Source organism: Bombina bombina, chromosome 3 (assembly GCF_027579735.1).
Source record: "Bombina bombina isolate aBomBom1 chromosome 3, aBomBom1.pri, whole genome shotgun sequence".
Lineage (NCBI taxonomy): Eukaryota > Metazoa > Chordata > Amphibia > Anura > Bombinatoridae > Bombina > Bombina bombina.
In genome coordinates this window covers 134,012,815-134,589,530 of record NC_069501.1, presented here as the reverse complement: position 1 = coordinate 134,589,530, position 576,716 = coordinate 134,012,815, and the positions used below count along the sequence as shown (strand labels likewise).

Below are 576,716 nucleotides of genomic sequence, written 5' to 3'. Positions count from 1 at the left end.
CTCCATAGAATTCAATGGAGCAAAAAAAGTGAGAAGAACCTAATACCCTATGTTGCGCAAACACGATGGCATATTCTCATGTGTGCTGACTCGACACAAAAATATGAATATTGTACATTTAAATGTTCTTTACATAGAAAAATATGTTCTATGTATTCATGAGTAAAATACTTCTACATATATATGATGGTATTTTAGTACAATATATATATATATATATATATATATATATATATATATATATATATATATATATATATGATTTTATATATAGGTATAGATATATTCAGATATAGATAGGAATATCTATTTATAAATACATAGAACATATTCTTCCACATGCAGAACATTAGAATGTGAAATATTTACAGTAAATACACAATAAATATGATTTAACATATTTCCATCTACTTTACTGCAAAAGGCTCCAATGCACTTCTATATATGTCTACATATGTGTACATATGTATGTATGTGTTTATATGCATATATGTTCATAAATAAATACATATATACAGTTATAAATACATAAATACATATGTACACATATATAGACATACTTTGTATATACAGTATCTATATATATATATATGTGTGTATATGTATATATATATATATATATATAATATACAGTATATATATATCTACACTTACATATATATATTTAGACATGTAGATGTATGTATTTCTATGTTAAAGCCCTTTGCAGCCTTTTTTTCTAGCACCTGAGACCTCATATCTTTGAGCCTTTATATTTTGTGTGCGATATTTATTTAAGTGTACTTTTCAATGTGTTTTTGATGTGTTTTGGGACACTTTTTTGTTTCTCAAAACAGTTAACTAGAGCTCTGAGGATGAGTTATTCATTCTAGCATAAATCTTTCAACTTGTAATACAAGCGGTAAACCCGAATGCAAACACCCGCTTCCGTGTAATTGTCAGAGCTTCACTCGTAATCTGGCCCAAAATGTAGTCTGATCTTCGTCTAAAACACAATTAAAGACATTGACTGATCATTTACAGTACAGCCCCAAAAAAGTAAATAAACCCTCGAATTTAGTAACTTGTAGAGCCTCCTTTTGCACAAACAACCTCAACTAAATATTGTAGCTGCTTATGAGACTTGTACAATGTTGAGGATGAATTTTGGAGTAGTCCTCTCTACAATTCCAGTTCATCACTAATTCTGGGCTGCACTGCCCTCTTCAGGTCATGCCCCACTATGCTTCACAGTTGGGATAAGGTTTTGGTGTTCGTGTGCAGTGCCCTTTTTCATCCACACATAGCGTTGCGCATTTTTTCAAAAAAGTTCAGCTTTTGTCTCATCTGTCCACAGCACATTTTCCCAGAAGCCTTATAGAACATCCAGGAGGTCTTGGGCAAATTTGAGATGTGTCTACATTTTCATTGTGTATGTCCATAAACACCCTTTTTGTGCAGTGTATTTCTGATAACAAATACATGAACAAAGACTTTTGCAGTTTGTAGAGTTTTCTGGGGGTCTTTTGCTGTTACCCTTGGGTTCTTTCTCACCTCTTTCAAAATTGATTGCAGATCTCTTGGAGGGATCTTTTCAGGTAGCCCAATCCTAGGGAGGGTAGCAACAGTCCTGAAATTTCTCTATATGTAGACAATTTGTCTTTCCATGGAATGATGAACGAGAAGGATGTAGAGGATGGTCCCTTTTCTGTTAAGTAGCCATAGCATACCTTTAGTGTGAGTATAGATAGTTCCTGGCTTTAACTTTTTTCATAGACCGATGAACACCCAGGTCTTTAGCAATGGTTTTTGTAACCTTTTCCAGCATCATGCATCTCTATAATGTGTGTCTTCTATGGTTCTCTGAAAGTTGTTGGGGTAAAGGCATGGTTCACACTAACCAATCTTTCTTGAGAAGAACAGATTTGTATCACTCGAGTTCCTCCACACCAAGCTTGTCAAACAATAGACCTCACTTTGTGCACAGGGGTAAAGTCATGCCAGAACAGAAAACGGCAACATGAAATAACTCTTCAATGGAACTAAGGGGCCTATTCCAAATTCTGAAAAACAGTCCCAAACCATTATCCATCTTTCACCAAACCTTACAGAAGGCACTTGCATTCCAGTAGGTAGTGTTCTTCTGGCATCCACCATACCCAGATTCTTCCATTAAAACGGCAAATAGTGAAGTACAATTCACCACTCCAGAGAACACTTTTTACTGCTCCAGTGTCCAGTGGTGGTGTGCTTTACACCATTGTTTCTCAACCACGGTCCTAAAGTATCCCCCACCAGCCCAGGTTTTTATTATAGCTGAACCAGTGCACAGGTGAAATAATCAGCTCATGGGTGAGAGCAGGTTAGTAACCATGGTAACTGATCAGCTGATTACTTCACCTTTGCACTGGTTCAGCTATAATAAAAACATGGCCTGTTGGGGGTACTTGAGGACTGTGGTTGAGAAACACTGCTTTACACCACTCCAGCTGAGCCTTTGCATTGCTTATGTTAATTTGAGGCTTGTGTATAGTTGCTAAGCCATAAAAACCCATTTCATGACGCTCCTGAGACACCGCTCTTGTGCTAATGTTACTTCCAGAGGCAGTTTGGAACACTGTAGTGATATGATGCAGCAGATGATAGGCTATTTGTATCTGCTAGTCACATCAGTACCCAGTGGCTGTGCTCTGTGAGTTTGAGTTGTCTACCACTTGGGTGTGATCAAAATTCCTGAATTCAAATAGTAAGGTGTGTGTGCGTAAAATATCTATAAGTAGCATATTTAGAGGTGACCATGTATAATGGCTTTTGTTTAGATCCCCATCTGTTGTTATAAACAAGCTAAGTACTCCTTCAAAACATGTTTTATGAGCTGTTATGATATTATTGATCTTTGAATTATACTGTTTTTTAACATTTCCATAATAAAACATTTTAGTTTTACTATATTTTGTTCATTGTGAAGTTGTAGTTATTCAGTGAGGTGCAAATGCACTGGAAAACCACACGTTAACTGTTTTTAAAAACCCAGAAAAACCACAAGAAGCACTCTGCATGGCAATACATTGTGAATGGAATGGTAGCCAATAAGAAAATGAGCCACTTGTTAGATATACAGTGGTTTGTTTATTGGATGTGCAAGGAATCCCACTCACTGTTCTAGTTATAAGACGGATATGTTAATATAGAACAACTGGGTATGGAGCTGCCATTATATATCTGGCATTTTGCAAAAATGATAAAGAAAAGAAAAAGAATTGAATGTATATGTTGTAATATTTTGACTGGCTAAATCTTGATTCACCTAATAATATTGTATACCTCTAATGAGAGATTAATAGCACAGCAATTATCTGACAATTATTTATGACTGAGCAATAGGAACAGTGGGTGGATTAGTGGATATAAATAGTACATTTTTGAATAAAAACAGTTAAAATGCACTGAATTTTCAGGCGAAAATGCAGATTCTTATAATAAGCATAGCACTACATTAGCAATGACATAGCCATTCACATCATTACATTAACATAACTCATGTTTATTCATTAGCTCAAGTTTAAGAACTTGGAAATTACAGAAGATAGACATTTTTGCTGAAGCCAAATTATTACTTGAATTTGTGTGGAAAGGGCACTTACAGTAAACCAAATCCCCTCTATTGAGAGCATGCAGTATATTATGTGAAACTCATAAACCGTCTGCTGATTTCTTTTACCATTAATTGAAATTTACAGACATATTTACATAATACATTTGTTTTTTTTTTGCTGACATGTGTTTATCTTTCTTTTTCCTCTAATCATGGTGCTTTCAAATGTGATATATTAACCTGTGGAGGAACCTGTGGAGGATTGCAAAAATGCCAGTGTTATTGAGTGCTGATACTGACTGTATGAAATGTATAAGACAGACATGAATGTGTTGATCCTACAAGTAATTTGTTTTTAACTTTTGAGCACAAAAATAGCATTTCAGTTGTAGATTTCATTGTGCGAATGAGGAAGGCCATTCTAAGGTATTACTTTCCCTGGAAAATAATTCCTTCCTGCATAGACCTCTGATGGTATTGCTTCCCCCAAGGTAGGTATAGGACCCAAAGGCTAAACTGTTGTGTAAAATCCCCTGGTTTGCCAATTAGCAACAGACATATAGCACGGTCTTAGAATTGGAAAACACAAAATTTAAATTAAACTACAGAAAAAATAATGACTTTATGTATATATATATATACTGTATGTAGTGTGTATGATATATATATCTATAGTGTGTATGTATATGTATATAATATCACTATGGTTTACTAGTGATGGGTTAAAAGCTACTAGCCCAGAGGGAAAAAACTACTAGTCAACTCAATGTTAAAGATAAGAAAAAGTCTGCTGTAATTTCTAAGTTGTCCAGGACTAGTGGACATTGGAAATTTCCAGCCCTGTGTGTGTGAGTATATGTATATATATATATATATATATATATATATATATATATATATACTCTATATATTTCTTTTTTAAATATACTCAACTTTGTGCACAATATCTCTCAGGGCCAATTTATTACTGGCTAAGAAGGACTATTGGTGGCATTCCTAATCACAATGGTGGTATTTGTTAGCATAGGCACTCTGATTTAAAATTATTTGGGGGGAAAAAATGCCTTTTTCTATTTTTTAACATTGACAAATAAAAAAAAAATCTTTTAAAAGTTTTTTTTTTTTTAAATAGACAAACTTTAATTAATGGTCACAACGTTATAAGTAAAAATTAGACATAAAAGACAAATCACTCTCAAGAAGCTGCAAGTGCTTTACTGCCTGTAAAAAGAGTTATCGTATAGGAGGTACAGTAGTATTTTAAGAACACCAGCTGTGATAACGATGTCCTTATCTGTCCTCATCTTCTACAAAGCAGAGGTGAAAAATATCATCTTAAAATAGGAAACATACATTTCACACTGTGATTCTTATATTCAGGTAATGATCACATTTTTTTGCTTTTACTCTTTTTTTTTATCCCTCTTAAGTTAGACAAAAGTTAAGTCTTTACGTATGACTTTTATCCCTAGAATGGTTATTTCACTCCAGAGAACACTGCAAAGGGTTAGAGAAGAAGCATATATAATATATGATAAACAACATCTCATTACACATTAGTGTGATTTTAAAACTAATATGTTCACATTCGGCTAGATTACGAGTTTTGCGGTAAGAGCTGCTCGGTACTAACTTGCAAGTTATTGTCACCGCTCACTTCCCTACAGTGCTGGTATTACAGGTTTATAAAAACCTGGCGTTAACAGGCAAGACGTGAGCGTAGAGCAAAATTGAGCTCCATACCGCACTCCAATACCAGCGCTGCGGTGAGCTGATTTTACGTGCTCGTGCACAATTTCCCCATAGACATCAATGGGGAGACCCGGCTGAAAAAAAAACCTGCAAAAAAGCAGCATAAAGCTCCGTAACGCAGCCCTATTGATTCCTTAGGGGAATCAAAATGTATGTTTACACCTAACACCCTAACATGAACCCTGAGTCCAAACACCCCTAATCTTACACTTATTAACCCTTAATCTGCTGCCTCCAACATCGCTGACACCTACATTATACTTATTAACCCCTAATCTGCCGCTCCGGACATTGCCACCACTATAATAAACATATTAACCCCTAAACCGCCGCACTCCCGCATCACAAACACTAGTTAAATATTATTAACCCCTAATCTGCCACCCCTAACATCGTCGCCACCTACCTACATTTATTAACCCTTAATACAAACAAAATCAGCCAATAGAATGCGAGCTCAATGCTATTGGCTGATTGCATCAGCCAATACGATTTTTTCACCTTTAATTCCGATTGGCTGATAGAATTCTATCAGCCAATCGGAATTCAAGGGACGCCATCTTGGATGACGTCACTTAAAGGAACCTTCATTCTTCAGTCTCAGTCGTCAGAAGAGGATGCTCCGCACCGGATGTCTTGAAGATGGACCCGCTCCGCGCCGGATGGATGAAGATAGAAGATGCCGTCTGTATGAAGACTTCTGACCATCTGGAGGACCACTTCTGCCGACTTGGATGAAGACTTCTCCCGGCTTCATTGAGGACTTCTTACCGCTTGGATGAAGACTTCTCCCGGCTTCGTTGAGGATGGATGTCCGGTCTTCAAAACAGTAAGTGGATCTTCAGGGATTGGTGTTAGGTTTTTTCAAGAGTTTATTGGGTGGGTTTTACTTTTAGGTTAGGGTTTGGGCAATTGAAAAAGAGCTAAATGCCCTTTTAAGGGCAATGCCCATCCAAATGCCCTTTTCAGGGCAATGGGGAGCTTAGGTTTTTTTAGTTATTTGGGGGGTTGGTTGTGTGGGTGGTGGGTTTTACTGTTGGGGGGGTATTTTTTTACAGGGAAAAGAGCTGATTTCTTTGGGGCAATGCCCAGCAAAGGCCATTTTAAGGGCTATTGGTACTTTAGTTAAGGCTAGGGTTTTTTTTTATTTTGGGTGGGCTTTTTTTATTTTGATAGGGCTATTAGATTACGTGTAATTAGTTTAAATATCTGATAATTTCTTTTTTAATTTTGTGTAATTTAGTGTTTTTTTTTGTAATTTAAGTAATTGTATTTAATTTAGGTAATGTATTTAATTGCAGTGTAAGGTTAGGTTTTATTGTAAAACAGGTTAGGGTTTTTTTTAAAGGTAAATTTGTATTTATTTTAGCTAGGTAGTTATTAAATAGTTAATAACTATTTAGTAACTATTTTACCTAGTTAAAATAAATACAAACTTGCCTGTGAAATAAAAATAAAACCTAAGCTAGATACAATGTAACTATTAGTTATATTGTAGCTAGCTTAGGGTTTATTTTATAGGTAAGTATTTCGTTTTAAATAGGAATTATTTAGGTAATGATAGTAATTTTTATTTAGTTTTATTTTAATTATATTTAAGTTAGGGGGTGTTAGGGTTAGACTTAGGGTTAGGTTTAGGGGTTAATAACTTTAGTATAGTGGCGGCGACGTTGGGGGCGGCATATTAGGGGTTAATAATATTTAACTAGTGTTTGCGATGCGGGAGTGCGGCGGTTTAGGGGTTAATATATTTATTCTAGTTTTGGCGATGTCCGGAACGGCAGATTAGGGGTTAATAATTTTATTTTAGTGTTTGCGATGCAGTAGGGACTCGGTTTAGGTGTTAATAGGTAGTTTATGGGTGTTAGTGTACTTTTTAGCACTTTAGTTATGAATTTTATGTTACAGCTTTGTAGCGTAAAACCCATAACTACTGACTTTCAGTTTACGGTATGGATCTTGGCGGTATAGGGTGTACCGCTCACTTTTTGGCCTCCAAGGCAGACTCGTAATACCGGCGCTGTGGAAGTCCCATTGAAAAAAGACTTTACGCAAATTGCGTAAGTTAATTTGCGTTAAGGCCAAAAAAGTGTGCGGTGCCCCTAAACTTGCAAGACTCGTAATACCAGCGGTAGTGAAAAAGAGCCTTAATGCTGCTTTTTCACTCATACCGCAAAACTCGTAATCTAGCCAATTATTTTTAATGATATCCTATATTTATGTTAAGTGAGCATTATCCTATTGTGGGCTGGATTACAAGTGGAGAGGAATTAAGATTTTTGTGCTAGTCGGATAGCGCTGGTATTACAAATTGAAAGTAAACTGTTTTTGCTCTAGCGGTAACTACCCGACTAGTGCAAAAATCCCCCTTAGAAATCAATGGAGAAAAAAAAGTTGGAAAAAAACACTCCACTCTCACACAAACACAATCACATATTCTCATTAGCACTAACCCAACATGAAAATATTTTTTTTTAAAACATATATATATATATATATATATATATATACTGTATATATATATATATATATATATATATATATAAAATGATATATAGATAGCTATATATAGGTATATATATATATATATATATATATATATAATATATATATATGAATATCTATTTAAAAATACGAAGAACATAATCCCCTATGTGCAGAACATTGGAATGTGAAATATTTACAGTAAATACATAGTTAAAACCTTTATGAAATATGAATATTGCATAAATACATTTTTTACATGTTTTTGTCTATTGTACTGCAAAAGACTCTTGCACTTATATATGTGTCTATGGGGTATATGTAACAATGTGCGAGTGGACATAATACGAAGTAGCGTTTCATGTCCACCGCACATTGATAAATACCCACAGCATACGCTGTCGGCATTTATCATTGCACCAGTAGTTCTTGTGAACTGCTGGTGCAATGCTGTCCCCAGCAGCTTCACAGCCAATTGGCCGCTAGCAGGGGGTGTCAATCAACCCGATCGTATTCGATCGGGTTGATTTCTGTCTGCCCCCCCCAGAACAGGTGGACAAGTTATGGAGCAGCGGTCTTTATTACAAGGGGCATCAAGCTCCATACAAAGCTTGATAAATATGCCCCTATGTGTGTGTACATATTTATTTATGTGTTTATATGTGTATATGTGTCAGTAAATACATATATACACATATAAATACATTAATATATATGTACACATATATAGACTGGCTGATTTTTTTTAACACCTGAGATCTCATATCTTTCAGCCCTTATAACTTTTTTGTGTAATATATGTTTTTTATTAGACAGCGTTAATACGATTGTAACTGTACTTTGTAATGTATTTTTGAAGTGTTTTGTGCAACTATTTATTTTTAGCAAACAGTTAACCACAGCTCTGAGATTGCGGTATTAATTCTAGTGTAAAATAAATGCTGTACAAATGATCGCGAAAACCCTGTCGCAATCATTTGCGCACCACTTGTAATGTAGCCCTGTGTGTGTTGGGTGAACATTATTTAGATTGGGCTTTGTTTAGCATGATTAATTTCCTCCCACTTATTAAAGGGAAAGTAAAGGCAAAATTAAACTTAAATTGATTTGGATAGATCATGACATTTTAAACAACTTTACAATTTCTTTCTTTAATTAATTTTGCTTACTTCTCTTGGTTTCCTTTGTTTAAGAGTCGTTGAGTTCAGGAGCATGCACGTGTCTCTAGCCATCTGGCAGCAGTGTTTGAAACATTGTTTATAGAAATGTAATACTTACTGTAGATGCAAACACTGCTGCCATAGACACATGCATGCTCCTGACCTCCTATCAGCCTACCTAGCATTACTCTTTAACAAATTATATCAAGAGAACAAAGCAAATTTGATAATAGAAGTAAACTGGAAAATTGTTTCCAAACTGAAGAGTGAAAAAAAGCTAAGCTTGGAAGTGAAGGAAAGAGGAAACCAAACCTGGTGCAAATGCATCATATTAGAAACAGAGATATATCATATTTAGAACATTAAGGGACATGAAACCCTAACATTTTCTTTCAATATTTGAATAGAACCAACAATTTTAAACAGTTTTCCAATTTACTTCTATTAATACATTTGCTTCATTCTCTTGTTATCCATAGCTGAAGGAAAAGAACATCTAGTTAGCCAATCACTAGAGACAAATGTGTGCAGGCACCAATCAGCAGCTAGCTCCCACTAGTGTAGGATATGTGCGTATTATTTTTCAACAAGGGATACAAAGAGAACAAAGCACATTTGAAAATAAATTTAAAAGTGTCTTAAAATTACACGCTCTATCAAAATCATGCAAATTTAATTTGGCTTTCCTATCCCTTTAAAATCAAATTAAACTTTTCATGGTTAACAAGCAGCTTTTCAGTTTTAGGAGACTCTTCAGTATAATTTGATTATTACATTTTAGCTCCCTTTGTATTCTTTGTTGAAAAACAAAAGACAAGCATGGTTTTACTTCAGGGAGATCATGTCAGACTAATCTAATTGACTTCTTTGATTATGTAACAAAAGTATTAGACAAGGGTGGAGCAGTTGACATATCTAGATTTCAGCAAAGCATTTGACACCGTCCCACACAATAAACTAATTCACAAACTGTATCTCCTTGGTCTAGATTCAAAAAATGTGAACTGGGTGGAATGCTGGCTTAAGGACAGAAAACAAAGTGTCTTAGTAAATGGAGTTCATTCAGCAGAGGGGTCTGTTACTAGTGGTGTTCCTCAGGGGTCAGTTCTGGGGCCTATTTTGTTTAACATATTTATCTGCGATATCAGCAAAGGGCTACAGGGGAAAGTATGTCTCTTTGCAGATGATACAAAAATTTGTAACAGAGTGGATGTTCCAGGGGGGGGTAGACAAAATGAGAAGTGATATACAACAATTGGAGGATTGGACAAATGACTGGGATCTAAAGTTTAACACAGCAAAGTGTAAAATAATGCATTTAGGGAAGAAAAATCCAAATGTTAATTACAGACTCAATGACACTTACAGATGAGGAACAGGACTTGGGAATTATTATTTCAGATGATTTAAAACTTAGTAAACAATGAGGTAATGCAGCAGAAATAGTAAGGTTCTTATGCCACTTTATAGATCATTAGTTAGGCCTCATCTTGAGTATTGTGTGCAGTTCTGGAGGCCATATCTTCAGAAGGATATTAACAAACTTGAATCTGTGCAAAGGAGGGCTACCAAAATGGTACATGGTCTAAAAAATAAAACTTACCAGGATAGGCTCAATGACCTAAATATGTATAGCTTAGAGGAGAGAAGGGAAAGAGGTGATATGATAGCAACTTTCAAGTACATTAAAGGGTTTAGTAAAACTGAGGCTGTGGGTATTTTACATAAAATGGAAAATTCAAGAACAAGGGGTCATGAGCTCAAGCTAAAGGGTAGTAGATTCAGGAGTAATTTGAGGAAGCACTTCTTTACAGAAAGAGTGATTGATTATGGAATAAACTTCCTCAAGAGGTAGTAGCAACAAACACTGTGGGGGGCTTTAAAAATGCATGGGACAAGCATAAGGCTATCCTACGAACTAGATAAGTTTATACTGTTAGGTAAGGTCGGGCAGACTTGCTGGGCCTATGGCTCTTATCTGCCGTCAATATCTATGTTTCTATGTAACATACCTAGATAGCCTCTGTAGCAGCAATGAACTACTGGAATGCTAGCTGGTGATTGGTAGCTACACAAATATGCCTCTTATCATTGTTTAACCAGATGTGTTTAGCTAACTCCCAGTAGTGCATTGCTTCTCTGAAGCTGACATTAAAGGGACATTGTACACTAGATTTTTCTTTGCATAAATGTTTAGTAGATGATCCATTTATATAGCCCATCTGGTAGTGTTTTTATAAAAATGTATAGTTTTGCTTATTTTTATTTATTTATAAATATTTCAGCTCCAGCCCTAGTGGGTATCCACAAACAGGAACTCATGGTATATATCAAAAAGCCTTTATTTCAGCAAAGAATCACCATGCCTTATGCCATAACATTTAGTCAGAGGCGTAACTAGAACCCACAGGGCCCAGGTGCAAGAATGTAAGAAGGGCCCCGCACCCCCCCAAAAAAAGAAGTGAATTTGATACATATCTTTTTTTTTTTTTTACATTTAACACAGAAAAAAATGTGAATCAGATTGCATGTCTGCAAAAGGAGGTACCCTGTGCCCACAGTCTGTGAGATGGTCTGACCCCCTATTACTGTGTATAGTGACACTGTTTAACCCACCAGTACTGTATATAGTGAGTCAGTGACACAGTCTGTAATCTGCCGGTGAGATGGCTGGCCTGACCCTACCCGCCCCAGTACTTTATAAAGTGACCACAGTAGTCTGTGACATAGCCCCCCCGTACTGTATATAGCGTTACTGTATAGACTGACACTGTTTACCCCCCCCCCATGCTGTAGTAACAAGGTCTGTAATTTGCTGGTTCCACAAACATACACACACACACACATACATGCATAAATACACACACAGTCACATACATATATACACATACACATAAACACCAATGGGTAAAACAGAAACACTAACCCCTGTAGTCAGAGACACTAGTGAAGCATCATTTCACACTCAAATGATATCAGTGCAGGCAGTGGCAGGTCAACGTTTTTTATTGTAAAAAAAACTTTTTTTTTAAGCTGGGCCCCCACCCTTGAGGGCCCAGTCGCAATTGCGACCTCTGCACCCCCTGCAGTTTCGCCCCTGCATTTTGTTTCCAACCTGAACCTTGTTCACATGGAGGCAAACTTAACCTAACATAGTGTGCTAAACACCCCCCTTATATACTCATACATTACCTATTAATTACCTTTACAATTTCCAGCAGCTGTCAATGGATTCACTCGTGCATGTATCAACATCTCTTGCCATCTGATAACGTCATAAGTACGCGTGCATCACCATGACAACAACCGCATAACAATATTCGGTCACAATCTCAAAACCGGAGATATAAGTGCTTGTGCCATAACCATAAGTATACAAAAACCCCAGGCATCATGTTAGGCTGTAATCATGGACACTGCACAATGCTCCATATCTAATGCTAGCAAAAACGATTGCATGTTTCTGTCATCGTTTGTATTCGCTTTGCCATGGTAACCATATAAACTATTCAGAGGATATTGTGTCAATTCAAGAACCACTGACTGCTGGAGTTGTAATAACAACATTGTGCAATTAAAAACATACAATAGAGCAAAAAGAGATGTATATTGTTATCACAAAAGCGATATATAATAAAATTAAGGTTATGGGGTCGATTTATCATTGGTCTGTCAGACATGTTCCGCTCAGCGGATCATGTCCCACAAACATCGCTGAATGTGAACTGCTTGTGCAATACCGCCATCTGCAGATTCAACCCAATCGTATTCAATCAGGTTGATTGCTGTTTGCTGCTCAGAGCAGGCGGACCAGTTAAGGAGCAGCGATCTTAAGACCGCTGCTTCTTAATTGCTGTTTCCGGCGAGCCTGAGGGCTTGCGCGAAAACAGGGGCATCAGGGGCTGTTTGGCCCTTGATAATTTGGCCCCTTTGTACGTATTGGCCTTATTAATACCGGCAATCAAATTATACATCTAAATACATAACATATTCCAGATAGAAAAACATTGTACACATCTCGAAAGCTCAATACAAATTAAAAACCTTTTCACTCGTGCAACAAGGAGTATTTTAGAAACTTTCCCTTCAAGAGAGGAATTGCCCACATTTATTTATGCCAACAGCTATAGTCTATCATGATATTCAGTCCTCTTGGACTAACTGTATCCAAACTATAGATCAATTTAGTCTCAAGTCTCAGTAGTGCCAAAGCATGATTACCACCCTGTCTCATCGGTGGTACATGATCTATTAGCATTGTTCACAGAGAAGGTACCGTATGCCCTGTCTGCTGGAAATGCCTGGCCACAGGTTGCTCTGACTCTCCCTTTTTATATGCTTGATGTATTGCAGACTTATGGTTACCCAGTTTCTCACGAAACTGAGTTATGGTTTTACCAATATAGTAAAGGGAACACGGGCAAAGATGGCATAAATTACATGCAGCTAGATTACGAGTTTTGAGCGCTATAGATAAATTAGCGAACGCCACAAAAGTTACGTTATTTAATTTCCTATAGCGCTGCTATTAAAAGTTTGCAAACATACGCCTTTTGTGTGCGATATGGTTGCATTGAGCTCCATACCGCACACAATCAGAGCGCTGCTGAGACGTGCTCGTGCACGATTTCCCCATAGACATCAATGGGGAGAGCCGGCAAAATAAAAAACCAAACACCTGCGATCGCAGAAACAAAAGTTCCGTAACGCAGCCCCATTGATGTCTATGGGAAAGTAACATCAATGGGGCTGCCTACAGTTATTAACCCCTAATCCCGATATCTCCGCTACCTAAATAAAATTATTAACCCCTAATCTGCCGCTCCCGATATCGTCACCACTATACTACATTTATTAACCCCTAAACTGCCAGTCCCTCACATCGCAACAAGCTAAATTAAACTATATTAACCCCTAAACCTAACTCTAAGCCTAACGTAACCCTAACTCTAACACCCCCTAACTTTTACATAATAAAAATATAGCTAAATTAAATTTACAATTATTAACTAAATAAACCTATTAACCCCTAAACCGCCAGCACCCCACATCGCAACAAGCTAAATTAAACTATATTAACCCCTAAACCTAACCCTAACGTAACCCTAACACTAACGTAGCCCTAACCCTAAACCTAACCCACCTAACTTTAACATAATTAAATTATATCTAAATTTAATTTACAATTATTAACTAAATAATACCTATTTCAAACTAAATACTTACCTGTGAAATAAAACCTAAGCTAGCTACAATATAACTAATAGTATTTTAACTTGGTAGACTAGTTAGTAAATAGTTATTAACTATTTAATAACTACCTAGTTAAAATAAATACAAACTTACCTGTGAAATAAAACCTTACCTGCCTTACACTAAAACCTAACATTACAAAAATAAAAAACCTACCATTACAAAAAAAAGAAATTATCAAAAAAATAAAGATTAATCCTATTCTAATACCCTTAAAAAAACACCCCAAAATAAAAAACCCTACTCTAGAATAAACTACCAAGGGCCTTTTGGGGGGCCTTAAAATGGCCATTTGTAGGGCATTGCCGTGAGATAACCAGCTCTTTTACTTTAAAAAGAATACAAACACTGCCTAACACTATACAAACCCCCACCCCCCAAACTACCAAGGGCCCTTAAAAGGGCCTTTTGTAGGGCATTGTCCTGAGATAAACTGCTCTTTAACTTAAAAAAAACACCCCCTAAAAATATACATTACACAAAATAACAAACAAATTATCAAAAATAAAAAAGAATTACACCTAATCTAACAGCCCTATCAAAATAAAAAAGCCCACCCAAAATAAAAACAACCTAGCCTACAATAAACCACCAATGGTCCTTAAAAGGGCCTTTTGTGGGGCATTGCCCCAAAGAAATCAGCTCTTTTCCCTGTAAAAAAAAATACAAACACCCCCCATAGTAAAACCCACCACTCAACCAACCCCCCCAAATAAAAACCCTAACTCTAAAATAACCTAAGCTCCCCATTGCCATGAAAAGGGCATTTATATGGGCAGTGCCCTTAAAAGGGCATTTAGCTCTTTTACTGACCAGACCCTAAACTAAAAAAAACACACCCAAAAAACCCTTAAAAAAACCTAACACTGGGGGCGGAGCCAGGATCCGGCCATGACAAGTCGCAAAAGTTGAAGCTCCTGGCTCCCTTATACTAATAAATTGAATATCTATCTGAAACTTGACCATCTAACTCTACAAACATAAGATCCAACCACTATACTACTAGCTGATCACAAAGATGTCACTCATATATCAGCGGAACCTCCGGTAACTGATTTCCTCAACATTGAACACAGTCGGAGGTCTCTGCTCATGATCTGGACCCCTTTCTAAGGATTACCCGAACTATCCAACTCTTGATCCTCCAAGGTGTATAACTACCCCGCTGCTTTATGGGACTAGCTCTCTGAGCTGAAACTAAAAAGGATAGCCATGGAGATAATAAATGCACTCGCAGCTTTGGAGACTCGCATGGATACATACTTTAGTATACTTCTCCAGAGTATACCCCTAAATCAGGAGGATGCTGCAGTTGCCCCGGAGTGCGTTTGCAGTGCTTCGCCAGGCTCTGTTACCTGCCTACAAGAGATCCCCCCATGTCAACCTCCACATGGCAGCTCATCTGCAGTGGCAGAGATACATACCAACACGGACTCCTGTGGTGACGCACTTTCCAGCACGGATCCTATCTTTGACATCGACCCGGGCCTTGTTCAGAAGCGGCCGGTCGGGGCGAGGCTTGAGGATGACATGCTCATCACGCTGCTTTCATCCAGCAGCACGTTCGCCATTATTCTGTATGGTACTGTCGCCTTGTACCAGCCGCGAGTATCCTTGATAGAGTCATCTACCATCCAGATACACATGGAGGACCTCATGGGAGGAATGGGTCATAAGATCACTAGCAATGCTTTCTACTATATAGTGATCGGCACAGGGTTCCTACTCTTCACTTCTTGCAGGTCCCCAAGCAGGTTCCTTACTGACCTTCTCACTGGCAGGTACATGACAAGAAATGGTATCGGCTAGAAGAGACATTTCATTGTTGCGATGTGGGTGCCGTGCTGGGAATCTGACTTTTACATTTTTGGCATAGTAAATGACGGTCTAAGGACCTGAAACAAAAAGTCTACACTTCCTCAAAAGTTTGGTACTTTTAATAAGATGTTATATTATAAACATACCTCTACATGACTCAGGTTTGACATTAAAGGCTGGATAAGGTTGTTTTTATTAGAAGATGCAATCCATGTTATAGGTACTCAGCCTGACACCATGAGAGTAGTTTGCCTCAGAGAGGGAGCAGAGTAAAGACAATTTTGATCTAATTCAATGAACACTGGTCTATATATTCACAGATCAGAATATTAGTTCTTGTATGGGACTATGGTTGAAATCCGCCATCGCTGGCTGTTCATCTTAAGTTTGCATGTGTAACAGTATTGATCTCCTTTATCATAAGACTTAGAGACATATGCAGTTGTCTCACTGTATTGTTTTATTGTTTAATTGTTGACTATAAGCATGTAAGATGGTATTTACAAGTTCACTGAGGTTCTCCACACTAGTCCCCCGCAGGTATTTCATAGTGGGGTGTTTTGCCTTTTTTTTTTTTTTTTTTTATGTAACTGACATGGCGACCACTCCCCGTTAATATACGTTATAGCAGCTTGGACATGGGCTTATAATCATTAAGTTAATTTAAATGCAACACCCTATTTTATTATCTGTTTTGTACTCTAGCATGAGAACCCAGAGATAGGAGACTTATACCTATGTAGACATTTATACAGATGTGATTTTATACCAACCACCCCACTCGCATTCACTTAGTAAAAGGGTTGGAAATCGATTTGAGTACTGTTTTGTATTTCTCTTCTCTGTTCCCCTATATATCCACTAGATACTTAGTGCAAAGTTATATTTTTAAATATCGTACCTACAGTATTTTGTTTGATGTATGACATTATTTGCTTTATTTGCAGCAAGGCGCAGATAGAGTTTTGATAGCAGTATAGGCAATTTTACTATCTACTGTGGTTTTCTCATGTCTCCTTGGTTTCAAATGTGTCTGAAATGTTTAACATACCTGCTAAGCTAGTTAGGCTGCCTAGACATGTGCTTTTTGTAATATCGCCAACCCATACACTTATGTTGCATTATTATTTCTAGGCTAAGTATTAGTATCCTATGGCCTTATGTGAAGAAAACAGAGAAGGAAAAGGAAGGGGAAAAAGAAACAAAAAAGAGACAGGGTAAAACAAGGAAAAAAGAAAAGGAACAAAGGGATTACTTAGTCCTAGCTAAACTAACTCATTTTGACGCCTACCTAACTAAAATTTTATTTGTCAGCATATAGTGTATAGCCCATTAATTTTAGTTTTAGTTTAACTAACTCTCTCTTAGGCTGGTTGGGCTGTCCTAGGTTATTTGTTCCACTTCAGGGGATGGTTATGGGTTTGTAGTTTCCAACCCAGTACCACCCCATTATTTGAGCTCATTATTTATTTCTGGGTAGGCTCCTCTCCTCCCTTTCCCGCCGGTACTGGTTGCCTGCGGGTCATACCCCTATTCCCTTCTCCCTTGTCGCCGGTGGATGGCATCTCCCCAGGAGAGGAGCTCCTCTAGAAGCCCCTTATATCTCATCTTATACCATGTATTGCATCATTTCTCTTATATCTCATATTGCTTACATCCTGATACTCCGCTGTGAGTATAATTCCTCCAGAATGTAATCTGATCCATATTATACATTAAAGCTCAGGGACCTTTGGCAGGTTTTTACTTAAGTATACGTATAGAGTTCAGCTATAACGATGACAGCCTGTGAAACCTGTAAACTCCAATATAACCTATGGCTCCGTCCCCCACCCTCACCTTTAGCTAATGTCCACCCCTATTTTAGGTGGACAAATAAGCGGTATTAATCCGCCATAGATATTGCTTTGTTATAAGTTGCTCTTAGCTCTTTGTCTATAAAGATAATGAGGCACTTTGCCCTCCATTTACGTGCATCTAGCAGGAGCAACTTGTTATGACTCCCTATAATTTGTCAATCTTCAAATAATAAATACACCTATTTTATAATTAATATATCACTTTATAGGAAGTATAATTTTCTCGGGTTGTTTAAATTCTATCATTTTCTTATGTGTTGATATAGGAAACAAAAGGAAAAAAGAGGTAATGCTTGATTATATATATTTGATTTTGTACTTGCATACAATGTTCTTTATATTTTTTATGTTTTCTTGGTAAGATACATATATAATGCTTGATTTAAGATTTCTTTATTCTATTATATGTAAAGGTTTCAATATCCAACGGATAAACAATGTCATGTATGAAAAAATTACCAGAGTGATGCAAAATGTACATTATGTTCATGGTCTTTCTTTTTCTTGTATTGCCTCAATAAAAATCTTTGATTATAAAAAAAAAAAAACCTAACACTAACCCCAAGATGATCCACTTACAGCTGTTGAAGTCCCGCTTGAAGGATCTCTCTAACCGGCAAAGTCCTCATCCATGCGGCAGGAAGTCTTCATCCAGGTGGCCTCTTCTATCTTCATCCAACCGGCGAAGTCCTCATCCATGCGGAAAGAAGTCTTCACCCAGGCGGCCTCTTTAATCTTTATCTAGCCAGCGTGGAGGGGGTCCATCCTTCCTATTGGGTGAAAAATTTGAATCAGCCAATAGGAATTAGGGCTGCTAAAATCCTATTGGCTATTCAAATCAGCCAATAGGATTTAAGCAGCTATCATTCTATTGGCTAATTCAAATGGAAAGCATATATCATTTCATTCCTAATAGAAGTACAAAGACAGATAGTTTCAGCCTTCAAGGTGGCGCAGTGGATCAGGCAACAAAGGGAAACTGGTAATATACCTAGATGCTAGTTCCCCTGATATTCGTAAACCATGGGAAGAGATGGAATCCCCCATATATTACAATTTCCCCCTTTATTTTTCTTCCTCTCCCCCAGCCCTCTCTCTTATGCATTAAATTATTTGGGGTTAGTATCCCCTTAAGACCTAAGTCTAAGATTGTGGTGGAATTGGCAATTCCCAGAAGTAAAAGGAATCTGTCATAAGAAGCAAAGGGAACCAGAGAAATAGCGTCCATAAGGAGGTCAATCAATAATAGTTTTAATAATGTCAAAAGGGCGAAGGTTGGTTATTATTCAAGTTAATAGATACAGTATGGTATTTTTTTTTTGTAAAAGATATTAGGTACCCCTGAACATAAGGGAAACGGCAGACCTTAGTTTTTGTTTTTTCTTTTCTTGCTTGGTTTTATCTTTTTGTTTATAAATAAACGTTGTTAGGATGGTATATTTCATAATAATGTAACAATTAGACTGAATGGTGATGTCTGATTCATGGATGTGATGTTATGTTCAACTTTTTCTGTTAATAAAAGTAAAAAAAAATGATACATACGGGCCAGTGGATTAACAGATCCGCTGCCCGTGTGTAGAGAAGGCGGGTGGACAGCTTCACGAGTTGAGAAACTGTCCAACCGCCTGTTAGTACATGGAGCCCAGAGTCTCTAATTCAGAGCTCTGTCCAGCTGTCCCTCTGAGACAGCCATATATACTGATTCACAGGATTGCCCCACCCACAGATCACACAGACATGCGCACAAACCACCCAGACACATTCTACGACTGCCCAGTCATGCCCACGATTCTGCCCACTATCTTCCTGTAACCCCTACCCCACCCCCTTTGACACAGAATGGGGAACAGGCTCCTTCTACCTCCTGAATCCTGGATATCCAGCCACCAATGTTGGGAGGTATGATATACATTCCAATAAAATGCTCAAAAAAAGCTCCCAACAATGTTTTATGATTTCTTTCCATGACAACAAACTTTTGATCATCATGCCCTATGGGAGAAGAATATGACATACTTATGGATGTTTATATTTTATATTTTACATTGTAACATTTACCTCTGAGATATTTTCAGTAAATACAAATTGCTTCACTTTTTTTGCAGATCTTGACTTTAAGGGGAGTTGGAAGAGATACATTTAAACATGTTTGTAATTCAATATTCCTTGATTGACATTAAAGGGACATTGTACACTAGATTTTTCATTGCATAAATGTTTTGTAGATTATACATTTATATTGCCTATTTTGGGAGTGTTTTTGTAACAATGTACAGTTTTGCTTATTTTTTTTAAAAACATTATGCTGATTTTTATACTTTTAACCAAGCCCCAAAGTATCAGTTGTAGACTACAGTCTACAGATTCCTGCTTGCTCCTGTCTGTGTGATGGGTATTCTCATAGGCATGGGAGTGGGGAGTGGGAAGGGTCTTTTCTTCCTGGTTTTTCAGGCCTTTTCAGTGAGTGTTCCAGCCTGACCTCATCAACATTGTTAAACTTGGAGCTTCTAATTAAGTTTTTAAAAGGTTTTATGCTGGATTTTTAGCTTAGTATCTGTGCATATTCTTCTTTATAGTATTGTCTATTACATGCAGTTATATGAAAATTGGTGTATACTGTCCCTTTAAGATAATGTTAACCTCTTTACTACCGGGACTTTCATAGGAAGTCTTGCCCAAAATACCGGAGAATTTTCAGCATTTTTGCATTCACTACATTTAAACAGAAAAAAACTTTGTTTTTTATTTACCTGTCAAAACGATATATATATATATATATATATATATATATATATATATATATATATATATTAAGAAAACAACCCAAGGTATTGATCTAGGCCCATTTTGGTATATTTCATGCCACCATTTCACCGCCAAATGAGATCAAATAAAAAAAATGTAACTTTTTTTTTTACAAAGTTTGGGTTTCTCACTAAAATTATTTACATACTGCTTATGCAATCAAGGCCCAAATGGTTGTAAAAGCATCTCTGGGATCCCCTTTGTTCAGAAATAGCAGACACATATGGCTTTGCCTTTATTTTTTGGTAATTAGAAGGCCACTAATCGCAGCTGCACGGCACACTTCTATTATCCCCGGCAGTGAAGGAAGCCTGTAAGGTAAATTTTAGCTTTAGTGTAGAGATTACCCTTCCATCTGCCACTTACCACCCCCTGATCCCTCCCTGATCACTCTCAAACAGCACTCTTCATCAGATCAGAGTGAGGATTTAAATCAGCTAAACATTCCATTTTTGGCCCACTAATGAGCACAGATTTACATACATACACTATGAGGCCCGTGACATTCATCATCAGGGAGATAGACATCCTCCTGGATAACTGCCAGGCTTCTCTAGTACATGCGCTAAAAATGGCATTCCAGCCTGAAGGGACACATACAGAGCCTGACTCCTGTAACACTACCTCCATGACAGCGTCCACCGGAGACAATGTTCAGGGGACCCAGCATTTACCACCTACCTTGCGTGAAGAACAAAGGAGTCTAGTGATAGAACCTGTGGAGGTACCTAATTCGCTCAGCGAGATGGCTACTGGGAGTGCAGAGAGAGATACAAGGTGCTGCGCGGACCCTCTGGCAAACTGTGGAGCAGTTTGTGCCGAGGATGTGCCGTTCAAGTGACAAGCCTAATTGTGGTGAACTTAGCAGCCAAAATGCACCAATGGATAGAGGAAGAGGAATCCTATTGGGGACATTTTCTGGTGATCTCCAGTATAGTTGCAGAGGAGACTCATATACCCTGGCCATCTGGGGTAGGGTGAATATTACAATTGTGTGCCAAACTAGCTATCCTGGGACCTTTATTTCACAGAAACTCTGACTATAAGTTACCAAAAAGCTAACAGTTTATACATTACACTGCAGACCTAGGATTATATGAAGGTGACTGATCTTATAACCCTGTCTTTTGGTGCATATGGTTATTTCATGTTATATTCAGCAGTGTTGTTTCTTACAATATTAGGAGGTGACCTTAGGTCCCTATATTGTTTCATATTTCTCTCCTACCTCTCATACAGTTATTCTACTTGGGGTGAATTGGGGCTACTACCTTCTAGATAGATAGACTTTCATGTTTAAGAGGCTATGTACAGCATTGCTCCCCTTTATGGTTAATGCACAATTTTTCTACAAAGGCTCTGGGGGGAGGGGCAGTGCTCAAAAGTTACTGATCTCTAGATTTTCGTTCACATGCATGTGCAGAATGTATGCTGCAAATATTTGATGATGGCTGATAATACCCATGTCTAGCTCACGGTTTTCTCAGAAAAGGGTGGTTCGCAAATGAGGGTATGCAGATCTGTTCAATAATTACATGAGGAAATCAAATATTTGTGGGAAAGACCATAGACCAGGGTTAGCTTCTATTTATTATTAATTCTTATATTGTTTGTTAGTGTTTGTTTCATTTGATGATTTAATATAAGAGCTATATCCAGAGGACACATGCCCTTTATACACTGCATATATAGGTATATTTTGTGTATGGGACAAACACACTTATTCATCCCTATTCAGGAGACAATCATATACACCTCATTGCCTTAGTTCCCCGGCTAAGACATTTACACATGCTACACATCTCAAAATATTAAGGCTCCCTGCATATACACCATAAAAGAGACCTCAACTGAACCCCCCACTATCAGGAGTACATAAAGGTCCACGCACCTGACATGTTTATCTATGATTAATTTACTGATTTGTCAGTGCACTGCATGGTTGGGGATGTGCTGCCTACGGCCGGGACGGTATATCTTCATCAGTGGGGATTTTTTCATTGACTCTACCAATACCTCGAGACCTATTTCCCTTCAATAGTTACTTATAACTCCTTGTATATGGTGGGATTGTAACGTGCATTGTGTTTCCATATATACCATTAGTAAATATATAGGACAAGCTACCACATATTCACCTTGGGTTAATATACATATCTCACAGCTTATCATAGTGTGAAACTACCTCTTAGACATGCCACTCTCCATACCAAGATTTGGTAATAGTATTTTAGCCCTGTTACCCTTCAACTACTTTTGATTTAGTTTACCAGCCTACTCTATGTGCATGTTTATTTCCTGCATTGCATATACAGGGAGTGCAGAATTATTAGGCAAGTTGTATTTTTGAGGATTAATTTTATTATTGAACAACAACCATGTTCTCAATGAACCCAAAAAACTCATTAATATCAAAGCTGAATAGTTTTGGAAGTAGTTTTTAGTTTGTTTTTAGTTATAGCTATTTTAGGGGGATATCTGTGTGTGCAGGTGACTATTACTGTGCATAATTATTAGGCAACTTAACAAAAAACAAATATATACCCATTTCAATTATTTATTTTTACCAGTGAAACCAATATAACAGCTCAACATTCACAAATATACATTTCTGACATTCAAAAACAAAACAAAAACAAATCAGTGACCAATATAGCCACCTTTCTTTGCAAGGACACTCAAAAGACTGCCATCCATGGATTCTGTCAGTGTTTTGATCTGTTCACCATCAACATTGCGTGCAGCAGCAACCACAGTCTCCCAGACACTGTTCAGAGAGGTGTACTGTTTTCCCTCCTTGTAAATCTCACATTTGATGATGGACCACAGGTTCTCAATGGGGTTCAGATCAGGTGAACAAGGAGGCCATGTCATTAGATTTTCTTCTTTTATACCCTTTCTTGCCAGCCACGCTGTGGAGTACTTGGACGCGTGTGATGGAGCATTGTCCTGCATGAAAATCATGTTTTTCTTGAAGGATGCAGACTTCTTCCTGTACCACTGCTTGAAGAAGGTGTCTTCCAGAAACTGGCAGTAGGACTGGGAGTTGAGCTTGACTCCATCCTCAACCCGAAAAGGCCCCACAAGCTCATCTTTGATGATACCAGCCCAAAACAGTACTCTACCTCCACCTCCCTGGCGTCTGAGTCGGACTGGAGCTCTCTGCCCTTTACCAATCCAGCCACGGGCCCATCCATCTGGCCCATCAAGACTCACTCTCATTTCATCAGTCCATAAAACCTTAGAAAAATCAGTCTTGAGATATTTCTTGGCCCAGTCTTGATGTTTCAGCTTGTGTGTCTTGTTCAGTGGTTGTCGTCTTTCAGCCTTTCTTACCTTGGCCATGTCTCTGAGTATTGCACACCTTGTGCTTTTGGGCACTCCAGTGATGTTGCGGCTCTGAAATATGGCCAAACTGGTGGCAAGTGGCATCTTGGCAGCTGCACGCTTGACTTTTCTCAGTTCATGGGCAGTTATTTTGTGCCTTGGTTTTCCACACGCTTCTTGCGACCCTGTTGACTATTTTGAATGAAACGCTTGATTGTTCGATGATCACGCTTCAGAAGCTTTGCAATTTTAAGAGTGCTGCATCCCTCTGCAAGATATCTCACTATTTTTTACTTTTTTGAGCCTGTCAAGTCCTTCTTTTGACCCATTTTGCCAAAGGAAAGGAAGTTTCCTAATAATTATGTACACCTGATATAGGGTGTTGATGTCATTAGACCACACCCCTTCTCATTACAGAGATGCACATCACCTAATATGATTAATTGGTAGTAGGCTTTCTAGCCTATACAGCTTGGAGTAAGACAACATGCATAAAGAGGATGATGTGGTCAAAATACTCATTTGCCTAATAATTCTGCACTCCCTGTACAGTGTTGTCAGCCACTTGAATCTACAGGCTTCATAGTCATGAGCTAGAAATTTCTAATATTGGTCCAGGGTGGTCTCCGCTAACTTCTTTAGGCCAAAACATCCCCCCCACCCCATTGAGCTTACATTGTAAGCATAGGGAAATATATCCTATAGAAACTTTACCTTATATTGTTGAAAACATTGATATACATGTACTGATGTTCATAACTGTAATTATATGTGACACCTTGTCTCCTTGTTTGTTTATTAGCCTGCAGTTCCATCCTTAGTTTTGTCACATTCACGTTTCATATTACTGAGGGTCCAAAAGTGACCCTATATGTTTGGTATTGGTTACATATCCCCTATATTTTCCCCATAATACTATATAATAATACTTGAGGTCCAAGAGAGACCGTTACCTTTTACATGGGGTGTAACTTTTCTAGTCTGCATTAGGGGGAAAAAAGATAAAATGTATACTTTCTTAAAAGTCTGACTAAAATTGAAGTTACCGGAGAAGTATTAGATTTTGGTTACACTCTGTGCAATCTCCTCCGTTCACTATTTATTTATGTATACTGGCTTTTGTATTATTAACCTTGACCTATATATATGTATGTAATTCACAACTTTTATACGTTTGTTAAATACTGACATCCAGTTTATTATGTGGCGGAGAATATTTATACTGCCAAATTTCCATTGTTTGTACTCTTATGCATAAACCTTAATAAAAAATACATTAAAAAAAAAAACTAAAAAAAAATAAAATCATTTTGGCAGGGAGTCTTCGACATGATAGACTCTAAATTACAAATCACACTGGATGGGGGGCCCGGCCTCCTGCTTTTTCACGGTCTCCCTAAACTTACAGATAAACCCAAAAAACACCTTCTATACATAGTGCTAAATCTCTTATTCCCAAAAACTGGAAATCCATTAACGTCCCTACACTCACTGACTGGAAAAACCAAATTGATAGACTCCTACAATTGGAAAGATTTAGTGATATGAGAGACGGCAAAATAGAACTCCACGAGTATATGTTGGAAATCTGGAATCCCCCAGATACATAGAATTCTAAAATCCAATATATCTCTTGGCCTTTTATATGGACCACCCAAACTTCTGCTTCCTTCTCCCCCTTCCTTTTTTTTTTCCTTCCCTATCCTCCCTCTGGCTAGTTGTATCCTTCCTTTTCACTTCTCTCTTTCCTCCTTCTTCTTACTATTGTCATAATCAACTGCCATGCATCGATGGTTTGATGCATGCCAGGATGTCAGTATACTGTTTTGTGTGCGTTAATACACATATATAATATCGTGTTTAATATTTAATATGGTCTGTGTTTAGGGGTGTGTGTGGCGTGTACTATTATCAAACCTTTACAGCTCACAATGCTACCCCAATTCTGATATTCTCCCAATATCAGGGTTATGCAAGGTAATATCACACATAATATTTAATATGGTACTACTTGTGTACGTGGGTTCTCGGGATAAACTACAAACTGTAAAACTGGAGAAATTCATGGAAAAGACAATAACGAGAGCTGGAACATCATACAAATGTATTGCTTTGTAACATGAGACATACAAATAACAGAAACATTGTACATACAAGCAGATCATCAACAGGCTCCTGGAACGTTCGTCTCCATCTCCTATTAGTGGTTAATGTACCTGAGACCCATAAAACAGTACCATTTACCTCTTGTTTATGTACTTCTTTTTTCATGAAATCTAAATAAAGCTTTTGAAAAAAAAAAAAATTACACTCACCCATTCAGGCACTTCTTCAGCACACGCTGACACAACGTTCCTTTAGTAAATCCCTTTGTCTTCCTGCTGCACTAGGTGTTAACCACTTCCTTTGTGCACTGAACCATGAACCGACAGAGGGCTTATACGCGGTGTTGGCTTGCTACTAAAGGATTCTTCTCTTTGCCAACAGGGAGCTGAAACCTTATGTAAAATTATAGAGCTCCATAGGGGTACGTGACACCAAGATTGTAGTTAGACCTTTAAGTCACGTACCCCTGTGGAGCTCCATCATTAGAGGAGCTGGTGTCAGGAAGTTGACTTATAAACTGTGCTGCACAGTGTATTTAGTGCACTGTCCTGGAGACACAAGGTCGCAGTTTAGAAGCTCTGGTTGTGCCTAATTGCCTAACCTAGCCAAGGCAAGGGTTGTGAAATATAAAATACCTCCAGCACGTTACCCACGCTTCTTCTCAGGACGCCTCTGTGCTCCAGCTTGAAGGTGCTTTAACCCAGTAATGACTACATGTTATCAGACACTGATAGTGATTAGATGTTTCAGCATACACTAACTATCTTACTCGCCCCTGTTTAAATTTCACTCGCCAATGGCGAGTAGGTGAGTAAAAGCTTGAGCCCTGGTGTAGTGATCCCACCATCTCCCCCTCCCATGTTTGCCATTTAGTACCCCACCCCACACCCCCAAACCACTTTTCTACAGTGTAGTTGCCCCATTCCTCCCTGTTCCCATTAAAAAATATCTGTAGCATAGGGCCTTACCACACCCTTCCCTTCTGTCCCCCCTCCACTGCTGAGCCAGAGCCCGCCACCCGCTTCCTGCCCACACCTCCCGCTGGTGTTCTGTTGAAAACTCCAAGTCGTTGAAATCTCCATTTAGGTCACTTCCGGTGACTCTCCTATTTTCATTATTTGTTTTTGCCTCTGTCTGGGGGTTAGGGGAGCGCCCCACCGATCCTCTGGCATCCACCCCAACTTTTAAGTTCTAAAGCAGAATGGAAGGCCTGAAGCAAGACATGGGGGTCGATCCGATATAAATCGTCGCCCGCAAAAGCCGGCGACGCCAATATTTGCGCGGGTTTGGTATCACATATACGGCGTAACCTAGAAGTTACGCCCGTATATTTCTGCCGTCGCCCGCAGTTTTTTGGGCCATAGGCAGGTATACCAAACCCGCGCAGTTTGGTATCCAATATGCAGCGTAAGGACTTACGTGGCGAAAATGGAGAAAACTTACTCCATTTTCACCTCGCCACAAAAAGCAGCCGTAAGAAGCCTTACGCTGACTATTGGAGCCCCGTAACTCCCTAAACTAACTAGAAAATAAACCTAACACCTAACGCATGCGCAATGTCTATCTCCCTGTCAACCGCGATCTGCTAAAATAAACCTAACACCTAACGCATGCGCAATGTCTATCTCCCTGTCAACCGCGATCCCCCCCCCCCCCCCCGAAATCCCTAATAAAGTTATTACCCCCTAAACCGCCGCTCCCGGACCCCGCCGCCATCTACATAAACTAACCCCCTACTGTGAGCCTCTAAAACCGCCGCCATCTACCTTATCTATCCCCTAATCTGACCCCTTACACCGCCGCCACCTATATAAAAATTATTAACCCCTAATGTAAGCCCCTTACACCGCCGCCAGCTATATTAATATTATTAACCCCTAATGTAAGCCACTTACACCGCCGCCATCTCTATTAAAATGATTAACCCCTAATTTAATCTACCTACCCCGCCGCCAGCTATATTATCTATATTAACCCTAAGTATATTATAGTTAATATAGGTATTACATTATATATATTAACTATATTAACCCTAATTATATTAGGGTTAATATAGTTAATATAGTTACTATAGTATTTATATTAACTCTATCTAACCCTAACTAAATTTATATTAAATTAATCTAATTCATTTATAAACTAAAATATTCCTATTTAAATCTAAATACTTACCTATAAAATAAACCCTAAGATAGCTACAATATAATTAATAATTACATTGTAGCTATGTTAGGGTTAATATTTATTTTACAGGTAAATTGTTAATTATTTTAACTAGGTATAATAGATATTAAATAGTTATTAACTATTTAATATCTACCTAGTTAAAATAATTACCCAATTACCTGTAAAATAAATCCTAACCTAAGTTACAAATACACCTACACTATCAATAAATTTAATAAACTACAAACATCTATCTAAAAATACAATTAAATTAACTAAACTAAATTACAAAAAAAAAAAAACACTAAATTACAAAAAATAAAAAAAAGATTACAAGATATTTAAGCTAATTACACCTATTCTAAGCCACCTAATAAAATAATAAACCCCCAAAATAAAAAAAATTCCCTGCCCTATTCTAAATTCAACAAATTTCAAAGCTCTTTACCTTACCAGCCCTTAAAAGGGCCTTTTGTGGGGCATGCCCCAAAGAATTCAGCTCTTTTGCATACAACAAATACAATACCCCCCCCCCATTACAACCCACCACCCACATACCCCTATTCTAAACCCACCCAAACCCCCCTTAAAAAACCCTAACACTACCCCCCTGAAGATCTCCCTACCTTGTCTTCACCACACCGGGCCGAACTCCTGATCCGATCCGGGCGATGTCTTCCTCCAAGCGGCAAAGAAGAATTCTTCCTCCGGCGATGTCATCCTCCAAGCGGCAAAGAAGAATTCTTCCTCCGGCGATGTCATCCTCCAAGCGGCAAAGAAGAATTCTTCCTCCGGCGACGTCTTCCTCCAAGCGGCAGCAAAGTCTTCATTCTTCCGGCGGCATCTTCAATCTTCTTTCTTCGCTCCGCCGCCGCGGAGCATCCATCCCGGCCGACTGCTGAACTTGGAATGAGGTACCTTTAAATGACGTCATCCAAGATGGCGTCCGCCGAATTCCGATTGGCTGATAGGATTCTATCAGCCAATCGGAATTAAGTTAAAAAAATCTGATTGGCTGATTGAATCAGCCAATCAGATTCAAGTTCAATCCGATTGGCTGATCCAATCAGCCAATCAGATTGAGTTCCGATCAGCCAATAGAATGCGAGCTCAATCTGATTGGCTGATTGGATCAGCCAATCGGATTGAACTTGAATCTGATTGGCTGATTCAATCAGCCAATCAGATTTTTTTAACTTAATTCCGATTGGCTGATAGAATCCTATCAGCCAATCGGAATTCGGCGGACGCCATCTTGGATGACGTCATTTAAAGGTACCTCATTCCAAGTTCAGCAGTCGGCCGGGATGGATGCTCCGCGGCGGCGGAGCGAAGAAAGAAGATTGAAGATGCCGCCGGAAGAATGAAGACTTTGCTGCCGCTTGGAGGAAGACGTCGCCGGAGGAAGAATTCTTCTTTGCCGCTTGGAGGATGACATCGCCGGAGGAACAATTCTTCTTTGCCGCTTGGAGGATGACATCGCCGGAGGAAGAATTCTTCTTTGCCGCTTGGAGGAAGACATCGCCCGGATCGGATCAGGAGTTCGGCCCGGTGTGGTGAAGACAAGGTAGGGAGATCTTCAGGGGGGTAGTGTTAGGGTTTTTTAAGGGGGGTTTGGGTGGGTTTAGAATAGGGGTATGTGGGTGGTGGGTTGTAATGGGGGGGGTATTGTATTTGTTGTATGCAAAAGAGCTGAATTCTTTGGGGCATGCCCCACAAAAGGCCCTTTTAAGGGCTGGTAAGGTAAAGAGCTTTGAAATTTGTTGAATTTAGAATAGGGCAGGGAATTTTTTTTATTTTGGGGGTTTATTATTTTATTAGGGGGCTTAGAATAGGTGTAATTAGCTTAAATATCTTGTAATCTTTTTTTTATTTTTTGTAATTTAGTGTTTGTTTTTTTTTGTAATTTAGTTTAGTTAATTTAATTGTATTTTTAGATAGATGTTTGTAGTTTATTAAATTTATTGATAGTGTAGGTGTATTTGTAACTTAGGTTAGGATTTATTTTACAGGTAATTGGGTAATTATTTTAACTAGGTAGATATTAAATAGTTAATAACTATTTAATATCTATTATACCTAGTTAAAATAATTAACAATTTACCTGTAAAATAAATATTAACCCTAACATAGCTACAATGTAATTATTAATTATATTGTAGCTATCTTAGGGTTTATTTTATAGGTAAGTATTTAGATTTAAATAGGAATATTTTAGTTTATAAATGAATTAGATTAATTTAATATAAATTTAGTTAGGGTTAGATAGAGTTAATATAGTTAATATAAATACTATAGTAACTATATTAACTATATTAACCCTAATATAATTAGGGTTAATATAGTTAATATATATAATGTAATACCTATATTAACTATAATATACTTAGGGTTAATATAGATAATATAGCTGGCGGTGGGGTAGGTAGATTAAATTAGGGGTTAATCATTTTAATAGAGATGGCGGCGGTGTAAGGGGCTTACATTAGGGGTTAATAATTTTTATATAGATGGCGGCGGTGTTAGGGGCTCACTTTAGGGGGTTATAGATATAATATAGCTGGCGGCGGGGTACGGGAGCGGCGGTTTAGGGGTTAATAACTTTATTAGGTTGCGGCGGGGTAAAGGAGCGGCGGTTTAGGGGTTAATAGCTTTTTTATTGTTAGGCTAGTGAGGGGGGATAGCGGATAGAGGGTTAGACAGTGCGGGCTATGTTAGGGAGGCGTGTTAGACAGTGCGGGCTATGTTAGGGAGGCGTGTTAGACAGTGCGGGTGTTTTAAACTTTAGTCAGGTTTTATAGGCGCCGGCAGTTTCTAACGTGCCGCAAGTCACTGGCGACGCCAGAAATTTGTACTTACGCAGATTTCTGGACATCACTGGTTTGTGAGACTTACGGCACGTTAGCATCTGACGGCGACCTATATGGGATGGCTCGAGTTGCGAGCTGAAACTGCGGGCGACGCCGGTTCCCTCGCTTGCGCCGCAAACTGCGATCGATATCGGATCGCGCCCATGGAGTTCTTTCTATTATTTTTACTACTAACATAGTAACATAGTAGATAAGGTTGAAAAAAAGACTGAAGTCCATCGAGTTCAACCTATACAAATCTAAAATACTTACAAAAAGCTCCAGTTAAGCTTAAATAACCCCATTAAAATGTGACCCATTTAATACTAGCAATCATATCCATGAATTTTGTTTGTATACAGAAACTTATCCAGACTATTTTTAAATGTATCTATGGTATTGGCATTCACTACCTCCTTTGGTAATGAGTTCCACAATTTTATTGCTCTCACAGTGAAAAAACGTTTCTGTTGCAGGAGATTAAATCTCCTTTCCTCCAACCTTAAATTATGACCTCTTGTCAGAAACAATTTTCTTGGAATAAACAGAGCTTCTGCCATCTCTGTATATGGGCCTTGAATATATTTATATAAAGTAATCATGTCACCTCTCAAGCGCCTTTTTTCTAAAGAAAACAGACCCAGTTTGGCTAGCCTCTCCTCATAGGTTAATTTCTCCAATCCCCTTAAGAACACGGCTACAACAAATTGAGACCCTTTTTTCTTTAACAAAAGTTTTTATTTTGGAGCATTACCTCAGATATACACAATATACAGTATAACAAACAAGCAGAAAAGCACAAAACTCAATCATAAAATGTTGTAAAAAAATTGTCCAAGAAATTAACAAATAAGTGACTTTTCTATTTACATCACATATTCTTTCTACCTTAAATATTGTGAGTGACAATAATAATAATATATTACCAAATGTTAACCTAAGATTTTTTAAATGTTCAGGAATCCCCTAAAATATACAAACTAATTGAGATTGGAAGCAAACACCAAATAAAAATAAATGGCCACTCTAGGACCACTTCACTAGTGTTACAGAATAAAGGGGTAGATTGGAGGATTTAACTAAAGGGTACATTTTGGACCTATTCTAAAAATAGAATCTTGGACCTAGTAAAATATAATAACAAACACTCAGCTAGATTACGAGTTTTGCGTTATGAGAGAAAAAGCAGCGTTATGGCTCATAACGCTGCTTTTTCCCTAACGCCGGTATTACAAGTCTTGTCGGTATAGGTGTACAGCACACCTTTTTGGCCATCACGCAACGTCCGTACCGCACTTTTTTAATAGTCCTTTTTAAATGGGACTTCCATAGCGCCGATATTACGAGTTTTCCTGGGAGGCTAAAAAGTGAGCGGTACACCCTATAACAACAAGATCTGTACCGCCATCTAAAGTCAGTAGTTATGAGTTTTACGTTACAAAGCTGTACCATAAAACTCATAACTAAAGTGTTAAAAAGTACACTAACACCCATAAACTACCTATTAATCCCTAAACCGAGGCCCTCCCGCATCACAAACACTATAATAAATGTATTAACCCCTAATCTACCGCTCCGAACCACGCCGCTACTATAATAAGCCTATTAACCCCTAAATCACCGCCCTCTCGCATCACAAACACTATTTAAATATTATTAACCCTTAATCTGCCGTCCACCCACACCGCCGCTTTAATAAACCTATTAACCACTAAACCGCAAGCCCCCCACAACAAAATATACAAAAATAAATTATTAACCCTTTAACCTCTGACCTCCCACATCACTAACTCTACATAAATATATTAACCCCTAATCCTTACCCTAACGTAACCCTAAGTCTAACCCTAACCCTAACGTAACCTTAAGCCTAACACCCCCCTAACTTAAATAATTAAAATAAATCTAAATAAACCTTACAATTATTAACTAAATAATTTCTATTTAAAACTAAATACTTACCTGTAAAAAAAAAAAACTAAGCTAGCTACAAAATAACTAATAGTTATATTGTAGCTATCTTAGGTTTTATTTTTATTTCACAGGTAAATTTGTATTTATTTTAACTAGGTAGACTAGTTAGTAAGTAGTTATTAACTATTTACTAACTACCTAGTTAAAATAAATACAACGTTACCTGTAAAATAAAACCTAACCTGCCTTACACTAAAACCTAACATTACAATAAAATGAAATAAATTAAATTAATAAAATACAATTTACTAACTTACAAACGCCTAGATTTAGAGTTTTGCGTTAGAAGGGGTGTGTTAGCTATGCGTGGTTTTTTCCCCCCGCACCTTTTAAACAATGCTGGTATTTAGAGTTCTCAGAAGGGCTGCGTTAGGCTCCAAAAAGGGAGCGTACAGGCATATTTACTGCCACTGCAACTCTCAATACAAGCGTTGCTTACGGACGCGGCCAGCTTAAAAAACGTGCTCGTGCACGATTCCCCCATAGGAAACAATGGGGCAGTTTGAGCTTGAAAAAACCTAACACCTGCAAAAAAGCAGCGTTCAGCTCCTAACGCAGCCCCATTGTTTCCTATGGGGAAACACTTCCTAAGTCTGCACCTAACACCCTAACATGTACCCCGAGTCTAAACACCCCTAACCTTACACTTATTAACCCCTAATCTGCCGCCCCCGTTATTGCTGACCCCTTTATATTATTTTTAACCCCTAATCTGCCACTCCGTACACCACCGCAACCTACATTATCCCTATGTACCCCTAATCTGCTGCCCCTAACACCGCCGACCCCTATATTATATTTATTAACCCCTAATCTGCCACCCCCAACGTCGTCGCCGCCACCTACCTACAATTATTAACCCCTAATCTGCCGACCGGACCTCACCGCTACTCTAATAAATGTATTAACCCCTAAAGCTAAGTCTAACCGTAACACTAACACCCCCCTAAGTTAAATATAATTTAAATCTAACGAAATAAAATAAATCTTATTAAATAAATGAATCCTATTTAAAGCTAAATACTTACCTGTAAAATAAACCATAATATAGCTACAATATAAATAATAAATACATTGTAGCTATTTTAGGATTAATATTTATTTTACAGGCAACTTTGTATTTATTTTAACCAGGTACAATAGCTATTAAATAGTTAATAACTATTTAATAGTTACCTAGTTAAAATAATTACAAAATTACCTGTAAAATAAATCCTAACCAAAGTTACAATTAAACCTAACACTACACTATAATTAAATTAATTAAATAAACTACCTACAATTATCTACAATTAAATCAACTAAACTAAATTAAAAAAACAAACAAACACTAAATTACAAAAACAAACAAACACTAAATTACAAAAAATAAAAAAAGATTACATGAATTTTAAACTAATTACACCTACTCTAAAAAAATAACAAAGCCCCCCAAAATAAAAAAATGCCGTACCCTATTCTAAAATAAATATTTAACAGCTCTTTTACCTTACCAGCCCTTAAAAGGGCCTTTTGCGGGGCATGCCCCAAAGAAAACAGCTCTTTTGCATTTAAATAAACATACAATACCCCCCCAACATTACAACCCACCACCCACATACCCCTAATCTAACCCAAACCCCCCTTAAAAAACCTAACACTAAGCCCCTGAAGATCTTCCTACCTTGTCTTCACCACGCCGGGTATCACCGATCCATCCAGAAGAGGGTCCAAAGTCTTCATCCTATCCGGCAAGAAGAGGTCCAGAAGAGGGTCCGAAGTCTTCATTCTATCTGGCAAGAAGAGGGCATCCGGACCGGTAGACATCTTCATCCAGGCGGCATCTTCTATCTTCTTCCATCCGGCACGGTGCAGGACCATCTTGAAGCAGCCGACGCGGATCCATCCTCTTCTTCCGGTGACTCCCGATGAATAAAGGTTCCTTTAAGTGACGTCATCCAAGATGGCGTCCCTCGAATTCTAATTGGCTGATAGGATTCTATCAGCCAATCGGAATTAAGGTAGGAAAAATCTGATTGGCTGATCCAATCAGCCAGTCAGATTGAGCTCTCATTCTATTGGCTGATCGGGACAGCCAATAGAATGCGAGCTCAATCTGATTGGCTGATTAGATCAGCCAATCGGATTGAACTTCAATCTGATTGGCTGATTGGGGGTAGAACAGTGTAGTTAGTGTGGGTGCTTAGTGACAGCTTGTCAATAAAGCTGTAAAAAAGCCGAAGAGCAGCGAGATCGGATGAGTGATAACTATCACAGTCCGCTGCTCATCGCCCCGTACTTGGTGCATGGCTTTTTGACAGCTTTTTTGATAACTTTGGCGAGATTTTTCAGGTCCGCGGCGGCGATGGTAGGCGAGCTTAGGCGGGCGTATTGGACCGGCGAAGGCAGGTAAGTAGACAAGTTGATAACTAGAACAACCAATAGAATGCGAGCTCAATCTGATTGGCTGATTGGATCAGCCAATCCGATTGAACTTGAATCTGATTGGCTGATTCAATCAGCCAATCAGATTTTTCCTACCTTAATTCCGATTGGCTGATAGAATCCTATCAGCCAATCGGAATTAGAGGGAAGCCATCTTGGATGACGTCACTTAAAGGAACCTTCATTCGTCGAGAGTCGCCGGAAGAAGAGGATGGATCCGCGTCGGCTGCTTTAAGATGGTCCCGCTCCGCGCCGGATGGAAGAAGATAGAAGATGCCGCCTGGATGAAGATGTCTACCTGTCCGGATGCCCTCTTCTTGCCGGATAGGATGAAGACTTCGGACCCTCTTCTGGATCTCTTCTTGCCGGATAGGATGAATTGATGTAAGGGGATCTGCGGTATGGAAAAGTCGCGGCTGGAAAGTGAGCGTTAGACCCTTACTTACAAGACTCTATATACCAGCGGTAGGCCAAAACCAGCGTTAGGACCCCCTAACGCTGGTTTTGATGGCTAACGTAGAACTCTAAATCTGGACGAAAAAAAATAAACACTAAATTACAAAAAATAAAAAACGAAATTATCAAAAATAAAAACGAATTACTCCTAATCTAATAGCCCTATCAAAATAAAAAAAAACCCCAAAATAAAAAAAAACCCTAGCCTTCACTAAACTGCCAATGGCTCTTAAAAGGGCCTTTTGCAGGGCATTGCCCCAAAGATACCAACTCTTTTGCATTGCAATAAAAAATGCAAACAACTCCCCAACAGTAAAACCCACCACCCACCCACACACCCCAAATAAAAATCTAAATAAACCTAAGCTAAACATTGCCCTGAAGAGGGCATTTGAATGGGCATTTCCCTTAAAAGGGCATTAAGCTCTTTTACGAATTGCCCAAAACCCTAACCTAAGCCCCCCCCCCACAAAACCCTTAAAAAAACCTAACACTAACCCCCAACGATCCACTTATAGTTATCGAAGTCCAGACATCCATCCTCATCTAGCCGGCGAAGTCCTCATCCAAGCAGAAAGAAGTCTTCATCCAGACAGCATCTTCTATCTTCATCCATCCGGCGCGGAGCGGGTCAATCTTCAAGACATCCGACACGGAGCATCCTCTTCTTATGTTTACCACCGTAAACTGAAGGTTCCCTTTAAGTGACATCATCCAAGATGGCATCCCTTACATTCCTATTGGCTGAAAGATTTCTATCAGCCAATAGGAATTAAAGGCGAAAAAATCCTATTGGCTGTTGCAATCAGCCAATAGGATTGAGCTCTCATTCTATTGGCTGGTCCAATCAGCCAATTGAATGAGAGCTCAATCCTATTGGCTGATTGGATTAGCCAATAGGATGAAAGCTCAATCCTATTGGCTGATTGCAACAGCCAATAGGATTTTTTCCCCTTTAATTCCTATTGGCTGATATAAATCTTTCAGTCAATAGGAATGTAAGGGATGCTATCTTGGATGACGTCACTTAAAGGGAACCTTCAGTTTACGGCGGCGAATGTAAGAAGAAAATGCTATGCGCCGGATGTCTTGAAGATGGACCAGCTCCGCGTCGGATGGATGAAGATAGAAGATGCAGTCTGGATGAAGACTTCTTTCTGCTTGGATGAGGACTTCGCCGGCTGGATGAGGATGGATGTCTGGACTTCGATAACTGTAAGTGGATCATCGGGGGTTAGTGTTTTTTTAAAGGTTTTTTGGGTGGGGTTTTTTTTTAGGTTAGGGTTTTGGGCATTTCATAAAAGAGCTAAATGCCCTTTTACGGCAATGCCCATCCAAATGCCCTTTTCAGGGCAATGTTTAGCTTAGGTTTATTTAAATAGGTTTTTATTTGGGGTGTTTGGGTGGGTGGTGGGTTTTACTGTTGGGGGGTTGTTTGTATTTTTTATTGCAATGTAAAAGAGCTGGTATCTTTGGGGCAATGCCCCGCAAAAGGCCCTTTTAAGGGCCATTGACAGTTTAGTGTGGGCTAGGGTTTTTTTTATTTTGGGGGGCTTTTTTATTTTGATAGGGCTATTAGATTAGGAGTAATTCATTTGTAGTTTTGATTATTTCGTTTTTTTATTTTATATAATTTAGTGTTTATTTTTTTTGTAAGTAAGTAAATTGTATTTTATTAATTTAATTTATTTCATTTTATTGTAATGTTAGGTTATAGTGTAAGGCAAATTAGGTTTTATTTTACAGGTAACTTTGTATTTATTTTAACTAGGTAGCTAGAACATAGTTAATAACTATTTAATAACTAGTCTACCTAGTTAAAATAAATACAAACTTACCTGTGAAATAAAATTAAAACCTTACGGCTAGATTACGAGTCTTGCGTTAGCCTTAAAAAGCAGCGTTGAGGGGTCCCAACGCTGCTTTTTAACGCCCGCTGGTATTACGAGTCAGGCAGGAAAGGGTCTACCGCTCACTTTTTTCCCACGATTTTAGCATACCGCAAATCCCCTTACGTCAATTGCATATCCTATCTTTTTAATGGGATTCGCCTAACGCTGGTATTACGATCGCCTGTAAAAGTGAGTGGTAGACCCTCTCCTGTCAAGACTCCTACCACATTTAAAAGTCAGTAGTTAAGAGTTTTATGGGCTAACGCCGGAAGATGAAGCTCTTAACTAAAGTGATAAGAAGTACACTAACACCCATAAACTACCTATTAACCCCTAAAACGAGCCCCCCCCACATCGGAAACACTTAACTAAAATGTTTAACCCCTAATCTGCCGACCGGACATTGCCGCCACTTTAATAAATGTATTAACCCCTAAACCGCTGCACTCCCGCCTCGCAAACACTAGTTAAATTTTATTAACCCCTAATCTGCCGCCCACAATGTCGCCGCTACTATATTAAATGTATTAACCCCTAAACCTAAGTCTAACCCTAAGTCTAACCCCCCTAACTTAAGTATAATTTAAATACATCTAAATAAATTGACTACAATTAAATAAATGAATCCTATTTAAAACTAAATACTTACCGATAAAATAAACCCTAAGCTAGCTACATTATAACTAATAGTTACATTGTAGCTAGCTTAGGATTTTTTTTTATTTTACAGCTAAGTTTATATTTATTTTAACTAGGTAGAATAGTTACTAAATAGTTATTAACTATTTAATAACTTCCTAGTTAAAATAAATACAAATTGACCTGTAAAATAAATCCTAACCAAAATTACAATTAAACCTAACACTACACTATCATTAAATTAATTAAATAAAGTACCTACAAATAACTACAATTAAATTAAATTAAATAAACTAAAGTACAAAAAATAAAAAAAGCTAAGTTACAAAAAATAAAAAAAATAAGTTACAAACATTTTAAAAATATTACAATTTTAAGCTACTTACACCTAATCTAAGCCCCCTAATAAAATAACAAAGCCCCCCCGGGGGCGGAGCTAGCCACTGACCTGACTAGACGTGTGCACACTGAGCTCCATAAACTAAATACTTGAAAAAGTCATATAAAGTGTGGAGTTTGACTTTTACTACGTGAAATAAATGTGATAACAAAAATCATAAAAGGAAAACCAAATAAAGTTCTGAATCAAGGATATGTCTGTGTCCTCTGGATGAGTTTTTCAGCTTGTTAGCATTCCTCAGTGAGATCCCATAAAAAAGGAAACAGAAAATTGCAACATAGTGTGAATCTGTAATGGCACTTTGGGGAAGTAGTTGTTTTGTAACAAATGACTACTCACATTTGTTGGAGCTTTCCACTAAGCTCAAGGATATGCGCACTCCCACTTCATACTGATGGGAAAACAGTACACTAGGCAAAACTTGGATACAAATTTATTTTAAAATATATAAAAGCGTCACATAAGCCTTGATAACACCACAATGTAAGGGTACAAAAGCAGATATGCTGTAACAAATGCTTCAAATCGCCAAACTTGCAAAGAGGTAAATGGATCAGCAGGAGTGTGACCGCTGAAACCAAAACCTTTTTAGTAGCAAGACAATAGCGCTAAGCCCCCAGGTGTCCTGGCTAGTGTAGAGACGCAATAAAACTCAATATAGAACCGTTCAATTCCGACGTACGTTTCGCTGGTATGCTTTGTCAAGGAATGTTAGTGCGCATGTCCAAGAGTCCTTTTAAACAATCCATTGATGAGTTTCTGCCAGGTTTGTGGTTACATCCTCCATTTTGGAAGTTGGCATTTAGGTAATTTGTCATTAAACAACTAGTATGTTTTTCAACTTCTTTCAGTTTTATACATTTTGTTGATATATGCATAGATGTTAAGATGGATAACCAGAATTGGGAAATTATGCATTATAATGTTATAGCATTATACATATATGCAAAACTTCAAAAAGCATAATCACATTGTGCCTGCAATTAGTGTCTATACTGATGATATATGTAGATATTTGTTTTTTTAACCCCTTAATGTGAAGGTATTAGCAACTAATACCTTCACATTAAGGGGTTAAAAATCTACCCTTGCTTCACCTTACTAGCTGAGGCCTGAGTGGTTGTGATATATTTATGCCTGTAAGGTCTGAGAACTGGCTCCGCAGCCACGTCCTGAAATAAAGTGCCTACAATGTACCCTTTGATATCTCACACAACCTTTTTGCTTCTCTGTGTGGTGGAATCTTATACGGCCCCTGCTTTTTGGACATTTTCATATTAGTCTTTTTTTATTCATACCAGCTGCTGCGACAGCTTCATTGTCCTCAGGCTCATAACCTGAGGTGGAGTGTGTTTTTTACATTACTGCCTTAACTATACGCCTCTTTTCCCACAGGCTTCTCAGTATATTATAATACAAAGGGTTAGTACAACTTTTCATGTATGTGACACACCAACAGATAGGTTAAAAAGTACTGCTCTCTTATTAAAGGTTTTTGAGTCTCAGACTAGCCCACATATTTACCCAAAGCTATTATATCTACCTGCACATCTCCCCCCAGATCCCATAAAAATTATTAGGGGATAAGTAATCTCACTACATTATATCAAACAGAGACAGATGCGCCACATGGCCCAATATTGTAGTTTCCAAATTTATGTAGATTTTACTATATAGTTGAACTCACATGTATTGGAGCACCTCAATTGGTGCAAATGACACAGTCTGGGATCTATAACAGTCACCCAGCAGACCGGCCTCTCGAGTTGTTCAGGGTCTGTGTAAAATAGAAAACACAAAAAAGCCTATATGGCCTAGTATTGTATGACTAGAGTGATTTCACACCAGATAGTAGTATAAGATTTTGAACTCAAATGTGAGTTCAAAATCTTATACTACTATCTGGTGTGAAATCACTCTAGTCATACAATACTAGGCCATATAGGCTTTTTTGTGTTTTCTATTTTACACAGACCCTGAACAACTCGAGAGGCCGGTCTGCTGGGTGACTGTTATAGATCCCAGACTGTGTCATTTGCACCAATTGAGGTGCTCCAATACATGTGAGTTCAACTATATAGTAAAATCTACATAAATTTGGAAACTACAATATTGGGCCATGTGGCGCATCTGTCTCTGTTTGATATTTTAGATTGCTTAATTGGATCCTGGTCTGGACCACTACAGATTGCTGCCTTGGTATTCTACTATCAAGACCTTTATAAAGGACAATATAGTGATCATTGTCACCCATTAACCACTATCTTTGAGTGAGATATAACTATCCTATTAACATTGTGATTATCAAATTGTTTAGGCTAACATCTATTTACTCTGTTCACAACGTATATACTAGTTTTGAGTGAGATACAACTGTCCTATTAACATTGTGATTATCAAATTGTATAGGTTAACATCTATTTACTCTGTCCACAACATATATACTAGTTACTACTGAATCAGTGTATCATCATTTATACTGAAAAGTGCATTTCTATTGGTAACATATAAGCTACCTCATATACTACATATTACCATTTATAGATACTCTCAAGGGCGCCCCCTTTTCTTTTGTTGTATTAAATCTCACTACATTAGCATCCAGACTTTCCCTTCAAAAGTACTTGCACAGCTGAGGTCTTGTAGTGACACAGCACAACAGTAAACAGTGAAACTAACACTTACTTCCCACGGTCCATACATATAGTTATATATATTGACACGCTCCCTTAGCCTCGCACACACTAACACGCTATAGTATGCACAATCTCCACACATAACCTGGTCACCCCACATCGCACTTTCATCATTGAAACACATCCTCTGAAATATTGTATCCCAAAGAACACCATCTTCACCTATACCCCTGACCTAACAGTCTAACGAGTTAATAGGAAGGTATTTTATTAACCTCCATTCAGTATTCTGTTGACCTGCACTGATTGTTTACGTTCCCTGGCACCTCTCCCTTTCCGGTCCAGTTAGTCTGGGCTGGTCACTTCCCCTCTCCTTTTTCCCTTCTACACAGTCGTATCCCATTGTCCCCCGAGGTGCCAGAGACTTATTTACTTGAACTTGTATGTTGGGCCCCTGAGGTTCAATCTCTATCTATTATGTGATGTTGTAACAAAATGTCATAAATATAGAGGGTGCTGTTGATCCCTGCTCCGCAGTCTAGTAATACATATCAGAACTAGTAAACTTTGCTGTACGGTACTTTATTCTCTTCAGATTATCCCAGGAGCACTTTGCAATTGAAGGTTGGTACTAATCTTTAATTTACAGATATACCTAACAGTCTTATCACAATGCCGCATGGGTCCAGACGACAGGGGAAAACCCCCACCAGCACTCAGAAGACTGTTTATGACCACTTTTCTCAATCGGGCAAAGAACCTAACCTTGTCACTAACGAGGAGTTAAGCGATCCTGAGTCGCTGGATGCTGAATCGCATTCCAGTGTGCGCTCAGAAGTGCCATCGCATCACTACATTACTAAGGCTACCCTACAACACATGCTGGCCAGCCAGACACGCTCCATCACTCAGGAAATTCAGCCTTCCTCTGCGGAATTGAAAAAGGAAATTTCAGAGATTGGTGAGAGGGTTGAAGCACTTGAGCGGAAACAGGATGATCTAGCGGTAGATCAGACAAACCTTCTCACCTATTCTGAAACCCTAGCAGACCAGATGATTCAACTTGAATTTAAAATGGCAGACATCGAAGACAGATCTCGCAGGAATAATATCCGGTTTCGGGGCATCCCAGAAACTGTAGAGAACACTCATCTTCAATCTTTTCTAAAGGAGCTGTTTGCAGTACTCGTGGGTACCCCAGAAGGGCTCACTGATACAATGGAAAGAGCCCACAGAGCTTTAAGATCGCGTTCTACTCCTGCCGACAAGCCAAGAGATGTAATCGTCTGCTTCCACAGTTACATATATAAAGACAAACTTATGCAAGTAGCCATCAAAAGGCCGCCTTTGCCAGAAAAATTTAGAGACATTCAGCTTCTACCTAACCTTTCGACTCATACACTGCAGTACCGCAAAACCTTCCAACAAATTACTTTAACTCTTAGGAAAGCTAATATTAAGTACAGGTGGGGTCATCCTACAAACCTAGTGGTCACCAGGAATAACCAGAGCCACACAATCACCTCCATACCTCAAGGTATGGCCCTCCTAGCCACATGGGGCCTACACCCGGAACAACCTCCACCATTACAGCCTACCTACCCAAAGCTGAGAGCTTCGGCTCCTGAATGGTCTGTTAAAGAACAAAGAGCTAAGAAACCTAAAACTAATCCACCGTAAAAACGTGTCTGGTGGCTTCTATTGGAACCTACCTGGACTCCACTAAACCTGGAAGTTTGACCTGTCTCCAACAGATAATGACTGAGGTTAAGTTAAAGTTTAAAAGTTTACTAATGACTAGTACAATTAAGTTATATGTTTGCTCACTATTTCAATGTTGGTTTATCAATTTAAGAATTGCACACCTGTAATTATAATTTAGATTATAGTGATTACTGCGGAGCAGGGCTCACCCTACTGACCCCTGCTTTTGTTTGCTTCTCTCCCCCCCCCACAGGCAGCCCACGCTAGGGCTCCATCACAGCGAACTATTTTTGCTAATCCTATTTTCCTTTACCTGTTGCCTATTCCCCTCCCCCCACCCACCCCATCTAAACTAACTCTTATTAAAAGACCTGATCTACTCCCTATATATCTCTATGCCCCCCTTAAAATACTAACCCATAATGTAAGAGGTCTAAACTCTCCACACAAACGTAGCCTTCTAGCTAGATCGCTCAAATTCCATAACCCCGATGTAGCCTTTCTTCAGGAGACACATTGGTCGCTAGATAACCCTCCTTGCATGATATCTAAAGACTATACTGTTCTTGAATACACCTCCTTCTCAAAGAAAGCCAGAGGCACAGCAATCTTAATTCACAAAAGAATAGCCTATGAACCAATCCAAGTTCTAAAAGACCCGCAATCTAGATTTCTCATCCTAACATGTAAGCTAGACCATACTGATCACACTTTAGTCTCTATCTATCTCCATAACTCACACCAACCCATATACCTCAAACGGATCCTACACACAGTCGACCGGATAAAAATAGGCAGAGTCTTGCTAGTGGGGGACTTTAACATGACTTGGGACCCGGTGTTAGACAGGAAAAGAATCACCCGCACAAAACATGCTACCCCTTCTGCTTAACTCTCCCAAAAGTTCAGACAGCTTATTACCCATTTCTGCTACTATGATATTTGGCGATCACTCCACACTAGAGACAGAGACTACACTCACTTCTCATTCCCCCATAAAACGTACTCCAGACTCGACTATGTCTTCTGCTCGGCAGAAACCCTTGACCAAGTCAAACACTCTAACATCTCCCTGTGCCCATGGTCTGACCATGACCTAGACTCAGTAACTCTCCGCTCAACGGAACGACACAATGTGAGGCCTTCATGGCGCCTCCCACATGATATATTGCAGGATGCTGCATTCAAAGAAACTGTTAGAAAAGACATTACATTTTATTGCCAAACTAATGATAATAAGCAGGTTAGGGATGACACACTCTGTGGTGCAGCAAAGGACATCATTAGAGGTCTCATACTCAAGAGACAAGCATACCTTAAAAAACTATCTGGCTTACCCCTCTCTAAATCTCATATCGAACTACGCCGACTAGAACTCCTCAACAGACACACACCCTCAGACAGCGCCATAGCTCAAATTATAAAGATCAAAAATCATATCAACCAGCTAGAACTAAAACGCACCCAAGCTAATCTATTCAAATTGAAACAGATTACTTACCACAAGAGTAACAAAGCAGATACACTACTAGCTAATAAACTCAAAAACAGAGCGAGTACCTCAAGAATCCACCAGATCCAATCTGGAAACCAGACCTACCGTAAACCCTCAGACATTGGCGCATGCTTTGAGAAATTCAATTCAAATCTATACAATTTAGAAAAAAAAAGCAAGCCACAAACTAACTCCTGCTGACAATATTTGCTCTTTCCTTCGCAGCTTAAATCTCCCCTCATTGTCGCCTGATGATCAAGAAACGCTTTCATCCCCCTTCACCCCTAGGGAAATCAAACATGTAATAACACATTTAAAACCGTTTAAAGCCCCAGGCCCAGATGGCTACTCAGCAGCCTTCTACAAAACTTACACAAATGAGCTAACCCCACTACTTCTAAGATTCTTTAATCACGCTAGAGAACAGGGAAGTTTCAGTAAGGAATTCTTGGAAGCCACGGTGATAACTATTCCTAAGCCACAAAAAGACCCATCTTCCCTGATTAATTTAGATGTTAAATTTTATGCTAAATTATTTGCTTCACGCATCTCTAAATTACTCCCGCAACTTATAAATTTAGACCAAGTAGGATTCATTCCCCATCGCGAAGGACCTGACAACACTAGGCATCTTTTAAACATCTGCACTGAATCCACCAGACTTAATAGGCCATTCTCTGTAATCTCTTTAGATGCAGAGAAGGCTTTTGACCGCGTTCGGTGGTCCTACTTATGGGAAGTCCTCAAAATCTTTGGTTTCCCAGATCAAATTATCAAAGCGATACAGGCCCTTTACTCTACTCCCTCAGCAGTAGTTAGAGGGCTAGGCTTCGTCTCACCCCCTTTTCAATCTCCAATGGCACCAGACAAGGGTGCCCACTCTCACCTCTTCTTTTTGCCCTGGCAATCGAGCCATTAGCAGAGCAAATCAGACAAGATAAAAAAATTGATGGCGTTCGTCTACATGGCACTATTCATAAAATAGCGCTCTTCGCTGACGACATCACGATATTCTCTTCAGACCCTCTATCTTCACTCCCGAGACTGATGGAAATCTTAGATTCCTTTGGATACATGTCCCTTTACAAATTAAACTTAGATAAGACAGAAATTTTCACATGGGGTTTCCCCCAAGTCACAGCTGACACCCTAAAGACCCAATATAGAGTACACTGCGTCAACAACTTTATCTCCCACTTAGGAGTCAAGATTTCGAACAATATCCCTCAGATGATCAAAGACAACTATTTGCCCCTGTTAGCCGAACTGCGCACTCTGAAAGACAAATGGGATTACACTTACATATCATGGATAGGCAGACTAACGGCCCTTAAGATGTCCTTCCTACCCAAAATTACTTATCTATTTAGATGCCTTCCTTTCCGTATCCCAGGGCACCTCCTCCACCAATTTCAGAGTGAATTTACAAAATATATATGGCAGCATAAACCCCCTAGAGTAGCGCATAAAATTCTCCAAAGCCCCCTTAGTAGAGGGGGCATAGCCTCCCCTTCGATAACAAGGTATTATGAAGGAGCCATGCTCACTCACATCTCGCAATGGGGTGTGAAGGACTCCCCTAGTAAATGGAAAACCATAGAACAAGTCTCTCTTCCAAACCACATATTCTTACCGGACTTGATTTGGATTCCTGCCCATTTACGACGGACTACAGACATTAGTAACACCATAATACGAGAATGCCTCGCTATCTGGGATAAGCTGAGACACTATCCACATATCGCCCCACACCCTTCACTTATCACTCCGATGACGGGTCTCCTACTAGGCCTACCTGACTCTAACCCTCATAGCTGAACGCGAATCGGAATACAGACAGTAGCTGACATTTGGGTCACTTCACCAACCCCATGCTTCATGACACTCTCAGAAATACAGGCTGGCTTCAACCTACCCAGGCATATGACATTCGAATACACAAGATTAAAGAGCTTCCTTCTCAGCTGGGGTTTCCAACCTGAATCGCACCGACCCCGAACACTCTGGGAAATGACTTGGCAACAAGGTAACAAACTGCATAGGCCCCTATCAATACACTACACTTTAATAGGAAACTCAGACTCCGAGAACAAGCTCTCTCACTTACTCAAATGGGAGTCGGTTCTGAATTTGACCGTACCCCCACAGAAACTTATTATAAACTCTTAACGCATTGGTATCTCACTCCTGCAAAGTTAAACAAAATGTTTGACTCTGCATCTCCCCTATGCTGGCGTAATTGCGGTAAAAAAGGAGATTCCTTACACATATGGTGGGAATGCCCTAAGCTGAGACCCTTATGGGGCACCTGTTTCCGTACACTAGCGAGACTAGGTATAACACTTCCTGCAACCCCTCCCAATGCCCTTCTACACATAGGCACTGCTAAATTACCTAAGCATCAAGCATACCTAGCAATCTACTTACTAACAGCTACTAAAGTGACTATAGCCAAGGCATGGAAAACCGAGACGCCTCCAAAATGGCCATGCATCTTAAATTATATGGCATATATCTACAACATGGAGAAACCCATCTTCTACTCCCTAAATAATTCGGACCTGTTTGAACTAGTGTGGGCAGACTGGCAAACTCGCCATACCATAGCTTGGTCCCCAAACATTGGAACAAACACGCACTAAATGACCTTTGCTATATACCCTCAGTATAAGATCTATATCTCTACCTTTAACACCACTACCACCTTTCCTCTCCTTCCCAACCCCCTCCCCACCCCAACTAACCTACCCCCTCTGAATACTTCCCAACCTGAAATGTTGATATTGTTTCATTTTTCTGTTCATATATCCTGTAGGAGCCTGCGTGCTCCAAAAACATTCACTATGTTATCTCTGTAATTGAGAATTATATTTATCAATAAAAATTTTGAAATCTTAAAAAAATAAAAAAATAAAAAAATAAGAAAGCCCCCCAAAATAAAAAAATGCCCTACCCTATTCTAAATTAAAAAGTTACCAGCTCTTTTACCTTACCAGCCCTTAAAAGGGCCTTTTGCGGGGCAGGCCCCAAAGAATTCTGCTCTTTTGCCTGTAAAATAAAAATACAACCCCCCCAACATTAAAACCCACCACCCACATACCCCTAATCTAACCCAAACCCCCCTTAAATAAACCTAACACTACCCCCCTGAAGATCATCCTACCTTGAGTCGTCTTCAGCCAGCCGACCACCGATGGAACTGAAGAGGAGATCCGGAACGGCAGAAGTCATCATCCAAGGGGCGCTGAAGAAGTCTTCCATCCGATGAAGTCATAATCCACGCGGCGCTGAAGAGGTCTTCCATCCGATAGAAGTCTTCATCCAGGTGGCGTCTTCAATCTTCATCCATCCGGAGCGGAGCCATCTTCAGACGAGCCGACGCGGAGCCATCCTCTTCTTCCCGACGACTAATGACGAATGGATATTCCTTTAAGGGACATCATCCAAGATGGCGTCCCTTCAATTCCGATTGGCTGATAGGATTCTATCAGCCAATCGGAATTAAGATAGGAAAAATCTGATTGGCTGATTGAATCAGCCAATCAGATTGAAGTTCAATCCGATTGGCTGATCCAATCAGCCAATCAGATTGAGCTCGCATTCTATTGGCTGAACGGAACAGCCAATAGGATGCAAGCTCAATCTGATTGGCTGATTGTTCATAAGCGTGTCTCACACCTTTTTACAGTTTTTTCAAAGGCTTATTGTGAAAAAGCATTTTACTGTAACACCTTTGATGTATGTGTACATTCAACTTATATCTAACGTATCAAAATAAAGCTCTTTTGAAAATTAAAAAAACAAAACAAAAAAAAACAAACCTGTAATACCAGCATTGTCTTAAGGGAGCAGTGAAAAAAAAAAGCTTGTTAGCAACGCACCCCTGTTACCGCAAAACTCGTAATCTCGCCGTATGATAGCTACAATATAACTATTATTATAAATGATTTCGTTAATAATTGTAAGGTTTATTTAGATTTATTTTAATTATATTTAAGATAGAGGGTTTTAGGGTTAGGGTTAGACTTAGGGGCCTATTTATCAAAGGTCTTGCGGACCTGATCCGACACTGCGGATCAGGTCCGCAAGACCTTGCTGAATGCGGAGAGCAATACGCTCTCTGCATTTAACATTGCACCAGAAGCTCACAAGAGCTGCTGGTGCAACACCGCGCCCTGCTGACTCGCGGCCAATCGGCTGCCAGCAGGGAGGTGTCAATCAACCCGATCATACTCAATTGAGTTGAATTCCGGCAATTCCTGTCCGCCCCATCAGAGCAGGCAGACAGGGTTATGGAGCAGCGGTCTTGATAAATGGGCCCCTTAGGGTTACGTTAGGGTTAGGGTTATGCTTAGGGTTACTTAGGGGTTAATAACTTTAGTATAGTGGTGGCGACATAGGGGCAGCAGATTAGGGGTGTTTAGACGTGGGGTTTATGTTAGGGTGTTTTAATGTTACTTTTTCTTTTCCCCATAGACATCAATGGGGCTGCGTTACGGAGCTTTTCATTCCGCAATCGCAGGTGTTAGGCTTTTATTTTGCCGGCTCTCCCCATTAATGTCTATGGGGAAATCATGCACGAGCACATCAAAGCAGTGCTTGATGTCAGTGCGGTATGGAGCTCAATGCCACCATATCGCCCACACAAGCCTGCTTTTTGTAAACCTGTAATAGCAGCGCTATAGGGAGGTGAAATAACGCCACTTTTGTGGCGGTCGTTAATTTCCCTATAGTGCTGAAAAACATAATTTATGTAAGAACTTACCTGATAAATTCATTTCTTTCATATTGGCAAGAGTCCATGAGCTAGTGACGTATGGGATATACATTCCTACCAGGAGGGGCAAAGTTTCCCAAACCTCAAAATGCCTACAAATACACCCCCCACCACACCTACAATTCAGTTTAACGAATAGCCAAGAAGTGGGGTGATAAGAAAGGAGCGAAAGCATCAACAAGGAATTGGAATAATTGTGCTTTATACAAAAAAATCATAACCACCACAAAAAAGGGTGGGCCTCATGGACTCTTGCCAATATGAAAGAAATGAATTTATCAGGTAAGTTCTTACATAAATTATGTTTTCTTTCATGTAATTGGCAAGAGTCCATGAGCTGGTGACGTATGGGATAGCAAATTCCCAAGATGTGGAACTCCACGCAAAAGTCACTATAGAGGGAGGGATAAAAATAAAGACAGTCAATTCAGCTGAAAAAAGAATCCACAACCCAAATCAAAAAGTTTTAATCTTATAATGAAAAAACCCCTGAAATTATAAGCAGAAGAATCAAACTGAAACAGCTGCCTGAAGAACTTTTCTACCAAAAACTGCTTCTGAAGAAGAGAAAACATCAAAATGGTAGAATTTAGTAAAAGTATGCAAAGAAGACCAAGTGGCTGCTTTGCAAATCAACAGAAGCTTCATTCTTAAAAGCCCAGGAAGTAGAAACTGATCTAGTAGAATGAGCCGTAATCCTCTGAGGCAGGGATTTACCCGAATCCACATAAGCAGGATGAATCAAAAGTTTTAACCAAGAAGCCAAAGAAAATAGCAGAAGCTTTCTGACCTTTCTTAGGACCAGAAAATATACTAGAAGTCTTTTAGTAGCTTAGTAGCTTCAACATAATATTTCAAAGCTCCTACCACATCCAAAGAATGCAAAGATCTTTCCAAAGAATTCTTAGGATTAGGACACAACGAAGGGACAACAATTTCTCTACTAATATTGTTGGAATTCACAATCTTAGGTAAAAATTGAAATGAAGTCCGCAAAACTGCCTTATCCTGATGAAAAATCAGAAAATGAGACTCACAAGAAAGAGCAGATAATTCAGAAACTCTTCTAGCAGAAGAGATAGCCAAAAGAAACAATACTTTCCAAGAAAGTAATTTAATGTCCAGAGAATTCATAGGCTCAAACGGAGGAGCCTGTAAAGCTCTCAAAACCAAATTAAGACTCCAAGGAGGAGAGATTGACTTAATGACAGGCTTGATACGAACCAAAGCCTGAACAAAACAACGAATGTCAGAAAGATTAGCAATTTTTCTGTGAAACAGAACAGAAAGAGCAGAGATTTGTCCTTTCAAAGAACTTGCAGACAAACCCTTGTCCAAACCATCCTGAAGAAACTGTAAAATTCTAGGAATTCTAAAAGAATGCCAAGAGAACTTATGAGAGGAACACCATGAAATGTAAGTCTTCCAAACTAAGTAATAAATCTTTCTAGACACATATTTACATGCCTGGAACATAGTATTGATCACTGAGTCAGAGAAACCTCTATGACTAAGCACTAAGCGTTCAATCTCCATACCTTCAAATTTAATGATTTGAGATCCTGATGGAAAAACGGACCTTGAGATAGAAGGTCTGACCTTAACGGAAGTGGCCAAGGTTGGCAACTGGACAACCGAAAAAGATCCGCTTACCAAAACCTGTGTGGCCATGCTGGAGCCACCAGCAGTACAAATGAATGCTCCATCATGATTTTGGAAATCACTCATGGAAGAAGAACTAGAGGCGGAAAGATATAAGCAGGTGTATAATTCCAAGGAAGTGACAACGCATCCACTGCTTCTGCCTGAAGATCCCTGGATCTGGACAGATACCTGGGAAGTTTCCTGTTTAGATGAGAAGCCATCAGATCTATTTCTGGAAGCCCCCATATCTGAACAATCTGAAGAAACACATCTGGGTGAAGAGACCATTCTCCCGGATGTAAAGTCTGGTGACTGAGATAATCCGCTTCCCAATTGTCTATACCTGGGATATGAACCGCAGAGATTAGACAGGAGCTGGATTCCGCCCATGCAAGTATCCGAGATACTTCTTTCATAGCCTGAGGACTGTAAGTCCCACCTTGATGATTGGCATATGCCACGGTTGTGACATTGTCTGTCTGAAAACAAATAAACGATTCTCTCTTCAGGAGAGGCCAGAACTGATGAGCTCTGAAAATCGCTTTCCAAAATATTGATTGGTTATCTTGCCTCTTGAGATTTACAAACCCCCTGCGCTGTCAGACAGCTCCAAAACCTGAAAGACTCACATCTGTTGAAATCACAGTCCAGGTTGGGCGAAGAAAAGAGGCCCCTTGAACTAAACAGTGGTGATTTAACCACCAAGTCTAAAAAAGTCGAGTATTGGGATTTAAGGATATCAATTGTGATATATTTGTATAATCCCTGCACAAAGGTTCAGCATACAAAGCTGAAGAGGTCTCATGAGAAAACGAGCAAAGGGGATCGCGTCCGATGCTGCAGTCATGAGACCAAAAACTGCCATGCACATAGCTACTGAAGGGAATGACTGAGACTGAAGGTTCCGGCAAGCTGAAACCAATTTCAGAAGTCTTTTGTCTGTTAAAGACAAAGTCATGGATACTGAATCTATTTGGAATCCTAAAAAGGTTACCCTTGTCTGAGGAATCAAATAACTTTTTGGTAAATTGATCCTCCAACCATGTTTTTGAAGAAACAACACGAGTTGATTCGTGTGAGATTCTGCAGAATTTAAAGACTGAGCAAGTACCAAGATATCGTCCAAATAAGGAAACACCGCAATAGCCCGCTCTCTGATTACAGAGAGAAGGGCACCGAGAAACTTTGAGAAGATCCTTGGAGCTGTTGCTAGGCCAAAAGGAAGAGCAACAAATCGGTAATGCTTGTCTAGAAAAGAGAATCTCAGGAACTGATAGTGATCTGGATGAATTGGAATATGAAGATATGCATCCTGTAAGTCTATGGTGGACATATAATGCCCTTGCTGAACAAAAGGCAGAATAGTCACCATTTTGAATGTTGGTATTCTTACATAACGATTCAAAATTTTCAGATCCAGAACTGGTCTGAAAGAATTCTCTTTATTTGGTACAATGAACAGATTTGAATAAAACCCCAGACCCCGTTCCAGATATGGAACTGGCACAATTACCCCAGATTACTCCAGGTCTGAAACACATTTCAGGAAAGCCTGAGCCTTACTGGGTTTTCTGGAATGCGTGAGAGAAATAACCTTCTCACAGGCGGTCTTACCTTGAAACCTATTCTGTACCCTTGTGAAACAATGTTCTGAATCCAATGATTTTGAATTGAACTGATCCAAACCTCTTTGAAAAATTGTAATCTGCCCCCTACCAGCTGTGCTGGAATGAGGGTCGCACCTTCATGCGGACTTGGAGGCTGGTTTTGATTTTCTAAAAGGCTTGGATTTATTCCAGATTGGAGATTCTGGCGAAAGGAACGAAAACGGTTAGCAGCCCTAAATTTACCCTTAGAATTTTTATCCTGAGGCAAAAAAGCTCATTTTCCCCCAGTAACAGTTGAAATTATAGAATCCAACTGAGAACCAAATAATTTATTACCTTGGAAAGAAAGAGATAGCAATGTTGACTTAGAAGTCATATCTGCAATCCAAGATTTAAGCCATAAAGCTCTTCTAGCTAAAATAGCTAAAGACATATATCTGACATCAATTCTAATGATATAAAAAAATGGCATCACAAATGAAATTATTAGCATGTTGAAGAAGTTTAACAATGATATACACATTATGATCTGGTACTTGTTGTGCTAAAGCCTACAAAAAGTAGAAGCTGCAGCAACATCAGCCAAAGAAATAGCAGGCCTAAGAAGATTACCTGAATATAAATAAGCCTTCCTTAGAAAAGATTCAAGCTTCCTATCTAAAGGATCTTTAAAAGAAGTACTATCTGCCGTAGGAATAGTAGTATGTTTAGCAAGAGTAGAGATAGCCCCATCAACTTTGGGGATTTTTTCCCAAAACTCCAATCTATCAGCCGGCAAAGGGTACAGTTTCTTAAACCTTAAAGAAGGAGTAAATGAAGAACCCAAACTATTCCATTCCCTAGAAATTACATCTGAAATAGCACCAGGAACTGGAAAAACCTCTGGAATAACTACATGAGGTTTAAACACCAAATTTAAATGTTTACTGGCTTTAATATCAAGAGGACTAGACTCCTCCATATCTAATGCAATCGACACCTCTTTAAGTAAAGAACGAATAAACTCCATCTTAAATAAATATGAAGATTTGTCAATGTCAATATCTGAGGCAGAATCTTCTGAACCAGATAGATCCTCATCATAGATAAATCAGAATGTTGGCGGTCATTTAAAAATTCATATGATTTATGAGAAGTTTTAAAAGACCTTTTACGTTTATTAGAAGGTGGTATAACAGACAGGGCCTTCTGAATAGAATTAGAAACAAATTCTCTTACATTAACAGGAATATCCTGAACATTAGATGTTGAAGGAACAACAACAGGTAATGGATTATTACTAATTAAAATATTGTCTGCTTTTGAAAGTTTATCATGACAACTAACACAAACTACAGCCGGAGGAACAGTTACCACAAGTTTACAACAAATGCACTTAGCTTTGGTAGAACCGACATCAGGCAGCAGCTTTCCAGAAGTAGATTCTGATACAGGGTCAGATTGCAACATCTTGCAATATGTAATAGAAAAAACAACATATAAAGCAAAATTATCAAATTCCTTAAATGACAGTTTCAGGAATGGGAAAAAATGCAAACAGAATAAGCCTCTGGTAACCAGAAGCAAAAAGAAACAAAGACTTAAATAATGTCAAATAAACTGGCGCCAAGTATGACGCCCACAATTGACAAATTTTTTGGCGCCAAAAACATCTGCAACAAACACGAGCGTCATAGATGACGCAACTACGTGAAAACTCTCTGCGTCAACTACAACGCCGGAAATTACGTCATCGACGTCAAACAAACATAATTCTCACGCCAAAAAGTTTCGCACCAAAAATGACGCGATAGATTCTAGCATTTTTTGCACCCGCAAGCTTAACAGCCCGCAATTTAGAAAAAAAAAAATCAAATGAAAAATTTTCAGGTAAGAATATTTTTTATTTATATGCATTTCCCAAAAATAAAACTGACAGTCTGACTGTAAGAAGGAAATATACTGATTAACCTGAATCATGGCAAATATAAGTATAAAACATATATTTAGAACTTTACATATAAAGTGCCAAACCATAGCTGAGAGTGTCATAAATAAAATAAGACTTACTTACCAAAAGACACTCATCTACATATAGTAGATAGCCAAACCAGTACTGAAATGAGAATCAGCAGAGGTAATGGTATATAAGAGTATATCGTCGATCTGAAAAGGGAGGTAGGAGAAGAATCTCTACGATAACAGAGAACCTATGAAATAGATCCCCGATAGGATGACCATAGCATTCAATAGGCAATACTCCCTTCACATCCCTCTGTCATTCACTGCACTATGAGAGGAAAGCCGGGCTTCAGCATGCTGCGACGCGCATATCAACGTAGAAATCTAGCACAAACTTACTTCACCACCTCCATAGGAGGCAAAGTTTGTAAAACTGAATTGTGGGTGTGGTGGGGGTGTATTTATAGGCATTTTGAGGTTTGGGAAACTTTGCCCCTCCTGGTAGGAATGTATATCCCATACGTCACTAGCTCATGGACTCTTGCCAATTACATGAAAGAAACTCATAATCTGGCTGACTATAAATTAAGGGCCATGTAGGTTAGTAAATGTATTCAGGAAGGATGCAGAAACATATGAACATATTTTTAACTTAAGAGTTATCCCAAATGGAAGACCCCATATCTAGATAATACTACATTGTTTTCAACAACTAAACATGTTAAACAAGAAGAAGCAGCCATATGGCTAAGATATAAAACAGAGATCTTCTAAATGGTTTAAATATATACACCGATTATAGTAAGTACAGTTGGCCAGCAACCTACCCTTTGCAAGCATAGTAAACTTCCCTAATTAAAATATAAAAATGCCATGCTACCACGACTGCTGACAGCATGGTAAAGTAGGACAAAGCATCAGTAATATAGGAAATATAATAAATCTGTCTCTGCTTTTGTGAGCCAATATACTGTACATATAGCTGTAGGATTCTAGTAAATCAATAACTGCTACAAAACTTTTAAATAGACTATAAAGGTAAGTATGAGGCATAGGCAACCACAAACAGTATTAAAGCAACGTTTAGGTACAAGCAGGGCTGATAAAAAAACACAAACAACTATTAGCCCCTCTCTGGTAGTAATAAACTTCCAAATGGAAGATCATTTATAAATATATTAACCCTAAGGGGGGTAGTTAGCAAGCCGTCAACCTCAAATACGCTGGAATTCCGCAGCGTATTTGTGGCGAGGCTGATTCGCCGTAGTTATCAAAGGCTAGAGACCGGCAAAAGTAGAATTTTGTGACGTAAACTTCGATCCGCCGGACTCAGTCCAACACAGATCGATTCTTACGTCACTCCAGATGTTCCGCACACAAGTGCGGCACAATCTGACTACTTTTGCTAGTTATCAAAAAACTAGCAGGTACGCTCGGCACTTTTACGGCCCAGCGTACCTGGTTTTCAATCCGCCACCCTGGAAGCGGCGGATCCCATAGGAATCAATGGGAGTCTGACCATAGCGAAAGTACAAGTTCGCTGCTGCCAGACATCCCATTGATTTCTATGGGAGATGTCTGCACCTAACACCCTAACATGTACCCCGAGTCTAAACACCACTAATCTGTCCCCCCTACACCGCTGCAACTAAATAAAGTTATTAACCCCTAAACCGCCGCTCCCGGAGCCCACCGCAAGCTACTCTATACATATTAACCCCTAAACCGCCGCTCCCGGAGCCCACCGCAACTATAATAAATGTATTAACCCCTAAACCGCCGTTCCCGGAGCCCACCGCAACTATAATATATGTATTAACTCCTAAACCTCCGCTCCCTGACCCTGCCGTAACCTATATTAAATTTATTAACCCCTAATCTGCCCCCCCTACACCGTCGCCACCTATAATAAATTTATTAACCCCTATCCTGCCCCCCACTACACCGCCGCCACTGTAATAAAATTATTAACCCCTAAACCTAAGTCTAACACTAACCCTAACACCCCCTAACTTAAATATTAATTCAATAAATCTAAATAATATTTCTATTATGAACTAAGTTAATCCTATTTAAAACTAAATACTTACCTTTAAAATAAACCCTAATATAGCTACAATATAAATAATAATTATATTGTAGCTATTTTAGGATTTATATTTATTTTACAGGTAACATTCAATTTATTTTAACTAGGTACAATAGCTATTAAATAGTTATTAACTATTTAATAGCTTACCTAGCTAAAATAAAGAGAAATGTACCTGTAAAATAAAAACTAACCTAAGTTTGGGGTTTTAGAATACGCATAATTATTTTTTTTCTATTTTTGGTAATTTCTTGGTTATCTAGCCCAACATGTTTAGGTATGCATAATGAAACAATTTTGCAATATACGTTCATTATTTATTTTGCCCTCTTTTCAGGAAAATTAGCTTCTAAAATTAAGCAACTTCTAATTCTCAGAACATGAAATGTACCCTGCTTACTTATCAAGGCTAACTCTTATACATATCTGCCTCTAATTGGATTTAACCAATTAAAAATACAAAACAATGCATTTTACTGACTTTATGAAAGTAGCTAGTCTTGTTCTCTGTGGACTAAAGTTCAGATTGGCTACCCCAAATATGGCAAATGGTGGGTGGACCTTAGCTATTGAAAACTAACACCTAGATTACGAGTTGTGCGTAATAAATAAATTTATTAACCCCTATCCTGCCCCCCACTACACCGCCGCCACTGTAATAAAATTATTAACCCCTAAACCTAAGTCTAACACTAACCCTAACACCCCCTAACTTAAATATTAATTCAATAAATCAAAATAATATTTCTATTATGAACGAAGTTAATCCTATTTAAAACTAAATACTTACCTTTAAAATAAACCCTAATATAGCTACAATATAAATAATAATTATATTGTAGCTATTTTAGGATTTATATTTATTTTACAGGTAACTTTCAATTTATTTTAACTAGGTACAATAGCTATTAAATAGTTATTAACTATTTAATAGCTTACCTAGCTAAAATAAAGAGAAATGTACCTGTAAAATAAAAACTAACCTAAGTTACAATTACACCTAACACAACACTATACTTTAATAAATTATTCCTATTTAAAACTAAATACCTGTAAAATAAACCCTAAGATAGCTACAATGTAATTAATAATTACATTATAGCTATTTTAGGATTTATATTTATTTTACAGGTAACTTTGTATTTATTTTAGCTAGTTAGAATAGTTATTAAATAGTTATTAACTATTTAATAACTACCTAGCTAAAAGAAATACAAAATTACCTGTAAAATAAATCCTAACCTAAGTTACAATTAAACCTAACACTACACTATCATTAAATTAATTAAATAAATTACCTACAAATAACTACAATTAAATACAATTACATAAACTAACTAAAGTACAAAAAATAAAAAAGCTAAGTTACCAAAAATAAAAAAATAGGTTACAAACATTTTAAAAATATTACAACAATTTTAAGCTTCTTACACCTAATCTAAGCCCCCTAATAAAATAACAAAGCACCCCAAAATAAAAAAATGCCCTACCCTATTCTAAATTAAAAAAGTTCAAAGCTCTTTTACCTTACCAGCCCTTAAAAGGGCCTTTTGTGGGGCATGCCCAAAAGAGTTCAGCTCTTTTGCCTGTAAAAGAAAAATACAACCCCCCCCCCAACATTAAAACCCACCACCCACATACCCCTAATCTAACCCAAACCCCCCTTAAAAAAACCTAACACTAATCCCCTGAAGATCATCCTACCTTTAGTCGTCTTCACTCAGCCGAGCCACCGATGGAACTGAAGAGGAGACCCGGACCGGCAGAAGTGATCCTCCAAGCAGCGCTGAAGAAATCTTCCATCCGGGCGATGTCATCTTCCAAGCGGCGCTGAAGAAGCCTTCTATCCGGGGGATGTCATCTTCCAAGCCGGGTCTTGAATCTTCATCTCGCCGACGCGGAACATCCTTCTTTACCGACGGACTACCGATGAATGAAGGCTCCTTTAAGGGACGTCATCCAAGATGGCGTCCCTTCAATTCCCATTGGCTGATAGGATTCTATCAGCCAATCGGAATTAAGGTAGGAAAAATCTGATTGGCTGATTGAATCAGCCAATCAGATTCAAGTTCAATCCGATTGGCTGATGCAATCAGCCAATCAGATTGAGCTCGCATTCTATTGGCTGATCGAAATTTCCCTATTCTAAATTAAAAAAAGTTCAAAGCTCTTTTACCTTACCAGCCCTTAAAAGGGCCTTTTGTAATTTTATTACAGTGGCGGCGGTGTAGTGGGGGGCAGGATAGGGGTTAATAAATTTATTATAGGTGGCAACGGTGTAGGGGGGGCAGGATAGGGGTTAATAAATTTATTATAGGTGGCGACGGTGTAGGGGGGGCAGGATAGGGGTTAATAGGTATAATGTAGGTGGCAGCTGTGTCCGGGAGCGGCGGTTTAGGGGTTAATACATTTATCAGAGTTGCGGCAGGGTCTAGGAGCGGCGGTTTAGGGGTTAATACATTTATCAGAGTTGCGGCAGGGTCTAGGAGCGGCGGTTTAGGGGTTAGTAACTTTATTTAGTTGCGGGGGGTGCCGGTATAGGGGGTAGAACAGTGCAGTTTAGTGTGAGTGCTTAGTGACAGGCTAGCAATAAAGCTGGGAAAAAGCCGAAGAGCAGCGAGATCGGATGAGTGATAACTCTCACAGTCCGCTGCTCATCGCCCCGTGGCTTTTTGACAGCTTTATTTGATAACTTAGGCGAATTTTTTCAGGTCCGCGGCGGCGATGTGAGGCGAGCTTAGGCGGGCGTATTGGGCCGGCGAAGGCAGGAAAGTTGACACGTTGATAACTACCCCCCCTAAACCTCTATAGATGTATCATATAATGATACATTAATTAAACTTAAAACTAGTAGATGACTACATTTCCACGAACAATTACGTACATGAAATCAGACTATTAGCATACAATAACAAATAAAGTCCCCCATGCCTTAGGGCTTATTTATTCTAAATTAAGTGAATTGTAAGTAATTGTATAACCCTTGGCTTCAAAAGATTTAATCTCAACAGCTGCATCATATCTTTCACAATGCAGGGCTCTGTGTGCCACACAAAACTCTCCCCACTCCAGACCTCCAGAGAAAATATTGTCAGTCACATATATAACCGCGAGACACAGACATTACTTACATGAAAATAGGTATTCAACGTAACACCAGTTCTAGAATCATAAACAATCGCATGATGACCGCATGAAGAGGACCTCCGTGTTCAAGCTCTGAATATGAAGACCACTGCTTCCGCCTCCGCCACCAACACCGATGAAGATAAGAAGATGGACCACCACCGGAATGAAGAATAACCACCCCCGGGATGAAGATGTAGTGCCACCTCCATCATCTTTGGTGAGTACCATCTTGGGCTTTAGTGTAAGAGTTTTTTGTTTTTTTTCTGTGTTTTATTTTTTTAAGATTAGTTTTTTTTTCTGTGGGCAGCAAAAGAGCTAAATGTCATTTTTAAGGGTAATGCTCAGACAAATTCCCTTTTCAGGGTACTTTTTCAAGTAGTTTTTTTCAATAGTTTTTTTTGTTTTGGTGGGGGGAGGGTTAATGTTATAGAGTTGTTTGGGGTTTTAGAATACGCATAATTATTTTTTTTCTATTTTTGGTAATTTCTTGGTTATCTAGCCCAACATGTTTAGGTATGCATAATGAAACAATTTTGCAATATACGTTCATTATTTATTTTGCCCTCTTTTCAGGAAAATTAGCTTCTAAAATTAAGCAACTTCTAATTCTCAGAACATGAAATGTACCCTGCTTACTTATCAAGGCTAACTCTTATACATATCTGCCTCTAATTGGATTTAACCAATTAAAAATACAAAACAATGCATTTTACTGACTTTATGAAAGTAGCTAGTCTTGTTCTCTGTGGACTAAAGTTCAGATTGGCTACCACAAATATGGCAAATGGTGGGTGGACCTTAGCTATTGAAAACTAACACCTAGATTACGAGTTGTGCGTTCGTGTTTTAACAATGAAAAAAATGGCCATTTCAACGTTAAAATCGCACCGCAGCCATTACAAGTCTTGTCGATATAGCTGTACCGCAAGCCTTTTAGCCTGTAACGCAACGTAAGTCCCGCACTCATAAAAATTACGTTTTTTCATAGCGCATTCCCATAGCGCTGCCATTACGAGTTTTGCGTTCTGGCTAAAAAGCTTGCGTTACAGCCTAAAACGACAAGATCTGTTTTGCAATCTGAGACCAGTAGTTTTGAGTTTTACGCAACAAAACTGTTGCATAAAACTCATAACTAAAGTGTTAAAAAGCACACTAACACCCATAAACTACCTATTAACCCCTAAACCGAGTCCTTCCCGCATCGCAAACACTATATTAAACGTATTAATCCCTAATCTGCCACTCCTGACATCACAACCATTAATAACATTTATTAACCCCTATTTCGCCGCTCCCCGACATTGTCGCCACTATAATAAACGTATTAACCCCTAAACCACCGTCCTCCCGCATTGCAAACACTATTTAAATATTAATCTGCCATCCGCCCACATCGCCCCCAATATACTAAAGTTATTAAGCCCTACACCAACGCCACTATAATAAACCTATTACCCCTAAACTGGAAGCCCCCCACATCGCAATAAACTAATTTAAACTAGTAACCCTAAACCTAACGCCCCCTTAACTTTATATTAAAATTACAATTTCCCTATCTTAAATTAAAACTTACCTGTCAAATTAAAAAAACTAACGGCTAGATTACGAGTTGTGCGTTAGGGTAAAAAGCAGCGTTAAGAGGTCCTAACGCTGTCTTTATATGCCCGCTGCTATTATGAGTCTTGAAGGCTTAGGGTCACCACACACTTCTTTGGCCTTACCACAAAACAACATACGTAAACTTCGTAAAGTCTTTTTTCTATGGGACTTCCATAGCGCTGATATTACGAGTCTGTCCTGGCATAAAACTCATAACTAAAGTGCTAAAAAGTACACTAACACCCATAAACTACCTATTAACCCCTAAACCGAGGCCCTCCCGAATCGCAAATACTAAAATAAAAAATGTAACCCCTAATCTGCTGCTCTGGACAAAGCCGCCACCTACATTATATGTATGAACCCCTAATCTGCTGACCCCAACATCGCCGACACCTACATTATATTTATTAACCCCTAAGCTGCCGCCCCCAATGTCGCCGCCACCTACCTACACTTATTAACCCCTAATCTGCCGCCCCAATGTCGCTGCCACTATAATAAACGTATTAACCCCTAAACCGCCGCACTCCCGCCTCTCAAACATTAGTTAAATATTATTAACCCCTAATCTGCCGGCCCTAACATCGCCGCCACCTACCTACATTTATTAACTCCTAATCTGCTGCCCCCAATGTCGCCGCCACTATATTAAAATTATTAACCTCTAAACCTAAGTTTAACCTTAAATCTAACACCCCCTAACTTAAATATAATTTAAATAAATCTAAATAAATATTACTATCATTAACTAAATTATTCCTATTTAAAACTAAATACTTACCTATAAAATAAACCCTAAGCTAGCTACAATATAACTAATAGTTACATTGTAGCTAGCTTAGGGTTTATTTTTATTTTACAGGCAAGTTTGTATTTATTTTATCTAGGAAGAATAAGTTATTAAATAGTTATTAACTATTTAATAACTACCTAGCTAAAATAAATACAAAAGTACCTGTAAAATAAATCCTAACCTAAGTTACAATTACACCTAACACTACACTATAATTAAACTAATTACCTAAACTACCTACAATTATTTACAATTAATTTAAATAAACTAAATTACGAAAAAAACAAACACTAAATTACAGAAAATAAAAAAAGAATTACAATTTTTTTAAAGCTAATTACACCTACTCTAATCCCCCTAATAAAATAAAAAAGCCCCCCAAAATAATAAAATTCCCTACCCTACACTAAATTACAAATAGAACTTAAAAGACCATTTTGCAGGGCATTGCCCCAAAGTAATCAGCTCTTTTACCTGTAAAAAAAAATACAATACCCCCCAACATTAAAACCCACCACCCTGTTATGAAATACTTGTGAACTGGATCTGCAGCTGCGAAACTGATTGTGTGTCTCACTGAGCCCAAAATTACCTTACAAGAAAGATAATCAGTTAAGCTTCCAGTGAATTATTGGCCTTGTAATTATGAGGTATGCAGGTAGAGACCTGTTTGTCTCATAGAAATCACAGTTGAACCCTGCTCTTTTCTGACAGCTTTATCTAGCAATTACTGTAACCTGTCTGGAGAGACTGTACGGATAGGTGTTACCCCTGACTCGCAGTGGCGAGGTTTTGACCCAGTAACTGAAGACTGTTATTAACACACTAAAGATAATAAATATGATGAGCGGAAATAGATAGTTCACAGGTAAATCTATTAACACTTGTTCTTCTTACCACACAACGATGATCTGACAACCAGGCTGTGTGTGCAGCGTCTTGTACAGCTGAGATGGTGTGCGTTCTGAAGCAGTGACTGGCGAGCAGGCAGCGTGTGTGGCTAGTGAACAGCTAAGCATTGGATTGAAGGCTGATGCATCTCGTGAGTGACGTCATTTGGCTTCAGAGTGAGAGAAGGAAAGGCTTAACAGCACACTATTCCTCAGCAGAGAGGTAGAAGGTAATTTAGCCAGTTGGGAAACAGTTAGGTTGGTTTGAGAGAACACAGCAAGTCAGTTGGTGAAAACAGAGAATAATCCAGATGACAGATTTCGGTAAGAAGTAAATAGATGTTGGTAGTACAGTATATCACAATTTGTAATTCCAAAATACACAGAGGAAAGCTTGCAAGAAGCAACTGTATAGCTCAGGTATAACTCAATAACTAAGCACCTGTCTGAAGTTACAGCACAGGTGATATAGAGTAGGTAGGTTGGGCATCGGTAGTAAAGGTGGTATTGAGGAGTTAGAGGTACTGAATTTAGTTAAGGTGGAATCTCCTGACACACCCACACACCCAACCCTACTCTAAAACCCACCCAATCCCCCCTTAATTAAACCTAACACTACCCCCTTGAAGATCACCTTACCTTGAGACGTCTTCACCCAGCCGGGCACAAGTGGACCTCCAGAGGGGCAGAAGTCTTCATTCGATCCGGCCAGAAAAGGACATCCAGACCGGCAGAAGTCTTCATCCAGGCGGCATCTTCTATCTTCTTCCATCCGGAGCGGAGCGGGTCCATCTTGAAGACATCCGACGCGGAGCATCCTCTTCCTTCTTGATCCGATGACTGAATGAAGGTTCCTTTAAGTGACATCATCCAAGATGGCGTCCCTTCAATTCCGATTGGCTGATAGAATCCTATCAGCCAATTGGAATTAAAGTAGGAAAAATCCTATTGGCTGATGCAATCAGCCAATAGGATTGAAGTTCAATTCTATTGGCTGATCCAATCAGCCAATATGATTGAGCTCACATTCTATTGGCTGTTCCAATCAGCCAATAGAATGCAAGCTCAATTCTATTGGCTGATTGCATCAGCCAATAGGATTTTTCCTACCGGCGATGTTGGGGGCAGCAGATTAGGGGTTCATAAGTATAATGTAAGTGCCGGCGGTGTCCGGAGCGGCAGATTAGGGGTTAATAATTATAATGTAGGAGTCGACGATGTCGGGGGCAGCAGATTGGGAGTTAATAAGTGTAAGATTAGGGGTGTTGAGACTCAGGGTTCATGTTAGGGTGTTAGGTATAGACATACATTTTATTTCCCCATAGGAATCAATGGGGCTGCGTTAGTGAGTTTACGCTGCTTTTTTGCAGGTGTTAGACTTTTTTTCAGCCGGCTCTCCCCGTTGATTCCTATGGGGAAATCGTGCACAAGCACGTTACACCAGCTCACCGCTGACTTAAGCAGCGCTGGTATTGGAGTGCGGTATGGAGCAAAATTTTGCTCAACGCTCACTTCTTTTTGGGTTTGTAAAAACTCGTAATACCAGTGCTGTAGGTATGTGAGCAGTGAGAGAAACTGCTCGTTAGCACCGCATAGCCTCTAACGCAAAACTCGTAATCTAGCCGTAAGTTTAAACTAACAAACTAATATAACTATTTAACTAATATTTAACTAACTACCAATTAAATTGAACTAAAATACAACTATCTAATTACAAAAAATAAAAATAACTAAATTACAAAAAACCCCACTAAATTACGAAAAATAACAAACGATATTATCAAAAATAAAAAAGAATTACACCTAATCTAATAGCCCTATAAAAAATAAAAAAGCCCACCCAAAAAAGCCCACCCAAGGGAGACCATCTTGAATCGCGTACCTTGCATTAAAGATTCAGTATACAGTGGCGACCATATGAAGAGGATGCTCCGCACCGGATGTCTTCAGGATGGACCCGCTCCGCGCCGCAGGGATGAAGATAGAAGATGCCACCTGGATAAAGATAGAAGAGGCCACCTGGATGAAGACTTCTCGCCTCCTGGATGAGAAATTTGCCGCCTGGATGAAGATTGTTAAAGCAGGGTTAGTGATAGTTTTTTTTAAAGGCTTTTTTGGGTGGAAATTTTTTTTAGTTTAGCGTTTGTGCTTTCGGAAAAGAGCTAAATGCCCTTTTCAGGGCAAAGCAAAAGAGCTAAATGCCCTTTTAAGGGCAATACCCATACAAATGCCCTTTTCAGGGCAATTGGTAGATTAGGTATTTTAAATATATTTTTTTTATTTTGTGGGTTTGGGGGGGGTGGGGGTTTGTAATGTTAGTGGGACTTTGTATTTATTTTCAGGTAAAAGAGCTGTTTAACTTAGGGCTATTGGTAGTTTATTCTAGATTAGTTTTTTTATATTGGGGTGTTTTTTTTTTTAAATAGGTATTAGAATAGGAATAATTTTTATTATTTTTGATCATTTGTTTCTTATTTTGTGTAATGTATTTTTTTCATTCTGGGGTGGGTTTTTATTTTTAGATTAGGGCTTGGGCATTTCACAAAAGAGCTGAATGCCCTTTTAAAGGCAAGAATAAGAGCTAAATGCCCTTTTAAGGGCAATGCCCATACAAATGCCCTTTTCAGGGCAATGGGTAGATTAGGTTCTACTTTATTTTTATTTTGTGGGTTTGGTGGGTGGGGGTTTGTATACTGTTAGGGGGTGTTTGTTTTGTTTTGTAGCAAAAAAGCTGTTAACTTTAGGGCTAATGCCCTACAAAAGGCCATTTTCAGGGCTCGCAAAAGGCCCTATTAAGGGCCCTTGTTAGTTTATTCTATATTAGCCTTTTTTTTTTTTTTTTTTTAAAGGGTATTAGAATAGGAATATCTTTTATTATTTTGTATAATTTTGTTTGTTGTTTTTTGTAATTGTAGTTTTTTTATTTTTTGTAACTTTAGTGTTTTTTATTTTTTGTAATGGTAGTTTTTAGTGTAAGGCAGCTTAGGTTTTATTTCACAGCTAAGTTTGTATTATTTTTAACTAGGTAGTTAGTAAATAGTTAATAACTATTTACTAACTAGTCTACCTAGTTAAAATAAATAAAAACTTACCTGTGAAATAAAAATAAAACCTAAGCTAGTTACAATATAACTATTAGTTATATTGTAGCTACCTTAGGTTTTAATTCACAGGTAAGTTTGTATTTAGTTTTAAATTGGTATTATTTAGTTAATAATTGTAAGTTTAATTTAGCTCTATTTTAATTATGTTAAAGTTAGGGTATGTTAGGGTTAGGGTTACGTTAGGGTTACGGTTAGGTTTAGGGTTAGGCTTAGAGTTACGTTAGGGTTAAGTTTAGGGGTTACTATATTTAATTTAGGTTGTTGCGATGTGGGGGGCTGGTGGTTTAGGGGTTAATAGATTTAATTTAATGGTAGTGATGTGGGAGGCCAGAGGTTTAGGGGTTAATAACTTTATTTAGTTGCGGCAATGTTGGGGAGTGGCGGAATAGGGGTTAATAGATTTATTATAGTGTGGGCGATGTTGGGGTGCAGGGGAATAGGGGTTAATAAATTTAGTATTGTGGTGGCGATATTGGGAGCGGCAGATTAGGGGTTAATAGCTTTATTTAGATGGCGGCAATATCGGGAGCGACAGATTAGGGGTTAATAACTGTATGTAGGTAGAGGTGATGTTGGTGGGAGCTGATTAGGGGTGTTTAGACGTGGGGTTTATGTTAGGGTGTTAGGTTTAAAAGTTATTTCATTTTTTCCCCATAGACATCAATGAGGCTGCGTTACAGAGCTTTTCTTTCTGCGATCGCAGGTGTAAGACGTTTTTCTGACCCGCTCTCCCCATTGATGTCTTTCGGGAAAGCGTGAATGAGCACGTGAAAACAGAGCTTGTTTTTTTGTGCGGTATGAAGCTTAAAAGCACCATATCGCGCGCACAAGGCGGCTGTTGGAAAATTTGTAATGGCTGCGCTATGGGGGGGGGGGTTAAATAATTGCGTTTGTTTATTTCCCTATAGCGCGCATAACTCGTAATCTAGCTGTAATTGCAGTAAAAAGGATGTTAATTTGTTTTAACAAAGTTTAGACTTGGCTGATATCAAGTTTTTAGCAACCCATCAGAAGGTTGCTTTATGGGATGTATACATCACTTATTTTGTGTTTCATACCATCATTTATGTTAAAGATAGTGAACAGTATAATAATTAATTAGGCCATCCCTTAATTTAACTTTTGCAACAATAAGTTATTTTTTTTTTATCTCAATTTACCATTGAATGATGCATTTTTGAGGTGGAAAGTTCGGAGGTGGTTTGGTTCCATGACCATAGCACTATGTTGTCCCCTGGGAGTTGTGGGCTCCTTTTAGATTTCCTATTTGAACCTATGGAGAGAAGATGCTAATTCCCTGCAGCCTTGAGCAAGATGTAGAATTGCTTGATGCAATATGGGTCATTGTGTTAATTATAGCTTAGGGCCATGTACAGATCAATACAAACAGAAAGCCTATAAATGCTAGAGCTTTGTTTCAACACCCATTGCATAGTTTAGAATACATTTACATCTATGGGAAAAGGTGAAATGCAGAACAACACAGAATGCAATTATATATAAAAAAATATTTATATCAGTTCCTTTAGTAATACAATTTCTAAAATCTAAAATGTTCTTTTGTATTATCTACATTATAAAGGTATAGATCACAAGTGGAGCCCTAATTTTTCTGTGCACTCAAAAGCGGGCAAATTCACCCGTTTATGGGCACGAGATAAATAACCAGCCATTACAAGTGGCTGGTTATTGCTACTGCAAGCTCGCGATAGCAATTAGCACTCCAAAGTTAACCAGAGATCAGATCTCTGGTTGATTTTCTAAATGTCCCCCAACTGCCCCCAAATTTCAGTTTGTTATGAAAAAAATAGTAGTATCTTTATTTTTATTGGGTTTGGGGGGTGGGGGTTTGCAATGTTAGTGGGACTTTGTATTTGTTTTTCAGGTAAAAGAGCTGTTTAACTTTTAAGGGCTATTGGTAGTTTATTCTAGATTAGTTTTTATTTTATATTGGGGTGTTTTTTTTTAAATGGGTATTAGAATAGGAATATTTTTTATTATTTTTGATCATTTGTTTCTTATTTTGTGTAATGTATTTTTTTCATTCTGGGGTGGGTTTTTATTTTTTATTCTATATTAGCCTTTTTTTTTTTTAAAGGGTATTAGAATAGGAATATTTTTTAATATTTTGTAAAATTTTGTTTGTTGTTTTTTTGTAATTGTAGTTTTTTAATTTTTTGTAATTTTAGTGTTTTTTATTTTTGTAATGGTAGTTTTTAGTGTAAGGCAGCTTAGGTTTTATTTCACAGGTAAGTTTGTATTATTTTTAACTAGGTAGTTAGTAAATAGTTAATAACTATTTACTAACTAGTCTACCTAGTTAAAATAAATACAAAATTACCTGTGAAATAAAAATAAAGCCTAAGCTAGTTACAATATAACTATTAGTTATATTGTAGCTAGTTTAGGTTTTAATTCACAGGTAAGTTTGTATTTAGTTTTAAATAGGAATTATTTAGTTAATAATTGTAAGTTTAATTTAGCTCTATTTTAATTATGTTAAAGTTAGGGTATGTTAGGGTTAGGGTTACTTTAGGGTTACGGATAGGTTTAGGGTTAGGTTTAGGGTTACGTTAGGGTTAAGTTTAGGGGTTACTATAGTTTAATTTAGGTTGTTGCGATGTGGGGGGCTGGCGGTTTAGGGGTTAATAGATTTATTTAATGGTAGTGATGTGGGAGGCCAGAGGTTTAGGGGTTAATAACTTTATTTAGTCGCGGCAATGTTGGCGAGTGGCGGAATAGGGGTTAATAGATTTATTATAGTGTGGGCGATGTTGGGGTGCAGGGGAATAGGGGTTAATAAATTTAGTATTGTGGCGGCGATATTGGGAGCGGCAGATTAGGGGTTAATAGCTTTATTTAGATGGTGGCAATATCGGGAGCGGCAGATTAGGGGTTATTAACTGTATGTAGGTAGAGGTGATGTCGGTGGGAGCTGATTAGGGGTGTTTAGACGTGGGGTTTATGTTAGGGTGTTAGGTTTAAAAGTTATTTATTTTTTCCCCATAGACATCAATGAGGCTGCGTTAAAGAGCTTTTCTTTCTGCGATCGCAGGTGTAAGACGTTTTTCTGACCCGCTCTCCCCATTGATGTCTTTGGGGAAAGCGTGAACGAGCACGTGAAAACAGCGCTTGTTTTTTGTGTGGTATGAAGCTTAAAAGCTCCTGATATTACTAAGTGGAGCGCAAATATCGCCCTTGTGAAACTTGACACAAAATGGGCATCTTAATTTCTGAAACTGTAATTGGAAATGTTATTACTTTCTGCATATTTGTTCTGAAGAGGATATTTAAGAATGTAATATTTATTTATTTATTAAAAAAATTATGTTGCTGACCTGAATAAAGCTACGTAAATGTATGCTTGTGCGACATGTCTGATATCAAATAGAGCTGTGAACTCTCTTCTTATCAACCAGTGAGTCATCTGTTCCTAAGGTCAGACAAGCACCTTGCTGCTAGTTTCTATATTAAAGTAAATAGTTTAAGCTTAAAAAAACATACATATTTACCATGTTTTAATTGTATGCAAGATATACACTTTTTTTTGTTAAATATCCCTTTAAGGATTTTTTTTCTGAACAACTTGTTTATTTACCTCTCATAAGTAATGCTTTTGAGTTGGTTTCTTAATATAAAATAATATATAATGTTTTTCAGTTTAATGTCCCTTTAAACATTTTATTTCTAAAGAACTTGCAAATCTACATCTTATAAGTAATGCTTTTGAGGTTTTTTTCTTTAAGGGACATAAAACAGGTTGAGATCTGTGCCTATCCTAAAAGGGCTAATTAATTAAAAATAGTTTTGCATAAATAAATTGTTTAAAAATTACTGTCAAGTATTTTAAAATAATTTTCAAAAATAAGCAAAATGAATGACATAGCTAAGCTGCCTGGAGCAGCCAACTCCACCCCTCTTATCAGTGTTTAGACACAGACATTGTATTTCAACTGAGTTCATGCATGCTCCAGCAGATAATTCCTATGCACTTTCGCATTCTACCAAAATAACAATACATATAGATAGAAGGAATTGTGTGGGGGAGTTAGAGCTTTACAATTCAGAAACTAAAATGAAAGGTTTGATGGCGAGGTACTGCAGTATAAATTTGCAGGTAACATAATTAAAGTACGTATTATTATATTTTGTCTCTATCCCAACTTGTTTTATGTCCCTTTAATATGAAATAAGCTGATAGAAAAAAATGTGTACAAAAGGAGAAGATTATATATGTTAAACTGCTTTGATAATGTTGCATGGTAATATGTAGCTTTGACGTATGTATTAGTCTCTGAAGTCAGGCATATTAACCAGCAGGCATTGACGTATTCGTACTTGCTCTAAAAATAATGGTTAACATATATAAATAATCTCCAAAGACAGGTTCCGGAATTTTTACCAGTATGTAGAGCATCTGCTTTCCTGTTGAAAATTATGGAACAAAATATCTCGGGATCTACTTAAAGCGTTTAAACTCAGAGCCCATTGTAAACAGAAATCAAGGACCTGGAATTGCCATAGGCAATTTCTTGAATACATTGCTTGATGTGAAGAACGCATACATTTAGCTTTTATTCTATACATTAGAAAATAACAAACGTAACAAAAACAGGTCACACGTTAATTTAATCAGCCAGCACCTGAAATGCAAAATAGCAGCACAGGCAGAAAGCAGATGTATGACTCATTTGCCTTTAATTTATTTTCTCAAAATGGAAACACACTGCTATCTCTGAACTTCATAATAAAAAAAAAAAAAAACTAATGTGATGTAAAAAGAATAAAATTCTATTTTTGCTATAACAAATGAACATTTTCTATTTGTTATAGCAAAAAAAAAAAAAATTTATGTAATTTAACTCTGGATATAGGGGCATATTTATCAAACTCCATATGGAGCTTGATTCCCCCGTGTTTCCGGCGAGCCTAAATACCGCTGCTCCATAACTTGTCTGCCTGCTCTGAGGCTGCGGACAGAAATCAACTGTCCACTCGCACTATGATAATTAGGCCCCATAGTGTTTTTTCTGCTGTTTCCAGAGACGCTGGAGTGCATCTTACAACATTCTACATTGTGATTGCTTGAAACGTGTATGAGCTTATTTATATCTGTCATCTAATTAGTCAAATCAAATTAGATAAGCAATATTCAAGATGTGTGCCCTTTGAAAGCAAAACACTACAACATTTTTGCTAAAGACATGGCAGTTTTATTTTAAAATATGTATTATGTAGGCAGGTAGTTGCAACAGGACAGTCTCTGCATTTATAAATCAGATGACAGCGGTGATGCAGGTGGCCGGTGGGGGAGATGGTATTTTATTGTTAAAAGTCAGGCATTGCATGAAATTCAACCATATCAATAATAAGACAATGGGATTACCCTTGAGATGGCACCTCTAGATTTATGTAATTACATTCTTCCAGACGGAATTTAAATCTCTCTCCAAGTGTTGAGAACAATTTAGATGTTGGATGACATAATAATATCTATCTCCAGTTATAAGGCTAAAAGACCACTATGCACGGGAAGAACACAATAAAACCCCAGAATATATAATCCTTTTTTAAATTGAAAAAGTATTATGAAAGGGTCAATAAACTCTAAAAAAATGTATAATACTAAAAAAGTTAAAGGGACATAATACTCATATGCTAAATCACTTCAAACTGATGCAGTATAACTGTAAAAAGCTGACAGGAAAATATCACCTGCCCATCTGCGCAGGATATTTTACCTCACAATTTCCTCAGCTTACAAGAGTAAATTCTGTGTAAAAAGTTATACATCAGCTGCTTTCCAGCTGCAGGTAAAAAAATAAATAAATGAAGAAATGGACATCAGCCCATCAGCATCAACAGTGCTGAGGTCATGAACTCTTTTACTGTGATCTTATGAGATTTCACTTAACTCTCATGAGATTTCATAGTAAATTTCCTTAAACTGAATAGGGAAATGAGTGTGCATTAGGCTCACTCCCTTGCCTGTCCCGGGACAGGCATACTGATTTGATGCTTAAAGTCCTTTACAATGGGGTGTGAATACTTAGGACATTGTGAGGTAAAATATATTTCTTTTTCACATAGAAATGTTCAGGTGATATTTTCTAGTTAGCTTTTTACAGCTATGCTGCATCACTTTCAAGTTTTTCAACATTTGAGTATCATGGCCCTTTAAGTAAAAGCAGTTTTTTTTATTATTATTATCAAGCAAACAGAAAGTGCATGCCTGCTCAGGACTAGACTGGGAAATCAGACCGGCCATAGAAATTGGAGACTGGGACCAGTCCCCCCGGCCCCACCTCCACCCCCCTACTTGCCAAGGGACACTTTTCTGCTCCCACAGGCCCCCACACCTACGTCAGGAGCGGAGCAACCTTTAGGAAATGCACTACATATGTGCAAAAGGCTCGCTCCTTGACCTCCCTGACCAGGGGTGTGGCCCTACAGTGACGGTGGCCCGCCGTGAAGAGTCCCATTATCCTAGCAGGCCAATATGGCACTGTGGCTGCTCCTTACAGACTGAAAGCTCATTGGATGATAACTTGCACTAATTTATAGCTGGATAGTCACATGCCTATCGCACATTTCATTTTTTTTTATCTTAGAACATAAAATGTTTAAATTTGTTTTAAAAAAAAAAACCGGCTAAAACTGTAACTTTTAAAATATGCATGTAGATGCAATAAAGGAAAAAACAAACTAACAAACCTGTGTCTTTTTAATGGATTATGACCACCTCCTGACTATATCATCACTTTTGATGTTGAAAAAGTATTATTAAACGATTACACACTCCTTTTGTATGAATTCATTTATTCACTCCCTCCATTTTTAATTTTTTGTTTTTATGTGTTTATTTTTATATTGGATAGAATAGCAAGTTACAGCAAAACAAACAAATAAAGTAGTAAGTAAAAAAACAATTAACTTCCCTTCAGGATGTGAACGCAACCTGCTTCGGCTTCTCTTCTGCCGTATAATAGTAATGCAAGAAAATTAGCGGTGCTGTTCTCCTCTGGAGCTTGTTACAGAATCTGGATAAAAGTGTTTCTTTAAGTGGTTCCTTGACTTTGATAACCTCAGAAGGAAAACACCAACATAGTGCAGTGTTGTCACTAAAAGGAATGTACATGCACTAAAAGGAATGTACTCACAGGAATACGTAGAAATAATATGGCTTATTCAGAAATCACCGGAGTCTTGTTCCATTCACAACAAAATCCAGTTTAATAAAACGTTCAATATAAAAGCTCTTGTTTCAAATAAAAACTTTTATATTATCTTATTAAACTCTGGTAAAATGCTGTTTTTTTGTGAGTAATAACTTAGCTAATACTGCAGATATAAAATTGAATATATATCTACTAGTCCTAAAGACCATGTACACAGGCCATGTTTTGCAGTATAGCGGTCCCTCCCCTTGCTCTCTCTCTATCCCCCCTCTCTTTTGCTCTCTCTTTCTCCCCTCTCTTTTGCTCTCTCTCTCTCTCCTCTCTCTTACTCTCTCTATCCCCCTCTTTTACTCTCTCTCTCTCTCCCTCCTCTCTTTTGCTCTCTCTCTCCCCCTCTCTTTTGCTCTCTCTCTCCCCCCTCTCTTTTGCTCTCTCTCTCCCCACTCTCTTTTGCTCTCTCTTCCCCCTCTCTTTTGTTCTCTCTCTCCCCCCTCTCTTTTGCGCTCTCTTTCCCCCCTCTTTTGCTCTCTCTCTCCCACTCTTTTGCTGTCTCTCTCCCTCTCTTTTGCTCTCTCTCTTCCCCCCTCTCGTTTGCTCTCTCTCTTCTCTCGTTTGCTCTCTCTCTCCTCTCTTTTGCTGTCTCTCTCCCTCTCTTTTGCTGTCTCTCTCCTCTCTTTTGCTCTCTCTCCCCCTCTCTTTTGCACTCTCTCCCCCTCTCTTTTGCGTACTCTCCCCTCTCTTTTGCGCACTCTCCCCCTCTCTTTTGCGCACTCTCCCCCTCTCTTTTGCGCACTCTCCCCCCTCTCTTTTGCGCTCTCTCCCCCCTCTCTTTTGCACACTCTCCCCCTCTCTTTTGCGCTCTCTCTCCCCCCTCTCTTTTGTGCTCTCTCTCCCCCCTCTCTTTTGCGCTCTCTCTCCCCCCTTTCTTTTGCCCTCTCTCTCCCCCCTCTCTTTTGTGCTCTCTCTCCCCCCTCTCTTTTGCCCCCTCTCTTTTGCGCTCTCACCCCCTCTCTTTTGTGCTCTCTCTCCCCCTCTCTCTTTTGCTGGCTCTCTCCCCCTCTCTCTTTTGCTGGCTCTCTCCCCCCTCTCTCTTTTGCTGGCACTCTCCCCCTCTCTCTATCCCCGCTCTTCTGCTCTCTCTATCCCCCCTCTTTACAGCTCTCTGTCTCTCAGCAGGCGGCCCTGGCATCTGGCCCTGCCCCGTCCGCGTGACACCCGACCCCGCCCACGTCACGCCCAGCCACGCCCACTTCACCACACCACGCCAGGTCATTTTGAAGGCCAGGTGTGTTTGTCCTTGCACGCAGTCTCTACTGCGCATGACAGCTTTGGACAAACACGCTTGGCCTTTTATTATATAGGATAGTACAGTAGTGAAAAGGTTTTCAGATGTTGCGCTGTGTTCTGGCAATTCTAATTGATCCCATTGTATTAATTCATTTCATGGAGTGGACTAGTTTCCATAATTGAGCCATATCAATTGAAGTCACCACTATCTAGGCAATAGTGTCCCAATTTCTACACACATTCCAGCTGCTATAAAGATAGCAAATACAAAATGAAGATGTTATGATAAGGGATCGCTGTTCAGAAAGCTTAAAACTGACAAATTATGTTGTATATTAATGATAATACCTGCTGTATCCTTATTTCTGTAAAATTTACTTTACTATTTACCATTTACTTTTTTCTTTTTCATACAGAAGAAAACTGAAGCAGCTGAAAGCTCAGTGATTTTTTTTTTCCAAGGGCTTGAGGACCAGATACAGTTCATTAATTTCCACAACGGGTATAGAGGGAAAAAAACAGATGTATCACCTGAGATTTGCCTGCAGTTCATTTTTTTGAGTCTAGTCATGCAACTCGGTTTTAATATGCTACAAACAGACTGTACTTCGTGTGGGGAATGGAATATGGTAACATTATACAGATGATGTTAAAAAAGTCCATAAATTCAACCATTTTAGATCCCCTATTTCCATCTCTTCACATTGAAATATTGGCTTCCTTCTCATTGAAACAATACTAGATTAATAACAAAGATAAAAACTATATATATATATATATATATATATATATATCTTTAGTGTTTAACCTTTTGTTAAAAAATACACAAAAATACTCTCTTCTCATGGATGTCAAACAATTGCAAACACAACACAGGTTTTCCAAAAAAAATCTTTGTTATATATATGTGTGTGGCACAATTATTGGCACCCCTATGAATTCATATGAGAAAAATATATTTGAAGAATATTCCCATTGATATTTTACTTTTTTTTTTGTACATCTGGGTGACTAGAAACAGGAAATTGCTCAACCATGACTTCCTGTTTCACAGGGGTATAAATATGAGGTAACACATAGGCCAAAATCCCTTAATCATTCATCATAATGAGTAAGACCAAGGAATATAGCTGGGATGTTGGTTGTTGAGCTTCACAAAATGGGAAGTGGCTATAAGAAAATAGCAAAAGCATTGAAAATGCCCATTTCCATCATCATAGCAATAATTAAGATGTTCCAGATAACAGTAAATGATATGAATCAACCTGGAAGAAGACTTGTGTCTATATTGTCTCAACACACTGTGAAGAGGATGGTTTGAGTGGCCAAAGTATCTCCAAGGATCACAGCTGGAGAATTGTAGGTTAGCTGCATCTTGGGGTCAGAAAGTCTCCAAAATGACAATCCGACGTCACTTACATCACCACAAGTTTTTGGAAGGGTTTCAGTTGCCAGACACTACTAGAGCTTCAAATGGGATCAGGTTCTGTGGTCAGATGAAACCATGATGCAGGATACATGCAGGCATAGGACACTGTGTACAGTGTTATAAAGAGCGCCTAAGTTAAAGGCTAAGGTGACATACAAATATGTGTACAGTGTACAATCATTTATTAAAATAATAGAGCATATAATTCTAAAACCACATTAATCCTAAAAACCTAATAATACTATAAACATGGATCAATGCATAAACAGTAATAGAGTTAGGAAAGATGCATATAGCTATAGTCAGGCAAGGCAGAGGTTTTATTTACCTAATCCAATGTACCTGTGGACTACAGTATGTAGGACAAACATCAAGACCACTGAAAGACAGTATTAGGGAACACCTACTGCTGATTAAAAATAAGAACACAGAGACACCCTTATATAGACACTTTACACAGAAACATCAAGGTAATAACAAAAGTCTAACGGCTAGATCACGAGTTTTGTCGGTAAGGCTGTGCGGTGCTAACGTTCCTTTTTTCCTTACCACTCCCTTAAGCCAACGCTGGTATTACGAGATTTCTGCAAGCCGGCGTTAGCCTCAGAAAAGTGAGCGTTGTGCAAAATTTAGCTCCACATCTCATCTCGATACCAGCGTTGCTTAAGTCAGCGGTGAGCTGGCTAAACGTGCTTGTGCACAATTTCCCCATAGGAAACAATGGGGCTGAGCTGGGTGAAAAAAAAGTCTAACACCTGCAAAAAAGCAGCGTTCTGCTCCTAACCCGGCCCCATTGTTTCCTATGGGGAAATTAATTTTATGTCTGCACCTAACACCCTAACATGAACCCCCGAGTCTAAACACCCCTAACCTTACACTTATTAACCCCTAATCTGCCGCCCCGACATTGCCGCCACCTACATTATAATATTAACCCCTAATCTGCTGCTCCGGACACCGCCGTCACCTACATTATACTAATGAACCCCTAATCTGCTGCCCCTAACATCGGCAAACAATACATTATATTTATTAACCCCTAATCTGCCCCCCCAATGTCGCAGCAACCTAACTACACTTATTAACTCCTAATCTGCCGACCGGACATCACCGCCACTTTAATAAATGTATTAACCCCTAAACTGCCGCACTTCCACCTCGCAAACACTAGTTACATTTTATTAACCCCTAATCTGCCGTCCCTAACATTGCAGACACCTATCTACATTTATTAACCCCTAATCTGCCGACCCCAACGTCGCCACAACTATAATAAATTTATTAACCCCTAAACCTAAGTCTAACCCTAAGTCTAACCCCCCTAACTTAAATATAATTTAAATTAAACGAAAGAAATGTAATACAATTAAATAAATTATTCCTATTTAAAACTAAATACTTACCGATAAAATAAACCCTAATATAGCTACAATATAACTGCTAGTTACATTGTAGCTATTTTAGGATTTATATTTATTTTACAGTCAACTTTGTATGTAGGTGTCTGCGATGTTAGGGGCAACAGATTAGGGGTTCATAAGTATAATGTAGGTCCTGGTTTCTCAACAGCCGGGCCGTGGCCCAGTACCGGGCCGTGATAGCCCTGCTGGTGGGCCCTGACCTGTCATGCCCCCACTGCACACTCTTACCCCACTGCACACCAAGGGCAGACTGAGACCAATCAAGGCCCCAGGAAAACTGTCTCACACTGACCCAAATGTATTCAAATTCATGCAAATGAACATGGTAGCCTCCCTGCCCTAATCCCAACAGGCCCATCAACCTCCAGAGCCAGGACCCCCAACATTAAGGGCCAAAGAAAGGGCCCCCAAACTCCCGGGCCCTGGACATGTCCAGCTAAAATTTACCGGGCCTTGAGGTCACTTTGGTTGAGAACCACTGATGTAGGTGGCAGCGATGTCCGGTCGGCAGATTAGGGATTAAAAATATTTATTATAGTGTTTGCGATGTGGGGGGGGCTCGGTTTTTGGGGGTTAATAGGTAGTTTATGGGTGTTAGTGTACTTTGTAGCACTGTAGTTAAGAGCTTTATGTTCCGGCGGTAGCCCATAAAACTCTTAACTACTGACTTTTAAATGCGGTAGGAGTCTTGGCAGGAGAGGGTCTACCGCTCACTTCTTCCAAGACTCGTAATACCGGTGCTAGGCAAATCCCATTAAAAAGATAGGATACGCAATTGACGTAAGGGGATTTGCGGTAGCCAAAAGTCGGGGAAGAAAAGTGAGCGCTAGACCCTTTCCTGTCTGACTCGTAATATCAGCGGGCGTTAAAAAGCAGCGTTGGGACCTCTCAACGCTGCTTTTTAAGGCTAATGCCAAACTCGTAATCTAGGAGTAAGTTTCTTGGGTATCCAAAAAATTATGAAAAACTGAAGAGGAGGAGACTATGAAAAAAGACTACTTGTCACAGAATCCAAATGGATTTTTTATTTTAGACTGCTTATATCCTAAAGGTCTGAACAATAAAGAAGATCTCTCACATCTCTTTAATATATGAGTGGAAAGTTAAACACATAAGGAGTAACTATGTTTAGATAATACAACAGATTACATGTATTTTCATACTAGTTTAAAGTACAGTAACATGAAAGATTTCTCCTTATTCCACCAAATAATATGTATGATAGAGATCGAGTGCCTTCAGGTTTTTTGTCATCTTTTACTATTTTTTATCATGTTTTTCAATTTTTATCCCCTTAATTATTCCCATCATTTGGGTACATAATCATACAGCTAATACACACTAATTATACATACGCATTGCTATAAATGGGAACCCCTCCAAGTCCCCTCCAATAATTGTCAATATTTGACAGTACTGTAAGACTAAACAACCAATATACCATTACTACTATATACATCCATACGATCTATATATAACTCTGGTACAACAATACTTTTGTCAATATTTTTATTTATATATTTTCTCTAATGTGATCCTTCAAGTTTTGGATCTAGCACTCCTAGATCTTAGTAGAGATTTACTTTATATTCTGCAATAACCGCTTGTCTTTTTCTAGCATATTTTCTTCTGGCATGTATATATTATTTATTATTCTATATGTCCACAGAATATAATTGATATAAATTAACATTTTTAAATAAGGTGTCTAATTTTTATATGTCATATTTTATATGTAATCTACTATATGGAGTTTTTATACTTTATATTTTATATCTTAGATGTAATTTGCAGTTTTTTTATTTATTCATTTATGTGTCACCAATAATTATCCTGTTTTTTTCTAGACTTGTGCAGCTTCGAAAAATGTGGTTCAGTTCGGATCGATTCGGATCGATTCGAATTTCGGTTTGGATCGATTCAAATTCGGAAAAAATCGAATGAATTCATTTCGGATTCGAAAAAAAATTGGTTTGATTCGGTTCGATTCGGTTTGAATCGATTCGTAAATTCGGAATTTCGGTAAATGTTAGGTGGGATGTGCTGTGTATTACACTAGTATTATGTACTGTATATTAGGTTTAACCCATAGCAGAGTGATAAACCTAATATACTGTACAAAACTAGTGTAATACACGGCCATCCGAATCTACCGAATAAATTGATTCAAATTAGATTCGGCACTACCGCAATTCGGAAATTCAAATCGATTCGAATCTCTGAATTCAACAAATTCGTCCGAATTTTGATTCGGACCGAATCGAATCGCACATGTCTATTTTTTTCTATATACTCAACTAATTTTAAGGAATTTACTTTGTTTTAAACTTTGGAACCATCTATTCATTTTACTGTAGTTCAATTACTCTTCTACAATAATGATAATCTTCTTGTTTATCGCATATTGTTTATCGCCTATTATGTTATATATTTTTGTTTTAAAAATATCCTTGTTTTTAACTGACTGTTATAATGAATGTTATACAGAATCCAGAACCAAGTATAAGGCACATAGTTGTTAACACAAAACAAAACTGGAAATGACGTAATTGGGAGTACACAATTTTAGGATGATATAAATTAAAAGAGCATTTCACATAATATGTATTGCAAATAGTGAAATAATTCTACACAATGTGCACAATGAGATGTGTAATCTGAATATTCAAAGAATATAAGTCATTTTAAGATTACCGGCGATACTAACACCATATTTTGAAATCGGGAACGTCATTTCCAGTTGACAATGTCATTTCCGGTCGATACAGAACAACTAATATAAGGTTGCAAAAATGTTAACACACATCAAGGGGGCATAACTAAGCAATTTTGGCGCTCAAACATTTTGATTCCATCCAATAGGGATACAGGATATCCCCTATAAAAGGCTCCCACAAACTACCATTTTTAGTCTTGATAAAGACCTATATTGAGGCCGAAATGCGTTGACACTTATGGTAAGCCTGCATCTAATTTGGTTTTAAATGTTATCTAGCTATATTGCACTATACTACTTTTTCACAGGAACTACTGGCACAGGAGCCACACCCACAGAAGGATCCTTTTTGGGTTTATTTGGATATATCACATTCGGAACGACTCCCACATTAGATTGTATTAGCAAGTCCTGACTTTATTCACTTTCACATTCAGTAATATTTATTTGATTTGATTTCTAATATTTTTTCCTTTTTTTTCCTTTTTATTTTTTTTATCCTTTCATTTTTCTTTTCACTTTTAAATTTTTTAACTTTTACATTTTTTTGCAGATTCTTCATTTTTTTTTGCTATTTATTGTTACCCTTTTCAGACTACATAAGGACCACACATCGCCATCTTTATTGGCAGATCACCTAGACACTGGACCCTGGACATATGCAACACTAAAAAATTAGTTTAGTTTCATTTAATTTTTATTAGTTAAATAAATAAATTAGTTTCGGGAAATTAATTAAGTTAAAAACATAATTTCATTTCGGCAAATTAGTTATGTTAAGTTAAATCGTATTTTGGATCCATTCGTTATTTCGAATCCGTTCATTATTTTGGATCCTTTCTTTATTCATATTCATTATTCTATTCTAAAGTTTACAATAGAATAATGAATATATGAATAAAGAATGGATCCGAAAATAACGAACGGATTCGAAAAACGATTTAACTTAACAGATAACTAATTTGCTGAAACATAATTATCTAAACCTCCGTTCCCCAACACTAACTAAACTTATTAACCTCTAAATGGCTGTTCCCCGATATAGCCGAAACTAAATAAAGCTATTAACCCCGAAACTGCTGCCCCCCACATCGCCAACACTAACTAAACCTATTAACCCCTAAACCGCCCCCCCCCCAACTTAGCCAACACTAACTAAACTTATTAACCTCTAAACCGCCGTTCCCCAACATCATTGACACTGAATAAAACTATTAACCCCTAAACCGCTGCCCTCCACATCGCCAACACTAACTAAACCTATTAACCTCTAAACTGCCATTCCCTGACATTGCCAACACTAACTAAACCTATTAACCCCTAAACCACCATCCCCGACACTAACTAAACCTATTTACCTCAAAACCGCCGTTTCCCCCACATAGCCAAAATAAAATAAACCTATTAACCCCTAAACTGCCACCCCCCCACATCGCAAACACTAAATAAAATAATTAACCTCTAAAACGACATCCCCCCACATCGAAACTAGCTAAATGAATCTATTTACCCCTAAACCTAACACCCCCTAACTTTAATATAATAAAATACACCTAAAGTAAAGTTACCATTATTAACTAACCTATTTAAAAATAAATACAAACCTGTGAAATAAAAATAAAACCTAAGCTAGTTACAATATTACTATTTACTAACTACCTAGTTAAAATAAATACAAACTTACCTGTGAAATAAAAATAAAATCTAAGCTTAAACTATAAAAAACAAACATTACTTGTTTAAAAAAAATCTAATAATAAAAAAAATAAAAAAATAACACTAAAAATAATAAACACTAAAATTACAAAAAATAAAAAAACTAACATTACAAAAAATAACAAACAAAATTATCCAAAATAATAAGTTTTTCCTATTCTATTACCCCCTTTAAAAAAACATCACAAAATAAAAAAAACCCTAATTAATAATAAACTACCAATAGCCCATAAAAGGGCCTTTTGTAGGGCATTAGAACCCCCAACCCCCAAATTAAAAAAACCCCTAATCTACACATTGCCCAGAAAAGGGCATTTGTATGGGCATTGCCCTTAAAAGGGCATTCATCTATTTTACAGTCCATTAAAAATAAAACAAACCTTAATCTAAAAAAAACCCACCCCCAAAATAAAAAAACTACCATTACAAAAAAATAACAAACAAAATTATCCAAAACAATAAAAATGATTCCTATTCTAATACCCCCATTTACAACCCTTCCAAACCACCAAGTTTAAAAAAGGTTAACAAAAAAAAAGTAATCTACCCATTGCCCCTAACATTACAAGCCTACACCTCCCAAATTAAAAAAAAACTAACGCCTAGATTTAGAGTTTTGCGTTAGGGTTAAAAACCAGCGTTAAGGGCTCCTAATGCTGCTTTTTCCCGGCCGCTGGTATTTAGAGTTTCCTTAACCCCTTAATGACCACAGCACTTTTCCATTTTCTGTCCGTTTGGGACCAAGGCTATTTTTACATTTCTGCGGTGTTTGTGTTTAGCTGTAATTTTCCTCTTACTCATTTACTGTACCCACACATATTATATACCGTTTTTCTCGCCATTAAATGGACTTTCTAAAGATACCATTATTTTCATCATATCTTATCATTTACTATAAAAAAAAATATAAAATATGAGGAAAAAATAAAAAAAAACACATTTTTTCTAACTTTGACCCCCAAAATCTGTTACATATCTACAACCACCAAAAAACACCCATGCTAAATAGTTTCAAAATTTTATCCTGAGTTTAGAAATACCAAATGTTTACATGTTCTTTGCTTTTTTTGTAACTTATAGGGCCATAAATACAAGTAGCACTTTGCTATTTCCAAACCATTTTTTTTCAAAATGAGTGCTAGTTACATTAGAACACTAATATCTTTAAGGAATCTCTGAATATCCATTGACATGTATATATTTTTTTTTAGTAGACAACCCAAAGTATTGATCTAGGCCCATTTTGGTATATTTCATGCCACCATTTTACCGCCAAATGCGATCAAATACAAAAAATCGTTCACTTTTTTACAAATTTTTTACAAACTTTTGGTTTCTCACTGAAATTATTTGCAAACCGCTTGTGCAATTATGGCATAAATGGTTGTAAATTCTTCTCTGGGATCCCCTTTGTTCAGAAATAGCAGACATATATGGCTTTAGCATTGCTTTTTGGTAATTAGAAGGCCGCTAAATGCCACTGCGCACCACACGTGTATTATGCCCTGCAATGAAGGGGTTAATTAGGGAGCATGTAGGGAGCATTTTGGGGTAATTTTAGCTTTAGTGTAGTGTAGTAGACAACCCCAACTATTGATCTAGGCCCATTTTGGTATATTTCATGCCACCATTTCACCGCCAAATGCAATCAAGTAAAAAAAAAACGTTAACTTTTTCACAATTTTAGGTTTCTCACTGAAATCATTTACAAACAGCTTATGCAATTATGGCACAAATGGTTGTAAATGTTTCTCTGGGATCCCCTTTGTTCAGAAATAGCAGACATATATGGCTTTGGCGATGCTTTTTGGTAATTAGAAGGCCGCTAAATGCTGCTGCGCATCACGCGTGTATTATGTCTAGCAGTGAAGGGGTTAATTATGTAGCTTGTAGGGAACTTGCAGGGTTAATTTTAGCTTTAGTGTAGAGCTCAGCCTCCCACCTGAAACATCAGACCCCTGATGCCTCCCAAATAGCTCTCTTCCCTCCCCCACCCCACAATTGTCCCCGCCATCTTAAGTACTGGCAGAAACTGCCAGTACTAAAATAAAAGGTATATTTGGGCTTTTTTGAGTTTTTTTTAGCATATTTACATATGCTACTGTGTAGGATCCCCCCTTAGCCCCCAACCTCACAGATCCCCTACCAAACAGCTCTCTAACCCTCCCCCTCTGCCTTAATGGGCGCCATCTTGGGTACTGGCAGCTGTCTGCCAGTACCCAGTTTAGAAAAAAAATGTGCTTTTTTTTAAGAAAAAAATCCCTTTTTCTGTAGTGTAGCTCCCCCCACACCCAAGAACAACCCCCCACCCCTCCAAGATCCCTTTGACTGAAGTTTATTTTTTTTTAATTTTTCCCTTTTCCCCCACAGTTACAATCTCATTTTCTGTAGTATAGCGGTTCCCACCTGCTCCCGCCCCGTGCACGCGCACGCCCGCCACCCTCTGTGCACGCGCGCGCGCCCGTGCGCGCCCCCGTCAGCTCCGGCCCCGATCCCGCCCCCCTCCACCTTACACGGCCCATCGATGGCCGCCCACCCGCCTCCCAAGTCAGCTCCCACCCACCAACGATACCGGCCATCGATGTCCGGTGCAGAGAGGGCCACAGAGTGGCTCTCTCTGCATCGGATGGCCATGCAGGGTTATTGCAGGATGCCTACATATCGAGGCATCACTGCAATAACCGGAAAGCAGCTGGAAGCAAGCAGGATCGCTTCCAGCTGCTTTCCACACCGAGGACGTGCAGGGTACGTCCTCAGGCGTTAACTGCCTTTTTTTTGAGGACGTACCCTGCACGTCCTTGGTCGTTAAGGGGTTAATGCCGCTACAAAATAGTTTAACGCTGAAATCATTACCGACAGCTCAGGCCAAGTAGTTAACATCTAACGACAAAATAAACATCCACGAATCGAAAAAAAAAAATTACACAAAATACAATTACACTCATACAAACACTACACTATATTTATTTTTCATTTTTCATATTTTCATGGCAAAATAGAAAGGATCAAACTTACAAGATCTCGGGTGTTTGAAAAAAAAGCAACAGAAAACCATTTACCATTGACTTACATTGACAGACGGGAACAGACACTCATATAGCTACATCTAAATAATAATATTATCACATACATACACTAATCGATACATACAAACAATATACACCACATTAAATACACAAATAACATTTGCTTAGACAAGAAAACTCTAAATACCAGCGTTACAATTCTTAAATTAACTCAAGTTTTCCTGCATTAGTCCAGCTATGACAAATACATCAAGAATAGTGATGTCGCGAATAGTTCGCCGGCGAATAGTTTGCGGCGAACATATCGTGTTCGTGTTCGCCGCGGCGGGCGAACATATGTGATGTTCGGTCCACCCCCTATTCGTCATCATTGAGTAAAATTTGACCATGTACCTCACTGTCAGCAGACACATTCCAGCCAATCAGCAGCAGACCCTCCCTCCCAGACCCTCCCACCTCCTGGACAGCATCCATTTTAGATTCATTCGGAAGCTGCATTCTTAGTGAGAGGAGGGACAGTGTAGCTGCTGCTGAATTAATAGGGAAATCGATAGCTAGGCTAGTGTATTCAGTGTCCACTACAGTCCTGAAGGACTCATCTGATCTCTGCTGTAAGGACAGCACCCCAAAAAGCCCTTTTTTAGGGCTAGAACATCAGTCTGTTTTTTTTTCTTTTTTTCCTGTGTAATCTAATTGCAGTTTCCTGCCTGCAGGCATGTGTGTCAGGCTCACAGCGTATACTGTGCCCACTTGCCCAGTGCCACCACTCATATCTGGTGTAACAGTAGTGTACATTTAAAAAAAACAACACTTTTTTGACTGTGAAATAATTGCAGTCAGTTTCCTTCACACGTGTGCGTTTCAGGGCCTGCCAGGGCACAGTGTCACACCAGTGCAACTCATATCTGGTGTAACAGTAGTGTACATTTAAAAAAAACAACACTTTTTTGACTGTGAAATAATAGCAGTCAGTTTCCTTCACACGTGTACGTTTCAGGGCCTGCCTGGGCACAGTGTCACACCAGTGCAACTCATATCTGGTGTAACAGTAGTGTACATTTAAAAAAAAAAACACTTTTTTGACTGTGAAATAATAGCAGTCAGTTTCCTTCACACGTGTGCGTTTCCGGGCCTGCCAGGGCACAGTGTCACACCAGTGCAACTCATATCTGGTGTAACAGTAGTGTACATTAAAAAAAAAAACTAGAAATTTGACTGTGAAATAATAGCAGTCAGTTTCCTTCACACGTGTGCGTTTCAGGGCCTGCCAGGGCACAGTGTCACACCAGTGCAACTCATATCTGGTGTAACAGTAGTGTACATTAAAAAAAAACTAGAAATTTGACTGTGAAATAATAGCAGTCAGTTTCCTTCATGCGTGTGCATTTCAGGGCCTGCCAGGGCACAGTGTCACACCAGTGCAACTCATATCTGGTGTAACAGTAGTGTACATTAAAAAAAAACCTAGAAATTTGACTGTGAAATAATAGCAGTCAGTTTCCTTCACACGTGTGCGTTTCAGGGCCTGCCAGGGCACAGTGTCACACCAGTGCAACTCATATCTGGTGTAACAGTAGTGTACATTTAAAAAAAAAAACACTTTTTTGACTGTGAAATAATAGCAGTCAGTTTCCTTCACACGTGTGCGTTTCAGGGACTGCCAGGTCACAGTGTCACACTAGTGCAACTCATATCTGGTGTAACAGTAGTGTACATTAAAAAAAAAAAAGAGAAATTTGACTGTGAAATAATAGCAGTCAGTTTCCTTCACACGTGTGCGTTTCAGGGCCTGCCAGGGCACAGTGTCACACCAGTGCAACTCATATCTGGTGTAACAGTAGGGTACATTAAAAAAAAAAACTAGAAATTTGACTGTGAAATAATAGCAGTCAGTTTCCTTCACGCGTCTGCGTTTCAAGGCCTGCCAGGGCACAGTGTCACACCAGTGCAACTCATATCTGGTGTAACAGTAGTGTACATTAAAAAAAACAACACTTTTTTGACTGTGAAATAATAGCAGTCAGTTTCCTTCACACTTGTGCATTTCAGGGACTGCCAGGGCACAGTGTCACACCATTGCAACTCATATCTGGTGTAACAGTAGTGTACATTAAAAAAAAAAAAATAGAAATTTGACTGTGAAATAATAGCAGTCAGTTTCCTTCACACGTGTGCGTTTCCGGGCCTGCCAGGGCACAGTGTCACACCAGTGCAACTCATATCTGGTGTAACAGTAGTGTACATTAAAAAAACTAACTAGAAATTTGACTGTGAAATAATAGCAGTCAGTTTCCTTCACACGTGTGCGTTTCAGGGCCTGCCAGGGCACAGTGTCACACCAGTTCAACTCATATCTGGTGTAACAGTAGTGTACATTTAAAAAAAACAACACTTTTTTGACTGTGAAATAATAGCAGTCAGTTTCCTTCACACGTGTGCATTTCAGGGACTGCCAGGGCACAGTGTCACACCATTGCAACTCATATCTGGTGTAACAGTAGTGTACATTAAAAAAAAAAAGCTAGAAATTTGACTGTGAAATAATAGCAGTCAGTTTCCTTCACACGTGTGCGTTTCAGGGCCTGCCAGGGCACAGTGTCACACCAGTGCAACTCATATCTGGTGTAACAGTAGTGTACATTAAAAAAAAAAAAATAGAAATTTGACTGTGAAATAATAGCAGTCAGTTTCCTTCACACGTGTGCGTTTCAGGGCCTGCCAGGGCACAGTGTCACACCATTGCAACTCATATCTGGTGTAACAGTAGTGTACATTTAAAAAAAAAAATACAATTTTGACTGTAATAGATTGAATAGCAGTTAGTTGTCTACAAGCGTGTGTGTCAGGCCTACAGCGTCTACTCTGCCAACTTCTGCCAGTGCACAGTGCCACTCATATCTGTTGTCACAGTAGCTTGCACGCATAGTACCACTAATCGAAAAAAAAATGACAGGCAGAGGCAGGCCACCCCGCAGGGGCCGTCGTGGTCATGGTGCTGTGATTCCCTTTGGCCCTAGAATAATGCCCAGTGTTCAGAGGCCACATACCCTGAACTCAAAAGGTTCTGAGGACATAGTTGACTGGCTAACACAGGACACCCAATCTTCTACAGCTTCCGCTCGGAACCTTGACGCACCATCCTCCTCCAGCTTAGCTTCGGGCACCTCTCAAGTTACCACTCGCCTGCCTGCCGCCACCACCAACACTAGCACCACAGCCGCTTCACTTGATCTGTCACACATCAGTTGGAAGAAATGAGTGATGCACAACCATTATTGCCAGAGGATGTAGATAACAGGGATATATCTCAGTCAGGCAGCATTACACACATGGACGTACGGTGTGATGATGATGATGATGATGTACCCACTGCTGCTTCCTTTGCTGAGTTGTCAGATACAAGTGAAGCAGTTGATGATGACGATGCGTCCGTGGATGTCACGTGGGTGCCCGCTAGACGAGAAGAAGAACAGGGGGAAAGTTCAGATGGGGAGACAGAGAGTAGGAGGAGACGAGTTGGAAGCAGGGGGAGGTCATCGCAAGGAGCTAGTGGCACAGTCAGACAGCATGCATCGGCACCCGGGGTCAGCCAGACAGCACGGCAATCAACGCATGCTGTTGCCACCACCAGAATGCCGTCATTGCAGAGCTCAGCAGTGTGGCATTTTTTTAGTGTGTCTGCCTCTGAGAACAGCGATGCCATTTGCAACCTGTGCCAAAAGAAACTGAGTTGTGGGAAGTCCAACACCCACCTAGGTACAACTGCTTTGCGAAGGCACATGATCGCACATCACAAACGCCTATGGGATCAACACATGAGTACAAGCAGCACACAAACTCAAAGCCGCCATCCTCCTCCTGGTCCAGCATCTTCAGCCACGTCAACCATTGCTGTCCTCCTTGCCCCCTCTCAACCATCCGCCACTCGGTCTCTCGCCTTGAGCAGTTCCTGCTCATCTCCCCACAGTCAGGTGTCTGTCAAGGACATGTTTGAGCGTAAGAAGCTAATGTCACAAAGTCACCCCCTTGCCCAGCATTTGACAGCTGAATTGTCTGAACTCTTAGCCCGCCAGCTTTTACCATACAATCTAGTGGAGTCTGAGGCGTTCCAAAAATTTGTAGCTATTGGGACACCGCAGTGGAAGGTACCCGGCCAAAATTTCTTTGCACAAAAGGCAATCCCCAACCTGTACTCGATTGTGCAAAAGGAAGTAATGGCATGTCTGGCACACAGTGTTGGGGCAAGGGTCCATCTGACCACTAATACCTGGTCTGCAAAGCATGGTCAGGGCAGGTATATCACCTACACTGTGCATTGGGTAAACCTGCGGACGGCTGCCAAGCATGGAATGCGTGGCTCTGCAGAGGAGTTGGTGACACCGCCACGACTTGTAGGCAGGCCTGCTGCCACCTCCTCTACTCCTCCTACTCCATCCTCTTCCATAACCTCCTCAGCTGAGTCCTCTTCTGCTGCTGCGTCTTGCTCCACATCAACGGCACCCCCTCAGCTCCCCAGGTACTATTCCACATCCCGGATACGGCAGTGTCACGCCGTCTTGGGGTTGACTTGCTTGAAAGCAGAGAGTCACAGTGGACCAGCACTCCTGTCCGCCCTGAACGCACAGGTGGATCAGTGGCTGACTCCGCACCAACTGGAGATCGGCAAAGTGGTTTGTGACAACGGAAGAAATTTGTTGGCGGCATTGAATTTGGGCAAGTTGACACATGTGCCGTGCATGGCACATGTGTGTAATCTGATCGTACAACGCTTTGTGCATAAGTACCCAGGCTTACAGGATGTCCTGAAGCAGGCCAGGAAGGTGTGTGACCATTTCAGGTGTTCCTACACGGCATTGTGTACATGGCGCACTTTTCAGATATCCAGCGGTGAAACAACATGCCAGTGAGGCGCTTGATTTGCGACAGCCCGACACATTGGAATTCAACACTCCTAATGTTCAACCACCTGATCCAACAAGAAAAAGCTGTTAACGACTATTTGTATGAGCGGGGTGCTAGGACAGCCTCTGCGGAGCAGGGAATTTTTTTGCCACGTTACTGGACGCTCATGAGCAATGCCTGTAGGCTCATGCATCCTTTTGAGGAGGTGACAAACCTAGTCAGTTGCACCGAAGGCACCATCAGCGACATCATACCATTTGTTTTCTTCCTGGAGCGTGCCCTGCGAAGAGTGCTGGATCAGGCCGTAGATGAGCGTGAAGCGGAAGAGAAAGAGTTGTGGTCACCATCACCACCAGAAACAGCCTTATCAGCATCGCTTGCTGGACCTGCGGCAACGCTGGAAGAGGATTGTGAGGAAGAGGAGTCAGAGGAGGAATGTGGCTTTGAGGAGGAGGAGGAAGACCAACCACAACAGGCATCCCAGGGTGCTCGTTGTCACCTATCTGGTACCCGTGGTGTTGTACGTGGCTGGGGGGAAGAACATACCTTCAGTGAGATCACTGAGGATGAGGAAAGGGACATGAGTAGCTCGGCATCCAACCTTGTGCAAATGGGGTCTTTCATGCTGTCGTGCCTGTTGAGGGACCCTCGTATAAAAAGGCTGAAGGAGAACGACCTGTACTGGGTGTCCACGCTACTAGACCCCCGGTATAAGCAGAAAGTGCCTGAAATGTTACCGAATTACCACAAGTTGGAAAGGATGCAGCAGTTCCAAAATAAATTAAAAAGTATGCTTTACACAGCGTATAAGGGTGATGTCACAGCACAACGGGAATCTAACAGGGGAAGAGGTGAAAGTAATCCTCCCCCTCCCACGACCACGCTGGCAAGGACAGGACACTTTACAGACATGTTGTTGATGGAGGACATGCAGAGCTTTTTAAGTCCTAAGCATCGCCACAGCCCTTCGGGATCCACCCTCAGAGAATGACTCGACCGACAGGTAGCAGACTACCTCACCTTAACTGCAGATATCGACACTCTGAGGAGCGATGAACCCCTTGACTACTGGGTGTGCAGGCTTGACCTGTGGCCTGAGCTATCCCAATTTGCGATAGAACTTCTGGCCTGCCCCGCTTCAAATGTCCTGTCAGAAAGGACCTTCAGTGCAGCAGGAGGTATTGTCACTGAGAAAAGAAGTCGCCTAGGTCAAAAAAGTCTAGATTACCTTACCTTTATTAAGATGAATGAGGGATGGATCCTGAAGGGACTGACAATGGGCGATACATTCAACTAAAAAAGGCCTGATGAGATGAGCTGCCTTGGGCTAAAAATGGTCCACACGCTGCTGTATTTTATCTCTGAATGCCGGATGACTTGCGTGACTTATCCGCCACCAACTAGGGTTCAAGCCGCAATGTTTTAGGGCACTTTCTGCCTGGGAAACAAACATCATTTTTTCTGGCCGCTGCTACAGCAGTGGCTGCAACAATACCTAATTTTTCAGGCATGTGTACATGCCTAATTTTTCTGGCCTCTGGTGCTGCACTGTGGCTTCAAAAACCAAACAAAAAAAAAAGGCACATAACAGGGATTAAACTGATAGGAATAGTACTACTTAACACACCTTATAATAACACAGAGAGAGGCAACGCAGAGAGAGGAGTCTGAAGAAGAGGAGTCAGAGGAGGAAGGTGGCTTTGAAGAGGTGGAAGACCAAACACAGCAGGCGTCCCAGGGGGCTTGTTGTCACCTTTCGGGGACCCTTGGTGTTGTAAGTGGCTGGGTGGAGGAAGAGACCTTCAATGACATCAGTGAGGACAAGGAACAGGACATGGCCAGCTTGGTATCCAACCTTGTGCAAATGGGGAGTTTGTGGTTGTGCAAATGGACTGTTTGCGGTTGTTTGCGGTGCGTTAAACGGGGAGTTTGGTCTGTCACTGTGAAGCGGGCGTAACCCTTTCACTACCTGATCGATACAACATCATACCTGATGTTTTAAAGCACGTTATTCCAAACAATTTAGGAATGTTAGGTGATTTATGCCCTTTATGGATTAAAACCAGACTCTGCATCAACTATGTAATTTTCCATGGGAGTTTTGCCATGGATCCCCTTCCGGCATGCCACAGTCCAGGTGTTAGTCCCCTTGAAACAACTTTTCCATCACTATTGTGGCCAGAAAGAGTCCCTGTGGGTTTTAAAATTTGCCTGCCTATTGAAGTCTATGGCGGTTCGCCCGGTTCGCCCGTTCGCGAACATTTGCAGAGGTTCGCGTTCGCCGTTCGCGAACTTAAAATTTTATGTTCGCGACATCACTAATCAAGAAATGGCTATTTCCCTATGGACTTATGGCTTTTACTTTTGTGAAATTCACAACAACCTCAAATAGTTTGAGACATTCACATGACATCAACTACAAATTACCATCACTAATAACAAACTTTTTGAATAATTACACACATTTAAACGGACAGAAAAATAATTGCAACATTTCAAGATTCACAAACAGTAGACTATTGGAAACACCTCTCATTTACCTCAATTATAGCATTTCATTTATTCAACTCATATGCTTGCATCAACACATATCTACATCGGATTAACATATGATCATTAATGGATGCACATACATTACTTTTAGCATTCACTCATACATGTGCATTCATATGATGGGGGAAAAACACATTACATTCTCTCTATGAATCACGAATCATAAAATAGAGATTTTACTGTCCCTTTAACATCACGATTCACTCACAATATACCATTAGGAATTACGTACAATAAGAACATCATTAGAACAGATTACAGCTGTCACTTTTTGGGAATGAACAACAATGCTAGACTGCTTTATAGAAGTCAGCATATGTGGGACACAATCACAATATATACGTATATGTACATAACACACATCACGCAACCACAAAGCACACATTTATATTTTAATCAGCACACAATAACAATGTCGTAAAATACAACAACACAATGAGGATTTCATAACTACACAGGCAGGTTGATAATATGATGACGTCATTAGAAGATTCAACCATACACATTACAGCTTTAGGACTGTACCGCCCCTTTCAGAACTTTAGCACTCAATACTACAATACAACATATATGTAAACGACAGTTTGGAACATCATTATTATGGCGATTTTAAAGGGATGCGTAATAAATATTGTCAGCTCTCAAATCACTTATATATACAATATTATAGATGTCAGCCGGAAGATCTTCAGTATTATTGTGATTTTAATGGGACGCATACAATATTGACATCTCGCTAATCACTTATATATACAATACTACAGATGACAGCCGGAAGTTCTGAATTATTAGTGCGATTTTAATGAGACGCGTACAATATTGACATCTCGCCAATCACTTATATACACAATACTACAGATGACAGCCGGAAGTTCTTCAGTATTATTGCGATTTTAATGAGACGCGTACAATATTGACATCTCGCTAATCACTTATATATACAATACTACAGATGACAGCCGGAAGTTCTTCAGTATTATTGCGATTTTAATGAGACGCGTACAATATTGACATCTCGCTAATCACTTATATATACAATACTACAGATGACAGACGGAAGTTCAGAATTATTAGTGTGATTTTAAAGGGACGCGTACAATATTGACATCTCGAAAATCGCTTAGATGTACAATACTACAGATGACAGCCGGAAGATAGTCATTATTATTGCGATTTTAAAGGGACGCGTACAATATTGACATCTCGCCAATCACTTATATATACACAATACTACAGATGTCAGCTGTCACTTTATCGGTTACAAACAATATTGCAGCAACATTGATCGATCACATTCTATGCCATTATACACAAGTATGCAGTTTCATTCATGTTAGCCTGGACGTGTGCTTTTTACTATAACATCGCGTTTATTAAGTATTTATTACGCATATGAACAAACATTATGAAGATGCACTGTATATGTTACATGTTACACTTTCACATTCCGATTCATTGGGGGAAAACAACATTTCAGCAAACACCTAAAAAAAACCCGCCCACTTTGAAAGCATTCGCGCCGCTCACATACAAACAAGTGAATACAATCAGCAATCATTACGAACTCACTACCATTGGACTAATTGCACTATAAATCCCCCAAACAACATGGCCAAAGCCTCCCTTGTGATCGACATTGTATCAATTCGCTTCTGTGTTTTTGCATACCTTGTTACTCCTTGTGTTGTGTTTGCTCTGCTGTTTGGCTTTGTGCTGCTAAGCTTGGCAAATATGGATAACGATCTGATAGACGCTGCTGCTGGTGCTGCTGCACAAGTAGAGATTCAGAGAATCAGACGTGCTCGGCGGCTCCAAGTGAGACAAAGGGCTCGTTTGGTTAGAGGTCCTCGTGTATACAGGGTTAGATCCACCTTGGAAAACATGAGTGACTTCAAGGTTTTTGACAAGTATAGGCTCAATCGTGAACAGCTCATTGGCCTTACAATGTTCTTAGACCTCATCTGGAGCCACGTATACGAATAAGGACTGCTGTCCCTGGCATCACTAAGATGCTAATTTGTTTATACGTCCTGGCCTCTGGGAGTTTTCAATCTGGAGAGATGTACATGCATGGCCTGTCTCAAGGTACATTCTCGGTGGTGTTTGATCACTTTCTGGACGCCATGGTATGTGTAAGTAAGCGTTACATAGGATTCCCTCAGAATGATGGTGATTGGAGGCGCCTGAAGAGGGAATTCTTTGCTATCGCTGAATTGCCCAATGTCTTGGGAGCAATAGATTGCACCCACATTGTGCTGCGTGCTCCAGCCGATGACTTGCCCTTCCGAAATCGCAAACATTTCCATAGCCTCAACGTGCAGTATGTTTGTGACGCACGGATGCGGATTATGCACGTGTGTGCGAATTTCGACGGGGTTTGTCATGATGTCCGCATCCTTAGACAGTCATCCCTGTGGCAGCCGTTTGAGGAAAGAGAGTTTCCCCCTGGGTATCTTGTTGGTGAGTACTTGTGCACAACATGGTTAATTAGTTGCACAATATCCACTGTAGTCTTAAACTGTTGTTAGTGTAATGTGCAGCTATAGGATGCAATTTAACCATTTAATTGAATTTTCCAAAATGTCTAGTTTTAGCTCCAAACAGATATGGAGCATGTCTTAGCTTAACTGGGCAGCTCTAGGATGCAATTTAACCATTTCTTTCTCTTTTAGCAAATGTCTGGTTTATGCGAAATATGCATATGTAGCATGTCTTAGCTTAAATGGTCAGATAGAGAATGCAATTTAACCATGTAATTGTCTCTTTCCGCAAATGTCTAGTTTTAGCTCCAAACAGATATGGAGCATGTCTTAGCTTGAATGGACAGATAAAGAATGCAATGTAACCATTTAATTGTCTCTTTCCACAAATGTCTAGTTTTACTTTTAAACAGATATGGAGCATGTCTTAGCTTGAATGGGCAGATAGAGAATGCGCTTTAACCATGTAATTGTCTCTTTCTGAAAATGTCTAGTTTTAGCTCAAAACAGATATGGAGGATGTCTTAGCTTGAATGGACAGATAGAGAATGCAATGTAACCATTTAATTGTCTCTTTCCACAAATGTCTAGTTTAACTTTTAAACAGATATGGAGCATGTCTTAGCTTGAATGGACAGATAGAGAATGCAATTTAACCATTTTGTTTTTAGTTTAGCAAAGGTCTGGTTTATGCGAAATACGCATATGTAGCATGTTTTACCTTAAATGGGCAGATAGAGAATGCGATTTTAACATATTATTTTTGGTTATGAAAATGTTTAGTTTAGGGGATTTTCATGTACACAACTGAAAAGTATTTTAATATAATAATTCTAAATAAAATATTAATATTTGTCATTTTGTTATGTTCATAATTTATAGGTGATTCTGGTTACATGAGCCGGCCTTGGCTCATTACGCCGTTGCATAACCCCATTGATGAGGCCCAGGAGCACTACAATAGGGCGCACAAGTGGACTAGGGCTGTAGTCGAGAGGATGTTTGGGCTCCTCAAAATGAGACTCCGATGCCTTGACAGGTCAGGAGGAGCCCTCCAATACAGCCCTAGGAAGGTGGCTAAGATCGTTAAAGCCTGCAGCGTCCTGCATAATATTGCACAGTGGGCTGGGATGCTGCAGGCCGTCCAGGCGCCCCGACGCCTCGTCCAAGATGAGGAGGACGACCCTGTTCTAGAGGGGCCATTCCCGGGACGAGGGGCTTAATGTCAGAGCAGACATCATCAACTGCCACTTCAGACGGTAAATAATAGAAGTTAGATAGGAGTATTGCCAATATATGAATTATAGGGAAATGACAAGTAGAGAATTGTGCAAATATGTTAGGATTGTTCATCAAATGATTATAAAGTTTTTGAATTTATTACTATATGTGATGCTCTGGTCATTGGGTCCTGTAATGACTTTGCCACCTGGTTTTTAAAGACAACATCAGCTGGTAAGTATAAATAATGTATGGACTGTGGCTGGCAGGAATTTGGCACAAACAGACATCATATGGCATACATTATTCAAACTAGTATTCAGTTTACACATAACTTGAATTTGGGATACTCAGAAAGGGATCCTCTAGCAAGACTGTGGTTCAAAGTCAGATTCAAAGTCACACATTAGAGGTTAGGTCTGCTCAATATGACTCATCTTCACACTTGATTGATAGAACATAACACAAGATGCTACACATGCTTAGTAAGCTAGTGACAGAAATTGTTTCTGAAATGGGGGGTGGGAGAGGTGTGAAGAAATAATTAACACACTTGTATTAATTGTTTGTTTTTAACTTTCTCTGCCATTAGGGAGATGACTTCATCTAAAGACTGAAAGTGAAAATTTCAAGACTGAAAGTGAAGAATTCAAGACTGAAAGTGAAGAATCCCAGACTGAAAGTGAAGAATCCAAGATTGAAAGTGAAGATTCCAAGATTGAAAGTGAAGAATACCAATGTGATGATGTTTGGCATTGTCTTTCAAATGTGCTGATCTTGAAAACAATACAAAGACACATGGTAAGTGGAAACAATTTGATGGACTAAGGCTGTGGATGCATCCTAGTGGAGACACTTAGATGTTTTTTTTTTATTTTAGATGGTATTTCACAATCCTCTCATTTGAAAATGATGAATAAGACACCTAATGAAGATAAACTGTTATTTTCAAGATAATTGACTTTCAAAGACCATGCATAATCCAGGTTGGTTTGCACAATGCCTGCTAGTTAAGAATCACAGGAGGAAGAATGTTTTCAATTAGGAATAGTTACATGTCCTCGATTACAATATTTTAAGTTTACATACATTACCCCTACTTTGTGCTACAGAGGAATCACATTCTGACCAATCAGACAAAGGAATACATTTTAGAGTTGATATAGAGGTATATTATTAGAAGGGACATCAAATATTACATTTATGTTCAGCATACTATATAAATTTATTTTGAAGATGGTATATGCATTTTTTAATATTATATTTTAAAATGCTGATATTTAAATGTAATATTGATGAGACAATATAATGTAATTTTAAATAATGGATATTTTTTTTTGGTTCCAAAAAAAAAATATCTATTGTTTAACAAATAGAAATGTTGGAGCATAGACACAAGATGAAATGTAATTTTTTGGAGTGAATTTTTAAAGACGTGTTAATGAAATAACTAATGTTTATATTTTTTTCTTTTTTTCAGAGTTTCATCTGTGATGAATTACCCTATTTTATTTTTTAATTTATTTTATTGTCAATAATTTTTTTTTTAGAAGCTATCTTTTATTTTTGTTTATTTTTTTAGTTTATTTTATAAAAAAAATATTATAAGAAAGCTATCCATCTAATCTGACAATAAAAAGAAAAAAAGAAATACTACCATGACTGTTAGTCTATTTGACAAGCACATGCCTGATCTAAAAACTTTCATGTATTGAATTAATAATATAAAAACGGCTTATTCAGATAATGTTAAAGTCAAGTATCTTTTTAAAATAATTTTGGATTTAAATCCATTGATTTTATTGTGTAATTTATAGATGTGAAAATGTAAAAAAAATTCTGACGAGGATATGTAGTCTAAAGTAGACAGAACAACTTCGTTCTTTCATTTTTAAGAAAGGAAAGTGGTTAACTTAATTCAAAGTGACCATATTTTTTAAAAATTTTTTTATTTTTTTATTGGATAATCTCATGTATCTTCCTTAGGTATCCCAATTTAATTTTGGGTTTATTTTTTAATGTTTAAAATTGTTATGAAATGTAAAATATTATTTCATATTTAGACCAAGCTAGTTATTGTATGCCATATCGATGACTTTTCTGTTCTAGGGGAGTAATTTTGAAAGCTCATTTAACTATAGCTAGCTCGTAATATATATATTTTAAAAGAATTCATGTTACCTGTTGTATAGATATCACATATCTATATGTATTTTCATTCCCCTTTAGTTTATTTATACAATGTTAAAGGGACACTGAACCCATTTTATTTTCTTTCGTGATTTCCATAGAGCAGGAAATTTTAATCAACTTTGGAATTGACTCATATTATCAATATTTCTTCTTTCTCTTGCTATCTTTCTGAGAAAGATAAGGCATTTAATATTTTGGTCTTTCATAAATCTTGAAATAATTTTTTGATTGGTAGATGAATTTAGCAAACAATCAGCAAGGACAACCTAGGTTGCTCACCACAAATGGGCCGGAATCTAAAATTACAATCTTGCATTTCTAAAATATCTATAAAGATAATTTACCAAATTTCATAATCTTAGAAAATTCAAGAGTTGATTAAAATGTCATGCTCTATCTGATTCCAAAATTATCAAATTTGGTCTCAGTGTCCCTTTAAATCAACATATTCCGAATGTTTTTGGACTTAAAGGGACATTTTTAAAAATATCATTTAGTGAATTATAGACATAACAAATGTTATTGAAACAACATTTAAATGAATTATTAGTATTTAATTTGATTAATTCTTTAAATATCCTTTGTTTTAGAAATATCAATGCACATGGCTTAGATAATGATATAAGGCATCTATGTGCAAACAACAATCATCATAAAAAGTGCCCATATAGCTATGTTTTTAAGCCAAGATTTGAAAAATGAAAAAGATAATGGTAGACAAAAATAAATTATAATGTGGTTTGAATATTCTATTATCCCTCGAAATTATGACAAACATATAGCTTAATGTCCCTTTAAGGTGAAGCTGGCTAAATACACCCATTAGAACATATTTCATTCACAGTGGGTCAAACAATCCAGAAGTTTGAGAAAGGGAGGTGCCTCGGATTATGATCATCAAAGTATTATTTTTAAATATCTACTTAAAAGGACATGAAACACTAATTTCTTATTTTGTGATTTAAAGAGTATGCCTTTTATTTTAAATCTCCAATTACTTCAATTATGTCATTATCTTAATTCTCTTGACATACTTTTCGTGAAAAGCATAGCTAGATAGGCTCAATAGTTGCTGATTGGTTGCTGCACATATATGCCTTGTGTGACTGGCTCCCCATGTGGATTGCTATTTATTCAATAAAGGATATCTAAAGAATGATGCGAAATAGATAATAGAAGTAAATTTTTATCTTGTTTAAAATTGTCTTCTCTACTTTAATCATTAAAGAAAATATTTGTGTTTAATATCCCTTTAATTGTTGCTCGCCAACAATACATATTTTCAAGGTTTACAGAGAATTGTTTTGATCAAGATTGCATATCAGCTCATGAAAGGGACGGAAAATTAAAAAGCTTTTAGTTCTGGAATATGTTAAAAAATTTAATTTAAAACATTAACATTTAATTCTGGAGGTTTCCGGAAGGGGTGGAGCTAGGATACAACCGCTCCAGGTCGGCGTTCAGGTGAACGCATGAGGGAAAAAAAACTAACCCTTAGCTCATAGCCGCATAGCCCGCAGAAGTGTGCTGCTTGTCCGGGTTCTAAATATAGTGGCGATACAGGGTGCTTTTATTCGCACCGGAGCTAGAGAAACCTACACGGCCGTTTATGGCCAGCGGCTATACCGCATCGTAACAATTGGCCTAGGATTGGAAGAAAGATGGCCAGAGAGAGCGGGCAATAACCAGTGAGAACGAACATTGCTTGCCTAAAATCTTCGTTTACAAGACTACCCAGTAACAGTTGTTCCCCTGGTGGAAAACCTGCCGCAAAAACTATAGAGGACGTATTCACTGAATACACATCCCCCAGGTGGGGCGAGTCGTGGACGGAGCACCAGGTGACCTGAGACGGATAAAGTGCCAGATCCATCACCCGGCTACAGGTGCAAGACGGGGCCTATTGATAACAGTGAGGCTGGTCCGTGGAAGCAAAGAGCTGTTTGACGCTTAGAGGCTGTGAGCACATCAATACTGAGTCGTTTGCATGGAAGGAAGGAGCCGCTGACGCCCGGAGGGATCCGAGCCTCACGATCTAACCTGACAGAAAGTACTCAGTTTCAGAAACAACAGTGCTATAGCTGGAAGTGGGAGCATCCAGGCACAGGTGATAATTGAGTCGTCCCATGCCAAAATTGATCCCATAGTGTCATGCCGAGGTACGCCGGGGCAAAAGGTAACCTGTAACCTGTTGGAGAAATAAGGGAGAACGACTGCCCGCTGAAGATAATCTGCCGAGCTTTGTTGGAGCGCAAGTATTAAACACTGTACTTATTCTTTTCCCTTTCCATAAACGGGATATTTTACTATTGCCTTTTATGACTGCCCGGGGATATAAACGCTAAAAAAGAAAAAAATGTGGTACAGTGACTTTGACACGGGTATTATATATGTCTAAAGAGGAGGACTTAATTCCGCTAAATGAAGCAATATACAGGCAAGGCGCCTGGTAGCAGTGATGTATACCATTTGAACATTTAAAGTGGATAAATTTGTCCGAGTAGATATTTGAATTTTGCTAGAAATTGGTTTTGGCCTTTTTTTCCTGGCTCTGCATAATAAGAGCTAAAACTGTGTTAGCAAATAACTCTAGGCTTGTATTATAAGAATTGAATTTTTTGGCAACAAATAAGTATAGCCTTTGTATTGTAAGAAATATAAGAGTTGAATTTTTGTCAATAAGTAACACTAGCCTTTGCTTAATAAGAATTGAATCTGTACTGATAAATAATACTAGTCACGGTTTAACTAGAGTGGAACCTGAGTTAACAAACAACAGTTGCTGTGACACCTTAAGAGTTGAATATCTGTAAGAAAAATAACATTAGCTCTTGCATAATAAGTCTTGACGCTGTATTGATAAAAAATATTAGCTTTTGTTTAATAAGAGCGGAATAGGTGTGAATAAATAATACTAGCCCTTGTATAATAAGAATTGAATCTGGGTTAATAAATTAGCCTTTGCATCATAAGAGTGGAAGTTGTATCAACAAATAACATTAGCCATTGTATAATAAGACCTGAATCTGCTCTGATAAATAATATTAACTTTAGTTGAATCCGTGTGAAAGAAAATAACACAAGTTAGTCTTGGTAATAGCTTTAAATTTTATTCTAAAGAAGAGGGAAGAATAGCAATTTTGAACTTGGGAAATTCTGAGTCTCAGGCTTAGTCCCTGATATTTAAAGGTTGTAAGCATTGATTTTCTTCTTGTGTAAGGAAATTCATTTGGTCTGCATTTATTACATACACCCACACGCTTTGTTTTTTTTTTTCTCCCCTTCTCCACACTCACTTCACTGGTCCCCTTTTTTTTTTTTTTTTTTTTTTTTTTCTCTTTACTTTTTAACCATCCAGGAAGACTCACTCAATACACACTTAGGCACATATATTCAAGGCCATCCACCACTGCCCAGTAATCTAATAATCACCTCACTATCACTCAATCATTTGTTATCACCTTACACCTTTCAATGGAAAGGTTTATTGCACAAGGCAGACAAAGTTCTCCAATAATGCCTACCAAAACAAGAGAAAAGAAAGGTACTAAAATGCCAGAGGCTAGCCTTGAGACTACTAATGAACCTTTAAATGATCCACAAATATTGATTGCCCAAATAAATTTGCTCTTTACACCTCAATTCGAGGCAATTAAACAAGACCTTTCTAATATCTCGACAAATTTAGATATGCTTACTATTGAAGTAAAGCAATTCTCTGCAAGGCTTACAGAAGCGGAGAATAGAATTTCAGATGTGGAAGACTTGGTAAATAATCACGAAAGTATTTTAGTTAAACAAGAAACTCAGATAAGAAATTTACAAGCCCGTCTGGAGGATAATTACAAGCCCGTCTGGAGGATATTGAGGATCGCTCCAGGCGGAATAATTTAAGAATAGTAGGTCTCCCGGAGACAGCAGAGTTCGAAAATATGCTGAATTTTGCATCTAATACTTTACCCCAGCTACTGGGATTTCCCCCCTCTAAACTACCTTTACAGATAGAAAGAGCACATAGGGTAGGTCCAAGGAAATATAACGAAGACGGTTCTCCAAGAATTAGAGTCTGCATATTCAAGGTTTTGAGGTTTCAAGACAAAGTCGAGCTGCTTAAGTTATATAGGAAAACGGATACATTTAATATTGCTGATAAAAGAGTCTTTATATTTCAAGATTTTTCGAATGAGACTTCCTCAAAGTGGAGAAATATGGCCCCCTACTGTTCTCAATTGATAGAGAGAGGTGTAAAAGCACATATGGTTTATCCAGCCAGAATTATTGTAGAAAAGGATGGTACAAAGAAAAACCTAAACTCTATAACGGAAGCTAAAGAGTTTATAGCTAATCTTGATTCCCTACAGAACTAGAGAGAGATCTCAATTGTAATAAAACTAGGCTACTATGAGTTGTAAGGTGATATGGATTTTATTGTATGTCTTTTTTTTTTTTTTTTCTCTCTCTCTTTGCTTTTTTTCTTCCCTTCCCCCCCCCCCCTTCTACTAGGTAAATTAGGATTTTAATTGGAGGTTATGACAGAGTTTTGTAAAAACTTTAAGATACTGTCCTGGAACGTGGGGGGTATTTCTTCCCCGGCCAAACGTAAATTGATTATAAAAACGCTAGGTAAATCATCACCAAGTATTGTCTTTCTCCAAGAAACCCACTTAAAAGACAAGGAAATAGTCAAGTTGAAATCAAAATGGGTGGGGGAAGTTATAGGAGCGCCCTGTCTAGGCAGAAAAAGTGGAGTGGCGATTTTATTCAATAAAGACCTGATATATAGTGTCTCATGCATTGAGATAGATGTGGAGGCTAGATATATTATTGTACAAGTCCAAATGAAAAATACAAAATTAATCTTATGTAATATATATGGCCCTAATGGATTCTCTCCCTCTTTCTGGGATAAGATGAAGGCCAAATTATTCCCATACATTAAATATAACCTCATTGTAGCTTGAGACTTTAATATGTGTTTATATCCGGACCTAGAAAGAATGAATGTAGATCATCAAGCCCGATATAATAGACAGGCTAAATATTTTAAAAAGCTGTGTACCTACCTGAAATTAACTGATATTTGGAGGGCGAAGAATCCAGATAAAATTAAATTTACGTGTGAATCCAAGTCCTTTAAAACGTTTTCACGAATAGATTATATTCTAATTTCGGAATCCCTCTCTATTATTAAAGCTCAGGCGTCTATAAATGATATAATGATCTCCGACCATGCTATTATATCGCTGTATTTTGACACATTGGTGAAAGCTAAAGACAAAGTAAATACCTTCTATTTCCCTAGATATCTATATAATAATCTTAGGTTTAATAATTGGTTAAGACAGAAGTGGAAAGACTATTGTACATTAAATATAGCGCAATATAATTCGATTGAAAATTTTTGGGAAGCCTCTAAGGCGGTTTTGAGAGGAGAGATTGGCGCTTATGTATACGCTAGAAAGAAAAAAGCAAGCTTGATTGAAAAGCAAATGATGAATAGTGTTAGGAATGCATACAGGAGATTTTTTAATAATCATAGTGAGGAAAACTGGGGAAAATATATCAAGGCTAGACAGGAAAGGGACATATTACTAAAACAAAGAGCGCAGGAGGAAGACATTAGACTTAATATGCATTTCAGGGCTTTTCATGGATGCTCAGCTAAATACTTATCCATGATAGTTCGGAATAGGAAAAAAAAAAATTATATATTGGCAGTTAAGGAGAGAGAGACGAGATGTACGGATAACACAGAGATTATGAGGGTTTTTCATGACTATTATCAGAATTTATATTGCGAGAAGAAAAGTGATGCAGTAAATCTTGAAGAGTTTTGGGCTAAAATTCAAACCCCGAAAATAAATCAGGAAAATTTAAATCTATTAAATGCCCCTATATCATTGGAAGAAGTGACGGAGGCAATAAGAAACGCGAAACTAAATAAAGCAGCAGGGCCAGATGGCTTCCCAGCAGAGTATTTGAAAATCTTAATGGAGGACATTGTCCCTACTTTACAAAAACTTTACAATAATTATTTTATTTCAAATAAGCCCATCTCAAATTATTTTTCTGCTGCAAATATATCTTTAATATATAAAAAAGGGAAAGATCCGGAAGATCCCGCCTCATATAGGCCCATATCAGTATTAAATTCCGATTACAAAATACTAACCTCTATAATCGCTAGTAGACTGGCTCATTGTCTCACCGATCTTATTCATCCAGATCAAACTGGCTTCATGATAAATAGGAATTCTTCGAAAAATATTCGAAAGCTTGTTACATATGTGGATTATATATGGTCTATAAAAGGTACAGCGAATTCCCAACTAATGCAGGATCTAGCAATTCTTACACTGGATGCCGAAAAGGCATTTGATTCGATCAATTGGGAATATTTATTTAGCTCAGTTTCAAAATTCGGACTCCAAAATCAATTTCTGGGTTTTATTCGTAATCTGTATAAGAACCCTATTTCCTATCTCCTGGTGAACGGCTCCCTTTCATCTAAAATTATAATGGGTAGAGGCACGAGACAGGGTTGCCCCCTATCGCCACTCTTGTTTAATTTAGCTGTGGAGCCTCTTGCAATATGGCTTAGGGATATAATAGTAGGAGTAAAGCTAGGCACGAGTAAATTAAAAATATTACTGTACGCTGATGATTTATTGATTTTTCTGCAGAACACTACACAGTCAATTCCATTAATAGTAGACACTTTACAGTTTTTCGCATCATTTTCCGGATATAATATTAACTGTAATAAGAGTGAAATTATGTGGTTAAATAAAACTAATATTAGTCTGCAACAAATCCCGTTTAGAACCACTGAAACCCTTAATTACTTAGGCATTAAACTTAGTGCCAATCCTAATAAGTGGTACATAGAGAACTTTTGTCCTTTGACCCAAAAAATTATTGCGGATTTAAAGTTATGGGTATCTTTGCCCCTGTCAATTTTAGCCCGAGTAAATCTAATTAAGACTATTGTCTTCCCTAGACTAGTATATTCACTCCAAAATTTACCGCTTTTGATTAAGACTTATGATCGACAGAGAATTAACGCTGCTTTTTCTAATTTTATTTGGAAAGATAAGAAACCAAGAATAGCGTTAAAAAAGATGATGCAACCATATAAAATGGCAGGTTTTGCCTTACCAGACATTCACCTTTATAATATTGCTTTTTTAGCTAAAATAGCAATTGAGTGGTTGACAGATATAAATAAGGTCTCATCAAATGATATCGAGAGTTTTTTTGTATATCCTTTTTCTTTGAAAGCGATTTTACATTGTCCCTTGAAAGTACTTCCGAGGAATATAGATTGTTTAATCTCCATTAAGAATATCATCATAGCTTGGTATAAAGTGTGTGGCATATTAGATATGGATCCATATTATTCTGATTTTCTTCCTATAAGGGGCAATCCTAGTTTTACACCTGGAATCAATCAAGCTATATTTAGAAAATGGGCAGACAAAGGAGTGAAGTATATTAATCAGGTATTAACGAATGACTGGTGTGTTGTCTCCTTTGAAACCCTAGTATCACAATTTGAATTACCTTGAACTAGTTTTTTTGGTTATTTGCAAGTCAGACATTTTATAGAAGATATGAGAAGGGATAGGGATCAATTTAAGGAATGGACTGAAATTAAAGGTTATATACATCAATATGTGGTGGGCTCTACATCTATCTCTTTGTTATATGATATCTTACTTGCTAAACAAAGCCTTATTTCCTTGAATAAAATACATGATAACTGGAAATATAATTTTCCTAATCTAGAGCTAACAAAAATAAATACAAGTCTTCTGACTACAAGGAAGTTAACTATACCTATGAGCTGGAAAGAATCCCATTATAAACTTATTAATAATTTTTATTTAACCCCAGCCCGATTGACGAAAATGTATCCAGCACAAAGTTTTAGCTGCCCGCGTTGTAACTTTGCGAAAGCGGACATATGTCATATGTTTTATCTCTGTCCTAAAATGAAGCAAGGGTGGGAGAAGCTAGTTTACTGGATCAATAAACTTTATAATTCAAATATATCTATAGACATGGAAGCAGTTATGTTTTTAAAAAGGTATAATCCGGATCTAGGAATACAAGTTAAAATTTTAAATATACTTATACTACTGGTAAGACATTTGATCGTAAAAAACTGGAAATCTATAGCTGCACCCTCATTGGCTAGGATAATAAAGGAAATTCAAAACCATATTGTATTTGAATCATTTCATATGAAGAATGTTAAGGAGCATAAAGTAAAAAGATTTATATTAGGATGGTTACCTATAATTAAAACATATACATTACAGATCCAGAAACAAATTTTGTACCCCTTTTTAAGTTCTGAGACGTTCGCAGAACTAGCTACGCTAGACATATTTCCAGCGAATTGGTATTCTTCAAGTAGAGAAATTTAGCTCTCCAAGTCATGAAGTACTAGTAAGATAGGGTTAAGAGGATAGAGTAGGACGAGGGGATGAAGGGGGGGGTTTTGCCCCCCTTTTTCCCTTTTTTTTTTTTTTTTTTTTTTTTTTTTCCTCTCCCACTTCTCCTCACTTTCTCTTCTTTTTCTTTTCTCTTATTTATGTTTATTTTGTTGTATATAATTGGAAAATGTGAGGAACACATTTGGGTTAACAGAAAAAACAATACAGGAAAAATGTAAGACAAATTTGAAAACAAAATGATGTTTAATTTTCTTTGGATGTTTATATATGTTTTGTCCTATTGGAAAATAATAGGCAATGTACGCCTTAAAATGAACAAGTTGCTGAATTTTGATTGTATTATTATAAATGTGTTTCACTTAATAAAGAAATATTAAAAAAAAAAAAACATTTAATTCTATCATCTATTTTAAAATATTTTTTTATGGTTATTTGCTTTCAAAACATATCTAGATATGCTCAGTAGATGAAGATTGGTGGATGCACAGAGATGCCTTGTGTGATTTGCTCAAACATGTGCATTGCAATTTCTTCTGTTAAGGATATATAAATAAAAAGATAAATGGAGTTACATTTAAAAGTCTAAAAATGTATTCTTTATCAGGATCATTTTTTTAAAATATTTTTGTGTAATGTCTCATTACAAATAAAGACGCCATTGCACAATAACATGTGTGAGCAGTTCAGACAAATCTAAGCTTGAGGTTTATTTACTAATAAGAAACAAACGTGTATTTTAACATTTATAAACAGATTATCCAAGTTACGGACATTAGAACCAGAAATTACGCATTTCAGAAATGTTGCGTGGGAAACGTATCTGGCAACACGAGATTCGCATCTTTAAATATTCTAGTCTAATGTCACGCAATAGCACACAATCAATGTGCATTATAAATACATTTAATAGAGCAATGTCAATACTTCCCAATAAGTCACAAAATTGATTTAATGAACAATAAATACATACAATGTAAAATTGGTATTACAACAACGTATTTGTATTAAAGAAACAGAACAATATTAAACATAGAAATGTCTACAACATTTAATAATGTGACAGTATTTTATTTTTAAAAATTTAAACATTAAGATTCAATGGATCACGTATATTAAATCTGCGTCACACATTCGCATAACAGCCCCATGAGTTACAAATAAGTCTACATGAAAAAATGTAGTAACAGCACCCCCAGGAGGTATGTGTATGGAAGTTACTAAGATATGAAACATTAAGGAATGGCCAATCAGAGTTCATCACATAAACACAACTTGAGTCAGGATGGTCTTACAGACATTATAACAATATTTCAAAGTTTTATCCAATCAGATGTACAGATACCATGTCCCATGGTGCATCTCATGTTTACTTCACCATAAAGTCCATTACACGTTGCCATCTTTGTCAGTTCTCTAATGCCTGCAGGCATACAATATATATATATTATTATTATTATATTATTATCCGACAACCCAGCAGGCATGACACCTCCCAGGTTCACCAAGCAGGAGAGTGCTGCACTGGTCCATGCCGTCCAGGACTTTTATCCGCAGCTGTTTGGGAACAAGAGGAGGCAGACAGATGCGCATGTTAAGAAGGCCCTCTGGGCGTCTATCACCAATGCGGTTCAATTGGTGTTGGGCGTCCAGAGGAGCCAGGATTAGATCATGCGGAGATTCGGAGATATGAGGTTGCGATTGCAAAAAAAAGTCGACCTCATAAGGGAGTGGGTACAAGCCCGTAAAAGAGGTGGGGAAAAAAATAAGCCCCCGCGGAAACTCTACCTACTCCCTTATGAGGTGACTTTATGCAAGCTCCTCAGTCTCCGGGTCCCCAGCAGATTTCGATCCTCTCCATCCTCGGCCTCCTCTTCTCCCCTCCCAGCTGCTGGATCTGAAAGTCCTGACCCGGGGGCCAGTGCAGCTGCTTCTCCGTCCGGTGGCCTGGGAGGAGCGGAGAGAGAATCTGAACCAGGTAACTATCCAACTTCATATAATTTATTAATATTTGATTAGCCGTTTAAGAAATGTGTATATAGTCAGATATTCAACCTATATAGATCTCACAATATACACTACATATGATGTTTAGATATCTGAATTTAGATTAGTCACACATGAAATAGGAATGATGTTTCTTGCGCTCTACAGAATATGCGTCACAGAGGGAAAAGGGAATTGCGCATCCGTGAAATCACTATCATCCGCCATTTCATACATTAACTATCGAATCCTAAGACAGTTAGAAATATTCTTTGTTATTGTTCAATATTAACAAATATACGATTTGCATCTCGTAATACACCCAATTGCAAATATATTTGAAGTCTTTATGAAATGATACTCATCACACTACTCTATCAAAATTAATTTAGATTCACGGATGCGTATTTCCGCTTTGAATAATTGCGCAATGATCATGAAAAATAGAATTGCGCACACACGTGAACATGTGTTTGCTGTAACTGGCATCGCTTTACACATGTTGGTCGAATCACGGATGCGTAATTCCGCTTGGAATCATTGCGCAATGATCACGAAATATAGAATTGTGCACACACGTGAACATGTGTTTGCTGTAACTGGCATCGCTTTACACATGTTGGTCAAATCACGGATGCGTAATTCCACTTGGAATCATTGCGCAATGATCACGAAAAATAGAATTGCGCACACACGTGAACATGTGTTTGCTGTAACTGGCATCGCTTTACACATGTTGGTCAAATGTGTAACAACGTGAAAAAGGGAGTAGAAACCTAAAATACAGGTTACTAAAAGTCTAGGCAAAAGAGAGCACAACTGTATGCAATAAAGAGGAGACATGAGGCGAGTTCTTGAAATACAAATAGTTTAATAAAACTACGCTATTTGAATTCATACATCCAAACATACAAGTCACATACATACAAGGGATATCAAGGATGCAATAAAAATGACAGATGGGCCGTGAAGGAGACTGGTGCACCAGTATGCAAAAATAGGCAAATGTTCATCACATTAATGCATGTATAGATTGCATATATTTGTAATCCAAACGTGTAGTGCGTGTCCCCAGAGATACACGGACCCGGTGAATACAGTCTTAACCCCTTCGTGTCTAAATGCAAGTAATAGCGTGAGGTCGTCAGGAGTCGAGGGGAGCTTAACCTCGCCGCGTCTTTTTCACAGGCATATATATAGTGCAGATAGATAACAGTTCATTTAAATACCTGTCTTTTTCACGCGGTTGCTCTACCCTTAACCGTAGCTCCTGAGACGCTGAATCTTCTGGATTAGATAAGGGGTAGACCACAGTCAGGCAAAAGGTCCTCTGAACGAGTGCTGCAAACCGACGAGTCTTAGAGCTCGTTTCACTCCTTTCAATACAGCAGCATGGAGCTTCTTCCGGGTGCTGACGTCACGTCAGTAGCTGTGCTGATTTATAGGAATTTGGCCGCAAAGGGAATTGTTGCCATTAGCAGAGAGATCTGTCACTCAAGACGGCTTTGATACTTATCGCAACACTTTACTTTCTTGTAGATCAGAACAGCAAGGGGTTATTTACAGCGATACATTTATGATTAAACACTCATACACTCATACTTCCATTCGATACATTAGAAAAGTTTGTTATTCATCTAATCTATTATATTACTGATATATGTATGTATGTTTGGGTTGCATGATAGAGGTTGTATTTTTTAGTATTACAATTACGCCATTATATTCAATTAATAATTTTGATACTACCATAGACCATATAATTACACACAGAGATATGTGCATATATACGCTGAGGATTAACCTAAAAATGAAGCAAACTCTAATTTTTCATTGAGGCCATGAGGTGCTAAGGTGTTGAGTTTGTATATCCATTTTGTTTCTTTGCGTAGTAGGATATTATCAATATCCCCGCCACGCATGCTAAGTTTTACAGATTCAATTCCAATGAAATACAAATCATCAGTTTTTGATTCATGAAATTGTGCATAATGTCTTGCCACAGGGCTGTCAATATTGCAGTCTTTAATATCGTCCCTGTGTTCAGAAATTCGAGAACGAAGTTCTCTAAAAGTTTTACCAACGTAAAAACTTTTACAGGAGCAATAAAGTAAATATATAACTCCTTTTGTGGAGCAATTAATAAAAGAATTGATTTTATATATATGCCCTGTATTTGTATCAAAAGTTTTACTTCTCTGCATATATTGACAGCAAACACAGTGGCCACATGGGGTGCTGCCTACAATTTTCTGTGCATTTTGTTCCAACCAGTTATAGGTTGGGACTTTGTTAAATTCACTTTTAACCAAAATGTCTTTTAAATTACTGCATCGCCTTGCAGTCATCTGAGGATAATCTCCTACATATTGGTGAAGTGTTGTATCATTAGTTAGTAAATGCCAATTTCTATTCAGGGAGTCTTTTACTTTGCTCCAATGGGCATTATATTTGGTTATGAACCTGATCTTGTTTTCTTCATTTGTGTCATCCCTGTTTTTACTTTTGTATAACAGGTCTTTTCTTTGGTGTTGGGAGGCTCTATAAAGAGCTCTCTTGACACATCTTTTGGAATAGCCTCTATCATGGAATCGGGTCGCCATCTCTTTTGCTTGTGTTTTAAAGGTTTTATCATCAGAACATATTCTGCGAAGCCGCAGAAATTGTCCATAAGGGATGCCTTTTTTCAAATTTGTGGGGTGGTGGCTCGATCCCAGGAGGAGGCTATTTGTTGCCATCGGTTTCCGAAAGACTTCTGTCTCGATTTTCCCTTCTTTTTTACTAATTTTCAAATCCAAAAAATTAATTGAATTTAAGTCATGATTACAGGTGAGAAGAATGTTACGGTCATTACAGTTCAAAAGAGAAATGAATTTCATCAATTCATCCTCAGTGCCATCCCTTAATAGCAAAATATCATCAACATATCTGATCCAGAGGGCCACATGTGCATCAACTACATCCGAGTGTTCACCAAATACAATTTGGTTCTCCCAGCCACCAAGATGTAAACAGGCGTAAGTTGGTGCACACGTTCCCCCCATGGCAGTACCTTGTCTCTGTTTGTAGCATTTTGCATCAAAGATGAAGATATTGTTGTCCAACACAAATTTCAATAAATCAATTACAAATTTGGTATGTTTTTTATAACCTAGACCCCTTGTGTTAAGAAATTCTTCACATGTTTTAAGGCCAACATCATGCGGGATAGAAGAGTATAGGGATTCAACGTCCAGGGACACTAAAATAGTGTCTTCCTGAACATTGATCCCATCAAGTTTTTTTATTACGTCTGTTGAGTCTTGTACAAAAGTACGAAGATCATTAACAAATGGCTGCAAAAATCGATCCACATATTTGCTGATTCCTTCCGTAGGGCCTCCTATCCCTGATATTATGGGACTTCCCGGAGGGTTGGTAAGGGATTTATGAAGCTTGGGGGTCCAGTAAAATACTGGTATCTTAGGTTTGTGGTTGTATAAAAAACTAAACTCATGGCTTGTAATTAAATTATTTCTTCGAGCATCATTTAACATGAAGAGTAATTCGTTATGAGATTTATGAAATTCATCAATTGAGGATTTTGAATATTGTTTAGGATCTGATAACTGTCTGATGGCCTCTTTGATATAGAGGTCCTGATTAAGGATGACAATATTGCCGCCCTTGTCGGCCGGCTTTATGATAAGTTCAGGATGTCTAGTGAGCTCATTAAGGGCTTTACGTTCAGGTTTTGTAAGATTATCATTAACAATACCTGTAGTTTCGATTTTCATTAGATCGACAGTAACATTTTGTGCAAAAACAGAAATATTGGGGATGGAAGAAAAAGAGGGCATGTAGGTGGATTTTTTCTTAAAGTCAGTCTTAGGGTATATATCAATGGTTTCATTGCTTTGTTCAGAAAACAGAGTTTCTAGATTATGGAGTGCCTCTGTTTCTTGTCTACAAGACAGATCTATCTGGGTCTTAGGTGTCATAATCTTTTTTAATGCAAGCTTCCTTGCAAAAAGATGTAAATCTTTAGTGACCTCGAATAGGTCTAAACTGTTTGTAGGACAGAAACTGAGGCCCTTTTCTATTTGTTGCCATCGGTTTCCGAAAGACTTCTGTCTCGATTTTCCCTTCTTTTTTACTAATTTTCAAATCCAAAAAATTAATTGAATTTAAGTCATGATTACAGGTGAGAAGAATGTTACGGTCATTACAGTTCAAAAGAGAAATGAATTTCATCAATTCATCCTCAGTGCCATCCCTTAATAGCAAAATATCATCAACATATCTGATCCAGAGGGCCACATGTGCATCAACTACATCCGAGTGTTCACCAAATACAATTTGGTTCTCCCAGCCACCAAGATGTAAACAGGCGTAAGTTGGTGCACACGTTCCCCCCATGGCAGTACCTTGTCTCTGTTTGTAGCATTTTGCATCAAAGATGAAGATATTGTTGTCCAACACAAATTTCAATAAATCAATTACAAATTTGGTATGTTTTTTATAACCTAGACCCCTTGTGTTAAGAAATTCTTCACATGTTTTAAGGCCAACATCATGCGGGATAGAAGAGTATAGGGATTCAACGTCCAGGGACACTAAAATAGTGTCTTCCTGAACATTGATCCCATCAAGTTTTTTTATTACGTCTGTTGAGTCTTGTACAAAAGTACGAAGATCATTAACAAATGGCTGCAAAAATCGATCCACATATTTGCTGATTCCTTCCGTAGGGCCTCCTATCCCTGATATTATGGGACTTCCCGGAGGGTTGGTAAGGGATTTATGAAGCTTGGGGGTCCAGTAAAATACTGGTATCTTAGGTTTGTGGTTGTATAAAAAACTAAACTCATGGCTTGTAATTAAATTATTTCTTCGAGCATCATTTAACATGAAGAGTAATTCGTTATGAGATTTATGAAATTCATCAATTGAGGATTTTGAATATTGTTTAGGATCTGATAACTGTCTGATGGCCTCTTTGATATAGAGGTCCTGATTAAGGATGACAATATTGCCGCCCTTGTCGGCCGGCTTTATGATAAGTTCAGGATGTCTAGTGAGCTCATTAAGGGCCTTACGTTCAGGTTTAGTAAGATTATCATTAACAATACCTGTAGTTTCGATTTTCATTAGATCGACAGTAACATTTTGTGCAAAAACAGAAATATTGGGGATGGAAGAAAAAGAGGGCATGTAGGTGGATTTTTTCTTAAAGTCAGTCTTAGGGTATATATCAATGGTTTCATTGCTTTGTTCAGAAAACAGAGTTTCTAGATTATGGAGTGCCTCTGTTTCTTGTCTACAAGACGGATCTATCTGGGTCTTAGGTGTCATAATCTTTTTTAATGCAAGCTTCCTTGCAAAAAGATGTAAATCTTTAGTGACCTCGAATAGGTCTAAACTGTTTGTAGGACAGAAACTGAGGCCCTTTTCTAGTACTTTAATGTGTCCAGAGTTCAACGTGAAGGAGGAAAGATTGACTATACCCATTTTTTGCGGGTGAGGATAGGGGCCTAGTAGAGATTTACTTTCTACTAGTTGTACCTCAGACGGTTTCTTGTCATCATATATTGACTTTGATGTTGTCTGTTCTCTCTCCCTCTCATTCCTCTCCTTTCCTGAGGCCTCCCCGTGCCTCTTCTTCCCTCCTCGTCTGGTCCTACCCCTAAAGGGTGCATCTGTGAGGTATTTTCATTACTGTTTTTATTTTCCCCATCAGAATCCATATCGGAGTTATCAGTACCTGAATCATAGTAATTTCGAGAATTAATATGATTTCTATAGATATAAATTTTATTTTTTCTATAGTCTTCCTGGTCTCTTATTAATTTCCTTCTTTTGCGTGATTTTATTTCGCTTTGAAGTTTCTCAATAAGTTTTTGTGTTTCTTTATTTAATTTGTCAAATGATGAATCATTTTCAAATTTATGTAGACATTCATAGATATCATCTACGTCTGTCTTACATTTCTCAAGTTTTTTAGCATCTTCTTCTATTATTAGTGCAATGAGATCCAATGAACATTTGGTTAATATTTCATTCCACTTAGTTATGAAGTCGTTATCTGCATCTAAACCTCTCAGATTGATACCTGGATCTAAGCGTATCCTAAGGCCTCTTGGAATTATTTCCATTTTTAAATAATTACTAAGGCTTTGATGTTCCCATTTAATTTTAATCTGTTTGGTTAATCTTTTCTTATAAAGTTTAAATGCAGAAATAACATCATGAATTGCATCATCCTCTGCTTCTATCTGCACATCTCCTGCTAGTGTAAATGCTTCATTAATATCAGTGGACCAACGTTCCTCTGACAATTTAAATGCCATGTCTAAGTGTAGTATCAAAAATAACAAAATGTGAAAAGCTGCAAGAATCGCAGATTAAATTATTGAAATGCGGAATTATTTAAAGAGATTTTTAAATTTTATTATAAGTTAAATAACTTTATAGTTTCAACAAGGTGCATACTCAGAAACTCCAGGGTAAGGGGGTTACTCTTAAATGGAGCTAGAAAATTTGTAAAACACAACATAAGTAGGGTAAGTAGCACTCTTAATTAATCAATCAAAATATACAGGTGCATCCTAGAATGGTAAATGTGTAACAACGTGAAAAAGGGAGTAGAAACCTAAAATACAGGTTACTAAAAGTCTAGGCAAAAGAGAGCACAACTGTATGCAATAAAGAGGAGACAAGAGGCGAGTTCTTGAAATACAAATAGTTTAATAAAACTACGCTATTTGAATTCATACATCCAAACATACAAGTCACATACATACAAGGGATATCAAGGATGCAATAAAAATGACAGATGGGCCGTGAAGGAGACTGGTGCACCAGTATGCAAAACTATAAAGTTATTTAACTTATAATAAAATTTAAAAATCTCTTTAAATAATTCTGCATTTCAATAATTTAATCTGCGATTCTTGCAGCTTTTCACATTTTGTTATTTTTGATACTACACTTAGACATGGCATTTAAATTGTCAGAGGAACGTTGGTCCACTGATATTAATGAAGCATTTACACTAGCAGGAGATGTGCAGATAGAAGCAGAGGATGATGCAATTCATGATGTTATTTCTGCATTTAAACTTTATAAGAAAAGATTAACCAAACAGATTAAAATTAAATGGGAACATCAAAGCCTTAGTAATTATTTAAAAATGGAAATAATTCCAAGAAGCCTTAGGATACGCTTAGATCCAGGTATCAATCTGAGAGGTTTAGATGCAGATAACGACTTCATAACTAAGTGGAATGAAATATTAACCAAATGTTCATTGGATCTCATTGCACTAATAATAGAAGAAGATGCTAAAAAACTTGAGAAATGTAAGACAGGCGTAGATGATATCTATGAATGTCTACATAAATTTGAAAATGATTCATCATTTGACAAATTAAATAAAGAAACACAAAAACTTATTGAGAAACTACAAAGCGAAATAAAATCACGCAAAAGAAGGAAATTAATAAGAGACCAGGAAGATTATAGAAAAAATAAAATTTATATCTATGGAAATCATATTAATTCTCGAAATTACTATGATTCAGGTACTGATAACTCCGATATGGATTCTGATGGGGAAAATAAAAACAGTAATGAAAATACCTCACAGATGCACCCTTTAGGGGTAGGACCAGACGAGGAGGGAAGAAGAGGCACGGGGAGGCCTCAGGAAAGGAGAGGAATGAGAGGGAGAGAGAACAGACGACATCAAAGTCAATATATGATGACAAGAAACCGTCTGAGGTACAACTAGTAGAAAGTAAATCTCTACTAGGCCCCTATCCTCACCCGCAAAATATGGGTATAGTCAATCTTTCCTCCTTCCCGTTGAACTCTGAACACATTAAAGTACTAGAAAAGGGCCTCAGTTTCTGTCCTACAAACAGTTTAGACCTATTCGAGGTCACTAAAGATTTACATCTTTTTGCAAGGAAGCTTGCATTAAAAAAGATTATGACACCTAAGACCCAGATAGATCTGTCTTGTAGACAAGAAACAGAGGCACTCCATAATCTAGAAACTCTGTTTTCTGAACAAAGCAATGAAACCATTGATATATACCCTAAGACTGACTTTAAGAAAAAATCCACCTACATGCCCTCTTTTTCTTCCATCCCCAATATTTCCGTTTTTGTACAAAATGTTACTGTCGATCTAATGAAAATCGAAACTACCGGTATTGTTAATGATAATCTTACTAAACCTGAACGTAAAGCCCTTAATGAGCTCACTAGACATCCTGAACTTATCATAAAGCCGGCCGACAAGGGCGGCAATATTGTCATCCTTAATCAGGACCTCTATATCAAAGAGGCCATCAGACAGTTATCAGATCCTAAACAATATTCAAAATCCTCAATTGATGAATTTCATAAATCTCATAACGAATTACTCTTCATGTTAAATGATGCTCGAAGAAATAATTTAATTACAAGCCATGAGTTTAGTTTCTTATACAACCACAAACCTAAGATACCAGTATTTTACTGGACCCCCAAGCTTCATAAATCCCTTACCAACCCTCCGGGACGTCCCATAATATCAGGGATAGGAGGCCCTACGGAAGGAATCAGCAAATATGTGGATCGATTTTTGCAGCCATTTGTTAATGATCTTCGTACTTTTGTACAAGACTCAACAGACGTAATAAAAAAACTTGATGGGATCAATGTTCAGGAAGACACTATTTTAGTGTCCCTGGACGTTGAATCCCTATACTCTTCTATCCCGCATGATGTTGGCCTTAAAACATGTGAAGAATTTCTTAACACAAGGGGTCTAGGTTATAAAAAACATACCAAATTTGTAATTGATTTATTGAAATTTTTGTTGGACAACAATATCTTCATCTTTGATGCAAAATGCTACAAACAGAGACAAGGTACTGCCATGGGGGCCACGTGTGCACCAACTTACGGCTGTTTACATCTTGGTGGCTGGGAGAACCAAATTGTATTTGGTGAACACTCGGATGTAATTGATGCACACGTGGCCCTCTGGATCAGATATGTTGATGATATTTTGCTATTATGGGATGGCACTGAGGATGAATTGATGAAATTCATTTCTCTTTTGAACTGTAATGACCGTAACATTCTTCTCACCTGTAATCATGACTTAAATTCAATTAATTTTTTGGATTTGAAAATTAGTAAAAAAGAAGGGAAAATCGAGACAGAAGTCTTTCGGAAACCGACGGCAACAAATAGCCTCCTCCTGGGATCGAGCCACCACCCCACAAATTTGAAAAAAGGCATCCCTTACGGACAATTTCTGCGGCTTCGCAGAATATGTTCTGATGACAAAACCTTTAAAACACAAGCAAAAGAGATGGCGACCCGATTCCATGATAGAGGCTATTCCAAAAGGTGTGTCAAGAGAGCTCTTTATAGAGCCTCCCAACACCAAAGAAAAGACCTGTTATAAAAAAGTAAGAACAGGGATGACACAAATGAAGAAAACAAGATCAGGTTCATAACCAAATATAATGCCCATTGGAGCAAAGTAAAAGACACCCTGAATAGAAATTGGCATTTACTAACTAATGATACAACACTTCACTAATATGTAGGAGATTATCCTCAGATGACTGCAAGGCGATGCAGTAATATAAAAGACATTTTGGTTAAAAGTGAATTTAACAAAGTCCCAACCTATAACTGGTTGGAACAAAATGCACAGAAAATTGTAGGCAGCACCCCATGTGGCCACTGTGTTTGCTGTCAATATATGCAGAGCAGTAAAACTTTTGATACAAATACAGGGCATATATATAAAATCAATTCTTTTATTAATTGCTCCACAAAAGGAGTTATATATTTACTTTATTGCTCCTGTAAAAGTTTTTACGTTGGTAAAACTTTTAGAGAACTTCATTCTCGAATTTCTGAACACAGGGACGATATTAAAGACTGCAATATTGACAGCCCTGTGGCAAGACATTATGCACAATTTCATGAATCAAAAACTGATGATTTGTATTTCATTGGAATTGAATCTGTAAAACTTAGCATGCGTGGCGGGGATATTGATAATATCCTACTACGCAAAGAAACAAAATGGATATACAAACTCAACACCTTAGCACCTCATGGCCTCAATGAAAAATTAGAGTTTGCTTCATTTTTAGGTTAATCCTCAGCGGATATATGCACATATCTCTGTGTGTAATTATATGGTCTATGGTAGTATCAAAATTATTAATTGAATATAATGGCGTAAATGTAATACTAAAAAATACAACCTCTATCATGCAACCCAAACATACATACATATATCAGTAATATAATAGATTAGATGAATAACAAACTTTTCTAATGTATCGAATGGAAGAATGAGTGTATGAGTGTTTAATCATAAATGTATCGCTGTAAATAACCCCTTACTGTTCTGATCTACAAGAAAGTAAAGTGTTGCGATAAGTATCAAAGCCGTCTTGAGTGACAGATCTCTCTGCTAATGGCAACAATTCCCTTTGCGGCCAAATTCCTATAAATCAGCACAGCTACTGACGTGACGTCAGCACCCGGAAGAAGCTCCATGCTGCTGTATTGAAAGGAGTGAAACGAGCTCTAAGACTCGTCGGTTTGCAGCACTCATTCAGAGGACCTTTTGCCTGACTGTGGTCTACCCCTTATCTAATCCAGAAGATTTAGCGTCTCAGGAGCTACGGTTAAGGGTAGAGCAACCGCATGAAAAAGACAGGTATTTAAATGAACTGTTATCTATCTGCACTATATATATGCCTGTGAAAAAGACGCGGCGAGGTTAAGCTCCCCTCGACTCCTGACGACCTCACGCTATTACTTGCATTTAGACACGAAGGGGTTAAGACTGTATTCACCGGGTCCGTGTATCTCTGGGGACACGCACTACTTGTTTGGATTACAAATATATGCAATCTATACATGCATTAATGTGATGAACATTTGCCTATTTTTGCATACTGGTGCACCAGTCTCCTTCACGGCCCATTTGTCATTTTTATTGCATCCTTGATATCCCTTGTATGTATGTGACTTGTATGTTTGGATGTATGAATTCAAATAGCGTAGTTTTATTAAACTATTTGTATTTCAAGAACTCGCCTCTTGTCTCCTCTTTATTGCATACAGTTGTGCTCTCTTTTGCCTAGACTTTTAGTAACCTGTATTTTAGGTTTCTACTCCCTTTTTCACGTTGTTACACATTTACCTTTCTAGGATGCACCTGTATATTTTGATTGATTAATTAAGAGTGCTACTTACCCTACTTATGTTGTGTTGGTCAAATGTATATTTTAATTATTATATATGTGAAGAATACAGTATCCTTATTTTCAATCTTCTACATTTAAAAAAATATACTAGCAAAATCAAAATAAACAATGAACTATGTCAATCAATTGATGAGAATGAAAGAACACAACAAATGAATTAAAGCTACAGTCAACAACATAACAGATTGAAAATAAGAGTACAGGATATATTTTTGATGACATTAATTGAGGAAACAATGAACTCATGTGAATAAAAATCGATTATTAGTTTGTCACTGTTTTTTAAAAAAAGAAAAGGTTTTCAACATGATTTGTATTAATGATATCCAATCCTCATTTAATATTTTACAGATCTGGATGTTGGTGCTGGAACCTCAAGCCAGGGCTTGTCAAAGTATGGTATGTCACATTTTAATTGACATTTGTCTTAGAAACATGGACAGAACATTACATAATACATCCACATTGATCGATATTTATATGGATCCTCAAATTCTATTTTTTTTAATATTTTAAATTAAGAATCAAAAAACAAATTTTGTATTACATTGTAATACAAATCTAAAATTTGGACTATTCTTGATATCCCTTCTATTCTTGATATCTTCATTTTACTGTAAGATTATTTTAATGGCCAATTTATATTCTTCCCCTGTGTATTGCTTGATATTATTGGGATACATTTTGACCACATTCACACATTTTTGCATATGTTTAGATTTTTAAAATATACATTTCATATTTTTATTGTTTCGAGTCATTTAAGGGACATGACAACTAAATTTTACATTTAATGATTTAGACATGTGATTTTCAAGATTTTTATAAACATTTGATTAGCTAAATTGCTTCAGTCTATTGTTATCGTTATTCTAAAATCATATCTAGGTCGGTTTAGGTTAAGCAATGCATTACTGGTATTAACCGGCTGTTTTTTTATGATGAAGTTGGCCTATTTTCAGATGTTCAAATCATGTGTTCAGATAACAGTAGTACACAGTCGCTCCTTTCCAAAAAGATTATAACACAATGAAGCAAACAAGTCCAAAATAAGTCTATTATCAATTGTTAACAAATCACATGCTTGATTTTAATGCAAAAATAATCCAATTACACATTTGGAGCTTCATGTCCCTTTAAGAGAGGATAATTAAATAATCTTGAGGATATCCTTAAATAACATATTAGATTGTAATTGCATGCTCCATCCCATTCATTACATCAACATATGGACTCGAGAATTCATTAACAGCCACATTGTCAAATCAATATCTTTTTATATTAAAGGGACACTGAGCAAAAATTATTACTGTTGTCATTCAGATAGAGCATGCAATATTAATCAACTTTATAATTGACTCCTAGAATCATATTTTCAATATTCTCTTGATAAATGTATTTGAAAAGCAAGAATGTAAGTTTATCTGCAGGTCCATTTTTGTTGACCAACCTGGGTTGTTCTTGCTGATTGGTGGATACCTTCAACGACCAATATTTATTGTTAACAATAATTGCTTAGCTGCCTTTAAGATTAAAATGTTGCCAAATAAATATTATAATAGGAGTCAATGTAAAATTATTTTTAACAATTTGAAAAGTGAAATCACTGATTGTAAAAATTGATGTCAGTGTCCCTTTAATAAACAATAGATTAATTCATCCTTACATTCTTTGGATGAAACAATATTGATATATAATTCACATATTCACTGTTGGACTTACTTTATAGATATAAGCATACTCTAAAAGCACCATGATTACATATTTTGAAAAATAAATTCTGTTTGGTATTATTGTGATCAATATGTGTTGTGTCCTAAACAAGATTACTGTACATTGCACAAATGGATCAATGTGCCACATGTCTTTGTTTATATTTGTCAACAGTTGTTATTCCAAATGTTGTTTGTGTGTATTCTTTGAAGAACATTGATCAATGGGTATATTTAGATATGCAATAGAATCATATGAGATGAATATGTCTAATATAGTCAGAAATTAAAAATATGTTAAATACATCTTTTTATTCATAATCCCCTTGATTCAATCATGCATTTATTTTTCAGATTACTGCTCTATTCTTTACATTTCTAAGTTGATTATTCTTATAAATCGATACAGATGTGATTTAGTGATGTCCAAACTGTGTTCACTAATATATATCTATATCATTCATAGAGATAGTTGTTCTGACGAACCCAGAGGGATCTAGCACCGACACTGGACTGCCTTTGCAGTCTTCTGGTAAGTCCATTGACTCATTTATATGTCATTGAAGGTGTATTGGTAATCAGTATTATGATCATAATTCTGATGAAGCATTACATTTGAATCAAACATATAATTTACTCCTCTGATTATATATGAATTTTATTTTAATATTGAAAGATTAAGATCTCAAAGCTTCTTAGTCTACACCTTTGTTCTTCAGAAGATGGATAGCATACGTTTGTTTTTATTTTCAATTTTGACAACAATCATCAAGTGATACACACATGAGAACTCTTAAATGTTCCATGTACTCTGCTTTTGTGAATTCAAAAATAATACAGACAATAAATTGAAAATATGAATCATTGAGAAGAACAAATCTAATGTCATTTGTATGCTCCATCAAAATGATGTAAATCATAACTTTGGCTGTGTATATCTTTAATGCAACATTGATGTGTGTCTTTGAGCAACAGTAACATATGTTATAATTTCTGATCTTAACGTGTACACAACATGTTATGTTTTACAGAGATTGATGTAACATGTGGGACGGAGGAGGAAGAGGCTCCCTTGGAGTCTGATGGTATGTGAAATATATCTAACATGTATCCAACATGTTTTTTTATTTTAAAACATTTTATTGAAGAAAATCAAAGTCTACAGCTTTTGCACTTTAAAAAGTAATATTCTTTTTCTTTTAGAATACACTACTGCCCCCTTTCTATATCATGCAGCATGAACATATGCTTTGATTATTCTTTCATTTTTTTCTGATTTGTAATTCATGCCATCATGATGTCACATGCATATTCCAGGCCAAACCACAATAATCATTTTTGAATTGTACAGACAGTCATTGCTATTCATCTGAGTGCCTATATGCACCTATATGCATACCATATCCTTATGTCATCATTGTTTAGAAATTCAAACACACTTCTAAGTATATTGAAAACATAATCAAGTTGAAATGCCTTGATTTGATTTCATGATGTATGAGATGTTAATATATTTTTATTATATATTTCAGATGGACCCTCCACTTCTGGGCATCATTTTCCCACCCCTGCCCAGTCCCCTGCCCCTTCCCAGGCCCCTGCCCAGGCCCCTGCCTCTTCCCAGGCCCCTTCCCAGGCCCCTGCCCCTTCCCAGGAACCTGCCCCTTCCCAGGCCCCTCCACAGGCCCAAGACCCTCCCGGCTCTTCCCATTTTGCCTGTCCTGTCCCTCCCAAAAAATGCCCCTTACCCCCCCTTCCCCGCTCTCCCCGTCTTTTGGCCCGTACAGCTACCCCACCTGCCCAGCCCCCAACTCACCACTCCCCAGCTGTACGGGCTACCCCAGAGCGGCAGCCCATCCCTCCCCAGCCCAATCCCATCCCTTCCCCCTGTCTCAACCTTCATTGTCCTGGGTGTCGGACTATCCTTCCCAGGCACAGCTGTAAGTATCATTCAAAATCAACATTATAAGATATTTAAAGGTACATTGAAGGCAAATTGTTTCTATTGTGATTCAAATAGAGCATGCAATGTTAAGCAAATTTATAATTTACTCCTCTTATCAATTCTTCTTTGTTCTCTTGCTATCTTTATTTAAAAAAAGAAATGCATATAATTTTGAAAAATATTCAGAACTCTGGACATAATTTTTTATTGTTGGATGAATTTATCCATCAATCAGCAGGGACAACCAAGGTTGATCACCAAAAATGGCCTGGCATATAAACTTACATTCTTGCATTTTTAAATAAAGATAGCAAGAGAATGATAACATTTTAAGAATAGTAGTAAATTAAAAAGTTGATTTAAATGTCATGCTCTATCTGAATCACAAAAGAAAATATTTTGGTTCAGTGTCCCTTTAATTTGATATCACTACATATACCAATCACCACTACTTGGATCCAACCATTTCTTTAAAATGTTTCATACATTATCTCTTGTATAACCCAGTGGGAATGTAATTTTTTCTGGTTGCTATGTTTACACAGCTTGGCCTCAAGGCCAAAATGTTTAAGGATAGGTGTGGATACCACAGTATAACTAAACTATTTAAATTGCCAATGTAAGTACAATGGAAATCCTTTTACAAGATTTTATACACTCAAGCTGTAAAAGTGGATCATTGAAAACCAATTAAAGGGGAGAACATGTTTGAGTAAACTGTCCCTTTAATGGTTTATGTCTGAATAACATATTTAATGTGTAAATAATCAATTTCGACAAATTAATTTAAAGAATGATTTGTCTTTATGATGACAATGTATCTTTGCTCAATTTTTATTATGTTGTGTAATTATCATTAATATTTTTTATTTTCTTTATTTTAGGCTGTGACTCAACATGGCTCATGCTAGAAGGTCTAGCACACATAGAGCAGGCCGTGTTGAGGAACGCAATGGTCCTGAGAGGGATGAACAACACCATGCATGCCCAGCTACAGGTTCAGCGTTTGACTCTACAACGTATGATGCGTGTAGAGTCAACGCTTGAATCTGGAGCTGGACAGGCACAGGACGATGAAGGGGATGCCCAATAAGTGGAGGATCTGGAGATGCTCCAAGGGCGCAGATAAGAATCTTCCGTCCACATGTTGCTGTTTTTTTTTTACTGTTGCCATTTGGCCTTTTTTGTTTATTGTTGTGCCTGTTGCACTCTTTTACCTTGTCAAATGGCTCCAATGGGGGCTATGCTGGCCTTTGTTGGCCCTTGTCAACTCCCTCCAAGGACTGTGATGCACTCTTTTACCTTGTCAAATGGCTCCAATGGGGCTATGCTGGCCTTTGCTGGCCCTTGTCAACTCCCTCCAAGGACTGTGATGCACTCTTTTACCTTGTCAAATGGCTCCAATGGGGCTATGCTGGCCTTTGTTGGCCCTTGTCAACTCCCTCCAAGGACTGTGATGCACTCTTTTACCTTGTCAAATGGCTCCAATGGGGCTGTGTTGGCCCTTGTCAACTCCCTCCAAGGACTGTGATGCACTCTTTTACCTTGTCAAATGGCTCCAATGGGGCTATGCTGGCCTTTGTTGGCCCTTGACAACTCCCTCCAAGGACTGTGATGCACTATTTTACCTTGTCAAATGGCTCCAATGGGGCTGTGTTTGCCCTTGTCAACTCCCTCCAAAGACTGTGATGCACTCTTTTACCTTGTCAAATGGCTGCAATGGGGCTATGCTGGCCTTTTTTGGCCTTTGTCAACTCCCTCCAAGGACTGTGATGCACTCTTTTACCTTGTCAAATGGCTCCAATGGGGCTATGCTGGCCTTTGTTGGCCCTTGTCAACTCCCTCCAAGGACTGTGATGCACTCTTTTACCTTGTCAAATGGCTCCAATGGGGCTATGCTGGCCTTTGTTGGCCCTTGTCAACTCCCTCCAAGGACTGTGATGCACTCTTTTACCTTGTCAAATGGCTCCAATGGGGCTATGTTGACCTTTGTTGGCCCTTGTCAACTCCCTCCAAGGATTGTGATGCACTCTTTTACCTTGTCAAATGGCTCCAATGGGGCTATACTGACCTTTGTTGACCCTTGCCAACTCCCTCCAAGGACTGTGATGCACTCTTTTACCTTGTCAAATGGCTCCAATGGGGCTGTGTTGGCCCTTGTCAACTCCCTCCAAGGACTGTGATGCACTCTTTAACCTTGTGAAATGGCTCCAATGGGGCTGTGTTGGCCCTTGTCAACTCCCTCCAAGGACTGTGATGCACTCTTTTACCTTGTCAAATGGCTCCAATGGGGCTATGCTGGCGTTTGTTGGCCCTTGTCAACTCCCTCCAAGGACTGTGATGCACTACTTTACCTTGTCAAATGGCTCCAATGGGGCTGTGTTGGCCCTTGTCAACTCCCTCCAAGGACTGTGATGCACTCCTTTACCTTGTCAAATGGCTCCAATGGGGCTATGCTGGCCTTTTTTGGCCTTTGTCAACTCCCTCCAAGGACTGTGATGCACTCTTTTACCTTGTCAAATGGCTCCAATGGGGCTATGCTGGCCTTTGTTGGCCCTTGTCAACTCCCTCCAATGACTGTGATGCACTCTTTTACCTTGTCAAATGGCTCCAATGGGGCTATGCTGGCCTTTGTTGGCCCTTGTCAAGTCCCTCCAATGACTGTGATGCACTCTTTTACCTTGTCAAATGGCTCCAATGGGGCTATGCTGGCCTTTGTTGGCCCTTAACTCCCTCCAAGGACTGTGATGCACTCTTTTACCTTGTCAAATGACTCCAATGGGGCTATGCTGGCCTTTGTTGGCCCTTGTCAACTCCCTCCAAGGACTGTGATGCACTCTTTTACCTTGTCAAATGGCTGCAATGGGGCTATGCTGGCCTTTGTTGGCCCTTGTCAACTCCCTCCAAGGACTGTGATGCACTCTTTTACCTTGTCAAATGGCTCCAATGGGGCTGTGTTGGCCTTTGTTGGCCCTTGTCAACTCCCTCCAAGGACTGTGATGCACTCTTTTACCTTGTCAAATGGCTCCAATGGGGCTATGCTGGCCTTTGTTGGCCCTTGTCAACTCCCTCCAAGGACTGTGATGCACTCTTTTACCTTGTCAAATGGCTCCAATGGGGCTGTGTTGGCCCTTGTCAACTCCCTCCAAGGACTGTGATGCACTCTTTTACCTTGTCAAATGGCTCCAATGGGGCTGTGTTGGCCCTTGTCAACTCCCTCCAAGGACTGTGATGCACTCTTTACCTTGTCAAATGGCTCCAATGGGGCTATGCTGGCCTTTTTTGTCCTTTGTCAACTCCCTCCAATGACTGTGATGCACTCTTTTACCTTGTCAAATGGCTCCAATGGGGCTATGCTGGCCTTTGTTGGCCCTTGTCAACTCCCTCCAATGACTGTGATGCACTCTTTTACCTTGTCAAATGGCTCCAATGGGGCTATGCTGGCCTTTGTTGGCCCTTGTCAACTCCCTCCAAGGACTGTGATGCACTCTTTTACCTTGTCAAATGGCTCCAATGGGGCTATGTTGACCTTTGTTGGCCCTTGTCAACTCCCTCCAAGGATTGTGATGCACTCTTTTACCTTGTCAAATGGCTCCAATGGGGCTATACTGGCCTTTGTTGACCCTTGCCAACTCCCTCCAAGGACTGTGATGCACTCTTTTACCTTGTCAAATGGCTCCAATGGGGCTGTGTTGGCCCGTTGTCAACTCCCTCCAAGGACTGTGATGCACTCTTTTACCTTGTGAAATGGCTCCAATGGGGCTATGCTGGCGTTTGTTGGCCCTTGTGAACTCCCTCCAAGGACTGTGATGCACTCTTTTACCTTGTCAAATGGCTCCAATGGGGCTATGCTGGCGTTTGTTGGCCCTTGTCAACTCCCTCCAAGGACTGTGATGCACTATTTTACCTTGTCAAATGGCTCCAATGGGGCTGTGTTGGCCCTTGTCAACTCCCTCCAAGGACTGTGATGCACTCTTTTACCTTGTCAAATGGCTCCAATGGGGCTATGCTGGCCTTTTTTGGCCTTTGTCAACTCCCTCCAAGGACTGTGATGCACTCTTTTACCTTGTCAAATGGCTCCAATGGGGCTATGCTGGCCTTTGTTGGCCCTTGTCAACTCCCTCCAATGACTGTGATGCACTCTTTTACCTTGTCAAATGGCTCCAATGGGGCTATGCTGGCCTTTGTTGGCCCTTAACTCCCTCCAAGGACTGTGATGCACTCTTTTACCTTGTCAAATGACTCCAATGGGGCTATGCTGGCCTTTGTTGGCCCTTGTCAACTCCCTCCAAGGACTGTGATGCACTCTTTTACCTTGTCAAATGACTCCAATGGGGTTATGCTGGCCTTTGTTGGCCCTTGTCAACTCCCTCCAAGGACTGTGATGCACTCTTTTACCTTGTCAAATGGCTGCAATGGGGCTATGCTGGCCTTTGTTGGCCCTTGTCAACTCCCTCCAAGGACTGTGATGCACTCTTTTACCTTGTCAAATGGCTCCAATGGGGCTGTGTTGGCCTTTGTTGGCCCTTGTCAACTCCCTCCAAGGACTGTGATGCACTCTTTTACCTTGTCAAATGGCTCCAATGGGGCTATGCTGGCCTTTGTTGGCCCTTGTCAACTCCCTCCAAGGACTGTGATGCACTCTTTTACCTTGTCAAATGGCTCCAATGGGGCTGTGTTGGCCCTTGTCAACTCCCTCCAAGGACTGTGATGCACTCTTTTACCTTGTCAAATGGCTCCAATGGGGCTGTGTTGGCCCTTGTCAACTCCCTCCAAGGACTGTGATGCACTCTTTACCTTGTCAAATGGCTCCAATGGGGCTATGCTGGACTTTTTTGGCCTTTGTCAACTCCCTCCAATGACTGTGATGCACTCTTTTACCTTGTCAAATGGCTCCAATGGGGCAATGCTGGCCTTTGTTGGCCCTTGTCAACTCCCTCCAAGGACTGTGATGAACTCTTTTACCTTGTCAAATGGCTCCAATGGGGCTATGCTGGCCTTTGGTGGCCCTTGTCAACTCCCTCCAAGGACTGTGATGCACTCTTTTACCTTGTCAAATGACTCCAATGGGGCTATGCTGGCCTTTGTTGGCCCTTGTCAACTCCCTCCAAGGACTGTGATGCACTCTTTTACCTTGTCAAATGGCTCCAATGGGGCTATGCTGGCCTTTGTTGGCCCTTGCCAACTCCCTCCAAGGACTGTGATGCACTCTTTTACCTTGTCAAATGGCTCCAATGGGGCTGTGTTGGCCTTTGTTGGCCCTTGTCAACTCCCTCCAAGGACTGTGATGCACTCTTTTACCTTGTCAAATGGCTCCAATGGGGCTATGCTGGCCTTTGTTGGCCCTTGTCAACTCCCTCCAAGGACTGTGATGCACTCTTTTACCTTGTCAAATGGCTCCAATGGGGCTGTGTTGGCCCTTGTCAACTCCCTCCAAGGACTGTGATGCACTCTTTTACATTGTCAAATGGCTCCAATGGGGCTGTGTTGGCCCTTGTCAACTCCCTCCAAGGACTGTGATGCACTCTTTACCTTGTCAAATGGCTCCAATGGGGCTATGCTGGCCTTTTTTTGGCCTTTGTCAACTCCCTCCAAGGACTGTGATGCACTCTTTTACCTTGTCAAATGGCTCCAATGGGGCTATGCTGGCCTTTGTTGGCCCTTGTCAACTCCCTCCAATGACTGTGATGCACTCTTTTACCTTGTCAAATGGCTCCAATGGGGCTATGCTGGCCTTTGTTGGCCCTTAACTCCCTCCAAGGACTGTGATGCACTCTTTTACCTTGTCAAATGACTCCAATGGGGCTATGCTGGCCTTTGTTGGCCCTTGTCAACTCCCTCCAAGGACTGTGATGCACTCTTTTACCTTGTCAAATGACTCCAATGGGGTTATGCTGGCCTTTGTTGGCCCTTGTCAACTCCCTCCAAGGACTGTGATGCACTCTTTTACCTTGTCAAATGGCTGCAATGGGGCTATGCTGGCCTTTGTTGGCCCTTGTCAACTCCCTCCAAGGACTGTGATGCACTCTTTTACCTTGTCAAATGGCTCCAATGGGGCTGTGTTGGCCTTTGTTGGCCCTTGTCAACTCCCTCCAAGGACTGTGATGCACTCTTTTACCTTGTCAAATGGCTCCAATGGGGCTATGCTGGCCTTTGTTGGCCCTTGTCAACTCCCTCCAACGACTGTGATGCACTCTTTTACCTTGTCAAATGGCTCCAATGGGGCTGTGTTGGCCCTTGTCAACTCCCTCCAAGGACTGTGATGCACTCTTTTACCTTGTCAAATGGCTCCAATGGGGCTGTGTTGGCCCTTGTCAACTCCCTCCAAGGACTGTGATGCACTCTTTACCTTGTCAAATGGCTCCAATGGGGCTATGCTGGCCTTTTTTGGCCTTTGTCAACTCCCTCCAATGACTGTGATGCACTCTTTTACCTTGTCAAATGGCTCCAATGGGGCAATGCTGGCCTTTGTTGGCCCTTGTCAACTCCCTCCAAGGACTGTGATGAACTCTTTTACCTTGTCAAATGGCTCCAATGGGGCTATGCTGGCCTTTGGTGGCCCTTGTCAACTCCCTCCAAGGACTGTGATGCACTCTTTTACCTTGTCAAATGACTCCAATGGGGCTATGCTGGCCTTTGTTGGCCCTTGTCAACTCCCTCCAAGGACTGTGATGCACTCTTTTACCTTGTCAAATGGCTCCAATGGGGCTATGCTGGCCTTTGTTGGCCCTTGCCAACTCCCTCCAAGGACTGTGATGCACTCTTTTACCTTGTCAAATGGCTCCAATGGGGCTATGCTGGCCTTTGTTGGCCCTTGTCAACTCCCTCCAAGGACTGTGATGCACTCTTTTACCTTGTCAAATGGCTCCAATGGGGCTGTGTTGGCCCTTGTCAACTCCCTCCAAGGACTGTGATTCACTCTTTTACCTTGTCAAATGGCTCCAATGGGGCTGTGTTGGCCCTTGTCAACTCCCTCCAAGGACTGTGATGCACTCTTTACCTTGTCAAATGGCTGCAATGGGGCTATGCTGGCCTTTGTTGGCCCTTGTCAACTCCCTCCAAGGACTGTGAAGCACTCTTTTACCTTGTTAAATGGCTCCAATGTTTCCGATGTTTCAACATGTTTTTGGTCAACATTACCTTATTTATTTGTTTTATGACATAATAATACAATACATGTCATTCCATTATTCTTTGTCCTCTTTATTCATGTCATTGCTTGAAATCTCTAGTTTATGTGGTTAATCCTTAAAGGGACCTGAAACCAAATAATGGTCTTTCCTGATTCATAAATATTATACAATTGTAAAATACTTTAATATTTACATCTCCAATTTTACAGTGAATCATTTTCTTGATATACTTTTCATCAAGGTTTATCTTTTCAAGATTATGCTTAGCAAAGGAATAAATTTAAATATATATATATATATATATATATATAGGTTTTTTTTTATTATTTTTTAATGTTTTTTAACATCCATGTGTTCATTTGTAAACTATTCGGGAATTGATGCACCTTTAACAAATGATCCCCGGATTGATACAATGAGATAATTTCTTATATTTATAAATTTTAGGTAAATAGTATCCTCTCTGTGAATCCTGAAAATGAATATATTTTATTTAATGTCCCTTTAAGTGATGCTGAGCACAATTGTTAAAGGGACACTGTACCCAAAAACTTTATTCCGTGATTCATATTGAGCATGAAATTGCAATCAAATGTAAAATTTACTCCTATGATCAATTTTTCTTCATTCTCTTGGTATATTTATTTGCAATGCAAAAATGTACGTTTATATGCCGTCCCATTTTTCTTGACCAACCTGGGTTGTCCTTGCTGATTGGTGGATAAATTAATCCACCAATAAAAAAGTGATGTCCAGAGTGCTGAAACCAAAATAACGGTTAGAAGCCTTCATTTTTGAAAAAAGATAGCAAGAGAACGAAGAAAAATTGATAATAGGAGCAAATTAGAAAGTGGATTAAAATTGCATGCTCTTTCCGAATTACAAATGAACAAATTCGGGTTCAGTGTCCCTTTAAGTAATGTATATGCATTTTGAATGTGTTTATTTCATTTTTACATGGACATGGACATCGAATATTTGTTAAAAAGGAATATTTGAATGTTGACAGCACATGGATTACAATTTCACTTATATCCGATTGTAGTAGTGTAACCAAATCTATCACTGCGTGTAATGCGCATATTTGAGATGATGAATATGTTTCTCTTATTAATGTTTATATTTAATTATGCAACGAGATATGGTCATAGATAGGCTGACCATATCTAAACTTGAATAAGTGACACGTTTGATCAATACATGTCATTATTGTTATTTTCTTTTTAAATATAAACATATCTGAAAACATCAATGACATATGTATTTCTCATGTGTACCTTTGAAACGTTAAAGATGGACACCATAACTATAGGTAACATATAATATATAACACATCTCTATTTTCCGAATGCATCTCCTAGCATTATAAAGCAGTTAAAGTGACATGAAACACAACAATACAAAGATTTACATTTATTGCGAAAATGTATTTCAAATGGCAATGTCGTACATAATCGTGTAACCTAAAATGTTGTTTTCATGTCTATTTAAACCATGCTGCTTGCCGAAAAGTTGAGTTAATAATCCTCTGCTTCTACTGAAATATGTCTTTATTTCCAATAAAGGATTCTATTTAATATATCACAGTATTACGTTATCTCGCGTGACATTCATAGCTAGCAATATAGCACATACTAGTTTCTAAAATATAAATACGTTTCTTATTGATATGCCAAGCTGTCAAATGAGTCCTTGTATTGGCTGATGTTTTTCCTCGATCAAGGATGCGCCATGTTGCTTAAGACGTCACCTGCCAGGCTGTCCAATGAGTCTTTGTATTGGCTGACGTTTTTACGCAATCAAGGATGTGCCTTTGATTGTATTACGTTTTTACGCGATCAAGTATGCGCCTTTGATTGGATGGCGTTTTTACGTGATCAAGGATGCACCTTTGATTGGATGGCATTTTTACGCGATCAAGTATTCGCCTTTGATTGGATGGCGTTTTTACGTGATCAAGGATGAGCCATGTTAATTAAGACGTCATATGCCAAAGTTGAAAAAAGTCTGATTGTATTACGTAGTCCCGCAATATTCGATTTTGCCCATAAACCACGTTTGTGAATGAGAAGCCAAGGGCGAGTATGGATTGTGTGAATCATGTAACATTGTTGACCCATAGCTGATAAAGAACACAACATTCTCTTTTGATGGCTGTCTCGTTGAATAAACGAATGAAAGCAAAATGTTTTCCTGCATAAGATATTTTGAGGCAAGTGTGAATCCATGGATATAGTCCATCTTGTTTAATATGTTTATCAACAATATGTTCCTTGATATGAATAATGACTGTGTTGTGTATAATTTTAAACATCGAATTCTGAAATATGCCCTATTGTATTTGAATCAAGTTATCAATATGCATTGACCTTTATCATATGCTAAATTTTTCTGACTTCTCCCCAAGCCTTGAAGTTTGATGTGAGTACCATCAGCTACCTTCTCCATCTTGCTCCTGTTTGTGTAAAGGGTATTTTCACATGCAAATGAAGGGGTATTGTGTTATTTCCCACTTGGAATGGGCTTTCCAGCTATCTTTTCAACATAGCTTAACAGATTTTCTAAGTAAGTGTTTAAATCGTTTTATCATTGATTTTGATATCAGTATGTGGTCATCTGGTTGTTTATAGTAGTATCTATTACATGCAGTTGTCTGAAAATGATTGTATACTGTCCCTTTAATGTAAATGTTGAGTATTTTGTCATGTATGAGTTCCACATTGGTTAATTTCCAAATATATTATTGTGAGCATATATTTCGAAAGTAAATCCTAAAAGGACCTGAAACCATATTCCTTCTAAATTAAATGTCTTACTTAAATAAATTCAAACACAATAATGTCTCTTTAAGAAAATAGACTTTATTTAACACGTCATTGGAAATCCTAATGCAATATTTTCATTTTTTAACAAGTACATGTAGATATACCAACAATCAAAGAATTAGCATATGTTAGCATATGTAATTTTTTTAAAGGGACAGTCTTGAAAACCACTAATGAATTTTTTTTATTTTTTTTTTAAATTATCTAAAACGTTTCTCACCTATTTCTCATAACTCTCTTGTTATTCTTAGTCAACAGCTAAACCTAGGAGGTTCATTATCTAATTTCTTAGAGCTTGAAGAGTGCATGTAATCTGAATGATTTTTGACCACTAGAGGGCATTTCTTTCATAATTTCATATAGAAAACATTGAGCTCATACAGCATAGTGACCTTGGATTGATCAGTGATTGTCTAAAATGTTGGTCTGTCAAAATAACATAAATAAGTGGTCATTTTTCAGAGGCATAGATACAAGGGTAATCAAATAAATCCCATGTGTATTTCACAAATTTTGTTTTCAAAAACTTGATAATGCGTAATACAGTGTTTTCTTGTTAAACAACAATAATGTTCTGACTGTCCCTTTAAGCTGTGTTATTGGCATTCAAACAGTAATATGCCATCATGTATAATTGTAATGGTCATTTTGTTTGAGATTAGGGAAACAGTTTGGACATCACATCCCAGAAACCAATCAATGAAATGAACAAGGATAGGTATGTGATGATGTGGTGTCCACACACTTGTAACCCACGCTCTGCAAAAAATCTGCCTCCATGGACCTGGTCCCATAGAAGAAGATTATATGCAGAGTGTGGTCCACAAGTGTGAGAAGACATCATCACATACCTATCCATTACACATTAAATAACCAAAAAAATATAATATACGTGAAAATACTTACTTCCTCTTCCTTCCCCTCTTCCCACGAGACTGAGACTCTGGGGGGGGGGGGCAACTGCCCCCTCCGACAAGATGTTTGTGGAAGAGGAGAAGGAGGAGTACTGGGATGACCAGGCTGAGGAGGAGATTTAGGAGTACCAGGAGCAGATGGCCCAGGTTCAGATGGCCCAGTAGCAGATGGGCCAAGTTCAGATGGCCCAGGTTCAGATGGCCCAGCAGCAGATGGCCCAGTATGCGCCTCCCAGAGGAACTGAAATAGATCTGTGACAATCTGCACAAGCTGGTTTTGGCTTCTATAATTTGTCTTTGTCCTTCTATAATTTCTCTTTGTCCTTCTCAAAGGGCACGAATATCTGCTGACATCTCTACTCGAGTTAGAATATTTTCCCTCCGGGAGGCACGCATTTGTTCTTGGAAATCCAGCAATACCTGCACCCCGGCTATCTCCTCCTCCTCAGGTGCTGCTGGTGCATGGCGGGCTGCTGGTGCACGGCGGGCTGCAGGTGCATGGCGGGCTGCTGGTGCAAGAGGCTCTTCTGGTGCACAAGGCTCTTCTGGTGCACGAGGCTCTTGTGCTGCATCACACTCTTCTGCTGCATCAGGCTCTTCTGGTGCAGGGATTTTTTCAGCAGTGGGGGCGGCTTCTTCTTCTTCGTATAGAGGGATGTCTTCGATGTGTCCCCGAGGTGGCAATTGATCCCCACCACTCTCATACCTGGGTGAATGAGGAGCCTGTGGTTGCTGTGCTGGCTTCTCCCCAGACTCTGTATATTGCAAAAAGAAAGAAATGTATATATTAGCATATTTCCAAATAAAGATGTAAATGCTTTTGCTTACAATAGAATTACAAATGCAGCCTCATTAATCCACTTTGAAATCTAACAATCAATACGATTTCTGCATTTTCAAAACCGTGTTTGTGAAATCTATCTGGTCAAGCTGAATGTTTTTACATAATGTGTACAAAAGCGTAATAGCATTAATGATATTCATAAAGGAACATTGAACCCACATGTTTTCTTTCAATGTTCATATCGAGAATACTATTTTAAAGAACATTCAAATATACTTTATTGAATTTTCTTCATGCTTTAGATATCCTTTGTTGTTGAAATACCAATGGCCATGGGTAAGCCAATCACACGAGACATCTATGTGCAGCAAAAATCATCAGCTTCTAAGCCTATCTAGATATACTTTTCAGCAAAGGATATCTATAGAAGGAAGCAAATTATATAATAGAAGTAAATTATCAAGTTTTTAAAAATTGAATGCTATTTCTAAATCGTGAAAGACACATTTTGTGTTTCATGTCCCTTTAAATCCATTCTTTATTTTCGATTTTGAGAAATTCTTAAATGAGCTTACCGTCAGATGAGAGTGGCAGGTACCCGGTATCGACTCCTCCGATACCGACTATGGCCACCTCGGAGATACTGGGACGCAACATCTCCTCCCATCGGTTATACTCCACGTTCAGTGGAGGGCTGCCACCGGTTGCTGATGCATGTTGGTACTCCTGAGACATTTTTCATTTCAGCTCCATTTTGCAGTCCCGGTAGCGATGTTTAATGGATTCGACATCCCTGTTGTGGCACCCTACTGCATTAACTGCATCCCTTATCTCCAGCCAGAGCTTCCTCTTGTCCTTCGGGGTGGCCTTCTGAGCTTGCAGCCTCCTAGCCCTCGGCACATATGCCTCTACGAGGGCCTTCTTCTCCTCCATAGTAAACCTCGCCTCCCTAATCAGCTTGGCCTTCCCCTGTGATGGTGTCCTCCGTTTCCCGGACTGTGAAGCCCTACTCTGTCTGCCACTGGGCCCAGCCACTTGTTCATCTTGAACTAAGTGGCTGGGTCCACCCACCGCTTCCTCCCTCCCCTTCCTGCCCCCCTTCCTGCTCCCCTTCCTGTCCTGTTCCTCTCCCTCTCTCCCTCCCCCTCCCTCTCCCCTTACTAATCTCCTGCCTGCCCTCCTCTTCCATTTCTTCCCTACACTAATCCCCAACTCCTACAACAAAAAGTGAATGTGCCCAAATTAAAGGGGGTCAAAATAATAAAAATAAGTAAAAAAAAAGTGCTCAAAGTGTGAAAGGGATATAAATAAAAGAGGTTACGGAGTATTTAACAAACTAAAACGTTAAAGTAGACTAAAATAAGGATATGTAAACTAAATGTAACGATGGGATGGGTATGGGATTCGAGGGAATGGGGTATGGGATTCGAGGGAATGGGGTATGGGATTCGAGGGAATGGGATTACAGGGAACGGGGTATGGAGTGTAGTATGAGAGGGTATTGGGTATGGAGTGTATGTAGTGTTATTGATAAGTGTATGTATGTATTGAATGTGTTTGCGTGTAAATGTGTTACGTATACAGAAAAAGCACTCGCACACTCAGCCAAACAAACTCTCGCTCACTACCACTCTCTTCCTATCTCACACTACAACTAAGTAACTCACAACACCACTAACTAACTCACAACACCACTAACTCACAACACCACTAACTCACACTACCACTAACTCACACTACCACTAACTAACACTACCACTAACTCACACAACCACTAACTCACACTACCACTAACTCACACTACCACTAACTCACACACGATAACAATAACTGACTCTCTCACACTAACACTAACTCTCCCAATAACAGTAACTCGCACTAACTCTCACAATAACTCCGTAAATCTCCAAAACCCCACCAGCAACACAGTCAAAGAAGCCATGCTTGTGTGGTGCTTATATACCTTGTGTAAATGTTTAATGATGTACCTGTTTGCCTTGTAAATTGTGTTCAGGTGTGCTTTGTTAGTAATTAGTATGTGTGCAATGTGTATTTGTTGTGTGAATTTGCACATGCTCATATTGAGTTAGTATTTGTTGAATGTGGAGAATGCGATGATGTCATAGTGATCGTTTTGCATGACATTGTCCAATAGTATTATGTGTAAATGTAAATGTTTATTTGTGATGGTGTCATATTTGTGAAGTGTTGTAAATGTTTGTTTGTACTAATATTCCGTAATGTTGAATGCAAGTGTTTTGATTGTGTATGAGTGTGCAATTTTTCTTTTGTGTTGTTTTGTTCCGTGTTTCCGGATCGTAAGGTATATCTGTTTTCTTTGTTTAGTGTAATGTTTTATTTTCTCCGCTTGTGAATGTGTAGTGCGTGTGTGCTACATTTTGTGATTGTTGTTATGACATTTTCCTTTTGTTTTTATTGTGCATTATGTGTTATAGGTCATATGACCGAGCAGTGCGTATTTCTCGCAAGATCGAGTGTTAGGTGAAAAAAGCGTACTTTTCTGATTACTCATAGATCTCTATAGGAGACTGTCTAACGCGGGCTTGATTACGCGTCTAAAATATACGCGCATTGAGCGCATAGTTTGTACATAAAAGAAGCATTCTTATAACACTCAATTTGCAACATCAAAGTACTAAATAATAAGGATAAAAAGAAGGGTTCATTTTACAACGTAACTTTTAATGTAGGCAAATAAACACATTATTAACATTTAATTGAAGCAAATATGATAAAAATCTAGATGGAACATAATCTTTTATGAAGGTGATAATACATTTAACATAAGCTCAATTATTAGTAGTTCAGCATTACATCTAATATAAAGAGACCGTATCCATGACAACACAAAGCAAATTCAAGGTGTCATATAAATAAGTAGTAAAAAAAATATATATATAATTTAATATTGCAAATAAATCCATTTATTTTCTGTCAATCAACAGTAAAACAATTACTCGTATAAGGACCAGCACGATTTCCCCTTTAGAATATTATCCGTTATTTGTAAAATGTAAAATTCCCAGTGACAGTCAAAATTGGCGCCTACAAACACTTGGAAAAATGTCACCAGTAGTTTTCTCAAGGAAATTATTCTGTAGTGGTAAAAGTCTTGAAAAATCTCTTTTTTATTTATATTCAGCAAGAAGTAGCCCGTTATTACTTTTCCTTGCGCGATGTGGTCTTTTCACAATCAATTTCCATCGCACAGCTATTACAAGTCTTGAAAAAAGGCTATGGCACGCGCCCATTCACCTTTTACGCAACAATCCTTTCCACGCTCGAAGAGCTGTAGTTAACAGCTTGGCGCAACAAAAAAGTTTCACAAAACACTTCAAAAATACATTACATTAGTACAGTTACACTCATATTAACACTATTTAAAACAAATATTGCACACAAAAGTTATAAGGACTCAAAGATACAAGATCTCGGGTGTTAGAAAAAAAAGCTGACGCAGGGATTTTACATTGACATACATACATATACATAGAGAAACATGAATTTATATGTATAGAGATATGTTTAACTATGGAGATTATGAAAACATTTTACATAACAATCTTATGCACAATAAACAATATCTCAGATGGATTTTCAAAGAGATATATTCACAAATAGATCTCGAGATATCTATCTATCTATCTATCTATATATATATATATATATATATATATATATATATATATATATATATATATATATATATATATGCATATATATATATTCATATACATATCTTGCTATAAATAGATATATCAGTCCAAAAATCATCATATACTGTATATACAAAAAATATTTATTTTTTAATATTTATTTAAAATTAAATAGAACATATTCCGTTGCTAAAAAATTTAGCATTTTCATGTACTTTTTTCTATTTGTCTTCTCTATTTACTTCTATGGGGAACACATGAACGCACACATGATCCCGCAGTTTGCATTACGCAGCTTAACACAAAATAAGTAATTTCTCAACTTGTGATAGCTGTGCAACCCTAAATGCGAAAAAAACAGAAGATGCTCAGAGTTTTCGCAACTGATTTGCCGTTTGATTGAACTGAATGCTAGTGTGTAGTTTGCAATTTTGCATTGACTAGTTCTTTATATATATTTTTTTAATAATTGATGCACTGTTGACATATAGACTATTGAGTTGCTTGTATGGGTAAATCAGCAATTAGTGGTTCTCTGATGCATTGATGCATCTTGTATTTGTAAAGTATCATCTACTATTGGATAGATATAAAATATAAACATTGTTAGAGACGGTCTCCCTGTATTATTTGTAAGATTAAATGGTTAAATTACTAGTGTACTGTGTTGTTTTTTTCTCCTTAAATATGTTCCCTAAGAACCATTTTACCTTTGGGAGTTTATTAAATTGTTTACAGATAGTTCCTTTACCTTAATTTTGTCTTTTGAAATGTCTGGTTTTGTCTGTTGTTTACCCACCTATAATGAAAATTTTAATACTTTGGTAATGGTTAGAGAAAAGCTACAACAAAGTTTAGAAAATATCATGCACTCAGTGGGGAGGTTGGACAGAGAGGTACTAAAATGCTAACTTTCCACTGTTCTCTTTAAGGACCTGATGATCTAAAGCTCTCTGCTCAGATGAGATGATCTAAAATTATCCACCAGTATTGCAAGATCCCTCACAAGATTCTAGAAATGCAAATTTTGCTTCACTCCTCTGAGGAGCGTTCCCAGCATTTATGGATATAAAGAAAAGACAAGCCCAGTCAGGGCTGGCCCAAGTCATTGTGGGGCCCAAGGCAGGATGAAAAAATGGGGCCCTCTGTATCCCTGCTCCATCCTCACCCTCAACTCTACCCTATCCCCACCCCAACCCCGCCCCACCCCCAACCCTGCCCCCACAGTTTTTAAAATGAGAAAATTGGAGAAAAACAATTTAAAGGTACAGCATAGACCAATTTTCATATAACTGCATGTAATAGACAGTACTAAAAAGAAGAATATGCACAGATACTGATCTAAAAATCCAGTATAAAAACTTACTGAGAAGCTGCCAGTTTAGCACTGTTGATGAGGTTAGGCTGGGATCCCCACTGAAATGGGCTGGTAAGCCAGGAACAGGTAGTCGGTAGACCCCCTCTCCTGCATATGAAAAGACCCATTACACAATCAGGAGTCTTTAGACATAATTATACATCTAAAACATTGGGGCTTGGTTAGAAGTCTGAAAACCAGCACATTATTTAAAAATAAGCAAAACTATATATTTTTAAAAAAACACCCCCAGGTGGGCTATATAAATATATAATCTACAAAACATTTATGAAAAGAAAAAACTACAATGTCCCTTTAAGGTAATGCACAACATTTTATTTAAAAAAAATATACAAATCCACAAATGTGGGGCACTACAGCATTGTATATATTGCAATATACCATTAGAACACCAATATTTATGAATATAATGAAGAATTATGCAGATAATTAGGGACAATTGATTTGAACTGAGCCTTATTTTTACGTATTTTTTATGATGATAACAAGAACATTGATAACAAAGAGATTGAGAAACTGGCACTAGATATAGTTAGTTAGGAATAATAGAATATTACTTCCGGTGCTAACCCTAATATCAAACATACAATTACAAATTGGTAAGGGAACCAAAAAAGAAAAGGGTTTTATTAGCACTCATTCCTAATTAGTAGTTTTTTTTAAAAAATTATTAATTTTTATTTGGTTCTAGTTAAAACAAGGAACCACCTTGGAAAAGTACCCAAACATAAAACTGAACACCTAGCCCCCCTGTTTCCTGGCCGATAGCAGCTCCCTCGGCATCAGGTGTCAGGGACTAGGGACAGCGTTAAAAACAACAGTTAGTGCACCTAAAGTGTGCTTACTGAGAGCACAAACGCGTTTCGGCTGTGTTATTCAGCCTTTTTCAATGTGATATGTCAAGCCGAGGCCCCGGTGCCACCCTCTTAAGTAGTGCTTGTTGTTGGCTTTCCAACCAATCCCATTCCTTTCTCGTGAGACGCCCTATTAACAGCCAATGAGAGTCTGTATGCGGTAGGCGTGAGAACCGGCTATGAACTGATTGGATTGACCGTATAAATTTCAACACCAATGATTCATTAATTTCAGAGAGCGCATAACTTTATATTCTTAAAACCTATCGTGTATAATCCAATATTTTCAAAGAGACAAACATATCAAGAGACACTATATTTGATCGTTAGTATAATTTATGTGTGTGTAATGTCCCTTTAAGACATTCCACTCAATTCCTCCTGCCTATAAAACCACTCCCCTTTCTTCACATCATTGCTTGATTATTTTGTGCTTAGCCTGTTGTGTTCAACTTGTCCACAGCAGCCACTTTCAAGTCTGACCTCTAATGCAAGTGCTTATTTTATTTAAGCAATCTCTATAGTTATTTACTGCTGTGTTACCTTGCTACTTTTTCAACTGTGAAGGATTCTTACTTTGGAACCTGCTTCCCTGCTTCAAGCAGCTCAGCATACTGGATCTTTTTCCTTTTGGATTCCTACACTGCATCAAGTCCCGGCCGCAAGGATCACTTCCTCATTTTTGCTCACCTGCTGCACACTGTCTGCAAAGCTCTCATCTGTTCCTCCCAGCAATCTCTCCTACCAAGTTGTAAGTAGATTGTTATCTAAAACATTGTTCACTGCTCTGAAAACTGGATCCAGTCCTTTCTTCATCTGCAACTAAGGTACAAACATTCATTAACTATTTATGCCATATCCTCCACCTTTTACAGGCATAACAAGCTGTTATAACCTCTGTTTGCTTAAGCTGCATATTAATCCACTGACTCAGTAATCACTTATGAACTCTCTTTATTGACCAAGTGAAATTCATTACCTGTGACTGTTAACCTATCAACTCCTGTTACTAGTTGCATGAGATTTCTAAAGGCACAAATTGTGATACTAACTATATCTTGTCTGCTATCCATTATGTCTTATTAACTTGCTGGCACAGTTTTTACCAGTTGTTACAGAATAACATTCTGTTTTTTTGTCCAGCTACATTTACAACCTTACATAATAATCAAGCCTATAAAGTTAAAGTTATATAGCATAATGGATCCACAGGCAGTTAAAGCAGAGTTTGACACTCTCAATCAGAAAGTTGATTTTCTAGCAAGAGGGCTCACAGAACTTCAGGCAGAGAATGCTGCACTGAAAAATGTACTTAAAGATATTGTTGCCCCAAAATCTCCAGACCCTCCAGAACCTTTAATTAACCCACCTGCTGTTTTTTCTGGTAAAAGATCTGACTTCAGAGGTTTTAAAAACGCCTGTTACCTACTGTTTTCAATGAAGCCAAGAACTTACTGCACAGAGACAATAAAGGTTTGCACTGCCATATCCTATCTTGCAGGTGAACCCAGGGCGTGGGCTAACCGCTTTTTTGAGACACAAGTCAGTTGTTAGACTCACTAGATCAATTTTTTGCTGCAATGGCATCCCTTTATGAAGACAGCAATAGTCAAATAAACGCAGAAACAAAACTAAGAGCATTAAAACAAGGAAAACGTGCTGTGGAGGACTTTATAACAGAGTTCCAAATGTGGGCCACAGACACATTATGGAATGATATCACCTTGAGAAACCAGTTCAGACTGGGACTTAATGCCACACTAAAGGATGAAATATCCAGATTTGATATGCCAGAAACTCTGACTGGACTTATTAAATTAGCAACTACACTGGACCGCAGACTTAGGGAACGCCGTTCAGAAAGACTGACTACAGAGACCACTTTAAAGAGACCCTCACCTATTTACACAGAAAGAGAATCCCATTTCCCCACACCAATGGAGATTGGTGTAATTAAAGCCCCACTAACCTCAGAGGAGAAAAATAGAAGACGCATCTCCAGTTTGTGCCTCTATTGTGCCAGTAGAGACCCCCCAGTAGCAACATGTCCCATACTACAGAGATCAAGGAAGGGTAAGCCATTACATTTATGCAATACCTCCCTATATAACCACAACAATGCACTCACACTGATTTTATCTTTACAGTGGGATCAACTTCAAATCAAGACTGAGGCCATTGTTGATTCAGGGGCGTATGGGTGTTTTATGGATGCCACTTTTGTTAGTGCTAATAAAATACCGTGTGTTACAAAGCAAAAACCTCTGTTTATTAAAGTAATAGATGGTTCATTGATTCATAGTGGTCCTATAAAACAACACACCATACCTTTATTAATAACTACTACTGATGGTCACACAGAATATCAAAGCTTTGATATAATACCCTCAGCACTACATACCATCATCTTAGGTTTTCCCTGGTTAGTCAAACACAATCCCACTATAGACTGGAAACACTCAAAGATAACATTCCCCTCCTTATTTTGTAAAACCACTTGTTTTCAACAACAAACTATAGGAATGTTAGATGTTAGCATACCAACAGAGTATCAGGATTTAAGTGATGAGTTTGATTTAAAGGAAGCAGAGACTCTTCCTCCCCATAGGGATTTTGATTGTCCCATAGATTTGGTACCCGGAGCAGTAGTTCCATATGGGAAAATATATCCCCTCTCTCAAGATGAGTTACAGTATCTCAGAGAATATCTAGACGAGAATCTTAGGAAAGGTTTCATAGTACCATCTGTATCACCCGCAGCTGCCGGAATATTTTTTGTAAAAAATAAAGATCAATCATTAAGGGCCATTATAGATTACAGAGCTCTGAATGCAGTAACTGTAAAAAACCGTTATCCACTTCCACTCATCCCTGAACTTTTAGAACGTCTCAATGGTGCAACTATTTTCACCAAATTAGATCTGAAGGGGGCATATAATTTGATAAGAATTAAAGATGGGGATGAGTGGAAAACTGCATTCAGGACAAGATATGGCCTATTTGAGTATAAGGTCATGCCTTTCGGCCTTTGTAATGCCCCTGCCACTTTCCAACATTTTATAAATGAGATATTTAAAGACCTCATTGACGTGTGTGTTATAATCTACCTGGATGATATTTTAATTTATTCTCGGACTACATCTGATCACATTAAACATGTTAGGTGGGGTTTGACAAGATTGCGTGAAAACAGGTTATTTGCTAAACTTGAAAAATGCCTTTTTCATGTCCATGAGATAAAGTTTCTTGGATACATAGTAACACCAGATCAAATCCGAATGTATCCAGATAAGTTATCTGCAATAAAGGATTGGCCAAGACCCACTAATGTGAAATCCTTACAGAGATTTCTGGGTTTTACAAATTTCTATCGCAAATTTATTCATAATTTTTCAACAATTGTTAAACCCCTAACCAGTTTAACCAGCAAAAATACTAAGTTTACCTGGTCTCCTCGCGCAGAGGAAACTTTCCTTTTATTAAAAGATAGATTCATCTCTGCTCCTATATTGAATATACCTGACCATACTTGTCAGTTTATAGTTGAAGCAGATGCCTCAGACACTGGAATTGGGGCAGTTCTTTCTCAAAAGTCTAAATTAGACAATATACAACATCCCATAGCCTATTACTCCAGAACCTTACAACCAGCTGAAGCTAATTACTCCATAGGGGACAAGGAATTGTTAGCAGTTAAATCAGCACTAGAAGTATGGAGGCATATATTAGAGGGCACAAAGACTCCTTTTATAATATATACAGACCATAAAAACCTACAATATTTACGCCAAAGTAAAACTCTCTCCTCCCGTCAAGTGCGATGGAGTTTATTTTTGGACAGGTTTAACTTCCTGATTACTTATAGACCTGGACATTTAAACACAAAAGCAGACGCATTGTCCCGCATCCATGAACAAAGCTTAAGGCCAGATCAAAATATGTATTTAATACCCCCACATAAGATAATAGGTCAGTTAACAACATTTGAGAATGACATTATCAGAGCACTCCAAACAGATGACCTACCTAATGATAGCCATCTAATAAAAGAAAATACTGGACTTTACATTTATCATAAAAAGTTATACATTCCAAAACAATTACGGAATTTTATCTTAAACTACTACCATGACAACCTATTATCAGGCCATCCAGGTATACATAAAACCAAAGAACTACTTTGCAGGGATTTCTGGTGGCCCAAAATATCAGATTCTGTACAGGATTATGTCAATTCCTGTGATGTTTGTGCCAGAAATAAAGTTGAAAGAAAGAAACCCATTGGATATCTTAATCCCTTACCTATACCAGAAATTCCATGGTCACTGATTTCTATGGATTTCATAGTGGAACTACCTCTATCTCAAAACCATAATACCATTATGGTCGTGGTCGATCATTTGACCAAGTTGGCCCATTTTGTTCCCTTAAAATCACTTCCCACCGCAACAGAGACCGCACAAGCTTTCATTAACAACATTGTGCGCTTACATGGCATACCACAGTCCATCATTACTGATCGCGGTACTCAGTTCACCTCTCATTTTTGGAAAACTCTTTGTACCAGTTTACGTATTCAACCAAGACTAACCTCATCTTACCATCCGCAGGCAAATGGTCTCACAGAAAGAGTGAATGGCTTACTTGAGCAATATTTACGTTGTTATATCACTCACCTACAGGACGATTGGATCTCTCTCCTTCCCTTGGCAGAGTATTCCTACAACAACTCAATTTCATCCTCCACTAGGGTAACACCTTTTTATGCTACTTATGGCTACCATCCTCAATCCATTCTACTATCACCAGATAGAAGGGCATCCCCTTCAGCTTCAACATACTTAACCAATTTACAAAACACTTTGACTTTACTAAAAGAACATTTAAACACTGCTAAAGCTGGGCAAAAACTTTATTATGATTTGAGACACAGGCCGTGTCCTGATTACAAACTGGGAGATCGAGTCTGGCTTTCCACCAAATACCTGAAACCGGCAGTGCCCTCCAAGAAGCTGGGCAGTCAATACATTGGTCCATTCCCCATTGTTCGAATTCTAAGTCCAACGTCTGTTACCTTGGACTTACCGAGACATTTCAGAATTCACCCCACATTTCATGTTTCGCTTCTGAAGCCCTATATCTCGAGCGCATCACGTTCGCGTCCCCAGGCACCTCCACCGCCCATTCAGTTGGTTGGTCGGGAAGAGTTTGAGCTTGAAACCATCTTGGACTCCAGAATCTCTCGTGGACGTTTGGAGTACCTCCTCCGTTGGAAGGGTTACGGTCCTGAGGAAGATTCTTGGGTACCTCGCTCCCGTGTTAATGCTCCTCAGCTGCTTAGGGCTTTCCATCTCCGTTATCCTGATAAACCTTCTACTGCATCCTCGGAGAGGATGCCCTGTGTGGGGGGATATGTAATGTCCCTTTAAGACATTCCACTCAATTCCTCCTGCCTATAAAACCACTCCCCTTTCTTCACATCATTGCTTGATTATTTTGTGCTTAGCCTGTTGTGTTCAACTTGTCCACAGCAGCCACTTTCAAGTCTGACCTCTAATGCAAGTGCTTATTTTATTTAAGCAATCTCTATAGTTATTTACTGCTGTGTTACCTTGCTACTTTTTCAACTGTGAAGGATTCTTACTTTGGAACCTGCTTCCCTGCTTCAAGCAGCTCAGCATACTGGATCTTTTTCCTTTTGGATTCCTACACTGCATCAAGTCCCGGCCGCAAGGATCACTTCCTCATTTTTGCTCACCTGCTGCACACTGTCTGCAAAGCTCTCATCTGTTCCTCCCAGCAATCTCTCCTACCAAGTTGTAAGTAGATTGTTATCTAAAACATTGTTCACTGCTCTGAAAACTGGATCCAGTCCTTTCTTCATCTGCAACTAAGGTACAAACATTCATTAACTATTTATGCCATATCCTCCACCTTTTATAGGCATAACAAGCTGTTATAACCTCTGTTTGCTTAAGCTGCATATTAATCCACTGACTCAGTAATCACTTATGAACTCTCTTTATTGACCAAGTGAAATTCATTACCTGTGACTGTTAACCTATCAACTCCTGTTACTAGTTGCATGAGATTTCTAAAGGCACAGATTGTGATATTAACTATATCTTGTCTGCTATCCATTATGTCTTATTAACTTGCTGGCACAGTTTTTACCAGTTGTTACAGAATAACATTCTGGTTTTTTGTCCAGCTACATTTACAACCTTACAGTGTGATCGAGTCGCCTGACTTTTCGGCAATTTTATTATATCTCCGTGCTAAGTGTAAAGATTTGACATCCGTGTTATCCATTGCACTGTATAATACATTCACACTCGTGATCATATATCTCCTGCATACCACAATTTGAAAGTTAATATATGTCTGATCATTCGTGAAATTGTGTCCATTATCAAAGCACATAGCCTTGCAGCATGCAACACGTCCATCTAAAAGATATTACTACAAAAGTCATTAACCCATTAGGGGCGACTCGATCACACATAAATTATACTAACGATCAAATATAGTGTCTCTTGATATGTTTGTCTCTTTGAAAATATTGGATTATACACGATAGGTTTTAAGAATATAAAGTTATGTGCTCTCTGAAATTAATGAATCATTGGTGTTGAAATTTATACGGTCAATCCAATCAGTTCATAGCCGGTTCTCACGCCTACCGCATACAGACTCTCATTGGCTGTTAATAGGGCGTCTCACGAGAAAGAAATGGGATTGGTTGGAAAGCCAACAACAAGCACTACTTAAGAGGGTGGCACCGGGGCCTCGGCTTGACATATCACATTGAAAAAGGCTGAATAACACAGCCGAAACGCGTTTGTGCTCTCAGTAAGCACACTTTAGGTGCACTAACTGTTGTTTTTAACGCTGTCCCTAGTCCCTGATGCCGAGGGAGCTTCTATCGGCCAGGAAACAGGGGGGCTAGGTGTTCAGTTTTATGTTTGGGTACTTTTCCAAGGTGGTTCCTTGTTTTAACTAGAACCAAATAAAAATTAATAATTTTTTTAAAAAACTACTAATTAGGAATGAGTGCTAATAAAACCCTTTTCTTTTTTGGTTCCCTTACCAATTTGTAATTGATAACAAGAACATTACAATGGCGTAAACCTCAAGTTGCAAACCAAATAGACAGTCATACATATTATGAGAATTTTATCAAAAAGATGTAAATTACAAGTATATTAAATACATCAGGGCCGGCCTTTTGGCAAGGCGGCCGCCTAGGGCTCCACAGTCGGGGGGGCGTGGCACCAGTTAAGCCAAAAACAAAAAAAATCCAAATTTTTTTTTTTTTTATTTACATTTTTTTTTGGTGCCATTTTTTAAAATTTTTTGGCACAAATGTGTGTTAGCCCAGGAGTGAGGAGGAGGGCAGGCACAGTGTCAGGTGCGGTGCTGAGAGAGGGGAGTAGGAGGAGCACCGAAGGCAGCCTGTCAGCACAGTGGGGCCAATTTGCAGGCAGTGCAGCGATGATGACTTGATGAGTGAGTCTGGTCACTGACTGTCAGACAGTGGTGGACCTTCTGGGACTGTGTGTAGTGTGTGTGGGAGTTGGACTGGGACCAGCAGGGGAAGGAGGATGCAGCCGCGTTGCAGAGCAGCAGAGGAGGGAGATGATCATCTATGAGGGGCAATGTGGCATATTATTATATGATAAAATCTAAATTAATGACATGATGAGGGGCATATTATTGTTAGTAGATCGATGAGGGGCATATTAATATTATTATTATTATTATACAGATATGAGGAGCATGATATTATTGTTATATGAGGAGCTGCAGGGCAATGGCATATTATTATTATATGACATGAGGGGCATATTATTTAATGTTAGAAGTAGATCGATGAGGGGTATATTATTATTATACATATGGTGAAGCTGTATTGTATGCTGGAGGATTGATGGTGAACTCACTATGTATTGTTCTCTGCTGAGCCTTATGGGGGGCAATAAGGGGGGCACGGTGAAGGGCAATGGGCATATTATTGTTAGATAAGGAGAATATTGTTGTTAGGTGAGGAGCATATTATTGTTAGGTAAGGGGCATATTATTGTTAGGTGAGGGGCATATTATTGTTAGGTGAGGGGCATAGTATTGTTAGGTGAGGGGCATATTATTGTTAGGTGAGGGGCATATTATTGTTAGGTGAGGGGCATAGTATTGTTAGGTGAGGGGCATAGTATTGTTAGGTGAGGGGCATATTATTGTTAGGTGAGGGGCATATTATTGTTGTTAGGTGAGGGGCATATTATTGTTAGATGAGGGGCATACTATTTAAAGGGCATATTATTGTTAGGTGAGAGGCATATTATTGTTAGGTGAGGGGCATATTATTATTAGGTGAGGGGCATATTATTGTTAGGTGAGGGGCATATTATTGTTAGATGAGGGGCATATTATTTGAGGGGCATATTGTTGTTAGGTGAGGGGCATATTATTGTTAGGTGAGGGGCATATTGTTAGGTGAGGGGCATATTATTGTTAGGTGAGGGGCATATTATTGTTAGATGAGGGGCATATTATTGTTAGATGAGGGGCATATTATTGTTAGGTGAAGGGCATATTATTGTTAGGTGAGGGGCATATTATTGAGGGGCATATTATTGTTAGGTGAGGGGCATATTATTGTTAGGTGAGGGGCATAGTATTGTTAGGTGAGGGGCATATTATTGTTAGGTGAAGGGCATATTATTGTTGTTAGGTGAGGGGCATATTATTGTTAGATGAGGGGCATATTATTTGAGGGGCATATTATTGTTAGGTGAGGGGCATATTATTTGAGGGGCATATTATTGTTAGATGAGGGGCATATTATTTGAGGGGCATATTGTTGTTAGGTGAGGGGCATATTGTTGTTAGGTGAGGGGCATATTATTTGAGGGGCATATTATTGTTAGGTGAGGGGCATATTATTGTTAGATGAGGGGCATATTATTTGAGGGGAATATTGTTGTTAGGTGAGGGGCATATTATTGTCAGGTGAGGGGCATAGTATTGTTAGGTGAGGGGCATATTATTGTTAGGTGAGGGGCATATTATTGTTGTTAGCTGAGGGGCATATTATTGTTAGATGAGGTGCATATTATTTAAAGGGCATATTATTGTTAGGTGAGGGGCATATTATTATTAGGTGAAGGGCATATTATTGTTAGGTGAGGGGCATATTATTGTTAGATGAGGGGCATATTATTTGAGGGGCATATTGTTGTTAGGTGAGGGGCATATTGTTGTTAGGTGAGGGGCATATTATTTGAGGGGCATATTATTGTTAGGTAAGGGGCATATTATTGTTAGGTGAGGGGCATATTATTGTTAGGTGAAGGGCATATTATTGTTGTTAGGTGAGGGGCATATTATTGTTAGATGAGGGGCATATTATTGTTAGGTGAGGGGCATATTATTTGAGGGGCATATTATTGTTAGGTGAGGGGCATATTATTGTTAGATGAGGGGCATATTATTTGAGGGGCATATTGTTGTTAGGTGAGGGGCATATTATTTGAGGGGCATATTATTGTTAGCTGAGGGGCATATTATTGTTACAAGATGAGGAAGAAGGAAGGCTGAGTCTAAGTGTCAGGAAAAAGGTTTATTGCAGAATAGGCTTTCTGGATGCAAGGTAAGCTCCAATCTTACGCGTTTTGCGCATGAGCACATGCGCTTCATCAGAGATATCGGTCTCTGCTGCTCAGGATCCATATAAAGGGGTGAGTGGCCTATCAGGACAGGTATAGTCCTTTACTCATCAGGTGGGCAAATTACCTGCAGGTGTCTGATTTGATGGTCACCCATTACTTTGTTTACATCGATCCTGTGCAGCAGTAGACTGAGAAGAACAGATAAATAGTGGTTAAATGGTTTTAAATATAGAACTTGATTATACATAATGTTTCAAACATATATATATATATATATATATATATATATATATATATATATATATATATATATATATTTCAGTAGGTGTAGTACTGAATATGGTCACAAAGGTAAATGCTTGCTCTAAATGCTTATTGTGTGCTTTACTTTAAATTTGGTTTATATATTTACACATTTAGAAATAAGCACATCTTCAAATCAGACAGTTGGGCAATGTTTTAAAACCTTGTAGTTCAACAAAGCCCCTTTATAGGGGGATTCTAACTTATAAAGTTTATACCTGGCCAATCTGAAACAAAAATTGACAATAGCCTTTAATGTGACTTACAGTACTACTCCAGACATCATCATGCATTAAAATGATTAATAACATTCTGTGATCTAATAACTTTGTAACAAGCTTTACTAAGCTGCATTTGTAAGTTGCTTCTGTAAAGCCACTAGGAAAGTATATGTTTACTTTTCTGTATACCTGAGATCCCCTAATAATGTTTGACTCATAGTTGTGTGTCACTAATGATGTTAAGTAAATGTAGACAGTAGATGTAAAATTTCTCTAAAGTGAGTATTAACAATAATAAAGGAGAAAAATTCTGTTATATGGTACTATAGGGGAATGCTGGTGTGTGTTAGCTGCCTTGCCTGTTGTGAATAACAACACGGGATAAGGGATTAAGACTATTAGATAAGCATGATAAAAAATTTTTTATTTTTTATTATTTCTATAGATAAGCTAAAGGAAAAATAATCTATCTATTATTGGGAGAGGGATAAATCTAACTAGGCCTTTACTAAGACTATTGTTAGATTCTTTTATGCATATATCTCTTAATTATTTCTTCTAGTCTCTTTCTTTTCTCTAAGATTTTCTATCTTTGGTCAGGGGATTTTAGATCTAGAAACAGCTTGGATGAATGTGGGAAGAGTGTCCTATTCACTAAATATATAGATTAACATCATATCTTTTGTTCATACCTTGTGGTACCCTAGTTTGCAACATGAAGATCCAGTGTACTTCTCTTTTGGATAGTGTTTTATTCCTATCTCCTCCCAGAGGATTGTTTATTATATGTTCAATTGCTTTGAATGTAAAATGGGTCAGTTTTTGTGGATGTGTATGAAAGTGTTTGGCTACTGGTGTTCTGGGGAATTCTTCCTCTATGGATAGGAGATGTTCTCTTATACGATCTTTTAAGGAGCGTGTAGTGATGCCAACATATTGTTGTTGGCAGTATGAACATGTGATCAAATAAATTATGTATGTTGATGTACAGTCCATCCTAGTAGTAATGGGATATGATTTGTTGGTTTGTGAGGAAGTGAATGTTAGGCACTTATCAGTATGTTTACAGCTTTTACATGGTACACGGCCACATCTGTAATTTCCTTTTGTAGGGGTGAGCCAGTTAGTAATTGGTGGAATTTTACTGTGAAACTTATGCGTGATCTTGTCTCGTATTGTTGGTGCTTTTTTGGCTACAAATCTAATACGTTTCTGTAGTTTATCCCTTAAAATGGTATCACTGTTAAGAACAGGTAGATACTTCTTAATAATTCTAGTGATGGTGTAAAATTGATTACTATAATTTGTGACAAAACATATGTCTTCTTTTGTATCATTTCTGTTGGATGTGATTTTGACTACTTTGCTGGTTAACAATAGTGTCCTATCCATTCTCATTACTTGAGATTTGGTTTTGAGAAGCAAGCTTTTTTTGTAGCCTCTAGCTACTAATCTGTGTGTGAGTTCATCTGCTTGTTTGATGTATGACTGGAGAGAACTGCAATTTCTCCGCAGTCTGAGGTATTGGCCCTTAGGGATGCCTCTTTGTGTATGTGGGGCATGGCAAGAATCTGCTCTTAGTATCGTATTTCTTGCTAGAGGTTTTCTAAATGTACTAGTTGTGATTTCTCCTGCATTGTTGTGTTCTAGTGTGAGGTCCAGGAAATTAATGATGTGGTCATCATTTTGATGTGTAAATGTCAAATTGAGTGTATTATTATTGAAATGATTTATGATCTCTTGGATGGTAAGTTCTGTGTTCTTCTTGTAAATTAGAATTAGGTCATCTATAAATCTGCCGTATACAACTACTTTGTCCTCGAGGGCCAGTCCACCCCCAAAAAGATAAAGATGTTCGAAATACCCCATATACAAGTTTGCATATGAGGGGGCAAACTTGGCCCCCATGGCGGTGCCACATTTCTGGAGGTAGTAATGGCCCTCGAAGACAAAGTAGTTGTGTGTGAGAAGGAATTTTGTGAGTTCCTCAAGGAATGTAATGAATTCCTCTGAGTAACTAGTGTGTCTTCTTAGCATGTATGTCAGAGCTGTGAGGCCTTCCTCATGGGGGATGCTCGAGTAAAGTGCTGAAACGTCTATGGATAACCAAGTATAATTTTCTTGCCATGTTATTGCTTGAATTTGTTGTATTAGATGTGTGCTGTCACGTATGTACTCTGGCAGGGATTTGACTATGGGTTGTAATATGTTGTCTAGCCAATTCCCTACTCTTTCGCACAGTGAGCCTCTGCTGGCTACTATGGGTCTGCCAGGTGTGTCAGTAAGATTCGTATGTATTTTAGGGACTGTGCGAAATGTAGGGATGGTAGGGTACTCTACTAGGCAATAAGCAGCTGTTTCTTGAGTTGTGTCCCTCTTCTACTGCAAAATCTAATAAATTGTGAAGTTCTTGTTTGAATTTGTGTGTTGGATTGTAGGTCAATTTTGAGTATGTCTCATTGTCATTTAGTTGTCTGTATACCTCTCTTTTGTAGTCTTCGGTGTTGAGGATTACAATTGCCCCTCCTTTGTCTGCTGGGGTAACCACTATATCTTTGTTGGTGCTAAGTGATTTGAGTGCCAATTGTTCACTGATAGATAGATTGTGTTTACATGTGGGGTTAGTGATGGAGTTGGAAACATTCTCTAAGGAGGAATGTAAGCTAGTGAGTTCCAGCTCTACAAGATTTTGGAACATCTCTATTGCTTCGCTTCTGCTGTGAACTGGGTAGAAGTAAGATTTAGTGTGTGGTAAAGTTTTGAATATAGGAACTGTGTCATGAGTGATGGCTTCTCTAAGTGTGATGGCTTGAAGTGAAGTGAGTGTGTTCAAGTCACAGAGATCTCTAAATTGTAAGCCTATGGAATCAGCATTTTCTTGTGTTGTGTTTTCTTGCTGTGGACTGTTCTCTTGTTCATTATCAGTGTATGTGATTTGTGAAAAATGCTTATATAGTGTAATTTTTCTAACCAAGGCATTAATATCCAAAATGGTGGAAAACAAATCAAAGTTAGTGGAGGGAGCAAAGGATAACCCTTTGTTTAGTAGACTAATTTGTGAACTGTTGAGGGTGATGTTAGATAGATTAATTACTGAACCTACTTCTTTTGTGTGGTCTTTTTTATTCTGCTTGGGTAACGTAGTGGTAAATCCTTTTTTGGTGTACTACTAATAATCGGTGTTTGTACTAGTGTTGATAGTTTGATTCTGCCATCAGAGGTGCTATGGCTTGTTGTTTCTTCATTCAAAGTGTGTGCTTGTGTTTCTTCCACTATCTGTGAGCCCTCTGTATTATCTGTGTCAATACTTGAGAATGTAACTCGCTTGGCATTCGGTGTGTGATTGAAGTGACCCTTTCTTTTGTTTTTGTTCTTATTTTTGTGATTGTGTTGTTGGGGATGATCTTTGTGTCTATATGGCTTGTCTTTCTGCCAGGAATATACGATATCTAATTCGTAATCCTTTACATCTCTCTGGTATTTACTAACTTTTCTTTCTGATAGTGTAGAATCTAGCTGTTGCATGGTTGAATCCAATTGGGTTTTGTAATCTATATATTTCTTAGTCTGTTCAAATGGCTTAAGAGACTCTAAGGTCTCTTCTATCTGTGTTAATAGGGAATCCCTCTCTTCTTTCTTGTGTTTGAGCAGCTGCTTCATCAAAATGATGGAGCAGTTGGTCAAATTATTATTCCATTCATCCATGAAGCTTTGATAGTGTCGAGCAAAGGATGGGTATTTCTTCATCCTAAGCCCCCTTGGGACTTTTCTTTCGTTGATATAGAGTTCTAGGAACTCTATATCCCACCAAAGATTGCTTTCTTTGTATTTAATATTATTGTTAGATGAGGGGCATATTATTTGAGGGGAATATTGTTGTTAGGTGAGGGGCATATTATTGTTAGGTGAGGGGCATAGTATTGTTAGGTGAGGGGCATATTATTGTTAGGTGAGGGGCATATTATTGTTGTGAGGTGAGGGGCATATTATTGTTAGATGAGGGGCATATTATTTAAAGGGCATATTATTGTTAGGTGAGGGGCATATTATTGTTAGGTGAGGGGCATATTATTATTAGGTGAGGGGCATATTATTGTTAGGTGAGGGGCATATTATTGTTAGATGAGGGGCATATTATTTGAGGGGCATATTGTTGTTAGGTGAGGGGCATATTATTGTTAGGTGAGGGGCATATTATTGTTAGGTGAGGGGCATATTATTGTTAGGTGAGGGGCATATTATTGTTAGATGAGGGGCATATTATTGTTAGGTAAGGGGCATATTATTGTTAGGTGAGGGGCATAATATTGTTAGGTGAGGGGCATATTATTGTTCGATAAGGGGCATATTATTGTTAGGTGAGGGGCATAGTATTGTTAGGTGAGGGGCATATTATTGTTAGGTGAGGGGCATATTATTGTTAGATGAGGGGCATATTATTTGAGGGGCATATTATTGTTAGGTGAGGGGCATATTATTTGAGGGGCATATTATTGTTAGATGAGGGGCATATTATTGTTAGATGAGGGGCATATTATTTGAGGGGCATATTGTTGTTAGGTGAGGGGCATATTGTTGTTAGGTGAGGGGCATATTATTTGAGGGGCATATTATTGTTAGGTGAGGGACATATTATTGTTAGATGAGGGGCATATTATTTGAGGGGAATATTGTTGTTAGGTGAGGGGCATATTATTGTTAGGTCAGGGGCATATTGTTGTTAGGTGAGGGGCATATTGTTGTTAGGTGAGGGGCATATTATTGTTAGGTGAGGGGCATATTGTTGTTAGGTGAGGGGCATATTATTGTTAGGTGAGGGGCATAATATTGTTGTTAGGTGCGGGGCATATTATTGTTAGATGAGGTGCATATTGTTCTTAGGTGAAGGGCATATTGTTGTTAGGTGAGGGGCATATTGTTAGGTGAGGGGCATATTATTGTTAGGTGAGGGGCATATTGTTGTTAAATGAGGGGCATATTATTTGAGGGGCATATTGTTGTTAGGTGGGGGACATATTGTTGTTAGGTGAGGGGCATATTATTGTTAGGTGAGGGGCATATTATTGTTGTTAGGTGAGGGGCATATTATTGTTAGATGAGGGGCATATTATTTATAGGGCATATTATTGTTAGGTGAGGGGCATATTATTGTTAGGTGAGGGGCATATTATTATTAGGTGAGGGGCATATTATTGTTAGGTGAGGGGCATATTATTGTTAGATGAGGGGCATATTATTTGAGGGGCATATTGTTGTTAGGTGAGGGGCATATTATTGTTAGGTGAGGGGCATATTGTTGTTAGGTGAGGGGCATATTATTTGAGGGGCATATTATTGTTAGGTAAGGGGCATATTATTGTTAGGTGAGGGGCATATTATTGTTAGGTGAGGGGCATATTATTGTTAGGTGAGGGGCATATTATTGTTAGGTAAGGGGCATATTATTGTTAGGTGAGGGGCATATTATTGTTAGGTGAGGGGCATATTATTTGAGGGGCATATTATTGTTAGGTGAGGGGCATATTATTGTTCGATAAGGGGCATATTATTGTTAGGTGAGGGGCATAGTATTGTTAGGTGAGGGGCATATTATTGTTAGGTGAGGGGCATATTATTGTTAGATGAGGGGCATATTATTTGAGGGGCATATTATTGTTAGGTGAGGGGCATATTATTTGAGGGGCATATTATTGTTAGATGAGGGGCATATTATTTGAGGGGCATATTGTTGTTAGGTGAGGGGCATATTGTTGTTAGGTGAGGGGCATATTATTTGAGGGGCATATTATTGTTAGGTGAGGGGCATATTATTGTTAGATGAGGGGCATATTATTTGAGGGGAATATTGTTGTTAGGTGAGGGGCATATTATTGTTAGGTGAGGGGCATATTGTTGTTAGGTGAGGGGCATATTGTTGTTAGGTGAGGGGCATATTGTTGTTAGGTGAGGGGCATATTATTGTTAGGTGAGGGGCATAATATTGTTGTTAGGTGAGGGGCATATTATTGTTAGATGAGGGGCATATTGTTCTTAGGTGAAGGGCATATTGTTGTTAGGTGAGGGGCATTATTGTTAGATGAAGGGCATATTGTTGTTAGGTGAGGGGCATATTGTTAGGTGAGGGGCATATTATTGTTAGGTGAGGGGCATATTGTTGTTAAATGAGGGGCATATTATTTGAGGGGCATATTGTTGTTAGGTGGGGGACATATTGTTGTTAGGTGAGGGGCATATTATTGTTAGATGAGGGGCATATTATTGTTAGGTGAGGGACATATTATTGTTAGGTGAGGGACATATTATTGTTAGGCGAGGGGCATATTGTTGTTAGATGAGGGGCATATTATTTGAGGGGCATATTGTTGTTAGGTGAGGGGCATATTGTTGTTAGGTGAGGGGCATATTATTGTTAGATGAGGGGCATATTATTGTTAGGTGAGGGGCATATTATTATTATTATATGAGGGGCCTGCATATTATTGTTATATGAGGGGCATATTATTGTTATGAGGGGCACATTATTTTTAGGCTAATCATTTCTTTGAATACACCATTCTATCTAGCACACTGGTTTTCAAACCTGTTCTTAGGCCTCCCAAACAGGGCAGATTTTCAGGATTACTTTGGATGAGAGCAGGTAAAATAACCATGTTCACTAATCAGCTGCTTATTTCACCTGTGCTCCAGTTAAGATATCCTCACAATGTGGCTTGTTAGGGAGCCCTCAGGACAGGTTTGTAAATCAGTGATATAACATGTATGTGGTTTTAACTTTAATGATTTAGACAAAGTGTACAATTAAAAAACACAACTTACTGCAAGCACTGCTGCAATATAGTGCGCAAGGCACCGAGATCCATCCTGCTTTAGAGCCCCAAAAAGTTTGATAGTAATTCTATTAGGCTCAGAGCACCAATGATAAAAGTAAAACACTTGATTTAGAGGCTAAAATCTTAGAATATCAGGGTTGTATAGACTTTCTGACCTATGGAACGGTCCACATTTTCTAAGGTACTAGGTCATTTCTGAGGGGCTCTGTAGTTGCACTTCCAGAAGTCAATTTCTTTTCCCTCTTCCTGTTAGATATGGTGTAGTGTGAAGAGGGGCAGGTATTACATGAAGCCATAAACTGTCACAGGAGGCATAAACTGCACTCTGTTACATTCAGAGTACTTCAAAAGCAAAAGGCAATTTATAGAAAACACTCTATACGACGAGTAGAGTAGTAGTCAGGGGCTGACCAGGAGGTCAGATAATAGGAACTGCTGTTCTCTCATTCAATCTGATGCTCACACCACATGTATTTAGCACTGCTATGTTACTATCTGCTGCACAAGGTACAATACTCTATTCAATCTGATGCTCACCACTTGTATTTAGCACTGCTATGTCACTGTCTGCTGCCGAAGGTACTATACTCTCTCCAGTGTGATGCTCATGTATTTAGCACCGCTATGTCACTGTCTGCTGCAGAAGGTACAATACTCTCTCCAGTCTGATGCTCACCACTTGTATTTAGCACTGCTATGTCACTGTCTGCTGCCGAAGGTACTATACTCTCTCCAGTGTGATGCTCATGTATTTAGCACTGCTATGTCACTGTCTGCTGCAGAAGGTACAATACTCTCTCCAGTGTGATGCTCACCACTTGTATTTAGCACTGCTATGTCACTGTCTGCTACAGAAGGTACAATACTCTCTCCAGTGTGATGCTCACCACTTTTATTTAGCACTGCTATGTCATTACTGCACATTTTACAGTACTCTCTCCAATAATGCTCACCACATTTATTTAGCACTGCTGTGCCACTGGAGCTCACTGAGAAACAAGCAGAGTAGAAAAGGAGGGGAGTGAATGAAAGCAAATCCTGCATACCGCTGCACTAGATGTGTTTTCAGCTTCTCCCATGTACTAGTCAGTGGAGAACTACTATTCCTGCAGTATAGACGGTAAGCTAGGGTTAACTGTACATGGGAGAAGCTGAAAATACATCTAGTGCCGCAGTATGCAGGATTAGCTTTCATTCCCTCCCCTCCTTTTCTACTCTTGCTTGTTTCTCAGTGAGCTCCAGTGACACAGCAGTGATAAATACAAGTGGTGAGCATCACACTGGAGAGAGTAGTGTACCCTGTGCGGCAAACAGTGACATAGTAGTGCTAAATACATGTGGTGAGCAGCACACTGGGGAGTGTATTGTACATTGTGCAGCAGATAGTGACACAGCAGTGCTAAATTCATGTGGTGAGCAGCACACTGGGGAGTGTATTGTACATTGTGCAGCAGATAGTGACACAGCAGTGCTAAATACAAGTGGTGAGCATCACACTGGAAAGAGTATTGTACATTGTGCAGCAGATAGTGACATAGCAGTGCTAAATACATGTGGTGAGCAGCAGATTGAATGAGAGAACAGCACTTCCTATTTAAACTGAGAAAACAAAGCATTTAGATGAATTTTAAAACGTCAGAGTGATTTACATAATTTATTAAACTCTGCGTACAGCTTTGTTTATTTGTTATAACATATATTGTCAGTATATTTATGAAAATCTTAGTAGTGCTATCCAAATAATATATATAAGTTTATGGCAGGGTTATAAACACAATACAAAGAAATAGAAACCCTTATCAACCATGCACCTACTAGACCATAAAATTAATATAAATATCTGAATTCTTTTATTTAGTTAATATCCATAAACATATTGAACTATATTTGCAGTAAAAGGAAACTAAATAAAAGTTTATATGCGTTAAAACCAACTCTTAAGATATGCTATCCTTCTTACAAAACCCAGAAAAATATACCTTCACAATTCAGCCTTATTTATTTAACACAATGGGACTAAAAACCTTTAACATCCAAGCAATACAATTCTAAACAGTGTTTATAAAACAATAGGATAAAATATATATTCTGCTATTTAACTGCAATTTATCCTAATACAAAATTAACCGACAATATCAGAACTTGTATAGATGAGTTACTTAGCCAATTCAGACACAGATTTGAACAATACCTAGGCTTATAACTACCAATTTAAAATACAATATACTTCACCAATTTTGAACCAATTCGTAGCGGTCTTTAGGTCATCTCATTTGAAAGAAGGTTTTTGCACAAATCAAGGATAAGTTTTAAGCTCCTTGCTGAAGTGAACTTTTTTTTTTTTTTCAGGTATATCGCAGCCAAAATCAGATCACTAATTTTCAACAAGTTACAGACAACTCTCCCTTGTGCATTCAACACTCCCATTATATAATCATTGATGACATCATGTGGGTGGCACTACGGGAGCTGACCTTCCCATTGGTTATCTGGGAAGTCTAAATCGGATTGGCCCTTGGAAATTTCATTTTTAACAGCCAGAAAGAACCTTCTGGCTGTAGTTCTCGCAACATAACACCAGGTGGCAGCATACAGTACAACATAGCAATACAATACAGCATTTCTGACATTTTTAAGCAAGTTAATTTTTTTTTTTATAAAATGGTTATTTAATCAGATCACACTCTCTGCATTAATCATATATAACCCCAATTACAGATGGTTAATATTAGGTTATTTTTTCTGATTATTCTGATACCAAATATGTTATATTATTAACATTTTATTATATTAAGGTAATTTAACACTGCTAATTATTAGCTTAAAATGCATTATAATTTTATCAGTATTCTGGCATTTCTTTGCAAATAACAGCTTATTTTTATATCTCCAGATTGGTAGTATTTAAAACTCCTGATATTTGCATCCACCCAGATATAGTATGTGACATTTCTGTGTATTTCTTCCTGAATACATAAATCCTGTTTATGTCGACCTGAAATAAAAATAAATGTTAATAATCACTTCTCTTCAGGTCCATAAACATCTATTCATGTTCTTAAACACACAGAGGCTAAGATATTCATGCCTTCAAAATATATATATATATATATATATATATATATATATATATATATCATTCAATCTTTTACTTTCCATATATATATATATTTAGATGTTAATGTTTGATATCACATAAATATACATCTCATATCCATTAAAATATATATAGTTGTTTTGAAATCATAATGTAAGTCATGGGCCTTCACTGTATTATCCTAACATTCTAACTTTTCAGTAACTTCAGTTGCCAGACTTTTTGTCTCATACTCACCACATGGGGTCAATCCATGAGGAGTTGTAAGAGTCTTTAAAACAGCATATTTCCTGTTTAGCCAGCAGTGCAGATGTGTATTTGATTTTATTTGTGTCACCTTCCCCCAAGAGGGGTTTTTGCAGTAAGTCTTCAAATAGAGATTCAGTGAGATAGAACTGTTGTATCACACGTGTCAAATTCCAAAGGGGTCCTTGAACACATTCTTTTCTCACCTCACCAAATGTTCTGAGGTTATAAAAATCTGCATATATAGTCAAATGAATAGGGTCACTGAGCTATTTCCTTTAGAAAAGAAATGTTTGTGTGTTTTACACTACAGGGGCCGTGCTTCAAAAAGGCTCTACTGATCGTCAATCCTGATAGACGTGTATTAGAAGCTGTGTTCAACAAACTCATGTTTAATTAATCCTGAGTTCTCATCTAACATATACAGTGTATAAAATATACATATATATATATATATATATATATATATATGTACACATATGTAATATTCATCATAATATTCATATACTCTGACATAAATCCCCCTTCCAACTTCAAATAGATGTAGGACACATGTATTTGAATTGGCTTAAAGTCAGTGGTATTTGATGAGGATCAACCGTATACCTCATAGACAGTCTGTTATGAAGAAAGTTTGTTATTTTGAGCTTTCATGTTTATCAGTTAGGCATCTTTAAATTACAGTATGTCTTTAGTGCATTTGGGGATATGACACTTCATTCTCCCTCTATGACTTGTAGTTGGGACCTGGGATGACATGCCCGCAGTTGATTTATATGTACCCATTTATCTATGAAACCTTCATTTTTGGGGATCCGTATTTTATAGGCCACTGGAGATATTTTGTCAGTAATGACAAAAGGACCTTTCCATGAGGGAAGAAATTTCTTCTCCCTAACCTGATCTCTTCCAAAGTTATAAAGATAAACTTTATCATTTATTTCATATTCCTTTTTGGATGTTTTGAGATCATAATAGGTTTTAGTGGCAGTTGCGGCTCTTTCTAAATTCCTTTGAGCAAATGCAAAGGCATATTGCAGGTGCTTTCTTAAGTTTTCCACATATTGATGTGTATTGGCAGCGTTTATCAAATTTTGGTCTGATGTACGGTACAGCAGATGCTGAGGTAGAACCATTCTTCTACCAGTCATCAGCTCAAAAGGTGACATCTTGGTAGCACTACTTGGAGTTGCTCTTAATGCCATTAAGACTAGAGGTAGTTTTATATCCCAGTCTTTACCTGTTTCACTCACAAACTTTTTGAGGATTTTAACAACGGATTGGTTGTAACGCTCTACACCACCACTTGAGGCAGCTCTATAAGCAATATGGAGCTTTCTTTTAACCCCTAGTATTTTCCACATTTTTGTCATCACTTCGCTAGTGAAGTGGGTCCCCCGATCTGATTCGATTCTTTGGGGCAAACCAAATCTGGAAAATACATGGTTGATGAGCAATGCTGCACATGTTTCAGCACTATTGTTAGGTGCACTAATGCACTCTACCCATTTAGTGAACAGGCATGTCACTGTTAACATGTACTTGTTACCTCTTGATGACCTTGTTACCGGACCAATAAAATCAATTTGTATATCTGACCATGGCATTACCATCCCCCTTTTCTGCAATGGCGCTCTATGCGTTGGTGCAGTGGGTTGGAACTGTGGACAGATTAAACACCCTTGACAGTAGGTTTGAACATCTTTCAACATGTGTGGCCAAAAAGCATAATCACGTAATATTTCATACGTGAGTTTGGCACCACGATGACCAGATGTGGGAGCATCATGGGCATGTTGAAGCATTAGACCTCTGAACTTGGTGGGTACTACCCACTGCTGAATGCCAGTTTTGGAGGTTCTAATTAACAAACCATCCTGTAATTTGAATTGTGATTTAGATTTTATTAAGATTCTCAGATCTTCTTTGCCAATACAATCATCTTTTGAGATGGGGTTGCTTTCAGGATCTTCTATGTGTTTATAGAAGATGCCTACAATGGGGTCTTCTTTTTGACTAGTGATCAGGTCCTCACTAGGAGAATCCTGACTCCATTGTACCAAGTTAGGCTCACTCTGTTGTTTTGCCTGGTTTCTGGTAATGGCTTCTACCTGAATTGCACCCATTAAGTGTTCAATATTAAGGAGTTCTCCAGTTATGGCTCCTTGTTTGGCTAATGAGTCCGCAAGGTCATTGCCTTCCTTATCAGGACCTAAAACTCTGGAATGACCCTTGGTCTTTTTCCAGTGTATGGTTAAATCATTGGATACTACCAGATTATCAATCTCGCAGAACAATTTGCCATGCTTGACTGGTTTGTTATTGCTTTTCTGCATGCCATTTCTTTTCCAAGTTGGCAGGTATTCAACAAAACTGTCACGCACATAATTTGAGTCAGTTATGATCACAAATTCATGAATACCATGTTCAATAGCCATTTCAATGGTTTTGAAAACAGCAGTTAGTTCTGCAACTTGACTGGATCTTGGTCCAATGTTGAAACCTACAGATATATTTGAGAATCCATTTGCCCCAGTTATACCAATGCCAGCGACTAGTCTGCGCTCATTATCAATAGTGGCATGGTAAGAACAACCATCAACATATACCCAAGGTAATGTTTGACAATGGTCTTCATTGTACATTTTATATGGGGAAAGCAATTGTTCTTCCAGAAAATCATCTTCTGATAATTTTTCCCCAGGATCTCTAGCAGTACAGTCGTGGAGCTCAGCAAGCCCTTGTGCAACTGGATTCTTTTTATTCTGCTTGTAGCGAATTTCTAAGGGCCAGCCTTGTAAGGAAAGAGTCCACGCTGTTATGCGGCTATTAGACAAATTCCCATCTCTTATTCTCTCACTTTGCAAATATAGCAAAGGCTGGTGGGCCGTTTCTACAATAATTTTCTCGCCCTGTATATAGCTGCGGAAATTTTGTAGAGCCCATACAGTAGATAAGAGGGCTTTTTCGCAATCGTTAAACTTTATTTCTACTGGGGATAGATTTTTGCTCGCATAAGCAATGGCTTTGTTCAAATTATCATGCTTTTGGTATAACACAGCACTCATGCTTATATCTGTGTAACCTGTCTCTAAGAAGAAAGGTTTGCCACCTTCAGGGTATGCTAAGCAAGGTGCTTGAGTGAGTTTTCTCTTCAGCTCTCTGATGGCTGTCTCTTGAGACTCACTCCAGTGCCATTTCACATCTTTCTTCAGAAGAAGTAGTAGTGGTTTAGTTAATTCCGCATAATTATCAATGAATTTGCGAGAATAATTCGTCATACCCAGGAATGATCTCAATTCCTTTAAGTTAGTCGGGTTTTTAGAATTCACTATAGCTTCCACCTTTTTCTTCTGGGGATTTAATCCGTCAGAGGTAACTTCATGTCCCAAGAAGTTTACACGAGTGCGGCACCATTGAGCTTTTTGCAGGGATAATTTGACACCTGCCCTTTTAAGTTGGCTGAGGACATGTTTAAGTTCTGTGATGTGTTTTTCAAAGTCGGTGCTTTTGATTAAAACATCATCAACATAAGATAAGGTCCCCCTTTCCAGTGCGTCAGGCATAGCCTTATGCATGAATACAGAAAATTCATGTCCAGAATTTATGTATCCAAATGGAAGTCTCTGGAATGCATATTGGACCTTTTGGAAAGAGAATGCCAGCTTATACTGGTCCTCCTCATGTACCTTTATGGTCCAATATCCCTGTGCACAATCAATGGCAGTGAATATTTTGGATCCCTGCATTTGTGCTAGGCACTGGTCAATGTATGGTACAGGCCAGCCAGACATGTATACTCGTTTGTTTAGCTGTCTTAAGTCAGCACACAAACGCCATTGTCCATTGGGCTTAAGGACACCTAGAATAGGATTATTGTAAGAGCTGTGCACCTGTCTGATAATACCTCTTTCTTCCAAATTCCTTATGATCTCTGCAAGAGAATCATATGAGGCTAAGGGAAGTCTGTATTGTTTGACAAATACAGGTGGCGCATTAGGATCTGTTTGTATTCTTGCAATGTGCAAGTCTGTGGTACCACAGTCATAAGAGTCCTTAGCGAAAATATCCTTGTATTCCATTAGGAGTTCTCGCAGCTGTTGGCGTTCATCATCGCTGGAACAGCCATTAGCTAAGGATATTTGCTCTTCGACTATTTGCTGAAATCCTGGAAAGATTTCAGGCTGTCCTATTTCATAGGCTTCTTCCAGTCTAGAGGTGAGATCCCCTTGATTATAATTTACATTGCTCCCATGACTCTGGGTATTGGGGTAATCTTGCTGTTTGATTGGCTGATCAAACACTAGAGAGGCTTCTTCAATTTTACAGATGCCTTCCTCTGAGCTGAAGGGATAAATAGACTGAATTTTAAATAGACCCTCTGGCATAGATGCAAAGGATTGTTCTATTAATTGTTCTTCAGTTAAATATCCTTCAGGTATTAGCCCAATTACATTATTCTGGAATCCAAAAGTGTAATAACTTGATTCCAGTGCATATCCTATGGTAGTTCCCTTGGATAAGGTTATATCCTGTGGGGTCATGTTATGTACAATAATATGTATTGGAATAGTTCCAATATTCACCATAGGAGTGTAGGTCACTGTGACACCCAGATTTTGTATTCTATGGGAGAGGCAAACCAGTGTTTCAGAAGTTTTTAATTTCTGACCTCTCTTTACCTGTAAGGGTAACAGAAATTTATCAGCCCCAGCAGGAATTATAACATCGCTAGATACCTGCATATTCACAGCATATGGCAATTGCTGGTTTGATTTCAGGGCTGCATTTTCATCCTGAAATACTTCAGGGTCCCCCTTTAACCTGCTCCAGAGGCAAGAATTAATCAGATCTATTTGTATGGCATATCTATGTAAGATATCATTGCCAATGTATATTTGATTATGGGGAGTATTTAAAACTAAAAACAGGTGCTTCACTGACTTATTACCAAGAGAGATAGATAATAAGCACTTAGCTGTGATGTTATAGCTTTCAGACCTGTCATCCAGGCCGTTGACACAGTGGTCTTGGGGAGAAAGATATTTAATCACTTTAGGTTCAGCTATTTGCTCTAATAAACCTTCGCTTATATAGCTAGCTTCCTGTTTTAAGTTTATTTTAGCATACTTGGTTTTACCAAGGTCATGTACTTGTATAAGGATAAATAGATCCTCTTTAACTCTCTCAATCCCTGTGAGGTATTGAGCATGGTCTCCCCCTTTAGGGATTTTAGGATCCCCCTTGTGGAGTGATATGGTTAATATATCGCCATCTAGGGAGATATTTGCTATCTTTCCAGGCGATATTTTAAAAGTATTACCATCAGAGCCACTAAAAGGAGTCTGATCATCTATTTGTAGAATAGTGATTTCAGGTGTAGAGTTATTCCTGAAATGAATCTCCACAGCATCTGGTTTCTCTTCCACCACGTGACAGCTGTGTCGGGTGCGAGATGTACCAGATTTTTCATAATTGATAGGCCGTTTAACTTGCGACCAAATTACATTATTTATGCAATCAATTATGGTGCTTAATCGCTTCAGGAGATCACTACCAATAATTAAACGATCAGTTGGCAGATCCACTATAATGACAGGGTGTCTTATGACCCTGTTCCCCAATTTAAATTTTAACCAGGCAATACCGTAGACTTTTAGGGAATCACCCCCAACACCTATCAGAGAACCGTCAAATTCTTTTATTTTAGGTTTGTGGGGTGTTAGCTCATTTAGCTGTGTGTAGTATCTGTGGGATAAGATAGTTGCCTGTGACCCAGTGTCAATTAATCCCCTGATAGGGTTGGAGACTGAATCTTGCAGCTCAACTAGTACATAATATCTTCCTGCAGTTTCTATCATTTCACACATAAAATTTGCATTCTCATACATTTGTGGGCTTCGCCACGTATTACCTGAGTTTGCCATGCTTTCCGATGCAGAAGAAGCTTCATACCTACCTGTTTCCTCTATGACAGGGTCGGCTGGATTCTTTTGTACTGCATCTGTGGAAACAAGGTTAAGAGAGAGCTGCAAAGGAAGAGATTTGTTAACTTTTTCCGGCTGATGTCGCTCATTGTCACAGCTAATTTGTCCGTTTCCGGTCTGTGGGGAGATAACATGATTAGTATCATTGATATTTATTACTACATTTTGTATATCTCTCCCCACCCCTTCAGGTGATACTGCAGTATTTATGACTGTGCCTGTGGTCCACTGCTGACCACTGGCTGTACCCCTAAAAAAGTATTGTTCGGTTGCTGAGCCGTAGATTTTTGACTCATATTAGCGATTTGTTCGCTCAACCGATTTAATTGGGTAAACAGCATATCTACCTGATTGTACAAGTTACCTCTACCCCTGGGCCTATCTCTTGGTGCCCCATTGTACTGATTCCTGGACCATTGGGTTCCCTCAGAATCAGGGCCACTATTTCTATTCTGGCGTGGTTGCCCCTGGGGTTCAGCTTGTTCAGCATTAGTACTTTGGGGAGCATTATATACCTGGGGTGTCTGGTTACCCTGAGAATATCTTCGCCGTCTATCGTATCTACCCTTGCGCGGATACCAATTATTTGGTGAGTATTCTCTTTGTGAGTAATTATTCACCTGATTATGTCCCCCACTTTGGTTATAGTCTCCCTGCGCCTCAACCTGTGTAGGGGGAGGGGCAGAATTAAACCTCTGTGGAGATGGCCTGTTTTGACTGGCCACCTCTGCATAAGTCCTCTTGTTGGACTCCAAATTGAGGGGGCTAGGTGACACCCTAGTTTCTGCCACAATTTTGGGTTTTGACTCCTTTTTAACCCCCTGCTCACTGGACTGCTGAATAGAGTATAACTTCGTACTCTCTTTGATCAGCCATTCCAATGAGCAGTCCTCATCAAAATCTCTAGCTAAGTTGATTTTGATGGGTGTAGGCAATGCTTCAAAAAATAAATTTACAAATTCTGAGCCATCAAATCTGGGATTATCTTCAGCCATACTGTACGCATTTTTCAATACAGAAAGGAATTCGACTGGACTCTGATTCGCACGACACTTTAAACCATATACCGCTATTTTCGCAGCAGTTTTAGTGCGATATTGCCCGAATTCTTTTCTGCATTGTTGTTTTACCCCATTCCAGGAATGAATATTCATATCCTTTAGTGAAGCAAAGAATTTGTGATGCTTACTGTCAAATACCCAAGGCAGAAATTCAATTTTCAATTTCTCACTTGTAACATTCATTATAGATAACGCATTTTCAAAAGCCTGTAAATGATCAATTACAGATGTTGTTCCCTTATTGGAGAATATAGGTACTGCGCGTTGTACAAAGGTGATTATTTTATGTGAATCATAGACTTTATCAGACTTATTTTGGGATTCTCTGTTAGAGTTTCCCTCCCCTGCATCAGCTGCGCTACAGCTGTCCTCTGGATTTACATCCTGAGGGGATTGTCTATTTGGGAAATCTACTTCTGACCCGTTAGGGGTCATTTGTCTATGTTGTTCTATATATTTTCGTACCTCGTCCCTGACGCGTTCGCTAAAGGAGTTAGCATTATCTGTATTATTCTCATTGCTAATATAGGGGTTTTCATTATGGCGATATGACCTTTTTAAATCGCTTAATTCTCTCTGGCTTTGCGCAAGCTGTTTATTTAAATCTTGTATCTGCGCGATTAAGTCCATATTGTGCTTATCTAAGGTGGCTAGGTTTTGGGCAAATTCATCCATTTTATTTTTGGCTATTTTTAAACCCTCTTCGCGTCTGCGCGAGGAACGAATACTATTTTCTAGCTCCTGTATTTGCAATCGTTTGTCTGTGACACAAAACGACATTTCGTCAATTATGCATATTAAAAGGGGCCAGGATTTTAGTATTAGTTCGTCTCGCTTTTTGGGAGCTTCGCATTGATTAATCATTAATAATTCCTGGAAGAATTCATTCTCTTCATTCCACATATTATTATTAACGGTAATATTTTTAGCCCTAGTTTCAAGCATATCCATAAAATCATTTAATTCACCCGCAATATTAAACTTCCCTTTAAGGTAACTTAAGATATCTTTCTTAAGGACCTGACCTTTAGTAATAGGTATGGTTATGGGACCAATTTCATTGCTATGTATAGAATTAAATGAGTCACTTCTGGCTACAGACATTATTATATTGGTTTAGTACTTAGTTAAACTAAAATGCTAATACAATTTTTGCCAATAAAAAGAGAGAAGGAAAATTTTTATATTTAAAAAAAAAATATTATTAATTTTGAAATATGAAAAATTAATATTCCAAAATATGAGAAATTTATATTTTTGATTAACTTTGAAAATATGAAAAATCAATATTTTTGATTAATTTTGAAATATGAAAAATTAATATTTGTATTAATTTTTCAAAATTAATCTTTAATAATATTTCAAGATATTAATGTCAATCTCGAAATATGAAAATTAATATTTCAACTTTTCAAAAAAAATTATATCTTCAAAATATTAATATCGAAATATGAATTTTTTTTTTTTTCTCTTTTATAATAATTTCTATTTACTTACAAATATATTATATCAATTATGATGGAATATTAATAAATCTCAGAAAAAGTGCCTCCAATTATTATGTCAGTATATTTATGAAAATCTTAGTAGTGCTATCCAAATAATATATATAAGTTTATGGCAGGGTTATAAACACAATACAAAGAAATAGAAACCCTTATCAACCATGCACCTACTAGACCATAAAATTAATATAAATATCTGAATTCTTTTATTTAGTTAATATCCATAAACATATTGAACTATATTTGCAGTAAAAGGAAACTAAATAAAAGTTTATATGCGTTAAAACCAACTCTTAAGATATGCTATCCTTCTTACAAAACCCAGAAAAATATACCTTCACAATTCAGCCTTATTTATTTAACACAATGGGACTAAAAACCTTTAACATCCAAGCAATACAATTCTAAACAGTGTTTATAAAACAATAGGATAAAATATATATTCTGCTATTTAACTGCAATTTATCCTAATACAAAATTAACCGACAATATCAGAACTTGTATAGATGAGTTACTTAGCCAATTCAGACACAGATTTGAACAATACCTAGGCTTATAACTACCAATTTAAAATACAATATACTTCACCAATTTTGAACCAATTCGTAGCGGTCTTTAGGTCATCTCATTTGAAAGAAGGTTTTTGCACAAATCAAGGATAAGTTTTAAGCTCCTTGCTGAAGTGAACTTTTTTTTTTTTTTCAGGTATATCGCAGCCAAAATCAGATCACTAATTTTCAACAAGTTACAGACAACTCTCCCTTGTGCATTCAACACTCCCATTATATAATCATTGATGACATCATGTGGGTGGCACTACGGGAGCTGACCTTCCCATTGGTTATCTGGGAAGTCTAAATCGGATTGGCCCTTGGAAATTTCATTTTTAACAGCCAGAAAGAACCTTCTGGCTGTAGTTCTCACAACATAACACCAGGTGGCAGCATACAGTACAACATAGCAATACAATACAGCATTTCTGACATTTTTAAGCAAGTTAATTTTTTTTTTATAAAATGGTTATTTAATCAGATCACACTCTCTGCATTAATCATATATAACCCCAATTACAGATGGTTAATATTAGGTTATTTTTTCTGATTATTCTGATACCAAATATGTTATATTATTAACATTTTATTATATTAAGGTAATTTAACACTGCTAATTATTAGCTTAAAATGCATTATAATTTTATCAGTATTCTGGCATTTCTTTGCAAATAACAGCTTATTTTTATATCTCCAGATTGGTAGTATTTAAAACTCCTGATATTTGCATCCACCCAGATATAGTATGTGACATTTCTGTGTATTTCTTCCTGAATACATAAATCCTGTTTATGTCGATCTGAAATAAAAATAAATGTTAATAATCACTTCTCTTCAGGTCCATAAACATCTATTCATGTTCTTAAACACACAGAGGCTAAGATATTCATGCCTTCAAAATATATATATATATATATATATATATATATATATATCATTCAATCTTTTACTTTCCATATATATATATATTTAGATGTTAATGTTTGATATCACATAAATATACATCTCATATCCATTAAAATATATATAGTTGTTTTGAAATCATAATGTAAGTCATGGGCCTTCACTGTATTATCCTAACATTCTAACTTTTCAGTAACTTCAGTTGCCAGACTTTTTGTCTCATACTCACCACATGGGGTCAATCCATGAGGAGTTGTAAGAGTCTTTAAAACAGCATATTTCCTGTTTAGCCAGCAGTGCAGATGTGTATTTGATTTTATTTGTGTCACCTTCCCCCAAGAGGGGTTTTTGCAGTAAGTCTTCAAATAGAGATTCAGTGAGATAGAACTGTTGTATCACACGTGTCAAATTCCAAAGGGGTCCTTGAACACATTCTTTTCTCACCTCACCAAATGTTCTGAGGTTATAAAAATCTGCATATATAGTCAAATGAATAGGGTCACTGAGCTATTTCCTTTAGAAAAGAAATGTTTGTGTGTTTTACACTACAGGGGCCGTGCTTCAAAAAGGCTCTACTGATCGTCAATCCTGATAGACGTGTATTAGAAGCTGTGTTCAACAAACTCATGTTTAATTAATCCTGAGTTCTCATCTAACATATACAGTGTATAAAATATACATATATATATATATATATATGTACACATATGTAATATTCATCATAATATTCATATACTCTGACAATATATATATATATATATATATATATATATAATCTGTGTATATATACATACAATACAAGTATGCACTCTGTGATGTCATCTTGGCAATATCATCTTCAAGTAAATTTGTATAAGGTAATTTGGGGAGACAAGCTAAGAGGAGCACAAAGAATACGGTTATAGTATATGTGTTTCAAGAGTTTCTAATGCTAATGAATCTGTTTTTTTTCTGTATTTCTTGTGATACATTTGTGGTATGGACCATTAATTTGTGGTATGGCAAGTGCTTTGATTTCTGTGACATCCAAAAATAATACATCCCACTGTTGTGATAAATTAAATTTACCTTGACTAAAATGTGTCCACCACTAAAATGCATTGTGTGTATGTGAGACAGAATGAAAGTGTGTGTGTGTGTAGGCTGTTTGTGTGTGTGGGCGTGTGTGGGGGCTGTTTGTGTGTGTGTGGCCTGTCTGTCTGTGTGTGTGCTGTCTGTGGGGGCTGTGTGTGTGTGTGGGCTGTGTGTGTGTGTGTGTGTGTGGGCTGTGTGTGTGTGTGTGGGCTGTGTGTGTGTGTGTGGGCTGTGTGTGTGTGTGTAGGCTGTGTGTGTGTGTGTGGGCTGTGTGTGTGTGTGGGCTGTGTGTGTGTGTGTGGGGGGGCTGTGTGTGGGCTGTCTGTGTGTGGGGGTGTGTGTGTGGGCTGTCTGTGTGTGTGTGTGTGGGCTGTCTGTATATGTGTCTGAGTGTGTGTATTATATCTGTGCACTGTGTATGTGTGGTACAGTGCATTGCCCCATTTCTTTTAAGTATTTTTTTGTTCTGGGAAGAGGCCCACGCTGTCATTCTGCCTAGGGACCTGCACTTGCTAGGGCAGCACTGACATCTCTGTAATGTTCTTGTTATCATAAGAAAACACATAAAAATAAAGCCCAATCAACTCAACTGTTCCGAAATGTCAGCATAAATCTTCATTATATACATAAACCGATGTTCCAATAGTATAAATGATATATTGCAATATATACAATGTTATAGTGCTCCACTTTAGTGGATTTATATGTTTTTATTTAAAATGTTGTGCATTACCTTTAATGATTTTTCTCCCATTTTTTTTTAAATTTGTAAAAATGGTGGGGGCGGAGTTGGGGGCGGAGTTGGGGTGGAGTTGGGGGTGGAGATTGGGCAGAGTTGGGGGCGGGGATAAAGGGGCCCCATTTTGTCATCCTGCCTTGGGCCCCGCAATGGCTAGGGCCGGCCCTGAAATACATTTCTAAGCCTTTTAATACTTGGGTTACATGAAAAACTTCAGTTTGATATTACATTTTCATAGAACCTTAATGAGCATATAAGACTAATCTTGGACAATAAAAAAGATAAATAAAGGTAATGTTTTGAAGACTATGAAGCCTATTTATCAAATATCTGTCGGACCTGATCCGACAGTGCAGATCAAGTCCGACAGATATCTCTGAATGCGGAAAGCAATACGCTCTCCGTATTCAGCATTGCCCCAGCAGCTCTTGTGAGCTGCTGGTGCAATGCCGCCCCCTGCAGATTCGCGGCCAATTGGCCACCAGCAGGGGGTTGTCAATCAACCCGATCATACTCGATCGGGTTGAATTGTGGTGATTCCATTCCGCCAGCTCAGAGCAGGCAGACAGGGTTATGGAGCAGCGGTCTTTAGACCGCTGCTTCATAACTGCTGTTTCTGGCAAGTCTGAAGAATCGTCAGAAACTCGGGCCCTCAAGCTCCATTCAGACCTTGATAAATGGGCCTCTATCTGTCCAATTTAAAGACTACCTGGCAGTCAAAATGTAGCAGCACGTGGCCATATATCTAGTAGCCAGGTATTTTTTGCTTATTTTAAAGTTGTATTATATATAAGAAACCAAAATGCATTATCTATACAGGAACAAGACATTGGGCAAAAAACGATAAATGTTCGACTAATTATTTATTTGGAATTTTCCTGCTAACATGCAATTTTTTAAGATACAGATAGAGGAAGACGTGAATTTACCTCAAATTATGCATCATCCTTTGAATCATCATACTTGTGCAAGTAAACTGTGTAAAACTATTTTTTTTTCACAGCTTGATAAAAAAAAATACATTTTGTATTCCCTCACACACAGCCCCCTCCTCACCCTCTCAGCCCCCCTCTCCCTCACTCACAGACTCCTCCTCACCCTCTCAGCCCCCCTCTCCCTCACACACATGCTCCTCCTCAACCTCTCAGACCCCTTCTCCCTCACACACATCCCCCTCCTAGCTCTCTCAGCCTCTCCCCTCACACACAGTCCCCTCTCCCTCACACGCAGCCCACCTCTCCCTCACACAGAGCCCCTTGCTCACTCTCTCAGCCCTCCTCTCCCTAACACACAGCCCCCTCCTCACTCTCTCCGCCCCCTCTCCCTCACACACAGCCACCTCCTCACTCTGTCAGACCCCCTCTCACTCACACACAGCCACCTCCTCACTCTGTCAGACCCCCTTTCACTCACACACAGCCCCCTTCCCACTTTCTCAGCCCCCCTCTCCCTCACACACAGCCCTCTCCTTACTCTTTGCCTCCCTGTCCCTCACACAGTCCCTTCTTAACTCTCTCAGCCTCCTCTCCCTCACACACAGTACTCTCCTCACTCTCTCAGCCCCCTTCTCCCTCACACGCAAACACCTCCTTACTTTCTCAGCCCCCTCTATTTCAGACACAGCCCACTCTTCACTCTCAGCCCCCTCTCCTTCACACACAGCCCTCTCCTGAATCTGTCAGCCCCCTCTCTCTCACACACTGCCCCTTCCCATGCATTTCAGACTGAGGGGTCAACTGATAGTTGGCAGCAGGTCATTATCTCAGAGACATTATTCATCTCATGGTGAATGGCTCTCCCTTTTCCAATGGCAGGACTGACACACTTGTGGACAACTGGTGTAAAAGAGTTTCTCAATAGGCGACAGCAGTTTTATTTAGATATTGCATCACAACTCACAAGATAGTTCAGTGCTGCCTCTGTCATCTTTCTGTGAAGAGCAAAAATGGGTAAACCTCAGCCTCCCTTGCCAACCCCAGGTTTCAAAAAGAAGTGGGAGTAAGTGCTAGGATACTAGTGAAGGGTACTGGCGATAGGTCAGGGGCTGCTGGGCATGCCACACGCATATACCCTATCGTCTGCCTGGTCATGGTAAACATACGTATGTGTCTGACTGTGGAGTTCTCTGAGGAGCCGCTGTACCACCGGGCAACACAGTAACATCTAATCCGACCAATGCACAACGATATCAGCTGCCCTGTCACACTCTCTCAGAATGTGCTCACAGGTCATGTGGTTTCTAAGAGTACTGCCTGTCCTGGTGCTGCCCCCTGTAAAGTTCTGCCAAAAAAATGCCACCATAAAAAAATAATGCACCAGCGTGGGTCCCCCCTAACCAATGGGCCCCAGGCAGCCACATCACTCATCTTACCCTAAGGCCGGCCCTGAACCCAATGCAATATAGCACTGCTTGAGAGTTCTGTTACATTTATACCTTGTTCTCTGTATTTTATATTATTTAGACTGCAAAATTTTGTTCTTTAAGTTTTATTATAATTAAAATTTGCACTTTCTATTTTGTATTTTAGTGCTTTTAGGTTTTGGATATAGAAGTGTATTTAGGACTGTAACTTTACAAATTCTGATTATGCTTTGAAAGTTTCAGCATAAGTTTGAGATCAAACTTGGTATATTTCAGTGTTTATGGTCAGGTATAGCAGGGGAGTATTTAGTTATAGCAGTCGAGAAGACTGTTGTCAGGTATAGCAGGTCAGTATTCAGGTATAGCAGGCAAGTATCCAGTGGTCAGGTATAGCAAAGTAGCATTCAGGTATAGCAGGCAAGAAGCCAGTGGTTAGGTATAGAATGTTAGTATTCAGGAATAGCAGGCAATAAGCCAGTGGTCAGGTATAGAATGTCAATATTCAGCTATAGCAGGCAAGACGTCAGTGGTCAGGTATAGAATGTCAGCATTCAGGTATAGCAGGCAAGAAGCCAGTGGTCAGGTATAGAATATCAGTATTCAGGTATAGCAGACAAGAAGCCAGTGGTAAGGTATAGAATGTCAGTATTTAGCTATAGCAGACAAGAAGCCAGTGGTAAGGTATAGAATGTCAGTATTCAGGTATAGCAGGCAAGAATTCAGTGGTAATTATATGAGAGGCAAGAAGCCAAGAAGCCAGTGGTCAGGTATATAATGTCAGTATTCAACTACAGCAGGCAAGTAGTCAGCAGTCAGGTATAGCAGGTCAGTATTCAGGTATAACAGACGAGAAGCCAGTGGTCAGGTATAGAATGTTAATATTCAGGTATTGCAAGACAAGAAGCCAGTGGTTAGGTATACCTGGCATGAAAATGGGGTCAGGTATAGAATGCTAGTTCTCAAGTATTATAGAAGTCAGTGATCAGGTATAGAATGTCAGTATTCACGTATAGCAGGCAAGAAGCCAATGGTCAGGTATAGCAGGTGAGAAGCTTGTGGTCAGGTATAGCAGGTCAGTATTCAGGTATAGCAGGCAAGAATTCAGTGTTATGGTATGACAGGCAAGAAGCCAGTGGTCAGGTATATAATGTCAGTATTCAGCTATAGCAGGCAAGTAGTCAGTGGTCAGGTATAGCAGGTCAGTTTTCAGGTAGGGCAGGTTAGAAGCCAGTGGTCAGGTATAGCAGGTCAGTATTAAGGTATAGTAGGCAAGAAGTCAGTGGTCAGGTATAGCAGGTCAGTATTAAGGTATAGTAAGCAAGAATCCAGTGGTAAGGTATAGCAGGTCAGTATTAAAGTATTGTAGGCACGAAGCCAGTGGTCAAGTATAGCAGGTGAGTATTCAGGTATAGTAGGTGAGAACCCAATGGTCAGGCATAGCAAGTCAGTATTCAGGTATAGCAGGTGAGAAGCTAATGGTCAGGCATAGGAGGTCAGTATTCAGATATAGCAGGTTAGAAGCTAATGATCAGACATAGCAGGTCAGTATTCAGGTATAGTAGGTGAGAAGCTTATGGTCAGGCATAGCAGGTCAGTATTCAGGTATGGCAGGTTAGAAGCCAGTGGTCAGGTATAGCAGGTCAGTATTAAGGTATAGTAGGCAAGTAGTCAGCAGTATCAAATAACAACAAACACTTAACTGCGGTGGCCCTTGAAATTAGTGCCAAAAGACCAAACAAGTGAACTAAAACATTTAACTCTTCCTCAAATAGGGCCAATAGGATGAGAGGTTCAAAACTCTTTACTCAATATTACTGTAAAGTTTCTCCTGTTTACTGTCTAAATGGCTATGGTGTTCTTCTTTATTATCTTTTATGCTCCAGCAGCCCGTCTCCAAATTCAGATATGGCAGCAAGACTTTACAGGTCTCAGAAGACAGCAGAGTTTAAAAATGTTCAAGCTAACAAGCAGAGAAACCTCATGTAGATATTAGCTTGGAGCAGGGTCGGCTCCAAAGGGGGGCATTGATAGGCAATGCCCACCCAAATGGAATGCTGTGCCCCCTAAAAAAATATTTTTGTTATTGTATAAATAAGTGTGTCATAATTCTGGAAAGGTGGTAACCCTACTTATGATACCAGTCACACCAAGTGGGTATTCACACAGCATATTGTGCGTGTATCACTTTCTAAGTGAAATAATGCTGACCTTTTTACAAGCAACACACAGAAACTGTTCCCTGCACAATGTGTGCAAACCAGACTCTTGCAGGGAGACTGTATAGAATAAATCTATTACACACAATGCGTCTTCACCTAGGGTAGCTATGACACCAGTCCCCGACCTGTAAACGTTCTCAAAAAACTTTGTAAACCAGTCACTCAGTGGGAACAGTTCACAAATGATTCCAGCAACCACTCAGCAAATTATGTACATATCAATCATGGTGTGGGTGTTCCCATTATAGTGTGTATATAGCAGTCACACGCAGTAGGTGTTCCTATTATAGTGTGTATATAGCAGTCACATGCAGTAGGTGTTCCCAGCATAGCGTGTTTATCTATACAAGTCACACACAGTGGGTGGTTCCTTATACTATGCCAACCTCTTGTCCAGCCCATATGCATGTCATGCTCAAGTTACAGTCCAATGCCTGCAGTAGGGGAAGGAGCCCTTCTCATTCGACAGCAGCAGCACACTAACTAAGGGAATGCTTCCACTTTACTTAAACATGGCGGCCCTCAGAGGCGCACACCAGTTTCTGTATCACAGTAAGCCCCAAGCTTTTCTATTTACCATATTATACAGTGTTAACCAAGGTTTGACCCTGCTCTGTGCCCGCATTATATACCAACCGGGCAGGCGGGCAGCATTCGCTCTGAGCCTGTGACTGGCATAGCGGGTCACTCACCACCTTGTACAAGCAAAGCGTGTGGTTTCCTGATGCTAATATAGCTTCACGTCACGCATATTTTATGTCGTTTACTAACATTACCAGCTGATTACATTAACCGGTAGTTTACTCTCTATATGCATTTGCTTGATATATCCACTATAGTCTGGATTAAAAGTGCTTCTGTCAGATGCTTCTGTTGCGAGTGTATTTGAGTAGAAACGCCAATGTCACTCTAAGTGGTAATTGCACTGTCAGTGTAGCATTATTTTATTTCTCTTGTAAGGGATGTCCCCTCACTCTGCTCTTATTTTACATGCTTTGTAAAAAATGCGTGCCCCCTCGTGAAAAAAAACGACCCCCATTTAATTTATTTTAGAGCCAAGTCTGGCTTGGAGACTGTGTGTGTGGTTTCCATCCAACAAAATTCACCTTCTAATACATTCTCCTGTAATTTGCTAGATTACATCTGTTGAATTTATCATCAATGCAGATCTCTGTAGTGTTTAAATTTATTCACCAAGTCAACTATTCGAATTTACCTGGCATCAGGTGGTGGTTGATAGTTTCTTATCTAGAACATTGTTTGTTCTAATAGAGGCAAGTTTGTTATCCTGTGCCTTGTCTTCAGGAATAAAGTAAAATAATTATTCCTGCAAAAAACTGTCATGAATGATTGAGAACTTGGATATCCAAATGTAAATACAGATTGCTATCTGCTGTTCATAGGGCTCTTATATATAGGGGATCTCTAGGAAAACACAAAAAAAAGGGCATCCAAGCAAGAATGGAAAACATTGCAACCATGGGCGCGATCCGATATACGGCATCGTTTTCGGCACAAGCGAGGGAACCCGTGCTGCCCGTAGATTCACCTTGCACATCGGGGTATCCAATATACCCCGCCAGCAGTTCCTAAAGTGCCGTAAGTCGGACAAACTAGCGATGTCCAGAAATAAGCATAAGTACAAATTTCTGGAGTCGCCAGTGACTTACGGCACTTTAGAAACTGCCTGCGCCTAAAAAAACCTACTAAATATGAAATCTCCCGTAACTGTCTAACACGCCTCCCAAACATCATCCCGACACGTATACCCCTATATCCGCAATCCCCCCTCTCACTCCTAATAATAAATATATTAACCCTAAACCGCCGCTCTCTGACCCCGCCGCCAGCTACATTAAATGTATTACCACTTAATCTGATCCCCCTACACTGCCGCCACCAATATTAAATGTATTACCCCCTAATCTGATCCCCCTACACCGCAGCCACCTATATTAAATGTATTAACCCCTAATCTGATCCCCTACCCCGCCGCCACCAATATTAAATGTATTAACCCCTAATCTGATCCCCCTACACTGCCGCCACCTATATTAAATGTATTAACCCCTAATCTGATTCCCCTACACCGCCCCCACCTATATTAAATGTATTACCCCCTAATCTGATTCCCCTACACCGCCGCCACCTATAGTAAATGTATTAACCCCTAATCTGATCCCCCTACACCGCTGCCACCTATATTAAATGTATTACCCCCTAATCTGATCCCCCTACACCGCAGCCACCTATATTAAATGTATTAACCCCTAATCTGATCCCCTACCCCGCCGCCACCAATATTAAATGTATTAACCCCTAATCTGATCCCCCTACACTGCCGCCACCTATATTAAATGTATTAACCCCTAATCTGATTCCCCTACACCGCCCCCACCTATATTAAATGTATTACCCCCTAATCTGATCCCCCTACACCGCCGCCACCTATATTAAATGTATTAACCCCTAAACCTAAGTCTAACCCTAACACCCCCTAACTTAATTATTATTTAAATAAATCTAAAAAATATTAATATTATTAACTAAATTATTCCTATTTAAAACTTACCTATAAAATAAACCCTAAGATAGCTACAATATAATTAATAATTACATTGTAGCTATTTTAGGGTTTATATTTATTTTACAGGTAACTTTGTATTTATTTTAACTAGGTACAATAGCTATTAAATAGTTAATAACTATTTAATAGCTACCTAGTTAAAATAATTACAAAATTACCTGTAAAATAAATCCTAACCTAAGTTACAAATACACCTAACACTACACTATCAATAAATTAATTAAATAAACTACAATTATCTAAACTAAAATACAATTAAATAAACTAAACTATATTACAAAAAAACAACACTAAATTACAAAAAACAAAAAAATATTACAAGAATTTTAAGCTAATTACACCTAATCTAAGCCCCCTAATAAAATAAAAAAGCCCCCCAAAATAATAAAATTTCCCTGCCCTAAACTAAATTACAAAAGTAATCAGCTCTATTACCAGCCCTTAAAGGGACAGTAAAGTCAAAACTAAACTTTCATGATTCAGATAGGGCATGCAATTTTAAACAACTTTCCAATTTACTTTTATCTTCAAATTTGCTTTGTTCCCTTGGTGGTATGTTTGAAAAGCTAAACCTAGCTAGGCTCAAACTGATTTCTAAACCATAGAAAACTGCCTCTTAGTTCAGAGCATTTTGAAAGTTTTTCACAGTTAGACAGTGTTAGTTCATGTGTGTCATATAGATAACATTTTGCTCACTCCCGTGAAGTTATTTAGGAGTCTTAACTGATTGACTACACTGCATGTCTGTCAAAAACACTTAGATAAAGAGGCTGTCTGCAGAGACTTAGATACAAGGTAATCACAGAGGTAAAAAGTATATTAATATAATTGTGTTGGGATTATCTATCTTTTTAAATAAGAATTTTTTGGTATAGACTGTCCCTTTAAAAGGGCCTTTTGCGGGGCATTGCCCCAAAGTAATCAGCTCTTTTACCTGTAAAAAAAAGAACAACCCCCCCATGTTACAACCCACCACCCACATACCCCTACTTTAAAACCCACTCTATCCCCCCTTAAAAAAACCTAAGTCTAACCCCCAAGTGGTCCTTACTTGTCCTGAAGACCGGCGGAGAAGGTCCTGTTCCAGGCGGTGAAGTCTTCTTCCAAGCGGCGACCTCTTCTTCTTCCAGGAACCAGCCAGCGCGGAGCGGAGGAGTTGAAGACCGATGACCGCGGAGCTGAAGATCGTCGACTCTGGAACTGAAGACCGGCCACGCTGGAACTGAAGATCGGCGACACTGGAACTGAAGACCGCGGAGCCATGGAGCGTGGAGGATCCTCTTCATACGATCTCCGCCATACACTGAATAGGAATTCAAGGTACGCAATTTAAAATGGGGTCCCTTGAATTCCTATTGGCTGATTTGAGCCTTCAAATTCAAATCAGCCAATCGGATGGAGCTACTGTAATTCTATTGGCTGATTTGAATAGCCAATAGAATAAGAGCTACTGTAATTCTATTGGCTATTCAAATCAGCCATGAACTATAATTAAATGAATTCCCTAAATTAAATACAATTAAATACAATTATAGAAAATTATCTGAAGTACAAAAAAACAAACACTAAATTACAGAAAATAATAAACAAATTACAAGATTTTTAAGCTAATTACACCTAATCTAATCCCCCTAACAAAATAAAAAAGCCCCCCCAAAATAAAAAAGCCCTACCCTACACTAAATTACAAATATCCCTTAAAAGGGCCTTTTTGCGGGGCATTGCTCCAAAGTAATCAGCTCTCTTACCTGTAAAAAAATTACAAATCCCCCCCAACATTAAAACCCACCACCCACACAACCAACCCTACTCTAAAACCCACCCAATATCCCCTTAAAAAAACCTAACACTAACCCCTTGAAGATCACCTTACCAGGAGAAGTCTTCACCCAACCAGGCCGAAGTCCTCAACGAAGCCAGGAGAAGTTTTCATCCAAGCCGGGCGAAGTGGTCCTCCAGACGGGCAGAAGTCTTCATCCAGACGGCATCTTCTATCTTCATCCGCGGAGCGGGTCCATCTTCAAGACATCCGACGCGGAGCATCCTCTTCAATCGACGGCTAACACAGAATGAAGGTACCTTTAAGTGACGTCATCCAAGATGGCATCCCTTCAATTCCACTTGGCTGATAGAATTCTATCAGCCAATTGGAATTAAGGTAGAAAAAATCCTATTGTCTGATTGGATCAGCCAATAGGAATGAACTTCAATCCTATTTGCTGATTGCATCAGCCAATAGGATTTTTTCTATCTTAATTCCGATTGGCTGATAGAATTCTATCAGCAAATCGGAATTGAAGGGACGCCATCTTGGATGACGTCACTTAAAGGTACCTTCATTCTGTGATAGCCATTGTTTGAAGAGGATGCTCCGCGTTGGATGTCTTGAAGATGGACAAGCTCCACGCCAGATGGATGAAGATAGAAGATGCCGTCTGGATGAAGACGTCTGCCCGTCTGGAGGACCACTTCGCCCAGCTTGTATGAAGACTTCTCCTGGCTTCATTGAGGACTTCGGCCCGGTTGGGTGAAGACTTCTCCCGGTAAGGTGATCTTCAAGGGGTTAGTGTTAGGTTTTTTTAAGGGGTATTGGTTGGGTTTTAGAGTAGGGTTGGTTGTGTGGGTGGTGGGTTTTAATGTTGGGGGGGATATGTAATTTTTTTTTACAGTTAAGAGAGCTGATAACTTTGGGGCAATGCCCCGCAAAAGGACCTTTTAAGGGCTATTTGCAATTTAGTGTAGGGTAGGGCTTTTTTTATTTTGGGGGGGCTTTTTTATTTTGTTAGGGGGATTAGATTAGGTGTAATTAGGTTAAAAATCTTGTAATTTGTTTATTATTTTCTGTAATTTAGTGTTGTTTTTTTTGGAATTTAGATAATTTTATTTAATTGTATTTAATTGTATTTAATTTAGGGAATTAATTTAATTATAGTGTAGTGTTAGGTGTAATTGTAACTTTGGTTAGGTTTTATTGTACAGGTAAATTTGTATTTATTAGGTAGTTAGTAAATAGTTATTAACTATTTAGTAACTATTCTACCTAGTTAAAATAAATGCAAACTTAAATAAACCCTAAGATAGATACAATGTAACTATTAGTTATATTGTAGCTAGCTTAGGGTTTATTTTAAAGGTAAGTATTTAGTTTTTAAATAGGAATAATTTAGTTAATTATAGTAATTTTATTTAGATTTCTTTTAATTATATTTAAGTTAGGGGGTGTTAGGTTTAGGGTTAGACTTAGGTTTAGGGGTTAATAACTTTAATATAGAGGCGGCAACGTTGGGGCGGCAGATTAGGGGTTAATAAATGTAGGTAGGTGGCGTCGATGTTAAGGCTGGCAGATTAGGGGTTAATAATATTTAACTGTTTGCAAGGCGGGAGTGCGGCGGTTTAGGGGTTAATATGTTTATTATATCGGCGGCGATGTTGGGGGCAGCAGATTAGGGGTTAATAAATGTAGGTAGGTGGCGGCGACATTGGGGGTGGCAGATTAGGGGTTAATAAATATAATGTAGGTGTTGACGATGTTGGGGGCAGCAGATTAGGGGTTCATAAGTATAATGTAGGTGGCGGCGGTGTCGGGGGCAGCAGATTAGGGGTTAATAAGTGTAAGATTAGGGGTGTTTAGACTCGGGGTTCATGTTAGGGTGTTAGGTGTAGACATAAAATGTATTTGCCCATAGGAATCAATGGGGCTGCGTTAAGGAGCTTTACGCTGCTTTTTGGCAGGTGTTAGACTTTTTTTCAGCCGGCTCTCCCCTTTGATTCCTATGACACCAGCTCACCGCTAACGTAAGCAGCGCTGGTATTGGAGTGCGGTAAGGAGCAAAATTTTTCTCAACGCTCACTTCTTGTCTGTGTTGTAAAAACCCGTAATACCAGCGCTGTCTGTAAGTGAGCGGTGAGCATAAACTGCTCGTTAGCACCGCACAGCCTCTAACGCAAAACTTGTAATCTAGGTGTAAGTTTTCTTTACATCAACAAAGATGATTAAACTAAAAGGGCAAAATTGCTGGCAACTAATGAAGCACGTTATATAAGCAGGATTTTACCTCTCTTTACCTAAGCAGGATCTCTTGATAATAAGGGCCCAAATTTATCAAACTAATAATCATTTGATTTCTTGAAAGCAGAAAGTAGTCACATTTTTGTATTATCCAAAGTGTCATTGATAGTAGGCATGTAACAAATAATAGCCTGTTTCATATAAATGCACAAAATAGCAGGATGGCAAAAGTAGCTGCCAAAAGAGTCCAGTTCTGTTGAAAACATTGGACACAATCTCAAGCTTCTATATATTTATGTGAAAAGCAAAAAAATAACCAGCCAATGAACTGAGGATCCCCTAAGACGTAACATTTATTGATACAAGAACAAATAGCAAAAAAGGAATCACGGTCAAAGAGGTCAGCAGACCTTATTTACCATTTTCCTCTTAGCCAGTATTGATAGCAGACATGCCAACTATCCCAATTTGAGTGGGACAGGCCCTAATTCTGAGCTTTGCTGTGCTGTCCCTCTGAGAGAGCCATATCTCCTGAGTTGCAGGATTTTTATTAGCCCTGCTCACAAACAGGCCAGACTCACCAACTAACCATCCAAACATGCCACTGTCCACCAAGACATGCCTAAGACCCCACCCACTAATAACCTGCACCCCTGGCCACTCCCAATTTGGGACCACCCACAAAATGGCACTGGCCGGGCCTTATTATCCTCTAGTTGCAAAGCCACAAATGTTGGGAAGTACGTGATGGCATGGACTAAAGTCAAAATAAATGCAAACTGTGCTTTGTTCAAGTATATACTGCACCACTACAAAAAAAAGGATGTTACACTATGAGAATAAAAGTCTCTAAACTCTTGCTTTCCTATGTGTAGCACGTGGGTAAATAGATAATAATGTTAATGCCAAACCATAAAAATAAGATACATTTTACCCCTTAATGACCAGACCATTTTTCAATTTTCTTACCCTTAATGACAAAGGCTATTTTTACATTTCTGCTGTGTTTGTGTTTAGCTGTAATTTTCCTCTTATTCATTTACTGTACCCACACATATTATATACTGTTTTTCTCGCCATTAAATGGACTTTCTAAAAATACCATTATTTTCATCATATCTTATAATTTCCTATAAAAATCTTTATAAAATTTGAGAAAAAAATGGAAAAAAACACACTTTTTCTAACTTTGACCCCCAAAATCTGTTAGACATCTACAATCACCAAAAAACACCCATGCTAAATAGTTTCTAAATTTTGTCCTGAGTTTAGAAATACCCAATGTTTATATGTTCTTTGCTTTTTTGCAAGTTATAGGGCAATAAATACAAGTAGCACTTTGCTATTTCCAAACCACTTTTATTCAAAATTAGCGCTAGTTACATTGGAACCCTGATATCTGTCAGGAAAACCTGAATAACCCTTGACATGTGTATATTTCTTTTTAGAAGACATCCCAAAGTATTGATCTAGGTCCATTTTGGTATATTTCATGCCACCATTTCACTGCCAAATGTGATCAAATAAAAAAAAAAGTTCACTTTTTCACAAATTTTGTCACAAACTTTAGGTTTCCCACTGAAATTATTTACAAACAGCTTCTGCAATTAAGGCACAAATGGTTGTAAATGCTTCTTTGGGATCCCCTTTGTTCAGAAATAGCAGACTTATATGGCTTTGGGGTTGCTTTTTGGTAATTAGAAGGCCGCTAAATGGCGATGTGCACGACACGTGTATTATGCCCAGCAGTGAAGGGGTTAATTAGGGAGCTTGTAGGGAGCTTGTAGGGTTAATTTTAGCTTTAGTGTAGTGTAGTAGACAACCCCAAGTATTGATCTAGGCCCATTTTGATATATTTCATGCCACCATTTCACCGCCAAATGCAAGCAAATAAAAAAAAAAATTCATTTTTCACAATTTTAGGTTTCTCACTGAAAGTATTTACAAACAGCTTGTGCTATTATGGCTCAAATTGTTGTAAAAGCTTATTTGGGATCCCCTTTGTTCAGAAATAGCAGACTTATGTGGCTTTGGCATTGCTTTTTGGTAATTAGAAGGCGGCTAAATGCTGCTGCGCACCACACGTAAATTATGCCCAGCAGTGAAGGGGTTAATTAGGTAGCTTGTAGGGAGCTTGCAGGGTTAATTTTAGCTTTAGGGTAGAGATCAGCCTCCCACCTGACACATACCACCCCCTGATCCCTCCCAAACAGCTCTCTTCCCTCCCCCACCCCACAATTGTCCCCGCCATCTTAAGTACTGGCAGAAAGTCTGCCAGTACTAAATAAAAGGAGTTGTTTTTTTTTAATAAAAAAAATAAAATATTTTAGCTGTGATGGACTCCTGCCTTAGCCCCCAATCTCCCTGATCCCCCTCCCAGCTCTCTAACCCTCTCCCCTACCTAATTGCCGCCATCTTGGGTACTGATATAAGAACAAAGGGAATAACCCAATAGGGGGCGCTACTAAGAACGGTGTAGAATATATATGTAGGCCCACGTGACCATATATGGATGTTTCAGACAAACAATCAACAAAGTACTAATATAATATAGATACAATGTAAGTGTGTGTATTCACAATATTATACCCAATCCTAGATCAGGATGATAGACAAATATACAAAGTCCAGGATAACCCAATCTGGTATAGGTATCTGTCTTCTATTGGACTGGAGGCAGCACTCGATCTTCACCCTCCAAAGGTTATAAATCTAAAATCAAACACAGGAAAGAGGCGCCGTATGTGTGAATCTGAAGAAGCCAACGACAAATATAAGACATGTGCAGGGTACTCACAATGTGAAAAGGCACTCCAATGTGCCTATAGGGGCAGGCTGGTATTCACAGCAAACCAGCTGGCTGAACCGGCTAACCAGGATACCCAAGGTAGAGGACTCTATGTCTTGATAGACTGTGTATACTGGATCCAGCAATGTGGGAACAGGAGCTAGGTGCACACCACAAAAGGACTGTTTAAACTTAACACACATATTGTGGGAGTGCTACCAAAGTGACCAAAATAATTACAAAACAAAACAGATAGAAGTATATTTGTTTTTGCAGCACAAATATAAGCTCATATTATTGCGAGATGTTTATCCCAATCTTATTAGAAGCTATATTCACACAGTGGTGTGCCTGTGTTTGCACCTAGCTCCTGTTCCCACATTGCTGGATCCAGTATACACAGTCCATCAAGACATAGAGTCCTCTACCTTGGGTATCCTGGTTAGCCGGTTCAGCCAGCTGGTTTGCTGTGAATACCAGCCTGCCCCTATAGGCACATTGGAGTGCCTTTTCACATTGTGAGTACCCTGCACATGTCTTATATTTGTCGTTGGCTTCTTCAGATTCACACATACGGCGCCTCTTTCCTGTGTTTGATTTTACATCTTGGGTACTGGCAGCTGTCTGCCAGTACCCAATTTGCCCCAAAAATAAAAGTATTTTTTCTTCTTTTGCCCTTTTTAATGTTTTCTGTAGTGTAGCATCCCCCCCACAATACCCCCATCCCCCTCCCAGATCCTTTTATATTAATTTTTTTTTAATCTTTTTTCCGCCTCTTCCCTCCTCATTGGTGTCAGTGGCTAATACGCGTGTGCACCCCCCACATGGCACCCTGCGTGCACATTACACTTACAGGAACCGGATGCCGGGTAGCGATGGGCCGCCCACCTGCCTGTTACGCTACCACCAACGAACGGCACCATCGGAGTCTTCTAAAAAGGTATTGCAGGATGCCTCCATATTGAGGCATCACTGCAATACCCTGAGAGCTGCTGGAAGTGATTGTGATCGCTTCCAGCACTCTGTTAGACAACTGACGTACCAGGTACGTTTATTTTCATTAACTGGTTGTTTTTGCCTGACGTACCTGGTACTTCAGTTGTCATTAAGGGCTTAAATCTAACTAAAATTGTGAGTAATTGCAACTAATGTACCCCTTGAGTGCTAATGATGGTTCTGAGCCATCACAGAGTTTCCCACCTTCGCTAGCACTCTCCCACCTTAAGGGAAATCTGGGGGCTCCCACCCACTCCTACCCTGGTGATCGGTCCTGCATAGTGACAGGCATCACTGGGGCTACACGTTATGCATGGTGACGTCACAGCAATGACGTGATGACATCACTGCGCAACTTTTTTTTTAAATTCACGTTAAGTATAGGAGCAGGGGGCATGCTGCTTAGAAGCCTATATCTCAGGCATCTAAGCAGCTATAGACCCCAAAGATTCACCGTTGGAAAGGTAATCACCTAACCTTTCCAACATTGTAAGTCTTGGGGATGTGGGGAAAAAAGTAAAAAAAAAAAAAGTAAAAAAAAATTAAAAAAACTTAAAACGGCTTAGCACCCAGGTGGGAAAGTGTTCAGCACTCAAAGGGTTAAACCAAACACCAAACATAAAATGCTTAAGTTAAAAAAATCATCAAATATAGAATTTTACAAATTGTCATTTTTTTTTGCATTCACCCAACTGCCCCAACTGCAATTTTTTTTTAATAAATATTTTTTATTAATTTTTCAAACATAGGTATACAGATAAATATGAAATGTTTTACAAAGATATATGATCATTAAGTATTAAATTTCTGTCATCCATAGCAACACATGTTTAACCTTTTCCTTTGGAGCAAGAGGCGTGATTAGCAGTCTTTAGGTCTAAACTTTAGCTTAACAGTCTTCATAAGATGCCGTGTTGCTTGAGAAGATGTATGAAAACAAAGCAAACATTTACAAAGTTTCTTTTAGAACATTTAAACTTACTTAACATATATAACAAAACATATATAAACATGTCAATTGAGTTGTATGAATAAAAGTTCTTAGCATTATATCCAACTAGTCAATGTATAACCAGGTATCCCAGTTAAAAGTTGAGATTATGGTTTTCTAGACGCATCAGGTCAGTAGGTAATTGGATGGAGATGGTCATCTATTCTAGGTGTGTTTTATTCCCTGTTTCTCATACCTTAAGGGAGTGTGTTAGTGGAGTTTATCAGCGACTCCCAATAAAATTTGACATGAAGAAATATGAGAAGTTTATTACGTTTGTAGTAACCATACTGCTCTAAGGGTATAGTTTCTGTGACTTTTGACATCCACTGTTGATGGGTAGGTATTTGTGGAGATTGCCAATGTTGTGAAACTAATAACCTGGTGCTATTTAAACTAATCTGTATCAGGATATAAAGTATTTTACAATTACAAATCTGGGCCTACTACTGTTTGTAGTGTCAGTTCAATGGACTGCCAGAAAGGTGCTATTTTAGGACATTGCCACCAAATATGAACCATGGTACCTGATTCTCTGCATCCTCTTCAACACAGCACTGAGGAGGAAGGAATAATTTGTGCTGAGGTAGATGATTTACGTGTGTTATTACATATTTTCCTCCATTCTTTCTTTTCTAATTGTAGGTATAATTCCTGTTGCCAGAGAGTAATATATGCTGGAAACTGAGATAATCTTACGTTGTCTAGTATGCTCTTTGCGAGTGAAATGGTACCCTTAAAGGGTATGGCTGATAGACATAGTTGTTCAAATGATGTGGCTGGTCTAATTAGATTTTCTCTAAATTGATTGTTGTGCATTAAGTGGCTCAGTTGGGTATATTTTAGCCATTACGTGAAGGCTCCATTCATTTTATTTGATAAACTGTGGCGTGGGTTTAGTGTTTGTTTGTCTAGTAGCGTGATAATGAAAACATTCTGGGAGTTCCCATGTGACTATTGTTTTTCCCTAATGGTTCGTACCCGCCTGTAAGTTCCATATTTAGTGATAAAGGGGTTAGTGGGGATTGTGGCGAAGAGAGTTTTGGGAAATGTCGGACCAGGTAATCCCAAGTATCTAATATGTGTCTATAGATAGGTGATTTGTGACATATGGGCAGTCTAAGATTTTTTGGGATCCAACATATTGAACCAGGTTTGTGGGTTCTTAGAATTTAGGAGTCTAATGACACCCAAGCTTTTGCATCTTTTTTACTGTGCCAATCTAAAATATGTTGGAGAGCTATGGAATTGTAATAAGTTTCTAGTTTCGGTATTCCCAATCCCCCTTTCTTGAGGGGTCGGTACATTGTGGCTGCATTAATGCGTGGTCTAGTTCATCCCCAAATGAATAAATTAATAGATTTTTGGAGTTGCTGGAGGTAATATTTAGGTAACAAGAGTGGTATCATCTGAAAGATATAAAGTATTTTTGGGAGGATCGTCATTTTTATTGCTTGGATTCTGCCCCACCATGACAGTGGTTTGTCTTGCCACATATGCAAGGTGTGCTGTATAGAGGTTTGTAAAACCTTATAATTAGCTTCAAATAATTGTGATATTTTGGGGTTGGTAGTATTCCTAAATATTTTAGGTGGAAATTTTGTATTTTGTAGTTAATATTGTGGAAGTCCTTTAGGGGTAAGGAGATATTAAAGGAACATAATACTCATATGCTAAATCACTTGAAACTGATGCATTATAACTATAAAAAGCTGACTGTAAAATATAACCTGAACATCTCTATGTAAAAAGGGAAGATATTTTACCTAACAATTTCCTCAGCTCTGCAGAGTAAGTGCTGTGTAAAAAGTTATACTTCAGTTACTGCCCAGCTGCAGGTAAAAAAAAATGAGATGAACTGCAGTCAATCAGCTTCAACAGTGCTGAGGTCATAAATTCTTTTACTGTGATCTCATGAGATTTGACTTAACTCTCATGAGATTTCATAGTAAACTTGCTTAAACTGAATAGGGAAATAACATGAGTGTGCACGAGGCTCACTCCCTTGCCTGTCCCGGGACAGACATACTGATTTGCTGCTTAAAGTCCTTTGCAATGGGGCTTGAATACTTAAGACAGTTTGAGGTAAAATATCTTTCTTTTGTACATAGAGATCTTCAGGTGATATTTTATTGACAGCTTTTTACAGCTATACTGCATCACTTTCAAGTGTTTCAACATTTGGGTATCTGTTACTCCCATTATTTCTGGGTTAGCTCATATGTGCGATGCTAGTGCTTCCATGGTGAACACAAAAAGGATAGGAGGCAGAGGCCCCCCCCCCCCCCCTGTTACATTGCATTTAAGATTTGGTAGCTTTGGGATAATACTATTAACTTTAACTTTTGCTGTTGGGCTGGAGTAAAGGTGGAGAATTATTTTAATTATTTTATCCCCAAAGCCAAAATTATGTAGTGTACTCTGGAGAAAGGACCAATCAACCCTGTCCAAGGCCTTTTCCCCAGTCAATGGAGACCAGGACTGTAGGAAATGTATTTGCTATGACATGCTCCATTATGTGTAGGGTTCTAATAGTGTTGTCTCTGGTCTCCCTGAGCAGAACAATGACTGCTTGGTCTAAGTGTACTATAGAGGGTAGGACAGTGTTGATTCTTCTAGCCAATATCTTTTCATACATTTTTATATCACCATTCAGCAGTGAAATTGGGCGATAACTGCTGGGGCATGTTGGAGGTTTTCCTTCTTTATGAAGAACAGTAATATGTGCTTCTAAAAGCTGAGGAGACAGGCGACCTTCATCTAAGGAAGTCAAAATTTTCTTGTTGGTTGGAGTAATTATTTTATGTATGTAATTTGCATATTTTTCCTCTTTAGTGCTCTGGCGAGTAATGGACCTGCTCTATTTCCCATTGTAAAGTATAGTTTTTTTTAATGTAGTACGCTTTCCTATGTACCTAACTGGCGATTAAAAACTGGCGGCCATACTTGGGAACACATTCACTTAAGCAAGAAACTGAAAATGTACCTTGATCTATGCGATAACTTTCCTTCAAATGAGATGATCTAAAGATATTTGGAAAAGACAGCTACGAATTGGTTCAGATTGGTGATGTATAATTGTCCAAATTTTTAATATTTGAAACAAAGGTTATTGGTAAGACCATATTCAAATTATAGTTAAGAGATTTAAAGGAGCACTCAGCATTTTAACTGTTTCATAGTCCTGCATAGTGTTAAGTTTGTCTCTTGTATGCTAAGTTGTTTATCTTTGCTATATATATATATATATATATATATATATATATATATATATATATATATATATATCTCTTAGAATTGGTTTTAATTATAAGTAACCAAGAATTTGTTCCAGTTTAATTAAATGGACATTTAAAGTAACTGTTTACATTAAGAATATATGTACTTTTAGTATCCTAATTAGAATTGTGTTAGAATCAATTGTAGCTAAATAGCTGAGTATATTGCTTGAATGTTAGCAACTAAATATCTTGGAATCTCATTGTGTTGACTGAATGAAATTTTATTGTAAATAAGGTTAGTTAAAAGTTACAAGTTGGGTTGCTTTGTAAAGATTAAAGCATATTTTAATAATTCAAACGTGTATAATATTAATTCATATTCTGGTTCCTACAAATATATTTTAATGTGTTCATAGATATTAACTAATAATAAAGAATTTAGGAATTTATATTAATTTTATGGTTTCTAGTATATGCATATTGATTGAGGGTTTAATTTTAAAGGATAATTATTAAATATATTGTGTTATAACCCTGCCATATATTATTTGGAGGCACTTTGCATGAGATATTATTAATATTTATCATATTGATATAATATATTTGTAGTAAAGAGAAATTATTATAGAAAAGAGAAAAATTTCATATTTTGAATTAATATTTTGAAAATATAATTTTTTTTTTAAATTGAAATATTGATTTTCATATTTCGAGATTAATATTGATATTTTTAAATATTATTAAAAGATTAATTTTTGAAAAAATAATAAAAATATTGATTTTTCATATTTCAAAATTAATAAAAATATAATTTTTTCATATTTCTAAAATTCATAAAAATATTAATTTTTCATATTTCCAAATTTAATTAAAATATAAATTTTTCATAATTTAAAATGAATATTAATTTTTTTTGAAAATATAATTTGTTTCTCTCTTTTTAGCGGTAAAAATTGTATTAGCGTTATAATTTAACTAAATACTAAACCAATATAATAATGTCTGTAGCCAGAAGTGAATCATTTAGTTCTGTACATGATGTTGAAGGTTGTGCCCTAAAAATACCCTTTACTTGAGGTAAGGTCCTTAAGAGGGACATTATAGGCCACATTAAAGAGAGGTTTAATATTGAGGGTGAATTCAATGATTACATAAATATGATTGAAATTAAGGCTACAAATATTGCCATTGATGATAATAGGTGGAATGAAAAAAGTGAATTATTCCAAGAATTATTAATGATTAATCAATGCAAGGTTTTCAAAAAGAGAGACAAACTAATACTAAAATCTTGGCCCCTTGTGATATGCATTATTGAAGAAATGTTGCTATATTTCATAGAGAAAGAATTGCAAATACAGGAGCTAGAAAGTAGTATTTGCTCCTCATGCAGATGCGAAAAGAATTTAAAAATAGTCAAAAATAAAATTGATGAGTTTGCCAAAAACCTAACCAACCCCTATATTAACAGTGAGAATAATGCCGATAATTCTAACTCCCTTAGAGAATGCGTCAGGGACGAAATGCAGAAATATATGGAAGAATGTAGACAAAGGACCCCTGTTGGGTCAGAAATAGATTTCCCAAATAGACAGTCACCACATGATGTAAATTTAGAAAGCTGCTGTAACTCAGCTGATGAGGGGGAGGGAAACTTTAATAGAGAGTCAGAGGGCGGAGCTAGAGACCCAAATAGCCCAAGTAACAATAATATACTTAGGGGGTCTCCCCATGGTGAAAATAGGGAACACTCCAACCCCAAAAATAAGGCTCCTAGAGAATCACAAAATAAGTCTAAGGTATATGACTCCCATAAAATAATTACTTTCCTAAAGGGTGCAGTACCTATATTCTCCAACAAGGGAACAAACTCTGTAATTGATCACTTAGAGGCCTTTGAAAACGCATTAGCTATAATGAATGTTACAAGTGTTACAATTAAAAATTAAATTTCTGCCCTGGGTATTTGAAGGTAAACATCACAAATTCTTTGCTTCACTAAAAGATATGAATATTCATTCCTGGAGTGAAACAAAATGACAGTGCAGAAAGGAATTCGGGCAACATCGCACTAAAACTGCAGCGTAAATAGCTGTATATGGTTTAAAATGTAGTGCAAATCAGAGCCCCATAGACTTCCTTTCCATACTGAAAAATGCATACAGTATGGCTGAAGATAATCCAATATTTGAATGCTCAGAATTTGTGAATCTATTTTTTGAAGCACTGCCCACACCCATCAAAATTAATTTAGCTAGAGATTTTGTTGAGAACTGCTCATTGGAATGGCTGATCAAAGAGAGTATAAAGTTATACTCTATTCAGCAGTCCAGTGAACAGGGGGTTAAAAGGGAATCAAAACCCAAAACTGTGGCAGAAACTAGGGTGTCACCTAGCCCCCTAAAATTGGAGTCTAAAAAGAAAACCTACGCGGAGGTGGCCAGAGGAAACAGGCCATCTCCACAGAGGTTTAACTCTACCCCTCCCCCAACATGGGCTGAGGCACAGAGAGACTATAACCAAAGTGGGGGACATACTCAGGCGAATAATTACTCCCAAAGAGAATACCCCCTAAATTATTGGTACCCATGCAAGGGTAGATATAATAAGTGGCAAAGATATTCTCAGGGTAACCAGACACCACAAGTAAATAATACTCCCCAAAATACTAATGCTGAACAAATTGAACCCCAGGGGCAACCACGCCAGGATAGAAATAGCGGCCCTGATTCTGAGGGGAACCAATGGTCCAGGAATCATTATTATGGGGCATCAAGAGATAGGCCCAGGGGTAGAGGTAACTTGTACGATCAAGTAGATATGCTTTATACCCAGTTAAATCGGTTGAGCGAACAATTCGCTAATATGAGTCAACCTTTTACGGCTCAGCAACCGAACAATACTTTTTTAGGGGTACAGCCAGTGGTCAGCAGTGGATCACAGGCACAGTCATAAATACTGCAGTATCACCTAAAAGGGAGGGGAGAGATATACGAAATAAAATGATAAATGTCAAAACTGATACTAATCATGTTATCTCCCCACAGACCGGAAACAGATGATTTAGCTGTGATGACGAGCAACCTTGGCCTGAAACATTAACCAATTTTTTTCCTTTGCAGTATTCTCTTAACCTTATTTCCACAGATGCAGTACACAAGAACCCAGTCTACCCTATTATAGAGGGAACCGGTAGGTATGAAGTTTCTTCTGCATCGGAAAACATGGCAGATTCAGGTAACACGTGGCGAAGCCCAAAAGTGTGCAATCATGCCAGTTTTATGTGTGAAATGGTAGAAACTGCAGGGAGATATTATGTATTAGCTGAGCTGCAAGATTCCATTTCCAACCCTATCATGGGATTAATTGATACTGGTTCTCAGGCAACTATTCTATCCCACAGGTACTACACACAGCTAAATGAGCTAACACCCCACAAACCTAAAATAAAAGAATTTGACGGTTCTCTAATAGGAGTTGGGGGTGACTCTCTAAAAGTCTACGGTATGGCCTGGTTAAAATTTAAACTGGGGAACAGGGTCATAAGACACCCTGTCATTATAGTGGATCTGCCAACTGATCGTTTAATTATTGGTAGTGATCTCCTGAAGCAATTAAGCACCATAATTGATTGCATAAATAATGTAATTTGGTCACAAGTTAATAGGCCTATTAATTATGAGAAATCTGGTATATCTCGCCCCGACATAACTGTCACGTGGTGGAAGAGAAGCCAGATGCTGTGGAGATTCATTTCAGGAATAACTCTGTACCTGAAATCACTATTCTACAAATAGATGATCAGACTCCTTTAAGTGGCTCTGATGGTAATACTTTTAAAATTTTGCCTGGAAAGATAGCAAATATTTCCTTAGACGGCGATGTATTAACCATATCTCTCCACAAGGGGGGTCATAAAATCCCTAAGGGGGGGCCACGCTCAATACCTCACAGGGATTGAGAGAGTTAAAGAGGATCTATTTATCCCTATACAAGTGCATGACCTTGGGAGAACCAAATATGCCAAATTGAGCTTAAAACAGGAAGCTAGCTATATAAGCGAAGGCTTGTTAGCACAGATAGCTAAACCTAAAGTGATTAAATATCTTTCTCCCCAAGACCACTGTGTCCACGGCCTGGATAACAGGTTTGAAAGCTATAACATCACAGCTAAGTACTTATTATCTGTATCTATAGGTAATAAGTCAGTGAAGCACCTGTTTTTTGTTTTAAATACTCCCCCTAATCAAATATACATTGGCAATTATATCTTACATAGATATGCCATACAAATAGATTTGATTAACTCTTGCCTCTGGAGCAGGTTAAAGGGGGACCCTGAAGTATTTCAGGATGAAAATGCAGCCCTGAAATCAAACCAGCAATTGCCATATGCTGTGAATATGCAGGTGTCTAGCGATGTTATAATTCCTGCTGGGGCTGATAAATTTATTTTACCCTTACAGGTAAAGAGAGGTCAGAATGGTAAATATTGGAACTATTCCAATACATGTTATTGTGCATAACATGACCTCACAGGATATAAACTTATCCAAGGGGACTACCATAGGATATGCGCTGGAATCAAGTTATTATAATGTAATTGGGCTAATACCTGAAGGATACTTAACTGAAGAACAATTAATAGAACAATCCTTTGTCTCAATGCCAGAGGGTCTATTTACTATTCAGTCTATTTATCCCTTCAGCTCAGAGGAAGGCATCTGTAAAATTGAAGAAGCCTCTCTAGTATTTGATCAGCATGTCAAGCAGCAAGATTACCCCAATACCCAGAGTCATGGGGGCAATGTAAATTATAATCAAGGGGATCTCACCTCTAGATTGGAAGAAGCCTATGAAATAGGACAGCCTGAAATCTTTCCAGGATTTCAGCAAATAGTCGAAGAGCAAATATCCTTAGCTAATGGCTGCTCCAGTGATGATGAATGCCAACAGCTGCGATAACTCCTGATGGAGTACAAGGATATTTTTGTTAGGGACTCTTATGACTGTGGGACTACAGACTTGCACATTGCAAGAATACAAACAGATCCCAATGCACCACCTGTCTTTGTTAAACAATACAGACTTCCTTTAGCCTCATATGATACTCTCACAGAAATCATAAGGAACTTGGAAGAAAGAGGTATTATCAGACAGGTGCACAGCTCTTATAATAATCCTATTCTAGGTGTTCTTAAGCCCAATGGACAATGGCGATTGTGTGCTGACTTAAGACAGCTAAACAAACGAGTGTACATGTCTGGCTGGCCTGTGCCATATATTGACCAGTGCCTAGCACAAATGCAGGGATCCAAAATATTCACTGCCATTGATTGTGCACAGGGATATTGGACCATAAAGGTACATGAGGAGGACCAGTATAAGCTGACAGTCTCATTCCAAAAGGTCCAGTATGCATTTCAGAGACTTCCTTTTGGATACATAAATTCTGGACATGAATTTGCTGTATTCATGCATAAGACTATGCCTGATGCACTGGAAAGGGGGACCTTATCTTATGTTGATGATATTTTAATCAAAAGCACAGACTTTGAAAAACACATTGCAGAGCTTAAACACGTCCTCAGCCAACTTAAAAGGGCGGGTGTCAAATTATCCCTAAAAAAACGCTCAATGGTGCCGCACTCGTGTAAACTTCTTGGGACACGAAGTTACTTCTGAAGGGCTAAATCCTCAGAAGAAAAAGGTGGAAGCTATAGTAAATTCTAAAAACCCAACTAACTTAAAGGAATTGAGATTGTTCCTGGGTATGACAAATTATTCTCGCAAATTCATTGATAATTATGCAGAATTAGCTAAACTACTACTACTTCTTCTAAAGAAGGATGTGAAATGGCACTGGAGTGAGTCTCAAGAGACAGCCATAAGAGAGCTGAAGAGAAAACTCACTCAAGCACCTTGCTTAGCGTACCCTGAAGGTGGTAAACCTTTTTTCTTAGAGACAGGTTACACAGATATAAGCATGAGTGCTGTTTTATACCAAAAGCATGATAATTTAAGCAAAGTCATTGCTTATGCGAGTAAAACTTTATCCCCAGTAGAAATAAAATTTAACGATTGCGAAAAAGCCCTCTTATCTACTGTATGGGCTCTACAAAATTTCCGCAGCCATATACAGGGCAAGAAAATTATTGTAGAAACGGCCAACCAGCCTTTGCTATATTTGCAAAGTGAGAGAATAAGAGATGGGAGTTTGTCTAATAGCCACATAACAGCATGGACTCTTTCCTTACAAGGCTGGCCTTTAGAAATTCGCAGAATAAAAAGAATCCAGTCGCACAGGGGCTTGCTGAGCTCCACGTCTGTACTGCTAAGGATCTTGGGGAAGAATTATCAGAAGATTATTTCCTAGAGGAAAAATTGCTTTCCCGATATAAAATGTATAATGAGGACCAGTGTCAAACATTACCTTGGGTATATGTTGATGGTTGTTCTTACCATGCCACTATTGATAATGAGCGCAGATTGGTCGCTGGCATTGGTATAACTTGGGCAAATGGACTCCCAAATATATCTATAGGTTTCAACATTGGACCAAGATCCAGTCAGGTTGCAGAACTCACTGCTGTTCTAAAAACCATTGAAATGGCTATTGAACATGGTATTCATGAATTTGTAATCATAACTGACTCAAATTATGTGTGTGACAGCTTTGTTGAATACCTGCCAACTTGAAAAAGAAATGGCATGCAGAAAAGTGATAACAAACCAGTCAAACATGGCAAGTTGTTCTGCGAGATTGATAATCTAGTGGTATCCAATGATTTAACCATACACTGGAAAAAGACCAAGGATCATTCCAGAATTCAAGGTCCTGATAAGGAAGGCAATGATCTTACGGATTCATTAGCCAAACAAGGAGCCATAACTGGAGAACTCCTTAATATTGACCACTTAATGGGTGCAATTCAGGTATAAACATTACCAGAAACCAGGCTAAACAGCAGAGTGAGCCTAACCTGGTGCAATGGAGTCAGGATTCTCCTAGTGAGGACCTGATCACTAGTCAAAAAGAAGACCCCATTGTAGGCATCTTTTAAAAACACATAGAAGATCCTGAAAGTAACCCCATCTCAAAAGATGATTGTATTGGCAAAGAAGATCTTAGAATTCAAGTTACAGGATGGTTTGTTAATTAAAACCTCTAAAACTGGCATCCAGCAATGGGTAGTACCCACCAAGTTCAGAGGTCTAATGCTTCAACATGCCCATAATGCTCCCACATCTGGTCATCATGGTGTCAAACTCACGCATGAAATATTGCATGACTATGCTTTTTGGCCACACATGTTGAAAGATGTTCAAACCTACTGTCAAGGGTGTCTAATCTTTCCACAGTTCCAACCCACTGCACCAACGCATAGAGCACCATTGCAGAAAAGGGGGATGGTAATGCCATGGTCAGATATACAAATTGATTTTATTGGTCCAGTAACAAGGTCATCAAGAGGTAACAAATACATGTTAACAGTAACATACCTGTTCACTAAATGTGTAGAGTGCATCAGTGCACCTAACAATAGTGCTGAAACATGCGGAGCATTGCTCATCAACCACGTGTTTTCCAGATTTGGTTTGCCCCAAAGAATCGAGTCAGATCGGGGAACCCACTTCACTAGCGAAGTGATGACCAAAATATGGAAAATACTAGGGGTAAAAAGAAAGCTCCATATTGCTTATAGAGCTGCCTCAAGTGGTGGTGTAGAGCGTTACAACCAGTCCATTGTTAAAATCCTCAAAAAGTTTGTGAGTGAAACGGGTAAAGACTGGGATGCCAACTTGGAAAAGAAATGGCATGCAGAAAAGTGATAACAAACCAGTCAAACATGGCAAGTTGTTCTGCAAGATTGATAATCTAGTGGTATCCAATGATTTAACCATACACTGGAAAAAGACCAAGGATTATTCCAGAATTCAAGGTCCTGATAAGGAAGGCAATGATCTTGCGGATTCATTAGCCAAACAAGGAGCCATAACTGGAGAACTCCTTAATATTGACCACTTAATGGGTGCAATTAAGGTAGAAACCATTACCAGAAACCAGGCTAAACAACAGAGTGAGCCTAACCTGGTGCAATGGAGTCAGGATTCTCGTAGTGAGGACCTGATCACTAGTCAAAAAGAAGACCCCATTGTAGGCATCTTTTAAAAACACATAGAAGATCCTGAAAGTAACCCCATCTCAAAAGATGATTGTATTGGCAAAGAAGATCTTAGAATTCAAGTTACAGGATGGTTTGTTAATTAAAACCTCTAAAACTGGCATCCAGCAATGGGTAGTACCCACCAAGTTCAGAGGTCTAATGCTTCAACATGCCCATAATGCTCCCACATCTGGTCATCATGGTTTCAAACTCACGCATGAAATATTGCATGACTATGCTTTTTGGCCACACATGTTGAAAGATGTTCAAACCTACTGTCAAGGGTGTATAATCTTTCCACAGTTCCAACCCACTGCACCAACGCATAGAGCACCATTGCAGAAAAGGGGGATGGTAATGCCATGGTCAGATATACAAATTGATTTTATTGGTCCAGTAACAAGGTCATCAAGAGGTAACAAATACATGTTAACAGTAACATACCTGTTCACTAAATGTGTAGAGTGCAACAGTGCACCTAACAATAGTGCTGAAACATGCGCAGCATTGCTCATCAACCACGTGTTTTCCAGATTTGGTTTGCCCCAAAGAATCGAGTCAGATCAGGGAACCCACTTCACTAGCGAAGTGATGACCAAAATATGGAAAATACTAGGGGTAAAAAGAAAGCTCCATATTGCTTATAGAGCTGCCTCAAGTGGTGGTGTAGAGCGTTAAAACCAGTCCATTGTTAAAATCCTCAAAAAGTTTGTGAGTGAAACGGGTAAAGACTGGGATGTAAAACTACCTTTAGTCTTAATGGCATTAAGGGCAACTCCAAGTAGTGCTAACAAGATGTCACCTTTTGAACTGATGACTGGTAGAAGAATGGTTCTACCTCAACATCTACTGTACCGTACATCAGACCAAAATTTGATAAACGCTGCCAATACACATCAATATGTGGAGAACCTAAGAAAGCACCTGCAATATGCCTTTGCATTTGCTCAAAGAAACTTAGAGAAAGCCGCAACTGCCACTAAAACCTATTATGATCTCAAGACGTCCGAAAAGGAATATGAAATAAATGATAAAATTTATCTTTATAACTTTGTAAGAGATCAGGTTAGGGAGAAGAAATGTCTTCCCTCATGGAAAGGTCCTTTTGTCATTACTGACAAAATATCTCCAGTGGCCTATATAATAAGGATCCCCAAAAATGAAAGATTCATAGATAAATGGGTCCATATCAATAAGTGGTGAGCGTGTCATCCTAGGTCCCAACTACAAGTCATAGAGGGAAAATGAAGTGTCATACCCCAAATGCACTAAAAATATACTGTAGTTTAAAGATGCCTAGCTGATAAACACGAAGGCTCCAAAATGACGGACTCTATCCATAGAAGACTGTATATGATGCATACGGTCAATACCCTCACCAAATACCATTGACTCTAAGCCAATTTAAATACATGTGTCCTACATCTATTTAAAATTAGAAGGGGGATTTATGTCAAGGTATATGTGAAGATTAATATATATATATTATATATTGGCTATCAGCATCAAATGATTCATTCATTTATAAGACATTAACTGATTTGGCTGTATAAACAAAACCCCTTTGTTCCCATTTCATCAAAAGAAATTGCTTTCAGGATTATCTTTGGAGAGGTCATTTTAAAAGGAAGACTTTCTTGCTGGGGTGTGAAGCTGAAGTCCCTATCAGATGGTGATTGAACTTTTCTTATGGCCCTAAAACATTTGGTGATCAAAGAGATGGTCATTTACACTATGTATTGCAAGTTCTTAATTTAGACATCGGAGACATGTTAAATTACTGCAAGATCCAGCCGGAACTTTTCCTAAACACTCAATATGCTAAATTATGCAATTGTATAATCACAAACAGCCCTTTTTAAAGCTAAATTGGACTCAGAAAAAAAAACTGTTCTCAGTTGAACAGACAATTTCAAAGGAAACAGTCTTATGCACATTGGTGCTAATTACCCCTGAAAATCAGATACACATCTATGCTAGCTAAACAGAAAGCATATGTTACAATGTAACTTTGAAATTTACTGAAAATGCAACTGATCACATATTGAATGTATGTCTCAGACTGTATTGAATGTATATATGGGAGATAAATTAACATTTTGTAATAGATTAAATGGCAATTGTGATAATCCCATTGTTGCAGTATATATAGCATTTTTTTTCTATCTTTTAGTTGGGGCTAGAGGATACTGAGTGCAGGATTGCCTGCATGGGATGATCTGAGTCATGTCATATGATTTTACACTAGATGTTTATGAAAGTTTAAATACAGCTCTGAAAATATCACAGATGTATAAATGCTATTAATTTTGGAATAATTAACCGTGTAATTACTTTGATATAATATAATATTGAAAACATAAGGTGCTTGGTATCAGGGTAATCAGGAAAATTATATGATACTACCCAATCTATAATTAATATTATAAGTGATTGATGCAAGAAGTTATGGTCTGATGAATAATCACTTTATAAAAATATTGAATTGTTAAAAATGTTGGATGGTGAGATGTGTTTGTTGGTTGTCTGCTGCCCCCTAGGGGATTGGAATGGTGTAACAGCCAAATAAATTTCCTATTAGGACACACATACAGAGCCAATGAGGAAGCGTTCCACAAAGTATCCAATGACAAGCACCGTGGGCATGAACAAAAAAGATCATCAATGATTAGATATAAGGAATGGCTAAATGCAAATGAGGGAAAGTTTTTTTGTGACTTGCTGAGGCTGGTGATTGATAACTGGCAGCCATACTTGGGAACACATTCACTTAAGCAAGAAACTGAAAACTTACCTTGATCTATGCGATAACTTTCCTTCAAATGAGATGATCTAAAGATATTTGGAAAAGACAGCTACGAATTGGTTCAGATTGGTGATGTATAATTGTCCTAATTTTTAATATTTGAAACAAAGGTTTTTGGTAAGACCATATTCAAATTATAGTTAAGAGATTTAAAGTAGCACTCAGTATTTTAACTGTGTTCATAGTCCTGTATAGTGTTAAGTTTGTTTCTTGTATGCTAAGTTGTTTATCTTTGCAATATATATATATATATATATATATATATATCTTAGAATTGGTTTTAATTATAAGTAACCAAGAATCTGTTCCAGTTTAAATAAATGGGCATTTAAAGTAACTGTTTACATTAAGAATATATGTACTTTTAGTATCCTAATTAGAATTGTGTTAGAGTCAATTGTAGCTAAATAGCTGAGTATATTGCTTGAATGTTAGCAACTAAATATCTTGGAATCTCATTTTGTTAACTGAATGAAATTTTATTGTGAATAAGGCTAGTTAAAAGTTACAAGTTGGGTTGCTTTGTAAAGAGAATAGCATATTTTAATAATTCAAACGTGTATAATATTGGTTCATATTCTGGTTCCTACAAATATATTTCAATGTGTTTATAGATATTAACTAATAATAAAGAATTTAGGAATTTATATTAATTTGATGGTTTCTAGTATATGCATATTGATTGAGGGTTTATTTTTAAAGGATAATTATTAAATATATTGTGTTATAACCCTGCCATATACTGACAGTAGTGAGGGTATGAAAGTGTATGGATTTATGAAATAATATTCCTACTCCATTTCTTTTATTATTTGCATGAGAGCTAAGGTGGCCTTCAGGATAGTGTTTGGATGAGAATTTGGGTTCTGCATCTTGCCTAAAATGGGTTTCCTGGATGAAGATAATTTAACTTTTATGTTTATGGAACTAGTTGAGTGCAATTGATCTTTTTGTTTGGGGAGTTTAATCCTTTGGCATTTTGGGTCAGTATTTTTAGTTTTATCACAGTCATATTTATTTGGTGAGCAAGTGTTCCAACCATTTCTTTGTGGTTTAGGATCATTCGATGGGTGTGGAATCTTCGGGGTGTGGATCCATCCAGAGATGTAGAGATGGTTGGGGTATATTAAGTTGCTTGCAGAAACTTTCTAGGTCTTCTGACATTCTGTAGATGGCGATCCAAGATCCTTGCAAGACTTTGATGCAGAATGGGAATCCCCATCTGTATGGAATTTTCAAGTCTTGGAGCTGCAAGGTTAGGTATCTTCCTTCCCTTCTTCTGTTTAGTGTAATAGTACTCAAGTTTGCAAAAATTTGTATGTTATCTCTGTCATGCGTGATTTGGCACATTTATCTCGAGGCCTCCATTATTTTTTCTTTGTCTTCAAAAATTTGGAACTTTAAGACAATGTCTTTAGGAGGGTTACCCTCTGGTGGTTTTGGCCACAGAGCTCTATGAGTCCTTTCAATAGGTATATTTGGTGGATCCTTAGCTTGTAACAAAAGGTTACTGAGGTGCTGAGGTATTTGGTTCAGGGCTATTTTCTCGGATATTCCTCGAATTCTGACATTGTTTCTGCGCCCCCTATTGTCAAGGTCTTCGAGCTGGAATTGCATTTTCTGAATTAAAGAATCTTGAGTTTCCATGGATCTACTTTGGATGTCGGCAATGTGCTGTGTACTACGTGATCGGGCCTTACTGTGGCGGCGCTTCTCTCACCTTATACTTCATATCTCTGCCATCCTTGGGGCTAACGGACAGGATTTCTTCCTGAGTCCACTCTGAGTAATCTGGCAGCTGATTCTTCGTGTCGTGAGCTTGTTTGTAAAAACAAAAAGATTAGAGAAAAGCGCTAACTGAAAGCTGGAAATAGGGATCACAAAGGATGTGTAAAAAATATAAAAATTTATTAAAAACAGATAAATATCATAAAGTGGTTAAAGTATACATATTGTATCATAAAGTAATAAAAATGAACCTATTGGGATGTCTCCCAAGCAGAAATATTCAGCTTATATCTAATAGATATTTATTCAAGGCAATGACCTAAAAGTACTGTTCTATTATATGCTATTGCAATACAAAGAAATAGTAAAACAATTGCTGTTGCCAATAGAACCATTAACAATGTAACAATAATATTCACTTGTTGATGTGTGTTGGAGACCAAAGTAGCAACCTGGGTATCAGAGTGATGAGAAGTATATACCGCTATGTTGCAAATACAGTCAAAGAATGTCCCATGGTGGTATTGGAGAGATATTACTCTATCTCCAAACAGACATAGGTTTGTTACCTTATGAGATGCTGTCCTGGCATCCGTGCCATGTGTGTATCACCAGTGTAAAATTTTCTCCCCTTAGCGGAGGGGGACTTTGTACCTGTAGGGATATTACCTGATATTTTCAATGCTTTTAGATTTTGTCTCTATGAGACAGTGATGTCAATGGATGCTAAGTTGGCGTCCCCTATCCTCCATTTACTTGAGGTTGTTGGAGACACAAGCGACTAGATTTAGAGTTCTGCGTAGGGTTAAAAAGCAGCGTTAAGGGGTCCTAACGCTGCTTTTTAACGCCCGCTGGCAGGAAAGGGTCTACCGCTCACTTTATTTCCGCGACTCGAGGCTACCGCAGATCCCCTTACGTCAATTGCGTATCCTATCTTTTCTATGGGATTTGCCTAATGCCGGTATTACGAGTCTTGGAAGAAGTGAGCGGTACAGCCTCTACCGACAAGACTCAAACCGCAAAACGAAGTCAGTAGTTAAGAGTTTTATGGGCTAACGCGGGAACATAAAGCTCTTAACTACTGTGCTATAAAGTACACTAACACCCATAAACTACCTATGAACCCCTAAACCGAGGACCCCCACATCGCAAACTCTATAATAAAAATTTTTAACCCCTAATATTCCGACCGGACATCGCCTCCACCTACATTATAGCTATGAACCCCTAATCTACTGCCCCCAACATCGCAGACACCTATATTATATTTATTACCCCCTAATCTGCCCCCCCAACGTCGCCGTCGATTGGAACAGCCAATAGAATGTGAGGTCAATCCGATTGGCTGCTTGGACCAGCCAATTGGATTGAACTTCAATCTGATTAGCTGATTGAATCAGCCAATCAGATTTTTTCTACCTTAATTCCGATTGGCTGATAGAATCCTTGGATGACGTCATTTAAAGGAACCGTCATTCGTCATTAGTCCGTCGTGCTGGAAGGATGCTCCGCACCGGAGGTCTTCAGGATGCTGCCTCTCCGGATGGATGAAGATAGAAGATTCCGCTTGGATGAAGACTTCAATCGGATGGAAGACCTCTTCTGCCCCGCTTGGATGAAGACTTCAATCGGATGGAGGACCTCTTCTGCCCCGCTTGGATGAAGACTTCAACTGGATGGAGGACCTATTCTGCCCCACTTGGATGAAGAATTCGGCTCGGCTGAGTGAAGATGACTCAAGGTAGGGAGATCTTCAGGGGGTTAGTGTTAGGTTTTTTAAGGGGGTTTGGGTGGGTTTTAGAGTAGCGGTATGTGGGTGGTGGGTTGTAATGTTGGGGGGTATTGAATTTTTATTTAAAGGTAAAATAGCTGTAATTAGTTTAAATTTCTTGATATTTTTTATATTTTCTGTAATTTAGTGGGGTTTTTTTTTGTATTATAGTTTAGTTTATTTAATTGTATTTGAGTTTAGATAATTGTAGGTAATTTATTTAATTAATTTATTGATAGTGTAGTGTTAGATGTATTTGTAACTTAGGTTAGGATTTATTTTACAGGATAGAAAAATGTGGGTTAAAATATAACTTTTACTAGATCATATTAAAAACAGGGGATTTACAAACATTTTAAAATCAAATTTGGGTCCACTACCAAGAGGCCAGACAGTATCACTGCTGGCTTTTAGAGACAAACACCCTAGTTAGGTTAATGTGAAGTCTCTTAGTAAAAAATTACAAGGTTGTCCCTTTAAATGTTACTCATATGAGGGTAGGTATTAGGTATACAGTGTATCACTTGTAATGGGGGATATTAGTGGGTTACCACTTGGGATGTGCTGTTTACGTAAGTATAATAAATCTTTCACCCAAAGATATATTGCTCTACAAGGTTTACAATCCTCCACAGTAATTTAGTTGGCTTGTTTCCAAGACTCTAGCCTTATAATATCTAGGTTAGTAAGCTATGAGTTATACTATATACTGTGATACCATGTTATGTAATTTATAGTGAATTGGTGCCTTTTATATCTCCCATGTTTAAGATAGGTTTATCACTGAAAATTGGCTTATACCTTAGGGTGTCCTTTGTTAGTTTTGAGTCTGTTTGGCTCAGTGGTCTTAAATACTCTTATAGATAAATTCCTGGTTGTTTGCCTTCTTGTGAGCGCAGTGTACTTCTCACTATTATATTTCTATAATCATTAGAGTCGGCTGTAACTGTGAATACCCATGAGTAAACTGGGAATCTCTAGGCTGTGCCTATTGATTTTACAATAAATACACACTAATGCCTAATGGCGCCATTTTTGTAGGTATGTTTGGATATCTTGAAAGATCATGGGAGTCAAAGAGTAAAGACACTGTTGAAAATGTGCTTAGTAACCATGTACTGCCGTGGAGTATGAAGAATAAATTCCTATATTATACCTTGATGTTACCGTTATTAATATCTGGATTGGGAATAGCCCAATGCCGTTATAAATGAATTGTACTGCAATACCGACAATACTATAAGGAGTGAAAAGCCTAATAAACTCCTCACTTTTACCTATTGATACCGTAATTAATAATTACACTGAGGTTCCATTTAATATTGTTTTGAGGAGTCAGTTAATAAACTCCTGTGTTTGGTTACCTTTTAATACCGCTTGTAGATATCACTTGTTAATATCTAGGTTAGGATAAACCTGACCCATATACCAATGTTACCTTGTAAGTACCTCTAGTAATTATATAGATTAGGATAAGCCTAACCCTTGTGCCAATGTTACCTTATAAATACCGCTAGTAATTAAATAGATTAGGATAAGCCTAACCCAGTACCTATGTTACCTATATGAGTAATCTAAAGTATAGTGGTCCAGCTAGCATAGCTAGATCAGCGTTTACTAAAGACCGCTAATGCAGCAACTTAATTTTAAGACCAAATTACATTGTCATTTTAAATAAAGGTAGTAGATCAACAAATTAATTAAAAGCAACAAACAGGGAAGAACGGGGGGACGCCACTGACACGTTTCGCCATGGTGGCTGTATCAAAGGGCAGTCTCACTCTGTCTTTGTGAGATTTAAATACCCTTGAGTGTTGGCGGATTGGCTGTTGGTGGGGGCCTTGGTTGTATCAACCAATTTGATTGGTGGAAAGAATAGGTGTGTAGCGAAGATGCATTCTAATTGGTCCATTTGTCATAATCATTTATTTGTGTTTATAATGAAAATATGGTTATCTGCTTGTGTTTGGCAATATTTATTTACTGGCTGAATGGCCCTATTGTGCCTTATATAAAGTAATGCGTGCTGTATCATCCATTTATTTACATATTATTGATCGGTTAAGTCATTCGTCGTCATAGCCTCTCTATTATTGGGTGCCGGATCTGTCAGTCAGTCATGGTAATCCAATTGCGAGGAGAGAGGTGAGTAGTGATTGGCCTAAGGGAGCTGTCAATCTGACGCATATGTCGGGTTGCCTAGATCTACGTCATCTCCACTATATTCCTCCGCTATCTAACTCTCATACTCAGCTATTGGGTTACGGACCTGTCCATCATTATGTTATTCGGGACCCGCTGTGTATTCATATTTTTACATCTGATTTGATAGCTATGATGAATGAATAACCGTGATTAATTTTTTATTTTTTACATTGCATATAGATATATTTTATACATCGCATATAGATTTGAGCATTCTACCTGAGACTAAATCATAATATGAATAGTTTGTAATGTCCGTCATCTGATCTTATTTTAATCATACTATAAATTTATTCATCATCTATTTCTATTAAATCCCACCCTGTTTGATATTTGCAAACTATACCTGCTAACAATTATTGTGTTCTAATAACTAAAATAAAATTGGTGATGACTTGAAAATGAATAAAATAAAAACATTTATTTGTGTGATTTTATGAGTTATTTTGTGTTATTATCTGTGATTTATTATTATTGCATGTGAGTGATAGTGAGTGAAGTGGTTGTGAATGAATGTTAGATGATGCAAGTAAGGGCTACTGTGAGTGCAAGGTGTTGGGTTGTGTAATGGAGTGGAAAGGAAGTGAATGCTTTAATAAAATGTGATTGGGTGAAGTTGAAAGGAAAAGTCATTTGGAGTGGCTGTGATGTGAGGTGTAAAATGTTGAAAATATTGAGAGAGTGTGTAACATCCATGTATCGACTAAATAATGGTCAATCAATGAGACAATTTTAAATGAAATTACATAAGGTGCTAGATATATTGTGACCATGTGTGTGAATTAAATTATGGTCAGTGAATAAAACAATATTTAATAAGATTAAAATTACATAAAGTGCTGAAAACTTAATAATATTCAATATTGATATAGATTGTAGAGATAAAATACACATATAAAGTATATGTGTATTATGAGGGTGTATATATAGTTCCATAAGGTAATATTCCCAAATGAAACCATAAAATTAACATTAGATGAAATCTTTAATGACTATGATTGACATACTGAGATAGTTCAGTCTGTTGGGTATGGTACAGTTATATGTACAGTATTATAGTTTAATCCAGTAAGATGTTAACTAAGGATGACATTATATAGTTCTATGCGTGTCTCTTATTTAGGCAAAAATACATAATAATTATTATTCGCATTAAGACCATATGGATTAACAGAATTAAGCAAATAGATCCATTTGCATTCTGCCTGTAGTAATGCATCTTCTAAGTCTCCACCTCTAATGCCTAATGATATTTTTTCTAGGCCGAAGAAAGATAAAAATTCTGTATTCGAATCATGTTTATGCAGGAAATGTTTGGCTATCTGTGTGATTTTTTTGCCTTTTTTCAGATCTGACTCAGAATTTCTTATGTTACAGAGGTACTTCAGCGATTAGAAGGGATTCAAGTAGCCAGAGAAACATGGCTAATCACCGCAGATGTTGAGTCTCTGTACACGAGCATTAAGCATGACTTGGGTATAAAGGCAGTAAAGCATTTCCTTAATCTAGACTCCACTGAGTCTCACGAACATAATATCTTCATTCTTGAATTAGTCAAATTCATACTAAATCATAATTTTTTTGTATTCAACGATCGCTATTACCTACAAACACGCGGAACTGCCATGAGCACAGCATGTGCACCCACATATGCTAATTTATTTTTAGGATGGTGGGAGAAGGAGACAGTTTTTTCAGATGCCAATGCTATCTATATGGAACAAATACCACTTTGGATCCGCTACATCGATGATATCCTCTTCATCTTGGAAAGATCCAAACCAGATTTGGATGGGTTCCTGATGATACTCAATCATAATAACATCAACGTCAAGTTAACATATGAATGCAGTCAAGTGGAGGTAAATTTTCTGGATTTAAAAATAACCAAAGATGAGAATGACAACCTAACAACTGATCTCTTTCATAAACAAACTGCTACAAATTCTATTTTACACCATAGCAGTGCTCACACCAAAAGTACCCTCAGATCTCTACCAATAGGTGAATTTTTAAGAACACGTAGAAATTGTTCCTCCGACTCAATATTCAAAATAAGAGCAAAAGAATTGGAAACCAGATTGAAAGCAAGAGGGTACAGTAACAGAAGTCTGAAAAAAGCTAAATATAGAGCTTTGCATACTCCTAGACAAGATCTCTTATTTCCTAGACCTAAGAGAATGGATAACAAAACAAGGTTAATAACTACATTTAACTCACAAATCAAGGACGTAACACACATTATACAAAAATCTTGGTATATTCTTCAAAATGATCCAGATTTGAATGAGAGTCTTGCAGACAGAATATCTATCTGTTATCGGAGGTCTAGGAATCTAAAGGACAGACTAGTCCAAAGTCACTTTGTAAGAAAGAAGGCTAAAATTACTTATCCTGGCAACTATCCATGCCGAAACTGCACATATTGTCCAAATACCTTTCAGATTAAACAAATCAAAGACAGATTCAGAAAAACATACTACATGAAACAACATATTACATGTACCACTGCTAGTGTAGTATATGTATTACAATGCAGTTGTAAATTAAACTATGTAGGTATGACCTCACACCTGCTTAAAAAGAGGGTGGTCGAACATATGTGTAACATAAGAAATGCTGAGTCAGATCTGAAAAAAGGCAAAAAAAAATCACACAGATAGCCAAACATTTCCTGCATAAACATGATTCGAATACAGAATTTCTATCTTTCTTCGGCCTAGAAAAAATATCATTAGGCATTAGAGGTGGAGACTTAGAAGATGCATTACTACAGGCAGAATGCAAATGGATCTATTTGCTTAATTCTGTTAATCCATTTGGTCTGAATGAGAATAATAATTATTATGTATTTTTGCCTAAATAAGAGACACGCATAGAACTATATAATGTCATCCTTAGTTAACATCTTACTGGATTAAACTATAATACTGTACATATAACTGTACCATACCCAACAGACTGAACTATCTCAGTACGTCAATCATAGTCATTAAAGATTTCATCTAATGTTAATTTTATGGTTTCATTTGGGAATATTACCTTATGGAACCATATATACACCCTCATAATACACATATACTTTATATGTGTGTTTTATCTCTACAATCTATATCAATATTTAATATTATTAAGTTTTCAGCACTTAATGTAATTTTAATCTTATTAAATATTGTTTTATTCACTGACCATAATTTAATTCACACACATGGTCACAATATATCTAGCACCTTATGTAATTTCATTTAAAATTGTCTCATCCATTGACCATTATTTAGTCGATACATGGATGTTACACACTCTCTCAATATTTTCAACATTTTACACCTCACATCACAGCCACTCCAAATGACTTTTCTTTTCAACTTCACCCACATTTTATTAAAGCATTCACTTCCTTTCCACTCCATTACACAACCCAACACCTTGCACTCACAGTAGCCCTTACTTACATCATCTAACATTCATTCACAACCACTTCACTCACTATCACTCACATACAATAATAATAAATCACAGATAATAACACAAAATAACTCATAAAATCACACAAATAAATGTTTTTATTTTATTCATTTTCAAGTCATCACCAATTTTATTTTAGTTATTAGAACACAATAATTGTTAGCAGGTAGAGTTTGCAAATATCAAACAGGGTGGGATTTAATAGAAATAGATGATGAATAAATTTATAGTATGATTAAAATAAGATCAGATGACGGACATTACAAACTATTCATATTATGATTTAGTCTCAGGTAGAATGCTCAAATCTATATGTGATGTATAAAATACATCTATATGCAATGTAAAAAATAAAAAATTAATCACGGTTATTCTTTCATCATAGCTATCAAATCAGATGTAAAAATATGAATACACAGCGGGTCCCGAATAACATAATGATGGACAGGTCCGTAACCCAATAGCTGAGTATGAGAGTTAGATAGCGTTAGATAGCGGAGGAACATAGTGGAGATGACGTAGGTTTAGGCAACCCGACATATGCGTCAGATTGACAGCTCCCTTAGGCCAATCACTACTCACCTCTCTCCTCGCAATTGGATTACCATGACTGACTGACAGATCCGGCACTCAATAATAGAGAGGCTATGACGACGAATGACTTAACCGATCAATAATATGTAAATAAATGGATGATACAGCACGCATTACTTTATATAAGGCACAATAGGGCCATTCAGCCAGTAAATAAATATTGCCAAACACAAGCAGATAACCATATTTTCAATATAAACACAAATAAATTATTACGACAAATGGACCAATTAGAATGCATCTTCGCTACACACCTATTCTTTCCACCAATCAAATTGGTTGATACAACCAAGGCCCCCACCAACAGCCAATCCGCCAACACTCAAGGGTATTTAAATCTCACAAAGACAGAGTGAGACTGCCCTTTGATACAGCCACCCCGGCAAAACGCGTCAGTGGCGTCCCCCCGTTCTTCCCTGTTTGTTGCTTTTAATTAATTTGTTGATCTACTACCTTTATTTAAAATGACAACGTAATTTGGTCTTAAAATTAAGTTGCCGCATTAGCGGTCTTTAGTAAACGCTGATCTAGCTATGCTAGCTGGACCACTATACTTTAGATTACTCATATAGGTAACATAGGTACTGGGTTAGGCTTATCCTAATCTATTTAATTACTAGCGGTATTTATAAGGTAACATTGGCACAAGGGTTAGGCTTATCCTAATCTATATAATTACTAGAGGTACTTACAAGGTAACATTGGTATATGAGTCAGGTTTATCCTAACCTAGATATTAACAAGTGATATCTACAAGCGGTATTAAAAGGTAACCAAACACAAGAGTTTATTAACTGACTCCTCAAAACAATATTAAATGGAACCTCAGTGTAATTATTAATTACGGTATCAATAGGTAAAAGTGAGGAGTTTATTAGGCTTTTCACTCCTTATAGTATTGTGGGTATTGCAGTACAATTAATTTATAACGGCATTGGGATATTCCCAATCCAGATATTAATAACGGTAACATCAAGGTATAATATAGGAATTTATTCTTCATACTCCACGGCAGTACATGGTTACTAAGCACATTTTCAACAGTGTCTTTACTCTTTGACTCCCATGATCTTTCAAGATATCCAAACATACCTACAAAAACGGCGCCATTAGGCATTAGTGTGTATTTATTGTAAAATCAATAGGCACAGCCTAGAGATTCCCAGTTTACTCATGGGTATTCACAGTTACAGCTGACTCTAATGATTATAGAAATACAATAGTGAGAAGTACACTGCACTCACAAGAAGGCAAACAACCAGGAATTTATCTATAAGAGTATTTAAGACCACTGAGCCAAACAGACTCAAAACTAACAAAGGACACCCTAAGGTATAAGCCTATTTTCAGTGATAAACCTATCTTAAACATGGGAGATATAAAAGGCACCAATTCACTATAAATGACATAACATGATATCACAGTATAACTCATAGCTTACTAACCTAGATATTATAAGGCTAGAGTCTTGGAAACAAGCCAACTAAATTACTGTGGAGGATTGTAAACCTCGTAGAGCAATATATCTTTGGGTGAAAGATTTATTATACTTACGTAAACAGCACATCCCAAGTGCTCACCCACTAATATCCCCCATTACAAGTGATATACTGTATACCTAATACCTACCCTCATATGAGTAACATTTAAAGGGACAACCTTGTCATTTTTTACAAAGAGACTTCACATTAACCTAACTAGGGTGTTTGTCTCTAAAAGCCAGCAGTGACACTGTCTGGCCTCTTTGTAGTGGACCCAAATTAGATTTTAAAATGTTTGTAAATCCCCTGTTTTTAATATGATCTAGTAAAAGTTATATTTTAACCCACATTTTTCTATCTTGTTATATTGGTACGTTCTTAGAGTGCTACATTTGTACCCTTTTGTCAGTCTCTCACTGATTCTTTGTAAAGTTTGCTAGTAGGTACAAGCACCAACCCCTATCAGACTAAAAATACTGGAGTATACTGATACCAAGTGTACTCATTACTTTGGGAATTTGTAGGGGAACGTCCAATATATACTATTAAATTGAGTAGTGTCATTGTCTCCTTTCTCTTGATTAATTTTACAGGTAATTTTGTAATTATTTTAATTAGGTAGCTATTAAATAGTTAATAACTATTTAATAGCTATTGTACCTAGTTAAAATATACACAAAGTTGCCTGTAAAATAGAAATAAATCCTAAAATAGTTACAATGTAACTATTAGTTATATTGTAGCTATATTAGGGTTTATTTTATAGGTAAGTATTTAGTTTTAAATAGGAATAATTTATTTAATGATAGTAAATTTATTTTGTTTAATTTAAATTATATTTAATTTAGGGGGGTGTTAGGGTTAGGGTTAGACTTAGGTTTAGGGGTTAATGACTTTATTATAGTAGCGGCGACGGGGGCAGGAGATTAGGGGTTAATAATTGTAGGTAGGTGGCGTCGATATTAGGGAGGGCAGATTAGGGGTTAATACAATTTATTATAGTGTTTGCGAGGTGTGAGTTCGGCGGTTTAGGGGTTAATACATTTATTATAGTGGCAGCGAGGTCCGGTCAGCAGATTAGGGGTTAATAAGTGTAGGTAGGTGGCGGCGACGTTGGGGGGGGCAGATTAGGGGGTAATAAATATAATGTAGGTGTCGGCGATGTTAGGGGCAGCAGATTAGGGGTTCATAGGGATAATGTAGGTGGCGGCGGTGTCCGGAGCGGCAGATTAGGGGTTAATAGTATAATGTAGGTGTCAGCGATAGCGGGGGCGGCAGATTAGGGGTTAATAAGTGTAAGATTAGGGGTGTTTAGACTCGGGGTTCATGTTAGGGTGTTAGGTGTAGACTTAGAGAGTGTTTCCTATGGGGATATCGTGCACAAGTATGTTTTTCCATCTTACCGCTACCGTAAGCAACGCTGGTATTGAGGGTTGAAGTGGCGCTAAATTATGCTCAACGCTCCCTTTTCTGAGGCTAACGCAGCCATTCAGACAACTCGTAATACCAGCGTTGACTTAAGGGTGCGCTGGAAAAAAAAGACTCGTTAGCACCACAGGTCTTTACCGACAAAACTCTAAATCTAGGCAAAGGTTTCCTTACGTGACGTCAGAGGTCAGAGATGGAATCCTTAGAAGAATAACAGCTTATTCACTAGTAGCGATTTCACACAGATATCCAAAGCTGGGGTGATCCGTTTAGCTGTTTCCTTTTATTTCTTTGTCGCAAAAGTATGATTACCTCTGAATGTCTTTTGCTGTTACAAAGTGGTGTTCAAAGTGCGGTACCTTGTACTAAAAAACAACAAATGCTTCTTTTGCTTTCCGGCTTGCTCCATCTGTGTCCTGTTTTGGGCCGTGCACTGGACCCAGAGAAACAGATAAGATTTGTCTTTTGCTGGAGTATTGCTTAGAAGTGCTATGGAGAATAGCTTACGCTAGCCTTTCTTGGGGGCTCAGAACCCTTAGAGTGAATACAGTACTGGTCAACGCGTTTCGCTCAAGGGCTTTATCAAGAAATGTTTTAGTGTATACACTCCAATCTTTAAAAAGGCCTCCTTTCATCTTGATTGGTTCATCCAATTTAATTAGCTGTTAAGGTGGAATTTTGTAGTCATTCCTTAAGGTGGAATTGCTTATCATAGTCTCTATAGTCAATTTTGTTTTGGTCTCACCAATTTAGTTGTTTCTTAAACCTTGTCCATATGTTTTTTATTTTGTATTTTTTTTATCTCAAAACTTCAAATCACAAACAATAAATTCTCAATAGAGATGTTATTACATTTTGTTTATTACAGTGTATAATGTACACATATACAAAAATGCTTAGATTCATATTATAAAAACTTACTAGGCTTTGGGAGAGCAATTTAGGGGGTACTATGTGTTTAGCAAACTTTTCATTATTTTTAAATTTAAATTTAATTTATTAAGTCTATATCATACTGCTTATTTCGTGTATTTTATTCACCTTTAGACTTATATCCTACATTGTGATAGGTTCAGAACCATGATTTTAGAACAGTTCAGAGTTTATATGGTTTACTTTACTTTCGGTGTTAACGTATAATCATGGAATTGGCATACATATCTATTATTTTAGCCTCCTATCCTTGTATCAGAAAATTCAAAAAGCTCTTAAATAATACAAAATTTCTCTATAGATAAGTTGCCCTCCTATTTTTTCCTATTTTTTCCTATTTTTTTCATAAATGGTGATATATCAATTTCAGAATTCAATCCTTTTTTATGTAGTGTGTCTAATTTATAAATTAATTCCGCTTCTAGTCTTAGTAGCTTATTTTCCCAATCACCTCCTCTCCAGTTAGGTCTAACTTTCATAAAACCCCAGTATCTAAAATCGTTTAGGTTGTTATTATGAATTTCTCTAAAGTGGCTGTACAAACAAGTCTCTAAATTACCCCTTCCAATACAAGAAATTTTTTTTAAATGGCAGCTGTTGTAATGTATAAGGTTGTTGGCATCTACCTCTTTAAAATGTGTCTTAGTTGACACTTTATTTTCCACAACTGTTATATCCAAATCTAAAAATAGTATATGTTCCTTACTGTATGTACTGGTGAATTTTTTCCCTATATTATTCTTATTCATATCCTCAAGTATAATATCTAGTTCCCTTGACTCCCCCTTCCATACAAAGAATACATCATCGATGTATCTTTTATAGAGCACAAGATTTGCACCCAGGCCATGTTGTGGGAAGAATTCATTTTCCCAATTCCCCATAAAAATATTGGCATAGCTGGGTGCGAATCTTGTGCCCATAGCCGTACCTTTCATCTGTATATAAAATTTGTCTGGAAACGAAAAATTATTTTGGTTTAGAATAAATGTAATGCTGTCTATAATAAAATATTTTTGTTCAGTGACTAGTGTCTGGTCTTTATCAAGTTCACACTTAACAGCTCTTATACCCAGTTCATGGTTAATGCTGGTATAAAGCGATGAAACGTCACATGTTACTAATGTGTATTGAGAATCCCATGTTAGTGCTTCCAAACAATTTAACATATCTGTAGTATCCTTTAAATAGGAGGGCAATTTTTTTACATAGTTTTGAAGAAATCCGTCAATGTATTGAGATAAGTTTGACATTATGGAGTCAATCCCCCATATTATGGGTCTACCGGGGGGATTGACTAAACTCTTGTGTATTTTGGGTAAGAAATAAAATATAGGGAGTTTTGGTACTTAAGGATATAGAAATTCATATTCTTTATTTGTCAAAATTAATTTTATGTTTCGCTTCATCTAGCATGTTTATAAGCCTGGTGCAGAATTAGTTTCAGTTGTTGAAAAGTGTCAGTATCACCCAGAAGTCTATAGGCTTCTGTTAGATAGCTAGATCTGTCCATGATCACTACACCACCTTTGTCTGCTTGCTTTATAATTATTTCTTTATTGTTTTATAATTCTTTTAACACAGTTCTCTCTTTAAATGTTAGATTGGTGGGTGCATTCTTTTTTATTTTGGCCATTCTTAGGTCTTTTTGGAACAATTTTTTGAATAATTCTAAATTCCTACCCTTCTCATGAGTAGGGTAGAACTTAGATTTAACTTTTAGATTGGAATGTTTGATCCGTGGTATAGTAATATTGTGGGGGTTAGAGGTAGGGAGTATAGAGGTATTCTGGGAATTGGTAGCTAATGTTTAATTTCCCTTCCAATTACTCATAATGGTGTTTTTCATGAAGTATTTTTTTAAAGTCAGTTTTCTAATGAATTGGCTGATGTGAATATGTGTGTTAAATTTATTAAGTCTCACTGTGGGTTAAAAGCTTAAACCCAAGTTGAGTACTCTCTTTTCTTCTTCTTTTAGAACTTTACTACTTAGATTAAAAATACCATTATTTTTATTTTCAGTTACTTCACTCTCTTTTGTTCTCTTTCTAATTCTTCTTCCTCCTCTTGTCCCTCTTTTGATCTTTTTCTTAACCTTATTGGTTGATCTTTTTTGTGTTCTATATTTCTTGAGGGGCCTGCTCTCTGTGGGCTCATTTCTAAAAAATAGTTCACACTCTCTGGGTATTTTTCCTCCTCTAGAGGTTGAAATCTATTGGAGGTAGAAACTCTCCAATCTTTATCTTGATTCCTTTCTTGTTTTGAATATCTTTGTGTTGTGTAGTTGTTTCTTATATGCCTTTCTTCTTTATAATAGTCATTTGTTCCTTGGTATCTCCTATCCCTTTCATGATATTTCTGATTTATTTCTGAAGTAGACATAGGAAGCCAGAAACTGAAAGGGTTCTTCCCATGTTTCGGATATCGAGTATGCCAATACAGTAATAAAATAAAGAGTCTTACTTCAACATCAAATAATTTTGAATATGTCATTAAAAATGTGATAAGATGTCAGGATAAGGGAATCATCTATGCTATTGAATGCAAATGCAAAAAATTATACATAGGAGAAACGACTAGAACTCTAAGGGAGCGAATAAGAGAACATATTTCTTGTATTGGAAGGGGTAATTTAGACACTTGTTTGTACAGCCACTTTAGAGAAATTCATAATAACAACCTAAGCGATTTTAGATACTGGGGTATTATGAAAGTCAGACCTAACTGGAGAGGAGGTGATTGGGAAAAAAAGCTACTAAGACTAGAAGCGGAATTAATTTATAAATTAGACACACTACATCCAAAGGATTGAATTCTGAAATAGATATATCACCATTTATGTAAAAAATAGTAAAAAATAGTAAAAAATAAAAATAGTAAAAAATAGTAGATATGTATGCCAATTCCATGATTATACGTTAACACAGAAAGTAAAGTAAACCATATAAACTCTGAACCATTCTAAAATCATGGTTCTGAAACTATCACAATGTAGGATATAAGTCTAAAGGTGAATAAAATACACAAAATAAGCAGTATGATATAGACTTAAATAAATTAAATTTAAGAATAAGGAAAAGTTTGCTAAACAGATAGTACCCCCTAATTTGCACTCCCAAAACCTAGTACATTTTTATAATATGAATAAGCATTTTTGTATATATGTACATTATACACTGTAATAAACAAAATTGAATAACATCTCTATTGAGAATTTATTGTTTGTGATTTGAAGTTGTGAGACCAAAACAATACAAAATAAAAAACATATGGACAAGGTATAAGAAACAACTAAATTGGTGAGACCAAAACAAAATTGACTATAGAGACTATGATAAACAATTCCACCTTAAGGAATGACTACAAAATTCCACCTTAACAGCTAATTAAATTGGAAGAACCAATCAGGATGAAAGGAGGGCTTTTTAAAGCTCAGAGTATATACACTAAAACATGTCTTGATAAAGCCCTAGAGGCGAAATAAAAGGAAACAGCTAGAAGGATCACCCTAGCACAGGATATATGTGTGAAATAGCTACTAGCAATATTTTTTCTAAGGTGATCAGCTGTTATTCTTCCAAGGATTCCATCTCTGACGTCAAGTAAGGAAACCTTGTGTCTCCAACGACCTCAGGTAAATGGAGGAGAGTGGACGCCAACTTAGCATCCATCGACATCACTGTCTCATAGAGACAAACACTAAAAGCATTTAAAATATCAGGTAATATCCCTACAGGTACAAAGTCCCCCTCCGCTAAGGGGAGAAAATTTTACACTGGCGAGACACACACGGCACGGATGCCAGGACAGCATCTCATAAGGTAACAAACCTACAGTATGTCTGTTTGGAGATGATATCTCTCCAATACCATAATGGGACATTCTTTAGACTGTATTTGCAACATAGCGGTATATACTTCTTATCACTCTGATACCCAGGTTGCTACTTTGGTCTCCAACACACATCTACAAGTGAATATTATTGTTACATTGTTAATGGTTCTATTGGCAACAGTGATTGTTTTACTATTTTTCTGTATTGCAATAGCATATAATAGAGCAGTACTTTTAGGTCATTACCTCAAATCGATATCTATTAGATATTAGCTGAATATTTCTGATTGGGAGACATCCCAATAGGTTAATTTGTATTACTTTATGATACACTATGTATACTTTAACCACTTTATGATATTTATCTGTTTTTAATAAATTGTTATATTTTTTACACATCCTTTGTGATCCCTATTTGCAGCTTTCAGTTAGCGCTTTTCTCTAATCTTTTTGTATTTGCAACTTAGGCCTTTACATCATTAGGCGCAGCAAAATAGGCCTTTACATCATTAGGCGCTTCTATTTTTTCTATTTGCACATTCACATTTCCCTTGTGAGCTTGTTTGCGCCTGGCGTGGGGTTAGAATCTGATCTGGAAGCAGAGTGAAAATTGGAGCTTCACATTTTAGCAGCCAAGTTGGGTGATGGCTGGCTCCGCCTCCTTGCACCAACTGCAATTTTAACAACAATCTATTGACCTTGACATTAACAACACAATACATTGAAACAGTTGATGCCAGTCACTTGACATCGGTAAGGACATGAAACAATTTACCTGAATGGTGAAATACCTCTTTCAAAAAGGGTCTTATAATATAATTGTATAGTGACGGAGGTGGTAAGGATATCTTTAGAGAAGGACCAATCCTGTAAAACATTTTTCACTGAATGATATCCTTATAAACCACTCATATGAAAGATTATTGTATCTTTAAAGAAAGGGTTTCACATCCACTTTATATTGTGAACGGTGACAGACAAGGTTTTGTCAATTTATTACTGACCCTAGTGTGTTTAACTGTGATCATATGAAATGTAGGGGGGAAAATTACCCCATATTTGAAAAAGGAATTTGTTCCTCTAGGTCAGACAGAAGGAAGATGATAGCAATTACCTGCATATTTCATAATGAAACATTTGAAAAATCAAAGTCCCCACATTCAAATGAGAAGTCTCATGTTCCTACAAGTGATGTGGAGATTGATACAAGGGCTCTGTAAGAAGCCTGCATCTGCACCCCCGACACCCCTGGGCACCTCCTTATACCTTGTGATGTCATCATGCGCACATTGTTCTCCTCTGATAATGCAGCTGAGAAGTGAAGACAAGTGATCAGTGTCTGTTGTCTTGAGGGACCATGATGACTAAATAGGCTATAAGCACCAAGAGTTAATCTTAGCCTAAATGCAAATAGTTGTTAATGGTGCCCCCCCCCCACACACACACACACACACCGGACAGTTTGTCATTGTTTGAATTTTAACAACAATGCTGATGAAGACGCTCAACTTGAACCCCTGGAAATGTTCTTTTAAATATCACAAATTCACAATTATTTGGTAACACAATTTGTTTTGTACATTCACTTTAACATTAATACACTCTATCTCCAGGATGTTAAAAATGTTGTTTAGATGTAGTTTTATTTATAATAAGACATGCAATTTAGAAAAATAGAAACAGAATGTAAGGCATTTCAATTACCTCTGCAGCTCTGGTACAATCATCCAGGAAGTTAATTTCACAATAAACAATGTACACATAAAAGATAAAATAGATTTCACCCTCATAAATACATTTCTACAAAGCCAGGGACTGAAGTGGGAATAAGGACGCATTAAAACTGTAGAACGATTTATTCTGAGCACCACAAGGAACAAGATACAAAATAAACAGGCTGGTACCATTTACTAAAAACATGTTCCTAAATCAAAGAAATCAAATTAGAAATAAAATAAACCCCAGCTCTTATGAGTAAACAGTGGGGAAGAAGCAAGCTATTCAGGTTTTAACAGGAATACATTTTTAAGAATGTGGCTGACCATTGTAGCATAAATCTTATAACTTAATGGATGTCATTTGCCATAGGGGAAACAAATAAAATGTTGGAAAAATTGAGTTTGTATTTCTACTATGTAACCAAAAAGTTACAAAATAAATGTTTTCTTTATTTTAATATATATATATATATGTGTGTGTATAGAACGCAGGAGAGCACTCTCACTTCTCAGATCAACTGCCAGGGTGCTAGTACAAGATAGATAACAGTAACAACAACTTGCACTCGCTGGTCTTTTTTTAAAAAAAACCCACACTTTTTACTGTGAATAAATAGTGACGTTTCGAGGGACAAAATATATAAGGTCCCCCCGAAACGTCACTATTTATTCACAGTAAAAAGTGACCAAAAGAAGACCAGAGAGTGCAAGTTTTTGTTACTGTTTTATATATGTATATATGTATATATATATATATATACTGTATATATATATATATATATAAAATACAGGCGGAGAAGCGCTCTACCAGGGGCTCAAACAATAGCTTAGTAGCTTTAGTAGCTTGTTCTATGACGAGTTACCACCTGGAAGCAGCCTCCTTTGCACTCCTTGCCCAATGTCCTTAGAGGAATATGGCTGCACCTCACTGTCGAGGCCCAAGGAAGACCGAAATAATCGTCTGGGGCTGCAGAGCATGTCATTTTAGCATAATTTTCATTGGTTGGTTGGGTGGTGTGGGGTTTTACTGTTGGGGGTGTTTGTAAATTTTTTCAGGTAAAAGAGCTGATTTCTTTTGGGCAATGCCCCACAAAAGGCCCTTTTAAGGGCCAATGGCAGTTTAGTATAGACTAGGGTTTTTTTATTTTGGGGGGAGGGTTATTTTGATAGGGCTATTAGATTAGGAGTAATTTGTTTTTATTTTTGATAATTTCGTTTTTTATTTTTTGTAATTTAGTGTTTATTTTTTTTTGTATGTTAGAAAATTGTATTTTAATAATTTAATTTATTTTATTTTATTGTAATGTTAGTTTTTAGTGTAAGGCAGGTTAGGTTTTATTTTTCAGGTAACTTTGTATTTATATTAACTAGGTAGTTATTAAATAGTTAATAACTATTTACTAACTAGTCTACCTAAATACAAGCTGTGAAATAAAAATAAAACTATTAGTTATTTTTTAGCTAGCTTAGGTTTTCTTTTTTACAGGTAAATATGTATTTAGTTTTAAATAGGTATTATTTAGGTAATAATTGTAAGGTTTATTTAGATTTATTTTAATTATATTTAAGTTAGGGGGTGTTAGGGTTACGTTAGGGTTAGACTTAGGGTTACGTTAGGATTAGGGGTTAATATATTTATGTAGTTAGTGATGTGGGGGTCAGAGGTTTAGGGATTAATAATTTATTTTACTATATTTGGTTGTGGTTTAGTGGTTAATAGGTTTATTATAGCGGCGGTGTGGGCGGATGGCAGATTAGGGGTTAATAATCTTTAAATAGTGTTTGCTCTGTGGGAGGGCGGCTGTTTAGGGGTTAATAGGTTTATTATAGTGGTGACGATGTCAGAGAGCGGCAAAATAGGGGGTAATAAAAAATTTGAATGGCGTCGTTGTCAGGAGCGGCAGATTACGGTTAATAAATTTATTATAGTGTTTGCAATGCGGGAAGGCCTCAGTTTAGGGGTTAATAGGTTGTTTATGGGCGTTAGTGTACTTTTTAACACTGTAGTTATGAGTTTTATGCTACAGATTTGTAATGTAAAACTCATAACTACTGACTTCAGATGGCGGTACGGATCATGTGGTTATAGAGTGTATCGCTCACTTTTCGTCCTCCCAGGCAAACTTGTAATACCAGCACTATGGAAGTCCCATTGAAAAAGGACTTTTTTAAATGTGCGGTACTGTCGTTGCGTGTTGGCCAAAAAGGTGTGCGGTACACCTATACCAACAAGACTTGTAATAGCGGAGTTATGGAAAAAGCAGCGTTATGAAGCATAACAATGCTTTTTCACTCATAACGCAAAATTTGTAATCTAGCTGATAGTTAGTAATTGTTTTAGCCTTCCTATATGCACATCTTATTACTCCACTGTCGTAACCAAGAGATCAGCAGCAGAAAGAATGCCAAAATGTTTTCGGACAATCTTGCACACTTGATCATATTGTGAACTATAAATGGTAACAAAAGTCACCCCATTGCATGACCCTTTGTCAGAGACTAATTTGTTTTCTAGTAGTTTCTGTCTGTCCAGACTGGCTTCCCGGTTTCTCGCTCTGTTTATAACTGTTCTTTTGTAACCCCTTTCTTGCAGTCTGTTACCTAGTCTCTGGGCTTCTTGTTCAAAATTATCTCTTTCTGTGCAAATAAATTGGCCCTTATAAACTGCATGGGGTACGTGCCTAGGATGGCAACTGTTTGCTCGCAACAATGTATTACCAGAAATAGGCTTGTGATACACTTCTGATCTAATCTTACCATTGGATAAACCTGTCAGATTTAAATCCAAAAGTTAATTGATAGATTGTCATATTCAGAAGTGAATCTCAAGCCTTAATTATTGTCATTCAACCATGCAACAAACTGATGTACCATATTAGGACTGCCCTGCTATATAAACAACAAATCGTCTATATACCTCTTATTCACAAGGATATTATGCCTAAAGGGATTTGAATCAGCAAAGATGTTTGACAGCTCCCATCAACCCATGAATAGGTTGCATAGGAGGGGGCATATTTCACCCCCATAGCTGTCCCACATCTCTACAGATAAATCTGGCCTTCAAAATCTAAGAAGTTATGGGTGAGTGTGTAGAAAAGAAGCTACTTCTAACACATAGTTCTAAAAATTAGTAGTATAGTCAGAGTGATGACATAAAAAATATTTAAGTGCATCAAGTCTCAAATCATGCTTGATTGACGAGTAGAGTGAAGCCACATCTACTGTCAGCCAGCTAGAGTGTGCAGTCCAAACTGTACTATCCACTATCTTCAGGACATGCTTGGTATCTTGCAAGTAACTAGGTACATTTTTGGTCATGGGTTGAAATACCTCATCAAGCCACTGGGATAGACTTACAAAAAGTGAGTCAATTCCGCTAACAATAGGTCTCCCCTGGACATTAGTCAGTGTAAAGATAATCAATTTGTAGTTTGGATCTCAACTGCAAATTCACTCACGGTTATAATTTGACTTTGTATCACTAATGTTATGGAAATCACTATGGTTGAGTGAAAACCAGATACTTTAGTGAAAGAGTATTTCTTTGTACTTGCAACCTTACAAGTAAATAGGAGGTGGCAGTGTTAATTATATAGTAATATCACTGCTAAATATCAGAGAGTGGAAATCTGGTTATATGCAATATCCCTGACGTGTATATATAATTTGTATTAGACCCAGAGATCATATAGGATAAGGATAAAATGTAATAGTACTGCAAACTGAGAAGGTTGGATCAGCTCCTAAATATGTGTAACTGTTTGGTCTTTAGTTAGAGAGTTCATAAACAGTATGTCTATTCAATTGAATCACTTTATCCACGTTCTTTAGATAGTTACTGTTTGATCTAAATATTGAGAGTCCATAAACAGTACCTACAGTAGTACGAGAGGTGATCCTGCTGCGGTGATATGCAACTGCTTTTCAGATGATCTGTTGATTGAAGAATAACGGAGAGAAGTAAGGAGGAGATTACTCGGTACCTTGCAATTCCGTTGGTAATGTGACATCACATTGGGAGGCAGGACGAAGAAGATCGTTAAATTCAATATTCTCCTCGAAGTGTTGTTATAGTTGTTTTTTTTTTTTTTATATATACAAGTGGTAAGATTGTATCCTTCTTAGAGCGGTTATGCTAGGATAAGAGTTGTAACTCCTTGCTTGAGTATTATTAGTAACAAATGTTACAGAGTACAACGATACAATACTAAGCACCAGATTGAGGGTGCGACTGTGAGTTAAGGAGAGAGTAGGCAGGACTTCTGAATTAAAGAGACAGTAGTAAAACAGTAAAATTATAACATCCTGCACATTCCTGACAGTCAGGGACTTTTGGACCTTGGGCAAATTATGAAAAATGGGCAGTCTAGGGTGCTCTACATACAGAAAATCCACTATATTTTTGTCCAAGATCCCCAAGTCCCGACCCTTGTCCAAGAGGTATCTGCACTCCCTTTGAAAGGATGCTGTGGGATCATAATCAAGTTGAATATAATTATCCTGATAGCCAAGCTATCTTAATGTCTCAGCTACATAATAACTTTTGTTTAACAAAACAGCTGAACCTCCTTTATCAGCATTACGTACTACCAATTCTTTGTTGGTTTGTAACACAATTAAAGCTTGTCTTTGTGGGTAGGTCCAACTGCTTCTTTGCAGGGCTAAGGGAAATTCTGCAAATAGGGACATATGTCTGGAAAAGAGCTCAGAATCCAGGACTGTCCCACACAAAAATGGACAGTTGATAGCATTTAACAATAGAAAGTCCCTTTAATTTAAAGAGATTTGCCACAATATTGCATAAATGTGTTTTATATGTAGTTGTTACAATTGTAGCTCCTGACAATATTTACCAGGATTCCAAAGCGGTGAAAAGGTCAGAGTACTTACCAAAAATAGCAAAAATATCCAAAACAGGAAAAAATGTCTAGCTGAATGACATTGTCATCTATATTTCCAAGTTTCCTGTACGTGTACAGAAATAGGTAAACAGGGAAATACAAATGGATAATTATGCATAACATGTGAAGGGTGATCAGAACAAAGACAACAAACATTGTTACTTTTTCTTTGTTTTTAAGTAAAATTAGAGAAAAGATTTCTTTGTAAAGGGACTTACAAGTGCACAATAAAACAACTCAGTTCATCATTGCACCATTGCTGCATATAACAATGTTTTAACCCCTTAATGACCAGACCATTTTTCAATTTTCTTACAGTTAAGGACCAGGGCTATTTTTACATTTCTGCAGTGTTTGTGTTTAGCTGTAATTTTCCTCTTACTCATTTACTGTACCCACACATATTTTATACCACTTTTCTCACCATTAAATATACCATTTTATACCACTTTTCTCACCATTAAATATACCATTATTTTCATCATATCTTATAATTTACTTTAAAAAAATTATAAAATATGATAATAACACTCTTTTTCTAACTTTGACCCCCAAAATCTCTTGTGCATCTGCAACCAAAAAACTACCAAGCTAAATAGTTTCTAAATTTTGTCCTGAGTTTAGAAATACCCAATGTTGTTTACATGTTCTTTGCTTTTTTTGCAAGTTATAGGCCAATAAGTACAAGTAGCACTTTGCTATATCCAAACTCTTTTGTTTCATTTTACATTTTAAAGGGACACTGAACCCAATTTTTTTCTTTCATGATTCAGTTAAAGCATGCAATTTTAAACAACTTTCTAATTTACTCCTACTATCAAATTTTCTTCATTCTCATCAAATAAAAAAAAATGGTTACCTTTTTGACTATTTTACGTTTCTCACTGAAATGATTTACAAACAGCTTGTGCAATTATGGCACAAATGGTTGTAAATGCTTCTCTGGGATCCCATTTGTTCAGAAATAGCAGACATATATGGCTTTGGCATTGCCTCCCACCTGACACATCCCACCCCCTGACCCCTCTCAAACAGCTCTCTTCCCTCCCCATCCCACAATTTCCACCGCCATCGCCATCTTAAGTACTGGCAGAAAGTCTGCCAGTACTAAAATAAAAGCCTTTATATATATATATACAACAAAGTGATGAATCCAATGGACGGTATCCGTACTCCCCAGAAACTTCACACAGCAGGCACAGCAGGATTTTCAATCCGTTTTAATAGTACAAGGTCTGTTGTGTGAAGTTTCTGGGGAGTACGGATACCATCCATTGGATTCATCACTTTGTTGGATGTACATACGTTTGACAGTGCACCAGGTGGTTGCTTGAATGGAGTGTGCTGTTTCCACACTGAACTTTATTTATACTGTGTATATTGTTTCTCTTAAGTGTAGAATCCTCCCTTACCCCCAACCTCCCTGATCCCTCTCCCAAACAGCTCTCTAACCCTCCCCCTCTACCTATTTGCTGCCATCTTGGGTAAAAAAATTGCTTTAAAAAAAATTATTCTGTACTGTAGCTGCCTCCCCTCAATACCATACCCCCTCCCCCTCCCAGATCCCTTTCCCCAACACTTACCCCCCTCCCTCCCTCTTCCTCCTTCCTTCACATAGTACACTTATGTGTAGTAGGTGCATGTGCACCCGCCTCCTTGCGTGCTCCTGCCCTCATCTGTGCACTACTGGAACTCTGATCCAGCGATGGGCCGCCCACCCGCTTCCCTAATATCTCTTCCACGCCACAAACGATCAGCACCATCGCTGGCCGATGCCGAGATGGCCCTCATTGCTTCGGGAGTTGCCTAAAGGGTATTGCACGATGCCTCAATATCGAGGCATATGGGTAACATTTGTTTAAACTTACCATATTTCACAAATTAATCACTACATAGCAAAATAACACCTAGATTACGAGTTTTGCATTAGAGGCTGTGCGGTGCTAACGAGCAGTTTTCCCTCATCGCTCACTTACATACAGCGCTGGTATTACGAGTTTTCAGAAACCCGTCGTTAAAAGACAAAAAATGAGCGTCGAGCAAAATTGTGCTCCTTACCGCACTTCAATACCAGCGCTGCTTAAGTCAGCGGTGAGCTGGTGTAACATGCTTGTGCACGATTTCTCCATAGGAATCAACGGGGAGAGCCGACTAAAAATAAAAGTCTAACACCTGCAAAAAAGCAGCGTAAAACTCCTTAACGCAGCCCCATTGATTCCTATGGGGAAATAAAATTTATGTCTACACCTAATACCCTAACATGAACCCCGAGTCTAAACACCCCTAATCTTACACTTATTAACCTCTAATCTGCTGCCCCCGACATCGCCGACACCTATATTATACTTATTAACCCCTAATCTGCCACTCCGGACACCGCCGCCACCTACATTATACTTATGAACCCCTAATCTGCTGCCCCCAACATCGCCGCCACCTACATTATATTTATTTACCCCTAATCTGCCACCCCCAATGTCGCCGCCACCTACCTACACTTATTAACCCCTAATCTGCTGCACCCAACGTCGCCGGCACTATAATAAACATATTAACCCCTAAACCGCTGCACTCCCGCCTCGCAAACATTAGTTAAATATTAATCCCTAATCTGCCGTCCCTAACATTGCCGCCACCTACCTACATTTATTAACCCCTAATCTGCAGCCCCCAACGTCGCCGCCACTGTATTAAAGTTATTAACCCCTAAACCTGTCTAACCCTAAACCTAACACCCACTAACTTAAATATAATTTAAATAAATCTAAATAAATATTCCTATCATTAACTAAATTATTCCTATTTAAAAATAAATACTTACCTTTAAAATAAACCCTAAGATAGCTACAATATAGTTACATTGTATCTAGCTTAGGGTTTATTTTTATTTTACAGGCAAGTTTGTATTAATTTTAACTAGGTAGAATAGTTATTAAATAGTTATTAACTATTTAATAACTACCTAGCTAAAATAAATACAAATTTACCTGTAAAATAAAAACTAACCTAAGTTACACTAACACCTAACACTACACTATAATTAAATAAATTAACTAAATTAAATACAATTACCTAAATTAAATGAAATTAGCTAAAGTATCTAATATCTTGTACAAGATATGACGAGTCCACAGATTTCATCCTTACTTGTGGGATACAATACCAAAGCTACAGGACATGGATGAAAGGGAGGGAACAAGACAGGAACCTAAACGGAAGGCACCACTGCTTAAAGAACCTTTCTACCAAAAACAGCCTCAGAAGAAGCAAAAGTATCAAATTTGTAAAATTTGGAAAAAGTGTGAAGAGACGACCAAGTTGCAGCCTTGCAAATCTGTTCAACAGAAGCATCGTTTTTAAATGCCCATGAGGAAGCCACTGCCCTAGTAGAATGAGCCGTAATTCTTTGAGGAGACTGCTGTCCAGCAGTCTCATACGCCAGATGGATGATACTCTTCAGCCAAAAAGAAAGAGAGGTAGCCGTAGCTTTCTGACCCCTACGCTTTCCAGCAAAAACAATGAATAATGAAGATGATTGACAGAAATCCTTAGTTGCCTGCAAGTAAAACTTCAGGGCACGGACCACATCCAAGTTATGCAACAGACGCTCCTTCTTAGAAGAAAGATTTGGACATAAAGAAGGAACAACAATTTTCTGATTAATATTCTTATTTGAAACAACCTTAGGAAGGAACCCAGGTTTGGTACATAAAACTACCTTATCAGAATGAAAGATAAGATAAGGCGAGTCACATTGTAGTGCTGAAAGCTCAGAAACTCTAGGAACAGAAGAAATAGCAACCAAAAACAAAACTTTCCAAGATAACAACTTAATATCTATGGAATGCATGGGTTCAAACGGAACCCCTTGAAGAACACTAAGAACTAAATTCAAACTCCAGGGTGGAGCATTTGGTCTAAACACAGGCTTAATTCTGGTTAGAGCCTGACAAAAATACTGAACATCTGGAACATGTGCCAAACGTTTGTGCAGCAAAATAGACAAAGCAGAAATTTGTCCCTTTAAGGAACTCGCTGACAACCCTTTCTCCAATCCTTCTTGTAGAAAAGACAAAATCCTGGGAATCCTAATTTTACTCCATGAGTAGCCCTTGGATTCACACCAAAAAAGATATTTACGCCATATCTTATGATAGATCTTTCTAGTGACAGGCTTACGTGCCTGAATCAAAGTATCGATGACCGAATCAGAGAATCCCCGCTAAGATAACATCAAGCGTTCAATCTCCAAACAGTCAGCTGCAGAGAAATTAGATTTGGATGTTGGAAAGGTCCTTGAATGAGAAGGTCCTGTCTCACTGGAAGTTTCCACGGAGGTAGAGAGGACATGTCCACTAGATCTGCATACCAAGTCCTGCGTGGCCACGCAGGCACAATCAGAATTACTGAAGCTCTCTCCTGTTTGATCCGAGCAATCACGCGGGGAAGGAGAGAAAACGGTGGAAGCACAAAAGCTAGGTTGAACGACCAAGGCACTGCCAAGGCATCTATCAGTTCGGCCTGAGGATCCCTCGACCTGGATCTGTATCTTGGAAGCTTGGCATTCTGTCGAGACTCCATCAGATCCAATTCCGGTCTGCCCTATCGGAGAATCAGTGAGGCAAATACCTCCGGATGGAGTTCCCACTCCCCCGGTTGAAAAGCCTGTCGGCTTAAAAAATCCGCTTCCCAGTTGTCCACTCCTGGGATGTAGATTGCTGACAGATAACAAGAGTGGGCCTCCACCCATCAAATTATCTTGGATACTTCTGTCATCGCTAAGGAACTCCTCGTTCCTCCCTGATGATTGATGTAAGCCACAGTCGTGATGTTGTCCGACTGGAATCTGATGAATTTGGCTGAAACCAACTGAGGCCACGCCTGAAGCGCATTGAATATTGCTCTCAATTCCAGAATATTGATTGGAAGTAGAGACTCCACCTGAGTCCATACACCCTGAGCCTTCAGGGAATTCCAGACTGCACCCCAGCCTATTAGACTGGCGTCCGTTGTCACTATCACCCACAAGGGTCTGCGGAAACACGTCCCTTGGGACAGATGATCCGGCTACAACCACCAAGGAAGAGAGTCTCTGGTCTCCTGGTCCAGATTTATCTGAAATTCGCATAATCCCCATTCAACTGTCCGAGCATGCACAGTTGCAGTGGTCTGAGATGAAATCGAGCAAACAGAATGATGTCCATTGCCGCCACCATCAATCCAATTAACTCCATGCACTGAGCCACTGATGGCCGAGGATTGGACTGAAGAGCTCGGCATGTATTTAGAATCTTTGACTTTCTGACCTCTGTCAGAAAAATATTCATGGATATAGAATCTATCAGAGTTCCCAAGAAGGGGACCCTTGTCTGAGGAATTAGTGAACTCTTTTCTAGATTCACTTTCCATCCGTGAGTTCTCAGAAAAGACAGCACTGTGTCCGTATGAGAGCTTGTTAAATGATAAGTTGACGCCTGAATCAGAATATCGTCCAGACAAGGCGCCACTGCTATGCCCCGTGGCCTGAGAACCGCCAGAAGGAACCCTAGGACCTTTGTGAAGATCCTGGGTGCTGTGGTCAACCCGAAGGGAAGAGCCATGAACTGGTGATGATCTTTGTGAATTGGAATATGAAGGTATGCATCCTTCAAGTCCATGGTGGTCATATATTGACCCTCCTGGATCATTGGTAAAATTGTTCGGATAGTCTCCATCTTGAAAGATGGGACTCTGAGAAGCTTGTTTAGACTCTTGAGATCTAAAATAGATCTGAACTTTCCCTCTTTTTTGGTCTATCTGGTCTACAGACAATCGTATAAGAAGAAATCTCCCTCTTAGCAGAAAATTTTTTGAATTCCAGTTGATACCCGTTGGTCACGATTTCCAGTGCCCAGGGGTCCTGAACATCTCTTGCCCAAGCCTGGGCAAAGAAAGAGAGTCTGCCCCCTACTAGATCCAGTCCCGGATTGGGGGGGCGCCCCTTCATGCTGTCTTCGTAGTAGCAGCGGGCTTCTTGGGTTGCTTACCCGTGTTCCAAGCCTGGTTGGGTCTCCCTTCCTGCTTTGTGGAGGAAGAGGAAGAAGAGGGGAAGAGGGTACTCCTTTGAAATTCCAAAAGGAACGAAAATTATTTGGTTTACCCCTCATCTTAACAGACTTATCCTGAGGTAGAGCGTGACCTTTACCTCCAGTAATGTCAGAAATGATTTCCTTCAACTCAGGCCCGAATAGGGTCTTAAATAAAAAGAGAGAAGCGCTCAACCTGGAAACGAACAATAGCATAATAGCTTGTTCTATGGCTAGTTACCACCCAAGAAGCAGCCTCTTTTTGCTCAACATGTGCCTTTCACAGAGAAGAACTTTCCTGAAGCATATCAGTCTGATCCTGACTTCACAGTACAGTCCAGCCCCGAAATACCAGGCAATCCCTCTCTGAACGAGAGAAACAGCAAAACCCCAGACGTACGTTTTGGCCTATTGTGGGCCTCGTCAGTGAGGTGCAGCCATATCCCTCTAGGCACACTGAGCAATGGGTCCACGTCTGGATTCCCGCATCACACTTAGGGAGACTTCCCAAAATGTCATAATTTGCATAAATAAAAAGAGAGAAGCGCTCAACCTGGAAATGAACAATAGCATAATAGCTTGTTCTATGGCTAGTTACCACCCAAGAAGCAGCCTCTTTTTGCTCAACATGTGCCTTTCACAGAGGAGAACTTTCCTGAAGCATATCAGTCTGATCCTGACTTCACAGTACAGTCCAGCCCGAAATACCAGGCAATCCCTCTCTGAACGAGAGAAACAGCAAAACCCCAGACGTACGTTTCGGCCTATTGTGGGCCTCGTCAGTGAGGTGCAGCCATATCCCTCTAGGCACACTGAGCAACGGGTCCACGTCTGGATTCCCGCATCACACTTAGGGAGACTTCCCAAAATGTCATAATTTGCATAAATAAAAAGAGAGAAGCGCTCAACCTGGAAACGAACAATAGCATAATAGCTTGTTCTATGGCTAGTTACCACCCAAGAAGCAGCCTCTTTTTGCTCAACATGTGCCTTTCACAGAGAAGAACTTTCCTGAAGCATATCAGTCTGATCCTGACTTCACAGTACAGTCCAGCCCCGAAATACCAGGCAATCCCTCTCTGAACGAGAGAAACAGCAAAACCCCAGACGTACATTTCGTCCAATTGTGGGCCTCGTCAGTGAGGTGCAGCCATATCCCTCTAGGCACACTGAGCAACGGGTCCACGTCTGGATTCCCGCATCACACTTAGGGAGACTTCCCAAAATGTCATAATTTGCATAAATAAAAAGAGAGAAGCGCTCAACCTGGAAACGAACAATAGCATAATAGCTTGTTCTATGGCTAGTTACCACCCAAGAAGCAGCCTCTTTTTGCTCAACATGTGCCTTTCACAGAGAAGAACTTTCCTGAAGCATATCAGTCTGATCCTGACTTCACAGTACAGTCCAGCCCAGAAATACCAGGCAATCCCTCTCTAAACGAGAGAAACAGCAAAACCCCAGACGTACGTTTCCGCCTATTGTGGGCCTCGTCAGTGAGGTGCAGCCATAACCCTCTAGGCACACTGAGCAACGGGTCCACGTCTGGATTCCCGCATCACACTTAGGGAGACTTCCCAAAATGTCATAATTTGCATAAATAAAAAGAGAGAAGCGCTCAACCTGGAAACGAACAATAGCATAATAGCTTGTTCTATGGCTAGTTACCACCCAAGAAGCAGCCTCTTTTTGCTCAACATGTGCCTTTCACAGAGAAGAACTTTCCTGAAGCATATCAGTCTGATCCTGACTTCACAGTACAGTCCAGCCCCGAAATACCAATCAATCCCTCTCTGAACGAGAGAAACAGCAAAACCCCAGACGTACGTTTCGGCCTATTGTGAGCCTCGTCAGTGAGGTGCAGCCATATCCCTCTAGGCACACTGAGAAACGGGTCCACGTCTGGAATAGGGTCTTACCCTTGAAAGGAATCGCCAAGAGCTTTGATTTAGATGACACATCAGCAGACCACGATTTTAACCATAACGCTCTATGCGCTAAAATGGCAAATCCTGCATTTTTAGCCGCCAACTTACCAATTTGAAAGGCGGCATCAGTGATAAAAGAATTAGCTAGCTTGAGAGCCTTAATTCTATCTAAAATATCCTCTAAAGGGGTCTCAACTTTAAGAGACTCTTCCAAGGCGTCAAACCAGAAAGCCGCTGCAGTAGTAACTGGAACAATGCAGGCTGTCGGTTGTAGAAGAAAACCCTGATGAATAAATAACTTCTTTAGAAGACCCTCTAATTTCTTATCCATAGGGTCTTTGAAAGCACAACTGTCCTCAATAGGAATAGTTGTACGCTTATCCAGGGTAGAAATAGCTCCCTCCACCTTAGGGACAGTCTGCCAAGAGTCCCGAATGGTGTCTGATATGGGATACATTTTCCTAAAATTAGGAGGAGGAAAGAATGGTATACCCGGTCTGTCCCACTCCTTCTTAATAATCTCCGAGATTCTCTTAGGAACTGGAAAAACATCAGTGTAAACGGGTACTTCTAGATATTTGTCCATTTTACACAATTTCTCTGGTGGTACCATAATAGGGTCACAGTCGTCCAGAGTCGCTAAGACCTCCCGAAGTAACAGGTGGAGGTGTTCCAGCTTAAATTTAAAGGACATGATGTCCTAATCTGTCTGAGGCAACACACTTCCCGATTCTGAAAGTTCTCCCTCAGACAAAATTTCCCTGACCCCCAATTCAGATCCCTGTGAGGGTACATCGGAAATAGCCAACAAGGCATCAGAGGACTCAGTATTCACATTTATTCCTGTCCTACTGCGTTTACCCTGTAACACTGGTAACTTAGATAATACCTCTGTAAGGGTATTTGACATATAGCCATATCCTGCAGAGTAAAAGAATTAGACGCTGTTGAGGAACTCGGCGTCGCTTGGGTGGGCGTTAAAGGTTGTGACACTTGGGGAGAATTAGGCGGCATATCCTGATTCTCTTCAGGCTGAGAATCATCCTTAGGCACACGTTCTTTACATAAAATATGTTTTTTACATTTCAGTACAAGAGGTACACAAAGTAAGAGGGGGTTCCACAATGGCCTCTAAACACATAGAACAAGGAGTTTCCTCAAGTTCAGACATGTTAAACAGATTAGCAGTAGCCACAATGGACGTTTTTAACCTTATTTGTGGTGTCAAAGAATTTTTAGAAAAAAATTTACCATACAAATGCCCTTTTCAGGGCAATGGGGAGCTTAGGTTTTTTTAGATAGTATTTTATTTGGGGGGTTGGTTGTGTGGGTGGTGGGTTTTACTGTTGGGGGGTTGTTTGAATTTTTTTTTACAGGTAAAAGAGCTGATTACTTCCCTTTTAAGGGCTATTGGTAGTTTAATTTAGGCTAGGGTTTTTTATTTTGGGGGGCTTTTTTATTTTAATAGGGCTATTAGATTAGGTGTAATTAGTTTAAATTTCTGTAATTTGTTTATTATTTTCAGTAATTTAGTGGGGTTTTTTTGTACTTTAGCTAATTTAATTTAATTTAGTTAATTGTATTTAATTTAGTTAATTTATTTAATTATAGTGTAGTGTTAGGTTTTATTTTACAGGTAAATTTGTATTTATTTTAGCTAGGTAGTTAGTAAATAGTTAATAACTATTTACTAACTATTCTACCTAGTTAAAATAAATACAAACTTGCCTGTAAAATAAAAATAAACCCTAAGCTAGATACAATGTAACTATTAGTTATATTGTAGCTAGCTTATGGTTTATTTTATAGGTAAGTATTTATTTTTAAATAGGAATAATTTAGTTAATGATAGTAATATTTATTTAGATTTATTTAAATTATATTTAAGTTAGTTGGTGTTAGGTTTAGGGTTAGACTTAGGTTTAGGGGTTAATAACTTTAATATAGTGGCGGCGACGTTGGGGGCGGCAGATTAGCAGTTAATAAATGTAGGTAGGTGGCGGCGATGTTAGGGACGGCAGATTAGGGAGTTAATAATATTTAACTAATGTTTGCGAGGCGGGAGTGCGGCGGTTTAGGGGTTAATATGTTTATTATAGTTGTGGGTTAAGGTGGTGGGCAACAGATTAGGGGTTAATAAGTGTAGCTGGCTGGCGGTGACATTGGGGGGCGGCAGATTAGGGGTTAATAAATATAATGTAGGTGTCGGCGATGTTGGGGGCAGCAGATTAGGGGTTAATAAATATAATGTAGGTGGCGGCGGTGTCCAGAGCGGCAGATTAGGGGTTAAAATTTTTATTTTAGTATTTGCGATGCGGGAGGACCTCGGTTTAGGGGTTAATAGGTAGTTTATGGGTGTTAGTGTACTTTTTAGCACTTTAGTTATGAGTTATATGCTACGGCGTTGTACCATAAAACTCTAAACTACTGACTTTTAAATGCGTTAGGACTCTTGACAGGATAGGCTGCACTGCTCACTTTTTGGCCTCCAAGGACAGACTCATAATACCGGCACTATGGAAGTCCCATAGAAAAAAACTTTACAAAGTTTACCTAAGTCGTTTTGCGGTAACGTAAGGCTAAAGAAGTGTGCGGTGCCCCTAAACCTTCAAGACTCGTAATACCAGCGGGTGTAAAAAGCAGCGTTAGGACCTCTGAACGCTACTTTTTCAGCCTAACACACAACTCATAATCTAGCCGTAAGTTTTTAACACTGTAATTTTATTAGTGCAATTTACACAGCAAATCAAAAGCACCTATTGAATATACTAATGGAAGACATGTGTCAGGTCTCCATTGATGTGGAAAATAAGGAACAGGCCATTCACTGTGGAGAATATTGCTGGCTAAGGTAATTTTTCCATACTTAAAGGGACAGTCAAGTCCAAAAAAACCTTTCATTTTTCAAATAGGGCATGTAATTTTAAACAACTTTCCAATTTACTTTTATCAACAATTTTGCTTTGTTCTCTTGGTATTCTAGTTGAAAGCAAACCTAGGAAGGCACAAATTAAAATTTATAAGCCCTTGAAGGCCGCCTCTATTTTATTTACTTTTCACAGCAGGGGAGAGCTAGCTCTTGTAGGCCATATAGATAGCATTGTGATCACGCCCGTGGCTAGTGGCAGACACTGCACTAATTGGCTAAAATGCAAGTCAATAGATAATAACTAAAAGTCATGTGATTAGGAGCGGTCAGAAGATGCTTAGATACAAGTTAGTCACAGAAGTAAAAAGTGTATTAATATAACAGTGTTGATTTTGCAAAACTGGGGGATGGGTAATAAAGGGATTATCTATCCTTTTTAAACAACAAAAATTGTGGTGTTGACTGTCCCTTTAACTATGATGGAGGCACCCCAGCCTCTGAAGAACGTCAGCCAAGTGCAGTTTTTGTAGGTATTTTAAAGGAAAACTAGGCAACTTAAATAATGATTGTATATTGCAATTATAGTTTACTATACTTGAAAGAACCTCCACTATAAATGTGTTCCAAGGGATCCATTTTACCTGCAGGAGTATAATTACTTGTATAGCTCCTTCCCCTTTACTTTATCAAATGAAACAGCTGCTTTTGCCTGTTGAAACCACCACATATACTGAAAATGTAAATACTGCAGTATTGGCTATAGATGAAAGCAGTCTCCCAGTGGCGGTGGGACAGAGGAACCAGCACAATCTAAAGGGTGTTCCTCTAGCTGCTTGGAATACAATAAACTCTTTATCAGCTACTTGCCTGAGTACTTGGTAACCGATTTTGGGGTAGATCAGAATAGTATTACTATTGTGCGCTAACACCATTCATGTTAAATCAATAACACTTTTATTTTGCACTTATTTTACAAGCTGAAAGTGATATATTAGCATGCTAAAGTCTAGGGTACACTAAAATCTGCATGCTGCATACAGCAGGTGTGCTAAATAACTCACATTATAGACTTCTATGGGAGCGCAATGAAAAAGTAATGTTGGCTATATCTCGAACGCTAAGTCGAAGTTCAAGTAGTGGAGTTCTTCACTAAGTTTTATACTATGATTTTCTATTGAAATATATGATTAAAACCCACAAACACACATACATACTGTACATATACACACAAATGTACACACTCATACACTTTATGTCAAGGTATATGTAAGGTTAATAAATATATATTCTAATCATATATTTCAAGATTAATAAATATATATCTTTTTTTTTTTTGTTTAAATCATTTTTATTGAGGTTTATAAAGGAGTGACATACAAATAAAAGAAATATATAACATCACCTATTAAACTTAATTGTAGTAAAATATACAGTAGTTTCCACTTCCAAAGAAGTAGTAGTCCTTGGTATGTCACAATAAAAGTCCTAAAACAAAGCAGACCTCTTACATTTTTTACTTTTTTGTATTATAACATTTCTTCAATAATTAAATAACAATGAAACACAATACAAGTATGCCTATCGAAATATACATTATAAGGATGATTGAATGAATGAAAAAATGGATAGAGAAAGGAATAGAAATGGAAAGTGTTTGGTGGGTAATTGTATTTGCGGTATTTATCAAGGGAAACCACATGAAAACACTTCCAGCATGATGACGAATGCCAGAGTGTATTGATGGGGGGGGGAGGTGCGATATAAGAATATAGAAATTATTGTTATTATTGTGGGGACGGCAGAGTTCTTAAGCTAGCCACTATGGTCATAATTGACTTATGCTAATATGATGGGATTGCCAGCCTAACATGGTCTGAAAAGAATGATCTATAACATAAGTAAATATCTCGGGGTAGGGTAGAGGGAGCTGTTTGTAATGAGAGAGGTTTTTATAAAACGTATACAATAGTTTAATGTAATCGCAAAACATAAACATTATGTCCTCGAGAGTCATTTAACAATGAGGTAGTGTTAAGTATTGTGAAGAGCCATGAAGGTAGTGTGTCTGGGTTGAGAAGCAGTAACTGTCATATTACAGAGCATACAATATATATTTTTAAACTTGAAAACAAAGAAGAGAATCAAAGCAGCGCATCATGTACTATCCTCGTCATTTATCTAAGGTGTTAGGTGATAGCCATGAATGTCGGTATAAAAAGATTTTAACTATATATGAATGTTATTACACCGGTATCATGCTATAAGAGGGTTTGTGTTTCAATCGTCTGAGATAAACTTGCCCCGGGGCATGGGCCCTATACCCAAGGGCAGGCACGTCAACTATGACAGGTAAAGGTTTTAATGGTAGGTTGCTATTGAACTCTAAATGCAAAACTCAACAAACATAAGCAATATCTAGGTAAGGCTTAAGCAGAATTTCATCAGACATGAGTCGAAATTTATAATTCCCTGTGTAGTATAAGGAGCCTATCTACATCCTTACCAAAGAGCAGAGAGAGTGACATAAAACACTTAAATTCAAACCTATTTAGTGTCTTCACAAGGCACAAACCCAGAATGTGAAACAACACTCCCTGTTGGGAACCTGAGGGAAAGCTTTATATATAATATACCCAACATGTCCTGAAACAAAAGGCATCGTTAATTGTAAATATTATATAGCAGCGTTGACAGAATCAGTTAGAATAGCCGTCTCACCACAGTACAAACATAAGAAGTAAATCTGACATAGAACCTGAACCATTCAGCAGTAATGAAACCAGTAATTAAACTTGTAAATAAAACTAGGAATTCAGAAAATAGATATATCTAACTACACCATAATGGTGATCACTCGAACCAGCAGAAGTCCAGACAATAATAGTTCGCTCAACAGAGAGCTGTAATTTTCTCAGACGAAAGAGCTTAGCCTACCCCAACTGTCTGAATAGTCCCGGTAGTAGTGGCATGACAGATTCGGCCACATAATAGAGCACAACAAAAGTGCACAGCCTCCGATGTCGATAAGCAGCTCTCCCATGTAAAATAACAGGGCCTCACTTTCGCAGTCGCTACTACTGCATCACTCGCTGCAATATCAAGCTGGTCTCCCTTCTCTGCCAGCCGTTTCCCAAAACCTCCGTATGATAATAGGAGAGAGTCACGGACCATAGCGGACAGAATGCCGCTCATATTGGGTGGTAACGATAATTAGGGAGACATCTGACCCCTCCGGTAGTGAGGTGCTTTGCATAGACCAGTCCCCTTCATCTGATAGCAGTTAGGCTTTGCCATAACTAGAGTCAAAGAGGGAAGGCACGGATACTTCATTTAAATTGCCTTCAAAAGAGCCTTGTGGCTTCTCTGGGTTCTCAAGCTGCGTGTTAACTTGCGGTACCATCTCCATCACTTTTAGAAGTGCTAGCGTTAATTGTGAAAAGTGGACCTCTAGTAGTTTCGAGATTTCCTTATCCCATGAGGTCGCCGCCATCTTGGTTGTCTCAGATGCCATAATCTATATGGCTGGTCTTGCCAAAATGCCCGATCAAAGGAGGTAGATTCTTTACAGGCTCCCTGGCTCAAGCTTAGAATAGTTGAAGATACTGGGACTCGTCTCAGAAGAAATTTGAGGTGTAAAAGAGTTAAATAGGCCCCTTTCAGTATATCTAGAGCCGGGAGCTCCAAAGAAGTGCGACCATCCACCTCGGCGGCTGACTCCGCCCCCCAATAAATATATATCTTTAATCAGATATTTTGCTGTTCAGTAAAAAAAATGACTCATCTCATTCAGAAGAACTGACTTCAAACATGTTTAATTCTCCCCCACTTTTTCAATTACACAGGAAACTCTTAAAGATTACTTTTAAAGAGACATTCCTAGCTAAAGTGTGAACATAAAGCCCATAGCAAATTTGCTCTAAGCAACTTACAGTTTGAGACAGGATGAGTCATAAAAGGTAAATTAAGAGGATAGATTGTCAGATAGGTGACACCACACAGTGTATGGAGACGGGGCGTCTGGAATTTTCTTTGAAGCTTGATGAGATGGAAATTAGCTTACTGGAATCTCAAAGACACATGTTAAGGTGTGACTTTGAGATTTACTGAACATACAGCAAATAATCATTTTTTTTAATGCATGCCTCAGAATGTATTAAATATAGAAATTTGGGAAATTGTCTGATTCTCTATTATTACATGGATATTGGCTAAGCGTGATAGGTAACTGTTTTAGTCAGTCAAAAATGTTTAATAACCTCTGTATTGTTTGTATTTTTCAGACATATAATTTCAGATCTGCATGAAGAAGGTTCATACATCCAGGGCTTATTAGAAACATAAAATATGGTATATTCATGTTAGAACACAATGCAGACAGAACTATTGGAAATAAAAAATAGGCTGTTGTTTGTATAGAAATGCCAGGATACTGATAAAATTATAATACATTTTAAGCTAATAATTAGCAGTATTAAATTGCCTTAATATAATAAAATGTTAATAATATAACATATTTGGTATCAGAATAATCAGAAAAAATAACCTAATATTAACCATCTATAATTGGGGTTATATATAATTAATGCAAATAGTGTGATCTGATTAAATAACCATGTTATGAGAATAATTAACTTGTCAAAAATGTTTTAGAAATGTAAAGGTGAATTTGTTTTGTCTGTATGACTGCTGCCACCTAAGGGCCAATATCAGTATGACAGTTAAGGGAATTTAACTGTTCAAAAGATACGTTGCCATGGTAAACATGCTTCAACTCTAAGGGCAGACCAGGGACAAGCACAAGGGCCAATCCGAGACAAGGTTTCCATTTGGGCGTTTCCAATTTTACCAGTGAGGAGAACCCATATAAAGTTATTGCAAGATAGAGAAAAAATGATTTTTCTGCTGAGCTAAACTTGTAACTGGTTCCTTTTGGGCGCAAAATACCATTTATTCAAAGCAAAGCTGATCTATTCTTCTCATTGACTGCAAATTATACTTTTTGGTATTCTGAGGTGAAACAATTCCTATTAATGAATATTGGAGATCGATTGCTGTTTACCCTGGTAACGTATTCAAGATTATTGGTAAGAACATAATCAAGTTATAATAAATAGTTTTGAAGAGAATAGTCTGTATTTTTGCGTATATTAATAGCCCTGTGTAGGATAAAATTTATCTTTTGCATGCAAAACAATTTAAAACAAGCATTTACTATTGCTGTATGTAGCAGAGTTAAAGAAATAGTTTGGATTTTAAGCTAGTATTTCATAAGCCTATGTACTGTTTAAATTTGTATCTGGTAGACTAAGTAATTTATCTGTGCAAGTTCTGACATTTTAAATTAATATTGTATTAGGATAAATTGCAGTTAAATAACATAATATATATATTATCCTATTGTTTAAGAGCACTGTTTAGGATTGTATTGCTTGGATGTTAAAAGTTAAAGGTTTTAGTCCCATTGTGTTAACTGAATGAAAGGCTATTTGTAAATAAGGTTGGTTTTAAAGGTAAGCGTGTATGAACTTTGCATAGCATATTTAAATAATTTTCAAGCGCATATAATATTGTGTCATATTCTGGTATTGCAAATATATTTCAAAATGTTCATGGATATTAACTAAATAAAAGAGTTCAGGTATTTATATTAATTGTATGGTTTCTAGTAGATGCATGATTGGTTAAGGGTTTCTATTTTTAAGGATAATTATTATTTGTATTGTGTTATAACCCTGCCATAAGCTGATGTATTATTTGGAGAGCACTACTAAGATTTTCATAAATATACCTGCATAATATATTGGAGGCACTGCTGAGATTTATTAAAATCCATCATATTGATATCATATATTTGTAGTAAATAGAAATTATTATAAAAGAGAGAAAAAGTTTCATATTTCGATATTAATATTTTGAAGATATAATTTTTGAAAAATTGAAATATTGATTTTCATATTTTGAGATTGATATTAATATCTTGAAATATTATTAAAGATACATTTTTGAAAAAATAATCAAAATATTAATTTTTCATATTTCAAAATTAATCAAAATATTAATTTTTCATATTTTCAAAGTTAATCAAAAATATAAATTTTTCATATTTCGAAATATTAATTTTTCATATTTCAAAATTAATATTATTTAAAAAAAAAAAAATATATATATATATATATATATATATTTTTTTTTTTTCTCTCTTTTTATTGGCAAAAATTGTATTAGCGTTTTAATTTAACTGAATACTAAACCAATATAATAATGTCTGTAGCCAGAAGTGACTCATTTAATTCTATACATAGCGATGAAAATGGTCCCATTACAATACCCATTACTAAAGGTCAGGTCCTTAAGAAAGATATCTTAACTTGCATTAAAGGGAAGTTTAATATTGCGGGTGAATTAAATGATTTTATGGATATGCTTGAAACTAGGGCTAAAGCTATTACCATTAACAATAATATGTGGAATGAAGAGAATGAATTCTTCCAGGAATTATTAATGATTAATCAATGCAAGACTCTCAAAAAGCGAGACGAACTAATACTAAAATCTTGGCCCCTTTTAATATGCATTATTGACGAAATGTCGTTTTGTGTCATAGACAAACAATTGCAAATACAGGAGCTAGAAAATAGTATTCGTTCCTCACGCAGATGCGAAGAGGATTTTAAAATAGCCAAAAATAAAATGGATGAATTTGCCCAAAACCTAACCGCTTTAGATAAGCATAACATAGGCTTACTCGCACAGATACAAGATTTAAATAAACAGCTTGCACAAAGCCAGAGAGAATTAAGCGATTTAAAAAGGTCATATCGCCATAATGAAAACCCTTATATTAACAGTGAGAATAATGCAGATAATGCTAACTCCTTTAGCGAACGCGTCAGGGACGAGGTACAGAAATATATGGAACAGTATAGACAAATGACCCCTAATGGGTCAGAAATAGATTTCCCAAATAGGCAGTCACCTCATGATGTAAATCCAGAGGACTGCTGTAACGCAGCTGGTGCGGGGGAGGGAAAATCTAACAGAGAATCCCAAAGTAAGTCTGATAAAGTATATGATTCCAATAAAATAATCACCTTCGTACAACGTGCAGTACCTATATTCTCAAATAAGGGAACAACATCTGTAATTGATCATTTAGAGGCTTTTGAAAATGCGTTAGCTATAAAGAATGTTACAAGTGAGAAATTGAAGATTGAATTTCTGCCTTGGGTATTTGACAGTAAACATCACAAATTCTTTGCTTCACTAAAGGATATGAATATTCATTCCTGGAGTGGGATAAAACGTCAATGCAGAAAAGAATTCGGGCAATATCGCACTAAAACTGCCGCAAAAATAGCGGTATATGGTTTAAAGTGTCGTGCAAATCAGAGTCCAATCGAATTCCTTTCTGAATTGAAAAATACGTATAGTATGGCTGAAGATAACCCCAGATTTGATGGCTCAGAATTTGTAAATTTATTTTTTGAAGCACTGCCTACACCCATCAAAATTAACTTAGGTAGAGATTTTGATGAGGACTGCTCATTGGAATGGCTGATCAAAGAGAGTACAAAATTATACTCCATTCAGCAATCCAGTGAGCAGGGGGTTAAAAAGGAATCAAAACCCAAAATTGTGGCAGAAACTAGGGTGTCACCTAACCCCTCAATTTGGAGTCTTAACAGAAAACCTATGCGGAGGTGGCCAGTCAAAACAAGCCATCTCCACAGAGGTTTAACTCTGCCCCCTCCCCTACACGGGTTGAGGCGCAGGGGGACTATTACCAAAGTGGGGGACATAATCAGGTGAATAATTACTCACAGAATACTCACTCAGAGAATACTCACCAAATAATTGGTATTCGCGCAAGGGGAGATACAATAGACGGCGAAGATATTCTCAGGGTAACCAGACACCCCAGGTATATAATGCTCCCCAAAGTACCAATACTGAACACGCTGAACCCCAGGGGCAACCATGCAAGAATAGAAATAGCGGCCCTGATTCTGAGGGAACCCAATGGTCCAGGAATCATTATTATGGGGCACCAAGAGATAGGCCCAGGGGTAGAGGTAACTTGTACAATCAGGTAGATATGCTGTTTACCCAGTTAAATCGGTTGAGCAAATAATTCGCTAATATGAGTCAACCTTCTATGGCTCAGCAACCGAACAATACTTTTTTAGGGGTACAGCCAGTGGTCAGCAGTGGACAACAGACACAGTCATAAATACTGCAGTATCACCTTAAGGGGAGGGGAGAGATATAAAAAATCACCTGAAGGGGAGGGGAGAGATATACAAAATGCAATAATAATATCAATGATACTAATCATGTTCTCTCCCCACAGACCGGAAACGGACAATTTAGCTGTGATGACAAGCAACCTCGGCCTGAAAGCATTAACCAATCTTTCCCTTTGCAGCACTCCCTTAACCTTATTTCCACAGATGCAGTACACAAGAATCCAGCCGACCCTGTCATAGAGGAGACCGGTAGGTATGAAGCTTCTTCTGCATCGGAAAACATTGCGAATTCAGGTAACACGTGGCGAAGCCCACAGATGTATGATAACGCCAACTTTATGTGTGAAATGGTAGAAAATGCAGGAAGGTATTATGTATTAGTTGAGCTGCAAGATTCAGTCTCCAACCCTATCATGGGATTAATTGACACCGGATCTCAGGCAACTATCTTATCCCACAGGTACTACACACAGCTAAATGAGCTAACACCCCACAAACCTAAAATAAGAGAATTTGATGGTTCTCTAATAGGTGTTGGGGGTGACTCCCTAAAAGTTTACGGTACTGCCTGGTTAAAATTTAAATTGGGGAACAGGGTCATAAGACACCCTGTCATTATAGTGGATCTGCCAACTGATCGTTTAATTATTGGTAGTGATCTCCTGAAGCGATTAAGCACCATAATTGATTGCATAAATAATGTAATTTGGTCACAAGTTAAAAGGCCTATCAATTATGAAAAATCTGGTATATCTCGCACCCGACATAGCTGTCACGAGAAACCAGATGCTGTGGAGATTCATTTCAGGAATAACTCTGTACCTGAAATCACTATTCTACAAATAGATGATCAGACTCCTTTTAGTGGCTCTGATGGTAATACTTTTAAAATTTTGCCTGGAAAGATAGCGAATATTTCCCTAGATGGCGATGTATTAACCATATCACTCCACAAGGGGGATCATAGAATCCCTAAGGGGGGAGGCCACGCTCAATACCTCACAGGGATTGAGAGAGTTAAAGAGGATCTATTTATCCCTATACAAATGCATGACCTTGGTACAACAAAATATGCAAAGTTGAGTTTAAAACAGGAAGCTAGCTATATAAGTGAAGGTTTATTAGCGCAAATAGCTGAACCTAAAGTGATTAAATATCTTTCTCCCCAAGACCACTGTGTCCACAACCTGGATAACTGGTCTGAAAGCTATAATATCACAGCTAAGTGCTTATTATCTATCTCTATTTGTAATAAGTCAGTGAAGCACCTGTTTTTAGTTTAAAATACTCCCCATAATCAAATATACATTGGAAATTATATCTTACATAGATATGCCATACAAATAGACTTGATTAACTCTTGCCTCTGGAGCAGGTTAAAGGGGGACCCTGAAGTATTTCAGGATGAAAATGCAGCCCTGAAATCAAACCAGCAATTGCCATATGCTGTGAATATACGGGTATCTAGCTATGTTATAATTCCTGCTGGGGCTGATAAATTTCTTTTACCCTTACAGGTAAAGAGAGGTCAGAAATTAAAAACTTCTGAAACACTGATTTGCCTCTCCCATAGAATACAACATCTGGGTGTCACAGTAACCTACACTCCTATGGTGAATATTGGAACTGTTCCAATACATATTATTGTGCATAACATGACCCCACAGGATATAACATTATCCAAGGGAACTACCATAGGATATGCACTGGAATCAAGTTATTACACTTTTGGATTCCAGAATAATGTAATTGGGCTAATACCTGAAGGATACTCAACTGAAGAACAATTAATAGAACAATCCTTTGCATCTATGCCAGAGGGTCTATTTAATATTCGGTCTATTTATCCCTTCAGCTCAGAGGAAGGCATCTGTAAAATTGAAGAAGCCTCTCTAGTGTTTGATCAGCCAATCAAACAACAAGATTACCCCAATTCCCAGAGTCATGGGGGCAATATAAACAATAATCAAGGGGATCTCACCTCTAGATTGGAAGCAGCCTATGAAATAGGACAGCCTGAAATCTTTCCAGGATTTCAGCAAATAGTCGAAGAGCAAATATTCTTAGCTAATGATGAAACAGCCCTGAGTAGGCTGAGAAACGCGTCGCTGTATTAATAAAGTTTTTATATAATTATATATACTTGCTATTGTGTGGTACATCACTTTAAGTGAAAACTTCTTTTCTGTTTCTGGTATTTGCAGTAGTCTACTTGGCGACACTGTGGTTCCAGTTTGCTGAAATTGCACCTTCAGGTGCTGACTATCTTGTAAGTGCAAACATTTGGGTTCATCTATTCTTGTCCAGATGATATTTGGCCATGTTGGTTTGCTTTTTCTTGCTCATTTAGGCATATGAATTCTGGGTTCTCTGAGGATATTCAACTGCTTCTATGCCAAGGATACATTGTGCTGGACCACTGCAAAGTTTCAGCCTGCTCCATTCGCACCAGCTGGGTGCTTTTTGTTTGTGAGTAATTTTATTCTTCTGTGCTGCTGTTCTCATTTGTATTGGCGATATTAGGCCATGGTGGCGCCTCTGTGTTTTACTCTTTTCCAGATTCTATACATCAGGACAGCCATCCTTTGACAGAGTGCTGCCTCCATGTTTGGATTACTGTATCACCTTGGATATATAGACTTTTATACATTTTATTTATCTTCTGGGTTTGTTTTTTTATTTATATTTTTCCAAATTTTCAATTTTTCTCATTTTTTTTATATATATGTATGTATATATATTGTTTTCTGTTATTCTGCACGCACTGCATATCCTGCTGACAATACCATATGGTTAGTGTATAATACACAATTGTATGATCACCCATTTAAGAGATTTTTATAAGTCCCTCACATATCTGCTTTGACTATTTATAATAAGGAAGCGCCCCCTAAGGGTGTGATGTGTTGTTAGTTCACATCACTCTCTTTTATTTTTCATTGTATAATCCTTAGCTAATGGCTGTTCCAGCGATGATGAACGCCAAAAGCTGCGAGAACTCCTGATGGAATACAAGGATATTTTTGCTAAGGATTCTTATGACTGTGGTACTACAGACTTGCACATTGCAAGAATACAAACAGATCCCGATGCACCACCTGTATTTGTCAAACAATACAGACTTCCCTTAGCCTCATATGATTCTCTTGCAGAGATCATAAGGAATTTGGAAGAAAGAGGTATTATCAGACAGGTGCACAGCTCATATAATAATCCTATTCTAGGTGTTCTCAAGCCCAGTGGACAATGGCGTTTGTGTGCTGGTTTAAGACAGCTAAACAAACAAGTGTACATGTCTGGCTGGCCTGTACCATACATTGACCAGTGCCTAGCACAAATGCAGGGATCCAAAATATTCACTGCCATTGATTGTGCACAGGGATATTGGACCATAAAGGTACATGAAGAGGACCAATATAACCTAGCATTCTCCTTCCAAAAGGTCCAATATGCATTTCAAAGACTTCCTTTTGGATACATAAATTCTGGACATGAATTTGCTGTATTCATGCATAAGGCTATGCCTGATGCACTGGAAAGGGGGACTTTATCTTATGTTGATGATGTTTTAATCAAAAGCACAGACTTTGAAAAACACATTGCAGAGATTAAACATGTCCTCAGCCAACTTAAAAGGGCAGGTGTCAAATTATCCCTACAAAAAGCTCAATGGTGCCGCACTCGTGTAAACTTCTTGGGACATGAAGTTACCTCTGAAGGATTGAATCCTCAGAAGAAAAAGGTGGAAGCTATAGTGAATTCTAAAAACCCAACTAACTTAAAGGAATTGAGATCCTTCCTGGGTATGACTAATTATTCTTGCAAATTCATTGATAATTATGCGGAATTAGCTAAACCACTACTACTTCTTCTAAAGAAAGATGTGAAATGGCACTGGAGTGAGTCTCAAGAGACAGCCATCAGAGAGCTGAAGAGAAAACTCACTCAAGCACCGTGCCTAGCATACCCTGAGGGAGTTAAACCTTTCTTCTTAGAAACAGGTTACACAGATGTAAGCATGAGTGCTGTTTTATACCAAAAGCATGATAATTTAAACAAAGCCATTGCTTACGCGAGCAAAAATCTATCCCCAGTAGAAATAAAGTTTAACGATTGCGAAAAAGCCCTCTTATCTACTGTATGGGCTCTACAAAATTTCCGCAGCTATATACAGGGCGAGAAAATTGTTGTAGAAACGGCCCACCAGCCTTTGCTATATTTGCAAAGTGAGAGAATAAGAGATGGGAATTTGTCAAATAGCAGCATAACAGTGTGGACTCTTTCCTTACAAGGCTGGCCCTTAAAAATTTGCTACAAGCAGAATAAAAAGAATCCAGTCGCACAAGGGCTTGCTGAGCTCCACGACTGTACTGTTAGAGATCCTGGGGAAGAATTATCAGAAGATGATTTTCTGGAGGAACAATTGCTTTCCCCATATAAAATATACAATGAGGACCATTACCTTGGGTGTATGTTGATGGTTGTTCTTACCATGCCACTATTGATAATGAGCGCAGATTAGTCGCTGGCATTGGTATAACTGGGGCAAATGGATTCCCAAATATATCTATAGGTTTCAACATTGGACCAAGATCCAGTCAAGTTGCAGAACTAACTGCTGTTTTCAAAACCAATGAAATGGCTATTGAACATTGTATTCATGAATTTGTGATCATAACTGACTCAAATTATGTGCGTGACAGTTTTGTTGAATACCTGCCAACTTGGAAAAGAAATGGCATGCAGAAAAGCAATAACAAACCAGTCAAGCATGGCAAGTTGTTCTGCGAGATTGATAATCTGGTGGTATCCAATGATTTAACCATACACTGGAAAAAGACCAAGGATCATTCCAGAGTTCTAGGTCCGGATAAGGAAGGCAATGACCTTGCGGATTCATTAGCCAAACAAGAAGCCATAACTGGAGAACTCCTTAATATTGACCACTTAATGGGTGCAATTCAGGTAGAAGCCATTACCAGAAACCCGGCAAAACAACAGAGTGAGCCTAACTTGGTACAATGGTGTCAGGATTTTCCTAGTGAGGACCTGATTACTAGTCAAAAAGAAGACCCCATTGTAGGCATCTTCTATAAACACATAGAAGATCCTGAAAGCAACCCCATCTCAAAAGATGATTGTATTGGCAAAGAAGATCTTAGAATCTTAATAAAATCGAGATCACAATTCAAGTTACAGGATGGTTTGTTAATTAGAACCTCCAAAACTGGCATCCAGCAGTGGGTAGCACCCACCAAGTTCAGAGGTCTAATGCTTCAACATGCCCATGATGCTCCCACATCTGGTCATCGTGGTGCCAAACTCACGTATGAAATATTACGTGATTACGCTTTTTGGCCACTCATGTTGAAAGATGTTCAAACCTACTGTCAAGGGTGTTTAATCTGCCCACAGTTCCAACCCACTGCACCAACGCATAGAGCGCCATTGCAGAAAAGGGGGATGGTAATGCCATGGTCAGATATACAAATTGATTTTATTGGTCATCAAGAGGTAACAAATACATGTTAACCGTGACATGCCTGTTCACTTAATGGGTAGAGTGCATCAGTGCACCTAACAATAGTGCTGAAACATGCGCAGCATTGCTCATCAACCACGTATTTTCCAGATTTGGTTTACCCCAAAGAATCGAGTCAGATCGGGGGACCCACTTCACTAGCGAAGTGATGACCAAAATGTGGAAAATACTAGGGGTTAAAAGAAAGCTCCATATTGCTTATAGAGCTGCCTCAAGTGGTGGTGTAGAGCGTTACAACCAGTCCATTGTGAAAATCCTCAAAAAGTTTGTGAGTGAAACGGGTAAAGACTGGGATGTAAAACTACCTCTAGTCCTAATGGCATTAAGAGCAACTCCAAGTAGTGCTACCAAGATGTCATCTTTTGAGCTGATGACTGGTAGAAGAATGGTTCTACCTCAGCATCTGCTGTACCGTACATCAGACCAAAACTTGATAAATGCTGCCAATACACATCAATATGTGGAGAACCTAAGAAAGCACCTGCAATATGCCTTTGCATTTGCTGAAAGGAATTTAGAAAGAGCCGCAATTGCCACTAAAACCTATTATGATCTCAAAACGTCCAAAAGGGAATATGAAATAAATGATAAAGTTTATCTTTATAACTTTGGAAGAGATCAGGTTAGGGAGAAGAAATTTCTTCCCTCATGGAAAGGTCCTTATGTCATTACTGACAAAATATCTCCAGTGGACTATAAAATAAGGCTCCCCAAAAATGAAAGTTTCATAGATGAATGGGTCCATATCAATCAATTGCGGGCATGTCATCCCAGATCCCAACATCAAGTCATAGAGGGAGAATGAAGTGTCATATCCCCAAATGCACTAAAGACATACTGTAGTTTAAAGATGACCAGCTGATGAACGTGAAGGCTCAAAAAAAAATGACAGACTTTCTACATAGAAGACTGTCCATGATATGCACGGCCAACATCCTCACCAAATACCATTGACTTTAAGCCAATTTAAATACATGTGTCCTACATCTATTTAAAATTGGAATGGGGATTTATGCCAAGGTATATGTAAGGTTAATAAATATATATTCTAATCATATATTTCAAGATTAATAAATATATATCTTTAATCAGATATTTTGCTGGTCAGTAAAAAAATGACTCATCTCATTCAGAAGAACTGACTTCAAACATGTTTAATTCTCCCCCACTTTTTCAATTACACAGGAAACTCTTAAAGATTACTGTAAAAGAGACATTCCTAGCTAAAGTGTGAACATGAAGCCCATAGCAAATTTGCTCTAATCAACTTACAGTTTAAGACAGGATGAGTCATAAAAGGTAAATTAAGAGGATAGATTGTCAGATAGGTGACACCACACAGTGTATGGAGACGGGGCGTCTGGAATTTTCTTTGAAGCTTGATGAGATGGAAATTAGCTTACTGGAATCTCAAAGACACATGTTAAGGTGTGACTTTGAGATTTACTGAACATACAGCAAATAATCATTTTTTTTAATGCATGCCTAAGAATGTATTAAATATAGAAATTTGGGAAATTGATTCTCTATTATTACATGGATATTTGCTAAGCGTGATAGGTAACTGTTTTAGTCAGTCAAAAATGTTTAATAACCTCTGTATTGTTTGTATTTTTCAGACATATAATTTCAGATCTGCATGAAGAAGGTTCATACATCCAGGGCTTATTAGAAACATAAAATATGGTATATTCATGTTAGAACACAATGCAGACAGAACTATTGGAAATAAAAAATAGGCTGTTATTTGTATAGAAATGCCAGGATACTGATAAAAGTATAATACATTTTAAGCTAATAATTAGCAGTATTAAATTGCCTTAATATAATAAAATGTTAATAATATAACATATTTGGTATCAGAATAATCAGAAAAAATAACCTAATATTAACCATCTATAATTGGGGTTATATATAATTAATGCAAAGAGTGTGATCTGATTATATAACCATGTTATGAGAATAATTAACTTGTCAAAAATGTTTTAGAAATGTAAAGGTGAATTTGTTTTGTCTGTATGACTGCTGCCACCTAAGGGCCAATACCGGTATGACAGTTAAGGGAATTTAACTGTTCAAAAGATACGTTGCCATGGTAAACATGCTTCAACTCTAAGGGCGGACCAGGGACAAGCACGAGGGCCAATCCGAGACAAGGTTTCCATTTGGGCATTTCCAATTTCAGCAGTGAGGAGAACCCATATAAAGTTATTGCAAGATAGAGAGAAAAAGATTTTTCTGCTGAGCTAAACTTGTAACTGGTTCCTGTTGGGCGTGAAATACCATTTATTCAAAGCAAAGCTGATCTATTCTTCTCATTGACTGCAAATTATACTTTTTGGTATTCTGAGGTGAAACAATTCCTATTAATGAATATTGGAGATCGATTGCTGTTTACCCTGGTAACGTATTCAAGATTATTGGTAAGAACATAATCAAGTTATAATAAATAGATTTGAAGAGAATAGTCTGTATTTTTGCGTATATTCATAGCCCTGTGTAGGATAAAATTTATCTTTTGCATGCAAAACAATTTAAAACAAGCATTTACTATTGCTGTATGTAGCAGAGTTAAAGAAATAGTTTGGATTTTAAGCTAGTATTTCATAAGCCTATGTATTGTTTAAATTTGTATCTGGTAGACTAAATAATTTATCTGTGCAAGTTCTGACGTTTTAAATTAATATTGTATTAGGATAAATTGCAGTTAAATAGCATAATATATATATTATCCTATTGTTTAAGAGCACTGTTTAGGATTGTATTGCGTGGATGTTAAAAGTTAAAGGTTTTAGTCCCATTGTGTTAACTGAATGAAAGGCTATTTGTAAATAAGGTTGGTTTTAAAGGTAAGCGTGTATGAACTTTGCATAGCATATTTAAATAATTTTCAAGCGCATATAATATTGTGTCATATTCTGGTATTGCAAATATATTTCAAAATGTTCATGGATATTAACTAAATAAAAGAGTTCAGGTATTTATATTAATTGTATGGTTTCTAGTAGATGCATGATTGGTTAAGGGTTTCTATTTTTAAGGATAATTATTATTTGTATTTTGTTATAACCCTGCCATAAGCTGATGTATTATTTGGAGAGCACTACTTAGATTTTCATAAATATACTGACAATACATATACACACGCACACATACATTACACATATACACACGCACATACAAACACATATACACACACATACACACATGCACACATACATTCACATATAAACCCACACATAATTACACATATACACATACATACACATATACATACACACACATACATACACACGCACATACATACACACACACAAATGTACACACCCATACAAATATACACAGACATACATAAACATATACACACACATACATATACGCACACATATACACACACACACACGCACACATACATACACATATACACACACAAATGTACACACACATAAATGTACACACCCATAGACATATACACAGACATACATAAACATATACACACACGCACACATACATACGCACACATATACACACACATGCACACATACATACACATATACACACACAAATGTACACACCCATACACACACACAAATGTACACACCCATACACATATATACACACACATATGAACACATACACACACACATACACAAACACACACTCATACATACATATATAGTCATACACACACATACACATACATACATAAACATATACACACACTCACAAACACATGCAATGACATATACACACACGCACACATACATAGACATATACACACACACACACATAAACACATACATACACATTTACACACACACGCACACATAAATACACATATACACACACGCACAAACACACACACATAAACACACACACATACATACACATATACATAAACACATACATACACATATACACACACACATAAACACGGTTGTTATACATTCTTTTTAAACATGTTTTTTTCCTTTTGCAAGGTTTTGGTCTAGAATCAAGTGCAGGATATTATTTCACAGAACAAAATGCCCATGGCTTTTCAAGTTAAGTGGGCTTTAAAACTGTTCTCACACTGTAAAACATGCTTTTGTAAAATGGTGAGATTTTTAACATTGAAACTATTGAGCTACTTAAGTCCCACAAAACTGTATGTTTTTGTTGTACAGAATGGGATTTACTTAGGCCTAGATTTAGAGTTTTGTCGGTAAGGACCCGCGTAGCTAACGCCGGCTTTTTTCTGGCCGCACCATAAAAATAACTCTGGTATTGAGAGTCCACATAAAGGCTGCGTTAGGCTCCAAAAAAGGAGCGTAGAGCATTTTTAACGCAGCTTCAACTCTCGATACCAGAGTTGCTTACGCAAGCGGCCGGCCTAAAAAACGTGCTCGTGCACGATTCCCCCATAGAAAACAATGGGGCTGTTTGAGCTGAAAAAAAACCTAACACCTGCAAAAAAGCCGCGTTCAGCTCCTAACGCAGCCCCATTGTTTGCTATGCGGAAACACTTCCTAAGTCTGCACCTAACACTCTAACATGTACCCCGAGTCTAAACACCCCTAACCTTACACTTATTAACCCCTAATCTGCCGCCCCCGCTATCGCTGACCCCTGCATATTATTATTAACCCCTAATCTGCCGCTCCGTAAACCGCCGCTACTTACATTATCCCTATGTACCCCTAATCTGCTGCCCTAACATCGCCGACCCCTATATTATATTTATTAACCCCTAATCTGCCCCCCACAACGTCGCCTCCACCTGCCTACACTTATTAACCCCTAATCTGCCGAGCGGACCTGAGCGCTACTATAATAAAGTTATTAACCCCTAATCCACCTCACTAACCCTATAATAAATAGTATTAACCTCTAATCTGCCCTCCCTAACATCGCCGACACCTAACTTCAATTATTAACCCCTAATCTGCCGACTGGAGCTCACCGCTATTCTAATAAATGTATTAACCCCTAAAGCTAAGTCTAACCCTAACACTAACACCCCCCTAAATTAAATTAAATATAATTATAATCTAACGAAATTAATTAACTCTTATTAAATAAATTATTCCTATTTAAAGCTAAATACTTACCTGTAAAATAAATCCTAATATAGCTACAATATAAATTATAATTACATTGTAGCTATTTTAGGATTAATATTTATTTTACAGGGAACTTTGTAATTATTTTAACCATGTACAATAGCTATTAAATAGTTAAGAAATATTTAATAGTTACCTAGTTAAAATAATTACAACATTACCTGTAAAATAAATCCTAACCTAAGTTACAATTAAACCTAACACTATACTATCATTAAATTAATTAAATAAAATACCTACAATTATCTACAATTAACCCTAACACTACACTATCAATACATTAATTAAATACAATATCTACAAATAACTACAATGAAATAAACTAACTAAAGTACAAAAAATAAAAAAGAACTAAGTTACAAAAAATAAAAAAATATTCACAAACATAAGAAAAATATTACAACAATTTTAAACTAATTACACCTACTCTAAGCCCCCTAATAAAATAACAAAGCCCCCCAAAATAAAAAATGCCCTACCCTATTCTAAATTACTAAAGTTAAAAGCTCTTTTACCTTACCAGCCCTGAACAGGGCCCTTTGCGGGGCATGCCCCAAGAAGTTCAGCTCTTTTGCCTGTAAAAAAAACATACAATACCCCCCCCCAACATTACAACCCACCACCCACATACCCCTAATCTAACCCAAACCCCCCTTAAATAAACCTAGCACTAAGCCCCTGAAGATCATCCTACCTTGTCTTCACCATACCAGGTTCACCGATCCGTCCTGAAGAGCTCCTCCGATGTCCTGATCCAAGCCCAAGCGGGGGGCTGAAGATGTCCATGATCCGGTAGAAGTCTTCATTCAAGCGGGGCAGAAGAGGTCTTCCATCCGATTGAAGTCTTCATCCAAGCGGGGCAGAAGAGGTCTTCCATCCGATTGAAGTCTTCATCTAGGTGGCATCTTCTATCGACATCCATCTGGAGCGGAGCGGCAGCATCCTGAAGACCTCCGACGCGGAACATCCATCCTGGCCGACGACTGAACGACGAATGACGGTTCCTTTAAATGACGTCATCCAAGATGGCGTCCCTCGAATTCCGATTGGCTGATAGGATTCTATCAGCCAATCGGAATTAAGGTAGGAATATTCTGATTGGCTGAGGGAATCAGCCAATCAGAATCAAGTTCAATCCGATTGGCTGATTGGATACATAGGTACATAGGCAGTTTATGGGTGTTAGTGTACTTTGGAGTACAGTAGTTAAGAGCTTTATAAACCGGCGTTAGCCCAGAAAGCTCTTAACTACTGACTTTTTTCCTGCGTCTGGAGTTTTGTCGTTAGATTTCTAACGCTCACTTCAGACACGACTCGGAGTTAGAAAAATCCCATTGAAAAGATAGGATACGCAATTGATGTAAGGGGATCTGCGGTATGGAAAAGTCGCGGCTGAAAAGTGAGCGTTAGACCCTTTTTTGAGTGACTCCAAATACCAGAGTTAGCCTAAAACCAGCGTTAGGAGCCTCTAACGCTGGTTTTCACGGCTAACGCCAAACTCCAAATCTAGGCCTTAGAGAATAATAATAGCACTCCCCTTGTAATCTAAGCCTTCGTATTTACCTCTCAACATACATAGCTCCATAAAACCATCTATAAAAATCCTATCCAAGTAGGATATTAAAACATATTGTCATATTTGAATTACGTAAACATCCATTCCCTGAAGGTCATTTCCTTGATGGTCCAGGGTACGGAGGAGGTGAAGGATACTGCATAGGCATTTGTTGGGTGGGGGTGTATGGAGGAGGTAGATCCAGTGGATATTCCATCTCATATTCATAGCTGTATGGTGGTGGAGCACCCGAATAAAGAGAAACAATATCTGCATAAAAATACTACTGTTATTAATCGAAAATAGTATGGTCATATTAAATCAAAGATTGCTTGATATCCTACTCATGAATGTATGGCTGATAAAATGTTTAATAATGTGCAATAAAAACTTTAAATTATGCTTACCTGATAATTCATTAATTTTGGGAAACACAGACCCTGGCCACCAGGAGGAGGCAAAGACACCCCAGCCAAAGGCTTAAATACCTCCCCCACTCCCCTTATCCCCCAGTCATTCTGCCAAGGGAACAAGGAACAGTAGAAGAAATATTAGGGTGAAAAAAAGGTGCAAGAAGAACAAAAAATACACTTATACACACACAAACACACACAAACACATACACACACACATAAACACACACACAATATACATACACATATACACACACACAAACACATATACACACACATAAACACACACACACACACATACATAAACACACACACACATACATAAACACACACACATACATACACATATACACATATACACACATAAACACACACACATACATACACATATACACACACAAACACATACACACATACATAAACACACACATACATACACATATACACACATAAACACACACACATACATATACATATACACACACACATATACACACACACATACATACACACACACAAACACACACACATACATATTCATATACACACACACATATACACACACACATACATACACATACACAAACACACACACACATACACATATACACACATAAACACACACATATACACACACACATACATACACACATATACACACACACATACATACACACAAACACACACACATACATACATACACACATACACACACACACACATAAACACACACACACATACATAAACACACACATACATACATAAACACACACATACATACACATATACATACATAAACACACACATACATACACATATACACACACACATAAACATACACACATACATACACACACACAAACACACACACACATACATACACATATACACACACACAAACACACAAACATACATACACATATACACACACACATATACCCCCACACAAACACACATACACATATACACACACACAAACACACACACATACATACACATATACACACACACATATACACACACACATATACACACACACAAACACACACACATACATACACATATACACACACACACACACATATACACACACAAATATACACATACATACACATATACACACACACATATACACACACACAAACACACACACATACATACACATATACACACACACACATATACACACACACATACATATACATAAACACACACACATATACACACACACAAACACACACACATACATACACAAACACACACAGATACATAAACACATTTGAGTGCTTACCAGTCCAGCACTTACTCCTATACCATATCCCTTTAAATCACTGTTAAAACAGTTTTTGCAATAATAAACCTTTATTTTACATTTAACATGTATAAATATGAGTAAAATACTTGATTTTAAAATATTATACATGTGTTTTGTTATTCATATTTTCGCTTTACTTCAGGGGGCATATTTATCAAGCTCCGTATGGAGCTTGATGACCCTTGTTTCCGGCGAGCCTGGAAACAGAAGTTATGAAACAGCGGTCTAAAGACAGCTGCTCCATAACTTATCCGCCTGCTTTGTGGCCGCAGATAGAAATCAACCCGATCGAATATGATCGGGTTGATTGACAACCCTGCTAGCGGCGGCGAATCTGCAGGGGGCGGCATCGCACCAGCAGTTCACAAGAACTGCTGGTGCAATGATAAATGCCGACAGGGTATGCAGTCAGTATTTATCGATGTGCGGCGGACATGATACGCTACTTCGTATCATGTCTGCTCGCACATTGATAAATATGCCCCCAGGTCTCTAAAATAACTTTACTTCAGGGGGCATTTTTTATCAAAGTGCAAGCGGACATAATACAATGTAGCGTATCATGTCCGCTGCACATCGATATCATTTATTTATTTATTTATCATTGCACCAGCAGTTCACAAGAACTGCTTGTGCAATACCGCCCCCTGCAAATTAGCGGCCAATCCGCTAGCAGGAGGTGTCAATCAACCCGATCGTATTCAATCGGGTTGATTTCTGTCCGCCGCCTCAGAGCAGGCGGACAAGTTATAGAGCATCGGAGCTTGATAATTCGTCCCCCAGGTCTCTTAAATTTCCCAGCACTATTTTTTGTATAGTTTAAGTTTAAAGTGCTGACGTGATTTAACAAATCAGGGGTTATTCATACAAAACACCTCTTTTTTTTCTATGTGAGTTATCATTATTACTGTGGGGAAATAAAAACTGAAGCTGATAAACCAAATGTTTGCTGTGGCCAGCCAATAACAGTGTTTCACAGCAAACATGAAATATTATGCCAAGTAACTGAACATCTATGTAATTATTAGTTACCATGTGCCGAAACTCATTTAAAATCTCATTAACATGACTAGTGTAGCCATTGAGGATTATATATACAAACTCCTGGAGAATATGATGAGGAAGATCACAGAAAAACTTCAGATAAAAAAAATAAAATAAAAAATATTATTTAACATTTCCAACTCTCATGATCAACTAAACTGGTATGTAAGCTTCAAACCATGCTTTGTTTCTTCAAAATGTTGTATGAATCATGGTGGTAAAACAGACTGGTCTTGAAATGTGAAACGTAAACTGAAAGTTATAGGCCACTGGTTTTCAAACCTGTCCTCGGGCCTCCCTAACATGCCACATTTTGAGGATATCTGAACTGCACTGCAGGTGAAATAATCAGCTGATTAGTAAACGTGGTTATTTGACCTGCTCTCACCCAAGGTAATCCTGAAAATTTGGCCCGCTAGGGAGGCCTGAGGACAGGTTTGAAAACAAGTGGTATAGGCTGTAAAAAAGCAGAACAGGTACGCAATAAAATGTTCATTTTCAATTGTTCTTTCTAAGTATTGGGATTTGGTATACAGACAGAGATAACATGGAGAAACGTGTGTGTACATAGAAAGTGATAACATAAGGACATCTGATTTAGCTACAAGCTCAACCTATTTATATGGGTTGTGGTTTCAAAGAACAAAACCAGCAATTTAAAAACATAAACATTAAGAAGCAATTTCTCATACATTTTATACTCTGCAGCTGGTATAATAAGTGATTGAAAACACATTAAAGGGCCACTAAACCCAAAATCTTTCTTTCATGATTCAGATAGAGAATAGAAATTTAAACAACATTACAATTTACTTTCATTATTTATTTTGCTTCATTTTTTAAATATCCTTAGTTGAAGAAAAAGCAATGCACATGGTGAGCCAATCACACGAGGCTTATATGTGCAGCAACCAATCAGCAGCTAGTGAGCATATCTAGATATGCTTTTCATCAAAGAATATCAAGAGAATAAAACAAATTAGATAATATAAGTAAATTAGAAAGATGTTTAAAATTGCATTCTCTTTCTAAATCATAAAAGAAAAAATGTGGGTGGCATGTCCCTTTAAGGGAAAAGCAATTTTTATAGTACACTGTCCCTTTAATACATTTGCGTGATTCATCTTCCATCTTCTATATTAAGCAAAAGAAATAGCAATCCCTCATGACAAACACCATAAACTACTGGTCTTTGTTACATTTTGTTTGTGTTAACCTTCTCAGCATTTGGCCTTTCATAACTTGACCTTCTTTCCACATGAACAATGCTGACTGAACGTCTAGTTATTTTCATAACGTTTTTGCAGGTACAGAAAAAGAGAAATAACTGTTTATTCCACCAGTATAATCCTTTCGTTATTGTAATCTACAATTTTCTTCTGAATGCATGCTGCTTATTGCTTCTTCATATAACTGGAGACATTTAAAACAATTCTCAAAAGGATTTACATAATCCTAACGGGAGTCTCTATGTTTTCATTGCTGTTTGTTTTTTCTTTTTTATTAATACTATGGAAAGCAGTTGAAAAGCCTAACCTTACCAACAGTATGCAGTATCCTATTAGAATATTGGCACATACAGTATATCATATCTTACTGGACCTCTCTGCTGCTTTTGACACTGTTGACCATCCCCTTCTCCTACAGACTCTCAGCTCTTTTGGGGTCTGTGACACTGCCCTCTCCTGGATTCACTCTTATCTCTCTAACAGATCCTTCTCCATCTCTTCTGCTGGTGACTCCTCCTCTCTTTTGCCTCTGTCTGTTGGAGTACCTCAAGGCTCTGTCCTGGGTCCTCTACTCTTCTCTATTTATACTTCTTCACTGGGTAAACTTATCAACAGCTATGGCTTCAGCTATCATCTCTATGCTGACGATACCCAGATCTCATTTCCTCCTGGATGGCTTCTCACCACCTAAGAATAAACATGTCCAAGACCAAACTACTTCTAATCCCCCCCTCTAACTCTACTCCAGTTTCTAACTTTTCCATCACTGTTGGCGGCACCACTATCTCCCCATCACCCCAAGTCCGCTGCCTTGGAGTCACGCTTGACTCAAATCTGTCCTTCATTTCCCACATCCAATTGCTCTCTTCATCCTGCCGCAACCACCTTTGCAATATCTCCAAAATTCGTCCGTTGCTAAGTGCTGAAACTACTAAGCAGCTAATCCACTCCCTGGTAATTTCCCGTCTTGACTACTGTAACAACTTACTAACCGGCCTCCCTCTCTCCCACCTCTCTCCCCTCCAATCCATCCTTAATGCATCTGCCAGACTAATCCACCTCTCTCAACTCTCGGTTTCTGCTGCACCTCTCTGTGAGTCCCTTCACTGGCTCCCCATTCACAACAGAGTTAAATTCAAAATTCTCACCCTGACCTACAAAGCCCTCATCAATGCTGCCCCACCCTACCTGTCCTCACTTATCAACAAATACACTCCTGCTCGCCCCCTAAGATCCAACAATGACCTGCTTCTTGCATCCTCTACCATCACCTCCTCTCATGCTAGACTACAGGACTTCTCTCCGGCAGCACCAACCCTCTGGAATGCACTTCCTCGTGTTGTCCGACTTGCCCCTAACCTCTTCTCCTTTAAACGTTCCCTAAAGACCTTTCTGTTCAGGGAAGCTTATCACCCGACTTATTAACATATTAACTTCACTTAACTAACAGCTGCCCTCTATCTCCCCACTAATATCATTCTCACCTTTGCAGTCCCCACCTCCTGTTTCCCATCCTTCCCATCTAGATTGTAAGTTCCCACGGGAATAGGGCCCTCAATTCCCCCTGTTTTTGTCTGTAAAATTTTGTCTTATCGTATTGTTTCTCCATTGTACTGTTATCCTTGTACCCATGGGCAGCGCTGCGGAATCTGTTGGCGCTTTATAAATAAACAATAATAATAATAGTAATAATAATCCAGATTCCCAGGGCTGGACTGGGAATAAAAAGCAGCCCGTTCACTCCCTATAATGCGCACACCCTATTTTTCTCAAAGATGATTACTGAAATACTCCTTCCCCCAATATATTGTTTCAAAATTATATTATATTAGTTTGTATTGAAAAAAAGTTCCAGATTGTTGTTATATGAACTCTAAAGCCCAATTGCATTGATTAATCACCCCTTTAAATTGTAGAAAATCTCCTGGTATCCTGGTAGGCCAATCCGGCCTCGAACATTCCACATGACTGCAAAATGAATACCGCTATATCAGTCCCACACTGGTGTTACTTAAATATGTTTTAAGACATTCAATTACTGATAAGCAACATAAATAAAATGATTAAACAAAAATAGCAAAGCAAAGAGATAAACATGTTTAAAAATGTATATTTATTTTTTTCATGTTTCAATAAAAAAATTAAATATCATGGTTATCAATTACACTTTTTTTCTAAATTTCACAGCCAAGTATTGGTTTCTTACTTAAAAAAAAGATTTGGCAATTTGAGTAAACTCTATACATTTAAAAAAACAATAACAAATACTGCTTTCTCACAAACACACAGCACCGAAAAATAAATATGACCTTTACAGAGTATATTTATTTGGTTTTTAATTTATTCTGACTACACACAATTGTTGGGTTTTGTGTTTAACCCAAAAATATAAATTCAAGCACTTCAGGACATACGGCTGGATGAATACATTTCGGGTTAGATTACAGGTGGAGCACTATTTTGCTTGAGATTTCTAGCATAAACTGTGATTGAGTGAAATTGATACTGTGAGCATCTGTGCGCTCATATCACAATTTGAAAAAGTTTTTTCTCTTGAGAGCAAATATTGTTCATACACAAATTATCAGAGTAGCAAGTAAACAGTGCTTCCAATTGTACAGTGTAACATGACAATAACAATTTATACTTGTGAAATTTACTTTTCCACTTATAAAATAATAGCAAAACTTGTAAATAAATTGTTTACCTATTTGAGCTGGGGCATTATTGCTATACAGTGAATGTGTGTAGGATGTGTGATTTATATTCATTGTACTGTAAAATTGATTGTTATACATTCTTTCTAAACATGTTTTTTTCCCTTTGCAAGGTTTTGGTCTAGAATCAAGTACAGGATATTATCTCACAGAACAAAATGTCAATGGCTTTTCAAGTTAAGTGGGCTTTAAAACTGTTCTCACACCGTAAAACAGGCTTTTGTAAAATGGTGAGATTTTTTACATTGAAACTATTGAGCTACTTAATTCTCACACAACTGTATGTTTTTGTTGTACAGAATGGGATTTACTTACAGAATAATTATAGCACTCCCCTTGTAATCTAGGCCTTCATATTTACCTCTCAACATACATAGCTACATAAATCCATCTATAAAAATCCTATCCAAGTATGACATTAAAACATATTGTCCTATTTGAATTATGTAAACATCCATTCCATGAAGGTCATTTCCTTGATGGTCCAGGGTACGGAGGAGGTGAAGGATACTGCATAGGCATTTGTTGGGTGGGGGTGTATGGAGGAGGTAGATCCAGTGGATATTCCATCTCATACTCATAGCTGTATGGTGGTGGAGCACCTGAATAAAGAGAAACAATATCTGCATAAAAATACTACTGTTATTAATCGAAAATAGTATGGTCATATTAAATCAAAGATTGCTTGATATCATACTCATGAATGTATGGCTAATAACATGTTTAATGATATGCAATAAAACAGCTCTGCAATATAGATATATAGCTATTATTTATTTTCCCCGTTTTCCTGTAATTTAAGTCCAAAAATTAAAAGTTTTCCATTTCAGACAAATGGAAAAGTACATGGCAGGTATTATAAGCCTAACCCAGTCACATATCCTTATTGGCTTCAAAAATAATATTAGATAACAAATATTTTGCTAACTTAATAACTATGGCTGGTCTTGTCTACCACAATAACAAGTCAGGATTGGAAAAAATTGTCAACATAGAAGTTGGGCAAAAGTATGCATCTATATAGCACTTCAGTCTCCCTTAATTAATTGAGAAACATCAAAATCGCAGGATGTAATGAGGTGATGTGTTTAAAATTTAACCTTTATTAGCTTATGTTAAAATTGCAAAACAAACACAACAAAACATATAAAATTACAATAAGATTAGACCAGTAAAGAATACTCAGCTACCCCACTAATACTAGTGGGAGGATAAATGTACTCGTCCTGGGATAGATGGAATAGAAATTTGGGTATAATATTGGCACTAATTCCACCCTTATATATGATCTGTTATGTATCTTAGGTATAATGAACCATCTGTATCAATCTAGTAAGGTTCAACAACCAGTGATAGTGCAGGAGATATAACTGTATCTGCTCCTAGTATGAAATACTTAAACACCCATCTATAATGTGGTGTAAATGTACTTGAGAGTGGTGGAGATAAAATTTATTTATCAATATTGTAGATAGATCTAAAATATTATTTGGGTCTCACACTCTCAATTTACAGGGCAATAATTATTTGGGTCCTGTGTTTCTTGTCACAGGCTCATATTGTTGTTGCTGGATACCTATCTAGGCACTAAGAGTGATAATGGAAATAATAAGAGTTGCAAACTGGTGAAGTGTTTGTCTCAACTTCTGTATATGCAATACTTTGGGTCCTGTGTTTCTTGTCACAGGCTCATATTGTTAGATCTATAAGAGAAAGAAGCACAGAGAGGCGCCAACATGGCCTAGTAACGTCACGGCAGTCAGATACAAAACATCAGCAGGATAGGAAATATACTCACAAGCGTAGCGCACCCAAATGGTGCTATTGTGGCAGCCTGGAACATCAAACAGTGGTCCAGCTCACTGGTGTCTCCAGCCAGATAGAGATGATCCTTGGCGAGGGCCTATCCTATGATGCCTATAAGGGCAAAAAAGGCACACACATAGCCCAGTAACGTTTGTACACCAGATAAAAAAGGATTCAAGGTTGTACTTACAGGAAACAAAGCACCACCAGGTGCAATATCAGCAGTACTGGGACCTCTCAGCCGCCCAGTGGACTGTGGAATCCAATTTGCAGGATGCAGAAAATCACCACTTTGGAAGATAGAACTAGCACACACACTCTGCCCCCAAACAGGAGCAGAATAATTGTGATAAAGCAAGTGTATATTTAAAAACTTTTATTTTAAAAACAGCGACATGTTTCTCAGCCACCACAGGCTGTTTCCTCAGGCTATGTTAAAATGTTAACAACACTTGCTTTATAAAGACAATAGAACACATAAAACTAAATCTGATAGGCTAATTAATTTCTAAAGTGTAAACACCTGTTGCACAGGTCAGCAGTTGGTAGGCATGGAAACCCCTATATACAAAGCTCTCATATGTAACACAAACCATTATGAGCAAATCCAAATAAGAATAGATATCTCTGTATTAACCTCCATACCATTGCCATACCCAAAATAGACAATAGCAATAACCTTGTAACCCTTCAAATTAAGATTAAAAAATGGAAAACAGTAATATAACAATCACAATAAAAACATTTGTTATACACCTCAAAATAAAATAATCACAATATGTACAACAATATAATATACCCACATAAAAAACATAAGCAGGATACATGTATTTTAATAGTCTCTATTCTACATATAATCACATAATATGCCTGACCACATGTATGTTTTATATCACAATAGATCTATATTTTTCCTTTAGTATTATAGACCTTAATTGGTATTATATCTACATTGTACCCTCCTTTAAAGTGTGACATTTATTTCTCTGCCCTAACAAAAAAGCTCTCATATGTAACACAAACCATTTTGAGCAAATCTCAAATAAGAATAACCTATAACTATATAAGTAATTAATACTAGATGTGTCAACATGAATATATAAATACATTTGCTAAGAGGGAATCTCAAAAAAAAAAAATAATAATGATAAACCCTATCTGTGATATCATATATGCAAAATGTATGTACCTATATTTAATATAAATGTACTAGCAAGATATTTATAATATATAATAAAAATGATAAGCCAAGAATAAAGTGTGGAATGTAATCAAAACCTAAAGCTATATCTAAATGACGTGCAGAAAGTATATATGTAAATATGTGTAATCATTGGTCCAACATAAAGATACCCTTGTATCCTATAAATAAGTCATCTGATCATGGTAATCTTATAAGTAATAATAATATTAAAGTGCTATACCGCTAATGTAAGTAGAAAATAAAAAAAAAATAAAAAAAAATTGTTACACATGGCGAAATACTAAACAACCACTGTGTAGGATAATGCAAAAACAATCAGCAACCCCTATCTATGTGTGATGTGATATTGGTGTGAAAAAGTGTCAATGTGACCTAGCCTAATAAAGGCCAAAAAAAAAAAAAAAAATTACACAATGACTAACTAATGTTAAACCCTATCTGTGATATCATATATGCTAAATGTATGTACCTATATTTAATATAAATGTACTAACAAAATATTTGTAATATATAATAAAAATGATAAGCCAAGAATAAAGTGTGGAAATGGTTTGTGTTACATATGAGAGCTTTTTTGTTAGGGCAGAGACAAAATGGTTTGTGTTACAAATGAGAGCTTTTTTGTTAGGGCAGAGAAATAAATGTCACACTTTAAAGGAGGGTACAATGTAGATATAATACCAATTAAGGTCTATAATACTAAAGGAAAAATATAGATCTATTGTGATATAAAGCATACATGTGGTCAGGCATATTATGTGATTATATGTAGAATAGAGACTATTAAAATACATGTATCCTGCTTATGTTTTTTATGTGGGTATATTATATTGTTGTACATATTGTGATTATTTTATTTTGAGGTGTATAACAAATGTTTTTATTGTGATTGTTATATTACTGTTTTCCATTTTTTATTTTTTAATCTTAATTTGAAGGGTTACAAGGTTATTGCTATTGTCTATTTTGGGTATGGCAATGGTATGGAGGTTAATACAGAGATATCTATTCTTATTTGGGATTTGCTCATAATGGTTTGTGTTACATATGAGAGCTTTGTATATAGGGGTTTCCATGCCTACCAACTGCTGACCTGTGCAACAGGTGTTCACACTTTAGAAATTAATTAGCCTATCAGATTTAGTTTTATGTGTTCTATTGTCTTTATAAAGCAAGTGTTGTTAACATTTTAACATAGCCTGAGGAAACAGCCTGTGGTGGCTGAGAAACATGTCGCTGTTTTTAAAATAAAAGTTTTTAAATATACACTTGCTTTATCACAATTATTCTGCTCCTGTTTGGGGGCAGAGTGTGTGTGCTAGTTCTATCTTCCAAAGTGGTGATTTTATGCATCCTGCAAATTGGATTCCACAGTCCACTGGGCGGCTGAGAGGTCCCAGTACTGCTGATATTGCACCTGGTGGTGCTTTGTTTCCTGTAAGTACAACCTTGAATCCTTTTTTATCTGGTGTACAAACGTTACTGGGCTATGTGTGTGCCTTTTTTGCCCTTATAGGCATCATAGGATAGGCCCTCTCCAAGGATCATCTCTATCTGGCTGGAGACACCAGTGAGCTGGACCACTGTTTGATGTTCCAGGCTGCCACAATAGCACCATTTGGGTGCGCTACGCTTGTGAGTATATTTCCTATCCTGCTGATGTTTTGTATCTGACTGCCGTGACGTTACTAGGCCATGTTGGCGCCTCTGTGCTTCTTTCTCTTATAGATCACGCCACACCAGGATGACCGTCCTATGACAGAGAGCTGCCTTCTTTCTTTTGGATTATTCTTTGCGTGGACATTTTGTTATTTGATTATACCAATATCATCTGGGTCCACTTGTGAGCATATCATCTCTAATAATCTGATATAAGTGTGCTAGGTTTATTGTATATTCTCTTAATTATCTGTATATATCTGCTTACTGTTTGCTGCTTATTGTTAGCGCCCCCTAGGAGTGTGGTGTATGTTCTATATGCACCACCCTCCTTATATCTTTTGTTATCATATTGTTAGATGCAGAGTGCCTGTCTAGGTACTTAGGGTGATAATACCTATGATATGAGTTGCACATTGGTTAACGGAGTTAATATATTACGGAGTGTAAAGTCCCACACCTAGATTGACCACCGCGTCTTTTGTCAGTGGCTCATATTATCACAGGTAAAGTAAATAATGTCTATAAGTAGATGGAAGGATTTGGCCAAAATAAGAAACTTAGATTATTCTGCATTCGTGGCTGCCAAATTGGCAGAACAGATAATAATAATTGTTATAAAAGTACCAGTGGGATATATTGTATCATATTAAATAAATATTTCAACACTCCCCAAGGTACTTAAATCTTCAGGATTAAGCAGATAATATTGTTTATTTTGGATAGATGCCAAAATGGCCAGATTATACTAGCATAAGGTAATTATATTGTATGCATGTTAGATACATTAGTATCCGAATAAATTAGGCCTGGGGACAAGGTTTATAATATACTCCCACATAGAAAGCTCCTAATGTACATTTAAATATGGTGATAGTTAATGGTTACATGGAAAGAGTAATCCTTTGTAGCTTGTGTGTTATACAGATTGGCCAGCATCGATTGCTGCAATGCTGTTTTAATAAACGTGGTTAAAGTTGCTCACATAAATGGCTACAATCTGAATTGGCTACTGATAAGTATAGTTATAAAAGGATATAATGTGAATATAGGTTCCCACTAACTTTACATGTAAATTATATTGGTTGTACAATGGAGCTAGGACATCATTATAAGGCACCAGCGAAATACTACTGGGTAGAACTATTGAAAGTTAACATATATCTCTGATACTGTTGCATATATTCTATCATTCATGCTTCTATAGTTTAACCCTGTTAAATTAAATAGTCTTATGAGTATAACTAGGTTCGCTAGTGCTTAAATTACGGTAGAGAGGTAGCGGAGAATTAACTTATTTACAATACAACTAAATAGATTGTTGGCATGGTCTAATTTTAATGCTGAGTTAAAAACTGTTGAGTGTTGAAAAGCATTCAACACCCTCCCCTGACATGTTTCACCGACAAGGTGGCGGCTTTTTCGAAGGTGACGCGCGCTGGCGTCTCCGGGTGTTTATCACCTCGGCTCCACCTCCGATTTGAATCTGTAGCCAATCAGAGCCATCTTACCATAGGCAGGTTCTACACTGAGACGGATCGCTTGTCATTCCATCTAAATTCACTCCTTCAAGTAATACCAGTTCCAGTATTGATACATTCAATTTAGCTGTCTCTAATGCTATCAACCAAATGAATATACACCCGAAGAAGAAAAATCTAACTACACAAGAACGCAAGGCTCTCAAAGATATGGAATCATGGGATGACGTGATCATCAGGAATGCAGATAAGGGTGGGAATATTGTAATTTGGCCTGAGGAAATGTATGTCAAGGAAGCTATCACACAGCTCAAAAATAAGGAATGCTACAAGGAATTATGGGGAAGCCCAGCTGTACAATTTCATCAACAATATAACACACTGATTGAAACAGCAAAGAAAAAAGGAATAATCACTCAGAAAGAAAGCAAATTCCTTAGTACACCACATCCTAAAATAGCGACATTCTACCTCATTCCTAAGGTTCATAAAAACCAGCAACAACCTCCTGGCCGCCCTATAGTCTCAGGGAATGAAAATCTAACAGAAAGAGCAAGTCAGTACATCGACCTCAGACTGAGACAATTCCTGACCCAAATTTCCAGTTATGTAAGAGATACTATGGAAGTATTACAACAACTGAATGGCATTAATATCTCCAAAGACACATGGCTTGTTACAGCCGATGTCGAATCGTTATATACGAGTATAAATCACAAACAAGGACTAAAGGCAGTACAATATTTCCTGGATATGGATACAGAAGAGAGTGAAGAACATAACCAATTTATCTTGGATTTATTACAATTTGTGCTAACCAAAAATTTCTTTCTGTTTAGTAAAATTTTTTATTTGCAAACACAGGGTACCACAGTCCAATAGTGGTACAGCACTAAGATAACAAGGTGGTGCAGGCTGTAAGGGTACCACACAAAACCCTTAAAATAATAGCACAGTCCAAAGAATTCAGCAGCACTCACCACTATGTAGAAAATTCCATTTTTATTGGGATATTTCGAAATAGAAAAGACAACGTTTCGGACCTCTAGTCCTTAATCATGTCAAACATGATTAAGGACTAGAGGTCCGAAACGTTGTCTTTTCTATTTCGAAATATCCCAATAAAAATGGAATTTTCTACATAGTGGTGAGTGCTGCTGAATTCTTTGGACTGTGCAAACACAGGGTACCGCCATGGGTACTGCGTGCGCTCCCACCTATGCCAACTTATTTCTAGGCTGGTGGGAGCAAACAATAGTATTCTCTGACACTTATGATCAATATATCCAGAATATCCCATTATGGATTAGATATATTGATGACATCATGTTCATATGGGAAGGAACCACAACAGAACTAGAAATGTTCCTCCAAACCCTGAATCAAAACAACTTGAACATCAGACTAACCTACGAAAAAAGTCAAACTCAAGTTTCCTTCTTAGATCTACTGATCACAAAAGAAAACGATGGATGTTTAAGCACAGATCTCTTTAGAAAAAAGACAGCAACTAACAACGTGCTATACGCTACAAGTGCTCATGCCCCCAACACTACTAAGTCTCTACCAGTAGGCGAGTTCCTTAGAATGAGACGCAACTGCTCAGACAATGCTACATTTAAAACTAGAGCACTAGAACTGGAAAGCCGACTTATCACCAGAGGCTATAGTAAAAGATCAATTCGCAAAGCAAAACGCAGATCCTACCAAACTCCCAGAGCAGACTTATTAAAAGTGAAAAACAAAAAGCAGGATAACAAAACTCGTCTAATATTAACACACAATGATCAAACAGACCAAATTGTAGGCATAATACAAAAAAATTGGCACATATTGCAATTAGATCAGCAACTTAACAAATTCATAGGAGCTAAACCTGACATAGGCTACAGAAGAGCCAAAAATCTAAAAGAAATATTGAGCCCAAGCCATTATGTCAAGAAAAATCATCAGCGCAAGAGTATTGAGAAAGGTTCCTTCCCGTGTGGAAGTTGCTCCACTTGCAGCCACATGATCAAAAAGAAAAAGACGATCATTGATAGATTTGGCACACAACATCCTATCCAAACATACATAAGCTGCAATACAGTGGGAGTGATTTATGCACTTCAATGCACATGTCCGTACACCTATGTAGGAATGACTACACGAAAACTGCACACAAGAATTATGGAACATCTCCGAAATATCAGGAATGCATCTCTTGATGTATCCAAAGATAAAAAAACTACTTCCGTAGCTTCACATTTCATGAAACATCACCAATCTAAAACCTCAGAGCTACAATGCTATGGTATACAGAAAATATCACTAGGCCTGAGAGGAGGCGATCTGGAAAAAGCATTGCTAAAAATTGAAACAAGATGGATTTATTTAATGAATTGTGTCCAGCCAAAAGGACTAAATGAACAAAATAATTATTCAATGTTCATTTAAACCTTCATTCCAAAAATCAAGTTTCAATTTGTGAAACTTAAGTTACAAGTCAGTGAAAACATGATCTCAATGCTATAGATAAGGTATTGGATCTTAAACTACTATGCCATTCAGAATGGTTGATATTGTATCCCTGGTTAGTGATAAATTCACTGTTGTATTATACAATGGACAGAACTTACACTTAGGATTTTCACTCCACACTTTTACATTTATTTATTCCCTTTGTGTTCACCCCATGATTATAATCACCTTAAGTATCACTTAGTTAGTTTTTTAATTGACTAATGCAATCATTATATTTACTGTGTCTTAACGTCACAGTCACGGTTCCTTTTTTTATCCCCACGCATTTTCACACACTTGTCCCCCATTTCTAATTTGAAATCTAAACACTCTCACTTAAACATTCCTCATTACATCCCTCTCATTTTCTCTATATTCATTCTCCCCACTGGAATTCGAAGTGGCGCCACTCATACCGTCACACACCTTCACCCTACCCCAAGTACCCGATTTTGCCCCCCTCCCACATGTACACCTTATGAATAGTAACCCCTGCACCATGTTCAGGAATGTCATATTCCAATCACAATTTTGTTACACACACGCAGGGTCCTCACCTCATTTTTCTCCAATTTTTTCTGAGCCCTCACTTCATTCTGTCATTAGTGTCTACCTTTCCCCTTCCATTTTAATCCAATTTTTAAACCCCCTGGTTTCTTTCATTCACTCAATCTTACTCTTGATATGTATACACTCAAGGATTTTGTGCCATAATTGGCAAAAATTGTTAATAACACTTAGATATTTAATTCCGGGACCTCAACCAATACAACTATACACATATTTTAGTTAAATTCAACAATTCATCCAATACCCCATGTACGCATTTATTTAAATGAAATATACATTAAAAACCTTTATTATTATTTTCATCCATTGGTCAGTCCATGTTATATCTAATTACATCTAAATATGGCTGTATTTACACAATAAATCACACAATACATAACTGACATAGCTATTATATTAGCTAACAGCTCCAATGTTTATCCTTATTTTCGGAGACAAATGAAAACAATAAGTCCTCCTTCTTTCTTTTTGGTTCATACTAACACACTGTGTAAACCATTATTACATTGCAATATATCTCTATAACCAATCTTCGATGGAATGACAAGCGATCCGTCTCAGTGTAGAACCTGCCTATGGTAGGATGGCTCTGATTGGCTACAGATTCAAATCGGAGGTGGAGCCGAGTTGATAAACACCCGGAGACGCCAGCGCGCGTCACCTCGAAAAAGCCGCCACCTTGTCGGCGAAACATGTCAGGGGAGGGTGTTGAATGCTTTGCAACACTCAACAGTTTTTAACTCAGCATTAAAATTAGACCATGCCAACAATCTATTTAGTTGTATTGTAAATAAGTTAATTCTCCGCTACCTCTCTACTGTAATTTAAGCACTAGCGAACCTAGTTATACTCATAAGACTATTTAATTTAACAGGGTTAAACTATAGAAGCATGAATGATAGAATATATGCAACAGTATCAGAGATACATGTTAACTTTCAATAGTTCTACCCAGTAGTATTTCGCTGGTGCCTTATAATGATGTCCTAGCTCCATTGTACAACCAATATAATTTACATGTAAAGTTAGTGGGAGCCTATATTCACATTATATCCTTTTATAACTATACTTATCAGTAGCCAATTCAGATTGTAGCCATTTATGTGAGCAACTTTAACCACGTTTATTAAAACAGCATTGCAGCAATCGATGCTGGCCAATCTGTATAACACACAAACTACAAAGGATTACTCTTTCCATGTAACCATTAACTATCACCATATTTAAATGTACATTAGGAGCTTTCTATGTGGGAGTATATTATAAACCTTGTCCCCAGGCCTAATTTATTCGGATACTAATGTATCTAACATGCATACAATATAATTACCTTATGCTAGTATAATCTGGCCATTTTGGCATCTATCCAAAATAAACAATATTATCTGCTTAATCCTGAAGATTTAAGTACCTTGGGTATTTATTTAATATGATACAATATATCCCACTGGTACTTTTATAACAATTATTATTATCTGTTCTGCCAATTTGGCAGCCACGAATGCAGAATAATCTAAGTTTCTTATTTTGGCCAAATCCTTCCATCTACTTATAGACATTATTTACTTTACCTGTGATAATATGAGCCACTGACAAAAGACGCAGTGGTCAATCTAGGTGTGGGACTTTACACTCCGTATTATATTAACTCTCTATAACCAATGTGCAACTCATATCATAGGTATTATCACCCTAAGTACCTAGACAGGCACTCTGCATCTAACAATATGAGCCTGTGACAAGAAACACAAGACCCAAAGTATTGCATATACAGAAGTTGAGACAAACACTTCACCAGTTTGCAACTCTTATTATTTCCATTATCACTCTTAGTGCCTAGATAGGTATCCAGCAACAACAATATGAGCCTGTGACAAGAAACACAGGACCCAAATAATTATTGCCCTGTAAATTGAGAGTGTGAGACCCAAATAATATTTTAGATCTATCTACAATATTGATAAATAAATTTTATCTCCACCACTCTCAAGTACATTTACACCACATTATAGATGGGTGTTTAAGTATTTCATACTAGGAGCAGATACAGTTATATCTCCTGCACTATCACTGGTTGTTGAACCTTACTAGATTGATACAGATGGTTCATTATACCTAAGATACATAACAGATCATATATAAGGGTGGATTTAGTGCCAATATTATACCCAAATTTCTATTCCATCTATCCCAGGACGAGTACATTTCTCCTCCCACTATTATTAGTGGGGTAGCTGAGTATTCTTTACTGGTCTAATCTTATTGTAATTTTATATGTTTTGTTGTGTTTGTTTTGCAATTTTAACATAAGCTAATAAAGGTTAAATTTTAAACACATCACCTCATTACATCCTGCGATTTTGATGTTTCTCAATTAATTAAGGGAGACTGAAGTGCTATATAGATGCATACTTTTGCCCAACTTCTATGTTGACAATTTTTTCCAAGTTAATTTATGCATAAGCACTCAAGCTTAGGACAATTTATTTCTCCTGATAATTAAGCAACTCCCTAACCCTAGTGTAGTGCTGTTGCAAGTTCTTCTTCAACAAGTCAGGATTGATTCCTCCAAATAAGGCAAGTAAGGTAGGTGGAGTTTTACTATTGAAAAACAATAAAATGACTTGCAAGACTGATTATAAATGCAATTGCAATAAAATGTAGGACAATGTAGTTTCTAAATAAAAATAGTCTCACAGCTCATAATAACAAGAGGTGTTGAACTCTGTATATAGGACAAAGTGTCAGAATAGCTCTATTAAAGAAAGTTTTGTCACATTGATGGCATCACCTGTCTTACTGTTGGGTCTGTTTTAGTTCACTGAAAAAAATCTATCACATTCAGTCCTTGACAGTTTATAAAAATGCCAACTATAGGCAATAGTATTTCACAGGTTTTGCCAATGGTAACCTATAAAGACTATGTCATGTATCCTATTTAAGGAGAAAAAAAGTTACAATGATCAATTTTACCTTGTTGTGTTGGTATTGTTTGTTAAAGAGCATACCTTGATAGGAGCATGTGTGTTTTTCAGCACTATATGGTATAGCAGTACTTGCATTTCCAAATGCTTCCACCTTCTATTGCTCAAGAATGTGTAACATTAAAGGGACAATATACTCCAAGTTTCATTTAACTGCATGTATTAGACACTACTATAAAAAATAATATGCACAGATGCTGATATAAAATTCCAGTATAAAACTGTTTAAAAACTTACTTAGAAGCTCCCAGTTTAGCACTGTTAAAAAGATTAGTTGGAACACCCACTGCAAGTGCAAAAAAAGCAGACCCCCCCTCCCCCTTTCTCTGCATATGAAAAGTCTCTTTACACAAACAGTAGCAAGCTGGAGTAGGTATACATCAGTATTCTCCTAAAACTTTGGGGCTTGGTTAGGAGTCTGAAAATCAGTGCAATGATATTTAAAAAAATAAGCAAAACTATACATTAAAACAAAACTGTAAAGGCTATATAAATGGATCATCAACAAAACATTTATGCAAAGAAAAATCTAGTGTATAATGTCCCTTTGAAAACATTGTTACTGCTGTCATTCAGTGCTTAAGACACATCCAAGCTCCTTAGTCTATATAGGAATATAACAAATATAACAAAGAATACCAAGAGAAGGATGGAGATGTGATACAAGAGACAAAGCTGAAATTTGTTTAAAACGGCATGATGTATCTGAATCATTGAAATTTAATTTTCACTTCCATGTTTTTTAAATCTAATGCTCGAAGGCTTATGTCTAATCCAGGTGCATACCAGAGAAACAACTGATCTTAAATTGCTATACATGAAGTTATCTCAAATCTATGGATATGAGACAAGATAAATTATGTTGCTTTCCATTGTTTAACAAGATAGATTTTTCAGTGTACTGAAACATTCTACAGAATCTGGAACCTAATGTTAAATTACAGTAAGGGCTGTCATTAAGAAAAAAACTTCCCATTCATGCATATCAGTACAGAATAGTATTGTTTAAAAAGCTATATAAAATATATATCTTGACTTCTTCGTTTTACAATTTGTGTGTATATATATATATATATATATATATATATATATATATATATATATATATATATATATATATATATATAGTCAATTTGCATTAAGCACTCACTGGTCTTCAGTCATTTGTGATACAAAACTTATTTATTGGTGTAAGTTTTGTATCACAGATGACGGAAGACCAGTGAGCGCTTAATGCAAATTTCCTGTGTTGTAACTACTATAGCACCCTGGCGGTTGGTGACAATTGGTGATGAGAGTGCAACAACACTACATTTGGATATATATATATATATATATATATATATATATATATATATATATATATATATATATATGTGTGTGTGTGTGTATATATATATATATATATATATATATATACATACACAGGTGGGGAGGGGGCATGTGCCCTCCCTGGATTTTCCTCTCCAAACAGCAGGAAAAAAAGACAGTTGAATGTCCATTTTTTTCTTTTGATTCCCCTAAATTTTGTTCTGTTTTAGAGAAAGAAGCACATTATTCTAAAATTTGTGTGTGTGTTTATTGCCTGGGCATATTTAACTTTATTACCCCCCTGCCCCCAGAACAGTTTTTGTGGATGTCCACGCACACACACACAGTAATAATTGATAGAGACATCAGCACCATGGCTATAAGGCAGTTGCTTACCTGGGTATGAGCTGATTGCGTTAATATGAGTCGTCTGGATAACCCCCACACGAGTACCTCTGCTGCTCTTCATACACATGCATATACATATAGCAATTCCTGCAATCACTCCCATGATAAAGACAATGCCAAACACAATCCCTGCTATTGCAGTGCCCCTAAAAAATACAGAAAAAAAATCAAATTAGCAAAAAATGATTGCAGATCAATTTGAAAATTCAATGGTATAGCTTTAAAAGAACTGACAGATTAGAAGCATAAAGATGAAAGGGTAACATAAAACAGAATAAGGGTACTAAGGGGCCGATTTATCATGCCCCGTATTGACCTGTTTCTGCGCCAGCCTTCAGGCTCACCGGAAACAGGAGTTAAGAAGCAACGGTCTTAAGACCACTGCTCCTTAATTTGTCCGCCACCTCTGAGGCGGCGGACAGCAATCAGCCCAATCGGATACGATTGGGTTAATTGACACCCCCTGCTAGCAGCCGATTGGCCGCGAATGTGCAAGGGATGGCATTGCTCAAGCATTTCACTAGAAATGCTTGGGCAATGATAAATGCCGACGTTGTATGCTATTGGCATTTATCGATGTGCGGCGGACATGAATCACTACAGCGGATCATGTTCGCCCGCCCATTAGTAAATCGACCCCTAAATGATTAGTTAAAAGAACAAATGTATAAAATCTGCATATGAAAAGAATAGTGTGGGCTTTATAAAATATTTTTTATTAGTTAAATGACTTCCCAACATTACATGTTAAAGTTATTTAAACATCAGTCATTTTCAGTTAGCAACAGCCTATCGGACAGATTGTGAGTGGAGTACTAACAGTTATGCACGCAATAAGGGGTTTATCACTGGTGTTTGCACTTATCATCATATTCCCTGAATATGAAAAGACAGATTATACAAACAGCTGCAGACATCGGTATACATCTAACACTTTGGGGCTTGGTTAGAAAATCAGCACAATGTTATTAAAAAATAAGCAAAACTATACATTGTTACAAAAACACTCCCAGATGGGCTATATAAATGGATCATCTACAAAACATTTATGCAAAGAAAAATCTAGTGTACAATGTCCCTTTAAGGGGAGAGCACTAAAACATTTGGCTCACAGAAAATGTTACTTTTTAAGTGGGCGGAGGAGCGCAAGGTATTTGAATTTCATATCTAAAGTATGGAGCGCAAGGTATTTACATTTCATATCTACAGTATATTAAAAAGTAAGTTATAGCACATTTTCATTACAACTGATAAATTAAACTCCATCTAAAATATCACTAAATTTCCAAATCTATTCTTATAAAGGTGAGAATTTACCATCACTTTTACAAAGGGGTTGACAATTGAATATGAAAATAATGAGACAGACAAAAAACAAAATATTAAAGATGCAGCCACAAATGTTTTGAGAGCAAAATAAGGCATTTAAATATAGCTATATGTAGATAAGAATAGAAAAAAATAAATAAAATAGCAGCAACAAATATAATTTTAGGAACTATGACTCCCTGGCACATGGGATTTGTCAAGCCCTAACACAACAAAACCATAATAAAAAGTTACTAAGATACTTTCTCTTTTCTTCCAGGGCGAACAAAAAGATCAACAGACCATTTATATGTCGATGAGAATGACTATGTAATATAATGAGTAATAGAAAACAAGAGTGTAGCATTTAGGCCTTGCCTTTGGGCTACAGACAGCTTAATATAGTGATAATTATGTCTCGCTGGTATATGGTTTCTTGCTGGTGCCAGCACAAATGTAATTGTGTGTGTGTGCTACAGAACAGAAGGGAGCGTGATATAGTTAAAACCTCTCAGCATTAGATATGCCCTTCTCACAACAGTATGGAAGCAATTCTGCATTATTTCTACATAATTAACTTAGACACAGTGAACAACAAATCTGGATTAGGAGAAAATGTTTACATATTCTAAAATAAAATAATTTCATGGAGCTTGGTAAAAATGTATTAAAGGGAAGGGGAAAACATTTTTTGTTGCTGCATCTAAAATTTGCTAAAACAATGTACAATCAATTTGACGTGTTTTATGCTTGTGGATGTGTGTTTTTGTTTACCAATAAAGTTGAGGGAGATTTTCCTGTTTATTTATATTTTTTGTTGCTCAACTGCCATCTCCATGTTTTTTTGGGAAACCAGCTTTATTTAGTATTCAACCATAAAAGGGTACAAAAGGGAGGGAGACACAGAGCTCAAGAGGTTGAACAGACCAGTTCTTTTTAACAAAGAGAACAAAATAAACACAATATAACCATAAAACTATAACTAAACATAGTAACCATCTAGACTAGTAAAACAAAGGATACATTGTAATTATGATAATGGATAGATATGCTCTCTATTGAACAATATAAATGATGCCATACTCTTTAAAGGAACAGTGTACTATAATTGATTTTTCCTTTAATGTGTTTGCAATTACTTGTTCTACCAAGGGCAGAGCATGAGACATTACTGCCTTAGGGTTTATTTTGCTATATGAAATAGCTTTTTTTTTTAATTATTTTATTGATAAACAGCAGAATAATAATACAAAAGTTGGATACTCACATGTATCCAGTACAGTATAACAATATTTAAATATACATTGTGGGTATCAAGAGAGCATAAGTGACCATTATTTTACTTTTTAATATGGGTTGATAATTTCAAAGAATACCAATTGACAAAGAAGGGAGAGAAACAAACAAACAAACAAAAAAAAAAGGTTTTTCCATACATCTCCCCCCCCCCCTCTCAACCCCCCGTCCATTTCGAGCTGAAGGAATCTCCCACTCAGGGCCCTTCGCCCTTCACTATAACTGAATATTAATGATTTGTTCTATGTTTGCAATAAAGTCATTACCCTGACTTAGGACAAGATCTTTCCATTCCTTTAGATGTGAATTGTCTTTCTTCCTTTCTAGCCTAAAATCATGGGCTGCTATTATTGCCGTATCAATGAGAAGCTTTTTTGCTTCCTTAATCGTAGGTACCCGGGGTTTAGACCAATTGCTAAAAAGAAGCTTTCTGAGATTCAGTATTGCTACTAAAATAAATCTCTTCTTATTCCCCCATAATGGACAAGGAGATAGTAGGATTATAGAGTTTATTGAAAAAGCTATTTTAATACTTGTTATTTGTGAAAGAAAATATGCTATCTTGTGCCAAAACTGATTGACCTTCGGGCAGTCCCACAATAAATGTCCCAAATCTGGATCAATTAAATGGCATTTAGTGCAGACGTTTTTAACCTTACTATTCCACTTGGCTACCCGCCGCGGGGTAAGGTAATCTCTATTAAAGATCCTGAATTGCGTTTCTCTCAAGTAAGTTGAGTTGGAGATGGAAAACGTTGTCCTTAAACTATTAATTAGTCGCTCTGAAAGGTCCGGTAAATTTATTATTCTCTCCCAGTGGGACCTTGCTCGTTCTATATATTTATCTGTTTTTGCAGACCTTAAGATCTTATATATAGAGGATAAAGAAATTTTCTCCCTTTTTAAATAATCCATTAATGGATGATCTTGAAAGATCTGAGGATATAAGTAAGATAATTTACGGATATAATCTTTGGCTTGCAAAAAATAAAACATTTGTTTTTTCTGTACTGTAGGAAAAATATTTTGAAAATCTAAAAAATTATAAAATTTTCTAGACTTAAAATCATAAAAATCTGCAACCACAAGGGTTTTAATAGGTGACCATAAACTGAAAGTGTTAACTGAGTTACCTAATGGGAAATAACAGTTACCTTGAATAGGTAGCCATTTGGAGACTGCAATCGAGTAGCCACAAAACTTCATGGTCTTTCTCCATGCTCCTAAGATGTCTCTGAGTAAAGGGTGGTTGGCAATTGACTTACCCAAGATCTTATTTGATGCATGTAGTATAAAACCGATGGAATGGGGGGCACAGATCTGTTCTTCTAGGTACTTGTCTGATAATTTGAATGACTGGAAGAGCCAGTCTACTGGAAATTTTAATAAGGTTGATAAATTGTACCATTCCAAATTAGGTAGTGCTAACCCTCCTCCCAGATATGATTGGTATAGTGAATCTAGTTATATTCTTGGTTTCCTCCCACTTGGTTAAATAACAGGGGGGAAAGTGGGCATCCCTGTCGCGTGCCTCTTGAAAGTGTGAAGGGTTGGGTTAATTCATTATTGATCATAATCGATGCCTTAGCATCCGAATAGATATTTCTAATAAAGGTGCAGAACTTTTCCCCAAAACCATATCTAGCCATAACTTTGAACATAAATGGCCATTCCACTCTGTCGAAGGCCTTCTCTGCATCCAGAGATAGCAGGAAGGCCTCCGACAGAACAGATCCGCCACTACTATACTGAGAGACAACATGAAGTATTTTCCTCACATTTTTCTCAGATGTTCTTCCGCTCACAAATCCCACCAGATCCTCATGTATGATTTTAGGTGCGATAGGCTTCAGTCTTTCTGCCAAGATTTTCATTAAAATCTTGTAATCAAGATTAAGCAGGGATATCGGTCTATAAGCTGTAAGATCCGACGGGTCTTTATTAGGTTTAGGGATTAATACAATGTTTGCCCTTTTGAAGTCATCCGAAATTTTGATATTTTCTTCGAAGTAACCTTTATATAGGTCTCTTAAAACTGGAGTGATTTTTTTCTAACAGTATTATATAAAACTCTAAGGGTAGGTTGTCTGGGCCTGGTGTCTTACCTCTAGCTAAAGATTTAATAACCCCTATTATCTCTTGATCAAGTATAGGCTTTTCCATGGCTTCCAGATCTGGTCCCGATACCCTTGGTACGTTTGAAGACTCTAGAAATCGATCAATCTCTTCAACTTGAGGTTGTTGTGATGCATAAAGATCTGTAAAGAAGTTACGAAATAATAAAGCGATTTGCTCTTTACCAATATAAATTCCTATAGGGAGTTCCCTCAACTTAATTGCCAATGGCTCCAGAACTAGGTTAAATAACAGGGGGGAAAGTGGGCATCCCTGTCGCGTGCCTCTTGAAAGTGTGAAGGGTTGGGTTAATTCATTATTGATCATAATCGATGCCTTAGCATCCGAATAGATATTTCTAATAAAGGTGCAGAACTTTTCCCCAAAACCATATCTAGCCATAACTTTGAACATAAATGGCCATTCCACTCTGTCGAAGGCCTTCTCTGCATCCAGAGATAGCAGGAAGGCCTCCGACAGAACAGATCCGCCACTACTATACTGAGAGACAACATGAAGTATTTTCCTCACATTTTTCTCAGATGTTCTTCCGCTCACAAATCCCACCTGATCCTCATGTATGATTTTAGGTGCGATAGGCTTCAGTCTTTCTGCCAAGATTTTCATTAAAATCTTGTAATCAAGATTAAGCAGGGATATCGGTCTATAAGCTGTAAGATTCGACGGGTCTTTATTAGGTTTAGGGATTAATACAATGTTTGCCCTTTTGAAGTCATCCGAAATTTTGATATTTTCTTCGAAGTAACCTTTATATAGGTCTCTTAAAACTGGAGTGATTTTTTCTAACAGTATTATATAAAACTCTAAGGGTAGGTTGTCTGGGCCTGGTGTCTTACCTCTAGCTAAAGATTTAATAACCCCTATTATCTCTTGATCAAGTATAGGCTTTTCCATGGCTTCCAGATCTGGTCCCGATACCCTTGGTACGTTTGAAGACTCTAGAAATCGATCAATCTCTTCAACTTGAGGTTGTTGTGATGCATAAAGATCTGTAAAGAAGTTACGAAATAATAAAGCGATTTGCTCCTGATCAGAAAAGATACCATTATCCTTTTTAATCGCCACAATAGATTTTCTTTGAGTTTGTGTCTTGAAAATAGAGGCTAAAAGCTTTCCTGCTTTATTACCATATCTTTTAAATTTAGCTGCTTTGATATGTAGTGTTTCCTGGGCTTGCTCTAATAGAAAATGATCTCTTTGCTTTTTATTGGATAAATAAATTTCTCTGTTTACTAAGGTTGGATTCTTTATATAAATAGCATAGGCCTCTTTAAGTCTGTTTGATAGATCCTGTTGTTTAGCGATTTGTTTTTTTTTTTTTAATCTGGCCATATATGATATTATTTCTGCTTTTAAATATACTTTAGCCGTTTCCCAAAAGATAGGAGTGTTGTTTCTACAATGAGCATTAAAGGAGCAATACTCTTCCCAGGCATTTACCAAGAAAGACCTAAATTTATCTGAATTAACTAAGTGAACTGGAAAGAAAAAAGAATTAAACGTGTATGATTTCTTAATTTGAATTTGTAGTATTACAGGAGCATGATCAGAGAGAGTAATTTCCAGAATCTCACATTTGGAGACTCTAGGAGCCATAGCCTCTGATATTAAATATAAATCTAATCTAGACATGGTACTATGGGACTTAGAGTGGCATGTAAACTCCAGAAGATTGGGATTAATATTCCTCCAGATGTCTATAAGATTGAGTGGTTGAGAAAGTAAGCTAAAGATTTTTTCTTCATACTTAAGTTGAGACTTTGTATAGTTCTTTGTTTTTTTACTTAAGCCCAGTCTGATTCTATCAATATTTGAATTCGGGGTTATATTGAAATCCCCTGTTATAATTATCTTATCTTTTGCGAATTTCAAGATATTCTTGAGTAGCCGAGTCCAGAATACTACATCTGGGCTATTAGGACCGTACAAATTAACTATTAGATAGCTCTGGTTTTGAATCTTTATTCTAACCATTGTATATCTTGCCTCTCTATCTTTCACTACCTTAATAACCTCATGACCAAGATTTTTGTGGATCAAAATTATAACCCCCCTAGCTGCTTTCCCATATGAGGAGAAGAAGGTTTGTGAGAACCCACGTACCTTAAATTTGTTATGTTCAGCCTCGGAGAGGTGAGTCTCCTGTAGGCAAATTATGTCAAGAGCCTTTTTACTTAAGAAGTTTACCACCGCTTTCCTTTTAATGGGGGAGTGGATCCCTCCCATGTTCCATGAAATCAACTTTATCTTCTAACTATTTTTTGGAGCAAGATTCAAAAATGGACTTTACCCCTAAATATAGAAATAGTGAATAACTCAGACGGGGACACCGGAGGGGTGGGGAAGGGATACGAGGAGGGAGAGAAAAAAAAAATATATATACTTTTTAATTATCCGAGTATCAATAAGATTCAATAGGGACCAAATATATACAATTATTAAAGAGTCACCTTTACCTATTAAAAATAAACACCAAAATAGTGATATGAAACAAACAAAAACAAAAGAAAAAAAATAGTGTTTAAACCTTAAGCCATTTCTATCATAAAACGTACATCTTTTAAATTCGGAGAAATGGAGCAATGTGCCTATGCTTTCATCAATTAAACCTGTGATATATATTTTAATTTCTAAGTTATAAATCTCTTTGTGCGTGTAAAAATCAGTTATAGATATAAACATAATATGAAAAGATAGTGTTTCACACTTAACCCATTCCTATCAAATAAAAAAAATTGAATCAATTTCACAAATGTGTAAGAGTTTACCCTTCTAACTAAAAAATACATATTCCTAACTATAATAGACAGAACAATCAAGTGACAAATACATAAAAATATTATAAAGAAAAAATAATATTCAATTTTTAATCTATTCTTATCAATGCGGAACCTAATTGAATCAGATTAAAAAAACTGGAATAGTATATACATATTGTTCTCCATTGAAATTATACTACAATCTTCAATTTCTAACGTATGTAGATCTTGAGGGAGAAAAAAAAAAAAAAAAATCTTTCACATCCTTCTCCTCTCTTTCCTCTCCTCCCCCGCCCGTAAAAAAAAAGGGGGCGGGGGGAGGGAGGGGGAGGACCAGAAGAGGAGAGAAAAAAAAAACAACAAAAAAAACACATGTCAACGGATCAAGGACTCTCATTAATATAAACTTATTCTTTTGATTCATTATCTAAGAATCGTTGTGCATCTTCAGGGGTTTCAAACACAAAAAAATTTGGCCCCGACTTAATTATAAGTTTAGCCGGGTAAAGTAAAGAAAAAAATCTCTTTTCTTGCACTAACTGGGAGCAGATTGAGGCAAATTTTCTCCTTTTAAATGATGTCTCTGCTGAAAAGTCCTGGAATATTAGGATTCTGGCTCCATTAAACTGTAGGGGTTGTTGTTTCCTGAACGCTTGAATGAGTTCATTCTTTCCTTGGTAATTGAGGAACTTAGCAATTACTGGGCGCAGTTTCTTCATACCTTGATCCATACCCTCTTGCTCTCTGCCCAATCTATGGACTCTTTCCACAGTGAACAGTGCTTTCTGTTGTTGAATAGCCATAAGATTTGGAAGAGTTTCCTCTACGAACTTCTTTAGTTCCTGAGATTTCACTGTTTCAGGCAAACCAATTATTCGCAGGTTATTGCGCCTCGCTCTATTCTCAATTTCTTCCATTTTGTTAGTGAGTATTTTATTCTGCAAGAGTACAGCTTCCAATTTTACACTCATTGTATTCTGGGTGTCCTCTGAGTCTGATATCCTTTGCTCTAGATGATTCATTCTATCATTTTGAGCTCTTATCTCCCCCATGATAGTATCCAGCCGTATATTTAGTTCTTCAATTTTGGGTATAATCAATGCAGATACCTGCATAGCAATTGTTGCGGCATCCAGGACTTCTGGTATTTTCTCTTCCACAGAGGATTTATTAGGGGAGATTATAGATTTATTGATTTTCTTATCTGCAGTTTTTAACTTGGGTGACATTTTTTGATGTAGGAGGTATTTATCCATTAAATAGGACTGAGAAAATTAAGAGGGTCTCCAGCCACCGTTATACACTTTGGACCACAGACTTTTACTTCTTTAACTTAGGCAAATTAAAGCACCTGCATTTAGGTGTCCTGTTATTCTATCATTTATTTTGTAGCGCTTTAAAGTTTGCATATACAGCCCGTGCAAGATATAGTAAGGAAACAGTTAGCCTTATAAATCCATTTTCCCCCTCCTCCTCCTTCTTAGTAAAATAAAATATAATCTTGTGTGAGAGAAGGATTTTATATGAAGCAGGTTTTCAAATAGTACTTATGTGTTTCAACAGTTATGAAGACCAGTATGACGTTAATACCCAATACTGGGGTCAGTTACCTCACTTCTTGTGTCCATCTCCTATGTAGACCTGCCATCCGGGGGTGAAAACCTCTTTGTGAGGTTAAACTGCAGTCCAGGTTCCACCTTCCGCTCCAGCTCCTGGTCCCTGCACTTTAGGTCGGGGCTCCTACTCCCAGCACTCCCCTAGACCTTTCACGTGTTTGGTGATTGCAGCTTTTCAAAGATGTACCACCTCCAATTTCTGCCTGGCGTTCTCGGGGGCACTTTTTGCTGGACCGGGCTAGAATTCCCGGTGTCCAGCCATCAGTGTACTTTCCTAGTTCAGGACTGGAGACACGGCCTGATATCCGCCGCTATTTCGTCTCCTTGCTTCTTTAGGCACCTCGCCGGCATTCTTCCTCCGTGCGGCTCTGTGATTCACTTCGCCGCGCTGCGTGCTGCAGTCACCTCACACGTCGTTCCCCCCAGCAGTGTCAAAACAAAAAATTCTTAATTGAAGAATCTAAACTCTATATGAAATAGCTATGTTTGTTTTTTGAAACCTCAACCCATTACAATGGGTTGAGATTATAGGGAAGTCAGATCTTCTAATTGTATCTCTTCTTATACACACTAATGCTTCCTTATCTTATATCTGCCGTATACCAAAGTCCAAATACTTAGGAGAGATCTATTGAAAATTAACATTTTATTACTTATCTCTCATAACCCCCCATTGGGAGTGTAATTTCTTCGGCTGGCTATACATACACCGCGCTTCTATAGCCAATACTTGAGTATAGGAACTTTTAGTATAGGTAGGAAGACCAGAGGCAAAATCATCTACTGTAAACAATTTTCATACACTCCAGCCTTTAAAATGGATCCTTGGGAACCAATTAAAGGGGGGAGGAAATAGGGTACACTCTCCCTTTAAATCTTTTAAAATGGAAAAAGGAAAATTCTCCAGTTGCCAGATAGGATCAGCAACAAAGGAGATAATACACCCCCACCTGAGCCCTTTCCATATCCAAGAGGAAAAAAGGGAAAAAAGGGAGAATGTTTGTTTGTTACTTCTCTATGTAGTATCATGATCCTGCAACATATATGGCTGTGATTAACCCTCACCTGCAGGCAAAACACATGTCAAAGTGATAGACCCCACTTCTGCCAGAGTTGTGAGGATTAATAATAATTAAAAAAAAAAACAGACTTCTCAAAATTTACCACCAACCAGAATTCATAGTCAGTCTGTGTATTAGATACACCCTTAGACCTGTAAGCTATACATACTTGTGTATGAGCTATACATAAGAAAGCTTTACATTTTTATAAGCAGAAGATTGTTTTCAGCTTTAAAGAGACAGGAAACCACAACATTTTATTTCATTATTTGTATAGAACATACAATTTTAAACAACTTTCCAATTTACTTCTATCATCAAATTGGCTTCATTATCGTGTTATCCTTTGCAGAAGAAACTGCAATGCACTACTGCCAGCTTGCTGAAAACATCTAGTCAGCCAATCGCAAGAGACAAATGTGTGCAGGCACCAATCAGCTCCCACTAGTGTAGGATATGAGCATATTCTTTTTAAACAAGGGAAACAAGAGAACAAAGCACTTTTGAAAATAGAAGTGAATCTAAAAGTGTCTTAAGATTACATGTGCTATCTGAATCAAACAAGTTTATTTTTTACTTTCATATCCCTTTAATGTTACTTTTGTCTTTCATTTTAAAATACCAGTAATTTAATGAGACTTACAAATTCCAATAATATCCATATTGCATATAACAGAGTGCATTTTATACATAGAAGTTTTATGTAGTTTTATTTTATTATTTTAGAACTTTTTGAACCACTTATTTGTAATTCAGTTGAATTATTGGAGTCTAGCATTCAGGATAAAAGGTGCTAAAATGTTATTCACAGTAATAGCCCTGTCTCCATTTCATCAAGTCATTAAAAGCAACAATATAATGTGCTCTATACAAAGATTTTACCAATGTTCTTAACTATACTTAATTGTTTCACTCTGACCTCGTGTAGCACAGCCTCTGCTCACATATAGCATCACCAAATAGAAGTTTTCAAAAATTCTTATGAAGTGGTGAAATTGAGTGATTGTATGGTTTATCACTCTTTAGCTGTCTGGAAGAACTGTGAAGCATTATCCAAAAAATAGCTTTATGTGTCTGGGATACAGCTAAAAAAAAATTAAAGCTAAAAATGTAAAGTCGTGCTAATAAATACACACACCATGTTTAAACCATTTAGTTGCAAGGAAAGCACAGATCACTGATTTAACCCTTCTACTTCCTGTAACACATACATGAATCAATGATTTAAGCTCATTATTGTCTTTGGTATATGTGTAGCAGTGATTTAATTTACACAAATACATGGAAATATTTTAACCCTCTGATTGCCAGAAACACACAAGGGCAGTCATGTTAATCACTACTAAATAATACATTGGCAGTAAAGATTTAACCCCATGATAGCCCCTTCACCTGCTCCTGGTTCACTCTTGCTTTGACAGTGATGTGTATTTATAGCTAAATGGCAGAGGAAAGCTTCTGAGTATGGCTGGACCCTGAAAAGAAGAAGTAAGACACAAATGACATACGTCCAGGTTAGTAAACCCTGAATCTCAAATAGAGGCAGTTATGACCTCTGCTCCTTTCCCCAATGGCCATGTCAGAGTTTAATAATGCTGTAATTATCATCTCTAGCCAGCTACTGATTTATAATATGATCGAACAAAGTACAGAGTTTTACCCATCATTTTCAGTTTTCACCTGTAAATATTGTAGATTCTTGCATGTTACACTTAAGAGGACAAAAAATAAATAACATATCCTTTTAGCAATACTAATAAATATTTTTCTGTTTTTGTATGCATATGTAAAGAAAATTAAATTAAATATACAGCTATGTCTATATCAGTTCAAATCGCTAGACAATACTAACCAGAAATTAAATTAATCCCCACATTCGGGAAGATAGACAGTCCTCTTCCTTATCTATATAAAGATAGTAGGAACTTCATAGCTAGTTTAATAAAACAAAATATAGAAAGTATTGTATATTTAATTTACTTTACATTATCTTGGCGCTCCCTAGCAAATACTCGCCAATAATGAATGACTAATCAATGCAGTGCCAAATTAATGGTAAGAACAATAAATATTGCAAGATAAACTTTACTATATGTGGATATTTTCTACTCAAATGTGGCTTCTGCTGCTTGAATCCAACCTTGTACTTAGTAAGATGTCTTCCAGGCTGCTGCTGATTTCCATAACTGAGATGGAGTAGTATCCAACTAAGCTGAACAGGAACCTTTTTTTATTAGAGGTTTTGTTAACACATTGAACAATCTAGCTCAGGCACATCCCCCTTCTAATGCTCTTGAGTATAACAAAATGTTTGTTTGAAAGACTATGAACTGTTTTTCTCTTTAGGTAGCTATGTCAGCATCTCACTAGATCCAAATTATACAAAGTTTTTCCTTCATAAATTGCTGATTATTATTGAAAATTGTATACACAAAATCCAGAGAGGAATCGAAGTCTAAGACATCCTCAGGTTAAAACTCAAGAACAGTATGAAGGACCACCTTGTCTTTGTGGAGTGCCTAAGATGGTTCATGCACTAATAGTGCTTGCAACACACTTAAACCTCAATCAGTTGATCAAGGATTAAAGAACAGCTAGAACAAGAAGAAAGTCCTATTGCGGAGAGAAATGTCTAATCCCTGGAAGGATATAAGCCAAGTCTTGAAAGAAGTAGATGACTTGAGGAAGTAGAACCCATCTAGTTCAAGAAATTATTGAAACCTTTAGTATATATGAGCTAAATCCTTGAAAAACATCATCTAAAAAAACTGGAAGAAGGTTTGTACATTGTTCATAATAATATTAATTGGTAATAATAATAATATACAATACAGTTTGAAGATATCCTTGCTTTGAGCATGATTTGAATTATATCATTTGAGACTATCAAAGACGCGACCACTCAGCAGTGATCCCTCTAACTGCAATTTCTAATGTTCAGGATGCAGAAAACTCCTGTAAATATAGAAATATAGGCCTAGATTTAGAGTTTGGCGGTAGCCGTGAAAACCAGCGTTAGAGGCTCCTAACGCTGGTTTTAGGCTACCGCCGGTATTTGGAGTCAGTCAGGAAAGGGTCTAACGCTCACTTTTCAGCCGCGACTTTTCCATACCGCAGATCTCCTTACGTCAATTGCGTATCCTATCTTTTCAATGGGATCTTTCTAACTCCGGTATTTAGAGTTGTGGCTGAAGTGAGCGTTAGAATTCTAAAGACAAAACTCCAGCCGCAGAAAAAAGTCAGTAGTTAAGAGCTTTCTGGGCTAACGCCGGTTTATAAAGCTCTTAACTACTGTGCTATAAAGTACACTAACACCCATAAACTACCTATGTACCCCTAAACCGAGGTACCCCCACATTGCCGCCACTCGATTAAATTTTTTTAACCCCTAATCTGCCGACCGCCACCTACGTTATACTTATGTACCCCTAATCTGCTGCCCCTAACACCGCCGACCCCTATATTATATTTATTACCCCCTAACCTGCCCCCCACAACGTCGCCGCCAGCTACCTACAATAATTAACCCCTAATCTGCCAAGCGGACCGCACCGCTATTATAATAAAGTTATTAACCCCTAATCCGCCTCACTAACCCTATAATAAATAGTATTAACCCCTAATCTGCCCTCCCTAACATCACCGACACCTAACTTCAAACATTAACCCCTAATCTGCCGACTGGAGCTCACCGCTATTCTAATAAATGTATTAACCCCTAAAGCTAAGTCTAACCCTAACACTAACACCCCCCTAAGTTAAATATAATTTAAATCTAACAAAATTAATTAACTCTTATTAAATAAATTATTCCTATTTAAAGCTAAATACTTACCTGTAAAATAAACCCTAATATAGCTACAATATAAATTATAATTATATTATAGCTATTTTAGCATTTATATTTATTTTACAGGTAACTTTGTATTTATTTTAACCAGGTACAATAGCTATTAAATAGTTAAGAACTATTTAATAGCTAAAATAGTTAAAATAATTACCAAATTACCTGTAAAATAAATCCTAACCTAAGTTACAATTAAACCTAACACTAGACTAGCAATAAATTAATTAAATACAATACCTACAATTATCTACAATTAAACCTAACACTACACTATCAATAAATGAATTAAATACAATATCTACAAATAAATACAATTAAATAAACTAACTAAAGTACAAAAAATAAAAAAGAACTAAGTTACAAAAAATAAAAAAAATATTTACAAACATTAGAAAAATAAAAAAATGCCCTACCCTATTCTAAATTACAAAAGTTCAAAGCTCTTTTACCTTACCAGCCCTGAACAGGGCCCTTTGCGGGGCATGCCCCAAGAAATTCAGCTCTTTTGCCTGTAAAAAAACACATACAATCCCCCCCCAACATTACAACCCACCATCCACATACCACTAATCTAACCCAAACCCCCCTTTAAATAAACCTAACACTAAGCCCCTGAAGATCTTCCTACCTTATCTTCACCTCACCGGGTATCACCGATGTGTCCTGGCTCCAAAATCTTCATCCAAGCCCAAGCGGGGGCTAGAAATCCATCATCCGACGGCTGAAGAAGTCCAGAAGAGGGTCCAAAGTCTTCATCCTATCCGGGAAGAAGAGTAGATCCGGACCAGCAACCATCTTCTTCCAAGCGGCATCTTCTATCTTCATCCGATGAGGACCGGCTCCATCGTGAAGACCTCCAGCGCAGACCCATCTTCTCGCGACGACGTCCAACTGAAGAATGACGGTTCCTTTAAGGGACGTCATCCAAGATGGCGTCCCACGAATTCCGATTGGCCAATCAGAATTTTCCTACTTTAATTCCGATTGGCTGATAGAATCCTATCAGCCAATCGGAATTCGAGGGACGCCATCTTGGATGACGTCCCTTAAAGGAGCCTTCATTCGTCGGTAGTCCTTCGGGCCAGCAAGATGTTCCGTGTCGGAGGTCTGAAAGATGGATCCAGAAGAAAGAAGATTGAAGATGCCGTTGATAGAAGACTTCAGCCAGATCATGGACCTCTTCAGCTCCCGCTTAGATGATGACTTCAGCCGGATCATGGACCTCTTCAGCTCCCGCTTGGATGATGACTTCAGCCGGATCATGGACCTCTTCAGCCCCCCGCTTGGGCTTGGATCAGGACATCGGAGGAGCTCTTCTGGATCGATCGGTGAACCTGGTATGGTGAAGATAAGGTAGGAAGATCTTCAGGGGCTTAGTGTTAGGTTTATTTAAGGGGGGGTTGGGTTAGATTAGGGGTATGTGGGTGGTGGGTTGTAATATTGGGGGGGGGTATTGTATGTGTTTTTTATACAGGCAAAAGAGCTGAATTCTTTGGGGCATGCCCCGCAAAGGGCCCTGTTCAGGGCTGGTAAGGTAAAAGAGCTTTGAACTTTAGTAATTTAGAATAGGGTAGGGCATTTTTTTATTTTGGGGGGCTTTGTTATTTTATTAGGGGGCTTAGAGTAGGTGTAATTAGTTTAAAATTGTTGTAATATTTTTCTGATGTTTGTTTATTTCATTGTATTTATTTGTAGATATTGTATTTAATTAATTAATTTATTAATAGTGTAGTGTTAGGTTTAATTGTAGGTAATTGTAGGTATTTTATTTAATTAATTTATTGATAGTGTAGTGTTAGGTTTAATTGTAACTTAGGTTAGGATTTATTTTACAGGTAATTTTGTAATTATTTTAACTATTTTAGCTATTGTACCTGGTTAAAATAAATACAAAGTTACCTGTAAAATAAATATAAATCCTAAAATAGCTATAATATAAATATAATTTATATTGTAGCTATATTAGGATTTATTTTACAGGTAAGTATTTAGCTTTAAATAGGAATAATTTATTTAATAAGAGTTACTTAATTTCGTTAGATTTAAATTATATTTAACTTAGGGGGGTGTTAGTGTTAGGGTTAGACTTAGCTTTAGGGGTTAATACATTTATTAGAATAGCGGTGAGCTCCAGTCGGCAGATTAGGGGTTAATGTTTGAAGTTAGGTGTCGGTGATGTTAGGGAGGGCAGATTAGGGGTTAATACTATTTATTATAGGGTTAGTGAGGCGGATTAGGGGTTAATAACTTTATTATAATAGCGGTGCGGTTCGCTCGGCAGATTAGGGGTTAATAAGTGTAGGCAGGTGAAGGCGACGTTGTGGGGGGCAGATTAGGGGTTAATAAATACAATATAGGGGTCGGCGGTGTTAGGGGCAGCAGATTAGGGGTACATAGGGATAATGTAAGTAGCGGCGGTTTACGGAGCGGCAGATTAGGGGTTAAAAATAATATGCAGGGGTCAGCGATAGTGGGGGCGGCAGAATAGGGGTTAATAAGTGTAAGGTTAGGGGTGTTTAGACTCGGGGTACATGTTAGGGTGTTAGGTGCAGACGTAGGAAGTGTTTCCCCATAGGAAACAATGGGGCTGCGTTAGGAGCTGAACGCGGCTTTTTTGCAGGTGTTAGGTTTTTTTTCAGCTCAAACAGCCCCATTGTTTTCTATGGGGGAATCATGCACGAGCACGTTTTTGAGGCTGGCCGCGTCCGTAAGCAACTCTGGTATTGAGACTTGAAGTTGCGTTAAATATGCCTGTACGCTCCATTTTTGGAGCCTAACGCAGCCATTCTGTGAACTCTCAATACCAGAGTTATTTAAAAGGTGCGGCCAGAAAAAAACCAGCGTTAGCTACGCGGGTCGTTACCGACAAAACTCTAAATCTAGCCGATAGTAAATACAACTATTTTTTGTTCAGAGGGACCAAGGTATTGTGAGCTGCAATGGAAAAACAGAATTGCTATAATGTTCATATTTCCATTCTGCAAAAATAGTCAGGAATCACTGGACTTGAGGAAAGGTCAAAAAGTCTAAATTTCTGTGAAGCTACAATACATTAACTGACTATGTGGGATTTTTTGTAATGCATTAGCCCCTTGTTTGCCACAACTAGTTTTCAATAGCCAAAGTACTCGTCTTATTTGAGGAACCAATCTGGACTGGAGTAGACTCAGATTGTTACTGTAATTTTCTTAGTAAAAAAAGTATCTATTGTTGTACAGTTCATTATCAGATCAATCCTGCTGAGGTCAGTTAGGTACAGATATGTGGCCAGTTCTTAGAATTGGAAATGAAGCAAAATAATTAAGGTATATTTCAAAGAATACAGTGATGAGTATATGCAAAAACACTTGCATTATAAACTCTGTATATACCTAACTACCTCTTAGGTATAGAATCATCTTTCTTCCTGGTTTGTTTGTCAATCTGGGCAAGCTCTTCGAGCAACATAATGGAAGAGTACCTTAGCCTTAAAGTGTTGGAAAGAAGGTTTTACCATGCTTGGAGTTTGTGCACATGGGGATGTGCTTACAGGACTTGCTATGATATGAGAATAGGGACCTTGGTCGAAATGTAAATTTAGAATCACTTATGGGGTTTGATACATGAACTTACATGCTCTGGCCAAAATATGAAAAGTCAGCCCCATTGTCCTTTGTTCCTTTATACAGTACTTGCTCAAGCTTCACTTTAGGAAACACAGCAATATGATGCAGCTTTCGTCTGCCTGATGGCACGTTTGGTAACTTTTGAAATGCTGGGAAATATGTTTGCTTGTAATGCAATTTAACATCTAAGGTAATTACCTGCACTTTAGCTTCTAAAAATCTTTATCAGCCAAAAGAACAATAACATCAATTTCATTTATAAATATTTTCTGTTTCAAACTGATAAATTGCCAAGAAACATGCTATAAAAAATATGTGGCAGAAATTGAACCGATCCCACTTAGCAAATTAATTATCTAATCTCTCTCTGGAAACATTGAAGAAAAAATGTACAAGCAGCTAAATCTAAGCATACTTAATAATTTACTTGCTCATTAATTTTAAATAATCCAGTGGGGGAAATTGGATAACAAATTATTTTTATTTTTTTAAAGAATGTGTTATCTAACTGAATATTAACAACAAACCTTTTTTGAAGATTAAGTACAAAGCTATAAGGTGAAAGCATGAATATTTTCTTTGAGAGAAATGCAGAAATATAAAAATGAAACCACTTAAAACCTCCATTACTGCCTGAGGGTCAAACATTATTTAACAAAGTCATCTAAGAATACAAAATGTTACTATTAATACCAATTGTATTATTAATAATGAATCCTTTACAAGAGATATTGATAGACTGATTGGTGGGAGGCAGACAGAATGGCAAAAAAGACAGACAGGTAGACAGAAGCATAGACAGGCAGCTATATTTAACTATTATATATTAAATATAATTTAAATAATAAAACATATGTATATAAAATATTTAAAGGACAACCAAACACTTTTAGAGTGTAATATAAAATGTTTAATTATATGTGGAAAATAAACTATGCAATATTCTTTCATTATATATATTTGTCCTTGTTTCTTGCAATTTAATTCTAATAATTGTCGACTTTCAAATCCTGTGATTGGCTGCACACTCTAGCGACCCATTTATAACTGTCTCTGATTTGCCTAAGCAGAGAAGGAATCCTAGATTATAACATGATGGCACCAACTGCATCGTGGGCACTCTGGGCCACTTGTGTTTATGTGTGTGTGGACAAGGTTCCCAACTTGAGAACTTGTCCGAACTGTTCCTCTGCCGCCAATATGCACCATTACATGCTCAAGTAAGTGTGTAAGGTCACACCCTTTCCTCGTGTGACCAATCATGCGGTAGAAAGGCCTATCAATCACCCCTAGCGAACAAGTTCGGCAGGGCCGGGCTGGGAATAAAAAGCAGCACTGGAAAAATTGGAGACCAGCCTTATAGTCCATTGATGCCAAAGAATGCACACACCACATTTCTCACATTCTATATGTGAAGGAAATCTGATATCACAAATTAGAGCAAGTTTCTGTATGGAAAAAAATAAATATTGTTTTAACAAAGCTCTAATATAAATGGAGGCTTCTGAGTAAAATTTACCTTTTTGAAAAATGTTCTGATTTTCCAGCATAGGACCTTAGCTGAGGCCTCTGTATCACTCTTTTTCCATACTATTCTACTGTATCCCTCTACATACATATGTCTCATATTTACCATTACCTGCTCAGATATACTACTATACTACTAAGTGCAACCTCCCTCAGTCTTCTTCCATTCTAGCAGTCATTGGTGCTGCCCATATTCTTCTATGCTCACCCTACAACTCATTCTACCTTTGAACAAATTATAACCTTATTTTTCCACATCATCATCTTCAGTCTTTATTTAGAACAACAAAAAGCCATTCAGCCATAAAAATGAAAAGGCATATTTTTACTATTAATTCTAAATTTGCATCTACAAGCATTCCTCATCATTCTCCAAACAGGACAGAATTAGTAGAACATGGCATGTCATGATGCATTATACCTTCTGCACACATACTAACTAAACTGTCTACAAACTATAAAAACCTACAAACTTTTGTAGCCTTATGTATAATATAATGCCCGGTTTGCTGGCAAGTTTAGAGTCTCATGATCATCTATTACTATATGGTATTTATTATTTAATCAGCTAACTGGACTCAGACTGAAATTAGGGATGGGGGAATGTTTAATTTTTTGAATTTCGAATGTAGAACGAATGTTATTACCGAAATTCAAATTATAAATCCGAATGCTGATAAGAACGAATATTCTTAAAAATTCTATAATCGAATGTTATTTACAGTTTTCGAATGTCACTTTCGAATTCAAATGTTTATAATTATATTGAATGTCCACATTCGAAATTTTGAATTTAACATTCTATTTAACAAATGCTATTCAGAAGTTCAATAGTTCATGTGGTAGGGAGGTAATCTAGTAAATTGATACATAATAGATACAAATATATAATTTCGAATGTTTTCTATATAGAATATTGCATAATTTGAATATTACATTTAAAGAAAGCATTAGAAATACTATTACAATCTAAATTTGAATTTTTCGAAAATAATATTTTCGAATGTAATCATAAAATTTGAAACCGAACATTCGAAAATCGAATATTAGAATGGTATGTATACATTCAAAATTCGATTTGAACGAACGAATGTGTTAAAATTCATGCCGTTTTTCGAATGTTGCGAAACATTTGCCCATCCCTAACTGAAATATACAAAGCCCTTAATATACATAATATACATACATTTACATACAGAAAAAGAAGGACTCAATGAACTGGAACGAACACAAGCTCATGCATTATCATGTGGAGGTTTGACTTTGAGGTAGAGGCATTAAAATGGACCCAGAAGCTTAAAGGGACATAGTACTCAAACAAATTCTGCCAAGCTTATTAGTTAAACATATTTTAAAAAAATTGCATGGAAAAAATGTTAGATAAATGTATGTTAAATTTAAAAAGAAACTAACAAGAAGTTCTGGAAGGAGTCCTGGGGCTCTGTTTACTGACTGATAGAACTACTAAATATCAAGTTGTTTTAATCAAAACAGGTAAACTATTCGTTAAAAATAAATAAATTAATAAAACAGAATCCTGCAATAATTTCTGAAACATTTTCATTTAGATGGAAGAGAATGCATGATGTCCCTTTAAATATGAACCACTGGGGATTAGAACAATAATTAATCTCACTGGTACATGTCTTATACTCCTTCACCTAACAAGTGAATGGACATAAAACAAGAATAACAACATTACTTAAATTGATGGAACATTTTATCATTACACTATTGCTTGAACAGAGCCGTGAGTTTAAGACATAAATGTTACACACACAGTTTAAGTCTATTCTAAGCTGAACATGGGCAGTGATTGTTAACTATGCACATATGCCACCCCTGATTGGTGGAGTCTACTTGGACCAATAATGCATTCCTAGGCTGCAGCTAAAAATAAAGGGACATTAAATACCTCTTGTTTTTGTGTAAAAATAGTTTTTTACACATCTGTAAAAAAAAAGAAAAGAAAAGAAAATTATTATGGATTTGAAGCATTTGCAAATTACTGAATTTACTTTTTGGTCTAATTAAGAGATGAACAAAACACAATTTTTGCACAAAAAACAAAAGGTGTTTAATGTCCTTGTAACTCTGACCATTATGTGGAGCTTAAACACAGTTCTGGTCAAGCAATAGTGTAATAGTAACAGTGCAGGAGCTAGATTCCCATTGAAAGGTTTCTCTGACCACTCAATGAACCTTGAAAGACATTTTACTGCACATGTTGTACTTTTTCCCCTTGTGAATTGTCCCCTCTCTCTCTGCAGTACCTTTGCACTGTATACATTCTCCATCACTCCCTATAACACATGTGCTGTGCCTAGCTATTTTCTGTGGTGTTGCTGGTGCTCTAATATAAAAAGAGAGAGTGACGCACTCAGCTGAAACAGAACAAAAGCTAGAAAAACCTCTGTGCCTGTTCATTTTCAGTGCCACTCAGGGTGCATACTCTTTTAACACACTATGCCCCTTCACAGAGAACAAATATCCTGTAGCAAATCAGTCTGACCCTGCCCAATGACAGTCCAGTGCCGAAATACCAGGCAATTCCTCTCTGAACAAGAGAAACAACAACCCCAGACTTTTGTTGCTGGTGCTCTGTCATTTATAGCAAGATGCCTCAAGCTTCTGACCTATAATGACACAAAGCTGTATTTAAGAGGGTTGGTGCAGAGAAGACACATGGACATAACATATACACACACACAAACAAATACATATATACACATTAGCGTTGCCACCTTTTCCAAAAAAAAATACCGTCCATGTGTGGGCGGGGCCACAAAAGGGTGTGGCCACAAAAAGGCGGGGCCAAAAAAGAGGCAGATTCTCTCAATGAAAAAAAATATTAGAGAAAGAAGCTTATGCTTATGTAGCATCACAACAGCAAAAGTGCTAGTTTTCCTTCTATGTATAGACATAGAAAGTTATTTTTTTTTCTTCTAAATAAAAAAAATTGTCTTCTTCTAACATTTGAATTTATACCGCCGTGCATCATCATCCATGTTTAATTTGTTTGATATGTATGTATGTATACATGTGTGTGTGTGTGTATGTATATATATATATATATATATATACATATATAATTTTATTTTTTGCTTTTGTCCTTCCATATACTTTGCTGTCCCTAAATTTGTTTAATATATATATATATATATATATATATATATATATATAATGTATTTTTATCACCCACTCAAATTAATTCTATGAGGCCTATTTATCATAGGTCTTGCGGACCTGATCCGACAGTGCGGATCAGGTCCGCAAGACCTCGCTGAATGAGGACAGCAATACGCTCTCTGTATTCAGCATTGCACCAGCAGCTCACAAGAGCAGCTGGTGCAACGCCGCCCTCTGCAGACTCGCGGCCAATTGGCCGCCAGCAGGGAGGTGTCAATCAACCTGATCGTACTTGATCGGGTTGAATTCCGGCGATTCCTGTCCGCCTCATCAGAGCAGGTGGACAGGGTTATGGAGCAGCGTTCTTTAGACCACTGCTCCATAACTTGTGTTTCTGGCGAGTCTGAAGATTCGCCAGAAACACGGGCCCTCAAGCTCCATATGGAGCTTGATAAATGGGCCTCTATATATTTGAACTCTTGTGAGACCAGTCTAACAATAAAGTACTTTGTGGCCCCTTTGAGGACTCAAGAGATGAATGTGTGCCCCTCTGAGTTATTCAGATTACCTTCATTGCTTTACAAATTGTTTTCAGGAAAGGGGCCTGCTGATTGAAGCATTTGTGTCAGTCCAATAAAAAAGAATTCAATTTAAAAATGAAATGCTAAAAAGTGTTCTTTTTTATATTTACATTTATATATGTCTTTTGAAGCATTTGTGCTGGAACAGACAATCTGCTAGATTACGAGTTTTGCGGTAAGAGCTGCTCGGTGCTAACGTGCAAGTTATTTGCACCGCTCACCTCCCTACAGCGTTGCTATTACAGGTTTACAAAAAAACGGCGTTAGCAGGCAGTAAGTGAGCGTTGAGCAAAATTGAGCTCCATACCGCACTCCAATACCAGCGCTTCGGTGAGCTGGTTTTACGTGCTCGTGATCCCCATAGACATCGGCACCGGTTCCAAATCTGTAAAATACCGGCTGGGTGGCAACCCTAATACACACATATACATGAAGGGGTGAAAAACATACCACAATACTACTAGTTAGGAGGAAAAGTTTACTAGTAACCTATGAACTGCCCAGCTTCTTGGTTAAACATATTCCTTTAACCCCTTTGGTGCATCTAAGAACAGCTGAGAGGGCATTGCTATTACACAGAATGTTTCCTATTCCTTTCTTTTATTTTTTTAAAATACAGCTTCTAACAATATACTTAAATAATAGGATGCAAAAGCTTGTTTGCAGTGAGTTAAGCACGGAGAGCAAGATTTATAATGAGTTAAATGCAAAGCCATAAATTAACCTTGTGATGATAACAATCATTTATTAATAATATTGTATAATGACTTAAACTTCAGCAGTTTATTACATAATACCCCCAGAAGCCAGACAGTTCTGCTCCTGCTTTCCTACAAGCCTTATTAACCATTTGTTGTAGCCATGCATTAATCACTTTCTACCCTATCAGCAAATAGGGGTTAAATAAGAAGGCATAATAGACCTCCACATCTAGACCAAGGAGGTGTGGTGTTCATGCCAGGTGACTCTGAAGCTTTGAAATATGAAGATACAGAATAGCCCAAACTAGAGAAGCCACTCCTCCTTACAGGAACTGCAGGGCTTTTACAGGCAATAGGCTGCTTCTTATGCCTCCACTCCTGCTGGCCATATACTTTGTCTCTGCAGCTCTTTCTGCACACCCTGCCCCCGCTGTGTCCTAATGCCTGAGTGCTATAACAATCAGGTGTGCAGGGAATATTAACTGGCATAATACAGTGATTAAATATAAAATTAATATTAAAAAGGACAAACTTCTGCAAGGACCTTTAATTTAACACAGTCTAGGTATTAATTTTACACCTGATATGAAAAGCCAAGCTGTAAAGTACCCTTAAGTTCATATACACATTTCCTGGCTTTGAGAGACAAGGCTAAGGACCTGCTATTTTGCAGACAAATGACTTGAATACTACCATGAGCAGAGCAGCACTCGCCAGTCAGTCAGAGGAAATTCACCATTGGAGGACTCACAGCTCTGCATATTAATTACCAGCCTGTCATCAAGTAGCCACTCCCAATCCCCCCTATCTTCCCTCATTGTCTTAACTGTATATTCTAAATTCATATTACACTAATTGCACTATTATGTTTGTCATGTCTGCTTTTGTGTTGCTATATGCTATATTATATCTGTGATTTGCTACTGTGTTTTGTTTTATTGTAATTTAAAATATAAAAAAGACTGATACAAACACATCCCTGTACAAAGTATGCTATCATTGTCCTGTTTCCACAATCATATGCCTGGAGAAACTGCAGCAGTAAGATTCATTCAACATGACAGATAAGCTGCATAAGTAACTAACCTGTAAAATCAATAAATGACTTTGAAGCAGATAGCAGTATTTGCTTACTCACCACTGATATTCTTCACCTTTCCTTTGCTATTCAGCATGGTCATGTCAGCCACTGCGCTTCCCGCTCTCTCTCTGCCTGCAGCACCGGCTCATGCTACTTCCTCTTCCTCTCTGTCACTTTCCTGGTGCTGTTGTGCTTGGGGAATGAGATCAGCCCAGCTGGGAGGAGGGAGAAGGGCAGGAACGGGCAGGCAGTCAGAGGGAGGGGCTGTCTAGTAATAGTAGATGCAAGTACATTTAAACAATGTAAAACAAATAATGTTAACAAAATTATATTATTTTGCTGCTACAGTTGCAGCTCTAAATTTGTGCCCAACCACACCACAGACTCAGTAAAAAGAAAATCCCCTAGAAGGTAACGGACTGGTGCAGGAATGAGTGTTGCACCAACCACTGAATTATGTCTCACCAGCCCCAGCTTATGCAGCCCACCGGGATTTCTCCCGGCATCCCGGCAGGCCAATCCGGCTCTGAAGTTCGGTGGGTGATTTTTCTCTGCCAGCTCAAAAGTGGCAAAGGTCATAAGAAGCAGCGTCAGATGACTGCTGCTTCATACATAGCGGGAAGCAAGCTCACATGTGCAAACCGGTGCTGCAAGGGCTCCGAAGAAACTTACACAGCTTTGAACATGGAGCCCTCAGATTTAAAGTGAATGTAAATTTTAATGCTAAAGTGCCCGGTTTTTATAAATTTGATTAAAAACAGGAGCACTTTAATTCATGAAAATTAACATTTCACTCCTGTTGAGAAAAAAAACTTACCTTTTAAACTTGACAGCAGCTCCAGCTTCCTCCGGTCGTCGCAAGCCATTTCTGATGTCAGAAATGATGGATAGGTCATCCTCCAATCACGGCTTCCCCCCGGGGGAATCAGTGTCTGATTCAACGCTGTGATTGGAGGAAGCCGGATTCCTCATTTTAGACCCAGGAAGAGGCTATGCAACGGGTGGAGGAAGCTGGAGCTGCTGTCAAGATTAAAAGGTAAGTTTTTTTTCACAACAGGAGTGAAATGTAAATTTTGATGAATTAAAGTGCCCCTGTTTTTAATCAAATTTTTTAAAACCGGGCACTTTAGCATCAAAATTTACATTCACTTTAACACTTATTTTTACATTTTTAAACAACTAATATTATTAAATTACATCTGCATATTTTTCTTAAGCTAATCTTTCATTTGAATACAACATTCTATCTAGCATTTAGATAGTATTTAATGTCCCTTCAACAATGCATAGTAAAATAACTTTGTTATATATATTTTATTATTTATTATACATAGGGTTGCCAGGGGGCAGTATACAACTATGGTCCAGTAACTTACCAGGCTGTCCTATATAATCTATACAAATATACTGGACACTTCAATTTCCAGTTTTTTTTTAAAGTTCCCCTAGTGGCACCTACATTTAAAAGGTTTCCTGGGCCTCTATGCATAGAAATTATGGCCAAAATGCAGTTACCCATTAGGATATAACATGTGCACTGTTTTTTACTGTCAGTCATTGGGATGTAAAACATTGATCTGTGTGTGCTAGGTCAAATCACTGCTATGCATATGTTTTTGACATCCAATAAGGTAAAATCATTTATTTATGAGTTGCTGGCATCCAAGGATATACAATCAATGGTCATTTGTGGAAAAATGGGAGGGGTCAAGGCTGTGCCTAAGGCTAAGCTTTGGGGTGAGACCATTGTGTGACCCCACCTACCAGCCATCTATACTAATTCAACCTGCATCTTTTCCATGACAGGTATGAGTTATAAATGCTACAGGGACAAACATGAATAGTGCTGTCTAGAGGCACAATACATATTGCTCCCTGCACACACATTTTAGTAGGTTCTACATTTTGGATGAAAACATGTGAGGGCTACCTTTTATTTATATGGGACTAGACTTAGCAAAACAGAGGAGAAAAAAGATCTAGGAGTACTTGTAGATAACAAGCTAAAAATGAGTGTGTAATTCAAGGCAGTGGTTTCTAAGGCAAAGAAGATACTACCATGTATTAAAAGAGGCATAGATGCAAGGGAAGAAAGCAAAATTATGTCACTGTATAAATCCCGGTAACACCTCATCTTGAGTATGGAGTGCAGTTCTTGGGGCCAATTTTAAAAAGGGACATTGCAGAATTAGAAAAAGTTCAGAGAAAGGCCATAAAACTAATAAGGGAATGAAGGATTTAAACTATGAAGAGAGGTTAACCAAACTGTACAAACTGTTTACTCTAGAAAAAAGGTGCTTGAGAGGTGACATGATTCATTTATATAAATATATTCAAAGTCCATATATAGAGCTAGGGGAAGAAATGTTTATTCCAAGGCAGTTGTTTGTGGCACAAGGTCACAATTTAAGGTTAAAGGAAATTAGATTTTATTTCCAGCAACGTAAAAGTTTTTTCATGGTAAGAGCAATCAAATTATCTTGCCTAAGGAGGTAGTGACTGCCAATACATTACATTCATTTTTAAAAACAGCTTAGATACATTTCTGGCTAAAAACATAATCTAAGGATATGATTGCTTGTGTTAAATGGGTCAGTTTTTAATTAATTTTAAGGGATAGCAAACACAAAAAAAAAATATTTAAAAAGATAGATAATACCTGTATTTACCATTCCCCAGTTTTGCATATCCAACACTGTTATATTAATATACTTTTTACCTCTCTGATTACCTTGTATCTAAGCCTCTGGAGACTGCCCCCTTATCTCAGTTCTATTGACAGACTTGCATGTCGGGCAAATAGTGCTGACTCTTAAATAACTTCACATGCATGAACACAATGTTATTTAATATGAAACACATGAACTAACGCCCTCTAGCTGTGAAAAACTGTGAAATGCATTCAGATAAGAGACATCCTTCAAGGGATTAGAAATTAGCATATGAGCCTATTACCTAGGTTTATCTTTCAACTAAGAATACCAAAAGAAAAAAGCAAATTTGATGATAAAAGTAAATAAGATGTTTAAAATGACATGCCCTATCTAAATCGTGAAAATTTAATTTGAACTTTTCTATCCCTTTAATGTAAGTTCAATTGTCAGCTTCTTCAGTGTTAAACAGGTAGTCTCTGCATAGGTTAAACTCAATAGATTTATGTCACCTTTCCCTCTCGCCTACTATATATGTTACACCCTGCAGCATGGGTGTCTCATAATTGTGCAAGAAAACATAGCTGAGGGGAAAACTCTACCTGCAGGTTATCTAGTATTTTATAAAGGGGAGCTGGTAATCCTAATTATGCCTTTTTTTCTGTAATTTATCTCTGGAAAATTTATATTTTCCACTTCCCCCACAGAGACTGATGTACATCCTGCAGGATCTAGAACTTTAACTTTGGAACATTGGGTGCTGCTCAATCAATGTAGGGTCTTTATTATACATGTCATTAGAAGATAAACAAAAGGTTTTTCAATGGCTTTATCCCTGCACTGCAAAAAAAATAATAAAAAAAAAAATTCCCCCAACAAAAACATTTCAAAACATTTATTTTGTATGCAGATGTCTTTCATTTCAGATATAACAATTTGACTTCAATATTCTTTTAAATAGAATATTATGTTTCTTGAAATAAAACTATTTCTTCATAATTGCAATATTTATAATTAAAATAAAAAAATAAAATAAAAAAACTTTACTAGTTGTAGTATAAAGTACATTTAATATAAATGATTAATATTTAATGTATTGGGTTCATTTTAAGCATTTCAGATGGTTGTCTATCACATAAAAGTTTATGCAGAATGTTACTCTTGTTGCTTAGCTACCGACCAAACGAGACATGAGTGCAACCAACTGAGATTTCATCCTCCATAATGTGTTGCATATCATGAATATAGCATATGTTAAGTACTGTTGATAAAATCTGTATTCTGTAAAACTATGCTTTTAAAATGAATACATACATTTGTAATACTGCTTGAGGATGGAACATTGTTATATCTTCTGTTTTGGTACCTGTGAAACATGCTGTAATAAATGAGACAACGATTTACACTAGTCCTGAAGTCCTTTTCTACTAGATACCTTAGTTCATTTTAATTGCTTTAGGGTATAAAAAATCATCCACATACAAACCATAAAGGAAGACAGGTTGGTTTCAATATGTCATCCCTTTTAAGATCATTGAACATCCACAATTAGTTGGAGTACTTTCAATGGTGTGATACTCATTTTCACCTCTGGGGGGTGCTGTAGTTTTGCCACTGTCAGCAGAAACTTATGCTTACCTGATAATTTTCTTTTCTTCAGATGGAAAGAGTCCACAGCTGCATTCATTACTTTTGGGAAATAAGAACCTGGCCACCAGGAGGAGGCAAAGACACCCCAGCCAAAGGCTTAAATACTCCTCCCACTTCCTTCATCCCCCAGTCATTCTGCAGAGGAACAAGGAACAGTAGAAGAAATAACAGGGTGAAAAGTTGCCAGAAGAATAAAAAATAAGAGATGCCCAACAGAAAAAATACGGGTGGGGAGCTGTGGACTCTTTCCATCTGAAGAAAAGAAAATTATCAGGTAAGCATAATTTAAGTTGTTCTTCATAAATGGAAAGAGTCTACAGCTGCATTCATTACTTTTGGGAAAACAATCCCCAAGCTATAGAGGACACTGAATGCAAAAACGGGAGGGTACAATAGGCGGCCCATTCTGAGGGCACCAGGCCTGAAAAAACCCACAACCCAACCAAACCCTGCTTCGTCAGAGCTAGGCAAAAGAACTAGAAGGGAAAGACCCCAAGGACACTGACCCACAGATACTCCGAAAGCCTAACTAGAGACCGCAAGCAGACTCACTGAGCCAACACTCCTTCCAGAGAACCGTCATCCAGCAGTCGGTCCCCATACTAGTACAGTACCAAAATCCCCAAAAGGGAGAGGACAAGGGTAAGCCAAAGGGATACCCAAAAGGTACAGCAAAATCCATAAAGGAAAACACTACCTTCAAAGGAAGGCAAAGTCCACAGAGACCCAAATAGATCCCAAAAACAAGGAGAGACGACGCCCAACCAACAAGGAGCAACTGGGCATCATCAAGGAGAAGAAACATCACCCAAACATTGTGCAACAGCACTGAAAAAGACAGCTGAAGACAAAGTCCTCAATACGTCAGAACTCAGAGACTGAACAAACAGAAAATTACAAGTAGCAAACTCAGAAAATAAACATCTGAGTCCAAAACACGCTGCCATCCATAGGTAAGGAAGGAGCAGCCGAACAAAATAGCAGACTGCCAAACCTCCAAGACAGAGATTGCTCAACCTTCAAGACAGAGGACACTCTCCAGGCAATCCAGGCCACCAAGCCTACTCACAGATCTCAAAGGGGGAGAGACACAGAACCTCTAAAAAAAGAAGGTCCACTGTTACCCCCAAGACCTGAGGATAAACAACCGATCTCAGATCCTACACTTAGCCGGACCAGCCCAAGCAACGGCAGATCTGAAAGCAAGGGAACTGAAAGGAACCCCAAGACCGGCCCCCAAAAGGGAGGAAGAATGGACACAGCCACTTCAACCTAAAGACAATCGAGCAGACGATTAACCCAAAGAGATCTAGAAAGGCCAACCGACTAAGTCTCAATGCGGAGCCAGCAGCTCCCCAGATGGAAAGGAACAACTCAAAGAGCAGACCAAACCCTGAACCAGATAAACATCAGTTCCAACCTCTAGAACACAGGAGAGGCCCCTAAAAAAGGAACCACACCTCCATAAGGAGGACAATGAGCCCCCTGAAGAGAAGAGTGTCGATAAACACCTGCCCATAAGACAGGAAGTCGTAGGAAGAACAGAGAGGACACAAGGCCACGTCACTGATGAACACGAAATAACTTTAAAACACCATTGTGCTAGCACACATACCAGACACAAAAGTGACAGCTGAGCAACCGCAAACCTTCCGTCTGCTAGGCAGGAAAGCCCACCATCAGGTCACATTAGTTGGCTGTCCCAAGGGAACCGTATTGTCCGCAGACAAGTTCCAAGAACAGAACAGCCAGAACAAGGGCTAAGTCCAAGTACCCCAGAAACTGGAACCCCCAGGCCAGTCCTAGGATCATAAGGTCCGGTAACATCCACAAAGGTAAAACACATATTAAAACCCTTGACAACCGGAAGATCAGGACAAGAAGCCCGGGCCCCCCAAATGTTTAGATTAAACAATCTTCCAGGAACATAAATCCCTCGTCTGATATAAAAAAACAGACCTACCAGGGAAAAATCCAGAATAACCCGGATAACAAGAGCAAGAAGCCCTTTCAAGTCCCAACCAAAAGGGAAAATACCACCCTTTGCAGGAGCCCAACACTCCAAAGAGCCAGGGCCATAAAAGGACACTAGAGCTAACAGGCGTCCAAGCAACATTAACATGATTGTGCTTGAAAAGTGCAGCTAATCCCCCTAAGAAACACAAGGCACTGCTCATTTTATCAACATCGAAAGGAGGAAAGGCTGAGTAGACCTTGCTGGAGATCAAACTAGCAACCCTAGGTTTGCTACAGTACAGAGTAGCCACAGAGCATTAGTATGCTGAGCTAGCTGCCCAGCTAGCTAGGAGCTCCAGACACAGTGAGGACAAGTTACCGGAACAGAGCAACATCAAGCCTTCACACGACCTCAGATTCGAAGTCAGAGGACAGTAAAAAATGGGTTTGGATGCCACCTGGATGGCAATACCTGACCCATATGAGTGGAAAACCACTAGGACCTCTTCTATCCCAAGAAAGAGATGCAGAGCATTCCCAACACTGGGAAAGGACCCCTAACCGGAGCCCAAAAATACCTCACTGTCTACTGTCCCGAAAAAGGAACAACCAACTCCCGAAGGGAATCAAAGTCCCCCGAAGGTGACCCATCCACAAGGAGAAATGGACAAATTGAAGAGGTCTCAATGAAGAAGAGAACCACTAAAGGAATAAGTCCAAAAAGGACAATTTCCTGAAGCAACACCGCCCCGACCGGCGTGAAGGAGGCGCTAAACCCTCTAATTTTCCCACAACGTGGGAAGGAAAACTCTAGGTTCCTAGGATATTGGAAGCAACAGAGAGTGACTCAGCAAATTTAACTGACCCAGTCACCAGAGAGACAGCTATTTAGGACTGAAACAATCCAGAGAGCCACACGGACCTGCAGGTCCTCTTGAGAATGTTTAGCTGAAACTTGTAAAACAAATAACAAGAAACATAAATAATGTTAAGAGCACTCGGCACCCCAACCTGACCAGCAAGGTATAATAGGCGCCATTTGTCTGAATAAGCTGCGAGACAGAAGATCTGAACCCAAGCAGGACCAACCTGCACCAGGGTCATAACTGCCAAGCTGGCTAAATCCGCCCTCAGAGAGGGAGGAAAAAAAAACAGACAAACATGGGACCAGGGACCAATGTGTCCCGAACAACTTCCGTAGAAGCAAACAGCGAGTATCGATCTCAGAAAAAGTTCCCGCAGGAAACATAGTATGAAAAATAAAAATAAAATTCATCCTACCAAATAAAATAAAATAACAGGCAACCCGAGGGTTAATGCCCAAGAAGAACAGAAAGATCGGCAGGACCAGCCTAACAGAAACCCTGTTCTTCCAACAAAATTGGAAAGGATCTCGATAACAAGACTTAAAGGAGATTACTTCATCCCCCCATGTCTTACGAGGTGAGCCATTCGAAGGAGGAGACTGATGAGTCACATAAAGGAGAAGGATAGGGTCCCAAACAGCTGAAAAACGTGACTGAGTAGAAAACGAAGGCGAGCCAGCCTGTAACGAAAGGCACAACACTCAGGAACAGTTACACCTGCAGGGAACTCCACATGCCCTCCTGTGGCCGAGAGACCTGGGGCAATCGGGCACAGACACAATCACAAATAAACATCTGGACTTTGTAGACACGCAAGCACCAAAAGTATGTAAAAGCGAAAACATGCCACAACCTCCGGGGGGAACAATCCACCCTCCGAGGAGGAAAAAACATAACTTGGGTTATCCACATGTGTAGTAGTAGGGAGCGGTAGGTAACTCGCCTCCTGGAAGACAGGGTGGCTCAGCAGTCCCTTGAATCCCCGACCCAGAGGAACAAGATACTTTACAACGGCCTAAAGAACATAACTGACTGACCTGAGTCATCCTCCATAACTGGATAAAGGATACGAAAAAAATTGACTAAATATAAAACAATTTAAACGGCACCTGACACCCACAATGGCTGGGGCACTAACCACCAGACAACAGCGGACTAGAATTCTCCATCGCCACACAGTCAGGAATGCGGAAATGGGAGACTAGAACGTAAACATGCCCGGTCACAAGGTGAACCGTACAATCCAAAAAAAAGCGCGCCTGACTGTAAGGTCACGTCACTTCAAAAGGCCATTAACACTACACATAAGCAGATTGAATCACATAACAAACATGATTAAAACAACCATGTTCAATAATCCCCCTCAGGAGATAGTAACCCTTGATTAAAAGATACTAAAGGAGATCCACTGAGACCCTGTAGTTTTCATGTGAGTTTGCAGAAACAAATGAGTTACAGTACAATCATGAAGAAGTAAAATGTAACAATCTTACCGGAATCTACGCCGTGGAACAGGAACACGGCCCTTCAAGTGTGACAGATAGTAGCCTCGCCTCCGCCATGGACTTGAGAGAAGAAAGCAGGCAGCAAAGCAAAGTTCGACAACGCCGATTGCTTGTGGAGTTGTTAAAATGAGTCGGGATGGTTTCGCAGAAAGACTCTTCCTGCATCTGCAGACTCTAACTTTCATCCAAGCCCTCACTGAGAGACTGAACGGATTACTTAAAACTCCCATCCCATGTCGAAGAGTACTACCCTCCATAAGAGACAAAACAAACTTCTGACACTTCTCTGTCAACCTCCTGGGACGAAAGGCAAATAATGACTGGGGGATGAGGGAAGTGGGAGGAGTATTTAAGCCTTTGGCTGGGTGTCTTTGCCTCCTGCTGGTGGCCAGGTTCTTATTTCCCAAAAGTAATAAATGCAGCTGTGGACTCTTTCCATTTATGAAGAAAATGATAGATGTAGGGTTACACAAAACAGTGCAAAGTCAATACTTCACTCTGTTCTGCTGCCTTTCTCTCTTATTTTATAATCATTATCATTGCACTATTTGAAACAAAATAAAAAGCATTACTTGAGCACAAACAACTCAATAAAGTTAGTGTAACTATTGATTGACTGCTTCTTTAAAGATAGGGCACCTCTAATCCTATGGCTGTTCTAGGGAGTGCTACATACCCCTAAATCATCAAGATGGATTATATAAGTAAACTTATAAATATCCATATGGAGAAGGTCTGTGCCTTATATGAGTTTAATAAGTACATGTTAAATTGTATAAGCCACAATTGTTGTATACAGGTATGCAAGACCACATATTGACAAATTTTCCCTTCCTGGTTCAACAAGCTGACTTGGCTGTTTACAGTGGCTCAATATTGTATCAAACACTTTTATGTGCAGATTGTTAATGCATTTTAACTAAATTAAACTTAAAGGGACAGTCAACACCATAATTATTGTTGTTTAAAAATATAGATAATCCCTTTATTACCCATTCCCCAGTTTTGCATAACCAACACAGTTATAATAATACACGTTTTAGCTCTGTGATTACCTTGTATATAAGCCTCTGCAAATCCCCCCCCCCCTTATTTTAGTTCTTTTGACAAACTGGCATTTTAGCCAATCAGAGCTGACTCCTAGGTAACTTCACGTGCGTGAGTTCAATGTTATCTATATGAGATTCATGAAATAACACCCTCTAGTGGTGAAAAATAATTCAGATTAGAGACAGCCTTCAAGGTCTAAGAAATTAGCATATAAGGCTACCGAGGTTTAGCTTTCAACTAAGAATACCAAGAGAACAAACAAAATTGGTGATAAAAGTACATTTGAAAGTTGTTTAAAATTATATGCCCTATCTGAATCATTAAACTTTATTTTGGACTTGACTGTCCCTTTAAAGGGATATGAAACTCAAACATTTTCTTTTGTGATTCAGAAGGAGCATACCATTTCCCGTGATATGTCAGGAAATAGTCTTCCTATCTAGTGCTCTTGCAAATGGATAACATTCTTGCAAAACGGTTGCCCTATATTACCCCAGAAATGACTCCTAAGTTTACATCCCTAGTTTTCAACAATAGATGCCAAGAGAGCGAAGAAAAATTGATAATAGAAGTCAATTAGAAAGTTGTTTAAACTCACATGCTCTGTCGGAATCATGAAAGAAACATTATTAATTAAAAACATGCATGTTGAAGGCTCAGTGTAAGGTTTAAAATACCCAGCAGCATTTATCCATCATAGTCTAATATTTTCCGCACCTATTTTTGAACAGTTGCTAATGTATTTTTAAAATTATAGACTATGACATCATATGTGCATGTGAATATATATGTATCATGTATGTATACATGTATATGTGTCGTGTATCATGTATGTATGTATACACGTATATATGTGTGTGTGTGTGAATATATGCATATCATGTATGTATACATGTATATGTGTGTGTGTGTGTGGTGTGTGTGTAAATATGTGTATCATGTATGTATGCATGTATATGTGTGTGAATATATGTGTATCATATATGTATACATGTGTGTGTGTGAATACATGTGTATCATGTATGTATGCATGTATATGTGTGTGTGTGTGTGTGTGAATATATGTGTATCATGTATGTATGCATGTATATATGTGTGTGTTTGTGAATATATGTGTATCATGTATGTATGCATGTATATGTGTGTGTGTGTGTGAATATATGTGTATGATGTATGTATACATGTATATATGTGTGTTAATGTGTATATATGTGTATCATGTGTGTATGTATGCATGTATATATGTGTGTGAATACATGTGTATCATGTATGTATGCATGTATATGTGTGTGTGTGTGAATATATGTGTATCATATATGTATACATGTGTGTGTTTGAATATATGTGTATTATGTATGTATGTATACATGTATATATGTGTGTGTGAATATACGTGTATCATGTATGTATGCATGTATATGTGTGTGTGTGTGTGAATATATGTGTATCATTTATGTATGTATACATGTATATATGTGTGTGTGTGAATATGCTGTGTGTATATATGTGTATCATGTATGTATGCATGTATAAATGTGTGTGTGAATATATGTGTACCATGTATGTATGTATACATGTATATATATATATATATATATATATATATATATATATATATATATATATGTGTGTGTGTGTGTGTGTGTGTGTGTGTGTGTGTGTGAATACATGTGTATCATGTATGTATGCATGTATATATGTGTGTGTGAATATATGTGTATCATGTATGTATGCATGTATATGTGTGTGTGTGTGTGTGTGTGTGTATGAATATATGTGTATCATGTATGTATGCATGTATATGTGTGTGTGTGTGTGTGTGAATATATATGTATCATGTATGTATGCATGTATATATGTGTGTGTGAATATATGTGTATCATGTATGTATGCATGTATATATGTGTGTGTGTATATATATGTGTATGATGTATGTATACATGTATATATGTGTGTGTGTGTGTGAATATATTTGTATCATTTATGTATGCATGTATATGTGTGTGTGAATATATGTGCATCATGTATGTATGCATGTATATGTGTGTGTGTGTGTATATATATGTGTAGCCTGCCAGCCCCGAGGTGCTCATGCATCTCAACTGTACAGCTACTTGATCTTGATTTTATGTGAATCAAATAAACGCTATGTTTTATAATTACTTTTCACTGGATACTCTTTCTTTCCTCGTTTGGCAAGCTTCATTGTGACCTGCTAGTGTATCCAGTTCCTGCCTGAACATTACTCAGCACACTGGTGTTTTTCAACCTATGGATTATACACCACAATCAGGTACCGAGTGACCGGAGAAACCTCTATTGGATTGACCCAGAGTACCCACTGTCTCTGGCTTTCACTACAGGAGGACACTGATTGGCGCATTCCCCGTTACGATATACATAGTCGTCAGCCTGCATTGGATACGCTCTACCCACTGATGGATTGAATCCCAGAGGGAGGCAGGTTTTAGAGTGGCGCGGAGCTTTGAGAAGGGACGCCGAAGAGGTGATTCACGGAGAGGAGGGTGAATAATACCCCGGAGCAGACTTTGTACGCTAGTGGCTCTTTATTGTAAGTTATATGGACTAAATTCTAGGATGACAGTTTATAACATTTGTCTACCCAGCACTTAAGTTTGGATGTTGGAATATTTACTTACATATGATTGCCACTCACAATTAACTATTGACATTGTGTGCTTAGAGGTTTTTGTGTGCTTTTGGAGAGTTCCTAGAAACATATATATCTATATACATCTAGCTTAAATATATTGGTTCAGTACTAGAGACATCTCTCCAACTTGTTTCTTTGTTGGTTTTTTATATATATGTGTGTATCATGTATGTATGCATGTATATATGTGTGAGAGAGAATATATGTGTATCATGTATGTATGCATGTATATATGTGTGTGTGTGTGAGAGAGAATATATGTGTATCATGTATGTATGCATGGATATATGTGTGTGTGAATATATGTGTATCATGTTTGTATACATGTATATATACATATATATATATATATATATATATGTGTATCATGTATGTATGCATGTATATATATGTGTGTGTGTATGTGAATATATGTGTATCATGTATGTATGCGTGTATATATATGTGTGTGTGTGTGTGTGTATGTATATATGTGTATCATATATGTATACGTGTATATGTGTGTGAATATATGTGTGTCATGTTTGTATGTATGTGTGTGTGTGTGAATATATGTGTATCATGTATGTATGCACGTATATATGTGTGTGTGAATATGTGTATCATGTATGTATGCATGTATATATGTGTGTGTGTGAATATATGTGTATCATATATGCATACGTGTATATATGTGTGTGTGTGTGAATATATGTGTATCATGTTTGTATGCATGTATATATGTGTGTGTGTGAATATATGTGTATCATGTATGTATGCATGTATATGTGTGTGTGTGAATATATGTGTATCATATATGTATACATGTGTGTGTGTGTGAATATATGTGTATCATGTTTGTATGCATGTATATATATATATATATATATATATATATATATATGTGTGTGTGTGAGAATATATGTGTATCATGTATGTATGCATGTATATATGTGTGTGTGTGAATATATGTGTATCATATATGTATACGTGCATATATGTGTGTGTGTGAATATATGTGTATCATGTATGTACGCATGTATATATGTGAGTGTAAATATATATGTGTATCATGTATGTATGCATGTATATATGTGTGTGTGAATATGTGTATCATGTATGTATGCATGTATATATGTGTGTGTGGATATATGTGTATCATGTATGTATGCATGTATATATGTGAGTGTAAATATATATGTGTATCATGTATGTATGCATGTATATATGTGTGTGTGAATATGTGTATCATGTATGTATGCAAGTATATATGTGTGTGTGGATATATGTGTATCATGTATGTATGCATGTATATAGGTGTGCGTGTGTGTATATATGTGTATCATGTATGTATGCATGTATATATGTTTGTGTGTGTTAATATATGAGTATCATGTATGTATACATATTTTTTTATATTTATATATATATATATATATATATATATATATATGTGTGTGTGTATGTTTATCTTGTATGTATGCATGTATATATTTGTGTGTGTGTGAATATATGTGTATCATGTTTGTATACATGTGTATATATATATATATATATATATATATATATATATATATGTGTGTGTGTGTGAATATATGTGTATGATGTATGTATGCACGTATATATGTGTGTGTGTGAATTTATGTGTATCATATATGTATACGTGTGAATATGTGTGTGTGAATATATGTGTATCATGTATGTATGTATGCATGTATATATGTGTGTGTGTAAATATATATGTGTATCATGTATGTATGCATGTATATATGTGTGTTGATATATGTGTATCATGTATGTATGCATGTATATAGGTGTGTGTGTGGATATATGTGTATCATGTATGTATGTATGTATGTATATGTGTGTATGTGTGTAAATATATATGTGTATCATGTATGCATGCATGTAAATATGTGTGTGTGTGTGTGTGTGTGGATATATGTGTATCATGTATGTATGCATGTATATAGGTGTGTGTGGGTGGATATGTGTATCATGTATGTATGCATGTATATATGTTTGTGTGTGTGAATATATGTGTATCATGTATGTATACATAAATATATATATATGTATATGTGTGTGTATATATGTGTATCATGTATGTATGCATGTATATGTGTGTGTGTGTGTGTGTGTGAATATATGTGTATCATGTATGTATGTATGTATATACAGTATATGTGTGTGTAAATATATGTGTATCATGTATGTATACATATATATGTGTGTGTGTGTGTGAATATATGTGTATCATGTATGTATGCATGTATATATGTGTCTGTGAATATATGTGTATCATGTATGTATGCATGTATATATATGTGTGTGTGTGTGTGTGAATATATGTGTATCATGTATGTATGCATGTATATATGTGCGTGAATATATGCGTATTATGTATGTATGCATGTATGTGTGTGTGTGAATATATGCATATTATGTAAGTATACATGTATATGTGTGTGTGAATATATGTGTATCATGTATGTATGTATACATGTATATATATGTGTGTGTGTGAATATATGTGTATCATGTTTGTAGCTAAAGTCATTTGGTCAGGGTATTATTACCTTATAACCTCTAACACAAAAGGTGGCAGCAACAATGTATGGAATATTAATGCCAGAGCCTATATTCCCAATCAGAAATGTGCGGAAATACACATTTTTGGAGTCGCAAGTGACTTATGGCATGTTAGAAACTGCCGGCTCCTAAGAAAATAAAAAAAATGTTAAATCTCCTGTAAAAGTCTAACCCGCCTCCATAAAATAAACCCGGCATGTAAAACCCTATATCCGCCATCATCCCAATATCGGAACTAATAATAAATGTATTTACCACTAAACCGACAACCACCCACAACACAAAATTAAACTATTAACCCCTAATCCGCCATTCACCCATATCGCGATCTACCTAAGATATATATTAACCCCTAAATCAGCCAACCCCAACATAGCAAATTACCTGATAAATGTATTAACCCCTAATCCGCCATTCACCCACATCGCAATCTACCTAATGTATTAACCCCTAATCCGCCATTCACCCACATCACAATCTACCTAATAAAAGCATTAACCCCTAATCCGCCAACCCCCCACAATGCAAAGTACCTATTAAAACTATTAACCCCTAATCCGCCAAACCCACATCGCAACAAACCTAATAATTCTATTAACCCCTAATCTGCCAAACCCCCACAACGCAAATAACTAATTAAATTACTAAACCCCCTAACACCCCCTAAATTAACCCCAATTACCTAAATTAAAAAATACCAAATTACAATTAAAATAAAAAAGCTAACATTACTTAAAAATAAAAAAAACTAAGATTAAATTAATCTAAGATCACAAAAAATAAAAAAGTCTAACATTACATAAAATATTAAATCAAATTATCAAAAATAAAAAAATTTAACATAATCCCTATGACAATAAAAAAGCCCCCCCCAAAATAAAAACACCCCCTAATCTAATAGTAAACTACCAATAGCTCTTAAAAGGGCCTTTTTGTAGTTAACCAACTCTTTTACCTTAAAAAATACTAAGTCCCCCCCTCTAACAGTAAACACCCCCACCCACCAAACCCCCCAAAATAAAAAACCTAACACTAAAAAATCCTAAACTACCCATTGACCCTAAAGGGGCATTTGTATGGGCATTAACTTAAAAGGGCATTCAGCTCTTTAACACTGCTCAAAATCCCTATTCTAAAAAAAAAAAAAATCCTAACTCTAACCCCCAAATAGGTACTCAACGTTCCTGAAGTCCGGTGGAGAAGGTCCTCTTCCAAGCGGTGAAGTCTTCTTCCATCGCGGCAATGTCTTCTATCTTAATCCAGGACCAAGCCGACGCGGAGCGGAGATGAGCGCAGAACAGAAGACGGCGACCACGGAGCCATCGAGCGTGGAGATCCTCTTCGAACGATCATCGCCGCACACTGAGGATCGAATTCGAGGTACGTTTTTAAATATGGGGTACCTTGCATTCTTATAGGCTGATTTGATTCTTCAAATTCAAATCAGCCAATAGGATGAGAGCTACTGAAATCCTATTAGGGGTTTATAGTTTTATTAGGTTTATTGTGATGTGGGTTAAAGACGGATTAGGGGGTAAAATATTTTATTAGTTATTGTATTGCAACGCGGTTCTATGTTAGCTTATGGGAGTTAAAATTGCGGGCGATGGGTGAAATATACGCACCGCATTTTTATGCGGCGCTGTATATGTGATACCAAAACCGGGTAAAAACCGGCGTCGCCGGCTTTTGCGGGCGGCGCCGCATATGTAATCTTGCCCAAAGTTTCACTTAAAGGAACAGTCTACACCAGAATTTTTATTGTTTAAAAAGATAGATAATCCCTTTATTACACATACCGCAGTTTTGCAAAACCAACACTCTTATATTAATATACTTTTTACCTCTGTAATTACCTTGTATCAAAGCCTCTGCACACTGCCCTCTAATCTAAGTTCTTTTGAAAGACTTGCATTTTAGCCAATCAGTGCTGACTCCTAGGTAACTCCATGGGCGTGAGCACAGTGTTATCTATATGGCACACGTGAACTAACGCCCTCTAGCTGTGAAAAACTGTCAAATGCACTGATTTGAACAGCCAATAGGATTTCAGTGCCTCTCATCCTATTGGCTGATTTGAATTTGAAGAATCAAATCAGTCAATAGGAATGCAAGGTACACCATGTTTAAACGCGTACCTTGAATTCAATCCTCAGTGTGCGGCGGTGATCGTTTGAAGAGGATCTCCACACTCGATGGCTCCGCCGTTGCCAGTCTTCTGTTCCCCGCTCATCTCTGCGACGGCTTGGTCCTGAATGAAGATAGAAGACGTCGCTGTGATGGAAGAAGACTTCACCGCTTGGAAGAGGACCTTCTTGGGGGTTAGAGTTAGGATTTTATTTTTTTTAGAATAGGGATTTTGGGCAGTGTAAAAGAGCTGAATGCCCTTTTAAGGGCAGTAAAAGAGCTGAATGCCCTTTTAAGGGCAATGCCCATAGAAATGCCCCTTTAGGGGCAATGGATAGTTTAGGATTTTTAGTGTTAGTTTTTTTTATTTTGGGGGGTTTTACTGTTAGAGGGGGGACTTAGTAATTTTTTTTTAATGCAAAAGAGCTGGTTAACTTAGGGCAATGCCTTACAAAAGGCCCTTTTTAGGGCTATTGGTAGTTTAGTATTTTTATTTAGTGTTTTTATTTTTGGGGTGCTTTTTTAATTTTCATAGGGATTAGGTTTAATTTTTTAATTTTTGATAATTTGGTTTATTATTTTCTGTAATGTTAGACTTTTTTATTTTTTGTAATCTTAGATTAATTTAATTTTAGGTTTTTTATTTTTAAGTAATGCTAGCTTTTTTATTTTAATTGTAACATAGTATTTTTTAATTTAGGTAATTGGGGTTAATTTAGAGGGTTTTAGGTTAGAGGGATTAGAATTTAAATAGTTATTTGCGTTGTGGGGGTTTGGCGGATTAGGGGTTAATAGTTTTATTATGATTATTGCGCTGTGTGGGTTTGGCGGTTTAGGGGCTAATAGTTTTATTAGGTTTATTGCGTTGTGGGTTAATTAGCGGATTAGGGGTTAATAGTTTTATTAGGTTTATTGCCTTGTGGGTTAATTAGCGGATTAGGGGTTAATAGTTTTATTAGGTTTATTGTGTTGTGGGTTAATGGTCGATAAGGGGTTAATAGTTTTATCAGGTTTATTGCGATGTGGGCTAATGGCGGATTAGTGGTTAATATATTTTATTAGTTATTGTAGTGGGGGTTGGCGGTTGACAGGTAAATAGATATTGCGCATGCGTTAGGTGTTTGTTAGTATTTTCAGCCAGTTACCTGAGTTACGGTACTTTCATACTCAGTGAAAGGCATGCTGCGCCTGCCTATGTGTTGCGAGGTGAAAATGGAGTAAAATTTCTCCATCGTAAGTCCTTGCGCTGAATATGTGATACCGATTTGCGACGCGGTTCTATGTTAGCTTATGGGAGTAAAAATTGCGGGTGACAGGTGAATTATACCCGCCTCATTTACATGCGGCACCGTATATGTGATATCAAAACTGGTTAAAAACCTGTGTTGCCAGCTTTTGCGGGCGACGCCGCATATGTAAAAAATTAAGCAATCTGGATAATAGAAGTAAATTGGAAATGTCTCTGAATCTGCTTAATTTTAACTTTATCGTTACTTTAGGCTAAGGTATATGTATTTGTTAAATCCCGTTTACTGTCGCGTTAATCAAACAAAATGCCGATGATCATTTTGCTGCTTTATTTCTTCTAAAATAATTACAATTATTAATGTCTGTGCTATAGAAACCTAAATGTGTAGAGATGAAAAAAAACAAAAAGCTTATTACATCTGCAAGACAATCACAGCATCTTTAGACCACATATTGTGATAACAGAACAAGCCCCAGGTGCATTTTCATTTGATTTTGTGTAGCAGTAAAGGCACACGGTGCAGTAAGTAGGGTCCCAGAGGGTGTGTGAGTGGGGCAGAGCACAATTTAACTGCTCTCGTTAGAAATAGATTTTCACATCAGTGGAAGACCAGGTACAGTAACTGAATACAAGATGTGCACACCTAACAGTCTAATGATGTGAAAATGATTCAGTAAGCTTTCATTTTCTTTATGTAAATTAGGTAGGATCCTAGTACTCTGAAAAGGTTCTAGTACATTTGTAGATCTCAAAAATTAGCAATTTACCTAGAACCGCTTAGTGTAGCAGATGTAAGTCATTCTGAGATGTTTTAATGGTGTTAGTCTTAAGTGAGTAGGTATAAGTGCTCTCTTATAGGGCAAGATAACATATGCCCATTTTTACACGGTTTTGGTATCACATATACGGCGCCGCATATAAATGCACCGCTTATATTTTACCCGTCACCCACAATTTTTACTCCCATAAGCTAAAATAGAACCGCGTCGCAAATCGGTATCACCTATTCAGCGCAAGGACTTACGCAGCGAAAATTGAGAAATTTTACTCAATTTTTATCTCGCCACACATAAGCAGGTGCAGCAAGCCTTACGCTGAAAATGTGAGCACCGTAACTCCTGTAACTGCCTGAAAATATTAACAAACACCTGCGCATTATCGATCTACTTGTCAACCCCCACCGCAATAATTAATAAAACTATTAACCCCTAATCCGCCATTAACCCACATTGCAATAAACTTAATACATTTTTTAACCCCTAATCTGCCAATTACCCACATCACAATTAACCTAATTAAACTATTAACCCTTAACGCACCATTAACCCACATCACAATAAACCTAATAAATGTATTAACCCCTAATCCGCCATTCACCCACATCGCAATTAACCTAATTAAACTATTAACCCATAATCCGCCATTAACCCACATCGCAATTAACCTAATAAATCTATTAAACCCTAAACCGCCATTAACCCACATCACAATTAACCTAATTAATCTATTAACCCCTAAACCGCCAAACCCCCAGAATGCAATTAACCTATTTAAATTACTAAGCCCCCTAACCTAACAACCCCTAAATTAACACCAAATTACATAAAATAATAAAATACTAAATTACAATTAAAATAAAAAATCCAACCAGTACTTAAAAAACCTAGGATTAAATTAAAATAATCTAAAATTACAAAAAATAAAAAGTCTAACATTACAGAAAATAATAAACCAAATTATCAAAAATTCAAAAATTAAATCGAAGTCCCCCCTCTAACTGTGAAACCCCCACCCATCAAACCCCCCAAAATAAAAAACCTAACACAAAAAAAATCCTAAACTACCCATTGCCCCTAAAGGGGCATTTGTATAGGTATTGCCCTTAAAATGGCATTCAGCTCTTTTACAAGTGTCCAAAATCCCTAATATAAAAAACAAAAACAAAAAAAATCTTAACTCTAAGCCCCAAATAGGTACTCACCGTACCTGAAGTTCGGCAGAGAAGGTCCTCTTCCAGGCGGCGGTGAAGTCTTCTTGGAACTGGCGACATCTTCCATCTTAATCCAGGACCAAGACGATGAGGAGCGGAGATGACCGTGGAACTGAAGACCGGCGACCACGGAGCTATGGAGCGTAGAGGATCCTCTTCGTACGATCACCACCGTACACTGAATAGTGAATGCAAGTTATGCGTTTAAATATGGCATCACTTGCATTCCTATTGGCTGATTTGAATCTTCAAATTAAAATCAGCCAATAGGATGAGAGCTACTGAAATCCTATTGGCTTAACATTTAAGCTGATTAACCCGGAGCTACACAAAATTGCCTTATTTTGATCATTTTTAGGCATGCTCACTAGAAACAGCTGGAAAAAAAATCAAAACATCATCAGTAGCAATTTGGCAGCATGGGTTTGTGGGAATTGTAGTCCCAAATATTAATTTGTATTCTTCTGAAACCTGGAGGGCAGTGTATCTGAAGTATTATTGTGAAGCATGTATATTATATATAAATATACAGATATGTGTGTGTACTTAAAAAAAAAAAAAAACTATTCTGTCTCTTTATAGCATTGTTTCTTTATATTGTCTGTTAAATGAAGGTACTAGATCTTTCAGATTTCACTTTAAAAGCAAACTATTTTATATTTTATGTACAGTTGTACACATATCCCAGCTAATATGGCAGCTCTATTATACTGCAATAAAAGTACTAATATTGCTTAAAACACAGTTTTAAACTTCTTGTATTGGATTAAACATTTGGTTAAAATTGACCTTAACACGATCAGACAAAAAACCCGTGGGCTTGATCTGGGAGTCATTATAGTTAATGCACTCCATTTATCTTTACAGATAAATTGTGTTTTTGCTTAGGGCTACTACACATTTCCTAGCAATCTAATTGCAGTGTTCTGGAGTCATTTACCCTCATCAAAAGAGTAATACTTTCTCAGGATTAAGGCCATTTTCACTATATTTACAACTCCATAAATATTAAATAAAAATAAAATGGCACAGTAGTTTGACTATTGTCACAATATCTGAGATGTGGTTTGCAATTCTATAAGTAATAATAGTTAAAATAAAACAGTAAACCTACCAAATGTTAATTTAAAATATTTAGGTGTAATATAAAGGATCATTATTATTGTCTGCATCCATCGATTCCACCCTGAAAATGTTACATTCAAAATTAAACTTTCATGATTCAGATAGAGCATTCAATTTTAATCAACTTTCCAATTTACTTTCATGATCAAATTGCTAATTTTTGTTCACGCTTTCTGAGGTACCAGCTACTACTGATAATGTACAAGATTTTAAAGTATTTACATATATGTGTCTGTAATTGGTTAATGGCAGTCACATGATTCAGTGGAAAAAGAATAAAAAAACCCTGCAAACATATACACACTCATACATACACACTCACTCACTCATACATATATACATACATAAGGGATTAAAGGCTTACCTTGTCGATCCCAGAAGAGGGGAGGGGAAAATATAACCTTCAATAAACATAAACATAACTATGCTTTAACTGGCCCACGGGGCCTAAACTTAATAATTGTAATAACTGTGCTTTAACTGGCCCACGGGGCCTAACCTTAAATAAAGACAGACACAAGTATTTGGGTAAAATTTTTGAACCATCACTGGTCCCTTTTATTAACCTATAACTTTAGGATTAACTATTAAATAAACGACAGATAATAATTCAACAGATGGCGGCAAATGAGAGGCTAAGACTAACCCCCCGGACTACAGAGGAGAGCGGCCTAATAGAAGGCAACAGCAGAAAACTCTGCACGAGAAATGGAAATGCTACTAGGGGTGTTACGAGTTTTTCTGGCCTACCTACCCGGAGGGAGGGGCACTCCAGTTAACTGAAGTAATCGAGCCCCACCCTCATCAGCCTGGCCATTACCCCCCCCCCCCGTTCGCCGCTACTGGGCCGCAAACCTCCCGCAGTTAGGGTGCTCTTTTAACCTACCATCCAATAGGCTCTGAGACAACCTGCAGCTTAAGCCGGTTAGTCGCAGAGGGAGGTAAAACTACAGCCAAGGGCTTACAAAGATTAGGACACCTATCCCTACCTCAGCCTTAGCACCCTATCTAAACTCTCATGCCGCAAAATTGGTGGGAGGGCGGGCAACTTGTCAGCTTCTTGTCCAAGGTCAAAGAGGAACAGGAAATGCAGTGCATCAGTATAAGAAAGGTAAGCCACTCCCTACCCCTGCAACATTGTTGCAAACACCAGTAACTCCCTCTAACTTCACTCTCCCAGACAGCCTTAACCCTTATGTCGCTGCAAGCCTATTTGGCTCTACACTTACTGTACACACACAATCATAGATGCACACATACTGTACATACACACATTCATGCATAAACACACATATACAAACACACACTCATACATACACACTCACTCACTCATACATATATACATACAGTACACACACAATCATAGATGCACACATACATACACACACTCATGCATAAACACTACATACACTCACACTCATAGATACACAAACACACACATACAATCATCCATACACACATACAGTCATACACAAACACACATATACAAACACACACTCACACATACTACATACACTCACACTCATAGATACACAAACACACACATACAGTCATACACAAACACACTCACATATACATACACACATACACTCACACACACATAAACACACTAATTTATACATGCACATACTCACTCATACATACACACATACATTCATACACAAACACACATATACAAACACACACTCACTCACACATACTACATACACTCACACTCATAGATACACAAACACACACATACAGTCATACACAAACACACTCACATATACATACACACATTCACACACACATAAACACACTAATTTATACATGCACATACTCACTCATACATACACACATACAGTCATACACAAACACACTCACATATACATACACACATACACTCACACACACATAAACACACTAATTTATACATGCACATACTCACTCATACATACACACATACAGTCATACACAAACACACTCACATATACATACACACATACACTCACACACACATAAACACACTAATTTATACATGCACATACTCACTCATACATACACACTAGGGCTGTGTGATATGGAAAAAAAATCACAATTTTTTAATGAAATAGTGCGATTGTGATTTTATTAAAATATTTTTTAAACACACATTTTGCATTAAAAATGCATTTAACTGTTAAAAACAGTGACTTATTCCCTTTGCAATTTGCACTGCAGACTGACAAGGCCAGAGAAAAGAGTCCCTCCAATCCACCATCGTCCTTGTCTGTACACACCTCAGGATTGAAGCAACAAACCCTGAGGCTAGTAAAATGGCGGCAGCAGCTTTATGTGCTGTGACACTGATATGATGCTTCCTGGTCCACCCCCCTGGAGGAGTGATCAGGAGCTTTTGTGTGACTGGCATGTTAAAGGGATATGAAACAAAAACATTGTATTTTGTGATTCAGACAGAGCATACAATTTTAAAAAGGTTTACAATTTTCTTCTATAATCAAATTTGCTTTGTTCTCATGATATTCTGTGTTGAAGAGATACCTCGGTAGGCATCTGGAGCACTGCATGGCAGGAAATAATGCTGCCATCCAGTGCTCTTGCAAATGGATAACATTCGTGCAAAACTACTACCATATAGTGATCCAGAAATGTGCTGTCTCCTAAGCTTATGTCCCTTTTTTTTAACTATAGATACCAAGAGAACAAATACAAATTCTTAATAGAAATAAATTAGAACGTTGTTTAAATTTGCATGCTCTATCTGAATCGTGAAAGAAACATTTTGGGTTTTATTTCCCTTTAAGGAACCCATTTCTGAATTTTTTTTTTGTTCATTTGTTTTGATAAAAAATTGCAGCCTCATGCGATTTAGATATTGCATAGCCTCATATCGCGATTAATTGCATCATGCTCAAGCGATAGACATTAATTTTACTGCTCCTCGCCATAAAATTCTATTACGTGAGGGATTTAGCACCTCAGTGCAATCTGACATACAGATGCTAACACACCCTAGACATAAACCAAAGATGGCCAACTTCCTAAGACATGGGGGCCACAGATCAATAATGTATAGGCCTTAAGGGCCACATATATATTTGTGGCACTGAAATAAATAAAAATAAATGTATATATTGTCTAATAATGTGCATTTTTCCCCCCTGAGGCCATAAAAACTAGTGCAGAGGGCCACCAGTTGACCATCCTTGATGCAGACTTTCATTTAAGCATTAAAAAATGTATTTAGACGTGTAATATAAGGGCACCCGTAAAAGCAGGAAGAACGATGTTAACGCACAGTAGTGCTAATATTTTTGCGCTAAAGTTTATGGGGAATTTAATTTTGCGTTTCATCACCTTTTCATGTCCCGGATCACTGAGTGTAAATATTAGGCTGCAAGTATTCCCAGGCACAAAACTAAATAAATAAATAGATGGTAGGAACTATACATTCATTTAACCATCCAGCTCAGATATGCTTAGATGCTGAGTGCAGCAAAACTATGTCAACAGCTCAAGTGCCAAAAGAATGTCAACCTAGCTCTTTCAATTTCACAAGACTCTTGCTTTAAATTAAAAGAGGAAGGGGGCTCTGAAGCTGAAACACACAGAGCGCACCCCTCATTTGGAAAAGAAAAAAAGGAGATTTCTTTAAAATGAAACATCTCATAACCCTGTAGTAGTCAGGTGACTGTCTTGGTGTATTATTTTTAAAGGGACATTAAACACATTGAGATTTTAACATAAAAATGTTAATTGTGGGCCAGATTACGAGCGAAGTGCTAATAAACGCTCACACTCGAGCGTTAATTGAGCTAGAAGTAAACTTTTTGTGTGCTTCGGGTTGCATTTGTATTATGAGTTGAAAGTAAATTGTTTTCGCTCGTGCTCTAACCCGATGAGTGCAAAAAGCCGAAGTTAGACTATCGCATGAGCATTCGCATATTCTCCCATAGAAGTCAATGGAGAATGAAAATAGAAAAAAACACCCCACTTTTGCGCAAACCTGATCGCATATTCTCAAGTGCGCTAACCCAACATGAAAATATAAATATTTCACATTCCAATGTTCTACACATAGAACACTGATTTTAAAACCTATCCTCAGGCCTCACTAACAGGCCACATTTTGAGGATATCTGAACAGGAGCACAGGTGAAATAATCAGCTGATCAGTAACCATGGTTACTAACCTGCTCTCATCCAAGGTAATCCCAAAAATCTGGCCTGTTAGGGAGACTTAAGGACAGGTTTGATAACCAGTGACATAGAAGAATATGTTCTAAATATTCATAAATAGATATTTCTACATATATACATACAGTATATCTGAATTGTTTTGGTTTTATATATATATCTCAATGTTAAAGCCCTTTTCTAACACCTGAGACCTCCTATCGTTGAGCCTTTAACTTTTGTGTGCAATATTTTTGTGAATATTGTTTATTAGATAGTGTTATTATGGGTGTAAGTGTTCTTTGTAATGTATTTTTAATGTGTTTTGTGACACTTTATTTTTGAAAACCAGAGCTCTGAAGTCGTGGTACTAATTCTAGCGTAAATCACGATTGTGCTCAAATGATCATGCTTACTTTCAACTCGTTATGCTAGTGGTAAGCCCGACGAGCACAAAACCCAGCGATAAACTCTATCATTCCTGCGCAAACGTTTGCGCTCCATTCGTAATCTGGCCCTATGTGTTTTAAACAATCCTTTGTAATTTATTTTCAGTATTATTTTTCCCATTTTCATATAGTTCAGTTCATAGACTTTCACTTCTAGAGAATCATTGGCTGAACTCTCTAGTGATCCATTAAAAACTGTCCCTACTTGTCTTCAGCAGAGTAGAAAAACATTGGTAGTTATAGTAAACAATGCTTTCTGCACACTAAAACTTTAAACTTACTTTGTCAATATTTATACAACTAATATAGGGCCAGAGTAGCGTGCTAATAGTTACACGCAAGCAAAAAGGGGTTTACGGCAGCTGTTTGCACCAGTTGGATGTAGTGCTCGTATTACAAGTTGAAAGTAAACACTATTGCTCGAGAGATTTTGAAGTAAAAGAGTCGGGAAACAAAAAAGTGTCACAAAACACATTAAAATGCATTCAGCAAGATTACTGGTTTTGCGTTACGAGGGGTGCGGTGTTAACTTGCACGTTATTGTCACTGCTCACTTAGCTACAGCGCTGGTATTACAGGTTTTCAGAAACCCGGCGTTAAAAGACAAGAAGTGAGCGTAGAGCAAAATTGTGCTCCATACCGCACTCCAATACCAGCGCTGCTTAAGTCAGCGGTGAGCTGGTTGTACGTGCTCGTGTACGATTTCCCTATAGACATCAATGGGTAGAGCCGGCTGAGAAAAAGTCTAACACCTGCCAAAAAGCAGCGTAAAGCTCAGTAACGCAGCCCCATTGATTCCTATGGGGAAACACATTTTATGTTTACACCTAACACCCTAACATGAACCCCGAGTCTAAACACCACTAATCTTACACTTATTAACCCCTAAAATCTGCCGCCTCTGACATCGCCGCCACCTACATTATACTTATGAACCCCTAATCTGCTGCCCCCAATGTCGCCGACACCTACATTATATTTATTAACCCCTAATCTGCTGCCCACAACATCGCCGACACCTACATAATGTTATTAACCCCTAATCTTCCGCCCCAACGTCGCCGCCACTATAATAAACATTAACCCCTAAACCGCTGTACTCCCACATCACAAACACTAGTTAAATATTATTAACCCCTAATCTGCTACCCCTAACATCGCCGCCACCTACCTACATTTATTAACCCCTAATCTGCCGCCCCCAAAGTCGCCGTCACTATATTAAATTTATTAACACCCTAACGTTAATATAATTAAATTATAATTAAATAAATCTCAATAAAAATTACTATCAATAACTAAATAATTCCTATTTAAAACTAAATACTTACCTATAAAATAAACCCTAAGCTAGCTACAATATAACTAATAGTTACATTGTATCTAGCTTAGGGTTTATTTTTATTTTACAGGCAAGTTTGTATTTATTTTAACTAGGTAGAATAGTTACTAAATAGTTATTAACTATTTGCTAACTACCTAGCTAAAATAAATACAAATTTACCTGTAAAATCAAACCTAACCTGTCTTACACTAACACCTAACCTAACCCTACAATTAAATAAATTCCCTAAATTAAATACAATGAACTAAATTCAAAAAAATTAGCTAAATTACAAAAAAAAACCAATAGATTACAGAAAATAAAAAAACAAATTACAAGATTTTTAAACTAATTACACCTAATCTAATAGCCCTATCAAAATAAAAAAGCCCCCCCAAAAAATGAAAAAAACCCTAGCCTAAACTAAACTACCAATAGCCCTTAAAAGGGCCTTTTGCGGGGCATTGCCCCAAAGAAATCAGCTCTTTTACCTGAAAAAAAAAATACAAACAACCCCCCCAACAGTAAAACCCACTATCCACACAACCAACCCCCCAAATAAAACCCTAACTAAAAAAAACTTAAGCTCCCCATTGCCCTGAAAAGGGCATTTGGATGGGCATTGCCCTTAAAATGGCATTTAGCTCTATTGTTGCACAAAGCCCTAACCTAAAAATAAAACCCACCCAATACACCCTTAAAAAATCCTAACACTAACCCCCGAAGATCCACTTACCAGGAGAAGTCTTCATCCAAGCGGCAAGATGTCCTCAACGAAGCCGGGAGAAGTGGTCCTCCAGAAGGGCAGAAGTGGTCCTCCAGACGGGCAGAAGTCTTCATCCAGACGGCATCTTCTATCTTCATCCATCCGACGCGGTGCGGGTCCATCTTCAAGACATCCGGCGCAGAGCATCCTCTTCCAACGACGACTACACGACGAATGAAGGTACCTTTAAGTGACATCATCCAAGATGGCGTCCCTTAGATTCCGATTGGCTGATAGAATTCTATCAGCCAATCGGAATTAAGGTAGAAAAAATCCTATTGGCTGATCCAATCAGCCAATAGGATTGAGCTCGCATTCTATTCGCTGACTGGAACAGCCAATAGGATTGAAGTTCAATCCTATTGGCTGACTGCATCAGCCAATAGGATTTTTTCTACCTTAATTCCGATTGGCTGATAGAATTCTATCAGCCAATCGGAATCTAAGGGACGCCATCTTGGATGATTTCACTTAAAGGTACCTTCATTCGTCATGTAGTTGTCGTTGGAAGAAGATGCTCCACGCTGGATGTCTTGAAGATGGACCCGCTCCGCGCCGGATGGATGAAGATAGAAGATGCCATCTAGATGAAGACTTCTGCCCGTCTGGAGGACCACTTCTGCCCATCTGGAGGACAACTTCTGCCGGCTTTGTTGAGAACATCTTGCCGCTTGGATGAAGACTTCTCCCGGTAAGTGGATCTTCGGGGTTAGTGTTAGGATTTTTTTATGGGTGTATTGGGTGGATTTTATTTTTAGGTTAGGGCTTTGGGCCGCAATAGAGCTAAATGCCCTTTTAAGGGCAATGCCCATCCAAATGCCCTTTTCAGGGAAATGGGGAGCTTAGGTTTTTTTTAGTTAGGGTTTTATTTGGGGGGTTGGCTGTGTGGGTGGTGGGTTTTACTGTTGGGGGTGTTGTTTGTAAAAAAAAACTCAGGTAAAAGAGCTGATTTATTTGGGGCAATGCCCTGCAAAAGGCCCTTTTAAGGGCTATTGGTAGTTTAGGTTAGGCTAGAGGTTTTGTTTTATTTTGGGGGGGCTTTTTTATTTTGATACGGCTATTAGATTAGGTGTAATTAGTTTAAAGATCTTGTAATTTGTTTTTTATTTTCTGTAATTTAGTATTTTTTGGTTTTTTGTAATTTAGCTAATTGTTTAGAATTTAGTTAATTGTATTTAATTTAGGTAAATTATTTAATTGTAATGTAGTGATAGGTGTTAGTGTAACTTAGGTTAGGTTTTATTTTACAGGTCAATTTGTATTTATTTTAGCTAGGTAGTTATTAAATAGTTAATAACTATTTAGTAACTATTCTACCTAGTTCAAATAAATACAAGCTTGCCTGTAAAATAAAAATAAAACCTAAGCTAGCTACATTGTAACTATTAGTTATATTGTAGCTAGCTTAGGGTTTATTTTATAGGTAAGTATTTAGTTTTAAATATGAATAATTTAGGTAATGATAGTATGTTTTATTTAGATTTATTTTAATTATATTTAAGTTAGGGGGTGTTAGGGTTAGACTTAGATTTAGGGGTTAATAAATTTAATATAGTTGCGGCGACGTTGGGGGTGGCAGATTAGGGGTTAATAAATGTAGGTAGGTGGCGGCGATGTTAGGGACAGCACATTAGGGGTTAATAATATTTAACTAATATTTGCGATGCGGGAGTTCGGCGGTTTAGGAGTTAATATGTTTATTCTAGTGGCGGCGATGTCGGTAGCGGCAGATTAGGGGTTAATAATCTTATTTTATTGTTTGCGATGCGGGAGGGCCTCGGTTTAGGAGTTAAAAGGTAGTTTATGGGTGTTAGTGTACTTTTTAGCACTTTAGTTATGAGTTTTATGCTACAGCTTTGTAGTGTAAAACCCATAACTAATGACTTTAAAATGCGGTACAAATCTTGACGGGGTAGGGTGTACCGCTCACTTTTTGGCCTCCCAGGACAAGCTCGTAATACCGGCGCTATGGAAGTCCCATTAAAAAAAGAGTATACGCAATTTCCTAAGTTAATTTGCGGTAAGGCCAAAAAAGTGTGCGGTGCCCCTAAATCTGCAAGACTCGTAATACCAGCGGGCGTAAAAAAGCAGCGTTAGGACCTGTTAACGCTGCTTTTTCACCTTACCGCAAAACTCTTAATCTAACGGATTGAAAAGTGCAGTTACACTCATAATAAAATAATCTAATAAAATATATATATAAAAAAAGTTATAAGGGCACTAAGATATGAGGTCTCAAAGGGCTTTAACATTGAGATACATACATATACAAGTCTAAAGATGTATATGTATGTGTGTGTGTATATATATATATATATATATATATATATATAATTTTTATATATATATATATATATATATATATATATACACATACATACATACATACATACATACATACATACACACACACACACACACACACACACACACACACACACACACACACACATGAGGAGGCTTTGCAGTTAAGTAGATGAAAACATGAAAATCATATTCATGCATTCATGCAATATTCATATTTAATAAAGTGTTATACTGTATATTTGCTCTATATATTTATAAATAGATATGCCTATATATATATATACCTATATATAATCATATATATATATATATATATATATATATATATAGGTATATATAAATTTTTTAGCAAGAAAAACACATCAGATATATGTAGAAATATGTATTTAAGAATAAATAGAACATATTCTTCTATGTGAAGAAAATTGGAATGAGAAATATTAATATTTTCATGTTGGGTTAGTGCACTTGAGAATATGCAATCGGGTTTCCGTCTGCGTAGGGTGTTTTTTTCAACTTTTTTTTTCTTTATTGACTTTTAAAGGGGATTACGTTAATTTGTTTGCAATATTCCACCTTTGGCTTTTTACGCACAAAGGGTTAGTGCGCGAGCGAAAACATTTTACTTTCAACTTGTAATACAAGCGCTACCCGACGTGCGCAAAAAGCTTACTTACTAGCAGAGTTAGGCCACAAGCAGGAGCGTTAAATACCTTGTAATACTTGTAATCTGGCCCTTAATGTTTAAAAATACTAACGGCTAGATTTAGAGTTTTGTCGGTAAGGACCCGCGTAGCTAACGCTGGCTTTTTTCTGGCCGCACCATAAAAATAACTCTGTTCCGATCAGCCAATAGAATGCGAGCTCAATCTGATTGGCTGATTGGATCAGCCAATCGGATTGATCTTGATTCTGATTGGCTGATTCCATCAGCCAATCAGAATATTCCTACCTTAATTCCGATTGGCTGATAGAATCCTATCGGCCAATTGGAATTCGAGGGACACCATCTTGGATGACATCCCTTAAAGGAACCGTCATTCTTCAGTTGGACGTCGCCGGATGAAGATGGGTCCGCAGTGGAGGTCTTCTGGATGGAGCTGGTCCTCATCGGATGAAGATAGAAGATGCCGCTTGGAAGATGATGGTTGCCGGTCCGGATCTACTCTTCTTCCCGGATAGGATGAAGACTTTGGAGCCTCTTCTGGACCTCTTCAGCCGCCGGATGATGGATCGCCAGCCCCCGCTTGGGTTGGATGAAGATTTTGGAGCCAGGACGGATCGGTGAACCTGGTATGGTGAAGACAAGGTAGGATGATCTTCAGGGGCTTAGTGTTAGGTTTATTTAAGGGGGGTTTGGGTTAGATTAGGGGTATGTGGGTGGTGGGTTGTAATGTTGGGGGGGGTATTGTATGGGTTTTTTTACAGGCAAAAGAGCTGAACTTCTTGGGGCATGCCCCGCAAAGGGCCCTGTTCAGGGCTGGTAAGGTAAAAGAGCTTTGAACTTTAGTAATTTAGAATAGGGTAGGGCATTTTTTTATTTTGGGGGGCTTTGTTATTTTATTAGGGGGCTTAGAGTAGGTGTAATTAGTTTAAAATTGTTGTAATATTTTCTTATGTTTGTAAAAAAAAAAATATTTTTTGTAACTTAGTTCTTATTTTTTGTACTTTAGTTAGTTTATTTCATTGTAGTTATTTGTAGGTATTGTATTTAATTTATTTATTGATAGTGTAGTGTTAGGTTTAATTGTAACTTAGGTTAGGATTTATTTTACAGGTAAATTTGTAATTATTGTAACTATTTTAGCTATTAAATAGTTCTTAACTATTTAATAGCTATTGTACCTGGTTAAAATAAATACAAAGTTATCTGTAAAATAAATATTAATCCTAAAATAGCTATAATATAATTATAATTTATGTTGTAGCTATATTAGGATTTATTTTACAGGTAAGTATTTAGCTTTAAATAGGAATAATTTATTTAATAAGAGTTATTTAATTTCGTTAGATTAAAATTATATTTAATTTAGGGGGGTGTTGGTGTTAGGGTTAGATTTAGCTTTAGGGGTTAATACATTTATTAGAATAGCGGCGAGATTCGGTCGGCAGTTTAGGGGTTAATAATTGAAGTTAGGTGTCGGCGATGTTAGGGAGGGCAGTTTAGGGGTTAATAAATATAATATAGGGGTTGGCGGTGTTAGGGGCAGCAGATTAGGGGTACATAGCTATAATGTAGCTGGTGGCTCTTTGCGGTCGGCAGATTAGGGGTTAATTATTTTAGGTAGGTGGCGGCGACGTTGTGGGGGGCAGGTTAGGGGTTAATAAATATAATATAGGGGTCGGCGATGTTACGGCAGCAGATTAGGGGTACATAGGGATAATGTAGCTGGCGGCGGCGTGCGGACGGCAGATTAGGGGTTAATAAGTGTAGGTAGCTGGCGGCGACGTTGTGGGGGGCAGATTAGGGGTTAATAAATATAATATAGGGGTCGGCGGTGTTAGGGGCAGCAGATTAGGGGTACATAAGGATAACGTAGGTGGCGGTCAGCAGATTAGGGGTTAAAAAAATGTAATCGAGTTGCGGCGATGTGGGGGGACCTCGGTTTAGGGGTACATAGGTAGTTTATGGGTGTTAGTGTACTTTAGAGTACAGTAGTTAAGAGCTTTATGAACCGGCGTTAGCCCAGAAAGCTCTTAACTACTGACTTTTTTCTGCGGCTGGAGTTTTGTCGTTAGATTTCTAACGCTCACTTCAGACACGACTCTAAATACCGGAGTTAGAAAAATCCCATTGAAAAGATAGGATACGCAATTTACGTAAGGGGATCTGCGGTATGGAAAAGTCGCGGCTGAAAAGTGAGCGTTAGACCCTTTTTTGAGTGACTCCAAATACCGGAGGTAGCCTAAAACCAGCGTTAGGAGCCTCTAACGCTGGTTTTCACGGCTACCGCCAAACTCCAAATCTAGGCCATAGTATTTTTTGACTAAACTTTGCCTAAATAGGGTTTATTCACTATCGGCTAGATTTAGAGTTTGGCGGCCAAAGGGGTGCGTTAGCTACGCGTGCTTTTTTTCTCCCGCACCTTTTAAATACCGCTGGTATTTAGAGTTCACAGAATGGCTGGGTTTTCAGTGCGTTAGGCTCCAAAAAGGGAGCGTAGAGCATAATTTAACGCCACTGCAACTCTAGATACCAGCGGTGCTTACGGACGCGGCCAGCTTCAAAAACGTGCTCGTGCACGATATCCCCATAGAAAACAATGGGGCAGTTTGAGCTGAAAAAAACCCTAACACCTGCAAAAAAGCAGCGTTAAGCTCTTAACGCAGCCCCATTGTTTTCTATGGGGAAACACTTCCTACGTCTGCACCTAACACTCTAACATGTACCCCGAGTCTAAACACCCCTAACCTTACACTTATTAACCCCCGCCCCCGCTATCGCTGACACCTGCATATTTTTTTTAACCCCTAATCTGCCGCTCCGTATACCGCCGCTATCTACATTATCCCTATGTACCCCTAATCTGCTGCCCCTAACACCGCCGACCCCTATATTATATTTATTAACCCCTAATCTGCCCCCCACAACGTCGCCGCCAGCTACCTACAATAATTAACCCCTAATCTGCCGATCGGAGCTCACCGCTACTATAATAAATGTATTAACCCCTAAAGCTAAGTCTAACCCTAACACTAACACCCCCCTAAGTTAAATATAATTTTTATCTAACGAAATAAATTAACTCTTATTAAATAAATTATTCCTATTTAAATCTAAATACTTACCTGTAAAATAAACCCTAATATAGCTACAATATAAATTATAATTATATTGTAGCTATTTTAGGATTAATATTTATTTTACAGGCAACTTTGTATTTATTTTAACCAGGTACAATAGCTATTAAATAGTTAAGAACTATTTAATAGCTACCTAGTTAAAATAATTACAAAATTACCTGTAAAATAAATCCTAACCTAAGTTACAATTAAACCTAACACTACACTATCAATAAATAAATTAAATAAACTACCTACAATTATCTACAATTAAACCTAACACTACACTATCAATAAATAAATTAAATACAATTCCTACAAATAAATACAATTAAATAAACTAACTAAAGTACAAAAAATAAAAAAGAACTAAGTTACAAAAAATAAAAAAATATTTACAAACATTAGAAAAAAATTACAACAATTTTAAACTAATTACACCCCTAATAAAATAACAAAGACCCCCAAAATAAAAAAATGCCCTACCCTATTCTAAATTACAAAAGTTCAAAGCTCTTTTACCTTACCAGCCCTTAAAAGGGCCCTTTGCGGGGCATGCCCCAAAGAATTCAGCTCTTTTGCCTGTAAAAAAAAACATACAATACCCCCCCAACATTACAACCCACCACCCACATACCCCTAATCTAACCCAAACCCCCCTTAAATAAACCTAACACTAAGCCACTGAAGATCTTCCTACCTTGTCTTCACCATGCCAGGTATCACCGATCGTTCCAGGCTCCGAAATCTTCATCCAAGCCCAAGCGGGGGCTGGCGATCCATAATCTGGTGGCTGAAGAGGTCCAGAAGAGGCTCCAAAGTCTTCATCCTATCCGGGAAGAAGAGGCGATCCGGACCGGCAACCATCTTGATCCAAGCGGCATCTTCTATCTTCATCCAATGACGACCGGCTCCATCTTGAAGACCTCCACCGCGGACCCATCTTCTTCTTCCGACGACTTCCCGACGAATGACGGTTCCTTTAAAGGACGTCATCCAAGATGGCGTCCCTCGAATTCTGATTGGCTGATAGGATTCTATCAGCCAATCGGAATTAAGGTAGGAAAATTCTGATTGGCTGATGGAATCAGCCAATCAGAATCAAGTTCAATCCGATTGGCTGATTCAATCAGCCAATCAGATTGAGCTCGCATTCTATTGGCTGTTCCAATCAGCCAATAGAATGTGAGCTCAATCTGACTTTAGTTAGTTTATTTAAATGTATTTATTTGTAGGTATTGTATTTAATTAATTAATTGATAGTGTAGTATTAGGTTTAATTGTAGGTAATTGGAGGTATTTTATTTAATTAATTTATTGATAGTGTAGTGTTAGGTTTAATTGTAACTTAGGTTACGATTTATTTTACAGGTAATTTTGTAATTATTTTAACTAGGTAACTATTAAATAGTTATTAACTATTTAATAGCTATTGTACCTGGTTAAAATAAATACAAAGTTGCCTGTAAAATAAATATAAATCCTAAAAAAGCTACAATATAATTATAATTTATATTGTAGCTATATTAGGGTTTATTTTACAGGTAAGTATTTAGCTTTAAATAGGAATAATTTATTTAATAAGAGTTAATTTATTTCGTTAGATTTAAATTATATTTAATTTAGGGGGGTGTTAGGGATAGGGTTAGACTTAGCTTTAGGGGTTTGTCAGAGTATATGAATATTATGATGAATATTACATATGTGTACATATATATATATATATATATATATATATATATATATATGTATATTTTATACACTGTATATGTTAGATGAGAACTCAGGATTAATTAAACATGAGTTTGTTGAACACAGCTTCTAATACACGTCTATCAGGATTGACGATCAGTAGAGCCTTTTTGAAACACAAACATTTCTTTTCTAAAGGAAATAGCTCAGTGACCCTATTCATTTGACTATATATGCAGATTTTTATAACCTCAGAACATTTGGTGAGGTGAGAAAAGAATGTGTTCAAGGACCCCTTTGGAATTTGACACGTGTGATACAACAGTTCTATCTCACTGAATCTCTATTTGAAGACTTACTGCAAAAACCCCTCTTGGGGGAAGGTGACACAAATAAAATCAAATACTCATCTGCACTGCTGGCTAAACAGGAAATATGCTGTTTTAAAGACTCTTACAACTCCTCATGGATTGACCCCATGTGGTGAGTATGAGACAAAAAGTCTGGCAACTGAAGTTACTGAAAAGTTAGAATGTTAGGATAATACAGTGAAGACAAATGACTTACATTATGATTCATGATATATATATATTAAAATTAAGCACATTGTATTAGGTGGATGATTGCTGCAGGGGATATTTATATAGGAAATAAATTCAGATATACATAGAAATGATGTATATGTTTTGAAAACACAAAAGATCTTACTTAGCCTCTGTGTGTTTAAAAACATGAATAGATGTTTATGGACCTGAAGAGAAGTGATTATTAACATTTATTTTCTTATTTCAGATCTACATAGACAGGATTCACTTGGAATACAGTACAATACTGAATTAAAAATAAGCTATTATTCACATGTAAATGCCAGGATACCGATAAAATTGTAATGCATTTTAAGCTACTAATTAGCAGTATTAAATTGCCTTGATATAATAAAATGTTAATAATATAACATATTTGGTATCAGAATAATAAAAAAAAAAATAACCTAATATTAACCATCTGTAATTGAGGTTATATATGATTAATGCAGAGAGTGTGATCTGATTAAATAACCATTTTATAAAAAAAAAATCAACTTGCTTAAAAATGTCAGAAATGCTGTATTGTATTGCTATGTTGTACTGTATGCTGCCACCTGGTGTTATGTTGCGAGAACTACAGCCAGAAGGTTCTTTCTGGCTGTTAAAAATGAAATTTCCAAGGGCCAATCCGATTTAGACTTCCCAGATAACCAATGGGAAGGTCAGCTCCCGTAGTGCCACCCACATGATGTCATCAATGATTATATAATGGGAGTGTTGAATGCACAAGGGAGAGTTGTCTGTAACTTGTTGAAAATTAGTGATCTGATTTTGGCTGCGATATACCTGAAAAAAAAAAAGTTCACTTCAGCAAGGAGCTTAAAACTTATCCTTGATTTGTGCAAAAACCTTCTTTCAAATGAGATGACCTAAAGACCGCTACGAATTGGTTCAAAATTGGTGAAGTATATTGTATTTTAAATTGGTAGTTATAAGCCTAGGTTTTGTTCAAATCTGTGTCTGAATTGGCTAAGTAACTCATCTATACAAGTTCTGATATTGTCGGTTAATTTTGTATTAGGATAAATTGCAGTTAAATAGCAGAATATATATTTTATCCTATTGTTTTATAAACACTGTTTAGAATTGTATTGCTTGGATGTTAAAGGTTTTTAGTCCCATTGTGTTAAATAAATAAGGCTGAATTGTGAAGGTATATTGTTCTGGGTTTTGTAAGAAGAATAGCATATCTTAAGAGTTGGTTCTAACGCATATAAACTTTTATTTAGTTTCCTTTTATTGCAAATATAGTTCAATATGTTTATGGATATTAACTAAATAAAAGAATTCAGATATTTATATTAATTGTATGGTCTAGTAGGTGCATGGTTGATAAGGGTTTCTATTTCTTTGTATTGTGTTTATAACCCTGCCATAAACTTATATATATTATTTGGATAGCACTACTAAGATTTTCATAAATATACTGACATAATAATTGGAGGCATTGCATGAGATTTAATAATATCCATCATAATTGATATAATATATTTGTAAGTAAATAGAAATTATTATAAAAGAGAAAAAAAAAAAATTCATATTTCGAAGATATAATTTTTTTTGAAAAGTTGAAATATTAATTTTCATATTTCGAGATTGACATTAATATCTTGAAATATTATTAAAGATTAATTTTGAAAAATTAATAAAAATATTAATTTTTCATATTTCAAAATTAATCAAAAATATAAATTTTTCATATTTTCAAAGTTAATCAAAAATATTAATTTTTCATATTTCGGAATATTAATTTTTCATATTTCAAAATTAATAATATATTTTTTTTTTTGAAATATAAAATTTTTTCTCTCTTTTTATTGGCAAAAATTGTATTAGCATTTTAGTTAAATAAATACTAAACCAATACAATAATGTCTGTAGCCAGAAGTGACTCATTTAATTCTATACATAGCAATGAAATTGGTCCCATAACCATACCTATTACTAAAGGTCAGGTCCTTAAGAAAGATATCTTAAGTTACCTTAAAGGGAAGTTTAATATTGCGGGTGAATTAAATGATTTTATGGATATGCTTGAAACTAGGGCTAAAAATATTACCGTTAATAATAATATGTGGAATGAAGAGAATGAATTCTTCCAGGAATTATTAATGATTAATCAATGCGAAGCTCCCAAAAAGCGAGACGAACTAATACTAAAATCCTGGCCCCTTTTAATATGCATAATTGACGAAATGTCGTTTTGTGTCACGGACAAACGATTGCAAATACAGGAGCTAGAAAATAGTATTCGTTCCTCGCGCAGACGCGAAGAGGGTTTAAAAATAGCCAAAAATAAAATGGATGAATTTGCCCAAAACCTAGCCACCTTAGATAAGCACAATATGGACTTAATCGCGCAGATACAAGATTTAAATAAACAGCTTGCGCAAAGCCAGAGAGAATTAAGCGATTTAAAAAGGTCATATCGCCATAATGAAAACCCCTATATTAGCAATGAGAATAATACAGATAATGCTAACTCCTTTAGCGAACGCGTCAGGGACGAGGTACGAAAATATATAGAACAACATAGACAAATGACCCCTAACGGGTCAGAAGTAGATTTCCCAAATAGACAATCCCCTCAGGATGTAAATCCAGAGGACAGCTGTAGCGCAGCTGATGCGGGGGAGGGAAACTCTAACAGAGAATCCCAAAATAAGTCTGATAAAGTCTATGATTCCCATAAAATAATCACTTTCGTACAACGCGCAGTACCTATATTCTCCAATAAGGGAACAACATCTGTAATTGATCATTTACAGGCTTTTGAAAATGCGTTAGCTATAATGAATGTTACAAGTGAGAAATTGAAAATTGAATTTCTGCCTTGGGTATTTGACAGTAAGCATCACAAATTCTTTGCTTCACTAAAGGATATGAATATTCATTCCTGGAATGGGGTAAAACAACAATGCAGAAAAGAATTCGGGCAATATCGCACTAAAACTGCCGCGAAAATAGCGGTATATGGTTTAAAGTGTCGTGCGAATCAGAGTCCAGTCGAATTCCTTTCTGTATTGAAAAATGCGTACAGTATGGCTGAAGATAATCCCAGATTTGATGGCTCAGAATTTGTAAATTTATTTTTTGAAGCATTGCCTACACCCATCAAAATTAACTTAGCTAGAGATTTTGATGAGGACTGCTCATTGGAATGGCTGATCAAAGAGAGTACAAAATTATACTCTATTCAGCAGTCCAGTGAGCAGGGGGTTAAAAAGGAATCAAAACCCAAAATTGTAGCAGAAACTAGGGTGTCACCTAAACCCCTCAATTTGGAGTCTAACAAGAGAACTTATGCAGAGGTGGCCAGTCAAAACAGGCCATCTCCACAGAGGTTTAATTCTGCCCCTCCCCCTACACAGGTTGAGGCGCAGGGAGACTATAACCAAAGTGGGGGACATAATCAGGTGAATAATTACTCACAAAGAGAATACTCACCAAATAATTGGTATCCGCGCAAGGGTAGATACAATAGACGGCGAAGATATTCTCAGGGTAACCAGACACCCCAGGAATATAATGCTCCCCAAAGTACTAATGCTGAACAAGCTGAACCCCAGGGGCAACCACGCCAGAATAGAAATAGTGGCCCTGATTCTGAGGGAACCCAATGGTCCAGGAATCAGTACAATGGGGCACCAAGAGATAGGCCCAGGGGTAGAGGTAACTTGTACAATCAGGTAGATATGCTGTTTACCCAATTAAATCGGTTGAGCGAACAAATCGCTAATATGAGTCAAAAATCTACGGCTCAGCAACCGAACAATACTTTTTTAGGGGTACAGCCAGTGGTCAGCAGTGGACCACAGGCACAGTCATAAATACTGCAGTATCACCTGAAGGGGAGGGGAGAGATATACAAAATGTAGTAATAAATATCAATGATACTAATCATGTTATCTCCCCACAGACCGGAAACGGACAAATTAGCTGTGACAATGAGCGACATCAGCCGGAAAAAGTTAACAAATCTCTTCCTTTGCAGCTCTCTCTTAACCTTGTTTCCACAGATGCAGTACAAAAGAATCCAGCCGACCCTGTCATAGAGGAAACAGGTAGGTATGAAGCTTCTTCTGCATCGGAAAGCATGGCAAACTCAGGTAATACGTGGCGAAGCCCACAAATGTATGAGAATGCAAATTTTATGTGTGAAATGATAGAAACTGCAGGAAGATATTATGTACTAGTTGAGCTGCAAGATTCAGTCTCCAACCCTATCAGGGGATTAATTGACACTGGGTCACAGGCAACTATCTTATCCCACAGATACTACACACAGCTAAATGAGCTAACATCCCACAAACCTAAAATAAAAGAATTTGACGGTTCTCTAATAGGTGTTGGGGGTGACTCCCTAAAAGTTTACGGTACTGCCTGGTTAAAATTTAAATTGGGGAACAGGGTCATAAGACACCCTGTCATTATAGTGGATCTGCCAACTGATCGTTTAATTATTGGTAGTGATCTCCTGAAACGATTAAGCACCATAATTGATTGCATAAATAATGTAATTTGGTCGCAAGTTAAACGGCCTATCAATTATGAAAAATCTGGTATATCTCACGCCCGACATAGCTGTCACGTGGTGGAAGAGAAACCAGATGCTGTGGAGATTCATTTCAGGAATAACTCTGCACCTGAAATCACTATTCTACAAATAGACGATCAGACTCCTTTTAGTGGCTCTGATGGTAATACTTTTAAAATTTCGCCTGGAAAGATAGCGAATATTTCCCTAGATGGCGATGTATTAACCATATCACTCCACAAGGGGGATCATAAAATCCCTAAGGGGGGAGGCCACACTCAATACCTCACAGGGATTGAGAGAGTTAAAGAGGATCTATTTATCCCTATACAAGTGCATGACCTTGGTAAAACCGAGTATGCTAAAATAAACTTAAAACAGGAAGCTAGCTATATAAGCGAAGGTTTATTAGCGCAGATAGCTGAACCTAAAGTGATTAAATATCTTTCTCCCCAAGACCACAGTGTCAGCAACCTGGATGACAGGTCTGAAAGCTATAACATCACCGCTAAGTGCTTATTATCTATCTCTATAGGAAATAAGTCAGTGAAGCACCTGTTTTTAGTTTTAAATACTCCCCATAATCAAATATACATTGGCAATGATATCTTACATAGATATGCCATACAAATAGATTTGATTAATTCTTGCCTCTGGAGCAGGTTAAAGGGGGACCCTGAAGTATTTCAGGATGAAAATGCAGCCCTGAAATCAAACCAGCAATTGCCATATGCTGTGAATATGCAGGTATCTAGCGATGTCATAATTCCTGCTGGGGCTGATAAATTTCTTTTACCCTTACAGGTAAAGAGAGGTCAGAAATTAAAAACTTCTGAAACACTGATTTGCCTCTCCCATAGAATACAAAATCTGGGTGTCTCAGTAACCTACACTCCTATGGTGAATATTGGAACTGTTCCAATAAATATTATTGTGCATAACATGACCCCACAGGATATAACATTATCCAAGGGAACTACCATAGGATATGCACTGGAATCAAGTTATTACACTTTTGGATTCCAGAATAATGTAATTGGGCTAATACCTGAAGGATACCTAACTGAAGAACAATTAATAGAACAATCCTTTGCATCTATGCCAGAGGGTCTATTTAATATTCAGTCTATTTATCCCTTCAGCTCAGAGGAAGGCATCTGTAAAATTGAAGAAGCCTCTCTAGTGTTTGATCAGCCAATCAAACAGCAAGATTACCCCAATACCCAGAGTCATGGGAGCAATGTAAATTATAATCAAGGGGATCTCACCTCTAGACTGGAAGAAGCCTATGAAATAGGACAGCCTGAAATCTTTCCAGGATTTCAGCAAATAGTCGAAGAGCAAATATCCTTAGCTAATGGCTGTTCCAGCGATGATGAACGCCAACAGCTGCGAGAACTCCTGATGGAGTACAAGGATATTTTTGCTAAGGATTCTTATGACTGTGGTACTACAGACTTGCACATTGCAAGAATACAAACAGATCCCGATGCACCACCTGTATTTGTCAAACAATACAGACTTCCCTTAGCCTCATATGATTCTCTTGCAGAGATCATAAGGAATTTGGAAGAAAGAGGTATTATCAGACAGGTGCACAGCTCTTATAATAATCCTATTCTAGGTGTCCTTAAGCCCAATGGACAATGGCGTTTGTGTGCTGACTTAAGACAGCTAAACAAACGAGTATACATGTCTGGCTGGCCTGTACCATACATTGACCAGTGCCTAGCACAAATGCAGGGATCCAAAATATTCACTGCCATTGATTGTGCACAGGGATATTGGACCATAAAGGTACATGAAGAGGACCAATATAAGCTAGCATTCTCCTTCCAAAAGATTCAGTATGCATTCCAGAGACTTCCATTTGGATACATAAATTCTGGACATGAATTTGCTGTATTCATGCATAAGGCTATGCCTGACGCACTGGAAAGGGGGACCTTATCTTATGTGGATGATGTTTTAATCAAAAGCACAGACTTTGAAAAACACATTGCAGAGCTTAAACACGTCCTCAGCCAACTTAAAAGGGCAGGTGTCAAATTATCCCTGCAAAAAGCTCAATGGTGCCGCACTCGTGTAAACTTCTTGGGACATGAAGTTACTTCTGACGGATTAAATCCCCAGAAGAAAAAGGTAGAAGCGATAGTGAATTCTAAAAACCCAACTAACTTAAAGGAATTGAGATCATTCCTGGGTATGACAAATTATTCTCGCAAATTCATTGATAATTATGCGGAATTAACTAAACCACTACTACTTCTTCTGAAGAAAGATGTGAAATGGCACTGGAGTGAGTCTCAAGAGACAGCCATCAGAGAGCTGAAGAGAAAACTCACTCAAGCACCTTGCTTAGTGTACCCTGAAGGTGGTAAACCTTTCTACTTAGAAACAGGGTACACAGATGTAAGCATGAGTGCTGTGTTATACCAAAAGCATGATAATTTGAACAAAGCCATTGCTTATGCGAGCAAAAATCTATCCCCAGTAGAAATAAAATTTAGCGATTGCGAAAAAGCCCTCTTATCTACTGTATGGGCTCTACAAAATTTCCGCAGCTATATACAGGGCGAGAAAATTATTGTAGAAACGGCCCACCAGCCTTTGCTATATTTGCAAAGTGAGAGAATAAGAGATGGGAATTTGTCTAATAGCCGCATAACAGCGTGGACTCTTTCCTTGCAAGGCTGGCCCTTAGAAATTCGCTACAAGCAGAATAAAAAGAATACAGTCGCACAAGGGCTCGCTGAGCTCCACGACTGTACTGCTAGTGATCCTGGGGAAGAATTATCAGAAGATGATTTTCTGGAGGAACAATTGCTTTCCCCATATAAAATGTACAATGAGGACCATTGTCAAACATTACCTTGGGTATATGTTGATGGTTGTTCTTACCATGCCACTATTGATAATGAGCGCAGATTAGTCGCTGGCATTGGTATAACTGGGGCAAATGGATTCTCAAATATATCTGTAGGTTTCAACATTGGACCAAGATCCAGTCAAGTTGCAGAACTAACTGCTGTTTTCAAAACCATTGAAATGGCTATTGAACATGGTATTCATGAATTTGTGATCATAACTGACTCAAATTATGTGCGTGACAGTTTTGTTGAATACCTGCCAACTTGGAAAAGAAATGGCATGCAGAAAAGCAATAACAAACCAGTCAAGCATGGCAAATTGTTCTGCGAGATTGATAATCTGGTAGTATCCAATGATTTAACCATACACTGGAAAAAGACCAAGGGTCATTCCAGAGTTTTAGGTCCTGATAAGGAAGGCAATGACCTTGCGGACTCATTAGCCAAACAAGGAGCCATAACTGGAGAACCCCTTAATATTGAACACTTAATGGGTGCAATTCAGGTAGAAGCCATTACCAGAAACCAGGCGAAACAACAGAGTGAGCCTAACTTGGTACAATGGAGTCAGGATTCTCCTAGTGAGGACTTGATCACTAGTCAAAAAGAAGACCCCATTGTAGGCATCTTCTATAAACACATAGAAGATCCTGAAAGCAACCCCATCTCAAAAGATGATTGTATTGGCAAAGAAGATCTGAGAATCTTAATAAAATCTAAATCACAATTCAAATTACAGGATGGTTTGTTAATTAGAACCTCCAAAACTGGCATCCAACAGTGGGTAGTACCCACCAAGTTCAGAGGTCTAATGCTTCAACATGCCCATGATGCTCCCACATCTGGTCATCGCGGTGCCAAACTCACGTACGAAATATTGCGTGACTACGCTTTTTGGCCACACATGTTGAAAGATGTTCAAACCTACTGTCAAGGGTGTTTAATCTGTCCACAGTTCCAACCCACTGCACCAACGCATAGAGCGCCATTGCAGAAAAGGGGGATGGTAATGCCATGGTCAGATATACAAATTGATTTTATTGGTCCGGTAACAAGGTCATCAAGAGGTAACAAGTACATGTTAACAGTGACATGCCTGTTCACTAAATGGGTAGAGTGCATTAGTGCACCTAACAATAGTGCTGAAACATGTGCAGCATTGCTCATCAACCATGTATTTTCCAGATTTGGTTTGCCCCAAAGAATCGAATCAGATCGGGGGACCCACTTCACTAGCGAAGTGATGACAAAAATGTGGAAAATACTAGGGGTTAAAAGAAAGCTCCATATTGCTTATAGAGCTGCCTCAAGTGGTGGTGTAGAGCGTTACAACCAATCCATTGTTAAAATCCTCAAAAAGTTTGTGAGTGAAACAGGTAAAGACTGGGATATAAAACTACCTCTAGTTTTAATGGCATTAAGAGCAACTCCAAGTAGTGCTACCAAGATGTCACCTTTTGAGCTGATGACTGGTAGAAGAATGGTTCTACCTCAGCATCTGCTGTACCGTACATCAGACCAAAATTTGATAAACGCTGCCAATACACATCAATATGTGGAAAACTTAAGAAAGCACCTGCAACATGCCTTTGCATTTGCTCAAAGGAATTTAGAAAGAGCCGCAACTGCCACTAAAACCTATTATGATCTCAAAACATCCAAAAAGGAATATGAAATAAATGATAAAGTTTATCTTTATAACTTTGGAAGAGATCAGGTTAGGGAGAAGAAATTTCTTCCCTCATGGAAAGGTCCTTTTGTCATTACTGACAAAATATCTCCAGTGGCCTATAAAATACGGATCCCCAAAAATGAAGGTTTCATAGATAAATGGGTACATATAAATCAACTGCGGGCATGTCATCCCAGGTCCCAACTACAAGTCATAGAGGGAGAATGAAGTGTCATATCCCCAAATGCACTAAAGACATACTGTAATTTAAAGATGCCTAACTGATAAACATGAAAGCTCAAAATAACAAACTTTCTTCATAAGAGACTGTCTATGAGGTATACGGTTGATCCTCATCAAATACCACTGACTTTAAGCCAATTCAAATACATGTGTCCTACATCTATTTGAAGTTGGAAGGGGGATTTATGTCAGAGTATATGAATATTATGATGAATATTACATATGTGTACATATATATATATATATATATATATATATATATATATATGTATATTTTATACACTGTATATGTTAGATGAGAACTCAGGATTAATTAAACATGAGTTTGTTGAACACAGCTTCTAATACACGTCTATCAGGATTGACGATCAGTAGAGCCTTTTTGAAACACAAACATTTCTTTTCTAAAGGAAATAGCTCAGTGACCCTATTCATTTGACTATATATGCAGATTTTTATAACCTCAGAACATTTGGTGAGGTGAGAAAAGAATGTGTTCAAGGACCCCTTTGGAATTTGACACGTGTGATACAACAGTTCTATCTCACTGAATCTCTATTTGAAGACTTACTGCAAAAACCCCTCTTGGGGGAAGGTGACACAAATAAAATCAAATACTCATCTGCACTGCTGGCTAAACAGGAAATATGCTGTTTTAAAGACTCTTACAACTCCTCATGGATTGACCCCATGTGGTGAGTATGAGACAAAAAGTCTGGCAACTGAAGTTACTGAAAAGTTAGAATGTTAGGATAATACAGTGAAGACAAATGACTTACATTATGATTCATGATATATATATATTAAAATTAAGCACATTGTATTAGGTGGATGATTGCTGCAGGGGATATTTATATAGGAAATAAATTCAGATATACATAGAAATGATGTATATGTTTTGAAAACACAAAAGATCTTACTTAGCCTCTGTGTGTTTAAAAACATGAATAGATGTTTATGGACCTGAAGAGAAGTGATTATTAACATTTATTTTCTTATTTCAGATCTACATAGACAGGATTCACTTGGAATACAGTACAATACTGAATTAAAAATAAGCTATTATTCACATGTAAATGCCAGGATACCGATAAAATTGTAATGCATTTTAAGCTACTAATTAGCAGTATTAAATTGCCTTGATATAATAAAATGTTAATAATATAACATATTTGGTATCAGAATAATAAAAAAAAAAATAACCTAATATTAACCATCTGTAATTGAGGTTATATATGATTAATGCAGAGAGTGTGATCTGATTAAATAACCATTTTATAAAAAAAAAATCAACTTGCTTAAAAATGTCAGAAATGCTGTATTGTATTGCTATGTTGTACTGTATGCTGCCACCTGGTGTTATGTTGCGAGAACTACAGCCAGAAGGTTCTTTCTGGCTGTTAAAAATGAAATTTCCAAGGGCCAATCCGATTTAGACTTCCCAGATAACCAATGGGAAGGTCAGCTCCCGTAGTGCCACCCACATGATGTCATCAATGATTATATAATGGGAGTGTTGAATGCACAAGGGAGAGTTGTCTGTAACTTGTTGAAAATTAGTGATCTGATTTTGGCTGCGATATACCTGAAAAAAAAAAAGTTCACTTCAGCAAGGAGCTTAAAACTTATCCTTGATTTGTGCAAAAACCTTCTTTCAAATGAGATGACCTAAAGACCGCTACGAATTGGTTCAAAATTGGTGAAGTATATTGTATTTTAAATTGGTAGTTATAAGCCTAGGTTTTGTTCAAATCTGTGTCTGAATTGGCTAAGTAACTCATCTATACAAGTTCTGATATTGTCGGTTAATTTTGTATTAGGATAAATTGCAGTTAAATAGCAGAATATATATTTTATCCTATTGTTTTATAAACACTGTTTAGAATTGTATTGCTTGGATGTTAAAGGTTTTTAGTCCCATTGTGTTAAATAAATAAGGCTGAATTGTGAAGGTATATTGTTCTGGGTTTTGTAAGAAGAATAGCATATCTTAAGAGTTGGTTCTAACGCATATAAACTTTTATTTAGTTTCCTTTTATTGCAAATATAGTTCAATATGTTTATGGATATTAACTAAATAAAAGAATTCAGATATTTATATTAATTGTATGGTCTAGTAGGTGCATGGTTGATAAGGGTTTCTATTTCTTTGTATTGTGTTTATAACCCTGCCATAAACTTATATATATTATTTGGATAGCACTACTAAGATTTTCATAAATATACTGACAGGTTAAAAATTTTATTAGAATAGCGGTGAGCTCTGGTCGGCAGATTAGGGGTTAATGTTTGAAGTTAGGTGTCGGCGATGTTAGGTAGGGCAGATTAGGGGTTAATACTATTTATTATAGGGTTATAGGGAATCATGAAGCTAAAACCTGACTGGAGAGGGGGAAATTGGGAAAACAAACTACTGAAAACAGAGGCAGAACTTATTTACAAACTAGATACACTTCTCTTCTATTTTGTCACACCGCCCTTTTTAAATAACTGTTGAATATTCAATTTCATTCATATTTTCCTTGAGGTCCCTGATGTGGACGATTATGTCTTGTTTCTATTTGGATAACCAATAATTATATGCTATGTTGGCTCATAAATATAAATAAGAGGAATATGTATTAGATATTTATGATTGCATAAACATATATCAAATGCAATGAAATATATATATTTAAGTATGCAAAATTAATCCACCAATACCCAACTGCCAAATTGAATGATTATTTCAATACCACCTTAAGCTGTAACTCTGAAATGATCCATCCAATCAGAAAGGAGTGATCAGTTTATGCATGTCTTGATTAAGCCCATTATGGGCAAAACTCATTGACCAGGACTTGCTGTCACTCTTTGCCACCATTGGCATATTTGCACCATCATTTTTCAGGACTTGTGGTCACTTGGACTGACTTGACACCATAGCCTGAACCGCACACCCACCCTGAGGAGTTCTGAGATTTGGACAGAGGGAGGTGTTTTGTGACATTGTATGAGTATGTGTTTAAGTTCTGTCTGCCCTGACACAGTAGCAGCAGCCAATTTGATACTACTTCTCAACAAATAGTAATCTTGCAACTTTATTGTATTATTAAACTATTTGATATTAAGCTACTACACCTCATCTATTTTGCCGTATGTCCGTGCTTTTATAGCACTGCCTTATCTGTTGTTTTCATATTCATTCTAGTTTTTCCTGAGGGGTCTAACTGAGTAGCAGCTGGATTGGCTTTCCTTAGGTGCTTCTATCTTACTTTTCTATTAAATACTAACTGCAGGTTCTCTTGTGATAAATTTGATAAATTGCGCCCTAAAAGGACATAAAACAATTTGAAATTGTAATATAAAATAACAATTATACATATTAAAAAAAACTTTGCCATATCCTTTGATTTACTTTCACCAATTTTCCTGTAATGTTTAGTTATGCATAATAAAACAACTTTTCATTATATTTTATATTTATTTTTCCCCTTTCATGTAAAATAGCTATTTCTAATTCTCAGAACTTAAACTGCACCCACTGACTTCTGAAGACTAGCCCTGCTACATGCCATTCCTAATATCAGATAACAACTGCAAAACAATACATTTTTTTTACTAACTTTATAACCAATGTCTGTGGGCTAAAGCCCAGATTATCTCCCACAAATAAGGCACATAGTGAGTGGAGTTTGGCTATTGAAATATAATTGGAGTAAAAATGATGTTAAAGGACCAGTCAACACATTAGATTTGCATAATCAACAAATACCAGATAACAAGACAATGCAATAGCACTAGTCTGAACTTCAAATGAGTAGTAGATTTTTTTTATAACAAATATCAAAGTTACGTATATTTCCACTCCCCTTGTACCATGTGATAGCAATCAGCCAATCACAAATGCATATACGTATAGTCGGTGAATTCTTGCACATGCTCAGAAGGATCTGGTGACTCAAAAAGTGTAAATATAAAAGACTGCAAACATTTTTTTTAATGGAAGTATATTGGAAAGTTGTTAAAAATTACATGCTGTAACTAAATCATGACAATGTAATTTAACCTGAGTGTCCCTTTAATTTGTTTTAAAAACATTAACACTTGGCTGTTATTTTATAGCAACAGCAGGCATTTTCTCTAACAATTTGCCATGCAATGTGCCTTACAATGGCATTATGGGCTGGACAGCCTTAGTATATCATTGGCTTTCATGTTCCCTTAATAATTTTGCTTACACTCTGACTTCCCTCAGCTACACCTTTTAATCTGTGTGAGAACTTGATTCCCACTGCAATTAAAATATAAGAACATTACATTAAAAAAGGTTGAATCAATTCTGGATAATAATAAATGGTACATTTACTTTGGAACATTTAGCTGCAATGAGATAAGGGAACTCAGCCATTCTACAAACTTATACTGAAATATTCAATTATCACTTACAATTTAAGATATGCATAGTTGGTTTGCAAATTTAAACCCAAATGCCTGACTGTGAAAGGAGAACAATGAATACCATAAAATTCATACTTTACTTAATGAATAGTCATGTGCTCACAACTCTCCAAAAAAAAACTAATTTAAAAGTTGGATAACAAAAAAAACAAAAAAATAATAATAATAATTAATAAAAACTGCATGCATTTTTTTCACAGGGAATAGTTAAAAATAAATGCTTTAAATTTATTTTACACTTACATTTATCCAAGTCAGAACCTGTATGAAATTACACAGCTTTCCTGGTCAGGGCAAATGTAATATTTCTAAGGACTTGCACTGGCCCTGCCCACATGTCCTGACCATCCCCATGTATAAAACATCACCACCTGCTTTCCCATTGCATCCCAAAAAAGCCCCTCACCTCTATGTCCCAGGAAAGCCTCTGGTAATTGCTCAGGGTTATGGATATGAATATCCAGGGAATAAAATAATGAATGTGAGTTAACACAATAATAATGCATACCTCCCAACATTTGCAGCTTACAGAGAGAAAGAGAGAGAGAGAGAGAGAGGGAGGGAGGGAGAGAGATTGAGATAAAGAGGGGATTTGTTATTAATTCACTAGTAGGCCTCACCACACGTCACTGTTCTTTATTGTACCAACCAAGATAAGTTAAAAAAATACTAAAGAGGTTTTTCAATGACTGTGTCCCTGGACTGCTCTGAGATAGAAAAACAATGAAAATGTTTGTAGAAAAATTGCAGTTTAAATGGTGATAAATCATTTATTCTTCATGCTGGTCTTTTGCAATGTAGTGCTTTTAAGGAACGGAAACACCTTGATATTGTAATATACTTTCATTAAAGGGACATAATACTCATATGCTAAATCACTTGAAACTGATGCAGTATAACTGTAAAAAGCTGACAGGAAAATATCACCTGAGCATCTCTATGTAAAAAAGGAAGATATTTTACCTCGCAATCTCCTCAGCTCAGCAGCGTAAGTTCTGTGTAAAAAGTTATACGTCACCTGCTCCCAGCTGCAGGTAAAAAAAAAAAAAAAAGAAGAAATGAACAGCAGCCAATCAGCATCAGCAGTGTTGAGGTCATGAACTCTTACTGTGATCTCATGAGATTTGACTTAACTCTCATGAGATTTCATAGTAAGCTTCCTTTACCTGATTGGTTCACAAGGCTCATCCCCTAAGCTGTCCTAGGACAAACACACTAAAATGCTGCTTAGAAATCCTTTACAGTGGGAGGTGGCTACTGAGGAACTTTTGAGGTAAAATATCTTTCTTTTTTACATAGAGATGTTCAGGAGATATTTTCTAGTCAGCTTTTTACAGCTATGCTGCATCACTTTCAAGTGTTTAAACATTTGGGTATTATGGCCCTTTAATTATTGCTAGATTGTTTCTTAATTTAAGTCTGAAAATGTTCCAATTCTGAAACCTGCTACATATCTGCTCCTAATTGGCTTCAGCAGAGATGATAAGATGAAAAGTGCAAAGCAACAAAGAGTTTGCTAACATAATGACTGTGGCTAATCTAGTACACAAGTGGTGGATAAAATTTGGCTATTGAAATACAATTGTAGTAAGCGTGCAATGCAAACAGTTTTACATTCACAGAGTATGTTAGTCTATTACAATACACAGACAAATCTAGTAATTACAGGTTGTTTAGGGTCTGTTTAATTATAGATATGTATTATGTATGTAAATAAGGCATTAATGTCTCAGAAGATTTTTTTATTTCTGAACATAATGTTTATTACTCCCAGCAGCCATATAAGAGATGAAAAAGTATTGCACAATATGTCTGGAGAACAAGCACAATGCAAACCTAGTAGCAGTAAAGAGACTAGTAGCACATCACAAGCAATACAATAATTCCGGCACAAGCTCGTACCAAGGGCTGCACTCAATTACACCTGAACCACTCAAGATACCTCTTTTAAACAGGGGTGTGCATGGGCACTATATGTCAGCAGGTTTTGCACCAATAATTATAACAATGTTATCTTACACATAGTTATAAACATCTAGTGCTCAGCAATGTATTACATTGTTATAAAAGTTTGGGTTTATATTTAAAGATACTACACTCGGATTACCCTTAAGCTTAACCCTGTGTTTTGTGATTAGACCTCCTGACTAACCAAAAGAAAGTTCATGGAAAAAATGTGTTTAGGGTTAGCGCTAAATTAAAGCTTAAAAAGGTATAGAGATAACTATTCTGTAAGATTTATATTATTCTTATATAATGATATTCATATCAACAATGTGTTTCATATAGAACATTTTTTAATAAAAATTAAATTAAAAATACAAATAAAGATGGATGCCGGCATCAATTCTAAATGGAAAATTATATACAATGTATCCAAGATTGAAACGTTATGTTTTAAAACAATGTCAATATAGCAAGATAAATAAAAGCAAAATAAAAGCAATTTGAACAGGTTTTGAGTAGTATACTTTAAAGAAAAATAGCGATTGTCACCGTGCATATAGGTGTTAGATATTTACATTGATATTACCTTATATGCAGAGATTTGTGTGTATTCGCTATTTCAATGGACCGGGACTCTCAGTGTTTAGTCCTGTATTGATTATGTTTTTTGAAACAGTTTCTATTTCTCGGTAGTTCTCTCAAAAGAAAGGCAGGTCAAAGTTCCAATTATATTTTTCCTTGCCGTATGGTGTCCGTGTCCTGATATTTTCCTTAGTATCAACTCTGTAGTTTGAGATGGCTTTGTATGCGTATCATATACGCCGTATTGGATGTCTGTGTGACAGTGAAATCTCTGTTTTGTTGTGGGGAGTTTTCTCCCTGTGGTCAATTTCCTCCAAGTGGTTCCGGAGTAAAGTTGAAGAGAAATAGCTTGTTTGTTGAGTCTCCGCTGTCTTATTTCACAGCGGTTAAATTATAAGAAGGATAGTGATCAGATCATGGGTTAGGAATTATACTTATAGAACTTCACAAGCTTTTGTTTAGTTCAAAGTACCCAACCTACTGCACTATATCAAACTTAAATGAAAGTATCAAAGAGTAGCAATCTTTCCAGTGAGCAAAGTTCTACGCGTTTCAGCCCTTGGGCCTTTATCAAGATAAAGGCCCAAGGGCTGAAACGCGTAGAACTTTGAAATAGCGAATACACACAAATCTCTGCATATAAGGTAATATCAATGTAAATATCTAACACCTATATGCACGGTGACAATCGCTATTTTTCTTTAAAGTATACTACTCAAAACCTGTTCAAATTGCTTTTATTTTGCTTTTATTTATCTTGCTATATTGACATTGTTTTAAAACATAACGTTTCAATCTTGGATACATTGTATATAATTTTCCATTTAGAATTGATGCCGGCATCCATCTTTATTTGTATTTTTAATTTAATTTTTATTAAAAAATTTTCTATATGAAACACATTGTTGATATGAATATCATTATATAAGAATAATATAAATCTTACAGAATAGTTATCTCTATACCTTTTTAAGCTTTAATTTAGCGCTAACCCTAAACACATTTTTTCCATATTACATTGTTATACCCATCGTTACAAACATTGCTGGCACTATGTTTTGTTCGGAGGCACAATGCATGTTACTCCCTGCACACCCGGCACATGTATAACTCATAACTGTCCAGGGAAACATGGCTGAGGTGGCAACTGTAGCCACGCACTCTGCATATAATTTATAGTGCTGGCCGCATGACAACAAAAGCTGCTCAGAGCTAGATGCAGCCATGGAGGGTACAGAAATACACACCCATTGAAGTGCAGAAATATACTTTTTTTTTTCTTTGAACAAACATGCAAGTGTCCTGAGCAGCAACAGTCCCAGGAGCAGTATCTGCTAAGCAGGATATGTCCATTCTACCAATCAGGATTAGTTGCTGCATCTACTGCCAGTCACCTAACATTTTCTGCTTGGAAGCTTTAAATGGACAGTCTACTCCAGAATTTGTATTGTTTAAAAAGATAGATAATCCTTTTATTTACCATTCACCAGTTATGCACAGCCAACACTGTTATATAAATATACTTTTTACCTCTGTGATTACCTTGTACCTAAACCTCTGCAGACTACCCCTTATCTCAGTTCTTTTGACAGACATGCATTTTAACCAATCAGTACTGTCTCTTAAATAATTCCAGGGGAGTGAGCACAGTGTTATCTATATGACACACATGAACTAGCAGTGTCTAACTGCCAAAAACTGTCAAAATGCCCTGAGATAAGAGGCAGTTCAATGGCTCAGAAATTTGCATATGAGCATACCTAGGATTAGCCTTCCACAAAGAATACCAAGAGAGCAAAGCAAATCTGATGATAAAAGTAAATTAGAAAGTTATTAAAAATTGCATGCCTTATTGGAATCATGAAAGTTTAATTTTGACTAGACTGTCCCTTTAAGGCTTGTGCTTTCTGAACAGGACTTCACCTACGTCTTCATTCTTTTGCAGGTATTAAACACATAGCCACCTAGGCTCAGTAATTTTAAAGGGCATGTCATTGTTGCATGATAATTGCTTTTTAAATTAAAAGTAAAAATAAATAAAACAAACACATCTAGTGCTTTATTTGTTTTTTTCTGCAAATTGTATTGGGTTTAGTGTGCTCAGAATAAGTCTTGTTCTGAATTGCCAGACAGAGCATTGCATGAAATAAGGTTTGTCATCCGCAGCCTTGTGCTTCAGTGAGTTTAACCAAGTAAATGGAGATGAATCTGTTTCATTTCACTGCTTACACAACCTGTAGTTTTGTGCATGAATCTGCTCTGTTTCACAGTTGAGCTGCAGATTCACTTCTGAGGAAAGCCCTCCTAGACATTGCTTCTTAAAGGGATAGAAAGGTAAAAATTAAAATGTGCATAAACACACTTCAATGTGAAATAGAATCAGTTTTGCAATATACTCCCATTAGCAAAAATGCTTCTGGTAACTGTTTTTCTGTGGCATACGCACATATCCTGTGAGGGCCTGTGAACCAGTATTCAGACACACCACATTCTCAGAGAGTCAGTGGTGGCTTCCATGACACAAATTAAGTCTTCACAGAAGCAATACACACTATATTCAGCTCTCTGAGCCTGAATACTGGTGCTCGTGCCCTCACGGTATATGTGCGTATACCGCAGAAAAACAATAATAACCTTCGCTAGAAGCTTTTTTGCTAATGGAAAAATGGAAGTATATTGCAAAAATGCTTCTATTTCAAATTGAAATGCATTTATGCACATTTCAATGTTGACCTTTCTATACCTTTAAGCTATTCTGGGGGAAAGGAAAAGAGGCTATTTTTGGAGCACATAGCCAAGCCCCAGGCACTAACAGGAACTAACTAACAGTTCACTAACAGGAACATGAAACCCTTTTGTTAGAAAGAGGTGATTTTGAAGCTTAAAATAAGGGTTAAGTGATTGCTGTAAAATGGTGATTCCTGGTAGCAGCAGTTAACCCCTTGGCTGCAAGATGCTTGATTTAAAATGTCTTTTGTAGTAAGTTCATTCTGGGGGGGGCTTTTGATGGGGACCCTGGGGACCCCCACACTGCAGCAGAGAAAGGAGACTGCAGTCTTATTCCCCTTCACTAACTTGAATAAATTAATACTAATACTTAGTCAAAAAAAAAAATAGCTACAAAAAAATCAAAACAAGAGATTTCTTCAAAAGATTGTGCAAGGAAGTTGTCACAACAATGTATGTACTGATAATGTTACTAAAGAAAAAAAAAAAGAAACAACTTCTAAATGGAGATAATGCACACATCTATTAATATTATCTAATTTTTATTCCAGTCTAAAACGCATAGGGCTAGATGAGCGGTGTTTGAAAAAAACGGCACTGAAAAGTGCCTTTACATTGCACTCTATGGGGACTGCGTGTTCCTAGTAAATAAATATGTATATGATTATATAAATATTTATGTGTTAGTATGTGTAGATGCGCAACTTACCCCCTTCGCTGCGCTAGGTTCTCATGTCGTGTCTGATGGAAGCGCGCTCTCATGAGCGTAAGGCTTCCGTGCAATGCGAACACGAGGTCCCGTTCGCATTGCACCTGACTCGTAACACCAGCACACATTTGCGTGCGCTGGTATTACAAAGTAGAGTGCAAATATCACTTTAGCGAAAGCAATATTTTGTGCTCCACTTGTAATCTGGCCATATTATATTTCAAGAATAATTTCCCATATTACCAAATCAATATTCATATTACTAATTACTCTGAAATGAGACAGAGTTTATTATTAATATTTTTGTCAACCAATTTGATTTCTTCTCATAATAGTTTCAGAAGAAAGAAACCATTCACAATGTATTTGATGTAACATTCTGAACAATGTATAAAAGGGACATGAAACCCTGTACCGCTCCTCTCTCTGCATACATGGCAGTCCACAGGTATCCTGGCAATTTGAAAGAAATTTAGCTTTACAGAACACCACTATTCTGGAGTGCTTGGCTGAAAAATATGCTGGTTGAAAAAAGAGAGAATGGCTCATTGAATATGCTCATGATCAACTGCCTAGTCTATCTGACCCTTTGCACATTTATTCCTATGAAACAAAATTAAACAATGTCTTTTCTTATGATTGTCTTATCCCTGAAACAGTCAGCAAATCAGGTTTATGAATCAAAGAAAGAGACTCAAGTGCAATGTCACAACCAACACATAACAATATCTAATGACTCGTCATCATACTGTTAACAATTCACTCATTTGTAGGAGACTAAAGTCATCTTTCCGTACGTCACCTAACTGCAGTCTGCTACTGCGTCTACAGTAATACCAGAATTCATACTGACATTCACCAATCTAATTTAAGAGATCCCCCTCCAAATGAAAACTTAAAGGGACAGTAAAGTCAATTTTTTTTTTTCCTTTTTAAATAATAAAAAAAAGAAAACAAACATAAAATGCAACAAACAAACAAAAAACATGTACAAACATTCATATTATTGTATCCTACAACAGTAAATCAATCAGCTTCAGTCATTTCCTTTAAGGTTTACAGTAGACTATTAAACATTATTTGAATTGTTTTATATACTGTATATATATATATATATATATATATATATATATATATATATATATATACAGAACTGGGGCTCCTACTCTTATTAGTTTTAAACCCTGTAATACTTAGATTATATACTGAGTACCCATAAATCTACCATAGATTTATAAAACTCCACATTTCCTCTTTTCATATAATACAATTCTTGTAAACTCAAATTTAAACTTTCATTATTAGACTCATTTTTCTTTTTTTAAATAGCTTCCAATTTACGTCTATCAAATATGCGTTGTTCTTTTCCAATCTTTTGTTGAAAAGTAAATGCAAGAGAAGCTATGCACTACACGAAGCTAGCTGAACGAATTGGGTGAGTCAATAACATGAGGCATCTAAAAGATACCAAAAGAACAAAGCAAATTTCTTAATCTGTCAATTGAAAGGTTGTTTAAAATTGTATGCTCTGTCTGAATCATTAAAGCTTACTGTCCCTTTAAGCAAGGCTCCAAAGTCGCATAGTTAAACTATGAAGTAATACAACAGTCACTCAACAGTCAGTGCAAAGTTAAAACAAATAAATATTACAGTAATTTGTATTATTAGAGACTTTTAGCATTATTTCTCATTGCCTATTCTTCCTTAAAGCAAATTAGACAATAAAACTAAATTGAAAAGTTGTTTAAAATGTTATTCTTTATCTAAATCATAAAAGAAAAGGTTGAGTTTAAGGTCTTGTTAATATTGTATTATCTATCAAAGTTGCTGCAAAAAACAAACTCCATGATGAAAAGTTTCAGTGGTGAAACGGTTGCAAAACAAGTACTATCAATTATCCAATGACAGCCAGGTTTGTTTCCTGTTTTTCTATACAAATAGGGAGCTCCAATTTTAGCCTCTTCTAAGTGCTCCCTATTTTGTATACATATCTGTTTTTAGATTTAATAAGGAGGTCTATGGGAGTTTTCTGCATGTGCTAAGTTGGCACTTCCTGTTTTCCCTATGACATTGGCAAATGCTGTTTGGGGTATTGTTTTACAAGCTTGTATATTCATTTGCAAAATTCTAAATTTGAAATATATTATTCTGCATGACACATATTCTAATTTATGCCATAAATAACGCTTAAAACAATCACCTCTTAATGATGAGCAGCCATCATTTTAAGTTTTGTGACTGATTGCTTCATTTATTTGGGAATTAATTATTGATAAATACAAAATTGTTTTTTTGAAGCACACAAGGTAAAGAAAAAAATAAGCCAACTGCGCTGTTCACCATTTGATAAATAAACCCATGATTGATTAAATGTTCAGCTGAAATTACTTTCCTCAAAATGAACAAATGGGCTTGTATTGTTGATATTAGATTTGTAACTATATATTTATTATATATATAATTATTACTACTACAGAAAAAAAGTACAAATAAATACATAATGCATTACTTTCACCCCTTGGCTGCCAGAAGGGGTTACATTATTTTTCCTAGATTTTTTTTTTCATATACAGTATAAATTTTAGGAAGTTCCCTAAACTAGAAGAATGAATGTGTCCTCATGGCTGATTCATTAATGCTTCAATAATGAAATACAAAAATAAAATGAGAGATAAAGGCTATTAGAGTAAAAAATATGAAATGTCTCTAGCAATTATTATGAAGTACAGAGATCTATTACACTGCTTTATGTGCCATCACAGTTTTCTATAAACACAGCACTAGATGTGCCTGGGACAAATATCAAAATCGATAGAATTCAGTTTAGTATTAGGATAGGAGACACTAATATAAATAGAGAGAACCTGTCTCTCAGGTTTCCTTTTTATAGTGATTATTTGTGGAACTGTTTAATGCATTACAAATTGCACCTTTTTCAGTTGGAAAAGTGTTAATTGGCTCTGTTTGTATCTACCATATGCAAATATAGCACATTTTATTCTTAAATCTCACACATATAAATAAAATTAAAAATGCACAGTATATTATTAAAATACTGAAAACATACATCTGCACACTTACAGGAACCTTAAACAGAAAAACATTTTATCATTCATAGATTTATTTATACATTTTATTTACTTAATTATTATTATTATTTTGCATAGTCTAACTCTTTTTTGATTTTGGAAACGTTTGTGCACACCTAGTATATAGGATAGATTGCTCAGTGGCTGATAATGACTCCATTGTTGGATAGTTACCACAGAAGCATACAAAGAAAATGTGAAATTAAACTAAAGTTATGATATGTCCATACCTTGGCTCACTGAAATTAAAGCCAACGTAAAGTTATATCCACTGGATCATATCACTAGAATCACTAGTTTGGTGAAAAACAAACTCCCTTTGGGTGGTTTGACAGAACTCCACCCCACCAACTTCACTAGCTTAAAGGAGAGAAAACTTTTCTGCTAAATTTAGTTTCTGCACACTGATAAACATCCAACTTGCATTTTGGCTTCCAGTTTGGGGAAGAGAGTGAGTAAGACGCTGAGGCTCTTGGTCTCGATGTGAACGAGACACTCACCATCCCCTCCCCATCATAGTGCGCCTTGGCTGGCGTGGTAACCGGCCTGGACAGTGGATCTTTGGGTCCTTGAGACGGGTGTCCTGCTTGCCCAGTGAGGCTTCATGGCTGAAGCAACTCCACTACTCACCGGCATATACAGCTAACAAAACTACAGACATTACCTAAGACTCTCTCTGTACTTTTCGGGCACTGCAGCTCAAACCTACCAACTGGCAATATTACCCTCTACAGCCTCCACAGCCTCTAAAGCCACATTACAGCTCTGCAAGCTGCACTACAATTACCTGGTTAACCAGGGGTCGGGCAAATCCTGTGGCCCCTGAGCATACATAGCAGTCATTGTAAATGGCGTATGGGACCCTCAGTTGGACCTCCGGTGAAGCGTCTAAGCCGACACACGGAACAATAGAAGGGGAAAATGTAGAAGCAGGCCCCCCTTGCCGGGTTCGTCAGTTCTGACCGTTATACTCCATCTCATTGGTCCCGGCGGGGGTGACGCATATCGGATGACCTGGAAATCGCACAGGCTTGTTCGGCATTCAAACTGCAGCCGTTGAGACTGCAGGCTGCTGGATTACACTCCAACAGACGTCCCGGCTGTAAACGAGGTAGGAGACGGGTTAATCCCACGGCTCCTGGAGACTGAAGGGGCATCACCTACTATGGTACTTTCTGTTTGTCCCTTTGCTTGAACTCTGCACAGAACCTTCAGCAAGAAGTGCTGGTCATACTGAAGGGCCGTAGATGGTGGTGGGGACCTAAGATAGACCAGCCTGAAGCTGTTTATTTGATATACTGCATAACAGAGCAGGACATATTGGACCCATATAATTTTGGGTTTACCAGTAGACCAATAACTATTTAAGGATTGGTGTTTGTATAATTTGGGGGGTCTGACTCCAATTCATGGACTTTGTATCTATATTTTCTTTTGAATTTCATTTGTAATCTCTGAGTGTCAAGCAATGCTGAAAGGCTATTTTGTCTAAATTGAATATACACTAAGCTACGCTAAACGCTTAGTAGCACAACTTTTCAGGGTTTGGTTTGAGAATCACTGTTGATATAAGATATATGGGGTTTCAATTTATAGCAGTAATAATTTTTAATCTTCTATAAGGTTTGGAACTCATTAAGGTACACAATGCTATAACTTTATGATTGAGTAAAGTGGTTGGTTTATTGCACATTTATATGCTTATTTAAAACAAAAATAAGAAGAAAAAGAAGGCAATGGAATTCAGAAATGAGAGGGGGAAAGGGAAAGTGTCATTTTTTATTTAAGGCACAAGTGGTTAATTAGAAGCTATAGCAGATATAATAGCAGAAGCATTTGTAATTCTTGGCTGAGAGATCTATCTGTATTCTTTCCTGCATATATTGTTGTTAGTCAATAATATCTTTTGACTAGTATTTATTGCACTTACTGACTACACAAGATAGGAGGTTGAATCAATTTTTGGTATAATTTGCCCCTTTGGGCTTTGAGATAGCTCAAACAAAAAGTTGCTCCCCAGTTATGCCACTAAAACAGAAAGACAAAAAAGGTAGTAAGAACTTTGATTCTAGCTCCGACATTTTGCAGGAGCATAGTGCTCCTACAGTAGCTAATTTTGACATGTCGGAACTAGTGTCTGAAATTGCAAAAATAATTATCCCCCAATTAGATCAAGTTAAAAGAGAAATTAAGACAGAAATAAATAGCCTTACAAATGAAATTCGACAATTTGCATCTAGGCTAGATGAAGTAGAGACAAGGGTCTCAGACCTTGAAGATAAGGTCAATGTGCAAGAACCCAATCTGATTGCTCAAAGTAAGATGTTAGCGACTTTACAAGCTAGAATAGAGGTTCTGGAGGACCGCTCCAGACGGAATAACCTCAAAATCATTGGCCTTCCTGAAACAGCCGAGTTTCAGGATATAATGCAATTTGTTTCATCTACACTTCCACATTTGCTACAAATACAACCCCCATCCCGATATTTCAGATTGAAAGAGCCCATAGAATAGGAGTTAATAGAGGAACTGTGGAGGGTATCCAGAAACCTAGACCTGTCATTTTTAAATGTGCTAATTAAATAAAATCCTTTTTTAAGACATTATAGAAAGTTAAATCCTTTTATGATTAGACCGCACAAAATTATGATGTTTCAGGATTTTTCAGCTGAGACCCTTGCAAAAAGGAGAGAGATGTCCCCCTTTTTTGTTAAACTAATAAATGCAAATTTTAATGTTGGACTGATTTATCCGGCTAAACTTATTGTGGTAAGAGAAGGGAAATCGCATATGCTTAATAATATAAAAGAAGCAGTATGTTTCTGCAAATCAGCTGGTATAAGATTAGTAATACTACAGATAGTAACGGAGCCACTAACTACGAATGATTCTATGTTTATAGATGGTTTGTTAGGGTATTGTGTTGTGTGGTGTGTACTCCCTTATTATATTTTTGTTTTTTTTCTGTACTCTATATAGTTAATATTGATTAAGGTATCTAATAGGAATAGACACAATTAATCTGCTATCATGGATTGTGGGCGGAATAACCTCCCCAATGAAAAGGAAGACAATAATTAAACAACTAGGCAAATATAAACCAGATGTTGCCTTCCTTCAAGAAACTCATTTAAAAACTACATAATTGGCAAAACTTAAGGTGAAATGGGTTGGGGAGGTTATTGCCGCCACACATGATGATCGGAAAAGAGGGGTGGCAATATTGTTGAATAAACGGTTAACATATAAAATTGTAGGCCAGTGAAACGGACACAGATGGTTGATACCAAATTCTTGAAATTTTAATTAATAATAGTCAGTTGGTGCTTTGTAATGTATAGGGTCCCAATCTGGTGGACAAAGTATTTAAGAATAATCCGACCCTGAAATTACATAAAAATATTGATCAAAATGTAATTCTTGCAGGTGACCTTAACTTAATCACAGTGCCTAATTTAGATAGATTAAGTAAGGGACCACTAATAAGGAAGGATAGGAAAGTGCGTATATTACAGTAATTCTCCTTTCATTTAGGTCTGGTGGATATACTGCGGGTTCAGAACCCAGACCTTAGATTATTTACATGTATTGCTAAAGGTCAGCAGTCACTATCAAGAATAGATATTTTTTTCAATTTCTGAATCTCTGTGTGGTTTTACTCCTAAAGCAGATATTAATGATATAGTAATATTGGATCACACCATTATTTCACTGAGCTTTGAATTTCGAGCCTCCCAGCCAGTTAATAACACAATACACTTTCCCAGATATCTAGTCAATGACATTAAAGGGACACTGAACCCAATTTTTTTCTTTTGTGATTCAGATAGAGCATGAATTTTTAAGCAACTTTCTAATTTACTCCTATTATCAAATTTTATTTATTCTCTTGGTATCTTTATTTGAAATGCAAGAATCTAAGTTTAGATGCCGGCCCATTTTGGTGAACAACCTGGGTTGTCCTTGCTGATTGGTGGAAAAAATCCATCCACCAATCAAAAAAGTGCTGTCCAGAGTACTTAACCCAAAAAAGCTTAGATGGCTTTTATTTCAAATAAAGATAGCAAGAGAACAAAGAAAAAATGATAATAGGAGTAAATTAGAAAGTTGATTAAAATTGCATGCTCTATCTGAATCACAAAAGAAAAAAAAAATTGGGTTCAGTGTCCCTTTAACTTCCAAAACTGGTTAAGGGGGAAATGGAGATATTTTTTCAGCTTTAATTCTGGTTATTTGGGGAAAATAGAAATATTTTGGGAATCGGCCAAAGCCGCGCTACGTGGGGAAATTAAAGCCTACCTATGTCAACATAAAAAAATTTAAACAAAAAGAATCGCAACTGTCAAATGAGGTTAAAAATGCATACAACGCATTTATAGCAAATCCCACCAAGTGTTTATGGCTGAAATATGTGAATTCTAAAACCCAAAGGGATATATTATTAAAACAAAAAACAGCCATTGAGGAACTTAGATTAAAGGCAATATATGGAGGTCACGTGGGTAGATCAGAAATGTTTTTGGCAAGAATTACCAAACCCTCAACTAGAAATTATATCACTTCTATTAGGAAAGACAAAAACAGATATACAGACAAGGCAGATATTTAAAAAGTCTTTTACTTGTTTTTTCAAGCGTTATATAAAGCTCAGGAAATAGTCTTAGAGAAGAATCTTAAAATACCCAAATTATCGCAAGAAATAATGACTGACCTTAATTTACCTATTTCAACTCAGGAAATTCTAGAGGGTATTAAGACAGCAAAATTAAACAAAGCCGTCGGGCCAGATCAGCTTCCTTTAGAATTTTATAGAATACTTAAGGAACAAGTCACCCCTACATTTAAGGAACTGTATAATTTTTATTTTTCTGATAATACTATATGTTCACCTTATTTTTCCGCCTCAAATGTTACTCTAATCCTAAAAAAACACAAAGACCCAGAATTGCCTACGTCATATAGACCTATATTGTTGTTAAATTACGATTACAAACTGTTAACATCTATTATAGCTAAAAGACTCAAATGTCATTTAGGAAATATAATACACGAAAACCAAACTGGGTTTATGGCTGGCAGGAATCCAGTGAAAAATATGCTCAATATACTATTGGTACTGGATTTCTTCTGGAATAAATTCAACAATAATAAATCTAACAGTGATATTGATTTTGCGTTACTAACAGTCGACGCGGAGAAAGCCTTTGACTATATTAGCTGGGATCATCTTTTTTTTACACTGGAGAAATTTGGCATTTTAGGTTATATATATAATTTTATACGTCTAATCTATAATTCTCCAATGTCATCTTTAATCATCAATAATACTCTCTCTAAACTGTTCTGTTTACATAGGGGTACTAGGAAGGGCTGCCTATTGTCCCCGCTCCTTTTCAACATTGGAAACTTTGGCAATACTGTTACGCTAAATTCTACCAGGGATACAAGTAGGGGGACAGAATTTAACACTCCTATTATACGCAGATGACTTATTGTTATTTCTGAATAATTAGAAGGTCACTTTACCTAGGATGCTCGCAGATATTCAACTGTTCGGTAATGTCTCGGGCTACAAGATTAATCTAACTAAGTCAGAGTTACTTTGGATTCATAAATCTAAACATAGTACCTTTGACCATCCCTTTATAGAGTCTTCATCTATTAATTATCTTGGTATCAGAATAAGTGCGAATCCACATGAGTGGTATCGCCTGAATTTCCCTAAATATTTTAACGTATGTATAAATAGACTGGAAGAATGGTCAAATTTACCAATTTATTTGTCTGCACGGGTGATGCTAATTAAAACTTTAATTTTCCCCAAAATACTTTATTTAATACAAAATATACCGATTCTTATACCTAAAGTAGATATTCAAAGGTTCAATCAAGCTGGATCCAGGTTTATCTGGAAAGGGGCTAAACCCTGAATAGCTCTTTCACGTTTAATGAATGCTGGAGTATCGGCTGGCTTAGTCTTTACAAATATTACATTTTATAATCTAGCCGCTTTGTCTAAAGTTGCGTTGGATTGGCTGACTCAAATAGAGCATTTTACGGTATTTCAATGTGAAGCTAATCTGATATCACCTTTTCACATAAATGCTATATTGCATTGTTCTTCAAGGTCCCTACCATCTAATATATGTAATTTAATTACAATTAAAAACGTAGTTATTGCATGGCAGAAATTTTGTATTGAATCCAAGTGTTCACCGTTTGTTTCTGATTTTCTGCCAATCACAGGGAATCCTAACTTTACGCCAGTTCTTTCAAGTAGAGTTTTTCGTCATTGGCATAGTAGGGGTCTAATCTGGATTAAACAATTGGCAAGACCAGATTTAACTATTGAATCCTTTCAGGACATCAGTAGGGAATTTGGACTACCAAATACAGATTTTTATGCTTAGGCACTTTTTTTATGAATTGAAACAGAAATATGGATTAGATTGGTCCCTTGGTAATGTATATAGTAACATTAATTTATATAACAACATAACAACGCAATATATACGATCTCTCCTCTTTACGCCAGTCTGACCACTTCATCTTCCAACGAACAAATAGAATACGTAAAAATTATTTTACAAATATCAGTGCCCAAGATATCCAGGATAGCTTCAAAATAATTGGTAAATCCTGGGTTCTGCTACCTTGCGAGAATCACATTTAAAATTACTATATATGGCCTATCGAACACCAGATAATATAACAAGATGGTACAAGGCTAGTACTAACTGTCCAAAATGTAATGCCAGTCATGCGCATATTTTTCATTGCTTCTGGACCTGTCCAAACATTTCACCGTTTTAGGCTAAGATAAATCATTGGATTAATACAATACTCACATTAGAATTTAGGGTACAATCTCTGACCGTTTTTTTCCATTCCAGGGCGCACATAAGAATTTCCCCATAATACTATAATATTCCTAACGCGGAATCTTATTTAAAAAGATTGGAAAGCTCATCAGTCCACTAAATTTGCGGACTTGAAACAAGAACTGCTAACACAGTGCACTGTAGATCAATATAGATTACAAAATCCTAGTGATAGGCAACTGGCTTTATATTTTAAAATATTGACTACTTTTATTTCTTCACTCTCTGTGACAGCTCAAATTCAGCTAATGAAACCATTAGTCAATACTACTTATGTCCAAGTGAACATACTTGCTGGACATCTACCGAATATTTGGCTAGGTGATGAAGCTGGAAATGGAACTTTCTGAGACCTTTGGCGTATTTTCTGATTGCCATCTCTCTTTATCCTTTCTGTATTTGTTATTACTTATCCTTTATGCCGTCTTCACCCTTTTTTTTTTTTTTTTTCTTGTTAGTGTGGTGTTTGTATGGGCTGTCTTGTGTGTTTTTGTTAGGGGGTTGTGTGAAGTAATAGACCCTATAATAATCTAAAAATCTCTTCAAGTATGTTACACAAGCAATGTTAAAGGGACAGTCTAGGCCAAAATAAACTTTCATGATTCAGATAGAGCATGTAATTTTAAACAATTTTCCAATTTACCTTTATCACCAATTTTGCCTTGTTCTCTTGGTATTCTTAGTTGAAAGCTTAATCTAGGAGGTTCATATGCTAATTTCTTAGACCTTGAAGGCCACCTCTTTTCAGAATGCATTTGAACAATTTTTCGCCACTAGAGGGTGTTAGTTCACGTATTTCATATAGATAACACTGTGCTCGTGCACATGAAGTTATCTGGGAGCAGGCAGTGATTGGCCAAACTGCAAGTCTGTCAAAAGAACTGAGATAAAGGGGCAGTTTGCAGAGGCTTAGATACAAGATAATCACAGAGGTTAAAAGTATATTATTATAACTGTGTTGGTTATGCAAAACTGGGGAATGGGTAATAAAGGCATTATCTATCTTTTAGAACAATAAAAATTCTGGTGTAGACTGTCCCTTTAATATATGTTTCTTTAATACATATAGGTGTCTAAGAATGTAATGTATATATTTAACATAAATATAAATACCAACAACGTATATAAGATTGGCAGTATGGTCTTGCATGAAACGCTATGTTTATTTTGTGATGCTTATGCCAATACTTTCAATTCAATTTTCAAGCATGACTTTTCGTTACGTATTGTGTGACGCAATTTATACATTGTTTTTTCTTTTTTCTTCATGCTGTATGTAATATATCGTTGGTTCTAAATAAAGATTTAGAATGCCCCTTTATACACATTAAAGTTAAAAAAAACAAAAAAAAAAAACATCCTACTTGCAATAAGTATGATGACTACCAAAGAAAATAACTTGTAATAAGTATGACGACTACCAAAGAAAAGAATAAGTATGATGGCTACCAAAATGCTGTACAAAGTTGTCAACTGTCCTTTTTTCCTGGAAAAAAAGGGTTTTCTTTTCTGGCTTACTGTCCTATTAAGTTTGTTTCTTGATATAACAGTTAAGTTCAGTCTGTGTTTAGTTTAATAATTTTAAATGCAGTGCAGTACTCCCACAACAAGATGTTGCTGTGGTTTGCTTTTACTCTGTTGTCATTACCAGTCTCAATGTAAGCTATTTCTGTATTCTTATTTGTGGCCTTCTGTTATAGTGAAGGTTAGTTGTGTGTAGGTGCTATGTAATGGGGAGCCATGTGATTTGATATAGAATACCAGGGAGTGTAAAAGGGAAGCAGTAAGGAAGGAAGGCATCTCAATTTTTATTCTGAGGCTCAGCTTAGCATGGTGTTAAAGGGACACTAAACCCTAAAATTTTATTTCATTATTCAGATAGAGAATACAAATTTAAACAACATTACAATTTACTTCTATTATTTATTTTGCTTAATTTTTTTAGATATTCTTAGTTGAAGAAAAAGCAATGCACATGGCTGAGCCAATCACTCCAGGCTTCTATGTGCAGGAACCAATCAGCAGCTACTGAATCTATCTAGATATGCTTTTCAGCAAAGAATATCAAGAGAATAAAACAAATTAGATAATAGAAGTAAATTAGAAAGTTGTTTAAAAGTGCATGCTCTTTCTAAATCATGAAAGAAAAAATGTGGGTGCAATCTCCCTTTAAGACATAATAATCTTCATGTTCTAGTACTTTAATTCAGAGAACATTACAAATAAAAAATTAAAAAATCAGACTTACTGGGGCATTTCTGGGTCTATTACCCTACTGCCAGCAATTATCATTTGAACTTTGTAATCACTGCAGCAGCACAGATCAAACTTGCATCTTTATCTTGTAAACTTCATACCTACTTGTGGAACTTTCAATGGTGTTTCAGCAAAAGTAAAAACGCAAAAAACAAATCATGAAACTATCTTCATATAAAGTTAAATGTATCAAGTTGCATTTGCAGCTTTTGAGACATGAGGTCGCAAGAGCTAACCTGCAACTACAAATTTAAGAAGCAGTTCCTGCTTAAAGTGTTGGTAAACAATGTATTTCTTGATAATGTTAACATAAAGATTTTCAAAAATAAAGTTAAAGTATAATTTTTTTTTCTATTACTAATTCCAAACACTTATTTTTTACCTAGTTTTTCAGTTGTCATCTGCACTCCAAAACTGTCCCCTCTCTGTAGTCCTTTTTTTTATGCACAATCCACTAAAGCTGCCTCACTGTTTTCAATGAGTAAACACATCTGAAAATCATGCACGCGTACTATTGCACTATTCCTGTAACCGCATGACATCAGCTGTGCTCGTTCATGCATATTTTTGCTTTGATTCCTTGCATTTAGATGAAGTAAAGAGTGAATCACGTGAATCACTGTTTACTTTAGTTACGTCAATAACAAAATTAGAGTATGCGCTTTCTAACAAGTACACAGGAGCGCGCATCGAGTGATGTCTGTAAATGTGCTGTCAATCACTCAGCTTACTGCCGCCCAAATATGTGACGTGTCAATAGATCAACCCACCATGAACATCACGGAATGGAAATGTAGCGCTGCGGAACCGATAATAAAAATGGAGTTTCTAAGTGGGAGGAGAGAAAACTGTTGACGGACAGGTAATAAAATGTATTATATTGAATAAAATAAAAAAAATGTAATTGAAATCTAAAAATTAAATTGAACACATACATATAATATAGATTAGTGATTGTTTACCATCACTTTAACCTCTCTGCCACCCTAAACTCGCTTGTGCAATCTTAAATTTGCCCCACAATGCTGCTTCGCAAGTGGTGATTACAAGATCTTTAATTGACAACTTCTCCATCAGCAACTTAATAAATGCCCCCCATAATATTCTTCATTTTAGCAGCCCCAAGACAGTAATTAGCAAGGTTAAATATTTTGAGGTAATAGTACTGTCTAATTTCAGGCTGAGTAACATCTATATAAACTCGGGTGATTTGTAGTATCCTCTATACAGATGCTGAAGAGTTAATAATTTAACCCATGCTTGCTTATTTTGGTGCAGTGCTGTAAAGGTATTCTTCCAATGCCAATGATGTGCTTGAGAGGAGGTAAGTGAGGTTATGGGGAGCTTGATGATTAAACCTATTTTAAGCAATCAGTATGGCTAAATGATATGACTAATATTTAATGTGTTTGTTTTGCAGTGGATTTGAGTGGGCAGACCTATTAAAACCATAAATGGGGCTGTTCCTTCTGCAAAGTGTTCCTGGAATTTTTTATTTTTTTTTAAATCTTGGCAACTATGGTTGCATTACAAATTTCTCAAAGAGAGGTAATTTCTTCATCTGCCCAATGGGTAGATAGGTGGAGTGAACCATGACCCTCACTTAAATAGGAACAATCTTGTACTAGTAAGCTTAATCATACATTGCAGAATTTGTTTTTAAATTTTTAAGAGCATAACCTTTTCTACTGCCAAAGAAAATGGTCTATAAATCCTCCAATAATTCCAGATCAAGAAGCGAGTTTAGATCAGATCAAGACTACTACTTGACATGAATAGACGTAACAATGTGGCAGGGGGTAAGGGACCTTTCTTTTAAGGAGGTGAGGAGGCATTTTGTCTATCTCCTCAAGGGGAGTGAGTTATTCAATGGTGAATATTGGTCTAGGGCACTGGTTTTCAAACCTGTGCTTAGGCCTCCCTAACAGGCCAGATTTTGAGGATATCTGAGCTGGAACACAGGTGAAATAATCAGCTGATTAGTAAACGTGGTTATTTTACCTGCTCTCCCCCAAGGTAATCCTGAAAATCTGGCCTGTTAGGGAGGCCTGAGGAGAGGTTTGAAAACAACAAGGGTAAACCAAAATAAGTATTTTATAAATAAGTATTTTATACACAAAAAAACAAAACAAAATAAATAATAAATAATATATATACATATATAAATACATTTTAGAATGCCTTCTTTTTTAAAAATAACATCAATGATCCATTAAATTATTTGACAGCTTGGGGATGATTATATGGCTTTGTCTGTTTTCAGTAAATTTCTACTTTATTATTATTTATACAGCCACACAGAAAGGTACTGCAGCATATCTTCACTAAAATAGATTACAAAAACAAAAAAACAATAGACAGTGCTAACGCAGTAGGTTTTATAAGAAAACAACAGCTGGTAAGACAATGTGGTTCATCTGTTCCTAGATCTTTTATGTTTATAATTCTCAGTCTAACAGTGGAAAACATCAGAATCCCACTATATTTGCATATAATATCGTTTTTCAAACTAACCCACTATACACATTGAAGGCACATTATACACATTATTTTCTTTATTTAAATTAAGTGAAAATAAGATCGAGCTGCTCCACAAACAATTTGTATGTTATAACAGATTATATGCAATGTGAAGTTTTATCAGTATGTCCCAGACTCCCTGTTTCACAGTGTCCATTCTATTGCAAAAATAAAATGCTCTAATTTGTGTGTTTAAATGTCACTATGAGAGCTATAGGGAGAGCTTTCCTGGCACAAATGCATTTGAAAAGCATAAGACAAATGGGTTAGCATAGACCCTATATAGGTGAGCAAACTAATTTAAAAGTTAACAAGCTCTAATGTTTTTCATTGTTACATTAGATCATCTCTTAAAACATGAGTATTTTCAAATACAGTATATCATACTTTCTTGACTTTAGAGGGACAGTCAAATCCCAAAAAAACTTTCATGATTTAAATAGGGAATGTAATTTTAAACAACTTTCCAATTTTTTTATATCACCAATTTTGCTTTGTTCTCTTGGTATTCTTAGTTGAAAGCTAAACCTAGAAGGTTTGTATGCTTATTTCTTAGACCTTGAAGACTGCCTATAATCTGAATGCATTTTGACCACTAGAGGGCATTAGTGTATGTGTTTCATATAGATAACATTGAGCTCATGCATGTGAAGTTACCCTGCAGTGAGCACTGATTGGCTAAAATGCAGGTCTGTCAAAAGAACTGAAATAAGGAGCAGTTTACAGAGGCATAGATACACAGTAATCACAGAGGTAAAAAGTTTATTTATATAACTGTGTTGGTTTTGCAAAACTGGAGAATGGGTAATAAAGTGATTATCTTTCTTTTTAAACAACAAAAATTCTGGTGTTGACTGTCCCTTTAAAAAAATCAAGATTAATGTACTAAATAGAGTTTTTCTTGTCAGACTTTTAGAGCTGTGTAGCTGCCAACAATAACGATTCAGGAGTCACTCCTGTATATGCAGCATGTGATTCTTGAAAGTTTCTTTAAAAAAAAAAAATACTATTCTTTCATATTTAGAATATAAATTATTTTGCATATAATGTCCCATTAAAAGTAAAATTACAATAATAATTGATTCAGAAAAAGTTTGTTTCAAAGTTAGCAATTCAGTTTGTTTGCTTTTATCACAAATGTGTTTTGATTTTATTACCATATTTAAATATATAATTTTTTTTAATTTAAAATAAAACATTTATTTTTGCAAGTGACCTTTCATGTTTGAGTTCCTAGTTTATTTCACAAGTAATTTGCTTTATTTTTTAAAGGTCATTGTATTTTTCAGTGGCAATATTTATGGGATTAATTAAGAGTTTCCATAAAATGTATTACATTGGGACATCATGGTTTCAATAATAGAAAATATTTGGCTACATCAATGTCACTTGTCAAAGCAACGTTATTATATAGAAGTGATGGTGTAGAGCCCCCTTGTGTGCTTGAAACCCCCTTAAGGGTTATTGTCTGGCAGGGAGTGGTAAGCAATGATTGTGCTGGGTACAATGTTGCAGGTTGACATGGAAGTTCCCTACTTAATGTATAAGTTCTGTGCTTAATGGTTTCAGGTTTTTCTATTTCCTGTGAATACAACATTTACTCACCCTCCCTTCCTGGGATATTGCTAATAATGTCATGAGTGTTTATCTAGCTTCCTTTGGGTTTCTGCTAGTCCTAACCATAGCTGGGGTAGGGTTATTCATGCTAGCCTTTACAAGTTAATGAGGCCTATCTATCAAGCTCCGAAAGGAGCTTGATGGCCCGTGTTTCTGGTGAGTCTTAAGACTCACCAGAAACAGCAGTTATGAAGCAGCGGTCACAAAGACCGCTGCTCCATAACCTATCTGCCTGCTCTGGCGGCCCATTGGCTGCGAGTCTGCAGGGGGCGGTGTTGCACCAGCAGCTCTTGTGAGCTGCTGGTGCAATGCTGAATACGGAGAGCGTATTGCTCTCCGCATTCAGCGAGTTCTTGCGGACCTGTTCCGCACTGTCGGATCAGGTCCGCCAGACCTTGTTAAATAGAGGCCCATGTCTCTACTCTGTTCAAGCCATGCTTTTATGACCTAACAGACTGGGGTCCCTTATAGGTTGGAGAACATTTACCCAATTGTGGAAGGTTGTGACTTCTAAGTGCTTTGGCAGATAGGTGGAGCTATGGCCAGGATGATTAGGGAGGGGGATATGTCAGGTGGTGGTTTGGGATGCCATCTTCCTCAGGTAGGTTGGCCAAAAGAGCTCCATAACACATATTGCCTTACAATATTGGCAAGGTCCCCTTATACTGCCGATGTAGGAACTCACTTGCTGCTATCTTGAGTTGATCATTAATAAACAGAGTCAGTTAAAATTTTCTTTAAATATTAACAAAAGTGATCAGAAAAGTTTCCAATTTGTGGTTCTGGGTGTTTATTTAATTGAATAAAGGTGTCAGTTATATACCCATATACATATATAGATAGATTACCGAAAAGGTAATTGGTAACCTGTGAAGAATTCCAGAGAGCATGGTATATTTCAATTGCTATTACTTATCCAGTGATACTGGCACTCTGGTGGATGTTGTTTTAAGTGAGAGTGCAGGCCCCATACGTTGGGAATGAATGGACTAGACATTTAATTTATAGACTATTATACTGCTTATTGCAGATGGACAAGTTAGTAAAATCACTATGCAAACTTCAGAAAAGACCACTGGATGCCATTTTGAATACTAATCTAAAGCATATCAGAAATGAGGAATTTAACCTCTTATACTGATAGGAATCTCTCCAATATAGACTAAAAAACACTGCTGTCATATAGTGATCAAGATACAGATCCTGAGCCTACCTAGGTAAATGTGTCAACAGAAAGAATAGAAACAGAACAAGGTAAATGGGATAACAGAACTTACAATAAAAAAACTTTCAAAATTACTTCTATCTGAATCATGAAAGTTTAATTTTGACTTCACAAGTCTTTTAAAACCCCTATATCTTCCTAAATATGTTTATTGAAGTAAAACATTATCATTAATCTATTCCAGGATTAAAAGCAATGGCAGATACAACAGAACCAATAAAAACCAACATTTACGATTACGAACATTGTCATTTTTTTTCTAGGTTAAAAGATAAAATTCACTGACAAAACTCCCAAAAGTGCATTAAAGGGACATGAAACCCACATTTTTTCTTTCATGATTTAGATAGAGAATACAATTTTAATCAAATTTACTTCTACTATTTAATTTGCTTCCTTCTCTTGTTATCCTTTGCTGAAAGGTTTATCTAGGAAAGTTTAGTAACAGCAAAGAACCTAGGTTCTAGCTTCTGATTGGTGGCTGCATATATATACCGATTGTGATTGGCTTACCCATGTGTTCAGTTAGAAACCATTAGTGCATTGCTGCTCCTTCAACAAATTATACCAAGAAAATGAAACAAATTAGATAATAGTAAATTGGAAAGTTGTTTAAAATGGTATTCTCTATCTGAATCATAAAAGAAAAAACATGGGTTTCATGTCCCTTTAAAGAGAGGCCTGCATCATGCAGAACACAAACACAAGGTGAAAGGCTGCAAACTCAAATATGGCAGTGCTGATGGCAGACTTATTTCATGCCCTGTGATCCTCTTGGAATAATGATTTCTGCGGAGATATCCTTAGAGCCATGTCACAGAACAGGATGAATGGCGAGATAAGCCAGCCAAGCACATTTCTCTGTAAAGACTCCACTTAATAAGATCTTTCATTTGAAATTAACTTCACTGTGCATTAACAGTAGGGATGGGCGAATGTTTCTAAAATTTTGAAATTTAAAACGAATTTTGATACATTTGTTCGTTCAAATCGAATTTCAAATGTTTATAGAACATTCTAACAGTCTATTTTCGAATTTTCGTTTTCGAATTTTTCAATAAAATTCGAAAATATTTGTTTCGAATAATAGAATGTTTAGCTATGTATTCATTCAATTTCGAAATGTAATATTCGAATTCGAATGTGACATTCAAATTCGAATGTGACATTCAAATTTGAAATAGTATTTCTTGTCTACAACTGTGTTTAATAAATGTAATATTCAAATTCGAATGCTACATTCGAATTTGAAATAGTATTTCTAGTCTAATACTGTGTTTTAAATGTGATATTCGATTCGAATGTGATATTCGATTTGAATGTGACATTCAAATTCGAAATAGTATTTCTAGTCTAATACTGTGTTTTATAAATGTAATATTTGAATTTGAATGTGGCATTCGATTCGAATGTGACATTCGAAATAGTGTTTCTAGTCTACAATTGTGTTTTATAAATGTAATATTCGAATTCAAATGTGAAATTCAAATGTAACATTCGAATGTGACATTCGAATTCGAATGTGACATTCAAAAACTGTAAATAACATTCGAAAATCGAATTTTTAAGAATATTCGTTCTTATCAACATTCTATTATGTAAATCGAATTACTACAATAACATTCGTTCTAACATTCGAAGTCGGATATAAACACATTCACCAGTGGCGGCTGGTGACTTTTGAGGATGGGGGAGCACTAGCCCCGCCCCTCAGATGGCCCAGCCCATTTTAATGTGTGTGTGTGTATATATATATATATCTATATATAACTTATATTATCAAATTTGCTTCATTCTCTTTGTATCCTTTATTGAAATAGCATCAATATCTCACTGAGAGCTATTTGAACATATTGGGTGAGCCAATAACATGAGGCATATATGTGCAGGCACTAAACATCAGTTAATTCCCAGTAGTGCATTGCTGCTTTTGAGCCTACCTAGGTATCCTTTTTACAACAGATATCAAGAGAACAAAGCATATTAGATAACAGAAGTAAATTGGAAATTATCTGAATCATGAAAGGAAAAATGTGGGTTCAGTGTCCCTTTAACTCATTATTACATTTTCTTCATAATGTACATTTGGAGGTTACCTGCATATAATTTATGGTTATTAGAGAGAGAGGGGGGGAGAGAGAGGGGGGGAGAGATAGGGGGGAGAGAGAGACAGACAGAGAGGGGAGAGAGAGAGGGGGAGATAAAGAGTGAGATATAGAGAGAGAGACATAGTGAGAAGGGTGAGAGAGACACAGAGAGAGAGCAACAAAGAGGGGGGAGAGAGAGATACAGAGAGGGGGATAGTGAGATACAGAGAGGGGGAAAGAGAGAGACATAGGGGGAAGAGGGAGAGAGGGGGAGAGATACCAACACACAGATACAGAGAGGGGGGGAGAGATACAGAGACAGCGAGGAGGAGAGATACAATGACAGGGGGGGAGATACAGAGACAGAGAGGGGAGATACACAGACAGAGAGGGGGAGAGATACACAGACAGAGAGGGGGAGAGATACACAGACAGAGAGGGGGAGAGATACACAGACAGAGAGGGGGAGAGATACAGAGACAGAGAGAGGGGAGGGATACAAAGACAGAGAGAGGGGAGGGATACAAAGACAGAGAGGGGGGAGGGATACAGAGACAGACAGGGGGGAGAGATACAGAGACAGACAGGGGGGAGAGATACAGAGACAGACAGGGGGGAGAGATACAAAGACAGAGAGGGGGGAGAGAGACAGAGGTGGAGGGGGGAGAGATACAGAGACAGACAGGGGGGAGAGATACAAAGACAGAGAGGGGGTAGAGATACAAACACAGAGAGGGGGAGAGATACAGAGACAGAAAGTGTTGGCAAATTTACATAGGGAAATCATGGTTTTGCCACTGTAATTTAAACTATTTAATACCTGAATAGTTAAAACACTGACAAGGGAGGCACTAGGCAGCCAATAAGGAGCCAATAAGGACTCTACCCCCTGGCTGGAATTTATTAGCCTGCACACTCTGCAGAGATGTTATTGCTAAATAGCAAGCACAGACATTCACATAGGATAGAAGCTTTATGCTGTGGGATTTAGCTCTGTGTGCTAAACACTGCCTGTCAAGATGATATATGCAGTGTTTAGCACACGGAGCTAAATTGCACCACATAAAGCTTAGATTCCTCTGCTCTACCTCTCAATTCTAGCAGACAGTGCAGGAGGGAAGACTGTTGCTACTAAACTACTGAAGGGTGACTGGGGGAGGAAGCCAGTAACGTGCGTCTGCTTTTTTGCTACAATCATTTAGGCTGCATCTGCCAAGTGCTTCTGACTGCTTGTTTTTCTTCTCTGTCCCCCCCTTGAAACTAAAGTTACAGCCTTACAGTAATGATAACTAACTGACCACGCTGAACTGGAACTTCCTAAACACAGATATCTATACATTATATACCGTGCAATATATAATGCATAGATATCTGTGTTTAGGAAGTTCCAGTTCAGTGTGGTTAGTTAGTTATCATTACTGTAAGGCTGTAACTTTAGTTTCAAGGGGGAGAGAGAAGAAAAACAAGCAGTCAGAAGCACTCAGCAGATGCAGCCTAAGTGACAGCGGCCACCGGCCAGGCTCAAATGTAGTTGATGACGTTGCCTGTTGTGCCATGTAGAGTTGTGTGTATAATATACACACTGGGCCACCACCGGAAACAAATGACTAAATATACAGCAGAGCAGTTGTGGTTTGATCACACCATGTTTAGTTACTAATATAACTTATATTAGTAACTAAACATGGTGTGATCAAACCACAAAAATAAAAAAAATACATAAGCCCTTACCTCTACCTTTTAGCGCGCAAATACTGTCTGGGGCATCACAGCAACAACTCTCACTCTCCCGTCTGCAGGCAGTCAAAAGGATGTCACATGATCACATGGGAATGATGAGTTGATGACGCGGCTCTTCTCTGTGACTCTGTCATTGGCTGCTGATGGCCTGCTGCCTGTCTCCCTCGAGTCCCTCCCACCCCTCGCACAGGCTGAAGTGTGCGAACTACTAAGTATGGGGATGGGGAGGCTGGGAGCTGCGCAGCAGGCAATTTTACAATGCGCAAAGCACAGTGCCATAGCTTAGGCTATCGCACGTGCGGTAGGGCTTTGATAGATAGATTAAAATTTAGTACAGGGGCCAGGCAGGCAGGCTGTGTATCTATGTAAGCTATTTGTGTAATATTATGGCACTTTTACTTAAATAATTGAAAACAAAATAAAATAAAAGTTTATATTGTATTTTTTTCTGGGGGATAAAAAAAAATTTCAATAGGGGGCTATTGGAAAAATTATATATTTTTTTCTTTTTTCTTCAGGGATGCTGAGGGGGGCACGTGCGAATGTGCTCAAATGGAGGAGCCTCCACTGACATTCACCCATCCCTAATTAACAGTAGCAAATGTATTATGGCACATTATGTGCGTAAATTTATAAGACTGCTGGTATATGTATTTAAAATTAAAAACAGTCCTTTGGTTATAAAAGCTTTGGATATTTTTTTATGTTTACCTATGGACTCATAAAAAATACTTTACTTCATTTTGAATCCCAAATACAAAGGAAATTACATCATATTGAACCCACGTTAAAAAGAGATTTAGTTAGAAATTGAACAAATGTACTCACAGCATACTGCAAGTCTCCTCAGTGCATCTCTATGCATACAACAGATCAGACAAATATTTGTACAAATATTGATATCTACGTTTAATGAGATATTTTACCAGCCTCATTCTAGCCATGAGTGTTGTCACGTTGAAATCTAGTTTTTACTGCATTCCAGTGCTGACATATGTTTGCATATGTTCAACAACTATCTTTCAGACACCTGCAATGTAACCTAGGTTACAAAATGGTGGCACCCATAATTAGATGAAGGTGCAAGAAATGCTTTTAGTGTTTGCTATCCCTTGGCTTAATAAAAAAAAAATGTACAGTATATCAATGAGACCACTAGGACCCTGAGAGAATGGATATGGGAACATCTGTGCTGTATCGAAAAGGGTAACCTAGACACACATCTATATAATCATTTTCGTGTAACACATAAGAATAACCTACGGGACTTTACATTTTTGTGGTATTTTAAAGGTGAAGCCAGATTGGAGAGGTGGAAACTTCAAACAGAAACTTCAAAGAAAGGAAGCTGAGTCAATCTATAATATGCAAATAGGTTTAAATTCGGTATTAGATGTATCCCCGTTCTTGTGACTTAAGCTCAATGAGTGAGAAATAGTGAAATAGTCTGTCTAGCTCTGTGTTAATGCTCCAAACTTCATTTTTTTATGTAGAATACATTTTTATAAAAATAATTTTTATATAAAAGAAATTTCTCTGTAAAGTAAATTTTTTGCTAAACAATTTTTTTTTCTAAAAAAAAAAAAAATATATATTTTTTTATTCAATTCTTTATGCTGTTGTTATAGGTATATGATTGCCTTATCTACCATGATTATATTGACAATGCTTTATATGTTAAGTTTTTTCTAGCAATGTATATTTTAAGTTATTTCTATCAGTGTGTACACATTGCTAATTTGTTGAAGATAATGATACTTACAGGGAGTGCAGAATTATTAGGCAAGTTGTATTTTTGAGGATTAATTTTATTATTGAACAACAACCATGTTCTCAATGAACCCAAAAAACTCAATATCAAAGCTGAATAGTTTTGGAAGTAGTTTTTAGTTTGTTTTTAGTTATAGCTATTTTAGGGGGATATCTGTGTGTGCAGGTGACTATTACTGTGCATAATTATTAGGCAACTTAACAAAAAACAAATATATACCCATTTCAATTATTTATTTTTACCAGTGAAACCAATATAACATCTCAACATTCACAAATATACATTTCTGACATACAAAAACAAATCAGTGACCAATATAGCCACCTTTCTTTGCAAGGACACTCAAAAGCCTGCCATCCATGGATTCTGACAGTGTTTTGATCTGTTCACCATCAACATTGCGTGCAGCAGCAACCACAGCCTCCCAGACACTGTTCAGAGAGGTGTACTGTTTTCCCTCCTTGTAAATCTCACATTTGATGATGGACCACAGGTTCTCAATGGGGTTCAGATCAGGTGAACAAGGAGGCCATGTCATTAGATTTTCTTCTTTTATACCCTTTCTTGCCAGCCACGCTGTGGAGTACTTGGACGCGTGTGATGGAGCATTGTCCTGCATGAAAATCATGTTTTTCTTGAAGGATGCAGACTTCTTCCTGTACCACTGCTTGAAGAAGGTGTCTTCCAGAAACTGTCAGTAGGACTGGGAGTTGAGCTTGACTCCATCCTCAACCCGAAAAGGCCCCACAAGCTCATCTTTGATGATACCAGCCCAAACCAGTACTCCACCTCCACCTTGCTGGCGTCTGAGTCGGACTGGAGCTCTCTGCCCTTTACCAATCCAGCCACGGGCCCATCCATCTGGCCCATCAAGACTCACTCTCATTTCATCAGTCCATAAAACCTTAGAAAAATCAGTCTTGAGATATTTCTTGGCCCAGTCTTGACTTTTCAGCTTGTGTGTCTTGTTCAGTGGTGGTCGTCTTTCAGCCTTTCTTACCTTGGCCATGTCTCTGAGTATTGCACACCTTGTGCTTTTGGGCACTCCAGTGACGTTGCAGCTCTGAAATATGGCCAAACTGGTGGCAAGTGGCATCTTGGCAGCTGCACGCTTGACTTTTCTCAGTTCATGGGCAGTTATTTTGCGCCTTGGTTTTTCCACACGCTTCTTGCGACCCTGTTGACTATTTTGAATGAAACGCTTGATTGTTCGATGATCACGCTTCAGAAGCTTTGCAATTTTAAGAGTGCTGCATCCCTCTGCAAGATATCTCACTATTTTTGACTTTTCTGAGCCTGTCAAGTCCTTCTTTTGACCCATTTTGCCAAAGGAAAGGAAGTTGCCTAATAATTATGCACACCTGATATAGGGTGTTGATGTCATTAGACCACACCCCTTCTCATTACAGAGATGCACATCACCTAATATGCTTAATTGGTAGTAGGCTTTTGAGCCTATACAGCTTGGAGTAAGACAACATGCATAAAGAGGATGATGTGGTCAAAATACTCATTTGCCTAATAATTCTGCACTCCCTGTAATGGTCCTTAACGTCACATAGTGACATATTTAGCATTTCTGTATATATGTAAATATGAGCAACTATATACAATTGTTATGTACATCTAGATGTAAATATAATTGAAGGAACTAAGCAGCCTAGAAGCTCGCAATTCATTTACTGTATATACTAATCCACCTTTATGAACAATAAAGCTAATCCACCTTTAATTAAAAGCCTAAAACGGACCAATGGGACACAAAGGAAGGGTATTTAAATTGTCAGACACCAAGGTTGCATATCATGTTTTGGTAAAGCCCTGCATTGGGGCGAAACGCGTCAACAACCAGGCACTTTGTCATAGTCTTTAAGCACTTTTCATGACCTGAGGAGTCTAACATGCAGACGTAGGTCTCAGGAGCTGAAAACTTTGAACGGCCGTTCGCTATCTCTTCTCTAGAGTGCTTGAACCCACACTGTCAGCGTGAAACAAAATACTTTGTCTAAGGATTTTCTTATTCCCAGTGACATCATTCGTCACGTGATCACTCCACTGAACCACAGTAAAAAGGTTACCACCGGAGCAGGACGCTGAGGTGAACCACGATTGTGGCTAAGCGTCCAGAATCACAAAAGAAGAACATAAGCAAGTAACGTAATATCCTACCACACACAGCATAACAATTATACTTTCTATGATACACTTGGTGATCTGATTAACTTTGTTTTAACTTTGATGAACTTTGACCTTAACGCCGATACGGTGCTGATATACTTTGGCTCTGCAGAGACTCTATATTCTGGCTCTGCTAAAACTGTAAACAAGATCTACACTTGCACATATTTGCCTGATATAAATATAACAGCTGGTACCCCCAATAATATTTTTTTCTATAAAGAGCTAGGATATAAAGAGTTACAATATAAGGTGGTAGCATCAGGCGTTCTAATAACATTACCCACCGATGCTTTGTGTAGATTTGGATTAGATTTTAGCACTGACATTTTAATTTATGAGATCGTTGCTGCTTACATTTTGGTATAAGTTACACCTTTTGTTTTATGTATTACCGGTTTTCTGTTATGTCTTTTTAATTGTTTTTTATACTGCTTTTTATACCACTAAGATATTTTCATAAGGGAAACGTCCCTATATTAATTGAGCTATATTCCTATTTATGTGATTTTACTGTTGTTTTCTGGGTATTAATAAATTGGTTTAGATTATTTCTCCAGTACCTCATTGTTTATTTTTAGCGCTCCTTATTCTATATTGTTTCAGGTATGTATTGAGTTGCCTATACTCTGGGAAGGGTTAGTCTGAATATGAGCTGTGCGCCCTGCTTTCCGTCCTTTTGCTTATGATCGATTAGCTCAGAACACAAGCTCATTAACCTCTGTCCAAATCTGTCCACAGCAAAAGAGACACGGACCTAAACCAGACTTTGAAGGGTGGACTGCAAAGCTTGTAAATTGTTGGTATGTGACAGTACTAATTACAATGGACTAGATTACGAGTGGAGCGCAAAATTGAAGTTTTGTGAGTGCAATATTTGTGTATTACAAAATACGAAATGCGAATGCGACCTAGCATTCACATTGCCTGGAAGCTTTGCGCTCAAGAGGCATAGGGAGCCTCATTCTGATGCTGTTAGCCACCAATCAGCAAGTGTTACCCAGGGTGGCTGAACCAAAAATGGCCTGGCTTGTTAGTTTACATTCCTGCTTTTTCAAATAAAGATATGAAGAGAATGAATAAAAATTGATAATAGGAGTAAATTAGAAAGTTGCATAAAATGTCATGCTCTATCTAAATCATGAAAGAAAAACTGTGGGTTCAGTATCCCTTTAAGTGTTGAAAGAAGTTTATCTTTTCCTATCTCAGCATTGAACACGTTGCCTTAGTTTGCGTTGATTGGACATATAGGGTGTGGAAATTTGGTGATTTTTGCGGCTTATAGTTAAGCTTACCAGACGTCCCAGTTTAACTGGGATTGTCCCTGTTTGGAGGTGCTGTCCCAGTGTCAAATTAATATGTGCATAAAATTAACAAATGCCGTCCTGCAGCTGCTTGCTCTTCGTAGCGATAGTAACATTGTTGCCGCCCTGCAACTGCTTGCTCCTCCCAGCACTCATATTCAGATCTTCTTCCCTCCATGGAATCGCTGGGAGGAACTTCCTCCCAGCGCGCAGGAGGGAAGAAGAAAGCGATGCAGAAAAGCAATGATGCATCTGAAGGTGGCTCTGTGTGTGAGTAGAAGCCACGGTGATATCAAACAAAATAGTTGAAAACTCTTATTTATTCTGCTCTGGGTAAGCAAACCTTTAATTATGGGATGGCTTCCTTCCAAATGTTAAAGGGTCATGAAACCCAAAATTTTTCTTTCATGATTCAGGTAGAGAATACAATTTTAAACTACATTCCAATTTACTTCTATTATCTAATTTGCTTCATTCTTTAGATATCCCTTGTTGAAGAAATAGCAATGCACATGGGTGAGCCAATAGCAAGAGGCATCTATGTGCAGCCACCAATCAGCAGATACTGAGCATATCTAGATATGCTTTTCAACCAAGTATATCACGACAATGAAGCAAATTAGATAACATAAGTAAATTAGAAAACTGTTTAAAATAGCATGCTCTTTCTAAAGCATGAAAGAAAGTTTTGGGCTAGAATGTCCCTTTAATCTTTTCAAGGGCTAATTAATATTGATATTGCTGCTGCTGCTGCTGTTATGTGGCTTGGTAATCACAGCACACCATCCAGTAAAAAAAATTCAATAACCCAAGATAATTCAGCACCAGTGTAGTGTGCTTACTGCCAGGCCTCACATAAATGGCCCATAACATATAGAAAGTCAGATGCAACATCATCATTTGAAAAAACTAAAAATTTATTGAAAGTGCATCAAAGTTAAAATAGCAAGTTTCGGACACAATAGTCCTTAATCATGCATAAATTGTTACAGATGTGGCAGACTTAAATACCTATTTAAAACCCACGCTTCTGACATCACAAAGCAACCTAGACTCTAGTGCAAAAAAACGTTCTCTTAAAGTCACAGTACACAATGTAAACACATAGGTAAATCTACCATAATAATCTACAGTTTTTTTTTACAAATAATGTTATAAACACATCTATGTATGTTTTATATGTACAATTTCACAAGAATAGGGATAAATCCCACTCTTTGTTCATCCCCATTGGTAGCCTACTTTTAAGGTGATAGAGCCAAAAGGCCTCTCTCTGCTTTAGCCTTTTGTCTCTATCACCCTCTTGTCTATCTATTGGTATATATTCAATTATTTGATATCTCAGTTGGCTCACTGAATGTCTAGCCTCCCTAAAGTGACAAGCTACTGGTGATTTTTCATATCCATTCCTGATATTTGATTTGTGCTCAGTAATACGATCTCTGACCCTTCTGGTCGTCTCTCCTACATAAAGCTTTGAACAGGGACATTTAAGAATATAGATATGCATATTCTGTGTTACAAGCAAAGTAACCATTAATAATTAATTTTTTCCCAGTTCGAGCATGAAAGAAGTAAGTTAATTTTAACTCTCCTCTTACATTTGCATAATGAAATAACTAAGGTCCACATATTAAACTGTTACAATTAATACATCCTAAACTGGGAAAACAACCATTATTTTTAGTACCCAGTAGAGTCTATCGCTGTATTTTACTGGGGCCTAATTCTGTCACTAATGGATTGCTCTGTTGTAAATTGCTCCAATGTTTATTGATAATTTTCAAAAATGTTGGGCTTTGCTTAATAAACTGTGAGACAAAAGCTATTCTATTCCTATTTTCAGATCCTTTCTTTTGAACATTTGTTGCTAAAAGTGTAGTCCTAGGAATATTCAATACTTTTTCTCTCTCCTTATCAATCAAATCCTCTGGATAGCCCCTATTTCTAAAAAGTATTGCTATTTCTCTCAATCTGATATCGAATACATCAGTATTAGTAACAATTTTAAGCACTCTAAGAAATTGGCTTTTAGGCAATGACTTATTTAAAGCTATGGGGTGTGAGTTTTCATAATGTAGAAAATTGTGTATGGAGTGGGCTCCATTCTTTCCAATATTGTGGTTTATTTGGACAGACTCCAAAGACCTTTTGTAGAGAAATCTAACTCTTATATCAGAGATACAGTAGACTTTCTAAATAAATTGCATAATTTGGAATTACCAAATGTATTCTATATAGTTTAGATGTTTCTAGTCTGTATACCTCCATTCCCCATGCCAGTGGTGTTGGGGTAGTAAACCCCTTATTGGCTCAAGCAAAAATGTATAACCAACAAGAAATTGAATTTATTATTTAATTACTAGAAATTGTTTTACATTGCAATTTCTTTCTTTTTCAAGACCAATTTTAGTTGCAGTTACAGGGAACTGCTATGTGTTCCAACGTTGTCCCTACATATGCCAATTTATACATGAATGCATTTGAAGAACACTTTGTTTATGAAAATGTATTATTTACTCAATATGGCGTCACATGGTGGAGCTATATTGACAATATTTTTGGTGTATGGCTGGGTGACGTTGGGACCTTATTAGACTTTGTATCTTCCTTAAATGGTGCAATTAAGTTTATTAGTTTTACTTTAAAATATAGTTAATGTTCCATAAATGTTTTGGACACCAAGGTATACAAGGAACCAAATTATCTTAAAATTGATCTATATAGAAAGGAAGTAGATAGAAACAATCTTCTACATTATGAGAGCTCACACCCCATAGCTTTAAGGAAGTCATTGCCTAAAAGCCAATTTGTTAGAGTGCGTAAAATTGTTACTAATACTGATGTATTGGATATCAGATTGAGAGAAATGGCAACACTTTTTAGAAATAGGGGCTATCCAGAGGATTTGATTCATAAGGAGAGAGAATAAGTATTGAAGATTCCTAGGACTACACACATTTAGCAACAAATGTTCAAAAGAAAGGATCTGAAAATAGGCATAGAATAGCTTTTGTCTCACAGTTTCATAAGCAAAGCACAACATTTTTGAAAATTATCAATAAACATTGGAGCATTTTACAACAGAGCAATCCATTAGTAACAGAATTTAAAAAAAAAAACCATTGCAGCCTATAAACGGTCTAAAAGTCTTAGAGACAAAAGTACTAGGTCTGATGTAGGACCCAGCAAAATACAGAGACAGACGCTACTGGGTACTTAAAATAATAGTTGTTTTCGCTGTTTAGGATGTATTAATTGTAACAGTTTAATACGTGGACCTAATTTCTTTCATTCTCAAATGGGGAAAAAATTAATTATTAATGGTTACTTTACTTGTAACAAAGATTATGCGATCTATATTCTTAAATGTCCCTGTTCAAAGCTTTATGTAGGTGAGACGACCAAAAAGGTCATAGATCGTATTACTGAGCACAAATCAAATATCAGGAATGGACATGAAAAATCACCAGTAGTTTGTCACTTTAAGGAGGCTAGACATTCAGTGAGCCAACTGAGATATCAAATAATTGAATATATACCAATAGATAGACAAGAGGGTAATAGAGACAAAAGGCTAAAGCAGAGAGAGGCCTTTGAGAAAGCCTAGTCAGGCGAAATGCGCATCAAGACACTCGTAAAGCTACATTATCCATATGCTAATTATTTTTCCTTATACTGTCACTTGCATTATGATATATTTAGCATGACTTAGACGGACTTATACCGTTTCAGTATTGCACTGAGATAGATACAATTTGTGTGGAGGTCATTCCTCTTTTATAGTTAGTTCATTGTGCAATCCGTGAACATTTTGGGGTATACTTCTGCCTAAGCCTAGCCTTACTTTGCCTTTTTGACAGTATTAATATTGGGGATTTTTCATGGATATGTTAGCCTCACATACACTCCGTTTTTAATCTAAGTATTATCTACACTACACTAGTAGTTCTTTTTAGCATTATGATTAAATGTTAAGTTTTAATACACTCACCCACTCTGCTTAGCCCTCTTTGCCTCTCTTTGTGAGTGCTCAGCTACTGTTCGTTTTTTCCTCTTATATTTTTTCAGTTAAAGCAGAGAGAGGCCTTTTGGATCTATCACCTTGAAAGTAGGATACCAATGGGGATGAACAAAGAGTAGGATTTATCCCTATTCTTGTGACATTGAACATATAAAACATACATAGATATGTTTATAACATTATTTGTAAAAAAACTGTAGATTATTATGGTAGATTTACCTATGTGTTTACATTGAGTACTGTGACTTTAAGAGAGCAATACTTTTTTTGCACTAGAGTCTAGGTTGCTCTGTGATGTCAGAGCGGGTGGGGTTTAAAGAGGTATTTAAATCTGTCACATCTGTAACAATTTATGCATGAGTAAGGACTATTGTGTCTGAAACGTTGCTATTTTAACTTTGAAGCACTTTCAATAAATTTACAGTTTTTTTTCAAGTGGTGCTTGTTCTAGTTCTTAGTGATACAATAGGTGTGTTATTTTTGTTGTTTTACATTACCTCCTGTGTATGCTTTGAAATTATCACATTATCTAATAAAAATGTGATTTAAAAACTGTCAAATTTATTTCTAACTGGAAAATGTGCTCCGTTCTGCAATTGCCACCTCCCCTTAACAACGCCCCTAACCACACCCCTTGACCACACATCTACTGGCACCAAATCAGGTGGTACCAGTTTTAACTCTAAAAATTATGGTAAGCCTAGCTTATAGTGCAGTAATTTAGACAGTCTGCGGCCATGTTTTATTTGGGAAATTATGAAAGGTAAATATGGCTACTGGAGATAAACTTCAATCTGTGAGTTTTCAGAACAGAAGTGCTCTATTCATGACCAGCAAATAGAGATAATTTTTTTATATATTTAAAGTGGCAGGTACAAACACAACACAGTCTTAAAGGAACAGCTCACCTTACTCTCAGGGGTATATTTATTATAGTGCGAACGCACATTATGCAATGTAGCGTATCGTGTCCACTGAACATCGATAAATGTCAACAGCATATGCCACTAGCAGGGGATGTCAATCAACCTGATTGTATTCGATCGGGGTGATTTCTGTCCACCGCTTCAGAGCAGGCGGACAAGTTATGCAGCAGCTGTCTTTAGACTGCCTGAAGACTCGCCAGAAACACGGGGCATCAAGCTCCATACAGAGCTTGATAAATTGACCCCTCAGTCTTAAAAGAATATGCACATGCAAACACACACACAGCCAATGTACTTTCTCTTTAAAGAGACAACTCACACCACACGTACACAGTTTTATTGATGCAAACAAACACAGTGCGCTGAACCTTAATGGAGTGTCTCACACCATGGGCACATAATCTTAAAGGCACAGTCAACAACATACAGAGCACAAAGCCTTTTTTCATAGGTGATGTCCCTAGTTGCTGATTATGTCATCAGCAATCCGTGCATTAATGATGCCATTACAAAGCTCCCTAGGGGTGAGGTGGAGTTTAAGTTCCAAATTTCCATGCTTTTTAACATTTTATTTGGAACTTAAGAGGACATGGAACCAAAAAAAAAATATATTTCATGATTCAGATAGAAAAAACTAATTTAAACAACTTTCCAATTTCCTTCTGTTATCAAATTTGCTTAATTGGTTTGTTATCCTTTGTTGAAGGAGAAGCAATACTGTGAGCTAGCCAATAGCAAGAGGCAAACAAGTGCAGCCACCAATAAACAGCTAGCTCCCATTAGTACATTGCTGCCCCTGAGCCTACCTCAGTATACTTTCAACAAAGGATACCAAGATAATGAAGGAAATTAGTTAATGGGAGTAAAATGGAAAATTGTTTAAAATTGCATGCTCTGTCTGAATCATAAAGAATTTTTTTTTTGGTATCATGTCCCTTTAAACTCTGGCATTAACAGTTTTTTTAGCCATTCAATATATACATATATATGATATTTCACATACTTTATATGCTTATATATTGAATACAGATTTAAAATACTCAGATCATATAGCATACAGAGGGCTAGTTTACAAGTAGCACACTAATATTAAAATATCTCGTCTGCGCTAACTTGCACGCGTATTACAAGTTAAAATCAAATCTTCGGATCAGCGCGACTAAAGACCTCGTATAAGGGGTTAGGGCTTAAAAAAGTTGCATTAAACACAACATAAATACATTTAACAGTTACACTCATACAGACACTGTAATAAAAATTATTTATACAAATATTGAAGGGCTATAATGTATATATGCACTGTATATATCTCTAAAAACAGTGGGGATTGAGAAATTTATCTCAACCCCCATATATGTGTTTAAGAATCAAACAAAAAAATCCACTACAAAAACATAAATCTTACTCTATACAAAGGAGTGTTAATCCACTGCCACTGTTTTAGAGATTCCTACTAAACATTTAAAAACAGTCTGTAGAGAATATATTTACCATACTCCATAGAGGAGAAGTTGACCTAAACCAAACAAAAAAAGAGAAAATTAACCATAATCTACAAAAGAAGAGGCACTGAATTTGTGACAAGAAAGAAACTTAGCTCATTTAAACACAGGAAAAGTTTACCATACTCCACAGAGGAGAAGCAGACCAGACACTAAAGATACTGGGAGAAAGAAATATCATACTCCAACAGAACAACTTTACCACAGATAGGGATTATATCCCCTCCACGCTTCAAACATAACTCACAAGTTTGAGGTCTTAAAAGGTGAGCAATACTCTACTTCTCTTTTTGCCACACCACACATCAGTGCTTTCATACTGCACCATAATTTGTTCTTCTGTTTGTCTCTTTCCTCCCTTCTATGAGCGCTGACATCTAGGGCGCGATCCGATATAGATCGCAGTTTGCGGCGCAAGCGAGGGAACCGGCGTCGCCCGCAGTTTCAGCTCGCAACTCGAGCTATCCCATATAGGTCGCCGTCAGATGCTAACGTGCCGTAAGTCTGACAAACCAGCGATGTCCAGAAATCTGCGTAAGTACAAATTTCTGGCGTCGCCAGTGACTTGCGGCATGTTAGAAACTGCCGGCGCCTATAAAACCTGACTAAAGTCTAAAACACCCGCACTGTCTAACACGCCTCCCTAACATAGCCCGCACTGTCTAACACGCCTCCCTAACATAGCCCGCACTGTCTAACACGCCTCCCTAACATAGCCCGCACTGTCTAACCCTCTATCCGCTATCCCCCCTCACTAGCCTAACAATAAAAAAGCTATTAACCCCTAAACCGCCGCTCCCGTACCCCGCCGCAACCTAATAAAGTTATTAACCCCTAAACCGCCACTCCCGTACCCCGCCGCCAGCTATATTATATCTATAACCCCCTAAAGTGAGCCCCTAACACCGCCGCCATCTATATTAAAATTATTAACCCCTAATGTAAGCCCCTTACACCGCCGCCATCTCTATTAAAATGATTAACCCCTAATTTAATCTACCTACCCCGCCGCCAGCTATATTATCTATATTAACCCTAAGTATATTATAGTTAATATAGTTATTACATTATATATATTAACTATATTAACCCTAATTATATTAGGGTTAATATAGTTAATATAGTTACTATAGTATTTATATTAACTATATTAACTCTATCTAACCCTAACTAAATTTATATTAAATTAACCTAATTCATTTATAAACTAAAATATTCCTATTTAAATCTAAATACTTACCTATAAAATAAACCCTAAGATAGCTACAATATAATTAATAATTACATTGTAGCTATGTTAGGGTTAATATTTATTTTACAGGTAAATTGTTAATTATTTTAACTAGGTATAATAGATATTAAATAGTTATTAACTATTTAATATCTACCTAGTTAAAATAACCCAATTACCTGTAAAATAAATCCTAACCTAAGTTACAAATACACCTACACTATCAATAAATTTAATAAACTACAAACATCTATCTAAAAATACAATTAAATTAACTAAACTAAATTACAAAAAAAAACAAACACTAAATTACAAAAAATAAAAAAAAGATTACAAGATTTTTAAGCTAATTACACCTATTCTAAGCCCCCTAATAAAATAATAAACCCCCAAAATAAAAAAATTCCCTGCCCTATTCTAAATTAAACAAATTTCAAAGCTCTTTACCTTACCAGCCCTTAAAAGGGCCTTTTGTGGGGCATGCCCCAAAGAATTCAGCTCTTTTGCATACAACAAATACAACCCCCCCCCCATTACATCCCACCACCCACATACCCCTATTCTAAAACCACCCAAACCCCCCTTAAAAAAGCCTAACACTACCCCCCTGAAGATCTCCCTACCTTGTCTTCACCACACCGGGCCGAACTCCTGATCCGATCCGGGCGATGTCTTCCTCCAAGCGGCAAAGAAGAATTCTTCCTCCGGCGATGTCTTCCTCCAAGCGGCAAAGAAGAATTCTTCCTCCGGCGACGTCTTCCTCCAAGCGGCAGCAAAGTCTTCATTCTTCCGGCGGCATCTTCAATCTTCTTTCTTCGCTCCGCCGCCGCGGAGCATCCATCCCGGCCGACTGCTGTACTACGAATGAGGTACCTTTAAATGACGTCATCCAAGATGGCGTCCGCCGAATTCCGATTGGCTGATAGGATTCTATCAGCCAATCGGAATTAAGTTAGAAAAATCTGATTGGCTGATTGAATCAGCCAATCAGATTCAAGTTCAATCCGATTGGCTGATCCGAACAGCCAATCAGATTGAGCTCGCATTCTATTGGCTGATCGGAACAGGAATTCGGCGGACGCCATCTTGGATGACGTCATTTAAAAGGTACCTCATTCGTAGTACAGCAGTCGGCCGGGATGGATGCTCCGCGGCGGCGGAGCGAAGAAAGAAGATTGAAGATGCCGCCGGAAGAATGAAGACTTTGCTGCCGCTTGGAGGAAGACGTCGCCGGAGGAAGAATTCTTCTTTGCCGCTTGGAGGAAGACATCGCCGGAGGAAGAATTCTTCTTTGCCGCTTGGAGGAAGACATCGCCCGGATCGGATCAGGAGTTCGGCCCGGTGTGGTGAAGACAAGGTAGGGAGATCTTCAGGGGGGTAGTGTTAGGCTTTTTTAAGGGGGGTTTGGGTGGTTTTAGAATAGGGGTATGTGGGTGGTGGGTTGTAATGGGGGGGGGGGGATTGTATTTGTTGTATGCAAAAGAGCTGAATTCTTTGGGGCATGCCCCACAAAAGGCCCTTTTAAGGGCTGGTAAGGTAAAGAGCTTTGAAATTTGTTTAATTTAGAATAGGGCAGGGAATTTTTTTATTTTGGGGGTTTATTATTTTATTAGGGGGCTTAGAATAGGTGTAATTAGCTTAAAAATCTTGTAATCTTTTTTTTATTTTTTGTAATTTAGTGTTTGTTTTTTTTTGTAATTTAGTTTAGTTAATTTAATTGTATTTTTAGATAGATGTTTGTAGTTTATTAAATTTATTGATAGTGTAGGTGTATTTATAACTTAGGTTAGGATTTATTTTACAGGTAATTGGGTAATTATTTTAACTAGGTAGATATTAAATAGTTAATAACTATTTAATATCTATTATACCTAGTTAAAATAATTAACAATTTACCTGTAAAATAAATATTAACCCTAACATAGCTACAATGTAATTATTAATTATATTGTAGCTATCTTAGGGTTTATTTTATAGGTAAGTATTTAGATTTAAATAGGAATATTTTAGTTTATAAATGAATTAGATTAATTTAATATAAATTTAGTTAGGGTTAGATAGAGTTAATATAGTTAATATAAATACTATAGTAACTATATTAACTATATTAACCCTAATATAATTAGGGTTAATATCGTTAATATATATAATGTAATAACTATATTAACTATAATATACTTAGGGTTAATATAGATAATATAGCTGGCGGCGGGGTAGGTAGATTAAATTAGGGGTTAATCATTTTAATAGAGATGGCGGCGGTGTAAGGGGCTTACATTAGGGGTTAATAATATTAATATAGCTGGCGGCGGTATAGGGGGATTAGATTAGGGGTTAATAATTTTTATATAGGTGGCGGCGGTGTAAGGGGTCAGATTAGGGGATAGATAAGGTAGATGGCGTCGGTTTTAGGGGCTCACAGTAGGGGGTTAGTTTATGTAGATGGCGGCGGGGTCCGGGAGCGGCGGTTTAGGGGTTAATAACTTTATTAGGGATTTCGGGGGGGGGGGGGATCGCGGTTGACAGGTAGATAGACATTGCGCATGCGTTAGGTGTTAGGTTTATTTTAGAAGATCGCGGTTGACAGGTAGATAGACATTGCGCATGCGTTAGGTGTTAGGTTTATTTTCTAGTTAGTTTAGGGAGTTACGGGGCTCCAATAGTCAGCGTAAGGCTTCTTACGGCTGCTTTTTGTGGCGAGGTGAAAATGGAGTAAGTTTTCTCCATTTTCGCCACGTAAGTCCTTACGCTGCATATTGGATACCAAACTGCGCTGGTTTGGTATACCTGCCTATGGCCCAAAAAACTACGGGCGACGGCAGAAATATACGCGCGTAACTTCTAGGTTACGCCATATATAGGATACCAAATCAGCGTAAATATTGGCGTCGCCGGCTTTTGCGGGCGACGCTTTATATCGGATCGACCCCCTGGACCCTACATCTCACAACTCAATCCTTACATTCCATTTGATGATAGTGGAATACTCAGATATAGCTGCCATTGAAACACACCAGGAGGAACCTTTTAAAGCAAAATAAACATTTGCTATATACACAGCACAAGTTAAAATACCCTTTCACCTAAATATACATACATGTATACACATATTAACACATGCTTATATACATATGTATATATATTCTGGAGCTATTTCCACTCCAATACCTGAAAACAATAAAATTCATTTTATGCAATATTAATATATAATAATGTGTTTTAGTGTATATGTTATGTAAATATTTATTTTCCAGTGTTCTTCACATAGGGGAAAATGTTCTATGTATTTTTAAACAGATATTCCTATATATATCTGTATAAACCTATATATATATACCGGTGTGTGTATATATGTATATATATATATATATATATATATATATATATATATATAATATCTTCTTTTAAAATAAAAAAAATTATGTGTGAAGAACATTGGTATGTAAAAACTAAATTTATGCTTACCAGATAAATTCCTTTCTTTCCTGGCAGGGAGAGTCCACAAATTAATTCCTTACTGTTGGGAAATACAACACCTGGCCATCAGGAGGAGGCAAAGACACCCCAGCCAAATGCGTAAATATGCCTCTCACACCCAAGTCATTCGGTCGAGGGAATGAGGAAAAGTAGTCCGAATAAGTTCCTGGTCCGAATAAGTTCTTCCCCTTGAAAGGAAAAGAAAGGAGTCTGGATTTAGAAGTCTTATCCGCAGACTAAGACTTCAACCAGAGAGTCCTGTGGGCTAGGACCGCAAAACCTGAAGCCTTAGCATTCGGGTGAATAATCTGCATATTTGCATCACAGATGAAAGAATGAGCTACTCTTAGAGCTTTAATTCTCTCCTTAATATCCTCGAGGGGAGACTCCACCCATAATCCTGTGTGCTGGAATATTCTCCTTAGAAAAGTTTCCAACTTCTTATCCATAGGTTCTCTAAAGGAAGAGCTATCCTCAAGAGGAATAGTAGTACACTTACCTAACATCTAAATAGCGCCATCCACCTTAGGGATGGGGCCCCACAGCTCTAATTGAGTCAGGGACCGGGAACAATTTTTTATAAGTAGCCGAGGGAGAAAAGGATGTTCCAATTCTTTCCCATTTGTTACTTATAATGTCCGCCATACAAACTGGTACCAGAAAAGTTTGTGGGACCTTCCTGTCTCCATAACTCGTTAACACAGATTGCTCAGGAGTTGTTAGATAGATAGTGTGGATGGCTTCGCAGAAAACTTTCCCTGCATCTCCAGACTCTAACTTTCATCAATATTCTCACTGAGAAGTTTATATGATTACTTAAAACTCCAGTCCTCTCTTGAAGGGAACATACCCGTTAAGGACTATCCAAATCTTCTGACACTTCTCTGCCATCCTCCTCTAGTGACGAAAGGCAAAGAATGACTGAGGGGAATAGGGGAAGTGGGAGGGATATTTAAGCCTATGGCTGGGGTGTCTTTGCCTCCTCCTGGTGGCCAGGTGTTTTATTTCCCAACAGTAAGGAATAAAGTCGTGGACTCTCCCTGCCCTATGGAAAGAAATATTAATAACTACCTTTGGGCTAGTGTAGTAGGTTTAGCATGTGAGCAATAAGTGTTAGTTTTTTTCCTGAAGTCTATGGGTAGAAGAAGTTAGTGTGGTTGCGATATCTGAAGTCCTGAAGTTAGCGAATTGTAACCCGCGTGCGTTAAAAAATTACTTCTGGCGGTGTTGCGTGCAAGCAAAAGTGATAAATAACACGCAACTTGTAATCTAGCCCCGAATAAATAGATCAATACATTTTTTCTTCCAAAATGACTAGACCATAATGCACTGTTTATAGTAATAAAAAAACAAAACATTTTATAAGGTCAAAAAGACCTAAGTCTAGAAAATGAATAAAGGTAATTATTTCCCTTTCTAGCAATTTATGCTTGTAATTACCATGTAATAGTTTGTTACTTTCTCTAACACGTCAAAGAATCATATTAATATTTAGATCAGTCCTAATGCGTTCATAAATTGGTGCCATCATTTTTAATGAATGCTTTAGGTTCATGCAAATATATTTCTACTCCTACATAGACATTTGATTAAATAAACAACCCATTTGGTGTTATATGCATAACCTTTTAATACTATCTTTGTTGATTTGATTTAGAAGTAAATTTGCCCTTGATTATGGTACAGTGTTATCAATAGTCAATTTAGACTCCCTTGGAGCATATATGCTTTATAGGTTGTATTTTATTAAATTGTTTGCATGCTCTCAATTCTTGTAAAGGAAAAGTGTGGTGAGCGATTTACTAACTGTTCTATAATAATGTTGATATTGTTACAATATTTTGCAGACTATAAAAGGGCTAGAAAACTTTGTACAAAATCTAGAAGCCAATCTATAAATGTAGGAGCCAGAAACATTTAGCCATCTCCCCAGAACTATTTTAAAGGGATATGAAACCAAAAAATGTTCTTCTATGATTCAGACAGAGCATACAATTTTTTACATTTTTTTTCCAATTTACTTTTTTTTCCAATAATCTAAAGATTATTTTCTTTGTTCTTATGGTATTCTTTGTTGAAGACATACCTACGTTGGTGTCTGGAGCACTACATGGCAGGAAATAGTGCTGCCACCTAGTGTTTTGCAAATGGATTCTTGAAAGCATTCTTGTAAAACTTCTGCCACATAGTGCTTTAGACACGTGCACGCTCCTGAGCTAGCATCCCTACTTTGCAACTTAAGATACCAAGAGAATGAAGAGAATTTGATAATCTAAGTAACTTAAAATTGCATGCTCTATCTGAACCATGAATTTCAAAGTTTGGGTTTCATTTCCCTTTAATGAACACACCAGCAAGTGGATTTTACTGACTACCTGGCTATCATTTAAGACAATATTCACCTGAAATTGATCTAAAATATATTTTTTTCAATGATTGTTCCGCAATTTATAATAAAAGGACATGAAACCCATTTTTTTTTCTTTCATGATTTAAAAAGAGCATACAATTTTAAACAACTTTCCAATGTACTTCTATTGTCTAACTTGCTTCATTCTCTTGTAATTCTTTGTTAAAAAAAAAAAGCATATCTAAATAGGCTCAGTAGCTGATGATTGGTGGCTGCACATAGATGCCTTGTGTGATTGGCTCATCCATGTGCATTGTTATTTCTTCAACAAAGGATATGTGAAGAATAAAGCAAAGTAAATAAAAAAAAAAAAAGTAAATTGGAAAGTTGTTTAAAATTGTATTCTCTAACTGAATCATGAAAGAAAATGATTGGGTTTTATGTCCTTTTAAATCAGTTGATGCAAAATTATGGAATTTATTTGTGCTTTGCATAGCTTAAAGGAAATTGTACTTTAACATTTTCACCCCTTGAACAGCTCATTTATATTTATTTTGATATTAGGTACTTGTACTGGTAATATGCTCACCTATACTGAACATATGAGTAAAAATATGTTTTCTTTGTAGAAAAGTTATGCAAACAGGAGAAAATAACACTGATTAAACTCCCAGTGGAGGCTATTAGGGAGAGAAATATTTTGTACCTGAAATAGCTGGTTGTGCTCAGTCAACCCCCAGCCATAATTATCACTTTAATATCTAACATAGATAACATTAGTAGGTCAGCTTTTCTTGCAGACTTAGCCTATTGTTATGGAAATATCCTGGAAAACAGCAGGTAATGATTTAATTAGCAAAACAGCGATTTCAAATACAAAAAAAATGAAGGGCTAATTTCCCATACACTTAATACTCTATAGTAGGTATAACAAGTAATTTGGAACAAATTAAGTGGAAACAAATTTTATAGTAAAACTGTAATGTGTTTTTTTAAGTAACATTTATAGCAGAAAATATTATGATATTGAAAAGTATTACACTGCACCCACCCAGCTACTTCATAATGCTACCCGGCTGTCAAAAACATAATGTGGAGAAAACTGTAGACAAACATGCATATGCGTGTATATATATATATCCGGTGAGTGTATGTGATTTTTTATACTGTTGAATCACCTAAGCTATGTAATGGTTGTTAAGGCTGGGTATTTACATACAGTATATATGGTGTGTCCCCTCCGGAAAAGAGATTGTTTAGTCTTTAGTGTGCACACGGATGAACTACTTGCTAGGGCCTTATTAAGCAATGCACTGAACTGTTGCTGCATTGTCACTAAATCCTTTGGTGTAATGCTAATTTACAAGATATTGGGAACAATAGGTTCTAGTTGTGATTATGGATGGCATGTACCTATTATAAGTACTGCTGTTATTATGGACTGAATATTTTTGAGTTTAGTATGAAAACAGTGCTATAGTGAACTAAGTGGCAATTATATTTTACCATTGTGATGGACTAAACAAATATGATTTCTTCCTAATGGAGGAGGTATCTTTGCTAACTATGGGCTAGATTACAAGTGCCGCGGTAAATATAATTTTTTTTGTTAGCGAAAACATCGCTAGCGTTAGACGTTTTGCGCTTCTCAGGTTCCGCTGGTATTACAAGTTGAAAAAAATTATTATTTTGCGCTAGCGTTAGCCCAAAATGTAAAAATTCCCAAGTGGAGTTTTCGTGTGCACGTGCATGTGTTCCCCCAAAGGAAAAAGCGTTCATCCTATTGGCTGATTTGAATTTGAAGATTCAAATCAGCCAATAGGAATGCAAGGGTACCCCTAATACAAAAGGGATACCTTGCATTCACTATTCAGTGTGCGGCTGGAGACCGCATGAAAAGGACCTCCGTGTTAAAGGTCTAAAGAGGACCACGGACCATCACCACCAACCTCGCCACTGCCAGGAGGATGAAGATAGAAGATGGACTGCCCCAACTTTGGTGTTAGAGTTGTTTTTTTTGGGGGGGGGGTTCTTTTTTTAGATTAGTTTTTTTTTTTTTTTTATTTGGGCAGCAAAAGAGCTGATTGCCCTTGGTTTTTTTATTTTTTTGGGGGTGGGGGGGTTGTAATATTATGGGATTAGTTGTTTTTTTTTAAGCAAAAAAGCTGTTTGCTTAAGGGCAATGCCCTACAAAAGGTCCTTTTAAGGGGTATAAGAATAAGATTAATGTTTTTATTTTGAGTATTTTTATTTTTTTTTTGTAATGTTAGGATTTTTTTTCAGTAATGATAGTTTTTTTATTTTTTGAAATGTTAGGACTTTTTTTTCCATTAACGGTAGTTTTCTTTCTTTGAGTTAAGATTAGGTTTTTATTTAATTTTACAGGTAATTTTTTTTTTAGTTTAAGTTAGTTAGGATTTTTTTTAGTATATTTAGAGGTATTTTAATTTGGGTTACATTAGGGGTGTTAGGTTAGGGGGTTTATATTTTAGTTTATAAGTTTGCATTGTGGGGGGGGTGGCGGTTTAGGGGTTAATAGTTTATTTAGATACTTTGTGTTGTGGGTGGATGGCGGTTTAGGGATTAATAGTTTATTTAGATACTTTGTGATGTGGGGGGATGGCGGATTAGGTTAATAGTATTATTTATTTATTGCGATGTGGGGGATGGCAGATTAGGGATTAATAGTATTATTTAGTGTTTGTGATGTGGGGGATGGTGGTTTAGGGGGTGTAAATGTACTTTATAATGTATTTTTGTTGTGTTTTGTGCAACTTTTTATTTTTGGAAATCAATTTACCACAGCTCTTCGAACGCGGTAAGGATTGAAGTGGAAAAGGTGATGGCACTAGCGCAATCAGCGGAAGGAAAATGGCTCGTGAAATCACGATTGCGCTAGTGCAAAACCGTTTGCGCTGCACTTGTAATCTAGCCCTCTGTTTTTTATGCAATAATATATTAATTATTGTATGGAATAAAAACATAATTTATGCTTACCTGATAAATTTATTTCTCTTGTAGTGTATCCAGTCCACGGATCATCCATTACTTGTGGGATATTCTCCTTCCCAACAGGAAGTTGCAAGAGGATCACCCACAGCAGAGCTGCTATATAGCTCCTCCCCTAACTGTCATATCCACTCATTCGACCGAAAATAAACAGAGAAAGGAGAAACCATAGGGTGCAGTGGTGACTGTAGTTTAATTAAAATTTAGACCTGCCTTAAAAGGACAGGGCGGGCCGTGGACTGGATACACTACAAGAGAAATAAATTTATCAGGTAAGCATAAATTATGTTTTCTCTTGTTAAGTGTATCCAGTCCACGGATCATCCATTACTTGTGGGATACCAATACCAAAGCTAAAGTACACAGATGATGGGAGGGACAAGGCAGGATGTCTGCCTGAAGAACCTTTCTCCCAAACACAGCCTCCGAAGAAGCAAAAGTATCAAATTTGTAAAATTTTGAAAAAGTGTGAAGCAAAGACCAAGTCGCAGCCTTGCAAATCTGTTCAACAGAGGCCTCATTTTTGAAGGCCCAGGTGGAAGCTACAGCTCTAGTAGAATGAGCTGTAATCCTTTCAAGGGGCTGCTGTCCAGCAGTCTCATAGGCTAGGCGTATTACGCTCCGAAGCCAAAAGGAAAGAGAGGTTGCCGAAGCTTTTTGACCTCTCCTCTGTCCAGAGTAAACGACAAACAGGGAAGATGTTTGACAAAAATCCTTAGTAGCTTGTAAGTAAAACTTCAAGGCACGGACTACGTCCAGATTATGTAAAAGACGTTCCTTCTTTGAAGAAGGATTAGGGCACAACGATGGAACAACAATCTCTTGATTGATATTCTTGTTAGAAACCACCTTAGGTAAAAACCCAGGTTTGGTATGCAGAACTGCCTTATCTGCATGAAAAATCAGATAGGGAGAATCACATTGTAAGGCAGATAGCTCAGAGACTCTCCGAGCCGAGGAAATAGCCATCAAAAACAGAACTTTCCAAGATAAAAGTTTAATATCAATGGAATGAAGGGGTTCAAACGGAACTCCTTGAAGAACCTTAAGAACCAAGTTTAAGCTCCACGGGGGAGCAACAGGTTTAAACACAGGCTTAAATCTAACCAAAGCCTGGCAAAATGCCTGGACGTCTGGAACCTCTGCCAGACGCTTGTGCAAAAGAATAGACAGAGCAGAAATCTGTCCCTTTAAGGAACTAGCTGATAATCCTTTGTCCAAGCCCTCTTGGAGAAAAGACAATATTCTAGGAATCCTAACTTTACTCCATGAGTAAGTCTTGGATTCACACCAATAAAGATATTTACTCCATATCTTGTGGTAGATTTTCCTGGTAACAGGCTTTCGTGCCTGTATTAAAGTATCAATGACTGACTCGGAGAAGCCACGCTTTGATAGAATCAAGCGTTCAATCTCCATGCAGTCAGTCTCAGAGAAATTAGATTTGGATGATTGAAAGGACCTTGTATCAGAAGGTCCTGTCTTAGAGGCAGAGTCCATGGTGGAAAGGATGACATGTCCACTAGGTCTGCATACCAAGTCCTGCGTGGCCACGCAGGTGCTATCAGAATCACCAATGCTCTCTCCTGTTTGATTTTAGCAATCAGTCGAGGGAGCAGAGGAAACGGTGGAAACACATAAGCCAGGTTGAAGAACCAAGGCGCTGCTAGCGCATCTATCAGCATCGCTTCTGGGTCCCTGGACCTGGATCCGTAACAAGGAAGCTTGGCGTTCTGGCGAGACGCCATGAGATCCAACTCTGGTTTGCCCCAACGATGAATCAACTGAGCAAACACCTCCGGATGGAGTTCCCACTCCCCCGGATGGAAAGTCTGACGACTTAGAAAATCCGCCTCCCAGTTCTCCACGCCTGGGATATGGATTGCTGACAGGTGGCAAGAGTGGTACTCTGGCCAGCGAATTATTTTTGAGACTTCTAACATCACTAGGGAACTCCTGGTTCCCCCTTGATGGTTGATGTAAGCCACAGTCATGATGTTGTCCAACTGAAATCTGATGAACCTCAGTGTTGCTAACTGAGGCCAAGCCAGAAGAGCACTGAATATCGCTCTTAACTCCAGAATATTTATTGGAAGGAGTTTCTCCTCCTGAGTCCACGATCCCTGTGCCTTCAGGGAATTCCAGACTGCACCCCAACCTAGAAGGCTGGCATCTGTTGTTACAATTGTCCAATCTGGCCTGCGAAAAGGTCATACCCTTGGACAGGTGTACCCGAGACAACCACCAGAGAAGAGAATCTCTGGTCTCTTGATCCAGATTTAGCAGAGGGGACAAATCTGTGTAATCCCCATTCCACTGACTCAGCATGCATAATTGCAGCGGTCTGAGATGAAGGCGCGCAAATGGCACTATGTCCATTGCCGCTACCATTAAGCCGATTACCTCCATACACTGAGCTACCGAAGGGCGGAATGGAGTGAAGAACACGGCAAGCATTTAGAGGTTTTGATAACCTGGACTCCGTCAGGTAAATTTTCATTTCTACAGAATCTATAAGAGTCCCTAAGAAGGAGACTCTTGTGAGTGGGGATAGAGAACTCTTTTCCTCGTTCACTTTCCACCCGTGCGACCTCAGAAATGCCAGAACTATCTCTGTATGAGACTTGGCAACTTGAAAGCTTGATGCCTGTATCAGGATGTCGTCTAGATACGGAGCCACCGCTATGCCTCGCAGTCTTAGAACCGCCAGAAGTGAGCCCAGAACCTTTGTAAAGATTCTCGGGGCTGTAGCCAACCCGAAGGGAAGAGCTACAAATTGGTAATGCCTGTCTAGAAAGGCAAACCTTAGAAACCGATGATGATCTTTGTGAATCGGTATGTGAAGGTAGGCATCCTTTAAGTCCACTGTGGTCATGTACTGACCTTCTTGGATCATGGGTAGGATGGTCCGAATAGTTTCCATTTTGAAAGATGGAAATCTGAGGAATTTGTTTAAGATCTTTAGATCCAAAATTGGTCTGAAGGTTCCCTCTTTTTTGGGAACCACAAACAGATTTGAATAAAAACCCTGTCCTTGTTCCGTCCGCGGAACTGGATGGATCACTCCCATAACTAGGAGATCTTGCACACAGCGTAGGAATGCCTCTTTCTTTATCTGATTTGCAGATAGCCTTGAAAGATGAAATCTCCCTTGTGGAGGGGAAGCTTTGAAGTCCAGAAGATATCCCTGAGATATGATCTCCAACGCCCAGGGATCCTGAACATCTCTTGCCCACGCCTGGGCGAAGAGAGAAAGTCTGCCCCCTACTAGATCCGTCGCCGGATAGGGGGCTGTTCCTTCATGCTGTCTTAGAGGCAGCAGCAGGCTTTCTGGCCTGCTTGCCTTTGTTCCAGGACTGGTTAGGTTTCCAGGCCTGCTTAGATTGAGCAAAAGTTCCCTGTTTTGAAGCGGAGGAAGTTGATGCTGCACCTGCCTTGAAATTTCGAAAGGCACGAAAATTAGACTGTTTGGCCTTTGCTTTGGCCCTGTCCTGAGGAAGGGTATGACCCTTACCTCCAGTAATGTCAGCAATAATTTCCTTCAAAACAGGCCTGAATAAGGTCTGCCCCTTGAAAGGAATGTTGAGTAATTTAGACTTGAAGTCACGTCAGCTGACCAGGATTTAAGCCATAGCGCCCTACGCGCTTGGATGGCGAATCCGGAATGCTTAGCCGTTAGTTTAGTCAAATGAACAATGGCATCAGAAACAAATGAGTTAGCTAGCTTAAGTGTTCTAAGCTTGTCAATAATTTCAGTCAATGGAGCTGTATGGATGGCCTCTTCCAGGGCCTCAAACCAGAATGCCACCGCGGCCGTGACAGGCGCAATGCATGCAAGGGGCTGTAAAATAAAACCTTGTTGAATAAACATTTTCTTAAGGTAACTCTCCAATTTTTTATCCATTGGATCTGAAAAAGCACAACTGTCCTCAACCGGGATAGTAGTACGCTTTGCTAAAGTAGAAACTGCTCCCTCCACCTTAGGGACCGTCTGCCATAAGTCCCGTGTAGTGGCGTCTATTGGAAACATTTTTCTAAATATAGGAGGTGGGGAAAAAGGCACCCCCGGTCTATCCCACTCCTTGCTAATAATTTCTGTAAGCCTTTTAGCTATAGGAAAAACATCAGTACATACCGGTACCGCATAGTATTTATCCAGCAATATAAAAAACGTTACTGCACCTTTAAGAAACACAAATTTTGTCAAAATTTGAAATAACAGTGAAAAAAGGCAGTTACACTAACAAAATATTTACAGTGTATGTAACAAGTTAGCAGAGCATTGCACCCACTTGCAAATGGATGATTTTTTTTTTGTGTTTTTTTTTTCAAACACAAACATACAATGCCCAGCACCTGTAGAGTCCTGCAATATGTTGTGACCTTTCAAACTCTCCCCACTGTTAAGTTACCCTTGTTATATTCATCAATACACTAGCTTTTAGATACTTCATTTACTTAAGTCCGTAAATTTTGGGATAAACACACAACTGAGCTTACCATCCGGGACCCATCCCCATCGCTAGACAACCCGAATATCACCTGTGGTTTGTCTCGGGGACTCCACTCACTCGCGGATGCCCGGCTCTCTCAGCGTCCTGTGTCTCGAATCCCTCTTCCGTGTCGGCGGTTGCGTCCCAGTGCATGCTTCAGTCACATGGCTAACAGTGGGGGCGTGGTGGCCAGGTATCCTTGCTCTCCGTGAGTGCTCTCTTCTGATCACTTCATATGTTCCCAATGTAAAGAAATAGAGGCACCTCCACGATTATGCAGTTTAAAAGTCTTTTATTCAGCAGATGGTAAATACTGTTGTTTACAGATCAAACAGCTTGGGTTGAAAGATCATGGGTGATTCCCAGGGACCCACTGACGCGTTTCGGCTCGCTGGCCGTAATCGTAGTGTGGTCATTTAGCCTACCTCGGCTCATTTTAAATGTACAGGCTGTCGCCCATTGGTTAAAACCAAAACCTGGGAATTAACCCTTGACTCTCAATGTGCTTAGCTTGTTATTATTGTGCTTATCATATCAATTGTTCTGCACCTTGCAATACTTCCTATTATTCCCTTCATAGGACCAAATTATGTTACATGATATATACATTTACAATACTTGTTTTTATATACATTCGTATTTACCATTATTCATGACAATTATTTAGGTTAAATTCCTATTTATCTATTAATGGATTCCTCATAAAAGGGACACTTTCGCAAACTAAATCACAAAATTGTATCAAATAATAAAGAACTAAAAAGAGATGATATTAACTTATATAAGACCTTTTGTCAAATTCATTTTTAGATAGTTGACCACTAAATATTTTATGTGTGATTTATAGCTATATTGACATCATTGATATACAAAATTTATTTCTTAACAACAATATGCTTCCCAAAAAGTTTTTCCATTCCATAACCATAGATACCTTTCTGGATGCACAGACCCAGGACTACTGCCAAAAATGGATTAAATCATATTCAGAATTGAGTCCTTGTGGCATCCTAGTCCTTAGTCTGTGCATCCAGAAAACCTCTCTCTTTTCTAGGATTGAGTCTCTATCACCTCCTCTTCTACCTGTTTTTACAGATTCAATGATGGTCCATCTTAAAGTGTTACTACTCTTATTGTGATGGTTTTTAAAATGAAGTACCAATGGTGTCGTTAATTTCCCTAACTTAATGTTAGATAAGTGCTCTCTTATTCTGTATCTTACTTCACGTGTAGTGAGTCCAGTGTACTGTACCTCACATTCAGTACACGTTAATAGATATATAGAGTACGTGGCCCTACAGTTAGTGCAGCCTCTAAATTCAAAGGTTTCTCCTGTTACACTACTTCTAAAACCTTGTCTCCTCTCCAATTTCTCACATGCCTTACAATGCAGGTTACTGCATCTAAAAACTCCTGTGTGTTCTTACCATGAACTTCTTCTGTTGGATTCTGATTTTATTTGAGTGGGGGCTATTCGATTCCCTATTGATAGTCCTTTCCTAAAGGAAAATCTACATTTTTTGAGGTTTATATCCTCCAGGCCATCATCTGCCTTAAGTAAAGAAAGATTGTCTCTTATAATCTGACAAATCTGTTCGTATTGATTGCTATACTGAGTAACAAATGTTACTATTTTGTCTTTTCCTTCTTTTTCAATATTTTTACTATAGTTCAGAAATTTTGACCTATCTTGATCATCAATTGATTTTCTTACCAAATCTATATCACTTTGGTTATAACCTCTTGATCTTCAAACAGTCACAACAACTGCCACAGCTCTACTGTGGCTTTTTACCTCCCTCAAAAACGACTTTGAAGCCTTTTGAGCCCTCCAGAGATGTCCTGGATCATGCAGAGGGAAGCTGAATGTCTCTGTCAGTATTTTTAGCTGCACAGAAAAGCACTAAAAAAGGCCCCCCCCACTCATATTACAACAGTGGAAAGCCTAAGGAAACTGTTACTAGGCAAAATTCAAGCCAGCCATGTGGAAAAAAACTAGGCCCCAATAAGTTTTATCACCAAATACATATAAAAACGATTAAACATGCCAGCAAACGTTTTATATTACATTTTTATAAGAGTATGTATCTCTATTAATAAGCCTGATACCAGTCGCTATAACTGCATTTAAGGCTTTACTTACATTAGTTCAGTATCAGCAGCATTTTCTAGCAAATTCCATCCCTAGAAAAATATTAACTGCACATACCTTATTGCAGGAAAACCTGCACGCCATTCCCTCTCTGAAGTTACCTCACTCCTCAGAATATGTGAGAACAGCCATGGATCTTAGTTACTTCTGCTAAGATCATAGAAAACGCAGGCAGATTCTTCTTCTAAATACTGCCTGAGATAAACAGTACACTCCGGCACCATTTAAAAATAACAAACTTTTGATTGAAGAATAAACTAAGTATAAAACACCACACTCCTCTTACGACCTCCATCTTGGTTGAGGCTTGCAAGAGAATGACTGGATATGACAGTTAGGGGAGGAGCTATATAGCAGCTCTGCTGTGGGTGATCCTCTTGAAACTTCCTGTTGGGAAGGAGAATATCCCACAAGTAATGGATGATCCGTGGACTGGATACACTTAACAAGAGAAAATATTAATTTTATTTTTCACCTGTGTATTGTGTCTCCTATGGAGATTAATTAAATTTGTATTTCCCAGCTGAGAGGCCAAGAAAGGATCCAGCCACACCAGACTAAATTTTAGGTGTGGTTGGTGGTGGCCGGCAGGGAAGATGTGGGAGCACCCATGGGTGTCTTGGTGACTCTAAAGCAGGGTGCCAGGTCTTAATTTTAAGGTGCCAGTGGTTTCCTAGTGCCTGGTTTTGTCGAGTCCTGGACTATAATATGTTTTAGGACTCATAACATGTTTTCATGTGTCCTGATTGGCTGGTACACTCTATGCATTAGGTTGAGTAATGTTCACAAAGCATAACTAGGACGGACAAGGGTGAAGATGTATGCCCATGTCTGCCCTAGCTTGATAAACCGACCTCATAGTGTGTCCCAGCATAGGATGAAAAGCTTGCAAGCATTGGCAGAAACAGATTAAGCAATGTGTTGGCTGTGCCCTGAATTAGAAATGGCTAAAATGGTGAAAAAGACAAAATCTGGGATATTAAAAGGACATACAAATAAGAAGTAAACTTTTATTATTCAGCTGGAGCATGCCATTTTAAGACACTTTTACATTCACTTCTATTATCAAATTTTCTCTGTTTTATTGGTATACGTTGTTGAAAAGTATATGTACACATTCTCAGCAGCAACACACTACTGGGAGATAACTGGAGATAGGTGGTTGCAAACATATGCCTCTGATCATTGGCTTACCAGATGTATTCAGCATACTCTCAGTGCAGTAATGCATTTTGTGCCTTAGCAGGGGTTAAATATAAAGTTATATGCAAGCAATAGTGCAATAATAATTTAACATATTAGAGCATTTTCTTTTTAAACATTTTCCATTAAACATGTGAGTCTAATATGTTACAAAAGACTGTAGTTTTTGTAGACATATCAAAATATTTCCACCATTATCTACTAAACTGACCATTTGTTTCTTAGGTCACATGATATATTTCACCCCAGATGAGAAAACTTAAGGTTGTAAAATGTAGGTATACATTGTAGCACTACATTGCAAAAGTTATGCATAAAAAAAATATAATTTGCCCTTTGTAGTACCTCTTCTGAGACAGATGAAAAAGCTACTATGGTGATCAAACACCATCTGGGTAAAATATAGCAGGATTAGGTTTATGAAGTCTACAGAATGTACTTTCAATTATTGTGGAATTGAAAACAATTTTCAGTACTCAATTACAGAAAAAGCAGGCAAATAAAATAATGAAAGTATGTTGCAAAACATTTTCTTTAACCCTTTGAGTGCTAAGCACTTTCCCACCTGGGTGCTAAGGTGATTGAAGGTTTTTTTTTTTTTTAATTTTTGACAAAATTTTTTTTTAACTTTTATATTTTTTTTTTCAGATCCCCAAGACTTACATCATTTGAACGGTTAGGCGATTACCTTTCCAATGGTGGGTCTTGGGGATCTGTGGCTGCTTAGATGCCTGAGATACAGGCGTCTAAGCAGCATGCCCCCTTTCCCTATACTTTGTATTGTTATTTTGTTAATAAAGTTGCGCGGTGACGTCATCACGTCATTGCGCGTGACGTCACTGTGCAAAACGGGAAGCCCCGGCGATGCCTGTCACTATGCAGGTCTGATCGCCGGGGTAGGAGTGGGTGGGAGCCCCCAGATCTCCCTCAATGTGGGAGAGAGTTAGCGACGGCTCTGAGCCGTCATTAGCACCAGAGTGGGAAACTCTGTGACGGCTCAGAGCCGTCGCTAGCACTCAAGGGGTTAATATTTACAATTTCATTTTATATTACAATACCAGTGTTTTATGTCCTTTTAAAGGGACAGTCTACATCGTTATAACACTTACCTCTAACAATCCTCCTGCATCCATTGCAACATACAGACGCTCCAATAGTATATTATTATTTTTTTTAAGTTTCTCTTATTTGGCCATAAGTAAATGGCTGCCAAACTCCTCTTTCAGATTGCGTCATCTGGTCTGTGGATGTAGCTTCAGCCAATGAGCGTTGACTGATTTGTTAGGTCTCAGATCTGCTCACGTATATTTGCGCATGCGCAATGAGTCTTTCACAGTGCAGCCACAATTGTTGTCCTCCTGTACACAGAGAAGGTCTTTTTTGTTTTCCTTAAGTAGGCTAAAGAGTGAGGACACTGTTGATATACACGTCATCTAATATCATCTTTGTATCTTTGTATACTGCTATAAGTATAACTTCGGAATTCACATACAGAACAGGTAATAACTAATAAGTGATGGCACTAAGACTTATGTGCACAAGTGTACCTAACAATACATTATAAGGAGGAGGAGGGAGGCAGCGATTTCAAAATGGCCAAATAAGAGAAACGTTTCAAAAAACGTATTATAACATTGGAGCAGCAGTATGTGGCAACAGATGATGAAGGATTGTAGGGGGCTCAAAAAAACATTCGAGGTAAGCGTTACTATGGTATAGACTGTCTCTTCAATAATAATTTCTGTCCCAATGCTATGGCTGATAGATGATTTAAAATATTTTGTTTTTTATTATACAGTAACTTTTTATTTAGATGCTGGTCTTTATTTGTCCTGCCATTTTATTAGTCAAATTAATATACTGCAAAAACAATTGTGGTTTTTTTTCTAATTCTCAGAACTGAAAAAGCACACTGCAGACTTCTCATGGCTATCCCTGCTACATATACTATGTGCCGATCATCCACGAGCGGACAGTGGCGGACATATTTGCTCCGCCCGCCCAGCTTTTACTTATCCCGCCCAACACTTATCATTTACACCTGTGAGCTCTTGTGCAACACTGCCCCCTGTCCATGCACAACCAATCAAGATCGGGCAAGAGCTGTGAATCTTCCTGGTTGGAAGAGACTGGGGAGATTGAAATTCTCCACCTAAGAGGTAGAGAACAGGACAGGGAAGCAGTAGTCTGATGGCCGCTGCTTGATAAATCCTGGCTGCAAGTTCGCTTGTACAGTCCAAGGGGAGAGAAGGGCTTGATAAATTGAGCCCTATATGTCAAAAAGTTTGGAGACCTGACCATCGCACCTATATGAGCTTATTGGACATCCCATTCCAAAACAATGGGCATTAATATGGCTTTGCCTTTCCCCCTTTGTGGCTATAACAGCCGCAACTCTTCTGTGAAGGCTTTCTACAGGATTTTGGAGTGCGTCTGAGGGAATGTGTGCTAATTTATCCAAAAGAGCATTTAATGAGGTCAAGCACTGATGTTAGATTAGAAGGCCTGGCTCACAATCAGTGGTCAATTTATCAAGTTCCGAACAGAGCTTGATGCCCCGTGTTTGGTGCAATGATAAATGCCGACATCGTATGCTGTCGGCATTTATCAATGTGCAGCGGACATGATACGCTACATCGTATCATGTCCGCTTGCACATTAATAAATTGACCCCTCAGTGTTATTTGGGTTTGAATCAGAGTTAATTGAGATTTAGGTCAGGGCTCTGTGTAGGCCACTAGAGTTCCTCCACACCAAATTCATCAAACCATGTCTTAATGGACCTTGGTTTTGTGCACAGGGGCACAGTCATGCTGGAACAGGAAAAGGCCTTCACCCACACTGTAGCCAAAACTTTGGAAGCACCCAACTGTCTAAAATGTCTTTGTATTCTGTAACATTAAAATTACCCTTCACTGGGGCAACACAAATCCCTCATAAACAGCCCCAGACTATTACCTCCTCCACCAAACTTTACAGTAGTCATTATGCATTCCCATAGGTGGCGTTCTCCTGGCATTTGCGCTGCAAGATCCTTTCATCAGTCATTCATCACTCAAAAGAACACATTTTCACTTCTCCAGAGTCCAGTGGAGGCATGAACTCACTGAGCTCTTCAATACAACCCACTATCCTGACATTCTTTATTTTTAAAGATTTCATGGCTCTGTGCTGGATTTTATGCAGCTGTTAGCAACGGGTGTGGTTGAAACAGCTGAACTCAATAATTAATAGGGGTGTCCATATGTTTTTGGCCATATAGTCTATCTTTCCCAAATTTGCTTCAACAGTTAAGGACTGCAAAACAATGCACTTTATTCTAGCATAATAACCAGTGCTAGCCTTATCAGCTGCAAATAATATGCAATTGCAGCAAATTAGATGTTAATTTGTTTTAATTTGTTAGCCTTGACTGATCTTATTCTATAGCAAGACAACACAAGTGTATTGTAATTATAAGGTAATACATACAGAAAGAGAAGCGCTCTACCAGAAATGAACAACAGCGCAGTGGCTTGTTCTATGGCAAGTTACTACCTAGTAGCAGCCTCTTTTAGCCCAATTGTGTTTTTCACAGAGTAGAACTTTCCTGAAGTATAGCAGTCTGATCCCACCTAGCAAGGTAGATCCAGCCCTGAAATATCAGGCAATCCTCCTCTGAACAAGGGACATGGCAACCACAGACAATCATTTTGGCCTTCTAAAAGATGGTACTCCCAGGTGGTATCTGGGCCATAGAACAAGCTACTGATCCTGGCAGACTGCTTCCCTCTCTGTATGCATTTGTATTATGACCCTGGGGAAAGTCTCCCTAATGGTGGAAACTAGACATGGACTCCTTGCTATTGTCCATTCCTGGCAGATTGCTTCTCTTTTTGAAAGTATTTGCAATTATAAGGTGTTTATTGTCCCTGCAAAGAGAAATAAAGCCACATAAATCTATTTGATGATTCAGATACAGCTTAACATTTTGAACAACTTTACAATTTACTTCTATTTTTCAATTTTTATTTGTTTTCTTGCTATCCTTTTTTGAAGGGGCAGCAATTTACTACTGGGAGCTAGCTGAACATATCAGGTTAGCCAATGACAAGAGTCACATATGTGCAGCCTCCAATCAGCAGATAGCTCCCAGTAGTGCATTGATTTTCCTGAGCCTTCCTAGGTCTGCTTTTTAAGAAAGGATACCAAGAGAACAAAATAAATAAGATAATAGAAGTAAATTGGAAAGTTGTTTAAAATTGTATGTTGTATCTGAATAATTAAATACTTTTTGGTTTCATATCCCTTTAATGCTGGTATAAGAAGTAACTGGGAAAACATACATAAGACATGATGTAATCAGGCAAGTAGCTGATACCAGTTCACTGTATTACAAGCAGCTGCAGAAACACAATTTTAAAGGGCTAGCCTTCCAACCCTCACTGGGAGGTTGATTTCTCCTGTTGCCTGTTTATTGTTTACACAGCTTTTGTAATTGAATACTACATTATTCATCATTTCAGTATTAGAGACTGTTTCAACATTCTATTTCATATAACAAAAAGGCAAAGCAGCTATTAGCAATTTAATTCAGCAGGTATAATCGATCATTGGGAACACATAAAGGACAGAAAAAATTACAGTCCAATGTCTCTTTAATGCCACAAGAGAATATATGTGCACACTTCATATACAAATTAAGAGAAGTTTATGCCACACCAGCAAGTAATATAAGCATTAATAAACATTGTAAGGTAATCAGCTTGCAAAACATAATGCCTGGATTTTACTTACGTGAGGACATTTCCGACGTAGGCATAATATGAGCAACAGTACGGTGGAGTCCCATCACAGCAGTAAGCTTTGCAATCAAATCCACAATGAGCGATGCAAATATCTAAAACAAATAACACAAATAATTCATCATAATGCAAAGTATTTAATGTTCCCTGGATAGTTTTCATTACAAACATCTTAGAGGGTTTTATTATTCTCAGAAAAGAAAAACAAAATCAAGATATTAATTGTGATTTCCAAGGGGAGCGCAAGTTTACTCTTCAAATGCAGTTTTGAAAGTGACTGGAACATAAGTGGCACCGGGAATCCATTAGACTTTACTACAGTTTGGTCATTAACTTTCAAAGTGTGAAACCTCTATCAAAATTTTGCCTTCCTGAGATGGTATCTTCTATAATTTACTTATTAGCCTTGTGACAAATCTATAAAATGCATCTTTTACAGCAACAGAAACAGTCAGTCTATACCAGTTTCGGTCAAAGCCAATAAGTCTTGATGGCTCCCTAAAACATTTAGGGCCAGGTTACAAGTGGAGCGCTAAATTATCGTGTGCCCGCAAACGGGCAAATTTGCCTGTTTACGAACGCACGATAAATAAACCAGCCATTTCAAGTTGCATGTTATTGCTACCACAAGCTCATGGGAGCAATTAGCGCAAAAGTGCCCCAAATGGCCCTAAAATAGAATGCATTGTAGTTTGTTAATTAAAACAAAATGTAGCATTTTTTAAAATAAAAAAACAACTGCATTAGGCCATTTTTGGGGCTTTAAAGTTGGCGGGAGTAGGGTGTTATAAAAAAAAAAAACGGCACCAAAAAGTGCCTTTACACTGCGGTCTATTGGAACTGTGTGTTACCAGTAAATATTTATGTATATGCTTATTTTCATATATATTTATGTGCCAATATGTGTATATACACATATTAACACATAAATATATATGTATTTAAGCACAGTAAGTATACACATATTAACACATAAATATATATGTATATAAGCACAGTAAGTATACACATATTAACACATAAGTATATATGTATATAAGCACAGTAAGTATACACATATTAACACATAAATATATATGTATATAAGCACAGTAAGTATACACATATTAACACATAAGTATATATGTATATAAGCACAGTAAGTATACACATATTAACACATAAATATATATGTATATAAGCACAGTAAGTATACACATATTAACGCATAAATATATATATATGTATATAAGCACAGTAAGTATACACATATTAACACATAAATATATATGTATATACACATATTAACACATAAATATATATGTATATAAGCACAGTAAGTATACACATATTAACACATAAATATATATGTATATAAGCTCAGTAAGTATACACATAAAAACACATAAATATATATGTATATAAGCACAGTAAGTATACACATATTAACACATAAATATATATGTATATAAGCACAGTAAGTATACACATATTAACACAAATATATATGTATATAAGCATATACACATATTAACACAAATATATATGTATATAAACACAGTAAGTATACACATGTTAACACATAAATATATATGTATATAAGCACAGTAAGTATACACATATTAACACATAAATATATATGTATATAAGCACAGTAAGTATACACATATTAACACATAAATATATATGTATATAAGCACAGTAAGTATACACATATTAACATATAAATATATATGTATATAAGCATATACACATATTAACACATAAATATATATGTATATAAGAATATACACATATTAACACATAAATATATATGTATATAAGCACAGTAAGTATACACATATTAACACATAAATATATATGTATATAAGCACAGTAAGTATACACATATTAACACATAAATATATATGTATATAAGCACAGTAAGTATACGCATATTAACACATAAATATATATGTATATAAGCACAGTAAGTATACACATTAACACATAAATATATATGTATATAAGCATATACACATATTAACACATAAATATATATGTATATAAGAATATACACATATTAACACATAAATATATATGTATATAAGCACAGTAAGTATACACATATTAACACATAAATATATATGTATATAAGCACAGTAAGTATACACATATTAACACATAAATGTATATGTATATAAGCACAGTAAGTATACACATATTAACACATAAATATATATGTATATAAGCACAGTAAGTATACACATATTAACACATAAATATATATGTATTTAAGCACAGTAAGTATACACATATTAACACATAAATATATATGTATATAAGCACAGTAAGTATACACATATTAACACATAAATATATATGTATATAAGCATATACACATATTAACACATAAATATATATGTATATAAGCATATACACATATTAACACATAAATATATATGTATATAAGCACAGTAAGTATACACATATTAACACATAAATATATATGTATTTAAGCACAGTAAGTATACACATATTAACACATAAATATATATGTATATAAGCACAGTAAGTATACACATATTAACACATAATTATAGTAAAGGCCCGGATGACAACATGGAAGGAGGGCACCTGTGACCCCACTTCCCCCCCCAGGAGTGGATTATTCCATGTGGGTGGGGTTGGGGAACTTTGATAAGTCCCAGCACTGGAAGTGAGGTCACAGGTGTCCTTCTGAACAGCACGGTAGGAGGTGTGTACACTGACTTACCTGAAGATGGAGGCCTTGTTGCAGGAGTTGCTGTCGGCGGCGAGGAGGAATGGCGAAGGCTGGATCCGGCAGCAGTTGTCCACGGCTGGGGAGGTAGCCACGACAGGTCCGGTGTTGGAGTCAGCAGTCGGGAGCGGAAGACGGCCGGCCAGGAGGTCGAGGCCACCGGAACGCTTGAGCCCGGAGGTCGGCAGGAGAAGATCCGGTCGGGAGAGGAGTCAGCCGGTGGGTCCACTGGAGCAGGCGAGTCTGGAGAGCCATGGAAGTTTACGGTCCGGAGCGGGAACGGAGACCCGGTCGCAGGCGGCGCTGAGGTCTGACGTCATCACGGCACGTCAACGGTCGGAGCACCAAACAGCGAGAGGACGCGGCAGATCAGGACGGACCGGGAGAAGAGGTCGGGAGTCAGGTAAGCGGCTGAGCTATCGAAGTATGGGGACATAGTGGCGGAGCTATCGCAGAAACACAAAAAAAAAAAAAAAAAAAGGCGCAAAAAAGGACACGGGTGTATGGTGGGGGAGGGAGCTGCATTTACAGGTGGTGCCCATTGGGGGGAGGGGGGGGGAGGTTTTCCTCACAGAGTGCGCCCGACTGGCCTGGGAAAAAGGGAACATAGGGTTCAGCAGTGGGCAAAAAAAAAAAAAAAAAAAAAAAAGTTGAGGAAAATTTTTTTGCTGGGGATCGGGGTAGGGACCCAAGGGGCATAACTGGCAGTTATTAAGGCTAGGAAAAGGGGTTAATATAAAAAAAAAAAAAAAAAAAGAGCGCGCATAGTGTGAGGGAGTATCTGGGTTGTTCCTGCCAGCCTGGGTGGCATAAAGTTTGGCGGAACCACTTCACAAGCAGTAGGTTTGATTCCCCCCCATGTAAATTTAGGCGCCCCCCCGCCGTTAGGCCAGGTACCGGTCTACTTGGGGCGGGCGTATCTATTAGGCCCTTCTCTGTTAGCATGGCGAGGTGCCATTTGGGCCCCCCCAAAAAAAAAAAAAGGGGGAAAGTGAGATAGAATGTAGTCTGGGGTCCTGTTTACTTGGCAGGTCCGCTGGTATATTGTTTATTATAGCTGTTCCCCTCCCTTTGGTGGCATATAGATTGGGGGGCCATTTAGAGTGGGGGTCCCATATGCAGGATAACGGTACCTCCCCTATAGGGTGTGCCGAGCAGGGGGGGGGGGGGCCTGTAAAGTTTTCTAAGGAGTGGGTGTCGGGTAGGGTCCTCCGGGGCGGGTACAGGAAGGGGGGGGGGGTCCTATAGTGGGGAGCAAAAAAAAAAAATTGGCATATGAAGGCAAAATATAGGAACGGGAGGGGGTGTTTATTGCTGTGGACGGTTTTGATTTTTTATTGTGCATTGCAGGTGGGACCGGGGGAGAACTGAGGGAGGAGGCTCTGGACGTCTCTGAAGGAGTCATCCCGGCACAGCAGGACAGGCTTACGGAGCCACCACTCGAGCTCAACGCCAGTGGTGACTTTGCGGATGAGGAGGATGATCCCTTAGAGGGCACATCGGCGGGACCGAGAACGGCGAGTCAGGTAGGTGATCTGTCCGCCTTGGCGCAGATACTACAGTTACTGTCTCCTCAACGGAGTGTGGGAGGGCAGGGAGCAGTTTTTCAGGAGGGAGAAGTAGGGGGCAGAGGGGTTTCTGTGGGGAGAGAAGTTATGTCTATATCTACATTACAGGCACCGGTAGCAGGAGGTGGAACAGATCGAGGGGCTATGCAGCCGGCCAGGACGGCGTCTGCAAGAGGAGGCAGGAGATCTAGGTCGCCGCGAAGGAGGACAAGAGGAGGCGGGTCATCGGCTTCGCCTACTTGGGCAAGATTGGATAGAAGTCGGGACCGGGGCAGATACGGCAGGGGGAGATCCCCTGCCAGGAGAGAAATGGTTCGGAGGAGACTGGACGTGAGCAGAGGAAGGGAGGAAGATAACAGTGGCCGAGGCCGCAGGGACGAGGGAAGGCCAGTTCGAGAGGATCGCGCAGAAGCTAGATCGGTACGGGAGGAACATACAGAAGCAAGACCAGTACGAGTGGAACGCGCAGGAACGGTGCAGCAGCCAGCAGGTGAGATGGCTGGTGGGGCACCGGGTGTGAATGGGGCTGCGTCTGGTGAGAGGGAAACGCTGGTGTCAGGTTTAAAAGCTTTAATTGCTTCTTTGGAGAACCCGGGTGGGAGTACCTCGGTTGCGGCGGCGTGGGCAACGCCAGGAGTTACCCCAGCTGTTGCGGGGTCGCCGGTACCGGCGGCAAGCACGGGAAGTACAGCGAGCAGTGTAGGAGAGGTGGTCCGGGTACCGGAAGGGGCTATGCGGAGACCATGTCTCTGTTCAATTGGCCCTTTAGGGATTCACTTAACCAGTGATTTGAGGGACAAGATTGGGAAACGGGAATATATAGAGATTTTCTCACTGTTACCTTTGGAGCACGTTCTGGAGGTAAAGGAGGATGAGAAGGAAACAGGGAAAAAGGAGGAGGAGGAGCGCAAAAAACGTTGGCGCAAATTACCAAAGACTTTTAGTAATTGGTCGCGTGCATTCGGCATCTTGGCTAGTGTCACATGCGAGAAGTTCCCGGATCAAGGGTCTTCGTTGTTCTGTTATTACGACGAGATTTCTAGCGCGTATAGGACATACGGGGGAATGGCGTGGTGGCGGTACGACGAGGGCTTTAGGCAAAGGTTGGCGGTGCGGCCAGAGATGCGGTGGGACGACAGAGATATGAGCATTTGGCTAGAGATTATGACTCCCTTAAGGGGTAGTCATTCCTTTCGGGGTTACGGGCAAACGTCGGGCAGCGGAAGCTCCGGGGGGACTGGATCAGCCCTTAGAAAAGGGGTATGCTTCCAGTTCAACGATGGGCAGTGTAAGTTCGGGGCCTCATGCAAATACAAGCACGAGTGTTCTGGGTGTGGGGGTGTACACCCCTTCGCGAAATGCTTCAAGAAAGGGAAACAAGCGACCCGGTCAGGAGACGTGGGTTCAACGGGCACGGACGCCAGTGAGGGTCGAAAAGATGGCCCCATGGTTAGAGGCTTACGCCAGTAAGCGCGGACGCGCTGAGGATGCTGAGCTGCTACTTACGGGTTTTAGCTCGGGTTTTATGATTCCGTATAAAGATGAGCGAATGGAGGGTATTCCAGGGAATTTGAAGTCAGCCAGGGAATACCCTTGGGTCCTAAGAGAGAAAATTGAAAAGGAGGTTTGATTGGGTAGAATGGCGGGTCCGTTTGTGGAACCCCCATTCATGAACCTCAGGGTATCACCACTGGGGGTTGTCCCCAAGAAGGCCCCGGGTCAATATCGCATGATCCACCACCTGTCTTACCCTAAAGGATTGTCGGTCAATGACGGCATCGATCCGGAATTGGTGGCGGTGAAATATGCATCATTCGACAAGGCTGTGGGCTTAGTGAGAACGGCGGGCCTTGGGGCTTTAATGGCAAAAGCTGATGTTGAATCGGCTTTTCGCTTGCTCCCGGTCCATCCAAGGTGTCACCATCTTTTGGGATGCAAAATGGATGGATCTTTTTTCGTTGATTTGTGCCTCCCGATGGGATGTTCAATTTCATGTTCCTATTTTGAGCGGTTCAGTTCCTTTGTTGAGTGGGTGGTGAAACAGACGGCGGGGATTTCGTCTATGGTACATTATCTGGACGATTTCCTGTTTGTTGGGCCGGCTGGCTCAGCGATATGTGACCGTCTGGTCCGGGCTTTCGGACAGGAGACCGAGGAATTTGGTATCCCGGTGGCCGCTGATAAATCCGAGGGCCCCACAACGTCATTGAGTTTTTTGGGAATCCAATTGGATTCCATTAAGATGGAGTGCAGGTTACCAGAGGACAAGGTAGCTGACCTCAAATCGGTGATTGGCAGGATGCTGGCGAGAAAGAAAGCTACCCTCAGGGATATACAATCGTTGTTGGGAAAGCTGAACTTTGCATGCAGGATAATTCCCATTGGCCGAATATTCTGCAGACGTATGTCATTGCTGACAACCGGAGTTTCTGACCCAAGACACCATGTCAGGTTGTCGGTGGAGGTCAAAGAGGACTTGAAGGTCTGGCGGACCTTCTTGGAGGATTTCAATGGGCAAGTGATCATGCAAGAAATTGGCTGGTCAGACGACCAGTTGTGTTTATTTACAGACGCTGCAGGAGCCCACGGTTTTGGGGCCTATTTGAACGGCCAGTGGTGTGCGGGTAGATGGCCCGAAGTGTGGACCGAGTGGGGTTTGACTAAGAACCTGACTTTCTTGGAATTATTCCCGTTGGTTGTGGCATTAAAGATTTGGCCGGAGCAGCTGGGCAACAAAAGGGTTTGTTTCCATTCTGACAATCAGGGAGTGGTATGGGCAATCAACCGTTTAACGGCGAATTCGCCGGCGGTGATACGGCTCCTAAGGGTGTTTGTATTGGAGTGCCTGAGATGCAACATATCTTTCAGAGCAGTGCATGTCCCGGGTCGATTTAACGTTATTGCTGACGCTTTGTCACGATTTCAGTGGGACAGGTTCCGAGAAGTGGCCCCGGGAGCGGAACGGGATGGAGTAGCATGTCCCGAGGATCTGTGGTACCTGGGTTGCCAGGAATGTTGAGATTAATCAAAAGGGCTTTGGCTCCTAACACATGGAGGGCTTACGCCCGAGTGTGGAAATTGTGGGAGCGGGTGCTACAGGAGGAGCAGTATCAGGAATGCAGGAGGAGTAATTTCTTGTTGTGGATGAGCTGGGTAGGTTCGTGGGAGAGGGAAGGGCTATCGCCCTCTGAAGTGCGAAAGAGGATGGCAGCAATGGCATTCCTTTTTCGTTTGCTGGGTAGGGAGGACCTTACAAAAAAATTTGTGACTCGGATGGCAGTCAGAGGGATGTGTAAGAAGCGATTCCGGTCGGATGGTCGGAGGCCAGTTACTTTTGCGATTCTGCAGGGGTTGGTGGCGGAGCTAAATAGGGTTTGTTTATCAAAGTATGAAGAACTGTTGTTCAGGGCCGCTTTCGTCCTGGCTTTCTTTGGAGCATTCAGGGTGTCGGAGCTGGTGGGAAAAAACAGGTGGGACGTGAGCGGAATGAGTAGGCAGGATGTTGTGGTGACAGAAGGGATGGTCGAGTTATGGGTTCGGAGGTCTAAAACGGACCAAGAGGGTAGAGGATCGGTAGTGGTGCTGCGGGCAATCGGCGGGGAATGTTGTCCGGTAAGGGCCGTGAGGGAATATCTTCAGATGGCCGGTTCTGGGGCAGGCCCGATGTTGGTTCATGCGAACGGAATGCCATTGTCGCGTTTTCAGTTTGTGGCAGTAATGCGGAAGGTGTTGGGATTAATGGGAATTGTCGGCCTGGAGTTTGGTTCTCATTCTTTCAGGATAGGCGCGGCGACGGAGGCGGCCAATTTGGGGTTAGAGGCTTCAGTGATTAGGAGGATCGGGAGATGGAGATCAGAGCGATTCCGGGGGTATGTGAGACCGGGTTTGGTGCCCCGAATCGGGGGGAACTGATAACGTTTTAATTTTTTGACAGAGCCGGGGAAGTGTTGGATTGTAGGACATTCCTACATATACTGGGCGAGGAAGGCAGCAGCAGTGAAGCCGGATGGGACCCAGTTGGGCTTTGGAAGGGACCGGCTTATCATCAGATGGTTTGGGATCAGGGCATGAAATGGTCACAAGTAGTAGGCACGGTGGTGGAACATGCCAGGCTTTTCTCCCCCCCGAAGGTATTGGTGGTGCACTCAGGTGGAAACGATTTGGGATGTATGCCACAGAAGGCATTAATTGAGGACATAAAAAGAAGTTTTGATAGATTGTGTCAGCTGTTTCCGGGTATGGTCCTAGTATGGTCCGAGATTGAGAGTAGAGTAGTATGGAGATCGGCGTGGGATGCAAACAAACTGGAGGCTTCCAGACGAAAGGTCAATAGAACCGTATCTGGGTATGTAAAGGGGCTGGGGGGTGTGGGCTTACGCCATGTAGAGTTTGAAGGGGAATCGGGGAAATGTTTTTACTTGAAGGACGGAGTGCATCTCAACGAAGTCAGACTACATTTATTTAATTTTAATCTTCGGGAGGGGATAGAAAAGGCCTTAGCTTTGGTTGGCGGTACTCGCTAGGGAGCGAGTTGTGGCGGAAGTGCTTGCTAGTTTCTGTTGAGGCTTACGCCTAATGGAGCATGGTGGTAGTTATGTTGGGGTAAGCAAAGGAATGTGAGGAACGCCCAGCCCTGGAAGGGGTGGGGGCTTAGGAGAAAATAAAAGCAAGCACTGAGGTGGATTGTAAATATTGTTGAAAAGTTAAATAAAGATGTTAATTTATTGGTTTGTTTAATAAATAAGCTGCGGCCTTTTCTCTCCCAACCAGGTGTTGTGTATTTATTGATCAAGGAACGAATAGTGGGAAAATGTGGGGTCAAGTAAAGGCCCGGATGACAACATGGAAGGAGGGCACCTGTGACCCCACTTCCCCCCCCCAGGAGTGGATTATTCCATGTGGGTGGGGTTGGGGAACTTTGATAAGTCCCAGCACTGGAAGTGAGGTCACAGGTGTCCTTCTGAACAGCACGGTAGGAGGTGTGTCCCGCCCTCCCTCCCTATATGGTGAGCTAGGTGATGTCGCAGCGCAGGCGGAAGTGCTTGCTAGTTTCTGTTGAGGCTTACGCCTAATGGAGCATGGTGGTAGTTATGTTGGGGTAAGCAAAGGAATGTGAGGAACGCCCAGCCCTGGAAGGGGTGGGGGCTTAGGAGAAAATAAAAGCAAGCACTGAGGTGGATTGTAAATATTGTTGAAAAGTTAAATAAAGATGTTAATTTATTGGTTTGTTTAATAAATAAGCTGCGGCCTTTTCTCTCCCAACCAGGTGTTGTGTATTTATTGATCAAGGAACGAATAGTGGGAAAATGTGGGGTCAATATGTATATAAGCATATACACATATTAACACATAAATATATATGTATATAAGAATATACACATATTAACACATAAATATATATGTATATAAGCATATACACATATTAACACATAAATATATATGCATATAAGCACAGTAAGTATACACATATTAACACATAAATATATATGTATATAAGCATATGCACATATTAACACATAAATATATATGTATATAAGCATATACACATATTAACACATAAATATATATGTATATAAGCATATACACATATTAACACATAAATATATATGTATATAAGCATATACACATATTAACACATAAATATATATGTATATAAGCATATGCACATATTAACACATAAATATATATGTATATAAGCATATACACATATTAACACATAAATATATATGTATATAAGAATATACACATATTAACACATAAATATATATGTATATAAGCATATGCACATATTAACACATAAATATATATGTATATAAGCATATGCACATATTAACACATAAATATATATGTATATAAGCATATGCACATATTAACACATAAATATATATGTATATAAGCATATACACATATTAACACATAAATATATATGTATATAAGCATATGCACATATTAACACATAAATATATATGTATATAAGCATATACACATATTAACACATAAATATATATGTATATAAGAATATACACATATTAACACATAAATATATATGTGTATAAGCATATGCACATATTAACACATAAATATATATGTATATAAGCATATGCACATATTAACACATAAATATATATGTATATAAGCATATGCACATATTAACACATAAATATATATGTATATAAGCATATGCACATATTAACACATAAATATATATGTATATAAGAATATGCACATATTAACACATAAATATATATGTATATAAGCATATGCACATATTAACACATAAATATATATGTATATAAGCATATACACATATTAACACATAAATATATATGTATATAAGCATATGCACATATTAACACATAAATATATATGTATAGAAGCATATGCACATATTAACACATAAATATATATGTATAGAAGCATATGCACATATTAACACATAAATATATATGTATATAAGCATATACACATATTAACACATAAATATATATAAATATAAGCATATACACATATTAACACATAAATATATATGTATATAAGCACAGTAAGTATACACATACATATATATGTATATAAGCATATACACATATTAACACATAAATATATATGTATATAAGCATATACACATATTAACACATAAATATATATGTATAGAAGCATATGCACATATTAACACATAAATATATATGTATAGAAGCATATACACATATTAACACATAAATATATATGTATATAAGCATATACACATATTAACACATAAATATATATGTATATAAGCATATACACATATTAACACAGAAATATATATGTATATAAGCATATACACATATTAACACATAAATATATATGTATATAAGCATATGCACATATTAACACATAAATATATATGTATATAAGCATATGCACATATTAACACATAAATATATATGTATAGAAGCATATGCACATATTAACACATAAATATATATGTATATAAGCATATACACATATTAACACATAAATATATATGTATATAAGCATATACACATATTAACACATAAATATATATGTATATAAGCATATACACATATTAACACATAAATATATATGTATATAAGCATATGCACATATTAACACATAAATATATATGTATAGAAGCATATGCACATATTAACACATAAATATATATGTATAGAAGCATATGCACATATTAACACATAAATATATATGTATATAAGCATATACACATATTAACACATAAATATATATGTATATAAGCATATACACATATTAACACATAAATATATATGTATATAAGCATATACACATATTAACACATAAATATATATGTATATAAGCATATACACATATTAACACATAAATATATATGTATATAAGCATATACACATATTAACACATAAATATATATGTATATAAGCACAGTAAGTATACACATATTAACACATAAATATATATGTATATAAGCATATGCACATATTAACACATAAATATATATGTATATAAGCATATACACATATTAACACATAAATATATATGTATATAAGCATATACACATATTAACACATAAATATATATGTATATAAGCATATACACATATTAACACATAAATATATATGTATATAAGCATATGCACATATTAACACATAAATATATATGTATATAAGCATATACACATATTAACACATAAATATATATGTATATAAGAATATACACATATTAACACATAAATATATATGTATATAAGCATATGCACATATTAACACATAAATATATATGTATATAAGCATATGCACATATTAACACATAAATATATATGTATATAAGCATATACACATATTAACACATAAATATATATGTATATAAGCATATGCACATATTAACACATAAATATATATGTATATAAGCATATACACATATTAACACATAAATATATATGTATATAAGAATATACACATATTAACACATAAATATATATGTGTATAAGCATATGCACATATTAACACATAAATATATATGTATATAAGCATATGCACATATTAACACATAAATATATATGTATATAAGAATATACACATATTAACACATAAATATATATGTATATAAGCATATGCACATATTAACACATAAATATATATGTATAGAAGCATATGCACATATTAACACATAAATATATATGTATAGAAGCATATGCACATATAAACACATAAATATATATGTATATAAGCATATACACATATTAACACATAAATATAGATGTATATAAGCATATACACATATTAACACATAAATATATATGTATATAAGCATATGCACATATAAACACATAAATATATATGTATATAAGCATATACACATATTAACACATAAATATAGATGTATATAAGCATATACACATATTAACACATAAATATATATGTATAGAAGCATATGCACATATAAACACATAAATATATATGTATATAAGCATATACACATATTAACACATAAATATAGATGTATATAAGCATATACACATATTAACACATAAATATATATGTATAGAAGCATATGCACATATAAACACATAAATATATATGTATATAAGCATATACACATATTAACACATAAATATAGATGTATATAAGCATATACACATATTAACACATAAATATATATGTATAGAAGCATATACACATATTAACACATAAATATATATGTATATAAGCATATGCACATATTAACACATAAATATATATGTATATAAGCATATACACATATTAACACATAAATATATATGTATATAAGAATATACACATATTAACACATAAATATATATGTATATAAGCATATGCACATATTAACACATAAATATATATGTATATAAGCATATGCACATATTAACACATAAATATATATGTATATAAGCATATACACATATTAACACATAAATATATATGTATATAAGCATATGCACATATTAACACATAAATATATATGTATATAAGCATATACACATATTAACACATAAATATATATGTATATAAGAATATACACATATTAACACATAAATATATATGTGTATAAGCATATGCACATATTAACACATAAATATATATGTATATAAGCATATGCACATATTAACACATAAATATATATGTATATAAGAATATACACATATTAACACATAAATATATATGTATATAAGCATATGCACATATTAACACATAAATATATATGTATAGAAGCATATGCACATATTAACACATAAATATATATGTATAGAAGCATATGCACATATTAACACATAAATATATATGTATATAAGCATATACACATATTAACACATAAATATATATGTATATAAGCATATACACATATTAACACATAAATATATATGTATATAAGCATATGCACATATTAACACATAAATATATATGTATATAAGAATATACACATATTAACACATAAATATATATGTATATAAGCATATGCACATATTAACACATAAATATATATGTATATAAGCATATGCACATATTAACACATAAATATATATGTATAGAAGCATATGCACATATTAACACATAAATATATATGTATATAAGCATATACACATATTAACACATAAATATAGATGTATATAAGCATATACACATATTAACACATAAATATATATGTATATAAGCATATGCACATATAAACACATAAATATATATGTATATAAGCATATGCACATATAAACACATAAATATATATGTATATAAGCATATGCACATATTAACACATAAATATATATGTATATAAGCATATGCACATATTAACACATAAATATATATGTATATAAGCATATACACATATTAACACATAAATATATATGTATATAAGCATATGCACATATTAACACATAAATATATATGTATATAAGCATATACACATATTAACACATAAATATATATGTATATAAGCACAGTAAGTATACACATATTAACACATAAATATATATGTATATAAGCACAGTAAGTATACACATATTAACACATAAATATATATGTATATAAGCACAGTAAGTATACACATATTAACACATAAATATATATGTATATAAGCATATGCACATATTAACACATAAATATATATGTATATAAGCATATGCACATATAAACACATAAATATATATGTATATAAGCATATGCACATATAAACACATAAATATATATGTATACAAGCATATACACATATTAACACATAAATATATATGTATATAAGCACAGTAAGTATACACATATTAACACATAAATATATATGTATATAAGCATATGCACATATTAACACATAAATATATATGTATATAAGCATATGCACATATTAACACATAAATATATATGTATATAAGCATATACACATATTAACACATAAATATATATGTATATAAGCATATGCACATATAAACACATAAATATATATGTATATAAGCATATGCACATATTAACACATAAATATATATGTATATAAGCATATGCACATATAAACACATAAATATATATGTATATAAGCATATGCACATATTAACACATAAATATATATGTATATAAGCATATGCACATATTAACACATAAATATATATGTATATAAGCATATACACATATTAACACATAAATATATATGTATATAAGCATATACACATATTAACACATAAATATATATGTATATAAGCATATACACATATTAACACATAAATATATATGTGTATAAGCATATACACATATTAACACATAAATATATATGTATATAAGCATATACACATATTAACACATAAATATATATGTATATAAGAATATACACATATTAACACATAAATATATATGTATATAAGCATATGCACATATTAACACATAAATATATATGTATATAAGCATATACACATATTAACACATAAATATATATGTATATAAGCATATACACATATTAACACATAAATATATATGTATATAAGCATATTAACACATAAATATATATGTATATAAGCATATTAACACATAAATATATATGTATATAAGCATATGCACATATTAACACATAAATATATATGCATATAAGCACAGTAAGTATACACATATTAACACATAAATATATATGTATATAAGCATATGCACATATTAACACATAAATATATATGTATATAAGCATATGCACATATTAACACATAAATATATATGTATATAAGCATATACACATATTAACACATAAATATATATGTATATAAGCACAGTAAGTATACACATATTAACACATAAATATATATGTATATAAGCACAGTAAGTATACACATATTAACACATAAATATATATGTATATAAGCACAGTAAGTATACACATATTAACACATAAATATATATGTATATAAGCACAGTAAGTATACACATATTAACACATAAATATATATGTATATAAGCACAGTAAGTATACACATATTAACACATAAATATATATGTATATAAGCATATACACATATTAACACATAAATATATATGTATATAAGCATATACACATATTAACACATAAATATATATGTATATAAGCATATACACATATTAACACATAAATATATATGTATATAAGCATATGCACATATTAACACATAAATATATATGTATATAAGAATATACACATATTAACACATAAATATATATGTATATAAGCATATACACATATTAACACATAAATATATATGTATATAAGCATATGCACATATTAACACATAAATATATATGTATATAAGCATATACACATATTAACACATAAATATATATGTATATAAGCATATACACATATTAACACATAAATATATATGTATATAAGAATATACACATATTAACACATAAATATATATGTATATAAGCATATGCACATATTAACACATAAATATAGATGTATATAAGCATATGCACATATTAACACATAAATATATATGTATATAAGCATATACACATATTAACACATAAATATATATGTATATAAGCATATACACATATTAACACATAAATATATATGTATATAAGCATATGCACATATTAACACATAAATATATATGTATATAAGCATATGCACATATTAACACATAAATATATATGTATATAAGCATATGCACATATTAACACATAAATATAGATGTATAGAAGCATATGCACATATTAACACATAAATATATATGTATATAAGCATATGCACATATTAACACATAAATATATATGTATATAAGCATATACACATATTAACACATAAATATAGATGTATAGAAGCATATATATAAATATTTAAATATGCTGCAATCGCTGCGCTACTTACCCCCATTCGCTGCACTTAAGTTCTGTGCCATCTCTTACAGCATCAGAACGAGGCTCCCATTGGAGACTATGGAAGCGCGCTCTTGTGAGCGCGCAAATAAAAAAGTGTGGGAACTCACAAATAAAATAAACTACAAATAAAACTACAAATAAAAGTGTGGAAACTCACCAAGACTTGCACCCCCCTCACAATTAAAGGGACAGTCTACATTAAAATTCTTATTGTTTAAAAAGATAGATAACTACATTTACTACATCCCCCAGCTTTGCACAACCAACATTGTTAGATTAATATACTTTATAACATTTAAACCTCTAAATATCTGCCTGTTTTAAAGGCTCTATATACAGCCTCTTAATCACATGCTTTTGTATTTTACAACAGGAGACTGCTAGTTCATGTGGGCCATATAGATAACAATGTGTTCACGCCCGAGAAGTTATTTAAAGGGACATAAAAACCCCAAATTTTCTTTCATGATTTAGGTAGAATATAAAGTTTTAAACAACTTTCCAATTTACTTCTATTTACAAATTTGCTTCATTCTCTTGGTATCATTTGTTGAAGGAGCAGCAATGCACTTCTGGTTTCTAACTGAACACATAGGTGAACCAATGACAATCAGTATATATATGCAGCTACCAATCAGCAGCTGGAACCTAGATTCTTTGCTGCTCCTGAGCTTTCCTAGAAAAATCTTTCAGCAAAGGATAACAAGGGAAGGAAGCAAATTAAATAATATAAGTAAATTGGAAAGTTGTTTAAAACTGCATGCTCTTTTTGAATAATGAAAGAAAAAATGTGGGTTTCATGTCCCTTTAAGATTTAGCACAACACTGTTCCAACTGCAAGTCAATAGATAATAAATACAAAGTCATGTGATCAGGGGGCTGTCAGGAGATGCTTAGATACAACGCAATCACAGAGGTAAAAAAGTACATTAATATAACTGTGTTGGTTATGTAAAACTAGGGAATGGGTAATAAAGGGATTATCTATTTTTTAAAACAATGAAAATTCTATTGTAGACTCTCCATTTAATATTGTTTAATACACACACACACTGTATTTATATTTATATAATCTGTACACTTTGGTTAATTAAGGCACATTAAAATCATCAAAGGATTGAATGGTTGCCTTTGGGATTGAGACTCCTCCTCTGTCACAGAGTCTCACCCACTTAAGCCACACAGAAATGTAAGCACCATGGGCCCGATCCGATATGCAGCGTCGCCCGCAAAAGCCGGTGACGCCGAAATTTGCGCTGATTTGGTATCCTATATACGGCGTAACCTAGAAGTTACGCTCGTATATTTCTGCCTTCGCCCGTAGTTTTTTGGGCCATAGGCAGGTATACCAAACCAGCGCAGTTTGGTATCCAATATACATTGTAAGGACTTACGTGGCGAAAATTGAGAAATCTTACTCCATTTTCACCTCGCCACAAAATGCAGCCGTAGTAAGCCTTACGCTGTCTATTGGAGCCCCAAAACTCCCTAAACTACCTGCTAAATAAAACCTAACACCTAACGCATGCGCAATGTCTATCTACCTGTCAACCGCGATCCCCCGCGATCCCCCTAAACCGCCGCTCCCGGACCACGCCGCCACCTACATTAAAAGTATAACCTCCTAATGTAATCCCCCTACACCTTCGCCAGCTACATTACATACCCCCTAAAGTGAGCCCCTACCCTGCCGCCATCTACCTTACCTACCCCCTAAAGTGAGCTCCTACCCCGCCGCCATCTACCTTACCTACCCCCTAAAGTGAGCCCCTTACACCGCCGCCATCTACCTTACCTACCCCCTAAAGTGAGCCCCTTACACGGCCGCCATCTACTTTACCTACCCCCTAAAGTGAGCCCCTTACACCGCCGCCATCTATTTTATAAATATTAACCCCTAATTTAATCCCCCTACACCGCCGCCAGCTATATTAACTATATTAACCCTAATTATATTAGGGTTAATATAGTTAATATCGTTATTATATTATATATATATTAAGTATAATAACCCTATCTAACTCTAACATCCCTAACTAAATTCTTATTAAAATAGATTTAATTAATATTAATTTTACACCGCTGCCACTGTAATAAAATTATTAACCCCTAAACCTAAGTCTAACACTAACCCTAACACCCCCCTAACTTAAATATTAATTAAATACATCTAAATAATATTTCTCTTATTAACTAAATTAATCCTATTTAAAACTAAATGCTTACCTATAAAATAAACCCTAAGATAGCTACAATGTAATTAATAATTACATTGTAGCTATTTTAGGGTTTATATTTATTTTACAGGTAACTTGGTATTTATTTTAACTAGGTACAATAGCTATTAAATAGTTAATAACTATTTAATAGCTACCTAGTTAAAATAATTACCAATTTACCTGTAAAATAAATCCTAACCTAAGTTACAAATACACCTACACTATCAATAAATTAAATAAACTACAAATATCTAAACTAAAATACAATTAAATAAACTAAACTAAATTACAAAAAAAAAAAAACACTAAATTACAAAAAATAAAAAAAAATATTACAAGATTTTTAAGCTAATTACACCTATTCTAAGCCCCCTAATAAAATAATAAAGCCCCCCAAAATAAAAAAATTTCCCTACCCTATTCTAAATTAAAAAAGTTAACAGCTCTTTTACCTTACCAGCCCTTAAAAGGGCCTTTTGCGGGGCATGCCCCAAAGAAAACAGCTCTTTTGCCTGTAAAAAAACCCACAATACCATCCCCCAACATTACAACCCACCAACCACATACCCCTATTCTAAACCCACCCAAACCCCCCTTAAAAAAACCTAACACTACCCCCCTGAAGATCTCCCTACCTTGTCTTCACCCAGCCGGGCAGAACTCTTCATCCGATCCGGGTGATGTCCAATCAAGCGGCTGATTGAATCAGCCAATCAGATTCAAGTTCAATCCAATTGGCTGAACCAATCAGCCAATCGGATTGAACTTGAATCTGATTGGCTGATTCAATCAGCCAATCAGATTTTTCTACCTTAATTCCAATTGGCTGATAGAATCCTATCAGCCAATCGGAATTCGACGGACGCCATCTTGGATGACGTCATTTAAAGGTACCTCATTCCTCGTTCAGTCTTCGTGCCGGATGGATGCTCTGCGGCGGAGGAGCGAAGAAAGAAGATTGAAGATGCCGTTTTGCTTGAAGACATCGCCGTATGGAAGAAGACTTCGCTGCCGCTTGATTGAAGACATCGCCCGGATGGAAGAAGACTTCACTGCTGCTTGATTGGACATCACCCGGATCGGATGAAGAGTTCTGCCCGGCTGGGTGAAGACAAGGTAGGGAGATCTTCAGGGGGGTAGTGTTAGGTTTTTTTAAGGGGGGTTTGGGTGGGTTTAGAATAGGGGTATGTGGTTGGTGGGTTGTAATGTTGGGGGGTGGTAATTGCGGGGTTTTTTTTACAGGCAAAAGAGCTGTTTTCTTTGGGGCATGCCCCGCAAAAGGCCCTTTTAAGGGTTGGTAAGGTAAAAGAGCTGTTAACTTTTTTAATTTAGAATAGAGTAGGGAAATTTTTTTATTTTGTGGGGCTTTATTATTTTATTAGGGGTCTTAGAATAGGTGTAATTAGCTTAAAAATCTTGTAATTTTTTTTTATTTTTTGTAATTTAGTGTTTGTTTTTTTGTAATTTAGTTTAGTTTATTTTATTGTATTTTAGTTTAGATATTTGTAGTTATTTAATTTATTGATAATGTAGGTGTATGTGTAACTTAGGTTAGGATTTATTTTACAGGTAAATTGGTAATTATTTTTACTAGGTAGCTATTAAATAGTTATTAACTATTTAATAGCTATTGTACCTAGTTAAAATAAATACCAAGTTACCTGTAAAATAAATATAAACCCTAAAATAGCTACAATGTAATTATTAATTACATTGTAGATATCTTAGGGTTTATTTTATAGGTAAGTATTTAGATTTAAATAGGAATATTTTAATTAATAATATTAATTAGATCTATTTTAATAAGAATTTAGTTAGGGATGTTAGAGTTAGATAGGGTTATTATACTTTATATATATATATATATATATAAAATCCCATCAGTTGTACAGTGTTACCCTCCAATGGTCATCTGCCCGGGTGCCAACATGCAATTGATATTCCGGAAAAATAGTCGCACTCTCAGGTCTTTTGGTGAAAATCGTGGAAAATTTTAATGAAACGTTTTCGGGATATTCCTCCCCATCATCAGCATAAACATACAGTGCATCAAACAAACTTAAATAGTGGCATATTGCTCATCAAACAAATACAAAATACCTGTGTGTAAGAATCTTCTCAGTGTGGTGGCGCCAAACAGTGTGTGTGTGTGGACCGCATATTCTGCGTTCCACTGTGAGAACCGGAAGTGTTAAGTGCAGTATTGTATCCGGTATCCTCAGTTTTACTAAAAAACTTGTATTATTGTATTACGCCAATAAACTTGTGGTGTACCTTAATAGTTAAATAGCTAAGTGTGCCGTGGGTGTTCAATGTCTGTGCCATTATTAACAGTGCATCTCATTCTTTGTGAGTTATTTCATTAACGTAACTTTATTTTATTTTACTATTGCATTGTCCACTACTCGTTAATTCTTATATGTGCACATTGTTTTCTATTACCTTAAATTACACCCCCCTTCTTTTTAGAAAAAAGTATTACTAGTGTCCATCACAACCCTTTCTGAGACTGGTTCAATAGGACCGCTGTCAAAAGTCTGGTTGTCATAGTAACCGTGTGTTATGCCGGTTCTGCTTAAGCGGATTGATCTGTTAATTTACCTTTATCAGATTTAACTCTATCATATGACCTTATGGACTTCATTCATTTATGTATCTCTTTTGCTTGTCCTAGAACATGCCTGTTAGAGGTATATGTAGGGGCTAGTGAGTATTGCCTGGCGCTTGTTATATATACTCTCTGTGTCTCATCCCGGTAATCGGTAGTGTGTTTGTAAGTGGTCAATGTGGATGTGCGTAAAGGTCAATTTAGGGTTGTGATGGACACTAGTAATACTTTTTTCTAAAAAGAAGGGGGGTGTAATTTAAGGTAATAGGGAACAATGTGCACATATAAGAATTAACGAGTAGTGGACAATGCAATAGTAAAATAAAATAAAGTTACGTTAATGAAATAACTCACAAAGAATGAGATGCACTGTTAATAATGGCACAGACATTGAACACCCACGGCACACTTAGCTATTTAACTATTAAGGTACACCACAAGTTTATTGGCGTAATACAATAATACAAGTTTTTTAGTAAAACTGAGGATACCGGATACAATACTGCACTTAACACTTCCGGTTCTCACAGTGGAACGCAGAATATGCGGTCCACACACACACTGTTTGGCGCCACCACACTGAGAAGATTCTTACACACAGGTATTTTGTATTTGTTTGATGAGCAATATGCCACTATTTAAGTTTGTTTGATGCACTGTATGTTTATGCTGATGATGGGGAGGAATACCCCGAAAACGTTTCATTAAAATTTTCCACGATTTTCACCAAAAGACCTGAGAGTGCGACTATTTTTCCGGAATATATATATATATATATATATATATATATAATATAATATAATAACGATAATAACTATATTAACCCTAATATAATTAGGGTTAATATAGTTAATATATATAATATAATAACTATATTAACTATATTAACCCTAATATAATTAGGGTTAATATAGTTAATATAGCTGGCGGCGGTGTAGGGGGATTAAATTAGGGGTTAATATTTATAAAATAGATGGCGGCGGTGTAAGGAGCTAACTTTAGGGGGTAGGTAAGGTAGATGGTGGCGGGGTAAGGGCTCACTTTAGGGGGTAGGTAAGGTAGATGGCGACAGGGTAGGGGCTCAGATTAGGGGGTTTTAGATTTAATATAGCTGGCGGCGGGGTCCAGGAGCGGCGGTTTAGGGGTTAATAACTTTATTAGGTGGCGGCGGGGTCCGGGAGCGGCAGTTTAGGGGTTAATACATTTTTTATTGTTAGGATAGTGAGGGGGGATAGCGGATAGAGGGTTAGACGTGTCGGGCTATGTTTGGGAGGTGTGTTAGACAGTACGGGAGATTTAATAACTTTAGTCAGGTTTTATAGGCGCCGGCAGTTTCTAAAGTGCCGTAAGTCCCTGTCGACTACAGAAATTTGTGCTTACGCAGATTTCTGGACATCGCTGGTTTGTCAGATTTACGGCACTTTATCCTCTGACGGCGCCGTATATAGGATAGCTCGAGTTGCGAGCTGAAACTACGGGCGGCGGGGGTTCCCTCGCTTGCGCCGCAAACTACGATCTTTATCGGATCGCGCCCCATGTGTTCCACACAGTGCTAGGTGATCACACAGCAGGACAGCTGACAGGCTTGCATTTAGTGTATAGTAGGAAGTGTTACTGCCCATTACTAGAGGAGCTCACTCTCCCTCTAACCAGACTGTGCTCCAGTTCCCCCTGTTCAGGGGGAACTTAGAGTTCCTGCACTATTTTTGCAGGTGGAACTGTTTCATGTGTTCCTGTTGGACTTGACCTCAGTGTTCAAACATTCTACTAGTGAGTTTGAAAAATTGTAAGAAATTGTAATTAGGCCCCAAGCCTTCAGTGAATACTGATCATTAGTAACTCTAGAAACTAAATGAGAGAGAGTGTGTGTGGGCACCTCTAGGAGGCCCACCAGTAACTTGACTATGGTGGAAGGCTGGGGCTGCAGTGGGCAGGTTCAGAATGGGACCAGATACTGCCTCTGACAGATTTTTCAAGTTTTGTGAATCTCAGTTACACAGACCAAAAATATAATCCCATAGACTGTCCAAGGACATGCAATACAGCAGAACTTAAAGTGATGGTAAATCCTAACGTTTCAAAAAACACTAGGATTTACCATCACTAAAAATAAAGGCAATCATCATTCATCAGTTTAAAAAAATAACTAATGAAAAGGAACAAATGAAGCAACAAAATGATTTAATCACTCAAGGTCTTGATTGTTTCAAACAATGGTTTACATATCATAGGGTACATAATTTTCTTACTACACATCCACAAGCTAGAAACATGACCAGATCACTAACAAACTTTGAACGATTATTTACCAGAACTCCCACACCAAGACACTATCTCGGTCATATATGAATTACTAACTCAATCACAACCAGGACATTACCCAACCTTACATAGAGAGATTGGAAAAAGACCTAGGGCTGATAATCTTACCACAAACAAGCTCTCAAATTATACACTCTACTTTGAAATCCTCATCTTCCTCGTCAATAGTAGAACTCAACATAAAAATCCTACACAGATGGTATTTTACCCCCCCCCCCCGTAGACTGCACCGACTATTCCCTAATTCCATCAACATCTGCTGGTGATGTGGCCATGTGGGTAGTGACATGGCTCATATATGGTGGTGGTGCTCCTCTATTTGGAATTTCTGGAGAGATGTGATAAAAGAAATAGAAAAAATCCTAGAGACACAATTTCTATTAGATCCTTTCATCTGGCTATTAAACAAACCACCAAAGATCAAGTATAAAACAAACCTCAAACTATTCCATATAATGACCAATAGTGTTAAATTTTTGATCGCAAAAAATTGAAAAACGTAGAGAAGTACCACACTTAACCATGTGGATACGGAGAGTCTCTGGATGCTTGGATCATTACCTGAAAATTGATAATATGGATATTTATGCTGAAATGATAATTAGCTGGGAGAAATACAACACCCCAGAAACATAGGAGTACGTTTGACTCAGACTTAAGGAGTTACAACACCCAAACATTCACAGACCTACCGTCATAACTATCTGATTATCCACTTTTCTTTGACATAACTTACCTGAAACCGAGACCCACAAAATACACTATAGAAGTGGAGACTTCAAGTCCTTTAATTAGTTACTTATTCATTTCTATCATTATTGTTACTACGTTGTTACTTTTCATGCGTCACAACTTATGAATCAAACATATTCTTAATATTCAAAAACCTTTACATTTTGTGTGACAAGTTTACATGCATGTTCGTTACAGTAACTTTAAATAAAAAAATGGAATTAGCTTTGGCTCATATAATGTTGGAGCTGCATTTTCTGACTTTGTACTTACTTCTTTTTACATAAATAAAGCGGATTAAAAAAAACAAACAAAAAAAAAAACTGATGAAAAGGTTCCTTTATTTTTCCGCAGCTTCACTACTAAGCTTAGTGGCTCTGGCGGCCCCCGGCACTGCTCATTTTTTCAATGAGGTGTTGTTTCCGTATCTTAGCCAATAGCCTTGTGCCTACAACATAATGCCAATCAGCCCACATGGCTATTGTCTTAGAGGTGGAAACATCACCTCATTGAAAAAAATGAGCAGTGCCGTGGGCCGCCAGAGCTGATAGGCTTAGCAGTGAAGCCACGGCGAAATAAAGGCACCTTTTCAACTATTTTTTAAAACTGATGAATGAAGGTCGCCATTATTTTTAGTGATGGTAAATCCTAGCATTTTTGAAACGCTAGAATTTACCATCACTTTAAGCATCATCTATTAAATATAGAAAATAAACGTTTAAAACAGAAAAATTGCATAATAACATTATATGTCAAGAAACAATACTATAATGCTATTATTTCAAAGGGATAATGTTATTGTCTTATCCGGTAATACCAATAACCACAGAAGAACTACTCGGAGCAGCTTTTTTACTGTAACTGTTCAGTACACAAAAGCCATATGATAAAAGATAATCCATATTAAATACAGCAAATCCTACCATACTGAAATTCCAAATGTTTTGAAAATCCATCAAACAGCTGTTTTTATCAAAGTCCTTTAATCCATTTACCATAAATACACTTTATGCATGAGCCCTGTATGGATTTTTGTATGTGATAGCGTGAATCATATTAACAATAGAATAGAACAGAAATACAATCACAAATGATTTAGTACTGCATTAAAATATTCCATTATAAGAAATATTTGACAGCCCAAAAAAAAACAAAAAAACACTGATTGACGTGTACAATAGCTACTGGAGATGAATCAGCAGCTACATTTAATTAAATATCACTTTGCATTATTAGAGCTTCAGTGTGCATTATTTTCTACTTAGAAAACCACATTTTAAAAGGAATATTAAAGATATTTTGCTTTTCTGCAAAAATTGTGCTTGTCCCTTCACCAATTAGAGAAGCCAAAATTTACATTTCTTTCATGTAATTAGTAAGAGTCCATGAGCTAGTGACGTATGGGATATACATTCCTACCAGGAGGGGCAAAGTTTCCCAAACCTCAAAATGCCTATAAATACACCCCTCACCACACCCACAAATCAGTTTTACAAACTTTGCCTCCTATGGAGGTGGTGAAGTAAGTTTGTGCTAGATTCTTCGTTGATATGCGCTCCACAGCAGGTTGGAGCCCGGTTTTCCTCTCAGCGTGCAGTGAATGTCAGAGGGATGTGAGGAGAGTATTGCCTATTTGAATGCAGTGATCTCCTTCTACGGGGTCTATTTCATAGGTTCTCTGTTATCGGTCGTAGAGATTCATCTCTTGCCTCCCTTTTCAGATCGACGATATACTCTTATATATACCATTTCCTCTACTGATTCTCGTTTCAGTACTGGTTTGGCTTTCTACAACATGTAGATGAGTGTCCTGGGGTAAGTAAGTCTTATTTTCTGTGACACTCTAAGCTATGGTTGGGCACTTTTATATAAAGTTCTAAATATATGTATTCAAACATTTATTTGCCTTGACTCAGGATGTTCAACGTTCCTTATTTTAGACAGTCAGTTTCATATTTGGGATAATGCATATGAATAAATAATTTTTTTCTTACCTTTAAAATTTGACTTTTCCCCGTGGGCTGTTAGGCTCGCGGGGGCTGAAAATGCTTCATTTTATTGCGTCATTCTTGGCGCGGACTTTTTTGGCGCAAAATTTTTTTTCTGTTTCCGGCGTCATACGTGTCGCCGGAAGTTGCGTCATTTTTGACGTTCTTTTGCACCAAAAGTGTCCGCGTTCCCCGTGGGCTGTTAGGCTCGCGGGGGCTGAAAATGCTTCATTTTATTGCGTCATTCTTGGCGCGGACTTTTTTGGCGCAAATTTTTTTTTCTGTTTCCGGCGTCATACGTGTCGCCGGAAGTTGCGTCATTTTTGACGTTCTTTTGCACCAAAAGTGTCGGCGTTCCGGATGTGGCATCATTTTTAATATGGGCGTCACTATTGTCTCCACATTATTTAAGTCTCATTATTTTGTGCTTCTGGTTCCTAGAAGCTTATTCACTGGCATTTTTTTCCCATTCTTGAAACTGTCATTTAAGGAATTTGATCAATTTTGCTTTATATGTTGTTTTTTCTATTACATATTGCAAGATGTCCCACGTTGAAGCTGAGTCAGAAGATACTTCTTGAAAATCGCTGCCTGGTGCTGGAGCTACCAAAGCTAAGTGTATCTGCTGTAAACTTTTGGTATCTGTTCCTCCAGCTGTTGTTTGTACTGTTTGTCATGACAAACTTGCTAATGCAGATAATATTTCCTTTAGTACTGTTACATTACCTGTTGCTGTTCCGTCAACATCTAATATTCAGAGTGTTCCTGATAACATAAGAGATTTTGTTTCTAAATCCATTAAGAAGGCTATGTCTGTTATTCCTCCTTCTAGTAAACGTAAAAAGTCTTTTAAAACTTCTCATTTTTCAGATGAATTTTTAAATGAACATCATCATTCTGATACTGATATTGGTTCTTCTGATTCAGAGGATTCTGTCTCAGAGGTTGATGCTGATAAATCTTCATATTTATTTAAAATGGAATTTATTCGTTCTTTACTTAAAGAAGTCCTAATTGCATTAGAAATTGAGGATTCTAGTCCTCTTGATACTAAATCTAAATGTTTAGATAAGGTTTTTAAAACTCCTGTAGTTATTCCAGAAGTATTTCCTGTCCCTGGTGCTATTTCTGAAGTAATTTCCAGGGAATGGAATAATTTGGGTAATTCTTTTACTCCTTCTAAATGTTTTAAGCAATTATATCCTGTGCCATCTGACAGATTAGAATTTTGGGACAAAATCCCTAAGGTTGATGGGGCTGTCTCTACTCTTGCTAAGCGTACTACTATTCCTACGGCAGATGGTACTTCCTTTAAGGATCCTTTAGATAGGAAAATTGAATCCTTTCTAAGAAAAGCTTACTTGTGTTCAGGTAATCTTCTTAGACCTGCTATATCTTTAGTGGATGTTGCTGCAGATTCAACTTTTTGGTTAGAAGCTTTAGCGCAACAAGTAACAGATCATAATTCTCATAGCATTATTCTTCTTCAACAACATGCTAATTATTTTATTTGTGATGCCATCTTTGATATCATTAGAGTTGATGTCAGGTATATGTCTCTAGCCATCTTAGCTAGAAGAGCTTTATGGCTTAAAACTTGGAATGCTGATATGTCTTCTAAGTCTACTCTGCTTTCCCTTTCTTTCCAGGGTAATAAATTATTTGGTTCTCAGTTGGATTCTATTATCTCAACTGTTACCGGAGGGAAAGGAACTTTTTTTACCACAGGATAAAAAATCTAAAGGTAAATTTAGGTCTAATAATCGTTTTCGTTCCTTTCGTCACAACAAGGAACAAAAGCCTGATCCTTCATCCTCAGGAGCGGTATCAGTTTGGAAACCATCTCCAGTCTGGAATAAATCCAAGCCTTTTAGAAAACCAAAGCCAGCTCCCAAGTCCACATGAAGGTGCGGCCCTCATTCCAGCTCAGCTGGTAGGGGGGCAGATTACGTTTTTTTCAAAGAAATTTGGTTCAATTCCGTTCACAATCTCTGGATTCAGAACATTGTTTCAGAAGGGTACAGAATTGGCTTCAAGATAAGGCCTCCTGCAAAGAGATTTTTTCTTTCCCGTGTCCCAGTAAACCTAGCGAAGGCTCAAGCATTTCTGAAATGTGTTTCAGATCTAGAGTTGGCTGGAGTAATTATGCCAGTTCCAGTTCTGGAACAGGGGCTGGGGTTTTATTCAAATCTCTTCATTGTACCAAAGAAGGAGAATTCCTTCAGACCAGTTCTGGATCTAAAAATATTGAATCGTTATGAAAGGATACCAACATTCAAAATGGTAACTATAAGGACTATCCTGCCTTTTGTTCAGCAAGAGCATTATATGTCCACAATAGATTTACAGGATGCATATCTGCATATTCCGATTCATCCAGATCACTTTCAGTTTCTGAGATTCTCTTTCCTAGACAAGCATTACCAGTTTGTGGCTCTACCGTTTGGCCTAGCTACAGCTCCAAGAATTTTTACAAAGGTTCTCGGTGCCCTTCTGTCTGTAATCAGAGAACAGGGTATTGTGGTATTTCCTTATTTGGACGATATCTTGGTACTTGCTCAGTCTTCACATTTAGCAGAATCTCATACGAATCGACTTGTGTTGTTTCTTCAAGATCATGGTTGGAGGATCAATTTACCAAAAAGTTCATTGATTCCTCAGACAAGGGTAACCTTTTTAGGTTTCCAGATAGATTCAGTGTCCATGACTCTGTCACTAGCGGACAAGAGACGTCTAAAATTGATATCAGCTTGTCGAAACCTTCAGTCACAATCATTCCCTTCGGTAGCTTTATGCATGGAAATTCTAGGTCTTATGACTGCAGCATCGGACGTGATCCCCTTTGCTCATTTTCACATGCGACCTCTTCAGCTCTGTATGCTGAACCAGTGGTGCAGGGATTACACAAAGATATCTCAATTAATATCTTTAACACCGATTGTACGACACTCTCTGATGTGGTGGACAGATCACCATTGTTTAGTTCAGGGGGCTTCTTTTGTTCTTCCGACCTGGACTGTAATTTCAACAGATGCAAGTCTGACAGGTTGGGGAGCTGTTTGGGGGTCTCTGACAGCACAAGGGATTTGGGAATCTCAGGAGGTGAGATTACCGATCAATATTTTGGAACTCCGTGCAATTTTCAGAGCTCTTCAGTCATGGCCTCTTCTGAAGAGAGAATCGTTCATTTGTTTTCAGACAGACAATGTCACAACTGTGGCATACATCAATCATCAAGGAGGGACTCACAGTCCTCTGGCTATGAAAGAAGTATCTCGAATTCTGGTATGGGCGGAATCCAGCTCCTGTCTAGTTTCTGCGGTTCCTATCCCAGGTATAGACAATTGGGAAGCGGATTATCTCAGCCGCCAAACGTTACATCCGGGCAAATGGTCTCTTCACCCAGAGGTATTTCTTCAGATTGTTCAAATGTGGGGACTTCCAGAAATAGATCTGATGGCCTCTCATCTAAACAAGAAACTTCCCAGGTATCTGTCCAGATCCAGGGATCCTCAAGCGGAAGCAGTGGATGCATTGTCACTTCCTTGGAAGTATCATCCTGCCTATATCTTTCCGCCTCTAGTTCTTCTTCCAAGAGTAATCTCCAAGATTCTGAAGGAATGCTCGTTTGTTCTGCTGGTAGCTCCAGCATGGCCTCACAGGTTTTGGTATGCGGATCTTGTCCGGATGGCCTCTTGACAACCGTGGACTCTTCCGTTAAGACCAGACCTTTTGTCGCAAGGTCCTTTTTTCCATCAGGATCTCAAATCCTTAAATTTAAAGGTATGGAGATTGAACGCTTGATTCTTAGTCAAAGAGGTTTCTCTGACTCTGTGATTAATACTATGTTACAGGCTCGTAAATCTGTATCTAGGGAGATATATAATAGAGTCTGGAAGACTTATATTTCTTGGTGTCTTTCTCATCATTTTTCCTGGCATTCTTTTAGAATTCCGAGAATTTTACAGTTTCTTCAGGAAGGTTTGGATAAAGGTTTGTCTGCAAGTTCCTTGAAAGGACAAATCTCTGCTCTTTCTGTTCGTTTTCACAGAAAGATTGCTAATCTTCCTGATATTCATTGTTTTGTACAAGCTTTGGTTCGTATAAAACCTGTCATTAAGTCAATTTCTCCTCCTTGGAGTTTGAATTTGGTTCTGGGGGCTCTTCAAGCTCCTCCGTTTGAACCTATGCATTCATTGGACATCAAATTACTTTCTTGGAAAGTTTTGTTCCTTTTGGCCATCTCTTCTGCCAGACGAGTTTCTGAATTATCTGCTCTTTCTTGTGAGTCTCCTTTTCTGATTTTTCATCAGGATAAGGCGGTGTTGCGAACTTCTTTTAAATTTTTACCTAAGGTTGTGAATTCTAACAACATTAGTAGAGAAATTGTGGTTCCTTCATTATGTCCTAATCCTAAGAATTCTAAGGAGAGATCATTGCATTCTTTGGATGTAGTTAGAGCTTTGAAATATTATGTTGAAGCTACTAAGAATTTCCGAAAGACTTCTAGTTTATTTGTTATCTTTTCCGGTTCTAGGAAAGGTCAGAAGGCCTCTGCCATTTCTTTGGCATCTTGGTTGAAATCTTTAATTCATCATGCTTATGTCGAGTCGGGTAAAACTCTGCCTCAAAGGATTACAGCTCATTCTACTAGGTCAGTTTCTACTTCCTGGGCGTTTAGGAATGATGCTTCGGTTGATCAGATTTGCAAAGCAGCAACTTGGTCTTCTTTGCATACTTTTACTAAATTCTACCATTTTGATGTGTTTTCTTCTTCTGAAGCTGTTTTTGGTAGAAAAGTACTTCAGGCAGCTGTTTCAGTTTGAATCTTCTGCTTATAATTTCAGTTTTTTTGGGTGTGGATTATTTTTCAGCGGAATTGGCTGTCTTTATTTTATCCCTCCCTCTCTAGTGACTCTTGCATGGAAAGATCCACATCTTGGGTAGTCATTATCCCATACGTCACTAGCTCATGGACTCTTGCTAATTACATGAAAGAAAACATAATTTATGTAAGAACTTACCTGATAAATTAATTTCTTTCATATTAGCAAGAGTCCATGAGGCCCACCCCTTTTTGTGGTGGTTATGATTTTTTTGTATAAAGCACAATTATTCCAATTCCTTATTTTTTATGCTTTCGCACTTTTTTCTTATCACCCCACTTCTTGGCTATTCATTAAACTGATTTGTGGGTGTGGTGAGGGGTGTATTTATAGGCATTTTGAGGTTTGGGAAACTTTGCCCCTCCTGGTAGGAATGTATATCCCATACGTCACTAGCTCATGGACTCTTGCTAATATGAAAGAAATGAATTTATCAGGTAAGTTCTTACATAAATTATGTTTTTGTAACCTAGGTACTAGGTGTCCTTAAAAATACTGCCAATCGATAGCTAGCTTACAGCAACAATATCAGGGCTCCACACAAAAGATCACATACAGTCCAAAAGAAGTAATGGCAGCACACAAAATATTCCAAAATCTTCAAATGTATTAAATACAACTCTAATAGACCAGATACTAACAATGTTTTGTACCTTAGCCTTAATCATGTTGAATACACTGGCCATCAATAAAACACTTTAAATACACAAAAAGTGTATTAACCCCTTACAAACAAACCTTAACCATAATAAAATGCCACCTAGTGGCCAAATTGATTTGCAGAAAAAAAATATTTTACCATAAAGTAAAAATAACAATAAAGGGGGAAAAAGGAAACAAATAACATGCATTTTATCCATAATCAACAAATTACTACATAGAATCAATAAATAACTAAATCAATGTATCACAAAGATGGGCACATCAAAATCTTTTTTCATTCCCTTGGGGGCTAAAGCTTCAAATCTATTATTATTATCAGTTATTTGTAGAGCGCCAACAGATTACGCAGCGCTATAAATCCAATATAATTATCTTTGCTTCAATACTGCTTTTCTACTGCCCCTCTTCTTGGAATATTAATGTGTTTAATGATATGAAATCTTAACTGTGAAATATTTTAACCAGCCTGTAAAAAATGTTTTACTACTGGAGATTTCAAATAACCAGTCCAATTGTTGGATTTATTTTTGGTGATACGCTCCTGCACAAAGCGGGTGGTCTCAACAACATAGACCCGTCCACAGGGGCATTTAAGTAAGTAAACAGCATATGTTGTGTTGCATGTAAAATATCCTTTAATGCTAAATGTCCTTCTTGTTCTTGGATGTGTAATATGTGATCATATTACTGCTCCTGTGCCTACCTAGGCATACTTTCCAAAAATGGATACTGTTTAAAATTACATGGTCTATCTTTATAATTAAATAAATATATTGGATTTTATGTCTCTAAGTTTTATAAATTGACTTATTTTGTTCCTGAACATTATGTTACCAGTAATATAAGTAAAAGGACAATGTTGTAAACACCCCCTATCCCCACCAGCACACAATATAGGGCACCACTGTTTCTTAATGGTTGCATCTGCATTTACTGCTGAACCATTTCTTATTAAATTGAGGTTTTTAAGTGGGTGATCATGGGTTCTTCTGGCAGACCGAAGGCTCCGGTTACATGCAGCACAAAAACAACCTCTGTGCTCACAGTTCATATATAGTAAGTCATAGAAAACCACATTTACAACCACCCATAAAGTGGGGTTTTATGAACGTCTGCTTAACCAAATTGATGAAACAGATGGAGACTTCTGATGTTTTAAAGGTCCCATAAGGAATCACTGCAGCTCTAATGAATGTAGTATCTTGTGTACATAAATATATTTATAGTACTTGATCTATTTAAGGGTCATTTTCCATTGTGCATTTCACATGGTTTTGTCATGTTTGCTTTTAACAGACTCTGATTTAATTTCCAACTTCATGTGATTATACACATAAAGGTAATGTTAATTTCCAAAACTGTAGTTCCTCATTAGGAAATATTATATCTTTAACAGTTAAGTACCTGTAAATGTTATGGATAAGAGTAGTGTGTGTATGTGTGTATAAAAGATAGACTGATACAATATATATAATATAATAATATAATAATATATATATTCCCTATATAAATATATGTATTGCTTATATTGTAAGATCTCTGAAGAAAAATGATCCTCCCTAACTGGGCTTTAAAGTAAATGCAAGAATTATTATAGTAAAGATTCAGGGACAAAACTTGCCTTCATCAAACCCTTCAGCATCACTATAATAAATATTGTATCCAGTTGTTAATAACATAGGTGAGAGGATAGATAGAAAAAGTTAAAGGGATACTAAACACAATTTTTTTTCTTTAATGATTCAGATACAGCATGCAATTTTAAGCAACTTTGTAATTTTCTCCTATTATTATTTTTTATTTGTTCTCTTGTTATCTTAATTTGAAAAAGCAGGAATCTAAGCTTAGGAGCCAGCCCATCTTTGCTTCAGCACCTCGATAGCGCTTGCTGATTGGTGGGTAAATGTAGCCACCAATCAGCAAGAGCTACCCAGGGTGCTGAACCAAAAACGGGCCTGCACCTAAGCTTAGATTCCTGCTTTTTCAAATAAAGATACCAAGAGAACGAAAAAAATTCTAATAGGAATAAATTAAAAAGTTTGCGTAAAATTGCTGCTCTATCTGAATCATGAAAGAAAAAATTTGGGTTTAGTATCCCTTTAATGCAAAAATACATATGTCATAATTAATGACATGACACATCGGGGCCGAATTATCAAGCTCCGAACGGAGGCTCGCTGGAAACACAAGTTATGAAGCAGCGGACAGACATTGCAGGAAACCAACCCGATTGAATACCATCGGGTTCATTGACACTCCCTGCTAGCGGCCGATTAGCCACGAATATGCAGGGGGCGGCATTGCAAAAGCAGTTCACAAGAACTGCTGGTGCAATGATAAATGTAGAGAGCGTATGCTGTCAGCATTTATCGATGTGCAACGGACATGATCCGCAATATCGGATCATGTCCGCTCGCACCTTCTTAAATATGCCCATCATCTCATTTGCTATTGCTCACATAAATCAAATGTTAAGAGAACCATCATAAATGTATGTACAATGTGAAAACAATCTGCAAAATAACAATATATGACTTATTTATTCATCAGAAAACCTGTATAACAATAAATTTGTCTTGCTCTGTCATGTAGAAATAAAGAATACATTCATTGTTACTAAATAGTTCAAATAAATATAACTTTTAAAGGATTACTTTCTGTTATAATTTTTAAGCTAAACAACTAACATATTAAAGTTAATAAACATTAATTAAAACCTACTGACCTATATTTTCTCCAAAACGAAGTTTCATTACGTTCTAAAAGTTATATATTTTATTCGCCGATGATATCACGTTATCCTGCCCAGTATTTTCAGCACTGCATGTTCAAAATACTTAAACCAATAACTTTGTGTTTAAAGCGCCATTTTGAAACCTAGGTATTGTAAATGGATTGGTAGAGAGCAAAGGATACCCATGGAGTGGGTTTGGAAAACAATTAAATTTGCAGACAAGATTTCTGATATACGGTAGAGATATGTTAATGAAATGCTATTGATAAAAAGTGTATTTGGGGTAGTTAGTTAATAACAGGCATAGAAAATATTTACTTACAGTGGCCCTTTAAGCAAATGCACAAATGTAAACAAAAAAATAAAATAATAATAATATATATATATATATATATATTTATATAAATATATAAAATCATAGATAGATAATATGAGACAGTGTGACACACCATCTGAGGTCTGTTCTCTAGATTAGTAACATCACACAGTGAGGTGAAAAATCTAATTGTTTGAATCTTTTCTTGTCTTATAACCCAGGTTCTAAAATTTGCAACACATTTATATTTATCACATCTAACAGTTGATGTGTTTTGTCACATTTAAAGCACTAAAATGTTATTAAACTATCTAAAAAGTAGATTACTTAACCCCTTCAATCTATTTTGCTGTGCTGATGATGACCACATGTTGTCATCCTCTGGGGTCCCCCTTATGATCTGGAACTTTGGGACCCTCCACATTGCAACTGGATAGGGAGACAACAGTCACCTGCCTCTTCCTGGAGAACATAGTAATATCACCATGGTTGCAGGACCTGTTTGCTAATGCAGGGAATTATAGAAAATAAGCCTGCGTCTGGGGGGCTTTGAAAACCCATATCTCACCCCCCTGGCCCACTTATAGGGACAAATGACCCCAAGTGAGGACCCTCTAAAAGTTAAACTGTGATATCCTAAGTTATTTGGACTACTGATAAGACCTTTAGCAATTTATATTTAAGAACAGCATCAGGAGACTGTGTGTCCATCATAGACACAGGTTAAATGTGTTAAGTAAACTGTTTGCGCAAATGATCTCCACTGCACATTTGTTTGTCTTTAGAACATTAAGGGCTACATTACAAGAGGAGCGCAAGCGATTTTGCGAGGGTTTTAACTATCATTTACACTCATTTTTAATTGCACTGATTTTAAAAGTTGAGCGGAATCATGATTTCGCTAGCGCAATCATAATTTACGCTAGAATCCTTATCGCGATCTCAGAGCTGTGGTTAACTTTTCGGCAAAATTAAAAAGTTGCACAAAACACTTAATTTTTTTTTACAAAGTACAGTGGAGGCTCCTCTATAGGAGCACTTGAGCATGTGAACCCCCTGTGAACCTGACCCCTGATGAACAAACAAAAATTAAAAAAAAGAGTGAGAAATAAAAAAAACTAATTACATTTTTAAACTTTATTTGTGGACTAAATAAAAAAAATCCCCAGGCTCCACTGCACTTTTGACTATAAAACATTAAAGTTGCAGTTTTAGGCTGAAGTGTGGAATGGGCTTTTGCCTAATACTTCTATCTATCGCACATGCTGTGCAGTGCGATAGATAGAAGTATAGGCAAAAGCCCTTTCCACTTTAAAACTGCATTGCCTTCAGCGCCACCTACAGGCCAGCCCATAGCCTTCCTAACCACACAGTTCTTAGTGTGCGAGAGCCAGCTGTCACGTGACACTCGCACACTAAGACCTGTGTGTGTGGGACTTGGGAGGAGGAGCATTGTGGGCTTCATCAGCATTGGCCATCACTGAGAGTCTGAGACACAGTTCGCAAGCAGAGGTGCTGATGGCTGCTGGAGTCTTATTGCTGATTGCTGGCAGTAACAGCGGGGGCTAGCCACAGAAGGAGCAGCAGCTATGGCTTGACTGGGGTGCATCAGTTATGAGTATAAGTATAGAATTCTGTTAGGTCTTTGCTAATGTTATACTACTATTAGTGACACCTTTAGGATGCTTGCTGCCTGTCTATTAACTTTTTTCAGACATTAGTGGTTTGTTGTGCTGGATGAAATAAGTGTGAATCAATGACTGATTCTTCCCTTACTGTTACATATCTAATACCTACTACTACCCCCACATGTTGATGCCGAAGAGCTGTGGAATGGTGTTATGGTTACGATATATGCAAAGGTATGATTGGTTGGCTTGAATGTGACACTGAAGGATGCGATAGTAGGTACTAATACTGGCTACGCCCATTAAGCCATGCCGTCTCTGCTGTGCTGATCTTTGGCCGATATATATGTCAGATCCTTGAACAGATGATGGTGCAAATACTGACCTTACAGATTATGTCGGTGTTGGGTCTGGGGTTGCGATAGCAACACTTGATACAATGGGTCGATTTACTATTTCCAGTATGACACGTACTGTGTTTGCCCATATGTTTAATGTTGCTGTGGCAACGTCCGACACAATTGATCTGATTGGCAGATTCTTGTGTGACACTGAAGGGGGCGGCATGAATTATTAGCACGGACCACGCCCTCAAGCCCATGCTGGTCTCGGCGTGCTGTGTAATGGTGGATACAAGCCGGAGTTTTAGGCTAGTGCTATCTATAAGGTATTAAATTTATGATTACCTGCTAGGTCCTTATGTTCAAATAGACTAATGATGATTGCTTACTTTGCTTATGTAGTTATACCAGTGTATATACGGTGTTTAAATCCAGTGAGTGCATATTATTGGATGGTATTGAGGCCTGCAGCAAATTTCTCTCATCCCACCAAACAACACACAAATATGATAGTGCAACTATTGCCCAGCTTATAGAATTCATACTCACACACAACTATTTCAGTTTTGACAACAATTACTACCTACAAATGACAGGGACAGCGATGGGCACAAAAATGTCAACCCAATACGCCAATCTTTTCATGGCGTACCTAGAATACAGATTCTTATGTACTCAGCCCCACAAACCGTATACATATTATCGTTACATCGATGATATTTTCATAATATGGACAGAAGGAGAAGAAAGCCTCTTAGATTTCCACAAATCATTTCATTTATTTCACCCGTCAATAAACCTTAAAATGGACTTTTCAAATCATAGTGTGAACTTCTTGGACTGCACAATAACTGTCACCAATGGCATCCTTCATTCATCTATATACAGAAAACCCACAGACAGGTACAGCTACCTCCACAAATCCATCTTCCATCCCAATCACACCAAACAAGGTATCATCTACAGCCAAGCTATCAGATATCACCGCATTTGCTCTGACACAAAAGACAGAGATCACCACCTGAGTACACTGTCAGAGTCATTTAGGCAAAAGGGCTACAAGGAAAGGACAATATCTAAAAAAATCAAATCTGCCCTAAAAACACCACGGGAAAGACTCCTACAATACAAAGAAAAGGAAAACAAAACAAGAACCCCTCTAGTAGTCACAACCCTACTCTGGAAGGAGTGCGCAAAATTATTAAAGAGCTACAACCACTAATTTCAGAGGACCCCACACTCAAAAAAATATTTCCTGAACCCCCCATACTAGCATTCAAACAACTGCCTAACCTGAGACAGAGATTGGTCCGCAGCAAATTAACCACAGAACAGAAGCGTACACAGAATGGCACTGCACGATGCAACAAATCACTCTGCAAACTGTGTCAACATATATGTGACAACAACACAGCCAGACACAACAACACGTCATACAATATTAAGGGATCCTATTCGTGCTCATCTGCTAATGTGGTGTACATGATACAGTGTACAGCGTGTGACAGAGGTTGCTACATTGGAGATCTGGCCTAAAGCTGCATCTCAGAATGAATCTACACAGACACTCGATCAAAAACCACAAGGAAAATGAATATTGTACCCCTGTTGGTCATCACTTCACCCAGACTGGTCACTCCATCCTTAACCTCAGGATTAAAATTCTTAAAGGGAATTTCAAAGACTCTCATGAACGAAAGACATTTGAGATGAAAATGATCACACATTTCAATACCAGAAATGAAGGACTTAATGTAGACTCTGGCTTTCTCACACACTACCATAACTTTCTATAATCTCTCATCTTATTGTCCTATATTGGTTTCTTTTTCCTTTTTGTTTTCCCTCTCATCTGGCCTATTTACTCTCCTCTGTTTATTTATTCTTTCTGGCTATTCTCAGCTATTTTCTCCTTCAGACACATTCTCTGCTTTTATGATACCCCTCTCACCCCCTTCACTTTGCTGTATGTGATGTGTATCTATATCAGAATGATCAGTATTGCTTTAGACCTGAGGAAGAGAGGAAAACTCTCGAAAGCTTGTCTTTTAAATATTATGTTAGTCCAATGTCCAATAAAAAAGGTATCACTGCATACTGCAATACTTTGTTTTTTGAGCACATATATATATATATATATATATATATATATATATATATATATAAACTATTTTACATAACTGGTGAACCCCCATTTGAATAACCCACGAGCCGCTACTGGTTACACTCATATTAACACTGTCTAATAAAAATTATTATCAAAACATATTGCACACAAAAGTTATAAGGGCTCAAAGATATGAGATCTTGGGTGTGAGAAGAAAAAAAAAACGGCCGAAGGGATTTAACATTGAGATACATACAAATACATATCTAAAGATGTATATGTATGTATATATATATATATATATATATATATATATATGTGTGTGTGTGTTTGTGTACACATATATAAATGTATTTATATGTGTATATATGTATTTACAAACATATATACACATAAATATATATGTATGTACACACATATAGAAAAAAGACAGATATAGGATCCAGAGTAGAAAAATATATAAAACTGTAATTTATTGGCAAAATCAGATTAAAAAGCCAAAATTTAGGCTGGAAACAGTGCAAGAAATGATGACAAACGGTGTATAAGCGTGACACCAACGGTTGGTGTCACGCTTATACACCGTTTGTCATCGTTTCTTGCACTGTCTCCAGCCTAAACTTTGGCTTTTTAATCTGATTTGCCAATAAATTACAGTTTTATATATTTTTCTACTCTGGATCCTATCTCTGTCTATTTTCTACTGAATTTCACAAGCCGTGGATCCGGCTTTCCCTATCCGGTTGTATTCCCTTTACGGTTGTCTGCAATACGTCACGGCTGACGTCAACGCCCACAAACCAAGCAGAGCGGAGTTTGGAGCCGAGGGCTGCTCCATTACATCTGGTACACAGCTACTCCGGAAGATAGGAGAGATACGCTCACCGAGTAAGTCCTCGGTCTGTCCTGATACAGGTACCCAGAAGCTGAGAGGATTTCCCCAGATGGCGTGCAAGTAAGCCACGGCATCCATAAGCAGTATCAACAACGGGGTGAGTGTGGGTTACTGGTGTAAGTCCCGGGAACAACTGTTTGGTAGCTGTTACGCTATATATGTACCTCTGCAAAAACACAGGAGTTTCAACTAACTTTTTTCCTTTTTGCTGTACACACATATAGACTTACATATTTAAGTGCATTACAGCCTTTTGCCGTAAATTAGATAAAAACATTTAAAAGCATACAAATGTAATATTCATTTTTAATAAAGGTTTAAACTATGTATTTACTGTAAATATTTCACATTCCAGTGTTCTGCATATAGCAGAATATGTTCTATGCATTTATAAAGCGCTATTCCTATATATAATCATCTAATTTTTGCATTTCCTATTTTAAAGAAACATAATGTATGCTTACCTGATAAATTCCTTGCTTTCTTGGTGGTAAGAGACCACAAAATCCTTACTCATGGGAATTTACTTCCTGGCCATCAGGAGGGTGCAAAGGCACCTCCTAACAAAGCTTTAATTATCTCTCCCACTTCCCTCTCTCTCTCCCAGTAGTACGCATAGCCAAGGAAAAGGAAGATGAAGTAAGAAAGTTAGGGCCATCGATCCACTTTGTAATACCAGCATCCGATAATGTGTGCTTCTATTACAAGTAAATTGCAAGAGAGCGCGCTTCCATTCCACAATCAGCAGTGTTAAGATCGTACTAGTTATTCTATTGCTGTTTTGATGGTGTACTTATTAAGAATCTATATTGTTATCTGAATATTAGTGCAATAATATAACTGCATATAATCCCTAATTCAAATTCAGGGATTTTGTAAATAAAATATTTTATAAAACAAATAAGTATAACATCAGAGACAAAACAGCAATAGAATAACCAGTATGATCTTAACACTAACGGCTAGATTTGGAGTTTGGCGTTAGCCGTGAAAACCAGCGTTAGAGGCTCCTAACGCTGGTTTTAGGCTACCGCCGGTATTTGGAGTCACTCAAAATAGGGTCTAACGCTCACTTTTCAGCCGCGACTTTTCCATACCGCAGATCCCCTTACGTCAATTGCGTATCCTATCTTTTCAATGGGATTTTTCTAACTCCGGTATTTAGAGTCGTTTCTGAAGTGAGCGTTAGACATCTAACGACAAAACTCCAGCCGCAGGAAAAAGTCAGTAGTTAAGAGCTTTCTGGGCTAACGCCGGTTTATAAAGCTCTTAACTACTGTGCTCTAAAGTACACTAACACCCATAAACTACCTATGTACCCCTAAACCGAGGTCCCCCCACATCGCCGACACTCGAATAATTTTTTTTAACCCCTAATCTGCCGACCGCCACCTACGTTATCCTTATGTACCCCTAATCTGCTCCCCCTAACACCGCCGACCCCTATATTATATTTATTAACCCCTAATCTGCCCCCCACAACGTCGCCTCCACCTGCCTACACTTATTAACCCCTAATCTGCCGACCGCAAAGCGCAGCCACCTACGTTATCCTTATGTACCCCTAATCTGCTGCCCCTAACACCGCCGACCCCTATATTATATTTATTAACCCCTAATCTGCCCCCCACAACGTCGCCTCCACCTGCCTACACTTATTAACCCCTAATCTGCCGACCGCAAAGCGCCGCCACCTACGTTATCCTTATGTACCCCTAATCTGCTGCCCCTAACACCGCCGACCCCCTATATTATATTTATTAACCCCTAATCTGCCCCCCACAACGTCGCCTCCACCTGCCTACACTTATTAACCCCTAATCCGCCTCACTAACCCTATAATAAATAGTATTAACCCCTAATCTGCCCTCCCTAACATCGCCGACACCTAACTTCAATTATTAACCCCTAATCTGCCGACCGGAGCTCACCGCTATTCTAATAAATGTATTAACCCCTAAAGCTAAGTCTAACCCTAACACTAACACCCCCCTAAATTAAATATAATTTACATCTAACGAAATTAATTAACTCTTATTAAATAAATTATTCCTATTTAAAGATAAATACTTACCTGTAAAATAAATCCTAATATAGCTACAATATAAATTATAATTATATTATAGCTATTTTAGGATTAATATTTATTTTACAGGTAACTTTGTATTTATTTTAACCAGGTACAATAGCTATTAAATAGTTAAGAACTATTTAATAGCTAAAATAGTTAAAATAATTACAAAATTACCTGTAAAATAAATACTAACCTAAGTTACAATTAAACCTAACACTACACTATCAATAAATTAATTAAATAAACTACCTACAATTACCTACAATTAACCTAACACTACACTATCAATAAATTAATTAAATACAATTCCTACAAATAAATACAATTAAATAAACTAGCTAAAGTACAAAAAATAAAAAAGAACTAAGTTACAAAAAATAAAAAAATATTTACAAACATAAGAAAAATATTACAACAATTTTAAACTAATTACACCTACTCTAAGCCCCCTAATAAAACAACAAAGCCCCCCAAAATAAAAAATGCCCTACCCTATTCTAAATTAATAAAGTTAAAAGCTCTTTTACCTTACCAGCCCTGAACAGGGCCCTTTGCGGGGCATGCCCCAAGAAGTTCAGCTCTTTTGCCTGTAAAAAAAACATACAATACCCCCCCCCAACATTACAACCCACCACCCACATACCCCTAATCTAACCCAAACCCCCCTTAAATAAACCTAACACTAAGCCCCTGAAGATCATCCTACCTTGTCTTCACCTCACCAGGTATCACCGATCCGTCCTGGCTCCAAAATCTTCATCCAACCCAAGCGGGGGTTGGCGATCCATCATCCGGTGGCTGAAGAGGTCCAGAAGAGGCTCCAAAGTCTTCATCCTATCCGGGAAGAAGAGGCGATCCGGACCGGCAACCATCTTGATCCAAGCGTCATCTTCTATCTTCATCCGATGACGACCGGCTCCATCCTGAAGACCTCCACCGCGGACCCATCTTCTTCCGGCGACGTCCAACTGCAGAATGACGGTTCCTTTAAGGGACGTCATCCAAGATGGCGTCCCTCGAATTCCGATTGGCTGATAGGATTCTATCAGCCAATCGGAATTAAGGTAGGAATATTCTGATTGGCTGATGGAATCAGCCAATCAGAATCAAGTTCAATCCGATTGGCTGATCCAATCAGCCAATCAGATTGAGCTCGCATTCTATTGGCTGCACCTCACTGTAACTGCACCTCACTGACGAGGCCCATATAAGGCCGAAACGATCGTTTGGGGTTGTTGCTTCCCTTGTTCAGAGAAGAATTGCCTGGTATTTCGGCGCTGGACTGTCATTGGGCAGGGTCAGACTGATATGCTTTAGGATATTTTTTCTCTGTAAAGGGGCATAGTGTGCTAAAGGAACGCGCACCTTGAGTTGCATTAAAAATGAGCAGACATGGAAATCTGTTCTATCTCAGGAGTGCTGTTCTTCCTCTAAACTCTCATCTATATGCAAATTACTTTTGGGTCACCCTAAGAGTAATGGGGGAAACCAGACGTGGACTCCCTGCACACTTGCCCTTAGAGAGTTGTAACTGCACCTCACTGACAAGGCCCATATAAGGCCGAAACGATCGTTTGGGGTTGTTGCTTCCCTTGTTCAGAGAAGAATTGCCTGGTATTTCGGCGCCGGACTGTCATTGGGCAGGGTAGACTGATATGCTTTAGGATATTTTTTCTCTGTAAAGGGGCATAGTGTGCTAAAGGAACGCGCACCTTGAGTTGCATTAAAGATGAGCAGACATGGAAATCTGTTCTATCTCAGGAGTGCTGTTCTTCCTCTAAACTCTCATCTATATGCAAATTACTTTTGGGTCACCCTAAGAGTAATGGGGGAAACCAGACGTGGACTCCCTGCACACTTGCCCTTAGAGAGTTGTAACTGCACCTCACTGACGAGGCCCATATAAGGCCGAAACGATCGTTTGGGGTTGTTGCTTCCCTTGTTCAGAGAAGAATTGCCTGGTATTTCGGCGCTGGACTGTCATTGGGCAGGGTCAGACTGATATGCTTTAGGATATTTTTTCTCTGTAAAGGGGCATAGTGTGCTAAAGGAACGCGCACCTAGAGTTGCATTAAAAATGAACAGACATGGAAATCTGTTCTATCTCAGGAGTGCTGTTCTTCCTCTAAACTCTCAAATATAATATAGGGGTCGGCGGTGTTAGGGGCAGCATATTAGGGGTACATAAGGATAACGTAGGTGGCGGCGCTTTGCGGTCGGCAGATTAGGGGTTAATAAGTGTAGGCAGGTGGAGGCGACATTGAAGGGGGCAGATTAGGGGGTTAATAAATATAATATAGGGGTCGGCGGTGTTAGGGGCAGCAGATTAGGGGTACATAAGGATAATGTAAGTAGCGGCGGTTTACGGAGCGGCAGATTAGGGGTTAAAAATAAAATGCAGGTGTCAGCGATAGCGGGGGCGGCAGATTAGGGGTTAATAAGTGTAAGGTTAGGGGTGTTTAGACTTGGGGTACATGTTAGAGTGTTAGGTGCAGACGTAGGAAGTGTTTCCCCATAGCAAACAATGGGGCTGCGTTAAGAGCTGAACGCGGCTTTTTTGCAGGTGTTAGGTTTTTTTTCAGCTCAAACAGCCCCATTGTTTCCTATGGGAGAATCGTGCACGAGCACGTTTTTGAGGCTGGCCGCTTGCGTAAGCAACTCTGGTATCGAGAGTTGAAGCTGCGTTAAAAATGCTCTACACTCCTTTTTTGGAGCCTAAGCAGCCTTTATGTGGACTCTCAATACCAGAGTTATTTTTATGGTGCGGCCAGAAAAAAGCCGGCGTTAGTTTTTCGGGTTGTTACCGACAAAACTCCAAATCTAGCCGTAAGATTTTGGAATATTAAACACCTACCCCTTTAAAACAGCTCTGCTTTTAAGTATTTAAGGAGCAATATTGGAAGGAGGAGACAGGCTTGACAAAGGCTCCGTTGAGAGCTTGTATTGCCTAATAAAATGTTTACCTTAATACATATGCTAAAAGCAATAATTGAACTCCTTGCTATTCTTAATAGGTATAATAGTTTATTCACAAAAGAAAAGAACAATCTTAAACAATAATGTATAATAACAACATGTTAATATAAAAATAAAATAAAATACTATATCACCAGATTAATGCATCATATATGTTTCACTTTGGCTGGGGATTTCCGTCAACTTCAGCCCGAACGATATAGAGGATCTGGGAGTTTCAATATTATTTCCAAGCGGAATGAGAAGTCCAATGAAAGAAAGGTCCCAGATCCTTTATATACACTCTAATAATACTAATTCTTACAATAGTTTTTGCAAAACTGTCTATGTGTCTCTTATTCCTGTCCAGATGTATCCGGTGCAACAAATGTCTCAACCACAGATGAGTCATTTGTTCTTTTAGTTTACATATTGTTTTGTTCAGCATTTATGCAATCAAAACAAGTTATATATAAGCTTCAAGTCTATGCAATGTCAGCAACTCAGGATATCTTTATTTTATATAGATTCATAAAGGCCAAGAAGACTGGTTCACATTCATCACACTCTATATGGCCTGCCATATCACATTTGTATCACATTCGGTCCTTGAACCAATCTTCTTGACCATATGAATAAGCCATGACTTTCAAAGGTCTGTATAACATTCGATAAGCCATGTAGCAATTCCATAACAATATACAAATTAGGATTGCTATCACCAATACTGGGTGAATTATTCAATTTAGCATCTGATCGCCAATATCTAATAACTAAATCCTGTCCAATTATAGTTGTGTATATAACTTGATGTTGCAAAGTCTGAATCAACAATTTTATTTGTGTCTTTACTAATTCTGATCTACTCACGAGGTAATGTAATGCTGAAAAAGATAACTGCCAATTGGGAATCCTCATTATATTTGGTAGCCACAGGGAACTCACATTTATATGAAGTTCTGGATGTAATATATAGGTCCTATTTTCCCATTTAAAAATAGTAAGATTAGATATACATCCAGCAAAAGGTAATTGCATATGAGGTATCACCTCCTCATTAGTAACTATACATAGTGTTTGTGAAGCTATTTCAATCAACATTTTCCATTGTATAGGCAGGATTGTCCAATCACAGACATTACTAATATTTTGCAATAAACATGGTTCATATAGTCTGGAATGAACAGTGCATACCACTCCTATCATCTCTTCACATACATTAAAATCATGTGTTAAGTTATTAGTATCAATATGGGAACCTTTAAACTGAGGCATCCAATATGCACCTCCTAAAATCATAGGTAAAGCTATAAATTAACACATAATATCTATGTTGATACTATTATATAATTGTACATTTCCTTTACATACTGTAACATTACAATTGATTAAAGCATTTTCCAACTTTATCAACATGTTGGAATTTTTTATGTTCAATAATTGTTTCCATAATCCTAAATTACCAGTCATCAATCTAGTTTGAGCAGCATTTTTTATTGGATTTAATTTAATGTTCTAATACTACACAATGTCCAATGAATGAAGGAAGATAAATTATGAGTTAAATCCTCCCCCCAATAAGCCGTGGCATTAACTAAATCCAATACATCAAAACTAATATCTAATTGTTTTTGTTGTGTCTTAAAAGTACTAGGTATCTATCTAGCTTGATATCTTAACCCCTTAATGACCACAATGTACCCTGTATGTCAGTGGTCGTTAAGGGTTTTTTCAGGACATAATAGCACAAGTCTAGCAAGAACACGCTATTAATGCACTCCCTCCAGCAGGCTTTGTGGAATAGAGCAGTCTCAACGCTGGTGGCAAGACCGCACTATAAAACAATGAAGTCCCAAAAAAGGGCCAGTGACATACAGGGTACGTCGCTGGTCCTTAAGGGGTATTAAAGCCTTGTTCCCACATTATGTAATCTATTTGCTAAAGTTTCTATCTCAAATCCATTCAGTGATCCTGCAATTGTACCGTATGATCCTAACAAGGTATCATACCATGCCCTTCGGGGTTTGTATTTTATACTCTGTTGTTGGTGGAAACTGATTTTCTACATCTACAAAGATCTTTTATACATTTGTTATCCACTTGCTATCCGCTTGTTATCCACTTGCTTGTTATCCACTTGCTATATACCTGTTATTCACATAAGGTAGATCTGTGGAACTATTTTGTGCTAATGTTTGTATAGTTTGTATTCTTTCTTGAACGGTTGTCCATATATACCCCCAAATCAACTCCGGCAGAGCGTATCAGATTTTGGATATGTATAGTTCTGCTATCATCATATAAACAGTAATTCAGTCAATACTTTTGTCCTAAAGGGGGTGTCCAAAGATATCCTGGCTATATTACAATAGGTGTTGCCATCATATGTGTTATTATCCTGTTTTCGAATTTGTGTTCAATTCACCCATCCCCACTTAACAGTTTGACTATATGTGCAATCTCTTCTCTTGGTGTTACAGCTAGATTACAAGTTCTGAGCGCTATAGCGAAATTAATGACTGCCACAAAAGCGGCTGTATTTCACCTCCCTATAGCGCTGATATTACAGGTTTTGAAAAGCCCGGCTTGTGTGGGCGATATGGTGTTGTTGAGCTCCATACCTCACCCAAATAAAAGCGGTGCTTTGACGTGCTTGAGCACAATTTCCCCATAGACATCAATGGGGAGAGTCGGCTAAAAAAAAAACCTGCTATCGCGGAAACAAAAGCTCTGTTACGCAGCCCCATTGATGTCTATGGGAAAAGAAAAGACATAAAAAACATGTCTAAACACCATCGACATCGCCGCAATCTACATAATGTTATTAACCCCTAATCTGCTGCCCCTAACATTGCCGCCACATACATTAGTTATTAACCCCTAATCTTCTGGCCCTAACATCGCAGCCACATACCTACACTTATTAGCCTCTAATCTTCCGCCCCCAATGTCGACGCCACTATACTAAAGTTATTAACCCCTAAACCTCTGGCCTCCCACATCACTAACACTACATAAATATATTAACCCCTAAACCTAACCCTAACGTAACCCTAAGCATAAGTCTAACCCTAACGTAACCCTGAACGTAACCCTAACCCTAACACCCCCTAACAAATATAATTAAAATAAATCTAAATATAACTTACAATTATTACCTAAATAACCTATTTAAAACTAAATACAAACTTACCTGTAAAATAAAACCTAAGCTAGCTACAAAATAACTAATAGTTATATTGCAGCTAACTTAGGTTTTATTTTTATTTCACAGATAAGTTTGTATTTATTTTAACTAGGTAGACTAGTTAGTAAATAGTTATATAACTATTTACTAGCTACCTAGTTAAAATAAATACAAAGTTACCTGTAAAATAAAACCTAACCTGTCTTATACTAAAAACTAACATTACAATAAAATAAAAAAAATAAATTAATCAAATACAATTATCTAAATTATAAAAAAATAAACACTAAATTATCCAAAATAAAAATGAATTACTCCTAATCTAATAGCCCTATTAAAATAAAAAAGCCCCCCCAAAATTAAAAAAAAAACCTAGCCTAGACTAAACTGCCAATAGCCCTTAAAAGGGCCTTTTTTGGGCATTGCCCCAAAGAAATCAGCTCTTTTACCTGTAAAAAAATACAAACAACCCCCCAACAGTAAATAAAACCCCCCACCCACACAACCAAACCCCCCAAATAAAATTATATCTAATAAACCTAAGCTAACCATTGCCCTGAAAATGGCATTTGGATGGGCATTGCCCTTAAAAGGGCATTTAGCTCTTTTTTATGGTGCCCAAACCCTAAGCTAAAAATAAAACCCACCCAATAAACCCTTAAAAAAACCTAACACTAACCCACGAAATCCACTTACAGTTTTCGAAGACCGGACATCCATCCTCATCCAGGCGGCAAAAGTCTTCATCCAAGTGAGCAGAAGTCCTCATTGAAGCCGGCAGAAGTCTTCATCCAAGCGGGCAGAAGTCTTCATCCAGACGGCATCTTCTATCTTCATCCATCCGGCGCAGAGCGGGTCCATCTTCAAGACAATTAGTTTTTATTTTGGATAATTTTGTTTTTTACTTTGTGTAATTTAGTGTTTTAATTTTTTTTTGTAATTTAGATAATTGTATTTGATTAATTTAATTTTTAAATGTTATTGTAATGTTAGTTTTTAGTGTAAGGCAGGTTAGGTTTTATTTTACAGGTAACTTACGCCTAGATTACGAGTTTTTGTCAGTAAGGCTGTGCGGGGCTAACAAGCCTTTTTTTCTTACCACTCAATTAAGCCAACGCTGGTATTACAGGTTTTCTTCAAGCCGGCGTTAGCCTCAGAAAAGTGAGCGTTGAACAAAATTTAGCTCCACATCTCACTGTAATACCAGCGTTGCTTACGGTAACGGTAAGCTGGCAAAACGTGCTCGTGCACGATTTCCCCATAGGAAACAATGGGGCTGAGCTAGCTGAAAAAAAACCTAACACTTGCAAGCTCCTAACGCAGCCCCATTGTTTCCTATGGGGAAATTAATTTTATGTCTGCACCTAACAGGAACCCCGAGTCTAAACACCCCTAATCTTACACTTATTAACCCCTAATCTGCTGCCCCCCACTATTACTTACACCTGCATTATATTATTAACCCCTAATCTGCCGCTCCGGACACCGTCGCCACCTACATTATACTTATTAAGCCCTAATCTGATGCCCCCAACATCGCCGAACCCTACATTTTATTTATTAACCCCTAATCTGCCCCCCCAACGTCGCTGCAACTATATTAAATTTATTAAACCCTAATCTGCCGCCGCCAACGTCACCGCTACTATAATACATTTATTAACCCCTAAACCTAAGTCTAACCCTAACCCTAACACCCCCCTAACTTAAATATAATTTAAAATAATCTAAATAAATTTACTACAGTTAAATAAATTATTCCTATTTAAAACTAAATACTTACCTATAAAATAAACCATAAGATAGCTACAATATAAATAATCGATCAACAATGTTCCTCTAGCACTTCAAGAAAGGACACAGCAGACTCCGGTTAGTAAAAAGATACAGTCTTTATTCCATTTCAGCACATAAAAACAGCAGCATCAATTACAAATCAGAGGGAAGTGGAAGTATTATAGGTCACTAATAGTTACATTGTAGCTAGCTTAGGATTTATATTTATTTTACAGGCAACTTTGTATTTATTTTAACTAGGTACAATAGCTATTAAATAGTTATTAACTATTTAATAACTACCTAGCTAAAATAAGTACAAAAGTACCTGTAAAATAAACCCTAACCTAAGTTACAATTACACCTAACATTACACTATAATTAAACTAATTACCTAAACTACCTACAATTAATTACAATTAAATAAACTAAATTACGGGAAAAAAACCCACTAAATTACAGAAAATAAAAAAAGAATTACAAGATTTTTAAACTAATTACACCTAATCTAATCCCCCTAATAAAATAAAAAAGCCCCCCAAAATAATAAAATTCCCTACCCTATACTAAATTACAAATAGCCCTTAAAAGGGCCTTTTGCGGGGCATTGCCCCAAAGTTCTCCCATTATTTAGTTTTTTCAAATGCTGTTTTAATAAACCATTCATTTGCTCTACCAAACCTGCTGATTGCGAATTATATGGAATGTGATATAAATGAAAATGAACACTGCTGGCCTCAGCAAGTTCAGTGATTTAATTAATTTATTCAAACATTCTTAGAAGAGCTCAGGTAAAATAAACAGCACATTTTCCATGGCAGCATGAATGTTTACTGTAGTTTATTGTCAAAACATTCATAAATTAAAATAAACACATACTGTATATAACCTATGCATCTAAGAATGAGCCTTTCTGGCTTTATACACACTTCCAATGCACTATAATGAGACCACCTGAGCAACTGGGGGTGGGGGTGCTAGAAACCATGAAGATGGTTAGTCTTCCTTTAATTACAAATACAAATGTCTCTGCACACCTTACAAAATTATTTTATTAATATTACTTCTTAGGGGTGCAAGCAACCACACAATATAGAATATTGCCGCACATCCCCTCCTATATTATCAAAACAATTCACCTCAGCTCATATTTTATTTAAGCCAGTCACCAACCTACAAGTTGTCCCAATGTTGATCCTAACACTGCAATGTGATGCCTTTCTGGGCTGTAACATTCCTGCTATAACTATATATTTCCTGATTTTAACTTTACTAACTTTTACCTTTTTCGTTTTTTATATTTATTAGCTGCTACCTTTATCGCAGCTACTTCAGCTACATGTTAAGTACTCAACTTATCTGACAGCAACCTATTGTTGCATTGCGCTACTATAATATTACCCTCTAATTCAGCAATGTGTATTTCTAATTTTAAATTACACTTGCAGCGGGCTGTTCTTTTTCTCTCTCAGCAGGCACTTCCTCTAATGTTTTAACTGCCTAAACAAGATTAGCTTCTTTAAGAGTCAAGTCCCATTGTTCACAACCATGTTCCTTTAGTAACCTCATGTGCCACATAATTATAAAGTAAATCATCCCACCCGGGAATAGTAACGTCTTTGACAAAGTTAACTATTTTGCTAAACACCGTTACCCCTAAATAAAAAAAACTATTTTCTTTTGTGAATAAGATTGTTATTTATTTATAATTTAACAGCATAACACCCGCAACCCACACGAGTATCTTAACAGTCAAATACTTAAATATCCCATCCTTGTCGCCAAATTGTATTGACTTATAAAATGTATACCTTAATACATATGCTAAAAGCAATAATTGAACTCTTTGCTATTCTTAATAGGTATAATAGTTTATTCACAAAAGAAAAGAACAATCTTAAACAATAATGTATAATAACAACCTGCTTATATAAAAGTAAAATAAATCACTACATCACCAGATTAATGCATCATATATGTTCCATTTTGGCTGGGGATTCCCATCAATTTCAGCCCAAATGATATAGAGGATCTGGGAGTTTCAATATTATTTCCAAGCGGCACCTCTCTGTCCTTGGAATGAGAAGTCCGATGAAAGAAAGGTCCGAGATCCTTTATATACATTCTAATAATACTAATTCTTACATTAGTTTTTGCAAAATGGTCTATGTGTCTCTTATTTCTGTCCAGATGTATCCGGTGCAACAAATGTCTCAACCACAGATGAGTCATTTGTTCTTTTAGAATAGATATGTTCAGCATTTATTCATTTAAAACAAGTTATATATAAGATTCAAGTCTATGCCATGTCAGCAACTCAGGATATCTTTATTCTATATAGATTCATAAAGGCCAAGAAGACTGGTTCACATTCATCACACTCTATATGGCCTCCCATATCACATTTGTATCACAGAGCTGAAACGCGTTGCCGGATCTTCTTTCTTCTTCTCTTTGGCTACTAAGAGACACCATACTCCAGGAAACACGGAAGGAAACACAGCTGAGGGCGGAGTCTAGGACGTGCCGGGGAGAGGAGCTTGTGGCTTTCTTCTTTGCACTCCGTAAGGATCCCAGAGCTGTCTTCTAGGTGGTAGAACCACCACTTCTTGGATACAAATAATCAGAGCTCCAGAGTCTCTTAAATAAGGTACTAACTATCTCTCTTTAGATTGTGCTATGAGCACGGCTGCTGGATTTTACCTTACACGCTGGATTGGCAGTTTGTGACTTGGCTAAACTCTGTCTAGGAACTTTATTCACTCAATGCACTGAGATTAACCCTGTCTGCAGCAGAGGTTATAGCTATTGGTGCTTTTCAAACTGAATTTTACCTCTTGGGTAAATATTTGTGTATTTGTTGGTTTTTAACTTTAACAATTATTTTAACATTTGCTGCTTATTATCTCTAGCATTTGCTGCTCAATATTTTCTTGAAATTGATATACTATTGAAATTGATAGATATATGATATTTTTTCTTTAACATACTAACACATAAATTACGAGTTTTGCATTACAATTTTAACGCTGAAAAATGGGCATTTCAGCATAAAAACAGTAACGCAGCCATTACGAGTCGTGTCGGTATAGCTATACCGCAAGTATTTTAGCCTGTAACGCAACGTCAATCCCGCACTCAAAAAAATGTTTTTTGCGTTGGATTTCCATAGCGCCGGTATTACAAGTTGTGCGGTGAGGCTAAAATGCTTGCGTTACAGCCTATAACGACACGATCCATTCCACTATCTGAAAGCAGTAGTTATGAGTTTTGTGCAACAATTTTTTTTCACAAAACTCATAACTAAAATGTTACAAAGTACACTAACACCCATAACCTACCTATTAACCCCTATTCTGCCGCCCTCCCGCATTGCAAACACTATTTAAAACTTATTAACCACTAATCTGCCGCTCACCGACATTGCCACCACTATAATAAAGTTATTAACCCCTATTCCCCCGCACCCCAACATCTAAATAAATCTATTAGAGGGACACTAAACCCAAATTTTTTCTTTCATGATTCAGACAGAGCATTCAATTTTAAACAACTTTCTAATGTACCATAACCTGTCCGTCTGCTCTGAGCAGGTGTACAGACATCGCCGGAAATCAACCCGATCGAGTACGATCAGGTTGATTGACACCCCCTGCGGGTCTGCAGGGGGCGGCGTATTGCTCTCCGTATTTAGTATCTCTATCTGAAAAGCCAGAAAGTAAGTTTAGAAGCCAGCTCAATTTTTGGTTCACAACCTGGGTTGTCCTTGCTGATTGGACAGCATCAATAAACAAGTGCTGTCCAGATCACTAAACCAAAAATTGACTGGCTCCTTAGCTCAGATGCCTTCTTTTTCAAATAACGATAGCAAGAGAACGAAGAAAATTTGGTAATAGAAGTAAATTAGAAAATTGCTTAAAATTGCATGCTCTATCTGAAGCACAAAATAAAAAAATAAATTAAACTATTAACCCCTAAACCTAACATAACTATTATACTAAAATTAAAATAACTACCAATTAAATAAACTAAATTACACATAAAAAAAACCTAACACTATAGCACTTCCAAGTCCTCGTCCCTAGCTAGAATCTTAGAACTGAATCATAAGATCCTATTCCGTTGGTACCTCACACCCGAAAGAATTAAACAAATTTACCCAAGAGCAGGCGCCACTTGCTGGAGGGGGTGCGGGGCAGTGGGAACGATGGCCCATATATGGTGGTACTGTCCAGTGATCTCCCCTTTCTGGAGGAGAGTAGAGAGATTCCTTAAGGAGCTCATGGGTCCAACATTTAGCTTAACACCCCTCACTGCTCTCCTGAACCACAAATATGGCAAGATCTGTAAGATCAGATGGAAACTCCTACAAATTACCATAAATAGTGCGAAAGCACTCATCTCCCGGAAATGGAAATCCTCAATTGTCCCCACGACCCAGGAATGGTTCCACCACATCTCTGAACTCTTGGAGGGGGAAGAGTATTCCTTCTTCAAGAATGGCAATCTGGCCTTCTTTCACGAAGTCCGGTTCTACTGGGAATCTCTCTCCCACACCCTGAGAGAGACGACACACTCTACCCCGCCCGGCGTCCCGTAGGGAACAATGCCTCCGACCAGCCCCCCCCCCTCCCCCTCTCCTTTCCCCCTCCCTCCTTTCCCCTTTTTTTTTCCCCCTCCCTCTTTCCCCTTTATTATATATTACTCTTATGTCACACAGGCAGGTAAGGCGATACTAAAGGACAGAAAGGCATTTGTTATTTGTTTATAACTGTTCAAAACTGTTAATAACTGTTTACAGTCATGTATGTTGCAGCTGAAACGTACGGACTCACTTATTTTCCAATTGCGTTACTGTCTTAACAAGCTGGGAACTTGCCACAGCCAAGAGGGCTGTCATTGGATCCCCCCACTTAATATGCCCCAATACAAGGACCACTTGGACTTTAAACCTCATGGACTCTTGCATAGCGTGAGGCCACTGGCACCCACCTACCAACTGTACATTTGTTCCTAGAATCTGCATTGTATTGTATCACAATTATATTTCAATAAAAGTTTTAAAAAAAAAAAAAAAAAAAAAAAAAAAAAACCTAACACTACTAAAAAAAATGTAAGTCTAAAATTACAAAAAAATAACACTAAATTACAAAAAATAACAAACACTAAATTACAAAAAATAACAAATAAAATTATCCAAAATTAAAACAATTAGTGCATTGCCCTGAAGAAATCAGCTCTTTTACCTGTAAAAAATACAAAGACCACCCAACAGTAAAACCCACCACCCAACCACCACACAACCAACCCCCCAAAATAAAAAACCTAACTCTAACAAAAACCTAAACTACCCATTGCCCTGAAAAGGGCATTTGTATGGGCATTGCCCTTAAAAGGGCATTCAGCTCTTTTACATTGCCCTTAAAGGGATAGTAAACCCCAACATTTTATTTTAAGATTCAGATAGAACATACAATTTTAAACAACTGTCCAATTTAATTCTATTATCAAATTTTCTTCATTCTCTTGAAGGGACAGCATTGCACTACTGACAGGAAGCTGAAAATATCTATTTAGCCAATCACAAGAGACAAATGTGTGCAGGAACCAATTAGCAGCAGCTCCCACTAGTGTATGATATGTGCGTATTCATTTTTTTAACAAGGGATACTAAGAGAATGAAGCACCTTTGAAAATAGAAGTGAATTTAAAAGTGTCTTAAAATTACATGCTCTATCTGAATCATGCAAGTTTAATTTTGACTTTCCTATTCCTTTAAAAGGGCATTCAGCTCTTTTAAAAAAGCCTGAATCCTAATTTTAAAAAAAAACACCCAAAAAACAAAAAAAGTAAAAAAAAAACTAACACCAACCCCCGACGATCCACTTACAGTTTCTGAAGACCAGACATCCAGATGGCGAGAAGTCTTCATCCAGGCAGCGAGGTCTTCATCCATCCAGGCGGTGTCTTCTATCTTCATCCAGGCGGCATCTTCTATCTTCATCCCTGCGGCACGGAGCGGGTCCATCCTTGAAGACGGTCACTGCCGTACACTGAATCTTCAAAGCAAGGGAGCCTTGTTAAAATGTCACGTGCATTCCTATCAGCTGATTTGATTTTTGAAATTCAAATCAGCCAATAGGATGAGAGCTACTGAAATCCTATTGGCTGTTCAAATCAGCCAATAGGATGAGAGCTACTGAAATTCTATTGGCTGATTTGAATAGCCAATAGAATTTCAGTAGCTCTCATCCTATTGGCTGATTTTAACAGCCAATAGGATTTCAGTAGCTTTCATACTATTGGCTGATTTGAACAGCCAATAGGATTTCAGTAGCTCTCATCCTATTAGCTGATTTGAATTTAAAAAAAATCAAATCAGTTGATAGGAATGCACGGGACCACATTTTAAAAAGGCTCTCTTGCCATTTTGAAAATACTCCCTTGCACTGAAGATTCAGTGTATGGCGGTGACCTATGAAGAGGATGCTCCGTGCCGGATGTCTTCAAGAATGGACCCCCTCCACGGCACCGGGATGAAGATAGAAGACGCCGCCGGGATGAACATAGAAGATGCCGCCTGGATGAAGATAGAAGACGCTGCCTGGATGGATGAAGACCTCGCCGCCTGGATGAAGATAGAAGACGCTGCCAGGATGGATGAAGACCTCACTGCCTGGATGAAGACTTCTCGCCGCCTGGATGTCCACACTTCAGAAACTGTAAGTGAATTGTCGGGGGTTAGTGTTAGGGTTTTTTTTTTACTTTTTTGGGTGTTTTTTTTTTTTTTTTAGATTAGGGTTTGGGCTTTTTTAAAAGAGCTGAATGCCCTTTTAGGGGCAATGCCCATACAAATGCCCTGGGCAATGGGTAGCTTAGGTTTTTGTTAGAGTTAGATTTTATATTTTGGGGGGTTTTTGGTTGGTGGGTTTTACTGTTGGGGGGTCTTTGTATTTTTTTTACAGGTAAAAGAGCTGACTTCTTTGAGCATTGCCATACAAAAGGCCCTTTTAAGGGCTATTGGTAGTTTATTGTAGGTAAGCAAAAGGTAGGGAACAGCAGCCAAAACCATTAGGCACAGGAGCCAGGAAGCAGCCACCTCATCCACACCAAGTGAAACTCCAAAAAGAAAGGGCGCTACAGTCTTTGCAGTTTAAAGTAAAATGACCTTTATTGTGCCATGGTCCACAAAACAAACAACGTTTCAGACCTACATTAGGTCCTTAGACATGTGCCATGGTCCACAAAACAAACAACGTTTCAGACCTTCATTAGGTCCTTAGACCTGACTAAGGACCTAATGCAGGTCTTAAAACGTTGTTTGTTTTGTGGACCATGGCACAATAAAGGTCATTTTACTTTAAACTGCAAAGGCTGGAGCACCCTTTCTTTTTGGTAGTTTGTTTTTTTTAGTTGTGTTAGGTTTTTTTTAAATGTGTAATTTAGTTTATTTAATTGGTAGTTATTTTAATTTTAGTATAATAGTTATGTTAGGTTAATTGTTAGTTTAAACTTAGGTTTTTTTAATTTCACAGGTAATTTTTTTTATTTTAAGATAGGGATATTGTAATTTTAATTTAAAGTTAGGGGTTTGTTAGGTTTAGGGGTTAATAGGTTTATTTAGTGGCGGTGATGTGGGAGGCCAGAGGTTTAGGGGTTAATAACTTTATTTAGTGGCGGCAATGTCAGGGAGCAGCGGGAATAGGGGTTATTAACTTTATTTTGGTGTTGGCGATGTTGGGGGCGGCAGATTAGGGGTTATTAACTTTATTTTGGTGTTGGCGATGTTGGGGGCGGCAGATTAGGGGTGTTTATACTTGGGGTTTATGTCAGGGTGTTTAAACGTAACTTTTTTTTCCCCCATAGACATCAATGGGGTTGCGTTACGGAGCTTTTCATTCCGCGCTTCAGGTGTTCGTTTTTTTATAACACTCTCTCCCCATTGATGTCTATGGGGAAAGCGTGCACAAGCACGTATTATCATCCCTTGGATTTTGTGCGGTATGAAGCTTATCGCCACCATATCGCACGCACAAGACGGCTTTTCAGAAGCTTGTAATGGCAGCGCTATGGAAGGTGAAATAAAGCAACTTTTGTTGCGTTCGTTTTGCACCCTCTATAGCGCAAAACTCGTAATCTAGGCGTCTGTGTGATAACATAAATAAATATATTTTTTAAACTGATACATTTTTCATTTTTTCTTTAGACTTGCCCTTTTTTAGGTGCCCATAGTTATTGTTAATTGTGTGATTGTTTGATACTAGGTTGTAGGGACCTTGTAATACTGTGGTGCAGGTCTACCTATTACTATTTATAGCGCAAGTAGTGTCCATTTGTTATAACTACAAACTGAGTATCCCACAAAGACAAAAGTATGGTATTGCCCACTAATAAATAACAACAGTACAAGATATATACAATACTGAAGTATTCCATAGAAGGAAAATATGTTATTGCAAGATATGTAAACTACTGTAGTATCCCATAGAGGGAAAATATGTTATTGCACAGCAATAAATAACAACAGAACAGGAAATGGAACAAACTGAGTATCCCATAAAGGCAAAAGTATGTTATTGCCCAGTAATAAATAACAACAGTACAAGATATGGAAAACACTGTAGTATTCCGCAGAGGGAAAAATATGTTCACAGCAATACATAACAACAGTACAAGATATGTAAAATACTGAAGTATTCCATAGAAGGAAAATATGTTACTGCACAGCAATAAATAACAACAGTAAAAGATATGTAAAATACTATAGTATACCATAGAGGGAAAAATATATTATTGCACAGCAATAAATAACAACAGCACAAGATCTATAAAATACTGTAGTATCCCATAGTAGTAAAAAAATATTATTGTACAGCTATAAATAACAACAGCACAGGAAATGTAAAATACTGTATTATCTCATGGAGGGAAAAATAGAAAATGATGTATTTTTTATTATATATATATATATATATATATATATATATTTTTTATATGAAACTGTTCATGTAAAATACATATCTATACATATATATTGATAGAAATATACATACAGGTATATACATATATATAACAAATATCGCAATGAGCTTATTGCTTTCAAGAATAAAAAACTTAGTAGTGTTGAAAATGATTATAGAGACAAACATGGCTATATGGCAAGGATGAAATTACATTCAATAGGCGACGCAGAAAGCCCCCCTTCATGCCATTACCCTCAAAAGGACAAAGAGACGCAATATCAGAAGGGGTGGGCATAAACTCAAAAAAACTGACAAAAAAGTAGACATAGTGTTCAATTTGAGTAATAGACCACTTAGTGATGTAGAGAAAACCCTATTAAATTGGGTTTTATCTTTCATTCCCACTCCTAAGACTGACCATTTTGACATGTTGGTTGATGTACACAGATTACAACGTCGGTTAAAACTTAGGGACCACTTCAGGGACCAGGATTATGTGCCTGCTCCCTTTAAGAGAGTCTCTACTTTTGAACCTCCTAATACCCATACTTCTATCAGAAGTTATACATGGCTGCTTAGCCATGACATTAAGGAAACCCCACAGCAACACATTTATTCCAACCTCAGCATTGAGGAATCTAAGGCACTTTTGGACCTGAGCAATGATATGTCCATCATTATCCACCCTGCGGATAAGGGCGGTTCCATTGTGATCCAAGACTCTACTGATTACAAACAAGAAGCATTTAGACAGTTATCTGATGTGAACACATATGTTAAATTGAGGAGTAATCCTACTACACTATTTAAAAATATTATTGATGGTTACCTTAATCGTGGATAAGAAGCAGGTACACTGAGTGAACAGGAATTATCATTTTTAATCACTGACTATCCATAGGTACCAGTGTTGTAATTATTACCTAAGGTCCATAAATCCCTGGTAAACCCACCTGGCAGATCCATTGGGTCTGCCAGGGGTTCTGTTCTGTCAAGTTTATCCATCTATATTGACTCCTACATTCAACCGGTTGTAAAAAACACCCAGGCCTACCTCCAAGATTCTCCTAGTATGATTAAAATACTTAAGGAGTACATGAATTTACAGAGTAGGGATGTCCTAGTCACCATGGACGTGGACAGCTTGTACACTGTTATCCCCCACATTGCAGGGGTTGAAGCTGTCAGGTCCATGGTGACTGGGAACACTTTATATAATGATCCCCCAATTGAGTTCTAATGTGAACTATTAACCCTTTGTTTGGAGAGAAATTACTTTAAATTTGAGAGTGATTATTTCCTCCAGGTTGCAGGTACTGCCATGTGTTCAAACGTGGCACCCACTTATGCTAATTTGTACATGGCTTAGTGTGAGCAGGAATTGATGAAACCATTTGACCATCCTAATGTGCAATACTACACACGCTTTATCAACAATGTCTTCTTGGTGTGGAGAGGTAGCGAACAAGAGCTACAGGAGTGGGTGTCACGTTTGAACTCCATAGCAAGCCCTATTAGATTTAAACTTGAACATGATTTAAGATTGATGCCTGTGATCAAACCCAGTTTGGTACATCGTTATATATGAAACCAACAGATCGCAACTCTTTGCTTGACATTAGAAGTTTTCATCCCAGGCACCAAAAGAAGGGGATAGTCACCTCGCAGCTCACTCGGGTCATCAGGAATAACAGTGAGAAACCCATGATGCAAGCACAATTAATGGAGATGGGAGACAAACTCTTGTCAAGAGGTTATGCCAGAGAAGAAATTGGAGCCATTCAGGAGAGGTTGCTGAACACTGACGCTGTTGTGAACACCGATAATTTGGCCACAACTAATTCTGCACAACAACTTAATGTGATCAACACATATGCACCCAGATGTGAATACCTGGCAAGGGTTGTGCGACGACATTGGCCAGTGGTGGAGACGGATACCACACTTCCATTTCAGAGGACTTCTGCCCCCAGCATAGTGTACTGCAGGGCGAACAACTTAAGAGATCTGTTGGTCAAAACTGATCCTGTAAAACACTACAAAAAAGGAGACATGACTGAAATCACCTAAGATGGGCTGCTTCCCATGTGGGAGTTGTATCACCTGTAATGGTATGCTTAGGGGAAACATGTTCCAACATCCACATAATAACCACAGTTATATGATACGCCATAGGCTGTCGTGCACTAGTACCTTTGTGGTGTACATGCTGATATGCCCATGTTCAATGGTTTACATTGGTAAACGGTAACCACCTTCCGTGAGCGGATGGCCAATCATTGTTGTGCCATTCGTGAGGCACTCACCAATGGTGAATCAGACCAGCTAGTGGCATGCCACTTCACCAAGTTCAAGCATGCTGTTTCAAGTTTGTGATCGATGCTGATTGACCATGTACCCCCTATACCTAGGGGTGGCAATCGAGCTAAGAAATTGCTACAACTTGAGAGATAGTGGATTTATCGGATGGACACTTTAGCCCCAAGGGGCCTTAACACCTCCCTGGATTTCAGCCCCTTCTATTGAAGGATGTGATCTATGATCTGAATACTTATTGGGCTATTACCGTTTGATGATGTTCCCATCACAATCCATTGTGCTTTTAATTATATTCTCACCTGGGTCTCGCTGTTTGAGAAGGTTTCTAATATACTCCATTGGGCTATGAAGTGGTCCAATATATTTAGCATTTATTTTGATGTCTAGGCAGTATTTGTTGTTTTGTATGATTAATGTGGGTTTGTATGTATGCCACAATTGGCTTGGTAACCTTAGCCTCATTTGCCATCTGGTATCTGTATTTACAATGAGTACCATATAATATAGGATTATGCAGCCCTTAAAGGGACAGTCTAGGCCAAAATAAACTTTCATGATTCACATAGAGCATGTAAATTTTAAACAATTTTCCAATTTACTTTTATCACCAATTTTGCTTTGTTCTCTTGGTATTCTTAGTTGAAAGCTTAACCTAGGAGGTTCATATGCCAATTTCTTAGACCTTGAAGCCCACCTCTTTCAGATTGCATTTTAACAGTTTTTCACCACTAGAGGGTGTTAGTTCACGTATTTCATATAGATAACACTGTGCTCGTGCACAAGAAGTTTTCTGGGAGCAGGCACTGATTGGCTAGACTGCAAGTCTGTCAAAAGAACTAAAAAAAGGGGCAGTTTGCAGAGGCTTAGATACAAGATAATCACAGAGGTTAAAAGTATATTATTATAACTGTGTTGGTTATGCAAAACTGGGAAATGGGTAATAAAGGGATTATCTATCTTTTAAAACAATAGAAATTCTGGTGTAGACTGTCCCTTTAAATGTGCATTGTTTTTGTTTTTAATTTTGCTACACACTATTTGCTGTTTTATTAATGTGGTCCAATTTGATGCTTTAGCCACCTATTAGGGTGCGATATGTGCATTAAATAATGCTATGAACTAAGCACTTTGATAATCTTTGCACCCATTTTTTTCTTAATAGCAATATTGTGTGACAAAAATAAGTATTGATTTAGACTATCACCCTTCCTTTTACCCGTATAACCGTTAGCGTTACTTTCTGTGTTATGTATACAACGTTGTTATGACAATGTGGGTATGCACGTCATGATGTTACGCACGTTGGCGCACCTTTGATGACGTCACACACATGTGCTGAATGGCGGTACGCCTAGGCTGTAGTAAGCCATAAGATGGGTATATAAGGATTGGTTTGTTGTATGTTTGTCATTGCTTTTAGGTTTCCCCTGCTGAATTTATGACATTTGACAAAGGCACAGCAATGTGCCGAAACGTTATGTCTTTTTTATATTTTAATTAAATAAACATATTTTTTATGAAGACCATTGAGTGCCTGTGCTTTTGGACTGACTTGGATACACTTTGCAGTGCAACGTGGCACTTTACAATTCTGTGAGATTGTGCTGTCCTTTTTTGGATATAGGTATATATATATATATATATATATATATATATATATATATATATTTACAACAAAAAGGACATTATCCTGTAAGTGAAGAACATTGGAATGTGACATATGTACGGTAAATATACAGTAAAACACATAAATACTTTTGTACACACACACACACATATATATATATATATATATATATACACACACACACACACATACATATACACATACATATTTAGACATGTGTATGTATGTATGTATGTATCTCTATGTTAAATCCCTTTGCAGCCTTTTTTATTTCTAACACCTAAGACCTCATATCTTTTTTTTTTAATCTTTTTTTTATCAGACAGTATTATTATAAGTGTAACTGTACTGTTAAAAGTAGTTTTGATGTTTTTTGTGCAACTTTTTTGTCTCGCGTAACAGCTAACCAGAGCCCTGAACTTGCGCTAACCTGATGCACGTTAAATTCAATTGCGCGTAAGCCAACACGTTTACTTTCAACTCGTAATCCGATGCGTGCAAAGAGCTGCAAAATACCCCTTATCGCTCACGTGCAACAGTTAGTGTGCTACTTGTAATCTGTACCATAGTGGGATCCAAGAGTTTTCCCATAGGTTTAATGGGAAGAACTTGAGTCATATTAGGAGATATCCTAGTGTTCTTTCTGATTTAAAGTTATATTATTATATCTGCTTGAAATGTGTCTGTAATATAATGAACAATGAGGTTTTATGATATTTTTTCAAATGCACCTATGTATTTATATCTACTGTTATTGTTTTGTTTGTTCTTCTATCTTCTCCTTTCAATATCTGTATATGCACTATGTGATGTATGACATGATTACCTCAATAAAAAATTATTTTAAAAAAACTGTGTCAGTCTGATATAAAAAAATCTCTATTTTCTTACAGAACAAAAAAACTCAAAAAGCACCAGATTCAGAACTTTTCTCCACTTTTTGCAATGAGAATTTTTTTTAGGCAGTAACACTAAAGCACCAGTTCAATATTGCAATGTGTTGATTAACTGAAGAATAAAGCAATTTTTAAAGTTTAATAATATAATATAGAGCAAATTTAAAACTGTCTTGTGAAAAAAATCCCTGAGAGCCAGTCAACAATAAATGCACTGCTGCTTTGCAGTACTGCTCCATATGCGACTGCTCCCTTCTAACAGCACTTTGTTCTGGATGCACTGAGTTAAAGAAAATGTACTCAGTGCATCCAGAGCACAATGCTGTTTGAAAAGAGCCTGATGCAGAGCAGCACTGCAAAGCGAAAGACCCAACAGTTCCTACATGTGTCCTGTTCTTTCTGCAGACATGCTGCATTTTCTGCAATGACATCTCAAATCACTGCATGTTCTGCCTTGGGGAAAAAAACTAAAAATCTTTATAGACTTTTATAATTCTTTTAAAGAAGAGACAATCACTATTTTCCAGCAAAGTATAGAACGTGTACTCTTTGTAATGGACGGAGGATGCTTTATAAAATTTATTATAGATTTATTTCAAGGACACTAAAATATATATATTTTTATTTTAGCAACTATCATAACAAAACAACATTTGCTTTATTGGGTTTCTGAAAATATATGTTTATAGTGGACTAATAAAAAATTGGAATTCAGAATGTCATCTTATCTCCTTTTTCTACGATAAATGATCAGCCAGAGGCAAATATAGTGAATAATATTAGTGGGATAATGTAATGTTTGAACTAGATGAATTGCAGTGATTGCTACTAAAGAAATGCTCTTGGCAAGACTTGAGGTGTTGAAGCCATGAATATAATATTTGGACAAGGTCAAGAAACTGGCTGAAACCATCAACCTGATGGGAAATGTGTCTTCTAAACCACAAAATAACCAAGTATTTGACAGACAAGTAATGCCTGAAATCTTTCATGCATCTAAAACTATATTATCTCCCCTGAGAGAACTTTAGGTTTGCTGTAGGTTGTATAAGGTTTAATTGACCAACAAGAGATTTTCTGCAGATGCACAGAGCTTTCAGAACTTTTCATATCACGTTGATGAACATTTTTGTAACCTGTGATCCAATAAATCTGATCTCTATATATACAACCTGTGCTACAAGACGCATTAATCCTTTGGATGGGAATAGTGCTTTTCATTGTAGTAATAAAAGCCTTGCTTTAAAATAGAGAAGGTATAATTTAAAGATAATATTTTTTAGATATGGTTTACACACAAATATCTAGGTTAAATCAGCAGTTTGCTTATGAACACATTTCATATGTCTCTATGATTGACCAAGTGCCTAATTCACTATGAGATTTTAAAATAGCAAACGTTTTAAAGAGTTTATCAAAAATTGTAGGTCAGAAATGAAGCCTGACTCCTATGATGAGGATCACATGCTCAAATCCTACTCAAGAAATCTAGTATGGATTAAAGAACCACTTAATGTAGTATAATTGCATAATTAACAAGTACATCGTAAAAAGACAATTATTTAACACCTACTCTGAATTTAATATTTCCGATCGGGATGATTGCTGTCCGCCGCCTCAGAGCTAGCGGACGAGTTAAGGAGCAGTGGTCTTATGAAGGCTTGCGTGGAAACTGCAGCATACGCAGTATAGTAAATCGGACCCACTATCTGAATCATTAAAGGTTCATTTTGATTTTAGTGACCCTTTAAAGCCAGAGTTTAAGAAAGGTTTATTGTCAGTTTTACAAGGGTTTTAGCAGGGCATACATTTGTTTCCACCATGAGAATATTGTAAAAAATACAATGTCTTTCACCATCTTCCAAACAACTAAAACTATTAAAGAGACAGTATACACCAATTTTCATATAATTGCATGTAATAGACTACTATAAAGAAGAATATGCACTAATGCTGGTCTAAATATCCAGTATAAAACCTTTTAAAAACTTACTTAGAAGTTCCCAGTTTAGCACTGTTGATGAGTTTAGGCTGTGACACCCAGTAAAAGAGGCTGGGAAAGCAGAAAGTGCAGATACAACCTTCCTCCCCTTCCCTGCATAGGAAAAGACCCATTACACAAACAGGAGAAAGCAAGAATCCATAGAATTCAGTCTACATCTGATACAAAACTATACAATGTTACCAAAACACTCCCAGTTGGACTATATAAAAACATTTATGCAAAGAGAAATCTAGTGTACAATGTCCCTTTATCGTAGAAAAAAAGCCAAATCACTGTAAGACAAAAGGTACGTCTCAGCGGTGATCTCAGGAATTTTACAAAGGAAGGATGGAGAGAGGGAGCAAAAGAGAGGGGAAAGAGCAAAAGAAAAGGTTGAGAGAGCAAAAGAGAGGGAAGAGAGCAAAAGAGAGGGTTTAGAGAGAGCAAAATAGAGGAGGGAGAGAGCAAAAGAGAGGGTGTAGAGAGAGCAAAAGAGAGGTGGAGTGAGAGAAAGCAAAAGAGAGGGGGGAGAGAGAGAGAGCAAGTGGTGGGACCGCTGAACTGCAAAAGAGAGGGGGGAGAGAGAGAGTGCAAAAGAAAGGGGGGAGAGAGAGAGCAAAAGAGAGGGGGGAGAGAGCAAAAGAGAGGGGGGAGAGAGAGAGCGCAAAAGAGAGGGGGGAGAGAGCAAAAGAGAGGGGGAGAGAGAGCAAAAGAGAGGGGGGAGAGAGAGAGCAAAAGAGAGGGGGAGGGAGAGAGAGCAAGGGGTGGGACCGCTGAACTGCAAAAGAGAGGGGGGAGAGAGCGCAAAAGAGAGGGGGAGAGAGAGAGCGCAAAATAGAGGGGGAGAGAGAGCACAAAAGAGAAGGGGGAGAGAGCGCAAAAGAGAGGGGAGAGAGAGAGCGCAAAAGAGAAGGGGGAGAGAGAGAGAGCAAAAGAGAGGGGGGAGAGAGAGCGCAAAAGAGATGGGGGAGAGAAAGTGCGAAAGAGAGGGGGTAGAGAGAGAGCTCAAAAGAGAGGGGGGAGAGAGAAAGAGCGCAAAAGAGAGGGGGGAGAGAGAGCGCAAAAGAGAGGGGGGGAGAGATTGCAAAAGAGAGGGGGGAGAGAGAGAGCACAAAAGAGAGGGGGAGAGAGAGAGCTCAAAGGAGAGGGGGGAGAGAGAGCGCAAAAGAGAGGGGGAGAGAGAGAGCGCAAAAGAGAGGGTAAGAGAGCACAAAAGAGAGGAGGGAGAGAGAGAGAGAGCACAAAAGAGAGGGGAGAGAGAGAGAGCACAAAAGAGAGGGGGAGAGAGAGAGAGCACAAAAGAGAGGGGGAGAGAGTGCAAAAGAGAGGGGGGAGAGAGAGCGCAAAAGAGAGGGGGGAGAGAGAGCAAAAGAGAGGAGGGGAAAGAGAGCAAAAGAGAGGGGGGAGAGAAACCAAAAGAGAGGGTGGAGAGAGGGAGCAAAAGATAGGGGAAAGAGCAAAAGAAAGGGTCGAGAGAGCAAAAGAGAGGGGGGAGAGAGCAAAAGAGAGGGTGTAGGGAGAGAAAAAGAGAGGTGGAGCGAGAGAGAGCGCAAAAGAGAGGGGGAGAGAGAGCAAAAGAGAGGGGGGAGAGAGAGAGCAAAAGAGAGGGGGAGGGAGAGAGAGCAAGGGGTGGGACCGCTGAACTGCAAAAGAGAGGGGGAGAGAGCGCAAAAGAGAGGGGGAGAGAGAGAGCGCAAAATAGAGGGGGAGAGAGAGCACAAAAGAGAAGGGGGAGAGAGCGCAAAAGAGAGGGGAGAGAGAGAGCGCAAAAGAGAAGGGGGAGAGAGAGAGAGAGAGAGCAAAAGAGAGGGGGGAGAGAGAGCGCAAAAGAGATGGGGGAGAGAAAGTGCGAAAGAGAGGGGGGAGAGAGAGAGCGCAAAAGAGAGGGGGTAGAGAGAGAGCTCAAAAGAGAGGGGGGAGAGAGAAAGAGCGCAAAAGAGAGGGGGAGAGAGAGCGCAAAAGAGAGGGGGAGAGAGAGAGCGCAAAAGAGAGGGGGGAGAGAGCACAAAAGAGAGGGGGGAGAGAGCGCAAAAGAAAGGAGGGAGAGAGAGAGAGCGCAAAAGAAAGGAGGGAGATAGAGAGAGAACAAAAGAGGGGGGGAGAGAGCGCAAAAGAGAGGGGGGAGAGAGAGAACACAAAAGAGAGCGGGGAAAAAGAGAGGGTGGAGAGAGAGAGCGCAAAAGAGAGGGAGGAGAGAGAGAGCGCAATAGAGAGGGGGAGAGAGAGAGCACAAAAGAGAGGGGGAGAGAGCGCAAAAGAGAGGGGGGAGAGAGAGCGCAAAAGAGAGGGGGAGAGAGAGAGCGCAAAAGAGAGGGGGCGAGAGAGAGAGCGCAAAAGAGAGGGGGAGAGAGCGCAAAAGAGAGGGGGCGAGAGAGAGAGCGCAAAAGAGAGGGGGCGAGAGAGAGAGCGCAAAAGAGAGAGGGAGAGAGCGCAAAAGAGAGGAGAGAGAGCACAAAAGAGAGGAGAGAGAGAGAGCACAAAAGAGAGGGGGAGAGAGTGCAAAAGAGAGGGGGGAGAGAGAGCAAAAGAGAGGAGGGGAGAGAGAGCAAAAGAGAGGGGGGAGAGAAACCAAAAGAGAGTGTAGAGACAGGGAGCAAAAGAGAGAGGAAAGAGCAAAAGAAAGGGTCGAGAGAGCAAAAGAGCAGGGAGGGAGAGAGAGAGCAAAAGAGAGGGGGTAGAGAGAGCAAAAGAGAGGTGGAGCGAGAGAGAGCGCAAAAGAGAGGGGGGAGAGAGAGCAAAAGAGAGTGGGGGAGAGAGAGAGCAAAAGAGAGGGGGAGGGAGAGAGAGCAAGGGGTGGGACCTCTGAACTACAAAAAATGGCCCATGTAAACAGGCTTTAGGACTAGTGGCATATAATATCCACCTCGTGGCAGCAAGAACAATTCTGGCTCCTAACTTTTTGGACTGGCTCTTGTGAGTTAATTTGTCAAGTACTGATGTATGCTTCTTGTTGCTGCCATTTTTCTACCTCTCACAGACCATTTCACATTTGGTCATATAAATATAGTTTTCACAACAGATATCACTATACATTAAAGTACATTAGTAGTTATTAATCATAAGCTCACAGAGTAATCTCTCTCTGCAGATCAGTTCTGTCTCTGCTGCACAACTCTCTCTTTGCTCATGATCTGCCCATCCCCACTCCCATTCAGACACCACAAATAACGCATGCAGACTTCTCCCGCTTCCCTTTACACTTGCCCACCACCGCAGGAACTGTAGTTTACTGACTGCGGAGCAGCTAACAGCTACATATATTGTTTGTATGCCATAGTTCTGTGATGGACATAAAATTATTACCAGCTCTGTCCATTGTTGTGCATATATAATAAAAATAAATAAGTTAACATTCATGATGACATTTTTTTTTTAACTTTGTAGGGCCTCGAATGTTTTTGGGACAAAGGGACAGTATGTTAAAAAAAAAATGGTATAATTCCAAGTAATAAGTCTGGCCACCCTAGTCTTCACTGGTTTTACAAATCATTTATTACAACAACACCAAACTATCTCTGGAAAACAGAGCAACAGATTAGGAAACATACATAAACATTGTTGCACAGCATGCCTTTACTATTCTATTTTACCATCTTGTTTGCTATTTTTAGTGAAGCAATATATGTTCTCTTTGCTGGAGATTTATTGCAAGCTGTAGCAATTTGACAGCTATTTGCACAAAAAAAGAAACTTCAATAATGAGCTAATGATTAAAATTCGAAGCGATTGTACACGTGTTGGAGTGCCTGGATGTGAAACTGAAATATATTGTATAGTCGTGCTGAAAAGAGTCAATATATTGAGCATGTAATATATTTGATAAACACTTCAAGGTAATAATAAGCTTGTCCATAAAGCTCAGGAAGTGCCTACATAACTATATATATATATATATATATATATATATATATATATATATATATATATATATATATATATATATATATATATATATATAAAACTCATTGTGTAGTTCATTAACAAATCTAGACAGGCTCAGAGGCTTGTTTTCCCACAGAAAACCTCTGAATTACATTGTTTCCAATGCAGCAAAGGATTCTGGGTAAGATATGCAAATTAAATACACAATGACACACCAATGTCATTGTGTATAGATAGATAGATAGATATAAATAAAGAAAAATAATAATAATATTGTTTCTCTTGTGAGCCCAGAAGTTAAAGGATTACTTTCTGTTATAATTTTTAAGCTAAACAACTAACATATTAAAGTTAATAAACATTAATTAAAACCTACTGACCTATATTTTCTCCAAAACGAAGTTTCATAACGTTCTAAAAGTTATATATTTTATTTGCCGATGATGTCACGTTATCCTGCCCACTATTTTCAGCACTGCATGTTCAAAATACTTAAACCAATAACTTTGTGTTTAAAGCGCCATTACTAGGTATTGTAAACGGATTGGTACAGAGCAAAGGATACCCACGGAGTGGGTTTGGAAAACAATTAAATTTGCAGACAAGATTTCTGATATACGGTAGAGATATGTTAATGAAATGCTATTGATAAAAAGCGTATTTGGGGTAGTTAGTTGGTAACAGGCATAGAAAATATTTACTTACAGTGGCCATTTAATGTTTATGTGTGTATGTAGCAGTGATAAAACAGCTGAGCTGCCAGGTAACAATTAATGAATGAGTTGATTGCCATAAATACACTCATCAAATATTAAATGTCTGCCACATAACACACTGACAACAATTATTAAACGCCATGTTTGGAAGAAATGCATATGAAGCAGTGAATTAATCCCATGATTTCCTCAAACACACTTGGTCAAACAAGGGTGTGACAAACTTTCAATTGTCACACATGCAATTAAATAAAACCTGCATAACACTCTTGAAGAAATGATCAATCCTTACACATTTACAGCAGTGTTTTCTTACTTAGGATGTAATGCAGGGTCACAGACAGCTAATGCCAGTGACTATTAGTGCCAAGGTACCCTGGTGCTGTGGATTTGTTGAGTTCTACTTATCTTATTCATCATAATTATAATAAAAAGAGGGTTTTCAAAAAGATGGATATTTACAGATAACAAGGCTTTACTGGCTTTGAAGATTAATTGGAAAAGTGGTCGGAAAGTGACCAATTTATGGTATAGTTTTTGTTGTCTGAAATCATCTAAGAGTTGAGATAGTTAGAAGTTACTGATTGGCATTCAGGGAGCCATATTTGTAATATTGCTGTATAGAACTTTATTACTGTAACACTGTTGTTATTTGGCTTGTTTCTATTGAATGCAAAAATAAAAAATAAATAAAAACATTTTGTCTGGCTGCTAATGCCAGAAAATTGGGCACATTTAGTTGTTTTTGTTTTTATTGAGGGGCTGAGTTAGGTATTTTTTATGTGTTTTTAAAGGACCAGTCAACACAGTAGATTTGCATAATCAACAAATCCAAGATAACAAGACAATGCAATAGCACTTAGTCTGAACTTCAAATGAGTAGTAGATTTTTTTTCTGACAATTTTAAAAGTTATGTCTTTTTCCACTCCCCCTGTACCATGTGACAGCCATCAGTCAATAACAAATGCATACACGTACCATGTGACAGCCATCAGCCATTCATAAATGCATACACACTAATTCTTGCACATGCTCAGTGAGAGCTGGTGACTCAAAAAGTTTAAATATAAAAAGACTGTGCACATTTTGTTAATGGAAGTAAATTGGAAAGTTGTTTAAAATGGCATGCTCTATCTGAATAATGAAAGTTTAATTTTGATTGAGTGTCCCTTTAAGCAGCATCTGTCATTTTTATACGACAGTACATCAAATCCTTGTAAAAATATGTTGAACATTGTAGTAATGATTTTACCTATAAATCAAGGTAAGGTAAAAAGAATATGTATGATAAAGGCCAAGATGGACGAAATGTTGCAGTTTGTTTTATCTGGATGCTGAAATAAAGAAGATTTGTTTTTATCATATGGTGCTGAGGATTTTTGTACAATTTAAGTTTGATACAGGGGTGTCCAGTGACCCTTCCTTTGTGCACCTTAAAGCTACAGGAAGAATTTAACACAATTATTACTAAACCCAATATATGAACTGTGTTGTAAAAGTATTGATACTTGTTGCCATTTACACAATGTTAGCAGCATTGTGTGGATTGCATTTGTTTACTATTAAGAACTGCATTGCAAATGATGTAGATAAAAAATAAAATGTTGCGAAACCATCTATAACTGGTATTTTGTGCTCATTTGTATTCCAGGGCAAACAACTTGAAATACATGTTTTGTATTGTTCATGTTACATAATTTACAGCGGTCAGTTAGGGATATAAATGAACACTGATCTTGCAACAATTGTATAGTATAATGTAGAATTAGAGTTCAGAAGCTGCAAAAAAAAAAATCAATCAATTTTCAGAATCAAATTATAAGTTGTCAAAATTAAAACAAACAAGATTGTATAGGAAATTCAGTTAAGAATACAATGCCTATTCAAATCATAATCAGTGCAAAGCAGCTAAATATTTGCTTTAAGAAAAAAAGAATACTTAAGATTCAATAGTTTAGCAATTACATGTTTTGCACTTTGATGCACCTGAAAAACTTCATTTGAAAGCCAAGTACTTAATGCACCAATCATTGGTCTAAATAAAAAATAAATATTTTTACTTACAAAGCTTAGTACAAATACAAGATTTAATTTTCTGTATCTAACAGTCTTTTGTAATTAGAGTGCCAAACTATTATTGGATATTAGCGGTGTAGAACACTACTCATTATCCAATTACAAGGTAAAGCATATTAATTAAATTAGCTTGATAAATCAAATAGCCCAATATCATGCCTATAAACTGGGTTAATGTCCTAGAACAGCATAGATTACGGTAGGGTAATGCCACGCTTTGGAATTGTCCTTGAAGCACAGGTTGATATAATTTAACAGAACATCTTACACTTGGAAGTTAAACCCTAACAGTTAATTTGTCTTTTTTTTATACAGCTGTATTAAAAGTTACAAGTCTGCTTAATTATACTACAATTATATTATTTTTTAAGGTTAATAAAGCAATCAATGAAGATGTGAAACAGGTTTCAACTTTATAGGGCCAATTAAAGTACTCTTTTGTATGTCTAAAGGAAGTTTTTTTGTTTTTTTTAATACACACATTGTTTTTACTTTTATATTTGTAGTCTTAATTAACTTATGTTTCATTTCCTGATTCAGGAAACTTGATTCACCAATCCAGTTGCAGGAGTTGTCCCTATCAGCTAATGAGGATTGATAAGAGCAATGCAACATTACATTTAGATAGAATATAGCAGGAAAATAAGAGAATCCAATTAAAAGGACACTGAAGTCAAAACTAAATCTTTATGGTTAATATAGAACAGTGTTTCTCAACCGCGGCCCTCAAGTACCTTTACCAGGTCAGATTTTTATTATAGCTGAACTAGAGCACAGGTGAAATAATCATCGGATGGGTGAGAGCTGGTTAGTAACCATGGTTACTGATCAGCTGATTATTTCACCTGTGCTCCAGTTCAGATATCCTCAAAATGTGGCCTGTTAGGGAGGCCTGAGGACCAATTTGAAAACCAGTGATTTAGAACATGCAATTTAAAATAAATTCCAATGTATTGATAATATCATTTTTTTTCTTTTTATATGCTCCTACTGAGCATGTGCAATAGATCACAGTTTATCGGTCAGGAGGCAGTGCTGGGGAGCCCTTAGTAGTCAGTCTAGACATAGGCGTGTGCAGAATATGCAGACTCCTAATGAAGGGGAGCCTTTTATAAGTGTAGGCTGCAGGCCCATCCTATCTACTACACTGGTTTTAAAACCTGCCCTCAGGCCTCCCTAACAGGCCACATGTTGAGGATATCTGAACAGGAGCACAGGTGAAATAACCAGCTGATTAGTAAACGTGGTTATTTTACCTGCTCTCCCCCAAGGCAATCCTGAAATTCTGGCCTGTTGGGGAGGCCTAAAGACAGATTTGAAAACCAGTGATCTACTCAAATCACTAGACAGATATTATTACGATTGCTAACTACTGAGTTATCGTTTGGGGGGACCAAAACAATTTTGCACCAGGGACCTATGTGGAGTAGAACCGCTACTGATATGAGTTTGTGATTGGCTGGTGGCTGTCACATAACCAATAGAAATATAGAAAGCTTTTTTTCCCATTGGAATTGTTTAATATTATTTCTTAACAGAATATTGTGGGATTCACTATCTCCAGTAACTGCCATGCATGTTTTCTTGCCTGTTGCAGTATTTGTATACCCACACACACATATACCAGAGTAATTCAATAAAACTGCTGAGTGTTATACCAAGAGATGTATAAGTATCTAAATTAATTTGTTTAAAGGGACAGTAAAGTCATAATTAGACTGTCATAATTTAGACAGAGCATACCATTTTAAACAGCTTTCCAATTTCCTTCTATTATTTAATTTGCTTCATTCTCTTGTTATCATTTGCTGAAAGGTTTAGCTAGGTAAGCTCAGGAGCACAGAATCTAAGTTCTAGTTGCTGATTGGTGGCTGCATATATACATACCGATTGTCATTGGCTCGCCCATGTGTTCAGTTAGAAACCAGTAGTGCATTGCTGCTCCTTCAACAAATGAAACCAAAAGAATGAAGCAAATTTGATAATAGAAGTAAACTGGAAAGTTATTTAAAATGTTTGTTCTTCCTAAATCCTGAAAGAAAATGTTTAGGTTTCATGTCCCTTTAAGTTTTGTTTGCTGAACCATGCATGATCAGAGATACTCCAGAGAAAGAGTTGGTTTTGCTAACACATATGGCAAACTCTGAAGGCAGCAACCAAATAAGTTTTTCAATGATAATTATACAGTAATACCAAAGTAGCTCTAATTAATATTAATATATATATATATAACATCTACCCCCCTTTTTTGCCCTTTAAAAAAAAGTAACTTATATTCAATGTTTTGATTTAATATGAGAGGCTGCTTAGAGTACTAAGGCAGAATCGATTACCATTGACTAAGAAAAGAAAAATCTATGCCAAGGAAGCGCTTTATCTACATTTACTAGATTTAATTCTAAAAAAGTGAGATTACATGCAAAATGTATTCGGCACCACATCACCTGTCTATTCCAGCATTTTATTAGTTGGTGTTCTTGCTATTACCATTTATATATACAGCCTAAGGTACCCAGTATATCTCACACATCAAACAGGAACCTCTAACATCATGGGAAAACAATAATTACAGCAACAAAACTTAGGAAGCAGCTTGCAGAATGGTTTATGTAAATGCTTCTGATAATAAAATATTTGCATGATTGTTTTGTTATTGCAAATTAATCTCCCTGGATAGAACAAAAGGTGTCTCCAGGGCTGGCTGTGGGGGATCTGTGTGTTTTAGAGTATTATTTCTTAACTCCAGTCCTCTGATAGCTGAGAGTTCACCTGTGCTTTAGTTAAGATATCATGAAAATCTGGCCTGTCAGGGCTAGCTGAGGATAAGAGTTGATAAATACTATACTTGAGTGGTGGCTAAAATGTTTCACCTACACATCAGCTCATCATGTAGACTTCATAAAAACTCTATGTGAGACAAGACTGTAGGACGAGAGGTATTTCAAATCTGACGAGGTTGTCAATTTTATTTCTCTTTTTGTGCATATGTTAGAGTGGTCTTTGTAAGGTGTTGAAGACAGTTTTTGGGATAGCAGGAGTTCCATTGGTTATAACAAAGCTGATTGACGGGTACAAAACTTTACAAATTACACAATTTTTCAGTTGCAATGTTGTAGTGTGTCTTTTCTAATTTATTTTATTTCACAAATGAAGTTTAATGAATCAAGAACATTGTATCAAGTCCTGATCCATCATAATAATACAAAATAGGAAGATATGCAAGTAAAAGATTTGCTATATATGACTATAGGGTGTCTATAACTATCCCTTAGTTATTAGCTAAATTATTCATCAGCTAAACAAGCACTTTTCACACAGGCGAGAGGTTAGAAAACTGTGGTGAGCTATCACAGTGGCTGCTACAATTAATATCACACAATTTCTGATTCAAAGATTTTTTTATTTTGTTTTATATTGACAACTATGCTTTATATCATTTTAAAGCAATGTCCTAAATGTCCATATTTCAGTCACAATATTATCTGCTTACGAATAAGCACCCACTGATTCAAGCAAGGCAGTTATTCATTAACATCCCCTGAATGACCTCTGCTATTTTACCCTCAAACATCTTACACAATATTTTTAAAGTGATGTGTCTTCTGTCTTGAGTATAGTGTGTCACTTTCTGTTACTATGGTCACGTGCCACCTCAAGTGGTGCTTGTTTATCTATCTAATGCTATCTACATTACTTACACAAGGAGTGTCTAACACTTTCATTTGCCTGCTGGGATGCTCTGTCAGAATAGCAAACATATCAGATCAGCAAACGGAAGTGCCATTCCGTCAGTTGTCTGATAAGAAGTACGCACCACGCATGCACTTCTCAGCGTAGTCACATTCCAATGCCTGAACGTCACAACCTATCAGATTCTTGTACAGTATTTAAAGCTCATGCGCACACGGCAGCGTGCAATAACCACATAGACATAAGATTGTTGGATACTTCTGACCTACACGTGACAACTGACAAGGTGAAGCCCTGACAGACATCTTTATTATTGGAAAAGTCCAATTGTATACATTTTTTAATGATTTGTCCTTCGCTTCAAAGGTATATTTGTATTCAATGTAACTAGTGTATGTACGTTTAACCTATTAAAGCATTAAGCTAATATTTTCATTTAATGGCTGTCAGAGAGAACCTGACTTCGTATTGAGGGATTAATGGGTGCTTATGTGTGCTGAATCTCAAGTCTGTTATCAACGTCTCCATTTCCCGCAAACAAAATGGCCACTTAAGACCGTTGACATCTTTATCTCTAATGGCAACCATCATCCAGGACTTCCTAGCTCCGTATCATTGATGGGCTGCTCAGCCTGTGTATGATAAGGGCACGAGCATGGGCATACGCAAGTTTTATACTAGATTGTGATGCATCGTGCATGTGATATTGTGCGTTTGGCCACGAGACACAGATGGATCTGATGCCCCATCTTTGCCATCGAGAAAATAACTATTAATTGTGTGCTATGCAAACCAAACTGTCAGAAAAGAAGGATAAAAGGCATTTATCGTGTTGGATAATTTAAAACAATTGTGACCCATATCATAAACAAATGTATCAGAATATAACCGAGGCAACTGCTATCTTTTGTGAATACAGTTTACATTTAAGTGTTGCTTATATCAATGCGAAAAACCCGTGCATTTCTTACATGAAAAAGATAAATGAAAAGAAAATATGTTTTTGTTTATTACAGTGGGAAAAAAGCAAAGAAGTGTCCAACAATCTTATGTCTGTGGTCAATGCACGTGGCTGCGTGCACATGCGCTTTGAATACTGTCCAAGAATCTGATGGGTTGTGATGTTCAGGCACTGGAATGTGACTACGCTGAGAAGTGCAAGCGCGGTGCATATTTCTTATCAGACGGCTGACGGAATGTCACTTCCATTTGCTGATCTGATATGTTTGCTATTCTGAGTCTGACTGTACATGGGACACATTGAAAAGTTTTTCAAACACAAGATAGGTGATGAAATGGTATAAGTTATATTAATTAAAACATTTTTGTTTTTATTTAAACCAAATGTGTCCAACCTTTTTAAATTACATACCACTCTGAAATTTGTATTTGAGATGAAGAGTAAATATAGATTTAATTTAATCTTTTTAACTAAACTTTCACACAAGAAGAGAAATAAGAAATCTTGACACCTCCAGTGCAGATAACATCACAGAGGCTGCTAAAAGTGAAATCACACAATGTCTGAGTAAATTAGGGTATATAGCTCATAACATATTGAATGCAAAGCTTATATCCGCAATATGAAACTACTCCACTATTTCTCCTGTGTTATTGAGGAGAGCTCTGCCTTTTGTGCAGAATCAACAAGGTCTTTCCATTCAAAGCCATGTTATAATAGTTTAAGCTATGTACAGCTAGGCACATTTTGTACACTATAACGGAAGATGTAAACCAAAACTGGTTAGAAATAAACCTGTTCATCTCATTAGAAAATACACTGCATAACAGGGCATATTTATCAAGCACCGTATGGAGCTTGAGGCCCCTTGTTTCCGGCGAGCGGTGAAACTTGTCCGCCTGCTCTGAATACGATCGGATGGATTGATAGCGAATCTGCAGGGGGCGGCATTGCACCAGCAGTTCACAAGAAACACTGGTGCAATGATAAATGTCGACAGCGTATGCTGTTGGCATTTATTGATGTGCAGCGGACATGATACACTACTTCGTATCATGTCCGCTCGCACATTGTTAAATATGCCCCATAGTATTTAGTATGTTGAGGGTCACAAGTCAGTATCATCTAATGTCTGCTAAGTTCAAGCAATTGATGTTATTTAAGATCAGCTTTAATGATCATAACCTTCTAAACAAAAAATAAATATGTTCCTTTAATGAGGGGTTTAAAAAACCTCATGTGTTTCCTTAGATGTTTAGCTTTTGAAAGTAGATTGCATTATATATGTGTAAAGAATCTATACCATGCACACAATCCTTTATACAATTAATCTTGGAGTATGCAAAAGGTGCATATATAAACCACACAAATGCCATATACATTAGTTTAAATCTAAGAATTATTGAGAGGGATAAACCCTCTTATTACTGTAAAGCTGGTTTTACCCTTCTACAGACTGATGTTTAGCTCATATAGGTATGTTACTGGAGAAAGCTGTAGAGGAGCTATAGAGCTTTACCTCAAATACTCCTTCAATACTCCTGCATTTTTAGATGGTTATCTTATCTCATAAAGGCAAGTTGCATTATAATTACTATACTTACACATTGATACTGTAATAGATACATCAATAGGTGAAACAAGGATATTACACACTTCCCTAAAATAACAAGGCCATGAAGATTTCTAGGAAATTATCTGTCATAAACTAAAGTTCTCAACCTGGCAAAAACCACTGGTCATTACAATAATCATGTCATAGTACAAGATGGAATCTGGTGAGACTCAATAAGTTAGTCCAGCTCCATTTCATTAAGTCTTGTTTAATTCTCCAGTCCATGGAGTTATTTCTTTGATGCAAAAAGAGCTATGGAAGCCAATAAATTCATCTGACAGGTAGTCAGGGACAGATTCAAACTCCAAGTGGAGCTAACGAAGAATAAGATCAGTAAGAAACATAACAACTGTTACAAAATCCATCAGCTGGAACAGGGAGTTTCCACATAGTTCTCTATGGTTCATGAAGTAGTTATATCTTTACATCAAACACGATGGCAGAATAAGACAGTATAAGGACATAGAACATAGCATCACATTTCAAACTGCCCCCCTGGATTTGGCTTTCCACTCAACAATGTGGACCACTAATGAGTCTGCCAGGAGTGCCCCTCATTTTGTGGTTGACTGCAATTCAGGATTGAGATCTTTTGTCTTACATGTTTGTGGGCAAATTCATCCAGTTAAGGGAAGCTATCTCATGAGTATCTAAACCACTTTTTCACCCCCCCCATCTTGTATATGTTTGGGTAACTGGGCTCTGAATGAAGGGGATAGTTCTCAAGTGTAAGCTTTATAAAAAAGTTTGTCTGTTTTTTTAACTTTATGTTCCTTTGGTTCAACACTTCATTAAAAAGAAGAACAAAAAGAATATCTTTTTTTACTCGTATCTATCTTGTATTTTTCTTTCAGTGGAATTCATCTGTTCATCCCTGGTTCTCCTTTTTAAGATTTTTACAAAAGAGTTTTTCAGTCCATCCTTGGGAACATTAGCGCTGTCACATAGCCACTGGGTCCGTTCTAGGCAAATAGTAGCAGCCATCTTGAAAAATGCTGATCTATGGTGAGTGAGGGATACCAAGAGAACAAAGTAAATTTAATAAAAGAAGTTTTTATTCAGAAACTTTTTTTATTTTTTATCTTTAAATTGAATCCTGAATCTGAATCATGGAAGAAAATAATAGTGTTCCATGTCCATTTAATTAAAGTGATTGTAAATTATACATTTGTTTTTATTTTTTGTAATAATCTTCATTGTTAAAAGTATCCTCCACCCATTTCTGTTTGATCCCATCTGCTCTCTACGTAGACAACAAAGGCAATAGAGGCACTAATATGCATGCACATAGTCTCATCAGCTGCTCGAATGTAAAGAATGAATCATGAGATTCATTGTTAACTTTTAGAGCGGCAAGCTGCTGAGGCAGTGTTTTCCATGACACTGCAGAGGTCTTCCACACTTGCGTTTTGAATCACTGTTTGCACATACATAAACAGACAATCGCCTGAGGCCAGTACTGTGCATGTGCAATACAGCCCCGCCTGTAAACAAAAAAATCATAGCGCATGCGTAGCTATAAAATGTCATGCAGAACATAGGAATGTTCAAGCTGTATGGCTAAGAAGATAATTAGATAAGAATTAAACATGTCACAGAAATAAAAAAATGAGGATCGAGAGGGGCCTTGCAGAATGAATTTCATTAAGAAATATATCAGGAAAGATTTTATGTGTAAAGTACAGGGTAAAGAAAACAATATATATATATATATATATATATATATATATATTAATAATGGCAAATATTTCAAATGTAATGTGTACATAGAGCGACCTTACCATCACTTTAACCCCTTTGATGTGCATATAGCTTGTCATGCACATCACAGCCTGCAGGAGCATGACGAGCCGTTTTCCTGTAGGGGGATTTCCATTAAACTGCTGTTTTCTGCGATCCCCTGCAGTACAGGCTGGGGATTCATTGGTGGCCTAGTGGGTGGCACTCCCAGGCTTCATTGGAGTGCTGGTGACGTCAACACATACACGTGTAGCTGCTAGGGAGCTAGATGGGGAGGTTCTTCAAACCCCTCGATCTCAGCTGCCATAGCAGCTACAAACCTCAAAGACCCCTCAGTTGAAAGAGAATTGCCTGCACAGTGGATGTTTTAAATTTTGGGAACTTGTTTGGGAATGAGAAATTATATATATATATATATATATATATATATATATATATATATATATATATATATATATATATATACAGTATATATATAATTAAAGGGATTAAAAAATCTAGTATAAAGTTCATTTTCTAGTAAACAGGTCCCTATGTTAAATAATATATTTATTTGCATAGTGGTAACAGTGAACACCTTGCAAGAAAAAAGTGCTTTTATTTTTGTACTGCACAATGGGGCCTCTCTAATCTATATTATAACCCCCAAAAGCCTGTATGGGCCCCTATTTCACACATGGCTAGCCATGATGACAATTTAGTAATCACAGTAACAGCAGCGGTCACTGGGCTATTTCGAATATTTATTACTAAAATCTAAGCAAAAATATACATTTTTTTTACAGTTTTTGCCACAGCTTTCACACATGCCATGAATTATAAATATAATAATGTCATATTGTGAATCTGCTGGGCCTGCTGAAAAAAAACAATATATAATTTGTGTGGGTCACTCACTTAAATTTGACTTACAATAGGGTTTAAATTTACAGTAGGTAGCAAAAAAAGCTGAAATTGGCTCAGCACTTGGGTGTAAAAGGCTTAGCAGTGAAAGTGTAAGTAATGGCACAGGACTGATACCAATGCCAGTAGGTGCAATATAGACACCTACCTTTGCATATACCTACCCTTACTACTGTTAGATGCAGTAATTATTAGCTCCAACTGCGCATAATAAGAGGAAGGATAATGAATCTAGTATACACAAATATTTACCTTAAAGGACCAGTAAACACAGTAGATTTGCATAATCAACAAATGCAAGATAACAAGACCATACAATAGCATTTACTCTGAATTTCAAATGAGTAGTAGATTCTTTTCTAACACATTTTAAAGTTATGTATATTTCCACTCCCCCTGTACCATGTGATAGCAATCAGCCAATCCTAAATGCATATACGTATAGTCTGAGTTCTTGCACATGCTCAGTAGGAGCCGGTGACTCAAAAAAAGTGTAAATATAAAAGACTGTGCACATTTTTTTTAATGGAAGTAAATTGCAAAGTTGTTTAAAATTACATGCTCTATCTGAATCATGAAAATTTAATAAAGCCTGAGTGTCCCTTTAAATGGAGAAACACTTTTTTTTTATATATATCTCTTGTTGGAGCAAGCAATAAAGCAAGTGTCAATGTGTCCCCCTCCATAAATCTCTCCCTTGAATTTAAAGTGAAATTATCAGGCTCTCAATCTGACGCCTGATTGAACAGTTTTGCTAAAAGTTTATATTTAACTTGCGGGAACCTGTGATCATGTGATATACAGTACAAAGCAATATCCTTTGTAAGTGCCTAGTCTGCGTTCTGCAAGCTATTTAAGATTTAGGACAACGTAAGTATTATGAGATATTAAAGGGACACAAAACACTTTGACACTGTAATATAATATGAATAAAGGGACATGAAAACCACATGTTTTCTCTCATGATTCAGATGGAGCAGACAATTTTAAACAACTTTATATTTACTTCTATTATCAATTTTCTTGGTATCTTTTGTTGAAAATCTGGGATGAATGCTTAGGAACCAGCAAATTTCTGGATCACTATATGGCAGCAGTTTTGTAAGAATGTTATCCATTTGCAAGAGTACTAGATGGCAGCCATGCAGTGCTCCAGATGCCTACCTAGGTATCTCTTCAACACAGAATATCATGGAAACTAAGCAAAGTTGATAATAGAATTAAATTGAAAACTTTTTTTAAAAAGGTTTTTTCTGTCTGAATCACTGGCAGTAAAAAAACAGGTAGCAAACCCCCCCCCCCAAAAAAAAATCTTTACAATATATTTAACTAATGAATTAAGGGTTTTCTAATTCTGAGAACTGGATGTGCACACTGCAAACTTCACAAGTCTAACTCTGCTACATATTTGTCTCAAATTGGCCTCGGTAGAGCTGATAAGATACTGCAAATGCAAGTTGTGATAAGAAACTGACTATAGCAAGCCTTGTCTGCTCCGGTAACAAATCTGGATTGGCCTCTCCTAATAAGACAAATAGTGTGGAGGGTTTGGGCATTGGAAAAAAATATAAATTTTGCAAACAGGGTATTAATGTATTTAGAAAGGCTCTACATTTGGCTCAAATAGTAATTTAAATAAAAGTGCAAAAAGAAAAAATATTAGAGCATTTTATTAGTACACTATTGCTTGTATATAACTATATGTTTAAGCCCTGCAAAGGGATTAAAAACATAGTTAAAGTCAGCTCCAGAATAGTAATGCACTACTGGGAGTTAGCTAAAAATAGCAAACAGCTGGTGAGCCAATGGCAAGAGATAAATATGTGTAGCCTCCAATCATCAGCTAGCATCCAGTACTGTAGGATATGTACAAATTTTGTCTACAAAGGATACCAAGAGAACAGTCAATTTGAAAATAGAAGTGAATTTAAAAGTGCCTAATAATGATATACACATACAAGTATATGCCTCTTGTCATTGGCTCAACAGATGTGTTCAGCAGACGTGTGTATTGGGAGGTTTCAGATACCTCAGAATGCAGAAGATGGTGTCCGCTGCGGCGCTGACTCTTTTCAGAGCCGCATTTATTTTTGTGAAAGTTTAGTAAACTTAAATCTGTGCAAATCCAGATCTTAGTGTGTTGCACTTTCACAAGAATAATTCTGGCTCCGAAAAGAGCGAGTGGACGTCCTCTTCCGCATTCGGAAATATGTCGTGTTTATCTAGCTCCCAGAAGTGCATTGCTGCTCTGGCACATACTCTTCAACAAAGCATAGTAAAAAACAAAGATAATTTAATAAAAGAAGTACTTTGGAAAGTTGTATAACATTGTGTGCTTTATTTGAATTATTAAAGTTTAATTTTGACATTATTTTTCCGTTAACAGAGCAACAGGTCCACTGAATTTCAGTTACTACAATTGGTGCAAAAATATTTTCCAACAAACCCTCCAGGATTTTGTTCTCTAATGTTACTCTGTCCCAAACTGATACCTGTAGTGCTTTTTTTCGAGGGGATTATCTTAAAACAATAGGTGTTCAATTTCATATAATGGGGCTTGATAGGGCTCGCCGGAAACAGAAGTTATGAAGCAGTGATCTAAAGACCGCTGCTCCATAACTTGTCCGCCTGCTCTGAGGCGGTGGACAGAAATCAACACGATCGAATACGATCGGGTTGATTGACACCCCCTGCTAGCAGCCGAGTAGCCGGGAATCTGCAGGGGGCGGCATTGCACCAGCAGTTCACCAGAACTGCTGGTGCAATGATAAATGCCGAGAGCGTATGCTGTCGGCATTTATCAATGTGCAGCGGACATGATCCGCAATATCTGATCATGTCCGCTCGCACTATGATAATTAGGCCCCATAGCCTGTGGTCCAATGTCAAAACAGTAGCAAAATGCACAGTAATTAAAAATGAATAGAAACATTATTTTTAAGTGAAAAGAAACAAAGTAACAGGGTATCAAATAAACTTTTATGACTTGAACAAGGGTATTGCTCACATTTTTCCAAGGCTGGATTGGCCTACCAGGATACCAGAAGATTTCCCGGTGGGCTGCAGCAGCTAGGGCTGGAAAGCTACAATTTAAAAGGGGTTATTAATGGATGTAATTGGGTTGTAGGCTGTATATATAGATAACAATAATCTGGCATTTTTATTTAATTCAAACTAATAACTAATATAATATAATTCTGTTATAAAATATTGGGGGAAGGAGTATTTTCTGATGTTAAAAAATGTGTTATTTGCAATGAAACCCTGATTTCATGGAACAGGTTTTATCTCAGCTAGAAAGCATAGAAGTGCTATAGATTCCCCTTGTATGATGTGATCCTGATATGACTGAACACATTCAATCTCTGCTTCTCTCTCTTGTGAATGTGAGCAAAACCTCATTGTCCCTGTTCAGTTTAGAATATCTCATGGCTCAGTATTCCTGTCAGGATCATTTAATGTTTTTCATCTCAGTGAAAAAAACTATTTTAAAATCTCTTGCTAGTTGCCTGCATGAAAATCAGATCTTTCTAGTTCCTCCAAGGTTATTTGCAGCAGCTTTACAGATATTTGCAGTAGCTTTCACCACATCACTTGGATTTATCAAAGGTTAGTAAAATAAAGCAAAGTGAAAAAGGCGCTATTAAGGAGATCTATTGGTTCCTTTGCCTCCAAGTCAATTACAGGCACTCTCATTTTGCACTGCTTCTAAAGCTTACAAGGAAAATGGTTTTACTTCTATTCTGAGAAACATTGACTTCTGTTTGATGTACAGTATACATTGTGTGATACATTCTATAAGACCAAAGGAAGAACAAAATATCACAATACAGGTAGTTTGTAGACAGACATTTTTTCTGTGATTGCCACTGCTTATCAAAGATAGTTCTCTAATGAAAAGGGCAACGCAGTGCAATCATAAAACAGAGCAATTTATAACTGCAAAATTGTTACTGTAATCCACGCAAAGGGGTTAAACACATGGTTAAAGTCCTGCAGCAGGGGTGATTCCTGAACAGAACACGGTTGGTATGTGTGTATGCCACTCCTCAGCTCACTGGATATGTCAAGCTCCACCCACCACTTCATTTGGAGGAGCCAATCAAGACTTAAATCTGTAGAAGATAAATTTAGCCCCGGCCATTATGTTACTATAAAGTGAATTGTTTGAATTTGTTTTAGGAGAGATGTGTAGCAGGGTTAGCCTTGAGACATCAGCAGGGTGTATTCCGGTGTTTTTTCCAGCTCTGGGAATTTGAAAATCTACAATTGTCTGAGCTAAATTACATGAAAAATTGATAAAATAAATAATGAAAATATATTGCAAAATTGTTTAACTGTGCATAACAACATTTTGGGCCAGATTACAAGTGGCGATATTGTTTTTACACAGCTTAAATTGCGCTTGTATTATGAGTTGAAAATAAAAACGATCACTTGAGTGCAATCACGATTTATGCTAGAATTATTACCTCGACTTCAGAGCATAGATGTTGTACAAAAGATATCAAAATACATTACAAAAGGTACAGAAACACTCATAACACCATCTAATAAAAACTATTAGATAAAAATATTGCACACAAAAGTGCTCAATGTATGTATACATATGTATTTAAAGACATATATATAGCATTGGAGCCCTTTGCAGTTAAGGAGGAGAGAGAAAAAGAGAGAGAAAGAAAAAAAGAGAGAGAAAAAAAGAGAGAGAAAGAAAGAGAGAGAAAGAAAGAGAGAGAAAGAAAGAGAGAGAAAGAAAGAGAGAGAAAGAAAGAGAGAGAAAGAAAGAGAGAGAAAGAAAGAGAGAGAAAGAAAGAGAGAGAAAGAAAGAGAGAGAAAGAAAGAGAGAAAGAAAGAGAGAAAGAAAGAGAGAGAAAGAGAGAAAGAGAGAGAGAGAGAGAGAGAGAGAGAGAGAGAGGTAAGCTGTTTGCGTGTATCGGGTTATCGCAAGCATAATAACTTTTTACTTTCAACTCATAATACCAGCGCAACCCGACACGTGCAAAAAGTTTACTTCTAGTGCAATTAGCGCTCGCCGCTTTTGCAAAAACATGTTCTCTTCTTTTTATTTAAATCCCATTTCTTCCTCACTTCTTGTCCACTAAGTCACTAGCCATTTAAATCTCTATTTAACGCCTGTCATAACATCCCCTGCTGATCTGAGGATTCAGGTTGTTAATGCTTCTTGTGAATCGGTCTGAGCTACAGTACTATAAAAGCAGATGACAGACATAGGGCTTCACAACAAAGCAAGTGTAACAGGATCTGTCAGGCAAAACAAAGTCTATTGACTGGTTTAAAGGGTCATGTTGGGTTATCATAAAACGCTCCAATTTGTTAGAAAATCATTAGGAAGGATTTTGTCTATGATTTTAAAGGGATATGAAACCTAAATTATTTATTTTATGATTCAGACAGAGTATACAATTTTTAAAGGGACATTGTACACTAGATTTTTCTTTGCATAAATGTTTTGTAGATGTAGATGATCCATTCATATAGACCATCTGGGTGTGATTTTGTAAAAATGTGTTGTTTTGCTTATTTTTAAATAACATTGTGCTGATTTTCATATGCAGGGGAGTGGGAGGGTATGCTCTCAGCCCCTTTCAGTGGGTGTCCCTGCCTAACCTAATCAACATTGCTAAATTGGGAGCATCTAGGTAAGTTTCTAAAATATTTTATACTGAATTTTTATATCAGTATCTGTGCATATTCTTTATAGTAGTGTCTATTACATGTAGTTAAATAAAAATTGGCTTATACTGTCCCTTTAAGCAACTTTCTAATTTACTCCTTTTTATCAATTTTTCTTTGTTTTCTTAGTATCTTTATTTTGAAAAGCAAGAATGTAAGCTTAGTCGGCCCATTTTCGGTTCAGCATCTGGGTAGCGGTTGCTGATTGGTGTCTAAATGTAGCCACCAATCAGCAAGCTCTACCCAGGGTGCAAAACCAAAAATGGGCCGGATCCTAAGCTTAAATTCTTGTTTTTTCAAATAAATATATCTAGAGAACAAAGAAAAAATGATAATAGGAGTAAATTAGACAGTTGCTTAAAATTCTATGCTCTATCTGAATCATGAAAGAAAAAAATTGGGTTTAATATCCCTTTAACTCTTACAAATAGGCAAAAAATCTCCTCTGTTTAGTCTTTACTCCCTATTTACTCCCTATTTATCACAGTACATCCCTATAAATATTTATTTATTTAAATGTCCTTACTATGGGCTCGTTTCCATTGAGCCGTAATTCAGTTTGCCTGCACTCGCAAAAGAGATAAATATGCTGTCGGAAGCAATTTCGTTTATCGACTGTTTTCAATGGCGCGTTATACCTCAATATCGGCAGCTGGACTCCGGCTGCCTAAAAAATCTTTGCGTCCCATAGAAAGTAATAGAAGCCGTTAATCGATAAATTATACCAGGTTTCCAATGAAAGCGCAAACCGTTAATACACTGTCGGAGGCTGTCGATACATTGAGAAATATTACACCCATCTCAACTAGGTGTAAAAGAGGAAAATTGTGCTTTTTGAGACCTATTTTCTACTGAAAATATAAAACTTTCAAATAATGCAAGTGTTTTAATGTAGAAATAAATTGTTATAACAATGACAAAAGATAAATAGGAAACACTGCAATGTCTGCTTCTGATGAATGGCGACTGGAACACAATATTTATACAGTTGTGGACAGAGAAATGAGAAAAAAACATCTGCATAACTCAAAGCTATTCTTCAGGAGAAGAGGCGCTAGTGTATAATCAGCTCATTAATACCAAAAGCAATTCTACTCAAACAGCATTCTAAAGTTACAATATAGCTCAGCTCTCCTTTATCCTATGTTTTATTTTTATATATTGTCCAGAATATTCAGTATTTGCAACTGATACAACTTAAACTCATATAGTTCTGTAAGAGATGGGTGGGCTAAAATTAGACACCAATCAGCAAGTACTACCCAGGTGCTGAACCAAAAATGGGCAGGCTCCTAAGCTTACATTCAAATAAAGATAACACGAGAACGAAGAAAAATTGATAGTAGGAGTAAATAGGAAAGTTGCTTAAAATTACCTGCTCTATCTGAATCATAAACGTTTAATTTTGACTAGACTATTCCTTTAAAGAGCCAGTTATAATTGCAGGCACAAGTATAGCAGACGAACATAGTAACATAGTAGATGAGGTTGAAAAAAGACCGAACTCTATCACGTTCAACCTATACAAATCTAAAATACTTACAAAAAGCTCTAGTTAAGCTTAAATAATACCACTAAAAGGTGACCCATTTAATACTAGCAATCATATCCATGAATTTTGTTTCTAGACAGAAATGTATCCAAACAATTTTTAAATGTATCTAGGGTATTGGCATTCACTACCTCCTTTGGTAATGAGTTCCACAATTGTATTGCTCTTACAGTGAAAAAACTTTTCCTATCTGAATCATGAAAGAAAAAAATTGGGTTTAATATCCCTTTAACACTTACAAATAGGCAAAAATCTCCTCTGTTTAGTCTAAAGGGCCGATAACTGGTATATATGAGAATTTCCATAAGTTTGTTTAGATTGCAATTAATTTTATTTTACTTAGATTCAAATGTAACATAATTTACTTTTTATCATTTGATTATTTATGTTAATTAAACTGTGTCTATTGTTATGAATCTTATTAGGTTATTAAACCTGATTCACGTCTAACTGACGTCAGCAGAATGATTTGAAGGAACATAAAAGTGCAACAAGAAAATGCTCAACCATTATGCTGAAGCAATAGTGCAATAAGGGCTAGATTTATCAAAGGCTAGGTGAACTCTGTATGTGCTTTGCCTGTAACTACGCCCCAGCTCGCCTCCGGAGAAGCGCACATGTGCGCCTGAAATCATAAAAAAATAGACGTAACTTTGCACAGGCGAGCTGGGGCGCAATAATGATAAATTTCGCCTTTCTGAAAAAGCATTTACTCCCTATTTATCACAGTACATCCCTATAAATATTTATTTATTTAAATGTCCTTACTATGGGCTCGTTTCCATTGAGCCGTAATTTGGTTTGCGCACGCTCGCAAACAGATAAATATGCTGTCGGAAGCAATTTCATTTATCAACTGTTTCCAATGGCGGGCTATACCTCAATATCGGCAGCTGGACTCCGGCTGCCGAAAAAATCTTTGCGTCCCATAGAAAGTAATAGAAGCCGTTAATCGATAAATTATACCAGGTTTCCAATGAAAGCGCAAACCATTAATACACTGTCGGAGGCTGTCGATACATTGAGAAATATTACACCCAGCTCAACTAGGTGTAAAAGAGGAAAATTGTGCTTTTTGAGACCTATTTTCTATTAAATTGATAAAACTTGCAAATAATGCAAGTGTTTTAATATAGAAATAAATTGTTATAAGTAATATTTATTGTTGTCTCATGTAAAGGAATAGTTGAATTTATATTCTAATAGAAATATCAGTATATTTTTAAATATAATAATATATGCAAGAACATATCTACATCATTCAAACTAGCAGAAAAGGGGATTGTGGTTGTGTGTAATTTTAGTTTGTCTGCATTTATACAAGAATCTTTAGCGGAATTAATCTATTAATTAAATATTAGACTTGACTATGAATTATAGTTATTACCGCTGAAAACTAATTTCTTTAAATAACTACCAGTTAAGATAGAGGTAATATGCTGTAATCGCAGCACTTATTTGTAAATATGGGTATAGGCCGGTAACCCCTTAATAAAGGATATGATATAACAGCAGCAGACTTAGGTAACGAGTAACACAAACTAGTAACTTAATATTTATGTTATAGACCGGTAACCAAATAATAACAGTCACGCTGTAACAAAGCTTATATATATAAGCAGTGGTATAGGCCGGTATCCTATCAAGAATAGTAATACAGCAATTGCAGACTATACATACAACTGGTGATATAGATCGGTATTCTGTAACTACATGATTTTAAATGATTACATTTAAATAACTACCATTAGGTTGATTATAAACCAATACGTTGTAACCGCTTGAATTAGTTGCAATAGATGGTATAGGCCGGTAACCTTTTATTAGGGGATATGGTATAACTGCAACAAACATAAGCAACTAGCAGTACAAGCAGGTAACCTAATATTAATTAATACGCTACATTTACAGCATCTATATGTTAACAGTGGTACAGTCCGGCAACCAAACAATAAAAGATCTGATACGTATGAGCAGTGGTATAGGCCGGTAACTGATTGTTATTAACAATGAGGTAATCACACCCTACACACACATTCAGTGATATAGACCGGTAACCTTGAACTGCAAGACTTTAAACCAATCTAACCCAATAACTATCAACATAGAAATGCAGTAATTGCTGTACTCATTTATAGTACAAGGTACAGGCCGGTAGCCCTTTATTAAGGGATATATTACAATTACAGCAAGCACAGGCAACTAGTGATACAAGCTGAAAACCCAATACTTATTGATATATTTTAACAGCGGTACAGACTGGTAACCAGAATAATAAATAGAGACGCAGTAACGAAGCCTGTACATACAAGCAGTGTTTTAGGCCGGTAACCTATTATCAATAGCTATGCAGCAATTGCAACTTGTTTATATAATTAGAGGTATAGACCGGTAATCTCTAACTGCACAATTATTCTATTTTTCTACCAGTACAAATACGTTGGAACTGTTGTACTCATTGGTAATAAAAGGTATAGGCCGGTAACTATTTATCTAGGGATAAGGTACAATTGCAGCAGACTTAGGCAACTAGCGAGACAAGCTGGTAACCCAATATCAATCGATACGCTACAGTTACAGAATTTATAGGTGAACAGAGGTATAGACATATAATAATAGATTTGCTGTAACTGAACGTGCATATACGAGCAGTGGTATAGGCTGGTAACCCAGAGTTAATAACTGTGCTGTGGTAGCACCCTATACATACAACTAGTGGCATTAACCTATAACCTATTAATAATAGATATATTACACACAGTGATATAGGCCGGTAATCCACTATTAATAGCTAAGCAACAATGGTGACACGCACAAGTAACTAGTAATATAGGCCGGTACCCTACCAGCAGACCTGATTCTGTTGCTCCTATTTGAGGTAACCTAAGGTATAAACCAGTATGCCGTCCTATTAGTAATTATATTATGCTGGTACCAATCCCACTACCTTTATTTTGAGACTAACTCTAATCCTCTATCTCCATTTGGTAATATATAATCTCACTTACTTATATAAAACAGACGTTTATTTTAAATGTGTGTCCTTGTGTAAATACATTATTTTAAAATATTTCTATTAAATTTTATTTGAAAAAGCCTTGCACTCCATCCAACAGTCTTAAACTATCTATCTTATAAATTTAACTAACAGGAATGTGAGTGCTATACAGGTGTACAACATTATCAGTTTTTTACTGATCTGTTCCAGTTCATAATTCAAACTAGACCTATGCCTAGGGCAGCAATACATATTACTTATATTTATGAAGTGGTAAATATAATTATATAAAAAATAGTATTTGATGATCTGTTCCAGTTCATAATTCAAACTAGACCTATGCCTAGGGCAGCAATACATATTACTTATATTTATGAAGTGGTAAATATAATTATATAAAAAATAGTATTTGATTATTGTTAAAAATATGTATTATAAATAAGTGTATCTTTATTTTTCTTGAGAGGTGTTCACAGGTAAGGAGCACGGATATTAAACGTAAATTCTATAGCGGCAGGCCGGATTACCTTAGCAACTAATTGATTTTCAAGAAATCCGACGTCAGATGGAAGCGTTAACACAACGTTAACTTACAGCTACACGAAAATAGCAACTGCACGCAATGCGCAAAATATTTCAATGGAAACCTGGTACTAAAATGGAGCTGTAAATTACTCTTAGCTGTCGGCCACTTCGGTAGCTTACGGCTCCATTTTTAACGACTCAATGGAAGCGAGCCCTATGTGTTTAAACACATAGTTAAACTCAGATAAAGTAATGTGCAAAGCATCTATGGACTACTGGGAGCTAGCTAAACACATAGGGTGAGCCAATGACAAGTTTCATATGTGTACAGCCACTAAAAGCCAGCTAGCTCCCATTACTGTACTTCTGCTACTAAGCCTAACTAATTATGCTTTTCAACAAATGTTTTTAAGAGAAGATTCATATAAATAAATTCAATTAGTCTTCTAAAAGTGCACGCTCTATCTGAACTATAAAAGTTTAGACTTTCATGCAGGTTTTAGCAGAGGGTCTTTATATCCCCTCTCCCCGCTATATACTTATTGACCTTGTGTCCCAAATTAAATTCCCTGATTTGCATTTTAATTTTGGCTTGAATGTCCGTTTATAATGACTGTATTACTTGTATGCCCCATTACCCATAATCCTAAACTTCCATTTACCGCTAGATATTGGTTTCTTTTTTTTACATAGCTTCAATAAAACTTGTTTATCTGGAGTCACTTCCTGCAACAATAACAAAAGATAAATAGGAAACACTGCAATGTCTGCTTCTGATGAATGGCGACTGGAACACAATATTTATACAGTTGTGGACAGAGAAAGGAGAAAAAAACATCCGCATAACTCAAAGCTATTCTGCAGGAGAAAAGGCGCTAGTGTATAATCAGCTCATTAATACCAAAAGCAATTCTACTCAAACAGCATTCTAAAGTTACAATATAGCGCATCTCTCCTTTATCCTATGCTTTTATTTTTATATATTGTCCAGAATATTCAGTATTTGCAACTGATACAACTTAAACTCATATAGTTCTGTAAGTGATGGGTGGGCTAAAATTAGACACCAATCAGCAAGCACTACCCAGGTTCTGAACCAAAAATGGGCAGGCTCCTAAGCTTACATTCAAATAAAGATAACAAGAGAATGAAGAAAAATTGATAGTAGGAGTAAATAGGAAAGTTGCTTAAAATTGCCTGCTCTATCTGAATTATAAAAGTTTAATTTTGACTAGACTATTCCTTTAAAGAGCCAGTTATAATTGCAGGCACAAATATAGCAGACAAACATAGTAACATAGTAACATAGTAGATGAGGTTGAAAAAAGACCGAAGTCCATTAAGTTCAACCTATACAAATCTAAAATACTTACAAAAAGCTCCAGTTAAGCTTAAATAATCCCACTAAAAGGTGACCCATTTAATACTAGCAATCATCCATGAATTTTGTTTCTAGACAGAAATGTATCCAAACAATTTTCAAATGTATCTAGGGTATTGGCATTCACTACCTCCTTTGGTAATGAGTTCCACAATTTTATTGCTCTTACAGTGAAAAAATGTTTCCGTTGCAGGAGATTAAATCTCCTTTCCTCCAACCTTAAAGGGATACTAACCCCAAATTTTTTCTTTCATGATTCAGATAGAGCATGCAATTTTAAGCAACTTTCTAATTTACTCCTATTATCAATTTTCTTTGTTCTCATGTTATCTTGATTTGAAAAAGCAGTAATAAAAGGTTAGGAGCCAGCCCATTTTAAGTTTAGCACCTCGGTAGCGCTTGCTGATTGGTTTGCTACATTTAGCCACAAATAAGCAAGTGCTACCCAGGTGCTGAACAAAAAATGGTCTGTCTCTAAAGCTTACAGTACTGCTTTTTCAAATCAAGATATCATGAGAACAAAGAAAAAATGATAATAGGAGTAAATTAGAAAGGTGCTTAAAATCTCATGCTCTATCTGAATCATGAAAGAAAAAAAATTGGTTTAGTATCCCTTTAAATTGGGACCTCTTGTCACAAACAATTTCCTTGGAATAAACAGAGCTTCTACCATCTCTGTATATGGGTCTTGAATATATTAATATAAAGTAATCATGTCACCTCTCAAGCACATTTTTTCTAAAGAAAACAGACCTAGTTTGGCTAGCCTCTCCTGATAGCTTACATTCTCCATTCCTCTTATTAGCTTTGTGGCCCTTCTCTGAACTTTTTCTAGTTCTGCAATATCTTTTTTTGCGATCGGTCCCCAGAACTGCACTCCATACTCAAGGTGAGGTCTTACCAGGGATTTATATAGTGAGAGAATTATGCTATTCCCTTGAATCAATGCCTCTTTTAATACATGCTAGTATTTTATTAGCCTTTGTAGCCGCTGCCCTCCATTGTGCACCCATCTTTAGCTTGTTATCTATTAGTACTCCCAAATCCATTTCCTTCTCTGTTTGGCTAAGTCTTGTCCCATTTAAATAATACATTGCCTGCTTATTTTTACTTCCAAAATATAGAACCTTGCATTTTCCCGTATAAAATCTCATTTTCTATTTACCTGCCCATACTTATAATTTTTGCAGATCCCTTTGTAACGAAAGTTCATCCTGCTCTAACCTAATGACCTTACTTAACTTAGTATTCACAAAAATAGATATGTCCTTATTTAAAGTGAAGGTAAACTCACCCTAGTGTCGAACTAGTATTGCATTCTTCTTTTAAAATAAATATTGTCTTTGCAAGGGTTAAAACGCATGTAAAATGTGTGTTCTAGCGCCTAAATACTAAAATAAGGTAAAATATTTATATGACTTCAAATTAAGCAAATATCAGTATATCCATTAAGTTCAAACTGTTTATCAAACATAAACTTGGAAATATAAAATCTCCTGCTTTTGTATCAGACATGGCTATTTATTTACCTGCTGGACTAAGTTGTGTCCTTATTTGTTTGAAAGTAAAACAATATTTGTAAGAAATAAAAAAACAAGAGACTGATAGATTTAGTGTTGTTGGAGAAATAGCTTAAAGTGAATGTAAAGTTTCATGAATGAGTGCCCGTTTCTTTCATTCATTAAACTTTACATTGCAGCGTTTTTTTTTAAATACCTGTTTCTTTAGGAAACCCTCCCCCAACAGATCCTCTGTACGGCTTCCTCCAATCATGGCATACACCCCAAGGCTTTCCAGTTTGTGAGGCCACGTAACGATTGGATGAAGCCGGTTTCGTTATCAATATACTAAGTACAGCCTGAGAAGTGTGCGGAGGATCGCCAGTGTGGTGTTCCTAAAGATAAAAGGTAAGTAATGCTTCAATGTAAATTTTAATGAATGAAAGTGCCCCTGTTTTTAATAGTATTTTTAAAAACCGGACATTCATTTGTTCAAATTTACTTTCACTTTAAATTAATTTTAATGTTAAAACACATGTTAAAAGGAGATAAATTCAACTTGTGAAAGAGAATCCCATATAACAGTAATATGTTCAAAATACAGATGTATTGTTTACCCTACTGAAAACATGTGCTCCTTTTGAAGGGCTTCTCCTCAGATATGCTCCTTTATTGGCACTTGATTGGCTACATCAGTGTCCTCTGCCAATCCAGAGCTGATATGGAATAACAGGACTTGAGAACCCCAGGAGCCTGGGAGCCACTGGCTCCTAGAATTTTATCCCTGGTTCTTAACTTTTTGTGTTATTCTCCATATTTCTATATACAAATACCACTGTGTGTCTCCTAAAAGTATGTCTGGCTCCTAAATATTCTTACTGGCTACTAAATTTTAAGCAGATTTGTCAACCCCTGATTCACCAGAACATGATTTTGAGGACTATGTCAGTCACCAAGGAATTTTTTTAAGCTTTCAAAGGGAGCAACCTCAGAGTCAACATCAGGGTAAGAAGCACAAACATAATTATGTTGTGTTGCTAAAGAATAACATATCTGTGTTTGTTGAACTTGCCAAATTTAGCCCACCACTTGCTTTATTTGGAGGAGCCAATTGGAACTCAAGTCTGTAGCTGATACGATTTGCCCTGGTCATATTGTTAGTATAAAGTACATTGTATTGCAGTTGTTAGGGAACAGTACAGCAGTGTTAGTCTTGAGAAGTCTGCAGTGTGCATTTAAAGTTCTGAGTATCAGAAAAGCCACTATTTTTTTATTTAGCTAAACTATATGAAAAGAAGGCAAAATAAAAAAATGAAAGCATATTGCAAAGTTGTTTACTATCCCTTTAATACTAAGTGCTTTTTAAGATAATGACTTTTGTCTCCTTTTAGTTGAGATTTAATTGCCACTGAGACTTTGCGGCCAATTTATCAAATGTCTGTCCAACATGATCCACTCAGCCCGCTGCTTAAGAACGCTGCTTCATAACTGCTGTTTCCGACAAGCCTGAAGGCTCACGTGGAAACAGGGATGCCAGGGGCCATTTGTCCCTTGATAAATCGGCCCCTTTGACTTGAATGGCAAATTTTTAACTCATTTTAATCTAGATGCAATTTTAAAAATATCAGCATGGCATCTTGCTTTGTACATTAAAGAAATTATTCCCTTTAAACAGACATGATACGCTAAATTTTTTTTTCAAGCTATGAAAAGTATAAGTGAAATACAACAATTCATCAAATACCTTTAACTATCAATTCTTTGTTTATTTTATACATTTTTGTTTACAGTCGTAAGTCTTTTTTAAACCCTCTGTGGGATCATTATACAAGTTCTACCATAGTGGGTTACCTAGGTAGGGAAACATGATTGTGCATGACTCACTCTTTGCTGACGTCACCCACAGCAGCCAATCCATCTGACTGCAAATGTAGGAAAAGTATTACCTGCAGAGTTATTTTATCACTGGGCTATCTCAGGAAATAACACATGCTTTATACAGGGAGAATAACTGCACCTCCATTCAGGAGGCGTTAGACAGACAGATAGAAGCATTTTTACAATATACTTTCATTAGCAACAATGCTTCTAGAAAAATGTTTTACTGTTTTTCAGCATACGCACATATGCTGTGATTGCCCCCGTGCACAATCTTCACTGATGCAATACGCACCACCACCAGCTCTGAAAAAGCATGGTGCTTGAATCCTGATTCTCTAGTCACAAGTAGCATATGTAAGTATGCCACTGAAACAGTAATACGGTTTACTAGAAGCATATTTTTGCTAATGGAATGGAATATTGCAAAAATGCTTCTATTTAAAATTGTAATGCGTTTATACACAATATAATCCTGACCTTTCTATCCCTTTAAATGTAATCCTCTTGTAGTGTACCGAAAATTCAACAGTTGATGCACATCTAATAAGTAATAACCCTTAGCACCCTACAATGCAGAAGAAACATTGACCATGACTGGGAGAACAGGTGAAGAAACAGCACAGAGTAATCCATCAAATTAAAGGGACACTGAACCCAATTTTTTTCTTTTGTGATTCAGATAGAGCATGACATTTTAAGCAACTTTCTAATTTACTCCTATTATCAAATTTTCTTTATTCTCTTGGTATCTTTATTTGAAATGCAAGAATGTAAGTTTAGATGCCGGCCCATTTTTGGTGAACAACCTAGGTTGTCCTTGCTGATTGGTGTTTAAATTCATCCACCAATCAAAAACTGCTGCCCAGATCTGAACCAAGAAAAAAAAGCTTATATGCCTTCTTTTTTCAATAAAGATAGCAAGAGAATGAATAAACATTGATAATAGGAGTAAATTAGAAAGTTGCTTAAAATTGCATGCTCTATCTGAATCCCGAAAGAATAAATTTGGGTTCAGTGTCCCTTTAATATAACATTATCGATAAATATAACATAAATGCTAATATCTAATATGTGGCAAATATTTTAAAGGGACATAAATGTTTTGCTACCCTTTGATTAAATGTAGCTCCTTCCACAGCAGCATACGTGAGTCAGGCCCAGGAACACTATATGGCAACACTGCTTGCAACAATGCATTGCTGAATGCAACTGCAGTTATATATGGGTTGATCACAATACATTAGAAAAAAAGTAACAAATTATTTACCTACAAAATCCTGTAGACTTTAATGGTGGTTTTCTGTAGAAAATCATTAGATTGTGATCTACCCCACAGTTAGAAAACTATAGCAATGTATCATTACCATGTCCCTTTAAGTATATTAACACAGGGTATTTTGAATTGCACAGCTCTATATATATATATTTGCAGTGATCACACTGTATTATCCTTCACCAACAACACTGGTGCACTATGTTCTATAAAATAAGTTTACTTGTTATATCTGTATCGGTTACAATGTCATTTTCTTGTATGTTTCTCTGTAGATTCCCATTTACATGACTTGTTTACACAGTTGACTGTAACCTGTGAAAAGCTAAATATTAGTTAAAGAAACAGCTGCTCTTGCAGGAAACAAACACACATGTGTACTGCAACCTCCATGCATACTTTCTCCTAAACACATACTCTGTCAACCAATCAGCTGTGCATATGAGTATAACATATTTAGAAGTTACAATGATACAGTATATACATTTTCATTATCTCTCAGTGGTTGCAAAAGCATATTTGTGTGACATACAAGTGTTTATATTACCATTTATTATGTGTTTCCCCTAAATGTATATCTTGTTTATAAAGTGACAACACACTCTGTGGTACAGGATTACAGAGTAATAAAATATATGAGTAATACAGAATGCATATACATATCAAGGGATAAAATAAACTGACTATCCATCACTTCCACGCATTTTTACATCATTGATCTAAGTTGCGCAATATTTGCAGCCAGTTTAACAGAAGAAGAGATATAACAGAGAATGTGTTTAGGTAAACCAGGGTTTTTTTTTTTTAAATTGATTGGAAATAAAAAAAGACAGATACATTCAGTCCCAGCTACTATATATTTAATTCACTGGCTCTGCTAAACTATTCTGTTGCTTAAATACAGGGATAACTAAATAAAGGTACATATAGAGACACAGATTAAAGGGACATTCAGTTCAACATATAAATGCACGTATTTGAATAGAAACATATGTTCAATATGCATGTATTGGCAAAAATGCTTCTAGTAAATGTAACTTATCACTGTTTTGATGTTAATATTTTTCTCTGCACATGCAAGTGAAGCATAGCTGGATATTCTCAGTGCACCAACATTGTAAATAGTGCAGCTGCTTAGAGAACAAGTGGGGTTTTTATATCGTGTCAGCAATTAACAAACTGAGTCATTACCGAGCATATGTTTAAAATGCTGGTGCACAGTCCTACTTAAATACACTTTTGAAACAGCTATAACTTTTATTAGAAGCCTTTTTGCTAATAAATATATATTACACAAATGGTTCTATTCAAAACTGAAATGCATACATGTGGATTCCAGTTTTGGCAGGAATTTCCCTGTAATGGTCCATTTATATATGACACAGGCGGTGACAGCCAGCCACATGTGGGGAACATATGAAGATCTCATTAGTGTAAGCCCCTTCTTAATGGAAATCCCTCTCATTACCTTCCCACTTATGCAAAATTCCTGATGTGTTGACCAGTCTTGTCTGCAATTATATAATCTACATAATAACAGTGGAAGATACCACGAATGATCATTGTCTCCAGTGGAAAAGCTAAATATACTGTAGCTAAATTTCTCATGTACAGTCTAGAGTCAGACCACCCTGCACTAACAGATCTGAATGTGCTGACCAGCTCTCTTCAGCCTCACTGAGGATTGTCAGTGCCACATCCTGTGCAAAAAACTCTCAAAATCACAAACCTGCCACATCCTGTGCAAAAAAAACTCTCAAAATCACAAACCTGCCACATCCTGTGCAAAAAACTCTCAAAATCACAAACCTGCCACATACTGTGCAAAAAACTCTCAAAATCACAAACCTGCCACATCCTGTGCAAAAAAACTCTCAAAATCACAAACCTGCCACATCCTGTGCAAAAAACTCTCAAAATCACAAACCTGCCTCATCCTGTGCAAAAAACTCTCAAAATCACAAACCTGCCACATCCTGTGCAAAAAACTCTCAAAATCACAAACCTTTCTTTTACTTTAAAAGTGAATCACTGACCTGAGAAAGAGAAGAGCAGCAGCAGCCTGAGCAGATGTGGATGCCTGAGAGACCTTGGTATGTCCATCCAAACTTTGGAGAACTCCTGTGCGGCTGATCCCTGTATGTAACTGGTAAATACAATGCCCTGTGCCAGCCACGCGGGACGTCACAAAACAAGGAGTTGAACTTTGGCAGAGCTCACCAGCAGCTCATCTCACTGCTGCAAAGGCTGATGTTTCTCTGATGCCTTTTTTCCTTTGTGTGAGAGAATTCCCAAGTACATGACCCTGCTCCTTCCTCCTGATTTCCAACAGCTTTTCCTGATGTCTCCATTCTCAAATTTCATCCTGGTGGGTGGTACTGAGAGCGTTTTTTTTTAAAGTCACAGCTCTCAAACTCAGTGTGATACCCTGCAGGGGCTTCTTTCTTTTGTTAACATTGCCAAGCAGTATGGGTGTTGCTGTATTAATGCAGATGGTACAGGCTGCTTTCTTCTCGTCTGTATAGTCAATTATAAAACTTGTGACCCAGATGTATAATTATAAAATGCCCCTGAATGTCTAAACTATGTAACAATATAGAGTAAAACATGTATGTCCTATTTTCGTTATGCTTTTGTTCTAATTAAAAATGTAACTTTACATAGTGTGATTGCTCTAAATTGGAATAACTGCAACTGAAATAGACATTATAGAGCAGCGATCTTCAACCTTTTTTTTGCCGTGGCACACTTTTTTACATTTAAAAATCCTGCGGCACACCACCATCCCAAAATTTTACAAAATCACACATTGTAGCCTAATACAGCATATATATATATATATATATATATATATATATACACATACATACACACACACACACTGTACTGCCATGCCTCCTACAAACTATACGTGACATATTGACATTCATTCACAAACAAACAATAATGATTGTCTGTGAATGAATGTCAATATGTCATGATTGTACATGATGTCTGCCTGATGAGCCTGTCACATGCCTCCCAATATTTTTAAAATTTGAAATAGGGACACCCCCGCACTGGGAAAATTCAACACCCCCCACCCCCCCCCCCGCAAACTGGGAAAAGTGTTATCTGTGGAGCACAAGATTATATGGGGAGCATGGTATACTGTTCTGGAGGAGGAGCAAAGCTGCGCCAGCATGCATGGGGGATTGAAGTGTCGCGTGGTGCTGCGTGTAGAGCCGGCACTAGGCACGTTTTGTGGGGGTTCTTTTCAAGTGTGAACACGGGTCGGGGAGGTGAGCTGCCGCTGCAGTTATTCTCAGTCATCATCTCACTCAAAATAAAAAAACGGCCCAGAGTAAAAAACAAGCAAAATTTAAAAAATGTCACACTGTTGTCAGTCTGCCGTGGCACACCTGAGGATCTCTCACGGCACACTGGTTGAAAAACACTGTTATAGAGCAAACTATGTTGTGGCTATATAGTTTATATGTGTATATATATATATATATATATATATATATATATATATATATATATATATATATATATATATATATAGTATAAATGCATTGTTTAATATATTTTTTTTAAACAATTTGGACAAATAGTGGCAAATAGTGCCAGTGTTGGAGTTTAATAATGTTAAACATTTTTTAACCCAATCTATATTGAAGTTTATTAGTCTACAGTGGGTGTTTGCATCCCAGCATAGTGTACACTGACAGAAAGAGCTCTAAGTCTGCCAATATGACATATAAAATTATTTAAAGGGACGTTTAAGTCAAAATTGAACTTTCCTGGTTTTGACATAACATGCAATTTTTAGATACTTCAATTTATTTATACTATCAAATCTACTTCCTTCTCTTTTGGAATCTTTTTTTTAGGAGCATAAAAAAATAAAATATTTTAATATTTGTAATTAGTGGCAAATTATCATTTTATACCAATGATTTATGTTCTCTCTCAAAATCTAGGAAATGGTTTATGTGCTCATACAAAAATCTAAAACTGAAGTTGCTCTTCTTAAAGGGGCATTAAACCCCATTTTTTCATGATTCAGATAACCATGCAATTTTAAACACCTTTCTAATTTACTTCTATTATCAAATTTGGTATCCTTTGTTGAAGGAGCAGTAACATACTAAATTGAGCTAGCTGAGCTCATCAGGTGAGCCAATGGCAACTGTAATATATGAGCAGCCACCAATCAACAGCCAGCTCCCAGTAATGCATTGCTGCTCCTGAGACTAACTAGGCAAATTAGAAAGTTGTTTGCTCTATCTGAATCATGAAAGAAAAATTTGGGATTTCATGTCCCTTTAACTATTTCATTACATGGCACATTTACCACTCATTCAATAATATGAGATCATTAATGACATAATGTCTTCATATAATATGTAAATAATGAAATCACCCATTATTTTTACATGAACGAATGCTAAGAAAGGAAAGTCATTTTTTAAGTTTTGTCTGTATACAGTGCTCACAGTGATTGTTTTAAAAATATTCAATTGACTGACCATGGCATTTTCAGGCTTTGTGCACCTTATTGGGACACAAACCTTTAATAAAATATTTTTGTTGTTGAATTTTCTATTAAAGGGACACAAAACCAGATATTTAAATAATTTTCCAATTTACTTTTATTATTCATTTTCTCATTCTCTGTGTCCTTTGTATAGGCGTGAGCACAGGTTGTTCCGGGTGTGCCTGAGTACACCCTAATAACCACACGCCTTTGCGTCACACCCAAGATTAGGGCAAAAAAGAAACTCTATAATCATTACTAACCATGCTCACTAATAATAAAAATGCAGCTTTTTGCGGCATTGTCAGTTTAGCTGCGCTCTGTTAAAGGGACACTGAACCCAATTTATTTCTTTTGTGATTCAGATAGAGCATGCAATTTTAAGCAACCTTTTAATGTACTCCTATTATCAATTTTTCTTCGCTCTCTTGCTATCTTTATTTGAAAAATAAGGCATCTAAGCTAAGGAGCTAGCAAATTTTTGGTTCAGGCCATGGACAGCACTTGTTTATTGGTACTGTCCAATCAGCGAGGACAACCCAAGTTGTTCAGCAAAAAATGGTCCGGCATCTAAACTTACATTTTTTGCTTTTCAAATAAAGATACCAAGAGAATGAAAAAAATTGATAATAGGAATAAATTAGAAAGTTGCTTAAAATTGTATGCTCTATCTGAATCACGAAAGAAAAAAATTGGTTTCAGTGTCCCTTTAAACTTCCTCTTTCCCTCCCAATTTGAAGCATCTTCCAAAAACTGACACTCCCCTGAGCATCCAGCCCTGCAGTACCTTAGTTGTTTGCCCCTAGGGTTGCCACCTCAGCCATGTTTTCTTGGACACTTATGAGTTACACATGCTGCAGGGTGTGCAGGGAGGAACATGTATTGTGTTTCTGGACAGCACTATTTATATTCCTCCCTGCACACCCTGCAGCATGTGTAACTTATAAGTGTTCTGTATTTTAAGGGATGGGTGGCAACCCTATTTGCCCCCCCCAGGTCCCCACTGCCATGGACTGGTGGAAGGGCTGCAGCGCTGTGGGAATGAGGGCAGTGGAAGCAGCAGTTGCTGCCTACGGCTGCAAATGAAGAACTGCATGTCCAGGCCAGGAGGGGGAAGGCAAGGACTCTGAGTTTGGCAAGCTCAGCAGGGTCTCCGGGCACAGGCAAGGGAAGTCCAAATGGAGAGTGCCGGAGGGAACCCTCTGATAGCAGCACCACCAGTATTAAAGTAAAGATATTTACTGAGCCACTTTAGAACGTTTTCGATTCATATCCTTAATCATGTCTGATTCAAACATCATTGTACTGCCTTTAAATAATCATCAAGCCACACCCATAAAACACTTTAACCCTTAAAGCTCCTTTTCACCAAAACAAATACTAACACATTCTACAATACAATTAAGCCCCCACTCTCACAAAAAAAAACTTTCTTAAAGGAATAGTCTAGTCAAAATTCAACTTTAAAGGGACAGTAAACCCAAAACTTTTCTTTCATTATTTAGACAGAGAATACAATTTATAAAAAGTTTACAATTTACTTCTATTATCGAATTTGTTTCGTTCTCATATTATTCTTTGTTGAAGGGATACCTAGGTGGTAGCGTGCACATGCCTGAAGCACTACATGACAGGATGTAGTGCTGCCATCTAGTGCTCCTGCTAATGTATAACATTGTTGCAAAACTGCTGCCTTATAGTGTTGTGGACACGTGCACACTCATGAGCTTATATCCCAGCTTTTCAACAAAGGATAACAAGAAAACAAAGAATATTTGATAACAGAAGTAAATTGGAAAGTTGTTTAACCCCTTAATGACCGGACCATTTTTCTATTTTCTTACCCTTAATGACAATGGCTATTTTTACATTTCTGCAGTGTTTGAGTTTTGCTGTAATTTTCCTCTTACTCATTTACTGTACCCACACATATTATATACCGTTTTTCTCGCCATTAAATGGACTTTCTAAAGATACCATTATTTTCATCATATCTTATAATTTACTATAAAAAAATATAAAATATGAGGAAAAAATTGAAAAAAACACACTTTTTCTAACTTTGACCCCCAAAATCTGTTACACATCTACAATCACCAAAAAACACCCATTCTAAATAGTTTCTAAATTTAGTTTATAGTTTATAAATACCCAATGTTTACATGTTCTTTGCTTTTTTTGCAAGTTATAGGGCAAAAAATACAAGTGGCACTTTGCTATTTCCAAATCATTTTTTTTTTCAAAATTAGCGCTAGTTACATTAGAACACTGATATCTTTCAGGAATCCCTGAATATCCCTTGACATGTATATATATATATTTTTTAGAAGACATCCCAAAGTATTTATCTAGGCCCATTTTGGTATATTTCATGCCACCATTTCACCACCAAATGCGATCAAATAAAAAAAATTGTTGACTTTTTACAATTTTTTTTCACAAACTTTAGGTTTCTCGCTGAATTTATTTACAAACAACTTGTGCAATTATGGCATAAATGGTTGTAAATACTTCTCTGGGATCCCCTTTGTTCAGAAATAGCAGACATATATGGCTTTGGCGTTGCTTTTTGGTAATTAGAAGGCCGCTAAATGCTGCTGCACACCACACGTGTATTATGCCCAGCAGTGAAGGGGTTAATTAGGGAGCTTATAGGGAGCTTTAAGGTTTAATTTTAGCTTTAGTGTAGTGTAGTAGACAACCCAAATTATTGATCTAGGACCATTTTGGTATATTTCATGCCACCATTTCACCGCCAAATACGATCAAATAAAAAAAAAAACTTACATTTTTCTCAATTTTAGGTTTATCACTGAAATTATTTGCAAACAGCTTGTGCAATTATGGCACAAATGGTTGTAAATGCTTCTCTGGGATCCCCTTTGTTCAGAAATAGCAGACATATATGGCTTTGGCGTTGCTTTTTGGTAATAATAAGGCCATTAAATGCTGCTGCGCACCACACTTGTAATATGCCCAGCAGTTAAGGGGTTATTTAGGTAGCTTGTAGGGTTAATTTTTAGCTTTAGTGTAGAGATCAGCCTCCCACCTGGCACATCCCACCCCCTGATACCCCCCTGACCCCCCTCAAACAGCTCTCTTCCCTCCCCCACTTCACAATTGTTACCACCATCTTAAGTACTGGCAGAAAGTCTGCCAATACTGAAATAAAAATAATTTATTATTTTTTTTATATTTTTTTTCATACAGTCTGCAGTGATGGATCCCCCCTTACCCCACAACCTCCCTGATCCCCCCATATATCTCTATAACCCTCCCCCTCTACCTATTTGCCGCCATCTTGGGTACTGGCAGCTGTCTGCCAGTACCCAATTTGCCCCCCAAAATATTTTTTTTTTTTTTACTTTTTTATATAAAACATTTGTTTTCTGTAGTGTAGCTGGCCCCCCTAAATAATCTACATCCCTCCCCCTCCCAGATCCCTTACTAAACAACAGAGATCCCCCTGCATCTGCCTCTGTCTTTTTCTTTTTAATTGTGTGCATAAAATGCGTGTGCGCGCTAGCGCGCGTACCAACCACCTCCACCCCCCTGGCCGCAACCGCCGACAAAGCTGCTCCCACCCACCAACGAATGTGTGACCATCAATGGCCGATGCAGAGAGGGCCACAGAGTGGCCATTTCTGCATCGGTGGGTAAAATAGGTGATTGCAGTGATGCCTCAATATTGAGGCATCACTACAATCCCTTGTAAGCAGCTGGAAGCGGTCATGATCGCTTCCAGCACTTCTAACAACAGAGGATGTGCCAGGTACGTCAATTGTCATTAAGGGGAGTTTTTTCTATGACGTACCTGGTACGTTCTCTGTCATTAAGGGGTTAAAATTGTATGCTCTCTGAATCATGAAAGAAAAAACATGAGTTTTATGTCCCTTTAATGATTCAGATAGAGCATGCAATTTTAAACAACTTTCTAATTTACTCCTATTATCAATTTTTCTTCATTCTCTTCTCCTATGCTTACATTCTTGCTTTTTACAAATATTCCAAGAGAATGAAGAAAAGTTGATAATAGGAGTAAATTAGAAAGTTGCTTAAAATTGCCTGCTCTATCTAAATCATCAAAGTTGAGTTTTGACTAGACTGTTCCTTTAAAATACCTACTAGATAAGGGCATTGGGGGGGGGGGGGCAGTGCTTACAAACATTGCTTACAAATGTCAGCTCTTGCTCTACCTAAATCATAAAAGAAAATATTTGGGTTACTAATTGCAAAGCCAGCAGCTGCTTAGCTATGCAACAAAAGGGTTAATACATTTGAAAATTAAAACTACTAACTTATTAAAAAGTTTTAAATAGGGGGGGCAGAGCCGGCCAGTGAAACTAATGGCCGCACTTGAATAGAGCTCCGTGACTAAGAGCTCGTTTGGGCATGAAATAACAATATTAAGCCCCATATATCAGCCTACAAAATCAGTCCTAAGCATACCTGCAGCAAAGAACTTACAGTTGATGGGCGATTTGAACCGGACACCACATGAACCATCCAGTACATAGAAGTTGGGCCTACCATAAAATGCCCGACACAGCTTACTGCGCAACAGGAATTAAGCCGCATCAGTTGAGTCCCGCAGGCCTCAACGAGAAAACAACACCAGAGCGGCCACAGACCGGATTCCCTCCATATCAGCAGGTACTTCTGCACAAAGTGGGGCCCGTTACATAAAGATCAGGAACAGAGCTTACCATACACAACTATACACATGGCGTGCCCGATTCCTCACTCCTGGCAACCCACATAACCCAGGGCAGTCTATCAAACACACGCTGACGCTGGGTAACACATGTAGTGGTGCCGGTTTATGCATCCAAGCTGAGCGGAACAAACACAGATAAGGCCCAACATCCACAATCATATACCACGACAGTTGCATGCTGCCCTGAGCCTCCATTGCCTCTATATAAGGTATCTACCCAGCCAGAGGTACACTTAACATGGCATCAAAGGGTAAAAATAAATCAGACAAAATCCCTAGAGCCTCTACAACACAGGCTGGAAAACTGAACTCCTTTTTTAGAAGCCCGGAAAAACAACCAGGAAGGGAGACTGAGATTCAACTAGAGATATCTGATACCGAACCCACCACCCAACAAGATACCAATACGTTCATGGAGGACAGACCGATCACAAGGGCTGACATACAGCTACTTTCCACTAAAGCAGATCTCAATGTAATAGTTCTACAGGTTAGTAAAGCTATTAAGGATGGACTAGCGGAGGTAAAGAGAGAGATTGGGGAATTAGGAAACAGAGTACTGGAGCTGGTGGACCAGTTAGAAGAGGTACAGAAATACACAGATAACACTACACTGGCTTTACAGCACCAACACACAGATATAGAACAACTACAAAATCAAATGGAGGACCTCAACAATCGAGGGCGGCGCCAAAATCTGCGAATCCGCAGCATACCTGAAAAAATCCTGCCTCCACAACTCCTCTTTTGTCTGCAGAACTTGTTCAAATACCTATTAGAAAAAGAGAGCGACAACATTCACTTGGAGAGAGCACATAGAACCTTGCTTCCCAAGCCGCCTGGGACCTCCCCTCCCAGAGATATCATATTATGCTGCCACAAATTCACAGACAAAGAAAAAATATTGCAAGCGACAAGACAAAAATCACCAATACATTTTGGCGAAGATCAACTGCAAATCTACGCTGACCTGACCCCTATAACTTTATCAAAGCGCAGAGAAGCAAGATATTTAACCCTACACTTGCAGGATCTGGGAGTGCAGTACTTGCCTGAGGAAACAGAGTGGTAGCTCTGAGAAACGCGTAGCGAATTCTACTGATTTTTATTGTACACTGTTATATCTTTATATAAAGTGTTTTTTATATATATCTGGAGTCTCCTGGATTTTTTATCTGAACATTTTGAATACATTGGACCATCTTTCACCGGAGTGGTATGTGCGCTGGGCCACTTTTAATATACCCAGCTTGCTTCATTAGCACTACAGTGTGCTCTATACTTTGTGAGTATATCTCTGAAGGGTAAAGCTGGTGGGTTCACACTCTGCTTACTAATTCCACACTAGGAGTCGCCCTCTGTATATCTTTTTACTTTTCAGATGATTTTGGAAATCTACTAAGAGGAGCTGCCCTAGCATTCTAATGCACAGTCAACTGGGACACTGATAAGTTTCCAGACTGCTTATCTAGGCATTATCTTTGCCTTCACTACATGTGAGTACAAAATCTATATCTCATTCTATTTATCCTTATATATACTGGCTACACTAGGAGGCGCCCTTTCTTTTTTTGTTTCACAAGTCTGAACAATGACATGGAAGACAACCGCAAACAACAGAAGACAGCTCCCAAACAACAAAGACCAGAATGGTCCACGGTGGCGAGAAAAAGAAAGGCCCTAGCCAGTGGACATCCTCCTATGACATCTACCTCCAAGGAACCACCCTGATCGGTGCTTCCTTTTTATCTTTGCTCACAATGAGCAATAAACGATTCATATCAGTGACTGATAAGTAGATAAGTATATAATTAAAAAAGTACAAGAAGACAGAGGGGCGCCTCATGTGTGGTATAATCAGATGGTATGATACAGAAAAAACAGAATGGAGCCAAATGAGTACTCACATACTATTGAAGCACACCTATGTGCTGGTAGAGACAAGCTGCAATTTCAGATAGGTGTGACAGCTCACTCTCCAGGCAAAACTGTGTAGCTGGTGAGAGATTAAAAAACAAACAAAGAAAGCACTACATGTGCAGACCATTAAAGGTATAACCGGCAATATCTCTTAGATGATACAGATGGGTACTCACATACTCCTGTAGCACACTTATGTGCTGGTAGAGGCAGGCTGTAACTTTATGACAGGTGTAGCAGCTCACCCTAGATGTAGATTCTTGGTTGTGCAGGGGTGTAGGTCCCAGTGAGCAATCAGCAAAGGCAGAAGGTAGGAAAAGAACTCCACTCAGAGTACATTTAAAATAAAATGTAGCTATTTATTAAAAACAAAGATAAAAAAATAACACAGCAGTTGTTTATGATGAGTGGATAAAAGGGTATACAGTGGCACCCCTCAAATGCAATGCGTTTCTCGGTTAGAACCGTTTCATCAGGCATATATTCATTCAACATCCTACCTCTGACTTAAATAACAAACTAACAGTTATCCACCTCCTTACAAAGGGGTGTGTTTCCTAATTGATATCTAACACCTGTCTGATGACATCAGATCTTCTAATTGCAACAGTTTTTCACATAGAGTAAAAACCAAATTATACACATGTAAAGTATTTTAGCAATAGTATCCTATACTAAACAATAATTAGACAATGCAATAGAAAACTGCATGTTTGCATTTAAAGATAAAAAAATCGGTATTGACCCACAGTTATCAAAGGGTTATTTGATCTATTTTCCTATTCACACAATGTTTATAATTCAAAATATATATTGGGAATGTTAACTTCTATCCATAGTCAAAAACTGGGCTAGATATAAACATATTGTTAGTATGAGGAACAACCTACTGTGTGTTAGACCCGTATTAAAAAAAAAATATATATATATATATATATATAAATGGTAAGAAGTTGGGCGTGTATATTTATATATATATAGGCTGACGTGGGTGTATCTATCGGGGGTGTGTGAAGGCAGCCGATGAGCTGACATTAGTAAATAAAGTATATAGTAAAATGTGGGTGTGTATGTTTACAAGTGCTGTGTGGAAACAGTTAATAGGCTGACGTGAGTGTATCTACAAGGGGGTGTGTTAAGGCAGCCAATAAGCTAACATGAGTGAGCGTGTGAACCCTAGATACTGTGTGAAATACACCTCTTTATAGCGGACCTGGTTACATGTATCTGGCAAAAAAGGCTACATAAATATAATGTCCGTGGTGAAGTGCATGCACATTAAGCATTTAGTGTCAAACCCAAAAGTATATTTTAATGACACGCAAATCAGTAAGAGAGCGAGAATATCAATATTCTATGCTATATAAAGGATAGGATGCACTAACTCGTATAATAATGCAGAAAAAAAATTACCAAATAATTGCGTCTAGGGAGAGCCCTATAATCTCTCTAAACTAAGCGTGATGTATTTGTGAAAAGACACGCTCTTCGAAGAGATGCTATTTATCTAAAATAGAATAAATAAATAAAAAGTGATAACTATGTGTTTGATGGTATATAATCTAATGATAAAAAGACTGGCCTCTTAGAAAGCCCAGAGTAAGACACCAAAGACACCCTATTTGGAGGCGTGCAACTCCAAAGTGAAAAAATCAAAAGTAGAGTCAAATAATCCATAAGGGACCACGAATGGTCAAATATGTAAAAACAAATGATAATACTATATCTAACAGTGAATTGACCAAGAGATCATAATATATCCAATATATATCATAATAAACCCTAAGGCATCCTACCATAACAAGACATAAAGTAAACAACTAAACTAAAATAACAAATATTACAAGTATCCAAAATTTCCAACCCTAACAAAGCAAGTGGTTAACTACCACCTAAACTAAATAATTAAAGTCAAATGACTATAGATAATCTGAAAGTATAGTACTATATAGATTGATTTTAAAAAGCTGCCAGATCGAGAACCTCGTTTAAGCCAGATGGAAACAGAGATTGGAATTTATAAATCCAATATGTTTCCCTCTGGCGTAGACAAGTATATCTGTTAGAGCCAACCTCATATGGTATGTGTTCAAGGGGAGTAATGGAAAAGGTATGGTGATGTCCTTGATGCTGTATCGTACTATGTCGAGAGACACTATGTTTTAGTGACCGTTTTTTAATATTTCTTAAGTGCTCACTCCATCTCGTACGTATCTTCCTGCAGGTGCGCCCTAAATACTACAGACCACACCTGCATGTCAGAACGTAGATGACAAATTCCATACTACAATCTATTCTGTTTCTAATAGGAAACACTTCCCCTGTGGTATGACACTTGACTGAGGAATGTCCGTGTGTGATGTAGCTACACATAAGGCATCTTGTTTTATTACATCTATAGACTCCTAATCTTCTTTTCCCATTGACTGACGTTTTTTTGAATTTGTGTACCTTTCCTCCTTGATACTACTATCTTACTAGGAGCCAATTTCTATTTTAGAGTGGGTGCCCTACGGAATACTATCTGTGGATTGTTACCAATGCTATTCTTAAGGATAGGATCCTTACGTATTATAGGCCAATGTCTTTTTAAGGTTTTTCTGATAGAAGTGTGTTCAGAATTGAACTGGGTTATAAAAAGAGGATCTTTGGCAAAATTATTCTCTGATCTTTTTTGACCATTTGGGCGAGGAGCTAGAATGGTACTCCTATTTTCTTCTCTCGCTTTCAAATAGCTATCCTTAATTAATTCAGAGGGATAACCTTTTTCCCTAAATCTGGTGATTAAGACCTCCGATTGTATATCATATGATGATAATGTACTGCAGTTTCTTCTAATCTGCCTAAATTGACTGTAGGGGATGTTGGTCTTCCAGCTATTCAAATGGTTGCTGGAAAAGTGGAGGAAATTGTTGCTGTCCACCTCTTTGAAATAGGTGGAAGACACAACATCCCCCACGTCCCCCCAACCCAGACAGACATCCAAAAACTCAATCTGTTCAACTTGTAGGTTGTATGTGAAGGAGATACCCATATTATTAGAGTTTAAATGACCAATGAATGTTAAAGCCTCGTCTTGTGTCCCTTCCCAGATAAAAATGAGATCATCAATATAGCGGCCATAAAAATACCAGGTTTGCCACCCAGTTGGTGTTATAAATATACTTATTTTCGAAAGTTCCCATGAATAGATTAGCAAAACTAGGGGCAAACCTGGTACCCATGGCCGTTCCCTTTATTTGCAGGTAATAGTCATCCAGAAATTGGAAATAGTTATGTGACAGTATATATGTTATACAAGAAATGATGAAGTCCTGTTGCAATGATGGGAGATAAATATAGTCATCTAAATAGCTCATTATTGCATCAATCCCCAGTGTATGATCTATATTAGAGTAAAGAGCCCCCACGTCACAACTTAGCCATAGGGAATGCTTTCCTCTTTTAACATTCTGGAGTTTATTTAGTAGGTCTGTGGTGTCTCTAATGTAGGAAGGTAATTTGGTGACATATTTTTGTAATAAAAGGTCAATATATTCCGACAGTCTGTCAGTGAGGCTGTTAATCCCGGAAATAATGGGTCTGCCTGGAGGTGTGGTTCGATTTTTATGAATTTTAGGTAAGTGGTAATAAAACGGAATGTTTGGATGATCGGGTAAAAGATACTGTTTTTCCTTCTTATTTAGGACTCCTTTGTTAAACCCATCTAATACTAAATTCTTCAAAATTTTCCCATATGATACTGTGGGGTTACAATCCAATTTTTTATAGTACGAAATATCATGTACTATACGCTTGGCTTCCAAAATGTAGTCGGGATAGTCCTGTAGGACGATTCCCCCACCCTTGTCCGCCTGACGTATAATCAGATTTTTATTCGCCATTAGTGTGTTAAGTGCCCTTTGTTCATTTGGCCAAATTCTCTTATATTGTGTATTCTTTATATTCTTTTTATTGTTTTGTTTGCAAATTAGTTTATTCAGGTCATCCAGTACTAACTGTTGGAAGAGGTCAATGTATGACCCTTCTTCTCTAGGTGGGTTAAATGTGGAGGGTAATGCTAGATTTGTATGTGTAATCTGCTCAAATAGATCATTTGTGAGATTGGAATGTTCTGTGTAGACAATTTGTGTCAGGTTCCTAGGGTCCATCCCATCTATTAATATAGGTGTACCCTCCAATCTGTGTTTCCTTAGCTGTTTTGCTGCAAAGTATCTCTGCAAAGAGAGTTTTCGAGTAAAATTGTTAATGTCTACAAACAGATTGAATATGTTAGGCTGGTTGGGGGGGCAAAAAGAAAGGCCTCTGCCTAGGATCCTGATCTCATCATCTGATAATATGTGAGATGAAAGATTAAAAATACCTTCCTTTAGTCTCTGTAGCTTTGTTTTTTTGATGGTGTGCCCTCTCCCTCTCCTCCCTCGTTTGGGAATGATCTTTTTTTGTGGTTCACTGTTGTTTTCGTCTTGTCCCACAGTGGGGCCAGGGGTCTTTCCCCTAAAAAATGATTCCCAACAGAGGTGGAAGGTTTTTCTTGTCGTATGTCCTGTTGTTCTAATGGTCTGTTGGGGGAATCTATTATGTATAGGTGTCTCATAGTAGTTTGGAGGAGTACTCACATATTCATTACCATATTCCCCATGGTTTCTATCATTGTGTCTGTAGTTTCTTTCATTATGTTCGTGACTAGACCTCTCATTTTGTCTATTAGATTGATAGTACCCATATTGTCTGGATTGTGAAACATGGTTGGCCCCATTGTTATGATTCCAATTTTGTGACATTCTATTACCCCCATGTTGGTTAGTTCTTGGTCTCCAGTCCTGTTGTGATTGTTGTCTAGTGTTATTTGTATTCATGAATGTATGTTCTCGTGTCCTCCAACTATTATTACCTTGGTCAGTACCACCATTATACCCATTCTTGTTATGTATCCTCACTGAATTGGGGTTTTATCTACTATAAAAGTGACTGTTGGGATCAATAGAATATTGATATTCTCGCTCTCTTACTGATTTGCGTGTCATTAAAATATACTTTTGGGTTTGACACTAAATGCTTAATGTGCATGCACTTCACCACGGACATTATATTTATGTAGCCTTTTTTGCCAGATACATGTAACCAGGTCCGCTATAAAGAGGTGTATTTCACACAGTATCTAGGGTTCACACGCTCACTCATGTTAGCTTATTGGCTGCCTTAACACACCCCCTTGTAGATACACTCACGTCAGCCTATTGACTGTTTCCACACAGCACTTGTAAACATACACACCCACATTTTACTATATACTTTATTTACTAATGTCAGCTCATCGGCTGCCTTCACACACCCCCGATAGATACACCCACGTCAGCCTATATATATATAAATATACACGCCCAACTTCTTACCATTTATATATATATATATATATATTTTAATACGGGTCTAACGCACAGTAGGTTGTTCCTCATACTAACAATATGTTTAAATCCAGTCCAGTTTTTGACTATGGATAGAAGTTAACATTCCCAATATATATTTTGAATTATAAACATTGTGTGAATAGGAAAATAGATCAAATAACCCTTTGATAACTGTGGGTCAATACCGATTTTTTTATCTTTAAATGCAAACATGCAGTGTTCTATTGGATTGTCTAATTATTGTTTAGTATAGGATACTATTGCTAAAATACTTTACATGTGTATAATTTGGTTTTTACTCTATGTGAAAAACTGTTGCAATTAGAAGATCTGGTGTTAGATATCAATTAGGAAACACACCCCTTTGTAAGGAGGTGGATAACTGTTAGTTTGTTATTTAAGGCAGAGGTAGGATGTTGAATGAATATATGCCTGATGAAACGGTTCTAACCGAGAAACACGTTGCATTTGAGGGGTGCCACTGTATACCCTTTTATCCACTCATCATAAACAACTGCTGTGTTGTTTTTTTATCTTTGTTTTTAATAAATAGCTACATTTTATTTTAAATGTACTCTGAGTGGAGTTCTTTTCCTACCTTCTGCCTTTGCTGATTGCTCACTGGGACCTACACCCCTGCACAAACAAGAATCTACATCTAGGGTGAGCTGCTACACCTGTCATAAAGTTACAGCCTGCCTCTACCAGCACATAAGTGTGCTACAGGAGTATGTGAGTACCCATCTTTATCATCTAAGAGATATTGCCGGTTATACCTTTAATGGTCTGCACATGTAGTGCTTTCTTTGTTTGTTTTTTAATCTCTCACCAGCTACACAGTTTTGCCTGGAGGGTGAGCTGTCACACCTATCTGAAATTGCAGCTTGTCTCTACCAGCACATAGGTGTGCTTCAATAGTATGTGAGTACTCATTTGGCTCCATTCTGTTTGTTCTGTATCATACCATTTGATTATACCACACATGAGGCGCCCCTCTGTCTTCTTGTACTTTTTCAGCTATACCCGGACCAGTCGGTGAGGAGGAGGCAGCCCACATATGAACATTCTATATCCCATTTTCTCCGGTCATCCGGTCATACATTTCAAAGAAAGACTTTGATCTCTGTATTATCCTTTATTCAAGGATTCAAAGGTTTTTTTATTTCATATATATATTTTTCATTTTTATTTTTATTTTGTTTGGTCCTTGTGATATTTGAATTGTTCTGTATTATCTATGCATAGTGATTCATTTTTTGCACTGAGTTACCCCTGCACCTTTAGCGCCCCCTCTATTTTGTTGTTATAAGTATATAATTATATGGACTTTAAATATTATATTTCAAAGTATCTCAGTTGCCCAAACTGAGTATATTGGCAAAACATCTGCCTCATAATACCCCTCCCCCTTACCTCCACCCTCTCTTCAATAGGATGAGAATTTGTTACCTAACCTATCAGAGGCCCTTTAGAGGACCACTGGATACTGTTATAATGTTGCATATGATGCCTTGTTTAATGTTGTGTTTTTTGTTATTCCTTGGTTTCATTACTTGCTGTTTATCATTTTTGCTGGCAAACTATATGTGTGTCTACCTTTCCTAGGTCCCTGAGAGGAGATGCTACCCCCATATATCCACACAATTCTAGTCCTTTGAACAGTCTTCCTATTACATCAATGGCAATCAGAAGCATCACCTGCTTTCCTCTAGACCCCAGCCGCCAGGTAAGACCACGACATCATAGATACCCTGTCCTCCCTAAAATTTACTATGACGCCCCCTAAGGTACAAATAATCTCACAAAACGCAAAAGGACTAAATTCTGCAACTAAACGTTCAGTAGTTTTACGAAGCCTCGCCAACCATATAGATTCTAGAATTTTCATACAGAAGACACACTTCCTTACAGGTTCAGAACCAAATTTTGCATCTAGAGACTTTCCTGAAGGTTACCATCATACCTTTTCTGAAAAGAAACATGGAGTTAGCATACTCTTTCACAAACACTTGCATTTTCAGCTCCATAACAAAATCATGGATTCCGAAGGCAGAATTCTGATTTTAATAGGCCTTCTATACAACAGGCCAGTAACACTGGTTAATGTTTATGCCCCGCACAGCAATAAACATAGATTCTTCCAGCAGTTACTCTCGCTCATAATATCACATCAAAAGGGAATCTTAATTGTAGGAGGCGACCTAAACACCACCCTAGATCCTTCACTAGATACATCCACCAAGACCACAAGTATAGGAAACAGAGCCCCAAACATGTTATACTCTTGTTTAGAACAATTAGGATTGATTGATTGTTGGAGAGTACAACACCCAACACAGCGTAATTATACCTTTTTCTCTCACCCCTGTTCAACATATACACGCATAGATTACCTGTTCATTGATGGAAATCACTTGTCCATATTAATAGACTCTGATATACAATCAACTCCATGGTTCGACCTTTCGGCAGTTAGCTTCTACCTCCACTGGCCAGACAAGCCTGTTGTCCCCTACATATGGTAACTAGACGAGTCTTTGTTACATTACATTGACACACAGGAAGCTATCAACAAATCTCTGATAGAATACTTCCAATTCAATGACAACACGGAATCACACCCTAGATTCACATGGGAAGCACATAAAGCAGTAATCAGAGGAGAATGCATAAAGCTCAAAGCATACTGGAAAAAGACTTATAATTTGTCCATAACAAAACTGACCTCCCAGCTTAATCAAGCTGAACTACATCACAAACAATCACCCAAAGACCTAATCTTGCTATCACAAGTAATGAAATTTAGAACCGATTTAAACGCAGTACTTACTAAAGTGGCGCAACGAAAAGCATTATCGATATGAAAGACCTTCTTCTATGAAGGTAACAGAATCGGACCGCACCTAGCTAGAGCACTGAAATCCCTCACAGTCAAATACCAGATAGGTAAATTAACCACTTCAGACAACAAAACACTACTCGACAGCAAGGAGATAGCTAATCATTTTGGCACATACTATAAGGAACTCTATAATCTACAGGTACAACATAACCAATACACACAATCAGACATGACAGAATATATTAAAGAAGCAGAATTACCCACGATCCCACCTACACTCTTCACAGAACTTGAGACTCCTATTTCTCTACAAGAAGTCCTGTCGGCTATCTCGTTCCTACCCACTGGAAAAAGTCCAGGTCCAGACGGACTAACTAATACATACTATAAAAAATATAAGTCCCTGTTAGCACCTCGTCTACTCAGACTGTTCCAGACCCTTGATGAGGGGCAGGAATTACTCCCAGAGATGCAGCTAGCCTTTGATAAAGCCCAATAGGGCGAAATGCGTCAGGGGAGAGTGATGAACTCGTTCACACTCTATTTTTGTGTACATTTTAATCTGCCCGGTACCCCAAATCCATGTGTTGCTCTTGCTACTAACGCATTATAGCTAATTACGTGCTCAGTCTGGGTTGTGCCAGACCTACCTTAACTGCTAGAACTACCTGAATGATTGCGGTCTAGACCGAACCTTAGGTGTGATTGCTATCCTGACCTGTTTATTATTGCAGCGCAGGCTGCATTATATTACCAGCAGAGGTATCTTTGTGCTCATGCTAATTATTCTGATGACTAAACAATAATATCAGTTGAAATATTCACAATAATGTAGCTATTATGTTGCTAATTTAGTATAATTTATTTTGTGCACAGTCTGGGTTGTGCCAGACTTAATTTAGCTGCTAGAATTATTTGAATGATTGTGGACCTAACCAAACCTAAGGGTAGTGATTACTATCTTGACCACTTTTATCATTGCAGCACAGGCTGCACTAGCACCAGCAGTGGAAACGCTATACTCACATTTATTATTCTGACGACAAGTCAAAAATAGCGGCCTGATATTGACAACAATGTAACTATTATGCTACTAACTAAGTACATTCAACCATGTGCATAGTCTGGGTTGTGCCAGACTTAGTCTAACTGCTAAAATCACCTGAATGATTGCGGTCTAAACCGAATTTATGGGGAGTGAGTGCTATTCTGACCACTTTTATCATTGCATCGTTGGCTGCACTATATTACTAGCAATAGATACGATATGCTAATATCAATTGTCCTGATATTAAATCAACAATACCTGCCGAGATATTCATAATAATGTAGCTATAATGTTCATGGTAATTGAATATATTATTATCACTTGATATTTGTTCTCTTATCCAAGCATAATTTATATCGCTCGCAACATGGCTGCAGTATCCATTTGGGAACACAAGCCATTCGCAAAAAGCATATCAGTACTAATTCCTTACTATATGCGAGTCATTCGCAGAAAGCACATCAATATTAACTCCTTGTTATAATAAATATTTTGTCATTTTAGTTTGATGTAACTTTAGTTGAATATATAGGACACTTTAACCTTGTGTGAATATTACTCATTACATGCAACTATTTAAAACTTAGGCTACAGATATATTATATACTGTGACACATTGAAGGCTCATAAATATCTCATATACAGCCTAAGTCAAACTAAAAGAATATAGCTGCGGTATCCATGCTGAACTGTTAGGTGACCATATCATACAGGTCTCAAAGATGTTGCAATGATGATGTCATCAGGACATTATACAGTGTTCGATATTTACCTCAAGGAGGGAATTGACCACCACTTATGCTGAATTTAAGATTATTAAAGCTTATAAAACAAAAACGTGTCTGACTTTATTAACCTATATCTGGAATGGATATTATACCATCTAAACATGTTCATCGATATATTCACATATAAACAATGTGGTTTGACATTATATCTAGCATGAATGTTAGTATAACACTTACTGATTAGTCTAGATGTATCTTTGTTTAGAAGAGGATATTTTATAAACATATACATATTATAAGTGTACATTATGGGGTGTATTCAAATTCAGATACTACCATTCTGTATACAATCTTGATAATATCATAATATATATACATCAGGAATACAGTGAGTCACATATATACCACAGTAACTCCTCTCCTTAATACACACTTGTGTCTGAAATAAGCCTTAACTCAATTTAGCATTATATTTACTTAATATAATTCTTTGAGCATATTTGAGTTGATATCTGGCTGATAATGTAACTGATAATTTAGTCAGGATCTTAGCTCTTAAGCACCACGTAACACTGTAGTTTAGCATTAGAGAGCAACCTTAATTGGTTATTATCTAGATCACAGTAACTGTTAATGTATACAGGCTGAATTATTATATTTTGTGATCTATTATACAACCTATCACATTGATCCAGGTACTGGAGTGTATTTTAACTGTGTGTTAATCAACCAAACAATTTTGTTTTTTTATGTTTTAAAATGAATAAAGGTTAGATTTTAAAATCCTGTTGGGTATTTCTGTTCCTTAGTTAGTGCCCAGAGTGCTTCAATTGCACACTTTGGGAATTCTTGATATTCTCTACATCAATCTTCCTTTGTGTTTAGATGCAGCTGGCGCATGTCTCTGTTATACTAAAACCTAATAAAGAATGCACAGACCCCAAAAGCTATAGACCTATATCATTATTAAATACTGACTTAAAAATTTTAGGCAAAATACTTGCAAAAAGATTAAATAAGATACTTCCAGAAATAATACATATTGATCAAGTAGGTTTCGTCCCAAAAAGAGAAGCCAGAGACAATACCATCAGAGCTCTGACCCTAATGACCTATGCGAAACACTACAAAATCCCTGCCGTCTTTATAGCAACCGACGCGGAAAAGGTCTTTGATCACATTGATTGGCGGTTCTTGAGGGCAACATTGTCAGCAATTGGTATAGGGCCAAAAATGTTACAAAGAATTTTCGGTTTATACACACATCCCACAGCACAGGTGAAGGTTAATGGCTTGCTCTCTAGTCCCTATAAAATAGGCAATGATACAAGACAGGGGTGCCCCATGTCTCCTTTGCTGTTTATCCTCACCATGGAAGTGTTAGCATCACACGTCAGAAAAAATCAGCCTATAAAGGGGATAGATTTAGGTCAAAATAGTTTTAAGATTGCATTATATGCTGATGGCGTCCTTTTTACTGTCAGAGATCCCTATTAATCCGTCAAGGAGATAATGACTGAATTAGAGAAATTAGGGAAATACTCCAACTTCCTGGTGAATACAACTAAATCGGAAATCCTTAATGTATCTCTGCCCTCGGAGGACTTTAAATCCTTGTCAATGATTTGCCCATTAAACCTCCAGCACAAATCTTTTAAATATCTGGGAATACAATTATCCCAGAACCCCAAAGATCTATTCCAAGATAACTTTATCACCCTCCTACACTCGGTCCAGCGAGATTTGGGCTCATGGTCAAATAAACCCATCTCTTGGTGGGGTCGCACACAATGCATAAAAATGACAACACTACCCAGAATTTTATATATTTTAAATGCCCTCCCCATACCCCTACTAAAATGGTAACCATTGCAACTGCAAAAATATATAAACACATTTATCTGGAGGAAAAGCAAACCCAGAATAAATAGGAACACTATGTACAGACCTGGATTGAGTGGGGGGCTAGGACTCCCCTGTATTATGATATACTTGAAGGCCCTGGTTCTCCAGAGAATTATAGACTGGCACAGCTCTAATGAGCACAAAGCATGGATTGCTATAGATTCCCATATTTTGAAAGTACCTTCGGTAGGAGCATTATGTTGGGTACCAAAGGCTCTACGACCACCACAATGCAAAGCACTCCCAATACACAACCATTTTTTTGGGTCCTGGGACATGCTAGTTTCACATAATAGACTTATCACATTATTAGATCTCCTTTATTCCCAATATCAAACAATGCTGAACTTACAGGCGGGCTAGATGACAATTACCAAAGAGCGACAGAGGGGTCATAGACTACACCATTAGCTCATTTTAGTAAAGATGGAAAACTTCTGAACAGAGACCGACTAACAGAGATAGCGTCATGTACATATACCTCATGGCTAAAACACATGCAACTCTCACACCTAATCTTCACATCTCCTCATAAAGCCGATTTCCTCAGACCTCTTACCCACTTCGAAAAGATCTGCCTACTAGGTAACCCGCTCCTGCATTCACTCTCAAAAATGCGCTCCATGATACAACTATCACAACACACAACCCTCCCAACCTACGTCACAAAATGGCAAGAGGAGTTGGGCATAGTGTACACAGCCGAGGAATGGGAATCTATATTTTGTAATGCACAAAAATCATCAGCATCCCCCAAAATACTAGAATTAAACCACAAAGTCCTCCTGAGATGGTATCTCACTCCCACACGCATCCACTCTATATATTCTTCTGCTAACACATTTTGTTGGAGAGGATGTAATACTAGGGGTAGTTATTGACACATGTGGTGGGATTGTCAGAAATTGAGGCAACTGTGGGATTATATAGAGTCTCACTTTCGCAAAATTTTAACTAAAGATTTTACACTGACACAAAGTATAGCCCTACTGAACAAACTCCCTGACTTCCCCTGTGGTCTTAGGCGACAACTACTACAAGTGGGACTGAACGGTGCTAAGACCCTGATAGCATTAAAGTGGAAAACTCAGGAGCCTCTAACAGTACAAAACTGGATAGAAAAAGTCAAGGAATTGTTAACACTAGAGGAATACGGCTTCCTTAAAAGACAGAGACTTACCTTCGCCCATGACATGTCCCTCATATGGGAAGAATCATTACACTCCCTTCCTATAGAGACTAATTACTCAGACGAAACAGTAACTGCATAATGGCTAACAGCCATTGAAAATACAAGCTTTTCTCAATGCACATATATTTATAGAAGGGACCTTGTGAGCCCTCCTGGTAGAAACACCAACTTAATGACAACGCATATTGTTTAGACAGCCAGCATCCTAGTTTAGTTAATTTATTTGTTGTAATATATATTTTAGAACTCTGTTTCATATTGTTCCAATCGACAAATATGTGATTGATGTGACACTAAATGGGGAGCTAGAGTCCCTAATTGTAGACTCTTACCAACCACTGTTCTATAATACCATGTACTGATTTGGGACTTTGAGTTTCCCCATAAGAATCAATACCATTGTATATTCAATAATCACAATAAAAGTTTGAAAATTAAAAAAAAAAAAAGTTTTAAATAAACAAAACAACTTGTATTTTAACTCAGAGATAGAAGTAGTGTACTATACTATAATATACTATATTTAAGTCCAATAAGACAATTATTTAAAATGGTATAATGGCTGACAACTGCTATTGCTATGCTGCTTACATAGCGAAGAATAACACAGATCTGAGCCTCTGAGTATTCTGCAATAAGTATAAAATCGTCCTTTCACTTCCCTCCCTTCCCCTGAGAATTCTGGTTGGCTAGATACATCACAGCCTTCCATTAGCAGGCTTCGATAAACTTTAAATCTATTCTGCTCCTCCTTCCTGATTTACATTCATTGGATAATGCCTGCTTGCATCATAAAAACAGCACACACCAACCAAAAACAAAAAATAAATTTTTTAACCTCTTCCCGACGTTAAGACGTTCCCTGTTGTCCTAACTGCACTGGGCTTTAGCGCCGTTAGGACAGCATGGAACGTCCTAGCCTTTTGGCTGTACTGACGCCACCCTGACCCAATCCCATAATTGAAATTTTGCGATTGCATGCACTATCGTGTGATTTCAATTTGTTTACATTGGAAAGTTGTTCTGATGTAGACAAATTAGCCCAGTCATGAAAGGGTTAAATAAAATAAAATTTTCGTTATTTTCTTTGATTCTTCCAAAAATGAATGCACATGTCTAATATATAACTACTACAAGGAACTGCTGCAGGTTCTCACAGCCCTCCCGCCTACAGCATCATAAAACACTACTGTGGTATTGGTATAAATATTGGTATAAATTAAACATTAAACCACCATTTTTAATAGTGAGTTCATATCACTTGCATAATGCATTGGGATCATGTATTTGGCTATAGAATCTTATAATTTTATCTTTATCACAACTGTAACCAATGACTTATGTTCTTGATGATAATAAAAAGCGAGGCTAAGTTTTCTGGGAGTTCTAAAGGGTCAGTCAACACCAGAATATTTGTTGTTTTAAAAAATAGATAATTCCTTAATTATCCATTCCCCAGTTTTGCATAACCAACATTTATAATAATACATGTTTCACCTCTGATTATTTTGTATCTAAGCCTCTTTTGACAAACTTGCATTTTAGCCAATCAGTGCTCACTCCTCTGTAAATTTACGTGCATGTGCTTAATGTTATCTATTTGATATACATGAACTAACACCCTCTAGTGGTGAAAAACTGTCAAATGCATAGGCAGTCTTCAAGGTCTAAGAAATTAGCATATGAACCTCCTAGGTTTAGCATTCAACTAAGAATACTAAGAGAGAACAAAGCAAAATTGGTGATAAAAGTAAATTGGAAATTTGTTTAAAATGACATGCCCTATTTGAATCATGAAATTTGTATTTGGACTTGACTGTCCCTTAAAGTGTTAAACAAATGTTAAACCAAGAAAAGATATATGAATTAGAACAAACATAAATGTATAATAATGTTTGGTACCACATTAATACATTATTTCACAGTACAGATGGGTATCTGTGCTGTGCATTAGTAAAAAATATAATAATCTTAGCAGAAAATTTAGCTTTCCAAGCCCATCTCTATATGCACCTGGGATCAATCATCCAAATCCCTTTTAGGGTTTAGCATTTAGAATTGATGTAAGCTGGTATTCAGAGGAATATTATTCTATATTTCCCAAAGCAGTTTTTACTTAAAAAAATAAATAGGATGTTTAAATTGAGAAACATATAAGGATTTCTCTTCTTGTGATCATTTTTTCAGAGTGATTGCTGGCAGCCATTGTTCTGTCATTCTAACGCGCTGGAACCCTGTATAAATGCTGTTTGAAAATTCAGAACACGGAAACAATTGTACAGCACAGAAATAGGATACTGTTTATTACAATAATTGTCTATTAACTGTTCACATAAGAGGATGTTTCCAATATTTTTTTCACAACTATTTGGAGCATAATTAAAGGGGCAGTTAAAGGGACACTGAACCCCAATTTTTTTATTTCGTGATTCAGATAGAACATGCAATTTTAAGTAACTTTCTAATTTACTCCTATTATGAATTTTCTTTGTTCTCTTGCTATCTTTATTTGAAAAAGAAGGCATCTAAGCTTTTTTCTTGATTTAGAACTCTAGGCAGCACTTTTTTATTGGTGGATGAATTTATCTACCAATCAGCAAGGACAACCCAAGCATCTAAACTTACATTCTTGCATTTCAAATAAAGATACCAAGAGAATAAAGAAAATTTGATAATAGGAGTAAATTGAAAAGTTGCTTAAAATTTCATGCTCTATCTGAATCACGAAAGAAAAAAATTGGGTTCAGTGTCCCTTTAAATAAAATGAACATCCTAATAATTTTTAAATAACCAAACTCTTCCCACCATGGGCCTTGTATGCAGGAGCCAATGTGGGGTTTAGCCTTCATGCAATAAGGCTAGTCACAGTCAAAATGTTAATATAAAATACATTGTTTTACAGTTGTTACCTGATAAAACCAATTAGGGACATACATGTAGCAGAGTTAGCCTTGATACGTCTGTAGGGTCCATTTCAAGTTCAGAGAATAAGAAAAATCCTCAATTCTCAGAGCTAAATTACATGAAAAGGGAGCAAGATAAATAAGGTATATTGTAAAGTTGTTTCATTACACATAACTATACATTTTATATAAAAATCTCAAGTTGTTTACAGTCTATTTAAAGGGCATTATACACTAAATATATTGTATACACATAGTATTGGGGTTATTCCTCACCTCTCTCTACTCATCTGTTTTATGTATGCACAGTTTTTATTAACAGTTAAAGGGAAATAAATGTTAAAAATGTGTTAGAACATTTTATATAATTGTATTATTTTTTGTATATACAGTTGTAATAAAAAATATTCAACCCCCATTGCAAATCAGGTTTATTTTCAACATTTGCAAACTTTCAGCTGTTTGCAATGAACAAATCAAACAAAAGCAATTGAGAACACTCAACACAACGAATGCTTCAAGTAGTTTCCCCAAATTCAACTGAAAATGCAACTTTTAATTATTTCTGCAGTCTCAAAATTATTCAACCTCCCGAATAGAATCCCTCACAATAGCACAAATATGCAAAACAGGTGTTGTCTCAAGAACACCTGAAGCAACTAATCAAGGGCTTCATTAGCTGCACCGGATGTGCTTGAGATAGAACACATGAAATACCTGAACTGGCCAGGTGTTTGTTGAGTGTCACAAACAAGGAACAGGATACAAAATGATAGCAAAGGCACTGAATGTTCCTAGAGACACTGTTGAAAGCATAGTTTACAAGTGCAAAGTTAAAGGAACAGTGGTTACACTACCTGGACGGGGCAGAAAAAGGAAGCTATCAACGGCTGCAACCAGATTTCTGAGAAGGCAGTTTGAGAAAAACCCTTAAATGACTGCAAAAGATCTGCAGCAAGACATGTTGGCACTGAGGTTTCAGTTTGCACAGTAAGGTGCATACTAAACGTAGAAGGTTTCCATGCCAGAACTCCAAGATGTACTACTGACCCAAATGCTCAAAATCATATAAATAATCCACAGAAGTTTTGGGATCCTGTTCTTTGGAGCGATAAAACAAAACTGGAAGTTTTCAGCCCGATGGATCAGCGGTATGTCTGGAGGAAGAAGAATGAAGCATACGCTGAAAAGAACACCCTGCCTACAGTTAAGCATGGTGGTGGCTTGGTGATGCTCTGGGGCAGATTTGCATCCTCTGACACTGGAAACCTGCAGCGCGTGGAAGGCAAGATGGATTCATTGAAGTATCAGGAAATCTTAGGACTAAACGTCATGCCGTCTGTGAGGAAGCTGAAGCTTGGGCTTCATTGGACCTTCCAACAGGACATTGATCCCAAACATACTTAAAATTTCACCAAGGCTTTGTTGCAGAAGAAGTCCTGTAAGAATCTACAGTGGCCATCACATTCAACTGACTTGAACCACATAGAAAATCTTTGGTGGGATTTGAAGAAGGTGGTTGCACCCATACCCAAGAATATTACTGAACTGGAGGCCATTGCTCGTGAGAAATGGGCTAAGATTCCTCAGGAATACTGGCAGAAGCTGGTGTTTGATATACATCTCGTTTGCAGCAGGTAATAAAAGCAAAAGGGTGCTCTACTAAGTACTAAAGATGCTTGCCATGAAGGGGTGAATACTTTTGAGACTACAGAATTCATTAAAAGTTACATTTTCAGTTAAATTTGGGGAAAACACTTGAAGCATTCATTGTGTTGAGCTATTTCAATTGCTTTTGTTTGATTTGTTCTTTGAAAACAGCTAAAAGCCTGTAAATTGTGACAATAAACCTGATTTGCAATGGGGGTTGAATAATTTTGATTACAATTGTAGATGTCTGTTAAACCCTTGTCAAACATTTAGTGAGCCAATGACAAGAGGGATACGTGTGGAGCCACTAATCACCAGCTAGCTCACAGTAGTGCATTGCACTGAGCCTATCTAGGTATGCCTTTCAACAAACAATCTCAGAAAAGTCTTTTATAATTGTATACTCTATATGAGACCTAAATGTACATCAAAGTCAAAATAAAACTTTTAACTACTGATTTGTAAACGAACTACATACAAAAAACTTACTTTATTAAAACTACTAGAAAACTCTGGTGAGTAGAACGCCTGATCCTTCGACAGTTTTGTTAGCTGCCGAATGTGAAAGAAGGTGGCCGCTCAAGGCATTCGGCTCTTTATTCAGAGCTGGATTTCTTCTTGTGAAAGTGAAACACACTAAGATCTGGATGCCGCAAGCATTCACCTTCTTTCGCATTCGGCAGCTAATGAAACTGCCGAAAACACATGACTAGCGTGTAGGTTTTATCTTGTGTTGCTTAATTGTGGCCAATTAGGGACAGCTGTAAATAGGTTTATTAGCCATTGGTGTCTAGTATGTAGCCGATTTATGCAATTTATAGCATTTTAAATGCAACCCAGGTTACAGAATTAGCTTTTCTGCCTCTAGGGGGTGCGGGACAAGAACAAACAGGACCGCTCTTTTGAAATAGCAGAATTGCTGCAACATAGGGGACACCTGTAGTGACATCACAGATGCAGACGAAGATGCAGTGACAGGGAAGACTGCAGCATCTTTCCCTGGCTGCAGTGTGTGTGTGTGGGGGGTCCCAGGATCTGGTTTGTAAGGGGACCCCCAGGATGCATGGTCATCACTCACACAGGGGAATAGAGGCGCATGATAGCAATAGGTTATCATGCACCGCTAAGGGGTTAATTACATTTTTCAGGGTGATACAAGGGAGCAGTTGCTAGGTAATACTGGCTGCATACTGCAAAGCAAACAAGATAGACAATAAAGTCAAAATTAAATGTTCATGATTCAGATATACCATGGAATTTTAAACAGCTTTCCAATTTACTTCTGGTATCTAATTTGATATCCTTTGTTGAAGAGCTTACATAGGTAGACTCAGGAGCAGCAATGCATTACTGGGATCTAGCTGGTGATTGGTGGCTGCACATATATGCCTCTTGCCATTGGCTCACCAGATGTGGTCAGCTAGCTCACAGTAGTGCATTGCTTTTCCTTAAACAGACAACAAAGCAAATTGATAATAGAAGTAAATAGGAAAGTTGTTTCATTTGTATGATTTATTTATACCATGAAAGAAAATGTAGGGTTTCATGTCTCTTTAAAGGGATACACAAGAACAATAAATTAAAATGCTATAATATGCTAGAGCAGTTTATTATTGCATAGCGCAATATCTTTAACCCCTCCACAGGGCATGGTGATGTCAGCAAGTGGTTGCACAAGGAGGGAGCTCTGGCAATCTTGTTGTGCTCATGCACCACGCACCCTGTGTAACCCCAAGGGTGCCTGCAACCGTGGGCAACTCTTACTGATAACCAGAGGTACTATTCATAGTTATTCTATTCCACAGTTATTAACTAAGTCACACACACAATATCCTGCTAGAGTCTATAGAAACAGCTATTCATGGACATTTTCCCTGAAGGAAACAAATATGATATATTTAAAGTGATAGAAAAGACAAACATTTTCTTTCATGAGTCAGATAGAGCATGCAGTTTTAAACAATTTTATCATTTACTTCCTTTATCGTTTTTTGTTCTCTTGGTATCTTTTGTTGAAAATCAGGGACATATATTTAGGATCCAGCTAATTTCTGGGGCACTATATGGCAGCGGTTTTGCAAGAATGTTATCCATTTGCAAGAGCACTAGATGGCAGCATTATTTACTACCATGTAGTGTTCCACATGCCTACCTAGGTATCTCTTTAACACAGAATATCATGGGAACAAAGTACATTTGATAATAGAAGTAAATTAGAAACTTTTTTCAAAGTGTATGTTCTGTCTAAATCACAAAAGAAACATTTTGGTTGTCATATCCCTTTAACTGTGTCATTATGATATGCCTGACTGTCATTTTGTTTTAGTATAATGTTACCACATGAGCCTCCACTCCACCCTATCAGAAAAATGGCATATTAACCCTTCCCATGTGTCTTGTCACACATCCTCAGCCTTACTGGAAAAATCATATCACAACAATCCCTCCTATGTGTTACTATACAAATATCACAACAATCCCTCCTATGTGTTACTATACAAATATCACAACAATCCCTCCTATGTGTTACTATACAGATATCACAATAATCCCTCCTATGTGTTACTATACAAATATCACAACAATCCCTCCTATGTGTTACTATACAAATATCACAACAATCCCTCCTATGTGTTACTATACAGATATCACAATAATCCCTCCTATGTGTTACTATACAAATATCACAACAATCCCTCCTATGTGTTACTATACAAATATCACAACAATCCCTCCTATGTGTTACTATACAAATATCACAACAATCCCTCCTATGTGTTACTATACAAATATCACAATAATCCCTCCTATGTGTTACTATACAGATCACAATAATCCCTCCTATGTGTTACTATACAAATATCACAATAATCCCTCCTATGTGTTACTATACACATATCACAATAATCCCTCCTATGTGTTACTATACAAATATCACAATAATCCCTCCTATGTGTTACTATACAGATCACAATAATCCCTCCTATGTGTTACTATACAGATCACAATAATCCCTCCTATGTGTTACTATACAGATCACAATAATCCCTCCTATGTGTTACTATACAGATCACAATAATCCCTCCTATGTGTTACTATACAAATATCACAATAATCCCTCCTATGTGTTACTATACAGATATCACAATAATCCCTCCTATGTGTTACTATACAGATCACAATAATCCCTCCTATGTGTTACTATACAGATCACAATAATCCCTCCTATGTGTTACTATACAGATATCACAATAATCCCTCCTATGTGTTACTATACAGATCACAATAATCCCTCCTATGTGTTACTATACAGATCACAATAATCCCTCCTATGTGTTACTATACAAATATCACAATAATCCCTCCTATGTGTTACTATACAAATATCACAACAATCCCTCCTATGTGTTACTATACAAATATCACAATAATCCCTCCTATGTGTTACTATACAGATATCACAATAATCCCTCCTATGTGTTACTATACAGATATCACAATAATCCCTCCTATGTGTTACTATACAGATATCACAATAATCCCTCCTATGTGTTACTATACAGATATCACAATAATCCCTCCTATGTGTTACTATACAAATATCACAACAATCCCTCCTATGTGTTACTATACAGATCACAAAAATCCCTCCTATGTGTTACTATACAAATATCACAATAATCCCTCCTATGTGTTACTATACAGATATCACAATAATCCCTCCTATGTGTTACTATACAGATCACAATAATCCCTCCTATGTGTTACTATACAGATCACAATAATCCCTCCTATGTGTTACTATACAAATATCACAATAATCCCTCCTATGTGTTACTATACAGATATCACAATAATCCCTCCTATGTGTTACTATACAGATCACAATAATCCATCCTATGTGTTACTATACAAATATCACAACAATCCCTCCTATGTGTTACTATACAAATATCACAATAATCCCTCCTATGTGTTACTATACAAATATCACAACAATCCCTCCTATGTGTTACTATACAAATATCACAATAATCCCTCCTATGTGTTACTATACAGATATCACAATAATCCCTCCTATGTGTTACTATACAGATCACAATAATCCCTCCTATGTGTTACTATACAAATATCACAACAATCCCTCCTATGTGTTACTATACAAATATCACAATAATCCTTCCTATGTGTTACTATACAGATCACAATAATCCCTCCTATGTGTTACTATACAAATATCACAACAATCCCTCCTATGTGTTACTATACAAATATCACAATAATCCTTCCTATGTGTTACTATACAAATATCACAACAATCCCTCCTATGTGTTACTATACAGATCACAACAATCCCTCCTATGTGTTACTATACACATATCACAATAATCCCTCCTATGTGTTACTATACAAATATCACAATAATCCTTCCTATGTGTTACTATACAAATATCACAACAATCCCTCCTATGTGTTACTATACAGATCACAACAATCCCTCCTATGTGTTACTATACACATATCACAACAATCCCTCCTATGTGTTACTATACAAATATCACAACAATCCCTCCTATGTGTTACTATACAAATATCACAATAATCCCTCCTATGTGTTACTATACAGATCACAATAATCCCTCCTATGTGTAACTATACAAATATCACAATAATCCCTCCTATGTGTTACTATACACACATCACAATAATCCCTCCTATGTGTTACTATACACATATCACAATAATCCCTCCTATGTGTTACTATACAAATATCACAATAATCCTTCCTATGTGTTACTATACAAATATCACAATAATCCCTCCTATGTGTTACTATACAAATATCACAATAATCCCTCCTATGTGTTACTATACAAATATCACAACAATCCCTCCTATGTGTTACTATACAAATATCACAACAATCCCTCCTATGTGTTACTATACAAATATCACAACAATCCCTCCTATGTGTTACTATACAAATATCACAATAATCCTTCCTATGTGTTACTATACAAATATCACAATAATCCCTCCTATGTGTTACTATACAAATATCACAACAATCCCTCCTATGTGTTACTATACAAATATCACAATAATCCTTCCTATGTGTTACTATACAAATATCACAATAATCCCTCCTATGTGTTACTATACAAATATCACAACAATCCCTCCTATGTGTTACTATACAAATATCACAATAATCCCTCCTATGTGTTACTATACAAATATCACAACAATCCCTCCTATGTGTTACTATACAAATATCACAATAATCCCTCCTATGTGTAACTATACAAATATCACAATAATCCCTCCTATGTGTTACTTTACAAATATCACAATAATCCCTCCTATGTGTTACTTTACAAATATCACAATAATCCTTCCTATGTGTTACTATACAAATATCACAATAATCCCTCCTATGTGTTACTATACAAATATCACAACAATCCCTCCTATGTGTTACTATACAAATATCACAATAATCCCTCCTATGTGTAACTATACAAATATCACAATAATCCCTCCTATGTGTTACTTTACAAATATCACAATAATCCATCCTATGTGTTACTTTACAAATATCACAATAATCCCTCCTATGTGTTACTATACAAATATCACAATAATCCCTCCTATGTGTTACTATACAAATTTCACAACAATCCCTCCTATGTGTTACTATACAAATATCACAATAATCCCTCCTATGTGTTACTATACAAATATCACAACAATCCCTCCTATGTGTTACTATACAAATATCACAATAATCCCTCCTATGTGTAACTATACAAATATCACAATAATCCCTCCTATGTGTTACTTTACAAATATCACAATAATCCCTCCTATGTGTTACTTTACAAATATCCCAATAATCCCTCCTATGTGTTACTATACAAATATCACAATAATCCCTCCTATGTGTTACTATACAAATATCACAATAATCCCTCCTATGTGTTACTTTACAAATATCACAATAATCCTTCCTATGTCTTACTTTACAAATATCACAATAATCCCTCCTATGTGTTACTATACAAATATCACAATAATCCCTCCTATGTGTTACTTTACAAATATCACAATAATCCTTCCTATGTCTTACTTTACAAATATCACAATAATCCCTCCTATGTGTTACTATACAAATATCACAATAATCCCTCTTATGTGTTACTATACAAATATCACAATAATCCCTCCTATGTGTTACTATACAAATATCACAATAATCCCTCTTATGTGTTACTATACAAATATCACAATAATCCCTCCTATGTGTTACTATACAAATATCACAATAATCCCTCCTATGTGTTACTATACAAATATCACAATAATCCCTTTTATGTGTTACTATACAAATATCACAATAATCCCTCTTATGTGTTACTATACAAATATCACAATAATCCCTCCTATGTGTTACTATACAACTATCACAATAATCCCTCTTATGTGTTACTATACAAATATCACAATAATCCCTCCTATGTGTTACTATACAAATATCACAATAATCCCTCTTATGTGTTACTATACAAATATCACAATAATCCCTCCTATGTGTTACTATACAAATATCACAATAATCCCTCCTATGTGTTACTTTACAAATATCACAATAATCCCTCCTATGTGTTACTATACAAATATCACAATAATCCCTCCTATGTGTTACTATACAAATATCACAATAATTCCTCCTATGTGTTACTATACAAATATCACAATAATCCCTCCTATGTGTTACTTTACAAATATCACAATAATCCCTCCTATGTGTTACTATACAAATATCACAATAATCCCTCCTATGTGTTACTAGAAAAATATCACAATAATCCCTCCTATGTGTTACTAGAAAAATATCACAATAATCCCTTGTCTGTGTTACTAGAAAATATCACAATAATCCCTTGTCTTTGTTACTAGAAAATATCACAATAATCCCTTGTCTGTGTTACTAGAAAATATCACAATAATCCCTTGTCTGTGTTACTAGAAAAATATCATAATAATCCCTCCCATGTGTTACTATACAATTATCACAATAATCCCTCCTATGTGTTACTATACAAATATCACAATAATCCCTCCTCTGTGTTACTAGAAAAGTATTACAATAATCCCTCGTCTGTGTTACTAGAAAAATATTACAAGAAACCCTTGTCTGTGTTACTAGAAAAGTATCACAATAATCCCTCGTCTGTGTTACTAGAAAAATATTACAATAATCCATTGTCTGTGTTACTAGAAAAGTATCACAATAATCCCTCGTCTGTGTTACTAGAAAAATATCACAATAATCCCTCGTCTGTGTTACTAGAAAAATATTACAATAATCCCTCGTCTGTGTTACTAGAAAAATATTACAATAATCCCTTGTCTGTGTTACTAGAAAAATATCACAATAATCCCTCGTCTGTGTTACTAGAAAAATATCACAATAATCCCTCCTATGTGTTACTATACAAATATCACAATAATCCCTCTTATGTGTCACTATACAAATATCACAATAATCCCTCCTCTGTGTTACTAGAAAAATATCACAATAATCACTCATCGGTGTTACTAGAAAATATCACAATAATCCCTGGTCTGTATTACTAGAAAATATCACAATAATCCCTCGTCTGTGTTACTAGAAAAATATTACAATAATCCCTCGTCTGTGTTACTAGAAAATATCACAATAATCCCTCGTCTGTGTTACTAGAAAAATATCACAATAATCCCTTGTCTGTGTTACTAGAAAATATCACAATAATCCCTCGTCGTCTGTGTTACTAGAAAATATCACAATAATCCCTCGTCGTCTGTGTTACTAGAAAATATTCCTGTGGTCTCTAACGGTATTAGATGCTCATATAGAAAGGCAAAAACAATAGCCAATTATGTGGCACCTTCACAAACCAACATTAGGAGCAGAAATGAACTCATCAGTGGGAATTCCTCCTCGTGGTTAACACACAAGGGTATGTTTAAAGGGACACTCAAGTCAAAATTAAACTTCAAGATTCAGATACAGCATGCAATTTTAACAACTTTCCAATTTACTTCAATTAACAAAATGTGCACAGTATTTTTATATTTACACTTTTTGAGTCACAAACTCCTACTGAGCATGTGCAAGAATTCACTGCATATACGTATATGCATTTGTGATTGGCTGATGGCTGTCACATGATACAGGGGGAGTGGAAATAGACATAACTTTGCAATTTATTTAACAAAAATCTACTACTCATTTGAAGTTCAGACTAAGTGCTATTGCATTGTCTTCTTATCATGCATTTGTTGATTATGCAAATCTACTGCATTGACTGATCCTGGCAGATCTAGGTGCAGACCTTGTGACTACATAGAAATCACGGATTTGTTTAAGTCAACTGTGACACATGACACTTTTCCCATATCTAGCTGATTGAACTGTAAATACAGTTTTGTCATCTGATTACCTGCCAATCATGTTTGGTGCAATATGTTGGCCTTACCACAAGGGATGCTAATACTAGGATAAGAGAGCATTTGACCACCATATCTGCTGGTAAGGCAAAAACCCCGTTGGTACAACATTTTGCATCAAAACATGAAAGCAGACTGGATACTTTTTCCTGGTTGATTATTGAAAGGGTTATGTTACCCAAGAGAGGAGGAAATAGACTCAGGCTACTTGAGAGACAGGAGATGTTTTGGATCTTTAAATTAAAAACTCGGGTACCATTAGTGTTGAACTTGAGTACAATCTAATTAACCATTGGCAATGATTTGCACTACTCTCTCTCTCTGGTGGCCATACTAGTTTGTAATTGTACCCCTCCTCTCCTGTACATTCAAGTAACCTTTAATATACAAGTAACTTATCGTATAGTATGATTATGTTCTTATTATGCCTCTTTTTGTGTTCTATCAATAACAGTGGTGAACTGTTTAAAGTATAAATTATATGCATATGTTCTTTTTTTACATAAGAATGCATAAATGATAAAGATGTATACCTTTATATATAATCCCAAAAGAAGGGATTTCTGAACCATTTGAATAATTTGTATTTTGTATATTGTAATACTGTTGGTAATAAGGTTGCACCTTTCTAGCTATAAGGGGTTATGTATGTTCCCCATTAAGGTACTATTACTTTAAATAGAGGTGTGTTTATTAATTTGTTTTTATCCAATCAAATATGTGGTGTAGTCTTATAAGGGTACTGTGAACTAGAAACCATAGGCTATGATTACGGCTCCTGCCGAAACGCGTAAGACTTTTCTGATCACAGAACCTCTGTGAAGCTTTGTGATGGACTCTCCCTATTATTTGTTTTATTGATGTAATAAAGTTTGAAACTTTTTACTTTCGGATGGATCAACTCTACTTCTTTTTTGCTGCTTCACTAGAAAATATCACAATAATCCCTCGTTTGTGTTACTAGAAAAATATCACAATAATCCCTCGTTTGTGTTACTAGAAAAATATCACAATAATCCTTTGTCTGTGTTACTAGAAAAATATCACAATAATCCCTCATCTGTGTTACTAGAAAGATATCGCAATGACTCGTCTGTGTTACTAGAAAATGTTACAATAACCCCTCGTCTGTGTTAATAAAAAAAGAAAAGAAAAGTCACATTCAAGTTCACATTGCTTATTACTGTATCCCTTTGCTCAGTAATGTTTATTGTAAAGTTCCCAGAATTATAACTAATAAATTCACATGTGAATCTTTACGATGGTCTTTAGTTATCACTCAATAATGGCCTAGATTACAAGTGGAGCTCAAAAATATTAGCAATATTGTGCACTAACACGACTCAAGTGAAATCAATACTGCTTTTATTGTGCTCATGTTACAAAGTTAAAATGAATTGGTTAGTGCCAAGCAAAAGCCTAGGGCGTGCTAACATTTGGATGTCAGATAGTGTGGGTACGCTAAATCCCTAACATAATAAAATTTGGAAAAACTAATTAAGGCTAACGCTCAAGATCTAAGCCGAAGGTACGCTAAATTGAAGGTACACTAAGCTAAAGCTCAAATAGTGGAGTTCTTCACTATATATAACTCAGCTCTCCAACTCTTCATTCTTCTTTTATTTAGTTTCCATCAAATTCCCAACGTTTTGGCCTCAAATTGGGGCTTTGTCAAGGTCACAAACAGTCTAATAAATCTAAGCTTTTATACTCAAATAACTCCCAAATAAACCACTCCCTCACCCACAAATACTGTACATTTCAGCCATCTAGTGGTAACAATCTAATACTGCAGACTTTGCTTCTTCTTACTTTTTTTACTAGAAGAAACAGAGTATCACAAGGTTACCAGTTTTATACAGAGCTACATTAAAGGTACACTGAACCCAATTTTTCTTCTTCTGTGATTCAGATAGTGCATGCAATTTTAAGCAACTTTCTAATTTACTCCTATTATACAATTTTCTTTATTATCTTGGTATCTTTATTTGATACGCAAGAATGTAAGTTTTGATGCTGGCCCATTTTTGGTGAACAACCTGGGTTGTCCTTGCTGTTTGGACAGCACCAATAAACAAGTGCTGTCCAGGGTCCTGAACCAAAAATTAGCTGGCTCCTTGGCTTAGATGCCTTTTTTTTCCAAATAAAGATAGCAAATGAACAAAGGAAAATTGATAATAGGAGTAAATTAGAAATTTGCTGAAAATTGCATGCTCTATCTGAATCATGAAAGAAAAAATGTGGGTTCAGTGTCTCTTTAAATAAAAAACAAAAAAAGAAAAAACCAGATTGATCCCAAAATTATCCAAACTTTAAACATTTTTTAAAGGAAGCATGATAAAGACAAGTATTTGTAAGGTCCAAAGTGTATACTGTGTCTTATTGCCTGTCTAATACTAGTGTGTGTGTTTAATTTAAATACATGTTTTAAGAGTGATTTAAAGGGACAGTGTACTGTACAAATGTCTCCCCTTTAATATGTTTAAATTAATCAATTCTATTTGCTGGGGTGTATTCAAATGTTTACAATAGCTCATTTACCTTTTATTTCTCATTTGAATTAGCTCTTGCCTGTTGTATTCCACTTATACTGAAAAGCTGTATACACACAGCGAGCAGAAGAAATTACACTCCCAATGGGAGGTGAAAGAGATAAAAGATAAAATGTAGCTTTTTCATTGTTCTTTCTAAATAGTGAGCTTTGGTATATTGACAGAGATAAGATTAGGAATCATCTGTGGGTATGAAATGTGATAAGCAGTTGTGGTTTTAAAGAGCGAAAACAGCTATTTTATATAAAAAATAAATCTAAAGGAGCTATTACTCATATATTTTATACTCTACGGTTAGTAAAACAAGTAATTGGAAACACATTAAGAGAAACTATTTTTCAGTATGTATGTGTACAAACATACATACACACATATATCAACACACGCAAATACACACACACATATATATATATATATATATATATATACATACACACACACACACACACATATATATACACACACACACCTTTGAACTCTTCCCAGTTCAATACTTTGTCATATACCATATGCCTTTAAATCACTGTTAAAACTTTATTTCAATAAACAACTATATTTTACATTTAGTGTATATATATATATATATATATATATATATATATATATATATATATATATATATATATATATATACACACACACTAAAAAATGGCAGGAGCTTCTTTAAGATTCTCTGGTAAATCTATATTATCATTTACTTGCAATACCAGTTTGTATGCTATATTTAGCCAAGGGTCACAATATGGATAGCACACCCTATGCTATTGATTATTGCTATATAATAATCTAGGCCAACAAGTGCAATCAGATGTGCAAACAGACGTATTATATATATGTGCAAACAGACGTATTATATATATGTGCAAACAGACGTATTATATATATGTGCAAACAGACGTATTATATATATGTGCAAACAGACTTATTATATATATGTGCAAACAGACGTATTATATATATGTGCAAACAGACGTATTATATATATGTGCAAACAGACGTATTATATATATGTGCAAATAGCCATTTGTATGGCACACGCTTCACTCATCCTTAGGGCCCACTAGAACAAACACAAGCAATCAGCAAAATCCGCAATACTGTTTGCTGTTGAATGTTGACAAAGAAAGAGGTATTGGAAACAGAAATATAGAAGAGATTGATGGTAAGTCTGAGATACAGACTGAGAAGGAGCGAGGCTGAAACAGCTGCTACACAAATGATATATTGGAGAAGAAGGCTCAAGTTTTTGAGCTGGGTAATGACATTCAGAACAACTAATGCCATTTCCTTATTCTAAGCATGAATCTTGTCTGGACTTCAACCCATCAGAATGTCCATGTTAAAAATGATAAGGGAGTTCAGTTGATATTTAGTCATTCTCATGTCTAAGAATAGTTGCATTCTGAATTTGAAAAAAATGTTTGAATTAGAACAGGGGTGTGAAACTGGCGGCCCACGGGCCTCATGCGGCTCTCAACCTTATTTTGTGCGGCCCACACCACCTCCATGAAAAATAATAATTCTAATATGATTATTACTTAAAGTGAAGGTAAAGTGAAAGGCTCTATTCTACATAATATCTGTTATCAAGCAAAATAAATATAACTTTCATTCATCAATTTTTACAAATCTTTATATTACCTGAGATATCGGATATTATTTTCATGTATTCGGCTTTCCGAAAATCAACCCATACAATTTTTTGTTGAGCCATCCAATTGATTCTTTGGCCGTTAGGTGGCCGTCAATTTACGTCATCATTACATGATGCTCTTGATGCGCATGTGTGACATCTTCTACTTTGCATTTGCCAAGCGCGCGTCCACGTTTTGCGCATGCGCAGTAAAAACTTGAGTTTGTGGGCATATTTTGTACAGCATAGGAACTCAGACGGCAACTAATTTGAAGCATTTGTAGCGCTCCGCTTACCGCAAGCATCTCTTTTTTTTATTGGTAACTAAAACGATCAATGATCAATGCAAAGATCAATGTCAAAAAATGATGCGCATGCACGATTATTCCATGCTCGATGTGCACGAGCTTAGTAGACACATATAGAGTGGGTGGGACCGCTCTATGCGTCACAGTAACAGAAACCCGGAAATGGAGGATGGGAGGAGAATCTACAGGGAACGGTAATAAAAATATAATAGAAAAATGTAGTTAAAAACATAAAAAAGGAAACTATAAGAAAATATAAGAAATTGGGGTATCAAAGGATTTCAAGTGTGTTTAAAGATTTTCACACACCTTCATGGAAGATAAAGATGCCCAACCAGTAAGACTTGCAGCGATGGCAGCAAATTGTAAATATATATATATATATATATATATATATATATATATATATATATAATGTCAAAAAACGAAGTTAAAGCAAATAGCGGTTAAAAGTTGATTTTATTTGTGTAGTCACACACTGTGTGCCGAAACATGTCAGCAACCTATTTCATGCTTATCTTTGTTGCTTAATTTGTTCTTTTTGTATTACCCCCATGTTTTAATTGTGTGACTACACAAATAAAATCAACTTTTAACCGCTTTTGGCACCATTTGCTTTAACTTCGTTTTTTGACATTTCATTATTTATATCAGGATTAAGCATTGGTGCTCAGTGGTTTTGTATGCTCCATATGATACCCCAAGCTAGCGTGGACAGCTAGACTTCCCATTGGATGACCGCAGGACTACCATATCCCAGTTGAGGAATCTAATCCATCTTATTGGACGACCATTGACACGTGGCACGCCACACACGTACAGACGCAATTACAGCGTCCTTCACAACGGAGATCGCAGAGGCAAGATTGCCGGGCTGAGACCGGGCCGTGAGTGGGCCTTCAGTCTGCGAGTATCTGGACGGATTCATGACAACTGGAGTACCTCCTCTGTAGCAGTGGCAAGTGGGCATAACCGCACAGCGGTATACAATACATAGATGGCTATGGAAGCGTAATGTCTATAAGACCCATAACTGCTATATGAGTTTATTTGAGAAATAAGAGGCAACCTGTGAACGCCTGATATACCGTATTTTGGGATTGTTCATCTATACTTTCGTGTATGTGGATTGTTTGGAAGTGCTTGGGCGATCGCTACTAGGGGTTTAACATAATAAGACTATTATTTACATATATGAACTGTTAGATTTGAGACAGAAAATTTCCCTTTGTTTATATATATATATATATATATATATATATATATATATATACTGTATATATATATATATATATATATATATATATTTGTTAATATGTGTATATACACAAAATAACACACACACACATATACATATATATATATATATATATATATATATATACACACAGTGTTGGGTGCAACAAAATGATAATATAGATTTGTAGACAAAGTGCACTCCAAACGTTCCAATCAGCTGCCTTGGGTGCAACAAACAGTATGTATAAATAAGTTGAGAACAGTGCACTCCAAAGGACTTACTTGTAAATCCACTGTATTTGTGAACGTTTTCGAGCCAAACTAGCTCGTCCTCAGACAGACAGAAAAACAACAATTGCATTTCCCACCACCAGGACTTAAATATCCAACAAAATTACGTGTACGTTCTACACATTTGCCACGCCCCCCGGGGGAGGAGTAAGAAGCCGTGTCAGCGTAAACATATATAGTGTATTAAAAACATCAATAAAACCAAAACAGTATTATAAGATCAGGGCGCAGTAATCAGACCAGACTAGAATATAATATTCATCAGATAAATTACAAGATATGATAAACTAATAAAAAACTGATGTGCCGACATATGCTAATGATAGAACAAATGACCATGTTACCAGGGTGACCAAAAGATACAAAAGCCGTAACTGCCTAAATAAACAAATATCGGCATGTGTTACAAAAAGCTGTACAGTATATTATAGTATCAATCCAAACTAAATGCGATAATAATTCTATAGCTGTTATTGGCCATGTGCGTAAACAAAACAATTTTGACAGGCAAAAAATATATGTGTAAAGGTAACCATAGCAATGGTAAACAAATCAGCAAACAAAAGAAATAGCGCTATATACAGCTAGTCTACATAAGTATAATAACAGGCTGTCACCATCGTTAACAGTGGGGTGTAGACACCAACGGTAAAGCAAAGATTTAAGCAGGATGAGACTGGCGATTTTGGAGAACGAGCAAGTCGATTCAACACAGTTGGCATGACAACCGTCAACAGTCCAGCCGATATCGGCTTAATTAGGGGCAGCTCAGACCCGAACGATTGGGGACAGGAAAATATGGCATGTCAAATGTGTTGATATAGAACATGTCAGAGAAAACAATAAAGACATAGCAGATGGGCCGATTATATGTTTAGGTAGCTTTAAAAAGATAAATCGTATGGAACAATGTGCCAGCTGTAGTTATGTAACATAAATCCAAGAAAGTTAACCTGTAATAGAGCAACAAATTTGAAAAGCTGACCAACGGTAGGATTAATACTGTACAATATTACGTGACTATAGCCCACAACAGTACACCAGATTTATATATTTTAGAGCAAATACAGATTAGATAAAGCCAGGTCCTACATTGAATGGAAGGTGGCTCTCATTATTTTCGATTAGTGTCCATCAAAGGAACACCTGCAAATCCAAATAGGCATTAAGTCCTTTAGGCATCACGCTATCAAGCTTATACATCCACAGTGCTTCTTTTTGCAATAATAGATTGTTGCGATTCCCACCTCGCGTCAGAGGGGGGACATGGTCTATTATTGTATATTTTAAATCCGCAACAGTATGGTGGTGTTCGGCAAAATGCAGTGCTACTGGCTGTTCTGAGGTCCCCTTCTTTAGGGCAGTGCGGATGGCCTGAGGTCATCACAGGTCTTACCCACATAGTACAGACCACAGGTGCAGTGCAACAAGTACACAATGTAGGTCGTGGTACATGTGAGACGAAACCTGTGTTTAAATGTCTGTCGTCTGTGTGGGTGTGAGAAAGATATCCCTGTAATTAATCAACCACAGGTGACGCAGCCAAGGCATCGAAAAACTCCCACCTTTTTTGTATCTAGCCAGGTTGATTATCTATAGGCTTCAATAGGGTCAGTCTTAACCAAAAGGTCTCTCAGGGATCTTGCCCTCCGAAAGCCTAATCTGGGTGCTAATAGTCCTGTAAAGGGTAGTGATCTGTCAGACTTGACCAATTCCCAGTGTTTCTCAAAGATTTTAGATATAGAATTTTTATCACCAGTAATGGTGGTTACGAATGTCATCCGCGGATCGTTCTTTGATGCCTGGGGTTTATCCGATTTCATAATTAAGGATCTCTGGTTCTCTATGAGATCACTGGGGTAATCCCTCATACAGAATCTCTGTGCCATCTCGTCTAGTTGTTAAATCTTGTTCTCCTCCTCAGAATTAATCCTTACAACCCTTAACAGTTGGGATTTCGGTAACGATTTCTTTGTGGCTGGGGGATGACAGCTGGTAAAGTGGAGCAATGAGTTTCTATCTGTATTCTTGCGAAATAAAGTAGAGTGCAGTAAGCCCTGTTTCTTATAGAGTCTAATATCCAAAAAATCCACTTGAGCCTTGTCATAGTTCATTTTGAACTGGAGAGCTGGGTTGACCATGTTTAGTTTTTCAAACCATTCGTTCAATTCTGTTGGTGACCCCGACCAGAAGAGTAACAGGTCATCTATGTATCTTCGAAAGAAAATAATATTTCTATCTTTAAAGAGATCAGTGCAGAACTCCTCAAAATGTGCCATATACAAATTGGCATACGATGGGGCCACACTGGACCCCATCGCAGTCCCGGTTAGTTGCAGATAAAATAGATTTTCAAATCTAAAGTAGTTTGTAGTTAGACACCACTCCAATAGATGGAGTAAGATTTCAGGTGGTGGTCCTATGTACGGAGTCCTGGAGAGATGAAATTTTACAGCTCGTAACCCCTCTTGGTGGGGTATCACGGTGTACAAGCTTGTGACATCCAAGGTCACAAGCAAGACACTCTCTTCCAGTGTTCCAACTTCCGAGAGTAGGTGTAATAGCATAGTTGAGTCTTTGAGGTAGGATGGCATATGTTGAACTATTGGTTGGAGAAAAGCGTCTACAAAAATAGCCAAAGGTTGTTGTATGGAGCCGATAGCCGAGACTATGGGTCGTCCAGGTGGATTGGTCAATCATTTATGGATTTTGGGTAGCGTATAGAACACTGGCGTTCGTGGGAAGTCAGTGTTCATGAACTTTCTAGTACCTTTGTCAATGAAACCTTGTTCGTACATCTGTGTAACATATTGATCAATCTGTTTTTGTAGATTGTAGTCGGATCTTGACTCAGCGTTCTATATGTGGAATTATCACTGAGTTGTGACATCACCTCATCCTTGTAGTCACAGTAATTTAAGAGCACAATTGCTCCTCCTTTGTTTGCTTCGTGGACAATAATTGTTTTGTTATTTTTCAATGCATTCAGAGCCCTCTACTCATCCCTTGAGAAGTTATTGAAGGTATCCAAATGATGTTGTTGGATATTCTAATTCAAATCATCCAGCACGACTCTGGTGAAGGTATTAATGCTGGCATTAGTAAATTGTGGAGTGTACGTAGACTTATTTTTAAATGCTTTTTGTATAGACTCACTATCAGCAAATTTTTCTTTTAATGTGAGTTGTCTTTGAAACTTCTTAACATCAATAAAGAGGTCAAAAGGGTCTGTTATGCATGTGGGTATGAAAGTGAGACCTTTATTTAGAATCTTATTTTCTACTTCAGTTAGAATATGGTCACTTAGATTCACCACAATATTTTCAGTACTCATTTCGGAGGCATAAGAGGTGGTTTTGTTCTTGTGCCCCCCTCTCCGGGTTTGGATCCTTTTCCTCCCCAGTTTTTTGACCGTGTGATCACCCCAACCTTTTGGGGGATAGTTGATATCTGGCCACTTGGGGTATCCCCGTCTGAGCCTGATCCGGAGGCTGAACTTTCCAGAGTTGTCAAGTCTTTGGCTTTATGATATTGTGTGCGTCACTGGCGATTAACATGTATTCTTTGCCTCTCATGTGCCGAGAGTTGCCAAAGATATACGCATTTGTCACAGTAATCACTGATGACCGCCTCTAGTTTCTTGTTCTTAAAGTCAATAAGATCAGATTCATATCGGTCCACTTTGTCCTGTAATTTTTTAAGCCAGTCTTCACTCGTGTCGGTCTCTAGCCTGGTCAAATTGAGGGCTTCATAAGTCGTAATTTCTCCTTTAACCAGTGATAGTAGTCTACTCACCTCCTGTATCACTAGTAGTAGTAGGTCAAGAGAGCATTTGTTTTCTATGCTGTACCAGCGTTCACAGAACGCTGGATTATTTCTCCCAATAGTTGGTACATTTTTTATACGGAATCCTCGTGGGATATACCCTTTCCTATGGTACTCGGAAAGGTAGGTACCATGTAGTATGAGGTCTTTCTCCTTTTGTTTTAATTTCAGGAGGTGTGTATAGATGAAGGATGGTTTGTCAAGGGTTGGTTGTGTAGTTAGTCTCTCAAAGCGGATCAGGTCAGCATCAGCTTGACATCATACTACATGGTAGCTACCTTTCAGAGTTCCATAGGAAAGAGTATATCCCACGAGGATTCCATATAAAAAATGTACCAACTATCGGAAGAAATAATCCAGCATTCTGTGAATGCTGGTGCAGCATAGAAAACAAATGCTCTCTCAACCTACTACTACTAGTGATACAGGACTTGGTGAGTAGACTACTATCACTGGTTAAAGGAGAAATTACGACTTATGAAGCCCTCAATTTGACCAGGCTAGAGACTGACATGAGTGAAGACTGGCTTAAAAAATCACAGGACAAAGTGGACCGATATGAATCTGATCTAATTGACTTTAAGAACAAGAAACTAGAGGCGGTCATAGGTGATTACCGTGACAAACGCGTATATCTTTGGCAACTCTCGGCACATGAGAGGCAAAGAATACATGTTAATCGCCAGCGACGCACACAATATCATAAAGCCAAAGACTTGACAACTCTGGAAAGTTCAGCCTCTGGATCAAGCTCAGACGGGGATACCCAAAGTGGCCAGATATCAACTATCCCCCAAAAGGTTAGGGTGATCACACGGTCAAAAAACGGGGGGAGGAAAAGGATCCAAACCCGGAGAGGGGGGCACAAGAACAAAACCGCCTCTTATGCCCCCGAAATGAGTACTGAAAATATTGTGGTGAATCTAAGTGACCATATTCTAACTGAAGTAGAAAATAAGATTCTAAATAAAGGTCTCACTTTCATACCCACATTCATAACGGACCCTTTTGACCTCTTTATTGATGTTAAGAAGTTTCAAAGACAACTCACATTAAAAGAAAAATTTGCTGATAGTGAGTCTATACAAAAAGCATTTAAGAATAAGTCTACGTACACTCCACAATTTATTAATGCCAGCATTAATACCTTCACCAGAGTCATGTTGGATGATTTGAATGAGAATATCCAACAACATCATTTGGATACCTTCAATAACTTCTCAAGGGATGTGTGGAGAGCTCTGAATGCATTGAAAAATAACAAAACAATTATTGTCCACGAAGCTGACAAAGGAGGAGCAATTGTGCTCTTAAATTACAGTGACTACAAGGATGAGGTGATGTCACAACTCAGTGATAATTCCACATATAGAACGCTGAGTCAAGATCCGACTACAATCTACAAAAACAGATTGATCAATATGTTACACAGATGCCAACAACCTTTGGCTATTTTTGTAGACGCTTTTCTCCAACCAATAGTTCAACATATGCCATCCTACCTCAAAGACTCAACTATGCTATTACACCTACTCTAGGAAGTTGGAACACTGGAAGAGAGTGTCTTGCTTGTGACCTTGGATGTCACAAGCTTGTACACCCTGATACCCCACCAAGAGGGGTTACGAGCTGTAAAATTTCATCTCCCCAGGACTCCGTACATAGGACCACCACCTGAAATCTTACTCCATCTATTGGAGTGGTGTCTAACCACAAACTACTTTAGGTTTGAAAATCTATTCTATCTGCAACTAACCTGGACGGCGATGGGGTCCAGTGTGGCCCCATCGTATGCCAATTTGTATATCGCACATTTTGAGGAGTTCTGCACTGATCTCTTTAAAGATAGAAATATTATTTTCTTTCGAAGATACATAGATGACCTGTTACTCTTCTGGTCGGGGGCACCAACAGAATTGAACGAATGGTTTGAAAAACTGAACATGGTCAACCCAGCTCTCCAGTTCAAAATGAACTATGACAAGGCTCAAGTGGATTTTTTGGATGTTAGACTCTATAAGAAACAGGGCTTACTGCACTCTACTTTATTTTGCAAGAATACAGATAGAAACTCATTGCTCCACTTTACTAGCTGTCATCCCCCGGCCACAAAGAAATTGTGCCTATTTGCGGGCTTGCGATAAATTAGCGCTCCACTTGTAATCTAGCCCTTAGTGTTTAGTTTTCCTTTAAGGGGAAACACATTTTACTGTGCTTTGTCCCTTTAAGTGTCTGTTTTCATCTTGGGTTTATCATACTAATTTTATTTATTATGAGGATGAAATCAAATCTGCCCCATTCATTGTTTTATTGCAGATAAAATATGGAAGAAAGAGGGAAAGGATGTCAAAGGTTTGATCTATTTTGCTAGAGCACAAGCAGAAGCTAGTGCACATTTCAGCATATAGAAACAGTATAATCAATTCTGAATAATGATCTGAGAGTGAGTCATCTCTTTGATTGTGCAGTCATAAAAACACTTTAAAAAAGATCTGACTCACAGTAGCCCTTATATGCCTTAAGAAAATACTGTTTAGATTAGCTGTCATTAGTCTAAATAAGGAAGGTTCAAAATCTGAAAAATATGTGTGAAAGCGATTACTAAAACATTTTTTTTTCATCCCTCTCTGGCATCTAATGTGTTAATCGTGGCTGGCTGGGATATCAATGGGTTTTAGTCATATACCTGTTTTGAAAAGCATTCTAGTGGATTGTACATTATGGTGCGCTAAATTAATTTGTCGCTCACATTCTATCTGCGCTCAAAGTTAAAAATGACTGCAGCTACATTAGAGCTCATATTACAAGATGAAAGTAAAAAGGTAGCATACTAAACCGAGCAAGGTTTAGCAAACACTAAACCTGAAGATATTAGGAATACTTCACATTCCTATGTTCTTTGCATAGAAGAAAATGTTCGTTTTATTTTTAAATAGATATAAATATATATGATTATTTTTTGTAAAATTTATATCTACACCTATATATCTATATGTAGATATACAGATCTAGATAGATAGATGATAGATAGATAAAAAAAGAAAAAAAATCCTAAGGGAAGAACATAGGAATTTCATGTATTTCTATTTTTTGGATGTTTAAATTGAGGACAAGGTATGATATCATCAATTATTGGGAGTGATTAGTTTTAGAAACTCTCAACTTTGCACTATTGATACTAATTACATCTGCCGCATTGATGCCTTGTTGTTTTTCTCTTTCTGTTTAATTTTTGAGAGAGGATACATTTGGAGTCCTGTCCTCGGGATATAATAAATACCTTATATCTTCCCAGTATACTAGGTATGCCCATAAATATGAGTATATGTACTGTTCCTTTAAGAAGCTATATTTTCCATTTTGTATCATGTATTTTTTCATAATCCCATTGTTCACACAAAGTGCATAGGTACTCATCCTGTATACTTTATTGGATATTACTCATACATATATAATTTATTAATAGTAGTTTAACTATTCCCATACTTTTCAGAATGTCACCTATTATGCATAGGTTTTCAGGTTATATATCGTATTATCATGCACAATACATTGTATTATTGCTGATCATTGTACATTTTATGTGATAAGTTGATATAATATGGTATGGCATTTTATTTGTATGTTAACATTCTTGTGCTGTTTTGTTTATGTACTTAACTATTTGCTCATTGTGCATTATCTTATATTGCAGTGCAGGTATATTTAGCATATTTAAACATTATTGTAATTCTCATTTGACTATCACATGTTACTCTACTACTGCAGAATTGCAATCTGTATGTTACTATTTCTTGTTTCTTCCCACATCAATACTATGTAAACTTATTTTATCTACGCTTGTTTCTCCATCTCAATGGTTAATAGCTTGTGACGTTTATGTATCAGATGAGACGTGCTGAATATACAGGTGTTTCCTGTAGAGAAGCACTTTTTTTAACCAATCAGTTATTTGTAGAGTGTTAAGTCTAGTTAGGATATGCACAAGTTAGGCTATGATTACAGGACATTCCCGAAACGCGTAAGCCGTTATGCTGTGCTCCTCAAAGTGTTTTGTACTTGGTGGCTTGGTAATTTTTAATGTTCCAATAAATGTTATTTTTTATTATCATCAAGGGTGTTACTACCTTTTTACTCTGCATTCTCTCTGACCGCCAACATGCTTTTAATTTGGTGTTTGCTGACATACCACTAGATTGGATATAGGATATCAGACGTCACACCCCTTTGAAGCCCAAGGGTTCACGGAAGTAATACTGTGTAGCGGTTTGTTTGCTGACTGGAGACTGAAGTTTTTCTGCACCCAGACTTGAACTTAATGCAGAATCCCTGCATTCAAAGGTACCGAGTTTTTTTACACACAGAAGTGGCTTTTGTGAATAGACTGTAATCTGAAGTGAGAGGGATATATATTAAACAGTGTAAACACAAGCTTGTTTCAGACCTAAGATTGTCTGTCACCTAGTCCGTACAAGAGGTGCGAGAAGGAATATGTCCTAGTGTGAACACTGACTACTCCCCACACTACAGGTCTCTTAGCACCACAATTTACAACCACGATACACACAAAGGGGCTTATTTGGGACCTTTATCCTTTCCATTTTTCATGAACAGTTTGTATATGCTCTATGGAAGAGCTAGTGATTAGCCTGCAAACCCAACCTTAACTGTATCCTTTCTATTAAGAGCACATTAAAACACATTTAAAATGATATTGCATGTTTCATGTTGACTGGAAGGGCTCATAAGAATATATATAAATATATATATAAATATATATATATATATATATATATATATACTGTACACACACACACATATATATATATATATGTATATATGAGTGAAGTAGTTTAATTGAATATGCATGCAATTTAGCGTGTTCACGATCTACAGTGAATATATAGGTTGCGCTAGAGCGATGTCAGTCCTGAAAACCTGTGTCTAGCAAGCGCAATTTACCATTGACTAACATTAGCTTGCCCCATATAATCTAGCCCTATGTATGATAGTTATATTTAAGGATGAGTTGTTTTTTTTTAAATAGCTATTGCAGGCACATTTTGTATGAAAGATTGATTCCCAGTACCATACATCTATCCATAAGTGTCCATTTTTAAGAGGCCTGCTTGGAGAGGCATTTGCAGAGATCGCTAGCATGTGGTGCATCTTTCTTTGGATGGTTTTGACATGTTTTTTTCTAGAACTAGAGTATAGAAACATCATTGATCATAATGGGTAACCAGTTACTGCTAAAGGTTGTATTTGTCTTAGAATCTGCTTCCATGTGTTGTTAGACACCCTCCCTCTACATAAAACTAAGTACATTATTACAGCTCTTGTTTTACTTTCTTACACTACAAGTCATGCCACATATATATTTATATAGCATTTCTCCTATTTCTTAAAGAGACAGTTTACAATACAAGACTAAATTTTAAACTGCTTTGTAGAGGAAAATAAATATGTTAGTGCTGGTCAGTAAGTATATATCACTTTCTATGTTTGTAAATATGTTTTTGAAAACTAAATTTTTAAATTGTGTTGCCCATACTCCAAACAGTATTTTCTGGCCGTATTTTCTCTCTGAAGCACATTACGCATGCGCCGGCCCCAAGCTGACATAACTGCTAGTGACCATACAGTCCACATGCGTCTGTGTTCAGCAGTGATACATTTTCTCATGCATCTTTGTGTTGCTGGTTGGTGTGCATGTGTAGTTTAGCAGAGAAGCATCTTTCTACATCGCTGCTTCACCTGCTAAAGGAGTTCTGTGCTGCTCATTGTAGTAAGTGTTCTGTGCTGCTCATTGTAGTAAGTGTTCTGTTTTGCTCATTGTAGTAAGTGTTGTGTGCTGCTTATTATAGGAAGTGCTTTGTGCTGCTCATTGTAGTAAGTGTTCTGTTCTGCTCATTGTAGTAAGTGTTGTGTGCTGCTTATTGTAGGAAGTGCTTTGTGCTGCTTATTGTAGGAAGTGCTTTGTGCTGCTCATTGTAGTAAGTGTTCTGTGCTGCTCATTGTAGTAAGTCTTCTGTGCTGCTCATGGTAGTAAGTGTTCTGTGCTGCTTATTCTAGTAAGCATTTTGTGCTGCTTATTGTAGTAAGTGTTCTGTGCTGCTTATTGTAGTAAGTGTTGTGTGCCGCTCATTGTAGTAAGTGTTTTGTGCTGCTTATTGTAGTAAGTGTTGTGTGCTGCTCATTGTAGTAAATGTTCTGTGCTGCTCATTGTAGTAAGTGTTCTGTGCTGCTCATTGTAGTAAGTGTTCTGTGCTGCTTATTGTAGTAAGTGTTCTGTGCTGCTCCTTGTAGTAAGTGTTGTGTGCTGCTCATTGTAGTAAGTGTTCTTACGGAGCCTTCATACCACTGAGGATCGCCGCTGAAAACTGCCGCTGAGGACCGCCACTCCGGATCCGCGCATTGGGAAGACGGTGCCGCACCTTGTATGTAAAAGAGCTGATTTCTTTATGGCAATGCCCTACAAAAGGACCTTTTAAGGTCTATTGGTCATTTATTGATAAATTAGGGGGTGTATTTTTTTGGGGGGGGTATTTTTTATTTTTATAGGGGTATTAGTTTAGGTTTAAATTTATTATTTTGGATAGCTTTGTTTATTTTTTTCTGTAATTTTAAATTTTACATTTTTTGTAATATTAGCTTTGGGGTTTTGCCAGCCTAGTATATATATATATATATATATATATATATATATATATATATATATATATATATATATATATATATATATATATATATATATATATATATCATCTATCTTTCTGTCTATCTGTCTGTCTATAATCTTCTATCTGTCTGTCCATCCATATGTCTGTCAATCTATCAATCTATTTATCTAATGATGTGACGCTAGAAGCACTAAGATTGTTTGAGAATGTGAAAACAAAGGAGTAACAATGGCACTAAAATTGGCAATTCCCACTTATTGAATGGTAATATATCTGCACATAAAGTTTCCAATCTATACTGGTGCTCTGATATAACCTTTATTCATGTGTGGGTTGCTCTGCATTGGGTTAAATTAGAAATAGAAATTGTGGATAAGAGTTATCTACAGAAAGAATGCATATATCACTCTTATGCCCAGAATCTGAAAAATGCTGTATTCGGTGAGTTTAAAACATAACTTTTAATAAATTCATATAAAAACTACAACAAAACATTCAAACATGTTAAAATTATTAAACTCTGTTGATCGTATATTTCCAATTCAAAAGAGATGGAGTAGGTCCAAAATTAGTGGCCTAATTCATTATATATATTTCCTCCTCCATTACCCTTAATGTTAGGGATATGAGCTAATACGTATTAGCTTATGATATTGGGGTTATAACCAGTAAGGTTGCTGGTGATAACTGTATATTCCAGTCCGATCTGCCACTATGAAGTGTCACACTAGGTGGAATTGAGGGGGTGGGGGTTGGTTTGACAGCGACTGTTATGGTGCTGAAAATGGATATTGATTATTCTACTAGTGGTTTATTTATGTAAGCAATACTAGAAATTATAACACTGTATGAAATGTCCTGCAGATCAGACTATCACTTCATGTGAATTGTCCTAATACGTGATGGGTAAAGATATCTGCTCATAGCATATCTACTAAGTGTAATCAAAAATAATTTATATATAGTTGAAATGTCTCTATGTGAGGCAGTATTGATTCTGATATATAAGATATTATAATTGACTATTGGTTGTTGTCTCATTGTATGTCAATCCCACTTATAGTATTATTATGTTCTGGTTCTTTAATTGTAGCGTGTAGCTGTCAGGGCTGCTTTCCTGTCAGTGGCGTTTGGTCACTAAATAGTATGATCTCCTAACAGATCAATCTTCAATCTAGCTGATTGCGTATAGTGGTGTTATATTTTATTGTTTACACGTTCATTGGATGTTTCGTATCATCAGTAATGTTATAGCACATTTTCTGCAATATGTCTTGTGGGATAAGATGGAAGTGGATAATACATTTGTTGTTACTCTATTTCATATGATGCTTAATAATAATCCACCATTCGTAGATACTAATATTGTGTTGTGCTTTAACTCATCTAATGATTACACCTCGGGGGCTAGAGATATACTCAGTATCAATGTGAGATATATAGTGTAATTTACACAACACACGGTAACAATGTATTACTCTTGTTACATTGTAACACACTCTGTAAGATAATAGCCGTTGAATACTGTTGATTTCGCTAGTCTATTGGCATATCGGTATTCTTACCATCTCTCATTAAATGATGCCAGTTAGCTAGTTTCAAAATTATTAGATGTTAATATATTGGTAAGTTTGTTAACAAATACCTCTGAGATATTATAGTCACTTATATCTTCAGATCATAAATATTGTATCTTATATAATAAGTGTTTGGCTAACTGCTTGTATCACGATTACATTAGTGCTGTGTTCTGAGTATACATATGGTTACCCACTGTGTTTATAGATTAGCCGATATATATGCGTATATTTCTCTTGACTATATTGATCCATTACTGTCCAAGCCCCTTATTACTGCCCATCCTATCGTGGTGATAAAAAATAAACAATATCCCAAATTGTACATTATAAGTATAACATTTCATTTGATATGTATGGGGAAACCTGTGTGCCTCCTAATGATTTTAGAGCACCCCTGTGCTAGTTCTAATTCTATCCGGTTAGAGACCAAAGTAGTACAGATTAATATTTAACTATATTAGTATCCCTGTTCAAATTGAATTTTGTTGTTATACAGAAACTATGGTTATCTGTCTGATCTTTAAACGTGAACCGTTATTGTGTTAATGCGAGTCTAATACAACCTGCTGTCACTGTAGGTAGTAAATTGCTTATTTGTATTTAGTAATTGTGCCCAATTTTGGAGTCTGCAATCGCCCTAATGAGTGAGCATTCATTTACCCCAAATGTACCAGTGTCATACTACAAGAATTATCGTGGCTGTGCCTGTGTCTCTAGTCGCTTTGTAGCTGTTATAGTGAGTCGCTTGTCAGTCTCTGAGTAATACACTATATCCACAAGCACTTAGATTCACACAACTCCCCCTACGTCCCCTTAAGTGGTATAATTATACGTGGCTAGATTCTGTTAGGAAATAAATAATTTTTAAGCTAATATTTAATCAACAGAATTTATGCTAAAACAGCATCCATACTGCTGACGCGTTTCGCCCGTGAGGGCTTTATCAAAGGCAGCGAGCCGCCGGAATTTCTCCTATTTACAGTCTCGATGTACCGGAAGTCCCGCCTTTTCTACGTTTTGATTGGACTCCATTGTGTCAATCAGTATGACACATATTTTAAGTAGGTATATACCCGTTTCCCATATACTTATGCAAGATAACTATATCTTATTTCTCATTGTATAGAAATTCCATATTGTATTCTGTTTCTACTAATTATTTTGAACCCAAATTCACTTGTTCAAGTAACTACGTTAGTGGATGTTGATAATTTTTTCAAAAAATCATATTTCAAAAATTAGGGGGTATAATGAATAGTTCTTGTGTTCCATATGATCTTGTGTATTTATTTTAATTTATGATTTTTTATATATATATTGGTAATTCTTGATTTTGAATTTTTGATTTAAATGGGAGGAAAACGAGGGAAAAAGAGGGGGAAGAAGAGAAAGAGTGGTAGAAAGGGAAATTGTCATGCCAAATATGTTAACTACTGGAAGAACAGAAGAAGCAATACATTTCAAATATTTTCATAGTCCATGAAGTTTATTAGGCTATTTACATGCTTAATGTGCCTTTACTATGAAGTTGGTATCAAAATCATAGAATCCTCCCTGTTGTAATAGTGTGTGTTAGATGAAGTGTTATTGTCTAATACTCAATTTGTAGTTTATCTCTCATCCATGTTGATGTCTCTCAATTATCTTTGATATTCTCTGCGTTGTAAGAAATAGGTCCCTGTGTATAATTTGAATATAATTGATTTTAGAAAATTATATATGTAATAGTGTTAAAATACTATTCTGAAATTGCTTGACATTCCTTTACCTGAGTATAACGTGACCTTCTGTATAATAGCCCATGTATTGATGCATCCTACAGTGATTATTATAATTTGTTTACAATTTATTTGTGGTATTATGTCTTATCTAATAAGTTGGTTTTTAATTGTTAATATTCATCTATTAGTCTATATAGAAATTCATATTAATATGTGCCCATCCACATCTGAGTGTATTTATAGGTTTTTAGTCTGTTCACATTTTGGACTTAATTCCTCTCATCCTTAAATTAACCCATGTGATTCCAAGTTTTTCCAGTGATATGTGATATATTGTGAACAGTTACAACATAAATGTGTTGATCAGTTGTGACATATCTGATATTCACTATATTACCTAATTGTTCGTGACCTTATAATTAAATTGTATGTATATACAATATTATGTATATTTAGATACCTAAATTTAGATAGCAGTGATCATAAAGTGTAGTGTTTAACTACGTGTCTTACTGTGCCTCTAAACTCCATTCAACCCACAGTGCAGTGCAAGTGACAAAAAAAGGGGGGAAAAATTTGTGCTATGTGCTCGTATTGTGAAATTCCTGGATTTTATGTTTCTAAGTGATTGTGGTATTGTGCCATAATTGATCCGTGAACTGATTCTTAATATTGTTTCTGCTAATAGACAGTCAAATTATCATGTTATACCTGTAAAAGGACATTGGTTTTGATAATGTCCTACTGGAATTCTAATAATCTTTATTTTCTTGTTACTTATATACATCCCTTATGAGTAAGGGCCTTCCTGTAGATTATATTTATTTGATTCGTCTTATGTGCTAATTTGGAATTGTAGTGCTTTTTAGAGAAAGACATAATAATTATTCTGTTCGTTCATTCCATTTGGTTGAACCGTATTGAGCAGATATATCCATTTACTTTCCGCTTTCAAGAGGGCAGTTTCCAAATCTCCTCCTCTCATACCTAGAACTATTTTTTCAATTCGCAAACATTCTAATTCTTCTTTGTTTGAGTTGTGATATTTTAGAAAGTGTGATGCTACACTGGTAATCGTTTTCCCTCTTTCCAGATCTTTGACCACATTTGTAATATTGCGTCGATGTTCCATTAATCTCGTTCTGAGTTTCTGGGTTGTCATTCCCACGTATAAGAGATTACATTTGCAGCGTAGTACATATATAACACCCTCTGTGTTACAGCTTATGTATTTTTTAATAAAATGTTTTGTTCCAAATCTATCTTCAAACGAAGATATTTTTCTGATGTGATGGAATGTGCTACAACTTCCACATCTAAAGCAGCCAGGATTGAATCCAGATTTGGTCTTTCTTATATTCAAATGGCTGCTACTAACCATATCTTTTTAAATTTTTAGTACGTCTATATCCTATAGATGGTTTTTCCCCCAATTTGCTTTTGAGGATCGGGTCAGTCATTAGTATTTTCCAATGGCTATTTATGCTGTCCACTATTTGAGGTGTTTGACTGTTGTAAGTGAGGATCAGTCTAGGAGTTTGTGATTCCTTTTTTGGTTTGGTGCATAGTAATTCTCTCCTCTCAGTATGGCATGCTCTATATCTCGCCTTTTTGATGCTACGCTTACTGTATCCACGACTAATTAACCTCTGCTCAAGTTCAGTGGCTCTCCTTTCGAATGTTTGTATGTCAGAGCAGTTTCTCCTTATTCGCAAGAATTCACCCGTAGGTAGGCCTCTGATAGTTCCTGGGGCATGGGCACTTGTGCTATAAAGAAGACTATTTGTCGCTGTTTTCTTTCTGTATAGATCTGTTCCAACATTACCTAAACTATCTTTATAGATAGTTATATCTAAAAAGTTGATCCTTTTCTGGCTAGCTTCATGAGTTAATTTTATATTTAGTTTGTTGTTATTTAATACATTGAGAAATTCCAGTAACTTTTCATGGGTTCCTTCCCAGATGAAGAAAATATCATCAATCAACGCATATATAACGGCTAATCTATAAACACAGTGGGTAACCATATGTATACTCAGAACATAGCACTAATGTAAACGTGATACAAGCAGTTAGCCAAACACTGAAGATATAAGTGACTATAATATCTCAGAGGTATTTGTTAACAAACTTACCAATATATTAACATCTAATAATTTTGAAACTAGCTAACTGGCATAATTTAATTAGAGATGGTAAGAATACCAATATGCCAATAGACTAGAGAAACCAACAGTATTCAACGGCTATTATCTTACAGAGTGTGTTACAATGTAACAAGAGTAATACATTGTTACTGTGTGTTGTGTATATTACACTATATACCTCACATTGATACTGAGTATATCTCTAGCCCCTGAGGTGTAATCATTACATGAGTTAAAGCACAACACAATATTAGTATCTACGAATGGTGGATTATTATCAAGCATCATATGAAATAGAGTAACAACAAATTTATTATCCACTTCCATCTTATCCCACAAGACATATTGCAGAAAATGTGCTATAACATTACTGATTCCACGTTTTACGAAACATCCAATGAACGTGTAAACAATAAAATATAACACCACTATACGCAATCAGCTAGATTGAAGATTGATCTGTTAGGAGATCATACTATTTAGTGACCAAACGCCACTGACAGGAAAGCAGCCCTGACAGCTACACGCTACAATTTAAGAACCAGAACATAATAATACTATAAGTGGGATTGACATACAATGCGACAACAACCAATAGTCAATTATAATATCTTATATATCAGAATCAATACTGCCTCACATAGAGACATTTCAACTATATATAAATTATTTTTGATTACACTTAGTAGATATGCTATGAGCAGATATCTTTACCCATCACGTATTAGGACAATTCACATGAAGTGATATTCTGATCTGCAGGACATTTCATAAAGTGTTATAATTTCTAGTACCACTAGTAGAATAATCAATATCCATTTTCAGCACCATAACAGTCGCTGTCAAATCAACCCCCACCCCCTCAATTCCACCTAGTGTGACACTTCATAGTGGCAGATCGGACTGGAATATACAGTTATCACCAGCAACCTTACTGAATATAACCCCAGTATCATAAGCTAATACGTATTAGCCCATATCCCTAACATTAAGGGTATTGGAGGAGGAGATGTATATAATGAATTAGGCCACTAATTTTGGACCTACTCCACCTTTTTTTGAATTGGAAATATACGATGAACAGAGTTTAATAATTTTAACATGCTTGAATGTTTTTTTTGTTTGTTTTTTTTTTTGTTTTTTTTTTAAATGGTTTTTATTGAGGAAGCAATGACATACAAAACAAAATTTTACACTCATCATGGCAACACACCTATCAACATGTTTCAGTACTTACGCATCTATTACAGAAGGTGCGTCCTAGCAATCACAGACAATATTAGACCCTCAACACTGAGGGAAGATACCTGGCCATGAGCAGCTCCTCTTTTAACGTATACATATTTTCAATTGGACATCAAATTTCTAAATTAACATGCGCTAACTGTGCGGCCTAGTTTACTTGTAGGAACTCTAACTTAGGAAAAAGTAGGCCATTATATGTCCATAAGATGCACAACAGAACAAGAAAATTAAAAATACAAATTCTATACAGTATGTCTTATCACAACATAAAACCCCCTCAAAGTAAAACAAAGCAGATGTAGAGTATACCTCTTGTGAAAGTTAGCGGTCACTCTTGGGCCACGGGTGTTAAAAATAACTATAAGGTAAATATAGGGGGTTATGGCAACAGGGACCCTCTAGGGCCCAACATAATAATACCATTCTATATAACCATGTGCTGATCTTATAAAGAAATGATCTATAGGCCTCTTTTGGGCACCTATACACTGTACTATGCATCAGAAATTTTACATACTGTGCAACTGAGTATCTTGGAGGTATATGTAAGAGCTCACAGCTGCACAGGTCTTCTAAGATCCCTCCAAATATAGAGATATACTCTCTTGTACTATATACAGGACATTCAAATATTGTAATCCGACGGATATTTTGAACAGCTCCTACGCCCTTGAAATACCACACATTATGTACTCCACTCTTATCCTAACATTATGTCAACAAGATTCTCTATGGAGTACTTCATAATATGAAACACCAAGATTAGGGCAGTATAAATGCTGAACAGTATTTACAACACGTGCATGTAAACATTTGTACACAAACTGACATATATCATCACAATGACCCGACCTGGAATATAAAACATGCAGAGGCATTTAAATAGCTAGAATCATTGTCAAAACTAAACACATGTGCAGTGTAGACAAAGAGCCACACTTAAGACTGAAGAAAAAGCATAGGATCCATTCAAATCCGCCACCCATCAGAACCAACTTTCCCCACACAGCAAGCACCCATTATGAAGCCAAATACAGGTTAACACAACATTATAAGGCACATTGTGGAAAAGAAATATCATAGTAGTAAAGCACTGCCACGTATCTTTCAGCTTACTGCTTTCAAGTCCAATCAGTGTCCCGGGCTGTGCACACATTTTTAGACATCCCAAATGCAAGGAGAATATATAAAAGAAACAAATATATATGTAGATGCAGTCCTTATGTACACACAGTAGTATCGATTCAATGCAGGTACTGCTTGTCAGCAATGTTCATAGGAATAAACACATGCTTGCACTCAGCAACTGAGGGGAAAGACCCTCTCCATTAACCGATACCGGCTTTCAGTAGTCTGGTGAGTCCCAGGCCGTACAAGAAAAAGATCCTAGCTGGGTCTAGCCTCCCTACGAAGACCCCAAGCCAGATCTGACCATATTGAGCCGGGCCGGTCCGAAGACCGCACTCTCCAAAGAGACAC

General features: G+C 37.4%; 1 protein-coding gene across 1 annotated transcript; it reads right to left on the bottom strand.

Moving 5' to 3' along the window:
* Nucleotides 1-265,211: 265,211 nt before the first annotated feature.
* Nucleotides 265,212-517,129, bottom strand: CYYR1 (cysteine and tyrosine rich 1). Its single transcript, XM_053705996.1, has 4 exons — nt 516,716-517,129; nt 416,422-416,524; nt 279,748-279,905; nt 265,212-266,436 (listed from the first exon to the last, which is right to left on the bottom strand). The coding sequence occupies exons 1-4, from the start codon at nt 516,780-516,782 to the stop codon at nt 266,303-266,305; spliced, it is 462 nt and encodes a 153-aa protein (XP_053561971.1). The 5' UTR covers nt 516,783-517,129; the 3' UTR covers nt 265,212-266,302.
* Between the last annotated feature and the right edge of the window lie 59,587 nt (nt 517,130-576,716).

Excerpts from the sequence above, each read along its gene's own strand:
- CYYR1 (XM_053705996.1), bottom strand. The coding sequence starts at position 516,782 with ATGGACATACCAAGGTCTCTCAGGCATCCACATCTGCTCAGGCTGCTG. Across the intron at positions 279,906-416,421 it reads TACGTCGGAAATGTCCTCAC|GGGCACTGCAATAGCAGGGA; the intron begins GTAAGTAAAATC and ends TGTATTTTTTAG. Across the intron at positions 266,437-279,747 it reads CGCAATCAGCTCATACCCAG|GTGCTCCACCACCATACAGC; the intron begins GTAAGCAACTGC and ends CTCTTTATTCAG.